Here is a 576,716-nt window from a genome sequence, read left to right as displayed (position 1 = left end):
TGATTTCCTTAACATTTGTGTATTGCAAACAGAAAAGTCGGGTCATTTTATGGGGTTTGTGGTTAAATGAGTTGATAACTGGAGACTGGACAATCAAAACTAATGGACCATTAGAACTTTTTCTGTACCCCTATGAAGAAAGTCACAGACTTTTTTCAGCTCTAACATGAGCCTATCATAGAAATGATGTTTTAATTGCTTCTGAATCAAAGTTTTTCAGATCTTTCCATTCCATGAAAAAAAATTATATTTTACGTTTTCATTCTAATTTGGAACAAAAGCAAATTTTGAAATATTGCAATTTCTAGTGGGATGGAAACTCCCATTTTCAACTAGCTCTACCATTAACTGCTATCTTATTTCTCTATTGAAATGTCATACTGTTCTCTAGACAACAAATAAAATACAACAATAAGAATATCAAGAATAATAAATACCTAAAAACAAGAGTGTGTCAGTGTAGGACTGTGAATTAAAATTGTGTTTATCATTAAAACATTTTGGTGTGACGTTAACTGAGGGCCTGCCTATTCTTACGGTAAAGCTGCACCACTGGAGCACTACCTCTGCCTGTGGGAGAGCTTCTCCCATCAGCATAGGTCCTCCACTTCTCCCATCTAGCGCTGTCTACACTGGGAGTTAGGCTGGTATTACTACATCACTCAGGGATGCAGATTTTCCACACCCCTGAGCGACGTAGTTATATAGACATAAATTTGTAGTGTACACCAGGGCTAAGGGTCTGATTCTCCTCTCAGATCTGCATATAAGAACGTAGGATATGACATAATATATTGGACATAGAGCTTGCTAAATAGAGTGAAAATGTATTCCCAAATACTGCATTTTAGTTTGATTGAATGGCTGATGTAGTCTGGCATACTTCTAACAAGGGCCCCATATAGAGGTGGAGGTGGGAAGAAGAACAAGAGGATACATGAAGTAGCCCTTTGGTCCCTCTCCTCTCATCATACCTGGCCATCATTCACTCTGCCATGGCAAACTCTCGCCGGGAGAGGGCTTTGCATTTCTGAAGGGTTGTGTGCCTCTGCCACTCACCCACACACCAAGCCACGCCTTGCACTACACAACCACACCAATTAAGCTGGGCAAAGGGGGCCTCCACACCTGCAGATTATGCATTTGCCTCATAATGCACATCACATTTATTACAATGGTTGGGGTTCTAGCCAATGAAAGGATGACTCTGAAACATTCTAGACGGGGCAGCCAGAACAGGGCACTTGATAAACACAAAAGTGCATATGTCTTCATTGATCTCTCTTTTGGGGAAACACTAAGGACCAGATCATGGCTGCCCCTGTGAGCAAATGGGCAGGGATGGGATGGTGCCCAGTCAGCAGAGCTGAGACAGCATAAGTGTGGGGAGCAGTATGCTACACCTGGTAAGGGGGTGGAGCAAATTACTCCTCCCTTGGAGCAAGTATCTGAGTCAGATTTCCTCCCCAGGGCTCCTGCTGGGCTGGTGCAGCTACTCATCACCCCTTACACAAGGCGGTGCTTAATAGGCACAATCTACCCTTGACTGTGTTTGGTAAAAATGTGGGCCAGGAACCTGTCCACAGTGCATTGTACACACATCACCCCAAAAGCTCAAAGCAGGAGCTATCTAGGTACTTATATGGCTTCCACCACTGTAATATCTAACAAGCATTAATGCATTTACCCTCACTACACCTCTGTGAGGCAGGGAAGTACTATTATACCCATCTTACAGATAGGAAAATTAAGGCACAGAGTGATTTACAAAAAGATGTGATTGGGAGTTAGGCACCTAACTGCTCTTTGTGTTTTTGAAATCTCCCCCTAAGTGACTGCTGAAGGTCACACAGGCAGAGGCCAGAAAAGAACACATATCACCCGAGTCCCGGTCCTGTACCTCTGCAACACCATCGCTAGAGTCTGACAGAAATTCTATTGTTCTGGTCATCCATCAAGATCAGCCAAAATCTGCAAGGTTTTGCAAAGGACTCTTCAAAAGACTAAAATTTGGCCTGAAGTTTGCTGATGTGAAAGCATTCGCATATCAGGTGTTAATATTCTCCCTCCGTAGAGCAAGTCAGGGTAGTCCAACATTGCGACACTTTCATAATATCCAATTGAAAGAGTTACATGTTAGTAAAACATACTGCACAAGCCATATTTTAGCAAATATCATTTATCACGGATGGAAAGTTGCTGAGTAAATCCTTTTGACTTTGCACCATCACATTCATCCTTGTTCCAAATAATGTAATTCTAACATGGTATTGATATTTTTTTCCACTCACCTCCACTCCCCACCCCACCCCCATTTAAAGCTGATATCTAAAATTCACTTGATGAAAGTAAGTTTTATATTTGTCTCCTTATGGAAGCATGCGGAAGATGTGCTTAGCTGTATTGATCCTGGAGGAAATGTGGACAAGGTAGATAATGTGAAACCTTTATTGCCATTACTGGCTGTTATACAGGATCTGGAGACTTTTTACATTTCATTTACTAGATTTGTTCAGACACTTGCACTTGCACTGCCCCCAATTTGTGTATAGAGCAGACCCTCCATGCACAGATCACACTCCTCCCACACAGAAGGAAAGAGTCAGCTGTTTTTGTGGCAGAACTCTGTGTCCAGACTCTATGGAGAGTGCTCTCCGGATCTACAAGGGAAAGGAAGTGGGCAGAATGTGTAGGCAAGCTGGGGGTTGTTGGGCACACCCAATCTGCACCCAGCAGGTAACACAGTCTTAGGCTGTTAGCTTTTTGCACTGCTCACAATGCTAAGGTGGAGAGTTACCCCTTAAATTATGTTCCATGGGGCAGCTGCCAATTAAAGATACCCCCACCAACTTGGCTCACTTGGAGCTGCACAGCCAGAAAGCAGAGAAAGGGCATTACAGATACTCAGGATTCCTAGGTGCCTGGCAGTAGAGATGGGGGGGAGAAATTGATGTGTAGTGTTTGTAGGTAAATCCCAATGCCTGTTCGGGGGGGAGGAGGACTCTGCTATCTTAATGAAATGATCAGTGACAAATCTCTGGAATTCAGTTAGCACCCCCTCTTTCCTCTGACATATTACTGCAGACGTGGGCAGCTGGGGGGGTCTATGTTTTTAGTACTTTTTTCCCGTTCTGATAAAAAGTGTATATTCTTTCAAGCCTAACAATGGACTAGATCCTAAAGTTCTTTCTCAAGCAAACTCCCATTGACCTCAATGGGGGTTTGCCAAAGTAAAAATTGAATAAGAACCTCAGAATACAGCCCACTCCATTTGATAATTATCATCTCATTGAGTTTGCTTTTCATTTCATTAGAATTGTGCAATATGCTGCAATAAAAACTAGTCAGGTTTTTAAATTTTATTCTTTCTAGACTATGTGTGCTTTGTGACCGTTTCCATCGCAAACAGGATAAGACCTGGAGTATACAAGATGTGACATACATGTACACACTGAAATCTAAGGGACACCTCTCATATGCAATCTATTTAAAATGACCACTTGAATGCACTCCCAAGATTTCCATTGCAATATTGTTTTAATGTAAGGGCTCATTTGTATTAGGCCACTGATTTTTGCTGGTCCCTTGGTTGATCACTTACATTAGAAAAAAGTTTTAGTGCACGTGCGCATACACACACACGGTATATGAGGGTAGACAGCAATATATAGATAAATCTACAGATTAATATTAGAGATAGATCAAAATCAATATCCTGCAGATTCTCCTTATGTTTGATGGCATTCAGAGTCATAAAGCCAGATCAGGGCCCAAATTTAGCCACTGGCCTCCCTCCCCATAATAGGTGAAAACAAATATCAGATCTCAACAACCCCAACAGCTGAGGTTTTCAAAAGACAAGTTTTGAAGCTCAGGTGCATCTCTATTACACACAGTTATGTTTTATGTTTCTTGATCATACAGGTCTGGGAAGTCTTGATCAATGACTTCCTAGAAAGGAGTATGCAGAAAAGGATCTGGGGATTATAGTGGATCACAAACTAAATATGAGTCACCAATGTAATATTGTAGCAAAAAAAGGTGAACATCTGGGATATATTAGCAGGAGTGTTGTAAGCAAGACGTGAGAAGTAGTTCTTAACTGAAGCATTATGTTCAGTTGTGGGCTCTGCACTTAGGAAAAAGATGGAGAAATTGGACAAAGTCCAGAGGAGAGCAACAAAAATGATTAAAGGTCTAGAAAATATGACCTACAAGGAAAGACTGAAAAAAATTAGGTTTGTTTAGTCTGGAGAAGAGAAGGTTGAGGGTGGGGAGATAAAACAGTCTTCGGTTATGTAAAAGGTTGTTACAAAGAGGCGGGTGATAAATTGTTCTCCATGTCCACTGAGATTAGGAAAAGAATCATAGAATATCAGGGTTGGAAGGGACCTCAGGGAATCATCTAGTCCAAACCCCTGCTCAAAGCAGGACTAATCCCCAGACCCCTAAACAGCCCCCTCCAGGATTGAACTCACAACCCTGGGTTTAGCAGACCAATGCTCAAACCACTGAGCTATCCCTCCTTTGTAACAAAGGAGATTTAGTTTGGACATTAGGAAAAACTTCCTAACTGTCAGGGTAGTTAAGCACTGAAACAAATTACCTACAAAGTTTATGGAATCTCCATCACTGGAGGTTTCTAAGAATAAACTTAGTCCTGCCTCAGAACTAAGTCTACCATTTCAGAGTCTGGACTCTGCCATTTCAGCCAATGTTTCCCTGTTTCTCCCCATACCACATATTTACTGGAACTCCTGTTTCTTTTGCTGGGACCTGTAAATTACAGAGCCTGCACATGATGTTTTATCATGAGTTCAATTTTCATTTAAAAAAAAGAAAGCTTGTCATTAGGCCAGTGTGGCCTTTTTATAAAAATACAGATCCATTAAGTTCACATCCATCTGGTCAAATCTCCTTTCTAAATTGGTTCCCTGGCCTGAAGGACCAGTCCACTTCCATGATAATAATTGTGATTGGCAAAAAGCTTGTCTAATCGCAATAAATCCTGCTGCAGACTAAAGGATCTGTCCTGCCCTTGCTGACCCTCCTGTGTATTTCAGATTTTCACACAGTTTGAATTAAAAAAGTGCCAGTACACTCTTATTCAAATTAAGCTAACTCTGGGTCCTGATTGTTAAAATTTGCATATTAAAAACACTGGGATGTGTAAATCCACAAGTTAGAAGGTAAAGTTAAAGGTGTGGAAGTGGCCCAAATGTCCAAAGATATGCACTTTGGGCCAGATCCTCAGCTGGTGCCAACTGGCATAGCTCCATTGACTTTAATATAACTACGCCAATTTACATCAGCTGAGGATCTGGCTTGCTTCTTTAAAAAAATGTTGTTGATGTGTTGGAAAAATTGGGTGTGTAAATTATAGCTGCCCTTGAGGCACTTAAACATGAGTGACCAGTGCTTATTCATTTGACCCCCATAGTTCTCGCTATCCTCGGTAGTATCACAGGGGTAATATCTTTTAACATGGATGAGCAGCTCTTGAACAATTTTTCCAAAGTATTAAGCATGAACAGGCTTTTCTTTAACATCAAGTGTGTATGTCCCCTCCTCACATTTATTTCTCTTCAACAAACATATTTATTGTGGCCTTTACGGCAGGGGAAAAAACTTTCTTCCCCATAAATGTTTGTCTTTTCCTCTGTGCCTTTAATGGGATCACAGGGAAGTTATCTTGTTTCATACTCCTGTCTCGTTTTATTTATTCATTTAATAGAGGAGGACATTGTTATTGTTAGAGTGTATTGGTATGGCTCCCTCCATAGTTCCTTTTTTGAGCTGGTGGACTGGAGTAGAGATGAAGAGGGATTGGGAGAGATTGTCTATTTAAGGCTTAACCCTTGCTCACAAGAGCAGACTCATTTATTTCAACAGGAGTTGAGGGCACCCAGCAATTCACAAGATCAAGTTTGGAGTTGCCTTTGATATTATCTAGGACTCAGAAAGTAAACTATCAACTTGCTCTGATGTTGGGGAAGGGTTTTGCAGCATCTGAAAAAAAACCCTGATAGCTAGATGCAAAGAAGGAGGGTAAAATTAGTGAAATGATAAAGCACAAATGTCTCTAACTCCCTAGGCTCATGACTTCCAGACAAATTTCAAACATGCAGCATTAATCAATAGAACCTAGGTCCTTCATTTTCAAAAATTCAGGCCTCTACCTGTTAGAGCTAAGGGACTTAGCCTCCGGGAGTTGTAAGGGCTTTTGTAACCACAGTAGCATGGGCAATGGAATGGGGCTAGCCATCCTGAGGATTTACCCACGGGGTCCCAGTGGGTTTATATTTGGGGCAGCCCAACCTGGGCTGCCACTCACCACAGCCTGTGCTATCCTGGCTACACTATTATTTTTAGTATGTTAGCTCGGTGAGAGCTAGCACGAGTATGTCTATGTGAGCTGGGCATCACACCCCTAGCTCCAAGTGTAAGCATAGTCTCGCTGTCTTACACACTCAGATTCCCCATCTCATTCAGTATAAAGCTACAGGTTTTCAACTGTGTCTTCATATCCCACTAGTGAAAATGGGAAGTTTGAGATTAATCCTGCTGTTTTTCCAATTTCTGAAATTAAATCCTTGTAGTGCCATATATGTTGAAAAACATTTAACATTTACAAGTCTACACAAAGCAGGACAGTGAGGGATATGGCTGCATTTTCTTGGTTAAATACTCATTTTAATTATTTGGAGCACCCGAATTCCTTTCATTTTTATTGTTTTTAAACAGGATTCCTTAAAGCCCATCTTCATAGCTCCAGTGTCAGATCAATTAATTGTTTTCTCTGTTTGCTCTGGAGGAAATTTCTTTTATTACAACTAAAGAAAATAATCTACATATGTGATAGTAATGTTAATTATTGAAGGCTTTTGATACCACCAGTGAAAATGCTCCCTACAAAGTCAGCTTTGCGCATAACCAGTGACAGTACTGTGAAGATGAGCTTTCAGATTAGTATGCTCACTATAAAAAGCATATGGCAGGTTTTCATACTAATAAAAACAGTAGTTTGTGAACTAATTGAATGAGAAGAAGTTTTATATCCACAATACTCACAAGTCTCAGATGTTAAGTACAGTAATATGCTTGCTTGGGAACCAGGAGCATATAGAATCATAGACTTTAAGGTCAGAAGGGACCATTATGATCATCTAGTCTGACCTCCTGCACAACGCAGGCCACAAAATCTCACCCACCCACTCTTGTATCAAACCCCTAACCTATGTCTGAGCTACTGAAGACCTCAAATCATGGTTTAAAGACTTCAAGGTGCAGAGAATCCTCCAGCAAGTGACCCTTGCCCCACGCTGCAGAGGAAGGCCTCTGCCAATCTGCCCTGGAGGACAATTCCTTCCCGACCCCAAATATGGCGATCAGCTAAACCCTGAGCATGTGGGAAAGACTCACCAGCCAGACACCCAGGGAAGAATTCTCTGTAGTAACTCAGATCCCACCCCATCTAACATCCCATCACAGGCCACTGGACATATTTACCGCTAATAGTCAAAGATCAATTAATTACCAAAATTAGGCTATCCCATCATACCATTCCCTCCATAAATTTATCAAGCTTAGTCTTGAAGCCAGATGTGTCTTTTGCCCCCACTGCTCCCCTTGGAAGGCTGTTCCAGAACTTCATTCCTCTGATGGTTAGAAACCTTCGTCTAATTTCAAGTCTAATCTTCCTGATGGCCAGTTTATATCCATTTATTCTTGTGTCCACATTGGTACTCAGCTTAAATAATTTCTCTCCCTCCCTGGTATTTATCCCTCTGATATATTTGTAGAGAGCAATCATATCTCCCCTCAGACTTCTTTTAGTTAGGCTAAACAAGCCAAGCTCTTTGAGTCTCCTTTCATAAGACAGGTTTTCCATTCCTCGGATCATCCCAGTAGCCCTTCTCTGTACCTGTTCCAGTTTGAATTCATCCTTCTTAAACATGGGAAACCAGAACTGCACACAGTATTCTAGATGAGGTCTCACCAGTGCCTTGTATAATGGTACTAACACCTCCTAATCTCTACTGGAAATACCTCGCCTGATGAATCCCAAGACCTCATTAGCTTTTTTCACGGCCATATCACATTGGTGGCTCATAGTCATCCTGTGATCAACCAATACTCTGAGGTCTGTCTCCTCCTCTGTTACTTCCAACTGATGCATCCCCAGCTTATAACAAAAATTCTTGTTATTAATCTCTAAATGCATGACCTTGCACTTTTCACTATTACATTTCATCCTATTACTATTACTCCAGTTTACAAGGTCATCCAGATCTTCCTGTATGATATCCCAGTCCTTCTCTGTATTGGCAATATCTCCCAGCTTTGTGTCATCCGCAAACTTTATTAGCACATTCCCACTTTTTGTGCCAAGGTCAGTAATAAAAAGATTAAATAAGATTAATCCCAAAACTGATCCCTGAGGAACTCCACTAGTAAACTCCCTCCAGCCTGACAGTTCACCTTTCAGTATGACCCGTTGTAGTCTCCCCTTTAACCAGTTCCTTATCCACCTTTCAATTTTCATATTGATCCCCATCTTTTCCAATTTAGCTAATAATTCTCTATGTGGAACCGTATCAAATGCCTTACTGAAATCGAGGTAAATTAGATCCACTGTGTTTCCTTTGTCTAAAAGATCTGTTACCGTCTCAAAGAAGGAGATCAGGTTGGTTTGGCACGATCTACCTTTTGTAAAACCATGTCGTATTTTGTCCCAATTACCTTTGACCTCAATGTCCTTAACTACTTTCTCCTTCAAATTTTTTTCCAAGACCTTGCATACGACAGATGTCAAACTAACAGGCCTGTAGTTACCTGGATCACTTTTTCCCCCTTTCTTAAAAATAGGAACTATGTTAGCAATTCTCCAGTCATATGGTACAACCCCTGAGTTTACAGATTCATTAAAAATTCTTGCTAATGGGCTTGCATTTTCATGTCCCAATTTCTTTAATATTCTTGGATGAAGATTATCTGGGCCCCCTGACTTAGTCCCATTAAATGAATTTGATGCTGAGACAAACATCTTTGTAATTGTCTTTAAAACAGATACAAGACAGGGGGAAATCCTGGTCCCATTTGAGTCAATAGAAAAGCTCCCATTGACTACAAGATTTCCTTAAGCACATCACAGAAGGAGCCTGATGCTGCTCTGATTTACACTGGTGTGAATCAGGAGTAACTCCACTAGTGTCAGTGGAGTTACACACTACAGCTTTTTCAGTGGGGTATCAGGCCCAATAACACTACTTCTGTTAGTGCACGATGAACATAATTTATGACTGATAAGTTTGCAAACAAAGCAGCTCTTTAGAATGACCAGTAAGCCCTTGAGTAATGGTGATTGTATGGTGATAAACCTTAACGTGTGAATTTGCTGCAGGGACAGCTATTTATGATGCATGATATATGTCACAATTTCCATTTTGGAAAAATGTTGTTGATAAAAAGCGATAACAGGAAAGTTCTATGTTGCAGCTTATGTTGTACAAAGTAAAAGACATAGGCTGGGATTTTCAAAGCAGTCTAGCAGATTAAAATGTGTCTACATCTCCTAGACTGCTTTAAAAATCTCATTCATATGTATGAGCTACCTATATCAACCTATACACATATAGTAAGGTATGGTAAAGAAGAATACATGAGAAAGTTAGAAAGATCTAAGGGCATGAGTTTGATTCTTTTATTAGACAGGGTGAGTTAGGAATTGGAAGACCAATCTATACTTTGTGATCTGGAATTCAGTCAGGCACAAAGGAGGAGGAAGCCTATTCCCTGAGGGTGGTGGAAGAGTACTGTGGAGAGTCAGAAATAAAGATAAGTCACATTTGAATAAGGGAATGAATTAAATCATTGGTACAGACAGGGTTGGAATAAAAGTGTGCGCGTGGGTGGGAAATTCTGTAATGCGCTAGGAAATTATGCAACTGTACACAGGGAGAAAATTATGTCTTGATATTAACAAATGCAGTACTGGGTTCAATGAGGAGCATGAAGATGAGTCAAGAGAATGGACCAGAGTTACTTGAGAAGGAGACAGTTGATCATATACAGAAGTAATTTCTGTGAAACAGAAAGAAAAACAGACCAGAAACAATCAAGCTGATTCATTTTGGGAGGGGAGGTTAAATATGCTAAACCCTCCTCCCCCCCCAAAAAACCAGAACTTTTCCTAATGAAGGGCAGCCAAAGATGATATGTTAGCTGTTGAGGGACAGAAAGGTTAAGATGTTTTTTTTTTAAAAGGAGATGTAGGATATTGTTTATTAAAAGGCAGAGAATAGAGGGCAGTTGCTAAAAGAATTGTCTTTTTTCCTTAAAATATTCACTCAAATGTCTCCCCTCAAGGAGATGAAAACTTAAACTGTTAATTAAAATAAATAAATAAATAAACAGATTCTAATGGGTCACATTAACAATTATTAACAATAAAAAGTTAAAAACAGAAACCATTAGAATCCGTCAATTACTAAAAACATTATAATCTGTCAATTGTAGCAAAACAATTGTAGCAAACCCCAGGTGTTCCACATCATGGTCATTTGTCACACATATGGGATGGTTTATGTCACTCATTGGCACGTTTGAAGGTTGAGAGGTATGGGAGAAAGCATGATATAATATCAAGATTATTAGTGAAATTTCCCCCCGATGAATCAAAAAAGCACCAGGAACTAGTAACAATTGAGGGGGGGGAAAATCTGTCCTTAAGCAGCAATAATTGGATTTGGGGTTCTCTCCAGCATAAATTAGCATCCATGGCAGCTGGCCCGTGGACCAGATGCTCTAGGACTTTCTGGGATTTTGGAAGCAGCCAAACAATGGTAACACATGAATGCTAAGGCCAGAAACTGACAGAGAGATCATGAGAAAGCCGTCCACTTTCACTGAGGGGGTATCTCACAACAATAATGGATGGTGAGGCCAACAACATCCCCGGCAACTGGGGGATATTCCCCTCCCTTCCTCGGCAATCTGGAATGGAAGACCCGTCATCCTCCCAAATGTTTATAATTGCTTAACAAAACAGAACTAGCCAGGCCAGGACCCTCTCCATCCATAGACCTGCAAGGGGTGAGTTATTCCAGGGAGTGGGATGAGTTAACACCTATGTCAGTGACCTCATTTAAATGAGCTGTCTTCTTCCCAAACAGCTCTGCAACGCCAAGGAATTTTCTTTCTGCAGTAGGCCAGCTTGCCTTCAGAACTGCGCTGAGCAGCAAGCAGACAAAGCCCAGGATGCCATGGAAAACGTCAGCTAGAGAAAGCCTCGAGTGTATTAATCAGAGTAAATAGAAAAGCCATTTTAAAATCTGGATGGACCTTTTCAATTATTCATACGTTTTCCATTCTCTTTGGTGACTCCAACATGTTCAGGAGATCTCAAACTCTGTGCACAATCTGTTTAAAACGCTGTTGATTTGCGCACATAAAACAAGAATGCAAAGTTTCAAAAAGAATTTGAAAATGGTGCACCAGTTGCACTCATACTGGGGACTCTAACCAGATCATATAACAGTTGTAAAACTTAGATTTTAGTACTTCTAACAAATCAGCAAAGAGATCTAATGCCACAAACAAAACTAAACAAGCCATAACAAAGTTATTAATACCATTATTATTTATTATTTGTATTATTGTATCACCGAGGCGCTTAGTCACTGTCCTAGGTGCCGCCCAAACACAGAACAAAAAGACAATTCCTGCCCCAAAGAGCTTACAACCTAATACAAGAGATAACAGATGGATACAGATAGACCAAGAGGGGAGTAACAAGGAAACAATGAGGCAATATGATCAGTGTAGTGTGCTGTGGTCTCTGCACACTGAATACCTTAGCTGTTGTCAGTGTTTAAGTAGGCCTCATGACAAAGGAATTTTAAGGAGGGTTTTAAAGGAGAATAATGAGTTAGTTTTGCAGATGCTTACACGGAGTTTGCCCCAGATGTAAGAAAGCATGACGGTGTTGTGGGCCAGATCCTTAGTTGGTATAAATTCAATAGTACCATTGACTTCACTGGAGCCACAAGAATTTACACTGGCTGAAGTTTTGGTGCAAGATATCCTAACAATCAACAGATCCTCAGTACCATTCTTGATTTTGTCTGCTAAAGAAAGTAGTAATCTCTCTCTTTTATTAGAGCTGCTCTACCATTACTACTCCTCTTCATCTTTTGCTTTGCCCATTTGCCTGATCAGTCTCTGATGTGCCCCTGCCTCCAAAAAAGTGCAGAATATTATTCAGTACGAGTTGGTGTGTTACAAATTTGCTCCTTGATAAGCTCCCTCTCCAGTCCATACTCTTTCACCTGCTCCATGTTGTCATTTACTGAACACCTCAGTATGCCCTCCTACCTCCTTGCCTCCCATTAGAAAGGAAGAGTACTGTCTATAAGTAATCATATGTAAATTCGATTAGGCCATAAAATATATGGTATTCAGTTTTTTAAAATTTATGAGGTACAATGATATGTGAAATAATGTGGGGGGACATTCTCGGCGAGTTATTTTCTATGAAACCATGCATATTTTTGACAAGAACAAATGAAAAAGGCCCTGCCCTGATCCTGCAACTCTCCACAAGGTGGGCGATCCATCTACATGTAGGAAGCCCCATCCATGTGGATCCAATTGCAGGTATGGGGCCTAATAGGATAATTTTCAAATTAAAATGTAACAAACATTTAAATCAAAGGGATGTGCATATATGGCCATCTGTTTTAACAAATACAGCAGGCACATGATATGGGACTGAGCCTGCAAACACACATATGAATAGTTACTAAGGCATGTTAAACATTCGTAGAATCAGAGCTGAACACAGTTAGTTCTTTCCAGTAAAACAAAAATAACCCTGTGCATTATACATTAAGGGAGAGGGTTTTAAGATGCTTAAAGGAGTCAGGAACACAAATTCCACTGAATTCAAAGTCATAAAAGGCCTAAATCCCTTTGGCCTTTTCAAAAATAGTGTTTGGGTTTTTTTTAATAACATTCAGAGGAAATTTTTAAAACCCTACTTTATTTTTCATTCCTAAATCTATTATTAAGTAGGACTTTCAGAAAGATCCTGATTTTTAATCATAATAGTTATAGATATCCATATAAATGAGCATTTCAAAAATCTGAAATGTTTGCACACAATCTGAATGCCCCACTTAAAAGAAAAAAGCATGGCATAACTGTATGTACCACTTATAAAAATCTGAGCATACAATCCATACTTTGAAACCTATTATCATATTTGCACTCTGTGTATTGCTTTTTGTACCACTACAACCAAACAAGATTCTCAAAAATAGCATAAATGAGTCCTAGAGAAAATTGACACTGGGGAAAAAAAAGATGTTTAACATCAAGCATTTCAGCTCCAACTGGAGCATACAGAGCTCAAAGGTAGAAAACTTGCAAACATATAAAACAAGTGGAGGACAAACCAAATGAAAGGGAAGTCAGAACACCAGAAAACAGACAGCTGCAGGAACAGTTAAATACATTCTGTTCAATGAGCATTGAAACATATATAGAAAGAGACATCAGTGAGACAGTTTGCACAGAAGAACAACAAAAATAGTGATATACTCTAGCCTGTGGAATCACATGCAAAATATTTAAAAATATTGTTGTTTAAAAAAATAAACTTAATGTGAACATTTTTTAGAACAGAGGTTATGATTCTTCTATTACTATTTCTCCCCTTCCCTTCATGGAGAAGTTTGTGATTAACTAATTGCCTGTAGGACTGATGCCCACTAAAACCGATTCACCTTAGTACACAGAGCCTCCAGGTCATTCCTAATTCACTGTTGTTGCTCATGTAACTACCTGCAGCCATAACTATCTGCAGCTAGCTGAAACTGCAGTGCATTTGCAAGCAATTTGATACATCAAAGCAGATGCACAGATTATGCTGGTCTTTTTTCTATATAAGGGTTTTTTTCTATCAGGGTTAATGAATTTAAAAACATATGTTCATTTCTCAGGTATATTTTTATACATTTGTGTTCCCCCTTTTCCCCCCCATACATGTTTAAATAAAGTATGCTGAGCCTGTGTGTACCTTAGTTTATTTGATTCCCCTTTGTTCAGTATAACACACTATTTGCTATCTTATCTTTCTAAGAAGAAGCTGGAATTATCTTTCATTCCTGACACAAACAGTTTCTGGCCATTGACAATTCTAAAACATACAAATGTGGTTTATTTTTTTAAAGAGTTCTTCCAATGCATATGGAAACTTGGACTCAGAAGAGGTAGAAAATTCCATCCCTGCCTAAGTCTGACCATGTGCTTAATAAATTAAAGTTCATTTAATTAGACTTCTAAGTAGAAATTAACCTTGAGAAACAGAAGACTAACACCTCAGCACACTTTTTAATAAGGAGAGTAATACTTAAATTGCTAGTAAAAGGCACTGAAAGTTAAGCTAAGCTTCAGTCCACTTTCAAGGCTGACTTTAGGCTTCACTTTAAGGCACAGAAATTGTTTATTTTCATAATCTTATGACTGTTTGTTGCAACACATTCTTAAAAAGATACCGAATAGAAAGATGTCACTGTCAGCAGCTCCCACTGTGTGTATTTTCCCGTCAACAAACCTATACAACGATAACAGACGAGCCCTGAAAACATCAGATCATTTTTATGACATTACAAAAATTTTAAAAAGCATGCCATTTTCCCCACAATTCCATGCCACTAACTGCCCTTTCCACTCACCTGGCTCAGTTTTAGGCTTTTCACCAATATTGTCCTTGCAATTCAAGATTTGTTATTCCCCTGGCAAAAGAATCAATTTTACCGAACTGGAATTCTCACCTTCTAACTGTTTATTAATATGGTTTTAAAGGAATTCTCAGACTTTTGTTGGTAACTGCTCACTTGGTTTGAAATGTGATGCACTTGTTGGTGGTGCTGCCCCAGAGGGACTGCAGTGAGACAGACTTACTCAAGCTTCACTTGAACACAGAAATGAAAATCAATAAACAATTTGAACTTCTCAGAAGAGAATTTTTCTCCTCTAATGAATATACAAGCTTGGTTACAGCTTAATTTAAAGACTGAATTTAGTGTGTGTTTTCTCCCTGCACCATAAGCATGACAAACATAAGCTTCAAGTGACATGTCCCAGAGGGAGACATTGTTGGGAAAAAAATAGCAGAACAAACAAAAAAACAACAACCCCACAATATTGAGCTAACTTAAAAAATAACAGCTGTAGTGGCAAAACAGGTTTGCTTTATGTGTGACTCGGCACAAAGCCCAAACTTTTCAATTCTAAAGGGCCACTGTCCTTATTTTATTATATACTAGAAAAAGGGTCCAAGCTGCAAACTGTGGATCTGGATTCAAATTCCCCAAAAGTGGGAGCATATTTGGATCTTGGGATTTTTGTTTGTTTATTTGTTTTTGTGGACTCATCTCAGATATGTACTCATGGTCCTATCTGTATCATTTACTTTCAGTAGAACAATTTTAATGATTCAACTTCAGTAGGGACTATTCATATACGTCAAGTTAAGGATGTGCAGCAAAATCTAGGCTTTTTGCTTAGTACATGAAAATGACTTAATGAACATTACATGGATCTCATCATGAGAGTGGTATCTATTTTCAACTTTTCAGGAATTATTAAAATGAAATAACTAGTCTGTGCCACCGGAAAGCTCTTCTTACCAAAGCAAATATTTGAAAATTGCAAACACATTTGTGTAAAGTGTTTTATTCTTTGCCTCTTCACGAAATAGTTTAAGCCCCAATTCAGCAAAGCACTGAAGCGCACGTCCCACTGAAATAAACTGGATTTAAGCACAAACTTAAGTGCTTTGCTAACTGGGCATTTAAAGCTTGTCTACACATAAACTGGATTTGAGATAACTTACATTGTTTGTAATACACACCTTTAGTTATTGCAGTGCAACTTTGTGTGTAGACACTCTGATTTGAGATTAAGAGTGCCCTATTTCAACATACATTTATTTAAATTAAATTGTATTAAAATATGATACTTAATCTGAAATCAGAGTGGACACATACTGAAATATCTGTAGGTGTAAATTACAACCAATTTAGTTATTTCTCTTCCAAGCACCAGGTAGACAAGCCCCTAGAGAGCAACTAGAAGACACATCTACAAGAATAATAAACCTTTGGGATACAAACTGGGATGATGTTCCAAACCAACCCAAACCATTTAGGAGCACATTTTTATTGTCTTAAAACCTCCTACAATTCTGTAGCCTGTGCACACTTTTTCATGTTTGTAATCTTACCACTCCACTCAAAGGCTTTTCATTTAAACTACAATTATTCTTTTGTCTATTGGGAACCCAGTGAAAAGATGATGTCCTGTGTGCACGAGGCAAGCTAGCTGAATATTAATTAATGAACGCTACTTAATATGCAGAAGAAGAGGAGCAACAATCAGTCGTGAGCCCTTACATATTAACTGGCAGATCATTGTTATTCCAGGAGGTATCATAAGGCCAAATGCAGGTTACAACTAGTTTAGAAAATCTCTTTAATTAAGAAACATGAAAGTTTAAGTCTCTTATTATAAATATCTTATTGTGAATATAAAAGACACCATTAAACCTTGTGATGGTATAGAGCACTTTAATGCACTCAGAGGTGACGAAATGGACTTAGGGCTATTAATCTCTTCAGAGGTGGGAAGCAACAAACAATCTAAAGACCAAGTTTTCAGCACGTACTCCTAAAAAATAAGTGTAATTGTTTACAGGGGGGAGTGGAGGGGGGACACAAGCAAAAAACAAAAACAAAACAAAAGCCAAATAAAAAGGGCTGGTGGATTGTACAGAATAGTAGTGGAATTACTCCTACTGCTTTGTTATTCCCTTGTAGAACCTTTACTTTGGCCATCAATCTAATCTAATTATGTATCTATTTCTCCAATGTGCTAGTACTTTTGCTTTGCTAAATTAGTAGATCCACCACTCCTTATGTATATAGCACCAAGTAGGCATTTTACCATCAGGTATAAGACAAGAGACAAGATTTTTAAAGGTAGTTAGGCACTTAAAGATGCAGATAGGCACCTAATGGGATTTTCAAAACAGATTAGGTGCCTAACTCCTATTGATTTTGATGGGAGTTAGTTGCCCAAATTCCTTAAGGCATTTATGAAACTCTCACTAGGTACCTATCAGTAAGGCTACGTTTATGTCACGGAGGTCATGGAAGTCACAGAATCCGTGACTTCTGGAGACCTCCCCAACATTCTCTACTTCAGTCCCAGGGGCTGCGGGACTGGAACTGGCAGCCTGTGGGGCCTGGCAGGGTTCCAGTGCCAGGTGGCCCCCTGCAAGATTCCAGCGACAGGTGATGGACTCCTGAGGGGGCCCTCCTCGGTGACGGTGACAGCCTCACGCGGGGGGAAGGGAGACACCTCAGGCGAGTGGCTGGGAGTGTCCCATTTTCTCTTTGGGAAATAAGATCACCCTGCAGCTCCCAGCCATCATGGGTGGAGGGCCCCCCTCCCCGCAGCTTCCAGCTGCCGCGAGCGGAGGGGGAACCCCACAGCTCCCAGCCACCACGGTAGCAGGGGAAACCATGGAGCCACAGCAGCAAAAGTCACAGACAGGTCATGGCTTCCGTGAATTTTTGTTTATTGCCCATGACCTGTCCGTGACTTTTAGTAAAAATAATCATGACAAAATCTTATCCTTACCTATCAGTCATATTAGGTCCTATAGGGGGGAGGGATAGCTCAGTGGTTTGAGCATTGGCCTGCTAAACCCAGGATTGTGAGTTCAATCCTTGAGGGGGCCACTTGGGGATCTGGGGCAAAATCAGTACGTGGTCCTGCTAGTGAAGGCAGGGGGCTGGACTTGATGACCTTTCAAGGTCACTTCCAGTTCTAGGAGATGGGATATCTCCATTAATTATAATTATAGGTGCCTAAATACTTTTGAAAATATGGCCCAAGATCCGTATCCCAGGACTTTTAAGTTTAATGAGACTCATGATCCATAAGAATGGACCTTTCTTCATATGGATGGGTAGGGTTGTGTGTGTGTGTGTGTGTGTGTGTGTGTGAGAGAGAGAGAGAGAGAGAGAGAGAGAGACAGGGAGAGAAACTGATATTTTATATATAGTACATCTAGTTCTGAGTCTCTTAATAGGACCCATGTTAATTGGTAGTTAAGTGCCCTTTTGTTTATGTGAAGAGGCACATAACATGGGCTGATTTTACTTTTAATTCTAACACGCTATCAGGAACTTTATCCAATTTCATATCTGCTTCTGTCTGGTATGGTTGATTGGGAGTGGGAGAGGAGCCAGGGGCAAGAACACATCTTCCAATTGTCCAACTGTATATAAGGTTAATGATTGAAGATACCAGTTTTGTTAGTGATATACCTGGCAATTGAGTTGGTATTTCATCCCACACCCTGTTTCAGGAGAGCACATCACACAATGAACTGTTTTAGATACCCCTGCCTCTATTACTGGTTTACATAAAAAATATTGCATTTGAGATATTTACATGTAGAGATTTCTCAGCTTTGCTTGCATGAGAAATCAGGTAAAAACATTTCCACCATATTTACACTTCCCATATGAAATATTATTTAAATGGCTAATACAGGTACAATTTAGACAAGAAGATACAATGTAGCAAAATCTTACAGGGATATAGTGAGAAGTTCCTTATTTCACAATAAGCTAGTGCATAAAAACTTGTGCACATATTTTATATATGACAAACCAAAACTCCCTCCTATTTTATAGAGCTATGGGCAGGTCCTGATATTTGGGGTAAGGAATCTGAATGCTGATTTTTGGAGTTAAATGTTTATGCAGTAGAATCTTGATCATTCTCAGTTCACTAATCTGGGAACCCAGGAATCCATAGCAGAGTGACGTACTCAGGTCTCATGTTACTCAGAGTATGTCTGCACTACAAGTGCCACAGAGGCACAGCTGCAGCTATGCCACTGTAGCGTAGACATTACTACAGTGACGGAAGGGGCATGTCCATGACTGTGGTAAAACTACCCTTCAAGAGGTGGTAGGTAGGTTGACTAAAGAATTATTCCATCAACCTAGCAGCATCTACACCGGGCCTTAGGTTGGTTTAACTATATTTCTCTGTGAATTTTTCACACCCCCGGAACAATGTACCTAAATTGACCTAAATTTTAGGTGAAGACCAGGCCTAAAGCTTTATTACTTTTACATAACTCTCTTCCCTTGGCCCAGTGATTATTCACTGTTATCATGAATGACTATGAATTGCCATTATGAATGACAATCGATAGTCATTGGGCCAGGCATAGGTGCCAACTCCGTGGGTGCTCTGGGGCTGGAGAACCCATGGGGAAAAATTGGTGGGTGCTCTGCACCCATCAGCAGCCAAGCTCCCCACCCCCGCTCACCTCCGCCTCCTCCCCTGAGTGCGCCGTCCCTGCTTCTCCTCCCAGGGCTTTCTACTGCGAAACAGCTGTTTTGTGGCATAACAAGCTGTGGGAGGGAGAGGGGAGGAGCTGTAACACGGCGTGCTCAGGGGAGGAGGTGGGGAAGAGGCAGGGCCGGGGCGGGGATTTGGGGAAGAAGTTCAATGGGGCAGGGCGGGGACAGAGTTGGGGCAGGGACTTTGGGGAAGAGGTTGGAATGAGGGCGGGGCAGGGGTGAAGTCTGGGTGGGGCCGGGGGCAGAGGGGCACGAGCACCCACCAGCGCCAGGAGAAGTTGGCGCCTATGGGGCCAGGGAAAGAAAGCGAGAATGATTATACAGCCTGGAAGTCAGGGCAGATAGGATCTGGGCGACTCACATTCAAGTCCCCTGCTCCAAAGTGGAACAGTTTCTAAAGGAGAGATTGAGAAAGCCCCTAAACCAAAATATCCTTGGGATGTGCAAGACCTGGGTTCAATTCCCTCTTCTGCCTAATATGGAGATGGGATTTAAAATTGGGTCTCCCCCATTTCAGGATAGTGTCCTAACCCGGGTGGGGGGCCAGGAGCCCCGTGCAGGACCAGGAGCCACAGCCCTGGAGCAGGGCCAGCAGCCGGGACCACATGTGCAGGGTCAGGAGCAGAGCCCTGCATAAAACCTGGGAGTGCTGTAGCACCCCCGGACCTCTAGTTCCCACACCTCTGTCCTTTGCTTGCTTTTGTTAAAATGCCTGAACATGTAAATGACATTTTTCAGGTCAAAGTGAAACATTTCATCATCACTATAACATTTAGATTTCTTTGGTTCAGTCGAAACCCTTTGATGAACTTAACACCAATTCATGAATAGTTTTGTTCAACCCAAAGCTGTACTATTAATGAATAAACTGTTAGTCTGTAAAATTTCGCCCAGCTATAGTATTGAATACATCTAATCACATGTGTTAAGTAGTTGTAAGATTGGGCACTAACTCGGACAAAATACAGGAAGTGGGTACAACAGACAAAGAAAGAGAAAGGGTGAGCATGAATTAACACCCACCCACATCCACACCGTGGGATTTTCAAAAAGTGCTCAGCATTGGCCTAACTCTGGCTCCCACTGAAATCAAACTCTCATTGACTTCAGTAGGAGCAGAGTTAGGCCAACATGGAGCTCTGTTGGATGGATGCAAACCGGGGAATGAAGCATCGATAGTACCCGACGAGTCCCAGGAACTGTCGGACTTGGTGTTTCGTGGTGGGGGTCGGGCAGGCTGCCAGGGCTTGTACTTTCCTGACTAGGGGCTTCACTCGTCCTCCCCCTATGGTGTACCCCAAGTATGTGGTTTCCTGCCATCCGATGCGGCATTTCTTCGGGTTGGCTGTCAGTCCTGCCTGCCGCAGGGCTCTCAGGACCGCCGCCACCCGTTCCAGGTGGTCTTCCCAGTGCCGGCTATAGATCATGACATCATCCAGGTAGGCGGCCGCATAGTCATGATGGGGCCGCAGAAGGTGATCCATTAGTCGCTGGAACATCGCCGGGGCCCCATGGAGGCCAAAAGGCATCCGGGTGAACTGATACAGTCCCGTAGGGGTGGCGAATGTGGTCTTTTCCTTAGAGGGGTCATTGAGTGGGATCTGCCAATACCCCTTTACTGAGGTCGAGGGTGGTGATGAACCGGGCCTCGCCTAGGCGGCCCAGCAACTCGTCCACCCGGGGCATCGGATAGGCGTCAAACCGTGAGATGGCGTTCACCTGTTGGAAGTCTATACAAAAGCGTCGGGTGGCGTCAGGCTTGGGCACCAAGACCACTCACTCTGTGATGGCTCGATGACTCCTAAGGCCAGCATGGCCTGTACCACTTCTTCCACCTCCTGACGCATCCGGTATGCCAAGGGTCTGGTCGTCTCACGGATTACCTTCCCTGGCTCGGTCTGGACCGAGTGACAGACCAGGGTAGTGTACCCGGGTAGGGCCGTGAAGGTGCTTGGGAAGGCCTGCAGAAGACCTTTGGCCTGCTGGCACTGCTCCTCCGTAAGGGTGTTGCCGAGCAGGGGGGCCAGGGGGTCCTCGGTCTGGCGTGCGTGGGGCCCGAACTCCGGCTCTGGCGGGTAGGGATTAATTAGCAGACCCTCCCGCTCCCGCCATGGTTTCAACAGGTTTACATGGTACCGCTGCGTCTTCTTGCGTCGGTCGGGCTGGCGGATCTCGTAGGTGACGGGCCACACCTTCCGAGCTACCTCATAGGGCCCCTGCCAAAGGGCCAGTAGCTTCGACTCGCTCGAGGGCAGGAGGAGCAGGACCCGATCACTGGGTTCAAAGTCACGCACTTGCGCCTCCCGGTTATAAGTCCGTTCCTGCCTGTTCTGGGCAGCTTTTAAGTTTTCGCGGGCCAGGGCTCCAGTCTGAGCAACGTATTCCTGCAGCTGGAGGACGTAGTGCAGGAGGCCCTGAGTTGGAGAAGGGGACTGCTCCCACGTTTCACGCATTAAGTCCAACAGGCCCCGCGGACGGCGCCCGTACAGCAGTTCAAACGGGGAGAACTTGGTTGAGGACTGGGGTACCTCACGGGCAGCTAACAGCAGGGGAGGGAGCAACTGATCCCACCGGCGTAGCTCCTCCGGGGGGAATTTCCGCAACATTTCTTTGAGAGTCCGATTAAATCGTTCCACCAACCCGTCTGTCTGCGGGTGGTAGACGGAAGTCCGTAATTGTTTGATCCCCAGGAGCTTGCAAACCTGCTGCAGCAGGCGGGAGGTGAAATTAGTGCCTTGGTCCGTGAGGATTTCTCGGGGCAACCCCACCCGCGCGAAGACCTTCACCAGTTCTCCGTCGATGGTCCGGGCCGTGGTGCTCCGCAAGGGAATGGCCTCCAGGAAACGGGTGGCGTAGTCCACGATAACCAGGACATACTGGAACCCCGACGCACTCTTTGGGAGGGGTCCCACCAGGTCCATGGCCACCCGTTCGAATGGTGTTTCCACTATAGGCATGGGGACAAGGGGGGCCCAAGGTACCCTTTGCGGAGCCACTGCCTGGCACTCCGGGCAGGAGCTACAATAGTTCCTCACCTCCTGGTGAACCCCGGGCCAGAAGAACTGGGTTAGAATTCGGGCAAGGGTCTTCTCCTGGCCCAGATGCCCAGCCACCTGGATGTCGTGTGCCAACCTCATCACGGCGCACCGGTGACACCTCGGTACCAGTAGCTGCGTTTGGGGCTCCTTCGTACGGGTGTCACGGTCTACCCGGTAAAGACGGTCCCAGCATAATTCGAAATGGGGCCACTGGGTCACCCGCTGGGGGTCGATGATAGTCCCGTCGACGGCCGCTAGTTGTTCATAGGCCCCACTAAGGGTGGGGTCAGCTCTCTGGTCACGGCAGAAATCGGTATGGAGGAGGGGCTCAACCTCGGGCCCAGGCCGGGGGTCGTTGGCCTCTCTGGTTCCTGCCTCGGGTTCTGGGTCCTCTGGCTCCTCTTCCGGTAGTGCCCCCTGGGACTCCCCCTCCAGGGCTGGGGTGGACTGGAGGATCTCCTCAAAGGCGGGCCAGTCCCGCCCCAGGATCACCGGGTACGCCAGTCGAGGGGCTAAGCCCACCACGATTCGGTGGGTGACGCCAGCCACTGTTAACCGGACCCAGGCACTAGGCTACGGCCATACCTCCCCATGGATGCATTGCAGGTGGATTGTCCCCAAGTGGGGGTCCGCCTGGGGTCCTAAAGCCTGGCGCACCAGGGTCTGGCCGCAGCCTGAGTCGATCAAGGCCTGGGTGGAGTGGTCACCGACAACTACCGGGACCGTGATCTTGGGGGCCTGTGGTAGCCGGGCCCTGGTGTCCCCTGCGCAGCCCTGGCCGAAGCTACAGTCCATGTCCGTACAGTCCCGTTGCAAGTGCCCCGACTTCCCACAACGGAAGCAGAGCCTGAGTTCAGGATGGCCGCCGTGGGAAGGGGCTCCCCTCGGACTCCTAGGGGGGCTCCGGGGAACCCTGGTGAACGGTCCGGGCTGAGGGGGAGGTTCCGGGCGTCTGAGCCGAGGTCCCGGGCGGGCCTCTTGCCCGCGGCCCAGATTCCGCGGTCCGGTCGGGGCGTCCCCTCTCCGTTCGGTGTTCAGGCGCTCTGGTCCGGGGTTCTGAGCTTGGAGGCCGGGTCCCACTGGTGATTCGGCCGCAAGGAAGTCCTCCATTAGTGCGACGGCCGCAGCTAACATCGCCGGCCGGTGGCAGAGCACCCAGGCCCGTCCTCGCGTCGGGAGGATGTATACAAATTGTTCGAGGACGACTTGTTCTGCAACCTCCTCCGCTGTCCTCGTTTCTGGCTGTAGCCACCGCCTACACGCCTCCTTCAGGGCTTGGGCCACCAGCCTGGGTCTGGTTCCCATGGAGTACGTTTGGCTCCGGAACCGCTGCCGAAAGTCTCTGGGCTGACGTCTAATGCATCCAAGATTGCGGCCTTCACCCGGCTGTAATCCCTTGCATCGTCCGTTGCCAGCCCTCGATATGCCGTTTGGGCGGTCCCTGTAAGGTAGGGGGCTAGAAGGGTAGCCCATTGAACCTGGGGCCACCCCGCGACCAACGCCACCCGTTCGAACGTAACCAAGAACGCCTCAGGGTCATCGTCGGGACCCATCTTGGTTAGTCGGACCGGGACGGCGGTGCGGGGCGACCCAGTCCCGTCCCCTGGCTGCAGGTCCACGGGGGGCGGCACTGCGGTCACAAGTTGCTGCAGCCGGTCCCCCAGCTGCTGAATGAGCTGCTGCTGCTGGAGTTGAGCGGCATGCTGCTGCTGCTGCTGTAGCTGGGCAGCGGCCTGCTGTTGTTGCTGTTCGAGCTGGGCAGCTGCCTGCTGCTGCTGCTGAACGTGGGCAGCCTGCTGGTGCTCCTGGCTCTCAGCCAGCAGTTGAAACAGTCGCCCCATCTCCATGGTTCTCGGGGGGAGGGGGGAACCTCCCCGTCAGGCCCTTCTCACAGGGCCCAGGGATCAGTATCAGAAACTCTTGTACACGTGGTACCACTTCTGGTACCATGTGTACAAGAGTTTGCCGGGGCTCGACCCTCTCCGGGCGCCGGGGAGCCACACCGACTCACTACACACTGGGGCTGGCGCTCTGTCCGGCGGCCGGGTTCCCCGTCGGTCCGCGCTGTCCTGCGAGACACGAGAAGCCCAACCTGAGCTTCGGGCGGACACCAATGTTATATCAGGGCTCAGACCCTCAGTCCGGGCTGAGCAACAGTATGATGTATTTAGGCCCAGGCCCTAGGTCAGGGCAGGGCAACAAACGCTGGGGCAGGCACTCAGGCCCTCAGTCAGGGCTGAGCAACAGTACAAACTAAGCCTCAACAGGCCTGGGAGAGGGGGAGACTGCCACCCACGGGTTGGGTGGCAGGGGGGATGCAGGCCCTCCCACTCCACTGCGTCCCAGCCTGGGGCCCTAGCAGCGGCAGAAGGCCCGCTGCTTAGTCAGTGGAGATCCTGGCCGCAACACACTGACATAGGCTCTGGCAATGCTGCAGCCAGACTGGGGTCGGCTGCCCCCGGGCTACTTCCACACTCCCCCTCTGGGCCTACCTGGGGGCCGGTGTCGGCCTCAGGGGGATCCTGGACCATGGGTTCGTCCGGCCAGGAGTCACCAGATGGCGCCATCACACATAGTCTTACAAGTTCTTTTTCTTAGCATGCCAGCAAAGTGCAGTCTTTGAAAAATTCTGTATTATTATTTGTTTTTGACACAGGATCTTTGGGGGAACCTGCTGCAAACAAGAGAGTTTAGTTTGCTCTGATTTGTGCTTTCTAGAATCAATTCTTGAGGCAGAGTTCCTCCCTGGGAACAGGTATTTTGGCTGAGATTCCAGAAAGGGGGAATTGCCTGAATGTTGTTTGTGACCATCTCTGCTCCAGGATAAGTTATGCAAAGAAAATATCCTGACTCTATGTCACTGACGAGAGAAGGAGAAGGATTAAAAAAGGACTGTAAAAGTGAGGCGAATGGGTCGAGCACAGTATTATCATGATGTATTAAATGTACACCTGTGTTCTTCTGGTTACTTACTAACTAGGAAAATTCACAAAATTCTCAATGGATCTCCCATTATTTGTGCCACCTACTGGGTTCTACTGAACTTATTGTTTATACATAAAAAAAAAACTGAGATGCAGAGAAAATCCTTTGTAATGTGTTAGATGACAGTTGGGATGAGAATGTGTGTCCTTGCTACATTCCTCTCAAGGTGCACTGGTGTCACACACGTAGAAAAAGGTAGCTTTATAATTATTTAAGCATTCTACTACCTTCACCTAAAGTAATCCATGTAAAGGGAAAAGTCAAGGAGCTGAAGTTATAGATAGTTGATGTGAGGATTCATGAAACTTGGATCTGTGTTTGTGGGGTTCCAGGCAGGCAGCACTTCCACTTCACCACCAGGCAGCCTTGGCAGAGTGAGGGTCTACACACCACACACCCTGGGAGAACAGTCACTGCAGGAAATGACTGGCAGCTCCTCCCATGACCTCTGATTAGCCAGATCCACTATTTAAGCCTGGAGGGAGTACCAGAAAGATGTCTGTGCAACTAGGCAGATCCCTGACCTGCTGTGAGGCAGACCCCCTGCTTCCTTGCCCTGTCCTGTGGTTCCTGGCTATTGACTCTAACTTGACTCTTAGCTATGCTTCCTGGCTATTGGGTCCAGTTTGACCCTGTGCTCCGGACCCTGGCTCCTGACTCTGGCTCAGGTCCCTCAGGCCCAACTGCCTATGGCTCTGACCTCTGGAACTGATCACCCATGCCCTGGTTCTGGACAAATAAGGGCAATGAGTTGTGTGCTCATCACAAGTATTAGTGCTGAAACTTTGAACAGAGACAGTATGTGCGTAATAGGTAATGCATTTTAAAGTCCTCCTTGCTTTCAAAGTGAATTTCATATAACTTATGTCTGAATAGTACCAGATCATATCTATATTATTTATTGTAGACGCACATTCTATCTATCTATCTATATATGTTTTTGCTATATCAAAAAATGTCACAAATTATAGTCAATATCTTGGGCTACTCTAGGGCTAGTACCAATTCCACAGCCCCATTGGAGATTTCCCATTTATAATGGTATAATACTTCTTTTTCTAGCCATGAAGGATGCTGGATATTGGACCTTAAACCTATCACTAATCCATGAGCAATTAGTAATTGTCAGCTCTATGGCACCAGTTCATATCCAACCTGAAGTTGTTATCCAATGGCTGCTCAATTATGCAAATTTGGTTGCCTCATTCCAGTTTTTAGTGGACAATCCAAATCACAAAGAGCATCACCTCATTTCCAGTGTCACCAGAGAGACTAATGACTCAGTGGGCATTCTGATTATCTTCTTATCCATAGAAGTAAAGTCAGAGAGGAGGCACACTGATGAATCTATTTGCATTACCAGCAACCATATTGGATGAAATATTAGTGTGTATTGCTTTACAAATACAGATTGCCTGAAAAATAACTATGATATATATATAGAAATAGAGAACTTTGGTCTTCAGGGCTGTCAAATACATCTTTCACAAACACTACATTCATATACCTTATAAAGTTATTTTAAAAAGCAAGAAATCTTACCCTATATTTTTGAACACACCATTTCCAGCAATAGTCAAGCATTGCCTACTTTTTCTAGGCCTTATCTTTTCCTCTGCATCATGTACATTCTAGGTTTATGGTGGGTACCAGCACTTGATCAAAAGGGCATCACTATGGATCACAACATAGTCATCTGCTAAAGAATCCTAACATAAGCAGTAATAAAAGTATTAATGGTAGTATAGTAGCCTCGGGTTCAGTCTTTTAATGGAAAGAGTTATATTTATTCTATTTACAAGACAACTTTAATTTGCTGTCTGAATTGAAGTATGGTAATTGATTAGCTAATTCAGTGCTTAGCACCATGTGTTGCTGAAATATCAGTGAAATTTAAATTAGATAAATTTGTAAACAGTCAGTAAAAGAGGAGAAAATAGAGTCTGTGAAAGTAAGGCCATATGCATTAGTATCTGCTATAGAAAAAAACAACACCCCACCTCCCCCCCAAAAAAACCTTATTAAGGAAGCCAGAAAGATCCAGACTGTAAGAAAGCATCTCCCTCTATATTAATTTTTCAGTTTTACATGTAAATTCTTCCTTTATCTTACTTTTTGATATCCTAGGTCCTAACCCTTTTGAAAAAACTCTTCAGGATCAGAATCTCAGCCACTCTGAGGGCAGGTCTTCACTACAGGGGGGGGGGTCGATTTAAGATACGCAAATTCAGCTACGCGAATAGCGTAGCTGAATTCGACGTATCGGAGCCGACTTACCCCGCTGTGAGGACGGCGGCAAAATTGACCTCCGCGGCTCCCAGTCGACGGCGCTTACTCCCACCTCCGCTGGTGGAGTAAGAGCGTCGATTCGGGGATCGATTGTCGTGTCCCGACGAGACGCGATAATTTGATCCCCGAGAGATCGATTTCTACCCGCCGATTCAGGCGGGTAGTGTAGACCTAGCCTTAGTAAAGGAATGAAGTTATAAGAGAGTAGTAAGTACAGAAAAGAAGCAGACGGGAGATTTTTTTTTTTAAATGAGTAAGAGGATTAAATAAACCAACAAGCCAAATCACCATACTAACATCCATGGGGAATCCTGTATTTTTTATTACTACTTTCCAAATTAATTTTAAGCAAAATGTCTTATGTGCACAAACACAATATATATGCCTCAAATAATCACAGGAATCACTATTTATTCACATTATGTGTCGTGAAATTAGACATAATGCCTAAAAAGAAAATTCAAGATACATTTAGGGGTTTCTTGTTTTAAAAAAAAAAATAGACCACAAAGGGAATAAAGAAAATCTTTACCCAAATTAATGGTGAATTATTTTGTCATGAGAATAAGGAGTTTATATTCATTTAAATGAAAGCACATAAATTGTTCTTGACAAGAAAAACAAAGCTAGCCTAAGGCAGTATTTTCATTATAGAAAAAGGCACATGCCCATGAATATCTAGTATAATATTAACAAAAACTGTTCAATTAGCTATGCATGTGCCATTGTTATGAATATTTATTTGCATCGCAGCTAAGTAACACTGATACCTTTTATTCAGAGGAGTTAGAGACTCCAAATGAAGTGAACATTACCCCGCTGTGCTGCAGAGAGCTCTAGGTCAGAAAACTGGCACAAGACTGCCTGATGCTTTTATCTAAAACTTCTCCAAAGGACTGGTCAGTCCCTGTGCTTCTTAAGAGATCCCCTTCACTGTGACTTATTTTTTTTGTCCTTTTGAAAGCTACTTGAGCAAGGTAAAATATATTTTATGTATATTTGGTATCCCATTTTAAGGTAGTTCTGATCCAATTTTCTCTTGAAATAAAATAAGTTATATACCTCTACCCCGATATAACGCTGTCCTTGGGAGCCAAAAAATCGTACCGCGTTATAGGTGAAACCGCGTTACATCGAACTTGCTTTGATCTGCCGGAGCATGCAGCCCTGCCCCGCCGGAGCACTGCTTTACCGCGTTATATCCGAATTCGTGTTATATTGGGTCGCGTTATATCGGGGTAGAGGTGTATATAGAGAAATGGTAATACTGCAACATTTTTTCCATGGACATTTGGGTTTTTAAAATTTTCTTCAGCTATCTTCAGATCCCTGTTGTGTTTGTTTTCCATAAATATTCTAGCAAACAAATTTACTAGCTGGAAAGTTTGACAAAATAATGAATTTTAAGAAGATAGTATAGATTATCCATGGATAGTTAATTTTGAATTAGTGATCAAGTGTTTACATAATAAACCTGATTCTACATGATGCTCATCCAGTCAGGGAAAAGTAAACTATCATGTGATCTATGTGTCCAGTCAAAACATCTTGAATTCTGAATATTAATATTTGAAATGAACTGTTTGAGAAAAAACTACAGACTATGACTTACTCCTGCAAAGACTTGTGTGTGCGCTTAACTATATTCACTAAGAATAGACCCATAATGGTTAAGTGTATGTGTAAGTCTTTGCAGGATCAGGGCCAAAGAATTATTTGCAGAACTTACTCTGTGAACAATTTCAAACAATGAATAAATATTAGAATATTTCCGTCTGCTCATAGACAATTCAAGAACAGAAAAAGGTAAAATTAACTGAATGAAGTACTTGTTATTAATCATTCACCAGCTACATTTATGAGTTGCTGGGGGGGGGAAAGAAGGCTTTTAACAATTATTATGAATAATTATTATTATAATTCTGCCCTCACTCATATCTCTGTTAGGGTCTGATCCAAAGTCCATTGAAGTCAACAGGGATCTTTCCACTGACTTCAGTGGGCTTTGGATCAGGCAACTGAATCAGGAGTAACTCAAACAAAGTCGTAAGAGCTACACTACCCCGCATCAGGATGCTTGAGATCAGAATCAGCCCCTATGTTACTTTTTTTCTCTTCGCCTCCAGTATGAAAACCCCTATCAAATACATTTTAGAACTTGACACTCTTCTTTGCTAGATTCAGTAATACAGATCTAGAACATAACTAGGCTCAGCAGCAAGATCCAATGGGATACATCTTTATACATCTATGTATAGAGAGAGCAAATCAAGATTTCATTCAGCTTCAAAGTTTATATTGAGAAATCAAGCCAAATTCAGAGCGGGCATAAATGGTGAATTATGTTACACAAAAGTAAGCAGACTTAGGTTTGCGTGTGGGTGTAAATCACACATCAGAGAGGCAAGGGAGGACTCTATCGGGAAAACCAAACAGGAAGGTTTAAATAAAGACATCAGTCTCCCAGGGATGTGCGCAGTCAGGTGTCTGTACTGACATGGATCTCCATCGACTTCTAGTGCGGGTTCTGCAGAGATGCAGGGTGCATCTCTCATGGATTTCATTGCAGGATCAGGGCCTAAAGTAGGAGGAATATATTTTGTCTATTCTTTCTAGGCCATTATACTGCCCTTGTAACTAGCGTGCTGTCCTGCTAGTATCTGGTATGTTAGGCAGCAGGAAAGTGAGAAACAAAGGGGAAAATTGCAATGAGAGGGATTAAAAAAAGATCGTTAGGTTTTAAGATGGATAATCAAGGACATTCTAAAAATACGTTACATCTGATAATTTGGAAAAGCAACCAAAAGTTGAATTTAAGGTACAAGGGCCAAGCAACTGTCAGATTAAAATCCCAACAATGCCAAATTGGGAAGAACACTGTCACGTTCAAACTTCAGGCTAATTACTTTAACTATTATAACTTGTGTTACTTCCAAACTGTTATCTATGTCTGTCTCTCAATGTGTCATACCAAATGGAAGCACTGCCTGTCACCAAAAAAAATGATAGGAGTTGTTGTAAGTACACCTCTACCTCGATATTATGCTGTCCTCGGGAGCCAAGAAATCTTACCGCGTTATAGGTGAAACTGCGTTATATTGAACTTGCTTTGATCCACCGGAGTGCGCAGCCCTGCCCCCCCGGAGCACTGCTTTACCGTGTTATGTCCAAATTCGTGTTATATCAGGTCGCGTTATATCGAGGTAGCGGTGTAGTATGTGTTATGTTCTGGTAGCAGGATAAGAACAGAAAGAGAGAATGAGTTATTTTGCTGGTAATTTCTTTTGACGAGGCACCCACAATTTATGAAAAAAACAAAAGAAAACCAAGACAAAAACTGATAGGATTCTATGAACATTAAAAGAAAGATTTGTAGTCAAACTAAAGTCTCCCAGCCAAACACTGAATTGAAGTTCAGATAGAGATGCTGAATGGTAACCTCAGAAAGTTCACATACATCGCACCACCTCATAAGACCTAAAGATGGGTTCAAGGGACCAAGTCTGGTTCTAGATTTGAACTTTGGGAATTTTCAGGGGAGTTTGGATCTGAGGTTTGGATGCAGGAACGGCCTAGAGATGGGGCACTGCAATGAGGCCTGTGGTTCTGAAAGCCCCAGGATACACATTCGTCTTCTCTTGAGTCCAGCAGCCATTTGCAAAAGGGGTGGAGACTCTTTGACTCGGTCGGTGTTTGTTAGCAATGAGGCAGCACTTAGGCTGTATCAGCAGTATGAGGTCACAAAACTTGCCATTTGTGAGGGAAAATAGCCCATAAGAGGGTATTTATTTATTGGGGGAGAGGTTTAAGACCTAATAAAAAAAGAGCTGAGCTAGTAAATCTTAGGTTTAACCCAGGCCCCGTGCAACTAGGAACTCAGAAAAGACCCAAAGTCACTATTTCTTGTCTTTGTATAACAGAAGTAGTGTTGTTCTAGTACTTTGGTTTTGTTTTTTCCTTAGATTATCAATAAATCCTCATATCTATATTTTTTATAAACAATGGGTGGAGAGATTATTAATTCCCATTTTGTCTGCAGCCTGCCACATGGATGCACTCACGAAGGGACAGCCACCTGTGAAATCCGAATCCAGATCCCTATTTTGCCAAAATTCCTACCAAAACTTTGAGGTGTTAGAATCTAGCATTACGTCCAATAAAAACAACACTCTTTAAAATTATGCAAAATCTTTGTTCTTATCATATAATGCACAAAGGGCATAGGAAATGGGACAAACAGACACACTAACAGGATTCACTGGCAAAGAAAGTTTCCATAGTCCAAAACTCTGACAGCTGAAACTCCAGCCTTATTTTAATGTTTGCAGCCTACAGGCTAAAAGAGCACCAATGTGGGTTTTTTTGTTTTGATTTATTTTTAGGGCTGACAAAGGCCTTTTTTTTTGCCTCTCCATTACAGTGTCTTATAGGACCCCTATGAGTCAGCTTGGAAGTTTTTCTTATTTCTTCCCAATACTGTTGCAAGACAACTACTCACTAGATAACACACAGCTTCAAAAGCAGCTCGTAAAATCCCAGAGCCTGGTGTGGGCACACAGAATAGCAGCACCCAGTTTCAAAGGCTGCTGGAAAACTGCATACAGTAATTCAGCATCTTCAAAGGCAGGGCTCAGCTGAGAGAAAATATTAATTTGAATGCTTTTAATAGTCAGTAGGAGAAAAAAATATTTGTATAAAGAAAGCAAAGTCTGGAAATTAAAATTAGGATTGGTTATATTACATGTTAGAATCAAACATGGCACAACAGAAATTTGGATCTTTAAAACAGCAATCTGATTGTTTTTTAAAATTCTGCTTTCATGTAGGAAACCTCTAATCTGATCATAACTGTCATCTTTTCTTGACCAGATGTATGCAGGTAGATGTGGTAGCATAATGGCAGCAAGCCAGGCTGTCAAATGGAGCAACTATGGTCACTAAAATTCCGACTATCGTACTAAGGCTTCTTTCATTTTCATTAGATGAGGGGAAACATGTTCAGAAGTGCCTAAGTGATTTAGGGGCTCGAGTCCCATTTTCAAAAGTGACTTAGGCACATAGGAGCCTAAAACTCATTAAAAAAATCAGTAGGATTTACACTTGTAAATGCCTATGCCACTTTTGAAAATAGGACATAGGAGCCTAAATCACTTAGGCACTTTTGAAAAAATTACCTATGCTCTGTTGAGTTGCTGGGTTGTTCCTCCCCCTTTCAGAATTTAATGTTAAAAACACCTGTAAGTGTGTTTAGTTACGGTTTAACATCATGTTGAGAGGCAAGGCTTTTTGACTGGATTCAGTTTCCCTAATAACCTGAACATTCAAATACTAATAACCTAATAACCCTAATAACCTGAACATTCAAATACTTAGTTGATGGGGGGGAAAAAAGGTAAAATCTCCAAGATGATAAGACCATTTAACTAAGTCCATCTAAATCTATTTTAGCCCACTAGAGCTTTTCTTTTCTTAGCTTTTTCTGATATGCCTCAAGCCCGATCATTCCAATTTGAAAAACAAAAAGCTTTCCAATCTCTCAGCAGCACAGAGATGATGGACTATATTTACATCCTATTCAAATACAGAGAATGGTAGCTTATAGAAATATATAGCTTCCATCAATCCTGTACAACCTTCATCTCAGCCTTAAACTGGAGGTAATCAGTTCCATACTGCCATGAGTCCCACCTTATTTTTTTCAAAGGGAGACGAGAACAAACAACTGTTTGGACTACCACAATAGTATTAATAAACATGAGAATGCAACAGCTAGTGTTATTCTGCAGAAATGAATGAATAAATAAATAGACTATAAGCACTTTATTCTTCTCACATAATTTCTTCTCAGTGACATTATTGAACAGGCTGTTGAAAACAAACATCGTTAAATGAGAAAAGAAGAGTAGGAGCCTGCCTAATTCCCCACTGCAACATTTTCCAATGACGAATGCTCCCTAAATGGATTTAGCTTTTTGAAAAGAAGTCAGAGAGAAATTTGATGTGGCCCCCTGACCCCTGGTAAGCACATGTATCTTCACCTGTCACATAACACACTGGCACTTGCTTACTTTTCAGCAAAGACTATTGATTTTGCTTATTGGCTGCAGGCTAGTCCATAAAGAACAAATTACAAAGTCAGAGGTCTACAGTTAGCAATTGCTTGCATGATAACAGGGAACGCAGCACTATTCCCACAACACAGTATTAACATTCTCACAAATGTGGACAAACCCAAGACATACACTTCTGAGGTAAAGTCCTCTGTATTTTCAAAGATATACAATAAATGCAGCATAGAGTACATCTCATAGTCTCACCAATGATCTAAAATTGCAGGGGTTGTCCCTTGTGCCTACTTTACACCCTGGGGTTTAAACCAGTTGTTTAAAAAGAACAAAGTGATAGGATATTCAAGGGACAGCGTCAGGTAGTTTAGTTATATTCTGTTTAAAAAAAAAAAGATTTTTAGAAAACTGAATGTTAGTAGAAATGATTTTACACATAGCAGCGCTGTGCCAGTTCATGGGAACCACAAAGAGACTAGTTTCTTTTATCATCCAAGATGTGGCAAGTGCAAAGAAGAAAAACAAATGGTGAAAAATCAAAATAGGTTGAAGGGGCATATTTTTAAAACCTAGCTTCATTTTTGGCATCTTCAATGTGCAGGTATAAATAATTGCAAGCACAGTTGATGTCAAGTAGATGTTTAGGATCTTCCATGTCCCATTGAGATACAGCTCTCTGTACCAAGATTGTGAGCACTGAAAAAGGGAGGCTGAGTGGGAGCTCCATTCAAATTCTGACTCTTAACATTCTCTCAGTTGTAATATTCTCTCTATAAAATTTTAACCTGAGAATGTCCCTTTAAAAACGGTACCAAAGAGCTTGCGCAGGTAAAAGTTAGGCTGAACTGTTTGATGTTTACAAAAGCATTCAACTTTGGCCTACTGTGCAGAGCGCTGGACTGGGCCTCAGGAGACTCCAGTGCTATTACTGGCTCTGCTACTGGCCTGTTCAGTGACCTGGGGCAAGTCATTTCACCTCTCTCTGCCTCAGTTTCCCATCTGAAAAACAGGGATAATGACATTCTTTTGTCAAAGCAAATTCAGTAGAAGCAGAATTGGGCCAGCCCTAAGCACCTTTGCAAATCCCATCCTTCGTGTCCACTCAGCATATGTGTACACTGGACATTTGTACCTAGAGTTAACTGATTGCCAATTAACTCGAGGCAGTTAACACATTTGTAAAGGCTAGTGTGAACAATTCTCAAATATTTATTCCAGTTTACAAATGTTTACCTTTTACCTTAGGGCTAAGTCCAGATAAAGAAGTCTAGTGTAGACAAACCCCTAAAAAGTCTGACTGAGCAAAAAAGTGGAATGTTCTGTTGCTCAGACTCTGGCAAAGAATTCTGGGAAATGAGTTCCTAAGATGTGGATACTTAAATAAGAATCGTCTGCCAGAGATAAATGAAATTTAGAACCTGACAGCAATAATGCCTCTGCTTTCCTCAGTTGTCATGATGTAGCGTAAGACTAGGAGTTGGTTCTCTAAATAACTTGGTCCCAGGCCAAAGTCTTTAGAGATGATCACAAGCAGCTTAAATTACACCCAGTCTAATAGATCGCTCGTGTGGCATGTGGAACACAGGTGTTCAGTGCCCATGATGACCTAACCTCTTCAGAAGATGAACAGACAAGTCCTGTATCAGCCACACTTCCAGATGCTCATCAATCACAGGGCCAATTAGAGTTAACTACATTCATCCCACCTAGATATGTCAAAGTCTTGGATGACTCTGGCAAAGGCTACATTCAGAAGAGGAAAAGTCAATCTCCTAGTCATCCACAAATGGGAAAAAACCACTATGGGCCAGAGCTGCGATCTGCACTGCCAGAAGTAGAGAAGGATTCAATAGGACCTTAAGGTTGCACATCATGTTGGCAAAGGGTAGCATTACACTTCCAATAGAAAATACAGGCAGAATCCCCCTCCATTCTCCTGTTAACCCCCTTACCCATCGACCTCATTTTGTCTGGTTCAGTTTTCAGGCAGGTTGCTCCCATCCAGGTCCATCCTCAGGCTGACACAGAGAAAACAAATTGTGACAGTGGAGCTATACCTCCATCCCTAATTTATAGTCCATGACAATGGAAAATGGGGCAAGGGCAGGACCGAAGAAAATGTCCATCTGCCTATTTGAAAGGACAATTCAGAAACTGGCTGGGATAGAGACGTGCATACGGATCTGTGAAATATGGTTCTCAAACTGGTCACTAAAGCTTTAATCATTGTTAAGGGTTTTGTAACCTCAGTGACTCATCTCAGAGAAAGGAGCTAGTCCCAAACTCTTTCACAGTATTACCAAACCCAAATATTCAAAAATCATAAGACTGGCTTAAAAATCATGAGCTTTTAAAAATAATACATTTTTTTAACTTCTGGAACCTTGAGGGTTGTCCTTGTCCATAACCAAGGGGGCTAGAAACTTGCTTTTTTAAAACAACAATGTGAAAGCTGAGATTCTTATGCCAGCAAATGAATCCAGGATCTGAGGCTTTAAGAAAAATACCATGGATCAAAAGACTTGCAATAAAATTGCAAGAGCTTGCAACAGTACTATTGTATGTGTAGGTAACTGGAGAGAACTGGTTTGGAGAATAGGGGTGGCTGCCCTACATCTGGACAAGTGGGCTTGATAAAAGAGATCTCTGAATGAAGTAAAGAACTGCTATCAGTCAGCAAGCAATGGTGACAGTTTGACCAAAGGAAGAGAGAACTGCTTTCATGAAAACTATGTTATCCACTTTTCCTTTTCCTCTGTCATCAGGCTGAGAATGCTTTATCTAGCTTAGATTATGAAAAGTGCAAATCTAGAGATGTTAAGCAAATTTCTGTTCTCTTCTTTCCATTCTCTCTGTGTGATAATAAATCTTGGTTTTTGGTTAAAGTTACTGTAGTCTGGATATTTTCATGCAAATGTTCCTGAAGGAAAGAACCCCATAACTTCTTGGGAGCAGTGCTGAAGGATAAAGTGTTTCAGGAACCTATACCTCTCTCTCAGTCTTGGCCAAGAGGCCTAGACAAAGGTGTCCTAACCCAGTGAGTTGCGCTGCCATCGGGCTGTAGTGGATGAATACACAGAGTGGCTGAAGGACCAAGGATGAGACAAGAGTTGGCGTAGGTGTTGGTCAGACATGGAGACAGCAGAATTTGGGCTACATGAAAAGGAGATGAACTGATGCCATCTGCAGAGCTGACTCACCGGTGGTGGGCCACAGGACCTCTTCTCCCTCATAGAGTTCCTCCAGATGGGGCTCCCCCAAAGAAAGGTGAGTGTTTGTTAGCGCTTGATCCTACACTGCATCCAGACAGATCACTGCAGATATTACCAATCCCCCTCCCCCCCCCGAAAAAGTAAAACATTCTTCACAGTGGGGGGAAATGATACTCTTGCAGAGCTGGGGAGTTCGTGATTCATTAGTGTATCTGTAACTCTGAACAGTTTTGCTGGTATAAGGCCAAATCTTCAGGTCCTTATTCAGTTTCTACTCAGTCTTTATTTGGGCAAAAAACTCCCACTAGCATCACACTGAGTAAGGACCTTAGGATTTGGCCTTTAGAGAGGGAAAGGACACCTGTTTGGTTCCAGCCTGGCAACAGCCTAAGAGTGTTAAAGCTCTCTGGACCGAATCCTATTTAACCTCACCCATTCAACTCTATTGGCCTCATTGGAATTGCACAGGTTATAAATCACACCCCCCCCATGCCGGAGCTGATCGGATTCACATAGAGTCTTCTAATAGCATTCTAGCCTCCTCCTCTGCTGCTTCATTAGTTGCAGGTCACATATAAACCAAGATTTACTCAATAAAATATTGAAATTTTAAAAATATTGAACGTTTTCAATACTGTGGTGTGGAGTTCACATTCCAATTCCACATTAAATTCTATAAACCAAAGTAGTGAAACTGATATTTGCAACAGAAAGACATGTGATACCTTTAAAAAGACATGTAATGAAACTAATCAATCATCCCCATAGCATTTATAATTATTTAGAGTACAGATGTTAAAGCCATCATTCATGCACTGGAAAATCCTGCTCTTTATCTCCTGGACATTGTGTGCTTTTGATCATTCCCACCTTTCTGACAGTTTAATTAGGAAAACAAATATTTGAAAGCTACTTTTTTAAGGTAGCACTATTTTAGGTCAGTTGCTTAGAGAACAAAAATAACCAAGAGTTAAATAATAAGGTAGTCACAGCTAAGTCCTACACAACATCACTGTAGGCAAAAAAAAAAAAAGTTTCATATATCTTAGTCATTCCATACATACTAAAAAAAACCAAAACAACAATTGAGCTAACAAGTCTTTCACTATTGCTCTGTAAGCAAGTCTAATTATTCCCTAAACACAGGTTTTTATGGGTATTACTGAGTTACCACCAGTTTTACTGAGCTACTGACGCAAACTTCTGTTTCAAGTAAAAGAAAAGCTTGCAGTTTTTTTTCAGAGTATGAGTCAATGTTACTGTTTAGGATTCATCAAACGATACTTTAGAAAGACTGCTTAGATATGCAGACCACATATTTAAAATGAACTGTTGCTAAACTGGGTACGTAAAGATCAGGAATACATGTAGTTGGTATAAAAAGGAATGTATTTGACAAGTTCTCCTCAGAGTACAAGGTGTAAAACAGCGCTGTGGTATAGGGATCTACTGTACCTCATACAGCCTGCTAACAGTATTGCATGTCAGACAGGGAAAGTCTCAGGTACTGAAGCCAAGTTTTGCTCATTCCCATGATGTTAATCGCGTCAGAACCAAACAGCTCTGCAACACGTGGACTTTTTGCGGTGTCAAATGGATGGAACAAGTTTGTCATCATCCAGTGCTAGTAGCAGCCACGCGCAGGGACATTTTCAATATTCCACAATGATTACTGTTACTAATTCTGCTGTGAAATATGCAGAGCATCTGCACAGGGAATTCAAAAAAGTGTGGCCAAAATAGCACTCACTTTCTCTCCCCGCTTCTGGTGTCCGTGTAAGACAGCATTGAGACAGATCATATGACCTAAGCCACTGCAAGTCCTCATCACTTTTCATGGGAGAACAGAAAAGTGCTGATCCCGAAGCATTTATGCTGATGGAACACAGATAATAATCTGCAGGTGTAACTTAAAAAAAATATAGTATGTGAAGCATAAAATAATGTAAATAGGGCTGAAATTTTACAGACAAAAGAAGAAAGATTAAGCACTTGATACCATGCACACAAACATGGATATAGTTATGTAAATGTAAAACTATGTCAAAATGGATACAGACGTTGTGATGTCCAGAATACATATAACTGTTATTATAGCTAAATGTAGTATTAATACAAATACATCAGAATTGAGATGGAATAAACCATTTTTTCCCTCTCATGAGAAATTACCAGTGATAATTGACTATAACTCTGCTGGGCTCCACCTCTTGAGAGATATGACCATTCCTAAGCCATGAACATAGATAGCTCACTCCAGCCACTATTGTTATATACCCTTTGGGGCTGAATCTCAGCTGGTGTAAATCAGTGTCGCTCCACTGACTGCAGTGGTTGATTTACACCAGCCAAGGAGCTGGCCCTCTGTATGTGCAGTACACCTGCACGACACATTTAATTCTGTGTTACAAGCAGAAGCAGATGTTGTCATGTTTGAATGGGAAATTCTGTGTTGACATACACAGTGCTTCTCTGAAAGCTCATAAGCTACACCCTTCCCCTACAAGCCACAGTCAGAAGAGAAATATTGGGGCACCTAGCTCTGGTGTCCTGATCCTAGATCCCCCAAAAAACGCACACATGAATACTTTGCAGAACAGCTGCAAGTCCTGGGAAGGTTGAGTAGCAGGGAGGCATTCTAGTTTGAGGCTTAGGAGCCAGGGACAAGGTCAATTTGTTTTAGTGCATAACCTTGACCCTTCCATGACCCCTATCTCCATACGTCCCTCTTCTTGGCTTGGATTGCTATGTGCCTGGCATGAGGAAACTGCCTAAATAGCTGTGCAAACGTTGGCCTGGGCACGTCCGGGCTGGCTAGAATAAACACAGAATAGTACAATTTTTGCAGCATTCATCAGCACTTGGTTTTTAGCTTAAGCCTAAAGATCCAGGATTTGGCAGCATTTAAAATTAATAGTGTTTTCAGTCCAAGGGAGTGATAATTTGGCATGAGTTCCATCATGCAGGTACATCACTGGGGAGAGGGGATGTCTTATCAAAATTATTAGCATGATAATACACCTCTTTCATTGCGTACCTCTGAGAGCACACAGTATGCCTTGGGCAGGTTGTTGTTTCCTCACAGTCTCTACATGGTGATAGTCAAACGTGAAGAACAGGTTGACACTGAGATGTTTATTAATAGCCTTAGATTAGATATTTCCTGTGTGCAGCCGGGTCTCTTCCACATAGGATGGGAAAGGGCAGTGCAAGCTGCTCTGCCAGTCTGCCTCATCCCTACGTGGAGAGGCCATTTTTTGGCCTAAGGGTATTTTCAGTGTCTATTCAGTCCATGGCCTGTCTGCTGGTGCTAATTAGTGACAGGACCTTTGGTAATGTGAACACGCATCTGCTAGGAAGTGGACTGAGATGAGCAACTTGTCTAAGGCATTGAACTGCTCTTGGTAGGGCTGATTGGGAATTTCTGACTAAATGTTTTTTGTTGGAAAATGCCAGTTTGTCAAAACTGAAACTTTTCATGCAATGTACCAGTTTGGACAAAAGAGTTTCTCAGGCCCAGGATGGGATGTCTGGTCAAAATCAGAGAAAGAGGCAGAGAGATAGAGACTCCATAATATCCCATAGCCCAGGGGCTGGGCACTTAGTTGGGAAGTGCGAGACCCAAGGTCAAGTCTCGTCTCACTTCCCAGGTGAGCGCCCTCACCAGCAGCTTATCAGAGAGATTGAGGTGGGTCTCTCTGCCTCTTATGTGTTATGAAAACATCAAAAAAAAGTTTAATCCCAATGCAAGGACAAGTTTTTTGAAATCTCAAAAATTTTCACTGGAGGGAAAACCATTTCTTGCCCAGCTCTAGCTGTTAGATAGTAACAACTTTAGCTGGGATGAATCCGAACAAGGGATCAACAGGAGAAAGACCCCCATCCTATTATCCCTCCCTTACTTCAGTTATGCATAATACAGAGAAAGAAAGTGCATTGTTCTGTACTGTACTTCATATTCTCTGAAGAAGAAATGCCACTAAAGGGACTGGATCACACTGCAGAGACATATCTGGACAATGTACCATTTCTCTTCATTCTAAAGGCCAAATTGTGGCTGGTCCATTCACATTGGTACATACACAAAAGATGCCAAGAGGATCCTTTTTGTGCCTTCTCCAGAGAGGCCTAGGACAACCAGTCCTAGAGTTCAGGGAGCAAAAGCACTCCACATGGCTAGCACCATGGTGGGTGTTAGCTTTTACAAAAGTGGTAAGGAATGGCCAGGACTCCTACTGGGCAGTGAAGTCATCAATTTACCTGACCCCATGGATTTCAAGAATCCCATGGTCTCTTGGATATCGCCCCTGGTAAGACTGAATCTCTGAGGCACAAGGAGTGCAAGCAACTGAATAGACCATCTGGACATATGTCGTATGCAGTCTTGTAGCTGTGTTGGTCCCAGGATATGAGAGAGACAAGGTGGGCGATGTAATACTTTTTATCGGACCAACTCCTGGTGGTGAGAGAGATGAGGTTTCAAGCTACACAGAGCTCTTCTCAACATACTCAAGAGGGTCACAGCTAAATACAAAGTGGAACAGATTGTTTAGGGAGAACTCTTCTGCCTGTGCTTGGAAACCCAGCAGATTCGTGGGGGAAATTCCTGCCTTCTGAGGCCACAGAGTGGCAGCAGAGATGGTCCAGGGAGGAGGTGTTGGCTTCCCAGCTCCTTATGTCCCCCACCCAGAATTCTGCTTTGACCCTGCCAGGAAAAGCTTAAATGAAAATGAAAATGGTTTTGGTTTTATCAAAAAAAAAATCAGGGTTTTGTAGAAAAACCAAAAACCAAAACATGTTCTGATTTTTGAATGAAAACCCTAAATATTTCAATGAAAATGGACATTTTCCACAGACTTTCCCATTTCACCCCAAACCCCATTTTCTTTGAAAAAGAATATTTTAATGAAAAAATTTCAAGCAGCAGTAAACCTACCCCACTTGTGAAGCCATGGGAGCCTGCATAACTAGAAGTCCGTAGGAAATTGCCTGACAAGAACCCGAAGATTTGGTCCTACAGTTGTCTAAAAGTACAGAATAAAACTCAAACTACAGAATGTATATTTCTGCTGCAGTCTTTCCATATTTTCCTACAGAAATGAGACAGATACATTTTCTTCACTACTTAAGTTTGAAAATTATACTCTATATCTGAATATTTAATTTATTTTTACCTTTTTCCCCCTTAATCACAGACTCTGCAGATCAATAAATACAAATATATTAAACTATTGATAAAGGCAATGGTAAATATGCCTCAGAACATGTCCCAGGAATCAATATGGATGTAGATATAACAAGAAGTCTCTTGCTGCAAAGTGAAGTTGAAAGATGATCTGCCCTAAAGAAAAGTGATACATAAAAAAAGATATTGCCACATAAAAGAATGCTGCAGATTAGCAGAATATTTGTACAATTACACTAACGAAAACCCAGGCAGTAATGGCAATATCCGTGAGCCTTTTGGAGAGCTTCTTCCTGCCAAGTCCAATGACTGCAACACTAGACAAACTGTACAATTAATTTTTCTTCTACCTGCACCTTGTCTGTTGTTTCCACTATCAGCACTTTACAGAACCTTGAAGTCATCATGCTGAGGGCCAGTTCCTTTCTGGAATGTGAACACTCAGTTCACTCTTACCTACAGCTCAGCCAGGCCAACCAACAGCCATCATATGGAAACAACTTTGGGATTCTCAGCGCTATATGGCACTCAGCTCTGCTGAGGTTATTATTCAACTCAGCCACTAATTAAAAGGATTTTAAAAGTTACAGAAGTTTTTAAATATAAATTAAACAAATTAAAATGATGTAGGATGGAAATGGGGAGACATTATCCAACTGTGACAGACACCAAGTGCCCATGGTCAGCTTCATAGCCCACGTGAATACAGTGAGCCTTTCACCAGCTTTGTAGACACACATACAATACAATTAAAACACCTCACAAAAATAATAGTCCAAATTAAACCAATGAGAAAATACTCCCCTGCCCACAAGAAAAGAAAATTGGACCCTTCCTGCTTAACACAGCCCATTGCAGGAAAACCCTAACAGTATGTCCAGCATCCCAGAAGAGCAACAGATACTGGCTCTGATGGGCTGTGGGAAGTGTATTATACAACTGAAGGTCCTCTGCTAAGAACAGTGGTTTTCAACCTGTGGTCTGTGGCCCCCTGGGGACCACAGACTACATTTAAGAGGTTGTCGTTACCATAGAACACTGGTTTTCAACCTGTGATTCGCGGACCCCTGGGGGTCTGCAGACTATGTCTAAGACTTCCAAAGGGGTCCACACCTCCATTAGAAATCTTTTAGGGGTCTGCAAATGAAAAAAAGGTTGAAAACCACTGACTAAGAAAATCCAGATGTACAAATTTTGAGACTCTTAGCGCAGACAGTCACAGGTGGTCTGAACTCTTGGGACAAAGCACACGAGACAGGTGATTTCTAAAATATCCAGGATCCTATCCATAAAGAGCTTTATGGATCAAACCAACACCTTAAAACGGGCCTGGAAATTAACTGGGAGCCACTGCAGTCTTTGGAGTACAAGCACAATGTGTCCAGTAAGTAAGACACTGCTATGGAAGCAGGAAGCTTCCAGGTGGTCAGCCACAGCCCCATGTACACAGCAGTGTTCCCTTCTTGATATGACAAAGCCATGGATCACTGTGGCAAATTCCACATCCAATAGCCAGATTACAATGGGCTACCATTGTCACAGCCCTTACTCAGCTGCACTGGGGAGCAAGAGAAAGTAAGTCCCCGATCACCCCCATTATTCCTCTGTTCGGCTCTGCTCTGACACTCACCTGAGACTCTCCACAGGTGGGTGGATAGGAGGCAGAAAGGGTAAGGAGTGGGAGAAGCCCTGGCTCTGCCTCCCCTGCTTGCTGCCCAAAGGAGCTGACTGGGCACACAGTGGGAACCAAGCACTCCACAAGAGGGAGTGAAGTTATCTACCCTGTCCCCAGACAAAAAGAGGGAGAAGGGGAGGAAATGAGAGTCTGAGACTCAATTTTGTTTTCAGGTCTGTTCCTGTGGTTGCAGGATTACCCACCACCCCTTAGTCACAGCACTTTTTGAAGTTACACTCTAGCACCTATGTAACCAAGTTTTAGAAAAGTAGCATCTTACACAGCTGCATAAAAAGGGACTCAAATTAGTAACTATTTATTGTGACAGTGAAATTTGGTTTTGTTGATCACCACTATAATGATAAAAAAATTATTTACAGGTGCTGTTTCCCTTATTTGTAGTGATGGTGAATGGCTAGCTGCTGCAGAGTGATTGCTTTTTCTTACGTAGGAAAGAATTTCAGGCTTTGTTTTAATTGTCATTCAGCAGCAGGTAAAGAATGTTACATCTTTTGGGAGAGCTACTTATTACCTGATTGACCTGCCTTGGCATTGCTTTTGCACACCTTGCAAAGTGAACCTTTTGTTTCTTTGTACATATCTGACTGGGGAAGTGCGCTTGTTTCAGTATGTAGTGATCACTTTGATAAAACAAATCAATGCAGAGAATGCTCAAGTTGATCCTTATAAAAACTACTTTGCCTCTTTAAAAATATGAGAATGTAAATGGGTTATAAACCTAAATCCAAAAGTGTCTGCTGTGTATCCATGTAATAGGTTTCTGGATTTTAAAAACTGAATCTCAGATTTTGACACAGTAATTTTAGTCTCAAGAGACTGTTATTGGAAATGTAAAATTCCCAATAGATTGTGATTGTTCATATGAAGTAAGGATTAGGAGAAATGACAAACCTGTAAAAGTATTAGTATGCAAGTGTTTTATATTACAAATTTCAATTAATTTTAGTGTTTGAGAAATTGGATATAACAATTTTAATAGACCAACGTCAAATAAAGTACCTTTTAATCATTATAACATTATTCTAAATACAGAATGTAAGAATGAAGCAATCCTTGTTAGCACAGTAGAGCACCTGGTGAATTTTATACCTGACGTAAGTATTATCATTTTCTTCTTGTCAGAAGAACAAAGTTTACTCCATCAGACATGCCAAATAAAGGTGTGCAACTTGCAGGTCAGCTGTACTGCAGGGTCTGCTGAACATGTCATTTTTAGCAATTCCATTTCTCATTTTGCATTTGTGAAGACTGTTTTAAAAGCATGTTTTGAGAATTATATTCTCCATGCTGCAGGCTCTTGCCCCCATACAACCATTAAGGCACACATCACCAAACCACTTGAAGCAGCCCCTGACCTGGAAAAATCTGTTGGTTTGGAGATAAGGGGGAAGGACTTCATTTCTTTTTACAGCTTTAGAAGATAAAATTCAGAATCTTAGATAAAAGCTCATATTAATCTTTTACTCATATGCTTGTCAAAAAGGCTGTACAAACATGTTTTCTTATTCAGCACCAACAAAGTCTGATTCAACTTTTCTATGAAGCCTTATTGCACATGTGAAGAATATATTTTCAACATACACATGTATAATAGATAGTTACTATTACAGGCATGATTCTGATCTCCCACTGATGTAAATCATGATTTACTCCACTGAGCTAAATCAAATTACACTGGTGTACATCTGGCAAACCAGAACCAGGCCCCATAACTATCGCATATAACACACATATTCAGACCTATGAGTTCTACTATGTTATTTAATAATTCATTTTTATTTCCTCTAAGAAAAATTTTAAAATATTATGGCTGTATTTGAGTGGCTCTCTCTTTTAAAAGGGGAGCAAAATCAATGCCATCTACATGACAGCAAATTACATTTTTTTTTTTTTGCATTACAGTACTTTTCCGGGAGTTGATATTTAAAGAAAAAATACTGATGATCATTTAACATAGTAAGAATTCACTTAAATGAACTGCCAGAAGAATAGAACTCTTAAAATAATTGATTTTTCTCCACATCAAATGAAAAATGTATCATATCGTACAATGAAGTCCTTTTGAACAAAAGTCATTTTCTGTCCATTAAAGGAAACGTAAAATACATTGCAGTATTTAATTAACAAAAGTCTCGACAGACCTGATTTCCAGAACATAAATTTACAAACTCTACAAAAGATAGCAAAATGCCATAAACAAAAATGCTTGTCGTCTAAACATAAACTGTGTCCTAAACAATTTATAAATGTAGAAAATTCAGAACCAGCACAATTAAAATAAAAAGCCAGTCCCTGTTTAAAATAAACTCATAACTCCTCAGTGCTTTTGCTAGCATGCTGATGTATTCCATTTGTTGAATGTATAGAATGATTTGACAATGACAGCTATCTCATGACAGGCAATAACAGCAGACAGCCTTTGAAAAAATCCATACTGACCTCACCTCCATCCAACTCCTATTGACAGTTGTCACTCAAATTGTGATATCACATAAACACTTTCCGATCTGCGGCTTAAGTTTCCATAGTAGGGCAAAATCCTGTTAACTTCTGACCCACCTCTCAGACACCCATTCTGTTGTATTCATGTTTGCAAACCACTGACAGATTTTCCAGGCAGAACATCTATGGCTTGCGAGATACCCACACTTGTCCTCCTACTTTCCCCCCCTAAGCTCTAGTCAAGTACTTTAAGGTCACTCACAGTTAGTGAAATTAAAGTAGAACAGATTTACATCTAGTTTAGGTACTACAGACAAATTTCATTTACATGTACTCCACGTAACCAGAACTCCACCTTCCCCATACTGCTCTTGTGTCCCCTGATATGTGGGGATTAGTTGTCCTCCCATCATCTGGACCCTTTTAGTCAAATGTTTTCAGTGTCTCCAAAATGTTTTGATTAAACAGGGATGTACTGTAATTCCAAATAGTGAGGTTTCACCCACATTAAAAAGGGGAGGATGGGGGAGTATAAAACATATCAAAGATGATAATACTTAACCCTTATATAAAGGGATAGTAGGGAAGCCAGCATTTTGACTGATAAAACAAGGGTGGTTTATACAGACAGCAAAGGAGAGGCTGGTCTCTGTTAATAGGTCTAGATGCTGAGGTACTATGCCATTATATCTGAAAGAGTTTCATAACTGAGATCATTGAGAATATGGAGTATTTGCATATATTAGTCCTATCTCATTGGACTCCTGCAAAACTTTCATGCATCTGCCTGAAACTACAGAAAAAGGCCAATTTCAAATTATTTCAAGGATTTAAAGGAAGAGGAATCATAATCACTGTGACAGGGTTAATTTTAAAGGTGGGAGTCCTTACCCTGGCCCTCCTTATTTAACTCTTCATCCTAAAATATCATTCTTATGCTACCACCCACGTAATTAAAATTGGGTACCTTACTTTAAGACAGGAATATGGATCGTCACAGGGACATACATTATGTGTGGTCCAAGAGCCTCATTATTTCCCCTATGTCCCCAAATTTCCTTCCCCAGCCAAAATCATGGGTGTGTGTTTCAGTCACACTTTATGATCAGACCCCAAATACAGAATCAAAAAAAGAAGAAACTCCAGCCAGATAAGAAAAGTAAATATAAACTTAGTTTCACAACTGAACTTTTCTAATGCTTATAATTCACAGGAACTGAAAAATAAGATCTGGTCTTTGTGGAACTGTGATAGATACGGATCTAGAATGAAAGGCTGTCCTATAAAATTAGAGATAGTTTGGAGATACAGACTTATTCTTAAGGATATATTCCTTCCTGGATGTCAGGCGCCATTTGTCACACCCTGGATTTTGCTGTCCATCAGGATATAGGTTAAAAAAAAAAGTGTTTCATAGCTCAAGGAGTTTATTCAACAGAAATTTCACACAGTAGAGGGAGCAGTCTCCAACCCTTTTGTAAAAGATAAAACAGGGGAAGTCTACATTAGTGTGTATGTACAATACCAGGATGCAAAGCATCAAAATAATTTACTGAACAATCATGTCGAAGGTGTTTTGCGGTTGCTCCATTTTACAGTCCAAATTACTGGCTAGATTTGGCCTGGCCAGTTTAATCAGAGGGTGCAGAACAGTTCAGTTTCACCTATGAACCTTCTTGCTATGATCACAATTGGGAGTGGGGAGCAAGACAAAGTAGCAACAATTTTGTTTTGTTTGCGAACAGAAATTGCATCAGAGATTTAGAACAATATAATCTAAGGCTCTGATCCTGGAATTGCTAGCACGTGGGCAGACGCAGAGCCCCATTGACTTCAGTGAGGCTCTGTGCAGGAGCATCAGTTTGCTCACACACTGTCACGTTGGCTGAAATTAGGGAGAGGAGCCATTAAGTATTGCAAATATAAAAAGGGAAATGTTTTGTTCCCTTTGTACCATTTGCAGTAAGAGAGAACTGCTGCACCAGGAGGCTGTAATAATATTTTCTCCTCCCATTGACCTATCACCGATCATCAAACCTGACCTGGTGTCACCACCTATTGCTGGCCCCATAGACATTCATTTCTTTATTCGGCTTTCGCTTCTTGGGCCCTGTGGAGCTGAGAGTGAGAAATCGGGGCCAGTGCACGGCTGTTTTATTATGTGTACTCATGTGCACTGGGGACTGAGTCACGATCATCTCTGAACCCATTTCGTTTGTGAACTTTCCCATCCAACAGATTAGACGGGTTTGTGTGCTACTAAACCTAGCTGGTCTCCGATGCAAGTACTTATGTGATAGGAAACACTAACCCACTGAAGTGCAGTGAAGCCCTTAGCAAGGAAAACAAACTTGGTGTTTACCTACCAGCAGGAGTCTCTAGAATTCTGTGGTGCTTCATTAGTACAGCCCCCTAATGAAATGTTATTAAGGCTGAAGCATTTTAAAGAAATAAATTATGTATCGAATAACGCACTTCAAGGATGTTTATCATTCTTGCCTTCCCTTGGCATGGCTTTAATGAGTCATCTGTGGGTTCTTGGGATGATTGGGTTGCTGCTATACTGGACAATGTGATATCTTGGAAGTTTACAGAAAGAGCAGGTATAAAACTCAGATCCTCCTTTGCTATGTAATATAAAGAAGGGTCTTTGCTAGCCATTACTAGTATGGGGCTTATGACACACAGCTCTGCTTTTCAGATTCTATCCAGAAGAGGGCACAAACACTAGCCAGTACATTAGAGCAAAAGCACATCTCTCTCTCTCTCTCTCTCTCTCTCTCTCTCTCACTGTAGTGTGAGGGCAATTACAGTATTATGTGTCCTTAACCACAGGAAAACAGAAGCTAACCAATGAGGGACATTGAATCTACTCCATTTCCTCTTCCCATCTAATTAGAATTTGTTTTAGTGATTTAGTGATAGTAAGAAGTGATCTGATCATTTTAAAGACTAAGATTGTATATTTATCCACAGAGTAGAGGATAGTACCAGTGCAAGCTTTCCTAACACTACGCAGCAGCCCTCACCAGCATGCCTTAGTCTGGATGGGTTACTTCTAAGGGCAAGTAAGTAGTTCAGTCTCTGTATATTCAGTCCTTGACCTCCCTGGTAAGGCTAGAAATAGCTTCAGTTAATTCCAGATTTTGTGATGTAGACACTTAGCCAGTAAAAAGTGGACTGAGATCTGACATCTCTGTGGTTGGAGGTAAGGTTAGAATTAACCCGCTATTATCACATTCTACATAGAAAGGGAAAAAAGGAGAAGAACACAGAGTGTGGATAGGGCCTAACAATAGTGCACAGCACTTCCAACAAGAAAACATGGTCCTTGTCAGTGCTGCTATGGTTTGGGGGTCACATTGCTTGGCAGAAGGGTGACCAGATGTCCCGATTTTATAGGGACAGTTCCGATATTTGGGGCTGTGTCTTATATAGGTGCCTATTACCCCCCACCCCGTTCTGATTTTTCACACTTCCTGTCTGGTCACCCTACTTGGCAGTCCAGGGCATGTGGTGGGATCCCTCGGGCTCTGTGAACACTTGCTACTGCAGGACCTATTAGCATCCAGGTACCACTGACGCCTGAGTAATTGTATTTCAATAAAAGTTGCACCTTGGTCTTTAACTCATTTGACAATTGTGTTGCATTTCCTTCCCATGTCAGAGTGGCTTCAGCAACAGAATACAGAGCAAAACAACTAAAATAATCCAAATGTCTGAGCCATATAAAGTATCCCAGAGCTGGACAACCACTAGGCTTAGATGAGCCCCAAGAGGCTAAATTCCAATGGCTGTGAAACTCCCCTGAGAAGTCAGAGAGAGCTCTTGCTAGAACACAACAGCAAGAGCAGCCCAGCTATTCTTAACTGATGTGACATGATATAAGTAGAGGGGGGAATTAACCAGATCCCAGAGATTTGGGAATCAAAGTTTCTTTTGAACTTTTAACAACATGGCATGTGTTAAACTAGGGGGGATCCCACCGCACCGCTTGGAAATGTCTCTCTGAATGTATATTCATTATTCATTTATATGTGAAGTGAGGGATATTAAGATAAATGATGCTATTTACTGGCACGATGCACCCTACATCAAAACAGATGTGTATTTTTAATGTTGGGTGCATCAAACACATTATCCAACTTTCAAAGTACAGTAAATGATTTATGTTAGAGGTTCAACATCCTATAGCAGCAGCTAAAAAACGTATAAGAAATCAGAGCAGAACAGCAGGGCTAAGACACAGCGATGGGCAGACAGCTCAGTGCTAACTGGTAAAGGGAGTCCAGGCACATGTTAAAAACCTAAATTAAACCTTGATGTCAAAAGAAGACTTTACATGGTGTATTTGAAATGTTGCTTTTTGTTTTTAAATCATCAGTGGTGACTTCTCATTTGTGGTTCTGCCACTCATAGTAGCACAAAAGTCCTGACCATGTAATAAAGATACTTGTATTTTCTTTGTCAAAGGTGCCCAGCCAAATGCTGCCTATCCAAAGGGGCACATTGGACAAGCGTTTCGGAAGTGACTAGAGATGTTGTATGCCTCAGTTTTGTGTGTTCACCTGAGACATCTTGAAGGAGCCTCATTTTCAGAAATTACTTCAGAAATTACATCAAGCCCCTTTGAGGTGTTTCAAGTTGGGCACCCAAAAACTCTAGCCTACCTGGAATTCTTGGAAACGGGGGTCTGCCTCTGAGTCAATTAAGAGAATCTGTGCATGAGTGGGGCAATCTTTCATATATCAGTTCAACTTACAGAGACTATGGACCTGCTCCTGCTGCAGATTTACAGCGCTTTTAGTGGGAGTGGGATTGGCTCCTGTGTGTCTTAGCTTGATCAGAGAGGCCCTTCCTCGTATGCTGGCACAAACTCACATTACATGGTCGGCAGCTGTTAACCTCTGAGCAAGATGAAGAAATGAGTGTTGGGAATATAGGGCCAGATCTGCAGATGGTGTAAATCAGCATAGGTCCTTTGACAGCATTGATGCAATGCGAATTTACACCAGCTGATGATCAGGCCTGTAGTCGATGCACTGCCCTTCTGTATTAAAGACGTGGCCAACCACATATGGGCCAAAAATAATCTTGACTAAATTTCACTCTCGTGTTGAGGGCCAGCTTACAGACCTCTGCACCTCCTCAGCCCTGCTGTGGAGCTCTGCAAGGTATTGTGAGCTGAGTGACTGTGTGAGGGGAACCCATGGCATTTGTTTCAAGCCACTGGCTGGGTCTCTCCACCTATTCTGAAGAGGGTGCTGTGCAGCTTTAGGAGATTGGAAGCAGCCTGGTTGGGAGCTAAATTGCATCAGTGTGGATTGGCAAGGGTCCATAAGGAAAAGGAGAGAAATGGGGTCTGGGGCAGAGCTAAAACAATAATTTCTTATCGTAGCAATTTTGTCATTGCAGTGGCTAAGGCCTGCCCTGAATTTATACACTCTCCATGCAGGAATGTTAGGAATTTCTGTTTGTTTGAAAATATGTAGTAGGAAAACTGCCAACACTTAGGAAATGTTTCCCTCATTAGCCACGGACCTGGGGCCCTCTGTGAGAATGTGTCATGACCTCCAGAATGTGAAAAGGAAAACAGGGTGAAAACCCACCAGGAGTTATGAACACTTACCAGCTGGAACTGAGAGAAGTGCAGCAAACAGCAGGCAGATGGAAAATGGCCTTGCTAAGGGTGCAGCTGCTCCGTTCTGCCAAATTTAAAGGGCCAGCGCCAGCTAGGCACACTGCAAATCAGTTCCTATAAGAGGGTAATACTGGATTAGGGAGAACTAGTAAATACTGAGCAGTCACTTATGGCTGGCTTGAGTTATTAGGCTCTTCCCAGTGTAAGGGGATAATAAGGAGGCTGTGCTTCCTAAGTGTAGCCAGGGCCGACAAGAGGGGGGGGAAGCCGGTACAAATTACCGGGGCCCAGCGGCCCAGAAGGGGGCCCGGGGCCCAACTATGTTGCATATGTTTTTGTCTTTCTCGGTAGTATCATTATTTGTTGATTGTTTTCCGAGTATTTCCGACTCTATACGAACATTCGCTTCTGCGCTTTGACAGTATGACAGGGCAGTCTCATGATTGGGGGGGCCCGAAAAATTTTTTTCACCGGAGCCCGAACTCGCTCTTGGCGGCCCTGAGTGTAGCCCATGGAGGACTCATATGGCAGAGGTATTGGCTTTCTGAGGCACAGTCCTCCTTTTCTTCACCCTTGCTTGGTGTTGGTGGGTCAGTAAGTTGCTTCATCCCTTTTCAAGGGGCATCATGTTCCTCAGGGTGCACCTGACCAGCTACTTTGTCTCGTGAGTAGAGACAAAGCTCATCAACTCTCCCTCCCCAACCCACCTCCACTTGCTTGGAAGGGGGAGTGTCAGACAAGCATCCCCAGTGGATAGAGCCACAAACTGAACAATCACTGGCTGCATAGCCAAATACTAGGGTGTTGTCTCTCCTTTTTTCCATGTGTGGCTGAGCAAAGGCTAGGAACAATCCAGTCCATAGGAAGGTGCTCTTTCTCTGTGTGTATACTACTACTGTGCTCTATAGCCCCCAGTGGCCATAGAGTTGTGCATGACATCTCCTCATGTCCCACTAGGGTGACCAGATGTCCTGATTTATAGGGACAGTCCCGATTTTTGGGTCTTTTTCTTATACAGGTTCCTATTACCTCCCACCCCAGTCCTGATTTTTCACACTTGCTGTCTGGTCACCCTATGTCCCGACTCCCACTCAACTTGTGCATGCCACCATAAACTCACAACCAGCCGTTACCCATTAATCCTAACCCGGAGAGTCCCCTATTCTCTCCATGCTCTGTCTGACACTGAAGTGAATATTCACGGTCACTAGAGAAGGAGGGAAAACAGTAGCAAGGGGGATTTTTACTTTCCTGGGAGGAGAAACCACAGGAAAAGCAGCCGTGAATCACCAGTCTTGCTTCTTCTGCCCCATCTGCTTACCCAGGACACTCATAACGGAGTGGGAGAATCAGCTCTATAGCTATGTCCCAGTGGAAGCATGGAACTGCTGACCCAGAGAAGGAGTTCTCATGAGTGTGATGGGTAGAATTCCCTCTTGCAAATGATGAGTGAGCCTGGATTTCACAGCATTCAGAACTGAATGAAACCCATCTCTTTGACTTGGTTTTCTTGGGGTTTTTTTTCTAAACACGCTTATAATTCCCCACTTCCCCTCAACTTACACACACACATAAAAGAAGTAAACACATAAAGCTAATTGTCCTACAGTCTGGACAGGACGGAAGAACAATATTGTTATTGTTCTTTCTAATTCTAAGTATTAGAATTCTAAGTATTAGAATTAGAAAGGGTGGAGCTCCGATACTTCAGTTGTGGGGGCAATATAACAACGTGAATAGACAGACAGGATCTATTTTCTGTTAACTATAAGATAGCTCTGTCTGGAGCAAACCACAAAGGCCAGCTGAAGTATCACTGCCTACCTCTGAACTAGGTGGACTCAGGAGAATACATTATATTTATGCTTCGTTTTTCTCACTGGCTGCCCGTCACTTGCCAGAGTGACTTGGAAAAAGGTACGTTTTTAAAGTGTGCCAATGGCCAATGTAGACAGTGCAATTTGTATTTGAACATGTGTTAAAAACAGGTTAGTTAACGTGTTTTAAAAACATGTCTTTTCCCACTGAAAACAACGCCATAAGCTAACTGCCCCATGGTAGGACTTGAGGCAAGCAGAGGCATTCTCAGTGGGAGACACTTCTAGAATTCTCTCCAGACAGGAATATTTCTACAGCTGAGGATGGCCACTAACAGAGAGTGCTGTTAGATACACCTCTTTGCCCAGACCTTTTAAAACGACCCATTATTCCTTAGTATTCAGATGACGTCTGGTAGATTTGCAGAGTTACAGGTGGTAATGGAGATTTCACTTCCTATATGTGGGAAAAGTTGATATACTTTTAAGCTGACTTATGTGAGCTGCCATGTGTGGTGAGCTGTGCCATATAAGTGTCTATTACAAATCAATATGATATGCTTTGTAGGGGAACCCACAGTATCAATGATCAAAGGTTTATTCAGCTGCAAAATTTTGAGTAAAATTGACTTTTTAAAGTTTTTGCATGAAACATTTCAACCTTCTGAAATTTGGGGTGGGAGAGGTTATTTGATCTATGCAAGTATACCAGCAAAAAAAAGTGGCCCCAGTTTTACACAGCCTCATATTTCTGCCCTAATCCTGCAAACATTTATGAACGTGCTTAACTTTAAGTAGAGTGCCAATGGGACTACTCGTGTGCAGCCACAAAAGTGTTTGCAGGATTGGGGAATTAACTTGAAAATTGAAAAAGAATATACTATATAAATGCAACTAGCTAGCACAGGTAAATCTGGCTAGTTCGGATAACAGTAGTAGCGAAAATGTGGTGGCACAGGCTTGGTATTTGGGCTAGCCATCTGAGGACAAGCTTGCCGGGGAGCCTGGCTATGTACTCAATTTGCTGACCTGTGCTAAAGCCAACGCCACCATGTCTACACTGCTATTGCTACCTTTGCTTGTAGTGTAGGTATACCCTTAAATCAGGGATCCAGAACCAGCGCCTGGACACCCCTTACTCCCAACCTCCCGCTGAGAAGGGCTCTGGTGCAGGAGAGAATGTAGCCCTTTAACTCTGCAATGGAGAAAGGTAGAAGCTTAGAACCAGATTCCTGGTTATGACCTAGAAGTACATGCCGCACAGCTCAAGAGCAGCATGCAAGGGTGGCCTGTGTACTCCCCCAGTCCTGGGCCAGCTGCATGTCATGCCAGCCCCTTGGTGTCTGAGTCTAAGGGCTACTCTAAATTATTCTGGCTGCTACTCATACAAGAGGCAGAAATCAAGTGGGGCATGTGGATGGCCCACCATGCCCCAGGCATCAGCAACAGGAAGTGGTGGTGGTATAGGAGGTGCTATGATAGCTCTAAGTCACTGAAAGAGATGCCTACGCTCCTCCTGTTTTCTTGTTGCAAACAACTTTAAGGCTGCTTTGCACCGTTGGCACAGCTTAAAGCAGCCATGCCTCCACTGGGGAGAAGCTGGACAATTCCTTTTTAGAGTGAAGCTTAGCAGTTGTGGACTACTATAGAATGCAAGACAAACCACAGAGACCTTCTAAAACTGCAGGACACTCAAATCTTCTTTGGGCGTGCAGTTCTCTCTTGGCCCAGACATTAAGACAATTTTTAATGAGGATTTGGCTCTGCGTGTGTGTTTCCATGAGACTCTTGTGTTTTCTCTTTCCAGCACCTGCAAATACACCTAGGCACACTCAAATAATAGAGTACAATTTACTAATATGCAGTTACACCTGCCAGTTGTGGAATTCTTTGAGGGCCTGGAAGGCTAAAGAAGACTGATATTAGAAAGGAGGTAGGAGAGAGAACTAAGAAGTGGCTGTCTGGACCAAGGAATAGAAAATAGCATATTCCAGTGCTTTGTCAGATCTGATCTTTACTGTGGCACTGAAGAGATAACTCTGAACTGACAGAAAGTGTTTATGACCCAGGCAGCAAGAAGACAACAGTGAAAGGATCAAGGCCCCTTAAAGCAGGATACAGCTATCCCCAAAGCACTTAATCCTACCCAATGGGCTTTGGCAAGGAACAGTTCACATGGAATAGCTGTGTTTCACTGTGGACAATTGTTTAAATCCAGGCTTAAAGAAGTTAAGTGCTCCATTCTCTGTCACATGATGACACCTCTGTCTGAGGAGTCTGTGGCAGAAGGACAAACAAACAAAAAATGGGCTGGAAATCAGTTTTTAACCATTTTCTGCAATCCTTTCTTCATATGCTTTCCAAAGCATTAAATACTCTAGCTTCATGCCATTGAATGAGAGATGAATAAACATCACTTCTCGCTTTTTTATGATTTGATTAAGTTCTAGGTAAAGAAGAGAAGGAAGTTGCAAAATATAGCAAACCCTATAATAAAGTTAATATACCCTCTGCAAAGGCAAAGGAGTTTCAAAGGGGTTATAATCAGTCAGAGTTCACACTCTGTTTTACTAAACAATACAGAGAATTTGCTGACACATCAAGAATAATCATATCTTGCTATACTTTATTTGTTAAAAAAAATAGAAAAAATAACTATGCTCAGCTGTAATACTAAAAGAGTATACTATAGTACTAATTGTTAGAGAGGACAAGCTGCAGAAGGTTTTCATGGATAATAGGAATATACGGCTTAAAAATTAATGTCTATTTTTCAGGGCTGCAAAATCTGAATGTAGATGGCTGGTATAGGAGTGTGCCCAAGTAAAATGAATGGTTTATCATAGAGTGAAGAGTTGTTTTGAACATTACCAAAATCAATCTGGCTGTAGATTGTGTGCTGCTCAGCAATTTACAGGTGCAAAAGTTGTTATGACCAGAGCCCTTTGACATACCATTGTACTGGGCAGTGATAGTGACATCAAGTGGATACATTAGTGAATTAAACAACTGAGTTTCTGTGACACAGGAGATATTCTATTTTAATAATGATGCATACTGAAAAGTGTTTATGTACAGCGCTGCACACAAGTAGGCTTATGCTATTGTGTTAATATGGATGGCTTTCCCTTCTCCACTCCACACATAGTCAATCCACACACACAAAACAGGGAAATGGGAACAAGGAGTTTCCCAAAAAAGGTGGGGGAAGGAATGTAACGCATGAGGGGGTTCAGCCTCTCCACAAACAAACTGCAACAATTCATGAATGCAAAATTAGTTTGGGAAAGCTCAGATGCATAAAGTAAGGTTGCCCCAGGCTGCTTTAAATTCTTCACAGCAATGCTGTAAGAGCTATTTGGTTATCCAGTAATGCAAAGCAACTCCTGATTATTTTATTCTCCACCAGGTCTGCATGCATTCATGTTAACTGAGCCAGCTGCATGTAGACTCACATCTTAAATTCCAAGTGTGAGACCAACAAATTCTGTAACATACACTGGAAATTTTACAGTGAAGTGAGTTGGGTTTTTTTTCTTCCACAAAAAATACTCCCTGCGATCTTGGCATAGCTTTACTCTACCATGAAAGAGACTCCCTGGCAAAAGATCCCCCACTTTCACCCTGAAAATGATGGCAGGTCCTCTTTTACCCTCAGCTACTGGTATCCTTGCTGCTGCAGGAGGTGGTGTGTAAACTAGAATTTGTGGCCTGGATCTGTGAAGGGACTTAGGCATTGGAACACCTAACTTTTGAGCATTTAGAAAATCACAGGAACACCACTACAATCCACAAAACCTGAGTTAGGTGCCTAGGCTTCTATACAATGGATGGGGAGAGGTAGGTTCCTTTGGCCTGGTCTACACTGGGGGAGAAGGGGGAGGGCGATCGATCTAAGTTACGCAACTTCAGCTACGTGAATAACGTAGCTGAAGTCGACGTACTTAGATCTACTTACTGTGGTGTCTTCACTGCGATAGGTCGACTGCTGACACTCCCCATCGACTCCGCCTACACTTCTCGCTCCGGTGGAGTACCGGAGTTGACAGGAGAGCACTCAGCGGTCGATTTATCGCGTCTTCACTAGACGCGATAAATCGACCCCCTCTGGATCGATTGCTCCAGAGGTAAGTGTAGACAGGATCAATCTGGGGCTTAGGCTGGAGATAGACATCTGGGGCTTAGGCTGGAGACAGCATCCAGGGGCCTGGAGTGAGGCAGCAGTGTGCATGCCCAGAGACAGAAACTTAGGTGCTAAGGAACTTTATAGCAAAAATGTAGGCGCTGAGTGAGACTAGGTGCCTACAGGTTTAGGCAGCAGCTGAACTGGACTTTTATGGATCGCAGTGGATCCTAAAACTGGGAATTAGGCACCTAATTACCTTTATGGATCTGGGTCTATATTCCTGAATGAACTTCAGGTAAGTGGCTATCAGTTGGCTTGTCTTCACTGGATTTATGCTGCCTTTGCCTAAGGTTTTTATACTGCTGCCCATCACTGTAGTCTCTGCAACTTCCAAGTAATAGCAACAGCAAAGTCCCTAGTGGACTTCATGGACTATCTAGTTCTTCTTTCTTTTTTGGGATCAAATCTCTGCTCGGGGTAGGGTATTTGTTTTTGATTTTGAGTTTTTTGGTGGCTTTTTTTTTTTTTTTTTTAACTAGATTGTCAAATAAGTCCTTGTCATTACAAGGGAAAAAGGCATGTTTTAAACATGTGTTACTTAAGACATATTAAGATCCTAATGGAGACAGTGCAATTTGTGAAGAAACGGCCTAACTTGAGATAGTTAACATATTTATAAAGGCCAGTCTGGATGCTCCCAAAATGTTTATATTTTACCCTAATGTAAATGGCAAACACTTTGAGATCCATAGATAGATGTGCCTATAGAAATTCAAAGTACAGTTAGAACTCAGCTCCTTATTTTAGAGTCTGTCTACACAAGGAAAAAAGGTGCATCACCAGCTAACGATTATAAAGGCCCTAAACATTGTCTACACTGGGATTTAAAGGTGTGATGTTGCATCATGTCAGGTAGCTCCATCTAACATCTGCTACAACTCTAGTGATGGTGGGATGTACCATAACACGTGCTAAGCTGGTTACGTTAAAGCCTAAATGATGAGCCTGCCCACCCCATGATAGCTGTGCATATAACTGATTTTTTGGTTCTCTGGCAGTTCTGAAAAAAAAATTAAACTAATTTTGTTTTGGGTCATCTGAAAACTAGAAAACATTGGAATTTTTGGTAAATCAACAAGTCAGAAAAAAAAATTCATTTTTGGGTTGAATATTCACAGGGAGCAGGGACTGGAACACAGGGGTACCCTTCCCAGGGGAATGCCCAAAGCACCAACTGATAGAGTCATTCTTACTTGCTTTCTCTCACCCCCAAAGACTATTTAATTATTTTATGCAAAGTGGAGTAGCTCCAGTAAGCGACACCCAGCCCTGAATAACCTAAAGCCCAAAGTACCCCAGCCCCTTTTATGACATACCGATTTTCAAATAAATCTCCCCCTGCATGTGCATTTTAGAGCACTTTGACTATTCAAACCAGCTTCTTATGGGGGTGGGAGGAGGCTGTATCTGTGGAACCCCCTTTTTAAAATCTCTCTCTCTCACATGAACTGTACAGCAATGCGACAACACCACAACCATCACAAAAGGCTGCTAAATAAGGCCCTTAGTCCTTTCTACTCTTGTCAAGCCTGCCCTTAAAGTGCAAACCTAACAAAGGTAGAACAGACTGCCAGATTCTTGTATTATTCTATATCAGAATAAATTCCTGCTGTGCCTCTGAAACTCTTATTTTGCCAAGACACTTCTGATCACCAACTATGCTTCCATGTCGTTTCTCAGTTCAGTGGTGTCACCTTATGCACTCTGAAGGTGGTAGAGCTTCTCAGTTTAACTTCATGGCCCTCACACCTTAGGAATGCTTGAAGTGACCTCCTGAACACTGAGCCAGCATCAAAGCTTGGCCATTGATATGTATCAGAACTCTATAGGTGATAAGGTTGCAGTCTCACTGAACAGCTTAAATCTGTTATCCTGGGTCTACATCCTGAAAATCCAAATGCTCTTGTACCGTAACTTTTCCTGAGTGCTCTCTAAAAACACAATATCTGTCAACTTTGACTAACAAGTGCTTGTTAATCCCCCTGTCATGCTGGCATTTGGTTGAAATATTCCACCATCATATGCTTCAGAATATCTTCCTTTTTTCCAGGCAACAGCTAAAATTTTTACTACAGTATTACGAAATTTTAATCACTGTTAAAAGGTTCCCTAATGACTATAATAAAGGACAATATTTTATTGATGTCAGCAACTATCAACTGACGTACATACAGCAGTACTTTTTAATCTGCTGGTGTGCTGTAGGCTTACATATCTTTGCTGCAGTGCCTAGAGCAACATCTGCTGGTGTAGCTCAGCTGTGACATAACAGGTTTACTAGCAGGGCTGATGAAGTTATCATTGTGGTTGTGTCTCATCACTGCAGGGTCAATTTTTCATTTCCTTAGAAAACCACCCCAGGTCAAATGAAGCTGAGAAAGGAAGAGTCCCTCAGCTCCACCCCATCTGGAAGTCCAAAACCTCACTGTTCATGGTATAGTTGAATTGCCATGCCATCAGCATCAAAGTCCAAGAACTGACTTTCAGGCTATTCAGTAGAGTAGGCTTCACAAGGTTAGATTCCCTAGCATGTTTAATTGTGTCAACATTTCAAGAAATGTATAACCCTCTGCTGTTCTTCTTTCCTTAAGATTGTAGATGTGCTTCTAAAAAAATTGATATGAGGATGGACTGTGAGGAGAAAGATGAAACATCTCAGAATCTTAAACAGATGCAAAATGATGTAATCATATGAAAGATAAAAAATAGCACACACAAAAATAAGTGGGATCATAATCTAGTGGTTGTAGCACAGGACCAGGAATATGGAGTTCTGGTATCAAGCCCCAGATCCGCCATTGATTCCCTGTGTGACCTTGGAGAAGTTACTTAGGTCCATATCCACAAAGGGACTTAGACGTTGCAATGCCTACGTTTTAGGCACCTAGGGAAAAAAATCACTGGAACAGGAATGGGGATCCATGAGCCTGAGCTATGTACCCAGCCTCCGTGTACAATGAATGGGGAAAGACAGGTGCCCTTGAATGGGATCCACAAAAGCCAGCACAATAGATGAGGAGCCACCTAGGCTAGTCAGTGGGAGATGCTGACAAATGGCAGAGCTTAACACACACCCTTCTCTTGGCATTCAGTGCGTAAGACCGGGCTGGAGGGAGGCGCCGATCTCTCCTAGCCATCTGCAAATGGGAACCCCTCTCTGGGGCATCAGGCTGTCTAGCTACCTAAATAATTTCTGGCAGGAATGAGTTAGGCACCTGCCTAGCTCCCCCAAGTATGGTGAGAAAGAGGAGCCTCTTTCATAACCTTTAGCCCAGAGGTTAGGGTACTCACTCAGGAAGTGGGAGACCCTGGTTTAAAATGCCCCCACTACTGATGAGAAGTCATTTGAACAGGGGTCTCCCCCGCTCTGGTGAGTGACCTAACCACTGGGCTATAGAGTGATTCTCACTCTTTTCTGGCTAATTATTAATCAATTATTATGGGACAACTTCAGAAGGAGAAATGAAGGGAGACCCACATCAGACTATCCCATAGACTTGTGGTTAGAGCACTTACTTGAAGGGTGGGAGACCCCTGTTCAAACCCCTTCTTCTCATCAGGCAGAGGGAGACATGAACTAGGGTCTCCCACATCCGAGACAAGTTCCCTAATCACTGGGCTCAAAGTTACATGGAAGGCTGCCACTGCCTTCCCCTGCTATCTTGGGAGCTAGATGGCCTCTGAGCACACCCATCAGATTGGGCCCAGAATGCAATGGGCACTCCTCCCTGTAGTTAGTGGCTCAGGTGGGAGCTAGGAATCCAGACACCTAGAGCGAGGCTGCAGTGCAGATGCCCAAAGTCAGCAAGATAGCCACCTAAGAAACGTGTACCCTGAAAATGTAGGTGCCTACAGGATTAGGCAGCAGTGGAAGGGGGAGGGGAGGGGTTTGTGGATCACAGTAATGCCTAAAATTGAGAGTTAGGCACCTAAGTGTCTTTGAGGATCTGGGGCCTAGCCTCTCTGTGCTTCAGTTTCCCATCTGTATTATCAGAATACTACTTCTCTCCCCCCAGGGTTCTTCTGAGGCTTACTTAGTATTTGTGAGGAACACTGCAATTCCCAGATGAATGATAATATAGAAGCATTGTTATAATAAATAACAAACAAAGGAGCAGCAGCCATCCCAGTCCAGCCTTGGATTGCAGAGCCTGGCCAAGACGGCAGTTCACACCTGAGACAGTACTATGCTGCCAGCCAGCCATTGTCTTTCAATGATGCCTTGACTAGACGGTAGTATGCTGTCCACACTAGACAGTGTTGGGGGAAGGAGGTTACTCCCTGATACACCCTTAGCACAACTGAACACGTGCTGCATGTTTTACAGGGTCATATTACTGCCAAGCAACCTCTTGCAACTATTACTTCCCTCCCTCGGCCTCTGTCTTAAACAGAGTATCTTCTTAATCCCGCCTCCTCACCTGCCAGTCATTCTGTAGCTGAGTGGGTAGGCTAGAACTCTCTTGTGTTCTTCTGGGAGACACCCACCTCAGATGTACTGTGGAAGTAAGATTTTACAAGGTTTCCTGTCCCCCAACTGGTTCCTGCTCCTTCACCCCTAACAATGACAGGCACCTCCCCATTCCCCCAAAACAAAGAGACTTATTTGTCATTTGGGGTGGTTACACTATCACTTCCTTCCCCCACCTTCATGTCCAGGAAGGTTCCTGCTCACTATAGCCCCCAAGACAGAGATGCTGGAACTAAGGGTGCTGGAGGTGCGGCAACATCCCCCGGCTTGAAGTGGTTTCCATCATATGCAGGGTTTACAGTTTGTTTCAATGGCTTTCAGCACCCCCACTATAAAATTGTTCCAACACCCCAGCCTCAAGATGGTCACACAACCTCTCCTTCAACCTCAGACACTGCTGCTGTTTCAGCAAGCATTGTGGGTAGGTTCCAGGCCTCATGCCAGCAGGTTGCTTACCTCAAGCTGTCTAGAGTGGCTCATAAAGGTGACTACCAATCTCAGGGCAGACTTTTACAAATCAGGGCACAACCTCAAACTGGTTGTTTGTTCTATATTTAGATTTCACCAATCAAGTATGCACTCCTTGCGCACTATAAACACCTTAACATGGAGACACAGACTGTCCCTTTGGGTACTCCGGTCTATCTTGCCACCTAGGTAAGTTTGCCTTTGTGACTGATGGTCCCCTACCAAAAAAATCACAACAATATTCATGTTACTCCCAGTCCCAAAGGATTAGTCACTTACCCCAGATCAGTTGTACCTCAGATCTCATACTAAAGACAATGCTTGCAGCCAGTCCTATAATAAACTAACTAAAGATTTATTAACAAAGTAATGAGAGTTATTTACAAGGTTAAAGCAGGTAAACATATACACACAAATGAGTTACAGTCTTAGGTTCCAAAAAGTAATGGAAGATGCTGTAATGTGTAAGATCTATGTCCTTTAGGGCTAATCCAGGCCAGGCACTGGGGAACTCTTGCTTATGCTTACAAATCTACGCCCCTCAGAATTCAAGCAGCACAGAGATACAGTTCCTTCTTGTCAGGGTAGTTTAATTCCTTTCCCCCAGTGTTCATGCTGATGCAATGAGTGCACCTGCATGTCTCCTCTTGATGGGGTGAGGGGGAGCAATCAACAAAGTCCTTTTTCTTTGATGTTTCACAATGGCTCATTTGGTTTCAATGAGCTTTGGTGGGCAGGACCTAACACCTTCTGTAGGATGCCAGCATTTCTACATTAATTAACGCTGCTTTCCTGTTTGATGACTTACATAATTATAGAGGCTTACAATGCAAAAACTTAATATAGTATCTGTACCCCATGTTATAAGTAAGATTAATACATGCAGCATCCTACAAGCATTTCATAAAGTCTAAACACTAAACACATTCTTATAAACTTAACACACAGGTGAGCCTAACTGGTTTCCAGCAATGCATTTGTCAGTGTTCGGTGAGGCCTATGCATGAGCTGGCACCTGGTCTGTCAGCATCACACCCCACTCCTGAGCATGCACTGAAATAGCGACAAAAATGATTAGGGGTATGAGGAGAGATTAAAAACACTGGGACTTTGGGGGGGATATGACAGAGGTCTATAAAATGGTGACTGGTGTGGAGAAAGTGAATAAGGAAGTGTTATTTACTCCTTCACATAACACAAGAATTAGGGGTCACCCAATTAAATTAATAGGCAGCCGGCTTAAAACAAACAAAAAGAAGTACTTCTTCACACAATGCACAGAAACTTGTTGCCACCAGATGTTGTGAAGGCCAAAACTAGAACAGGGTTCAAAAAAGAACTAGAGGATAGGTCCATCAATGGCCATTAGCCAAGATGGTCAGGGATGCAACCCCATGCTCTGACTGTCCCTAGCCTCTATCTGCCAGAAGCTGGGAATGGGCAACACTTGATGAGTGCTTGTTCTGTTCATTCCCTCTGAAACACCTGGCATTGGCCACTGTCAGAAGACAGAATACTGAGCTAGATAGAACATTGGTCTGATCCATTGTAGCCGTTCTTACCCAGCAGATTCAACTCCTGCCATTCCTACCCCTTCCCTAGAAATCCCAGCCACTGAGCTGATCCCAGGGTCCATACGAGCTAGTTCGTGCACAACCAGCTAGTGCAGACTAAAATTTAGAAGCCTCTGGGTTTTTTGTTGTTGTTGTTGCCTTAAATTATAATAAAATTACAGTCACTTGGTTAAATCCAATACTCATGTCCATCTTCACTGGCCCTTGCCATTCACAATAAAACAGATTTTTCTCTTAGGGGGCCCCTGTATATAACTAAGATTTATCAAAGGATTTTAACACAGTACAGTGCAGTGTTGTTGTTTTTAAATGCTTACCTTTTTTTATTATCTGTTTGTCCCTTAATCTGCCTCATAAATCTCATTCAACATGGACCCATTTTACGTGACGTGATTTGCTATGAAAATATGTTAACACTACTACAGTGCAAAAATAAATAACAGAAAAGAGCAAGCAAAAGGGAATGTGTCATATACTGACTACAGGGAAACAGTGCAAAACATCTAATCATAGCAGTGCCAGGAAACTTGAACCTGTCCAAAAAGATCCAGAGCTCTCAATGTTTAATTGCTGTTGATGGCTGCTGGTCAGTCATGCATGACAATGTGTGTGTCACGCTGCTTCCTGCCTGTGTTCATTCCTGTCAGCCTTCACTCCAGGTGATGAACACTGCTTCTCTGACCATACTGAAAAAAGAAAGGGGGTGGGGGGAAAAAGCCCTCACAGACACAAAGAGACATGAACCCAAATAACCCAAACCACAGAAACAGAACACCAAAAATGGACAGCAAAGGCCAGCTTTTATCAATCATCTTCCTATCTCCATTTATGCTTTGGAAAAAAAATATGTGTGGCATCTGTGACCTACAGTATTCCAATTGGCAAGATTCAAGTCTCCTGTTTGGTTGATTATATGTTTGAACACATGCTTGGGGCTGCATGGAGCAATTTGAATTACAATTGAGGAGCAATGAACATTATCATTTTTGGTGAACTGGAGCTTTAAAAACATCTTCCGCCAGCTAGCAAGAAAGAAAGCTAGTGGGAGAGGCAGGGGAGATAGGAGATTTGACTTAAAAGGTCTGGAAATTGTGTAACAGCTTTCCACCTTTTTCTGAACGTGATTGTTTAATGGTGTATGCATCTGGGCCCAGATTCAGCAGAGCACTTAAGCATGCATTAACCTTAAGCATGTGAGTTATCTCATCCCTATTCAGGATAGCACTTAAGCTTAATTTTAATCATATGCTTAAGTGAAAAGGCGTGGGATCACTCACATAGTTAAAATTAAGGATTTGCTTAAATGCTTTGCTGAGCTGGGGTTCTAATAACTCAGTCCTATGTCCTTGTTATGTTGGTAATATAATGCTGAAGGAGTGCTCCTCTTACACCTCCTCTCATACCTGCTCTCTTCTCAGATTGTTACTTTATGCTTGCTTACCTACCCTCACTCTGCACTGGGCACAATGTGTTTCTGAAAGTTGATACATTTATTAAACATCCAGAATGTATCTGCTGGCCCTCATTCAGGGCGTGATCCAGCTGCCATTGAAGTCAATGGGAGTCCTGGCATTGACTTCAGTAGCAGCTGGATCAGGTCCTCTATTGGCATCCTGGATGAATCTGCAGAAATCACATAGTCGCTAAGGCTGCGAAAACCAGCACGGTGAGGGGATATTCTTTAACAAAAACAGACAAAAACATTCTTGGGATTTCTTGCTCCATAAACACTGGGTAATTTTAATTACAGTCAAGAGATTTAGATTAAAGAGTTAAAGTATAATTTGCAGCTCATCACATTTTAATAAATTAGAATATGGAATTTGTCATTATTTTTGGTGATCTAGTTGTTTGACATTTTATTACTCTGTCCATGTAGCACCTTCATTCATCTTTCTGATAAATTGGGGGTCAGGGTGGAATACAGATCAAGTCATTGTTTTTTCAATGTATTTCAGGCTCATTTGATGAGTATGTTGCATCCTCTTATATAATATTTTAAAATAAAAAGATCACATATATGCATGCACGCACACACAAATAAAAGAGCAGACACAGTGGGCGTGATGCTGATCTCACCCCCAACGGACTTCATTAATAACTCCACTGAAGTCCAGGGCCGCCCAGAGGATTCAGGGGGCCTGGGGCAAAGCGGGGGAGCTTGCACTCACCGGGCGGTGCTCTGAGTCTGCAGCAGCGGCATTTCAGCGGTGGGGTGCCCTTCAGTCGCTCCGCGTCTTTGGCAGCACTGAAGGGCCCCCCGCCGCCGAAATGCCGCCAAAGACCCGGAGCGACTGAAGGGCCCCCCTGCCACTGAAATGCTGCCGAAGACCCAGACCACCGCCGGGTGAGGAAAGGGATTCTCGGCCAGGGCTCGCGGGGCCCCTGTGGGGCCCAGGGCCTGGGGCAAATAGCCCTCCCCCCCCCGGGCGGCCCTGCTGAAGTCAAAGGAATTACAGCAATGTAAAACTGGTGAGAGATCAGAATCAGGCTCAATAGCAATGACACACAACAGACATACAAAAGTATTAAAAGTGCTCTCTGGGGGCTTGGTCTACATTATTGTTTCATATATCAGCTTTTCCAGATTCTACATTCAGAGCTGAGCTGATTTCCTTCTATGTCTCTGAACAGAGACTATAAAGGGATTTTTTATTTATTATTATTAAAGATGAGATATTAACAGAGATGAATAGGCGTAAAAGGAAGAACAGTTTTACTAGATCCATGTTAGTTAATATGTGTGCTTGGTCTTATTCATCACAAATTAAAAACTATAGCCGAAATAATGCTATAGGAAAGAGCTAGGGTATATTCAAATATCCAATTATTCATATTATGAACTGCTCTGCAAGGAAACAAAAGTTTGCAGGCATTTTTTGAAAGGGTTTAAACATGAGGGGAAAATATTTAAAACTTGACTCTCTCTTTAGGCCTCTATTATCAATGAAAAAATCATACATATTGTAACATGGAAAAGTGTGTTCAGGAAGGCTTGGCAAACGAATAGTAAATATGGAAAAACTCCCTGGATGCCTAGCCTATTAAAATCAGGGTTTGGATGCATTAGCAGAGTTTTGAAGTAAAGCTCAGACCTCAGTTCTGCACGCAACGTGACTGAAGAACTTTCTTTTACACAAGTTCCTTTGTTGCTCATCTTATATTCCATTAATAATTTCAAATGCTACATCGCAGTGTTCCTATTTATTGTGACCACTAGTTTAGCTGGGCACAGGAACTGAAAAAGAGAAAGTGTGTGTTTCTTCCTTACTTTATTCCTTTGATGTGTTTAGTGTATATTATTACAACAAGAAAATTTAAAGTCGAAATAATTCACATAAAAATTGCTGTTTGTTGTACTGAGAAGGCAAGATGACAGTGAAAACAGGATTATCTATGGGTTGGAAACTTGGAGCCAAATCCTCAACTTCAGTGGAAATGTGTATGAATAAGGATTCAGTAAATTGCTCAGGATCGGGCCAGAGGTGGCCAGTAAAGCTCACATAAAATGAAACTGCACATTTAATTTAATTTCATTTTAAGTGCCTCCTAAAACCAATTGTTGGAATACATAAATTCTGTAGCACTTAGAATTTTCATAAATCAACCATGTTTATCCATCTCTCTTTTATTCTGTAAACATTAGTCATGTACACCATAGCATATAATGCTTCCTCCAGTCCCTGGTGACTTTCACATTAATCTAGTATTTTTTAATAACAACACTGTTACATGTAAAATTACAGTTTTGACCATAAACTCATTAGAAACAAATTGTGGTAGTCTGTGCTCCTGGTCTCTTTGGCTTTCTTAGTTTTCCATTTCCATTTTTTTATTTTACATTACTGGTGCAAGTATTTTGCTGTTTGTTCTTACAAAACAGGGATCTCTGGAGGGTGGCAACATAGCGTTTTTATTTTACATGATACGAAATAAATAAATAAATAAATAAATAAAAGCAACTGCTTTGCCTAAGCCACAACTCTAACATAAAATGGGATGTCTGATATCTTTTACATTCTGTAATGAATGTTTTTAAAAACTAGAGACAAAAGTTGAATTCTCTTGAAATACAAGGAGCCCCGTATACTCTATCCAGAAGCTACATACAGTATGGACAGGCAAAATGATAACTCCCTCACACGGCTCTGTCATTGTAACTAAGCCCTGACATAAAAGCCTTGAGGGTGTGGTTAAAAAGGACTGACTGCCTTCCAGTGTGCTGAAAGGAAACTTCAGCATCCTTGCTCATTCGGTTTTTGTATAAAAACTGACAGATGTGTCAAAGGTGTGATGGTTTTGTGAATAAGTAATAAGTCCTGACAAGTTGGGCCTTATCATTCCATTCAGCCTAAGGTGAGGTAGGGGCCTGAGGTAATAACAGAGGCAACTTAAAATCTCTAGATGGGACTTATGTGATGACTAGCCTCATTCATCTATGCAATTGCTGATAAAAAATATTTTTGATGACAAATATGTCTGGCCAAATTCATCTCTGGTGTAATTCCATAGAGGCCAATGGAGTTACACCAGGGATGGATTTGGTGTCTCAGATTTATTTTAAATGAAGGCTACAGGAGCTTTGCCATAAAGGCAGTTGCCTGAATCAAAAACCTTCTTATCCAATCTCAATACAGATTCGAGTGGTACACATTTTATAATAAGGACAATGATTACCAGATTGATTTATAGGCACTTTAGTCAAAGGCTATGTTAGAGCATAGATCCCAGAGGTGAAAAAGCAATTATTAGTCTGAACCAGCCTGATCCCTAGATATCCATAGCTCACCTTACACTGAAGGATCCATTTCAAATGCCTTTGCAAACAAAACAAAACAAACCCCTCTCTAAAATTCTTCTCTTAGCAAAAGGAGGAAAGAGGGGCGATGTAAGGAGAACAAATAAAGAGAGTGATGTTCAAGTAGAACCAGTGCTACCAAAAATTAGAGGGAAATAATTGTTGTAATCTATAAAAGGGAGAAATAAAATGTTTGCATGCCAGACTTCTGCTGTTACTGGCAATCTTAAATTTACATCCTGTACTCAAAGGTCGGGATAGCGAGGTGAGCAGTATAGGTGGAATATTCTGTAAAGCTGGATTTTTATGCAGGAAGCATATCTCCATGGGAACACATGAATGTCAGTATATTTTTCCCAGTAAAAGCTGATGCCCTTGCTACTTGATTTTCATTAAAAGCTTTCTTATGAGAGAATTTAAAAGGAAGTACAACAATACGGAAACAACAATAGCTGGATGGATGAAGTGCAAGGCAGAAGCAGTGTTACTCCAGATGACTGACTAGCTCTTAAGCTTTGAGAAGGAATTCAGAGTTAGGGCAACGAGGAAGCCACTATGTATCTTCATACTTAGCTGCCAGTGGTGTGGATTGAGTCAGTGGAATCTGATATAATGTTTCCAGACCACAGGGAGAAGAAAGGAGATCTGAAGACATCACTATTATTGATTTGTTCAATCTAAATAGACAAGACAGACAAAGGGTGAGGGAAACGCATGCAACATGTGTATACAATGATCTGTATGGTGGTTGGCAGATGGTATGGTAGCCACACAATTTTCTGGGGAGAGAGTGTTTTGTTTTATATGTATGTGCGTGTGTGTGGGCAAGTCTACACTGCAGCGCTACATCGGTGCAGCGGCATCATTGGGGGCGTCCGGGATTTTTCCTCCCTCCCCTCACGCAGAGTGCGGCGCGGCTGATTGGGCACCTGGGCCTGATTTAGCTGCTCCCATTGGCCTCCAGCAGGCAGAGTCCCTCCTCCGCTCCCCCCCTCCCCCTGCCTCAGCGTCGCGTCGCAGCACTCTGTGTGTGTGTGGGGGGGGAGGGGGGGTTGTGTGCTCCGCAGCTTGTTTGGTTTAGCTCCACGTGGAGCAGCATGGTGGTAAGGAGAGTCCCGGGGGCAGTCAGGGAGCAGGAGAAGGGTTGGATGGGTCAGGAGTTCAGGGGGGGCTGTCAGGGGGCGGGGAGTGGTTGGATGGGGCGTGGGAGTCCCAGGGGTCTGTCTGGGGATGGGGTGTAGATAAGGGTTGGGGCAGCCAGGGGACAGGTAGGGGGTAGGGTCCTAGGGGGGCAGTTAGGGTGGGGGGGGTCTCAGCAGGAGTCAGTCAGGGGACAAGGAGCAGGGGGGGTTGGAGGTTCTGAGGGGGGTGGGAAGTGGGAGGGAGTGGATGGGGGTGGGGCTCAGGGGGGGCTCTCCCCCCATCCTCTTTTTTGATTGTTGAAATATGGTAACCCTAAAAAAGCGGTGCCCTGGCTCGGCAGGGAGGAGCCGCCTTCCGGAGGCAACGGAAAGCCAGAGTGTCGGCTTGCAGGGGCGGCGAGCCCCAGCCATGGAGGAGCCGGCGTGGCACAGGGAGGCAGCAGCCCTGCTAGGGGGGAGCAGCCACGCCCCGCGCCCCTCCTGCCCAGGCTGCGGCCTGACACGCCCTCCTCCCCCGGGGGCTCCTGCAGGCTACAGTGGATGCATGCGGTCGGCAGCCCCCGTGCACTCCCCGGGTCCCCCCTCACCACGTTCGGGCTTTGCGGCTCCCAGGCATGTGAGCCGCCGGGGCGCGGGGCCCTGATCCTGTTCCGAGAGGGGCAGCGGTGGTGGTGGCTCACACTCCCGGGAGCCGCAGAGCCCGAGCGCGGTGAGGGAGCAGCCGGGGGGTGCATGGGGGGCCGGCACCTGCATGCATCCGCTGCAGCTTGCAGGAGCCCCCCGGGGGGGGGCACTGGGCCGCAGGCTGGGCAGGAGGGCGGGGGGCGTGGCTGCTCCCCGCTAGCCGCGCCGCCACCTTTGCAGGGCTGCTGCCCCCCTGCACCACACCGGCTCCTCCATGGCTGGGGCTCGCCGCTGCAAGCAGGACGCTCTGGCTCTCTGGTGCTTCCAGAAGGCAGCTCCTCCCTGCCAAGCTGCTGCAGCGGTCCAAGCCCGGCAAAGCCAGTGAGTGGACTCGGGGCGGGGGCCGCTGGGGTGGGGTGGGGTGGGGAGAGCTTGCGGGGTGTGTGGGCACCCTCCAGGGGAGTTCAGGGGGCGGGGGGGGAACCTGGTCTGGGGAGCAGTCCCTGGGCACGGCTGGCCCCTGGGGTCTATAAAGGCTCGTTGGGATTTGCCCCTCAATGAACCGATGTCCGGGAGGGAGGGGGGGCGGGAAGGGTGTTGTGTTTCGGGGGGGCTGGGGTTGGTTTTGGCAGCGCTGGGCAGGGGTCGGCCCTCAGCTGTTTTCTTTGGAGTAATATGGCCCTCGCTGCTTTACGAGTTGGGCAGGCTTGATGTAGGGCATACTTCCATGATGGGAAGCAGTGATTCTGACAAAGATGTGGGGATGGGGGTAGATCATCAGCTGACTATGAGCTCCCAATGTAATTCTGTGGCTGAAAGAGCTAATGGTACTCCTGGTATACATAAATAGCGGAATCTTGAATAGGAGCAGAGAGGTTATTTTATCTCTGTATTTGGCACTGGTGCAACTGCTGCTGGAGTATTGTGTCCAGTTCTGGTGTTCACAGTTCAAGGAAGATGTTGATACATTGTAGATGGTTCAGAGAAGAGCCATGAGAAAGGATCTGGAAACATGCTTTATAGTTATAGACTCAAAGAGCTCAAATCTATTTTTTTTTAATAAAGAGAAGGGTAAAGAGTGATTTGGCCACACTGCAGAAGTACCTTCCCCTGGGGTATTTAATAGTGGGGTCTTCAGTCTAGCAGGAAAAGGTGTAATATGATCCAATGGGTGGAAGTTGAAACGGAACAAATTCAGACAAGAAATAAGGTGTAAATTTTTAACAATTAGCAGGTGGAACAATTTATCAAGGGTTGTGGTAGCTTCACCATCACTGGCAATTTTTAAATCAAGATTGGATGTTTAAGTAAAAAGTATTCTCTAGGAATTATTTTGGGGAAGTTGTATGGCCTAGGTTATACACAAGGTCAGACTAGCTGATCACAATAGTCCCTTCTGGCCCTGGAATCTATGATTCTAAGGTCACAGAAAAGAGCCAATCAACAGAGGAGAAAAACTTGAGGCCTGTTTTCCTGAATGCAGGAACATTGTAAGCAGAGGCTGCATAGTGAATAGTTTGGAAGGCTATTAAGAGAACACAAGTGGTAGTAGGGATGGCTGAAATCCACCTCAGTTGGGCTGATCCAGTCTGCCACCAATGACTGGTAAATGAAGCAAAGTTAGGTCTACGTTTCCCAGCTTTGTTCCATTTACTGCCCACCCCCAACCCCTTTCTTTGTTTTAAATATTCCCTGACTCTTCTGGTCCTCAGGCTTGAAATGCGATGCCTGCAACGAACACTGTCTTCTTTCGACATTTTCACTCCCTGATGCCGTTGCTAGCTAGCTTAGAATTTTAAAGAGTGGTATGCACGCACATACTCAAACCCTTCTACTCTGAGGCTGTCGTACTCATCAAACATCCAGAAGTCTGTTTGCCAGAGTGCCACCGACACACACCGATGCATCATCCAGGCAGAATTTTGCTTCCCCCAGAGGTTAAGAAGCGGCACTGGAAATCCGCCTTCCCGCTGTTAATGTGGCAGCACAGAAGCCCAGTGTTTCTTACTTACGGTTTTATGTGACCCAGAGGCTCAATTAGAGGATGAGGTGGGGGTGGACATCTAAACCCTTCTTGGAGCCCCAAGAATCTCTCCCACTTTCATTTTATTTCCTACTTCCTCATCATCAAGCCCCATCACAGCAATTATCCCATCCCTCTGGCCAAACACAGATGGATACAATTCCCTCTGACTTTGAAGCCAGTCAACATCAGTCTTGAAATGGAGAGGTAGCTACAGAAAGTGACATAAAGCACTCTTTCCAACCCAGGGGAAAAGCAGTCACTCTCTGTAGAGCTCACAGCCCAAAGCAAAAGCCCTGCTCATTGCACTACAGCTAGAACACACATAAGGCTGGCCCTTGCTTTACTGTAACCCAGGTCATATCCACGTGTGAGGCAACTGCCTGAAAAACACCAAGTGAACCCTATTTCTGGTTAAGGCCTCAGACTGGAAGAACAAGGAAAGAGCTGTAAAGAGAAGAGAGGCTTTCATTCACTCTAAGAAGATATTCCCTCCAGCTCTAACTAGATATTAGATGAGAAAGAGACGGAAGAGCAGCAAGAGGCTAGAGACTTAAACAGAAACAGAAAAAGAATGATTGGTCACCTAAAGGGCCAGAGAAGAAACATCAAGAGAAGGATGTAAAGGATAAGGTACTAAACCTGCTTGGACTCTGCATGGATACAGGGGTCCACACTAGCATATTCCTTTGCAGAATTAAGGCCTAAATCTGACTCTAAAAACCAATAGAATTAAATAGCGAGTTATATAATTTCTATAGGATTTTTTAAACCAATTAAAGAATTTAATAGAAACAACATCCCTGCTCTAGCATTCTCTAGGTTGGTGTAAAAATCGACACAAGTGTTATTCTCTATTACATTCTACACGATTTTCTAACAAGGCACCAATGCTTTCTTATTGGGCCACAGGGAGGAATTTGATAACACAGCAGAAAGCAGGGAACTGACTATTCTGTCTCTATTAGGATAGCTGGAAATTAAAGTAAGTGGGCTACTGAGAACAATGGGGTCAGAGCCAATGGAAAAGCAACTTCCAAACATTTCAATTTTAGGGGCTTCCAACTATGGAAAATTGGTGCCATGTGGCTTTGGCTCAGGTCAGGACACTAAGGAAAGAACATTTAAAAAGCATGACAGTCCATTTAACAAGCTTCTCTCTGCCACAGACACTACAGTCCCTTCAGCAAAGGCACGCTTGTCTGTGCATACGTTCTTAATCCATTTTGTAGGGAAAATATGACCAGAAAGGATAAGCACTTTTGGGGGGGATGCTGTGCGTGGAAAAGCTCCATACTAGATTCTGCTGATAGGAGTAAGGGTTATGATGAATAAGAAGGAGCCATTGTGACCATAGTATTAGTTTTGTAACCAGTATTTCAAACCAGCTGAACACAGTATTGAAAGCTCCACTACTTTTGACTGTTAACAGAAAAATAAACATTTTATTTTCAAAGGGATAATGTTGACAGCAGAAGAACTAAAAATATAAACATGAATAAAGTGAAGCAGTTCACACGTTTCTGTCAAACCTTTAAAGAACCAGTTTGGTAACAATAAGAATGGCCATAGGAACCAGAGTCCGTCTGAAGGGAGTCCTAGGCTCTCCGACAACGGTGAGGGCCAGGGGAAAACGCTGCTATGCCTACGTGTTCAGTCAGATGAAAGCAGAATTTTGAGGATGGTTACACATCTGAATGCAGACACAGAACAGACGTCTCTAGGCAAAGATACTGCCTGGGCTACTTGCAACATTCTTGCTGTTTTGAAAAGTTGATAGACTTGGGGAGAAAAGGAGGTGGAAAATAATGGGACAGTCTGGAGTTGCTTCTCTTCAATCTCGCTGCTTATTCATGCCATTAATATTTTAGGATGACAGAAAGAGAAGCAAGTTGGGGGTTTGAGTCAGAAAATAGGGGGCTAATTAATAGTTAATTGGTGGATTTAGAGTTTGTCGTTTGTCATCATTACCAAATATTTTATATCTAATGTATCCTGTAATGCCAGATGTGTGCCAGGCGCCCATCTCTCATTTTGTATGTGTGTCTGGAAATTCTGGTTACTTGGCCCAGGTGCCAAAAAGCTATAGCCTTTTAAGCTCTAGAATAAATCGCTTTGGATACTTAGCTACCCAAGAGCAGAGAGAGACTTATATGGGAATTAGTTGCCCCAGCAGATGATCGGCTTATTCTACTAGCCTTTATAATTTTATCTTGTTCAGGAAGAATAGGATTTAGGAGAAGTCTGAGTCATTCTAATAAAACATATAATTGTGTCTGTGTTATAATTGTAAGTGTGGGATTATGCCTATTATTAGCTGTCTCAGTTGGCAGGAGCAGTGTTCTTAACCATGACTGAAGACTACCTTAACCCAGCTTAGGGTTTTGAGTTCAAAAGCATAGTAGAGTTTTGAGAGACAGAAGAAAAATGGTTTCTTACCAAATCTTCTCCCAGGCAATCAAACAATATTGTGATACTTTACATTTATAAAGCATCCCAATATATTCCAAAGTAAATATATAAATACAGCACATATGAAGTGCATCTCCCATGGAAAGATAAACAATGAAGATCATGAGCACAAGCAATTGCACAAGGAGGGATGCAGTCCATGCAAAGTAGGTAGGGTGTGGGGTTTTATGGCCTCTTCTGAAAGACGCATACACAGTAAATTGTATGGAAATCAATGTATTGTCGTTGGAAAGTTAAAGGGCTTGGTAGATTCTGTTACCATTTAAACCCAAAAATCAATTGGTAGGAAACTTATGTTTTCTTGAAATCCTTATTAATAGTAGCTGGGGGATCCCCATGCATGCTGATTGACACTAGAATTGTTCAAATAGATTTTTCAGTTCACTGGCAATTAAAAAAGAATAATTTCAGGTCAAACAAAATGTTTCATTTGACCTGAAACAAAATGTTTCATTTAGGAATTGAGCACTTAACATTTTTAATTTCATTTTTAAAGGAAGTTTCAAAACAAAAGAGTCGTTTCCAATCAAAATGTTTCTTTTAGAAAATGGCAAAAATAAAACTGATTTTTTTAATTAAGGTTTTTTTCCAGCTGAAACAATTCCATGAAATTGCCACCAATTCACAAAATGTTTCAATGCCACCGAATCTGCATATTTTTGCTGCAAAAAATTGTTGGTTGAAAAATTTCGCCTAGCTCCAATTGAGACCAGTTTGCATATGCTGGGGGCTCTTTTATGTCATCTAAGTTTTAGTTATTGCTATTAAAATGTAACTCAATCCTTTCTGCCATACTTGATGAATGTATGAGTCTCATGCATTTCACATATTGTGTCAATCACAACACAAGGGACAGGGCAATGGTGAATCAGGCCCCCTTGAACTTTGTACTGATAAGTATCTGTACTTACGTGCCACCTGTGATTTAAGAATCCCCCCTCCTTACACCCTCCACCATGGAGTCACAGGGACTACTCATGTGATCAAAGTTAAATATGTGCTTAACTGGTTTCTATGATTACAGCCAGAATGTTGCACACCTTAAAGGTTCAAGGCCTTTGTCTCTTCCCACTTTTAAAAAAGCACCTTAAAGATTTTCGCTAGATATTTTTAGAGTGATCCTCTAATTTGGTATCTTTAGGTTTTTTTAAAACCTGGTCAGCTTCACTTGTTTTTATGTACATGTATTTTAAGCAGGTGGAATTCGATTATGTTTTTATAATATTTGCTTTTATTCTGTTGTACAGCTCCCCTGGTGCTTTGGCAGGGGAACCGCATTAAAAAAAGAGATGAATTAATAAATAATAAGTAGAATTTAAGAAAGTCAAACACTGGGGGGTTTTTTTTGCACTTTTTGCCAATCTATCATGTTTTTTTCTTAAGCAGACATGTTCTAATTTGAGGTAACCATGCAACCTGCTTAAAGATTTTTGACATGCAGAAGACGTGTCCTTCATCTTGATTTAATGAAAATGGTCATTTTGCTGTGGATTTGTGTGTTGTACATTCAGGAGCTGAGTATGCCCATTTGAGTTTTTGTAAGTATAAGATGCCCTGCAGATTGTTTCTATTGTTTTAAAATTCCAATTAACACTATATTGGTACTTTTGCCAAATGAAATTACTACCCATTTTTCAGATCATGATTGCTGTGTTTCAACTTTTAGTTGTTTCTCTTACCTTTATAAGTTATTCCTTTGTATCTCCTTTTTCCTTTGTACCTATGCCTGTTTGTCCAATATATCACACAAACTGATTCTTCTTGAACCTCTCATTTTATCAGGCACAATACCATGAAAGGCAGTGATTTGTGGGCTTGGGCTAGCAGAGACAATGCATGCCTGGGTCACTAGTAATTAAGGAATGTCAGTGGTCAGGAAGGAGAAAATCAGTTCAAGCCAAACCGAAGCATTTAGATATTTTACGGCTGCATCCTTTTAGGCCTCTCTCAGCTTATAAATATTAATTTAAAGACTACCAACAAGGACAGTAAACGGATTTAAGCATAAAACTTCCTGTCAGCAGTGATTTATGCCCAATAAAAAGAGAGCTGGATAGAGAAAGCCTGCTTCGCTAAGTTTATGATAGACAGTGAAATAGTGCCATCAAAATAAAAAGGGCTTTCACTATGTCGTCTGCTGTATGAGGGTCTCCATTCTTAATAAGCATCATGGTGGTACTGTATTGTTTTCTTTTATAAACACATTTGACTTAGTGAGGGAAAGGTCTATGACAGTGCCTACAATGGCAATGAACTTGTGTGGTTTTGCATGATCAGCACAATATATAAGCAAAATGATAATACATTATCCTTTTTTATATTAGTAGTAAAATCATATTGAATTTGGGTATGCCAGCATAAGGTGTCAAAGCTACATTTCTTTCATATGAATGCCAGCACTGCAAATACGAGGGAAAAAGTCAGAAGACCCTAGATAGTGCATTGAAATGGGCTTTGAAAATGCAAAGACCAAACGAGACACTGATTTATTACTTTAAAAAAAAAAAAAACTCTTACAGGACCAGAAAGAAGAAACCAGATATTCTCTGTAAATTATAATATATGGTCAGAGAAAAAAGCATGAGTTTTTAAATTCTTTTCCCCGTTCTTCTGAAAAAATCCAATTAATTCACTATATTATTCTTGCTCACAAACGTGAGCACAAAACACCTAAATACTTGCTGAGTGTGAGCTAAATGACAAAAGTATTAAACTGAATTTAATAAAATGAATGTCATATTTCTAAGTCCTCTCTGTTCCATCCAAACAGAGCGTGTGTGACCTCAACATGCTAAATTTAGCCTCTGTTGTACTCTTTAGCTTCATCCTGTCTCTGAAGCTAGATCTACAAATGGACACACAAAGCACACACTAGACTATCGAACAAGCTCACTTGTTCCCACATTCACTTTAGTAACAGAACAGCAGTTAAAACAGTAAAATACAATAGATACCCCAATATAGCTAGCTTTCTTCTTTTATTTGAAGTTTGCTAGTTTAATGCTTTGGGCCTAAGGCCTAGTAAAAGGGATTCCATTGTGAAGCTGGTTCAGTTTCCCATGGGTTTACTCAGTCATAAGAGTTATTTCTTTGTGTTGATACACTGGGCAAAAGCAGCACACCTTGCAAATGGCTGCCACCTTTGGAAAAGGGGAATTTATAGGGGGACTTTCTCCCAAATGAATGGGCATACATTGCTGTACATGGTCACTATGACTTGATAGTGAGGGGGGTCTTCATGGAAACTAATAAGTGGGTGACACGTGGAAAGGACAATGGAGCATGGAGACACCTATTTGGGAAAATACCCTTTTGAAAAAATGCTGTACATTACAGCAATGCTTTGTCGGTGGAATTAACATGAAACAAGAGTCCTTAGAGAGGCTCATTCTGGAGAGAAATGAAAAATACATAAAACTTTGTTTAATTTATGGAATTTATATGCTGCTGACCAGTAAGTATAAAGTTCTGTTCCCTTGGTCCTCACTATCACTCATGTATTACTTGTCAGTAAATGTGGTGCACTCAGAACATAACAGCTACGGTAATATTTCTGTTCCCACTGCAGCTTTACTACACCCATGAAACTCTGTAATCTTTAAATTCCCTCACTGTTAACATCTGCTGAAACATTATTGGTCCCAGCATAGCCAAGCTGCTCTGAAATTACATTTAGCAGAGTAGTTAATGCTAACAGTATAATTCTAGAAGCAACCATGTTTTTAAAAGGCTTTATAACTTGCACAAGGACTGTGCTTCCTTTTGCTTTTATTCTTTCCACACTTTTCTGTTTTCTATCATTATCTCATTTGTATGCTAAGAACCATGTTTAAATAGCATTTTCTTGCATTTTTAGATCGATGTATTATAATTCTATTTCTTGGCCTAAATCTCCAAAACTAACTTCTGAAAACACCCTTTTAGTGTGCTAAAAAGATTCAGCTGCAGGATCGGATTATAAGTGTTTAGAGGGTTGAGGTTGGAAATTAATCAGGTTTTAATAAAATGAATATATTTTATCACCCAGCTAGGATGCGCTGCATGTTTTAAATTCAAATGGTCTTACACATAAGCAAAATAAACAGGTTGCATATTGCCTTTGCTAATGAGGATCCCACAGTATATTCATGTTCTGATCGTAAAGAGTTCACATATTCAGGGCTTTGCTTTTATAAGGGAATAGCTGCACAGAGGATATTTAAACTTAAACAGCATAACTACTGACTGTTATAAACATAACAATGTAAACATTCTACTGAGATATTACTCAAAAAATTACAATACAAGCACAGTATGGTGCAGTATGCAGACCTGTATGCTAAATATTCCATTAATGCAATTGTTATACTCAAAGATAATTTAGTAACACGTTAACAGACCAAATAAACTTCAGAAACATTATTATATTCACTCTCCTTGAGTGATTTTCCTCCAAAGAAAAAAGTTAAACTTAAAATTTGTACTTGCATGTCAATGGCTAGAGAATATATTTTATCCATTCAAACATTTAGCAGTTTCAAAATCATCAGGTGTGTGCACAACAATTCTGCCATCTTTGCTTTACAAAAATCAACACTTCCCTTCTGTAAATGAAGAATTATTTTATGTTAACTGTATAAAACACAGCATGTAAAATATTATGATGTTCAAATATTTAGGATATTTACTTAACCAATTTAACTGTATTTTTTTCATTAAAAAAACACCTGTACTAATTTTAAATTTAAAAAAATATTTTAGTCGTTGTTGCATATTTACAAAAAGATGGCCCATAAAGCTTTGCAGCTTTAAGAATATTTATCTGCATTACCTAGACTTGCACAAGAATATATATAGTGCTCTCTATCTTAAATATAAGTTGTGCCTGATTCAAACACAGTGGTAATGACATCTGTGCCAGATGATAGTTAACATTTGTCTGTCTCTAAACTCTGTTTTTATCTTCTCATATCCCATCTACTTCTTTTATTAGTATTTGCTGCATAGGTATCTATCAAGGCTGATTCCCCACTCTGGCACTTCGAGTGCAGAAGGTGAGGGCCCGCAAGGATTCTAAAAATTAATACTTGCCACTCCAGGCTTGTATTAAACTTCCAAGGTTACAACTTTTCTCTGACCTTGGATTGGTAGATGCTGCCACCACCCAAGTGCAAAACCCCTTTGAGAACCCAGGAAGGCGCGCTTGGGAATTCCTTCCTGTGGGGTACCCTCAAGCCCTTTCACCCACTCCCCCATCTCCGTGGAAGAGCTGAGAAAAAAAAAGAAATCAGCTGTTGCCACCAGCTAATTAAACAACATACGCACAAACCTCTTAGGACACAAAAATCCAATTCTGTTATTTAAAAAAGGTCAATTTTATAAAAAAAACAAAAGGAAGAAAATACATCTAGGAACTTTTTATTGCTAGATTTAAAAAGAGCAACTATCAGGATTAAGCATCAAGAATAGTTTCTTGAGGTCCAGCTTAAAGGTTAAAAGCAAAACAAAAGCACCTGGGGTTAGCACAGAGGAGTCCATAAGCCATAAAGAAATAAAAGGGATAAACCTAATTGCATCTCCCTAGACATTTCCTGATCTACTTACATATCTGGGGTTTTAAATGAGTAGTTTCTAGGTATAATCCTGATGGGTTTTCATACCTGGCTCAAGCTTCTCACAGCATAACTCTGCCCTGTCTGCCTCTTCCCCGGAGAACAGCAGACAGACAGACAAAAGGGGAGTCTTGTTTCAATTTTAAAAAGTTCTAGCCTTCCCATTGGCTCTTTTGGCCAGGTGCCCATGCACTTCCTTTTACCTAGGCATAGCAGTGAGACTTTTTAACCCTTTACAGGTAGAGCAATTAAAGAAGAGCTACTAAGAGGGATTTTATAGCTGCTGGCTGGGTGTCCATAAAAGGGAGCTACCCCTCTCTCCCCCATTTATCACAGTATCGGTATCCATAGTGACATCATCTAATGTCAGTTAGAGCCACTCCATTGAAGGGGTTTCACAGGAGTGTCTTGCTGATAATTACTGTGGCTCCAGTAACTACAGTACTCAGTCAATTCAAAGGCCTTTATAAAAATTATCCAATCTGTCTTTATACATCCTCCTGTGCAGTAGTCCTGGAAAGACATTTTTAATAGGGATGTCTTTTGTTATTGTTTTCTTATTGTTTGGCCTTGCTCAAACTAGTAAAATAAAATGTTATAAATGAGGATTACTAAGGCTGAAGTATTACAGCATATAAATTATTTCAATTAATACAAAGCCTTCTTCTTGTTGGATGTTAGAGTGAAATAATGTGCAATATAATATGGTTTTGGAATCTGATTGTCTCTGTGTGGTGCTGTCATCCCCATATCTAAATTCCCAAAATAAAATAATAAAGTACAGCACCTGTCTAATCATGGGCTAGTTTACATATTAGGTATAGTATGCGCCAAATTGTTCACTTGGTAAGTAACCGGTCAGTAACACTGGAAAGAAAAATAGTAAATCAGAAGCACCTGTGAGGTTCATTGAGTGTGCCAGCAGCACCAGTGGCTGCTGAGAGTTTTAAATGCAGCTGGCCACAGCTCTTTGCCAGATCAGACCACAAACCATGTGAATGGCATGGGTCTCCCCAGTCATCACGAAGTTGGAAGGCCTCTGAAAAGACAAGCTGAAACCCATTTTGTGGATCACAGTCGCCAGTATCTCTACATGGAAGAGTCAATTACAAGCTCTTCTTTACTGTGACTTATGAGACTCAGGACTTGCATAGTTTTTCCATTAGGTGAGGCGCTCAAGCAAAACTGCTAAATGTGTTTTCAGTGCAAACACCATGAAATTCATGCATCTTTGGTCTAGAAATGGTTCAAAACCGGAGAAGATTTTGCAAAAGCACTCTTTTTTGCCTGTCAGCCTCTGGACATTGTTAGATAAAATGGAACTGGGAACCAAACCAACTTGGATGAAAATTTGGTTTTCGAAAACCTAAATCCAACTAACAAATTTTTTCAAAACCAAAACCTGGCCTCCTTGGTCCATGTCAACTCTGTTCAGGAGGGAAAGACTTCCAAGTGATGCTACTTCTAACTTGCAGCTTCGCAGACAGCATGGCTTTGAACAATACCATATTCTAAATGTTAATTTATTATGTTAAAAGTAGAAGTAAGGCAAGTGTAATATTGTAATCTTCACTTAATTCACAACAATGTTGCCTGAATTAGACGGTGGTCTCCTTAAAGCAGGATCCACATTTTATAGGTCTGTACAGCACCAAACACATTGTCAGCACTGTACAAATAGTATGATTTCCTCTGTACTATATATTATGCTCTGTTTTCTGAAGTGCTTAATAAAAGCTACAAAAAATTATTCTGAAACAGCTCTAGAGATAATTTGAACCTGTTGAGTGATGCTATACCCATGTCATTTATCATAATATTAAAAATAATACTTAGTGCTCTAGAGCACGTTAGCACTTAATTTTTTTCCAAAGTATTGTACAAACATTTATTAATGATTTCATTAGTTTATTGATTATAATTATTATGGTCTGACTTGAATGACCAATATATGCACAACACTTTCCCCTCTTTTTAATGTATAATTCCCATTTCTGAAGAGCAAATACTCCCACAAATTGCCTTTCAGGAAGATAACAGCACTCCTTAGGTTTTAAGAGGCACTTGGCCTTTGGCCGACTGCCTTATCACATCATTTAAGATGCACTGCCTTTCCTTAATTATAACATGGCTTTAGCTGCCAAGGGACAGTTCCACTGCTCACACTAAGGATATGTCTATGCAATAATCAGGAGCCGCAAATACCGCACATGTAGGCACACCCAAGCTAACTGCGATCGACCTAGGTCGATAAAAAGAGCAGTGTAGCTATGGTAATGTGCAGCAGTCTGGGTGGCCACCTAAGTACAGTCCTGCCTAGGACCCAAGGATGTACTCAGTCAGCTAGTCCATGCTGCCATGGCTATCCTGCTATTTTTAGGGAGCTAGCTGAATCAAAGCTAGCTTGGGTATGCCTACAGGTACTGTCCCGATTGCCATGTAGACATACTCTCAGGCCTGGTCTACACTAACCCCCAAATTCGAACTAAGGTACGCAACTTCAGCTACGTGAATAACGTAGCTGAAGTCAACATACCTTAGTTCGAACTTACCGCGGTTCAGACGCGGTCCACACGCGGCAGGCAGGCTCCCCATCGACTCCGCGGTACTCCTCTCGCCGAGCTGGAGTACCGCAGTCGACGGCGAGCGCTTCCGGGATCGATATATCGCGTCCAGACCAGACGCGATAAATCGAACCCGGAAGTTCGATTGCCAGCTGTCGAACTACCGCGGTAGTGTAGACCTGGCCTTAGTCACAATAGGGCCGATCTAGCAGGGAGGAGGTCTGACTGAATAGCAGTTCATTAAGTGAGCACTGTCCAATCTGTGCACTGAATCAGGCAGCGGTCCTGTGGAAAAAGAGGGTATGATTGTGTAATTAAAGACTGTATCGTAATGCATACATTCAGGGGGCTGAATTAAGGTTGTATAGGCAAACTCGATTCTGGTATCTCTTAGCTTTTGAGTACTTGACTTTACCACCTTGATCATCTTTTTTTTTTTTTTTTTTTAATTTTATGCGCGTAAGTTCCTACGCTTTTTAAAAATACATATTGAAAAAACTAAAGTTTCACCACATGGCATTATATTAATATCCACTTGGGTCATCAGCAGGATTGGAACTTTTAGGAGCCCCATGCAGACCTCTGCCACCTGAGCTCATGGAGTACTGGGTTATCGTCTCTATTTAGACCACCTCTAGAGGAGGATGAGAGAAACACTTTGTCAATGGGTTTCAGAGATATTTGTTGACATCAGAGGAATGAGACTCAAAAATCTTGGATTTCATTCCGGATTCTGGAGAGGAGCTCTAGTGGGCACAAACTCTTCTGCCCACTCCCCACAAGCTTGACTCCTTCTGCTCATCCCCTCCAACCTCTGCTTGTCCTAGTCCTGTCTTTTAGACTCATAGACTCATAGACTTTAAGGTCAGAAGGGACCAATATGGTCATCTAGTCTGACCTCCCGCATTGTGCAGGCCACAAAAGCTGACCCACCCACAACAGAATCTTCCAGCCTGCGACCCCTGCCCTATGCTGCGGAGGAAGGCGAAAAACCTCCAGGGCCTCTGCCAATCTACCCCGGAGGAAAATTCCTTCCCGACCCCAAATATGGCGATCAGCAGAACCCCGAGCATACAGGCAAGATTCTACAGCCGGACCCTCATTTTACCCGTGATGGCACGTTAATGCCTAATTGACTAAAATCACGTTATCCCATCAAACCATTCCCTCCATAAACGTATCAAGCCTAATCTTGAAGCCAGAGAGGTCTTTCGCCCCCACCGTTTCCCTCGGAAGGCTGTTCCAAAATTTCACCCCTCTGACGGTTAGAAACCTTCGTCTAATTTCAAGCCTAAACTTCCCCACGGCCAGTTTATATCCATTCGTTCTCGTGTCCACATTACTACAGGCTCCTTATCCTAATCCCATGCTCCTCAACTAGCCTGTCCAGTCACTACTCCTTAGGTGTCTCACCCCAGTCTCAATCGCCTTGCCCAGCAAGTCCTAATTTCACCCTTCTGAACTTTCAGTTTCAGCCTTCTTCCACCGCACACTCAGTCCTAGTCCCCTTGCCCAGCCAGTCCAATCTCTCCCCCTGTATTTGTAAAGCATTTAATATGAGACCCTGATCCTGACTGAGAGGATGCTACTGTAATACAAATAATAATACAACAATAAACAGTAAATGATTATATGTGCTTTACACAGTTGTTTAACAGTTACTTTAGTCTTGCAAGTGACATGGTCATGGGCAGCATTCTACTGAGTGCTGGAGTGGACCAGTCACTCATGGTGGGCAAAGATGACTCCTTGAAACTGTTCTCACTCCTTGTGCACCTAGTTTCCATCTCTAGCTTTAATTTTCTATTGCAAAACTTACTTTGTGAGCTTGCTTGGATTTTGTACATTAGTTTTTTCCAACAGAAAGCAAAAGCAGCTTAAAAGGCTCACTCACCTAGAAACATCTGTTGAAATTAGCAATTTCAAAAGTATGCAGATATAATTTACATTTATGCCCACTTTAAGACCCCTATACTCTGCCTGGGGCGTTTAAAGGTACCTTAGTATAAATGATAATCAAGTTTTAGGACTCTGCCGTACAATAGAATAAAGCCGGAAAGAATGGTATTAAAAAATGTCAGCAAAAATGGTGTCCTTCTTGTTTTTATGCCAGAAGCTCTTTTTTTCCCCTAGTGGAAAAGATGTTTCATAAAATAGCACGAAAAAATGTTTTTGAAAAAGATTTTTTTAACAAAAATTGAATTTAAAATGGAAGAGCTATATTGTAACAGTATTAAGACACTCTTGGGCATGTTTTAATGGTCCATTAATACACGCCTCGGGTGGTTGAATGTATGAAGCTGCACATCCATGACATGTATTAATGAACCACTAAAACATGCCCTGTCGTGTGTTAATGCTATATTACAAAGCCTGTAAAGACTCAGAAGTAAGTTTAAAAAACCTGCAGAATGTCATTGATCTTTGGAAAAAATGTTATGAGAATTGCCTCTGTGCATGTGGCAATTGGATTGTTCATGTATTCAGTGGATTACTCCACAATATTCAAGCAATAAGCTCTGTGACATCAATGGAAGGAGAACTATTATTAATTATTAAATTGCACCCCAAAGTGTAGTAGGCCTTTTATAGACATGCAAGATGACAAGTCTCTGCCCTAAAGGACTTATTACATAAGCAAACATGATACAGATGGTGATATGGTTTATATGAAGGAATACACTACTTTTGCCTACCTTTACTTCTTTATAGCCCTGGCCTATTTTCTCTCTCTCTCTGTCTATTTTCTCTAATTTAACCCTTTCATAAAAAATGCTTTAATTTCTGATTTCATGGTTCTTGATTATCTCAGACAGGACACTGGGCATCCTAATGAAAAAAAGCTTTAGATATTTTTAACTCAAAAAGATGTTTCATGAAGTCCATTAATAGACATAGGGAATGTCTACACTGCAATAAAAGACCCACGGCATGGATGCAGCTGGACCAGGTCAGCTGACTTGGGCTTGTTGGGTTCGGGCAGCCAGGTTATAAAATTGCAGTAGACATTTGGGCTTGGACTGGAGCCTGGGCTCTGAGACCCCATGAGTGGGGAGGCCTCTGAGACTTGGTGTTGCAGGCTTTTTATCGCAGTGTAGACATATCAATAGAGAGCACAATTCAGCAAAGCATTTACACATGTGGTTAAATCTATTCCTATTCAACAAAGTCCTTTACTTTAAATGTGCTTAAGACCCATTGAAATCAAGTGGAACTTAAACACATGCTGAATAGGAATGCATTGCTGAATCAAGATGAAACTGCCTTTATAGATGGCACTGAATTATGCTAGCCATAAAATGTAAGGGGGAATTTTAAAAGAAAAGGAAGGTGAATGTTGTTATTATGTTAAAGGATGTAAATAGATCGTGCTAAGGTTCTTCACAATGTTTATATTGAAATTCTGAATAAAATCCCTAAAGCTTTTGAAACAAAAAGTTTAACTATTTAAAAGGGACTACTTAATAGTCAAGATTTCTGAACCAATAAGAAAGCTGTTAGTACACTTTTTTGTTGTTGCTTATTTGCTCTGCATTATGCTAATTAGGACCAAATATTTCAGAATAATCATTACTTGTAACTTTATTCATAAGATTGCGAAACATAAACACATCCTGTAAGTGAAAATAAAAACCAGACATACATTCAGCTAATATATAAAAAGGTACAACTACCCCACATAATATAAGAGCGAAGATAGCCTAACACTTGTACTGTGTAATATGAGTCTGATTCTATGAACTAAGTAATTAGCAGCAGAGCATACCACCTCATATTCCGTAACAATAAAAGGTTTTACAACTACTATAAGGCAACCAATTGTTTCAATACCTATTGTGACATTATAAAACAAATTAGGCAAACCATATTTTGTAACTATTATATTCCGGAAAATAAAAATCCAGGGGCTCTGGCCCCTCTACAAGATTATGCAAACTACATTCACTTAAGTCTTTTGTTTCCATTGAGAGATTTCTGAGAGTAACAGTATCCACTGGACTGTACGATACTGTCCCCTGGACTGTGACAGGGGTACTAGTACCTGTGACTCTGACTTAGGTCAGGTGAGTGGAGTCAGGAAATAAAGCTGAATCTCTTCTTAGCATTCAGAGCGGTAGCCGTGTTAGTCTGTATCAGCAAAAACAACTAGGAGTCCTTGTGGCACCTTAGAGACTAACAAATTTATTTGGGCATAAGCTTTCTTGGGGTATAACTCACTTCATCAAATGAAGTGGATTATACCCCTCTTCTCAGCATGTGTCACACCATTACCAGGGCTGCCCAGAGGATTCAGGGGGCCTGGGGCCAAGCAATTTTGGGGGCCCCTTCCATACAAAAAAGTTGCAATACTATAGAATACTATATTCTCGTGGGGGCCCCTGTGGGGCCTGGGGCAAATTGCCCCACTTGCCCCTCCCCCCCCCCCCCCCCCCGGGTGGCCCTGACCATTACCATGCTCAATATATGGATCTCTGTTTGTAGGATCTGGATTAGCCTAGGGCCAGCCCTAGCATACAATTCATCATAGTGGTTTTTCTCAGGTTCATATCAATAGTACTTGATAGAACACTTGAGGACAAGAGTACTTGAATATAAGAGGATGAAGTCTATAGTAGAACTTGGAATCCAAAGCTATATAAGCAGTCAATATTCAGGAAAGCAACAAGGAATACACGTTCATCTCTCTCAGAATGACTCGTAACACTTAACCAAAGTGTGAGGAGAATAAAGAATGGAGGAATAATATAGGGGTCTTTCTTAGAACAAGAAACTAAGTTTTCTCCTCAGATATGTGTGAGAATTAACAAGCTTGTCCCCTTCTGGTAAGAGAACCTCCACAGAGGAACTAGACCTTCATTTTAGGATGGATGCTCCTGCTATGCACAGCAACGGAGAAGGGTGACTGGAAGAGACCAGTGCTTGCTGCAGTAGATTATATATTTATTATTAGAAATGGTCAAAATAAAATAAAATAAAGGGGAGGGGCCCAACAGGGGCAAAACAAGTGAATCTAGTAAATGCTGGCATAGAGGGACATTTTAGGGAAGAAAAGTGTGGAGGTAAACTCCCAGAGTTTCTTCTGGAGTTGCTCCAGTGCTGCGCTGTACATTTAACTAAGGAGTAGCAGAAAGGGTTAAGATATTTTCTGATTAGGAATCAGGAGCTGTTCTTCTGATCCATCCAGACATAAGTTATACTGCACTGGCACAAGAATTACATGTTTTGCCACTTGTTCTTTTGTTTTTGTTTTTCTACTTGTTGTTTGTCTAAAACTGTCAACAGGCATACATTCTGACTTCAGATCTATAAGAATTTTAGCAGCTAAAATTCCCTGAAACCCTCGGTCTCAAAGCAGGTCTCAACCACTCCCCATTTTCCCTTCAATAAAGTTACCAAATATGTGATTGCTCTTGAAGTTTTAGCTACTAGGGATAGACAAGTTGCTCACTGCAAATCAGTCACCTACAAAACATTTGTTTTCACCTGTGTCACCGCTTTAAAGGGAATTTCCACAGATTGAATTTGCAGGACACCAGACTTGGTGTTAATCACACAGTTATTAGCCATAATGAAATCCAAGCCAATTATAAACTCATTCACTCTCTGCTATCCAGATCTCTTGCTCCAGTTCCAGAGGTCCAGTTTCTCAACCCAGTTTTCTCCATTTTGGATGGATGCCCATGCCTCAGTCACTGTCTTCACTTCAGACCAGTTAGGCTGTTCAAGTCTGGATTTTTTTAACCCTCTAGCATTTTTAGTGTACCTGCTCTAACAGGGCTGGCGCAACCCATTAGGCGACCTAGGCAGTCGCCTAGGGTGCTACAATTTGGGAGGCGGCGACCGCGGCGGTATTTCTGTGGCGGGACCTTCTGCCGCCTCTGTGGGGGGCGGCATTTTGGGGCGGCACCTTCCGCCGCCTAGGGCGGCAGAAAAGCTGGCGGCACTCCTGTGCTCTAATAATTGTTACATTTGAGTCAGTGTCCACAATTTCTATGCATTTCACAGTCCTTAATACGCATTCAGTGGCTATGCTCCCATTATTGCTGTTCAGCTGCCCAGATCTAAACAAAAACTGTGGGATTACTCTCCAAACCACCAAGCTTTGCCTTTTCAGCTCGAGGATAGCCTGTTTCCCAAACTCAGATGTTCTGTCCCGTCTTCCCTTGACTTTATGACACACTTTTTGATGGCCAGTCTTTTCACAGTGCTAGCATATAACAGATCTGATTCCTTTATTTTTATTTATTTACTTTTACATTGTTGTCAATCTCTTTTGCTGTGCTAACTGAATTTAACATTTTTCTAAACATTCAAAGTGTCATGGACCAGATTAGAATCCCCTTTTCCATCATGCGTATTAGACACAGATCTATGCTTATCAGGCTGATGGCAGCCAGCTTCCACCTTCCTCACTAGAAGCTTCATGGAAGCACTCCAGTTTTCTAGCAAATTCCTTAACCTCATGAAATGTCTTCAGTTTCCTTTTAGTGATCCTAATTTGCAAGTCCATGTCCAGTTGAGCATCCATAAACTGGCCCATGCTTGTGAAGTTGCTGGTCACCTCTCTTATCTCATTTGCCAGCCTGGCCTGGGCATGTTGTTACTCTTTCAATCTATACCATATACTTGGCAGCTGCTGATCTGCAAATTTTTTATTACCAGCTGACTGGATTTGATCTTTGCCTCCAGATCATCTCTCATTCCTTTTTGAGAAGCTTCCAGATCCCATTTTAGTTCTTTCTAAGAAGCTCCCAGACCCTGTTTTAGGTCCTTCCTTAGATCATGTAATTCCTTCCGGCCACCTTTTATTATTTCTTGGGGCAGCTTTGATTTCTGTGAGTATCTCCATTATTTGTTCCATCTCAGTCCAACAGGAATACCAGCTCACAGTGCCTTTCCTTGGAAGTTCTATCTTGCTTCTGACACTAGTGTCAACCCCCTGCCAAGATATAGCACATGTTGGAGTCTTGCAGTTTAGTTTTCCATTGAAGGAGAGTCTGGTGTCTCCTGGTGGAACCATACAATAACCCCCATGTAAGTGTATAGGATACAAATGCTAAGGAAATGTTACCTATAAATGAAACCAGAAACCAAGAATGACAAAGAAATTTGTAGTGAGTACTTTTGTTGCATCGCTTATGAAATTGTATCAACCCACATACATCATCTGAACACTAGTAAGAAAGCCTCCAGGCAGGAAAGGACTTAGAGAATTATATGGGTTTATTACTAAGAGCTGCCAACACAGGCTCACTCCAAAATGCTGTGTAGACATGCCCTAAGAGGACTAGAGAATGAAAGCTGAGATTCTCATCTAATCACATGCCTCCAAAAACTGGGGCTTTAAGAAACACACCAAATGATCGTGATACAATCATGACAGCTTGCAACAGTGCATCCATATTTTTTATTCCCAAAATTGGATGTCCTAACCATACATCAACTCAAGGTTGCTCTCTTCTTGAACATGGCATATTTTAGACTTCTAGGTACACACCCGATTCAACATTACTCAGGGTTTTGAAGTCACATGAGAGGAATGTGCAAATGCCCTAATTTCAACCTCAGGAAAGATGGCGAAATTTTGGGAGAAGATGGGTGATGAACCTTGATATTTGAGCTCATTCTATTGTAATTGCATGGTTATATAATCATGTCTAAATGTTGGAACAGGCAGCTCAATTATTAAAAGTTGATATGTCCATATCTTAATTTTTTAAAATAATGAATACTTTTCTGTGTAGAACATCTAAGAGAAGCCTCCAATGTGTGGCTTTCAGATCTCTTAATTGTGACTCTGAAGGGTGTCTGTGTTAAGAAGAAAATTTGTATTTGATCACAGATGCCTTTTATTTTTCAGGAGGGGAGGCATAATGGAGAGATGCAATCTCTGAGCTGCTGCACCTTTAAGAGGAGGAAAGCAGGCACTGAGAGAGAAGAGGGGCATGAGTCATGTAGTTTTCCCAAGACAGGGAAGGGAAAGGAAAAAGGCAAGCAGCACATCAGAGGACCCACAAAAAGTGGTAGGGGGTGACAGCAATTGATTTTTTGTGGGGGAGGATGCTCCACTGCAATCAATTTTAGCAGGGACTCAATAATTGACTTTAATTGATTTGGGGGAGAAGAATTGGTTTGGGGCAGTGGTTGAGGGAATAGAGGCAGAAGAGAAGGATTTTGTGGAGTGAGGGGTATTGCTGAGGAGCAACTATCAATAGTAATGCAGAAAAGGCAGAAGTGTTCAATAACTATTTCTGTTCTGTATTTGCGCGAGGGAAGATGACGTAGTACTATCATATGATCGCACTTTTTCCCATTACACTAGTATCGCAGGAAGATGTTAAACAGCAGCTACTAAAGTTAGACATTTTTAAACCAGAAGGTCCAGATAACTTACATCCAAGAGCTTTAAGAGAGCTGGCTGAGGATAGATTGTTAATGTTGATTTTTAATAAGTCTTGGAACCCTGGGGAAGTTTCAGAATACAAGAAGAATTCTAATGTTATGTGCAATATTTAAAAAGGGTAAACAGGTAATTATAGGCCTGTCAGTCTCATGTCGATCCCAGGCAAGATAATGGAGTAGCTGATATGGGACTCAATTAATAAAGAATTAAAAGAGGGTAATATAACTAATACCAATCAACCTGTCAAACTAACTTGATCTCTTTTTGATGTGATTACAAGTTTGGTTGATAAAGGCACGAGTATTGATGTAATACATTTAGACTTCTGTAAGGCATTTGATTTGGACATTTTGATGAAAAAACTAGAAAGATGTAAAATTAACATGGCACACATTACATGGATGAAAAGTTGGTTAACTTATAGGTCAGAGCATGCTATTGTAAACAGGAAATCCTCACTGAATGCATGTGTTTGTAGTGGGAACACACAGGGATTGGTTCTTGGTCCTATGCTGTTTAACATTTTTATTAATGACCTGGAAGAAAACATAAAATCATCACTGATAAAGTTTGCAGCTAACACAGAAATTGGAGGAAGGTTAAATAATGATGAGGACAGGTCACTGACGCAGAGTGATCTGGATCGCTTGGTAAGCTGGGCAAAAGCAAACAATACGGTTTTTAATATGGCTAAATGTAAACATCTAGTAACAAAGAATATAGGCCATACTTACAGGTTAGGGGAACCTGTAGGTTCTGAAAAAGATGTGGGGGTGGAGGTGGATAATCAACTGAACATAAGTGCCAAGTGCACACTGTGGCCAAAAGAGCTATCTCGAGCAGGAGTAGGGGTAGAGAGACTATTTTAATCTCTGTATTCAGCACTGCTGCAACCACCGCAAAATACTGAGTTCAGTTCTAGGTCACAATTCAAGAAGGATGTTGTTAAATTGGAGAGGGTTTAGAGAAGAGCCACAGGAAAGAAGAATGGATTAGGAAACATGCCTTATAGTGACAGGCTCAAGGAGCTCCATCTATTTAGCTTAACAAAGAGGTTAAGGCTCTGACCTGAAGTTTGGCGTTAGGAACCTGAGTGGGGATCTGCTATCAGGCTCCCAGGTCAGTTTTTTAAGAACTTAGGAGAGAGCAAGGAAGCGACTGAATGAAGAAAAAGTGGAAGTTCTAAACCATACCTCCTCTTTTGATTGTGGCTCCATAACATAATATTTTTGGCCCTTGAACTGAAAAGCTTGGACACCACAACTCTAGGGTTTAAAGACTGGAGCAATTAAATACAAACAAATACATAAAATCATTCTTCATTTTTGCCAGATAAATCTCTTCCTTTCACTACACCCCGAGTCTTTTCCCCAGGAGCGAGGAGGCAGTCGAATGGTAGAATTAAGACAGCAACTCAAAATTCCAGTAACATCTCAAACAGAACTACACAGGCTCAAATGTTGTGCATTGTTATCGCCCTCTGCTTGCAGCGCACCACGCCTTTGATTGTCTTTGGCTGGGTTTCCTATTATTTTGCATCCAGCTTAGCACACTCCGTGCCATGATGCTGGTAGGATGCAGACAGGATTGAGGTGGATTCCCTGGGTCTCTCCAGAGACAACGGTGACAATTAAATCAAAATGCATGTATGTTAGCAGGAAGAGCAACGGGACACAGGTCTCTCTCATTTTTGCCAAGCAGCTTGGCTGCTGAGCAAGGATATGATTAATGAAAAGATGTCACAATGATCATTCTTCCTATCAGGAAATAGTGGACAGGAACTTTTCTTCTTCTTCTTCTTCTTCTTCCTCTTCTTCTTGGGGAATTAGAAGAGAGAAGTCAGGGAAGAAGGCAAAGAAAAGAGAGGGGTGGTGAAGACTGAAAACAGTAATACATATAAAAAAAATATACAGCCTCCCTTCTGCCCACCCCCTTTAATGTTTCTCTGGTGGAGTAATAAGATACCTTCAGTGTTATAAATAGCAGCACAGATGTTGACAGAAAAATGCTCCCTTAATTACCATACAAACTGCTTTACTTGAGTGAACCGTTTAAAGCGGCCTCCAAAGGAAGTTCACTCAAGCAATTCCGCAGATTACAGCTAATGAACAATATTTCCTCGCTCCTATTTAGTGCTCATTAAAATGTAAAAGCCTTTCATTTTCAACAGGCACACAATAAATAATTCCTCTCTCTCTCTCTCTCCCCCACCCTCTGCCTACTCTGAGCAGCTAGGATAAAAGTGGGGAGGGGAAGAGATTGAGAGGAGAAAGGGGGAGGGGGCAAATAAGTGGTTTGGAGAGCAGCGGCCAATTCATTAAAATCCCTGGAAGTGGCTGCTGCTGCTTGTCGTGAAATGTGAAGTCTGTGTTTGGAGCTCAGCAGACAGTTCTCGGTAGACCAGACCGCTCACACCCATCCAAGCCCAACCTATGTTTCAGCAAGCAGCCAAGCTAGGGGACAGACAGACAGACCAGTCCCACCACAGGGACAAGGAGGACACACAGTATATGTGGGCAGAGACTAAAACAAAACAAATAACTGAAGGAAAAGAAAATGCAGTGATAAAAATTAACACAACTTGGGTTTGGGTTTGTTTTGTCTCTTTTCCAGCTACTTTAGGCCCCTACAAACTCTCATGCACAAGTAACATTACATTCATGAGTTGTCCCACTTTGTTCAGAAGGGCTACCCACATGTGTAAGTATTTGCAAAATCAGAGCCTTCCTTTCTTCCTTAGACATTGGGAACAGGGTCTGTTCAAAGCCCTCCATTCTCCTCCCCACCCTCACACGGTCTGCATCTGCTAAATAAAAAAGATGTTGGAATATAGGAGACTAAAAGTGTCAATATATGTTTGTATGTATTGAAAGGGGAAAACAAGGATTAAATATCCCCAGTAGATGGTGGATTTTTAAAGGAATAAAAACAATTATTACACAGAATAACAGACCCATGAACAATAGGCATCAGAGATTTATAAAGAATAAATCATGCCAGATATGTGGGATTGCTTATTTTTAACTCTTATTTTAAAACAGAATTAGAGTATTTGTGGATGAAGGGATCACATCTGAGGTAACAGCTGCATTTTAATAAATCATTTCATATAATCTTTCACAAAAACCTTACATGCAAAATCAAGCCCCATTGGTTTGGTTCGGACAGGGACAGTAGCTAAATGACCATAAGCAACCCCCCCCCCCCCCCCGATAAACAGCAACGGACAGAATGCAATGTCTATTTGGCCACTTGAAGGACCTATCTTATTTAACATGTGCGTCAATTATCTAGAAGATGGGGTTAAACACCATGTTAATGAAATTCATTAAGGATGCTAAATTTGGATAAGTTGAGAACAAAAGGGAAGACAGATTGAAAATAGAAAGAAACCTAGGGACACTTCAAATATCAGCAGAAACATGGTCTCTTTGCTCTCCATCTCCGCCATAAATTCTATCATCCTTTATGTTGCCCAGGCTCACAACTTGGCATCGTTTTTGACTCCTCTCTCTCTCTCCACACCCAAGTTGTCATCATAAACCGTCTGTGCTTCCTCTTAATTATCTCTAAAGCCTGCCCTATCTACCTCCACCACCAAAATTGTGGTTCTCTTTCACTTTCCCCATAAGAACCTTCTTGTCTCTGGCTCCCCAAACAAATGGGTGGTAGTGGTTGCACATTGTTGTATTAAAGGCGTCTAGGGTGTAAGAGGGCATCTTACAGTCCTTCTGTATCTAAGTACCTTGGCCAGAGATTGTCCCAAACCAAATCCCTCATCCTAGTACTCCTCAGTAGAGGGAGCCTTCACATCAGGATGAGAACTTTACTACTTGGGCCTGTCTCTGATTTTAAGCCTTAAAAAAAAAAACCCCAACCATTATCTTCCAACCCTGTCCTTGAACTTGGGGTAATCCCGGTGAACCCTGAACCTTTACTTTAAATAAGGTTGTATGTGGTGTTAAATTGTCAGGGGATGGCGGTGAAGCAGAGGACTAAGATCCTATACTGACCTAATCTTCAGACTTAGATAAACTTGACAGGAATATCACTTTGCAGTGACGTTATCTTCGTTACATTTGTGTGTGGGAAAAGGCATTCTCAGGGCTTATGGAGGAAACCCATTTGTTACAATGCTGTGGTACAGCACTGTCATTGTGGGATACAATCTAGGGTCACAATTACAATGAGGTTTCTCTAGCAGGGTAAAAAGCAGCAGTTTAATAAATAAATTTTTAAAAATTGAAATTACCATTACAAAAATAATGCAGAAGCAGCATAGAACAGATGCTGACTTTGCCTGTGTCAGAGGCTATTTCTGAGGCAGGTAACTTCCTGTGCATTCATATTCTTACTATTCTCTCCTTCACTAAAGTCAGCTGGTGTTTGTGGAATGGAGGAATAATGTGAGGTTTTAATCCCTCTCCTTCACTAGTTTGCTATAAGCCAGCAGCTGTGGTAAAGAAGGAAGTTTACTAGCAATGCAATATTATTGATGCTTTCAACACTGTGTACTTGGCTTTTAACTAAGGTCATTTGAAAATGGTCTTCAACACCCATCTCATTTGCTTTTTTATGCTTGCCAATTTACTGTTGTATTCAAAATGATTAATTAGTTTGTGGTGAAGGTTTATTAGGTAATCTTTCTGTCAATCAAAAATCACTGAGTTTTCAGTGCAGAATAAAGAACACACAGCGATTTTTATAAAGATGGGGAATTGATGTCGCTATCATTGTGTACAAAAAATAGGAACGTAGTTTAAACATGCTAGAGTATGTAAAAGGCTCAAAAATATTTTTATTTTTGTTTGTGCTTGAGCAGGACAAAAGAAGTTTGATTCCCCCCTGAATTTTGAATTAAATTTTTAATAAGAATTTATAAATCTGAAATAATCCTTTACCTCCACATTTGTTGGTTCAGCTATAGAATTTGATGGACTTTTAGGAGTATTTTAAAAAATCAAATAATGAACTCCACTTATGGACACCAACACAGAAAAATACTATAACTCACAACTTGGGAGGAGGGGGGTGGGTTTTGATATTTAGTTTACTAATCCTCATATGAGCCAAAGACACCATTATAGCATTTCATGGGCTTGACAGATGTTTCTTCATTGAGACTATTCCAAATTTTGACAACTTGGGAACCCAACGAAGAAAAAAATTATAAAGTAGATTTAGGTTTCTCCACTCTCTAAATATGTGCATTATAGTACTTATTTCACTAAAATACTTTTTAAATAAGGGATTTAAGAGACTGTGCTGAACTCACTATTGATAAAAAATTAAAAACACAAAGATGTATTTTGTAAGAAATATGGGCAGCTAATTATTAGGTAACATTTTTCAGTATACCTGTATTCACAATTGATATTATTCCCACATTGTATGGAATTTTACAGTGGTTCATACTACACCGACACCTACTTCTATTCCACTGCAATCATTCTTCCCTTTTAGACTTAAATCAGAAAAACGGCAGCATATTTTCTGATTTTTTTCCCTTCCAGGTTAGTAAAGTTACCAGGAACTGAATGTTTTCCTCAGGATCTTAAATTTTATTGTAAGAAATGCAGTCAAGTAATGTACTTTCTTGATCAGAAAAGGATTTATAATGAAGAAGCAGGGAAGAGCATCTGCTAGACTTAGAGGCGTTATTAGCTGATTAAATTACACACTACATAAATGTATGTCACTGATAACATTATGATTTTTACATCATTAAGGTAACATGTAAAAAGATACAGATTTAATACCAAGAATTTGACTAGCTTACCACTTTTCAGGGTCATCACAGCTTTAAATTACACTAATTCTGTCTGAACATTTAAAATGGTATATACCTCTATGAGAATAGAGCGAGAAGTTAAATGGAACGCTTCCTCTATCACTGCCTTGATAAAGCTGTGTGTTATTTTTATCACTCTATTGTACAATACAGGTGATGAACAAGCAGCATCAAATTCAGATGACAGCCATATGAAATTGTACCGATGGACTAATTCTTCCCCCTCCCAGCTAAGTTCAAGAGTTCTTTCCGTGGGCTTTGGGATTATAGATCTGTAGCTAGAACAGGAGAAGATGAAGGGCACATAGGGCCACAAATTGGATAACTTTGACATAAGGGCAGATAATATAAAACCATAATCTGGCGTATATGAAATCAGAGTACATAAAAGCAGCGTTTCCAAATTAAAAATATCTGCAGGTATATGATTAAAATAATTATATCACATATTCTAAAGCTTTGATATACACCCACATATATGCAGCATGGATTGATACCAACAAGTTAACATGAATACAGACGGACTTATTTTAGCTGTGAATTCACTCTCAGGTTAAAGAGTTACTTTTGGAAATTGAATGAATCTAAAGAGAATATTTTTAGTGCTTCAAATCCAGTGGCTATGGGGAAATGTGATAGGAATGGTTCTGGAAGCCAAAGCAATGTTATTGCAGTGCACATTTATCAATCACCATTTTGGGGTTTTGATTCATTTCATTTGACTGTGTTTTACTGAATTTGCTTTTTAGACAGTTGCCTTTTATAGTTTTAGAAACAGCTGAGAGGCTCCATTCAGACGTACACTTTCCTGCATATGACATGAAATTGGAATAACTATCAATTTACACACATTATTCTGGCATATTGAATGAAGAGACAAAGAGAGGGAAACAGACAACAATTGAAACAGCTAGCTTACAGATCTTATTGCAGAAGACCATCACAAAAAAGCAAATTAGCTGTTTTGTTGAGATTCCCTCAGAAAGATGCATCAACAGCATTTTGTCTATGGGTATGAAGTAGATGCCGGTACTCCTTGCATGCCTGTAGTAGATGGATGATACTGATGGCAATCTAACTGGAACATCCTGCCTGAATATGAACAACAGATTTGTCAGTGTGTGACAGGCTGACAGCCCAGCTCCCAGCTGCTTGTCCACTGTTGTTAAATCAGTACCTTGTCTAAGTGTTCAGCAAAGAGGCAATCTGCTTCCTCCATTCGTACAGGCAGGTTGCCAGTTAAAAAACAAGTATTGGCTTTAGGCTGCCGTGCCATAATGCATTGAAAAGATGCAATCTAAACCTCAGTGTGCTCCTTAGGCAACAAATAGCAGGACTTGGAAGTTCAGGGTCCAGACTATCTTTTTCAAACAACAAAGATAAATCTAAATGGGATCAATGAAAGAAAACCACAAGAATTTAGAATCAGTGGATGACTTAATAGAACGCATTTAAGAAAGAAAATAATGGTTCTTTCTGGTATCAGGGAAGCAAGTTTTTGCGACTGGCGTTAAGGTTGTATCAGCATTTCCATTATAAATCCCTATTTTCAGGGGGCTTACAATTCATCTGTAAAACTTTACTCTAGGCTGAAATTTAGCATGCGAGGTCCCACCCCAGGAACATAGCAGAAAAAACAAATAAATATATTTTTTTAAATACAAAGTAATCTATGCAGCTACTTTAATTTACAGGACACAAAAGAAACAACTCATTGGTTTCAGATGCTTTTTGTGCCTACAGAATGCCCCCTCCCCCCCAAAAATGTTTTGATTTCTGAAATTCTGCAGGTTATTATTCAGCCACATGAATTAAAAATTGGGGCCAATAATAAAAATGGCAAATTATCAATAAAATTGGCTAAGCAAGCCCAAAAAGCATAGAGAATTCTAAGTATTTTTACCACGTGGGTCCAGTGTGCATGTGAGGTAGCCTTTGACATGATGGTCAATTATCTGAGAAGTAAGAAGGATTTACACCATAGATTGTAACATCTCTTTTGGAACAGTTATGCTCTGTCATGTCATTAATAAGATATATTTAAGAGGCCCTAAGTACACATTTATACAATGGATCCCTAAGGGCTCAGGAGTAGCCATTATAGTCTATTGGATCAATAATCATCATAGTCTCATTCAAGTCCCCTTAAGAACTGAGGCCTCACTATGGTGTCACCAAGCATCCTTGTCCTAAGTCAACATGCGGTCAAGTAGGTCTTGCAACGCTTTTTATTTTGCCTCTCCCTCTGGTTGGCACCCCAAGCTGATCTTGCCATCTATTGGTCCCCAGTAAGGTGGGGTAAATGTAATCCATGCTCACTCTCCTGCAACACAGCCAGCTCATTTCACTTTACCTTTTTCTCTGTTGTTAAGATGCCCTTCACCTTGGTTCAATCAACAATATTCAAAGGCCAGTAATCAAAAACATCCTAAGTATGCATTTGCATATACTAAGCAAAACACCCCAAACAGAGTTCATTCTGTTTGAAGATTTTCTTAACTACTTCTTCTATTAGGTCCCAAGTCAGGAAAGCATTCCTATTCAGGTTAGCACTTATATACATATTGAATTTGAAATCAGTGGGACTTAACCATGTACTCTTGAGTGTTTTCCTGAATCGGAATCTTTTTCTATTTTTAAAATCTAGACGAAGTGAAATATATGCAACACACATATGCATTTAAATACATGGATAAAAACTAGCTATTCAAAATAATTGTATAGGTTTCTAAATTGTATTAGTTATCATTTTCCTCTCCTTCTAGAACCAATATAGTTGGACCAATGGAAATTAAGGGAGGAAGCTATAAAGTAGTACCAATAAAACTCTTTAAAACATCTGTGAAATAGCTTTTCTGTAAAATACATGGTATATACAGAACACACGAGGGTACAGAATAAAAGATATAAAGGCTCTGTTGGCACCTATTAGTTTGACCTCTTCACTCCTGAGTAATGTCCTCACTGCAACTGCATGTGGTGGATTCTTTGTCCAGTTGTCCAGAAGACAAAGGGGACTTCCCCTTCCAGTGTAGCCATCTCAAATCATGCTGCAAAAACCTTTATGCCACATTACTCCATCATGTATGCTGATAGCTAGTAAGGCAGGTAAAATTTACCAATAAAAGGAAAGAAATATAAACCCAAAGCTAATTGTAATTAGGTATTATGCAAGTCTCCAACCAGTTCATGTCATCATGTTTGCCCTGTCTCCAATGTACGTGTAAACTGTGCTTGTACTTGCATAGAAAATCATACTGAATCACAGTTTTTGATAGAAAGGTGCTAAAAACCAAGGGCCAGCTCCTTCTCTTATTACTTTCAGTGTGAGCAGGAGCAGGCCCATGGTTTCAAAATTCATTGCAGCCAGGGCCATTGCATACTACAAGGCCTAGATGTAATAGGACAATTTAAGAATAGGAGGAATGCCGGTCATCCCTGTTAATTTCCCAGTTTTTGTTAGGGCGTGCCATGGGAGTAATGCTATTTAAACAAAGTTGATTTGGGTTTGGAAGTGTACATAGTTATGACAAGAAAAATATTTTCTGCTTAACTATTTAACTTTTGACGAGCATTTAAAAAGCGATGGTAATTAAATCCCAAAATGCATTTTACAAAGAAGTAAGGAATTAAAATAGCTACTTACTTGATAGTCCCTAATATCACCCCTTTATGCCATACTTGTTCACGGAAAATAATACTATAAAGTACTACCTTGGAAAATAAAATAAAAGTATCTTTGTGAAATTTAGACTATTTAGACATTTCCCCGATACAATTCGTACAACAGATTATTTCTTTCCTTTTCTTTACTAGCACTATTATGGATTATGAAAATGTAAATTTAAATATCTAATTTACTTCTACCGTTTATCCTGTTTGTTTCATCTTAATAACTCGTTAAGGAAATAGACTTGCCAATTTCACTTTTGTTTCTAGCTGGTTTCATGGGAATCAGAAGTATGATGCAACATTTGAATGGCAGTGGCTGCATGGAACTGTTTAAAGCAGCCATGCAAAATGGTTACTAACATTTACCGGCATGTGTGCAACATGTACCCTTTACCATGAGGCTAATGACAACAAAAAAGTTATTAATATTTTACTTGCCTGTCAAAAAATAAAAATATTTTGGCTGAGTAAAGGCCTGATCCAAAGCCTGGTGATGTCAATGGAAAAAAATTCCCACTTCATTCAGTGGGCTTTGGATCAGGCAGTTGAATAAACAGATTTGCAAGGCAAGTTTAAAGTTTAAACTTAAATCAAAGTCTGCATTTTAATTCAGTATAATTTTTAAAAGCTAATCAAAACATTTCTCTTAATATTTGTTTAAACATGTTTGTTGTCGTCTTCTTTTTTTATTCGTTAACCACACACAAAATTGTCATTTTTAGACCAAACTACTTGTATGTCTCTTTAAACATTAGGGAGAAAAAGCTCCATTGAAGTTGAGGATCTGGCCCTATATCTCAGCCTCTCTTCATAACGTACACAAATGTACATACGCAGGTCATTTTCTTCTGTTTTTTTTATTCGGGGAGATTTTGTACCCAATAACCTTACTATTTTTATTTTAATATCCTAAATTTTAAGATGATTTTCTGTGAGCATGATATTATGAATCCTAGTTAAGTATGCTTAAGATCTCTCATTTAGAGTTAAGTGGAAGAAGAAAAGGCAAAATTGTCTTTGCAGATGTTGAGAAGAAATTCATTGCAAGCAATCATCATTTAATATCCAGTGCTGACTTTTTGAACAAGTGCTTTCTCTAAATAATAAATCAAATGAGTTGGCACTAACAATAATCTCTCAGAATATGAATGAGAAAAGCAAGAATATTAAAACAATAGAAACATTAACATACAGAAATATGCTATTTCAGAAGGGAATGCAAAGGACATTGGTAAAATTAGCTGTTGCTTTTATTGAGTTTTGTTGTGAATGCTGCCTAGACCTGATGACTCTTGTCTTATAAAGACTGGGCCAGATCCTTCAATACCTTATTCAGGTGACCAGTCCCATTAACCACTCACCTAAATTTGCAGAGTTGGCCCTTTAAGCAGTACATTATTCCATCAATATTTTAGGTAAATTATGTAACCCTTCTTCCCATTGGTGAGCGCTTATCCACATGACTTTTAATGTGTTGAGGAATGTCCACCAAAATCACCTTGCTTCAAGAGTTAAACCCTGAGTTCTCCTTGTAAACAGAAATATTCTTTGGGGCGGTGGGGATGGTTTTGAAGAGGAAGACCAGGACCTTAGAGTAGATTCAGGATCGAATGGGGAGGCTGTTCAGAGCAAAAGGCACAGCTGTGTTATTCGGTCACTGTACTGCCCTGAGCAGGAGGTGAGTTGTGGAATGTTGGAACCACTCAAGCTTTTTATCAGCCTTAAAATAAGTCCTGGGGAGATAGCATTTCAGCAGCCCAGCCTAGGGAGGTTCTTAGATTTCGCAATGTCTAATGGCTGCCATATAAGAACTGAGAAAGAGAGTTAAGATTTGCCTGAGTTAAGATTTGACAACCATACACCATTTTAATCCACGTACATATTTAAAGCCCCATTATTTCTTTGATATTACACGGACTGGGGCAGAAGGGTAAATAATTCTACTAAGGCATTACTAAGAGAATACTGTCAATTTCTTCTCTTGTTTTGTTTTCCACTAATTGTATGGCCCTGTAAGGGAAGCACACAATTAATTGGCTGTGGTCTTACTATGATACCCCTGAGCCCAGATGTTGCACCCAGGGGCGGCTCCAGGCACCAGTGCAGCAAGCCGCGGGGCGCGGCATGCCAGTCGCCATGAGGGCGGCAGTCAGGCAGCCTTCGGCGGCACGCCCGCTGGTCCCGCAGCTTCGGCGGCAATTCGGCAGCGGGTACGCCGAAGGCGCAGGACCGGCAGATCACCAGCAGAAATGCCGCCGAATCCGCGTGACCAGCGGACTGCCCACAGGCGTGCCGCTGAAGGCCGCCTGACTGCCGTGCTTGGGGTGGCAAAAAACATAGAGTCGCCCCTGGTTGCACCTGATAGAACGTAAGTATAATCCAAATCTTCTGGTGTTTAGTTGACTTTTGACTAACCCACTGGAGCCAAGAGTCTTCATTATGAGTCCAGAGTTCCTTCCTGCTCTGCCTGTCCTCTAAATTTAGACTATCTAAATATATACCTCCTGCCCACTAACTCATCTGCACCACTCAGATGGTCAACGTTCCTTTGGCACTGCTTGAGATAGCAAAGTTTTATCAAATGTATCCAGGTCTCCCTCTATTACTTGGCATGGTTGAAACAATATTACGGCTGCTACTCTGAAACCTGACAATATTCAGTGAGACACACCAACTCTCAGCCTATGAAGACCTTGGATTTATAGGGTTCTATATTGCAAGGAATTTTCCAGTAAAATGCCAGCAAATCTCACAGGGCTCTCTAGCTCTTGCAAGTGACCTGTGCCTGCTTTGCTTCATGGATAGAGTTACATGAATAACAATCTTTTTGGTCCATTGGCAGTTAAAAAAGAAAATTTGTTCACATTGAACTCAATTTTTCAGAATTTTTGGCAAATTGAAAAATAAAGAAAAGTTTTGTTTCAAGTCAAATAAAATATTTTGTTTGGGGTTTTCTAAATCTTTTTTTAATAAAAGCAAAGGAAATGAAAGGTCAGATTCACAAAACCAAGGAGGTGGTGTTGGTGCCACCCCTGTCCCCCTGCACCCAATAACTGGCTGGGGCACTCAGTAAGACTTGAAGCAGGTCTCCCTCGTCCTGGGTGAATGCCCTAACCACTGGGTTGTAGGGTATTTTGGAGTGGGTCTCCCAATCTTTTCTATTGAAGCTGTTTCACTTTGTATAAAATACTTGAAGAGCCATTGGACCAGAGAGAGCGAGCGAGAATATGACAACATAGACTGGTGGCGAGGGCTCCCATCTGGGAGGGGGGGACACTCAGGTTCCATGCCCTGCTTCATAGCAGGAATTCAAACCTGGGTACCCCACATCCAAGCTGAGTGCCCTCACTACCAGGCTATTGGGTATAAGCGTGGCAGAGGCAGCACCACTTCCAACTCTTCAGCACCTAAATCCCGTTTTGAATCTAGCCTGAAAAATTGAAACATGTCCTTTGGATAATGTCCATTCATTTTGACAATTCTTTTTTCATTTTGACCAAAACAATTCACCCAAACGGGCACAAATCCATGAAATGTTTCAGTCTACCTGAATCTGCATTTTTCAGCAAAAAGAAGTTTCAGCCAAAACATTTTGCCCAGTTCTGTTCACAGCTACCAAAACACAAATGGTCACCACAAGTCCTGAGAATGTTGGCCATGATTTCAAAGCTGTGGCTCTTTTTTAAAGCTAGCCAACCTACCAAGGAGACCCTCCAATCTTTCAAACCACTTTGAGCTATTTGTAGGCAGCCCTCATCTTCCTCAAGAGCTGTGTGGTCTAGAGTCCAGTATGTAAATTTTATTTACATATCTATGGGTACACTCCAATGCCATTGAGAAATGAAAGGAATTAAATCTAATTTTCCCTAAAATTATATGAGTACTATAAGCAACGCAGGATGTGTGTGGTTTGTAATGGCTACACTTGTTCTACAGACACCTTCTGGCTTAGCATAACTATAATCTGTGCCAATGGGCAGACTCTGGTTTTCCTTCATTAACATAGATAAGCCACATGGGGTTTCATGGTCCTGAATTAACTTGCTGTTACTATCTCATTAAAATGGTCTTGCCTTATTCAGTCTTACATATTCTCTACCCACATAAATGACTTGACAGAGGGAATGTGCTATCACAGATTTTCTTTCTACATGAACATTTCACACGCCTCCTTTCTTCAGTTAGAAGCTGCCCTTGTTAGTGCTCATTTAACCACTGCAAGCCAGAGGGGGAAGAAATTGTGACTGAAAATATAGAGTCTAAAATAAAACGGACAACTTCTAGTTCAGCAGATTTATGTTTAGCAAAGCAGGTTGAATTAGTTATCAATAAGTTATCCAATTAATTTAGTTCTTGTTTTCCCCACCTTTCCTGATTTCTGCAAAAGTATTCAGCCAAATATTGTGAAGAAAGAAGGCGGGAAGAGCATTATGGAGGGGATATGGTGCAGCAGAGTTCAACTATGGTAGTTCTCTGCTGTATGTAAGTTAGAAAAGCCCATTTGCTACTCTAGCTAATACAGGGCTCTGGGTGGTGCTGAATGAGGGACCCATTATAGAGAACGGAGATGGAAAAATCAGGGTTCCTTTGTGTGGAACTGGACCACAGAGGTTAAGTGACTTGCCCAAGGTCACACTCAAAGGCTATGGCAGAGCTAGAAATGGAACCTAGATCTCCTTGGATCTAGTCCAGTGTCTTAACCACACCACCATCCACATCAAGTAGTAGGGCCCCCGAGCAGGGGATCCACAATTCTTACATGCTATGAAGCTGTGCCCTGCTGGAGGGTTGTTATGGAAGCGAAAGCATAGCCTACAGATCTGTGTGTGGGGGACCCATCTCCAGTTTGTCCTCTCTCTGCTTCACACATCCTGCTGGGGTCTATTGGTCTTGTGAACCCTACTGCAGCAATGGCCAGAAAGCAGCTATGCTATTACTACACAGGTCAAAGGGATAATGGGGTGGTAGTCTGTCTTCCTGACTGCCATGGGACTTCCCCTGGTCTAAAGCCTAGTAACTCAAGTGTAGCGTAGGGTGGGCGTTTTGGATAGTAACCATTCTATTACTAACATGAAGTAGATATATTTTAATTCCTGTTATTAAAGTCTCTCTTTGGCAACCTGAGGCTAGTTTCCAGCATTTATGAGGACTTTTTTTTTTTTTTTTTGGTGGTGAGTGGTTTTAAGGACTCCTTGTGATAACTGCATTTGATCCTGATTATATGTGAGCTTTCTACATACCTTTGTTATGATTTGAGCTTTATCAGAATCTCCGGTTCTTTCACTGTTGCCCTCATAGGGTTGCATACACAGTACCTCCCATAGTGGGTATATATAGGAGACAAAACTAAGACTTTAGAGTAAATTGCAAAATCCCACATTTGTACACCAGCAGGTAATAAGTGAAGAAGCTTAAGCATTGCATTCCTACTGTCTGATGTTCCAGACCCTGCAATCAAATAGGAGGCCATATTCGGAAGCAATTGTATGAGATGACAGTTTATTGTGGAAGGTTCAGCATCACTAACAAATCCAGGCCAATAATAATATATATAAAAAGAATTTCTTCATCATTTCTCCCAGGATAAACTGCAATTTTTTTTTTTTAAGATGATGGCCAACCAGTATTCAAATTTTAAAAGCATTTTGGATGCCTGTTTAAAAATCAGGCTACAGGGGAACATTCTACACCTAATACTGTGCTTAGCCTTAGTAAGGCAGCAGGAAATCTTCAAGCAGAGAAAAAAAAAATCAGACAGGGCTTTGCCAAAGCTAAGAAATTCGCTCTCTCTCGTATGTGTGTGTATATAATTATATGAGTAACCTCTGAGGGCTGAACTGGGACATTGTTCTAAATAGCATTAAAATTTAAAGGCTTCTCTTTAACAGCACACAAATGAAATTTTAAAATGTGTAGTGGCTCAATTTTGTAATGCCCCCAGAACCATTTCAAGGCAGCGTGAGCAGCAAATTTGATAGTTTAAAATATCACTTTGGAAATTAGCTAACTCACAGGGGAGGTCACCCACTAGGAGAGTGGTTCATGTGTGCAGGGGTTCCGTATAGCCACAGGGGGTTCCTGCACTAGGGAGGAGGAAAGACTTATAGCCATAAGGATATAGGCACCGACTCCGTAGGTACTCCGGGACTTTTGGTACCACTGAAAAAAAATAGGGGGTTCTCAGTATCCGCAGGGCCAGATTAATCTTTTGTGGCCCCAGGCTCCCGAACCGTAGCCCTGCCCCCTGCTCCACCTGCGCTCCACCCCAAGGCCTCATCCCCGCTTGACCTCTTCTCCCTGAGGCCCCAGCCATGATCTGCCCTGAGCCCCACCCCCACTTGACCTCTTCCCCCTGAGGCCCTGCCTGCTGCTCACATAGGGGAGGGGGCGGAGAGGAGCACCCACCGGCAAAAACAGAAGTCAGCGCCTGTGCATAAGGAGACAGAGCTAACATACTAGGGAGAATCAATTCCACATTGCTCACCTGCCTCCCTCTTTATGCCTTTCTCCCTCAATCTGTCTCCCTCTGGAAACCCTCCTTCCCAACCCTCTAGTGCCATTCCTGATTTCTTCCTCTGGCTGGAAAGCAGCAGGGGTAGGTTACACTGGAAGGTGTGTTTAGGAATTGATATAAAGCCTGGTTGCAGTGAGGTTGGTGACAGCAAACAGTCAATGAGAAGTTGTCACCTCCTTGAAGAGCAGTTGTTGCTATACTTGTGGAAGTGAGCATGAGTGTGCGGGTGTTGTATGGAGGAAGGGTTTTGTCTTTAGGCAAGGACAAAGAAAGGGGATATATGTGGGAAATGGAATGCACTGTAGCATTATAAGCTTCAATTTCTGAGTCTCTCTGAGGATGAATACATTTGGTTACAGTTTCTAAATGGCTGAGAAAGGATGGACTCCACGATAGGATTATTCCTTCATTGAAGAGAAATGAATGGATAAAGGTACAAAGTTCTGTATTCCTAGCTTTTGATATTTACAAGTGTTTGGTTACAATCTTCAACAGGGATTTTGATGGCAAAAGTAGCAATGAATAATGCCAAATTCTTAAAAAATCTCCATTTAAAAAATGTTAGCAAAAGCAGCTACTGTATCTGAATACCTTTAGCTAGCAGCAGGAACTTCTTTTGTGGTTGTTCTCCCAAGACACTCTTTCCAAAACTGTTTTGCATATTTCTGACACCTTCACCCTGAAACACATAAACAAGCATTTATACAGTGTCTGTAGGTCAATGCCCTAGTCACAAGGTGCTGAGGCCCCCCAAAACCAGTTTAAGACAAAAGGTTATATGTGTCTGCCATGGTGATAATAAGAGGGCAAGGTTTGTTTATAAACTATAGCAGAAGACAACCATTCAGGTCATCTAATCCACCCTTCTCCAGACAATGCAGGATAGTCCCCCTCACTCAGTAAATATAAGTACTTATCTGGTTCTCAACACCATAGCATTTACTACTGATCTGCTAATCTAGTTTTAAATATCACAGGTGGTGGGGTTTCCAACACTGCCCGCTGGAGATCACTCCAAAATTGAATCTCTTCCCTCTTTGCCAGGAAGTTTTTTCTGCTATTTATTTTTCAATCTCTTAAAGTAGTCCTGAAACCTTTATGAGCATGTGCATCACCCCGGTCATAGAAATATTTTTAAAATTTTTCAATCATTTCCCCCTAGTTTATACAAAGGGTTGAAAAGAGGGGAGACGAGTGATGGTATTCAAGATCAACTAACAATTCCAAATTTTGACCACAATCCTAGATTAAATGGAGATTTCATCAATGAAATAGTTAACAGTCTTATGTTTACATTGCCATAAGTGAGCACCAGGGTCAACATCCTATTGAGATGACTGGGAGCAATTGATTCTAACCTTGTACCAACATGAAACAAGAGTAGCTCTACTGAAATCAATGACAGGTTTCAGAGTAGCAGCCGTGTTAGTCTGTATCCGCAAAAATAACAGGAGTACTTGTGGCACCTTAGAGACTAACAAATTTATTAGAGCATAAGCTTTCGTGGGCTACAACCCACTTCTTCGGATGCATTGTGAAATCAATGAGTTACACCCATGTTACAATGGTGCAAGTGACCAAAATCAGTCCCATTGTTTCCATCTGTAAGCTCAATCAGTAGCATTGCCTCATCTTCACATATGAGCTAGAAATTTAGTGCTTTGTTTTGTTTATTTATGAAACCTAAAATCTGGCAGAAACTGGTAAAGCCATCAGAGTAGTGCCAAAAAAATATTAGCCCCATCTGCCCCTCTAGCAAACGTTATTCTCTCTTTGCTGTTTATGTTCTTTAAATATTGTACATGAGTATAATCCACATTAGTTACAGTGAAACAACCAGGTTATATTTAGTTCTTTTAATATTTCCTTATAAATTAGTTCATCCAGCACCGTAATCATGTTTGTCACCCTTCTTTAAACTCGCTCTGATTTGATAACATCTTTCTGATATTGAGGTGGCTAGACCTGCATGCAGTATTTTCAGTCTGTCTAGACCCTTAAAAAGAAGGAGGGCCCCTTCCCTGTTCTATGATATCTGCATATTCATTGCCACACAACTGTCCTGAGAGCACATGCTCAAGTTGTAAAGGGAATCCTGGGTTCTGGGATTGGTACTATCTGCTTGGGTGCTACCTTCTGCTGGCTGACCCTCTATCCACCATCAATAAGTCTAGATTTTGATTCAGTGGCTGCCAAATGGGGAGGAGCAAGGTTAAATTATTAGAAACATGGTTTAAGACAAAGGGGAAAAATGATACCAGTCATTTATAATATTCACCTGCAACCACCTTAGGCTTATTATAACCGTAATCTAACCTGTAATAACTGACCTAAAACTGTAAATCTTTAAGTGATTACATGGCCAGAGAAGTTCAGGCAGATATAATTTAATCAGTTCAGAGCAGTTTTAGCTAAGGGCTGGTTGCTCAGATTGCTGGCACCTAGTCATGTTTCTGACACATTTGAATAAGAATAGCCGAAAAAAAATCAGACTTGACTTTGATGCAGGTAAGCATTTAGTAACTGCCTAATTGTATTCCTTTGTGACAGAATCACAATAAAACATCTTCATTAACTCTCAGTTCCAGATCCTAATGCACCGTTTTAGTTTTCACACAGGTCCAGCATACTGTAGCCCTATGGATATTTTGACCTTTGTAGTTGCTACTAGAGCTTAGAATCTCTTTTTCCTCGGAAGAATATTACCTTTACACAGGCATAAATGTATGAAGATTTTTAAATCTCATTTAGGTTCCCCTCACTTGTCTCGTAAAATGGAATTAGGATTCTTTTCCACTACAGTGACACCTGCTGGTGGGAGAACAGGTGATTGAATGAAAGCTTCACTCATGCTCACTTCAGCCAAAAAGGGCGCCATTCTTTTCTGTTCCTGCCATTCACAAACCAATGAAGAACTCTGCCACACACCATCTGATTGAAGGAGCGAGACTTGGGGGAGATTACTTGGCCATCAGAGCCAATTTGGAAGATGATTTAGGAAGCAGCAAATCCTATCCACTAAGCAGCCTATTTTCTTCCATATGTGGGAGGATTTATTTGCATACCTTCATATTAATGTTGGTGGGAATTATGCACATAAGTCCTCCTTTGTTTTCCTGTTGAGAAGAACAGACACCCCAATATTTTATCTAATGTCCTATGATTCTAGTAGGACAGCTATTACCAGAAACATTTGACAATATATGGTGTTTTTTTTAATAGTCCATAATAATTGCATAATAATCCTGCATTCAGTATTTTATTATTGGATAGCTGATACCAGAAACTATTTCCACTTACCCTAAGTTTATGCCTTGTGTAGAGGATACGTGCGAGAGCCTTTCACTGCAGGTGTTGATGTCTCCCTACAAATATGCACTTTAGGCAAGATTGAACTGAATAGGCTTAAATGGTGAAATAATTTTTAAAAAATATTGGTCTCTATTTACTTTATATATTTTTGGAAAAGCCTGCTTGTTTAAACATCTTGCACATTCTGAATTTGCTGGTTATGAGAAAAGTGAAGAAAAATACCATTTGCTTTTAGGTAATCGGATTCTGTGGGATCTAATCCTATATCCTATTTATGGCTGTGCTAGCTATTCAAAATTAAAATGAACCTTTCATCCGTGTGTATCATAAATGGGCATTTATCAGGATTATATGATTTTGCAATCCATCTGAATATGTAACCAGAATTTGTTTTCTTTCCGTTTCACTATGTAATTACCATGCAACAATAACAAAAGTGACATGTTTGAAGAACAGATAAAATGCTGCAAATTGGCCAGTAATGGTGATATTTCCTCATCTTCTGAAAAACCCATTTATTCTCTCTCTCAACAAATCAAGGCATTGTCAGCCCATACTCATCTTGTGGCCAGAGGGGCCCTACCAATTTCTAGATGTAAGTGAATACTGGAATGCAGATGAGGCCTACTAACTAAGGCTTTCAACTCAGGCAGCTGGTCTTAGCTTGCCTCAATTTCTAAATCATCCATAATGGGGCCAAGACCTCCGAAGCACTAAAAAGAGCGAGCTGACATGCTGGACAAACTGTTAATTTTTTCCTGAAGAAGCTGCTATATTGCACATCTGTCACTGCTGTGCAGACAATTACTCACAGAGTGGGGAAAAATCTGCTGCTTGTTTCTAGTAGAGCTGTTAACAGACGTAACGGAGAAATACAATGGTGTAAGAGTCAAAACAGGAAGGTTTCTTAGAATTTTTGCCAATTATTTCCTCGTTTTGTAAATTGTATTTAGAAATTTAAATATTCAAAACCATCCCATTCTCCACATGTGTAAGTCTCAGATCTGCTATGTTTAAAGAATATATATTAAGTGAGCGGATATTGTAAGGCTATAGTTGAGATATTAAAGCTGCAGCTACTTTTGTAATAATCTCCTTTAACATCTGTCTCTCTATAGCCATTATATTAGTTTATAAGACACCCAATAAAGAGCTTCTATCAATGTCATTGAAAAACAGGTGTAGAAATGATACATTGGAAAATGTTAATTTTTCAAGAAATTAAATGTCTATTAAAATTGTTCACATTTGCAATTTAAAAAAATCATTTCTTATTTCTATAATACCCAATATTTTTAGCATGAGATGTGCTACCATCTGTCATCAGTAAAGCCACTGATGATTCTAGTCTGAAAGGGGAAGGCACTCTAAGTAGGAGCAATCTGAAATCCCTGCATTCAATCTTTCCAAGACCCATAGGACTTGGAAAGAGAGTGGGGAAGTAGAGTATCCATGTAGGTTATTGTAACAATATCTTTTGCAGATGGTAGGAGGCCAGTGAGGATGGAGACAAGAATTAGGTACTTTTGACTTTGTGGCTGGAAGCTTATTGGGCATGTAACTTAAACAAGATATCTCCCAAAGGCAAACTGACCTGGCAGGGGGAAGTCCTCAACACTTCAAGCTGCCTCTAGCCTGCCCCATTTTCAGTGATCAAATGAAAAGCATCATAACATTTCCCAGGTCTTCTAGGTCCACATTATTTCTAGGCCTTCAAAGACCTGCAACCATTCCAAGGCCTGATTGAGGTCACAGCCCCAGAACTGCCAACCCCAAGGATTCAAAAATCATGAGTCAGGCCACCCAAAATCATAAGATTGACTTAAAAATAATGAAATTAAATTAAATTTGGGTTGGTTCTTCTTTCCCTTCCACAACCATGAACACTAGAAATGTCCTTTAAAAAAAAAAAAAAGGTGAAAGTTGAGATTCTCGTAAAATAACATGACTCCAGAAGCTGGGGCTTTAAGCAAAATGCCTAACAACAGAAAAGCTGATAATACTGCAGCCCCATGGAGACATAGGGAAGCCTCCAGGCCTCATATAAGTGGCCAGGGCTCCCAGCAAATCCAACACCCTTGTCTAGTTAAGAGTGGCTGATGCTCTTTGCAGGAAAGAAGCATTACTTCAACTAAGTGGAAGAAATAGCAGCTATTATCCTCTGCATGATAATCCTAAGGGAAAGGTGTAATTAAAAAAAATTCAGAGTGCACAGATAAAAATGTGACAACATGAAATACCTAACATTCTGCTGAAAATTTAAAGAGTCATCAAGGAACACTCTTTCACTGCAAAGCTAGTGATGTCTGTGAATCGGGGGATGATTTATGCTGTCTGACAATTCAAAGACAGAAGACAACTCTAATGTACGGATAAAACCAAAAGGGGCAATAGTAGATCATACCACTGGCAGTTAATGGCACTGACTCGCTGGAGAGAAATCTGGATCTACTTAAAATGTCAGGTGTGTAAAGTAATGAGTCTGTGCTTAGTAGGAGACCAGCAGAAGGAGCCTTCATGGTCCACTTGTCAGCTGAGTATATATTACCACAAACCTGTTAAATAAATGAGTATTTAATACCTACTGACTCAACAAAAAATAAAAACCCGCCTACTTTTAGGAAAACTTTTAATAAAATAAAATAAAACCTATGGCATAAAACCCATTTCTGAAAATAAAATAGATTATTCAGAAGGGTTTTAAAAAAAAACAAAGCAGGCTAACATGGGTTTTCATTGACTAGAACAATGTTAATAGTGAGGGAATGATTGATAAAGATCCCCAATATAATCTATGTAATGTGAGAATAGTTTTTAATGTTTACAGGGAGGGGTTGTGGTCTAGTGATTAATGCTGGAGTCTTGGAATCAGAATTCAGGGGTTATATTCCCAACTGTGCTTTTGACTCACACCAGCCCAATGCTTTGGATCAGACCTTGTGGCAAGCCATTGAAAAGGCAAGGCAATTAAAACTCATCCCCACCCCAATCTGAAAACTAATGCTATATGTAACATCCAAGATTACTATAATTGACAGAGTTTAGAGAAAAAATATTTCCTCTGTTTTTTCCAGCCTGTTACTTTATACACAAAGTGCTGTCAAATACAGAGTTGATTGGTCAGTTCCCCCTTTTGTTTCTATGGCTCTTTCACACAACAATGGGGGGGTGGAGGAGAGGAAAGCCATTTTAAAAATAGGAAAATGTGATGGTAAAACCACATGAATTGCTCATTTAAAAAAAAATGGCCAGCTTTTAAGTTGAGAGTGTCTCTTTAAACTCTATGCCTCATTGTAACCCCCTGTACACTGGGTATGTTATTTCCCTGCCTGACACAGGGGTAAGATTTGTTAGTAATGCACTCTGGGAAAAAGGGGGCCATTTCTAAAGCATTATATATTTTAAAACTTCCCAGTCCTTTCACATTTTGTCATCTTAAAATCTGAACAGGATTTAATAGATACTTAATAGAGATACTGCCTGTATACTTGGCACATTTCATCCTGGAGTGCTGAACGGCAATGGATACAGAACCCTGGAAATGCAGCAACTCAGTGGAGTGGAGGGCAGCAGCCAAGATGATAATCAGCATCTGACCCACATTTGTACAAAGTGACAAAGCATCTTTAAGGTCTAAGCAGAATAGAATAGACCTCTGTTTGGAAGTTTTCATCCAAAAGCTTCTGTAGCTCAGTTTATCTTTCTTGGAAGAAGGAAGGGCTGAGCTGAGCCTGTCAACATTTTAACTTGACGTTCCAGGAACTCTTAACATTACAGTGCTAACCTTAAGATGCACCACTAAGCCATCCGCTTCAGCTAAATGTGAAGAATGGATAATAGCAGCACTAGCACTCAACACTCGTTACAAAGGTGGAGGTATCATTTTACCCATATCTCTTTATCCTCATCTCGCAGATATGGAAACCATGGCGCAGAGTGGTGAAGTGATTTGAAGATCACATAGCAAATCAATGGAAGAGCGAGGAAGAGAATGTGGGTCTCGTGACTTCCAGCCCAGTGTCCTATCCAATGGACCATGTACCAGTCTGTGTTTCACTGCTGGGTGATTGAAGAATGGGATAGTTGGAGAAACTGTAGGCTGTTTTGGGCTTGGACTGAGGTTTTTAAGGCCCGGCTTGACAAAGCCCTGGCTGGGATGATTTAGTTGGGAATTGGTCCTGCTTTGAGCAGGGGGTTGGACTAGATGACCTCTTGAGGTCCCTTCCAACCCTGATATTCTATGATTCTATGATTCATGCCAGTTTTGCCTGGCTATGCTCGCTCTTTCTGCCAAATTGCCTTCACCTCCCCATTACCTTTTGTAGTGCTCTTTGGGACTGGGGAGATCTATACAGCTGTCAAGGCTGCTTCCCCACTCTGAACTTTAGGGTACAAATGTAGGGGCCTGCATGAAAACTTCTAAGCTTAACTACCAGCTTAGATCTGGTCCGCTGCCACCATTCCCAAAGCTAATTCCCTTCCCTGGGAAGCCTTGAGAAACTTTTCACCAATTCCCTGGTGAATACAGATCCAAACCCCTTGGATCTTAAAACAAGGAGAAATTAACCATCCCCCCTCCTTCCTCCCACCAACTCCTGGTGGATCAAGATCCAAACCCCTTGGATCTAAAAACAAGGAAAAATCAATCAGGAGTTGGTGGGAGGAAGGAGGGGGGATGGTTAATTTCTCCTTGTTTTAAGATCCAAGGGGTTTGGATCTGTATTCACCAGGGAATTGGTGAAAAGTTTCTCAAGGCTTCCCAGGGAAGGGAATTAGCTTTGGGAATGGTGGCAGCGGACCAGATCTAAGCTGGTAGTTAAGCTTAGAAGTTTTCATGCAGGCCCCCACATTTGTTCCCTAAAGTTCAGAGTGGGGAAGCAGCCTTGACATGGTGGCAGCGGTGGGATTGTGGTGTAATGAACTGTAATCGGTTGGGGTTCTTGGGGCAGTGAGCCTTTATATGTCCCAGTTCATTACATTTAAAACATCGCCCTGCTAAGGTATCACCGGGGCGATGTTGGTTGGTGGAGACTGGTGTGGTGGGGTGAGAAGGCGTCTGGGGTTTCCCTTGGAATGTGGGTGGGGCCTTGGGTTGTCCCCACTGGTAAGGTTTTGTTTCGGCTTGCCCCTTCTGATATTCGCTCCAACTGCTACTAGTTTTTTTCTTTTCTGCCACCTCCACTCATTTGGCTCCAATCTCCCCCGCCTCGGTTACAGTTTTGGGCTTCCCATCTAGGATGTACCTTTCTATTTCCTCAGGAACACCCTCTAAAAACTGCTCCATTTTTACTAGGGAAACCAGATCTTCCAGAGATGTAACCTTTGTTCCTGATACCCAGGCATCACAATTTTTGTCAATGTGGTAGGCATGTCGGGTAAATGACACGTCTGGTTTCCACCTTAGGGCTCTGAACCGCCGACGGGCATGCTCGGGTGTTAGCCCCATTCTGAGTCTGGCCTTGTTTTTAAAAAGTTCATAACTGTTCATGTGTTTCTTATGCATTTCAGCCGCCACCTCTGCTAAGGGTCCACTGAGATGCGGCCTCAGCTCTACCATGTACTGGTCTGTAGTGAGGCTGTATCCAAGGCAGGCCCTTTCAAAATTTTCTAAGAAGGCCTCAGTATCATCGCCTGCCTTGTAGGTGGGGAATTTTCTGGGATGGGAAGTGGTACCTGGAGAGGGGTTGCTAGGATTGGCTGGTGTACCCGGCCTAGCCCGTGCTAATTCCAGTTCATGCTCCATTTCTTTTTCTCTCAGCTCCATAGCTCTCTTGTGGGCCTCCTCTTTGGCTTTTTCTTCTCTTTCATGGGCCTCCTCTTTGGCTTTCTCTTCTCTTTCTCTGCTCCATAGCTCTCTCATCAGCTTCTTTCTCGAGTTTTTTTAATTGAAGCAGTCTCTGATGTTTCCTTTCATTTTCCTCTGCTTCTAGTCTGGCCAGTTCTAGTTTGTTAGCTACATCACTGGTACTCATTTTCCTGTTTTCTTGTGCTGGGTCACACCCCTCTGCAGTTGACTGAAACTGGGATGCACTCAGCTCAGACTGCTGCTGAGGTAACAGAGACTTTCTAACTGGCTATCCCGGAGTAGAAAGAAAAAAAAACAATTCAGCTTGTAAATTCCTTTTACCAGCTGTTTTCTCATTGATTGAACCCTTCTCTTAACAAAGACCCTTGTTAAAAAAAACTTAACACCTCTGCCTTCAGGCAAGGAGAGATAAGATATGCATCTACCTTCAGCTCTGCTTTCCAAGCAACTAGAAAGGAGGGGGAAAAAAATCTTACTGGCTTTTGGTTTAAAATGATCCCACCGCTCTGCCACCATGTCAAGGCTGCTTCCCCGCTCTGAACTTTAGGGTACAAATGTGGGGGCCTGCATGAAAACTTCTAAGCTTAACTACCAGCTTAGACTGGTCCGCTGCCACCATTCCCAAAGCTAATTCCCTTCCCTGGGAAGTCTTGAGAAACTTTTCACCAATTCCCTAGTGAATACAGATCCAAACCCCTTGGATCTTAAAACAAGGAGAAATTAACCATCCCCCCTCCTTCCTCCCACCAACTCCTGGATCTAAACACAAGGAAAAATCAATCAGGTTTTTAAAAAGAAGGCTTTTAATTAAAGAAAAAGGTAAAAATCATCTCTGTAAAATCAGGATGGAAAATAACTTTACAGGGTAATCAAACTTAAAGAGCTCAGAGGACCCCCCTCTAGCCTTAGGTTCAAAGTACAGCAAACAGAGATAAACACTCTAGTAAAAGGTACATTTACAAGTTGAGAAAACAAAGGTAAACTAACATGCCTTGCCTGGCTGTTTACTTACAAGTTTGAAATATGAGAGACTTGTTCAGAAAGATGTGGAGAGCCTGGATTCACCAGGGAATTGGTGAAAAGTTTCTCAAGGCTTCCCAGGGAAGGGAATTAGCTTTGGGAATGGTGGCAGCGGACCAGATCTAAGCTGGTAGTTAAGCTTAGAAGTTTTCATGCAGGCCCCCACATTTGTACCCTAAAGTTCAGAGTGGGGAAGCAGCCTTGACAACAGCTAAAACCTCAGTAAGTTCTATCATTTAGTATTGTGTTTCTTCTCTTCATTGCTAAATCCCATGTAGCCTTGTCCTCTCCAGCTTCCCCTTATCTCAACTCCCCTCTAAATGGTGCCAAAGTCATCTCCTTCTCCCATTGTTCCGTCCCACGTCAGCCTCCTTCTTAAAATCCTTCATTTGCTTCCCACGTCTTAACACATCAGATTTAAATTACTACTCATCTATAAGGTCCTGCATAATTTAACCACTGGTTACATCCTTGACCCTTGTTTCCTCCTGCTCTCCCTCACCTACTCACCATTAATAAGGATGGCAGAGTCTGGCCCCTTGGGAGCAATAAGAGAGAGCTGGACCATCAAGAGATCTCAGAGTGTGCACCTTAAGATCCATGTTTTATCAAGTAAAATTTCTCCAGTCTGCTTTTCTCCAAAGATATTTTTCAGAAACAATTAAGACCACAAAGATAGTATATACTAAGTGTCACAGAATTTTTCTATGACTTGAAAATTAATTATCAACTTATTTGCATTGTTAAACGTTAATTAGCTATGAATAGTAATTTTTTTCAGCACTGCAATACTTCAATTTCTCATTACAAAATAATTTCAGCTCTATTAATTAGTTCTAACAGTAACTCATGGTAATGGATGACACCTTAAGTGAGCTATTAAATGTACTTTACCACTGATTAGGAGGAAGACAACTAAAAAACCTACTAGGTTTACATAAAAGACAGAATATGAAACAATACATTACAGATTTATTGACTTCCATGTAAGCAACCCATCCCTTTTTAATAGTAAACAATGAGGGTTAGCAGAATCATATGCTTTGTCACAGTAGTGTATGGTTGGACACAAAGACTTCACACATTGTTTCACAGTTTAACAAATGGTCCACTTTTATCAACTTATTCCATAAAAGTGCAATTATTTATAAATAAATAAAATCAAAAGCATTCCCTTCCCTCGACCCAGCACAGAAAAGTCCATTGGGGTCCCTTTTATTTTGCTCTGTAGCCTCATCAGGCCCAGAGATAAACAGGATTCCAGATTAGGACTTGGTCCTGATTGAAATTCTCCAAACAGCCACTTCCCTGTGCAGAGGATTGGACCTTACCCTCTCTGCCATAACAACGTGCCCTTACTAGAATGAACTAGCAGACTTGCAATGATTAGCTTAAAGACACCCCTAACCAAACCACCCATCAGGTAACAATGAACATCTCCAGCTGTAAGTGGCCCCCCACTCAGGCCAGATGTGTGAATGTTCCAAATCCTGTATACACTTTGTTCTCATTTGTGAGCACATCTGGCACCTGCTGGTGCGCCCAGCGAGTAATACTGGTGACCCCATGGCCATACAATCAGATAAGAAGCACGAACCCTTGATTTTCGAAGTGCAAACAAATACATAATTTGTATCAACAAGAAACTAATAATTGATAAAACACCACAGAACCTGCTGCTAAGCCCTTCTCCTACTACTGAGACATTCTGCTTTAAAATTAGGATGCTCTAACATATGACCAATAGCATTCAATATGCCACTGGGTTGAATGTCCTGAGACCACACAACAAGCACAGCTGCTGATGTCACTGTAATGATCCTGAAGAAGTGGAAGCCAAACTGCTATGGGCAAAGCCTCATGAAACTGGTACCTTCCTTGCTAGTGAACAGATCCTCATCAAGTTACTACCCTCCCCATGGAGGAGTAAATAGGTAATACGGAGCAGCTTTTTCTGGGGAGATACAGCCTCTCCAGCCTATTTAATGTGTCTTGGAAAGTCTATGAGTCCAAACTACAGCCCCTTCTGCTCACTGCATGTCCCCCCAACCATTGGGTCTCTGGAGGACTCAGTCTCAGACCAACCCTGAACGGTCTAAAAAAAAGAAAAAAAACCTGATAATAAATACTGCACTTCCAAGTTATTGGAACAAATACACCAGATGGCTGACATCAAGGTCTGCAAGAACTTCATGGTGGTCAGGCAGTCAAGGTCCCCCATCCCCCCGCACCCTCCCTCTAGTAGCTTGCACAACAGAAAACCTTACACAGGTCGAGGAAACTTGCCAGACAGACAAAAAACAGATGGCATAAAAGATGGGAGAATATTGTAGTTGAGAATATTCCTTTCTGTTCAAGTGTTACTGCAAAACAGCACTACTTCTGGATTTCTCCCCCTGCCAAAGTCTTTCCCCACTGAGGTGGGGTAGGCATTCTTAAACAATTATGTCTGTAGACTAGATTTAAGTGGTGGTAAAGGGTTAATATAAAAGTTCCCTTAAATTGGTATCAATTTAATCAAACACCATCCTGACTGAAAAAATAATAAAAAAGTAGATGTACCCATAGATCTAAAAGCTGTGCTTAATACATTTAGAGCTAGGAAATGCATGCACAATGCTTTGACTGGATTTTCCTTCCCCCCAATGTAAATGATCATTGGAGAATTTGAGAGCCAGGCTCAAAACTGGCTCAGGGCCACCGTTTATTTGTTGACCTCATCTTTGTCAATAATGAGTAGAAATTGCCTAAATTCAATTTATCACACTTCAATTCATTTACTCATAAGGTCGCTGACAAATGAAAACATCTATACTAACCCATATATTTGAGTGAGTGTAAAGGCACTTTGGCAAAATGTGTTAAAATTGATGTTACTTATTATTGTGTTTGCATGGCTATAAAAAGAAGCATAAAACAAGCGTTGCTTCATTCTCAAAATTGCTTATCTCACTGACTATTATAATATGGGGTAGAGCTAAATGAAAATCTCTCTCCTATTACAAAAATGATCTTTCACATAACAGAACTACTTAAATTTAATCCAATCTAACACATGGAGTGCCCTGGGTATAACATATGTCATCTTCAGAAGCGCTGTACTCATAGGGTTCAGTGAAGTTTTAGCTATACTTGTATGGGTATGTTGTAGACCTTGTCCAATATTAGCAGAAGTGGATTTAAACCAAAAAAAGTCAGGGCAATGTGTGTACTGAGGATTTGGCACTTAAAGGAGTGTAAGATCTTGGTCAAGTATTGCATTCACTTCATAAATGGCAAAACATTCAGATGCCCTAGTACACGAAGACGTGATACGATTAAAAACAATTAGACAATGCTCATCGAATTAACACGCTTTCCCCCAAATGTTCAGGTTTCCAGACAAGCGCTATGTGGATACTTCCTTCCCAACTATACTAATTCTCTAAATGTGAATGCACAGCTAAAGAATAATTACATCTTACAATACACAATTCTACAAAGAAGATAACCAAGATTCAATAGGTGTCTGTTATAAACTAACTGGAATCTTGAGGACTGTACAAAATATCTTCAGAGTGGCTGGAATCAAGGCTTCAAATCAGAGCTTGCTTTACTCCAGGCCTAATTGAAAAATGTTAGTCTTGCTATTTCAAAGAATATCCATGCATCACTGAAACTGGTAACTGTTTTATATGATAGCATGTTGAAAACATGTTATATGCAGGATTGGGGAGGAGGGGGAAGAAATAAATCACAGCTCACTGAAACAGAAAGCAATCCTCATACGAGTTGCAATAGTGAATCAGATCACTATTGGGCAGTAGTGACAATACCAGACGCTTGAGAGGAAGATGTAGAAAGTTCTATATTGGATAAGTATAGAATAACCTGCCCCAGAGGGGAAGTTTCTTCAAGGCAGTTAATGACTGGTTTATGGCCTGAAGCATGAAGGCTTTTTTATTTACCCTATAACACTCTGGATATTCTTTATTTACATGTCAATCCTGCTGAACCCTGGGCCTCCATATCCTGTGGCAGAGTTTCATAGGATTATCACATGCTATGTGAAAAATATTTCCCTTTTTCACTTTTAATTTTGTTGCCTTTTAACTTCATTCCTAACCACTGGGCTATGAGGTATTCTTGATAGGTCTCTCTCAATCTCTCCTGTTGAAGCTGTTCCACTGTGTATAAAATTCTTGATTAGTCATTGGACCAGAGAGAGAGAGAGAGAGAGAGAAAATAAATGAGAATGAGTCTGTAGCCTGGTGTTTAGGACATTACTTGGGAATAGGGACACCTGGGTTCCAGTCTCTGCTCCAATGACTATTGAATTATTTATACAAAGTGGAACAACTTCCAAAGAAGAGACTGAGAAAAATCTGCCCCAGAATACCCTCAGCTCATTGGTTAGGGAACACTTCTGAGGAGGTGGAAACTAAAGTTCAAATACCTGCTCTACATCAAGCAGAGGGAGGAATCAAACTGGGGTCTCATATCTTGGTGAGAGCCCTAACCTCAGCGCTAAAGGTTATAAGGATAGCAGCTAATCCTCTGGCCGTTTTCTGAATCTAGCATTTTTAAAATGCCAGAAAACAAAACATTTTGGGTCGAACTACATTTTTTGTTCAATCCAAAATGGACTTTTTTTTTTTTTTTTTTTTAAAGAATTCCCAGACATCCATTTGTTTGATGTTAACAATGTTTGATGGTAACATTTTTGCAATTTTTTAAATCAGCTTTATAGTTGGCGTGTGGAAATTTGGCATGGAAATAGTTCTCAATGAGCTCTTTTGAGTTGACATGCACAGTACATTTTTGTATCAGTTCTTCACTAAGTTCATAAATATCTATTGTGCCTGGTTAACTTAGCTATGCAATGGAAAGTGCAGTGGCAGGGCAGGATTTTGACACTGTCCTTTGGGACCCTGTAAGGTGCGAAAATATTAGAGAGGTCTCCACGCTTTAGACTGAGGAGGGAACCTATGTCTAATGTGCCTTGAGGGATCGACAAACCAAAAGTGAAAGATTGATGTTAAAATTTAGGCCACCTGAGTTCACAGTTGAATCTGTAGTTAACTATCTCCTCTTCTGAATTGCACCCAAGGAAGGCTCTGCATTGAAAAGAAAGTGTGTAGTGCTGACAAAATTATCAAAATAAATACTTTGGAAAGAAGGAAACATATATTTAAAAAAGTGTAAATCAATAGACTGAACCATTATTACAATGAAAATGGGGTGAGTATCTGAACTGGGGCATTTCCTGACTTTTGGGTGTTTGTGCAACCTTAACTGGTTTAATATAGTTATTTCTATAGATAATTTACACATAATTAGCTAAGTAACTGTTCCTGCTGGGGAATACAAAAATAGGAAGGGGACATTAGTAAAGTTTCACAAGCCTTGTAATAACAATTCTAGCTAATATTTATTTGTTAAAGATATTAGCAGCCTTAACTACATGTTACAGAAAGATGTCATTCTTCCACTCATCTTAGCAATAACGCTGCTGTCCAAAAAGCAGTACACAACATACAAAAAGAACATGAAGAATGAAGTCTGTTTTATTTTATTATATCTTCCTTGTGTTAAAGCAATGCATTCTATACAGATTGTTTAGCCATTTGCTGTCAATTCAACTGGCCCATTACAGACCTTAATTACAGACAAGCCAAAATTCAGGGACAAAGTTGTTACATATTAGCGTGTTAACAATGCTTTTCCTACTTCAACAAATATTTATTTAAAAGAAAGATGCTGCCAGCAGTTGCTCATCTGTTTTAGTAAAGGTTAATGGCCCAATTCACAAAACATTGAGGTATATTGATAGATGACTCAAAACTCAATGTAGATTACTCTAAATGTATGTTTCTCTTTTATTAGACCTTCAATGTAGGCAGAAAATTTTGGGTTACTAATTAATCGAGCACCTAAATGTAAAGATATGAGAGAGTGTCCAACATCTATTAATATGTGAAAAGGAAAATTAATTTCAATGTTATATCTAGTAGCAGATCGTGTATCAAAATACTTGTGTATGTATTTTAAAATAATCTGAGGCATCACCGTAGTAGGTATTGTTATAAGCTAGTAATGGAAAAACCTAACAAGCAAATTTTAAGACATATTTTGAAATAGTGGCATGTTTTATCACAATCCCAAAGCCATGTGTCTCCAAAAAGTGGCCTTTTTAAAGAACACACTAGCTCTAACCTACACAATCACATTGTTAGAACAACCGTTAGCACTGTAAAGAGGCCTAGGGAAACAGAATTGAAAATGGGGGAATGAGGTAGGGAGAGAATTGTACAGCAATATCAAGAAAAATATCACTACATTATATTTTAACAAATCATTTCCCTCTACCTGGCGCCCAGTCTGCTCTGGCATTTGTAGGAAATTCCAGTTGCAAAACAAACAAGGCATATTTATATCTAAATAAAATCAGTTTGAATACCCTTGATATCTAATAATTTCTTTTGAACAGACTGATTGATTTAAAATTAGAAACCAACATGTTTTCGTACTTTAGCTCTGATTTTTTACATCTTCATCAAGCTAAGTAATTCCTCCACTAAGGGAGTTTACCAGGTTGATTGCACCCATGCACATGGGGGAAATGGGGAGCAGAGTGGGAAGTAGCAAGCTTTTATCCTAATATTTGTCCATGCAGTTTTTTCTTTTTAAATTCTCCACTAAAACAGCAAATATTTTCAAATACTCTTGAAGCTGCAGACTGATATTTCTTGAATTTCTGCAGCTACTGTATATTGCCTGGAAATACTAGAAACAATGTTATTTGTGCCACAGTTACAATTACCAAATGATAATACACAGGCTTCGTAATCAGTCATGATGGAATTATAATAGGGGGAAAGAAGTTCTTTAAACGTTCATTAATACAGCACAATAATATGAGCCTACAGCTTTTACTTAACATTGCCATGTGACTTCTTATTAATTCACAAGTAATCTACAAGTTCAAGAAGTTATTGACTGCTCCATATAATACTCACAAACACGTCTTTGGACTTCAACAGCACTTCATAGCCCTTTGCAGTATCAAGCGTGTAGGAGAATTCCACATCAGTTAAAATATAGCGATCTATCTGTACATATATATATATATAACTGCCATGTGTGTATATTAAACGGCAGTTATACATGTGGAATCCACTGTTAGTTGCAGAATTCAAAATTCTTTGCTTTTCACAATTACATGGCCACAAAATTCTTTGGTCATAGAATCTGTTTAATGAGCTTAGCTGTATAGTACAAGTCTGAAATGGAAAAGCCACACTACAGTGTGGCCTAGAAAGTTCCATAGAAACAAATATTCTTGCTGATTAAATACTGAAGTCCAAAAAATGTTGCTTTCTCAAAAAACAAAAAACAAACAAACAAAAAAACCACATACACAGATAAGGCATTTAAAACCACAAGTAAAGGATTCTCTTCCAATTGAGTGAACTTGTACATTTGATCAGCATCAAGGATGACATCAGACACTAACCAGTTACTCTACACTAGGTCAATAGTAAGCAGACTGTAAAAAGGGACAAAAAACAGATAATACTAGCACTTGGAAAGTGAGAACACTGCTTTTCAATTAATGTGTTGCTTGCTCTTGTAGCTACTTTCCTAGTATTGTGTTTGCTGGAAAATGGATGAGGTTGTGACAGGAAAAGAGCCTTCTTCCTGATGATAAATTTAGAATTAAATCTTGGCCCCACTGAAGTCAGTGGAAATGTTGACACTGACTTCAATGGGGCCAAGTTTTCAGCCTTAGTCAATTTGAATGATGGCTCCTCTTCAATTGTATTATACCTCCCTAATGTGAAATTTGCTTTACACCACCAGCATCTTGGCAGCTTGATTGGCTGGTGTTTGATGAAATTATCGGTGCTGATATTGGATACTGATTAAAATGCTTAATGATCTCCCCTTGACTTTAAATTGCTCACTCAAGATTTTAGAGATGCTACCAGAGTATTTCCCTCTCTTCTTACCTGCTGCACTTTGTCTTTTCTCTGCTTCTTCCATGATGCTTCAAAGTTTGTGGTAGGATGCCAATATCATGACCACAAAAAACATTGAATGTTAGCCACCCCTTGCTGTAACCTACCAGTCAATTCAAAATATACCAAAACCCAAAGTTTAAGAACCAATGCAAGGGTCACATTTAAAATACACTGATTTTTGAGGTGGAGAGTCAAGGGAACACTAGTATAAAAAATAACCAGAATTCCAAGCTGAGGGTGAACACTAAAAGTTTTAAAAATATTTACTTAAAAATATTTTACAAGATGTAACAACAATTATAAAAGCATTAGAATTAGGGCTTACACACAGGTAAGCATGATGCTTTACAAGATAATGGGGTTACATTCCTATGATGACAAAGTTACCATCAGTTATACTTGCCTTATGCAAAATTGCATACCATGTCGCCATTTGGGGGCACCTAATGTATGTCGACATGGAAAAGCAGAGATCATGTTAACCTATCCTCATCTATGGCCAACTTCTAGAAATATCTAGTTTGGAAATTTTTGCCTGTAAAGGAAGGAAAAATGAACCAACATAGCAGCTTTCTGAGGTTTAATTTTCCTTGATAACAAATCCTCTCAGAACACTTCAGATGAGAAAATGGTGCCAAAAAATGTTTGCCCAAGTGCTGAAATCTGCTGTGTGAGAAGCTTTACAGGAAAAATAAACGCATTGCATTTTGAATCATATACCTAACAAACTTTGTTTTAAGATCACAGAAAATAAGAAAGTACAATTGTTTTTACATTTTAGCACCATTACAGAGTTAGGATTCAAACACCTCTTTTGTCACTGTGACTACCTTGCATCTTGAAAGCCAGAGTAGTCAATATGAAACATTTAGGCTTCAGAACTCCATAAGTGAACAACAACTGGATTTGCTGATGACAAAATACAATATAAGACTTTAGCTTTTTTTCCCTTTAAATTAAGGTTAGTCTTCCTGATTTCTGTACAGCAGTTGGAGTGCTTCTCTGTCAGCTAAATCCAAGTCCGAGTCCCTTTGGTCTCTGGATGGCTCTGACTGGTTCTGACATCCCTTTGCCATCTGGTCCCAGGCCTGTGCCAGGAGTCCAGCCCATACTTTGAAGCATTCTGTTTCCAATGTTGTTTTCTGGGATTGGTTGGGCATTTTCACCTACAAACCCTGAGATTAAAAGAAACATACAGCATTAATCAGCACTGCGTGTGGAAAAGAGCAAGATAATCTCCTTTAAAGCCTTAACCCTTCTTATTCTCCTAATTCATCTAATAGGTTGCTAGAACAGGCTGTCTTTGCATATGTTAACCTCATGGCTGTATGTTAATTCTACATATATGGTCTCTAGTTTCACTTTTTCTTTTTTTTAAGAATAGCTCAATTTTTAAGCATTACACATTTATTTTTGCTGCAGATCTTTTAAGCATGAGAAGAACATGCTGGATGTCAGACTGAGGCTAGGTCTACACTACCCGCCTGAATCGGGTAGTTTCCCACCCATTCATACTAGCCTGCCCTTTTTTTTTTTTTTTTTTTTAAAGAATTGTAGTAACAACTGTAGGGAGAGCACAGTTACGTGTTTTTAGAGAGACTAAAGTTTTAAACTAATCATTTACCTCTGATGAGCAATTGGTTCATTATAACATTAACTTTACTAAGGAGTGTTAAAACAAAAGTTGAACAAATATTGTGAAGCTCCTCAATATACAAATCTAAAGAGCTACACTGAAACAGCGTACACAGGCGGTAGTCAAACTGAAAATGAGAGATGCATATTCAAACCTTCATGATATATCTTACTTGTGATTATTGTGGCAACAAATTTACAGTACTCAAGCATTATCTACTGTGGTCAGATGAAAGCTAGACAGCCACTATTCCAGTCCCCAAGTCAAAGAAAAAGGAAAGAGTGTTGAGAGAAAGCTAACTTTAATATTGGTTTGAAGCAGTACTTAACGTTAGGTGATAAAGGCTCTGAAGTCAGTAGGCGCCAGGCTGTGAGAGGGTGCTCTTGAACTGACCAGCACAAAATTCAATAACAAAATCTTTCTTTCTTTTCAGGCCTCCCATAGACAAGAGAGTTTTCATACAGACAAGTCCCTGACAATGACTGAGCATACATAGCATAGCGCAGGCTGTGAACCTTTTTAGCTCTTGCTTCTAGCACAGAAAATGGGGGAAAAAAATTCGATGTCCAAACTAAATGACGGGTAAACACCCTTACTAAAACTACAGAAGTATCCATTAACCCACTTTTTTGGGGTCCTAATGTCTTAAAAACAATGGAAAAAGACAACGGAGGGGAATAAAGTTCACAGAGCTTCCAAGGAAAAGGGAACAATGTCAAGGTGCTCACACTATCTCAGAATTGGATATGTCAGATGATTCCTGAGTTTGCATAGCAGTGCCAGAAACACACTCCGGAGTGTAAACTATAGAGAACAGCCCAAAACAGAGTAAACAACTTTGCAGGTTCACTAGAGTCCATTTAAAAAGCATAGTTAACTTTATATAAACTATGTATCTTACTATATCAAATCCAATTCCTCACACAATAAGAACAGAAAGAGGCTATACAGATGAACAATTTGTACCCTGAAACATGCTATTTAATAAACTCATGCTTCTATTTTTGATTTTTTCCTGTAACAGAATGCATTTCCTCTTTCTGTGATTGACAAGGTAATTGGAATACGTTTTGTTTTAAAGACACTTAAGTACTTTTAAAATATACAGTATAATTACTTTTTCCACTCCATTGTACATGATTTTCTATTAGAACTCTAAAAAACCCCAAACCCTCTGAATACAGCCAACAAAAAGGCTTATTTTTTTGTTTTGTTTTTGTGCACACAAACACACCATGTATGTCCAACAATATTTTTGGGTTTTGCTTGAGGTCTGTGCAACACCAAAAAAATTAAAGCACAGTTGTAAACAACTAATTTACTTTTCTGTTTTTATTTTCTTAGCAAGCGTGCAGGCGGGTTGTATTTTATTTCAAAAAGATGTGGTATCAACAGTCCATTATCCCTTAGTTTAATCAGTTTTGAAGCCTCTTACAATGTCTTTATAAAAAGTGAATCAAATTATAGTTATTTTATCCTGCACATTTTGAGTCTCTCCACTTTCTATAATAATAAGACAGTTACTGGTAATTTTATTCATTGTAGTCCTTTTCCTCCATTCTATGACCAATCAGCTTATTGGTTGAATATGAACAGAGTAGAGAATAGAGTATGACAAATACCATGCTACATTGTTTGTTACTTTTTTTTTAAATTTTGCTATGGACTTTTATTCTCTAATTAAAAGCAGTTATTGTCCTTGCAATATACATCTTAAAGCTCAGCTTCTAACTCATGCCAATGGCACTTCTTGGACTGGCCAACAGGGGCTTTCGGAGAGTGGTAAAAACATATTGCCCCTAAAAAGGGTTGCACTACCTCCAGGACATGTTCAGTCTTGACCCAGCCTCGAGCAAGAACAAGAACAACCCGCTGCTGCCACCTCACGGAAAAGCAGCTATGCAAAATGTGACATGTGAAAGGCAGCGACAGGGGTGGGGGTGTGGGGGGTGGGAAAGAGGCAGTGGTTATGAGGAACTGAAATCAGCACTCTATGTTAATAATTTGCAGGAATTTCACTTGCAGACCCTTCTGCCTTATAGAGACTACAAAATTTGATAGAAACCATAATAATTTGGTTCCTGATTGGCCAGATGAGTGGGCAGCTCACTGAAGTGGTTGCCATGACATAAGTGAGGGGAAAGAACTGAAGGAACAGTAACTTGGATGGCAAGACAGTGCTGTCAAATTCCTATACCTATACTGAGCAACAGCCACAGCCCAAAAATACAAACTAGTGTATATATATATATATATATATATATATATATATATATATATATATATATATATATATATATAGTGTGTGTGTGTGTGTGTGTGTATATATATACACACACACACACACACACACACACACACACAGCCTCTGGAGCCCACCTCTATTATACATGTGCATGCTTAATATGAAACCCATAAATGTAAATATGAAATATGCTTAAAGGCAAAAATATTTGTGTATTTTAAAAAAGTTTGCGGGAATAACAAAAACTTTCAATAAAATTTTTATTGTGAAATGATATTTATGATGGCATTAAAGGTACATTTCTATGAAATGTATCTTTCCAGAGGTGACCCCGGCAATTACAGGCTGGTAAGCCTGACTACAGTACCGGACAAACTGGTTGAAACTATAGTAAAGAACAAAATAGTCAGACACATAGATGAACATACTTTGTTGGGGAATAGTCAACATGGCTTTTGTAAAGGGAATCATGCCTCACCAATCTACTAGAATTCTTTGAGGGGGTCAACAAGCATGTGGACAAGGGGATCCAGTGTATTTAGACAAGGTCCCTCACCAAAGGCTTTTAAGCAAAGTAAGCAGTCATGGGATAAGAGGGAAGCTTTCTCTCATGGACTGGTAATTGGTTAAAAGATAGGAAATAAAGGGTAGGAATAAATGGTCAGTTTTCAGAATGAAGAGACATAAATAGTGGTGTCTCCCAGAGGTCTGTACTGGGCCCGGTCCTATTCAACATATTCATAAATGATCTGGAAAAAGGGGTAAACAGTGAGGTGGCAAAATTTGCAGATGATACAAAACTACTCAAGATAGTTAAGTCCCAGGCAGACTGCGAAGAGCGACAAAAGGATCTCTCAAAACTAGGGGACTGGGCAACAAAATGGCAGATGAAATTCAGTGTTGATAAATGCAAAGTAATGTACATTGGAAAACATAATCCCAACTATCCATATAAAATGATAAGGTGTAAATTAGCTGTTACCACTCAAGAAAGAGATCTTAGAGTCACTGTGGATAGTTCTCTGAAAACATCCACTCAATGTGCAGCGACAGTCAAAAAAGCAAAAAGAATGTTGGGAATCATTAAGAAAGTGATAGATAATAAGACAGAAAATATCATATTGCCTCTATATAAATCCATGGTTCTCCCACATCTTGAATACTGCATGCAGATGTGGTCGCCCCATCTCAAAAAAGATATATTGTACTTGGAAAAGGTTCAGAAAAGGGCAACAAAAATGATTAGGGGTATGGAACGGCTTGGGAGAGATTAATTAGACTGGGACTTTTCAGCTTGGAAAAGAGACGACTAAGGGGGGATAAAAACATAAGAATGGCCATACTGGGTCAGACTAAAGGTCCATCCAGCCCAGTATCCTGTCTACCGACAGTGACCAATTCCAGGTGTCTCAGAGGGAGTGAACCTAACAGGTAATGATTAAATGATCTCTCTCCTGCCATCCATCACCACCCTCTGACAAACAGACACTAGGGACACCATTCCTTTCCCATCCTGGCTAATAGCCATTAATGGACTTAACCTCCATGAATTTATCTAGTTCTTTTTTAAACCCTGTTATAGTCCTGGCCTTCACAACCTCCCCAGGCAAGGAGTTCCACAGGTTGATTGTGCACTGTGTGAAGAAGAACTTCCTTTTATTTGTTTTAAACCTGCTGCCCATTAATTTCATTTGGTAACCCCTAGTTCTTATATTATGGGAACAAGTAAATAACTTTTCCTTATTCACTTTCTCCACACCACTCATGATTTTATATACCTCTATCATATCCCCCCTTAGTCTCCTCTTTTCCAAGCTGAAAAGTCCTAGCCTCTTTAATCTCTCCTCATATGGGACCCGTTCCAAACCACTAATCATTTTAGTTGCCCTTCTCTGAACCTTTTCTAATGCCAGTGTATCTTTTTTTGAGATGAGGAGACCACATCTGTACGCAGTATTCAAGATGTGGGCGTACCATGGATTTATATAAGGGCAATAAGATATTCTCCGTCTTATTCTCTCTATCCCTTTTTTAATGATTCCTAACATCCTGTTTGCTTTTTTTTGACTGGCGCTGCATACTGCGTGGACGTCTTCAGAGAACTATCCACGATGACTCCAAGATCTCTTTTCTGATTATTTGTAGCTAAATTAGCCCCCATCATATTGTATGTACAGTTGGGGTTATTTTTTCCAATGTGCATTACTTTACATTTATCCACATTAAAGTTCATTTTTCCATTTGTTGCCCAATCACTTAGTTTTGTGAGATCTTTTAAGTTCTTCACAGTCTGCTTTGGTCTTAACTATCTTGAGCAGTTTAGTATCATCTGCAAACTTTGCCACTTCACTGTTTACCCCTTTCTCCAGATCATTTATGAATAAGTTGAATAGGATTGGTCCTAGGACTGACCCTTGGGGAACACCACTAGTTACCCCTCTCCATTCTGAAAATTTACCATTTATTTCTACCCTTTGTTCCCTGTCTTTTAACCAGTTCTCAATCCATGAAAGGATCTTCCCTCTTATCCCATGACAACTTATGTCATATGATATATGATAGATATGATCGAGGTCTATAAAATCATGACTGGTGTGGAGAAAGTAAATAAGGAAGTTTATTTACTCTTTCTCATAACACAAGAACTAGGGGCCACCAAATGAAATTAATAGGCAGCCAGTTTAAAACAAACAAAAGGAAGTTTTTTTCCCCACACAACACAGTTAACCTGTGGAACTCCTTGCCAGAGGATGTTGCGAAGGCCAAGACTATAATAGGATTAAAAAAAGAACTAGATAAATTCATGGAGCACGGGTCCATCAATGGCTATTATCCAGGATGGGCAGGGATGGTGTCCCTAGCCTCTGTTTGCCAGAAGCTAGGAATGGGCGATGGGATGGATCACTTGATGATTACCTGTTCTGTTCATTCCCTCTGGGGCACCTTGCATTGGCCACTGTCGGAAGACAGGATACTGGGCTAGATGGACCTCTGGTCTGACCCAGTATGGCCGTTCTTATGAAAAATTAAGGCATGTAATTTTTCTTAACAGCTGTTGAAACAGGTACATCCTGGTTAAACAGTTCACTAGCATTCAATGCCATACCCTTGATTTTACAGTGATTGCCATGAATTAATTTAATTCCATCTGTAAGCTAAAAATCAGATCAGAGGTCTAATGCTGCTGCAGGCTCCACATCTGTTTAATCATTTTTGGACACAACAGCTTGCAAAAGTTCAGGATTTAAATTTGCTTAATATTTAAGAAATAATGTTTTACTAGTGTGTGAATCTCAGCAGGAAACAAACAAGTCACTACTCAGTTTTGAACTATAGGGCAAACTGCAAATATATTTTCCCTTAACTGTAAAATACCTCTTCTTTAGAACACAACAGCTTACCATCTAGGCTTATATTTGTTATAGATCAAAAACAGGACGGTTACCCAATGTACTACTATTGTGACTTTCAATATTTAAAAAGGATGGAAAGCTATAATATTCTTGTTATTGCTAATGGGGCAAAATCAGATTTCAGTTTATTGACTAAACTGACATCACTTAAATTATTTTGGATTTACACTGGTGTAACTAAAATCAGAATCCAGTTCAGCATCTTCAATAAACTTTAGGAAAGCAACACAAAGGTCTTTTTCAGGCATAAGAATAAAGGAAGGTGGATTTGTGCAATTTCAACTTTGACCAAACTATTTTTTTTTTTAATGCTAAGGATAATTTCTCAGAAAATGATACTGCATTGAAATCTAGTCCTGGACTCTTATCTTTCTTTTATAAGATTAAAGATTTGTGAGTGGAACAACTATGCCTCAGCAGAGCATTCCACAACTATTATTTCTTCTTCTTGCACTCCTGGCAGCCCTAAATCCTTTAAATCCTTTCCTAGAAGGATCTCCTTTTGCTTGGGCAATTTTTGCAATACATGGCCTGCTAACCCTTACCTCCTACCCTGGATCTCACTTATGTCTGTTACAGCAGAGTCAGTCTTTTTACTGCAAATCTTCCAAGGAGCATTGTGGATGGTAATTCACTTGCGTAATTGGCTCAAGAGATGAAAATCTTGTATCTGACTCTCTTACCCACTAATCTATCCAGCTGACTGCAAGCCTAATTGGCAGCTTGTTTAGTAATTTGGCTCCTAAAGTGTTGTATTGATGTTGGATAAACAGCCAATGGAAGGAGAGGTGATACATGCTGCTTCACTTTAAAATTTAGTGCACTTTCCCCCCCGTTTTCAGAAGACATTTAATACTCCAACTTTTTGTTGTTTTTGTTTTCTGTTTCCACACCATCTAGCTGAATGCAGGGATGTAAAACAGTAGGTTTTGATCCTGATGCAAGATGCCATTCTATCAGAAACATTGTTAAAATCATAAACTCTTAGATTGCATCCTCTTTAAAGAGCGTTCTTGAACAAAAGTGAAAATCAGGATTGCTGCCCAGGTGTGTGTGTGTTTTTTTTAAACTGTATTGGAAAATTTGTGTAGCATCAACAGCAGCTTCACAACTGGCAGACATATTGAGATTTTTTAAATTGCTGTGATGTTCAAATATTTATAACTTATCTGTCTGATTTACACATCTAGTTGCTGTTAATCAGATATACTACAAGTGACTATTTCAAGCACAACTGACACAACTGTGAAGATGTCACATTATTCAGCTAAACATTTTGGGCCAAATTTCCAAACACGGGTGAGCTATGTTGTGCTCACAAAATCTGCACCCACTCTGAAACCTCATGCTGCATGAACATAAACCCTACACTGATGACAACACAAAACCTGAACTGGCTTCTGGTTATGAGGCACCACAGTTCCTTTGGAGCTGCACTATCAGGAACTCCCTCCAAGGAAACCCACTGAACCAAGAACTGACCTTGGCTTATTTTCTTTTCTGACTAAGCTCTACCAGGCCAGAAGTTGGAAAGTATGTGTCCTGCTCACCACAGCCCATTCAGTCCTTTCTACCCATACCAGACATAATTGTGTTGCATCCTTTTGCAGGAGCTGAAGGTTGAGTGGGAAAAGAAGGCACAATAGAGGTGGAAAAGTCCCCCTTACTCACATACAAGGAAAGAGCTGTTTGCCAAAGACTGCCTTTGCACACGGATCTAAGTGAAATGATGCAGCATATTATTTACTTCACATTTTTGGCAACACTGCAAATATCACTCTACTGTGGCTCTGAAGCAGATCTTCCAGTGTAAAATCTTTCAAAGCAGATAAAAAGAAAACTTGAAAACCTGGCAAAGTTGTTACTCTCTGATAAATGTTCAGCGACTTATGTGAAGTGAACTGTGGTTTCTGCCCAGGTCCTAGAGGACAGGGTTTACATCACAAAAGTCACCCACAAAATTGGCAGCCTTGTGTAATCTCAGCAGAAACACTAGGGACTGAATCAACATGGGGACTAACAACGTCACCCTTAGAACTGATCCACTCAGCACAAGGTTAAAACAGACTACCACAATAGTGTGAGGAAGCTTTCACTTTTTCTGCCCATACTTGACTCATTCTGTGAATGGGAGATTTCAGTTAAACTAGTACTTTTCATAAGCATTAATTCATCAAAACAAAACTAGAAAACAAATACAAATGTTGTTAACTACTTGCACTAAGGAAAAACAAATCTACAGGTAAACTACCTACTCAGGCATTGGTACCTCCAACCAGTGTACCACTAGAGGCTATATTAATGATGTAGGAAACAATGCTATACACAGGGAGGGCAAAGAGGAATTAAGATAAAAGAAGGAGAATACTTCTAAGCCTTTTGGCTAAGATAAAGTAAAGATGAAGGAAGTTGGGGGGATCTCTACCAAAATGAAATTCTGTGGAGGATCTCTTGGGGTATGTCTACCCTGCAGTTGAGCGCTGTGATGCAGCACGTGTAGTGTACCTGAGCTAGCTTTGAGATCACAGCTAGCTCAAGTAACAGCAGCAGTGTAGCTGTGGCAGCAGGGGTAGTGGCATGAGCTAGCTACTCCTGTATGTACCCAGGATCCTGGAAAGAGTTGTACTCAGGAGGCTAGCCTGTGCTATTGCCGTGGATACATAGCTATTGTAACTTAAGCTAGCTTTGAGCTAGCTAGCTTGAGTATGCGGACATGAGCTGCAATCATACCTCTTGATTGCAGTATAGACATATCCGCAGTTACTCCATACCATTGGAAGATGATAGACAACATGTCACAGTTATCAATCCTTCCTTGCCATGGAGCTCCCTTCCATAATTAAATCATAGGAGAAATTATATGTCAATTCCTCTTGAATATGCAATCTGTCACTTAAATATGCAAACTTAATGCTGACCAAAGTTCTCTCTAGTGGTAATAAAGAGGTCAGAAAGCAAATCTAGGTATTTCTTAAGTGTGTGCTCCACAGATGTACACTTCTTTCAGGTTTGTAAAAATCAAAATCCTGGCGCTTTATGCTGGAAAGTGAAAGCAAGATTCTCCACCCTGAAATCAAGTCAGTGGGTGTCTGTTTAGACACTACTACTACCTCCTGAAGAAAGAAAACTCTGAACATGTTTGTATTAGGAGCCTGATCAATGTCTCTTACGTTTTTACATTATGGAAATGTTTTCTGATATGTTAAAAGGTTTTTTAATTTTTATTGATGTAAAATTATAGAAAATGTTATACATTGAATTGCACAAAACAAAACTACATCAGTAAGATTATTTCCTTCAAAATTAAATTACAATGGTAACTATATTTAAATGGATGAACATGAAGACAGCTATGCTCTCTCATCCCTAGAAAGGGTCCTTCTAAAATCACAGTTAAGGCACAAGGCAGACCAGGATTGGGAAGCTTCCATTACTGGTTCAAGTGCTATACTTGTCCTGTTTGCAGACAAAGGTCTTCTGTCTCTAGCACTGTTCACCTAGGAACTTTAACAAGTCGAACAAAAACTTCAAAAAAACAAAAAACAAACCTTTGCCCATACTACCATGCAATATTACTTAGACATCAATTCTAAGCTGAATGGAACACATTCTAAATTTCTCACATAGAAGCAACGGGAAATTTGAATAACAATTCATACCCAGTGTTTTGAAAATTTACCCATAGTTTATCTAGGTAAGCCCAAGTCTGCCATTTATCTGTAACTATCCCAGAAAGTTGACCTTCACCACAAGCTTAGCCTGGGCAACCTCTGTTACAAAGGTGTAATCACAATCTTTTTCATATAATCATTTTGGCACTGCAGATATTCAGGTCTTATTTTTAATCATTGATACATTAAGCACCAGCAAAATAGTTTGCTTAGATACTCCACTGGCAATTTTTAAAAAAGGAATGAAAACATTTAGCCTTTTGATTACCTTGTTAAAGTGAGTCATGACAGCATTATAACTGTGCTTGGTATGGCTGCTATAATTAAGAATCTGTCAGGTTTTTCTTTAAAACACATTTTTTAAAGTGAGGTTTATAACTCAGTCATTTCAAATTGTATCATCTTGAAGTGTGACATGCAAACCATCAGCCCAGAAAAAGACATTACAATTAAAATTTGCTTTTACAAAAAGTGATCAATATTTGTTAAGATGCATGGGATAATGTTCTGTGTGATGCCTTTTATATTTCCCTATACATTCTATGTTTTAGTCATTTGTGTTCTATCATTTTATGATAATTTGAAGAACAAAATCTGAAGAAAGCCATTTGTTTGTTTCTGAAAACCATTTACTGGAGTATGCACAAAACTTTTTTTTATTTTACTTTGCATTAGTGTTCTATAGTCTGTAAATTATGTTAATAGAAATCCACTAATGTCAAACAGAATTTGTGCACAAGGAATAGTGTGTTTCTCTGAGGTTTAGAGGTTCTAAAGGGATAAAAAAAAAACCCAACAGGATCAAAGGGATATAGGAAATATGATGGAGACCATAGAGTCACTTGGGGAGCCCAGAGAGAGTGAGGTACACAGAAGATGAAAGATAATCAGAACACAAGAGAGAGAACTTGGGTAAAAAAAAGTCTATTCAGTTTACGAGTATAAACTTTTAGAATTGTTCCTTAGCAACTACAAAACGGATTAGAAAATTTTAAATGGACAATCTTTAAACTTTCAGTGAATATTTCAAGTGCATACATTTCAAGGACACACTACATGCTAATACCATCCTTTATTTTATTTTTTTTATTTTTTATATTTATTTTATTACGTTTTGTTGGTTGTTAATTACTTTTACTAATACTGAACATGGTTTTGGTAGGGTCATTTTCTCTGACAGATAAATTAAATAATTTAATATACAGGAAAAAGTTTGTATAAAAATAATGTACCTTGAGGGTATTGTGTCACTGCAACGAGACGTGTTAGGGTGTCATACTGACTAGCACGACTACTCAGGTAGTTGGAACAAGCACAAAGTCATGCAGAATGACATGCACCCAAGTTTCACTGCTTAAACTGCTTTTGTAGTTTGAAACCTATTGCTTAGAATGGTATCAATTTCTATAGAAGAAGCTGGATGGGAAAAAAATTGAGTTGCCTATGATGTACAATGTGCTGCAATCGTTCTTTGAGTCTTAAGAAACAGAAGTCACATGTAAAAAGTATGCAATATTTGCAATCACCCTTGTTTTAGTTGGTAAACTAATTAGCTCAGTTCATGCAGTATTAAAAGAGGAGGCTTTATCAAACAAGCCAAAACAGAAAATGTATTTATAGCAAAAAATGCAAAATAGGACTTTACTGTTTTTGCTGTCAGCTGTCTAAAAACTCCCTTCCCACCCATATCTACTAGTATTCCTCTTATTTTGTTCACTGCTTTTCAACACAGCTTTACCTCACTTTTACAGATGACATTTTTAAAACTATAAAACTATAAAACTGCTGTTAAAACTTTCTTGCTTCAGCAGTTTCTCATTGCTGTAAGAATAAGTCTACATCCTTTGTTACTAATATACACAAACCTATTGGTATGTGACTTTGACTCAAGGCTGAGAACAGGCTATAAATTTAGAAATCAATATCTAACTCTATCAATATTCATTTTACTTTTTCTTTCAATATAAAATACAAAGGTGAAAGAGCAGTAAATAAGCTAGAGTACTGAAATAAATTGGGTGTTCTTGTCACAATTAATAAATGTTTACCCAATAACACTGCTAGCTACAATAGTCTACAGCCTTGTAAAATGTCTGAGAGTATGTACTGGAGCAGGTGCTAACCCGACTGTTCACAAAAATACACATAACGTATTTCCATAGTTAATTAGCAATCACCAGTAATTCTCCTTGGTACTATTTATCCTAAATATATAAAACATACTGTGCATATTGCTATGGAAATGAATTTATCCAAGCAATTTTCTTCTGGAAACACAGATTGGGATTATGGAACTAAACTGTTTTGCTCACCTACCTGGATGACATACTACAAATTAGTAAAGCATGACCGAGTATGTGCATCATATCCCAAGATAAAGCTTATACTCTTTCAGCTTTCACTACTGTGTTCAACTAGGAAGCAGAGTAAGTATTGGTGGACTCATTCTGTTGATTTGCAGAAACAAACATCACTGTGATTGCTGTGTACGTGCAATTTTTTTTTTTTTTTAAAGAAAAATGTTTCCATATTATTTTTTTAGTTATTTTATTTCTATATTTTAACAATGTAGATCAGATGGGGAAAAATCCCAACCAGGACAATGGTAGCTTGTCCTACTCTAAATCCCTTGCTGGAATGTAATGACATTAGGTAAAGCCTTTTCTTTCTTCAAATAATGATATCAAATGTTAAAAAAAAATCAGTGTTTTAAAATTAATTTAGTTGTGGGAAGGAGTAATAATGGAGTGAACTGAGGTAGTGAACCCATGTATTTCTGAAACATTTTTGTGTGAACATAGCTACCATTGTTTAATTTACTAAATGTTTTTCCAAGTTTATACTGGTTTCTTTAAAAAAAACCCACAAAGATTCAAACATAGAAAAACACTTCACATTATCAAAAGCTAATACAGAAGGAAACTGAACTGCTCTTCTTGAATTAGAAAGATAAATTCACACTAGTTAAATAGTAGCAAATACAAGGTTTTTTCTTTTTCTCTCTCTTTCTATGATTTTGTATTTTTTTTTTTAAAAAGGCCCTGTATCTCTCTCTGTTTAAGACAAAAATCCTTTCCAAAAAATGTCCTGTATATTGTGAAGATGTCACTATGTATCAGAAACACTGAATGCTTTTATAAAATATTTAGTAACTTCATTATCAAAAGACTGGCTTTGCAAACTATGCAGGGGGAGTTAGCTTGTGAACAGTGGAAGTCCACAGTAAAATGTATGATAAAATAAATCTCACTATACTTTATACCAACTCTGAACAAAACGACTTCCTTTAGTACTTGCAAGTTGTGAAGTCAAAATCACTTTGTAGAAATAATTGTATTATCCTCTTCTCAACCATTAAATATTTTCCTGCTCACTTCAGATATGTTCAGAGTCTTAGAACCTGACCTAGACATTCTCTTTTTCCATACTGCTTCCACTAAGATGTAGTATTTCTGAGATTGTTCTTGGTCTGTTTTTGTCACTGTTTGAAACACTGAAATATTGAGGGGGCCATTCAACTGGAATGCAAACATTTGGTTACTCTAAAGAATATCTAGGACAGATTTGAATCAAAGAATTGTATGCATGTACACATTGTATATAAGGTACTGTAAGTATATATTTCTGTTTATCAGCATATACTAACATGTGCAGTCCAGACACTCACATACTACAAATATGTGAAATATATGAAGACAGACTAATAGAGATACACACAAAAAGATGCACAACCACATCCTCACCAGTCTAAATATATATAGTTAATATAAACAAACGGATGAGAATCCTGTAAATCACAGCCAAGTATTAAAAAAGTCATTTCACAGCTGTAACATCAGCAAAATGCATGCGATGGTTGTGACCTCGCATCTATAAAAATCTTTGAAAATGCACTTGCAGGTGTTAGCCATTTAATGTGCTGCACTAATTTTGAAGATATCTTTCATATACTTGACTCCAAACTTTCAATGATTTGCCCAACAATTCTTGTCCAGTACATTCTATTTATTCTATGTTTTCATATACATTCTTCATTGGAAAAATACCCTAGCTCTTCCTACCTTGTGTTGTTGAGTATACATGGATAGTAATCTCTTCTGTTTAAGATTTTCATTATGGGGAAAGCAAATCACTTTTCTTTAATAAGTACTATGTTTGAAAAGCCTGAGAAATTGGAAACGTCTAAAGAACAATTAAAATTCAGTTGATTTCTTAATCTCTAATACTAACTATTATACTACCTGCCTAAAGGTATCATGTATTTTACTGTGTTGCTGACCTACTGCTTTGTATTTTAAAGATTTAACTTTTGGGGTTCTGTTACAGGAAAATTGGTTACCTGTGGGTCCTGGCAGGGGTGCAGCTTTTCTTCTCCGTTTGATGTCCCCCATGCACAATGATCCTAAATGTACACTTGTTTGTCTGTAAGTGATTATCAGAGAAAACTATTAACAAAGGGGGAAAAATGCCACATAAATACACAGCTTGTATAATCTGAACCTAAATCAAAACATTCTCAATGAAGATGAAGCTGCACAGTGAAGCCACCAATCTTGTTTATATCGAAACATAATTATGTTTGTTGACAAGCGCTCAACATCTAAACACAGCATCATAAATTGTTACCGGAATGAATAATATAAAAGGAATGCTTTTTAATTTTCAAAACTGGCAATCTTTCTAGCTCAACATAAAACACTGTTTCTTCTGACAGGAAAATAGCTAAGATTAATTATCTAAAGAGATCACAATATTATTGTAGGTTATCAATTGGTTACTAATGCCTTACTGTCAGAATGACATTTATTACAGGAAAAGTATTATCAATTTCTTTTAAGGTAACATGAAGAATGTCTGAGGTAACATGAAACAGAAAACTCTTCAAACGCATATGGAATAATAGAGTAATTTTGCTATAAGTAACTTGACAGTCCTTTAGAGCGGCACAGATACTGCTGGCTGCATCATTCAGTGAAGAATTAGGAGACAAGGGAAAAAGAAGAGGCATTTATGGAGATGTATTAAACATGTATTAAAAATGGTCATAGTGTTTAACCTTTAATGGTACAAAACCACTTTTTAACATAAATGTAGTAATGACTTTGTTATTTCACATAGAGGGGCTTCAGTGGGTTATTTAAAAAATAAAATACTCCGAAACATATCCCAGATTAATTTATTGTGCCACAACTTCAGCTTCAATTAACTTAACTTTCTATTTTAACATGGACTTTTCTTCCTTGAAACAGCCTCACAAGTTGAATTTAAATAAAAATTTAAAATCCAAAGGCTAAGTATAGTGAAACCATCCTTTCCCCCCCTCCTACTATCATGGAGTACATTTCAATTAGTTCTAAATTTATAGTAAGACTCTTTAAACCTCCAAATCTTTCGTAATTGGTAGTACGTGTAAAAACAGTGAAAGCTGGAAATTTAAATAAAGTATAGAAAAGGTCAATAAAGGCAAAATAAATATTCAAAAAGCTATTTCAACAAAGTTGTTATTAAACTTGCAGGTGTTAATTTATGTTTTATATATTCTATTAAAGTAACCATTTAAAGTACATTAACATGATATGTGTGTGCTTTTTTAAAAAATTGCTAAAAATGTAGAGAATGGGTTATGAGTCCAGTCATATTACACTTGGGAAAACGGTCTCTTCAAGAATGGCTTCTACTATCTTGATTACTCACTTGACTCTGATATCCATAATGCAACTAAATCACCCATAGAATATATTTTCTGAAACTAAATATCAGAATTCAAATAAAGGAATGCAAAATATTAAAATTAGGAACGGTCTTAACTGTTAAACTGATATATGTCCTCATTTTATTCAAAATGAATATGCTGCAGATAAAAAATGTGAAGACCTTCATATCTCATTGTAGTTTTTTTTTTTTTAAACATCAAGAAATAGGATTACCAATGAATACTAAACATAGATCACCAGCTCCCTCTTCCCAAAATCCATATCCCATTATATTATTCCAGGGCCTTAGACTGTAAAAGTCTCCTGGACATGTCTCATACTAGGTAGAGTGCAATATCTGTGTTTCTTTCTCCAGCATTTCTATGTAGAGGGGGAAAAGGGAGCAAAAAAACAAAACAAAACAAACCCACACCACCCAAGGATGCAAGTAGGATGAAAGATAAAAATTAATAAAGTCAGCCAATTGAACCTCAAGACCTGAGCTACAGGAGTAACAGCTAGCTGTGCTTGAGTAATTCTACCCAGAATTGATTATCTGTTACACTGCATTGAGATATCTAGATTATTGATCAGTAAGATTATGGTACTCAGGTCCCACCACTTTTCCTCCAAGCACATGCAATGGAGTTGCAACAAATAACACTAAGTAAGGACTACTTTGTTATTGTTGTCACCCTTCATGTAGAACATAGCAGTTACTTTTTAATTCAAAATCAATGAATGTCTGAAAGGCAGCCTTGTTCCTTCAGCATAAATGAATCATTCGTCTTTGCAAAGTACAACAATTTGATCACTAGCCAAGGTGAGAGTGGTTATTTCTTTGCTATGGTTTTGAGGAAAAGCTAGAGGTTTCTATATGCTAGAAACTAACCAATATTCTTAAGAAATCGTTAAAGCAACAATTACACTTTTTCAAATCCACAGTCCATTATGAGGCTAATAATAATATTATACCTTTGACTAAAACTAGATTAATTTCAAACACTGCATTTATTTCCACAGGGGATTACAACTACCATTTTACATGTATTGTTGATTGAATCGCAGAAAGACAAAAGGCTACATTTTAAAGAGCAATGGACAAAGAACTGTTCCTAATCTGAAAGCTACAGTTTAGAGAAAGCAAGCTATTACACTTTGGCTATAAACATAAACACTGGCTCATGTATATTACATTTCTAAATTGTAGACGTAGAGAGAACTCTGACCCTCACAGTCTGGCTAGGGGTTCAACAATATGCTTCTTAACATTAAAACACAAAAGCAAGGATTACAAATAGGAAGAAAGCTATTTGCCTGATTTCTCTCTATTTATCCATAGCTTGCTGCAAGCTATCATTTATAAATAGTGCTCTGGTGGGAAACTAGGCATTTTATTAGGGAAAAAATAAAACTTGTTAAGACCACCTTGCCTGAAAACTTGGCTTTTGACGTGCTGGTGACAGGGACTGGAGCAAGCAGTGTCAAATGGAATAATTTTAAAGGAAAGACAACAGGAACTTGTCGCCTCATTGTATGCATTTACAAATAGAGGCTTTTCAGAGTATTAGGCCTAGTTAAAGCTGCCCTCTGGATAAAAAGTGTTCCCAAGCAGCCCCAGACAAGCTTGGGAGACAAACAGATGTGACTATGGTCCCTGGCGTTTGGCAAGAACACTCACTGTCAATAAGAAAAATATAAGCATGGACAGGGCATCAGCTGCACAACAGTGGAGCAGGCCTGCAAGTGTCATAGCAGCGGCAAAGTTGTGGCAGAGGGAAGTAAGAAGGCTGCATAAGCCAGACTGGTGTGAACTTACACTAGTAGGCCAAGATTTTTGTTGTTGTTATTATCATGCCTCGACATATTAAACAAAAAAGGAATGGAAAAATCTACTGCCAGATTTTATTCCATTTTCCTCTGATATACAGTATTTCCAGGGAAAAGGTGGTAGTGGTATTATAAGCACAAGACGACACACCAAAAATCATGTATATTAATAAAAAAAAAAATAAGTTACACTATGGAAACTGCTGTCCTCATCAATGTGGAGACAGCCATTTCTAACACGAGTCACCAGTGTTCATGGCTATTCCACTGTCCAGTGCTATCTAGTTTTCTTTACTTTCCCCCTCCATTCTGGCAGTCTGCCTTCCCACTTTTTTCTGCAGATAATAATTCCGGGAAATATGTCTAAATGATACATCTTTTAAATTCCCCAGACAGAAACCATCCATCCACACTGTTGCCATACAAACTCTTATTTTTCTATCACCTCAGTATTCTTGGTAATACAATATTTTTAATGAGCTGTTTCTCATCTGCAACTATGAATGTTCGGCTTCCAAAGCCAAGTCAGAGTTTGAGCTAATCGGATCTTAGCGGTCATTAGCACCACCCTTTCCTGCGCAAAAAGCCTTCGGTTTCATGTTGACATTTCAATCCATATCCAGCCTTCTTTGAAAGAGGCCGTCCACTTTCATGGACCACGGATACAGAAAACAGACCTTTATATGCCATTTCCACTTTGCGCATGTACTTCTATATATATTGTTTTGTTAAATGATTATATTTTATATAAAAACAAAAAGAAGAAAAGAAAAGAAAACAAACAGACTTTTACTTGTTTAACCTCTTCTTTTCCTACTTTTAAGGGTTTATGATGCTTCCAGGTATTATCACCGCCTTTGCTATTAACATTTAGATGGAATTAGAATTTCACTCTATATTTAGTATTCGCTTCAGTCATTAAAAAGCAGTATAGCGCTGTGGACTGAATACCATAGTTCTTCCCTATGACTTGCTGTGTGGACATGGGGAAATCACTAACCACCCTGTCCATTTTTCCATATGTAAAAAACAGTACTCCTCCAAAAACAATTAATTTTCATCCCTATTACCCTGGAAGTGGCAATTATTCCATAACTACTTCACAAAGGTGTGTTGTGAGAATTAAGTTTGTATAGCAGTTGTCTTCATATGTGCAAGTACATTTTCTAAGACCTTGATTCCAATTAGGGGCTTTTGGGCACTACTGCAATACAAATAACACATTTATTTATGTATTTATTTTACGTCTACTCATTGCTCCAACTCCAGTGTCTTCTTGCTTTTAGGTAGGGTGACCAGATGTCCCATTTTTATAGGGACAGTCCTATTTTTGGGGACTTTTTCTTATATAGGCGCCTATTACCCTCCACCCCCTGTCCCGTTTTTTCACAGTTGCTATCTGGTCACCCTACTTTTAGGAGTTTTCGCTTTCCTCACAAGCTGTAATGCTTTGAGATCAATATTATTTACTATTCTTGATGTGTTATAATTACACTATTAATTGCAATGTTAATACATGCACACCTCATTTCCTCCCCATAGTTTGTTTGGACTTCTGTTTACACTTCAGCAAAGCATCAAGTCATTTGTCAGATTACATTTTGTACCTCTATGACTTGGCACATATTATCTATACATGATGGAGGTCCCTGGTTTACTGAATTTTATACATAACTTGAACTTTGAAAGTAGCAGTTGTTGACAGAGGTAAGTGTGGAAGAGTTTTCATGTTTTGTTGAAAAACATTCTTACCTATTGGATTTCTGTGCAGCTGATTTGGAAAGCATAGATTATGTTGTATGCTACACTGATGCTGAAATAACACTTTAAAACTAATTTTCACAGCATAATGTAATGAACTGATATCACCCAATACTTGTCTGTCCATTATATTCTGATTAACAACACTTTCACCCAGCTTGGGCATTGAAATACTTTGTAAACAGCAACATCTATCCTAGCACAGTATCATTGAGTTCCTGCAGATGGCTGTAGAACTCTTCAATTATATCATTGGATGCTGTAGCTAGTGCTAGGCTTGATAAGTTACTAACTGAAGCTCTTTAGAAACAGATTTTAGTAAGGCTGAGTTGACTGGTTTGAATTTTAGAAGGATCTAAGGGCTTCATTATTAAGAAGAAATGTCACTCCGTTTGTCCATTTTCAATTTCAAAAGAGTTGGGTGAGAGTGGAGACAGGATGACATGATAACTGCAACTCATTTGAAGTTTGAAATGGCTTGACAACAATTTCTTAAATAGACAATGTAATTATGCCATTAGGTGGCATGTTTGGACATTGCTGGTGGTGATCTACAAGTTTCATTTCTACTCTAATAATTTTAGTTTTCAAACTACAGGATGGTTTCAAGATGAGACTGAAAGAGTGACTCAGGAGCTTGGAAGGAAAGTATGGGAAGAGCTCATAAGATATAAAGGAGATCTATGAGTAACCTCTTTCCTCAACTATGACATGTCACAGAAAGCAGGCTAAGTCCAGATGTGTAGTATGAGATGGGAAGGGAGTATGGGGAGCAGTGGTCAGAACAATAGAGAGAAGTAAGATAATGGAGAATGTCTAAAACCAGGAGAGCAATTCTGAATTTGGATTCATAAATACATATTACATAAGAAAGCCAATAAAATGACTCAGAATGAAGGTGGATGATCTCGTCCATCTTTCTTGAACAAGAGCACAGCCTGACCACACTGTCTCATTATTCTAGTGCCCCTAATGTAATAACAGCATAATAACAGCATAGCAAAAGTTCTCAACATTTTTTTTTTTTTTAAACACAGTGTGGCCCACATTTTAGTTGAGAGATTGCCTTCTGGACCACATGTCCTCCTCCGACTGGAAGTTGCGTAGACTGCCTCCTCCAGTTGATGATGTAACTCTGTGGCGATTAGCAACTGCTTACATGGAAAACTGGACAGTATTTAAATGTATTTTTAGGTGTTCGTGTTCTCCACAGACAGCTAGCAACTGCTTCATCACCTACCTGAGGGCTATGGACCACAATTTGAGCACTTTAGCAGTATACAGCGTTAAACAATATCATGTAGGTATTTCTAAGTTTCCTGTCACCTTAGTATCTAAGTAAGGTAGTGGGACCAACACAAGTTTCAGTGATTCAATTTGATTAAGCTTCCAAAAGTTTGGATGCTTATACAAAGTCACAACCTTCTGTGCAATCACCTTCTAGTATTAGGGAACATTTTCTAAAAATAATATCCCAATAGAACTGTAAGATTTTACATGAAATTACCCACCAGCTAGTTAGTGCTGTAAGTTTGGGGACAGTACATAATATTACTCATACATAAAGAGGTTTAATCCTGCCTCAAATGCACATCTCAACACAACTAACTATGGTACAGTTATGGCACCTTCACAATATGGTACTACAAAATGCAAGAGATGTATGTTGCAAAGCAATATATATGCAAAGCAATGGCAAATAGGTTCATTAGAAAAGGTTCACTCCTAAATCTCAACCCCTTTTTCCCCTTGTGGCACAGAACTATTGCACCAAATTTTATAGTTCCTTTGTTCTACGACTTTTTCCAGTCATCTAGAGGATGTCAGTCTGTCCAACAGAAGGATAACATTTGTCATTTACTGATAGGGTCTGCCTCGCTCTAACCTGCATGATTTGGGAGTGCTTCTCTGTGGAAAGTAGAAGAAAAATCCTTATATAGATATTTAAGGGGAGAGAGAAAAAACAACCCAAAGTTTATAACACTAAATAAGAACAATTGACTAAAGTCAGAACATGCATCTCCCACTTTCCCAAGATGTGAACTGTAGCTGTCCAGTATGTGACAAGGGCACCACACATCCTAAAGCACTCTCCTTAGGGTATGGCTACACTGCCCATGTTACAGCACGGCTGCGGCAGCGCTGTGACGTGGGCAGTGTAGACATGCTTTATCGCCGGGTGGTAGCTTTATTGCCAGGAGTGCGGCTCCTGGTGATAAAGCGCGGTCTATACTGGCGCTTTTCAGTGCTAAAACTTTTGTCACTCGGGGGTGTTTTTTCACACCCCTGAACGACTAAAGTTTTAGTGCTGAAAGTGGCAGTGTAGACACAACCTTAGCAAAGGAACATTTAAAGTTAGTTTTTTAAGATGCAAAGGGGCACTGTTGGCTGTGCCTCCAATCCCATGCACTTAGGCTGCCTGGTCTCCATTTGAATAGCAAGTGATTGATATACTAATTACTGCAGGGTTGTCTCACAGAAATCTAGTATGTAGGGTTTTTTCTCCCCCCATCCATACACGTTTCATATAGCAGGATACTGCGAGTGCAGTATTGGTAAGTGCATAGCTCATGGCTGTGACAACAGTGCTTCTGTAGACAAAGACAAATAAGAATGATCAAAATTGTTTCTGTAAAGATGGAGGATTTGGACCTCACCTGATAATATTATCGTATAGGTTTCTCTTTAAAAAAACAACACACCTCTGTATCATTTTGTTAGGAATATTTGAGATAGATGTCACCCAGTATGATTGGATTTGTCTAACTTTAGGTCAAATCAATTTCTGAAATCTATTTTGTTGTTTGTCAATAGCATTTGTGGCGGTGATTTGGACAGTCAGTGTCAGCAAGAAGTGCTAGAGTACCAGCTAATTTCTACTAATGTCACTCTGACAGCTGCTTTGTTCTCAAGCAATTTGTTCCCCCCTTTTCCAACAGTTGATTTTGTGGGGGTATTTGGCTCCTTTTACTCAGGCTATAGATGAGGGCAAGCGTTTTCCCTCTACAGCCACATCCATCTAAACTTACTTAATTGGAGAATGACAGGGATTAGATACTTAATTTCACAGTTTTTATAGAACCAGTAAAAGCTAACACGGATGGTTTGAAGTAAGAGGGATCAGACTTTGATGACCATGTGGATGGAGATTTTGATTATGGCTTCAATATGAATTTATGATTATCACCTAATCACTCATATCAGAACCTGTTGCTATGGGGAATATGGCTTATATGCACTGGCTTTGCTCAGTGGAAATGTGCAGTAGCCAGACTGAATGTATGGTGAATTGGGAGAACTCTACATTCCAGTGCCCTGAGTTAACAAAGAACTAGGTAGCAGATAAATACATTAAGCATTCTTAAATGAAACATTCTAATATATACACCTCTACCCCGATATAACTTGACCCGATATAACACAAATTCGGATATAATGCGGTAAATTATAATGCGGGGGGGGGGGGGGAGCGGGGCTGCGCACTCCGGTGGATCAAAGCAAGTTCGATATAACGCGGTTTCACCTATAATGCGGTAAGATTTTTTGGCTCCCGAGGACAGTGTTATATCGAGGTAGAGGTGTATATTGGGTAAATATGTATTAAGTTAGGTCAGTGTTTTTAAATTCACATTAATTTTGCTATAGGCAGATACTATTTTATCAGAATATATATTATTAAAAGGCAACTCGGCCATTTTCATCTACCATAAAATTAAGTATTCAGTATAATGTGCCACCAATAGCAAAATTCCATGAAAAAATATATTGCAGATATTTGTAGCACAAAGTTTGAAAATGTTTCAAAGTTTCAAACTGTAGCACAGTTTGAAAATCAATATTTTAAAACCAAAATTCCAAGAACAAGTAGGCACTATGAACAAATTGCTTGCCACATGGAATTAGAAGAATTGATGCAATTTTAAATGCAAAAATAGGGTATACCATCTGTGTTTGCTTTTGTATTTATATTATCTAAATCCTAAAGTCAAAATCAAAGATAAAAAAATTAGGACAATCAAGCGATTAAAAAATTAATCGTGATTAATCATGCTGTTAAACAATAATAGACTAACATTTATATAAATATTTTTGGATGTTTTCCACATTTTCCAATATATTGATTTCAATTACAACACAGAATACAAAGTGTACAGTGCTCACTTTATATTTATTTTTTATTACAAATATTTGCACTATAAAAATAAAAAATAGTATTTTTCATTTCACTTAATACAAGTACTGTAGCGCAATCTCTATCATGAAAGTTGAACTTACAAATATAGAGTTATGTACAAAAAATAACTGCATTCAAAAATAGAACCATGTAAAACTTCAGAGCCTACAAGTCCACTCAGTCCTACTTCTTGTTCAGCCAATCACTGAGGGTATGTCTACACTACCCGTTGGACTGGTGGGCAGCGATCAATCCAGCGGGGGTCAATTTATCATGTCTAGTCTAGATGTGATAAATCGACCCCCGAGCGCTCTCCTGTCGACTCCTGTACTCCACCGCTGCAAGAGGCGCAGGCAGAGTCGACGGGGGAGCGGCAGCAGTTGACTCACCGCGGTGAAGACACCACGGTAAGTCGATCTAAGTACATCGACTTCAGCTGAAGTTGCATAACTTAGATCGATCCCTCCCCCCCCAGTGTAGACCAGGCCTCAAACACGTTTGTTTGCATTTGCAGGAGATAATGCTGCCCGCTTCTTGTTTACAATGTCACCTGAAAGTGAGAACAGGCGTTCTCATGGCACTGTTGTAGCTGGCGTTGCAAGATATTTATGTGCCAGATGCACTAAAGATTCATATGTCCTTTCATGCTTCAACCATCATTTCAGAAGACGTGTCCATGTTGATGATGGGTTCTGCTCGATAATCATCCAAAGCAGTGCAGACCAACGCATGTTCATTTTCATCATCATGAGTCAGATGTCACCAGAAGAAGGTTGATTTTCTTTTTTAGTGGTTTGGGTTCTGTAGTTTCCGCATCAGAGTGTTGCTCTTTTAAGACTTCTGAAAGCATGCTCCACATCCTGTCCTGATCAGATTTTGGAAGGCACTTGAGATTTTTAAATCTTGGGTTGAGTGCTGCCGCTATCTTTAGAAATCTCACATTGGTACCAGGAGCGGCGCCAGGGTTTTTGCCACCCTAGGCGGCAGCGCTCCTCCTCTGAGCATTCGGCGGCGGTGGGTCCCGGAGCGAGTGAAGGACCCGCCGCCGAATTTCCACTGAAGATCCAGAGCGGAAGGACCCCCCGCTGCCGAATTTCCGCCGAGGGCAGCAAAATGCCACCCCCCAAATCCTGCCGCCCTAGGCGACCGCCTAGGGTCGCCTAGTGGAAGTGCCGGCCCTGATTGGTACCTTCTTTGCGTTTTGTCAAATCTGCAGTGCAAATATTCTTAAAACCAACAACATGCTGGGTCGTCATCCGAGACAAATTTAATTAATGCATATTCTTTTTTTAACGAGCCTCATCAGCATGGAAGCATGTCCTCTGGAAAGGTGGCCGAAACATGAAGGGGCATACAAATGTTTAGCACATCTGACACGTAAATGCTTTGCAAAGCCGGCTACAAAAATGTCATGTGAATGTCTGTTCTCACTTTCAGTGACATTATACAATGTCTCACTGACGCTGTAAATAATAAGCAGGCAGCATTATCTCCCATAAATGTAAACAAACTTGTTTCTCTTAGTGATTGGCTGCACAAGAAGTAGGACTGAGTGGACTTGTAGGCACTAAAGTTTTACATTGTTTTATTTTTGAGTGCAGTTATGTAACAAAAAAAAATCTACATTTGTAAGTTGCTCTTTCATGATAAAGAGATTGCACTATGGTACTTGTATGAGGTGAATTTTTACAGTGAAAGTATTTGTAATAAAAATAATATAAAGTGAGCACCGTACACTTTGTATTCTGTGTTGTAATTGAACTAAATATATTTGAAAATGTAGAAAAACATCCAAAATATTTTATATATTTCAATTGGTATGCTATTGTTTAACAGTGCAATTAAAACTGAGATTAATCGCAATTTTTTTTATTTGTGATTTTTTTTTGAGTTAATCGTGTCAGTTAATTGCGATTAATTGACAGCCCTAAAAAAAAATAATTCCTGGGTTGCAGCCTCTGGTGCTAATTTTCAGAAACTCCATATATAGTTATAAACCACTAAAAAAAGTGTACGTTACTAGTAAGATGTGCAGCCTCTTGACTAGACTCTTGCTGCTGTAATTAGGATTGTCTGTAAAATTTACCAAAAGTGTTTATAGCAATCTTTTTCAATTATTAATAAAAAGAAATTGGCAAAATAATTTTGTATTTACAGCTACACACTCACTCTGAAACCTGTCTGAAATGGGCCACTCTCATTACCACTTCAAAAGTTATTTTTCCTCCCTTCGTATCCTGCTGTTAATTGAATTGTCTCGTTAGACTGACCTTATACTTGGTAAGGCAACTCACATCTGTTTAAGTATTTATACCTGCTCCCGTATTTTCCACTCCATGCATCTGATGAAGTGGGTTCTAGCCCATAAAAGCTTATGCCCAAATAAATTTGTTAGTCTCTAAGGTGCCACAAGTACTCCTCGTTCTTTTTATAGAAAATTATATATATTATATAGAAATATAGAACATTCATTTCTAACTCTTACTTACGAGGATGAGAGTATACCTTCCAAGAGTTATCACGTTTTTTTTTTTTTAACAAAAAACAACAAAAAACACTGCTTAGATGAAATCAGAATTCCACCCTAGATCTAGTTACTCACTTTACAAACTCTGAAGCTTTTTCCTCAGACTTGGTTATAAGAATGACATCAACAACATAACACAGATTGCAGCATCTGCCTCTACCAGTGTGAAGACCATTACATTAACCATCAAAAGTGATGCACTTTTTTTCTTTTTATTAAATGTTAAACAGATGTGATAGTAGCATTGTTCTATGTCAAACTCCTTTCATATCAAGCCAATCTGTTCAGCATGCAACTTTAAACATAAGAGTGACATTTGTTTTAATGGAGTATTAGCACAATTTAACTATGAATGGGAAAATATTAATATTTCTTGTCAGTGGACTATCTCATCACCACCTACAGTACTCTAACACTTGTCTTCACATTGTCTTTTTCCAGCATTTCTGAGACTTAATTCAAGTTCACCGGAATGAAGCAAGTCTCTATTGGCATCACGTTCAGCAAATCCAAATGGAAATGAAGTCCAATTCCACAGTATATGCCACAGCACCCAATCTCCAGAGACCAATGGACTTTAACTGTGAACTAAAAGTCTTTAAAAAAAATCCGTATTAGAGGTTTACTGTCCTCAGAAAGGATAATGCATTGTTTTTTCTTCTTTCTAATTAGTAATTTAAGCATATGTTCAGCATTTAACTCTAAACGTTTGCCTTTTCCCCAAGCTCTAAGACAGCTGTCCAAGACGTGAATGCCAGAAAACATTTAAATATCAACATCTGTTGAATTATGTTAATTTAGTGTAATATAATTGGGCATGAGTTGGAATTGATCAAAAGTATATGAATTAGACAAAGGCAAATCCAAACCAATATCCTGGTGCACAAACAAGTCAACAAAGAGTGCTAGGAAAGAAAAATTCTGTTTTAACAAAATTAAAACAGATCATTCAAGACTATAGCTTTCCTCACAAAGAAATACCACCATTTTGTACTTTTCATCATGGGAAACTCCTGTGTCTACAATACTGGAACCTGCTGAGACAGAGGACTTGGAATGATTTGTAATGAAAAAGTCATGTTGAAAGAATGACTCTTAAAATGTCCATAAAAGGGTATTATGATGACTATGAAGGAAAACCTAACTTAATTTGTTTTAGAAGTGAAGAATGAGAAGATATACTCTATGATCAAGAGAGTTCACTCAACTGATTTTAGATTACAGAATTCTAAACATAACATATATTATGATATTTATGTCAAGTAATTAAAAAAAGATGGATATGGTTCATATTTAAGTATCTGTGAAATGCGGTTAGCAAAGAGATTATGTTATTGAAGTAGAATGTTGTTACAGGATAATGGTCTCCTGCTGTTTCAGAAATTCCAAGGCAAACAAACCCTTTTGCTCTAACCAGGAAAAGGGATTTTGTGCCAACATTCTTAACATGAATTTCCATTACACCGAAGGTATATCTACACTTTGCGCTGGGGGTGTAATTCCCAGCTTGAGGAGACATACCCCCACTAGCTCTGAATGAGCTAGCATGCTAAAATTAGAGTGTAGGCATAGTGGCGTGAGGGGTTAGCTGTCCAAGTATGTACTTAACATCTCTGATGGGCGTGTACACACATGTCAGTTGCACATGGTGTTGGGGCCACTGGATCTGCATTGACTATGAATCCCATGGCTAGCCTCCATCCTTGTGTTTGGTGCTGGTGCAGGGCAGGCATAGAGACCCTTTCTGTGGTGTGTAGGGGATTAGCAGGAACTCCTATGTGAACATTTGCTCAAGTTTCCCAGCACAGCTCCTAGACAATGGTGAAATAGTGTCGAGGGTCTTGACTAGCCCTCTTCAGCACAAGTGAGTTTTACTCTTAGACTTTAAGGGTCAGATTTTCAAAACTGCTTACCTTCCACTATTTGTGTAGATCACGGTAAAATGCTCGATATGGCTAAAGCACTAGTACTGAGGAGCTGCTTGCGGAATCCACAGTTAAAGCTCAATTGAGTTTTACACTCAAAGCAAGAATTTAACCACTTTCTTATATATAAAGAATACAGTGCATCGTCCCCCAAATGACAGCATGTTTACTTGGTAAAATCCCAGAAAATTTATTCTCTGCCCAATCACATCCATTAATTAGTTTATGAGTTCCAATTAATTAAAAATATGTTATTTAAGAAATTAAGCACTCAATATCAGATGATTTTTATTTCTCATGCTATCTTATTAATGGAAGAACAGAGACTGTTCAAAGTTTCCATATAGCTAAAACTTATTGAAATATTATACGTGGGCTATATTCCAAGGTTTTTAAAAAAGGGATTAAAGTTCATTTTTATTATTCTTTTTAACGGAAAGTTTCTTTTACTGCAGTGCCTGACAAATAATATTCTACTACAGAGAATTCCATGAAAAACTGCTCCTTTTCAAAATGGCCACAATCTTCTATTTTTCTCAATTAGACTGAATCCTACCTGCCACAGAGAAAGTGGTAGCCATTGATAGTATACCATGCCATCATCGTCTCTGAGGGTGACACCATGAGGAAAAATGTAGTGTCTTTAAAAATCATTTTAATTTAATCTGCAACTAGAAACACTATTATGTATATGCAATAACCATACAATAATATTAATGTCACAAAAAGAAGAGTTAAGATTGTCTGAGTGCTTTAGCTATCTGTTTCTATCTTAACATACACCTTTAAGTTTAACCTTAATTCTCAATTTACTGTATTTGTAGTGGATTGTATTTGAATTACTACAACATCTCTGTAATTTTTTATACTTTAATTATGGATATATATTAATCTTAACTCCAGTTGAATGTATTTTTGTTGGGAATATAAATAAATGTGTAGGATGACAACAGTGAATAATTATAGTATAAAATATACCAATTCTTAGATATATTGATATAAAGCTATGTGTTCATTTTCCTGTACAGTGTCTAAAAACAGACAGAGTTCACATCTTCTGGTACAGTAATTTCATTCCACAAAAGCCACATTAAACAATTATAGTTCTTGTAATTAACCAGTAGTCTAATGTACAGTTTTCTTATCCCAATCTATTAACAGCTGCTCAAAAAATGTAGTAATTAATGGTTTCATTTATTTTTGGCAAACCTGCAACACGACAAATAGTTTTGTATCTGCTGCAAATTAGGACTCCTTCCCAAACAACAGATGACATGGTGGGAAAAAGGGAGCAGACAGCATCCTTGCACATCTTTGTCTCTTTAGAAGATCAAATAAAGAGCAGCTGTAATTCTATTTGTCACATCTGTGTAACAAAATACAGTGATCTGTATCATCAGATGAAACTGAATGAGTTCTGTTCAAATGTAAATGGGGATTTTCTTTCTGACCTGATGGAAAGGAGGCTGAACTCAATATTTCTACATCTCAAGCAAAAATATGCTTTTCAAATCTCTGATCACATTTTGTGTAAATGTTCTCAATTTAGAACCCTCCATTTCATTATTAATTTACACAGAATTCCAAAATAAAATAAAATCACAAAAATATAATGTAGATGATGCGTTATTTTTTCCAACCTATCCAAAATATTTAGAAGTCTGGACAGGACTGAGATTTGAAAGGGTTGGTGGGTTACAGAAAATCTGGAAAATGTATGCTCAATATTCTTATTAACATTTATCATGTATCATTATGTGACATTTTTCTTTCATACTATCCACCATGTCTCTTTCCCCACATTTCCCCAGCTTCCATCCTTAACAGGCTTCCCTCTTTTAGGGATGTGAAGAGACCTGTTTCAGGCTGTGCTGTTTCCTGTGGCCTTCAGGAACAGCAGATTTCCCAGAAAAGAGGAACAACAGATAGACTCAGGCCCCTGAGTGCTTGTCCTTTTTTTTTTTTCTTTTTTCTCAGGAGGTACAGATGTCAGCACTTCTACATTAGTGATGGAAAAGAACTGAGGGCCAGGAAATGTGTTTTGTTCTTAAAAATACAGAGTTCACACAATCTCTGGGAACCAGTGATGAATGATCAAGTTATTTTATCATATCTGGAAAAGTGGCAGCAAATCTTGTCTTGTTTTTTCCTTCAACCTCTCAATACAGGTACATACCATAAATCCCATTTATAATACTATGAGCCAGAAGAAAAAAACCCGATTGAATAATTATTGCACTTTATGTACAGATACTTTAAAAAATAATGAAGACCATTATAAATAATGAAAATTATTCTAGAAGTTGAAGTACTTTGGCTGTCTGTAATTTTGTTTTCCTAATCAATAAATTACAGCATAGACTAACTCTTCTAGGGCTATGTAAGACAAAAAAACAAAAAAAAGGAGATCTTAAATTTGGTAATCTGTCAATAAGAACGGCCACATTGCATCATACAAATGGTTAATCTAGCCCAGAATCCTGTCTTCTGATAGTGCTTCAGAAGGAATGGACACAACAGGGCAATTATCGAGTGATCTATCCCCTGTTGTCAAATCCCAGCTTCTGAGAGTCAGGAATTTAGGGACACCTGAAGCATGCAACCGCTTGCTTGGTCCATGATCATTTTGCCTAATAGCTATTGGTGGACCTATCCTCCAAAAACTTATCTAACTTTTTTTTTGAGTTATATACAGGCATTCACAACATCGTTTGGCAACAAGTTCCACAGGTTGACTGTGTGTTGTGTGAAGAAGTACTTTCTTTTGTTTGTTTTAACTGCTGCCTATTAATTTCATCAAGTGACCCCTAGTTCTTGTGTTATGTGAAGGGGTAAATAACACTTCCCTATTCACTTTCTCCATACCATTCATGATTTTATAGATCCTACCATATGCCCCTTAGCTGTCTCTTTCTTAAACGGAACAGTCCCAGTCTTGCTTTGAGGCTATATTTAATGTACATAGGGGTTGAAACTCATCTTCATTTTTAAATTTTAATGTTTGTTATCTCTATTATGAGCAACCCAATATACTTAAGCTCCTCCAGAAAGTATCAACACTACTGCACAGAAAAAAAGACCGTAATAGACCGATTGAGTGCTTATCCCTTCTTACCTTCCTCATACAGTTCTGGAGTAAATTATTCCACAATTCATTGATCTAGTGCAATGTAGGTCGCTAATCTTTACTTTTTTCCACATGCTGAGACAAGAACTGTGGTCACTCATCCAGAAGGTGTAAGAAAAGTCAAGGCAAACATAAAAAAGTATTAAGAGAAAATGTCTTTCAGAACACCAATAAAAAAAAAAAATATTCACATGACTAGAAATAAGCCAGTGTGGAAACTACACAAAGAAATACATTTTGCAACTCCAGACTTGCAATAAGAAGAACAGATATAGCTTTAATGATTAAAAGGCGTAGGCAATAGTTTGGTTACACTTGTGGTTCGTTCTTAAAAATGTTTAAGAGACCAAATAACCAAGCTTAGCCACAGTAAAATATGAAAACGAGACAGGCATATCTTCCTTCCAGGAAACAATTCTTATCTTACACAGAAGTTGCATTTATAGTAATATAGTAGTATAGTTGTAGTTATAGCTAGTAGTATTTATAGCATGATTTTACAAGTTACAAAAAATTTTAGGAGTCACTAAAATCCAACCCACCAGTTTGTAACATTTCCTTAACTTGTTGTTTTGTTCTGTACTTTTCTAATATCTGTTTTGGATACTACAGTCCAAACCAGTTAGGCCCAGAGGTACATCCCAACCTGTGCTAAGAAACATCAATCATGTATCTTGGCTTTGACAGGCTTCCTATTTTCTAATGCCAAAGCTGATTTGAGCTTTACAAAGCATTGTGGGATACTTGACATGGGTGAACAGAATTGTAGGGAGAGTATAATACATTTAGTTAACATAACTTTCCAATTTTTTATATTTATATATAATAGTAATACTGTGCACATAATACCCATTAATGTGGCATATACTATGCCCAACATACATGCATTGGCTAGCAGCTTAAAAGTCTAAAGAGTACTGGGTAATAACAATTTTATAAACCCTCAAATGTTTACCATCTGTTGATTTTCTATTATTGTATTTAGCAATAAACCGCAAGACAAGACATTTCTATTGGTCATAGTTATAATTTGTTGTGAGCTTTCTTTAAAAGGAGATTAATCATCTGAATTATAATATCCTTACATGTCAAATGGAATCACTGAAAATGTGCAAAACAATCTTAGAGTGCTTGAGACTTTCAAGTGAGAACGAACACTTGTATTCAACAAAAGATTTAGCTGCATATGCATATAGTAACCTCAAATACAATAGCTTTACTTAGAGTTGTTTTATGATTATGCTAAAGAGTGGACCAAAACCTTTGCTGGTGTAAATTTGTCAAGTTCCATTGGTTTCAAAAGAGCTTTGCTAATTTACAGCTTTTAAAAGGATCTGGCCACATTTGTAAAGATCTGAAAGATCCATTTCAAGATTCCATACACAGGAATGAGACTTCACATTTACTAGAAAGGTACAATTCGGAACTTGCCCTCTCATTAACTTTGTGCATAATATCAGTTCATCTGAATCAATTTTTTTTTTCATAAGCTTGAAAGGAAAGAAATGTTGTTTCTCCACACAGATGGGTGAAGTCGGGAATTTTAAATGCAGCAGCAAGGTGGTGACCTCCCTTCCGGAGGGAATGGCAACTTAAAACTATGTCAAGCTGTAGGAGCTGACTGTACTGCCATGCTGGAAATCCTACCCACTCTATTTATACTGGTAACTTAACCCAATGGATTTCACCGATAAGGATAAGTTATTGTGTGTTTGCAATGTGGTATACATGCTTGCTTTTCACATATATAGTTCTTCCATTTGTTATAACAACTTTTATAAAGGTAAAATATTAAATTGTTAAGATTTTGGATGGTGGCAGGGAAATGAGAATCAGGCCCTAAATATGCATTTATGGAGAGAATTCAGCTCAACGGAAGACAATGTTCTTTACATACTGTTGTTCTAAGCATAAATATGATTTCCGAACTATGCTTACCAGGAAATTGCTTTCAAACATCTTTAAAATAATATTTGTTTACCTTGGAAGACATTTAACAGATGAAAGAGTCTTATAAATTGTGTGAAGATGATGTATAACAGATTCTGCTTTACTGGTGGAACCAACCATTTGGAAGATGTCATCTGAGCTTGCACACAATTAAAATTAAGTATTTTCATATTTAATACTCGTATGATCAAAGTGAATATTTGGTCTCAGACTCCAGCTATTAATAACATCCACTATTTACTAACATGAAAAAAAATGGCTATATCCAAATAACTAAAGATCCTGGACATACTGTGAGGCAGAAAGTTGAAGTCCACGTGCCTATTCTCCTTTAAAAGTGGGATATTACCCAAGTCTTCAACTTATTATTATTGTGTTATTGCCTTTTCAAAAGAACTTATTTGTCATCCCAAATAATACCACTACAAATTAAAATAAAAGTTCTGTGTAAATAATAGGTCTTGTATACAGCAAAGAAAACATTTCTGTAATTTTCTGTTCTATAAAGCAATTCTGTTACAGTGAATATTGGGGAGTGGGGGGATTATGTACTATAAATTTCAAACATATAAAAGCTCTATGAACAGTCACGTACCTGGGAGATTTGATTATGATTTTTTGTCACTGTTTATTACTGCAATGCTTGACATTTTTTTTTTTTTTTTTTTGGGCCAGTGACAAGATTTGTTTTCATAAAGTTTGCTAATCGGGTGTTTTTGGTTTTTTTAACAGGAAAATAACATTTCTAACCATGCTACAAGATTGCACAAACGTTAAGCTATTTTCAATTACCTGTATTATTAAAAAAATGTATACAGTATATAAAGGTAACACAGTAGTTGCTTGACCCTTCGAGTTATACTGCAAAGTCAGGAAACCTACTTGGTCACCCATTTTATCTAGCTGATTAATAAAATTATTAGAATCAGAGTAAATAAGTTACTTTGATACAATTATCAATCCAATCCAATATACAAATGTTGACAAAAGATTAAAATTACAAAGAAGAGGCTATAAAAATGAAGTTACAGATAGAAAAAAAAGCCCATCAAGGATGGAGTCAATCACTACATAAAATTTTGGGAGATAGGAAGTGATAATTAAGTTAGTGATTTTAAAGTATATTTTCACCTTTATCTTACCTGCTAGCTGTTTTTACTGAAATATTTTTCTTGTGTCCTCTCTCAGATCGGTTATCCCGCAGGAGCTGAAGCTACACAAAAAACATTCACAATCGTGTTGGAAACAAAGCCATTTTTTATTTTTAAAAAATGTTATCCTAGCTTTGTCATCTTTTGTGTTTTTATTTTTTAACAGTAAATTAGGTATTATATATTGGATTTTAACAGTGTCACCTATGGAAAGACCATTAGAAATGTTAAAAGTTGGGGACTTCGTACAGTCTTGATAAATTCATGGTTAGTCATTACAGCATTTTAATACAATTTTGTGAAGACACATGTAGAGTTAAGGTTATAATTACATATCCATTAATTTTAAACCCAACATTATTAGAACTTTGTAGGTATAGAAAAAACATTTGAAAGCAAAGAATTTCAGAGTTCCACAAATATTACTCTGACTCTGGACTGTGAAACATTTGAAAGCAATTTGATTTTGATTTGATTTTTAAGAATCATTAATCAATAACTTTCACCTTCAAAACTCTCTTTATTATGAAAAGGGATAGAGAAGCTCCCTTTAAAAAACTTTTCAGATTAGCACTGGTATCTAAACAGTTAAGCAATATTTATAAACTCTGCTGAGACCCAAAAAGTTGAAATTTTCAGAGCAACAACAAAAGCTAAATACCCAATCTTCCTAACATTTTTAGCTATTAGCTAAACCAACCTATTTTTGAAATTTCTCCCAAATAAATACAATGTGAAGACTTTTCCAAAATAAACTACTTCATTATTCAAAATCTCCAGCTGATATGATTCTCCTCAATGTTAGGGTGATGTGGCAATGACACATTTAGAAATAGCTGCAAAATAATTACACAGAAGTGCAAACTAATAGCAAAATAAACTAAAATCATATTTTGAAGGGAAACAAGCCTTCAACAAAGTGCTGAGCCGAACTGAACTGAAGATTCAGCTACACAAATGGCCATAGAGACCTAAGGCAGCACTTCACTGAAGGCAGTCAGAAAAAAATTAGGGGGACACACTTGGGGACTTCACAGTACCAATGCAGAGATGGGCAAGTGCTTCAAATAACCAGTTTTTGTTGTTGAATAATTCACCCACTACATACTTCTATCTTTACTAGCTAATTACATAAGCTCTAATTTAATAGTGTTTACTTCAAAAAATAAATAATTAAACAGAATATTATTATACCATAACAGGTAAAATCTATAGTTATACAACCTGGCCTTCCATAGGAAAATTTCTTTAAGATGCTGCGAGGGTCAAATTTTATTAGTGTTAAACTCATTTTTCTCCCTTCTTTTACAGGTTCTGAAGTGTAGACCCATCACAGATCACTAGTTTCTGTTTCATGTGATGACGTTACATTCACTATATGATTCAGCTACAGTCTGAAAACTTATTAATTTACTAGACCCCCAATGCCATCGCCAAAAGTACAAAAGCTTTCATAATAATTTTACAACCCATAAGGTGAAATTATTTTAAAAATTATAAAATCAGGTATTTTTTTAAATAAAATATTTATTTATTTACCATTACAGGCGTTATTCACATTGCAGGTTTCATGCTGGATGAGATATCACCAGCATAACAGATGCTGGGACACCACTTAGCATGGAAACCTGCATGGCTAGTCTGCATTTCAGAACCTTCAAAAGTAGTACTAAAGGTACAAGTTAAGTTAATTATCAAGTAATTTGAGACATTAAGGATAACAAATGAATTCTTTAAGTTTAAACTGCAACTCACTACGTGTTACTTGTTACAATCCGTAAATCTGACAATGTTAAAATGCTAGTGTGTTTCTTCCACAAGAAATAAAAGTTTCAAAATGATGTGAGGTAAATATCATATAAAGTTATCTGTGTAGCTGTTAAATGTCAGCCAGCATATCATAATATGTATTATAATACTTTCACAATTTACAGCTAAAACTGAAATTCATTTTTTTTTCACGCTGTCAGGCTTGAGGAAGTATGTTTAGTTGAGAGACTGAGTCTGTTTTTGAGTTTGAAAGAAGGGGAAGAAAAGCAGATATGCTGATTTAACTCTGAGCTATCAAAGCTAGTGGAGTTCAGAATGGCCCTAAAAACATGATGAATTTTCTTGTATCTTACTGCGTTACTTATTGCTTTCTATGATGCTTAAAATCTATTTGCTAGAACTTAGTTGGTGTAAATCAGCATAGATCCACTGAAATCAATTGAGCTACATCAATTTGCTGCAGCTTAAGATATGACCCAATGAGTTACTCTAGAGGCTTGATGTACTACTGATGTATTCAGTTACTTTTCCTGAGTGTTTGAAAAGAACTAATTTGTTCAAGATACAAAAGGGAAAGGCTTATTTACACAAAGTTCTTGTTCTGTCAATAACTTATTGCTTTGCCATGCATATAACTAAGCATTTTTCAAAGTCTGAAAGGAAGGTCATCAGTTAAGCAACACTCCACTATTCAAATGTAAGTGTTTTCTTGTTAAATTCGCTGATCTTAAGTATGAGGTAATCAACATACAACTTGTGAGATTCTGTGCAGTTTCCAGGGGAACAGGAGGGCTATGATTGCTTTAAGCTATCTCTGTGCCATCCTGAGCTGGGGCTACTCCCCTGATAAAATTTGGACAGCCCTGCACTCCTGTCTAAATTACAGCAGACACTCTGGGCTACTCAGCTGGTCATAACACTGTCTGGAATCCCCGCAGTCGTTGCGGCCCTGCCTCCACACATCCCCAGCATGCCCCCTACATTGAAGCTCATGAGCTTATGTCTGCCTTCTGCAGGTTATGCACCAGGAGAATCCTCACCTGGCAGGATTTAACACCCCCTTTATACCCATCTGACCCTTTTACCTAGAGTAACAGAGAAGAGTGGGGTGTGGATTTCATCCTACAAGTCTGTTCTTACACAGTTTTGAATTTCTTAAATACTGTGGAAAATGTCAGGTGTTCCCCATTTTATAGAAGCATTAAGACGACAGTTTCAGAGAAACACTGGCACTATTGTTAATAACAAACTGGTTATCAGGATAATATATTCTGAAATCTTAAACTGGTAATAAAACTGACCTGTGATGCTTATCTAGTATCATTTGGCACGCCAGCTTATTAACCAAAAGACCTTTTGAAATACTTAGCTGCTAAGTTTTTTAAGTAGCTTGCAAGGAAAAATGGAATTAAGGCCGCTTTGCTTCTTATGTATTAAAATACTGACCCAATAGTTTTGGAGTAGAGATAGTTAAATTCCTTCTAATATATGAAGTAAACTGTTCTTGATCAAAGTGGTTCTTACCTGGCTATGTTCCTTCCTAGCCCCAGGGCTAAACCAGTGGCTGTGGGAGAAAAGGAAAAGAAGGGTTTAGCAATATAACTACATAAAGCACGTGCTGTCATATGACCAGTTTGTGCGTGCTTTTGGGTATTTTATTGTCCACCAGGAAAATATAGCCTTCGGCTATGCTTTATTTTAATGGGATATTTTATGGAACTCTCAAAGTCTGTTACAGTTTTGATAGGAATGTAAGAATGCACTCGCTCTGCAAATTTCCGCTTCTTAGGCAAACTGAGTAGCCATTAGCTTTACATTTAATTATGTTCTATTAAATTAATTTAATTCGTAAATGCTAACATTTTACATGTCTTAATCTGCATATTGAAATATATGCTATTAATAACAATTTAATGCTATCCTTATTACTGAAGTGTAAACTTTTAATTATTAGAGTTTAACAGATCTATAAGCACTGAGGGCTAACTGGTATATGTTAGCATATTAGCATTTTACCAATTGAGGCTTGGATTTGAATTCTATCTTAAGTTGTAAATGGACATAAATTTGGTGGTCTCATGGCTCAAAACTGTCACGTAACTTGGCATTACTGACAATCTTTTACTTTACAGAGGCAAAACACTAGAATAGTAGGAGGGCTGCAGGTCATGAATGAAATATAGGATGAGCTAGCACAGTGACTTCCCACACTGTATCCACTGGGGGTTTTAAACTGGCTTTTACGTTCACCAAGATCTGAAAAAGGCTGCAGGCCTCCAAATGTGACTACAGTGGCATTACACTGGGATTTAACAGCTGCTGTTGGGGGCAAATCTCAGATCTAGGAAAAAGAAAAAAAAAGCAGAAGAGCACCTGGAACTACACCCCCCCTTTCCCTGCCTCACTATATTGCTCCTTGATCTTGGGGGAAGGGCAACTGTGATAAATGAAGCGGGGTCGGGGGTTGGGGGAGGAAGCTCCCTTGCCAGCCAGCTAGCTATAAAGTCCCTCTTGGTGGCTGCTTGCTTTACCTGTAAAGGGTTAAAAAGTCCCCCAGGTAAAGAAAAGGGAGTGGGCACCTGACCAAAAGAGCCAATGGGAAGGCTAGAACTTTTTAAAATTGTGAAAAAAGCTTTCCCTTTGTGTTCTGTGTTGTTCTCCAGAGAGAGGGGAACAGAGCAAAGTCAGGGCTATGACTATGCTGTAAAAAGCTTTTTGCCAGGTATGGAAATCATCAGATTATACTTAGAACTACCCAAATATGTAAGTAGATTAGGAAATGTCTAGAAAGATGCAATTAGATTTATTTCTTTTATTTTCTGTGGACTCCTCTGTGCTAACCCCAGATGCTTGTTTGTTTGTTTGTTTGTAACCTTTAAGCTGAACCCCCAAGAAAGCTATTTTGGGTGCTTAATTTTTGGAATTGCTCTTTTAAAATCTAGCAAAAACCTAAGTTCCAGATGTATTTTCTTTTTGTTTTTAATAAAATTTACCTTTTTTAAGAACAGGATTAGATTTTTGGTGTCCTAAGAGGTTTGTGCACATGTTGTTAAATTAGCTGGTGGCAACAGCTAATTTCCTTTGTTTTCTTTCTCAGCTCTTCCCCGGAGGGGGAGATGGGGGTGAAAGGACTTGAGGGTACCCCACAGGAAGGAATTCCCAAGTGCGCCTTCCTGGGATCTGAAAAAGGGGTTTGCATTTGGGTGGTGGCAGCGTTTACCAAGCCAAGGTCAGAGAAAAGCTGTAACCTTGGGAGTTTAATACAAGCCTGGAGTGGCAAGTATTAATTTTTAAAATCCTTGCGGGCCCTCACCTTCTGCACTCGAAGTGCCAGAGTGGGGAATCAGCCTTGACAGAAACATAGTTCAATGCATTAAAATAATACATAGAAACACCACCACACTCTTTGTAAATGTGGTTGTACTGTTCTAGCTGCGAATGGCAATATTGTATAATCAAAAAGAGTGTGTTTTCAAAATGAACCCTTGAAGTACTCAATGGAAAAGTTCCTCAGGCCATGTTTACTTAAAAACTCCTATTTTTGAACATCTCCATCACCATGCTCAGATTTCTCACATTGCTGCAGTTACTAAGTAATGACAGGCCATGGATTCTCCCGCCAGAAGCTACACAGGACACAAGAAGATTCTTGAAGACTCAAGTCAGTCTATCAGTGGAAGCAGCAGTGTAGGAATCTGTAGAAGGTATTCAGTCATGTTACCAGACATTGGGTGTTGAATCAAACATATTGCTAAAATGTAAACTGTGTCTTCACAGAATTAAATGGATCACTAACTGAAAAACAATACTAGTTATTTCTAACCCTGTTTATGGGCCGCTAAACAGTGAATAATTTAATGTCTTGTCCACTCTGATTTCTAAAAGGGTTAATTTAAATATAGTTTAACAGTATAACAGTTTTAAATTGAACTCTCTCCAAACCCAGGTAGAGCAACCTCAGAACCCCTCTAAATACAGTTCGGTTAATGGATTTGCAGGAAAAGTAGTGTCCCTGGAAATTTTTGTATTGTCTTCAAATGCCCGGTTCGTTTGACACTCTGAAAGTACTGAATATGCTGCATACTGTGGGATTGCTTGGGAAGACTGAGTGTTCTGTAGTAAACCCTGAAAGCCTGTACCATAGCATCTAGCACAATGGGCCCTGATCATGACTGGCTCATAGACTCAGATTTTAAGGTCAGAAGGGACCATTGTGATCATCTAGTCTGACCTCCTGCCCATTGCAGGCCTCAGAACTTAACCCACCCTGTAATAGACCTGTAACCTCTGGCTGAGTTATTGAAGTCCTCAAATCATGGTTTAAAGACTTCAAGTTACAGAGAATCCACCATTTACATTAGTTTAAACCTGCAAGTGACCCATGCCTCATGCTGCAGAGGAAGGTGAAAAAACCTCCACGGTGTCTGCCAATCTGACCGGGGGGAAGGGGGGGGGGGAGAATTCCTTCCTGTCCTCAAATATGGTGATCAAGTGGCCATTGTAATATAAATCAATAATACCCCAGCTACTTTTTCTACTTTTATAGTGGAGAGAGAAAAAAAGCAAGGAACTGGACAGTGAGAGACTGAATTTGCACTCATAGAACAGGTGGAGGGGAGGGTGTGTGAAAAGAGAGAGAGAGAGAATGCACGCATGTGTGAGTTAACATAATAGAAGAAAGGTCAGAGCCTTCTCAGCCCAAGCTGTGCAGGAGTCCATGAATACAAGTTACTTCTATTCATAAATAGCAAAAATCAACAGTGAGGCCCCATATTTAGAGGTAAAAAACCCCTTTCCTGCTAGCATAACTATCAGGAACTGTTGTGTTTACCCAAACACTAAGGCCTGGTCTACACTAGGAGTTTATGTCGAATTTAGCACCGTTACATCGAATTAACTCTGCACCCGTCCACACCACGAAGCTATTTAGTTTGACATAGAGGTCTCTTAAATTCGACTTCTGTACTCCTCCCCAACGAGGGGAGTAGCGCTAAATTCGACATGGCCATGTCGAATTAGGCTAGGTGTGGATGGAAATCGACGGTAATAGCTCCGGGAGCTATCCCACAGTGCACCACTCTGTTGACGCTCTGGACAGCAGTCCGAGCTCGGATGCTCTGACCAGCCACACAGGAAAAGCCCCGGGAAAATTTGAATTCCTTTTCCTGTCTGGGCAGTTTGAATCTCATTTCCTGTTTGGACATCGTGGCGAGCTCAGCAGCACTGGCAACGATGCAGAGCTCTCCAGCAGAGATGGCCGTGCAATCTCAGAATAGAAAGAGGGCCCCAGCATGGACTGATCGGGAAGTCTTGGATCTGATCGCTGTGTGGGGCGATGAGTCCGTGCTTTCCGAGCTGCGATCGAAAAGATGGAATGCAAAGATCTACGAGAAGATCTCTAAAGCCATGGCAGAGAGACGATACAGCCGGGATGCAACGCAGTGCCGCGTGAAAATCAAGGAGCTGAGACAAGGCTACCAGAAGACCAAAGAGGCAAACGGACGCTCCGGATCCCAGCCCCAGACATGCCGTTTCTACGAGGCACTACATTCCATCCTAGGTGCGGCCGCCACCACTACCCCACCACTGACCGTGGACTCTGAGGATGGGATATTGTCGATGGCCGGTTCCTCGGAGATGTTAGCGGACGGGGAAGATGAGGAAGGAGATGAGGAGGACGAGGCAGTCGACAGCGCTTACAACGCTGATTTCCCCGACAGCCAGGATCTCTTCATCACCCTTACAGAGATCCCCTACCAACCGTCCCCAGGCGTTAACCCGGACACAGAATCAGGGGAAGGATCAGTCAGTAAGTGTTTTAAACATGTAAACATTTATTTTTAACAGAACAGGAATATTAACAATATTAACAATGGATTTTTCATGATTACTTTGCCCTAGGCGCTTCACGTTTCAGTCCTTGGCAGTGTAACTACTGAAAAAAAATCTAACAATGTTCGGTTTAGCATGATTGTTTTGCCCTAGGCGCTCTACTGTTTAGTCCCTGCCAGTGCAGCTACAGTAAAATCCGGTCCATATGTCCGGGGATAGAGCAGAAATCCTCCTGGGACATCTCCACGAAGCTCTCCTGGAGGTAATTGGAAAGCCTTTGCATCAGGTTCCTGGGGAGAGCGGCCTTATTGGGTCCTCCGTGGTAGGAAACGTTTCCGCGCCAGGAGACAAGCAAGTACTCGGGGATCATAGCCTTGCAGAGCATGGCGGCATACGGCCCTGGTCTTTGCAGGCTTTCCCGAAGCATCCTTTCTTTCTCGGTCTCTGAAATCCTCATCAGAGTGATGTCGCTCATGGTGACCTGCTTTGAATTAGGTAGGGGAATGTTAGTATTGGAACTGCTTGCCTGTTCCTTTACAGAACTGTAACCGGCGGTTTACAGCCACGCGGTGGAGGCGGGAGAGGGGCAGCATACAGGGATCTTTCCCTGGGACAGCCGCGAGGGGGTGGGACGGGGCAGAGTTCATGCTTGCCGGATTGCTGGCAGCAGGAACTGGCCAACGCTAGGAGCATTGCTTTGAACGTGAAAGGAGGCCAGTGCTATTATTAAAGTTTTAAGCAGCCACAAGTCTACGGCTTACCATGTCAGCCTGTTACCCAAATTCCGCTGTCCTGTCCCGCTTGTCTGATCTGCACTGCAAGACCCCAGGCACTGAATGCGAAGGCCGAAAATTTGACCTTGTCCTGAGTGCACATGTGATAGGTGCTGTGCATGGTCTTGTTCACAGAGAAAGACTATGTTCTTTGTTCAACCAAAAATTTATCTTTCTGAGGAATTCACTCCCTTTTTCCCATCCCACAGCTGCGACTGTCTCCCGAAATACCCTGGCATCACAGTCCCAGAGGCTAGCGCAGATTAGGCGTAGGAAGAAGAGGACACGGGAGGACATGTTCTCGGAACTTATGGGCTGCTCCCGAGCCCAGGCAGCCCAGCAGACCCAGTGGAGGGAGAACTTGTCCCAAATCCACCGATCACACATGGAACGGGAGGAGAGGTGGCGGCAGGAAGACCAGCAGGCGACTCAAACGCTGCTTGGACTAATGAGGGAGCAAACGGACACGCTCCGGCGCCTTGTGGATGTTCTGCAGGACCGGAGGCAGGAGGACAGAGCCCGGCTGCAGTCTCTAACCGCCCTCCCCCGCCACAAAGTCCCATACCCCCCTCACCCAAAGTCCCAAGAAGGAGGGGCTGCAGAGTCCGTGAAAACTCTCACTCCACCCCTGCAGACTGCTCAAGTACCAGAAGGCTCTCATTCCCCAAAATTTGATAAGTCCTTTCCTTCCCGCCTCACCCAAGCCCCCGTCCCAGTTTCATCCCCCAGTTTCATGTGTAGTTGCTAATAAAAAATAGGTTTCTGTTAATTACTGTTTCCATCATGTTCTTTTAGAGGAGAGTCTGTTTGAAGGGGGGGAAGGGGGTTGGTAATTGGACAGGACAGTCACCTTTACCAGGGTACAGACGCGGGGGCAGGTTCAGCAGCAGGGCACACACACATTGCATTCACTAGTTACCCTGGTCAGTCTGGGAGGTGGTTTTCATGTTCTGGGGGGGGGGGGGGGGGGCTATGTGACTTTGTGGCGGGGGAGGGCGGTTAGAGATCTTATGCAGCGGTCCTTATCCTGGATCACAGAGCCATGCAGCAGGGGATCTGTAACCGTCCTCCCCCTGCCACAAAGTCACATAGCCCCCATACACAGAGTCCCGAACAGGAGGGGTGGCAGGCTCCGTTGAAACAACCAGTCCACCAGTGCGGAGCCTGTCATTCCTGGAGTTTAGAAGCGTCCTTTGCATCACTAGACTACACCCGCTCCCCACCACAGTCTGCGTCCCAGGTTCAACACTTTCCCGCGAAAACAGTAATAAAGAAAACGGTGTTCATTAACAAATTTCAAGTGATTTTATTTTTAAACGTGTGTTGGAAGGGGGGGAACGGGGTAAACGGGGTATGTAACTGGAGAGGATAGTGAACATTTACTGGGTAAAGAAACGGGGGCAGGTTCAGCTTCTCTGTAAACAAACTTAATAGTCACAGGTTACCCTGCTCACTCAGGAACCTAGCTTTCAAAGCCTCCCGGATGCACAGCGCGTCCCGCTGGGCTCTTCTAATCGCCCGGCTGTCTGGCTGGGCGTAATCAGCAGCCAGGCTATTTGCCTCAACCTCCCACCCCGCCATAAAGGTCTCCCCCTTGCTCTCACAGAGATTGTGGAGCACACAGCAAGCTGCAATAACAATGGGGATATTGGTTTCGCTGAGATCAGAGCGAGTCAGTAAGCTTCTCCATCTCCCCTTGAGACGGACAAAAGCACACTCCACCACCATTCTGCACTTGCTCAGCCGGTAGTTGAAGAGTTCTTTTTCAGTGTCCAGGGCGCCTGTATAGGGCTTCATGAGCCAGGGCATTAGCGGGTAGGCTGGGTCCCCGAGGATGACTATAGGCATCTCCACATCCCCAAGAGTTATTTTGTGGTCCGGGAAGTAAATACCTTCCTGCAGCCGTCTAAACAGACCAGAGTTCCTGAAAACACGAGCGTCATGAACCTTGCCCGGCCATCCGACGTTGATGTTTGTAAAACGTCCCCTATGGTCCACCAGTGCTTGCAGCACCATTGAAAAGTAGCCCTTTCGGTTAATGTACTGGCTGGCCTGGTGGTCCGGTCCCAGGATAGGGATGTGAGTTCCATCTATAGCCCCACCGCAGTTTGGGAATCCCATCGCGGCGAAGCCATCTATGATGACCTCCACGTTTCCCAGGGTCACTACCTTTGAGAGCAGTAGCTCAACGATTGCGTTGGCTACTTGCATCACAACAACCCCCACGGTAGATTTGCCCACGCCAAAGTGGTTCGCGACTGACCGGTAGCTGTCCGGCGTTGCAAGCTTCCAGAGGGCTATGGCCACTCGCTTCTGGACAGTCAGGGCTGCTCGCATCCGGGTGTCCTTGCGCTTCAGGGCAGGGGACAGCAACTCACAAAGTTCAAGGAAAGTTCCCTTATGCATGCGAAAGTTTCGCAGCCACTGTGATTCATCCCAGACCTGCAGCACTATGCGGTCCCACCAGTCCGTGCTTGTTTCCCGGGCTCAGAATCGCCGTTCCACAACATCAACATGACCCATTGCCACCATGATGTCCTCGGCGCGGGGTCCCGTGCTTTGTGACAGGTCTGTGCCACTCTCAGACTTCAGGTCCTCACCGCGCTGCCGTAGCCTCCTCGCCCGATTTCTCAGCATCTGCCTCTGGGAAAGGTGGATGATAAGCTGTGAGGTGATGACAACGGCCATAACTGCAGCGATGGTCGCAGCGGGCTCCATGCTCGCAGTGCTGTGGCGTTCGGGCTGTCACTGACCAGAAAAGTGCGCAAACTGATTTCCCGCCGGCGCTTTCAGGGAGAGAGGGCGGTGGTGACGGTTGGATGACGACAGTTACCCAAAACCACCCTCGACACATTTTTTTCCCCAGAAGGCATTGGGGGCTCGACCCAGAATTCCAATGGGCAGCGGGGACTGCGGGAACTGTGGGATAGCTGCCCACAGTGCACCGCTTCCAATGTCGACGCTTGCCCCGTTAGTGTGGACTCACAAAGTCGAATTACTGTCCTTAGTGTGGACACACACGTTCGACTTTGTAATATCGATTCCACATATTCGATTTAAGTAAAATCGAACTACTCTCGTAGTGTAGACATACCCTAAGAGGAGGTTACTTATCTGTAACTGGAGGTTCTTTGTGATATGTGGTCCCTATCTGTATTTCACTGTGGGGTTACGCATGTGCACTGTGTGCCCAGAGCCGGAGAATTTGAAAATAGTGTCTGTTGGTCCACGCCTGAACTCTGGCTCACCTCATGCCTCTGAACGAGGGGATAAAGGGTGGGATGGACCAACTACTTGATAAGATTCGAAGCAGAGGGGAAGGGGGGCAGGTAGTGGAATATAGATTGGGACCACACATTTCAAAGTACCTCCAGTTACAGGTAAGTAACCACCTCTTCTTCGAGTGATGGTCCGTATTGTATTCCACTATTAGTGATTGGCAAGCAATACCTAAGTAGGAGAAGGGTGTGAGGATATAGGCAGTAGGGCTGAGTGGAGTACCACCGTCCCAAAAAGGCATCAGCAAAAGAGTCCTGCACTAGGGCATAATGTCTTGCAAATATGTGAACGAAGCCTCACATGGCCGCTTTACATATGTCCAGGAGGGGTACCTCCTGACAAGATGCCATAATTGTTGCTTCACTCTAGTGGAATGAGCTCTTACCCCATTGTGGGGACTGCAGGGTGGGATTTGAAAGCTGACAGCAGAGGAGAATGCAGCTAGAGATCCATTTGGAGATTCTCTGGATGGAGATGACATGCCCTCTGACTCTTTCTGTTATGGCAACAAACAGTCTCAGGGATTTGTTTTCTGTAGGTAGAAACCCAAGGCTCACTGAACATCAAGAGAGTGGAGTCTTCGTTCCTCTGTGGAAGCGTGTGATTTTGGGAAGAACACAGGAAAGTGAATGGATTGGGTTAAGATGAAATTCCAAAACTACTTTGGGGTGAATTTGGGGTGTAGACATAAAGAAACCGAATCCTTATGGAATATAGTGTATAGAAGATATGACGGCACTTCAATTTCACCAACCCTTCTCACTGAGGTAATGGCTACAAGAAAAGTGACCTTCGCTGAAATGAGAGACATGGAGCAAGTAGCCAAAGGCTGAAAGGAAGGAGGGGGTCTTGTGAGTACTGAGAGAATAAGGTTCAGGGCTCACAGAGGAACAGGGTTCTGAGTAGGTGGGAAGGTTCTTATTAGGCCTTTACAGAATCTGTTGATCAGCGGATGTGTGAAGACAGAGTAGCCGTGAGAATGTAGCTGGTATGTGCTGATCGCCATGAAGTGGACTCGCAAGGAGCTGATAGACAAACCTGGTGTTTTCAGAAATAGGATATAGTCCAAGATGAGAGGAATATCTGTAATCTCTGGGAGAACACCTCCTTGTTGTGTCCAAAAAGAGAAGCACTTCCATTTAGCTAGGTAACATTTTCTAGTAGAGTCCTTTCTACTATTAGAGAGAATGTCTCATACAACTTTGGAGCATGAATGTTCTAAGGATGATGCCCACCCAAATACCAAGCCCTGAGAAGTGGAGTGGATGTGGATCGGGGTGCCTGATCTTGCCATTCCACTGGGTCAGGAGCTTGGGGAACGTTAGAAGGATGATTGGTGGTCGTGATGACATGCATAGGAGGTTAGGAAACCAGAACTGTCTGGCCAGAAGGGGGCAATCAGGATGAATCTTGCTTTGTCCTGCCAGATTTTGCACAATACTCATGTTGCACAGAACTCATATTGCAGGAGCAGTAGCGGAGGGAAGGCACAGTTGAACTGATAAGACCAAGTAAGAAGCAGAGCAACACCCTGAGAGTGGTGACCTAGTTCTCCTCTGGAGCAATATGTGGTGCATTTCTTCTTTGCTTGAGAAGCAAACGATCCCTTGTTGGGGTTCCCCATAGATTAAAAATATTGCGCACTACTGAGTGAGGGAGCTCCCACTCTTAATGGCCTTCGGAGGGAATCTGTAAGCACATTTTGCTTCATTGGCAGGTAGGTTGCAGATAGATTGATTTGATTGCTGATACACCAATTCCAGAGACTGACTGCTTCTGCGCAGAGGAAGGGGAATCTTGCTCCTTCCCTGCTTGTTGATGTCAAAGATCGTCGTAATGTTATCTGACATTATAAGGACATGGTGAGCACGGAAGAAAGGACCTGCATGCCTTCTGTACTGCTTGCAACTCCAGAATATTGATGTGCATCCTGGCCTCTGAAGACATCCAGGTTCCTTGTGCTGTGTGGCTGTTCATGGGAGCTCCCCAACCTAACAGGGATGCATCCATAATAATAATCCTGTTCAGAGAGGAAGGGAGAAAAGGGATACCCATACTTGATGAGAATTTGTCCACCACAGCAGGGAAGACAGTATCTTGGCCGGAACTGTCACCATGAGGTTCATGGAATGATGGCTTGGGGAGTATACCGACTGCAGCCAAGTTTGAAGGCAACAAAGATGGAGTCTTGCTAATGTGACGACGTAGGTGCATGAGGCCACGTAAGCCAGGAGAGACACAAACATGTTTTGAGCGATAATTGAGGCTTGCTTGTGACGTGAACTATGATTTTGTTCATGGTCTGGAACCTGTCCTTGGACAGGTATGCTCTTGTGTGGATAGAATTTAAGGTTGCTTTGCTGAAATCCAGAGATTGCGTGGGTGTGAGAACAGATTTTTCCATGTTTATGCTAACTCCCAGTGAAGGGAGAAGGTGCAGCATAATAGAAGTTGATGCATAAGCTTCCTGGCAGAACTTGGCAACATGAAGACAATTGTGGAGGTCGGGGAAGACATTGAGAGCATGACATCGGATGTGGACCGCTACTATTGAGGATATCTTGGTAAAGATTCCAGGGGCAGTCACTATTCTGAAGGGGAATACTCTGTGCTAAAAATGGTCAGAGCCTACTATGAATCTGAGAGACTGTCTGTACATGAAAGTAAGCATCCTTCATATCTAGAGCCATGAACCACATGCCCTTTTCTAAAGATGGAATTATCTCTACCAACATAACCATGACCTTGATGATATAATGGGATCTCCCTAATGATGCATGAAGCCATGACTCCCCGTGCATGATGAAGGGAGAAGCCATAGCTCTAGAAGAGGTATAAGCAGCATCGACTGCAGATTGGAAGGCGGTCCTGGCTATCAGTTTGCCTTCATCTACCAGAGCTTGAAAACTAGCTCTGTACTGTTGGGGAAGGCTGTCATTAAACTCTGCAAACGTGGTGTAGTTCAGGAAATCCTATTTAGCCAGTAGAGCCTGGTAATTGGCTATCCTGTACTGGAGGCTGGATGATGAGAGAACCTTTCTTCCCAGAAGATCCAGGCGTTTGCTCTCTGTCAGCAGGAGTAGACTGGGGATGTTGCTGTCTAGCCCTTTTAGAAGCAGCATGGACCACCAGTGAATTGGGGACAGGGAGAGAAAACAAAAATTCTGCAACCTTGGCTGGCACATAATAATGCTTCTCCGCCCCTTTGGGAGTAGAAGCACAGGTGGGAGTAGTGTGCCAAAGTGTCCTAGCTGGATCCAGTATGGCTTCATTAACAGGGAAAACTATTCTGTTGCGTCTGGAAGCATGCAGGATGTCTAGGAGTTTGTGCTGGGAGTCTTGGATCGCCTCGAGGGGAATCTGAAGCTCTCCAGCAACTCTGCAGAGGTCCTAGAACTGCTTAAAGCAGGCCTGCACAACATGCGGTCCGCGTGGGCTCACTGTGCGGCGCGCGGGCAAGCGGCGGGGTGGGGCTGTCGGGTTTGCCCAGGGCCGGTGCAACCGCTAGGGCCGGTGAACTAGGCAGTCACCTAGGGCGCCCAGTGGTTGGGGGCGTCCAGGATTTTTCCTCCCTCCCCTCCCTTCTCCTCACGCAGAGTGCGGCGCGGCTCATTGGGCATCTGGGCCTGATTTAGCTGCTCCCATTGGCCTTCAGCAGGCAGAGTCCCTCCCCCGCTCCCTCCCTCCCCCGCCTCAGCATCGCAGCACTCTGCGGGGGAGAGGTTGTGTGCTCCGCAGCTTGTTTGGTTTAGCTCCATGTGGAGCGCATGGTGGTAAGGGGAGTCCCGGGGGGCAGTCAGGGACCAGGAGGAAGGTTGGATGGGTCAGGAGTTCGGGGGGTGGGTTGTCATGGGGCGGGGAGTGGTTGGATGGGGCGTGGGAGTCCCAGGGGTCTGTCTGGGGGCGGGGGTGTGGATAAGGGTTGGGGCAGCCAGGGGACAGGTAGGGGGTAGGGTCCTAGGGGGGCAGTTAGGGTGGGGGGGTCTCAGCAGGGGGCAGTCAGGGGACAAGGAGCAGGGGGGGTTTGGAGGTTCTGAGGGGGGTGGGAAGTGGGAGGGAGTGGATGGGGGCAGGGCTCGGGGGGAGGGGGACGCTCTCCCCCCGTCCTTTTATTTGATTGTTGAAAAATGGTAACCCTAAAAAAGCGGTGCCCTGGCTTGGCAGGGAGGAGCCGCCTTCTGGAGGCACTGGAGAGCCAGAGCGTCGGCTTGCAGGGGCGGCGAGCCCCAGCCATGGAGGAGCCGGCGTGGCACAGGGGGGCAGCAGCCCTGCAAAGGCGGTGGCACCGCTAGCGGGGAGCAGCTGCGCCCCCCCGCCCCTCCTGACCAGGCTGCGGCCTGGCACCCCCGCCCCCCAGGGCTCCTGCAGGCTGCAGCAGATGCATGCGGTCGGCAGCCCCCGTGCGCCCCCCTCGCCATGTTCGGGCTTTGCGGCTCCCGGGCATGTGAGTCGCCGGGGCGCGGGGCCCTGAGCCTGCTCCGGGAGGGGCAGCGGCGGTGGTGGCTCACACTCCCGGGAGCCACAGAGCCCGAACATGGAGGGGGCAGCTAGGGGGCGCATGGGGGGCTGGCGCCCACATGCATCCGCTGCAGCTTGCAGGAGCCCCCGGGGGGGGGGGGGGGCGCCGGGCCGCAGCCTGGGCAGGAGGACGGGGGGGAGTGGCTGCTCCCCACTAGCCGTGCCGCCGCCTTTGTAGGGCTGCTGCCCCCCTGCACCGCGCCGGCTCCTCCATGGCTGGGGCTCGCTGCTGCTGCAAGCGGGATGCTCTGGCTCTCTGGTGCCTCCGGAAGGCAGCTCCTCCCTGCCAAGCTGCTGCAGCAGCCCAAGCCCGGCAATGTCAGTGAGTGGGCTTGGGGTGGGGACCGCCGGGGTGGGGTGTGGAGGGGAGGGCTCGCGGAGGAGCTGTGCACCCTCCAGGGGAGTTCAGGGGGCGGGGGGGGAACCTGGTCTGGGGAGCAGCCCCTGGGCACGGCTGGCCCCTGGGGTCTATAAAGGCTCGTTGGGATTTGACCCTCAATGAACCGATGTGTGTGTGTGTGTGGGGGAGGGGTGTTGTGTTTCGGGGGGGGCTGGGGGTGGTGGTGTTGCGGCGGCGCTGGGGGGGAGGGGTTCAGCCCTCAGCTGTTTTCTTTGGAGTAATATGGCCCTTGCCGCTTTACAAGTTGTGCAGGCCTGGCTTAAAGTCATCGCTGGGAGTGGGGTGGGAGGAGAGGGAGGAAGGGACATAGAATTCACTTCTTCGTCTGGGGATGATGATGGCAATCTTGCTGGTTCCGGTGGAACTGTTGGATCTGGGGGCAGATCTGAGCATCCCCTTGGAGGGGAGGCAAGGGTAACTCCCTGGCAAATTGGATCAACTCTGCAGAGGGGTACTGATCCCAAGGTCCCCAATATGGCCAGTAGGAAGGGTCGATAGGTGGTCATTGCATAAGGTACCAGCGGCTCCTGGTTAGATGAGGCAGAGGTTGGTCCCAAACCTGTGTGGGTCTTTTGGGTGGTGAAGGATATGTAGAGTAAAAGAAGAATGGTTTATCAGATGACTCAGAATCTCCTGATGAGGAGAAGGCTGATTCTGGTTCCAGTAGCGGTATCACTGATTCTGTTGGAGGGGAGATGTATTCTGTGTATAGGACGGGTGATAAGCTCCTTCCAGCAGTCAAGTACCTTGGAGGTGATATTATCTCCTCGAAACGGAGGGAACTGATGGAGTAGGGGATTCCGGATCTGGGAGAGCAAAAATGTCCTGTGAGGCAGCAACAGATTCAGATCTTCCAGTGTGAGAGGGGTTCTGCTTGTCCAGGTGGTCAGAACCTATGAGGAGGGTGGTATCTGAAGTTGGCAGTTATCAGACTTCATCGGTGCTGACAAATCCCAGGGTTTAGAAGGAGCTGGGGACGACGGTACTGCCAGAAAACTGTCCAGTACCGATGGAGCCCAATGCTTATGGGTGTTCTTGTCATGAGACTTAGTCTCTTTCTTGTCCCTGAGACTTAGTACATCCTAAGTCCTCATAGGCCGAGCTGGTAGGCTTGCTTACAGTTGAGTCCGACTTCTTTGACGTGGACTTTGAGGAAGACTTAGTTTCATACTCATGAGAAGCCTGTGGGGGTAGATTCTCCCATAACAGAGTTGGACTTCGCAGCAGGAGGCGCATTCCTTGCTGAATCAGGCCAATGTACAAGGGATGTTCCCTGGCCTGGATCCAACTGGGGCCTCATGGCCTTCTCCATGAGGTATTTTCAGAGACGAAATTCCCACCTTTCTCAGGTGCAACTGGGGAACGATTGGCAGAAACTGCACCTTGCTGTGATGTGAGCTTCCCCAAGGTAGTACAGGCAGTGCCTGTGGTCGTCACTGACCAAGAAGGATCGTGGGCAAGAAGCACAAAGTTTGAAGCCCAGAGTCCTGGGCATAGTCCACTACTCGAATGTGGTACAGGGGAGGGAGGTGTCCCCCTGGGAGACTAATCTAATGCTAAACAGTAAAACTATTAAAACTATTGAACTATTTACAAACTAGATAATTCTTATTTTGTAGAAAGAAGCCGAAACTGTGGACACTTAAGGTTCCGACCCAGACCATCTGGCGGTGAGAAGGAACGGGAGAGGCAGTCAGACCACCTTATTCTTTATCCCCTCAATTGGAGGCACAAGGTGAGCCAGGGTGCATATGTGGGCCAATGGACACTACTTTCAAACTCTCCAGCTCTGGGCACATGGTGAGCATGCGTAAGCCCACAGTGGAATACAAATAGAGACCATCATTCAAAGAAGGTGGTGGGGTATTTACATCACATAACAGTCACAGATTATAATTTTGGCTGGGAAATTAATTCCAATGATGCCTTTTAAAAATAAAATTAATGTAAGGTAGATTATAATAAGGTATTCCTATTCATTTTCTTATTTTTAGGTTAATCACTAATAACTATGTACTGCCTTTTATGGTTGTGTTCTTTTTGGTGAGCTTTTTGGTAAACCTAGTTTTTTGGATTCCCTGTTTGAAAAAAGAAGAAGAAAATAATGTCTTATTATTGCAAACTACTCAAAAGACATCAGAAAAACATTTCTACTAATAATATCATCTGAATACAACCACTGGTCTATGCTAATGATATATTGGAATATCTAATGGCACCCAGTGATGTCAGTGTGACAGGTTCGGTCACAAAGATCCCCTTGGGACTGTCACCTGATGTGGTGAGATTACCTCTGAGCCCGTTTTCCCTGCCAGCTTGGGACTCCAGAACCCTGCCTTGTTGAGCCAGACAAGCTAGCCTGCTGCAACACAGATTCAGAGTCCAGTCTACTCCCCCAAAGCTGCAGACTTAACTGAAAACAGCTCAGCAGGTTATTTGCCTCCAGCACCCAGACACCCTGCTCCCAATGGCATCCAACCCCAAATAAATCCATTTTACTCTGTATAAAGCTTATACAGGGTAAACTCATAAATTGTCCACCCTCTATAACACTGATAGAGAGATATGAACAGCTGTTTGCTCCCCCAGATATTAATCACTTACTCTGGGTTCATTAATAAACAAAAGTGATTTTATTAAGTATAAAAAGTAGGATTTAAGTGGCTTCAAGAAATAACAGACAGAACAAAGTAAGTCACAAAGCAAAATAAAACAAAACACGCAAGTCTAAGCCTAATACATTAAAAAACTGATTACAGGTAAATCTCACCCTCAGAGATGTTCCAATAAGCTTCTTTCATAGACTATCCTCCTTCCTAGTCTGGGCCCAATCCTTTCCCCTGGTACAGTCCTTGTTAGTTCCAGCAGACATCTCAAGTGGAACTAGGGGTTTTCTCATGACTGGCCGCCCCTTTGTCCTGCTCCACCCCCTTTTATAGCTTTGGCACAAGGCAGGAATCTTTTGTCTCTCTAGGTCCCCACCCCTCCTTCTAAATGGAAAAGCACCAGGTTTAAGATGGATTTCATCATCAGGTGACATGGTCACATGTCCTGTGAGATCCCAGCCTCCATTCTTCCTGGGCTGGCCCACAGGCACACAGGAAGGTTTGCAAGTAAACAGAGCCATTTACAGTTCACTGATTCTGAAGCACCCTTAATGGCTTCCATTTAATATGTTTACATCAGTAATACAAGTTTATATCTTATTCTCCTAATTTCAGACACAGAAATAATACATGCAAACAAATAGGATGAACACAGTAAGTAGATTATAAGCTTTGTAATGATACCTTATAAGAGACCTTTTGCATAAAGCATATGGAGTGCAACGTCACAGTCAGAATGTACTCAAATAATCAATTCAGGCTTTTGGTTCTTGGAACTTATATGAGAACCAGTTTTCTCACAGGATATCAAATTTAAAAGTGTTAAGTATTGTATTTTCCTTATGAAATGTAGTTTGACATTTCTGAACTTCTTGTTATTCTTCTTTGAAGAAAACTACTTCAAATGTCTTTATACAATCTTTTGTATTTATTACTTAGCATATCTGTGAACATTTATAACATTTTAAATATAATTTAAGTATCTGCATAAAAAAACTTAATAAAAACACATTCAAAGCAGCACTGAACTCCACATTTTAATTAAAAACCCACAGTAAGCTAAAAGGGTTGTAATATCCTTAGGATATGTCCTATAACTGGGCCAGGGCCCTCTTTTATTCCGTGTTTGTACAGTGTGTAGCACAATATGGCTTTGGGCCTCAGATGCTACTGTAATACAAGTAATAATAAAAACAGTGACAACCCCCCACCATTGGTACTCACTCATTGTGATGAGAATCTTGGGACAAGTGAACCATTTTCTTGTTGCCTGGGCCTGCACTGGTAATCTAAGAGGGGAAAAAATGGGAAAAAATAAAATAAAAATGCTACGAGTTCTTGGGCTGTATTACATGTACATTGTATTTTTCCATTAGAAGATATATACTACCTACCGAGGTAGAAACAGACACACTAAACACAGTAAAAACAATTAGTGATACTTTCAGTTGATAACTCAAGTAGTATTTTCATAAGTATGTAAATGATTTAGGAGCCTAATCCCAGTTTTCAAAGTTAATTGAGAAGTTTAACAGTCTTATGGCCAGATTTTCAAATGTGTCTACATGTCTAATGATGCAAATAGGTGCCTGGTGGGATGTTAATAGAGATTAGGTGCCTAATCTGCTTAGGTGCTTTTGAAAATTTCAAAAGATGCCTATCTGCATCTTTAGGGGTCTAAATGCCTTTGACAATGGGATTTAGGTGCTTTTGAAAAACCCACCCAGAATGTATTGTGTTTTTAAGAAATGTAGAAAAACACAAAGTTGTGACGTTAGGCTGGGATTTTAAAATGGCTCTTACTCCCTTAGACTACTTTGAAAACCCAGGTCTTAGTCTCCAACACAGAGCAAATGCTAATGAAAATAAAAGTTAAGTAAAATGTACATATAAAATGGTATACCACTACATTTATGTCATATGCAGTTGTTCCTTCTTTAATCTCAACTGCAATCAAAAAGAAATATGAGGATTTTTAAGACTAGTTATGTATTTACCTTATATACTCCCCTCATACGGCACAAATAGGCTTTGAAAAGGGTGTGTATATAGAAAATATGGCTTAGTGGTGTTATGCAATACTACAGCAGAGCAGCCTCCTGCTCTTCTGCAGCACAATTTGCTTGTTATAGCTGCTATGCATACATACAGGAAGTGGAGTTAGGGGGTGTTACCAACCACCTGCTGAAGTTGCACACATGCAGAAAGTAAGTGCAGAAGTTACTGCTGTTTGGAGCAACAAGTCCTCTTACAATTACATACTTTAAAGTCTCCAGCGGATAAAGTCTTACAATCACTAGATGACCAAAGTCAGGACAACAAAAATCAGCTATGCTGCCAGTACTGAAAGCAGACCTGGAAACCACACAAATAAACAGCTGATATGCACATATTGTCTGGGACCATTGGGGTTTGGGTTGTTTTTTACCTATGGATCCTCTGTTTATCCACATTTGACAGTTCATCACTCATCAGGAGGATGATACATTGCATTTTCAAAGACAACAAATCACTGAATATTTCATAAAAGCAAGTTTCCTCTACTCTTACACATTTTTATGCAGAAGGAGAACCAAGGCATCTTAAGGTTCAAGTCTGGAAAATGTTCATATAATACCACAGATGCCTTTAGAAAGCTCCACAGGTTCAAAATATTTGCCAAGTTCCACAGAAGTTCCCTATCTGTAAACTGGGGAATTTCATTATAATGGGTAGAATCTCTCAAACAAATAGAACTTGAAAAGGACACCTGTTTTACTGGTCAGTAATTATTCAAATACAACCACACCTAAAACTCTGACAGCAGGAGATGTAGCAACATTATAACTTGCTGCCTCAAAGAAATCTTGCCTGCAACCAGCATATAGAATGGGCAGTTCCAGACACCAATATTTGATATTAATTTAGTCAGATTTAATGGAGTGAAAGCAGTCTTGCTTATTCACTTAGTAACAATGAAATTGCAATCAATGCTTTCAAACAAACTTCCCCTCTAATATTACATTTTATCTTATAATTTGAGCAAGACACATTATTTGTCAAATATGGACTTTGAAATGCTGATGATCTAAAACATTTTAAATGTATATGTAATCAGGAAGTTACAACATTAGTAACCAAACTGTTACTTGAACACCATCGGTAAACATGTGGCTCAGCTCTAGAGAGTTACATCCTGCATTAATCTCAAAATGAGGTTTTCATGCTATTCCAGTGGGTATCCCTGGAATATAGTAATCCATTTTCTACACTGTGGGTATAAGAAAAGCCGACTGTGCCTATGTCATGCTTTGTTAGAGGTTCATGATCACATTATCTCATGGTGGACCTGACACTTTTATTCAGTTTACAGTATGTTCTGTGTACAGGCAACTTATTTCCTTTGCCAGGGTTGCTGACAACCTTTTCCACACTATATTAATCTTGTTTACTGACTTTATCTTGGTACAAATATCAGAAAACTGAACTTTTTATCTCAGGGAGAAAATAAACAACATGTTGACAGAAGCAGAAGCTATTTTCTGGACTAAAATTGGTTGTTTACCTGCAGCCATACTTATGGAAAAATGTTTAACTCTCCAACTCGCTTGAAATACATAATCCAAAATGTAATAAGCGTGAAAATTTCAAGAAAATCCATGTGATAAATTGTCAGGTATAAAACAATATCTTAACAAAGAAATATGATTTGTAACTAATTTATACTGAATATAAAAGTGCTCTCAATCTAGTTACAATTCATCAGAAAGTATATTGATCAGGTTTCTCCTACATATCAAAGGTAACTTCAGTTACTAAATAGCCACAGAGGATTTATAAAATTAAATGTACAATACACACACTTATATGGATATGTATGCTATACTGATTACACTGCTCTACAGCCAAAATGCTTCTGAAATAAATGTAGTCAAACTTTACTAATTCTGGGTCACAGAACGAAAACGATGCTTAAAATTGTTGATTGGCTCTAGTTTTCAAGATATGCTATTGGGTCAGTATATACGACCCTTGACTTGGGAATGGCGGAGGATAAGTGAGTTATAAAGGGAAGGGATCTCAATTTAAACCAGAAATGACTAAAATACATCTTTGACTGGATCTATGAATAAATCTATGACAGGGTTTGGACAGTACTTGCTTTTTAGGCAAAACAATGAATGATGCAATCTGAAGCTGGTATTGCGTCATACATGATATGAATTGCATCATGTTATTCCTAGAAGTCATGGATGATGCAATCATAACGAAGCTTACATCACTCTGCTGAACAAATTGCCCTATATCAGCTCTAGAAATCATACAGTGTCGTGCTCTCTTATTTGTCAGTGTTTGATTTTGCAAAGGGACACATTTCTGTTTAGCCAAAGTGAGCAGAGATGCCTCGTACTTGTGTGAACAGTGCAGATAACTTCTGCTATGTTTGTGGTGAAGTGACTTTTGCATCACAAAAGCGCAGTATAACCACTATGGTTAAGAAAGCCTATCACCTTTATTTTGGCTGCAAAATTGGAGATCAGGACAAGAGGTGGGCCCCACACATATGCTGCAACACTTGTGCAACAAATCTTCGCCGGTGGTTGAACAGGAAAAGGAAATCTATGCCTTTTGCAGTGCCAATGATTTGGAGAGAGCCAACAGATCATACCAGCAATTGTTACTTCTGCATGGTGCCTCCAGTTGGGAAAGGTGTGTCAAAGAAGAAAAAGTGGACTGTGCATTATCCAAACATTCCATCAGCTATACGCCCAGTATCCCAAGGAGAAGGACTGCCGGTTCCTGATGCACCAGAATCACTCTCACTTGAGTCAGACGAGGAAGAGGATGAAACTTCTGGTCCTGAACCATCAATGTCACAGGACCCACATTTTCTCCCATCCTCCTCCTCTGAACCACACCTCATAACACAAGGTGAACTGAATGACCTTGTCAGGGATTTGGAACTACCCAAGAGTAAGGCAGAGCTGTTGGGCTCCAGACTACAGCAGTGGAATCTCCTGGCAGGTGATGTTAGGGTTTTCATGTTCCGTGACCGTCAAAAGGATCTTGTCCCATCCTTCTTCATGGAAGGTGATCTTGTAGCCTGCAACAACATCGATGGTGTGATGGCAGCCCTCAACATCGTTCACGATCCAGATGAGTGGAGACTGTTCATTGATTCATCGAAGACGAGTCTTAAAGCTGTTTTACTGCATAATGGCAATGTTTTGCCATCAATTCCAGTTGGTCATGCAGTCCATATGAAGGAAACCTATGACAACATGAAACTATGACCAACATCAGTGGCAGCTGTGTGGCGATTTGAAGGTTGTTGCTCTCTTGCTTGGTCTGCAGACTGGATACACAAAGTACTGCTGTTTTCTCTGCGAATGGAGATAGTCGTGCAAGAGATTCCCACTACATCAAGAAAGATTGGCCACTCCGACAGTCATTGGAGCCTGGGAGGAAAAGTGTTCAGCATCCACCACTTGTTGAATCAAGGAAGATTTTGTTACCACCCTTACACATCAAGCTGGGTCTGATGAAGAACTTTGTCAAGGCCATTGACAAAACACAAGCAGCTTTCAAGTACCTCCGTGGAAAATTTCCAAGGTTAAGTGAAGCTAAGATAAAGGAAGGTGTCTTTGTTGGTCCTCAGATTCATGAACTTCTTCAAGATGATGCATTTGACCATGCACTGCGTGGCAAGGAAAAGACGGCATGGAAAGCCTTCCAGTTAGTGGCAATAAATTTTCTCGGAAACAACAAGGCAGACAACTACAGGTTGTTGGTGGAAAACCTCCTCAAGGCATACAAAAGCCTTGGTTGCAACATGTCACTAAAGATACATTTTTTGCACTCTCATCTAGATTTTTTTCCACTGAACTGCGGAGCAGTGAGCGACGAGCACGGCGAGCGATTTCACCAGGACATTGCAACAATGGAGAAACGCTATCAGGGCAAATGGAGCCCATCAATGCTTGCAGACTATTGCTGGACAGTGACAAGAGATGCTCCATTTAATGAATACAAGAGACAAGCCAAGAAGCGCCGAGTAGACACTGAATAGGACTAAACTATGTACATAATAGTTTTTTGCCTTTTGTTTCATAATAAATTTTATTTATATAACACTTTGGCTGATTTTTAAAGTGTTACATAAACAGGACAGGTGAAATATTATCATGTAAAGCAACCATAAACACATGAAAAGACCTAGGTTTACAATTTATGATTAAAAGTCTACTATCTACACAATATACATAGACATAAAATGTAAAAACTTAAATATCTTAGAAACAGTAGCCAATCAGTTGTTTTAATTGTCATATTTGAGTTCAGCACATCAAAATACATAATAAATAGCACATTTTATCTCTGAAGCAGACGACTTCTCAAAAATTGTAGACCAGTGTTATTATAACGTATAATAATTATACATTAAATTTAGATTTGCAACACTGCCCTCCTTCGTGAGAAACAACACACTGATAGAGGGCAACAGTCTAAGGTGATGTTAGCAATATCAGATATGGATGTCTTCTGAGTCTTCCAATAAAGAAGCCAATTGCCTTCTATATCTCGCTCTAGGAAGGAGTCAGTTGGAAGGACACTATGAGCAAGATGAATGCTTGGTCAACTGGTTAGCTCCTCTGTCCATTAGAAGAGATTGTGGGAGTTGTCTACAGCTGTTTCTATGTACTGAATTCCCAATGCTCAGAAGGAAATACAAGAAGATAGTAAAATTAATAGTGACCATCTCCAGGGCCAATAGTAGTAAGCATAAATATTGACAACACAGTCTTGGTAGTATAAATGTTTTAGGGACATAAGTTTGGAATGACCATCTAACTCCTGTATGAGTTAAGAGCATATTGAAGAAATTACAACTAAATTTTATAACCAACAAATAGTATTATGTATGCAATTTTTGCCACACTTTACAGAAAAGTCTATTTTTAGAAATTTTAGGAGTTTTAATAAAATGTGTTAATACCATTTGCTGTACCCTTCCATGGGTAAAAACAAATTGCTGGGCAGTAGGAGTCCACCTGTAAGGCGGAAGGAGAGAAAAAGACAGCAACACATAATGACTTAATATTTTACTTTAAAATCATATTTGTATAGAATTTTTTTAAAAGCCTGATCTCTCATGATCTACCAGAGTTATAAAAGAATAACCTGTTTCAAATAGGTTATGGCATTTGGTCATTGTCTTGATGGTCCAGGAGATAAAGGAACTTAAACATGTCATGAGCCCAGGACTGAACGTTGATCGTACTGGAATTTAGATAACCATAATTGTGATGAAAGAGGAAAACATTTCTAAGTATTCCCCCCCCCCAGTTAAGAATGGCAGCTTTCTGAAAGCTGATTAGATATATGAAAGTCTGGTGTAGTTCTATACAGGGCCGGCTCCAGCTTGCCAAGCAGGTGCTTGGGGCGGCCACTCCGGAGAGGGGCGGCAGGTCCAACTATTCGGCGGCAATTCGGCGGACGGTCCCTCACTCCCACTTGGAGCGAAGGACCTCCCGCCAAATTGCCGCCACAGATCGTGATCTCGGCTTTTTTTTTTTTTTTTTTTTTGCGCCGCTTGGGGCGGCAAAAACCCTGGAGCCAGCCCTGGTTCTATAAAGTACAAGTAACCAGAAGCGATGAATTAGACGGCAGAGTACAACTCAGGATGTTAAAAGTGCAAAATAAATGCAATGAAATAAACTACACAGAGCACAGGTAATGACGTGAGTGTAACAGTGAACTACAGCTCTTTGCACTCTACAACTCATCTTTGCATTCGCTTGGTCCTAGTGCTTGCCAATCCATCTACACATAGCCTATGGGCTTCTGTAATTTATACCAGCTGCAAATAGCTCCAAGGGGCTGAAACCACATCTGAAGATCAGTAATGTCTACGAGTATCCTGGCCACTCTTCCTTTCTTCTTCTGCTACAGCAACAGGGAGAGGCATGAGACTCCCTCACAATGGCTCTGTAATGCTGTAGGATGAGTATTGCACTGAGTTGCATGGCTTTTGTGCCAGACTACACCTGCACCACTTTACAGAATATGGCCTACAGTATATTAATATCCAAAAGTGTGTGGGGTGCTTCACAGAAGACACAGAATGATTTGTGCTTGCCTCAAAGACTGAGCAGTCTAAACTTCAGATGCAAGGATGAAGTGGCAGGATTGGATGGGAAGAAGGATGACAAGGGTTGGCAGAATATGAATATGAAATTACTCAGTTTATGTAATGTGGACATTAGTGGGTTTTTTAATGTTTAAAAATACAGAAGATAAAGTTATTAAACTGTTCTTATTGCAGACATCATGGAGGAAATGAGATTTCAGGAGAGGTTTAAATGGAGCTAAATGGAAAATAGTAGTTTGAAAAACTAAAATAGGAAGGGCACACCACACAAAAGAACAGAAATGAAAAAAAGGCACAAATATACTTGTGGGAGAAAGATAGGCAGAGCATCAAGTGTGGCATCACTGTTAGGACAGAAGGAGGCAATACAAGAAGAATAGGAAGAGGTATTATAGTAGGCCATGAAGGTGAGGACTGAAAGTTTGTGTTAGATGTGATGGAAAAAAGGGAGTCAGTGGGGCATTCTAAAGGGGTATATGATACAATGCAGTCAGAATAACGAGCCTAGAAGATAATTTTATCATATGATTGTAGAAATTAATATTTTACTGTTATAATCCCATATGAGAAGTATGTGTATATACACTAACTCCTCACTTAACGTTGTCCTGGTTGTTTCGTTGTAACGTTGCTGATCTATTAGGGAACAAGCTCGTTTAAAGTTGAGCAATGCTCCCTTATAACGTTGTTTGGCAGCTGCCTGCTTTGTCCACTGCTTGCAGGATTCTCTGGAAGAGCAGCCCCTCCTTGTGGGGATTAGAACTGGGGAGGCTGGCAGCCCCCCCTCCCCATCAGCTCCCCTAAATTCCCTGTAAGGTATGTGGCTCGTCAGCTGCTCAGAACCATTCAGCTGTCCCTCCCCACACTGTCGTGCTGCTCCTGCCCTGCCCTCTGCCTTGGAGCTGCTCCCGGGAGCTTCCTGCTTGCTGGGGGAGGTGGGGAGAGGGGTGCTGATATCAGGATGTCCCCCTGCTCCTGCCCCCCCCACTCTGTAACCCCTCTCCACAAAGCAGAGGAGGGGGAACAGGGCTCAGGGACAGAACGGAGGGAGCTTGCTGGAAGCTGTTGCTTTATGTCTGAACTGGCTGATCTGCTTAAAAGGGCAACATACTTGAAGTGGGGTCAGCGTACTTAAAAGGGCAATGCACGTCTCTCTCTCACTCATGCACGCACCCCCCAGCACTTCGGAAAGCCAGCACCTGTGCAGCCGTGCATCTGCTGTCAGGAGGAGGTAGTGGTGCGCTCCAGCTGGATAGCGTGGGCTCATCATCATGTTCAGTTTTTGCTGGGAAGTGTTTGAGCTTGTGCCCTGCATCTATTGTGTTTCCTCCCTCCTGCGTCAGTCCATGCTGCCTTGTAGAGTGTTTGGCTACATTAACAACAGTGTATTAACCCTTGAGGGCTCAGGAGCGTGCTAGTTCATCATTTAGCAGCAAGGCATTCCCTGGGAAATATTCCACCCTCTTACTTTACCACCTCAACCAAGCTTCACAATCATTCATTGCTGTGTACAATATTAAACTGTTTGTTTAAAACTGTTTAAAACGTATACTGTATAAATATATAATGTCTTTTGTCTGGCAAAAAAAATTTCCCTGGAACCTAACCCCCCCATTTACATTAATTCTTATGGGGAAATTGGATTAGTTTAACATCATTTCGCATAAAGTCACATTTTTCAGGAACATAACTACAATGTTAAGTGAGGAGTTACTGTATCAGAGCTTTGGTGACCAAGAGTTTCAAATTTGACATGATTTTGAGCTCCACAGTTTGAGAGAGCTCAACTTGGGGTACCTTAAAATCTGATTTTCAGAGAATGACGAGCACCATTCTGGAAAATCAGACTCCTTAAAGGTGCTTGAAGTTGGGCATCCAAAAAATGAACGCACCCAAATTTCAGTACTGTATTTTAGATGCAACACTCTTAGTTGCACTAGACTGGATTATATAGAGAGACTGCAAAGTTATCGTTATAGCTCCAAAATAATTGTATAGCTATACACTACTATTTGATAGGGTGCAGGACTGTGAATCAGAAGACCTGGTTCTATTCCCAGGCCTGTCACTAATTAGGTGTATGACCCTGGACAAGTCTTATCTTTACAATAAGCATAATGTTACTTCACCACCATTATAAAGCGTTTTAAGACTTATGGATAAAAAGCACTATATTATAGGAAGTGCTGGAGGCAGGGCCAATAGTTAAGGTTGCTTAACACTTTCATTTCCAACTGTTTTCAGTTGCTTATAACTTTGTCAAACCATTATGCTGAAATTTTCCATACTAGGTATCTGCCTCAGGCTTTTTTCTTTTTAATTTTCAACAGAGTGCAGCTATTTCCAAAAATAAGGTTAAGGAAAAATATATTGCTCTGCCAATGATGAAAATAGGCCCGTATCTTTGGATCATAGAATTGTCTTTTGCTGTCTCCATGCAAACAAATATGGCAGTGTTTTAAAATCACTGTTTGCACATACTCAGTAAAAGTTTGTTAGAGGCTGTTCATTACGTTTCCTGACGATTCTATCTACACTGAGCACACTCCAGTTCAAAGCTGAGCACAACTTTCCCAGCAATTCCTCCTCCTAGTTGCCAGGGGCTGCTCTGGCACTGGGCACAGGAATAGAGCCAGGAGAATGTCTCTGCTGTGCTCTCAATACTCTCCCTATTGGCACTCAGGCAGACTGCAAGAGGAGGAGACAGCTGCTTAATTTGAATGCAATGAGGGAAGGAATGGGGGAGAAAAGAGATAGGCAGTTAAGTGGGACAGAAGTTTCTTTGAGAAGGGATGGGGAGGGGAAAGGAATGAAGGGGACAGGAACAGGCTGCGGGATAGCAGCAATGAACAAGAGGGACAGAGACAGGTCTGGGGAGGGAGGGAGTCCTGAAACTACTAGAATTCACTCCCCTCCAGAATCTAGAATTGAACCAAAGATTCTTGAGTCCTACCACTCTTCTGCTGTTTAACTGTGAAACCCATTGGGCAAAGTATGTGTTGGTCCACATAGAGAATAACTACCTACTACCTCTATCAATTACTCCATCAACTCATGTGGTAGAAATCTGTGCTGTGCATATAAATATTTTATTCTTGCTAATGACATATTTGGGGGTCAATATGGTTCCACATTTCAGTTTCTCAGGTTAAGAAACTAGGAAATTACATTGAGAATACTAAAATCTAAGCACTCAAAAGTTAGGAAATGCCAGATTTAAGGTTTCCTGTGAAACTTTAATTTGGCCCTATTTGTGCATATGCTTTTTGATAGAGTCTTTAATGATATGATGGCATAGAAATTTTTTCCACAGTACCCCTGCTCCATTCAGTGCACAGGATGGAAAATGTGCAGGGAGTGAATCAGGGTTGCTTAATGAATGATATTGTCTGTAGGATCCCTGCCTCATTTGTTGCAGAATTTGGAAGGTGTTCAGTAAACGAGGCAGGGGACTGCAAGGAGAGAAAGGATTTTCTCATGGTTAAGGCAGGTGAAACTCAGTTTTTCTATTCCTGCTTCATCTACAGTCTTATGCGAGCCCAAGCAAACCACCTCAAACTCAGAACACTTGGGCTCTGATTTGCTAATCATATAGAAGTGCTAATCATATAGAACTGAAACTGAAGTCAATGGGAGCTCCGTTTTGAGCATATAAAGTGCTACAAAAATAAACTTTTAAAATGTACTTAGAAAAATCAGGCCCAAGGTGTCTCAAGCTAGGCATTGAAAATTAATGGACACTTCTGACTATTTTGGACTTAATCTCTGCGCCTCAGTTCCCCATCTGTAAAATGGGATAAAAATACCACAATCTCAAAAGGGACATTGTGAGGATAAATTATTTAGTGTTTGTGAAGTACTCAGATACTACAGGGATGAATGACATAGGAAAAACCCACAAAGGAATTAATTCTGTATTCTGACGTATATGAGAAGTTGAGATCACTAATATACTAACTGTGACAAAGTTCCTCCTCTATCTTGGTGGGTCCTGCGCTTATTGGCGGATTTTCTTGCCTCAGAGATTCACCATGTGGGTTGGGGAACAGCCCAGAGATCTTCCCCTCTGGAAGAACCCACAGTCCAGGTCAATTGGGAGGTTTGGGGGGAACCCAGGCCCGCCCTCTACTCCGGGTTCCAGCCCAGGGTCCTGTGGACTGCAGCTGTCTATAGTGCCTCCTGTAACAGCTGCATGACAGCTACAACTCCCTGGGCTACTTCCCTATGGCCTCCTCCAAACACCTTCCTTATTCTCACCACAGGACCTTCCTCCTGGTGTCTGATAACGCTTGTGCTCCTCAGTCCTCCAGCAGCACACCCTCTCAGCTCCTTGCGCCTCTTGCTCCCAGCTCCTCACACTCGCACCACAAACTGAAGTGAGCTCCTTTTAAAACCCAGGTGCCCTGATTAGCCTGCCTTAATTGATTCTAGCAGCTTCTTCTTAATTGGCTCCAGGTGTCCTAATTAGCCTGCCTGCCTTAACTGGTTCTAGCAGGTTCCTGATTACTCTAGTGCAGCCCCTTCTCTGGTCACTCAGGGAACAGAAAACTACTCATCCAGTGACCAGTATATTTGCCCTCTACCAGACTCCTGTACCCCACTGGTCTGGATCTGTCACATAACCTATATGATAAGGGCGTCCCAACACTGGTAGGTTGAGGAAATACAAATAAGGAAGAGGGGAGGAACCTCTACTGAATATGCATTAGGCATAGTGGCATCAGCACAACATATTATAAAGGTTGTATACCAGCCTGTGTGCTTGGGAAGGAAGAGATGTTGCCCTTGGGATGTGCCAGGAAGATGGCCACTGGCGATGGTGATGAGGAAGGTAATGGCTAATATTTCAGGTTGTTCTACAAGCGATGTGTGAGCATATGGATGTTCAAACGTACATTCTCTATTATCTCTATTTACCTTGCTGGGTTAGAGAGCTGGTGACTTTGCAAAACATATTAATAAAACTATTACAAATACAGGAGGATTTTCCTAAGCGTGAGTGTTGCCACTGTGCACATCAGGGTTACCAACTGAACAGTAATTTTAATAATACTTGGTCTGATCTTGGGACAAGAACCCATCAAATCTCAGAGTGTTAACTAGGAATTCTTAAATAATCAGTATAATTAATATACAATCCATAGATCAGGCAACAGCGGTGAAGAACTTTAAAGGTTTCTTGAATTGAGTTGGTCACCTACTGGGCTGATCTTCTCTGGATCAACTTGTCATTGGGATACAGGTAGACCTGGACCCCATGTCTCCTTAAGTGAGCTACTATAACTGCCAAATACTTCATGAATACTCTTGGTGCTGTGGAAAGACCAAGGGGAAGGACCCTGTACTGGTAGTCTGATGTTACGACTAGGAATCTGAGGTATTTCCTGCAAGTCAGATGCAAGGATATACGAAAATAGACAACTTGAAGGTTCAGAGCCATGAACCAGTGTTGAGGATTTAATAAGGAAATTATTGAAGCCAAAGTCATTATCCTGAACTTGAAATGACTGATGCACCTGTTGAGACATTGAAAGTCCACAATGGGATGCAAACCCCCTATCTTCTTTGGAACAACAAAATAACTGGAATAAAAATCCTTGCCCCTGAACTCTAGGGACACCTGTTCCACTGTTCTGAGATGCAGGAGAGAGTCCACCTCTTGCTTCAATAAAGTATCTTGTAAGAGGGGTCCTTGAAGAGGAATGGACTGGATTTGTATGCAAAATCCGTTGCTGATAATCTCTCAGATGCACTGGTGTGTGGTTATTCTAGTTCAGGCTTGCTAAAAAAAAAAAAAAAAAAAAAAGGGAGTTTCCAAAATGGGGTTGGGGGGAAGGGAAGGGAGAAATGGGGTGAGATCCTATGAAGTTCTGCCAGGCTCTCCACAGTGGCATGAAACACACTGTTCAGAAGAAGACATTGAGTGCACTGTACCAAAGGAAGAGGTGGTGGGTCATCTGTGTTGGAACCCCTGCTTCTCTCAATGGTGCCAACGCCCTCTGTGGGTTATGAAAGTGTGGAGCAGACAGACACTGCTTGAAGGAACTTTAAGGTCTGATTTACTTTCTCCTTGGAGCTGGAGTATACTAGCCCAGAAAATGCAAGGTGTTTCTAGAATCCTTTTATGAATACAGGCCCTGTTACTTTTTGAACTGAAGAGGTTGCAGCTCTCAAATGGAAGATTCTCTATTGTCGTTTGGACCTCCCTGGGCAATCTCAAATGACTGTAGCCAGGAGGATCTTCACATCACTACTGATGTAACCCTGGTGCATGCAGATGCATCAGACAGATCCAAACCAGCCTACAGGTAAATTCTATGCATTAACTAACCCTCCAGCCTGATAAATATTAATTCTTCCCAGTGCTCCTGCAGAAACCTTTCCATAAACTGAGACAGCTTGTCTGAGTAGAGTCATATTTAGCCAGAAGCACCTGGTGGTAGGCAATGAGTATCTACAGCTTGGCAGAGGAATAGACTTCTCTGCTGAAGAAATCCAGTCTCAGGGTCCTTTTCCATTGGGGTTGTTGCAGGAGGCCCTTGCTGCTTGGCTTTTTCCTGAACAGCTGCTACAACAAGTGATGCTGGTACCAGATGCGAATAGAAGTGCTTGAAGCCCCTGGGAGGAACTTGGTACTGTCTATCTGCCATCTTGGAAGTTGCAGGTATTAATACTAGAGTCTTCCACAAGTCCTTTACAGGCTCTAACAATCATCTGTTAATAGACATGCGGAGTGTACCAGTCATGGAAGGGTGCAGAATGTCTAGCATTTTGTGCAATTTTCTAAGGGGAAGAACTTGGCCTATTTTCCTCCTTAGAAGCCACGCGGCATAAATCTACATTACGGATTAACTGGTAAGTAAAAGTTCATTTAAAAAAGCAAATCCAGCTCCAGAAGTACCAAAAAACCCCTTCAAATACATAAATGTATAGCAGTTTTCGTATGCCAATAGCATCAAACATTTGAATCAAAACATTTGTTAAAAAGAAAAAAACAAAAAAAAAACAAAACAAAACAAAAAAAACTGTTTTCAGGCTTAAGACTAACATACTAAGTTGCAGCCCAAAACAAAAATGTTATGATTTAAGTTATAAGCCTCAGAAAATAAGGATTTATAATGGAAACTGACACAAAGTCAACTGTAGCACCAAAATGGTGCTTCCTTCACTCACAAGGTCTGTAATTGCCAATTTATAGGAAATTCAACCAAATGACATCAAGGAAAGAAATAAAACATCTATTCTTTGAAGTTTATTACCCTTGTTAAAAGCAATTTCTTATTATTTTTATCACCCATTTATTATCACCAATTTTATTCCCTTCCTTACTAGAAGGGTAGGAGAACAGCTGCCTTTGCATCTGACTTCAGTGCTTTTTCATGATTAAACTAGCATGGGTAGCATATTATAGAAAGATGTGTCTAAGTATGTGCCCCACCTGCACGTCTACTTCTTCCTTCTCCTGAGATCCAAAAAACTTCATTACCAGATTGTCATGATTAGAGTTATATTATATTATAATAAATTAAGAGCTGAATTAAAAAAAAAACGTTTAAGAGATAAACATGAACTTTCATTGGTAGCTGTCAAGAACTCTCAGACAATATTACATCCACTGTATTTGTTTAAATAGTTACCATGCTTACACAGTTCCCCCATCTCCCTGGGTTGATTTCTCTATTACATTTTTATTCACCCTCCAAATGCTCTCTTGCTCCAGTGCCCACAATGACAAACACTTCAGGTGGCAGACTGCCATTCCAGAGAAGGGCCTCTCTATTGTATAACCCACTGTTCTAGCTCAGTGATGCTCGGTCAATCAAACCCCACTCCCTCAAGGCTTTATGTCTCCATAGTGCAACTGCTCTGCCAGTGACTCCTTGCCAGTTTGTCAAGACCCAGAAGTTAGCTGCTACTCTTTTTATGATTCTTAATCTGACAGTGTTACTTGGAAATGAACAGCAATTTTAAAATGTGGCAAGCTCTATATGACTGCCCCCTAGTGAGTTCAGACATTGTGCTAGTAAAATGTACATAAGTGATAAGGGAAGGAAATCAGCTCAAGAGAAACTGGTCAAAAAACATCGACACAAAATCTTAGACCAAACAGATAAAGAAACAAACAACATCCCAGTAGACGGTTTGCTGTTTTGTTTGCATTAAAAACAAGCAAACTAAAAAAACTCCCAACCTCACCACTGTGGGTAAAACGATACACATTATAGCAACTATTTCCTCCCCTTTGGTGTGAAAAACTAAAACCAAACACAAATCTTCCAGTGACTTAACAGTCCGTACACATTTTTTTCAAGTTTTATTTCAGACAAAATGAAATATATCCCCTTTCAAAATATCCCCTTTATACATGATTCTCATTTAACAAAATTAACAAAATTTAACTACTTTAGTATCTGAGACTGAAAAAAAGCCACCTGTAATCATCTAAATGTCACACAAAAGAACAGCTGAAGTATTTTAAATTTCAGTTCTAAAAGTAAAGAAAAAGCATGGGTTTTTTGTAAATTAATTTTACTACATTTTGTCTTCACTGACTAAGATCTACCCAAACAGGAAAGGTATATTATGAAACTAAAACAAACAGATTTTTTATAGAAAGCCATGGGTTTGAGTATTCTTTGAGTAGCACTGGAAACAGTTATGGAGAACACGATGAAACATGTTTTACTCTTGACTTTTGCTCAGGACTTATTTTGGTGTCAGAGTTTTCAATGTAGAGAACGAAGGGAGGAAATGAACTAATTTAGTCACAGAGAAAACTAGAGTTGAGGAAAGGAATGAGCATGTGAAAAAGTTGAATGAAGAAATAAATTATTTTGTATTACTGAACAGGTGAAACAGAATAAACCATATGCATGCATTGTAAACAGCAAACCCAGGACCATATCCTGGCTTTAGATACATGAACAATTGAGCATCTAAAACAAGAATGTGGTCCAGTGAATTTTATGAATTGGTATGCTAATAGAATAAATGACTAAACTGCATCTCAGATAATGTAAATCAAATTTTACCAGAACTACAAAGTAAGTAACAAATTTAACTACTTTGCCACCCAATTCAGAAAACAATAAAATGCATTAAAAAAATTATATTTACGACTACATTTCAGCTTTAAGCAAAATGGGTTTACCAATGAAGACGAAATTCCTAACAAGAATGAAGGGAGTTCATAGAATATCAAGGTTGGAAGGGACCTCAGGAGGTCATCTAGTCCAACCCCCTGCTCAAAGCAGGACCAATCCTCAACTAAATCATCCCAGCCAGAGCTTTGTCAAGCCTGACCTTAAAAACCTCTAAGGAAGGAGAGTCCACCACCTCCCTAGGTAACCCATTCCAGTGCTTCACCACCCTCCTAGTGAAAAAGTTTTTCCTAATATCCAACCTAAACCTCCCCAACTGCAACTTGAGACCATTACTCCTTGTTCTGTCATCAAGTACCACTGAGAACAGTCTAGATCCATCCTCTTTGGAACCCCCTTTCAGGTAGTTGAAAGCAGCTATCAAATCCCCCCTCATTCTTCTCTTCTGCAGACTAAACAATCCCAGTTCCCTCAGCCTCTCCTCATAAGTCATGTGCTCCAGCCCCCTAAATCATTTTTGTTGCCCTCCGCTGGACTCTTTCCAATTTTTCCACATCCTTCTTGTAGTGTGGGGCCCAAAACTGGACACAGTACTCCAGATGAGGCCTCACCAATGTCGAATAGAGGGGAATGATCACATCCCTCGATCTGCTGGCAATGCCCCTACTTATACAGCCCAAAATGCCGTTAGCCTTCTTGGCAACAAGGGCACACTGTTGACTCATATCCAGCTTCTCGTCCACTGTAACCCCTACATCCTTTTCTGCAGAACTGCTTCCTAGCCATTCGGTCCCTAGTCTGTAACAGTGCATGGGATTCTTCCGTCCTAAGTGCAGGACTCTGCACTTGTCCTTGTTGAACCTCATCAGGTTTCTTTTGGCCCAATCCTGTAATTTGTCTAGGTCCCTCTGTATCCTATCCCTACCCTCCAGCGTATCTACCACTCCTCCCAGTTTAGTGTCATCTGCAAACTTGCTGAGAGTGCAGTCCACGCCATCCTCCAGATCATTAATGAAGATATTGAACAAAACCAGCCCCAGGACCGACCCTTGGGGCACTCCGCTTGAAACCGGCTGCCAACTAGACATGGAGCCGTTGATCACTACCCGTTGAGCCCAATGATCTAGCCAGCTTTCTATCCACCTTAGTCCATTCATCAAGCCCATACTTCTTTAACTTGGCGGCAAGAATACTGTGGGAGACCGTATCAAAGCTTTGCTAAAGTCAAGGAATAACACATCCACTGCTTTCCCCTCATCCACAGAGTCAGATATCTCCTCATAGAAGGCAATTAGGTTAGTCAGGTATGACTTGCCCTTGGTGAATCCATGCTGACTGTTCCTGATCACTTTCCTCTCCTCTAAGTGCTTCAGAATTGATTCCTTGAGGACCTGCTCCATGATTTTTCCAGGGACTGAGGTGGGGCTGACTGGCCTGTAGTTCTCCGGATCCTCCTTCTTCCCTTTTTTAAAGATGGGCACTACATTAGCCTTTTTCCAGTCATCCAGGACCTCCCCCGATTGCCATGAGTTTTCAAAGATAATGGCCAATGGCTCTGCAACCACAGAGTTCTGTGGTTTGTTTTACTGACATCCCATCCTCACCAATAAATAGGACATGGTGAGGATGTGTGTGTTTGAGGCCGTATTGTATGCCACCACTGGACAAGAGGCAGCTTTGAGCACACTGCAATGGGAAGAAATTGATTGTAGTGAAGTTAATCAAAATTATTGCCTTGAAAATGGAAACTAGGGAAGCTGCTTTTCCATTCAAGCCATCTCCTGTTAAAGAGATACATTGGCAACAAATTCTCAGGACAGCATAAAAATCATGCTAGCGCACAGAATTACCCTTCCAGTATGGGTTGCCTCTCCTACTTAGGAATTAATTCACATAACTATGTGCTAGAAAAAGAAAGCCTGTATTGTAGCTGCCTGTAACATACTATGCATGTGAATGAAACATTGGGTGAAATTTTATAGTATTGTTGCTGTCATGCACAAGAAAAATACTTTAATAAAAATGAATTACACAAATTAAAATAGATTCCTTAAGGTTTAAAAAGTGAGTTGTCAATTGCTGATGTTCATACTATACACACAGAAACAATCCTTGTTAGTGATTTTTGCTGTTCACTTAGAAATCAATATATTTTTAAGTCAAAGTCCTGGTCCCAGTGAAGTCACTGGGAGTTTGGCTATTGATTTCAGTAGTGTTTCGAAAACAACTAGAGCATTACAATGAGGACGTTTTTCACTTGACAAATTTACATTAAGTTACCTACATGCTAATACAAAGAGAAGAAGGATGGTACAGTGGTTAGGACATCAGCCTGAGACTCAGGTAGTCGGGGTTCATTCCCAGCTCTGCCACAGATGTCCTGTTTGACCTTGAGTAAATCACATAGATTATGTCTACACTGAAGCGGACAGCATGCTTCTCAGCATCGGTAGTCAGACATGCATTAGCTTTGCTTCAGTTAGAGCACTAAAAAAACCCAGTTACCTACCTTTCGTAACTGTTGTTCTTCGCGATGTGCTGCTCATGTCCAATCCATTCTAGGTGGATGTGTGCCCACATGCACAGTTGTTGGAGACTTTTGCCTTAGTGGTATCCGTAGGACAGGCTGTGGTGCCCTCTGGAGTGCCATACTCATGCAGTGGTATAGCAGGCGCCACTGGCCCTATGCCCTCTTGGTTCCTTCTTGTTGGCAATTCCAACAGAGGAGGACGATGGCAGGTAATGGAATGGACATGAGCAACACATCTCAAAGAGCAACAGTTATGAAAGGTAGGTAACCGTTTTTTCTCCTTTGAGCGCATGCTCATGTCAATTCCATTCTAGGTGACTCACAAGTAGTACCTATGGAGGTGGGTTCGGAGTTCACCACTTGGCAGCTTGCAGTACTGCTTTACCGAAGCCAGCATCATCCCGGGCCGGTTGGGTAAGCGCATAGTGGGACATAAAAGTGTGGACAGATGACCAGGTGGCTGCTCTACAGATGTCCTGAATAGGCACTTGGGCCAAAAAGGCTGCTGAAGAGGCCTGTGCCCTGGTAGAGTGGGTGGTGACGATCGCTGTGGGCGGCACCTTTGCTTGATCATAGCAGAAGCAAATGAAGGCCGTGATCCAGGAGGAAATTCTGAGCGGAAACAGGGTGACCTTTCATCCTGTCGGCTATAGCGACGAATAACTGCATCAACTTACGGTATGGCTTGGTCCTGTCAATGTAGAAGGCCAGAGCCCTCCTGATGTCCAGGGCATGTAGCCTGTGTGCCTCCTCCGACTTATGCGGCTTTGGAAAGAAGACCGGTAAGTAAATGTCCTGGCTCAAATGAAATGGAGAGACTACCTTGGGAAGGAAGGCCAGGTGCAGTCTTAGCTGGACCTTGTACTTGTAGAAGAGACTGTGTAAGGCGCTTTCAAGGTGAGTGCCCAAATCTTGGATACCCGGTGGGCCAACATTACCATGGCCTTCCAGGAGAGGAGAAGGTGGGAGCAGGAAGCCAGCGGCTCAAAGGGAGGATCTGCGAGCTGAGACAGCAACAGATTTAAATCCCAGGGAGGGACGGGGTCCCTGACGTGTGGGTTGAGGCGCTCTATGCCCTTAAGGAATCTGGCCATAACATCCTGAGTAAAAACCGACCTGCCCTTGAACGGCGGGAGGAAGGCCGAGATGACTGCCAGATGGACCTTGACGGATGAGAGAGACAAGCCCTGGAGCTTGCAGAAGTATGCAGGAAGTAGTCCAGAATAAGCTGCAGCGAAGCCCGCTTGGGATGAACACCTTTGTCCGCAATCCAGCCGGTGGATAGTTTCCATGTGGCCAGGTAGGCCGTCCTGGTGGAGGGCTTCCTACTGCCCAACAGGACTCATTGGACCTCAGATGAGCACTGCCGTTCTTGTGCATTTAGCCATGCAGCAGCCAAGCCGTCAGATGAAGCACCGCCAGGTTTGGGTGCAGGATATTGCCATGGTTCTGGGAAACAGGTCTGCCCTCAGTGGTATCCGGAACGAGGTCACCACAAAGAGGTCCAGCAGGGTGCTGAACCAGTGATGTCGCGGCCATGCTGACGCTATGAGGATGATTTTCACCCTGTCCTGCTTGATCTTCATGAGGATCCTGGCCATATTGTCCGTTAGGACCTGAACCGCCCTGCCTTGTACTCACATGAGGTCGAAAGGCTTGGTGGGTTAGGCAAACCGTCCTGTGTTCCCTGACGTTGATGTGAGGGACAGATCGAGACTGGATCACCGGCCTTGAGTACTGAGATCGGCCAGGTGGCTCCCCAACCCAGCTCCAAAGCGTCGGAGACGAGCATCACCAACGAGACCGGGGCTGTGAATGAGACTCCCTGCAGCACCGAAACAGGATCTTTCCACTAGGTAAGGGACGACAGCACACTGTCCGGAATCCTGAGCACCCGGTCGACACTGTGCCCACTGGGTACATAGACCTATGCCAGCCATGCCTGTAGGGGCCTGAGGCAGAATCATGCGTGCAGTCTCAGGCACGTGTGGGCGGTGGTGAGCGGGTGGGCATGCAGAGACGAGATGAGGTCCACCACGGCACGGAACGTGGTCTTGGGGAGGAAGACTCTGGCCCGAGTGGAGTCAAGTACTGCCCCAATGAACTATGTGTTGCACTGAACTGAGGGTTGACTTTTTGTCATTTATTATTAGGCCCAGGTCGCAACAGACCAGAGCGAGATGCCTCCGCACCTGAGCCGAGGACCCTTATCAACCAGTCGTCAAGGTACGGGTAGATTTGGACCCCCAGACTTCGCAGATAAGCATCCACTGGCGCTATACACTTGGTGAACACTCTCAGAGCCGACGAGAGACCAAAGTTCACCGCTATGAACTGGAAATGGCGCTGGCCCAAGGTGAAACGGTGCCCCAGGAATATGGAAATATGGAAGTATGCGTCCTTTAAATCGAAGGCGGCATACCGGTCTCCTGGATCCAGGGACGGGATGACAGAGGCCAGGGAGACCCTATGAAGCTTCAACTTTTTGAGAGATTTGTTGAGGCTTAGAATAGATCTGAGGCCCCCTTTTTCCTTCGGAATGAGGAAACTGTGTGAGTAAAATCCTCTTCCTTCCATGCCTTCGGAACCTCTTACACTTCCCCTAGGCACAGGAGGTTTTCGACTCCCTGCACGAGGAGTTGCTCGTGAGAAGGGTCCCTGAAGAGGGACGGAAGGGGGATGGAAGGGTTGGTCGACTACAAACTGCAGGATATAGCCCAATGAGACAGTGTCAAGCACCCAGCAGTCCGAGGTTATATGGGACCAGGCCGACCGGAAAGGGCGGAGGTGGTTGAGGAAGACGGGGAACGGATCCAATGCAGTGACTGGGGCATAGTCCTCGGGCGCACCCTCAAAATGACTGCTTTTGGCTGCCCTGGTCCCTGGAAGGACCAGGCTGGGCAGGTGGACAAGACGACGACTCTTAATAACCCTGTCTTTGTCCTCCTTTTTGTAGGGACCAGATCGAGGGGTACCCCAAGACCTCGATGACATCAGAAGTGGCAGGGGGTGGAAAGGCTTTCTGGGCTGCTGAGGAATATGTATACCAAAGGAGTGGAGGGTGGCCCGGGAGTCTTTAAGGCTGTGGAGCCTAGCATCAGTTAGCTCCGAGAAGAGCCCCGGTCCCTCGAAAGGTAGCTTCTGGAGGGTGGATTGCATCTCCTGGGATAGACCGTAGGTCTGTAACCAGGAGCTACGCTGTGTGGCTATCGCAGAGGCGACCACTCTGGACGCAGAGTCTGTGGCATCCCAGGCCATCTGGAGGACATCCCTGGCTACTGCCTTGCTTTCGTCTATCAGAGTGGCGAACTCCTGCTCTCTTTGAACTTGCCGACAGAGTCCCACAGGTTAAAATTGTATCTGCCAAGTAGGGCCTGATGGTTAGAGAATCTAAACTGGAGGCTTGCTGTTGAATAAATTTTTCTGCTAACTAAGTCCAGCCTCTTGGCATCTTTGTTTTTCGGGGTGCCACTTACCTGTCCCTGCCTGTCCCTTTCGTTGACAGTGGACACAACCAGGGACCCCACAGGAGGGTGCGTGTATAGGTATTCTAACCCCTTTGCGGAGACATAATACTTCTTTACTGCCTTCTTGGCTGTGGGCGGAATGGAAGATGGGATCTGCCACACTGACTTGGCGATTTTTAGGACACCTGGGTGAACGGGCAATGCAACCCGGGCTGGGGAGGAGGAGGGAATGACATTGAAGAGGTCATCGGGCTCCTCAGCTAGCTCCTAGACCTCCAAGTTCAGGTGAGGGTCCTGCCACCGCCTCGTCTGGGGACAACGAAGATGACTGCACCTCCAGAGGTTGGTGGGCAACCCCTTGCTGCATCGGGAACTGCTCTTCAGCCGCAGGGGCCTCCGCAGAGTCACCGCACCGGATTCAGCCCCTGCTCCGACAGCGGTGCTGGCTGCGCCGGGGGTAGCTTGTCCGATGCAGCCTGGGAGGAGCGATGGGAGTATGGTGACAGCATAACAGGCACCCCCACAGGTTCTGGTACTGCCATGGGGAGGGTCATTTCCCTTGACCCCAAGCCAGTGCTGCAGGCGCCTTGGCTGGTTCCCGGCTGGGAGACGACTTGCCCGGTACAGGGGAAGGGCTGAACTGTCCATCTGACCCGAACCTTTGCCCTTTTGGTGACCAGGGTGGGGCCGTGGAAGCCTGAGTCTGTCGACTGACTCTAGTCAGCAACTGGTACAGGGAAGATGAGGGCCGGTGCGTGCCCGAAGAATGGTACTGAGGCCCCGGCAACTGGTGCCGTGACCAGAAATGGTCTTGTGTAGGAAGGGACCGATGCCTGGGAGATGTGCAAGGCAATGGCAACCAGCACTGTGGCAATCTCTGATGGGAGAACTGTCGGTACCAAGAGTAGGGGGATCGGGCTTGCGACTCCGGAGTTGCGTGTCTTGTAAGCAGAGACCCCAGCATCGGAGATCTGGGCCTCTTGGCCGGAGACCGGGGTTGCGATATGGGGTCCTTGACCGTGGTAAAGGTGAAAGATGCCTGCAGTCTGGGGGCGTTCCACTTTCTTTAGGGGTGGTCTCATCACCGGCTTGGACATCTGAGCTGGTGTGTTGGCGGGATCCACTATGAGCCCAGGCGTTTGTGCTGCTGGTTGGCCTAACTGTTCTTTGACCTCCGGGCCCGCCTCGGGCGCACATAGCCCCACGATGAGCCATGACCCCCTACCGCTCCCCGGAGTTGGGTCCCTGGCTGGGCTAGGGGGTCCGACCACAGCGGTACCCCCGAGAGCCTCCGTTGTGGGCACGAGGCCTAACTCATGTCCTTTGCCTGAAGTTCCCTTACACGGTGCCTGCAGACCAGACAACTTAGACCACTTCTTTGGTACCAGCAAGGGGGAACGGTGCCAGGCGGAACCCTGAGCCAGAGGTCCACTGCGTGCTGATGCCTAAGTACTGGGCATGGAGTCCTCGCACTCTGATGCTGGGCACAGAGCAGCCTCCATAAGGAGGGCCCTTAATCGAATGTTCCGCTCTTTTTGAGTTCAGAGACGAAAGTTTTTGCAGATCCGGCACTTGTCTTTTCTATGGGATTCCCCCAGGCACTTCAGACAACTCTCATTAGGGTAACTGATTGGCATCGGCCAGCTGCACTCAGAACACGGCTTAAAGCCTCGGGAGCGGGGCGTACCTCACTCCAGGACAAAGTCCTTGCCGGGACTCTAACTACTACCAAAACACTTAACAGCTAACAAATTACTGACTAAATAACAAAGGAGAACTATCAGAACAGTGAAGAGCCGCTAATGCTCTTGCTAAGCAAGACCAGGCGCTCCAACTAACCATCACGGGTGGTAAGAAAGAACTGAGAGGACGTAGGGCTGGTGGCGCCTGATATGCCACTGCATGGATACTGCTAAGGCAAAAGTCTCCAACAACTGTGCACATGGGCGTGCACACACCTAGAATGGAATCGACATGAGCAAGCACTCAAAGAAGAATAGTTTAGTGGATTGAATACAATCCTACCCAGACTCCCTGGATCCGTACTCAGGTAGCCAGGCATCACCTGTGCTACCCCCAGCTACACTGCTATTTTTATTGCCCTAGCTCAAGCAAAGCTAATGCCTGTCTGTCTACCCACACTAGAGCCACAGCATAGACATATACAATCTATCAGGGCCAGCCTAGACCAAATGGCGCCCCAGGTGAGGAGCGTCTTCAGCGGCTCCTCTCTTCCATTTGTTAAACCTTTGAATACCTTATTTTTTATTGCATTTGTATTGGAAACAGACAGTATTAGGGAGAGCAAAAGTCTGTGTTCCACAGTCTTAAAAAGTCAAACATTACATGTTAGACATGGCAAAAGTAGTAACAGTATTTCTTTTATAGTGTTGCATAGATGGGGTTTGATAGATATTGCTGGCATCTCATTAAATATGTCTTATCAGTCGCTACATACACACTTCTCAAGTCTTAAAACTCAAGTACAATTACACAATAAAACAAGGTTCACAGTATCGCAGCTGGGCTCTCATTTCACTTCGGTTCATTCTTATATCTCACTGACTGACTGGAGATGCCACGCTCCTTATATACCCGCGAGGGCACGGCTGACAACATTCTAGGAGGATTGAGGAAAATGTAGTTCTCTGAAATTCTTGAAGGTTCCACGAGATTCTACAAAGGTCCAGAACATTCTAGGAGGTTAGTGAAAAATGAATCCACCTACAAAATACCTGAAACATTTTACTTCAAACATTCTATTTTCCCTTTTGTCGCTAACAACAAAAACAGCGCCCTGAGCCCAGTACCCCACCCAAACGGTCTCCTGGGTTGCCTTCCCCTAAATCTGGCCCTGCACTCTCTCTCTGCCTTAGTTCCACTTCTGTAAAAAACAAAAACAAAACAAAACAAAAATGGAACAAACTTCCCTACCTCACAGGAGTATTACAAGGATAAATACATTGAAGATCCTGAGGCATCCAGGTACCACATTGGTGGGCTAGCATTTAAGTACATTAGATAGATACATTAAAAAAAAAACTTTTTGGCCCAAGTGAAATGTACATTTTAAAAAGTGGCAGTTGTTTTTCATTTCTATATGATTTCTCATAGGAAAGAAAAAATAATTGTATTCAGGGTCCAATCCTGCAAACATTCAAGACATGAATAGCTCTACTCGTGTGAGCAGAATTACTCATGAGCAGAAGTGGCCGTAGCATTATGATTATTTATTCTAGTGAAAGCTTATCAAAATGGGATTGAAAATATATATATTTTTTCAGTTCAGTGTCCAGCTTTAGTAGCAAGCTGTGAGTGGCCTCTACTGGCTGACCGAAGGCTACATAAGTCACTAAGCTCTTCTTATGTATTATGACTGCAGTATCATTAGGTGTCTGAGGAAATATTAATGTAAAGAATATAGTCTACAATGTAATATAAAACAGCACATACAGTGACTAAGTTTAAAAGCCAGAGATTACTGAAGCTGTGAAAGCAAAATATCTATAATACTGAAAATAATAATTAAGTAACAGAAGTGTTCCCATAAAGAAACCATTTTTCTTTGAAAATCTCAAAATATATACTGTAAATAAATGTAGTAGTTTATTTTCCTATCGTTGAGCAGGGAATTTAATAGGGTAAATTGAAATTAGCTCTAATGGCAGTTACACACACGAATCCTAAGTACTTTGAAACTTTAATAGTCTGCTTACATGTAAAGACTAAGTTATTTCAGTTACTCATATCAACATTCTTTTATAGTGGTTCTGAAAAGCATAATAAAGAAAGCGTGGTGTGAAACCAGAGACAACAATTCAAATGACCATCTTACTAGTCCTTTTCACAAACAAGTGCAATAATCAGTACTTTTTTAATTTTCAAAATAATACCCAGTAAATTACTAAGTGCTTTAAGTATCTATAAACCAGCAATGAAAAGAAGTTTGATTTATATTGGTGTGAATGTAGGTACAACATGTTAGACTTTGACAGAAAAACAATCTAAAATTTGCTTCAACTATAACAATCACATATATAATTTACAAATTCCTTATTTTGTTAACTACTATAAAAAGCTAACTTTACTAGATGAAGAAATTGGTTACAATACAATTTTAATATGATAGAATCTAAGCTGCCTATAGCAGTTTATTATAAATGTTATCAGTTTATTCTGTAATAGTAATTAAACTGCTAATATACAAAGAAACTTTTTTAAAATAAAAAAAGCTAAGACCCCTAGGGAGAAAGTGATTTTCTACTTAGCCTTTTTTTCAGTATAGGATTATGTACCTGATTTTACCATTCTCCCTCATTTTAATTGCACCCTATTAAAAAGGATTATTGTCAAACATAAATGACTAATGATGGCAAAAGGTGACTGCCTTCATAAGAAGTATTATTATGCCCACATGTAACACAGTATTCCATGATATTTCCAGTCTTATTGCAGAATTCGACCTCATTTCAGAATTCAGTCCCATTATCTTGCCTGCTCACAATTGTTCACAGGGTTATCTAGCTGACATGTAAGATAACCCTCCATCTCACTAGACACCACTGGGATATGACATGCTGACCCACAGTAAGCCCTGATTATTAGACTGAAATATATACCATATAAATGGAGCTTCCAGCCAAAGAATTTGTTTTAAATCTTTTCATCTTACTTACACATTAAAAATCATTTTAAGTGTGCTGTCATGAGCGCCATTAATCGTATCAGAAAAAATGAACATCTTAATGTTATACATTTCAATAGTTTACCAGCACAGACATGAAAATTCACATCAATGTAAACAAAAAGAGTTTACAAGTGCAAGTAGTTGTGTTTTTTTCTTAAAACTCACCCTTATAGTCTAAAACGTAGTTTAGATTTACATATCAAACTAATTAACCACAAATTGCCAATGGTAGGTGACAAAGAGAACACACTCCTGACATTGTTTAGAATTGTAGTGAAGAGCACAAGCTTATTATTTAACACAAAACCTGTCAGCAGTAGGTGGAACCAGAAGGAAGCCCCTTTTGCCTGCCACACCCTTTTTATGAGTAGTACTGGTGACCCAATGGTCCACTTCCAGTACTTGAGAAATTGGCTAGGATTGGCAGCCATATGTAAGGGCAAACACCACTGGTTTGGCAATGCAATCATCACTTTTCCCTGCAATCCTCAGCTTTCCCCCTTCAGGTGAAGTGGGGTTCCCCATTGCTACACACCCTACGCAATCCTGAAAGCTTGTGCCATTTAGAAATATTTTCAGTTGAAAACCAACATATACTATTGAATACTATAAATGAAATCTATGTAGGGATACCACCACAGAATATTCAACAACAAAAAAGTGAGTAATCAAAACCCAATTGTTTTTGGAACAATGATACTGGCAGGTAGATACAGTGGATGTTACATTACAGCACATCTAGGACTTACACACTTAAAAGAAAAAAAAACACATGATGTTCAACATTTGGTTAGGAAAGTTACTTTGAGTAAATCTCAAGATAAAGATTTAGTTTATAAATCATGTTGAGATACAACAACCCAGATGAAACTTACATATTCTATACTCCCAAAGAAAGCACAGATTCTCCTCCTTCCTGTTGGAAATCTTCAGTAGTATTGGTTATAACAAAGCAATTTTTGCTCATCTGAGATGAAATTCATGCCTGCACAAGTCCTTAAACTGTATTTTGAGGGCTCAAGTGGAACTTTGCAGCTTTTAACCATCTTAATTAAAATTAACAAGCACAGAAACAGTTTTCTTACCTTGTCAAATCTTTTTTTTTAAAAAACATTCCAATTTTTTTTAAAAAGTAATTTACGTTTAACATGGTACTGTACTATATTTGTTTTTTTGGGTCTCTGCTGCTGCCTGATTGTGTACTTCTGGTTCCAAAAGAGATGTGTGGTTGACTGGTCAGTTCCTAACTCTGGTGTTAGTAACTCTGAGGTTCTACTGTACTTGGACCATGTCTTATGTATCTTGATCTTGTTCTCCCTTGTGCTTGATTACTTTACTCCAAAAGCTTATATAAGGATAGGCGGAAATGATAAATTTATCTGCATTTAATGTTTAATTTTTCATAATCCTGCCTGTGACAATATAATTATTTCCTCAACCACCAAATGTAATGCCAGGAGCTAAGTACTGTGATTTCAGAGGAGGAATAAGCAGTAAATTCAGCCATAAACTTTTCAGAAGACACTTAGGTCATGCTTGACTCAAAACTTAAGGTCGCCCCCGGTCTCCCTCCGCCACACACAAGGTACCTTGGTAATAGACAAAATAAAATACATTTTAAAAATACAAAACAAAGTATAATTATTTTTCAAGAAAATATTCTAAAACTTTCCCATAATTTGGTCTTCAAATATTAAGTCTAAATAATTCATGAATTCTATTATTGAAGAAATAGAAATAAATAGGTAATATCAACAACTCTGAAAAGGTATTTCCACACGAGTGACATCATTTTAAAAAGCAGACTGTCAGGCTTGCTAGGCTTAACAGTCATCCCATATTGGGATATCAGCACTTAGATAAGGCAGTGGGTGCACTTCAGACTATCTAACATAAGATTAATTCTACAGCATGTGTTCCTGAGTGGATTTTGCAAAGTCATCATTAACCAGGATTTTTTAAACTGAATTGTACAATATTTTCTATCTTGTTCTGAACTCACTGCTTCAAGGTTTTATTTTATTATATAAAGCCCTAAATAATGTAAAGTAGCAGATATCCTCAAGAGATATCCTATAGCCCTGTTAACTGATATTTTTACTCCTGAGGGAATTACACACACACACACACACCCACAAATTCTGTCACAATAAAATAAAGGCGGAGGCTCCAGCATGGCAGCAGGGAGTACACTACAGGCCAGTGGCTGCATGGAGGTGGGAGATCACTCTGCACCTCCCCCCCCCCCCCCCCGAACCCAGACTTGGCGGTGAGGCTGCACATGACCCTGACACAGTGCAATGGCCAGGCCTGCCCCATAAACACACCAGGGCCCTTTCCCTCCACACCAGGTGTGTGCATGCAAACTCAGCCCAGCACGATCCAAGTGTGGAGGGGCTCAGCATGGGGGATCCAGATGTGGGATGAGAGGGTTCTGTGTGGGGCAATCTGGGTGCAGGTGGCTCAGAGGGTGCAGGAGGGAATCTGACTGCACAAGGGCTCATGGGGGGGATTCCAGATGCAGGGGCAATCAGACTCTGCAGAGAGTTTCAGGTGAAAGTGGTTAGGTGTCAGCAGGGGAGGTAGGGTTGCCACCTGTCTGGGTTTTACCTGGACAGTTCGTTTTTTGGCTTCCGTGTCCAGGTATCATTTAGGGTTACCAGGTGCCTGGTTTTTGGCCAGGAAGTCTGGTCGAAAAGGGGAGGGGGCAACACTAAATGGTACCTGAACCAAAAGGCCAGCTTCCATGGGGTGGGTGGAGGCGTCAGGTCGTTAATCTGCACCAGCCCTGCTCATCCAGGGCCATCTCCTACCTGCAGGCAGGCTCCTTGAGACAACCCAGTGAGTGACAGTTGGAGTGGGGAAAGAGGAGCAAGTGATAGGGGCGGGACCTTGGGAATCCGGTTACCAGCCATTAGAATGGCGGCAAACCTAAGGGGGGTGGGGAGTTCTGGGTGTGGGGGCATGGGGCTCGGCAGGGGGGGATCTCGGTGTGGGAGGCTTGGGGGGGGGGTCTGGGTGCTGGGGGAGTGTGGCTTGGTGGGGTCGGTGTCTTGGTGCAGCTGGCTGGGGGTCCAGGTGTAGGGGGTGGGGCTTTATGTATGGGGTGCTCGGCGGGGAGGGGGGCCGGGTGCAGGGGGGTGGAGCTTGGCGGGGGTGGTCTGGTGCAGAGGTGGGGGTCTGGATGCAGAGGGAAGGGGCTTGGCAGAGGTCCGGGATGTAGGGGGGTTGGGGCTCGGTGGGGGGGTCCATGTGCGGGGGGGTTGGGGGTCTGGATGCAGAGGGAAGGGGCTTGGCAGACGTCTGGATGCAGGGGGGTTGGGGCTCGGTGGGGGGGTCCATGTGCGGGGGGGTTGGGGCTCAGTGGGAGAGCAGCTCCCTATATAGTGACTGCTCTCTGGGGGCTGAGGAGCAATGGGGGGCAGGAAGTGGGGGCGGGGGGGGGAATACAGAGCAGTGGGAGATTTCTGGGGGTGGGTCTGATCTGGCCCCAGCTACTCTGTGCAGGGGAAGTACGGGAGTTAGGCTATGATGTTGCAACTCATTATGTAAGCGTGGGGCAGATGTCAACGAAAGATGCACCAACAAATCCATTAAAATATTTGGGAATATTCTTTCACCGGATACCTACATCTGACTTCTGCAAATAAAAATCTGGGAATTTTTTTAGAAAATTACAAAATAAATATGCAACTTATTTAAATTACGAAGAGCACACTGTGTATCATTGGACCATCAATCATGTGTCCAACTCTGGCTCTGTAGATTTTACTTATAAAAGGACCATCTACACTGGAGCAAATTACCTGTTGTCTGATTTAAGAGATTTTCTAGGCAATATAAACAAACATAACTATTTAAAAAACAAACAACAACAACACCACCACCACCACCACTCCTATTTGCTCTGTTCTGTCCTGCCTAGTTGAGCCTCAACTTGAACTAGATTTATGCAATACCAAATGTCCCTTGACTACTGGATGCTATTTTGGTATTCACATAACTCGGACATTTAAAAAAAAATCCTTCTCTCACATAATAAGGCATAATTAAATGTGCTTGTGTCAAGTCTTCCCATAAACATTACCAATACTTCTGATACTCCATCTGTGGGCATTAAGAGTAAAAGTAGATACCAAGGGTGAAATCCTGGCCCCGCTGAGGTAGAATTTGGGCAGAATTTCACTCCATGAATCCATTCTCTCTGTTTTTTTTTTTTTTTTTTACCAGTGGCTCTGTGGGACCATATTTGGAAGCCTTCAGCTCGACTAGGAATGTTCTTTATTTCTGTCATAGCATCTGGGAAAAGATCTGGTGCAGTTCTCATTCCCCCTAGGTCAGTGGTTCCCAAACTTTAACAACCTGTGAACCCCTTTCACTAAAATGTCAAGTCTCGTGAACCCCTTCCTAAAAATGAATATTTCCAGGGATTTTCTCCTTTACCTGAATATAAATTATAAAAGCAGTGATCTTGGAAATATAAAATTTGTTTTTATGACATGCTTATTACACACTATTATTAATTATTAATAATTACAGTATTTTTATTACATTATGAAAACAGCAACACTCTTCCAAGATCTCACTTTCGTAGCATGTATCACTTTGATTAAGCCTGTTATAAGACAAGGCTCCTATGTTTCATCAAGGAATATCAGATGTGAAACAGCATGAAGGTATTTAAGAAGCCTACTCAAAGAGTTCCTCCTACACAAGCATTCAGGTCTTGAGCAGATGAGGCAAACAACGCACGTTACAACAAAGCTTAAACTTATTCTTCATAATAATTTTAAAAACAATACTAGCTGCCTATTTAATTTTAAAAACAGCAAAAAATATCCACCCCCCTTTCCATTTCTTATAAGGAGCCTTGACGTTTAAATCTCCTCAGTGTGATAGATAAGCTTGCTTTGATCTCCTTAGCTCTTGGAACTCCAGGGGCTCCAGGCTGCTGGCCCTGGGCTGCCCGGGGTCCCTCGGGACAGCTCTGTCCACCATTAGGGAATTTATTCCCAAGAATCCCCTGTAACATTTCACAAACCCCAGTTTGGGAACCACTGCCCTAGGTGAAAGCATTACTGGTTCATCCAGCCTATTTTGATGTTCAGCTTCTTTGATAAACTTTCCATTCATACTTTGAAAATTTTCCAAAATTGTTTTCCATGGCTATCTGCGTCCCACCATTATGACATTGTTTGACCTTTCTGAAGAACTTCTTGCTCTGATCTACATTAACTGAAATTAATGGGTCTCTTTCAATTGACTTTACTCAGCTTTGGATCAGGACCGAGATGATGGAGTGCAAAGACACTTCCAGACTAATTTCGGTGAAAAGAAAAGTAGGCTCCTAATTTAATCAAATACCGTGGAATGATGAAGCGTTCTATGTTCTTAAATTTTCATCTATAGCCTCTGCCTATTATAAAAAATGTAAGAGGAACCTTCTATTCAGATTATCTTATATTTGCCATCCTACTTTATCAGTAGTAAATAATGGAAAAAAGCTGGTATCTGAAACAAAGAATAAAGCAGAAACTTTCTAGATAATTCCAAGTCTTTGAAATTCAGTGTATTCATTAAACCATCAGACTTAATACTTAGGAGTTTACAGTAAGTGACATATATAAAATAATATCTTCTAGCTGCTGGGGATTCTATTATGAAATCATGGGGTTATTTATTTTCCTAGGGTACCTTCAAGATGTAATTTCCCCTTGTAGTGGGCATAGAATGCTTCCCCACACTTAAAAGTAAAATATATTTGTTTGTAGAAAAGCATTCATTGACCTCAATCCAAAAGATCGTGCTTACTGCTTGAATCAACTTTCCTCCCCACTTACTTTTAGGATCCTTAAGTACACAGAGATAATTGACTGAGAAAGAGAAAAAAGTTAAACTCATTCTCTATAGCTTCATGAAGGAAAGATCCGTTCTTTTTTTCTACTAAAGATACTTATATTTTAATCAAGACCCAGCAGATAAATAAATTGCAGGTTTTTTAAATGATTAGTGAAATGACACTGTGTCCCCTCAGAGAAGAAACTGGAGATAGAGGGTTTCTTTCTTTTAATAAACACAACGCAGAGCAACCCCTAGGATCTTCATTTGGTGTAAACTGTTGTAGCCCCACTGAAATCCACGGAAGTCAATGAATCTATGATGATTTATACTAGGTCAGGATCTAGACCCTGAGCTCCTTTTCCTTTTCCTGAGCATTTGGAGCATGTTTCCTCAAATACAATAGTAAACCTATGGATGGTGATTTACTGAATAGTTAAGAGAATGGGGAGGAGATTGAAGGAGGTAGGATGGTGGGGAAGAGGGGGGAGCCACAATACACCACCATTTACTGGTACTGTAAGGTTCTTACTAACCCAGCAAAATCTTTGAAAAGTGAATGAGTAGGATGGGGGGGGGGGGGAAGAAAAAGAAAAAAAAATACAGAGAATGGAATGGTATCATTAATATTTTCAAATTACTTTTTCGCTGAACAAGAACCTCTATGGCTTACAAGGTAGATTTGGTGAAGATGGGAAGTGCCTGCTGTCCTTTATAACCATTACAAATCTTCATACTTCACTTAAAAGTGAAACAGATCACTTAAATCTGATCCTATGCTAGAAGTTCTAAAAATTCCACACAGTATCAAAAAGAGTGGGGATGTTATTTCTGGGGTGATGGGAAGAACAACAGAGCTATGATGTTATTTCGAAGTTTTACAGACTTTCCTGGATTTTTCTGGGTGGCAGGAGTCTTAAACCAAAGGCAAAGATTAGTAGAAAGAAACAGCAGAAAATATAATGCTTGGGAGAACATATAAAGACAACAGCTTTCAATAGCACTGCCTCAGAAACTAAACAGTGAACTTAAATACATATGAAGGGTACACACATCATGATAATATGATTTCTTCTAAAAATATTTGAAATATTCAGCTGTAAAAGTCTTATTTGACAGTGTGTCACTATTCATTTAAGAACCGTTTATATTAAATATCCAAAAGCTAAAAACTGAATTTGTCATAATATATACAAAAATGCAACCAGCAGTACTTTGTTTCTTAAACTTTGTGATTTAGGAACAGCAATAATTTATTCAATTCCCAAATCAGATAACCTGATTTCAGGAGCAGCCTGAAAAACCCTTATGCAGGTCCTTGGGGTGGAGTGTGTATTAGCTTTGCTACTAAACCTGTCCATCTTGCTAGCGGTCAGAAGTGACTTGACAGTTCCAAATCACTGTAACTCATGCAACAAGGCAAGCTTATTTCACACCAGAAATCAAATTCAGATTCCACCTGCCTCTCCTTTTCATTAAATTGTTCATGGACATAGCAGCATGATAAAATACCTAGCAAACATATTATCATGCCAAGTGCAAGCACTTCATTACTGAGACACACATCACATGACACCAACACATACACACTATAACAAAAAGTTGTATTCCCCACCTTTTCAGTTAACAAAAATAGTTCAGTATATTTTCAAAAACCTCATTACCTTATTCTTAGCAAAAAACTAAGTTCTAAATATTACACTAACTGCAACTAATGTGTATGCAATCTGATCAAATATCCCTCTTCTTTGAATTTATCAACCTAAGACAAAATCAAAGAATGTAAATTGTGGACAGGTAGCACCCCTCCCTTATCACGCCTCTCCTCCTATATGAGGTATTCAAGGGCATGTCTACATAGAAAAAAACAACCACATCAGCTGTTACTTGGGGTTATTTGAACCTAAAGCTGTGGTAATTAGTTTCTGTTTTTTAGGTGGTGTTAGGAAATAAATTAGTAGGGGATACAACATTTTTGTTTGTATGGAGAATAAAGTATATATTTAAAATAGTAATTGGTTTAGAGTATTTCAAATAAATTTAGTTATTTAAAGTTTGAGGTGGTGTTGAATGATAGCAGCAGGGTTCCAGTGGCCAGCTTTTTGCCTAGCTGCTGGGGAACTATGCTTCGAGCATCCACTTGTGGCTCAGCAAATTTATTAGCCCTGATTTACTAGGACTGGTTGGGGTGATTCCCTTAAAAGGGTAAAAGCAAACTTATAACAACTATCCCAATGTAAAGGGAGAGCAAAGAAAGCAATGGCCAAATTTAAAAGTGAAAACCACCCTCCTACAATGGAGGCCATCACCTCCTGATACTTAGCCACTACAGGGGGCATCAGCGGAGTCACATAATTAAGGGGGCAATAATCCACCATAACCCTCCAGATCTTGCCATTACTTTTAAGGATTGGCCATAGGGTGGTGTTATTGGGGTTTGATTGTGCCACTATGATCCCTTGGCTTAAAAGCCCTTTTTTTTTTTTTAGGCTGCCTTTTGACTTTTTTGGATACCTATGCTGCTTTTGGCGTGGAGGATCAGGGCCTATGAGTAGGACTTCTGCCTTAATTTTGCCACATTTTATTTTGTTTTTACTTCATACCTTCCAGTGGTTTTTTTTGCAATTACTAGAACTTCCGGTGCCACTTGGGCCACTCCAGTTTTTTAGATGCCTTAAGGACTGCAAGCTGAAACTTCCACAGTTCCCAGGGTGCGCCGGGGGCATTTCCCACAGAACCCTGTTGATGAAGTTAACCAGCATTCTTAATTTTTTTAAAACATTGATTTCCAGGACTTCTTTACCTCCCGAATTTATAAAGCCAAATTACTCTTTATTTTCCTTTTGCCCCACCCTATACAAGATTTCTCTGCAAAAGGGGACAACCCTCTCTGCCTCATTAAACCCCCGTAAGGTTTTAACTCCACCCAGAGGACTAAATAGATTTTTATTCTGGTTACTAAGAAGGAAATAAGCAGCATCTGAATCCACCAGTAAATTTTGTCCGAATGCCCCTCCTGCAAATTTTACATAAATCATGATCCTCCCCCACCCATTGGTATTTACTATGGGGACTATGGGTCGGGGCTTCTGCAGCTCTTTCAGTGTTTGGAGCAAAGGGCCTGCCCGAAAGTACCCAGGGGAAACTCGTTGGAATTTTCATAGTCATAATAAGAAGTACAGCTGTCTATTAGTCACAGTTAACTCACACGATTAACTAAAAAAAAAAAATCAATTGTGATTAATTACACTGTTAAACAGAATACCAATTGAAATTAATTAAATATTTTGGATATTTTTCTACATTTGCAAATATAGTGATTTCTATTACAACACAGAATACAAAGTGTACAGTGATCACTTTATATTATTTTTTATTACATAAAAATGATAAACAAAAGAAATAGAATTTTTCAATTCACCTCATAAAAGTACTGTAGTGCTATCTCTTTATTGTGAAAGTATAACTTACAAATGTAGATTTTTTTTGTTTTGTTACATAACTGGACTCAAAAACAAAACAATGTAAAACTTTAGAACCTACAAGTCCACTCAATCCTACTTCTTGTTCAGCCAATCGCTAAGACAAACAAGTTTGTTTACATTTACGGGATATATGGCCGACTGCTTCTTATTTACAATGTCACCTGAAAGTGAGAACAGGCATTCACATGGCACTTTTGTAGCAGCCGTTGCAAGGTATTTACATGCCAGATATGCTAAACATTCATATGCTCCTTCATGCTTCAGCCACCATTCCAGAGGACATGCTTCCATGATGATGCTCGTTAAAAAAATAGTGCGTTAATTAAATTTGTGACTGAACTCCTTGGGGGAGAATTGTATGTCTCCTGTTTGGTTTTACCTGCATTCTGCTATATATTATATGTTAGAGAGTCTTGGATGATGACACAGCACATGTTGTTCATTTTAAGAACACTTTCACAGATGATCTGACAAAACGCAAAGAAGATACCAATGTGAGATTTCTAAAAATTGCTACAGCACTCGACCCAAGCTTTAAGAATCTGAAGTGCCTTCCAAAATCTGAGAGGGACGGTGTGTGGAGCACGCTTTCAGAAGTCTTAAAAGAGCAACACTCTGATGTGGAATCTACAGAACTCGAACCACCAAAAAAATAAAATCAACCTGCTGGTGGCATCTGACTTAGATGATGAAAATGAACATACGTCGGTCCGCTCTGCTTTTGATCGTTATCGAGCAAAACCCATCATCAGCATGGACGCATGTCCGCTAGAATGGTGATTGAAACATGAAGGGACATATGATCTTTAGCACATCTGGCACATAAATATCTTGTGATGCCGGCTACAACAGTGCCATGCGAACGCCTGTTCTCACTTTCAGATGATATTGTAAAGAGGAAGCGGGCAGCATTATCTCGTGCAAATTGTAACCAAACTTGTTTGTCTGAGCAATTGGCTGAAGTAGGACTGAGTGGACTTGTAGGCACTAAAGTTTTACATTGTTTTATTTTTTGTACATAATTCCACATTTGTAAGTTCAACTTTCATGATAAAGAGGTTGCACTACAGTACTTGCATTAAATTAATTGAAAAATATTATTTTTGGGGTTTTATTGTGAAAATATTTAGAATAAAAATAAATATAAAGTAAGCACTGTACACATTGTATTGTGTTGTATAGAAATCAATATATTTGAAAATGTAGAAAACATCCAAATATATTTAAATAAATGGTATTCCATTATTGTTTAAGAGCGCGATTAATCGTGCAATTAATGTTTTTAATTGCGCGATTAATCACAATTAATTTTTTTAATTACTTGACAGCCCTAATAAGGAGGATACAAATTAGACCAACTTCCACCCCGCATAGTATGAGCCCCTTTGATCGCAGTCACTATTCCCCACCACTCTCCGAACTTCACTCAGGGAGTGGTCTGCCTGGGTCTTATTTTCTGAATTTTTTAGTAAGCCTCTAACTGCTGCCTTAGTTTTCTTTGTTTGCATTTTTAACTTTGCATTGCCACTATTTGTGCTGCCTCAGTAGCCCAGAGAGTGTTTGACTTAGCCTTTAGGCTAGTTGCTTTAAAAAAAAAAAAAAATTATTTTTATTGTTGCTTTTAATTGATTTTAAAATTTATTATTATTGCTATTATTTCCTTACAGAGCTGCAGGAATGCCAGCCGCCGGTGAAGGCTCCAGGCTTCATTAACATATTTTTGTATAAAATCTGTCAAGCTGTTACCCAAAACCTTTTATTTTTTTAAAAAAATTTTTTATGTATTTATTTACTTTTTTTTTTTATTTGACCAGGCTACTAGTGAGAGTCCCGAGTCCCAGTAATGGATTGTATCTGTAACTCGACTTGTCAACTACAACACGGGAATTACAGGCTGCTTCCCTGTCCCACCATTCTCTAGTCCCAATTGCAGCAAACTGTGCATGTACCAAGCATCCTCTTTTTCTTAAGTAACTCCTGCCTGGCTCGCCAAATCTGTTACCCAGGGTTATTTGAACCCAAAGCTGAGGTAACTAGTTTTTGTTTTCCAGGAAGTGGGAGGAAATAAATCAGTGAGGGACATAGCACTTCCATTTGATAAATGATTGGTACATACAAGAGGTTTTTACTCCAAAATTCTTGTTTGTATTGAGTATAAAGCACACATTTAAAATAGTAATTGGTCTAGAGCACTACAAATAACTTTAGTTACCCAAAGTCTGAGGTGGTTTTGAATGACAGCCACAGGGTTCTAGTGGCCAGCCTTCTGCGTAACTAATGGAGAGTTTTTATGTCAGTGTTTTTGCTCTTAGAAAATTTAAACTTTTTTTAAAGTACATTTTTAACTAAACTTTTTTATAGTTAACTTAAAACAAAGCAACAACTTATAATAGCCGCTAATAGGCTAACAATCTTCCTAGAAAATAGTGAATACTAATTTATTATTCTACTTATCAGCCAAGCAACTTTAGCAAAAAATTTTACAAACACAGGGACCCAAATTAAGGTCAGTTTTTCACACTTCCTCCCCATTTTTATAATTTTTTTTCTTTGCAGTTTGTGCAGCTGTTTTATCTTTGTAAGCATAGCAGAATTCTGACTCTGTGGGGTCCTTGCTTCCAACTTATGGGGGCTAAGTGCACGAGATGGCTGAGAGTTCTTTCACCACACAGTGAGTTTCAGAGCCGAGGTCAATTGACTTGGGCTTCTCGGGCTTACACTATGCATCTAAAAATAGCAGTATAGACTTTACCGCTTGGTCTGAGGCCCAAGATCTGAGACTAGTCTGGGCTCCAGCCCAAAGGCCTACATTTAGTGAAAGCCCCACAAGCCTAAATCAGTTGACCCAAGCTCTGAGACTCACTATCACATTTGTGTGTGTGTGTGGGCTATATAGACATACCCTTAGTGGTTCCAGTGCAGAGTTTAAAGGGCTCCTACCATAAAACTCCTCAGCCTACCCCCCCAGAACTCAGCTTGCTCTAGATCCTATCAACCCTCCCCCATGTGAGGGACAGAGGGTGCAGAAGGGTGGGGACTGCAGCCTGGGAGGGCCAGAAGGTCTCACCCTATTCCATTAGCCTAAGGCCCATCACCAAAATCCCTTCACCTCTGGGAACCATTCACTTTATTCTTTTAACCACACTGGAAAACAGCTGCAAGTTTCAATGAATTAACAACTCAACCAAATACCTCAGTTAGGTATTAAGAGCATTCCTACTTAACCCACTATGGCTTAAAGGTGCTGCGAGGAATGTGAAAAACTCCCTAGTTCTCTGCCAATTGGCCTATGGGAGAAAACATTCCTTCCTGACCCACAATTGGATGATGATAATTTCTACAGGATTTAGTTACCTAAAATTACAAGCAGATAACAGATTTGTTTCAAATAAGAGTTCAAATTTCATATTCAATTAGTAAATTATGTAATGATTTATAATATTGATATTTTGGTTCAAATCTATGAAACTACATAAGAACAACACTCCAACTGTTGCACAATAACAATTTTTTAAAATGTAAGCTTAACTTATTTTACAAGATACAAATCTGAAAACAGTTAGCCAGATCTGATATTTTAAAAAAACGAAAAGTAACCCACCAAAAATACACTGTACAAGCAAATTATTTTTTGCTCTGCTACATAGTTTTAGAAAAAGGGCCAGATCCTGAGCTGGCATAAAGCAGCATATCACCATTTAATTCAGTAGCACGGAAATGATTACACCAGCTGAAAAATGGGTCCAAAATGTTAATATAGGTACACTGTATATTTACATTAGAGCAAACTTGAAATTGGTTTGACATAGAAATTTTATGGCTTAGAACATGCAACAATAGCTATTATTTTCTTCTGTATTGTTAAAACTGTGACCTCCAGGCTGAAGAGCTAGTTATTTCATGGTGAAAAAGACTCATTGATTTTAAATCTAAGAATGGATTACATTTTAAAAATATCATATATTTTAAAAATATTAATATCTTCTGGCTCTATCAGCAAGATTGCATTAGACTGACTATAAGATATTTTAAAAGGGCAACTGCCACATTGTTCCCTTGGTACTACACAATGGCAGGTCAAACTTTTGTTCCGCTTGTCCTACAAACAATTTTCAAGCCAACGCTCAATAAATAAATTTGGTCTTAGCACTCCCAATCAGGGCTGCACAATCCCCTCAGTAGCAGACCTATGATAAATGGACTTATTTTCCCAAATCAAACACTTGAATTTAAATTCAGATGAGTTAATGCAAAGGTCAACATTGTAATCAGTTCTTTTGATCTTTATAGAATTTCTGGAGTAATACATAATAAATCTGAAACAAGGCAATTTGCAGCTCTGTATGTGTGTCTGGTAATAAAAATCTTAACGATTAGAGTCTTTATGTACTTAGGGAACGTTTTATAGTAATAGCTATAGTGAGAGCCTCAATGCATGGGGAATGATGGCAATAGATAACATAGAAAGACATGATTACTTGATTGTTTATATAGTTTTACAGTATGCATTTTTAAACGTATATACAAATATAAAGATAATACATATATAAATTCAAGCACAGTTTTGCTGAAGAGTCTCACACTGTTCTATAAGAGTGTCTCTTTTTGGATTTGTAACCTCAGCCAAAAACTTGGGAACTTTAAGAAAGGATCTCATATGGCAAGAAATGTTCTATTTCACAAACAATGAAATAATTTATTTAGGATAATTATAAGTTAAAAGGAGAATTGAACATATATACATTTAAAACACTGTTTTGCATCATCTGAAGGTGTGCTCTCCTTGTTTTTCTAAATGAATGCCTTTTATTTAAAAAAATATATCTTTAAAAGTGCAGTATGGCAAGTTCTATATAATAAACCAACATTGATTAATAGACAAAAACTACCCTGATTATAACTATTCCAATGTATAATACTGAAATGTCCAACAACATGTATCAGGACTCTGAATTCAAATGTCAAGATGATGGTAAAACCTGAAAATCGTTGTTTTTAATTACCTTGCGGCTGGCTCAACTTTAGGTGAGATGTTTCCTGACAACCATCAAACCATTGACCAAACAGAAGGCCAACAGCTCAAAATCCTTAATGCTGGCTAAAAGGCCTTCAAAAATAACAAATGACATTCTCAAACTCCTGTCAGAGCATCCCTGCCTCCCACCCTGACCTAGACCATCCCTGAAGGATGTCTAACATTGGAGTTTTTTAAGACCGTGAAGTGGATTCCACAATCTCCCTTGGTAATCTATTTAATTGCTTAACTATCCTTATAGTTAGAAAGTTTTCCCTAATGTCCAACCTAAATCTGTCTTCCTGCATATTAAGCCCATTACCTTCTTGTCCTACCATGGGTGGACATGGAGAACAACTGATCACTGTTTTCTTCATAACAGCCTTTCACCTATTTGAAGACTGTAATCATGTCACCCCTCAGTCTTTTCTAAACTAAACATGCCCAGTGTTTTCAACCTTTCCTAAGACTCTTACAGTACAACCTCAGAGTTACGAACACTTCAGGAAAGGAGGTTTTCATAACTCAAACTCTGAAATGTTCATAACTCTGAACAAAACCTTATGATTGTTCTTTCAAAAGTTTAAAACTGAACATTGACTTAATACAGCTTTGAAACTTTACTATGCAGAAGAAAAATGCTGTTTTTAACCATTTTAATTTAAACAAAACAAGCACGGAAACAGTTTCCTTACCTTGTCATATTTTTTTAAAATTTTCCCTTTTTTTAAAGTCGTTTACTTTTAACACAGTACTGTGATGTACAGTATTTGCTTTTTTTGGGGGGTGGGGTGGGGTGGGGAGGACTCTTTGCTGCCTGATTGCGTACTTCTGGTTTCAAATGAGGTTTGTGGTAGACTGGTCAGTTCGTAATTCTGGTGTTTGGAACTCTGAGGTTCTACTGTATTTTTGTTGCTCTCCTCTTGAGTCTCTCCAGTTTGTCGAAATCTTTTCTAAAGTGTGGTGCCCAAAATTAAACACAGTACTCCAGCTGAGGCCTCATCAGTGCTGAGTGGAACAATTACCTCCCATATCTTACATTAGATACTCCTGTTAATACATCCCAGAATGATATTTCCCTTTTTTGCAACAGCAGCATATTACTGACTCATATTCAACTTATGATCCTTTTCAGCAGTACTATTGCCTAGCCGGGAATTCCCCTTTTTATACTTATGCATTTGATTTTTTCCCCCAAGTGTAGTACTTTGCACTTGTCTTTACTGAATTTCATCTTGTTGATTTCAGACTAATTCTCCAATTTACCAAGATCATTTTGAATTCTAATCTTGTCCTCCAAAGTGCTTGCAACCTCTCCCAGCTTTGTGTCATCAGCAAATTTTATAAGTGTACTCTTTACTCCGTCCTCCAAGTCATTAATGAAAATATTGACCTGTCCCGAATTCAAGACAGACCCCTGCAGGACCATACATGAAATGCTTCTCTCTAGCTCGGTTGACAGCGAACCACTGATGATGATAGTCTTTGAGTACAGTTTTTCTACTAATTCAAATAGATCTTATCTCATCAAAATATCAAGTCTGATTGACAAGTTTGGATGGCAAAGATAACTGTGTTGACATAACAGACTTCTGTATGGCATCTGAATTAGTACAGCATGACATTCTGTTTAAAAAATTAGCACTAGTCAAAAATCAGTACAGAACTATTAAATGGATTAAAAACTATGTGGAGAGGTGTTTCTAGGGAGTGAAGAAGCTCAATCTATATATCTTAAAGCCAACATCAAGAGGTAGCTTGATCACCTACATGGAGAAAAGACTTCTGATAAACAAGGACTCTTTAATCTAGTACACAAAGGCATAACAAGATCCAGTGGTTGGAAGCTGAGCTAGACTAATTCATACTAAAAATAAGACACACATTTTAACAGTGAGGGCAATTAACCATTACAACACCTTAGCTAGAGAGGTGGTAGATTTTCTATCAATCACCTGCAGTCCTCAAATCAAGACTGAATGATTTTCTAAAAAAGATTTGCGTTAGCTAAGCCAGAAATTATAGGCTTGATGCAGGAATCACTTGGTAAAATATTATGGACTATGTTATGCAGGAGACGAGACTAGATGATCATAATGGTCTCCTCTGGCCTTAAAAATCAATGACTCAATGAAACTACCAGGGACTGCAGTCTTCAGGGCATATCTGAGAGAAGTTGCATACAAAACAGCACTGTAAGCTTTAGCATGAATGCTCTAAGGGCAGGATCAGCACAAGACAAACAACGTCTGGAAAGGCAAGAAACCCTGAAAGCTAAGAAAGGCATTAAGCAAGGAGAGCAGGGCCCATTCCATATCCATAGTACATCTTGTGGTTAGCTCATTTGTTTTCCCAGGCAACCTGGTATTGGAATCCATGCTGATCCTTTGCCATCAAAAGAATGATTAAAAGCTGGATTTAGCTGAGGTTCCCAAAGGCTGACATGGAACTATTTTAGCCCTCCTTAATAGAGTGAAATATTGGCTAGTTTATTTAAAAAATTAAACGCGATTAATCGCGCTTTTTAAACAATAATAGAAAACCATTTATTTATATATTTTTGGATGTTTTCTACATTTTCAAATATATTGATTTCAATTACAACACAGAATACAAAGTGTACAGTGCTCACTTCATATTTATTTTTGATTACAAGTGTTCGCACTGTAAAAAGATAAAAGAAATAGTATTTTTCAATTCACCTAATACAAGTACTGTAGTGCAATTTCTTGATCATGAAAGTTGAACTTACAAATATAGAATTATGTACAAAAATACTGCATTCAAAAATAAAAAAATGTAAAATTTTAGAGCTTGCAAGTCCACTCAGTCCTACTTCTTGTTCAGCCAATCACTCAGACAAACAAGTTTGTTTACATTTGCAGGAGATAATGCTGCCCGCTTCTTATTTACAACGTCACCTGAAAGTGAGAACAGGCATTCTCATGGCACTGTTGTAGCCAGCGTTGCAAAATATTTATGTGCCAGATGCGCTAGAGATTCATATGTCCCTTCATGCTTCAACCACCATTTCAGAGGATGTGTCCATGTTGATGAAGGGTTCTGCTCGATAATGATCCAAAGCAGTGCAGACCAACGCATGTTCATTTTCATCATCATGAGTCAGAGGTCACCAGCAGAAGGTTGATTTTCTTTTTTGGAGGTTCGGGTTCTGTAGTTTCCACATCATAGTGTTGCTCTTTTAAGACTTCTGAAAGCATGCTCTTTACCTCGCCCCCTCTGATTTTGGAAGGCATTTCAGATTCTTAAAACTTGGGTTGAGTGCTGTATGTATCTTTACAAATCTCACAGTGGTATCTTATTTGCATTTTGTCAAATCTGCAGTGAAAGTGTCCTTAAAACGAACAAAAGATGTGCTGGGTCATCATCCGAGACTGCTATAACATGAAATATATGGCAGAATGTGGGTAAAATGGAGCAGGGGACATACAATTCTCCCCCAAGGAGTTCAGTCACCAATTTAATTAATGCATTATTTTTTAAAGAGCGTCATCAGCATGGAAGCATGTCCTCTGGAATGGCGGCCAAAGCATAAAGGGGCATATGAATGTTCAGCATACGTGGCACATAAATACCTTGCAATGCTGGTTACAAAAGTGCCAGGCAAATGCCTGTTCTCACTTTCTGGTAAATAAGAAGAGAGCAGAATTATCTCCTATAAATGTAAACAAACTTGTTTGTTTTAGCGATTGGCTGAAGAAGAAGTAGGACTGAGTGGACTTGTAGCCTCTGAAGTTTTACATTGTTTTGTTTTTGAGTGCCTTTATGTAACAAAAAAAAAATCTACACTGTATTTCTTCTGTTTATCATTTTTACAGTGCAAATATTCGTAATCAAAATATACACTTTGATTTCAATTACAACACAGAATACAAGATATATATGAAAATGTAGAAAAACACCCAAAATAGTTAATAAATTTCAATTGGTAGTCTCTTGTTTAACAGTGCGATTAAAACTGCGATTAATCGTGATTAATTTTTTTGAGTTAATCGCGTGAGTTAACTGCGATTACTTGACAGCCCTAATTATTATTATTGTTTATACTGGAGTAGCACTTAGGAGACCCAATAATGGATCAGGTGCTATTTGTGCTATTTGCTGCACAAACACAGAAAGAGAAAGTCTCTTCTCCAAAGAGCTTACAATCTAAAGTATAAGACAAGAGACAATAACTGGATAAAGAGACATGGAGGAGTACCAGAAGAAAATATTGCTCAGCAAGATAGGCAGTGGTTTCAGCACACCAGCTGCCTAACTGTTGTGAAGTTTTGTAGGCATCAAAGCAAAGGAGAATTTTAATGAGGAATTTGAAGAATGACAATGAGGTGGCTTTGCAGATGTTTATGGGATGCTCTTCTTAAGAGTGAGGGACAGCATGGAGGAAAGCACAAAGCTGTTTATATAAAAATTTAACAAGTGGGCAAGGGAAGCTGGCATCATTGACTGATCAGAAGTGAGCGTTAATATCTCACTAGTAAATGAGAGATGATAGGCAGGGTGGGTATAGGCTATGAACAGCCTTGAAAGTGAAGACAAGTAGCTTGTGTTTGATGTGATGGAGAAAGGGGAGTGTGGTGAACAAGGAAAATGAGCTTTACAGCAGCATTCTGAAATGATATGATAGAAGAGATTGGAAGAGATGGGTTCCACCTAACCAAGAAGGGGAAGAGCATCTTTGCACACTGACATGGCAACCTAGAGAGGAGGGGTGTAAACTAGGTTCAAAGGGGGCAGGTGAGAAAATCCCATAGGTAGATATAAAAAAGTGGCTTTAACAGAGGACTAAATGGTGAGGGAGAGTGGAAAATTACAATAGGGTCATATGTCTATACTGCACACCACTGGTGGCAGCACATAGGCTATGTATAGCTACACATCACAATGAAAGCAGGCTGTGTCCACACTGTGGTGTGTAGCTACCCATGGCAGTGAAAAGCTCTGGCAGCAGGGAAAGGCTCTAGCAGCAGGGAGCTGCTGGAGCCTTTCCCTGCAGTGAGGAAAGACTCAGGCAGCAGGGAGGCAGTGGAACAGCTAAAAAGAGCAATGTAGATGGGGAGGCACTTCTTGGTGTGTAGGGAGCCATGTAGGGAACATATCCAGACAAACCCTTAGACACAGCCTGGATCTAGAAAGACGGCAAGTTGAGGGTGACACCTAGGTTATGAGCCTGAGTGATAGAGATTGGTCGTGGTGTCTACAGCAATAGAAAAAAAAAGGGGGGGGGGCGTGGGAAAGGGCCTAGTACATCCACAAAAAGTCAAGATGGGACCTTGGGGTCTTCTGACTATTAACTGGAACATGAGATAGCATACAATGGGGAAATAGGTTATGGACAACACTTTGCTACAAGAACTATTGTTTTCCCTGCATTTATTATTGTTAAATCAATAAAGTTGTGGCCTATGCCATTCTTTTCAATTGGAATGGCTGCATGAGCCTTATAGCATCATTGGCAAACAAAATTTATTAGGGTCTCTTGCCATTCCATCCACTGCTTTTCAGCTATGTTTATATTGTCATTCAATATTTCCCACTCATCCATTACGATGAACCATTTGTAAGGCACCACTCAATCAAAAATAAGTAAGGTATAGTGCCTTTTCATGTTAAACACTTAACTTTTGTAATGGTATTATGTGCGTGTGAACTTTAACTGTAAAAGTATTTTCAGTGCGTGAACTAAAGTTTCATACATTTTTTTCTAATATGTAATTGTAATTTTTTAATTAAACATTCTGGTAATATAATTAGTTGAAATACATGTAACTATGCAAGTAAGAAATGTAATAATTAAGATGTGCAATTATGTGATTAGTGTGTGTAATTGCATAGTAAAATCCTTCAGAAAACTATTGCCTGACATGCTGGAAGACCATTTTAAGAGCTCCATACATCATTTCAGAATACTTTTTGTCATTACATCCAAACAGCTAGTTCACATTATGAAGTATCTTATTATTGAAATAAACTATCCTTGTTGAGATATGTCTGTGGATAATATGCAAAAATCTACCACGATTGCCATTTGGTCTGTGATGAATTTGTTTACAAACCAGTGTCAATCATCTGTCATGCTACAAAAAATTGACAAAAGTTAACACAAACTGTTTACCAAGTTCCAAAGCCTAGAGAAAAAAAAGTATGGCTTAATGATCAACCAGGGAATCAAGATATATACATGGAAACAATTCTTTCAATTAAAACTATGTAAGTACAATGCTGTTGAGCACTAGAATTTCAATAGATGATTTATGCCAGACTGTAACAGACTTCAACAGAGAGACTTGTGCCACAGATAAGGTGTGTCACTTTTTTTGTTTTGTTTTTGTTTTTGGTGAGAGAAAGGCTCACCACTAACAATGTTGTGGACTAATAATGTTCAATTTTGCACCAATTCCTTCCTTTCATGCTCTTCTGACAAAAAGACAATTGAGGAATTTGTGCCCACCAAAAAGAATCCATAAAGATGGCATAAGCTTCCCCATTCTGAATAGACTACTACTTAAGAAACATGATGATGGAGAACAGAGAAATAAAAATGATTACAGTACAACTACCAATAAGTACAGTTCCGCAATGAGGAGACTGAACCAAGATAGCCACTTTTAGAAAGCTACATATATTGTGATTGACCACATCATCTAAATACTGCATCACATGGTGATGTAATAAATATTCAAAGTGAAACTACCAACAGAAATTCCTTGGAAAACTCAAAGACCGAACAAAAACCCAACTAAAAAATAAAACAAAAAAACAGTATCAAAACCTGACAACCTTTTTCCAAATTCAAATTTTTAAAAATATTTCACAGTGGTTTCATAATGTTTTTGGGAGAAGAATCGAACTGGGAATGCCGGGGAAAGGAAGAAAGAACTTTTATAGTAATGTGTAAGATTCATTTTAAGGAAAGTTGAATGAATGAATCAACTTACTATCAAACAATATTGAAAAGTAATATTCATTTTTATCAAATATTAAAAAGATGTATTTACTGAATGCTTTTCATACAGTATCATTTAATAATCCCCAAATTATATTTTAAACCAATATCGTCACAATTTTGCTAAAAATAGTGTAAGGGCACCATGCTGGGTCAGGAAAAGAAAGAAAAACTCCAGAGTGGCACCAACCAGAGATTCAAAGCAACAAAAGCAAATGCAGAAGCAATTTAAACAAGCACTCAAAAATCCACTAGACTAACAAATGGGAAAGGGAGACCCTCCCCTCCATGGACTTTAGAATCCAATGTGGCCCCATGCATCCCACTAAGGTTAGGGAATGAAGAAACAAAGAAAAACTCTAGGGTGAAGTTAGTCGGAGATTCAAGCTGGCAGTAGCAGCTGCAGAAGCAGTTTCAGCAGGGGCTTTCAAACACTGATGATTGCAAACCTCTCTACAATTTTGCTGAGAACATTCTTTTCTTTCTGCTAATTGGCTACTTGCTCCAGCTAATCTCTACCACCACACTTAGTTTTTTCACTTCATGCCTCCCTCCATTGTCTCCCCCTGCATCTGTTTTTCTTTTAGCTAACCACTTCCTGCACTCCAGGGGTGGGGAACTTTTTTTTCCTATCAGGGGCCATTGACCCACAGAAAAAAATCAGTCACAGGCCACACACAGCCCCATTTGGGGGGGGGAGGGGGCGCAGAGGCTTGGGGCTTCCCTGCGCAGTGGGGCGAGCCAGCGCTTGTGGCTCCAGCCCCCCGGGGGAGGAGGGCGTGGTGCGGAGGCTCGAGGCTTCTCCTAGGCTCCGGGGTGGGGCCAGAAATGAGGGGTTCAGGGTGCGGGAGGGGGCTCCAGACTGAGGCATGGGGTTGGGGTGCAGGAGGGGGTGAGTGCTCCGGCTGAGGGTGCAGGCTCTGGGATGGGGCTGGGGATGCAGGAGGGGGCTCCAGGCTGGGGCAAAGGGGTTTGGAGTGCGGAAGTGGGCTCAGAGCTGGGGCAGGAGATTGGGGTGTGGGTGGGGGTGCAGGGTCTGGGAGAGAGTTAGGGTGCAAGAGGTTGTTCTGACCAGGGGGTTTGGGTGCTGGGGATGTGTGTTCGGGGTGCGGGCTCCGGCCAGGCAGCGCTTACCTCAGGAGACTACTGGTTAGCGGCACGGCGGGGCTAAGACAGGCTCCCTGCCTGTCCTGGCTCCACGCTGCTCCCAGAAGTGGCTGGCATGTTAGGTGGCTCTGCGCAGTGCGCACTGCCCACACTTGCAGGCGCCACCCCTGCATTTCCCATTTGCCACGGTTCCCAGCCAATGGGAGCCGGCACTAGAGCAGCATGCGGAGCTTCCCTGATCACCCCGCGCCTAGGGGCCACAGAGACATGCCAGCCACTTCCGGGAGCTGCATGGAGCTGACTGGACTTTTAATGGACTGGCAACCCTAGCTTCCCGCCTCAGTGGGGTGAGCCAGCGCTTGCGGGCCATAGTTTCCCCACTCCTGCTGTACTCCCTTTAGTCCCCACCCATGCCCTACTATGCATTTATTTATAAAATTAAAATATTAAAAAAAAGAACAAAAAGAAGGTAGAATTTTTCTGATGCTTGCAAACCACCACTCTATTCCCTTTCTGTTTTCTCTGCCCATCTGTTCAGACTGTAAGCTCTTTGGGGCAGGACTGTCTTACTTAATGTTTGTATAGCACTTACCACAAAAATGGTGCCCACATTTTGGTTATGGCCCTCTAAGTGATGCCATAATACAAATAAATAAATATATTCAAAATATGGCAACTCAGTTAACTGGTTCACTCCCTAAAAGAATAAGTTGTCAGTTTTAATTGAGAATGTCACATCTAAGATTCACAAGAAATCCTCATTACACAAGCTAACTGCTGACTCTATGATAAATACACTGATGAATACAACCCCCATCCAAATAAATGCTACTCTGATATACATGCTCTGGGAGTGTGGCATCCATGTCCAACAGAGGGTTTTAGTTGGACAATGATGAAAAGTCCATATGTTGCAGTGCCACCATAAATTATGTTAGAACGTATGGTCAGGCCACAGAGGGGCTCCAAAAATAGGTTGGAAACAGCTCTCTGACTGAAAACAAATTGCCTAAATTCCAATATGAGAAAACAGCATTCTTGACATATATTTTCATGTGGCTACTGCTGTTTGAAGTTAGGTCTACAGAGATGAAATACAATATGCTTCAGCTTTAAATTTGGAAGTTGTTATTCCATCAAGACACTCAAAAGCAGAGAAATCTGCATGGGTCTGGTGCCTCTAGGCTTAAAGATTTATTATGAAATAAAGACAAAATGAATGATAGTATGTCAGCTGGCCTGGACCCCAGCTATGAGCCTGCATTTTGGAAGGATGGAAATCTCAAAAGACTTCCCTTTTAATCATCCTAGGCATTAAAAATATGTTTGTAGACCAATTATCCCACAACGTATAAATTTAAAGAAATACACTAGACAACAAATTATAAACAAAAGGTAACACAAATTAGAAAAATACTGTCCAATTGAGCATAATATCCTTAATATTAGAGGACACAGGACTATTTATATTTACAATGCATTCTTTTAGAAGTTTGATTATTTTTAAGCAGAGATTAGTTTCAAAGCAGTTTGTCTGTAAACTGCAGCCTACCACGAATGTAGACTAAGATAATTACAGAGACCAAAACCACATTCTTAAGCAGCTTGCAATCTAGATACTACAATATTCTAAATTCTAATGATATCACCTTAAATAGCAAAAATGAAGACACTGATGGGCTCTTTTTTCCTGCAACAAAATATCTTAGAATATAAAAGTAAAACAAATCTACAAAGTGTAATTACATTGACTTCATAAATTAATATTCAATAAACTCAACTGTTCTACGTTCAAGAACTGCTACTCCCTCTAAGGGGAAAAAAATCAATCTGGGATCCGCTGATTAACATGCTATGTTGATTAATCCTATGATCACATTGAAATGTCTAAAGATCAAATGAATATTAGATAAACTGCCATGTTAAGCTAAGTAGTAGTCAGTTTTCTATTTCTGGAAGGTGTACTACATATTCTTTTAAAAATTTTCCTTCATGCTTGTCTGATAAATACATATAAAAGCTAAACATGTGTTGTAAACCCAATAGAATTGTATTGGGCAAAGAAAAGTATCAAGATGCATTATGACAATTAGTATTTATAGTCATTACAAAAAACTTGCTAGAGGCTAAATAACAGTATTTCTATTGTGCCATTTCCAAAGATTTTACATTTGTACCAATTTCTTTTCTTTTTTTCTGGTAATTTTCAGATAATCCAAAGCATACTACTGGGAAAATTTTAGTAGACAAAAACTTTAATAAATATAAAACCCTTTACTGTAAAGTTTAGCTAAGATGCATCGACAAGCCTAACTTGGTTTCTTTGGCTCAAAGAAATAAATCTTTGTTAGCATAAATATCAGTTTTTATGCAAAAACATACATTCTTGGCTGAGGTAAAATAGAAGCTTGGAGTGAAAAATTTAGTTATTTTAATTGCCATTGCTGTACCAAACAACACAAAGCCATATTGTCCCACAGCATGAAGTGATCAGACATCTGCCCAAAATGATGGACAGCTCTGGCCCAATGAACAGGCAAAAAAAATCCCATTTACTCTCTGCCAGATGGGACCTACTGGACGCTTCAGCACAAACAACTCATCCTTCTTCGGACCTTCTTGTCCAGCTCTTGAGCTAGCTGCAGCTGATAATGATGGATATCAAGGCTACAGTAAAGTGGGTGACAACAGCAGCCTTGTTATAGCTGCCAGTCTTTCAGTCTTGTCATTATTACACATTGAAGATTTATTTGAGTTTATTGTTGTGCACTGGGTCTAGCCATTTGCAATTCATCACCTACTACAGAAGGTTCAAGATAGTGGCCATAGCTATAATTGCCACCTCCACCTGCTTCTGGAAATTATGAGGTCACTAGCTAGGGCAGCCCAGCACTCTCAGAGATCCACAAGTCATGACAAGCATCCATTGTAAAATACCAATGCTGTTATTCCCTATATGCACTTGTTACCATCCTTTTGGAAATTCAATAATGTTAAACTTTAGAATACCTGACTAAACTGTAGTTATAGTATACATTCCCCCCCCCCCCCCCCGTAGAAAACATTTAAAGATTACAGTTTCAGGAAAACAGTAATGAAACTTTAGTGCTGTTCCTACTGTACTTGAACAGATATATAGCAAGCAGGGTAACATAGTGACTTGAACAGTAATTTACCTGAACAGTAATTTGCAAAAACAAACAAACAAACAAAAAACCCCAAAAAACATTTCCTAGTAAATTAGCTTTGATGGTCTTGTAACTTTGTTGTATTTAAAAACAAACTGAACTGATACTTAAATGTATGTGTTGTTCTATAGATAAGTACGCCTGTGTGTCCAGAACCAAACATCCATTTACTTATTAGGCCCCGCTAATGCATACTTCTGAAACAGATTTGAAAGTATCTACTGCAAACAACACTATGAGTATTATATTCATGTCAAAATAAGCCAAGTATATAGTCTATGAACAGCAGAATCAGAAACAATTTGCTGCAGTCACATTCTAATTTGTGTTTCTATCACGGGTTCACAAATGTGTCTCACAAAGTTGAAATCAGTTAAACTCGGATGAAATTTCTGTTGCATTGGTAAACATTCAAAATGGAGGAAAACATAACGAAGTACAAAGCTGTACATAAAAAAATGCACTAGTCCGTCATCATAATTTGCCCATTAGTTATTACTGATGTATCTGTTTTCTAGCATATCACAGTCCATTTAATTAACATTAAATAATGTTAATTTTTTAAATAAAGTCAGGATTTGCTAAAAGAGGCATTTTTATTCACTTCCCCATAAAATATTCTTTAAGTTGATATATTATAGAAATCTGTAATCTATTAGTGAACAAACCTGTTACTGAGGGGTGTTCTTCTCTGCATTGCTAACATCCTGAAAACCTAAAACTTAATATATTGAAAATAACAGTCTTCTTTGTCTATTAAAAGCAATCATTTAAAGGGATTTTATGGTATGGAACAATAAGAAGGTTCACATAGAGGTTTCAACCAGGTGACTTCATGAAGAAAAAAATTAAGATTCTATTCAGGTTTAAGCTACGCTGAAGGTCATCAATTGAGAGGGTTAACTAGGACCTCACAGTAAGTAATGAGTAGGCACATCAGAAATGCTTCTACTTAAAAGTCATTGGAAGGTGCAGCTTTAGGAAAAGAAAAAATAAAACTTAGGTTATACTCTGTTCAGATAATGGCAGTGTATACTGATAAACTTTATGGCAAAACTTTTTCTGAGCTAAGTTTTACCTCCATTACTAGAACATTAACAATTTTCACAATCCTTTCACTACCCCTAATTTACATATGTTTCAGCTATTCTGTATTATTTATAGTAATACTTTACTATGTATAGTAAAGTATTACTATACGAACATAGCAAAGTATAAACATTTTAATATATAAAAGTACTCCAGCTATCCTGATATAAAAAACTTTACTCCAGTATTTAATTTGGTCATTAAAAGTTCTTTTCCTACAGTCACTTACAGAAGTGGAATATTGTGCAAGCATACAAAGTGTTAAATGGTTCACTTTCAAGTAAATTATTTCATCCAATGAAAATGTCATTTTTATAAAAAATGTCAAAGAATGGAGAGAGACTTCTCTAACAGTCATCACTTTTCTTTTATCAGAAGCACTGTTTATTCAATTTCCAAAAATAGAACCATCTGATAAAGGGAAGGGATTAAAGTCAAGTCTCTATCATCAGGTTTCCAGTAAAAGAGAACATCTTTCCCTCCAGTTGAAGGGGGACAGGCAGTAAACGATGGAAAACAGAATAAAAATATATCAACAGAAGAGGCTAAAGCATACTTCAGGGCTTTCATTTCAGAACAAAGTTCAGTATTACCAGTGATTCACCTGAACAGGATAAAATTAAATAGGAAAGAGAATTTATTCTTATGGAACTTGTTTTGGGTCCAATCCAGAGTTAAAAGGCATACGGTATATCTTCTCTGCGTAATTTCTGTAGAACTTGATCATTTTATTTGTTTTTCTATTTTGTATACTAAAATATTAAGTATAATAAACTATAATAAAATTTCAAATATGCTTTGAAACCGATTGAAATATTAATAAAAAAGCTGTTTAGCCGACAGGAAAGCCTCTGATATCATTAAAACTAAGGAAAGGTTTATTCACAAATGTATGCACAGTAGTCACAGAGATAAAAGTCAATTTGTGCAGAAAAAGGTGGAAAATGTTACACTTCAAGCAGTCAGAAGATTTATATTTACTATTTTATTTTTAAAGTGCACTGCAGACAAACATAAGTTGGCAGAAAGCATTTTTCAATTAAAATGATTTGCCTGTATATTTGTTAAAAGACTACTGCAAAATACAAATTTAAACTATAATCCTATCTTTATCAAGTTTCTGAATGGATTCTATTTTTGGGGTAAACCAAAATTCATTGCAAGATCTCATATGTTTTTTTTAAAAAAAAGACACCAATTTTAAGTTGTTGGCAAGATCACATAATATTGCACATTTTTTTGGAAAATTAATAGAACACCACCACCACAATTTCTACATTGTTAACCTAGTTCACTTTGTACATGCAAAAGTTCAGTTTGTTCTTTTATATTAAACAGAATACAAAATCTTTGAGAATGTGGGGTGAGATTCTGTACTGAGCCTCTAAGCGGGGCAGCACAGAACTGACAGCTGAGGGCAAAAGGGACAGCTGAGGGCAAAAAGGGAGGGGTAAGTGTATTTAAGCCACCTTTGCACTCTCCAATCCTGCATTGCTCTGGGGGATGGAGTGGCCCGTGGCATAATTTAGACATCTAAGAGGTGCTGCCTAAAATATGGCAGCCTCTCTGGTATGTCCTATGGATGACAGTGCTGGTCAGGATTACAGTAGTGCTGTGTGCTGGAGCCCTATCCATGAAACACCCCTCCAGCCCCGCTTCCTTTGCCAGGACTTGCAAGGATGGCCTCGTAAGGCAACCTTACGGCTGTCTTCTATGGGTCCTGTGCTGGCAAAAATTCTCCCCCCCCGGCAGAACTGGGGCCAATTTAGGTTGCTCCTGCTCTTTTATCTGGGGTAAAGGGGACAGAGCACAGATGAAGATCTCATCCATGGTAACCACTTGTAAAAAGAAATCATAAAAGTCATGGATTTGTTTAAATCTTTTAGATAAAAGCTGTGGTTACTCTACTATGTTCATTTCTGCATTATGTTCAGTTTTGCACATATGTAAATAATTCTCATTTTTTTCATTTTCAAATGTTTCTGAAATCAAACACAATTTCACTTCTAGTCCACATAACCACCCCACACCCCTCTCTTCTATCATTTTGTATTCTTGGAAGGATTTAACAGAGTCAGAAGTCCAAGGACTTAAATGACGGTCACTGCTCGAAAATTCAGTCATCACTGGAAGCAGTTCTACTTGTTCCCAAGAACATGGAGACAATAAAATAGACAAAATCTGTGAAATTTTTCATTTTATACATTCAAAATTACCTTTGTGACCTTTGTGACTTAAATTCTCAAGTCCTAAAGTAACTTAGACATTTAGGAGCCTAAGGACATAAACTACAAAATGTCAACCTAACTTAAGACGACATACAGCCACTGCAGTTATTAAATTGCTTGTGTGTGTGCGCACTTCACTCCTTGTGTTAGTGGTGTGTGTCCTCACAGGAGCACTTGTATAAATTGCATGTATTGTCAGTGTGGGACACCCTGGGATGGTTCCTGAAAGCCAGTAACAGTTGACTTAATAAACGCAGTGTCTATACTGACACTGTGTCGACCTAATTACATTGACCGTGACTCTACACCACTCGGGGAGGTGGTGTTACTAAATCTGCATAGAGAGGAATTTACATCGGCGGGAGCCTAATTTAAGTGAAGACACTTCCACAGCTAGATCGATGCAAGACAGCTTACAACAACCTAACCCTGTAGTGTAGACCAGGCTTCTGTCTCACTGAAAGTTGAGACTGCTAAGTGCCAATGTCACTTCTGAAAATGCCATTAGGTGCTTGAGAAAATTTTAACCTAATTTTTACATACAAGTTTATAGTCGGATTTAACTTCTTAAAGATACAAGAAAAGCTTTAAATGTTTAAGTATTTAATAAAGTAAGCAATTACAGCTTTTAAATGTTTAACAGCATTTCAATAAACAAGATTTCCCAACCACAGAAAACAATAAGGAAACGGTATATGCAGTGTAGGGGGCTGCAGGGTATATGCAGGCCAATGGGGGCTGCGGGAAGGGCGGCCAGCACATCCCTCAGACCGCACTGCTTCCCACAGCCCCCATTGGCCTGGAGTGGCGAACCGCGGCCAGTGGGAGCCGCGATCCGCCGAACCCGTGGACGCAGCAGGTAAACAAACCGGCCCGGCCCGCCAGGGGCTTTCCCTGAACAAGCGGTGGACTGGCTTTGAGAACCACTGGTCTACACTACACAGCTTTTAGTGACATGGCTGTGTCGAGACAGCCGTGTCACTAAAAGTCGGGCAATGTAGCCGCTGTTACTTTTGCCGACAAAATACTTGCACCCCCAATGAGCGCTCCTGCTGACAATGCACTGTTCACACTGACACTTTTCGCAGCAAAACTTTTATCTTTGGGGGTGGGTGTGCTGTTGGACCTCTGAACGACAAAAGTTTTGTTGCTTAATTGCCAGTATAGACATAGCCTAGTTGTAGCAGTATCAGTCCCAGGATATTAGAGAGACAAGGTTGATGAGGTAATATCTTTTACTGAACCAACTCCTGTTGGTGAGAGACACAAGCTTTCAGGCTACACAGAGCTCTTTTTCAGGTTTGAGAAAGGAGCTCCCAGAGTCACAGCAAAATGCAAGATGCAACAGATTGTTTAGCACAAATAGTTAGCACATATTATAAGGGACCATTCAAGGCAGAGTGGCCTTGTTAACACCTCTGCAGTCACAGGACAAAAAGAGGGAGTTAGTGGGTTTGGATTGTTGAAATAAACCATAAATCCAGTGTGTCTGTTCAGTCCATGATTTTTGGTGTCTAGCAAAGTAATGAATTTAAGCTCCCAAGCTCGTCTTTTTAAAGTGTTATGCAGTATTCCTTTGAGGATGAGGACTGATGGGTCAGATAAATGCTTTGGATTGTAAATGGCCTGCTGATATCCAGAACAATTGACAGCTACAAATCAAAATGGTTGGTATTGGTCTGTCCTCATGTGCTCCAAGTAAAGGCATGTCAAGTGGATGAAAATCAAGAATCTTAAAGAAATACATGCATAATTCATTACTGTTTTTCTTTGTATCTTTCAGAATAATTTACTGATCGAAATGAAATGTTACAGATTACTAAAATAGCTAGAAAAAAAAAAGGGGGGGTTTTACCCCTAATTTGACATGTGATAAAAATCATCACTTAAAGATAACATTATTTGCAAATTGAGCAAGAGGACCCAATGATAGCCATATATAATCAGTTGTCACCTTGCAGCTCAATTAGCCCTCATGTAAAAATGAGGCATGTAAGGAGAAATGAGGTTTTGACATTATCTCTGCCAGCAAGATAATTACACAGCCTTCATTTAACAGTAGGGCAACACTACTGTAGCAACAAATTAACTCAGCTCCATTTGCAATTCATGGTGTGTTTTCTCATTTAATACCATTTGTCTTACCCCAAGTGAATGTTTCCATTAGTTTTCTCCAGCACAGCAAAATACTCTGTTGGACTTCACACATTACATCACCAACTACTTTAGTTCCAGTAACTTTGAGAAAGCTGTATAAATTTGATTAAATGCTCTCCCCCCCCCCTCCCCAAACTTTCACTAAACCATCCTTTTTTGGTTTATAGCCAAATAATAATACAACAGGTGCTTCTGGATTTAATGAGTAAGGAATGCATTTTACTCCGTGTTCATTCCATTCCAGAAGCTGACACTGAAAGCTTTCACCTCTTGTGTTTTATTAAAAAGACTATAGCATATACTCATATCAGTTATCAGTGCAACTAACAGCAAATTTTGCAATTCAGCACATATCAGAAAAACAAACAAAACACATCACAATAGGATGTGCACTTAAAACAAGTGTTACTAAGTTGGACAAACATCAGCATATAATTGAGCCTCATCCACCTTGATACTGAATCGTTTACTTTCCTCCTGATTTTCAAATAAAATCTGCATCTCAGCTTGAACTTAACAATACCCAAAAATCAGGTACACACAACGCTTTATAAATAACTATGCAATATGTTCTGGTATACTGTGCAAAGGATTGGGAACCAGGATTTCCTGAGCTCAACATTGGCTATGCCACTAATTTTTATGATCTTGGTCAAGTCAACCTCTCTGTCTCATTTTACCATCTATGAAATGGAGAGAGCAATACTTGTCTATCCCATAGGATTGGTTAATGTTTGCATAGAGTTCTGAAGATATAAAGCACTGTGAGGTAAGTGCTAAATATTATAGCTGCAAGTACAAATCATAAGAATAGTCTTCTTGGCAGCTAACACGATGTCCTGCTATATGCATTTAGTTTTTCTAAGTTTGAGGAATAATCAAGTTATCTTCCAGTGGCTTCATTGCAATTAACACAGCAGAGAGCAGCATAAATGTCTGTGAAAATTACAGTATTTTGTGAGCCTAGGGAACTGTTTATTGTGAAAATTATTAAGTACTATTTTGACACGTTTTAACTGCTAACTTGTCATCTGAGAGTGTACACAACTTAAACCCTTTTCTGCCCAACACATTAATAGTTTAAAGTCCTTTTAAAACTGTGAGCAACATGAATATTCCCTTCTGAGAGAAAACAATTTGCACATGAATTACACTGGGAACTAAAAAATGCAGTCAAGATTGTCTATGCCTTACGTTACTCAGCAGGAGATGGAAAAAAAAGAATGACTGCACACTTCAACTGTCAAATTTTTCAGTACCTTCACGCCTCCCTCACAACCAAACTTCCTTTTTATTCCTAATCGGCTTTGTAAATTACACTCAGCACTAAAGCTGTTTGTGTAGGCCACTGGATCCTTGCAAGTCATATAATGAAGGCCAAAAAACATTTATTGTTATTATACTGACAAACATAAAGGAAACAGTAAGGGATCCTCCATCACAGTGACAATCCATCATAAAAATAATCCACCCAGGACACGTAGACCTAGAAACATAGTATGGTGACTATTTCTATTACAAATTGTGGCACATCAGAATGGCCAGAGCGTCTTCTCACATACGAGTTCCCAGTGTGTCTGCCCAGAACATGCAGGGCTATTTTTTCCCCCAATAAACAAACAACAAAATGAGATATGCTTTGTTTTTTTAATCAAATACTGTAAAAGATTAGCTGTTGTCTTTTGCACCAGTGGCAGGTCTCTTATCATTCTCATCATATTGAAAGCTTATCCAACAGATGTCCTCTCCTTACCCTCCAGTAGTTCTTTGTGCACTCAAAATTAACCCACTATCACAATGTTTCTCTGTATTAACCAACATGAGATATTTGGAGAGGTCTTTGTTGTATTTTATAAGGAAAGTTGCATTAAAAGCATTAAAATAATTATGTTCACTTGGAACAAAATACAGTGCCAGCATTTTGTGTGCAGTATTCCATACAAAAGCTAATTAAAGAAGTTGAAAACAGCCTTAGAGATATTCTTTTGAAACTTTATTGCATTTAAAATGGGCTAGAAATGGTATGCTTGAATGTCATCCTTTTCTAGTAAGAATGAATGACCTCTCTGATAATCATCTAACCCACTTAAAAATGGTTATACTTTTTAAATTATTTAACAAACATGAACTTTGTGCTTGTCAAAGAAAGCAACAACTATTTCCCAAATTAATTAAACAGAATAACAGATAGAGCTGACAAACAGATGATTTGTCTAACTAAACATCACAAGATATATTTAGCCTATAGTAAAAGAAAGGGTGTCACTTTCTGTTACACGATTCCAAGGTGACTGCTTACATTTTGAACTGCTAGGCTAATTCTAGCCGGAGCACAAATCTGTCTTTTATTTCATAATTAATTCTCAGTGTCAAAACTGGTAGATGTCCTTTTTTGTACCAGCCTACTATGGCTGTTAATTATATCACAGAAAAGTATGCTTAAACAACAGTAGTAATGACAAACTCAACATAAAGAAATTTAGAGTTAGGGCTAAAGCAGATAGGTAGTATGCCTTCCTTAACTCACTTCATTGTGCCTCATAATTGCATACTGATTTGTTTAGATTTTTAAAATACACCTATCTATCTTGTAGGCACATGTATAATAGAAAACACAAACTACAAATGATGCAGAATAGAATATAGATCAATACAAAATCAGATTCTTCCCTAGTAAAACAGATATTTTAAATAGATTACAGATATTTAAGACAAACAAGATTTATTTATGGATTGTATTTTTAATACTTGCTCAAAGGTTTTCTTTATTTTATGTTCATTTATTTAGAAATTTAAGTACCTAAAAAACCAATCCATTAGGAGTCAGAGCTAGATCCTCAGCTGGTGTAAATCAGTATAGCTCCAGTGAAGTCAATGAAGCTATGTCAATTTACACCAGATGAGGCTGTGGGCCTTAGTATTCATCCAGACCTTTAACATCAATTCTGCCAAACGTATACACTCCTCCCCTTTGTCAAAATCCTGGGAGAACTGATGGGTCTGGTAACATGCCCTAAAGATCAGATTCAGGCTCTGCCTCAGTAAAATGGGAAGTGAATTTGACAGAGGCCTATCACTGTAAATTCTCCATCAACAGCCCCTTTGTGGTTAAATTCAGGCTGTCAGCCACAGCACCTCAGCTAATCTCAACTGTGGTGGTCTCACAGAGAGCGAGAGATGGCCCTCAAACAGTGTGGATTCAAACTATTTAGGACTTACTAGGTCGAAGCCAGAACCTTGATTTGCACCCTGAAATGAACTGAAAGGCAGTGCAGATCTTGTAGCACATAGCATCTCCACCTTGATGACTCACAAAGCTACCAGCCTGTTTCCTTCCATCCAATCCACATCTCAACTCATCTCTTGGAGTTTCACTGTCAGCTTAAATGTAACATGGTCCCAAAAGGGCTCCTTGTCTTCACTTCCAAAACCTTTCAATTTCCCCATTTCTCTATTACCCACAGTGTCATTGGTGTGATGATTATCTTCCTGGCTCGTCATTTTTGACCATATCACCTTCTCTTTGAATCCTACCACTTCCTTCCTCTTTTTTACCACATCTAATTCAAGCTTACCATCACCTTCACAGTCCTGTGTAAATTTGCCCATCCCTACTTAATTGCTCTTATTTAATTTCATATTGCTTCACTGTCCCCTCAGCCTTGCCAATGATGCTAGCATTGTCTGCATGTTTTGTTCAGATTCCCCCATAAGCAGCTCTTTGCCTTATTCCACACTGTGACTTTTGCAAGGAATGCCCTTCCTAAGCTCATCAGCAGGGCTCCTACTCCCTCTCTATTTAAGTCCTTCCAGAAGACCCTCTTCTGCCATGTTGCTAATGGGAAATCCAGCTGATTTATACTGACAAGTTAATTTTAAAAAAATAGTTTAACCTTATTTTCCCAGAACTATTTCCTCCATCAATCATTTATATGTGTCTTTAGTTCCTTGGGCCAGGGACTTCTTTTTCTGTTTGGAAACCACCCATCACACTATGAGAGCTACCAAAACAAACACCTTCTGCCACTACAAGTGTAAGATACTCAAAATCTTCTAAGACTTTCAGATGGTGAACAATTTACTAATAGTAGGCAAACTCCTAGAGTTAAAGAAGCAAAACTATACTCAGCCAATCTTCTGGTAACTTCCCTCTACCCAACTTTGATTTTGGTCTTGTATAGGTTGAGCGATCCTCTAATCAAGCACTAGTCTCTAAGGCACTGGATATGCTACTCATCTGCAATGGGTTTGTCAGAAAAGATGGAGATTAAAGATAGTTTCAATTTGCACATTGAAACATCGTAGCTCATATTGCCTCATTAATCCTTCCAATGGCTCTACTACGTCTTGAATGAAAAGGTTGGTGAGATGGAATTCTTTGAAGCCTGTATGAAAGAGCTATTGTATGTCATACTCTACTAGCCCAAGCATAATAAATATAATTTATAATTAGAAAAAATGTAAAAAAAAATTATTTTATTTAAAATTTCAAGTTAACAAAAATAATTTGAGGGTGCTTCTTCTTAACACAATAATTATCAAATTCTAGGATGATAATCTCCTTGATTTTCAGAGCTTATTAGCCCAGAATACAGTTATTAGCAAAATACATGAATGCTAAAACCAAAAGTAGAAGAAAAACCACAATTTCCCAACTAGAACAGTATTTGAATCAAATGTGTTGTGTGCAGGGACCCAGGTCCAGCCACTCCCCAAAATAGTGGTATGTATTTTCTTTTGCTGTAGAGACTAACCACTAGAAATTATTTGGGGGATGTTCTAAGGCTGAAAATGCATTTCTGGCCTATCTTTCTATTCTGTAATTTACATGAGTGAAGAGCCAAGGTCTAGGATCTTGGACATTGTGGAAACCCAGAGCTTTTTCTGAATATCAGGACTGTGAAATATCTTTTTACAGTCCTCATTAAGTAACTGTAACACCATGAAATAGTTTCAGAAACATGTGAATAAAAAAGCAACATGTAAATAAACAAGCAATGTTTTGTTTTTTCTACTCATAACCCAATGCAGTTAAAATATAAATATAAAATGTAAAGTATGGAAACATCCTTTCTGGATTTGTATTTACTGATTTGTAGCCAGTCAAACAATTCACATGCAGAACGATCTTCCTTTGAACTAAATGAATTGTGTTATAGTGGAATGAGTATGGGACTTGAAAAAAATTGCTTCCAATTGCACACACACGAGAAAAAAAATTGCTAAGTCTAAATTAAGATGTTGGCTATGAAGTTTCCAATAGGACCTTGACATGACTGTTGACCTACTCATGACATGATCACACCAGTAAGGATTTGGAATTCTATTAGTATTACCAGAGGAAAAAAGTCAAGGAGTCATCAGGAAAACAAATCTATATCTGCTACTCCATCAGCCAATTACTGTTGTTAAAGTGGAATTAGATGGGTATTGACAATGCGGAGGGGATAAGGATTAGGCAGATGACTGAGTACACAGCTAGCACTGCTGTTCTGTTTTTGCTGCAGAAACTTTGAAAAAAATCTCAGAAGGGGAAGGAATGTGCTGTATGGAATACAATATTATGAATCTGGTCACGTCCAGAACGAAACAGGTAGTCAGATTACCCTTTCAGCCAATCACACAATGTACTTCTGGACAAAAGTACTACATACCACACTTTAGTGAAGTGCACTAACAAAATATAAACTTGGCAATACAGTTCAACCTCGATTATTTGAATGCCATGAGGGACTTTGAATATATTTTAAATAATCATTTTTTGTTTTGTTTTCTTCAATGTAATCACAGGATTTTTTCCAATTAAGTTAACAGATGTCTTGGGAACATGAGCCTGTTCCAGGTAACTGAGATTTGGATTATACATACTGGGCACTAATTGGTAACTATAAATACTTAGTACTTACATAGTGCTTTTCACCCACAGTTCTCAAAACAATTTACAAAGGTAAGTAAGTATAATTCTTCCCATTTTACAGATGAGGAATCAGAGGCAGAGACAGATTAAGCGATTTGTCCCACGTTACAGTGAGTCCATGGTAGTCAGGAACAGTGTCCAGATCTCCTAATTCCCATTTATTTATTTTTCAATGAATTAAAAATTAAATTTTCAATTAAATTACAAAAAAGGCTGCAAGTAAATATTAGAGAAAATCATAAAGATTCAAATTTAACACACCTGGCTTGATTAGGCCTTATTCCTCAGAACAATGTAGCCCTGACTCAACAAAACCAAATCCTGACTGTTGAAGCTCAGGAATAATGCACAAACTGTAAAACACTCAATTTCTTTTACAGATTCTGTTGACACCATGAGGGCAGAGTTGGAGTGATTAAAACAAAATTTTATCAGGATAACACCACATTCCACACAATAACCTAAAATTAATCAAGTGCTATTGCAAAAGCAATTCTAAAAACTTGTCAGAAATAGGGCAAAGCAGTTTTAAAATCTTAACCAATAAGTGGAAAGGGCAGCAATTTAACTGTAAATATTGTAATGGGCTTCATCTTTTGTCAGACTCCAGGGGACATTTCAAATTCTGTAACATTGATTAAGAATAAAGGGCAAAAAGCAAAAATGGATACACAGCTAACAAATACACAAGCATAAACTTAAACCAATCCACTAAATGTAACCTGCCTTGCCAGATCTTTTTAACTTATTGGAAAACTCGCTCAACTTAATATTGACACAGAGATGTGCAAATCAATACACACAGAATGAGTGATATATTTTAATTTAAAAATGTTCAAAATGTTGCAGTAGATCTATGCACTTAGCACATACAAATCATCAAAAGGGTTTCTTGTTGGAACTTACCGTATATACTCGATCATAAGCCAGTTCGTTTATAAGCCGACCCCCCCAAAATGGATAAGTAAAAATGGAAATTTTTTTATGACCCATTCATAAGCCGACCCTATAATTCAGGGGTCGGCAAACTTTGGCTCCCAGGCCATCAGGATAAGCCGCTAGTGGGCCGAGACGGTTTGTTTACCTCAAGCATCCACAGGCACGGAGGTAAACCTAAGTAAACAAAGTGTCCCGGCCCACCAGCGGTTTACCCTGATGGGCCAGGACAGCAACTGGTGGGGAAATTTTGGGGGGTGAGGGAAAGAAGCTGGGGGTCAGGGGAGTAACCCCTGTGACCACCCCCACATAACCCCACACCTAGCCTGGGACCCCCCCCCACTCTCCCAATCCCATCCCTTCCCACCTTAGCTGGGACGGGCCAGGTGAAGATGTCTCTGGCCTGGCTGGAGCTGCTCCAGCAGGCTGGGCGACGTGGCCATAGCCTGCTCCGGTGGTCGGGGCCGAGTGGCGCGGCCACAGCCTGCCAGCCCCGGAGCTGCAGCTGCTTCGGAGGCTGCGGGAAGAGCAGCGTGGCCAGAAGCGGAGAGACGCTGGCCCTGCCTCTTCCCTTCTGGGTCTGCTGGCTCTGCTGCCTCTCCTTGCCTCCTGTGTTTGGTGGGGGGAGGGGGGCGGGGGAGAAGGGCTGTGTCCGACCTCTCCCTCTCTATACCCGTTCATAAGCCGACCCCCTTCTCTGATGCTTCCCTTTTTTACTAAAAAAATTCGGCTTCTGAACGAGCATATACGGTAATGCTGAGACATCACAGGATGGTAAGCAAAGCTGGGAAACAAGTGATGCATATCTCATACTGCAAATTCAAAAATCTTTCTTTTTTTAAATATATAACTTACAAGTAAAATTTATGAAAAGGAATCCTATTTTTACTATTAATTTTGAGATCAGTTGAACTCATTTGGCAACTTTAACTGCAATGACTGGGAACATTCAGAGTTCTGTAAGCCTAAATGTGTATTTTGCAACCTGTGCACCACCTACCTGCTGCCGACATGAAGTTCAGACTATTCTTCATACTGAATACTTACACTGCTCCCAGTGAAATGATACCAATAATACTGATTTCAATGAGTGCATATGAGGAAGAAGAGAAAGGAGAGAGAGAAAAATATCTTGCTGAATTTAATTCAGCACTCCCTATTTTTTCTCATAGTACTATAGTGCACATAGTGTCTTCACCAAACATTTCACGCCCCCCTCTCTAGCTTTTCTTAGTTTATAATCTTTTAGGTAAATTGGCTTCAGAAATGTTTAGACAACCAGTAAAAAAAATAAAAAAATAAAAAAACAAACACCGATGATCACAATTTCACTTTCTAACACTTGCATACACACATCCAAAATCCTCAATGCACATAGGAACAAGTGACATTTTTGCTAATTTATGTATGGTTAAATTAAATGCTCTGTTAATATGTCAGTAGAACACGCTTATGATACTTATAACATCAAAGGCGCCTTGAGTAAGAGGAGGGATCTTGAATTATATTTTCTATATCTGAATTATACCAGTGAGATATCAATAAAAAAAGCACTCTTTTGGGGAAAGACTAGAAAGTAATATCTGCAAAATTCCAGAAAGCATGTATAGTTAAAGGGCTGTTGAGTAGCCCATTCGTAAGGTATATATTATCTTCTGTAATTTTCATTCCTCATTCTTTATTACTGAAGGATAATTGTACTAAAGATCTGTGATTCTTAAAATTTCTCTTGGTGCTTATTCCACTTGTGAAATTATAATCCTAAATTTATGAAATAATTGCTTGTTTTAGATAAATAATGATGTATTGGAGACATAATTGTATCACTTGAAGTCATAGGCAGAAACAGCAAAATGTTGATTATGTACAAGGGTAAAGCAAATAGACCAAACATGAAAAAAAATATAAATAGCCCTTATTAAAAAAAAAGAATAATTTCCAAATGTAACTATTTTCATCTTTCCATTCTCAATTCTATTCAACTGAACTAACATTTTGATCATACCAAATTAGTGCTAATAATGCTTTTCGTTGTTCATTTAGCATGATGGTTACATTAAATCTGTGATTCATGAAAGTAAGTATGATTATTATTCTTTTAACCCTAAGTGTAGAGACAGACTAGGACTGAGGAAAGAGACATTACTTATAAATAAAGTTCAATAGCAGGTTTCATTTTCTCCAGAAGAAGAGTGAGCATTTAAACATGAAATATATACTGCCATTATTTTTATAGGTAATCTCAAATTATCTCAAAATCCTGCCAGTGCAAACTTCAACTTCACTAGTGAGAATACTTTAGTGGTGCAAATGTACCTCTTCTTTATTTCTCTTCCCCTACTCTTATTTATAAATGGAAATATGAAAGAAAAGAAGATCTTTGTTTCCATTAGCTCCATCTGCTCTTGTTGGCTATCCCCTACCTGAAGTTACAATCCTAATTTGTGACCTCAGCTGTAGCTGCTGTGGAAGTGTTTCTGCTGCCAAAAATCAAAGGATTATGACTTCAGATGGAGACTAAGGGCTAGTCTACACTGACAATGCTAAACCGCTGCTGCGGCAGTGCTTTAACCGCGGCTTGTGTAGTCACGGCAGAGCGCTGGGAGAGAGCTCTCCTCGCACTCTAAAAACACCCACCTCCACAAGAGGCGTGGCTCCCAGTGCTGGTGCCCTGTTTATACTGGCGCTTTACAGCGCTGAAACTGGCTGCGATCCGGGGTGAGTTTTTTCACACCTCTGAGTGAGAAAGTTGCAGTGCTGTAAAGCGCCATTGTAGACAAGCCCTAAGCAAAAGCAGATCAATGTGATCTGTAAAGGTTTTTGTTTACTTTCGTATTTAAAACTTTATTGTTAGCTGCTGCATACGTCGTCTGGAATATGCACATCAGCAAACATGCCATTTTAGTTAACATTTTCTTCCTGGTAAGTTTGAATCCAGAAGCTGTAATTTCCCCAACAACCTGTCTGTTCCTCTTTAGTAAAAAAAAAAGGGTGAATGAAGTCTCCCTAACTGACTACTGTTCAACAATTCATTAAGGTTCTCTTTTTAAAATATTCATGTTTCATACCTTAGGTTGAATAAACAGTTAAAAAAAATGGGGTTCTGGATGATTTACAGACAATAGATGAAGTCATATCATATCAAAGTACAGAATAAACTGATAGGTGTGGAAGAAACTTCACAGTATGACTAGAACTTTTTTTTAAAAATGCTCAGCCAGTACACCCAAGAGCTCTGAATTCTGTAGCTGCTTCAATAGATGGGTCCATTTCTTACATTTGGGAGGGGTGGGGGGGGGGGGAAGGAGAGTCTCACAATGTACGACACAACATATTCAAACTGTGATTAATAGCTCTGCTGAATTTTAAAGATAGTGTGGTTGTAGCAAATGGTGAAAGCTTAAGCCTGTCAACTAGATCCTTTTTTCAGGAAACACTGCAGAGGCTAAAAATATACAGAAGACTAAAGAAAGTTATTTTTAATACTAAAATTAGATAACAAATATTGCACGGCATAAAGTTTTAGTCTTAGAATATCAAAGCACCTTATAACAATGATACTAGAACTACTTAAGTGCTGTCAACTCTGAGGTGGAATGGGTCTGTCTTTTGTGTCTACACAGAGAATAGCAACTTTCAGATCAATGCCTCAAAAGCCTGTCCTCCACTGGCTTTTGAGGCATTGTTCTTTCTTGGTTTTCCCTCCTATTTCTCTAACCAGTCCATTTGGTGAGTGTTCCTATTTCTCTCTTACTCTTTCAATGGGCATTTCCCCAGGTTATGCCTATGCCCCCATATTCTTCTCTGCACAAATTTTCTCTAGGTGCTCTTATTAACAAGAATGGCTTAAAATACTACCTTTATGCAGATGAGTTGCCAAACTACTTCTCCCCTGAAAACCTGTCTCCATCTATCTAATCACGCAACTTGGCTTGTCCTTCGGACATCTCTGTAGATATCAAACCAGCAACTTAAGATCTTCAAGGCTAAAACAGAGATTTAGATCTCTCTCTAGATTTCCTCTCCCTATTTCTTAGTCATATTGAATAACCACACACCATTCTCCCAATCACTCAAACCCATAAACTGGATGTAATTTTCAATTTGACCCTCTCTCTAGACCCATGAAAGTCTAGCTACATAAAGTATTTCAAAGCTCTGGCCTTTTTCTGGATGTTCAGACTTCCAAAGCTCTTGTTTAGGCCCTCATCATCTTGCACCTTACATATCTCAGTCTACCCCTCACTGGCCTTGATGCCAACTAGTTTGCCTTCTTCTCCAGGCCATCCAAAACACTACTGTTAGGAATATCTTCCTAGCTATTGTTGGGAGCCTGATTTGGTGGGCTGTTAGGGCTTTTTGCTGGGTCTCTCCACCCCACACTGCTACAACTGCTCTGGTGGGAGTGTGGGCCCAGCCTTCTAACATTTTGCCAACAAGGCAAGTGACAAAAGGAAATGGTGGTTTTCAAAAGTTTTGCTCTCTTAGACACATCTGAATAGAATGTCACGGAATAAAGAAGAGGCATTTTTCTGGTTGTAGGGCTTTCTCCCAGATGAATTCCAAAGACCTACTGTAAACAGTGAAGATGTTAGAGCTTCTCAAAATAATGTCACAAGAATATTTTATAATGGAAAGTGTTAGACCACCTAAATATAAAGGTTGTTAACAGCTCCCCTTAGAATATTAATAAGAAAAAGTATCCTGGGGTTTTGACAGGCAGTTTTGTGGAAGGCCATATAAAGTGCAATTCATTTCATACAGGAGTCCTAACCGAAGTTAGGAAAATCCCAGAAGTGAAGAGTGGGTATTTGGCAGAAACTTTCTCCAGCCTCAAAATGTGTCCAATCTTAAAATTATAAATAGATCAAATCCTTTAAGTGGCTTCAATTAATCATCCGTTTTTTCAGATGCAAATGCTAAAACTTTAGACAACTATGTGATAGGTGAAGACAAATAGTTAGATGCTAGTTTTTGCACCTGTAATTAATTGCTTCAGAAAACAAAGGGCATTGTTAAAATTAGGACCATAATCTGAGGTGAGGTAGAAATTAGGTCTCAAAGATTTTGTGGTTCTCTCTCTCTCTTTTTGTTTCCTCCACCCTGCCATTTCCAGGAAAGAAAAATAAATAGCCACAATTTGGGTGTCAAGTACTAAGGAAGGAACCTAAGTGAATCCTAGAAAGTTACTTCAAGGAGTCAAATAAACCCAACCCTGACAACCCTCACACCTCCTTATCTTCCTGTACGACACAGGGAGCTAACAAGTTGTCTTGCATTAATTTTGTTGCTCTCAATATATTGCATTCCTCCTTTGTATGCTGTCTAAACAGACTGTAAACTCTTCAAAAAAACAATCTTTTCTTACCTTGTTGTAAAGTGACAGTATACAAACAAATAAAAACAGATTATATAACTTGCACTTGATACAATTTGGTACAGATTTCTTTTTTTAAACTCTGAAAATGTGCTTGGTTCTTTACAATTACTAAAGGACATACCTTCAAATTCAACGTCTCTTTTAAAAGATCACATTTGCCCAGAAAACACAGCCTAGCCACTATTCATTTAAGTTTTGTACTCCTATTTTGAGGGCAGAAACCACAAATGCTGATGTGCACATACACACACGTCCTCCCACCCCAATACCATGTTGTCTTGTGTTTCATAAGATATGCAGTACAGAACTATTTTCTAAATGGAAAAGGGATCTAAATAAGACTTTAAAAGATATTACAAAGAAAAGGCTTTGATCCTACGTGGTACTCTGCCCAGGCAGAGGTCTGAGCTAGTAGATCCCAAAGCAGACTCCATGTGAAAAATAATAAACACTGATTTTTTTTTTAAAGCAGACTATTAAAAAGTGCATTTCTAAATATTTTTATATTACATATCCAATTGAAGGTAGTATTTAAACAAATATTGTGAAAACTTGACACCTCTCAGAATTCATTTAAGATTTTACAGAGTTCAGTGTGTACATTTATTAAAATGGTTAGAAGACACATTGTACAGATTTACTAAAATATACCCAAAAGAGCTCTGCTTGTTTTTGACAAAAAAAATTACAAGAGGAATAACAAATCAGTAGTAATCACCACTCTATGTTAAAAGATGTATCCATTTTTAGTATATAGGCATCTTTTCTTCTATCTCCTCTATATCATAAGTACTTTACTCTCTCTTATACCACATGCACTATAGACCCTATTCTGCGTCACTGATTTTAAATTTAGCCTATAAAAATTATTTTGCATACATTAAAAACAACACTACATGAATACTGAGGTAGTAATTCAATCTTAAGGTTCTTCTGACAGGATTCAAGTTATCACTTTTTAGGATGCTAGCCAAATCCTTCTGAGTGAATTCACAAACTTCCATTGTGCAGGAGACTATATATATATATATATATTATATATATATATATATATATATATAAAAGGGAGACTGTTAACTTAAGCTCCCAACTTCTGATTTTTTTTTAAAATGTCAGGTAGTACCAGGAACTATTTTGGATTAAGTTTTTAAAAACTGATTTATTTTGGTGGTATCAGTTTAAGCTGCATCTAGGTAGCTAACAATTGTTATGTGCATACATGACAAATATGCTTACTAGTGCTAATTTCTTAACTGCTAATTTGGTTTCCCCAAATTATTATACTTTCACAGAAGGATCATTTAAGTAACCTTACCAGAAAACAAAAATTAAATAAACCAAGCTTTTGCTTGCTCTGTTCCATTAAAAATATGTATTAAGTCTAAAACAAAACAAAGAAACCACCCCCTACTTTTAGGCTGCCACCCATCCTTGCCTAAAGCGTGACCAACAGCTCAGGATAAATTGCTTATAGGATCTTGGCACACGACAGACCTATATTTTGTACCGTGTGATCTCACCATACATTTCAAATGTGATGATCACTTTTGAGAAAAAGAGTCAAAGCAGTCACAATAGAAAAACAGAGTGGGAGTCAGGAATAGCATAAAAGGACTTGGAAAATCAAATTAACAAAAAATTACCATTGTCTCTACTCCCTGAATGCAAGAAGAGACATTGGAAGCTTCAACATAAGTTCACAGTGCCACAAGACAGAGAGTAAGAACCTAATCGACAACAACATGCAAGTCCTGTGTATTGAAGATGGATAATAAGGTAAAGAATGTACATAAAGATGCTCAAGGGGCTGCTTCACACAATTGTAAGGGAGAGACATCACTTCTCTCAGCCCAAGAGATCAAGGAATGAGCCTTGACATAAGGCAGTGCCTCCTAAACTTCTTTAATGCTATCATAACTGAAGCTCAGAGACTGTTCAGGTTATCAGAGAGAACAGAGAGATATCCTGATTAATTTCTTCTAAAATCCTCTTCTTCTTCAGTGGGATTGAGAAAACAAACATTTTCTGAACATGAACCTTCCTTCTGAATGAATATTTGAGAGGCAAGAAAGGAATCTTTCCAGGGCATCAAAGCAAACTTGGAGTAATCCCAAAACAGTATTTACCAACCAGCAATCTGTGAGAGTCCATGGTAGGAGAATGTGGAAGTTTTAATACATAATAGTAATATCACAATAAATTCATTCCATGAAAAAAACCATTGTGATGGGGTGTGTCCCTGACACTGGCCCATAAGGGGTTAATAGAGCCCTAGGGAGGCTGCGCAGGAGGCAGACAATTAGAGAGGGGCTGCTAGGAGCAGCCAATCAGGGCTGGGCTGGCCCATATAAGAAGAGCTGCAGAGCAGAGCAGCTTCAGTCACTCCCTGGAGCTTTAGGAGGACCAGTTGCCTTGCAGGCTGAAGGTAGTAAGCACCCTGGACAGAGCAGTGCTGCAGGCAGAGACCGGGGGAGCTAAAGGCAGCTCCTGGTGGGCTTCAAAGAGCTGCAGGCAGAGGCCCTGAGCCAAGGGCAAAGAGGGTGCACAGAGAGGCGGCCCAGGGAAACCTAGTGAAGAGTTGGAGGGGGTGCTGCAAGCAGCAGCCTTCTACAGGGTTCCTGGCTGGGACCTGCAGTAGTGGGCGGGCCTGCCATGGCCCCCCTGCTCGCCACTGGGGAAGTGGCTAAACAGTAGCCTGCGGTCACCTCTGAGAGATGTGGCTGGACAGGGACTGCACAGATGTCCCCTGGAAGGGGAGAGCACCAAATGTGGCATGACCAAAGGGCTGTATCACTGAAGAGGACATCAGTCCTTGGAGAGACATGGGTCCAGGAGCAGAAGAGGTGATGGGTGGAGCACCACCAGAGCAAGAAGCACTGGTTAGCAGAGCTAATCCCCAGGACAACCAGCAGGAAGTGCTGCACTGGTGAGTGAACCCCATTACATCCACCCTATAAAAAGTATACATCAACAACAACATGCTCCTGTTGTACGTGAGGAGTCACTATTGAATTTGACAGGACAGAAAAACATAGCAAAGCAGAAGGAAAGACAAGAGAGAGACACAATGGTGAAGTATAAAATTTGAGTTCTCTTAAATTTGTTCACCTGGAGGATTTAAAAAAATAAAAAAAAAAAAAAAAATTGTCACAAATGACTAAATATATAGCTAGCTTTCAAATGATGTGAACAATATGTTAAGCTGTGTTAGTACAGACAGCCAAAAAAGTGTAAATTAACTAGAAAATGCAAGTCTGAGAGGCATTACTGAACATCAGAAATGTTAGTGAATTCCCTTGAGGCATAACTGCTTGTTCAATCAACACCCAATTATTTGGTGCGGCTCCAGTACACACTAATACCTCACAGAGACAATATGAGCAAATTAAGGTGAGATTAGGTCTAAGGTAACGTAGTGTGGAAGGAAGATATTAAGTACCTGATCTCTCTAAAGATTTTAGGGAAGTCCATTTTTAATTACCAAACCCTTCCCCGCCCAGCCCGTGGACAGAAGCACTTACTGATAAAGTTTGTTTGGTCAGTCTGCATAGCATCTCAAATACAAGATGTAAGTGTTTTGCTAATAGCCATGTTAATCAAGGATATGGACCTACATACAACACACAACTCTGGGCCTTTAACCTTCTTAACAAGAATGATCCAGGCATCTGGAAATCTAGACAAGTACCACCAGTTTCCTTATAATGATTAGACATACTTAAGAGGTGTGTGTTTAAAGATGCACATAAAGCTTTAAAAGAAGTCAGCTCTGTGTGAATCTGAATCAGGCATTTTGCCAAAGGATAAACCATTAATGGTTTCTATGATCTCTTCCTCAGAGAGGGGCCTGCCAAGACAAATCCTCAGAGTTATACTAGAGAGATTAAGTGAGGTCAAAAAGTCCCACCTCTCCCTAGCTGTGGGCACTTTACCAGTTTGGTAATTTTGATAAACTCTGAAAACATTTATTTCTTTACGTTTAATTAATCTGGTACCAGCAAAGTTTCTAACAGCTGGTATTGCACTTTGGCTGGTGTCTGACTTGATTAGCTTTGTAACAAGCCAACCAGTTCTGTCATCCTACTAGAATAATCTGTTTGCGAAAGTCAAGGCCATTTGAGACCTTTGGGCTATGTGTACACTGACAGCAGAGTTGGCCACTTACAGCTCCTCCAGCAAGGCAGAGTAAAATAAAAAGGACACGAGATGTACCTGAACCTGCAGGTTGTTTTTTCCCCCACCTTGAGGTTGAATTGTATCTTGAGTTTATCTTATCCTCTTTTGGAGGCATAAGAACTAATTGTGCCCCTAATATGATTTGAAAAGAGCATATAACATAACGGACAATACCTCAAGGATATAATTTATCTCTATGAAACACTGAGTCTGAGCATCAACATGTTCCCTAAAAAGCCTATATACAGGAAGCAAGAATTATTCTCCTTCCAGAACAGCACCTTCTCAACTGATCTTCATAGACCACCATGAAAGCTGTGTGACTGGATATCTGAGTGGTATCTGTTTTCACTTTTACAACCCTATCTATTTATTTGGCAGGAATAAACAGTCCCACCCTGAAGAGGCTGGTGTGAGATCTTGATTAAAACAAGTTCTATACCGTAGAGTGTTGGAATTTCTACATTATGTTTGAACATTGACACTGTTGCATTTTAAATGACTCAGACATGCTTCAACTTTTAAACAGGTGGTCTATATAGGACAAGATGACTCTCCATTATGATTCAGAAGGAAAAAGAAGCTGAGAACATTTTTTTACCTGATGATCAAACTTGTGCATGAAACCCCTCTCTCTCACACAAAAAAGAACTGATCCACAAAGCAAATATTGAGTTATTACTATGATGATACAATGGTATATAGTAAGTACTCTGTTATGCAGAGGAATTAGAAAGCCCTAATAAGTTTTTAAAATAGTTACAAAGTTGTCCTATACTTAGGGTTGCCAATTTTGGTTGGATGTATTCCTGGAGATTTCATCACATGACAATCTTTAATTAAAGATTAATCTTTAATTCCTGGAGACTCCTGGCCAATCCTGGACGATTGGCAACCCTACCTATACTTACAATTGTTAAACCAGCAAATTCATTTACAGTCTTGCATTTTCTGCCTTTTTTTTTTTTCTTTTAATTTACTCCATAAAATATTCATTATGCAACTCCACTCACGCTGATGTGTCCTTCCTTCCTTCCTTTCCACCCATGATTTGCACCTTTGTTCCTGGCATCTCCTAGGCCTGGAACAGCTTTACTCTATCTATATGTCATGCATCCTCACTCTATTACTTTCAATAATTCCTCAAAACTCAATTTTCCTCGCTTGTCTTCGCACCATTAATCCCACACTCAGGTGTTATTCACTGCCACACCAATACCTGATCATGATATGTAGATATTTAAAACAATCCAAAACAGGACAGCTCAACAACGTTAATTTAATAACAGAAAAATAAAAATACTCCCACAGCACAAATCTCCCTCTTGTTCCTTCCTCATTGACTCCCAGTTATGTTGCAGTGTCTTAGAACTCCTATGTCATCTTCCATCCTGCAAAGGGCCCTGCAAACACTGCCTCCTACCTCCATTTAGAATCCTACTGGGACTCTGCACAGGACTGGGGCATTACATTGTTAGCTCCTTGGTGCAGGGATTTTGTGTCCTTATGTTCTTAAAACACTGCACATGTGGCTCTATATTAATTAGAAACACAGAAACTAGGTAAGATTGATTTTGAAATTACAAAATGGTAGTATTAATCTAATTTGCTCTTGGGGCACTTTATAAATACAACAGTTATTTTACAGACCTAGATGTTTTCATTTTATTAGTACACCATTATGTGAATAGAACTATGCTAATTAAGGATTAACACATCCAGGATCGCGTTTTACTTCCATACTAAAAAATAATAAAAAAAAAATATTAAAAAAAAATCAACTTTTAAAAAGACAGCCTTGAACATATTGACACTATTTTTAGATGAACAGGTAAGACCTGTAATTAATGTCTGATCTTTGCTCAAGAAAACATCTGTGTAATTAGTAAAATTAATTAATTCTAATTCATCCACACAAATGATTTTCTTAGCTCTGAAATCAATCATTTCAACACCCAAGCTGCTATCAACTAAACAAATTTTCCAATAAGTGATACAGTAGATCAAGTTCAAATTATGAACGTGTCACTTTTCTTCCCAGTTGTGTCTGAAGTGTTTTCTAACATTTCCCTGTTGTGTCAACATTTTGACATTTATAGTATAAGCAAAACATGATCAGGTATTATGGAAGCTACAGTTTATATCTAGTTGTAATTACACATAATGCCAAGCTTTTCATCCATAGTTCTCGTGTAAAACAAACAAACAAAAAACCCTGGGAACTGTCATAAATAGCATTAATGGGCTGGGAACAAAGGAAATGTTTTGATTGGAGGATTTTTAAAAAATAATTTAAAACTACCTTCCCTACAACTTTTTAATATTTATATAGAAGTGCCATTCTCCCCCCTCCCCCCCTCTAAATGCCAACATATTGAAGGTTCCACCAGGAAAATGTGCTGAAGAACGAACCTAGAATTTCACACTAGGTCAGATCAGTCATTAGAGGACAATTACAAGATTTCTTAAATGAACCAGCACTTTTTTTCAAAACGTGTTTTTTTCCATCTGAGCTAATTTTAAATATTTTAAAAACATTAAAAAGTGGATGACCATATTTTGGGAGTGGTAAACACAGGAGAAAACATGATTTTCTATAGTGTTACTGCTGTCTCACTACTGTGAAAGGACAACCAAATGAGGTTTCTGCTACCTCACTGTGTATGATCACAGCTGGATCCTAATTCAAAGGGGCATTTCTGCTTGTCTGTATTAAAATCTTTTGACTAAAACCTACATATTTGCTCATTTGCTATAATTGTTTCATTTTTCCTATTTGAATCAAGGAAAAGGTCTGTGGCAAAATCACCTAATAACCTCGTAAGTGCTTGTTTTATGAATCTGGCCCTTAGTCAAGAAGTTACATTCAAAAGTCTTTTAATCACCTTCTGATCAGAATTTACTGGATTGTATCTAAGTTCAAGTTCAAGGGTATTAAAATGTGTAAAGGAGACTTTGAAAAAATGGCTGGGTTATAGATTTTAACTTCTTAACTAGAAAACTGACTCCAAATAGATTTTCTAATTTACAATGAATCAAAAGAAAAAACATTAGACCATAGCAAAAGTGGCACAAATGTATCAAAAAGCAAATGAATAAACATTTGAGAAGATTTATTATTAGAAATTGTAATAAATTTTGGAAAGATGAATTGATTTTAGTTAAAAGGTATAACTGACAATTTATTGGGCGGGAAGATGCATTATTTTCCAATTGTTATCCACCTACAGTAAAACTGATTTGTGTCCTATTGTATTTTATGGAAAAGGAGAGAGCAACTTTCAGTGATTTAGATTAAATGTATTAATCATAACCAAGCACTGTGAACTATATATCTACTATTAAAGAAGATTTTTGACATTTAATTCTGTAGCAATATTTTGGCTCTGTACCACTCTTCCTAAATCCAATTCCTGCTACAGTTGGCAGATTTCTCCCTTTTAATTTTATGAGGCTTAAAGTAGCATTTAACCACCCATGCGGTAAATAATGCAGGATTAGAAATATTTAGTGTTTTGTTTCCCTTTCAAGAGTACTAATCCATCAAACCCAAAAATATTTTCTTAAAAATTTCTGTATTTTAGTAATATTTAACACCAAATACAATAAAAACTAAAACATTAAATAAAGTATCACAGTCTTAATACATTTGTTTCCCTAAACCATTTCCCCCTAAAACTATTATAATAAAAATGAAATGAAAAAAATGCATATATAAACCTGAAATAAAATCTCACTTAATAGCGGTTAAGATAAAAATCAGATACTGATTAGCTTAAATGCCACTGAGAAAAGCACAGTAAACAACTCACAATTCTTTAACATTGTACACAGCATGATAAAGAAGCAAACTATGATTATACTGTCAGACTCTTAACAATAAGATACTTATTCTAGTCTTCCAAACAAAAAAAATCTTAATGTAGACCAAAATACATGTTCAGTGTAATACTAAAATGGTTTTCTGACTTTCTGGAAAAATCCAGTTTTTGTTGCAGTCTCATTCTTTTTCTGTTGCTCAGACTAGTGTATTTACTATACAAAATCTGCCTTATGATAACCTCCTTCAAGTAATAAATTCTTAAACTTATTCTATATACTGTAAATTGTCTTTAATGTTTCACAAACAATTACATATATGATTACAGTTTGTTAAAAAAGTTAAAGCAACATGGTACTTAAAAAACCCACACTTCTAATTTTATTTTTTTTAAACCTAACTATAAAGTGACATCTAAAATGATTAGGCTTGAAAGATTAGAGAAAAAAATTATATTTTCTTTATGCACTGGACAGAACTCTAATCTGACCTTGTTTCTTTCTTTTCCCTGCATTGTCACTCTGTTTCCCCTGTTTATAAAGGTCTGCCACAAAGTAAAACGGGAGAATAAGCCATTCTTTAAAAAACAGAATATGACTGTAAAAAAATAAACTTTGCAAGACTCCCAAGCCTTTTGAGAGCAAGGTGTAGTACCTGGTACTACTTTTAACTCAGTTGTATTCAATTTCCTATATTTCAAATTAATAGTGTCCCTTAAACATCTCACAATAAATTGGGACATATTTGTACAAAGTAGCTTTCTAAGCATGCCAGTTTCATAATTTGGTTTTACTGTATATCCTATCAATAAATCGTAAGAAAGCTTTAAATGTTATGTAGAAATAAGCAACCCATCTGGACAGTCTAGACATTTGATCTAAAACTATTCACTTGGAAGGTCATTTTATAAAAGGTTTTAATATAAAAAGGAAGGTTGACATAATGGTTATTCAACAGATGACAGTAAGTTAGAAAATGAATGGGTAAATACATATTTCTCAAAACTGAGAATTGAAGTTAAATTTCCTTGCTTTTTAATAATTTCCAGAGATGCCATTCAGTGTTACAGCAATACAGATGCTCCCCGTTCCGGAACGTCTTGCATAAGTCGAATTTTGTGTAAGTCGGGAACGTATACCCGACAATTACGTGCAAAAAACAAAACAAAAAACCTTACGCAACTTTTTCTGTAAGTGCGGATTTGCTTAAGTCAGGTTTCCGTAACCCGGGGAGAATCTGTAATGAAAATAACTCAAATAGCTATAATAAAGTTATTCTGATAATTGTAAATGGTGGTTTCAAAGTCAACAAAAAAATATTCAGACAAGGAACTAGACAGTTAATCTATAGAAAAAATAGATTGTTCAGAAGTCAGTTTAAGTCTGTAATTCACTCAAAGGACTCAAATTGCAAGGGGCCAAATAGAGCGGGTTTTTTTTAACTGCATTAACTATTTGTATTTGTTCTTTAGCCATCCATGGTTACAACAAGGAGTCTGAAAACTTGATAAAAATTCATATGGTGTCAGTACAGAAAACAATGATATTAATCTGTTTTCAAATACATTATTCTGACATTTCAAATGGAAAAACCAATGTCTAAAACCAACATACAAGTACTATGCTACAAGGATTTTCCACTTTCCAGTGACAAACCTTCAAATCTAGGATTATTAGCTTACTAAGAGTCCTCCATGTAATTACCTTTCCACTGCATGGTTGCTTATTTATCATACATTTTCTTTTTAAAAATTACTGTATCAGTCTACATAATTCTTTATTCTATCTTGATCTTTGCTATTGGCCAAATATAGAATATATTAATATAAAATATTCACTTCTGAAACTCCTTCCATCTGAAGATCCCAAATGGTTGTACCAATAATCGAATACATCTATAAGCCAATGAAGGAAGAAAGGGCCCTACTGAATTCAAGTAAATATCACAGCATCCACTACTGGTAAGCAGAAACTGTTTATCAGCACATACCAACCCTCCACAAAATATGAAGAACACCATATCCCTGAAGTTGCAGGAAGAATTTCAATAGGCAGAATAGTTACCAGTGCTGGAATCTGGGCAGGATAGAAAGACTAACACTCTGTATTAGCCACTACAAGTGGTCAGAACCTCAGTTTTACATCTGGTCTGAAAGTTTACCTTTTGCAACATAAGGTCTCTAATGACATATTGTTACACTGGTTCAGTGCTGACTCAGAGGGAAAAGTAATGAATCATCTATCTTATTGCATTACGTATGTTCCTTGCAAGTCACCCACACTAGTACTCACCCTGACTGAAGCAGCTTAGCTTGTACGATATCCAGAACCACTGAATAAAGTGGTATGGCAGGTGGCATGGACAGTAATGAAAAAGTCCTGAATGCCAATCAAGGCTTGACAAAGACACCCTCTGTGGTATTGGGAAAGTCACAACTTCTTCCTCTGTTTCTGCGTCTGTAAAAATAGGTAAAATACTGACCTACCTATCTAATACAGGAGTTAAGGATTAGATGTTTGTAAAAAAGGCTCTGAACATTACACCTGGGGGAATTCTGCACCAAAAAATTAAATTCTGCATATTTTATTTGTCAAAATAACAATATAATCATGCCAACTTCAATTACTTTGATAATTTATTTCAAAATACCTGTCAGCAAGTATGTCTGTAACAATACAGACAAAGATTCAAGAATTTTTTTTTTTTTGGACAAATAGTCCTTACCAGGCATATTGAGACAGAGCTTTGTGTAATAATAATTCATTTAAACTACAATACAGAAACATATTTCCTGCATCCCTCAGAAGCAGTGCAAAGGCTTGGGGGAATCCAGAGGAGATGAGGGAGAGGGAAGGACCCTCCGAGTGAACCTGGATGGTTGTTGGGTGTGGGTGGGAGAAGTATGGAACAGGTTTTTGGGAGGCAGAGAGAGGAAAGGATTGTTAGGGAGTTGGGGAGCCTCCCCCATGCAGACCCTGGCTGACTCCTTGCCTCTCCCATTCTGTCAGGCACATCTGCCCCTGTCCCCATATCTCCCTGTAGTGCTCCTCTCCCATACACCTCCCTCCTCATGTGGTCCCACAGCACCCTCCCATTCAGCCCCTTGCTCAATACTATCACCCCACTAGCTCCTGTGCCCCCGCCCCAATCTGACTCCCCTCCAGCCCTTCTGAAGGCCACTCGGTGTGACCCCCAGCAGCTGTGTGCCCCGTGCTGTCCGTCACATGTCTCCTCACCTGGCCCCGCTGTGAGAAAAGCAGCCTCTCCCCTCATCTTGGGCTGTTTGCTCCCACTTGGAGCTAGCTACCTTCTCTTCTGGCACCACAGCAGCCTCTGGAGGGCAAAGGGTGTAATTGCAGTGCCTCTCTAGCAGAATGCATATTCAGCTGCAGGGTGGGATCTGCAGGGGACATGAATTCTGCACGTGTGGAGTAGCGCAGAATTTCCCCAAGAGTAGAACATGAAAGGCTACATAAGGCCCATGTTTCATCATTATACATTTGCATTACTGTTTAAAAATTTCTGGTGCAGAGATCTCAATCCTGCAATCCTTTGTCATGAAGTAGTGCCATAGACTTCAATTACTTCCATGAATAAAGACTGCAAACTTGGGTTCAGTGACCGAATACCAGACAAGTCAGTACTAAGTAAGTTAAAGATTAGTTTCAGCCGTAAGTGTGACCTGTATTTTAAAAATTAAACAACATATAGAGCTACTGTACATGCCAAACGCAAAAAGTTAACAGGATGCAGCATTGTTGTAACTATGTTGGTCCAAAAGTTAGCACGATGGTTATAGTCAGGAGAAATACAAAGTGGGTGAGATAATATCTTTTATTGGACTAACTTCTGTTGGTGAGAGACAAGATTTTGAGCTTACACAGAGCTGTTTTTGAGGTTAGTAGGGGGATTTGGCTCAAAGAATTTTAAACACTGCAAGAAAAAAGTCTACTCTCAGGGGGTGGTCAATTTTCCTTTGCTTCAGTGTTTGGGAAACAATATTTAATTTCATATATCACACACACACACACACACACTTTATTTGCAAGCCATCTTTAAGTCTGAATTTCACAACTTGTTTTCTAGGTCTTTCCTCCCCCATTTAGGCTTATAGGACCAAATTTTCAGTGGGCCTGAAAATTAGATCTACAAGTTTGTGAGTACAAAACTGATGTACTTGTAAATGTTTGCAGGCTCAGTTAAGGACATTCACTGAATATCTGACCCTTAATATATCATTTAGTTTCTTTATGTCTGAATAATTAAGGTCACACATCCCCCCCAAAAAATCAAGGAATTATAGTAGAAGAACATTTATCTCATTTTATCTCCTGCATAGTATTTTGTAGCATGTGTGTATTGCACACACATTAAAAACAGTGTATAATAAAAATATACACTGTACTATATGTACAAAAGCAAAAATATAAACTGATATCGCTTTAAATCACAATCCAAATTATGAAACATTCTAATTCCCAGTTTAGATATCATGGCAACACATTTAAGGCTCCTTTATATAAAAACATCTGAAACACATGACGTCTAATCAAATCAGGAAAAAAGTATCAGTAGCTCAGCTGCTAGTATAGGTCTGGAAAACTAAAAGGAAATGCACAGGAAGACCATACTGTAATAAAATCCTTGGAGTTCTACACAGTATTATGAGTATGGAAAGCACGTGTTTCAACAGGCCTTGTCTAGATTAGGCATTTTAGCCACTGGTGGCTCTATACCAGTGCATAACCCCACAGCAGACAGACTAATACAGTAGAACCTCAGAGTTATGAACACCAGAGTTATGAATTAACCAGTCAACCACACACCTCATTTGGAACCAGAAGTAGGCAATTAGGCAGCAGCAGAGAGAGAGCGACACACACACACACACACAAAAGCAAATGCAGTACAGTACTCTGTTAAACAAACTACTGAAAAAATAAAAGGAAAGCAGCATTTTTCTTCTGCACAGTAAAGTTTCAAAGCTGTATTAAATCAATGTTCAGTTGTAAACTTTTGAAAGAACCATAATGTTTTGTTCAAAATTATGAATATTTCAGAGTTACGAATGTTCTCCATTCCCGAGGTGTTTGCAACTCTGAGGTTCTACTGTATCACCGTAAGCCATTATTTGTTCCATGCAGCTTATCACTGCTTGAAAACAGGGTAAACCTGCACCAATCAAATCACAGTTTATATTGGCTTTGCCTGTACAGTTTTGTGGTTTGCCCCAGATCAGGTATACTGATGGCTGGCCACTGATCACTATAGTCAAGAAAAATACTGAGTGTACATAATGCCAAAGTTGAAAGTGTGTTCTCCTAGGTTCTAAGGCTCATACCTGAGATAAAAATGGATTAACAGAATAGCGCCCTCTATTTCTTTAGTGAAGAAAAGAAGTTTATATTGAGTACTGTATGTCCAGAGATGAAGAGCTTGCATTAAGGTTTAATATTCTGAAATCCAGCAAAAGGCATGAAAAAACAACCATAAAGATACACTAACAGTCTCAGAACCAAAATGACATTTTAAGTCGGTGGCAAATTCCAGAAGCCTGGGAAACAGCTGGGGAGGAAGACAAAGTGTTTCTTTTTTATGGTAAATTGCAGAAAGTGGGGAATAATCTTGTTTCTAATTCTAATTTCAAAATCAGAAGTAACTATTCTTCTCTTCACAGACATAACTATGATAGTAGTTTTAAAAATAAATTGAAGCTCTTCCATGAGAAAGATGCTCATTCAAGGGAAAAAGATCAAACATTCAGTATACCATAGTTTAGAAGTAAACTATAGAGTAATTGTAAAAATTCATTTGCATGGCCAAGTTAAGATGAATTAAAAGGGAAAACTACTCAGCCTGACAGTTCATAGAACTTGTCACCCTGAATAAATTTCTAAGACATGTTTTCAAAAATGTAATAAGCCCACCTGGAATTTCTGAGACTAGTCCTGGAGGCAACCACCTTACTGAAAAGTTATGACCAGGGTTTAAATACAACTGGAGCTGCCTGGAGCAGAATAGTAAATATTTTCAAATCCCCTAGGAGCTCTGGCGCATCTCTCTCTGCCCCCTCCGCGGGCTAAAGCCCCGAGCCCTCCACCCCCACAGCTGAAGCCCCGAATGGGGAGGGCGTGGGGGGCTCTGGGAAATAATGTGAGAATTTAAGCCCTGTTGCACCCTTTTTGATACTGTACTAGAAGAGATTTTAAACCAATTTCCAACATGGCATTAATATTAGGCTCCTAGAAGAAAGTTATTGTTTAATATTTTAAATAGTAAATGATTTGATTATTACTTTAACAATTGAACTTTAACCAGAATGTCCAATATGAACTTCACCTGCTGTAGAAAATTGATTATTTTAATAATTGGTATTATGCAGTTGTGCTTAGAAATATATTTTTGTATCTTAATCAGTGCTGCATGGAAAGGCCTACCTGCAGTTGCATGGTAATATAGAGTTATCTCTACAAAATAGCAACTAACTGACATGTTAGTCAGACTTACTTTTTATTAAGCACCAATTGCACTAGGTGTTTTATTGGCATGTTTAAAGACACTGTTCACATCCTGAGTTTACAATCTGGGTAAACACCACACAAAATACAAGAAAGGGGAAAAAGGCAACATGGCATACCAAGTAAAAAAAAGTCTTTATGTAAGCTTTATATATTATTCTTCCTTTGCCTTCTGTAATCACAATACATTCCCATGCCCATGAGAGAGAGAGAAACCAGATTATGATTTCACTGTTGCAGACTTCAGTATACAAAATAAGTGGTAGGGAAAATTAAAATTTGTAAGGATATTAAACATACATAACTCCAAAGAACTCCGCTTCCAAAAATTCTGGAATACCTAATAATATATTTTATGAAGTTTTCATAGCCTGATTTTTTTATGTACAAAACCTCCTTTTAATAACTCGCAATTAGAGATTAGTATTCTCATTTTTTACCTGGGTTTCATTATTCTCCTCCACCCCCTGCCAAAAAATATAAGTTCTTTGTTCCGGATCTCACATTTTCAATTAAACCAGACCCAACTTTTATGCAAATGAGTCAAATGTATATTGTAGATTTTTAATATCCGGTAGGGCAAAGTTTCATAAGTGACCACTATTTCAATTTATTTAAGAGTTAGGTCTCTATTGGTTAAATGGACTGACTCAGAAGCAGTAATGGTTTGTGGTGACCATGGAGGAAATTGAGTAGAAGAACATGTTCCATGCATCATTAAATACCCTTTGGTGCTGCATTAAAAGTCAGCTGAGTAATGTGTTACTTTAACTACCTTTAACTTTATGATTTTTCACTGTATTTTGGAATTGATTTAAACAAAATTAGTGTGTTAGTAAACTGAATTTGGTTTCCGATTTTTGTGGCTATTGTTTGGCTCATGAATTATGACCTCAGGGGAGCAGAGAAAGGGTAGAGTACTACTTCTGCCTGTTTGCAGGATCGCTGGCACAAAAAAGGCTATGGTCTCCCTCAGACAAGACCCCATACTAACTAGTAAAGGTCAAGGTGGGCAAAGGAAGCCAAGTGACATAAGATTGAGAGGTTTTTTTAAGCTTTCAGACCCATCATAGCATATCTAAAACTCAAGCTACTTAAAGGACCGCCTTCAACATTTTAATCAGTAAAGTTGTAACCGATTCTTATTCTGACACTACTTTAAACCAACCTGCTTACTATTTGAATGCAGCTTGTGTATCAGTTAGAGAACAATGGACCTATGGGGTACAAGGAACCATTATAATTAAAGTAAATTTTATGATGGGTCAACTAAGCTGTTAACAACACAGGTTAGAAAAAAAATTGTTAACAGTATTCTATTGGGTTTTCATCATGACAGTCAGAAATGATACCTGAGTAGTAGCTCAGCTATGTCAATGAAAGTGAAAGCTTTAAGGAAAATGCATTTCAGAATTTATTCATGGTGACAGGAGCATTTTATTTTGTGAAATATACTTCTGGTTTGAGAAAAATGGGTTTCTTTTAATCATGACACCTACTACTAGATCCTCTCTCTCAAAACCTTCTCTTCAGACTTACAACCCTCAATCTTTTTTGTTCTTTAATTGAATTTTTTAATACCCAATTGTATGTTGTAGGGAAATATTCCTTTGGATAACAGACCCCGTTATAGCTCTACCACCATTTCACACAATTTTCAAGTTATTTTAACCAGAAACATATTTTTAGAAATCTCTAAAGAAATTCTATCAGTTCTTCAATTATAGAAACATTAGGAGCAGAAGCACTTAAGTTTGCTCTCATAAAAATTCTCACAGCGAACAGTAAAAAGTGACCCAACCCCACATAGAGTCCCTCAAAATCATGAAATGGCATGCAAGAGATGTGGGCCTCTCCAAAGCTGAGCTGGAGGTTTTTTCTCTGAGCACACATCATCTCGAGGCTTCTGCTAAGATTTTCTGAGAAACCTGTGTCCTACTTGGATCATATTTTAAAAAGAGAAAAGCAAAGAAACCAAAGGAAATTGAAGCAGAAGTGCTCTTCAACCAGATCTTGAGGAAACACACCTCTCAAATTTAGCTTCTCATTTATTGTGTCTCCTGAACAATAAAGACAAGACCAGATAAGAAATAATGATGTCAAGGCTATATTCAAAAGAGCTTAAATACCATAGCAGGATTCTGCCCAAACCAAACAGACTAACAGTAGCATAGCAGCAATTCGGAGTGAGCTCAGGGCCTGAAATAGGCTTATATTAGTATCAATTCCAGGACCAGAGACTAGGGCTAGCAAGGAAGATATGGCAGAGCCCACAGGAAGTGCAGCTTGTATAGGTCAACTCTTTTTACAGCTTAGGGTACTGCTATTTCCTAGATGCCAGGCCAGAAAGAAAGCGGAGTTAGCAAGAGGCACAATCAATACTTAGGGCTGGTCTACACTTGGGGGGGGGGGGGGAAATCGATCTAAGATATGCAACTTCAGCTACGCTATTCGCGTAGCTGAAGTAGAAGTATCTTAGTTTGACTTACTTGGCTCCCTGGCCAATTCCGCTTACTCCTCCTGCCAAGGTGGAGTATGGGCATCGATTCAGGGATCGATTTATCACGTCTAGACGAGACGCGATAAATTGATCCCCGATAGACATGGCCTTACAGAACACAAAGCTCATCACAATTACAGCCTATTCCCTGAAAAGTGAAGTATCTGGAGCCAAGTGGAGTGTGGCAATACCAAGGGCCAAGAGCAGGAGCATCGATATTTTAACATTCACACTCATTTCACTAGAAAACTTGCACACAAAATGATGAAGATATTATATTAACACAATGAGCACCAAGATGAGCAAAACATTTGAAAAGCTTTATTTCCCCCAACAGTAAGAACTGTCAATTTCTAGTAGCTTTAGTTCATACTATTTTTCCCCCCCCCATCGATTAAGCCTTTTACTGACATACTAGTAATTGAAACTAAAAATTAGACATCTGGAATTGACTGAACAAAAACATACCGTTTTGATCTAGTTAAGGAAAACAGGATCCACCTATTAGTTTGATAGCAAAAATATGTAATTGAATAAAGAGAAGCAGAATTTGGATTCACAATTCTAAAAAATGTGAATGTCATTCATTTCAGTATTTATACACTGGCATACCTCACTGTAGAATGTCCATTTCCCCCCTCTTCTTCTTTTCAAGTCTGTATCACTGCTCTTGAGCAGATATCACAGACTCATCTCCGTTAAAAATGAAAGAATTAGGTCACCATCACATTCTGTTCAATGGGTTGAGTCTGCAGTATTCTTCTTTGCTCAGGATATTAATCTTTCTAAAAGCATTCTAGCTCTTCAGTGTAACAATCTAACAGCAGTAATTACTTCTTGTTCTGCATTATCAGATGTTGCAGGTATTATGATTTTTTTCTTTGTCACTGGATTGGTGTATTTAAAAGATTTTATTTGAAAATCACTCATTGATAAACAATCTTGTGTGTTCTGACATAAAGAACCAAAATTTCCAAGTTGGATGTGATGGGTGTGTCTGCAAAAATAACCGGACACCCAGGATGCATGCAGATCAGGAACCTGTCCAAGCTCACAGCTAGCTGTACATTTGCCTGATATATACTTCCCCCTCCCCCCCCTTTCAAATGTGGAGCTTTGCAGGGTATTTTACCCTCCTTTGAAACTGTCTCTGGGAACATACCACACAGTCAGAATATTATGTAACAATAAATTTACCATCTAGAGATAATTCAGTTATCTTTCTTTAATGAATAGCATGCAGTTGTCATACAGGAAACTACTTTATTATTAATACACATGAGGTTTTCTTGAAAAGGAGATAGGTGCTTATAACAATCCACAACTTGTACCAGAAAGCAACAGATCTCTTGTTATATATACACATATGCAGTATTTAATCACCTTTTTACTATTTAGAGGGGAAAGGCAGTTTTTAAGGTGGTTAAGCTATGTATCATCAATACCATGAAGCTAACCTATCAGTTGTAATAGCTCCTATAAAATACCAGGGCGAGATTGCAATAAGACTTGAAAATGGGCTACAAATCCCAGATATGCTCAAGTAAGCAGTGAACCAAAAATAAAAATACGTAGATCTGAAACCAAGAACTAGATAGCATTCATCTAATTCACGACCACTAAAGGTAGAGTTCATAGGCCAAGGTTTTAAAGTGTCTTATTCAGCTCTGAATGGCAATTATTAGACAAAGATTTCAATTACAAAATTTCCCTCCTTCCAAAAGGGTTAAATTTCCAGTATTGCTTTTCTATGCTCTGCATATGTAATACCTTTTAGAGTTTCCATCATCACATTATTCTAATGAAGCAAATTAACAGTGTTCTCTGATAAAGACGTTAGAGGATGAGGCTGAAGGCCTTGGAATTTATCATTCTAGGATATGGTTACTACTAGAGAGAACCCTCAAGTTATTGTATTGAAATGAACTCTCCTTGCTCTCCATTCGCCTCTCAACTCCCATTCTGATAAAGAATTACAGCTCACTTCTATGAGTGTTTTTTTTAAACATTATTTTATAAGCTGTCTCTCCACCTCTTTCTTTCACTCTCCCTCCAAAAAGAGTTTTCAAACCCATACAGCTTTATTTGAAAAAAGCAGAATTGGGAGTGGAATGGGAGAGGCAGTGATAACTGGTCTTTCTCCCTTCTTTATCAACTTTGTTGTTCCTACAACTGAGGGGACCTTTAATAACATTTGTGCTTAGAGGCTCTGGGGATTTTGTGATGTGCATACATGAGTATTAGATCACTAACTTCATTTTAACATATGGCCTTAAAAAAAAAAAGATACAAAGTTGAGGGTGAAAGAGATGAGAGTACTCCACAGAAAAAAAGAACAGTACATTAATCCTATGCGCCACATACACTCAGTGTCAGGTGCATTTGAGTACCTTATCAGTTCTGATGTTCCTTTACAAAAAGACAAGTAAAAATAATCTCTCCCTACAATGTGATTTGCTTTAGATAAATATCCCTTTCTTCACATACATCTGCCATATACTGAAATGTGTATTTTTTTTTTTAACCTTTCTTCCCCCTACAGTTCATAATGTAAAGCATTAAGGAACAGTCTTCTAATTAACAGTTTGTTTGGATCATTCCATTATAATATCAGTGTTGGAAGGAGAAGAATTAAAAACAACCAAACATAAAAGTGTTAGAAGAACTAGTTTATAGTAGAGTCTTACCATTCTAATTTGCATACTGTAAAAGAATGAATTAATTCAGCTATATACAAACATTTAGGATATCAATGAAAGGAGGAATATGCATTTGGTTTTTGGGTTTTTGTTTTGTTTTGTTATAATGGAAAAAACAGTTCAAATTGGTTTGAATGAAAAAAAGCACGCCTACCAATGCAGCTGGGTTTCCTGAAACCTTTTTGATGTTCCTTGCTGGCATTCCATGAAGATGACTAAATCTACTCTGGAAACCTACAAGCAAGCATTAGAGCTCAGTTTAAAAAATATTTTATATTACAGACAATCACATTCCTAAAGGTACAGTAGGAGATATGAACCAAAAGGAATACAAAATATTTTCTTTGAATAACAAAGAATATTTTAATTTGTTAATTTTATAGCTGCACCATTTTGTTTCATTTCTAAAACTATTGAATTATTTTATGAAAGCTATTGAATTACAAGTTTTGGGGCTGATGCTGCAAACCCTGACCCACATAAAGGGTACATTTGCACTGCATCAAGGGTTGCAGATTTGCAGTTTGTCTAGACATACCTGTGCTACCTTTAATCTAACTAGCTTGCTAAAATCAGTAGTGAGGACACAGAGGTGTGAACTTTGGCATAGTCTGCACAAGTGAGTACATACCTGGTGTCAGGTGGCTTTGTGCAACCCACACCGAAGACTGAGCTGATGTTGCAGCACCCTCACTGCTATTTTAGCAACCTAGCTAGATCAGGTATGTCTATACAAGCTGCAAACTACAGTTTGGACCCGACTGCAATGTAGATGTTCCCAAAAAATCCACTGATGTCACTGCAATCAGTGGGACCCTTTGTAGGAGTACAGGTTTGCAAGATAAGGGCCTAAGAAAAAAATCAATTTCGTACCTCCTGAACTTTGCAATCATTGGCAAATGGATCTCTCATTTCCAGTCTTAGCACTGCTCAAAAAAAATTGTGAAAATTCTCAAGCTAATGAAACTTCAAGATCAAGACCAACCACCACACACTTTACATATCAGATGCAGACTAGAGACATCTTTCCATTGAACCCAAGCTACTATATTATTCTGCCTTTGAGTGTTACTGACCTCTCTTCCCTGAATGGGACATAAGAGGGAAAGCACCAGTTAAGATACTTTCAAAGACTGGATCAGGCAATTCTTTCTCCAACTCCGTTGAGTCCTGTTCCCACCAGTGACCGACCCCAGTGATTCCACACGCACCGCCAGATTCATTTTCATGAAACCAGTCACTCTGCTCATCATCACCTGTGTAAATATAATAAACCACCCCCCCCCCCAAAAAATACAGGTTTATTATCCACAGAAACCACACTTGTAATCACAATCTCTTTTTTTTGCTTTATAGTTGTACTACAATTATTTGTATATAACAACTCTGCTTGGAGAATAGGTTTTAATAGCATGACAAGTAATGCCATCAATAAGAACACATAAAATGTAATGTTTTAGAACCAATTTAGAAATGTGAAAAACAATAATAAACTGGTTAATCCTTTGGCGATAACTGCAGGGAAATCCATTTAAGTTACTGCTCTTTTCCCATTAACAAAAAACAAGCCTTAATCTCCTGCTGGGAATTAAAAGGTATAAAACTGTGAAACCAGTTCTTTGCAGCTGATAATGGTATATAATTAGCTTAATTTCATGATTTGTATGGCATGTAAAAGGGGGAAACAATCATGAACAGATGTGACTAAATAAAATTAATCTGATTAAGTTCATTAAGAAATAAGTTTTGAAAAAGTTGATTTTAAATGAAAAGTGACAGTACCATGAAATATACTGAGAAATGCACTGTATTGCATTTTGAAGTTGGTCATTTTTAACAAAAATATTTTATGGACATTTTCAGTAAATATTAGAGAGACAATGGCAAAAGCAAGAAAAATTCAACATTAAGCATCAAAGTCTGCCTTTAACTAATCTGATATAAAAAATAATCCCCTCCCCCCCCCACAAACATTTAATTAAAGGTGAACTGCTAAGTTTTAAAAACACTGTTTTGTACAAACACGTAGAGGTAGTAAAAAAGAAGAGTACAGAGCACTGTATTTTAAACAAAAGTTTGAGACGATCATTCTATCATTGAGGTCCTGAGCTGCTAATTCCCCACTTACTTGCCTCCATTTAGTAGGAAATCCGTTAAATCTGACAATATCCTCTTAAGACTTCACTAACTGTCCTTAAATCCAGGAGTTTTAAAAGAAGTATGCTATCGGACTCGTACCATGCCTGGTAGTGTAGTCGTATATAACCCATCTTTAAAGTATCCAATTTGTTCACCATAACTATTTCCATGTATAAAACTGTACTGTGCCTTTCACGCTTTTAAATCTGCAAGACTACACGAAACACACCTTACATGAATGTTTAACAAACATTTTAATATGTATGGGCTAATTTATTCATTTATATTTGTTTAATTAAATAGGTGGCTTTACACAGTCAAGTTTATGTCAGCCACAGAATAACCTACATATCAGATGTAGGTTGTGAAGTATCCAAGCATATTTTAATATTTGAATATGGGATAATCTGTAACATGATCAGCAATTTGTTACTTCCACTTCGATTGTGCTAAATGTCGTCGTCACTCTGACGAGAAAAAGAACACATTGTCATGAAAATCCAAGCAGAGCCTTGAGGAAAAGTGGAAAAACAGATATTATAATAAATAATCAACAATTCAATTTTGTAATTCAAATGTGAGGCAATTCCCCAATACCAGGCCAAGCATAGCACTACTGACAAAGTGCTGGTTCTGGCCTGGGTGAGTCCAGCGTTACAAGCATATTAAGAAGAATCAAAACATCTTGGTCCCTTATGGATTAAATGATGGCCTTAAAATCCTCAGTGGTAACTACTAACACCAAAATTGATAGGTTCCAGAAAAGGGTAAGAGAAGAAATAAGAGGGGGGAAAAAAAGTCACCTGTAGAATGAGCAGTAACACAGAAGAGGGGAGGATGGGGAAGTAGGAGGAGGAAGCTGGAAACAGGGATTTTTTTGTACACTTAATGTCTATCAAGGAATTCAGCATATTTCAATCTCCCAATTCTCTCACTGGCACATATCTATTTTGCTGTGACTTTTCACAAAGTCTGCCCCTCATTAATTCTATCCTTGCCTTCCTCAAGGTCAAGCTAAATTTCTCTCTATGGATCTGACCCATGATGATCCTCAACGGAACTAGAAGAATAGTGGTGGACAAAAGCATGCAAACGTTTTAGCTAATTTTGTACTATATTTCAATCTGGCTCTATTCAAATCCCTTTCATTTAGTTTTTCACAAACTTTTGTACCAGTGAAATTTGTTCAAATATTTGGTTACAGAAAGTCGGTTAAATGAAACAGCCTATAAAAAATGAAATTTGTGAACAGAAAAAAAGGATTAAGCAATACTAAAAATGACTTGTAATTAACAACTCTGCCAAGCTCAAGCCCCAACTAGTGGGACTTATGATTCAAATTAGGCTGATGTCTGGTATGGAGAAAAGCAGAGTGTCTTGTACCCAGATTTAAGTTCAGAAACTATGGGGGGGGGGGAGAAATAATGAATGGCTCACTGGTGGTTAAACATGATTTGTAAACAGCAATCTGCTGCTCAATTTTTGTGATCACAGAGTAACTACATACTTCCATCAAGCAACAGACTGCACTGCAAGTTCTTCAGCATTAAAGAGACTGGCTACTACTGGTACTCTATAGTAGGTAGAATAACAATACTCAAAAGGAAGTTAAGTATAATTATTTCAATTTTGCTTATTGGGAAGCTACTGCACAAAGAGATTAAGTAATTTGCTCAAGGCTACACAAGAGGTCCATGGCAGAACTCGGAACAGAACCCGAGCCTCCTGACTTTCAAGATGATGTTTATTTGGCCACCTACTCATATCTACGTCTTTGACTGTTTAATTAAGGGTATGTCTACACTGGCAGAGTTACATCACCGGCAGTTACATCGCCGCTCAGAGCGCTGAAGGGAAACTGCTGTTTTGTGTTCACACTGTCAGCTGCCTGTGCAACAGTGTGTTCATACTTGCGGCACTTGCAGCCGTATTCGGAGCGATGCACTCTGGGCATCTATCCCACAAAGCATCTCTTCCTCTTCTGCCGCTAAGAGTGTGTCGCGGGGCATCCTGGGTCCTGTTCCAATGTCCCATGATGCATTGCTTCGCATCCCAGCAATATGCTTCCGTCTGCATTTGGCACCATCTTTCAATGGTTTGTGTACTGCGCGCTCTGCCTCTTCGGTCTGCAGGAATGGATCCCGCACTGTTGAACAATATGCTGCTCACTCTCACTAACACGTCACGAATGGCAATGGAGTTATTCCTTAAATTACAAAGGCAAGAGGAGTTTGACATTCATCTCGCCACATGTAGTAGCTACGACACAAGATTGCTTGTGGCATTCACAGAGGTGATGACCACAGTGGAACGCTGCTTTGGGGCTCGGGAAACAAGCACTGAGTGGTGGGATCATGAGCAGTGGCTGCAAAACTTTCGGATGAGGAAAGCCACATTCATGGGACTTTGTGATGAGCTCGCCCCAGCCCTGCAGTGCAAGGACATGTGAATGAGAGCTGCCCTGCCATTGGAGAAGCGCATGGTGAATGCACTGTGAAAGCCGATCGGTCGCTAACCAGTTCAGAGTGGGAAAGTCGACTGTTGGACTCGTGTTGACGGAAGTGTGCAGGGCCATTAATCGCATCCTGCTCCGAAAGACAGTGACTCTGTACAATGTGTGTCACATTGTGGATGGCTTTGCACAAATGGGCTTCCCTAACTGCAGAGGGGAGATAGATGGCATGCATATTCCAATTCTGGCACAAGACCACCTAGCCACCAAGTACAATAATTGGAAGGGGTATTTCTCTATGGTTCTCCAGGCGCTTGTGGATCACCGTGGGTGTTGCACGGACATTAACGCAGACTGGTCCGGAAAGGTGCATGACGCATGCATCTTTCGGAACACTGGCCTTTCCAGGAAGCTGCAAGCTACTTTCTTCCCGGACCAGAAGATCACCGTAGGGGAAGTCAAAATGTCCATTGTGATCCTGGGAGACCCTGCCTACCCTTTAATGCCATGACTTATGAAGCCATACATGGGGAACCTTGACAGCAGCAAGGAGCGGTTCAACAATAAGCTGAGCAAGTGCAGAATGACTGTTGAGTGTGCTTTTGGCTGTTTAAAGGCCCGCTAGCGCTGCCTATATAGGAGACAGGATCTGCTTGTGACAATATTCCTATGCTTATAGTCGCATGCTGTTCACTCCATAATATTTGTGAAAGGAAGGGTGAAAGTTTCATTCCGGGCTGGACCGCTGAGGCTCAACGCCTGGAGGCTGAATTTGAACAGCCAGAGACCAGGGCTATTAGAGGGGCGCAGCGTGGGGCCATAAGGATCAGGGATGCCTTGAGGCAGCAATTTGAAGCTGAAAGCCACTAATACTTGTTGCTATGCTCGAGAGTACAGGGCTTGTAATGCTAGAAGGTTTAAGAAAACTGCCTGTTGCTTTGCAGGGCTTTATTTTCTTTTAATTAATGGAATAAAGATTTCTTTCAAACCAAAACAATTCTTTTATTAAAAAACAACAACTAGAGGAGACAAAAAAAAAAAAATCAGCACTGGGGATGGGGGAAGGAGGGTCCCAGGAGGAGGTGGGGTCCCAGGACAGTTAAAGTTTTGTGTATCTCCAGGGATCATATCCAACTTTGTCCTTTGGAGTACAGTGCAGCAGGTACTGTACTTCAGCAGGGCTAAACTACAGAGGGACAGGTGTTGAGTGCAGTGGGTACAGGGAGTCCGCAGGGCTGGGCTGTGACAGGGCAAGAGTGGAGTGCAGCGGGTACAGACTAGAGCCAGAAGGTCTACTCCCATACCCCAAAGACCACTATTTTAAAAATATAAAGCATCATAAATGCCATGAGGCACCTTTAAGCCAGCTGTTAGATCCCAGAGCAGCAAAAAATTGAAGCCTCTCCTTCCTTCCCATCCCCTGACAAGATAGCAGCTGAAGAGGAGAGGGGAGCTGTTATGGTCCTACTGAAAAGGGTTGCAGATGACACGATGGAAATTAAGTCCACTATGTTCACAATGACAGCTACAATTACATTTGACTCTTCCCTGTTAAATCTGACTGGGTTTGTAAGGGAGGCTGAGGGACTTGTATCTGGCACTGAAGATCAAATCTAGGTATCCAGATTCAAATTCAGCAGAATATCAGTGAGATCAGCTCCTTGAAAACAAATTGGAAACATTTAAGGTGATCCTTGTGTAGTAATTTGCAAATTCTGGGGGTCCTGGAGGGGGATGAAAGGGGAAATCCCTTGAGTTTGTCCCCCAGTTCTGTGCAGAGATTGTAATTTACCAGGGGCATAAAAGTACTTTGCCCCAAGCCTGCCCTGGCACTAAACCAAATGCCATTATTGTCCATTTCCTGAAATTTATTCAAATTAAATTTATTATTTATTTAGTGTATTATGTAGAAAGCTAGGGAGAAGAATGAATGCTGAAGTACTTTTAATCCTAGGATCATGATTTTTCAGGACCTTGCTTGACATAGTGTGGAACACAGTGCTGCCTTTAATAATGCAAGGAACATGGCTAGCTGCAAAAAGTCCTTAAATACTATATACACCCCAGCCCGATATAACGCGACCCGATATAATACGAATTTGGATATAACGTGGTAAAGCAGTGCTCTGAGGGGGGTGGGGCTGCGCACTCCGGCTTATCAAAGCAAGTTTGATATAACGTGATTTCACCTATAACGCGGTAAGATTTTTTTGGCTCCCGAGGACAGTGTTATATCGAGGTAGAGGTGTACTGTTTCAAGCCATATTCCATGTACAGCATGGAGAAGAGACCCATGTCTTTCAAAAGCCTTAAGAGTCAGAAAATTTCCTTAAAGGATTCCAACAAGATTAACTGTCTGTGTTCACTACATGCTCCTGTATTAAAAAATGGATTTGTGGTCCTTAGTGACCTCCTAACAAAAAGATTTGGTCTAACTTTTTTTTTTTTTTTTATAAATGTTTAATTGGTTCCTAGCAGATGGAGATTGAAATGCTGCACTCGTTTCAGCTGCCTGCCCTCCTTCCTTTCCTTTCCCTTCCTTCCCATTCCTTTACTCATCTGTTCTTTTTTCCCCCTTCTTCTTCTCTTATTTTCTGGAGGAAAATTGAATAAAATATATTTTTTAAAAGGCAGTTTATATTGACAATACTGAGCCAACATTTTAGCAAACCAAACTTTCTCATTGTTTAGTTTAGGCATTTAACTATTCAAGACATGTAAAAAAGTAATTATAGCAGAATGCTCTGAGTTAAGTTGTAGTATGTGCAACTACAAGTCCCAGCATACTCAGTGGTATATCAAAAAACAATAGTGTGTGTCAGGAACCCTAGAATTATGCAGTACTTCATAAACATTGCATCCATTAAATGCAGAGAAATGCACAACCTGTGACCTCTAACCTAATCTTGTTTTAACTTAGTGCAGGGATGGGCAAACTACAGCCTGTGGGCCGGATCTGGCCCGCCTGCCATTTTAAGCCGGCCCTCAAGCTCCCTGCTTAACTTTTAACAAGTTTGGTTAAAATTTGCAGGAAATAATGCTGCCCGCTTCTTGTTTACAATGTCACCTGAGAGTGAGAACAGACATTCACATGGCACTTTTGTAGCCAGCGTTGCAAAATATTTACGTGTCAGATATGCTAAACATTTGTATGCTCCTTCATTCTTCGGCCACCATTCCAGAGGACATGCTTCCATACTGATGATGCTTGTTAAAAAAATTATGCGTTAATTATATTTGTGACTGAACTTGTGGGGGGAGAATTGTATGTCTCCTGTCCTGTTTTACCTGCATTCTGCCATATATTTCATATCATAGCAGTCTCAGATGATGACCCAGCACATGTCTGTTTTAAGTACACTTTCATAGCAGATTTGACAAAACTTAAAGAAGGTACCAATGTGAGATTCCCAAAAATAGCTATAGCACTTGACCCACGGTTTAAGAATCTGAAATGCCATCCAAAATCTGAGAGGGACGAGATGTGGAGCACGCTTTCAGAAGACTTAAAAGAGCAACACTCAGATACAGAAACTACAGAACCCGAACCTCCAAAAAAAATAAAATCAACCTGCTGGTGGCATCTCACTCAGATGATGAAAATGAACATACGTCGGTCCACTCTGCTTTGGATCGTTATCGAGCAAAACCCATCGTCAGCATGGACGCATGTCCTCTGGAATGGTGGTTGAAGCATGAAGGGACTTATGACTCTTTAGCGCATCTGACACGTAAATATCTCGAGGCACCGGCTACAACAGTGCCACGTGAACGCCTGTTCTCACTTTCAGGTGACATTGTAAAAAAGAAGTGGGCAGCATTATCTCCTGCAAATTGTAACCAAACTTGTTTGTCTGAGCGATTGGCTGAAATAGGACTGAGTGGATTTGCAGGCTCTAATTTTACATTGTTTTATTTTTGAATGCAGGCTTTTTTGGTACATAATTCTACATTTGTAAGTTCAACTTTCATGATAAAGAGATTGCACTACAGTACTTGTATTAGGTGAATTAAAAAATACTATTTCTTTTGGTTTTTTTACAGTGCAAATACTTGTAATCAAAAATAAATATAAAGTGAGCAGTGTACACTTTGTATTCTGTGCTGTAACTGAAATCAATATATTTGAAAATTTAGAAAACATCCAAAAATATTTAAATAAACAGTGCGATTAATCACACGATTAATTTTTTTAATCGCTTGACAGCCCTAATTTGTTCTAAAACCTCATCTAACGACACCTCAATCTGGGACAGATCTTCAGATTGGGAATGGCTCAGGTTTGGGAATCTCCCTCACATCCTCAGCCGTGAAAACCGATGCAAAGAATTCATTTAGTTTCTCCACAATGGCCTTATTGTCTTTGTGTGCTCCTTCAGCATCTCCATCGTTCAGTGGCCCCACTGGTTATTTAGCAGGCTTCCTGCTTCTGATGTACTTAAAGTTTGCTATTATTTTGGAGTCTTTGGCTAGCTGTTCTTCAAATTCTTTTTTGGCCTTCCTAATTACATTTTTACACTTCACTTGCCAGAGTTTATGCTCCTTTCTATTTTCCTCACTAGGATTTAACTTCCACTTGTTAAAGGATGCCTTTTTGCCTCTCACTGCTTCTTTTACTTTGTTGTTTAGCCACAGTGGCACTTTTTTGGTTCTCTTAAATGTATACCCCAAATTAAAAAACATAGTAAGTTGAGTCTCTAGTATGGTGTCAAGTTTCCATGGAGCTTGCAGGGATTTTATATTTGGCACAGTATCTTTTTGTTTCTGTTTAAATAGTGTCCCAATACTGTAAACCTTACTCACAAAAATACACCTCTACCCCGATATAACGTGACCCGATATAACACAAATTCAGATATAACGCGGTAAAGCAGTGCGCCGGGGCGGGGGGGGGGGCTGCGCACTCCGGCAGATCAAAGCAAGTTCAATATAACGCGGTTTCACCTATACCACAGTAAGATTTTTTGGCTCCCGAGGACAGCGTTATATCGGGGTAGAGGTGTACTATTTGCATGCCTAAGGACTGTATACACTGCATGTCCTAAATGAACAGACTCCAAAAATACAAACGTTTCCTTTTCATTTGACTAGTCACAATAACTGAGATCTTATTTTTATCCAAATGAAACCCCAGATATTTTAGACCTTAAGGCCTCGACCCAGGAAGCACTTATGCAGGTGTTCCTTGTGTCTTGGTAATATGGTGTAGAGAACTCTAATTCATTCATGTTTGTAAAGTACTTTGAAACTGTCAGATCAAGGACAGTATGGAAGCCACGAGCCCCAGTGCAAGCCACCCCATGGGGCTGAAGCCCTGAGCCCCGGCAGAAGCCCTCCCCAGCACCGGGCTGTGGAGTTTTTAATAGCATGTTGGGGGTGGGGGAGAGGGGGGGCTCTGGAAGAAAAAGATTGAAATTCCTTGATTTAGAGGAAGAACAGAAGGTGACTAAGGACGGAGTGCTATAGAACTGCCATAGAAAGCTGGGAGAGGGGAAGGAAGAGGAGGCGGATCCTCCGAATGACACGCTAAGAAAGTGAATAGTCAGGTAGGAGGAGAACCTGGAAAGGACAGAGTCATGAAAAACAAAGGAGGACAAGATTTCAGGAAGAGCATGGTTGATCATGTCAAAGGCATTTGATAGGTCAAGGAAAATTAGGATGAACTACCTGTTCTAAGCCTTGGCTAGGAAAAGCTCATTAGAGACTTTGGCAAGAGTGGTTGTAGCACCGTTCAAGGGATGGAAGATGGATTAGAGCGGCTCTAAAATGGAATGAGAGAGAGAGAGAGAAACTACAGACAGCAACTATAGACAGCATGTTTAAGGAGCTCAGAGATGAAAGGTAGAAGGAATACAGGATGGTAGTTGGAGAAGCCAGTGGTGTTTTGTTTTTTTTGTTTGTTTTTTTTTTGGGGGGGGGTGGGGGGGAGAGATTAAAGCATGCTTATATTGTGAGGAGAGAGCAAGAGAAGAGAGAAAGGTTAAGAAAAAAAAGTAAGGCTGGGGATGAGAGTGGGCATGAGCGAGATCAGGGGATGGGATGAGGTTATTGGGGCAGGTGGAGGGGTTACAGGAGGAAAGCAGTCAAGAAACTTCTGAGTGTGTGATGGGACATGGAGGTAAGAGCTGCAGGATGGCAAAGGAAGTTCATATCATATTTTGTCAGATTTCTCTTAGAACAAATCAGTGAGATCTTGTATGGATTGAGAAATTGAGCCAGGAGAAGGGGAGAGTTTGAGGAGCAAATTAAAGGTGGTAAAAAGGCAGTTGGGATTAGAGGCATGGGGACTGATTAAATTGAAGTAGTAGAGTTTGGGAAAGAAATGGCAGAACTAAAGGAGGAGAGAACATATCTGTAGTGGAGGAAGTCAGCCTGGTCACAGGATTTCTGTCAGTCACTCTGCATTGAGAGAGTAGGAGTGGAGGAAGCAGATGCTGAAGGTGAGCCAGGGCTGGGAGTTGGCAAGTTAGAAATTGTGATGGGATAGAGGGGCACAAGAGCCAAAGGTGGAGGAGAATGGACTATATCAACAGAAAGGGAAGAGAGGAGAAAGCTGAGAGCAGAGGAGAAGTCATCAGCACTGATGAATAGGAAGTTACAGAAAGGCTAAGCTACAGGGTGTGAGAAAAAGAAGGGGTGGATGATGCTGAAACAGACGCTGTTTCAGTCAGACAGTCAGATAGGAGAAACTCATCAACACAAAAATCAGAAGAGAGAGCAATGATTGGTGAAGACCATGTCAGGTGAACAGCCGCTTTGGTGAGAGGCAGAATTGAGCCCGGGGAGCAGATCGAATAAAGACATGAGGGCAAGAGAATGTGAAGCTACGGGATTGGATGGGTGATCAACATGGAAGCTAAAATAACTTAAGATGAGCGTAGGAGATTGTGAGTAGAGGAAGAGAGCCAGGAGGCAAATCTGAGCGAAGGCTGGTAGGGAGGAGTAAGGTGGACAGCAGATGACAGCAAGATAGAGGGGGAGAGAAGAGTCAGATGCAAAGCTATTCAAAGACTGAGAAAGAAGGGGGAGGAAGGAGAGGTTGGAAGCAGCAGGAACAGGAAAGGAGAAGCCTAACACCCACACCTGATCCAGGGCAAGGAGTGAGAGAGAAGCAGAAGCCTCCATAAAAGAAGGCTGTTTCAGAGGCAGTGTCAAATGAAATGATCCAGCCCTCTGAGAGCAAGATAAAATGATATTGTGGATGATCTTTTGAGAGACAGACTGTGCATTTCATAATGTATACACACAAGTGGACTGAATTTAGGTTGTACAGGCAACCTTAATTCTGGCATTTCCTATCTTCTTAGTATTTGATTTTGCAGCTTTATGTTCTTTTAATGTAGAGTTTTGGGTTTTTTTGGGTGGGGGGAGATGTTAAGGAGTTTATGTGCAAGTATAATCAGTGCTGCTCAGATCAGTGTCCTCTTAAAAAGAACGTGTTTGGGCAATATTAGAAGACTATTGAATGTCGCCAAAACAAGAACTTTTATAACTGGCCTGTTAGACCTTTGAGAGTAAAATTAGCCTGTATTTCAGTCTTTTCAAAAGTAGATTTTCGAATAGTAATTATGCTATGAATTAACATCTGCAGAACAACCTCAAAGCTCAAGTTTGGGTTAATGGTTGCAACTGTGAATCCTTTACATTATAAAGAGGGCCATATCACAGCTTGCACTCTTTTCCATTTCAGTAGTATCACTGGCAGCCATATCCTACTGGATGGAAATTCCTACCCTACCTAACATTTCATTCACTATCCAAATGTCATCTCCCACTTTTGATCAACCCATGATGCCTCCATAGCCCACTTCTTAAGTTTTCAAACAAGCAGTTTTGTACATTCTCTCATGCTGCCCATCACACTTGGGAAGAGATGCCTGTGAACATATGCAAAACTACTCCATTATCCTCTTTCAAATCCCTCCTTAAGAAACAATCCTTTTCCGTGATGCCTGTAAAAATCTTGACAATAGTTAGGGTCCTGGTGTGCTGACACCACTGTCTATTATGCTGACCAATATTGTCTCATTGCTTACTTGTACTCTCCCATCAGTCTGTACCTATCTGTTGTATCTTGTTTTATACTTACACTGTAAGCTAAGGTTGCCAACTTTCCAATTGTACTAAACCGAACACCCCTGCCCCACCCCAAGGGGGCAGCCCTGCCCCCAATCACTCCCCCACTCCCTCTCTCCGGCACTCGCTCGCCCCCACCCTCACTCACTTTCACTGGGCTGGGGCAGGGGGTTGGAGTGTGGGAGGGGGCTCAGATCTGGGGCAGGGGGTAGGGGTGAGGGACGGAGGGAGTTCAGGCTCCTGCTGGGGGTGTGGGCTCTGGGGTGGGGCTGGGGATGAGGGGTTTGGGGTGCAGGAGTTGGTGCGGACTCTGGAAGGAAGTTTGGGTGTGGGAAGGGACTCAGGGCTGGGGTAGGGTGTTGGAGTGTGGGAGGGGGTGCAGGCTCTGGGAGGGGGCTGGGGTGAGGGCTCTGGGAAGGAGTTAGGGTGTGCTTACCTGAGGCGGCGCCCGGTCAGCAGCGCAGCAGGGCTAAGGCAGACTCCCTGGCTCTGCGTGGTTCCCGGAAGCAGCTGACATGTCCGACTCCTAGGCGCAAGGGCAGCCAGTCGGCTCTGCGTGGTGCGTGCTGCCCACACCAGGAGGTACCGCCCCCACAGCTCTCACTGGCCGCGGTTCCCGGCTAATGGGAGCTGAGGAGCTGGCGCTCGGGGCGGGGGCAGCGCACGGAGCTTCCCTGATCGCACCTGCGCCTAGGAGCCGCAGGGACATGCCGGCCTCTTCCGGGAGCTACATGGAGTCAGGGCAGGCAAGGAGCCTGCCTTAGCCCCACTGCACCGCCGACCGGACTTTTAACGGCCCGGTCAGCGGTGCTGACTGGAGCCGTCTGGGTCCCTTTTCTACCGGATGTTCTAGTGGAAAACCGGACACCTGGCAACCCTACTGTAAGCTCTTTGGGGCAAGTAGCATCTGTTTGCACAGCACCTAGCAGAATGAGGTCCTGGTTCGTGATTAGGACTCCTATGTATTATGGTAATACAAATAAGGGAATATTTTTCATAGTTCCACTTTATGCAAGTGACATTTTATTGTCTAATTTGGAAACTTAAGAAATCAATTTGGGACTGATTTTTTACAAGAAAGTAAGTGACAGAAGAAACAGTAGCTATGATGTTAAGTGATAGAAAATATTGATAATAAAGCAAATTCAACTGAAACTAAAAGGCATGTACCAACAGGAGCCTGATACTGCTTCCAATTAAGAGTTTTAATGGAAACAAGATCATTCTCTAGATCTAAAAGTCAGTTACCCTGATTCAAACCCAGTGAAGTAAATGAGAAGACCCCTATTGACTTCAATAAGTTTTGGATAAGGCCTTGAAGTAACTAGTCCAAAAATTGAGATTAAAAATGGTGATCATCTGTTGTGACATTATCTTTCCTACACAGAGCAACAATTAATCTCACTATCTTCTAAGAATGCTATTTTGGAACCAATACTTTCCACTAGAAATCCTCACAAAATAGACACAAATAACTGATAAATATCAAGTTACAACATGAAATGGGAACAAAGAAAAAATACAATTCTTGAAATAGAGGTCAACCCTGCAAAATGTATAGTTATAATCCTCTGCAACTCAATTAAAGTTATTGTTGGAAAGGATCAGAAATGATAAAACGGAATGGCTATGGACTGAAAAAAGGAATGTGACACCACTGAAAAAAATTACTACTTATTGTCCAATAATGCCCCCAAGAAAATAATTATATGAACTGATCCTTGCTTTCCGATGTTTTCAACATTGGAATATATGAAGAACAAATAATACTTGGAGGGATATTTCAGTTCAGAAGTAAACGCCATTTATGTCCCAGATTATTTTATACAGGGAAATACAGGTGTTTTAAAAAACAAACCAAACACAATTACACCAAAAAAGTAGGTTAGAAAGCCAATTGTTTTAATCTTACAGTTAAGACATTTACAAAACCATAATACTACAAGTATCAGGGGGTAGCTGTGTTAGTCTGTATCCGCAAAAACAACAAGGAGTCCGGTGGCACCTTAAAGACTAACAGATTTATTTGGGCATAAGCTTTCGTGGGTAAAAAATCCACTTCAGATGCAAGGTTAATACTACAATTAACACTAGCCTCCTGGTAGCTCAATATACAAGGAAATTACAAGATAAACAGATCTCTCTGGTCAAGAAACAAATAGGAATGAATTATAACTTTACAGACAAATAGCTGATAAAAGGAAATTAAACAGGCAATTTCTGCAGAGGATTTGAAGTATCTAAAACAAACCACTGTGAAAAGTTCATGTCACCCGCAAGAAGAAAACAATGAAAAATCATTGTTAGATAATCTTGCACACTAAGCCTTACAAAACAGAAGAGAAAAAAAAAAAATCACAAAATGCTGACGGGAATGCCATGGTACAGGGAACCATATTCTATCTTCTGGAAATGTCTAATTGGAAAAAAAAAAAAAAAAAAATCTGCTCTGAAGTCAGAAAAACTGATCAACTGGTATTTCAAGGATACCATAAATTCCTCAAAGAAGAGTCCTGGGTCAACTGAAGTAAAAAAATATAATTAAGGCCCAAATATTGCTTGTCTTACTTGTATGAACAAGGCAAGCAGGACTTGGCCCTATGCTTTGAAGAAATCCCACTATTAGTAACATTAGTGTGGAAGGATGGAGCAACTGGCACAAACTGATTAAAAACAAATTACTGAGAACTTTTGAGAAACAGTATATGTATAGCCTTTGTATAACCTAACTAATATTGTCTAAATCTGTAATATTTTGTTATTCTGCAACCTGATGCCCCCTTTTATTGTTTAAGAAAATAATCTGCACTTTCAATAAATCCAATTATCATTTAAAAAAATATATTAACTAAAAAGGGGGATTAAGCTATACTAAATTTAAAATACAATTAAGATGGTTACACATGTGAATTGAAAAGATGGTTTAATATACTTCACCACCAGTACCTTTGATTCATAAATATAGTAATCTGCTTTCTGGTGTATGCCAACATGATAGCCTGGGGGCATTAGCTGCACTTTAAATTACAGGTGGAGTTTTACTGATATCACACTGTCCAAAGGAAAAGTGAAAAGTTTAAGATTTGTAGAAAATCCTCAGTGGGGAGAAAAAACTCCCTAAATAATATTGGGCTTTTCAGTCTTATTTTGGATTGATAAGAGACACTTAGTCTTTGTTCAGAGAACTATTATCACTATATCCAGCCCTTGTTTTTTAAAACATTCTGGATAAATGTGGGAAGGGCTACCAGTCTCTTGTGAACTTGTCAGATAGAATACTGAAGAGATTGAGATATGCGAGATGTACTCAATACCAGTCTTAAAACACAATCTTCCCTACTATTATAAGCTTCACATACTAGCCTTTTGAGATAATCAAAAAATTTAATTACACCTCTACCCCGAAATAATGCGACCTGATATAACACGGTAAAGCAGCGCTCCGGGGTGGGGGTGGGGGCGGAGGGGCTGCGCGCCCCGGCACATCAAAGCAAGTTCGATATAATGCGGTTTCACCTATAACGCGGTAAGATTTTTTGGCTCCCGAGACAGCGTTATATCGGGGTAGAGGTGTACTTAAGGTCATTGAGACAGGACACCTTTCCATAACATTTAAGAAGCTGGAAAAAAAGCTATACCTCAACTCACTAGGTAGTCTGTTAAAGCAATTTCACCAACCAATGAAATAACTCGTAATGATTACAGAATTTAAACTGATGCAAAAAAAAATTAATGATGTTTCAGTACCTTGTCTTCCCTCATCATTGGTAAACAAACCAGCATCACTGCTGCTCAGGCTGCTGGATTCACTGTAATAAAGAAAAGAAAGAACAATTGATCTCGCACTTCTAAAATTTTAAAGAGAGGAGTCTGTTCTCAGATAGAACTTAAGCCTGACAAAAATCTGAAAGAAAATAAAATTTTGTTTTTAATCAAACTGCAACTATCCTAGTTCCATTAACTACAGGACATATTATTTTTGTCACATAAAACTACAGGAATCTAATGGGACCCTGACAGTAAGCCAGATGTGACTGCAGCAAGGAGCTGACACAATTGATGCATTTTATCATCTGCTTCCATCAAATACTCACTGCTCGTCTATTGCTATACGATTCAGCTTGATCCCAGAACACCACTGCTCAATAAAATGGGGGGCGGGGGGGAGATATCTCAAAACAAAAGCAGTCTAAGCCTTTCTTCCAATACATGAAATACAAGTCTGGAGAAGGAACTACTGTTCTTAACATTTGCAAATATTCTGGACAATACATTGCTTAAGGATTCACTACAACTATTTTCCTTGGTAAGAAAGAAAAGTGTGCAACAATGACAATCCACTAAATCAAAGTAAAGGTCACCCTGAGAAAAATGAATATGATCAATATGATTATAACAGCAAAAGAGAAAATGCAGGCTATAATTTACTTTTCTGTAACTTCTGATGTGGCCTTAAACAAGATGTCTGTCTATAAGATGGATGCAACACACACACACACACACACACACACACACACACACACACACTATATATATAAAATTAGAGCTCATGGATGAGGGTGAAGTGTTTTGTTCTCCCTTGGTTGTACACAACCATCTCACGTTATTGTAAATTAAAAGTGTGTATCTAAATATTAAACCAGCCTCCTGTGCTTAAACTATAGCACAGACCATGACATTGAGTTTACATCTGGGGTGGAGGTTAAGTGGAGAAATGCTTTTATGTTCTTCAGGGAACTGTATTCTCACAATAATATATATATATATATATATTTTTTTACAGTGAAGTATGGATTAATTTAAAAAAAAAATATGTCAGTTCACCTAAAGACATGAAATCAAGAAAAAGGTGTGCATTTCAAATTAATTTTCAATGTAGTATGCTTTTATGCATGTTACGTTAAGGAAAATTAAACACCTTAAGTATTTTCCTATATTATATAGCTTGTCTTCAATATGAAGCAAAATCCACTTCATTGTATATATTTCAACCTAGACACCAACTTATAAGTATTTTTAAAAATATATATTTCATTTTTGGTTTCATTCCTCACACCCATTCTTAAAAGTTAGCTCTAAACCTTACTCCTAAATTAGCTGTTTTAACTGCTTTTTGGTTTAGACATGAATTTGCTTGCTGGGGGGAAAAAATTGAAATTATTTAGTTTTCCCAATTTCTCTCTCAGAAATTGAAACCAGAATTAGTTTTAGGTTTGGGAAATATCTGACTTCAGCTTCTAGAACTAATTATATGGTTAATTGTTTTTATTGTTCAAACAGGGCTTGAAATCGGGCCTGATGTAGATAGCCAAGCAGCAGTGACTTGCTAATATGTGCAGCTGTCATATTTCTTAAAGATGTGTTCTAAAACTCTGCCATATCTTCTTCTGTATACAGTAACTTCTTACTATATAAGCAGCACTTACAATCTCTTTTATCCCAGTACAGTGAGAGACTTAAGCACTTTACTAAAGATAATGTTCCTCAATACAAAGATGGCAAATCTTATGCGCTATAAAAGTGATCAAGCAGAGCTTGAACCTTGAAATGCTATAAAGCTAAGCAAATCCTAGTGCCTTCTTTTTGCAAAATATCCCCTCCTCGCTTAATTCCATCAGACAGTTCTGCATACTTTTACAATTATAAATGTCCTACAACTTTACATCACACATTTTTAAAAAAAATAACTTTTTTATTAAAGTTTCCAATAAAAAAAAAAAAATTTAAAGTTCAGGAATCCTTTCAGCCATTTGAATTTTGGGAAACAAGACCAAAAAAAAAAAAAAAATATTTCTTTTTCCCCACCACACACACACAAGTTCCCATTTTATAAGGGCTTGCGTATACAAACACTTACTGAGTTCATGGCAAGCTGAGGTGTAAGTCTATCCCGTACTATCCTGCAGCCCACTAAGCATCCATGTAGATTCTGCTGCCACACACTAAAAGTTCCATCCATAGACAGCTCTGATCCACCCACTTTGAAATGAGAATGGATTAAAGTGCATTAAGGAAATATTTTAGATAGGTGGAAAGCTTCAACCAAACGGTTAATTCTAAAAAAGAAATGTGATGTAAAGTTGTGGGACATTTAGAATTGCGAAATATACAAAACTGTCTATGGTGGAATTAAAGTGAGCATAGGATACTTTGCAGAAAGAAGAAACTAAGATTTGCTTTATAGTATTTCAAGATTCAAGCTGTGATTGACCATTTTAAAGATCATCAGCAGGGTCTATACAGATATTTACTGCAAGGTAAATTTATACCCCATCTTGCCATGAACCAAACTGTTCTTACAGGCAAACCTTAAGGGAACCATACTCATCTCTTCCCTTTAAGTTTGCAATTTGAACTTTGGTACTTAAGTAATCTTCACTGAGGCATTTGCTCTTGATCAATTTATATAGAGTGGTGCCATACAATAAAGGCTTTAAGCATTTGAAGACTTCTGCAGAGCACGCTCAATAGACGTAGATTTTTAGCATAACACAATGAAGCCCCTGCCTCTGTTGGGGCATCATACTATAGGCACAGGGACTGCTGCTGGGAGAATTGTAAATGTGGAAGATGTGTCCCATTGAAATATACACACAGGAAAATCATCCAGAAAACAAAGCCTTCATATGTGGACAAATGAAAATTGGCATGGCAGACTTGATAACTCTGGATTCTAGAGTTCAAATGTGACTCAGCAGTATTAGTGAAGCCATGAATCTTACTAAGATGTTTTCAGTAATTTACCTCTTTGTGTCTGCACACAGTTTTAGGAAGACATTTTTATCTCTGCCAATGCTTTCAGAACACAATAGTAGCACAGAGGCTTGCTAGTATGTTTCTTGTTCCTCTTGTGGGATAAAGTGATAGAATCATACAGTAGTAATGCATGTAATGGGCACCATCAAGTTGAAGTCTAGCCAATTGAAAATTAGAGTTAAAAGTAGTTTGAGTACTCCATATGCCTCTGAATCTCCTTGTCAGATTTTGTGGTTTTGCAGTCACATTTTCATCTTTTTTTTTTTTTTTTAAAGAAAAAAAAAAAAGTTTCCCTGCCCCCTGTTGTTGTGTTAAAGACACACAAACAGGTGAAAATGGCAAAATTGACTGTAAAGTGCTGACAAATGACAACATAAACAAACTGCAAACAGAGAAAGTTTTCTCTGAAACTATAAGGACCTTAGCTGTTACAGTATTATTAAGTAAAGTATTTCCAGAAAGGAGCATGTTTTTTAAACTGATAGTGTCCCCTTGAAGCACAAGAATAGATGACAAGTGGAATCCATAAGGGATAGTCATTTTTGTACTTGAAATCAGCAAGCTGCCCTTTTTTGGGTGTTTGGAGGATTTTCCCCTGACCTTGGTTCCCTCCACCCAAACACTGGATACATGAGTTTTGCACTGAAGTATTTTTACCCTCCTCTGGCACAAGACATTTTAAAAAGTGTTAAAATTTAACAAAAAAATTTATGAGAGTACAGGACAAACATGATGGAATCTGAAAGCGTTCCAGACACAAAGGCCCCAACAAGACCTACTTCTGGTCCAATACAAGTATGAAGACACTATGACATTCAGTTTCTTTTCAGTGGCAAGGTGACTCAGGATTCCTGTTGTGATTTAAGAACTGTCTACAGTTCTCAGAAAACAGATGGAAAGAGTATAAAAAGCAACTTCTATAAATACTATCCCCCTTATTGTTTTCTAAATAATTGGAATCAGTAACTTACCAATACTGTTATGCTACTGAATAAGTGACCTCTCTTCTTGCCCTAGCCAAGAACCTATGCATGCCATCGCTACAGCACACCTAAACTATGGCCAACAAGCAAAAGTTTCAATGCAGTTTATAGATAAGACTCCTACAACAAATGAGGAACACTGTTGCTGTCTAGCCTCTAGATTGCCAGAATGTATGTCTTAAATAGGAGTTGCCCCGCTCACAGTTCTGCATTCAGAACCAAACACACTGGATAAACATGATCAGGATCATCAGACCCTGCAGGTAACATCACCTGTGTGTGGTGGAAAATGACACCTTACTGTGTTTCCAAAGTACTATTTTGACAACAATTACTATTGTGGTATGCCTGCTGTCTGGAACAGATTGATGAGGCATACTGCCAAAAGGTCATCATTATCCCATTTTTCTAATGGCAAGCTCAGGTGTTTCTGAACTATAAATTGGTTTTTGCGTTTTGTAAGTGATGTGCATTCTTGGCAATCTATAGACTTTTTATGCCCATGACACACAGACTGTCTAGCGGGTGTATCCATATACTCTACTGATAATCTTCTGATGAATACCAGCAACAACCAAAGCACCAGCGCCTAGAAGTTGGAAAATCTAAGCTATTTAATTACCTTGTGTGTGATTAAGTGCTAGTTCAAATACCATGCATAATACAATAATGTAACATTTAAGTCATTTTTAAATTCCTGTTTTCTTGGTCTTAATATTGAAACAATTAGTATAAATTTTCTTCAAGTAATTGTTTCCTTTGAAATTTCTCTGCCACCCATCAGATTTCCTCTGAATGAATTGCTATAATTTAACATTATACAACATGTTTGAAGTAGCAGTATTCTAGTATTCCTGGATCAGGAAAGACCCCTAACATTAACTGCTTAAAACATACTGCTATTGACTGCATTTTAATTTTGGAATAAAGAAAACAAGACTTGTCAATACCTACACCACTACAGTAGCAATATAAGAATTTTGTTTCAGTCGATAGAAAAAGAAAAAACAATCAATCAATCACCTGTCACTCATGTTCTCATCTGAACCCTTTTGCTCCTCATACTCCATTTTGTCCTTATTTGCCTGGTTCGCTTCTTCACTCTCTATAACCACTCCTTCATCCAAGATTTCTGGTCCTTGCCTAGTTGTAGCTAGTTTTCTTTTTTTCACTTTGCTCTTGGCAAATTCTTGATGTTGGTAAGATCTATTATCATTATCCATTTCTTGATCTCTGCTGTTATCCTGTTGTTGGGTCAATGTTAGTGTATTCGTAACTTCCGATGGTGGATCTATTGCCATGCGTTTCACCTTTCTCCTCCTACGCAGGGTCCTGTTTCCTAAATTGTCAAGAGCCAAATCAGACTCATGCCACAGAGGTCTTTTGCCTCTAATGTTATTTAAATTTGAAGAAGGCCTGCGTTTAGCAACCAACAACTGATCATCAGAGTCACTGTGGTCTTTCTTATTAGTAGTATGATTCTCTCTATAGTCCTTGCTTGGTTCTTCTAGACTGGAATCAGAACCTTCACTTAAACAGTGACTAGTCTCCCAAGGATGATGAGTGGTAAACGAACGTCTTTTTCGTCCTCTCCTTTTCCTTGCCTGGCGTTTTAGAAGACAAGACACGCTGCGAGAGTGATCTCCAGTATCAGCAAAACCTCCTCTGGCTTGCTCTGAACTTTCTTCCAGTGCTGAGACCAGATCATGAACTAGTTCCTCCATAGTCCTCCTAAAATGCCTACATACGCAGAGAAAAAACAAAAACAAAACCGATTACAATGTGCATCAACTTCAGCAGTATGTTTTCATATACCAATATCATTAGTGTCAAAGACCGTCTTATGATCAGCACTTTTAATGCCGTTGTAGTTCTACAGAAAGCTGTCTTCTAAATCAGCCAATACTACAACACACTTATGAGGAGGCTTTCCCTTTATAATGTCACTCTCTCTCCTAACTTCCATCTTAACAATAACAGCCCCTTCAATTTTTGGCAGTCCTCCTAATATTGCTTTTATTTACGGATATTTCATCTCAACATCATAGTTTTCAGGGGGTTAGTCTGTCAGCTGTGAAGACTGGCAAAACCTGTCAATATACAATTAGAAGCAAGTGAGCACATTTTAAATGATCTACAAAGTAGGAAATTGAATATACATTTTTTTCTCCTTTATAGTATATTATTAGATACAACTTTAAAAGTTGTCACTAGAATAAAATGTTTGTGACACTCTGTATCTCAGGGGCACCCCCTGCACCCCCATGTTCATCCTTATAATACGATTGTGTGGTATCCAATGCAAAGTTTGTCATGTCGGGTGTCTTCGGAAGGCTCATGATGCACTGAGCATTGTTATTGTAGTAATGTTATAGTAACGTTAGAGGTTGTAATTTCTTGTATATAGTTATGAGGCTGAAAATGTGTCCTCGTGGCTTAAAACAAGCCCAGGCAAAACTCTCCAGGAACAGAGGGGCAGTTTACACCTCATCAGGGTATGTATGGGACAAACCCAGCCCAGCCTCACAGGAACAAGGACACTGGCCTAGGCAGCAACAAAGGACCTGTTGGACTCTCGAGTGAGTCACCCCCCTTCCCTTGGTCAGTTTGGGACTAGGATAAAGTAATGCTCACTTGACCCTGAAGGGAGGGGGGAAGGGCGCGGGGGGCAAAGCCAAGAGGGAAGAAAGGACATGATAAAGGGGAGAGACGTTTGCCATGCTCGCTCTCCTCTTCCACCTCCATCTACAGACACCACCACCAAGTGACTGAAGCGCTGATCAAAGGGGAGAGCCTGGCTGAAGGGCAACCAGCCAGCCTGTGGTGAAAATGTTTGTAAGGGCACTGAAAGTGTTAAGATCAGCTTAGAATATGTTTTGCTTTTATTTCATTTGACCAAATCTCACTTGTTGTTCTTTGACTTATAATCACTTAAAAATCTATCTTTTATAGTTAATAAATCTGTTTGTTTATTCTACCTGAAGCAGTGTGTTTGGTTTGAAAAGTGTCAAAGACTCCCCTTGGGATAACAAGCCTGGTACAGATCAATTTCTTTGTTAAACTGACAAACTCATATAAACTTGCAACGTCCAGTGGGCATAACTGGACACTGCAAGTTGGAGGTTCTTAGGGTTGTGTCTGGGACCGGACATATTGGCTAGTGTCATTCGGTTGCACTATCAAAGCAGTGGCTAGCCAAAAGTGCTCACTCACATTCTGGATTGTGCATGCTAGAAGTTGTGCATGAACAGCCCAGGAGTGAAGGTTCTCACAGCGAAGCAGGGTAGGGCTGGCTCCCAGAGTCAAGGATTGGAGTGACCTAGCAGATCACCGGTTCAGATAACACCAGGAGAACGTCACAATGTTGTCACAAGATAATTGTCTCTTGATGCTACCTAAATGCCAAGATAAATCTGAAACACTAATTTTTTGATTATGTAAGATTTTTAATAGTGACTAATTGTCTTCCCAAAAGACTGATATCTATTTGATCTTTAAAAATATTGATTCACTAGAGTGACAGTAAGTTGAGAGAACCTTCCCCCTAAATGGAATTCTAGAAGATTAAAGGCAAAGTTGTCCTTTCTGATCTACACACTCACATCAGTAAGAATCGCACAACTTTATGAGAAAACAGACTATCTGACTAAGAGGCATCATGCTGATATGAGGAAAGAATTTTACTCTGCACCACAGCTCACATCACTTCACTAGCATTAAAAAACCATGGCTGGCCCGTGACAACTGCCTCAGACTCGCGGGACTTGCTTGGGCTACAGGGCTGTTTCATTGCAGTGTAGACTTCTGGACTCAGCCCGAGCTCTGGGACCCTCCCACCTCACAGGGTCTTAAAGCCTGGGCTCCAGCCCAAGCCCAAAAGTCTACACAGGGTTCCGCAGCCTGGGAGCCTGAGTCAGCTGGCACAGGCCAGCCACGGGCATCTAACTGCAATGTAGACATACCTATATTTATCACCAAGTATACTTCAATAGGCTCACACATGTGTGTACTTGAGTAAAAAAAAAAACCTAAAGCCAAAACAGTAAGATTTACTGCAGAACACCCAGGTGAAGGAATCAAAACAAATTGATCAGACTGACACCAAAGTAATTAGCCTCCTTTCTTCTAGTGCTCACTACTGTGTTATGCCTGGTGACATATAGTGGAAGAACATTGATCAATAAATTGTGTAGGTGAGTGTCCAGAAGAAAGCTGTTCATATAGTTTTAGAACAGGACAAAAGGAGACATGAGTCAGCCATATTCTACCAACATCAGCAGGTTGCAAATGGAGACAGACTTTAGTCATACAGCACACAAGTTTCCCCTACTCACTCACCCATCACTGACCCCAGGCCTAAAGGTGCTAAGCAGGATGGTCCAATGGTTACACACCAACATGAGGCAGGATACCTGAGCTCTCTTTCCTGCTCTGCCTGTGACTTGTTGTATAATCCTGGACAACTCACTTAACTCATTGTGTCTCAGCTTCCCTATATAAAATGGGAATACCACCACCTTCTTAAATTTCTTGAGTTCTATGGACCAAGAGTACTAGGTGAATTCTAATTTAGTTATGAAAAAATTCAAATTCACCATTAAATGTTTTACCTACAAGGAGACGTCTCTTGAACTGTGCTGCTATTTTTAGTAGTTTCAGAAGTAATTTAAGAAAATAATTTGCGCCAGCTGTAAGACATATCACCATAATCATAAAGACAGAGTAGTACAGTCTACTATCTCAATTTTGATAAATACATGATGCCAAACTGTACGTATGTTTACTTTTCAACTCTTTTTCTACGCCTGCTATAATGACTGAACTCTTATTCCGGTCACTCCTTGACATAACCAGGCATTTCCTGTGCTCCTTGCTAATTACAAGCAACACCTTGGCAGCACCTTCCAGGAATGTGCACCTTTCTGGCACTCACCTTTGAGCAAGAAACACAAATCAGGTACCAGTACTTTTTGCTTCTCCTTAGTCCTTCTGGCTCTCACAAGAAATCATTTTCCTTGCTTTTGAGAAATAACTACAGTAGATATCAGCGAAAGAGGTAGTATAAATAATAATAAATTTATAAATAAAGCATTGTTTATCAAAAAATTCAGACAGAATAAAGTAACTGGTAGCCAATCAAATCTACAGATTGGCTGACAGCCTAGTTATACAGGAAAATCTTGGAATAGGTCCATTTTTACATTTGATAAGTTTCTCTATTTCTGCCATCTTCTCCTTCTCTCCCTTTCTCGTGACTTGTCTACACTACAAATTTTAGCCAACACTATGGCTGTAGTAATGCAAACCATGACTTGCACCAGAGCAGCTTACACCGGTTTCAAAGAAATGCAAGTCATGGTTTGCACCAATACGGGTATATCAGTGACTATTAAAAAAACAAACAAAAAAACCACACACAGAAAACCCAGTGTAGAGAAGGCCTTAGCATACGAGCACATTTGGCCTTACCTACATGGGAAGAAATGGTTTAGTTGTTTGTCAGGGTGGGGTGGGTTTTTAAGTTTTCAGTCAAGTTAGCTTAATGACAGGACAGCCCCCTTAACACCTGTGAAGACAACTTCATATCTTTTCAGGCTCACAAAATAAAAAAGAGTTGTTGAGCTGCATCTTCACAGCTATTAAGGGGGCTTTCAAATTGTTTTAACTTGGCATGAGGGGAGGCTCAGGGTACAACTTTTTTTTTTTTTTTTAATTTCTTGTCAGCATGTAGGCAGTTATAAATCAAGTTCAGCACTTAGAAAAAAAAATTATCACTATCCCATCTCTGGCATAATACTCACTATATTCAACATTTGATAAAATTCAAAATACGTAGGTTGGCAAAAGACTGCTTATCAAGAACATAAAGCACTTCAGTGCAACCTTTGTTCCTTGTTGAATAACACTTGATTAGAATACAGTCTATTTACAGAGCTTTTATTCCCTGGCCTAGACCAAAGTGTTAGGCCCTGTCTACACTGGCAAGTTTCTGCGCAGTAAAGCTGCTTTCTGCATTGTAACTCCCGAGGTGTACACACTGCCAAGTCATTTAGCGCGCAGAAACTGCGCAGTTGCAGCGCTGTAAAAAAAAAACCACCCCGACGAGAGTGCCAGTGTAGACACCCTGGTCGATTACAGCGCTGTGATTGGCCTCCGGGAGGTGTACCCACAATGCGTGTTCTTGCCTCTCTGGTCATTGGTTTGAACTCTACTGCCCTGCCCTCAGGTGACTAACCGTCATCCCCACCCCGTAAATTCCTTTGGAATTTTGAAAGTGCCCTTCCTGTTTGCTCAGTGACGCATGCAGTGGTCTCAGCACATCTTTCCATGTGGCCATGTCTGCTCCACGCACCAGGCGATCCCTCGCTTGGAGCAATGCTGAGCTGCTGGATCTCATCAGCACTTGGGGACAGGAGACTGTCCAGCCCCAGCTGCGCTCAAGCCATAGGAATTATGATACCCATGGACAGATTTCACAATGCATGACAGAAAGAGGCCATGAATGGGACACACTGCAGTGCAGGGTCAAAGTGAAGGAGCTGCAGAACGCCTACCACAAGGCGCGGGAGGCAAACCGCTGCTCCGGTGCTGCACCCACGAACTGCCGGTTCTACAAAGAGCTGGACACAATACTTGGTGGCGAACCCACCTCCACTGTGAAGGCCACTGTGGATGCTTCGGTGGCTCATGTGCCAGTCGAGAGTGGACCGAGCCAGGAGAAGGAAATCTTGAACGAGGATGTGGAGGGGGACCCAGAGGCAGAGGATGACTCCGAGGTCAGAGACGCATGCAGCCAGGAGCTCTTTTCTACCTCAGAGGAGGCTAGCCAGTCACAGCTGTCGAATCTTGGCGAAGCGCAAACAGGACAGGAGGAACCTGGTAAGTGGATTTGATTTTGGAAATCGCTGAAGCGAGTTGTTGGGGGCAGGAGGGTTGCAGAAAGCAAGCTTGTCTCTGTATGATGCACATACCACCACCACCACCATCACATGCTTAGTCTGAGCGGCAGAACAGGCTGTTGATTGACTCCCTCAGCCACTTAGTGACAGGTATGTGAATAGTGGCTGTGTTTTAAATCACTGAATCAGTGTTCTGTTTGTTGCAAACAATACTGCTTCGGTAAAATGTTGCATTTTGGCTTCACAGAGATGACCTTGGGAGCCCAGCCTCCCTCTTTGTTATCGCCGGCTGAACGGCTGCGCAGAATTATAAAGCGGCCACGAAGAACTAAAGAGGACTTTCTGTGTGATGTCATGATGCATTCCACGGCCGAAAAACAAGAATCAAAGGAGTGGCGGGACAGCGAGAAGAGGGACCGAAAGTGTAGGACTCATGAATGAAATTGTTTTTAATTGTTTACTTTATTAATGCATCTTCATAAGTAAAGTTTTATGAATGAAATAATATTCATTCATAAAACCGGTTACCCCAATAACTGGCTAAATAACAATTAAGATGCCTGTTAAGAGCCATAGCTGTTCAGTCAGCTGCCTCTGTAAGTTTCACTATCAATCCAATTCCTGCTTAAATCACTGAGACTTGCACTGTTTCAGTAGTGTAACTTCTGTTCACCATTTACTATACTTGTCTATATTGTAACTTCTGTTCACTATTTGCCATATTGTAATTCAAACCCCATTTTAAAATGCTTACTCCATTTTGTAAGGGCTTGCTGCAACCTTCATTTTTGCAAACCCTGCTGTAATCTTATTAGTTTAGTTTAGATGTGTGAATGAGGTATGTATGGATGATGGAATCAACCTCCAGCCCCAGCCTGTCCTGATTAAATAGAGTTCAAACACCAACGGCTGAAGATGCAGACAAGATGCAGACAAGAGCCCTAACGAAGTAAGAAGAATCCACCCTAAAAAGAAAAGAAGAAGGCTTCCTACAATAGAAGGAAGATCAAAGCCCGGTCCCAGGCTGAAAGTCATGTCTGCAATTGACGGGTGATCAATCACCAAACCCAGAGGCAGCATGACACAGCAAGACCTATAGACTCTGGATTCAAACTAAAGCCTACAAAAAGGATGGGTGAGATGGAAAACTTTGGGAGAAGGGTAACATTCTGCTGCCAACATGGAAGGGTATCGGTGCATGCCCAACAGAGACCCAGCTCGTCCTTGTGCCCGGCTTTCCTGGCCAGTTAGCCGCCACAAGCTACGAACCCAAGCTGCAAACTCAAGCTGCAAACTCAAGCAGGACTGGTAACTATGCAGCAGCTGCAGAACATCTGATGAATGTGGGTGTGTGTGAATGTGTGTGTAAGTGTATAGGTATTAGGTATAATGTGTGTGTATAAGAAATAAGTAGTAACAGAAATAAGTAGCCAAACAACGTTATTTACGGTTATCTTTTATAGTATTATTATATTTACAATAAATGTGGCATCTTTGCCTTATCCCTCTTAATAAGATCCTGCTAGTTTTTATTGGTATAACAAAAGGAGAACATGGCACACCAGAATGAAGCCACGGAGCGGCTCTTAAACGTTATGGAGTGCCAAGCGGTCATGCTCCAGGTGCTACTAGCACTGCAAATTGAGCAGCTTCACGCCCGCCCTCCCCTGCAGCCACTGTTGCAAAACTCTTTACCATGCATCCCCCAGACACCGCCAACACACTCTTATCAACCTCCTGGCTCCAATCTGTACCCGCTGCATTCCACTCTTGCCTCCTCACAGTCCAGCCCTGCGGACTCTCAGTACCCACTGCACTAACCGCCCATCCCTCTGCAGTATAGCCCTGCTGAAGTACAGTACCCACCACACTGTACTCCAAAGGACAAACTTGGATATGATCCCTGGAGATACACAAATCTTTAACCGTCCCGAGACCCCACCTCCTCCTGGGACCCTTCCTTCCCCCATCCCCAGCCCTGATTTTTTTTTGTCTCGTCCAGTTGTTTTTTTAATAAAAGAATTGTTTTGGTTTGAAAGTAATCTTTATTCCATCAACTGAAAGCAAACAGAGCCCTGCAAAGCAACAAGCAATTTTCTTAAACCTTCACAGTGCATTGTCTGCACCAATCACAATCACCTCCTAGCATTACAAGCACTGCACTCCCAAGCATAGCAACAAATATTAGTGGCTTTCAGCTTCAAATTGCTGCCTCAAGGCATCCCTGATTCTTATGGCCCCGCACAGCACCCCTCTAATAGCCCTGGTCTCTGGCTGTTCAAATTCAGCCTCCAGGCATTGAGCCTCAGCGGTCCAGCCCTGAATGAAACTTTCACCCTTCCCTTCACAAATATTATGGAGTGTACAGCACGTGGCTATAAACATAGGAATACTGTCATTGGCAGGTCCAGCCTCCCATATAGTCAGCGCCAGTGGGCCTATAAATGGCCAAAAGCACACTCAACAGTCACTCTGCACTTGCTCAGCTTGTTGTTGAACTGTTCCTTGCTGCTGTCAAGGTTCCCCGTGTATGGCTTCATAAGTCATGGCATTAAAGGGTAGGCAGGGTCTCCTAGGATCACAATGGGCATTTCGACTTCCCCTACAGTGATGTTCTGGTCTGGGAAGAAAGTCTCTGCTTGCAGCTTCCTGAACAGGCCAGTGTTCCGATGATTGTACTCGATGGCTAGGTGGTCTTGTGCCAGAATTGGAATATGCATGCTATCTATCGCCCCTCCGCAGTTAGGGAAGCCCATTTGTGCAAAGCCATACACAATGTGACGAAACATTGTCCAGAGTCACGGTCTTTCGGAGAAGGATGTGATTAATGGCCCTGCACACTTCCGTCAACACAAGTCCAACCGTCGACTTGGTTAGCGACCGATCAGCTTCCACCGTGCAATCGCCAGGTGCTTCTCCAATAGCAGGGCAGCTCTCATTCTCGTGTCCTTGCACTGCAGGGCTGGGGCGAGCTCATCACACAGTCCCATGAATGTGGCTTTCCTCATCCGAAAGTTTTGCAGCCACTGCTCGTCATCCCAGACGTGCATGATGACGTGATCCCACCACTCAGTGCCTGTTTCCCGAGCCCAAAAGCAGTGTTCCACTGTGGTCATCACCTCCGTGAATGCCACAAGCAATCTCGTGTCATAGCTAGTACGAGTGGCGAGATGAATGTCGAACTGCTTTTGCCTTTGTAGTTTAAGGAATAACTTCACAGCCACTCATGACGTGTTGGTCAGAGCGAGCAGCATACTGATCAACAGTGCGGGATCCGTTCCTGCAGACTGAAGAGGCAGAGCGCGCAGTACACAAACCGTTGAAACTTGGCACTAAATGCGGATGGAAGCAAGGGGATTGCAGGGATGTGAAGCAATGCATCACAGGGCATTGGGACAGGACCCAGGATGCCTCGCGACCACCTCCGTCTTCCCACAACTCTTAGCAGCAGAAGAGGAAGAGATGCTCTGTGGGATAGCTGCCCAGAGTGCACCGCTCTGAATACCGCTGCAAGTGCCGCAAGTATGAACATGCTATTGCACAGGCACCTGCCAGTGTGAACATTTAACAGCGGTTTCCCTTCAGCGCTCTCTGAGTGGCGCTCTAACTCCTGGCGCTGTAACTCTGCCAGTGTAGACATAACCTTAGTATCTCACTGTGTTCCACCACACCTCTGAGGATTTGGCCTTCCCTTACTTATGGCTTTTCTACATGGTGTGACAAAGTTCCTCCTCTATCTTGGTGGGTCCTGCGCTTATTGGCGGATTTTCTTGCCTCAGAGATTTACCATGTGGGTTGGGGAACAGCCCAGAGATCTTCCCCTCTGGAAGAACCCACAGTCCAGGTCAGTTGGGAGGTTTGGGGGGAACCCGGGCCCGCCCTCTACTCCGGGTTCCACCCCAGGGCCCTGTGGACTGCAGCTGTCTATAGTGCCTCCTGTAACAGCTGCATGATAGCTACAACTCCCTGGGCTACTTCCCCATGGCCTCCTCCAAACACCTTCCTTATTCTCACCACAGGACCTTCTTCCTGGTGTCTGATAACGCTTGTGCTCCTCAGTCCTCCAGCAGCACACCCTCTCACTCTCAGCTCCTTGTGCCTCTTGCTCCCAGCTCCTCACACTCGCACCACAAACTGAAGTGAGCTCCTTTTTAAAACCCAGGTGCCCTGATTAGCCTGCCTTAATTGATTCTAGCAGCTTCTTCTTAATTGGCTCCAGGTGTCCTAATTAGCCTGCCTGCCTTAACTGGTTCTAGCAGGTTCCTGATTACTCTAGTGCAGCCCCTGCTCTGGTCACTCAGGGAACAGAAAACTACTCATCCAGTGACCAGTATATTTGCCCTCTACCAGACTCCTGTACCCCACTGGTCTGGGTCTGTCACAACGGGGAAACTGGTAGTAATAGGAGTAAAATCATACCAATATAGCTATGCTGGTATAATTCCCCATGTGGACACACTAGTTTATTTCAAAATAGAGCGTCCACATGGGGAGGTATAACCAGTGATGAGCTGTCAGCAAGTTAATAACCAGTTCCCTACCGGGTCTTCGGCAGCACTTCACTCGCTCCAGGTTTTCGGCGGCACTGAAAGTCCCGCCGCCAAAGACCTGGAGCGAGTGAATGACCCGCCGCCGAAGTGCCGCCGCTGACCCGGTAGGGAACCAGTTATTAAGCGCCACCCGGTGAGTACAAGCCCGAGACCCCCCACCCTAACTGCCCCCCAGAGCCCCACCCCCATCCAACTTGCCCCACTCCCTGTCCCGATTGCCCCGACCCCATCCACCACCACCCTGACAGACCCCCAGAACTCCCACGCCTACCCAACCCCCCCCCGTTCCTCATCCCCTGACCACCCCCCAGAACCTCTGCCCCTTCCAACTGCTCCCTGCCCCTTATCCAACCTCTCCTCCCAGCCCCGGCCCAGCCCCCTTACCATGCTGCTCAGGGCAGCGTGTATGGATGCTGCGCGGCCCGCTGGAGCTCGCAGCCCCACCCCCAAAGCGGCAGGAGCTGCAGAGCTGCCCAGGAGTGGTCCAGAGCGCTGACGCCGGGCTCTGCGAAAGGGGGGAAGGTGGGGGAGGGGCCGGGGAGCCTCCCCAGCCGGGAGCTCAGGCGGGTCGGACAGGACGGTCCCGCGGGCCGGAGTTTGCCCACCCCTTTGACAACCGGTTTGCGTGAACCGGCTCCAGCTCACCACTGGGTATAACGGCACAGGTATAGAAGTATAATTATAACTCTAGTTTTGCTAGTCAATCTCCCTGGGTAGAAAAGCTCTCACAGTCCTAGTGAATGCTAATTAGACTTCTAATATCATTGTCTGAAGTTTCAAATAGGAACCCCTATCTGTTACATACTTTAAGTTATCATATTGCTCTATACCTATTGATACTAGTATGATTTGTCATGGACTGTGCCCATTCAGAGCAGAAAACTCATCTGAAGGGAACATGCTTAGGAAATCAGTGAGAAATTTTCAAAAAGCATCGGGCAATAAGGTTCTCAATTCCCATTGTAAATCAAGTTTTATGAGTCTCATGTGCTCCTGCAATTAACTGACAAGTACTCTTTTCCCGTATATAAATCTTTTAATTGATCCTAATACATCTCTGACTGAACAGAAGAAAATTCACCCAGCCTCGTCTACACAACAATTACAACATGGCCTTAACCTATCTGCCTTACAATACCAAATGCGTTTGGTTCGGCATGTGTAGACCAGATCAACTCATACTACAGACCTTTCAGCATGTTCACTTAGTATGATTACATGATTACTTGGTCTTGTCAAATCAAAGTCTATGCTGCATGTTTAGAATACAAACCAAGTTATAATTGAATTTCCCAGCCTGGTTTTTACTGTAGTGTACACAGAGCTCACTTCAAGATTTTGCCACTCTTGAAAACCCAAGAAAGTACATTTGATTTATTTTAACAGTTCTCTCTTTTCCCTTTTGTATGAATTAAGGAATGGGAGTAGAAACTAGAAAGTTCAGACTAACTGCTTCTATTTATTTATAGTGAGAAACCACTTTTAACATTCTGCAGTGTTTTTCCAGCAAGTTAATACTTATCAGCATATCCCTTTTTTGGCTTTTTATTTTGTGGACTCCTGACAGTCAATCTTATACTTTGCAGGTGGGAATGAATTCTTTTTACTGAAGTATTATCCAAAGGCTGGCCCAAAAGAGACATTTAGAAATGTGTGTTTCTGGAACAGGTTGAAAAATTAACAATTAATTACAATTGTCAACAGCAAATACAGAGTGCATTCAGTCAAAAAGATAAAGTTCAGGAATGTTAATAATATGGAATATACAGCATAACACAAGCTGGACCTTCCCCAAAATATTTTTAATATATAACCCATAGTTCAGTGTGCCTAACATTAGACTGTAAAAACACGGTTACAGCAACTGTCCACAGCCAGTGACAAAAACCATATCTTCTCTCACAGATGATATTGCTGCATTAACAGTGTAGTTTGCCTCCAGTGACCCATACATTTATCTAAAACAATTTTAATGGAGTTTACTAAATGTTGACCCCTTTCCTCTCTATTCACTATCAGAAACAAACCATACTCTTTCCAAGATAAATAAAAGCAGCTACAATATATGTACATCACTTCAACGTCAAAATACTTTCGTGTCCAATACTATTAAAACTACCATTACACTTTTAAAAAAAAAAATCAAGGCCTTTTACATGAAATATCATGTTTGACACTACTTGTTAAAGAAAATGAGAACTACCATTGCTCTTTTTAAGATAATGGACGTAAATGGAGTGAAATAAAGTGCAGCAACAAAAACTTGATACAAAGACCTCATTAATTGTCCAGGTAAGAACTACTTCAACCATTAGACAATGTTTATATGCTGGAATGACAAAATCATTATCAGAATAATCAAAGAGCCAAAAAGTGTCCAAAACACAAGCTTTCCCTAAATGGTGATGTGTACTGATAAGATATCTGAGAAACACTCAACTAAGATATAGATTCTGCCATCCAGAGTAAGCAAAACACATTGCTGAAACAGACTAAGGAGGTTTGACGGAATTATCTTCTTGAATTCTCCATATAACTATCTTTTTTAGAACTCTAATGTTTCAAGAAGCTTAAAGGTATGGCTTCCGCAGAAGTTCAAGTACTATACCATGAGAAATTAATTTTCTTTGGTTCCTTAATATTACAAATTTTACTAAAATAGATTTCCATTGAAGCACAGATTCCTGGATAACCTATGTACAGAGAAATGAGGGGCGAATAGTTTTGAGGAGTAGTCCAAAGTATATTTAGCAGACCTCCAGAGCTGGCAAACTATAATTCAAAAAGATAACTAGATTTTGGATTCTTCTCTCTATACCGAACTGTTCTGGGCAATCTCTTTGGGCCAGTATAGCCAGCTTCCATAAAACCCTGCACTTACAATCAAGGTTAGCATTATGGCTTGATCATTCAGTAGTAGTTAGTAACACTTATAACCTGCCTCTTTAAAAGAAAGGGACTGTAGTATGTTATCACTCATAAAAGTAAAATAGAGGACATACAATCTATTAGTCATCAGTGTGAAATATGTAAAAGCAGCAAAGAGTCCTGTGGCACCTTATAGACTAACAGACGTAAGATAACAAAACTTTTATTTAGAGGTATTTCACTTGGTTTTGCCTTTGAAACATCTCTCTTTGGGTCAAAAGTTTGAGTATATCATCTTATTTTTGTCCAATTAAAGGGAAACTACTTTGGTACACTTTTCCTCCAAGACCACAGTGTGTGTGTGTGTATATGTATATGTATATGTATATGTATATATATATATATATATATATACACACACACATATACACACACACACATACATACATACACACTCCAGAATAAATATCTGTGTAACCTGGTCACCACTACAGGTGGAAGCTCTACCATCATTTGTTTTCCTAGCTTGGAACCTTCCTTGAAATTCTTCCTCTAACCTTTAACTCCATTCTAAACCAACACTAAACTTTTCCAACAATTCCTTTATTAATTTAGAACAAAAACTGCTGAGCAGTTTTAGTGGTATAGTAGTATAAAATCTCAAGAATTTTAATAATAATGCTGTTTGCATGAAAGAGACCGGAAAGGAGTCACAAGACATACGGCACCCATCCTACAATACTGGTTTACACTAACAGATCTGATCATAACAGTGGGACTGTAGCATCCTTGTGTTCATTTCCAGTCTTTGTAATGAACCTAATGCACATTAAAGGTTTTCTTTGGTTGTTTTGAAACTAACTTATTTTCTGAATGATACAAAAAAGTGAAAAACGTGTAAGGAAAGAAAGCTTTGCATTGGGTGCATAAAGTTTAACAACACAAGAATCTTAACACTTCTTAATCAACGTTTGGTGTAGTGGTCACATAAAATTTCCCACACCTCATGCTTCCTCTTAACTCAATGCAAAGAAAGGTTTACATGATGGTTGCACAATGTTTTCTACCAGGATGCTTCTAACATTTAATGCAGAAAACCATGGGCCAGTACATGAAGTTTTCATTAACAACCCAGTATAAAATTCTAATACTCCAGTTGTGGTTGGGTCTTCAACACCTTCTCATAATATTGGTGATATCAGCAGACTGCATTCTCAGTTTGGACTGTGGACATTATTCATTTTAGGGAGATTTTTTTATTGGACCAACTTCCGTTGGCGAACGTGACAAGCTTTCAAGCTGTTTGCTGCTCAAAAGCTTGTCACTTTCGCCAACAGAAGTTGGTCCAATAAAAAAAAAAAATTACCTCACCCACCTCATCTCTCTAATTTCCTGAGACCAACATAGTTACAACAACACTGCAAACAACTATGCATTTTGTCTGTCAATTGGCTATTTGTCCCATCTTCTTTCTATCCCTCTCTGGTCTTCCACTGCCAACGGAACACTTTCAACCCTCTATGGCCCTCTAGCCTTCCCTCCCACTTTCCCTTTCTTCCCCACTCATACATATACCACTCTTCCCTTTCTTTCCTTTTCTACTTCCTTTGTCAAATTCCCCTTACGCCACTCCTATAATAAAAATAAATTATTTGGAACTACTACATCAGAACTATCCGGTGGGAACACACGACTGTTTGCAACGCCCACTTGTTGAGTCTTGTTTCAGATAAAACTTAAGGTGTTCAGAGCAGAGACCATGTCTAAATGTGTACTTGCAAAGCAGATATCACAAAGGAACCAGGCCCTTCAGGTTCTAATACAATATAAACAACACGTTTGAGGTGATGGGGTTTTATCTTCTGGTCTGGGAGCAGCAAATCCTTTTGCACACAGCCCACTGTTCACTCATAAAATAGCAGGTGACTGAGAGGTGAAAGACCTCATGTGACAAATCTGACAATAGTTCATGTCTTCAATCCCCTTTATAAGGATATCATCAACAATTTGGCAGTAACCAGCAGCCACACTGTCCGATGGGCAAAAGGGGAGGGAGAGGGTTCAGAAAGGAGAACGGAGACGTTTGGTAAAAGAGAGGAGGAATGAGTCTCCACGGCAGAGCAAGGGCGTAGTTTGGGGACGGGCAGCGGGGCGTTGCTCCCTCAAACGGCAAACCTCCGGCAGGCACGGAATTTGCCTCCTCCATGCATGCCCCATTCTCCTGACTGGAGCTCCGCCCCCCCCCCCCAATATAGAAGTCAAACTACGCCTAAGCGGCAACGTTTTTAAATAAAATACCTGCCACCTGGCACCAGATGCTCTGGAGACGTGTGGGTATGAGCCCCAAGGAGGAGTCACTCGTGGCAGGAATGGGATAGCGGCGTCTAGAGGGAGCAACTCCAGAGACCGGGAATCCACCCTGCGGCCCAACCCCACAATCTCCCCCCAGCCCCAGGAAGCTCTCACTCAGCGCACTGTGGCCCCACCGGGAAAGCTTCTGCCTCCAAACCACGGAGGCCACCCACCCACCTTCGCCCCCGTCCAGCCCGGCCTCACCAGCTCTTTCTCGCCGGCTGAGCTCGGGTCGGGTTGGGCTCAGCGACCCGGAACATGAACCCGGCGCCTCCCCCGGCCGCTCCCCGGGGAAGCTGATGCCGCTTCGCAGAGACTCGGGGAGGCGGCCGAAGCCGGGCGAGCGAGAAGGGGTGTCGGGATCGCTCTTTGCCCGCGCCTCACTCCCCCATGCTAGGAGCCCGGAAGCGGCTACAGCACCGGCAGGAAGTAGGGCCCAACCATCCCTCCTGCCTTCCCCGCCCGCGGTCCGCTGCCGGGAGGGAGCTCGGATGGTACGGCCCATAGCTGGGGGTCTCGGTCACCGCTTCCCCCCAGCACTCCATCGTGTCCTACCTTCTCCCCCACCCTGGCCGGCGGGGCCTGTAGGGAGGAATTACCTCCCCCTCAGCCATGTGGTACGGTCTGGTTGCCATGGTGACGGCCTGTACACCATCGGGGCAGGGGGAACATGGCCACTTTGGCCAGGCTGCAAGGGAGGCTGCCAGGCCAGAGGGAGGAATATTTCCATAGGAACAGGTAACGGGCCCGCTGCCCCCGCCCCCGTGGGCCTGTATTGGCCCCACAGCACTTCCCTTCTGGGGAGGAGCACTGGTAAGAGCCAGGCCAGCGCACTGGGATGGGACACAGGTTCTCCAAATGATGGTGGCACCTTGCGAGATCACCCCCATGGCACGTCCCCAGGTCACCACATTGCACCAGCGCAGTGTTGCATTGTCATTGGGACATTGCCATGTCCAGTTAGCACTCTCAGATCGCTGTCAGTGCTTAATAGTTATATTCCCCGAGCGCCCTTAAACCCCAATTAGAATCAGGACCCTCTGGGGCTAGGCACAGAATAAAAGGTGGTCTGTGTCCCAAAGAGCGTACAGTTATCACGCCATGTGAAAATGTTGCCATATTGTATCAAGTATATTACCGCACTGCAACATTATATCAAAATGTCGTGGGACAGGGGTGGGGGGTAATAGGCGCCTATATAAGAAAAAGATCCAAAAATCGGGACATCTGGTCACCCTACGCTAGGGTGAATAAAAATCCCATCGCGGCACAACAAAATATCATTCTTCTGGGGGAACACTTTTTTGTGACTTAGTGTTTCATAAGCTCAGAAAGTGATTCTCAGGGCAATCCCTTGTAGAAACCAAAGGCAATAGTAATTCTGCTTATTAAGGAGAGTGTTGTTATACCACAAAAATGGTGTCCCAAATCCTTCACTAAAATAATGTATATAACTAACAGCTCTAAATTAGCATCCACTTCTGGAGTTTCCTGAGCATTTTATACAACACACTATTTAAATGGTAAGGTCCGTAGAGAAGAGAATAATGTCTCATCCAGAGCTAAGCAAAATATTGGTGCTTAAATAATTACCTATTTTGTCAAGAGATTTCATAGATTTTTAAGGCTCAAAGGGGCCACTATGACAATCTATTCTGACTTCCAGTACAACAGGGGCTATAAAACCTCACCCAGTAATTTCAGCCTCAAGCCCATAACTTCTATTTGAGCTATCACTATTTTTTAGAAAGATATCCAGTCTTGTGATGGAGAATCCATTATGTCCCTAGATAAATTGGTGCAATGGTTAATAAGCGTCACTGTTTAAAAAATGTGCTTTATTTCTAGTCTGAATTTGTCTAGCTTCAGCTTCCAACCATTGGATCTTATTATGCCTTTTTCCTCTCAATTAAAAAGTTGTCTACTGTCTGTACTCTCTCCCCTGTGTAGGTGCTTGTACACTGTGATCAAGTTACCTCTTAATGTTTCCTTGGATAAACTAAATAGAGTGAGCTGCTTAAATCTCTCACTATAAGGCCTATTTTTCAAATCTCAAATAATTCTTGTAGCTCTTTTCCGAAAACTTTCCAATTTGTCAATATGTTTTTTGAAGTGTGGATACCAGAACAGGACACAGTATTCCACTCATGGTCTCCCTAATGCCATATACAGAGATAATACCACCTCCCTATTCCTGATAAAGAGAGGTATGGAAAGGACAGTCCTTTACTTGCTAAAGGACAGTGTGTCAGTGGCAAGCCTGGAATAGAGTCCAGAATCCTGACTTGCAGTTCAAGCTGTAACCTCTGGACACACCGCTCGCACACCTAAGTAGACAATTTACGTGCTTCTTACAGCTATAGCCAATTAAAAATGCAAAAACAGTCACCCAGATTTGTGTTTTTGACACATATATTTAAAATATAAAAGGGACACGGAATTAATTATGTCCATCTCTTTGAGATTTTTAATAGGTGACAATATCAGACTTGTGTAATTTGCAGTGTTTGCTAAATATATTGATATGCTAATTACCTTGGTCTGCTGCTTCAAGACCTTTGTGTGGCTTCTATACACTCCTATTTTCTCTAAGAATTTCACAATTAAATCACTTTTGCAGATTCAGATAATAAAAGAGTCAGTAATAATTATATTGACTGGTGCCATAATATTGTGAGTTGAAATCAGTTTTGGGTGAAGTTATTCTGAATGTAGCCTGTGTTCAAAATACATTGTATGTGTATATGCAAAACACTGTAGGTAATGAAAGTGCATTAAATAACATTATTTTGTGTCTGCCTTGGTTTCATGTTATTGAAAGTTACTTGGAAGCATAAGTCACAGTAAATGTTTGTGAATGGAGTAAAGATAACCCTTGACATTCAAACCGAATGTGCAGTTTGAAAGGTGAAAACCAAACCCTAGCTCCAATTGTTATCTTTCTAGTGTTGCAAGGGCTCTTCACTACCAAAAGATAAACATTACAAGAGAAAATAGAACAAAAGATACAGTAACTTTCAAGCGACATACAGAGCCATCAAACCAGATCTAGTACAATGGTGACAAGAAAGAGTGGAAGAGTAGTATCTGTCTGATATGAAGATGTAAAGAAGAAATTACCAACTAGTACAATAAATTACATACCAACGGAACAGATCACGTTCAAAGAGCAAAACCTTATTGCAAACTTTAAATAATGAGATTCTTCTAACCCAACTAAATGTACTGGGGGCAGCTTGGAGAAGCAATAAGAAAATAATTTAAAAAGGTGATAGTAAATAATAAAAATGCGATTGTAATGCTTCAATAAAATTAAAGTATAATTTCAAATAGTTTAGTTCAGCAATTTAATAATTGTTAATTGATACTTTATTGTGAAAAGATATAATTAAACAGAAACTAGAAATGATCTTGTAGCTGGTTTCTGCCCCTCAGCATTGAAACTGCCCTTAACAATGTTACTAATGGTGTTTTTCTGGCCAAGTAGCAAGTCTTCTTCCCCATTCTTATTGGTCTTGATGTGTCTTTTGCCTTTGTCACAGTTATGGCTCTCCTAATAGACAGCATCTCCCTTGTCTCTCTCTCTGGCACTATCTGTCTGAATGCTCCTTAAGAATCTCTGTTAGGGTCTTTGCACTTGGCCCTCTTCTCTTCTTTACAACTACCTTATACTTAGACTTCCTAATTTATCATACAGCTTTTACCATTAACAACTCTCAGACCTACCTGTATCCTTCGATTTCTCTGCCTATTCTCATCTCATATCTTCAGCTGCCTCACCAACATCTCTTCCTGGATGACCTGCCTCCACCAGAAATTGAAAACTGAATCCTTATCTTTCCCCCCAAACCTCCCTTGTCCTCCCTTCTTCATTACCATTGGCAATTCCATTAGATTCTGCATTCCTTGGGCTTGCAACATCATCATACTTTTATACTCTTTTCTTCCCTTCCTCCTCCCACTGCACACATTCTATCTCTGAATCCTACCATTTTGCCCTCTACGACGTCTCCAAAACTCATCCATGACCATGCTTCTCCATGCCTATTTTGAAAACTCTAGTATTGGTGAGAAACTAATTGTATCATCTTCATCTCACTGAACATTTCCCATGAAATAGCTGTTAAGCAATATGTGCTGAATATTTGAAAAGGTAGGGCTGTGATGTATGAAATGACAAATGATTTGACAAATGAGTTGCTCACCAGGTTGTCTAATTCTACCTCTTCTTCCAGAGTCACCTATCTTGAAAATGTTTCAGCCTGAACTGGATTTTCAATAGTTATAGTAGATACTTTTAATTAAGATGACAACGACCTCCCAGCCTTTTTTTTACTGTATGCTGCTTCAGTACAGCTTTGGTAACACATTTAGAGCCTGATGTAACCTTATTGTAGTCAATGGGTCTTTCTATTGATTTTAGTGGGCTATGGATCAGGCCCTTACTTTTACATAATTAATTCATTTAATACTCATTGTGATAATACTGATCATAGTGAATTTATCTGATATTCATGTCAATGTCATATTTTATGTACCTCTATAGGATTTCTATTGTAATTCAGCACTAATTAATTAAAATAAAGTGTTATCCACATTTTTCATTTAAAGCATAAGAAGTCTAGAAGTTCATAACATATTGGCATCATTGTTCAATATCACATGTACCTGGGAACTATATTTCTCAGGCATTAGAAAAAAGCACATAAAATTAATGTGTCAGCACACAAATTACAACTCCTCTAACACTGCAGTAGCTTACCCAAAAAAATCTTTTTAATGTTTCCTTTAAAAAAAAAAAAAAAAAACAGGATCCATCTGGATCCCATCAACTGGGATGTTTTACATTTTTTTACATAAAATTTTTTTTAGCCTTCTTTCTTCATCCTGCATGATTTCTGGTCTCCTCTGTTACTTTATGTTCTCCTCCCACGAATGTTAACAAAGCTGCATAATCAGAATGCAAAATAACTTAATTTTTCCTGTAAATTTATATTTAGATTGTTTTATATTGTTTATAATAAAATCCTTAAAATAGAGCAGAGCCGTTGCACTGTTGTCCTTGGAAGATTGGGGCTTTAATTATCTCTATACTATCTAATCATCATGGGATATTTTGTTTTGCATCATTCCTAAGAATGGTAATATGTTAAGCTGGGGGGTGAGGGGGAAGAAAGGTTTAAAAAGAACACAAGTTGTCCCATTAAGAAAAAAATTAGATGAAAAAAATCTCTCTGATTTATTGTTTTGATTTTAAAGTAAACTACTGAGAATGCTAATCACAAAAAGATTATTTTGAAAAAATGTTTTCAGAGCTGTAGATGAATACAGAAAAGCAGAGCACAATGCTGCTGTACAAATCCAGAGCTGGTTTCGAGGATGCAGAGTCCGAGCATACATCAGGTATTATGATTTTTTTTTCTATTTTAATCCATATTTTCAGTCACTCATAACTTTCCAAAATTCTCACATATTATACTTGGCTTGTTCTCTCTCTCTGAAAGTGAATGTTTCTGTAAAATGTGAACAAAAACGATTATTCTGTTTTTGAGTAGCATAAAAATATATCCTGCCCCCCCTCGGTTAAGGTAGGTTATAAGAAAGGGGGGGTTGTCAGTCATAGGAGTGCCATGCCAGTCATGCGTGCTGTATCAGTCATAGGAGCCCCAACACCCCCTCCCCAATTCCACTCCTTTCACAAACCACATCCTTTTTAATTCCTTTGCCAAGCCATTTATCTGGTCACTGTATCCCTTTCTTATGGAGTATCTGCACTGGACATCTGCCCCACACTTACATCATGAGTTGCAACATCAAAGCCTAACTCTCTTCCTGACTCACCATAACAAAGCCCTCCCTGAACCTGCTGCGAGGAAGGTGAAAAAAACTAGACTCCAACTAGGCCAATCTGGTGGTTAGGGAAAAATTCCTTTCCAGTCCCCCTACAAAGCAGTGGCTAGCATGATGCCCACGGCAGGTCCTGACCATACCTGGTAGTTTGTCATCTCAAGGGGAGGGAAGGTAGGTGCTGCTTTGCCTGGTGTGGGGGAAAGGGGCTTCTCTTGCCAGACTCACCCCTTTTCAATTCCTCAGCCCTTCCAGTCCCTGGGGATGAGTCAGCATCGCCATACTGACCCATTCCCCCTTTTACAGAAGCTTGTAAGCCCTTCTCCTAACCCCCATTAGAAAAGCACTATTCTCCATCCCCTGGCAAGCTGCACAATTCCCCCACTTAAGGTGCAGTGCAGACATATGCATAAATCTTTGCAGGATTTGGGTCTGTCTCATATAGGGTTACCATATTTCAACACTGAAAAAAGAGGACACTCCACGGGGGCCTGGCCCTGCCCCAACTCCGCCCCTTCCCCACCCCCGGCTCCGCCCCAGCCCCGCTCCAACCCCGCCCCTTCCCCAAAGCCCCTGCCCCAACTCTGCCCCCTCCTCTGAGCACCCTGCATTCCCCCTCCTCCCTCCCGCTCTGATCTTGGTTGGCGGTTGCTAAGTGCTTCCCTGCAGCCCCCCCACCCCTGCAGCCTCTGTGACCCCTGCTCCCCACTCACCCTGCAGCCCCTGCACCCCCCGCCCCTGCAACCTCTGTGCCCCCCGCCTGCCCTGCCCCTGCAGCCCCCACCCCTGCAGCCTCTGTGACCCCTGCTCCCCACTCGCCCTGCAGCCTCTGCACCCCCCTGCCCCTGCAGCCTCTGTGACCCGTGCTCCCCACTCGCCCTGCAGCCCCTGCACCCCCCTGCCCCTGCAGCCTCTGTGACCCATGCTCCCCACTCGCCCTGCAGCCCCTGCACCCCCTGCCCCTGCAGCCTCTGCGCCCCCCACCTGCCCTGCCCCTGCAGCCTCTGTGACCCCTGCTCCCCACTCGCCCTGCAGCCTCTGCGCCCCCCTGCCCCTGCAGCCTCTGTGACCCGTGCTCCCCACTCGCCCTGCAGCCCCTGCACCCCCCTGCCCCTGCAGCCTCTATGCCCCCACCTGCCCTGCTCCCCCGCTCACCCGGCATCCTCTGCCTGCTGGGGGCTTCAGATGCTCGGCAGCGCGGGTCCCTGCAGACACGGCCGCAGCTTCCTTCCTGCCGCCAAGCACGTTCCCCGGCCTGTCTGTCCCCGCCAGAAACAGCTCCCGCGGCGCCGGGTTCCAAGCTGCGCGGGGCAACGGGGCCACAGGAAGGGTCCCCCAGTGGCCGGGGGGTCCCCGCCCACAAGGGAAGCCCGAGCCCCCCCGTTCCCCGCCTGAGCATTGTAGCTGGGGCAGCTGGGCTGCGCTGTGGACCCGGCGGATCGTGCTGGGCGGACCCTGGCTTATGCCTCCCTATTTCCCCGGACATGTCCGGCTCTTTGGAAATTCCCCCCAGACGGGGATTTGAGTACCAAAAAGCCGGACATGTCCGGGGAAATCCGGACGTATGGTAACCCTAGTCTCATAATGTATTAGGAAGCAAAGCAAAGTTGTTATGCCAGCACCTAAGCTGGCTGGGTTTTTTTTTTTTCCCTTGGAGAAATATCAACAAAGCCAAAACATGTTTCCTTATTGTCAAATTTTCTACAACTCCCAAACTGAAAATTTTAGAAATTTTTCAGTTTTCAACATTTTCCCATTTGACCAACAAAAGTTCTGGACCATTCAGAAGTATTAACTGTATTCTCCATGAATTGTTTAACCAGTCACACAAACACCCATTCTTAAGTCTATTTTGTAATGCTTAATAATGAATAACTTTTATAAGATTAAATTTAAGTAAGTTTGCTGTAACCCACTTTTTGGAATAAGTATAGATAACATACAGCATTGCCTATATTATTCTTTCAATGTAATCATTTGTAATCAAAATATTTTGTTTTAGGTATCTGAACAAAATGATGATTAATATCCAGAAATGGTGGAGAGGCTATCAAGGAAGAAAACACTTCAGAAAAATGGTGGAGGTAACAAATGGGTTTTACAATTATTTTAGATATTTTATCACCCAAATGTACAGCTGTTCATTAACTTGCCCCTGGTTCTAGTCCAAAAGTTGAGAGTTTAGGCCCCGAGCCTGCATACACGTATGCATATTCTTAACTTAACTACCGTGAGTAGCTCCATTGATTTCAATAGGACTATTCATGGTAGTGAAGTTGAGCACATGCATTCCTGTTTGCAGGATTGGAGATTTAGGCTTCAATCCAGCAATGAGCTCTGCACTTGCAAAAGTCTGCCTGTGTTGAGCTAATTGCAGGAAACAGGCTTTCGGTTGGAAGTGCTGTTTTCCTGGCAGTACTCTTAATTCTGAAAAAAACAGAATAAGTTAATATCTCTACACATCGCTATTCTGTGTTTTAGTGGTTTAAATTTCTTACTTCATGAACCTTGAAATATTTGAGGTTTTGCCTTGGGGCATACAGCAGATCACAGCCAATCTAATTTGTTCTTCATTTATTCTTGACTAATTTTATTGAAGCCAAATTGTTGTTTTTCAATATAGAAATAAAAATACACAGAAAGAAAAAAATGTAGAGTACTAAATAATAATAGTTCAGCTACTCTTGACTTGTTCCCCACTGGTTGACCAGCTAGTTAGTCAGACTGAGTCATCTTTATGGGCCATGTTTTCAAAGAACTTCCTATCTTATTGCAATTTGTTTGTGGAGAATGGATAACTACATGCTTAAATTGAGTTCTCTTCTGAAAAGTGACTGTGTGTGCTTAGTGGGACTTAAGTGGTATATAGTCACCCCCCGGTGAATGTTCTAAACAGTTAACAAAAATAGGATTGGACTTATCTCAAAAACATATACAGTAAAATTCTGAAGATGGCAATTTAATCTTGACATTCAAGAATCAGAATCAAGGAACAACAGTCTCTGTTTCTTGCACCTGACCGCAGACTTATTTTGAGGGCTTTAGTAGGACACAGGTGGCACATAGGCCTTATGTTGACCCTCTGCACTCAGGTCAATGTCACTTTTTGTTCAGATCACCAGATCTACACAGGCAGATATCTCTGGACATTCACATATTCAAATGCCAATCTTTTGGTAGACAATAATCACTTTGTGGCTAAAATAGTAATGGCATCATCTGATGTTCAGTCATTTTTTTATATATACACCTCTACCCCGATATAACGCTGTCCTCGGGAGCCAAAAAATCTTAGTGCATTATAGGTGAAACCGCGTTATATTGAACTTGCTTTGATCCACCGGAGTGCGCAGTCCCCCCCCCCCCCAGAGTACTGCTTTACCACGTTATATCCGAATTTGTGTTATATCGGGTCGCGTTATATCGAGGTAGCGGTGTATATGTGGGAGGTGCGTTGAGAGTGGTGACACAGACTGACAAAGTTTCTGATGTAGAGCTCTCAAATGGGGCACAAAGGGAACAACACATCATCATTTTGCTGGGTGGGGACATGGAGGAGGAATTGCAAGACTGTTCTTCACCAGTGGTGCCCTGCACTATTGCCTTGCCCTTTGAGGCTGTTTGACCTCAGCTCTTAGTGGCCTGATTCTCTTTCTATTGTTTCTCTTCAAAGAATTGCCCTAGCAATTCAGTTTTGTGACAAGAGTCAGTCTCTTTCGAATTAACACAAATTCCCTTCAGTCTGTCAGAATAACAAACATTATTTTAAAATAAAAATAAACCAGCTCTCCACCCTTTAAATTAATTATATAGCATCTGCGAAAGTTCTTAACAAATGAAAAGTGGTTTTAATTGTGGTTACTGTGACACACTTTGTGCAGGGCACATCATTTTCTAAGTCTCCCAGTTTATGTACTGAACTGGGCAGAAACAGTAACAATGATGGGAGAGAAAAACTAGCAATGGGGGCAAGCAGGTATCTTGAGGCTGAGGTCAAGAAATTAGAAAATGGTAGGGAGCAGCTAAGCATCAGTCTGAAGGATGGATTTAAAAGACAATTTCTCTCATGCACAAGATGAAATTGCTTCAAATGGAGACTTTTCAAATTATATGGGCTCTAGAGACTCAAGCTTCCCCTGAAGTTCTGGAAGGTGGTAGAGGACAAATAAAGGCAAAACAGCCTGTATATTTAAAAGACAGGATAATAGGATTTACCATTCTGGATCAGATGATCCATCCATCTTGTTTCTGGTAGTAGCCAATGCCAGATGATTAAAAGAGAAACAAAAACACCCCATAAGGCTTCTCAGTTGTACAGTGGTGAGCATGGAAGAACTTCACCCCCTCAGTATCTTATGTTGTACTTACCAGCAATTTGGCTGAGGAGGACTGGATTTGACAACTTCTGGAGTTTGTCAGTACAACTTCTGAGTTAGCCATGTGAGTGTCTGCAGAATGATATCAGGTTCATCTTTCTCCCTATTAATCAGTAGGCTCCTTACTCATTGCTCCCACATATTTTGCCCTTGGATTTAGAGAATGAACTTGAGTCTTGTGCCTAAATTGTCTGTGCACTAGCATATTGTGGTACCTTTATTAAACCACTGGGCTGGCTCAACTTGGAATGTTTCAAACAATGAAATGGTCTAGCAATTTAGGACAAATTTAAGTTAAAATAGTAGTAACATTTGTGTTAAACTCTTCTTAACAATTATCTTAATGACTCTAATGATAATTAAACAGGATGCGATGGACATGATAATTGTTAGATAAAAAAATAATTGGTCACTTTAAAATTTGTCTGCTGATAATGACTAGATTGGTATCAGTTGCCAGCAAACAAGGTAAAGCATATGCACAAAATACCCATGATTACTTGATAATAAATCATTTTAATTATTATATTCAAAATTGTGAAATGAAAGTAGCACCGATGCGGAAAATAGCAAAGGCTCAGGCTCATCAGATCTGCTCTCCATATGTGCATCACTACTAGTATTTTCAGTTGTTAGTATTCCAGTGCACCTCCCTCATAGTGCCCAAATCCAGTAAATAAAGTTAACTGAGTTTATAACTTTATGGAGTCATCCTGCAAATTAGTTATGTATCTTACTATTTTTTAAAGATAGGTGTGATATAAAAATATACGTTTTTCTGACTATTTTCGTCAAGTTAAAGTTCTAATTAACCTTTTGTGTTCATTCTGGTTATCCATATGATGCAAGCTGGACTGAATGGACAGTTTCTTCCACAGTCTGGGGCCTTGTCCTGCAGGAAAGGAATTGGGTTTTGTTTTTTTAAATAGTAGCTCAGATTTTTTTCTATGAAACACAGCCCACAGGGCAAGAAATCCCTGTAAGATAAAAGGAATTCTAAGGCTTCAGGACAATGTAACTAAAGACAGTATAAATTATGAACATATTTGTTACTAACTTTGAAGAGATCTACATTAAAAACATTTTAATACTTTGTATACATCACAGCTCAATGCTGTCTCAAGGCCAAATTCAGCAACTCATGTTGAGGAGTCCCCATCAATGTGACTTCTTGGGTAAATTCTACTGATTGGTGCAGAAGGGTGACACAAGGCCTGTGCACCACTTAGGCTACATGTTAGGCCCCATTCCAATTCCCATTGAAGTGATGTTTCTCCCTGAATGTAGTTGCATTGTGGATCCATTTATGTGAGGAAAATGACCCATCAGTAACAGATCATTTTCCTATTGGAGATGAATCCTGGAAGTATTTCAGAACAGAGAAGAAAGGAGAATGTTGATAATGATAGATAACTGTGCTGTTATTTACTTATAGAGGAATTCTAAAATAATTTCTAGAAGTGCTATGTTTTGGAAGTAAACCCCCAGGAGGCCCTACATACTAACATCAGGGATATGCATAACGATTTATAAGTTACTGGTCCATTTTGGAATAAAACCCTTTATAGAAGGACAGAGGCCACAATACAGGAAATTATCCCCATTCAGGAAAGCACATAGGCACATACTTAAAGTTAAGCAAGTGTTTTGGTGCTTTCGTGAATAGGATTGGACTTAAGCAGATACTTAAATGTTTTCCTGAATTGCGGTTAGAATGAGGAGGGCAACACCATTTGCTAAACAAGCTGACATTAAATGCACTTGGTAGAATTCTTTCTGTTTTTTTCCTCTGAAATAGAAAGTCTATTGATTAAAAGGGTCCATACAGACTTTGTGCACCATCAGCCACATCTCCACCACACATGACACCCTTCACACCCCTGGTTAATAGGCTTGCAGAGCCTGTCTTTGTAGCATGCAGGAAAATGTGGCTTCCGTTTGCTTAACCCATCTGTATTCAGCACCCTGTACTATGAAACTATACACATGGCATTGTGTTATGGGCCTCGGGATTTCACCCATATGGAAAGTAAAGAAAGTGTCTGTTGAGCATAAAAGAGAGTGATCCAATAGTTGCACAGTCACACATTCTGGACGCATATACAAAGTGTTTGGAGGTGGAAAAAGACAGAGAGAGGATTCTTCGTTAGCATTTGTTTCCTTTTAGAAGTTACTTACTCTCAGCACTTCTATGTATCTTTTAAATCAGCTTAAAGCAACCAAGAAAATGTGTATTATTTAATGACCAAATCTAGAATAATTAAAATACAATAGCTACATTAATTGCTATAGCAGCCAAGGGAACACCAATTATTAAACTGCTCTATCTAGAATGACTCAACTCCATATTCCACCAGATAGATTTAATTAATATTGTTCACTATATAAGTGCCAGTCTGGCTAATATCCAGAGACAAAAATGCTAGAAAAAATTGTCTCACTTTCTTTACCTTTTCCATTTTGGGACCCAGAAGCTTGATGGGATGCTTGCATTTTACTACTAGAGGATCAGGTGTTTTTCCTCTAGGATCATAAGCTGTAATTAACATTTCCTTTCTTCATTTCAGTTCTTACTTCCTTCATTCTCTTTTTCCATAATCATCTGTACAATGAAAAAAGTTAAAATACTGTTATATCTAGATGAGCAAACTTTTCTCTCTGTCTTATTTATATCCTCCATACTCCTGATCAATTAGCTCTTAGGACGCTGACCAGTTACCACTGCTATGAAACAAGCTTGCTACCCTTTTGGCTGGCTCCTACACTCTGTGGAACTTGAGTTGTTAGGCTCCTAAAGTTGTAAGGTCCAAAACTTTGTATGTATGAAACTTAACAGTTCTTGCAGGATTATTTGTCACTGGGCATAAGGGGGAGTGCATGACAGTTTAATCAGCTGGGAGAAGGGCTTGTTACTCTTGTCAGAGGAAGAGGTTTGTAGAAGAGAGGGGAGGTAGAGATATTTGTCCCTAGGTAGAAGGTATGGAGGGTTTTGCCTCCTGATGTGGACACTTGGGGCTTTTTTCATTGTGAGAGGATTTGGAGAGTCAGGCAGGACACACATTTTGAGAAGGGAGAATAGGCCCCCTCCTTTTCTCTCCATTTCAGGTATAGTATTGTGAAGCAAGGGAAGTTGTCTGGGTAATTCTCCATGTGACTGATCTGTGCCTTAGTCCCATGCTCTTGTAAGAGCAGGCTATTATAAGGCCCCTTTTTACGAGAGTCACCTTCCTTAATAGTGTTCTGGCTCAAAAGTGTAAGCGTCCTCAGCATGCAGAAGTGGAATTCCCTCAGCAAATCAGGAGAGGAGCCAAAAAGGTGTTTTAAACTATTTTTGCTCAGTGGCAAAACAGGAGCCCCAAGGTCATTTCCAAACCCTGGCCACTTCCAACAAAAAATTAATTCATAAATTGGCTGTACCAGCTTTTGCATTCTTACCAAATTTGGAAAAGATGAGAGGTGAAGCAAAATTGAATCCATTTAATCTAACAGCTTCAGAATATTCCTGGGAATGGAATGCATTATTTCATTGCTATATTTGTAGTCTACAGCTAACACCATTCATGAAAGATTTATGGAGAGAAAAGTTAAGACAGATGCCATTAACTGTTCTAATTCATAATTTTGGAGTTGAGCTGCTGTTTGAATGTCCATAGAAAGCAAAACGTTTTCAAATTTAATACATTAGAATTCCTGCAATTTTCTGCATAAAAATGGCATCTTTGCAATTGTTTCTGTTTATATTATTAGTGAAGCAGTATAATATTAAAGTAAGTATTTAAAATGCACTTTAATTAAACTGCAGGACTTATGCCTTACTTAATGTAATGAAGAAAGAGAATTTAAAATGAAGTAGCATCATTGTATTCATTTGTAAATAACATATTGCAGCCAACTGTTTCTTAATTGCCCAGACTGTTGATAAATAATCCAGTCCTGCTGCTCTCCACAGACAATTTGCTTTGGATCAGAGTAGGCAATTCAAATAACACTAATTACAGTGAAACCCTTTTATAGTGAATTCCTGTTTGCCATGGGGGAAAAATTTCACTATATCAGGGGAAAGCACTTTTGCCTTTGATTTGTGTCTAAAACATGAGAAAAACATAAAAGCCGCATGTTGTGCTAAATAAAGAACGTACACTTGCATTTAAAGTACTTATATTTTACTTTTTATGATACAGTTGTGAATTATGTTCATTTTGCATTTGTAATTAGAGGGCGGAACAGATGTGAAAGCTTAGTTTAAAGTGATGTATCCATTAAAATAACCTATGCTGCCAAGTGATTGTTCAGTATAACAGGGGATCCGTTCGCTATGAGAGGAATTCTACTTTATTGGAAGGAAACCAGGGCTTTAGGAAATGTTGTCTACATCAGGGGATTCGCTGTAACATGGTATCATTGTATTTATGATCTTATGATGTTAAAATGAATATTAAATGAAACAAAATTCCCAGAATTACTCGGGAGGCAGCTAAGTACATAACATTTAGTACAGATGGTTGGAAGGCACAATTTTGCTCCATCACCGCATCCGTATCCTTGAACGATTTCAACTGAAGACAGCATTTCTTTGAATTTTTCATTAAACCAGACGTCTTGAAATATGAATTCCTTTTATGTTTCTGTGAGTTTTGGCTAAAAGAACCCCAGTGAATAAATCATATAATACTACGTGTCACCAGCACTTGTGAATATTTCTGCTTTGTTATTCTACTCTCAGTAGAGCACCATTGATTATCAAACTCAGCGGAGAGCATTTTATGATCATATATCTCCATTAGCTCCTACTTTGACTACCATAGATTTTTCTGGTTAAGCCTGCATTATGTATTAGGAAGCCTATCTCTTCAATATAAAGTTTGATTTTATTCTCTCTAAGCCTAGAACTCTTATTATGTATTATGTATAAAGATTCTTATCTTTTATATGTAAAAATAGGAGCACTATCTTTGTGTAACTGAAATGTATGCCATCTTTTTTTTTCTTGATTCACAGACAGCATATTTTATTATGAAGATGAATTTCTACAATGAAATGGCTGTCAGGGTAAATATTTCTTCACTTGTTAAACAAATGAAAAGTCAATTGTGCTCCGAATTTGCTTTTAATAAAATGAGCAAACCAGAATATATAAACTTGATTGATATGCTGATGGTAAAGGGGAGGAAATAGCATATAGTTAAAAATTAAAGTTACACTAAGTAATCGTGGTGGTATTTGAAAATTTACTGCTAGATTTAAGACAGTTGTATGTAAATTCTTGTACCTTTTAACATATGGTGATAAACGACAAAAATACCAAAAAGCAACCCACATATATGCGTGTGTGTGTGTGTGTACAAACTTAAACTGAATTCCCATCTTTGTAAACTATGACTTTGTGTGACTCCTCCAAATCATAGTATGATATCTGTGTCTATAACATCTTTAATTTAACTTTTATGCTCTATTCTTTTGGAATAAATTAGTAGAACTTCCATGCATTTATGTATCGTTAGATAATATGATAGTACGTCATATTAGCCACTGTCGTATTTCAACTTTTATTAAATGCAGTAGTTTAATATTCATAGAGCCCATTAGCCCCATAAATTGATAGGGTATCTGATTGAATCCATTTGCAAAATACATTTGGACCAATTAAAATAAACTTATAACAACACTAAGAATGGTTGTTTTTTCTAACGTTGTGGTTTTAATCAGGAAAGAACTGAGTGGAGTAGACATTAATAGCCTGTAACACCTTCAAGGATAGTTAATGAATAGCCAGACCTTGTCTGGTTGATAAATTTAGGATATTCTAATTCTGTTATATGTCTGATTGTTTCATATGAAAAAACATCTTTTTAAATTTTAATTGTTAAGTTGTGCATTTCTTGTCTCTTACTTATCTACCTTTGGCTACTAACTTAGACATATTTACAACTGGTTGAGATGTGGACCAGTGAGCCAATGTGTAGGAGGAGCATAGAGGCTATTGGCTATCTTTGAGAGGAAGTGAAACACAGACACCGGTCACAGTCTTCATCCTTATACTTCAGGAATACAGATCAAAAACTAAGAAAAAGTGAATAATTTTAACATTATTTTTCAAGATCAATAAATATGGAGCTCCCTCTAAACTCTCATTCAGCTGCTAGAAGCTATCATTGAGAAAAATTTCAATGAAATTTTAATAAACTTTTGTGGCATTTTTATAGATATCATACAGAAGTGCTTTGAAACAATAACTTCCTAATTTCCTATGCATATCTTCCCGCCTCCTTCATTTTTAGTTTCACAATAGGAGGAGGTGCAGTGTAAATAAGCATCTCATTCTTTTGAATTGTATTAGTACTCCACAGAGGAGGTAAGAACACAGCAGACTTTATGTATCGTTGTGAATTTTAATGCTTTTGAAAGGTTCTGGATTGATAGCCGTGGCACAGAACAGATACATGAGCAGTGACAGTGCAAGCTTCTCTCACAAAACCCCTGCTAACGTGCGTCAGCCCTGATCTAAAGAAACCTCTAGATGGCTGGGGTAGTTCAGTCTCCAGACCCATTTGTCTCTGATGAAACTGCCAGCAAGGGTGGCAAATAGCAGTGATAGTTTGTGCAATATGTATGTTTGTTCCCTAGGAACCAGCCTGGGACATTAAAATGCATTTCACACAGGTTACTGAGCAGCTATCAGATGATGGTATCTTTGGTCTTGTAATGGACAGTGTAATTACTTCATTAGTTAATAATATTGCAAATATTTTTTCTCAGGAAATACAGGAAAATACTCTGCTGCATGTGCCTTTTGTAAGAGAAAACATGGATACATATTAGTGCATGGCATGGCCCCATAATTTATTTATTCTACTGCTGCAGAAGCAGTCATCCAGCTGGCAAAGTGAACACAAGTTAATTGACTAAATACATAGGCAGAACTGTGCTGACCTCAGTGATGATGTAATCAGTGATTCTTTAGAGAAAGAAGGATGCAAACAATCCTTGTACTTCATTTAATAAAAACAGAGAATAATAACGTTTGTCAAAGGGAAAACTGCAAAATCTATTGTATCCATTACATAAGTGGTTAGCAGTGTAAAGTATTGCATTCCTGGGCCATTGGGTCCCGATCCAACAATACATTTAAGCACATGTGTAATTTTAAGAACATGAATGGTCTTTGGAATGAGATCTTCATTCCTTTCCGGCCTCTTTACTCTGCATAAAAGGGCCAGAGTGGTGTAAAAGGACCCTAAAAGCCTGATATGTGTATGGGGGAGGATTTCCTTGATGCAGGAACTGCAGAAGACAGGCATTAGGCTTTATTCTAAGGATTCCATCTCCAGCCCTGATATGTTGGAGTCAGGACTGCAACATGCAGTGCCATGGAGATCCCCATAGGGCAGCCTTGGGCGCTTGCTGTAACAGACCTCTGGAGCTTTTTAGGTTATACCAAGGGCCTCTATCACCCTTAGAGCAGCCCAAGGTTGGGAGGGCACAAGAGTGACTTAAACCAATTTAGTCACCTCTTCCTCTGGGTTGTGAGTTCAGTGCTGATTCTCTCAAAGTCATAGCACAGAATCTCACCCTTGGTACATCTCTTAGGAGTTGAAGATGCTTAGGGGCAAATCCTACCCCCTTTGTGAGTAGGCTCCAATTGCCCAGAAATACATATTTTGTTTTAGTTTATTGCTTAGTTAATAGCTGTTTTAAAAGTATTCTACAATGGGTTAAATGCTGCACTGATTTACATCTCATGCAGCTGAAGTCAGTGGAAAAGCACAGGATTTGTAAATCAGCTCAGAAATAGATCCTTTGCCTCTTTCAGCACTCCCAGGTTTCAGAAGCAGTTACATACTCAAGTCAAATATACTTGTGGAAAACTCCAAGGGAAAAGAGTAGGGCCTTTGATATGCAACATAAAACAAAACTTTTTTTTTGCACATTTGTAATCATAATATTGGGTCTGATTCTTAGCTGATATAAATCTGCGTAGTCCCATTGTTTTCAATGGTTAAAACTGCCTAGCGTCACTGACTTCAATGCAATTATATCAATTTACACCAATAGAAGATCTGGTCCATTGTTTTAATTTACTTATAAACACTGGCTGTGAGTCTCCATTACATACATCTTGTGTAGTCATTGATACCTATGCAAGTAAAATGCTACCATTTTGATATGGTAAAGTTTTATACCCATTTTGCCTCCTTATGCACAGGTGTAAATGGCTGCACAAGATGCAGGCCAGTAGAGAATAAGGTCTGTTGGGTTTAGGGATAGCTGCTATAGGGCCTGATTTACAACTGCTTTACTCCAGTTTTACGTGAGTGTAAATCCATTTAAATCAGTGGAGTTACATTCATAGAAAACTGGAGTATAAAAGTCGTGAATAGGTTCTTTAGTGTGTAAGTGCATTATACTCTAAGCTTTAGAAAATTCTTTTAAAATCCAGATTAGATTAAAAGTGAAATGTGACTCATGGATTTAACCTCTTGTACACAATCAGTGTTTTGCCTCATAACTGTATCAGCCTAGTTGGTTACATTAGGAAAAGGCCTAAAACTGCAATAGTAGGAGTAACATTCAACACTAGGGTATACTCATAGTGGTCATGTTCAGAAGCTATCCCACATCTCTATGAGCCCCTGGATTGTTTGGCCCTAGCTACTGTTATCTGTCTCTCACCTCTGTAAAAACAGAAGCATTCAGAAATGGTTTAAAACATAAGATTATCATATTGAATTTATTTTCCATGAAACAATTTTACTTTTTGAATATTGGGCGGTGAGATATTATTCTCTTTCTGTTTGGATGATTTAAGGTTGCTGTGAATTTTCAGCAACCAAAGTAATCCCCTCAAAATAAAATAATAATAATAAAAAAAATCTCCATGACCAGATGGCTTTTGATATATCAAGGTTTTGCCATTTGTTTTAGTGCTTAAAATAAACATTATTTATAAGACCACTTACATTTTGATGTTACTTAATGAGGAATATGCATCATTGATTTGACTAGCTTAAGAGGTCATTTAGAACTTGCCTGTTAACAAGCTGTAATCTGCTGAGCACACAATGACTTTGTTTAAAATTATCTGTTCGGTGCTGATCAATGACAATAATTGTTTTGTACCAATCACTGTTGAAACTTGCTAATTACTTTGAAGGGCATACACAGTTGCCTTTTTTAGAAGTGTTAAAACATTCACCTTGGAATTAAAAAGCAATATAATCATAAAACATTGTATTCTCTTGCAAAAGCAAAATTTTCAGCAATTTTTATGTAGCAAATTTTAATATAAACAGAACCTTTGTGTAAAAGGTTGAAGATACACTTTATTCTCTAAACAATTTGTATTATATAGATTCATGCCCTCATGTAGCCTCTGACATGCAGAATTGGGAACATGGAATCATAGCATTACAAACTTTGAAATCTAGTCTGCTTTCATTTACACTAGCATATATCTAGTGTACTCCAATTGAAGTCCATGGAGTTACCCTGGATTTATAATAGTGTAATAGAGGGCAGAATTTGACACTTGCGGTGAAATCCTGCCCCAAGGAAAACACTGAGAGTTTTGCCATTGACTCCAGTAAGGCCAAGATTTCAGCCTTTGTCTTTAAATCTTGAAAAAATTCCATAAAGAGGTTGATGGACCGCACAAACTTGGAGTATCGTGTGAATAAAGATAAGGTACAAAGTGTTGGACAGAGTTCGAAGGATACTGCTTTAAGGAGAGAACAGCTATATGGAAGCCAAGTTACTCCTGCCTAATAGCAGTTGTGAGGTCAAAGATGAAAACATATACTGCATTCACACACTAAAAATTTTGTTTAATCCCAGATCTCTGCAAATATGCCCATTTTCACTATTCCTCTTCCTCTCCTTTTTTTACTCTGCATGGTTGTTGTGTATAAGAAAGTGAATGGGAAAGTGACACAAGATTTACTACCACGTAGTGCAGAGGACTATGCCTAATACTTAACTTTTGTTGTTTCCACATGTAGCAGCTTATATAATTATTATTTATTACAGCAGTGCCTAGTAGTCAAAACCCGTTGTGTTAGATACTATACGGATATATAGTAATAGGCAGCCCCTCTCCCAAAGACCCTCCAGTAGGCAGTACCGGCAAGAGATTTTTTAGCAGGTACGGGGTACCGGAGAGACTTGGGGCTAGGCCCGCCACTCCGGAGGGGGCGTAGAGCTGCACTCTGCTCCTTAAAGGAGCAGAACACGGCTAGGGAGGGCATTCATTCTTTAAATGGCTTTAACAGCACAATACATATACTAATAAACTTAAAAAAAGCCTTTGTTTAAGTTTGCTAGCATATGTATTGTGCTGTTACCTTGGTCAGGAGTCCTCAGGAGGGGAGGGGTGGGGGGGACGGACGGTGTTTAGGGGCAAGAGCAACAAAAAAAAAGAGAAAAATCCTCCTCCTTGTTTTTGGTAACTGTACAGGGGTGTTCAAATTTTCCAGGCTCCTGGGCAGAGGGACCCCAGTCTTTTGCACGTTAGCTAGTAGATTTAGCCCTTTGGCTTTTAGGTGTCTAGTAGCATTTCTAAGTCCTGTGTGTGGACATTGGGCTGTGGGGATGGGTATTGGGAGGTGAATGGGGGTGTGAGTGATATAAGGCTGTGATATAAGGCTGAGAGTGATAAGTTAGCAATGAGAAGTGTCATATCTAGAGAAAGCTCTTAGGTAAAACAGAAGAAGAAAGGAGACAAAATAAAAGGAAGGAAATAGAGAACAGTATGTAGGGAAAGTTACATAAGGATTGGAGGGAAAGAGAAGGCAAAGAGGAAATATACACAGAAGTCAAGATGAGAAAACATATATTGATATATATTACAGGAAAGAAAATGTGGAGTGGGAGCAGCCCTCTGCACTGGCCCCCACATTCTCTGAATAGGGGAGGCACAAGCTGCCTCCTCTCTGTCTCTGAATGTCCACATAGGAATTAATCTGGTTTTTAGTCAGCAGGCACTGAAATTACAAGAATTCTTACAACTCTGCTGCTAATTACTTCTTACTTCCATTCCCAAAGAAACAGATATTACAGTGCTAAGTGATTATTTTAAAGTGTTTTAAAATAATCAACATTTTAGAGTCACCATGGTCAGAATTAAGCAGCAGAGCTAGTTTGAGCAGTGTTGTTGATTAAATTCTCGGGACATTATAGTCAGAATTGGGGCCTACAATTTAAAATACATAGAGCTATGAATCCCCCTCTCCTGATGCTATGTTTAGGAGACCATATGACCTAATATAGTGTATTAATAAACAGGACTACATTAAGGTAATTATTTACATGTAAGAAATTTCCCTTGTCTTTTTTTCTACATAATTCCCATCAGTTTTGTTGGAAGGATAGCATTCTATGAAAATATTATGACTAATTACTTAACAAATAGCCCTATACTGTCTTGCTTCTTAATAATAATGAGTATAGTGTGTAGTCGGCACCTGGCAGGATGATGCCGCTTGCCTGCAGGACCCAGGGAACTGTAGCACATGCAGTGCTACCAGAAACCTCATAGAGAGCCTGATTAAAAAGCCATTGGAGTTAGTGGAAAGTCTTCTACTAACTTCATTGGGCTTAGGATCAGACCCACAGTGTACTGCTGAGAGTGCAGTAGAGCTGGGGTGATACAATGATTTACAGTGCGTAGCATTGTAACAGAGGCCACCTCTGGATGTACTTCCTATCCCACTTACAGGACCTGTGCCACCAGGTGCAATGACTCTGGGAGTAGATGCCTGTGCACAGCCTCTTCTCTCTGCCACACCTCAATGCAGGCAATGACTTAAATCACGATTAGCTCATAATCACTGTCATCTCTTGATAACATCTCGAATAATGTTTGCATTTAATATTTAATTCATGCTACAGTTTTAGTACAAAACTTACTTCTCACCATCACTATATTAATGGAAAGACAAATTTACGTATATGTGTGATGTCACTTTTTAAAGCCCCATCACCCTTTGAAAAACATAACGTATTTTATAAGAGTATTGCAAACTGTTTTCACTACTATATTGCATGAAATATACTAAAGTAAAAATATATTTCTTCTAGATTCAGAAAAGATGGCGAGGCTATTATATCCGAAAATATATCCATAATTACTATGCACTGAAGAAATATCTGGAAGCTATTTCTGTGAATAATGAGATTGTCAGGTAAAGATAAAAAAGAGTGATAAAACTTTAATTTCTTCTTCAGAATTAAGTGTGTTGGCGATTAAGGGATTTTTAAAATGTTTGCATTGGAAATTGGTTGTTGACAGTGAAAAATATAAAGACTTAGGTCTACATTCTGTATCCGGTCCCCATACAGAACTTCCATTGATTTCAGTGGTCATTTGCTATTGCCGTGATTCCTACTGAAAACCTGGCAACCGTTAGGGAGCTGGTGTGTAAGACCACTGCCTCTCATGCTGACCAATACGGTCTCATTGTTTCTTTGTGCTCCCATGTCTGTCTGTATCCACCCATTGTCATTTCTCTTAGAGTGAATGCTTTTTGGAGAAGAGGACTATCTTTCTGTTATGTCAAGTATCAGAGGGGTAGCCGTGTTAGTCTGGACCTGTAAAAAGCAACAGAGTCCTGTGGCACCTTTAAGACTAACTGTTAGTCTTAAAGGTGCCACAGGACTCTCTGTTGCTTTTTTCTGTTATGTGTTTGTACAGTGCCTAGCACAGTGGGGGATTGGCCTGTGATTGGGTCTCTGCAATTGCAGCATAAATAAATGATAAAGAAATAATAAATAACAACATTCCCATCCAAATTATTCCCTGGTGTACTTCTGCTGACCTCAGCTTCATCAGAGGACCCTTACATTTTAAGATTTTGTTTTTCTTTAAGACAGGTAATTTACAGATGTCAGAAATGCTTCTTTATTAGAGACATAATAAAACACTACTGCCGGCTCTTTGTAGAGTTCCTTGCAACAGTTGATATAATAAGGCACTGTACATATTTTCATTAACATGATCACCGGGTGATTTACCTTTATATCCCATCTTTTCTTTGCCCTTACTTTGATTGTCTTGAATGACAGAGATCATCACTCTTGCCTGTTAGGGAACTTGGACACTACCCAGGCAACTTTGTAGGTGTTCAAAACAAACAAACAAACTAAATCAACCAAACAAAAAAAAAAAACTTACCTATTTTTGTGAGGTAAATGTATCAAGTTGTTTAGTTAAAACCAATTTCTGGAAATCTAGGTCTAGATGACATTGCAAGAGACATAGTTCAGCCAAATTATTTCTTATTATTATTTTATTAAAATAATAAAATATTATGCAAGTGTATTATATGAAATAAATAACACAGGTAATCCAACCAGTTTTTAAAAGTCTGTAGTTATTAATGTCCAGTTTTCTTATGTAAGAGTAGCTCTCTACTCTTTTATGGTGCACCTTCTTTATGATAATATGTAAATTATTATGTCTCATAAATATGTTGCTTTAGAAGTAATATAACTGCCTCCATCCACCTTTTGTTTACTGTTCATTTAGACACATATTTATGGATACAAAGCTGGTTCATATTTCAACTACAGAAATCAAATTTGAAAGCAATTGTAATGGTGGGAATTGTATCAACTATATCATCTCTACCTCCTACCACATCCAGTCCAAATTCTGACAAAAAATCCCAGGTCTGCTTTTTTCTGGGCAGTCATATCAGTAAACCTATAAATTTAATCACTATCTAGGATTTACTCTTGACCCTGCTGGGAGTCTAAAATGAGTACTTTGTAACTGGATGAACTGCTGAGATGCAGGTCTACTTCCTTGTTTAAAATAGTTCAATCATCTCCTCTTGGTTCCTGAACCTGAAACAAGAGCAAGTAACTGACCTACAAGCCTATGACATATATAGATAAAATAAGATAATGAGAAGTGGCATTTCTACTGTACTGAACATGGATTTATTGCAGTTTATATTTTGTTTTTTCCCCCAATATGACTTTTCTTTGTTTCATACACCATACATTTGGTATCGTACTGCATCATTTTTGTATGTTTGGCTCTTTCATTAAATTCCTTAATGGTTGTTTCAGATTATTAATATGCGTAAAGTGTCAATACACTATGTAGATATTTTTTTCAAATCTTGAGTTGTGGCAAATAGGAGAGGAAATGATTTCTATTTCTTTTAATGTATAGAGCTATTGTTTTGCCTGTCATGTATCAGGTTCATCATAAATGTTACAAATTCAGTCTGCTAGGTTTATTTCTCTTGTTGATATGTTTATACTCCGCTTCTTTGTTTATCTGATTTCTGGCTCTTAGGTATTTTGGGGTCCACGGACAGTTTACCTGTGTGTATTTGAAGCTTTATTTGAGGGTATGTTTTCTTGGTGCTGATCTGTTATTTTTGAAGTCCATGTTTTCTAATACTTTTATTCATTATTAGCATTTAATAACAACAATTAATGCTATTTCATCTTTGTGAATTAAATGGTATTATAAATACCAACTCAAAATTTTTGAAAACTGTATATATATGTATTTGTTTATTTATTTATTTAATCACTGAGGCAAAGTAGTGTTACTGTGCACAGGCCACCATGCAACCTTGGATTTAGTTATAGTTCATCTACTCCATAGTTAGTGGTATAGTATTTTATTTTAATACATATGCAAGAATATATTTTCATACTGAGACTAGACGTTTTACAAAGATAAATTAGTTTGATTACTTTAAAGGCTGAGTGTGCATTTGGTAGACATATACACTTGTCACCTCTTGCCCGATATGCAAAAACTGCCCCAGGTTAAGAACAAGAAAACGATATCATGAAATTAAAAATTAGCCATAGACATGGTAGCATTAATAAAACATTATTAAGTTTGAGTGCAGAAGAACGAACATCCTTTACTTATGACAGAAACTCAAATTGGAAGTCATATTCTCTTTAGCTATTATTGTATTAGATAGATGTTGGTTTTGACTGTTACTTTATGTCTTGTAACATTAAATGTATGATGCAATTGTATAAAAAATAGCTAAATTAATTTCATGACTAATTTCATTAGTATATCCTTCTGTTGACCTTGGTAGCTATTTATTATTAGTCTATCCACTAATTTTTTTTTTTTACTTAAACCCAAATTTGCCCTGCACATTAGAAATAAATTGTACATTTTGTAATGAACTTGTCAACCAAATTGATCAGATACAATACATATTTTGAGTATTGAAAGAGAATCAATGGATTTTCTCTAGAAATAAGTATCACTGCATAGATCTCTTCACAGGCATAAATTAAAAAAGTAGTGTGCACTGCCCCCTAGCACCTACCTCATAGAATCCAGCAGGCATGCAATGGGGAACTGTGCCCTGGCCATGTTCTCAACTCCGATAGATTTTCCTCCATCCAGTCAAGAAGTGCTACCAAGCACATTGGCCAGGAAGTGCTGGTCCTATATTGTGACTGTGTAATGCATGGGAGTGCTATTGAAGGTTGGGGAGAGGTTCTCTGCATACTTCCCTCCCCCAACACACCATGTCAGGGACACTCACAATTTAGTTGTAGTTGTAAATATTTATTTAGTGTATATAAAAAACATTTCACCATTTATTACAATACATGCCATGAATAAAAATGCATAGACAAATGAGAACAACTAAGTGCCTAAAGATGCACCCTTATAAAATGATTGATTTTTGCTACAGCTTTACTATTACAGATATTTTGAAAGTTTGGGACAGACTCATTGGTACACTTCTGCAACTTATTAATAAACCTGGCTCAGGTTAAGCCACATTTATGACTGCTTTTCATCTCCAGAGTGAAACAAAGCAGCTGGAGCATTACTGATGAAACTGTTCCTTAATTAACTCATTCATCCTTTAGCTGCTTTCATCAAGACTTTTGCTTTAGTGCTGTGTCAATGGTATTAGAGCTCTGAGCTTCTCCACACAACACGAAAACTAGCTTTGACACAACACTGAAGCAAACACTTCGGTGGTTAGAGCTGCCAACTAGATGGTGTAAATGCACATTAAAGTTTGCCATTACAATAGGTAGCATGAGTTTAGGAAGACTGCTTGAATGAGAAAGCTATGAGTAGTTTATGCAGATGAACCACACACACACACAAAAGAAAAAAAAGATACCAAATTGCAACATCATATATGTTCCTTAATTCACATATTTTAGAGAAACAGTGTCACAATTATTTGTCTTAGTTAATTTATATAGGCCTTAGATTATCGGAAAAGTTAATACTTTTTAAACCTTAAACATTTGCTAAAATTAATTCTTTATTTATATTATGTCATAGTTTTATGGATTTAGATCTGCAACATGACAGAGCTAGAGACAATTTGTGTGTATCATTAGAAAACCTAGATTCACAACTCTTACACAAAATAAAACACCCATTTCACTTTTGGCATATCATGAGATATCGGACCTTAAAATCAATATTAGTCCAAGACAGCATATTGCCATGCCTGGTTCTTTGACCAGCTGATTTTAAACGCCTGCTTTATCTGATCCACATTTAGAGGGAAAGAAAGCAACATTTTTGATATTGCCTATAAAGAGCAAAAAAGAGTTTTGGACTATTGAAAATAGTCGTGGCAAAATAGATCAGAGAGTAGAGTGCGGATTAGAAAGTTTAACATACAAAATAAATGCAGCTTATTCCATGATTCTATGGTTGCAGAAAAACAAATATTTGATGGTTATCATGTTGACGTGTGCAGTTTGTATATATCTATATTCCCATTTATTTTAGACACCTACCTTCTTGAGGTTTGCAAGTTATCCTTTTTTAACTAACTTAGTCATGGCAACTACTTGCTTAAATGGAAGCTATGACAGGTTGGCAGATGATATGGTAGTGTGGCGTGGAGAGCAATGGGGACAACAGGAGCTCTTTTGATTCATTTTGATTCAAAGTCAAAAGTTGCAACCTTTTACTCACACTTTCTTTAGCTATGGTTCTTATTCTGTTATTTTTAAAATTAAAACACAGCAAGTAAAGAAAATATCCTATCATTATAATAAATCCATGACATAATAAATCCTGTTTTCCAGTGTTTTTGATGCATGCATAGTAGGTCCTTTATGAATTCTGAGTAGACTAGTGTGAATGCTGGTAAACATTTGGTTGACGCAGCTGTGCTTCTTCCTCTTATTGCTTGGAAGAAGGTATTTTAGAGATGAAAGGCAAAGTCCTAACGTCAGGCTGTGAGGAAGCTGTTAATACAGTTTAAATTTACGAAAGAGGAAGATAGTGTGTATCCCAGGTAGAATGATAATTTCCCCAAATTTATCAGCAGGATGGATAACGCTGTCAACTGTGAGGCTGCACACTCTTTATGTCTGGGCTGAGCTTGTTTGTGACATCACATTGTAAAGTGAAAGGCTGTAGGCCAGAATTTTCAAACTTGACTTCAACAGGAGAAGGTGTTGCTCAGTATTTCTGAAACACAGGCCACTTTTAAGTAAGTACCCAAGTATGGATTTAAGAGCCTAAGTTTCAGCACCTAGGATTGTGGATTGGGTTTTTTTTGTTTGTTTGCTTGCTTACTTTTTTAAGAAGCTACCCTCACCTAGCAGCTGCATCTTTACCATTCAATTGAAATAAAAGCTGTCCTCATTTAGTAACTACCCTCATTTAGTAGTCATATGTGTTCACCTCACAAACCTCAGGAGAAAGTAAACTTAATAGAAGCTGAGTTTAGAGCCATAGAGTGACATAATTCAATTTAACAGAAATTGACCTAAAATATGATTAAATAATAATAGTAATATAATATGTGAATTTGCATATCACGAATTTGCATACTTGAAGCCATTATTTTCATATGAATTAAAGACAACTGTAAGAATTAGCTCCTATGATATCTGAAGAAAGATTTTTTTAATCTCATGATAATACAGACTTAAGTATTAGTTTTGTATACATAGGTGAAGTCTTATAGTAAATTCATAATGCTAACTGCAGAGCTCCTTCCTCCCCAATGAATTTGCTACAGTGCAGTATACAGCCCTACAAAGCACCAGCTCTGCACTGCCTCTGCTGAAACCCCAGCACAGAGTGCATTGTAGGGTGGGAGCAGGGCAGGGCAGGCCATAATAAGAAGGGGGCTGAATCAGGGTGGGAGGAGATGTGGCCAGGGCACACCTGCACTCCAGCTATTTCCCACTGCTGCAAACCCTATATCAGGAATTACAAGGTAGGGTAGCCCTAGCATATGCCATAGCCCCCAGCAGCAGCAGAAGAGGAGAGACACAACCAGTCTCCTTAGCAGGGCTGATGCAACCATTTAGGCAAACTAGGCGGCCGCCTAGGGCGCCTAGTGGTTGGGGGCGCCTAAAAGCCCGCTCAGGTGAGGACGTGGAGTGGAGGTGAGCTGAGGCGGGGAAGGTGCGGGGAGGGCCGCCCGCAGTAACGGGGGGGGGGAAGGGGCGCACAGGGGAACTGCTCCCAGCCCCAGCTCACCTTAGCTCTGCCTCCTCCGCTGAGCACACAGCCCCCGCTCTAAGTCTCCTCCAATCAGCGCCGCAAGCCTGGGAGGGGAGGAGAATTAGAGCAGCACCGGCGTGCTCAGCGGAGGAGGCAGAGCCGAGGTGAGCTGGGGCGGGCTCCCCAGGTGGGGTTAGCTGCCGCGCGGGGGGGGGGGGGGGATCTCCCGGGGCAGGGTTAGCTGCCGTGGAGGCAGGCTGCCTGGGCGGGGTTAGCTTCCATGGGGAAGGGGGTGTCTCTCCGGGCGGGGTTAGCTGCCGCGGAGGGGGGGGGTCTCCCTGGGCGGGGTTAGCTGCAGAGGGGGGGTAGCTGCTGTGGGGGTGAGCTCCCCGGACGGGGGGGGTGGCAGGCTCCCCGGGTGGGGGGCTGGGTTAGCTGCCGCGGGTGGGGGGGGGTTAGCTGGGAGGGGGCGTGCAAGGTGGAAGTTTCGCCTACGGCAGGAAACTTCCTTGCACTGGCCCTGCTCCTTAGTGTCAACAAAGGGATGAATCTAGCCCTTAGGCTCATATCTACTTCAGGGACATACTGTGAAATTTAATTTCTTAATGTTTGTACAGTCCTTTGAAGATACAGTAGTAACACTATGCTGTATGAATCCTTAATATTATTGTTTCTTTCCTTTCTGTTTTAATTTAGCTATGTAACATTGGTAACTTATTCTGATTTGCTGAAAAAATTTCCACTACGTTTTCCATAATTTCCCTTTGTAGTTTTTATGAATAAATCATGTTCTGTATTATCTATTGCTGTTTAATGAAAAATAGAAATAGAGCTCATATACTGTGTAGTATCTGAATGTGGATTGGTTGGGAAATCACATATATATTTGAAAATCCACACATTCAGAAAATGTCCAATACTGCTCATTGAAGTTTCTCTTCTATAGAATAGACACAGTGCACTACCTCATCCAGAAACATTCATAAACCCTTATTTTTTCACAACTGTAAGAGCTGGCAAAATGACTACATGGAGAAATATGTCAAAAAGCAATTAGCATAGGCTATAACTCCCTATGATGTAGTAGAATTAGCATTTTGTTTTATGTGAAGCAATTTCCAATCCACAATAAGCAAATGGACATCACTTCACATAAATTAGCATGGTGGTGCTATTATATCATACGAATTCACAGATGATGTCAGTTTCCAACTGTCTGATTAACTTACAATTCTTTGACTAACTTTGCTACATGTCAGGAGTGAAACTAGAAGTAGGGCAATGGGACATAACTAAATAGAAAAAGAGTAAGATACACATTGCTTTGCAAGACTCTATCATCAGAAAATGGCACCTCATAATCACATTATCCTCAGGCATAGAACACAGTGAGATTACAACATGGCAGAAAACTAGCAACAACAGTGGCAAGATGCTTGGGTTTGGGTTCTTGTATGAGCAAGACAGATAATTTACAATTCCTATGTCATCTGACAAACACTGACTTAAAGTTGGCAGCCCTGGCTGAGCTTAGACTTAGCAAGCATCATGGCATATGGAAACTATTGTTATCATCATTAACAGTGATTCACACAAGTGCAGGACTGGGGTAAAGGCTGACATACCACTGGAGCAATTTATTACGCATGTCTTTAATGGTGCATAGAGCCTTTTGCGTGTTCCCTTCACTGTGGTGAATTTCACCTGGATACCAGCATCTGTTTAGCTAGGAAATAAAATAGAAATATTTCATTTTGTGTCAGAAAAATAGTAGTTATCATTTTAGCCCATTATTCATACTTCACCAAATAATACATAAATAATAATAATAATAAAATCCCCTTTTAATTTTAATAGATTGCTGGGACAGGTATAGTATCCATTAGGCATAAAGATGTCCCATAAAGGTCACAGTATTATTCTGGAAGCTTTGACTAATAACACCACTGAGGGAAAAAATGTATGTGAATGAGGGTGACCATCAGTGAGGATTTTGGAAAAGATGTCAGCCCAAAGAGGTCATAGAATCATACAAGTTAGCGATGCAAAATATGTATTAGATCATGTTTCCCTGACAATAAAGGAATGTTTGCTATGGAACATTTATGAATCTTTTTTTCCAGACTAGTTTAAAAAATCCCAAGCTTCCACCAATTTCTTTGAGAGAGGCAAACAGCTGACATTCCCAGCTGGGCTTAAGCCACTAACTTTTCAGTTGACAGCTGAATGTGCTGGCCTAATGCACTATAGACATATAAAAAGGTCTAAAGTCTAATGAAACAACTGAAAATGTGCTAAATGAAGATTATTCCAAAGATTTGGGACCTGGTTCTCGCCTCAGGTGCCAGACTGTGGGGGGGCACCACTAGGACCCAGCGTGTAGAAAATTGTGTCTGCTGCTGGTGCATATGTATTCTCTCTGCTCTAGATGCACAGAGATGGTGGAGTGCTGTGCTGGAGGAAGGAGGGCACAAGAGACATAACAGGCAGGCAGGAGAAAAGGTGAGAGGGAATAACAGAAAGCAGCAGGAGCTGCAGGGAGAGAGAGGAGGAGGAAGAGCCTCTTATGTACCTCTCTAGCACCCCCAGGAGCCTGGACTGATTAACACCCCAGCTTCTCAGGGAGCTTCCTGTTTCCTGCTGCTTCCCTGAACCCACCTGAGGAGAACAGGCAGTTAACTGAAGTAGTAGGAGCCAATTAGGCCCTTAAGACGCTGATATCTTCCCTCACTCAGGCCCTGCTACCAGCCTGCTTATTTGTCCCCTTCAACTGAGCGTTGAGAGCCACTCTATCTGGCACAGAACAGCAGTCATGAGTGAAAGAAGAAAACGCCCCTCTGGGGCAGCATTCAGAAAAAGAAAAAAAGCAAAGGAAGCTTTTCTATCTAAGCAGGAAGGAGCTCTCTTGAGATACACAGACACAAATGCTCATGGTGAGCCTTCTGGGCCAAGTGAGGATGTGAGTGGTGAGGAGATGCCTGATCTTCCAGTTAGTCAGAGTGCAGGTGACCTGGCAGCTACTGTAGCATCCATATCTCCATCTCAAATGGATGTAACCATGCACATTCCTGAAGAAAAGTATAGATCAGAGAAGGGTGTGGTGGAGGCGCAAGAAACAGCTGCTGCTGAGTTTAGTTCCTTAAGTCTAGGTGATCCAGGACTGTGGAGCCACTTGAGCAGTAGCCTGAGGGACTTCCTTGTACTGCATGGGCCACAGCAAGTGAAAAACTTCATGTTCCCCAAAAACAATCAAAATAGAAGTTTCCATCCAACACATTACTGGCGTGAAATCCCCAATGGAGACAAAGTGGAGAGGCCATGGCTTATATACTCAAAAACCCAGAATGCTGCATACTGATTTTGTTGCAAACTTTTCCAGTCTAATGTTCCAGCCACATTGGGTTCTATAGGAACAAAGGACTGGAAAAATCTGGCTAGAAATCTGGCATGCCATGAGAAGGCAGCAAATCACCAGAGAGCATTCCATAGGTGGAAAGAGCTTGAGATGAGACTAAGGTTAAAGGCCACCACAGATGATCAGCATCAAGAGAAGATTGCATCAGAGTCTCTTTACTGGCAAAATGTAGCCATTGTGAGAATGCTTGCTACCCAAAACCTAGCACTGTGTGGCACTTCAGATCAGCTGTATGTGCCAAACAATGGAAACTTCCTTAAAATTGTGGAGCTGATGGCTGAGTTTGATACTGAATTCCAGGAGCATCTAAGAAGAGTCACCACCCAAGAAATGTACACACACCACTACCTTGGAAAAACAATTCAAAATGCCATCATACAGTTACTGGCAACAAAAGTCAAACAGAAGATTGTGGCAGATCTGAAGTCAGCAAGATATTACTCTGTTATTCCGGACTGCACACTTGACATCAACCGTATGGAACAAATGACTTTAATGGTACGTTTTGTAACAACAACAGAACCTAGTGAAAATGTCCCTGCAATGGTGACTGTCAGAGAGCATTTTCTAGAATTTATTGACATTGATGATACTACAGGAGCTGGTATGACAAATGTGCTTCTTAAAAAAGCTGGAAGATACGGGAATTGCGATAGCTGACATGAGAGGTCAGGGCTACGATAATGGTGCCAACATGAGAGGAAAGAACAGAGAAGTGCAGAGACCGATCCGAGAGTTAAACCCTCGAGCTTTTTTTGTCCCATGCAGTTCTCATTCATTGAACTTGGTGGTCAGTGATGCTGCATCAGCTTCTAGTGAGGCTGATGAATTTTTTAATGTAATTCAAAGCATCTATGTATTTTTCTCTGCATCAACTCATCGATGGCAAATTTTGAAGCAACATCTGGGAACATCCTCTCTGACACTGAAACCACTGAGTGCCTCACAATGGGAAAGTCGAGTGGAGGCGATAAAGCCTATCAAACACCAAATTGGGAAGATAGATGATGCCATAGTTGCCATTATGGAGGATAATGCTATGACATGAACTGTTCGTGGGAGAACAGTGGCAGAGGGAAATGGAATCACCAGAAACATACATAACTTCAAATTTCTGTGTGGCTTAGTGTTGTGGCATGACATACTGTTTGAAATAAATGTTGTAAGCAAGAGACTCCAAGGTGTTGACCTTGATATATCTGGAGCAATGGAACAACTGGACAAAGCAAAGTCATACCTACAGTCTTACCAGTCAGATGAGGGATTTCAAAACATTCTGAAGAGTGCACAGAAGTTGGCAGAGGAACTTCACACTGAAGCTATTTTCCCACCCATTCAAGAATACAAGAGTCACCGAAGAAGAAGACATTTTGATTACGAGGCATGGGATAAATCCCATAAGAGACCCCAACAACAATTCAAAGTTGAATTCTTTAACCGGGTGCTAGATTGTGCAATACTGTCAGTTGAAGAACGTTTCATGCAGCTCAAGGAACACAGCAGTATATTTGGGATGTTGTATGATATTCCAAAACTCCTCACTATACCTGAAGAAGACCTACACCAGCAATGCAGGGCACTAGAAACAGTGTTGACACATGATGACATGCGCGATATTGATGCAAATGATTTAGGTGATGAACTGAAAGCCCTTTCAAGATACATTTCAGCAGAATCAACTCCAAAGGCTGTTCTAGAATATATGTGCATGAATAAGATGACCACCCTCTTTCCAAATGCTTTTGTTGCTCTGCGCATACTTCTAACACTTCTTGTAACAGTTGCCAGTGGAGAACGCAGCTTCTCCAAGCTGAAGTTAATAAAAACACATCTGCGTTCCACAATGATACAGGAGAGGCTGGTTGGCCTTGCAACTATCTCAATAGAGCATGAGCTGGCCCAGACTATGGACCTTCAGGAAGCAGTTCAAATCTTTGCAACCAAGAAGGCATGGAAAGCACCACTTTGATTATTCAATGCCAGTGTTTACTATGCAGACAAGAAAAGTTACATTTGCTGTTCAGGTGTTTGAAAGTTAAGTGTTACCTAAAATTTTTGAACAAGGCATTTTAAGTTGTTAGTTCTCCTTTATTGGGGTAGGTAGAAGAGCAGTACCATAAGAGGAGTAGAACAGGAAGATGGCAGAATTGAGACCTTTCAAAGTTTTGGCCCAACCAAGGGGGCATGGGAGCTCCCTGCCTCAGGTGCCAAAATGTTGTGGGCCAGCCCTGATTGATTCTGTTTTCAACAGGTGCCAAAAATTTTCAGGCAACTTCTTAAAGTTCTCGCAGGTAGAACAAAGAACAAACAACTTATTTACTTGGAATTTTCTGAATTGATCTACTCCACCAATCCAAACCCATCTTTTCAACATGTCTTTGGAATTTCTGGTACTGAAAACAGAGTTGTTGAATATTATTCTCCTATTATTTAAATGAAGTTTTGGTGCCCTAGTGCACATGACTTGAGAGATCTATGACTTTATAAAACTCTAACCTTAATAGCTGTAGGATCCAAACTGCCTGACCTGAAAACCAGAGTCAGCTTTCATTCCAGGATACTATAGATATAAATAACTTATCTAGTTTGAGTTAGAATGGTAATATATTGTGTGAACAGCCCCCAAGTAATGATGCCCATGGGGCCTGATCCAGCCCCTACTGGACCATGGCCATACTATATATTTAAGCTTCTGTAAGGTATTCACATCTAGCTAAAATAGTCTCTGCAAATATGTATTTTTGCAAGTTCCACTCTACTTTATAACTGGTGTCCAAAAACCCAACCTTCCCAACAGATTCATCATATAAAGACTCTTTGACAGGACAGTATTTTTTTTAACCTTTCTTTTTATGATCATTTAAATCACAGCCTGTCCCGGTGGATAAAATGGACCTTATTTTAATAATGTCACTGTAGTGCATATTGCAAAAAATCTTTTTAATTTTCTGTATGCATTTAATCATAAAATTGAAAGTCAAAAATTGCACTGGCTAAAGCTAGAGATAGCAGATGAGATATTGTTTCCACTGAACTCACTGAAAGTTCTTTCTGATTTCAATGACAAAAGAATAGCAACCATTGCAGTTAGGCAATATGCGGAATTCCCCATGCAAATTCTGCCAAATAACTCAGTCCAACTCTGCAGCATCTCTGTTTTCTAGTCCTACTGGCAGGGTGGATAAAAATCAATGATTTTTTTTTAAGAGTCCGGATGTTTTAAAATTTAAGTTGGATTTTTTAAAATTTAAATTAAATGCAAGTTTGTATATTTAAAAATAAACCTATTTAAAATTCAATTTGAAATTAACAACCCAGGTTAAGGCCTAAATCATTTAAATTACATGTTTTCCGCCAAGTTTTAAAGGAAGTCAGTCACCACTGAACTGGTGGAAATCACTAACTAAGCACCTGGAACCAGAATTTGTTAAAGTGCTAAATCAGCTTTTGACAATAGTAGCCTCTTTTTCAGGTGCAGAGAGAATATTTTCTTAATTTCAGTTTATTCAACTAGTTCACTTTAATGACTAGTTAATTGAAAGTTAAGAAAGCAACTGTAAGTTGAAAAAGCAGCAACACTTGTTTTCCTCTTCCAATCTATGAACAAAAGCAATGTATGGGAGGATGAGATCTTTATTTACTTTATCTACTTTTCTTTATTAGTTTTAAATGCAAAACATATTTTGGTTAAAAAAAATTCTTACATACTCACCACCCATTTAAGGTCATTTTGGATTTTAAAATATGCTGCCTTGTGAATTTTTAATTGAATTGGAATTTCCATCCAAAAAGATCTTGAGATAAACAAGTAAAAGATTAATCATCTCATAAATAAGAAATGCATAATTCACCATTTTCTAGCATAATAAAAACATAAAAATTAAGAATTAGAATAAATGTAAGTTAAGATATACAATTGCTTAAATAAATGTTTATAGATATAGTGTATTTGCCTGTATAGCAAAAGGTACCACCAAATTTAGTGTAAAGTCTATATATAGTTGCAAATCAACATGTTTTAATGCTTATCAGCCAATGAAAACTAACCTTTCTTTGTAGTGTACCAGCCCATTTTGGGCAATAAGGAGTAACTCATCAGCTAGAAAAATTTCATTGCTATCACATTTTAGGAACATATCTGGTGGTCATCATCAGGATGGATGTAGATGCGGGAAGTGATACAGCTTTTCAATATTATGTAATGTTTAAACATCATTGGGCAGCCAATCCAAAAAAATTGTTAAATTACAAAAAGGGCCCTAGCTCATAGAAACATAATTTAATTTTGACCAAAATGGTCAGAAAGCTTCTAAATACAATTGATAATGCACCTATGTACTCAAAATAGTACTATTTTGGAAAGTTTGGGAAATATTTAGCCCTAAGTGATCTATTTTATGCATTTTTCCCTACTTTTTTTTGCCTTCAATTAATGCAAACGTTTGTAGTCACGACAGTATGAGCTTCTTTTTATCATGTAATAAATCACATTTGTCTTTATTTGTAGAATAGACTGATTTGAGGAAAAAAATTCTGTCTGCTATTTTTATGAAGTTATGCAGATAATAAGACCTCTACTCCCTAATTATAAAACATATATTTTATGTTATCTGCTTGGCCGGAGACAGATGTTTAAAGCACACATGGGATGTGTAGGAGGTCGGGGCCATCTCTCCTCACCCGTCTGGGAGGGGGGCCACGCCCCCTCACTGCAGTGCCTCTGTAGGGGTCAAGTTCAGTGGGAATTAGCACCAGCAGCTCGAGCCCTCCAGCAGGGCAGAGCACCAAACAGTTAGGTAGCCCTGGCCTGCAGCTGGGGCAGAGCAGCAAAAGAGTCTCGGAGCCCAGGCCAGGCAGGGCGGGGCACCACCCAGTTAGGGAGCTCTGGCCTGCAGTCAGCGCAGAGCAGCAAAAGAGTCTAGGGGCCCTGGCCCTCAGTTAGGCGGGGCACCAAACAGGGAGCTCTGGCCTGCAGGCAGGGGAGAGCACCAAGCAGTCTAGGGGCTCAAGCCCTCCATCAAGGCAGACAGTAAATAGTCTAGGGGTTCAGCTCTCTGGCTGGGCAGACAGCAAATAGTCTGACATCCTAGCTCTGGCGGACAAACTCGGGTCTCTTTGCCTAAGGTGGGGAATCTGTCACCCCAGGTGTGGGATGTCAGGGGGTAAGGAAGACCTGGGCCCACCTGACTCCACCGGGTCCCAGGCCAGGGCCCTAGCAGTAGTGGAGTGTTCCGCTACTGGGTCAGCGGGGATCCGCCTGAAACATGCTGACCTAGTTTAAGGCCACAGTACAACTGGACTATTGTCTGGTTCCCCTGGGCTACTTCCTACTCTCCCGCTGTGGGGTACCTAGGTCTCGGGGTCATCATCCGTCTCCCCGGGGTCCACAAATAATCACAGCCCTGACAGCTCCTCAGCATCCCCGGCATCCAGCAGTTCCTCCAGGGCTTTGGCACTGTAGTGGTGTCCGTTGGGCTCAAGCAGCAGGCGGGAGAAATCCTTCTCCTCTGGCGGCTTCAGCCCAACTGAGCTTGAGAGCCTGCCCTTTATATTTCTGGTTCCTGTCCCTCCCATCTGTTTCCAGTATGGTGGGCCTGGCTCCGCCCACAAGAGGATGGGTGAGGGAGTCTCCCAATCCATGAGGGAGAGAGGCCACGCCCCCTTGCTACACAATACAACTGTAATTATCTTCTTACTACCATTGAATACAATGACAGTACATGTAAACTACTTATATAACAGTAATGACACTTAGTAGAAGGCCTGTAGACTATCTTGTATGAATATATTGTGCGAATAATGAACTATATAACTCCTGCATATAACTATGAGCAATAACCCTTCAAGCTATATTTACTCACAGAAATAGTCACAGTAATTTGCTGATAGTTGAAACATTTCTATTCCCCCTCAGAATCTGTGTCCGATGTGTTTAATACTCTGTTGCTACACTTGTCACTGTCACAGTTGCGTGCATCAGAGCACACCAAATCTTCGCCGTAGCATTTGCATCTCCTTGTTGCACAGTTACAGGTGAGGATGGCTTCTGGAGCAGGTGACAGCACAACCATGTGAGAAATAAGATGTTCCATGCTATGTATCACCCATCCATTGTTGAGTGGGGACACTTGAAGGTATTGAAGTGATGCATGATTTCATATGCATTTTGGTGGCAATTTCTCGCTTGTTTTGTTCTTATCAAACAACTCATAGCATACATTATCCAGAGGTGCTTACTTCTTACCACAGTAAATTAAAAATACCAGTGAGACAGGCTGCCTCTGTCTCTTCCTCTGTCTAAGATGCACTGCTCCCAAGACATTTCAAGCCCTCCGTGAGCTCTGGGTCCTCAGCTGCTGTCTTCAGCCATCTCTGTTTTTCCATGCCACTGAAAGATGAAGTGGAGCCACATCCACTGACAGAATGAATGGCAGCATGAGACACAGATCTGTTCCCAGCTCCATAGCCACTTTATGCGTTGGAATGAATCTCTTCATTTGGCCAAGACCAATTTTAACATAAGAACATAAGAACATAAGAACATAAGAAAGGCCGTACTGGGTCAGACCAAAGGTCCATCTAGCCCAGTATCTGTCTACCGACAGTGGCCAATGCCAGGTGCCCCAGAGGCAGGGCCGGCTCTGGCTTTTTTGCCGCCCCAGGCAAAAAAGCCTCCGGCCGCCCCCCCCCCCCTGCAGGGGGGGGCGGAGCCTGGGGGGGCGGGGGGGGGGGCGGCGAGCCCCGGCGGGGGCTCTGCTCTCCCGCCGGGGGGAGGGCGGCCGGAGCCCCGGGGCGAGGGTGGCGAGCCCCGGCGGGGGCTCCGCTCTCCCCCCGGCGGCCGGGGGCAGGGCGCGGGGGGGAGGGCGGCCGGAGCCCTGGGAGGAGGGCGGCGAGCCCCGGCGGGGGCTCCGCTCTCCCGCCGGGGGGAGGGCGGCCGGAGCCCCGGGGCGAGGGTGGCGAGCCCCGGCGGGGGCTCCGCTCTCCCCCCGCACCAGAGGGCTTCTGCCCGGGCCGCTGCACACTGGGGCCGGGAGCGCAGCCCAGAGGCTGCTCCAGCCCTGCAGCCCGTGGGGCAGCGTGGTGGGTCCAGGCGGAGCGGGCAGGGGCCCAGTGGGCAGCGCGGGGGCGGGGGCCGAATCCCTGCTGCTGCCGGGGAGCCCCGCGCCTCTCCCTCCCGCTTGCGGCTGCGGCTCCTTCCCGGCGGGACGCGCCCCCCGGTCTGCCGCCGGAGGGGAGGGCGGCCGAAGCCCTGGGAGGAGGGCGGCGAGCCCCGGCGGGGGCTCGTCTCCCCCCCCCCCCGGCGGCCAGAGCGCCGGGGGCAGGGCGGCGAGCCCCGGCGGGGGCTCGGCTCTCCCCCCGGCGGCCAGAGCGCCGGGAGCAGGGCGGCGAGAGGGCGGCGAGCCCCGGCTGGGGCTCGGCTCTCCCCCCGGCAGCCGGGGGGGAGGGCGGCCAGAGCGCGGGGGGGAGGGCGGCGAGCCCAGCTGTGGACCCGCTCTCCCCGGCGGCCCGAGCGCCGCGCCGCCCCCCTCCAGGTGCCGCCCCAAGCACCAGCTTGGTTGCCTGGTGCCTGGAGCCGGCCCTGCCCAGAGGGAGTGAACCTAACAGGCAATGATCAAGTGATCTCTCTCCTGCCATCCATCTCCATCCTCTGACGAACAGAGGCTAGGGACACCATTCTTACCTATCCTGGCTAATAGCCATTTATGGACTTAGCCACCATGAATTTATCCAGTCCCCTTTTAAACATTGTTATAGTCCTAGCCTTCACAACCTCCTCAGGTAAGGAGTTCCACAAGTTGACTGTGTGCTGCGTGAAGAAGAACTTCCTTTTATTTGTTTTAAACCTGCTGCCTATTAATTTCTTTTGGTGACCCCTAGTTCTTGTATTATGGGAATAAGTAAATAACTTTTCCTTATCCACTTTCTCAACATCACTCATGATTTTATATACCTCTATCATGTCCCCCCTTAGTCTTCTCTTTTCCAAACTGAAGAGTCCTAGCCTCTTTAATCTTTCCTCATATGGGACCCTCTCTAAACCCTTAATCATTTTAGTTGCTCTTTTCTGAACCTTTTCTAGTGCTAGAATATCTATTTTGAAATAGAATTAATCTACCCCAAGAATAGAGCAATATCTTGGGCACAACATCTGAGTCCAAGCCCCACATTAGCACCCTATTTATTCTGAGTGTTTGCTTTGTGTAAGTGGGGGAATGGTCCCGCTATTGTGGGGAACTTTCCTGGTTTCTGCACTACCCCGGTGAAGTGGGTTAGCGAAAGGATCTGAGTCCTCGCTCCCACTTCCTTTACCCAGAGGCCTCCCTGCCCTTGAGGACTCCCCTTCCACTCTCCTGTCTGGCAGAGTCCTCGTAAACCCCGACAAGGCTGGGCCCAGGATTCCTGGGGGTCTCGACCCCCAACCCTGCTGTGGTCACCCAGGACAGGGGCTAGGGTGTCCCCACTCTGGGGTACTCTCTTTGCACTGGGCACCTCCCTGACCCACTGATCATTTCATACAATTTAAAGCAAATGCAAGTTGTTTAATTAACAATTAATTTAAAAAAAGAATAAGGAAAAATGGGAAAAGTTAAAGGAAAACACATCACCCCGCTCTGTGGCAGGGAACATCACAAACAGTGTCTCTGGAATGTCAGGGCAGTTCACAGTCTGTTCCTTGTAGGTCCCAGGCTCCTTCTCAGGCCCTGGCTGTGCTGCAGAGACGCTGCAGGTTGGACACTTGCTCTGGCGGTGGCCACACGCTCTCAGGCTCTAGGTGGCAGGTCCCTTTTTCCCAGTGTTGCCCCCGCCCTGACAGGGTTACGATCTCCCTCCAAGTCTGGCCTGCAGAGCCCCTTGGCTGAGGTGTCTCCCTGCGCTGGGCCCACTGCCCAGGGTCCCCCTTCTCTCCCCAGCTGCTCACCGCACCCAGCTCCGGACTGCTCCAGCCCCAGCTCCAGCTCCACTCTGCCTCAGCATGGCTGCTGCTGCTGCTCTGCCTTCAGCTCCCTGGGCTGCTTCTCTGACCCCTCTGGCTCTGGTTGCTACAGCTCTGCCCCCAGGACAGGTCTGCTCTGCAGGCTGCTTCTGTGACTCTGCTCCCAGCTCTGACCTGCTTCCTGGCTGCTTGTCTAGCCCCTCTGGCTCTGGTTGCTGCAGCTCTGCTCCCAGGGCAGGTCTGCTCTCTCTGGGCTGTGCTCTGGCTTTGGGGCTGCAGCTCTGCTTCCAGCAACTTACCTCGGGCCCCTGCTCTCTCCTTAGCTCTGCCCCACTCTGTCTGACTCAGGCCATTCCAGTTCACACGGAGGACGGGACCCCCCTGGCCTCCTGACTCCCTGATTAGCCTGCCCACCCTGTTAATCAGGCTGATCTGGAGCATTGGCCTCTCCCCATTGTTCCCGGGGACTGTCAGTCTCAGGCACCTGATTTCCCATCGACCCTTCCCCTTTTAGTGCTGGGAGCTAGCCAACCAAAACACCCCCACTGAATGTTAGTAAGGGGGCAACAGTCCCCTTACATTTGCATGAGCAACATGCAAGAAAATGTGTGAATCTGCTTCCTCATGATCTGCTTCAAATTCTGGTAATGCAGAATGGTTGGCAGACACTACTATCACTGCTCATGTGATGTCATCAACCCACCAGCAAGGTATACACAATGACCAGATGACAATCTCTGTTCACACTTCACAATCTAGTCACTGAGGAGGTTTGCAATGTTTGATTTATTCTTTGAATTTGATATCATCTTTCAAGTTTGCTTTGATAATGGTGTTAACACAATGGAATTCCAAATGTCTTCCTTTTGGACATTCCGCCTGTGAGCTCTCTCACCAGATTTCATTGATTCTTCAGTTGCATAATTGTCACCACCAGCAGTGTATTGAAATTTAAGTCCAAGGATAATGTTCAGCAGCCAATCAGACAGCTCCCACTTGGCAGTATTAGTGCACACAATTTGCAGAAACATCATGAGGTCAAAAATAGCTAAAGTTGACTCATTGGACGCTGGTAGATGAAACATTGAAAGATTTTTCTCCATCCAGGACAGTATGTTGCTCTTCTGGGTCTTTCTTAGAGATTCATCCAAGTTGAAGAGGGAAAGTGGTACAGGTGCCAGGTCAGTTCATACTTCATCAAACCCTGAATGTCAACATCTCTGGACTAGGCAATAACTGTCAGCTTGCTGTATATCTGACGATCAGTAGTTATTGCTTGTGCTTTCAGCCTCTTCTTTTGTTCGATTGTTTTGTTGAGATTGCCAAATGATTTGAGATTATGTCTTTTTTATGGGATCAAAGAGGTCTACTTCACCCCTCTTGCAGCCTAATGGTTACAAACTACTTTGTTTCTTGTGTGTCATTCTCTCTTTTTATGCACAAACTTTCTGCAATTTCAGGTGGGGCCACAGTGGCTGTCTGTTGTCTGGGCTTGTTCCAGATTCAGTGCTAAAAGAATTTGTCCTTCTTTCAGTCACAACTTTTATAATGTCTTGGACAGCAGTTTCATCTGCAGCTAGGTTCTTTGTGGTACCTTCTTTGTGGAGATCTGTTGCTGAAGGCTGCATTCCACACATTTCTTTTGTCATAGCTCTTACAGCTGCCATAAAATGTGCAGTCAGGTGATACTTGGTCCGAGCTTTATCTCTGATTCTTTATGCTGATTCTTCCCACAGTCATTGTTGAGAGATTACTTGATGGCCATGTCATTACATACACGGCTGAAGGGTCTGGCAGCCCGATATACTGCTCCCTGACTATCAGCTAGGGAAGGGGTGGCCAACCTGAGCCTGAGAAGGAGCCAGAATTTACCAATGTACATTGCCAAAGAGCCACAGTAAAACATCAGCAGCCCCCATCAGCTCTCCCCCCCGCAACCTCCAACACCTCCTGCCCGCCAGCAGCCCTGCCGATCAGCACCTCCCCCTCCCTCCCCGTGCCTCCTGACCGCTGCGATCAGCTGTTTTGCAGTGTACAGGAGGCTCTGGGATGGAGGGGGGAGGAGCAAGGGTGCAGCAGGCTCAGGGGAGGGGACGGGGGCCTGGGGTTGAGCAGTGGAAAGTTGGCACCTGTAGCTCCAGACCCTATGTCAGCACCTATGCATATTAACTTCTGAAGAGCCCATTGTGGCTCTGGAGCCACAGGTTGGCCACTCCTGAACTAGGGCATGATGTATATCTGGCTTCTTCTCCTCCAGAAGTCTGGCTTCTGCTACATTGACACAACCCATCTAGCATAATTCACATGACCACACTGGAAGTCAAATAAAATCATCTCTGCCTATGTCTCAAGCTCTATGGACTTGTTATTGTCTCTCTCTTCGCCGCTATGTTATCTGTCAGTACAGTAATTGGGAGAAATACGTTACATAGTTTTCCCAGAACGGAAATGTATCTGAACAGTTTTTCCTTGGGTAATGTAACTGTCCATGAGCTGGTGGAGTGATTGGATACTGTTCATGAAGTCTGCCAGAGCATTTTAAACTTCAAAAACATTTTATAATTAGGGGTCTTATTATCTGCATAACATCATGAGAACAGAGGGTCCTGTGGCACCTTTAAGACTAACAGAAGTATTGGGAGCATAAGCTTTCGTGGGTAAGAACCTCACTTCTTCAGATGCAAGTCTTGCATCTGAAGAAGTGAGGTTCTTACCCACGAAAGCTTATGCTCCCAATACTTCTGTTAGTCTTAAAGGTGCCACAGGACCCTCTGTTGCTTTTTACAGATTCAGACTAACACGGCTACCCCTCTGATACTTGACATCATGAGAACGTTTCTCAGATAGGTCCAATATACAAATAATGACAAATGTTGTGAAGTGTTACATGGTACAAAGCAGCTCAAACTGTCATGTGACTACAGATATTTTCTTTAATTGAATGCAAAAAAAAGTAGGGGAAAGTGCATAAAATAGATCACTTAGGGTTAAATATTTCCCAAACAATACTATTTTGAGCATTATCAATTGTATTTAGAATCTTTCTGCTAATTTTGGTCAAAATTAAACTGTGTCTTTGACCTATGGCCCTGTCGGAGAAAAACTGAGTTCTCACTTTTTGTTTGGGTACAGCAAGTCAGAAGCTTTATTCACTCTCACAATTGTGCAGAGGGAGAGAGCCAAGCAGGTCTCTCTCACTGATACCTAATTACAACAAGCATTTATACCTTTCATTACAGAAAATAATGAGGGACAGCTGCATTTTGTTATACATAAGCCATCTTGATATCTTATTTCTTAATTGTTTTGACTCTTGCCAACATACAATATTTCCTATACCTTATCTACACAAGGTCTTCTACACCTTATCTATACAAGGTCACAATAACTTCTCACACAGTACTTTCTCACCCGCCTCACACAATCCTCGCTTCTACAAATCTCGCGTTATCAGGGCTACAGTTAGCCTGACTCTTGCTAACAAACTGTCATGCATTGCAGTTCTTTTCTGACAGTTCTTTTTCTGCTTCCACAACCCCCCCTTTTGTACTTCTAGTACAACAAACATTCTCAAACCTCTATTTGCATCAAGTCCTGGACTTCAGATTCTATATCAGATGTTTCAATGTTAGCGGTTCTGATTGGATGTAATGACAATGCATGATTAGCATGAACATGAAAGGTATTACTATTATTACGTCTTTTACAACAACAATAACATAATCCTAAGCTAACTAATAACAATACAAGCAATAACATTCCCATAGCAAAACTATAATGGGGTTGTTGTACAGCCTTAGTTACAAAGCACAATACATTATACTTAGTACATAAAGTGGATACTCTATAAGCAGTCTGAAAGGCATACTTTTCAACTTGATATATGTTTTGAAGCATGTGAATTTGCCCTTGTACTTCAGAGATTTTCTGAATCTCTGGTAACAGTGAAAACAAATTCTGAAATCTATCAGGTACTAAACTAGTCCAATTAAAGGGTATCTGGAACCTAAGGGCTACTTGGAAAGCTCTATCTGCAGGCCAGTAAATAATATGATTGCCTGCAGTGGTAGTGAGATTAAAATGTATGTCTTGTAATGTGGTGTCATTAACATACACACAGCTATCGTTAGCTTGAAAAAGTAAGTGTCCTGTCAGGGTAGTTCCTTGTCCCCTACCCTCCCAGCAAACGTAGTCATAAACAGTGACAACTTCTCCTGGCTCCAGTTTACGGTTACACTGAAGCTGTGGGGTTCTAATGGCCAAAATGTCCACTGACTTCCTAACCCCATCCAAATGTGAGGTGTAATCCCAGGAGCACTGACTAAAAATCGATTGGGCATATCAGGTGGTCTAATTTCCCAGATGTCTCGGTGAATTATCCAATCCCACATGCATCCTCCCCATGGACCCGGCAGGATACGGTATGTAGGAGCCCACACCCCCTTTACCGGTCCATATGCTTGGAAGGAGCACTGAGAACGTCCGCACTTCCATCCAGAAAGTTTCCAAGTAAGTCTCCATGGCCACAGATCAGATGGTACTCCTGATGTGTCTGTAAGGGCAGTGGGCCAAGCCTGATGTTCTAGATCATTCCGAATGGACATCAGCTGGTCATTCAGGAAATCCTGAGTCTCTGAACATGCTAGATCCCACTGCAATGCCTTCCCAGCCTCAGTGATATTCAGTACCATCTCTCTTAGCAACTTCTGGGTCATAGAACTAAGGGCGGAAATAACATGTAACTCACCAACTCCAGCCTGTACCTGGGTTAGTTGTGCTCCAGAAACAAGGCCAATGGCCTTCTCTAGTTGGCCCAATTTCTCATCATGTTCCTGGTTCTTAAAAATATTCCACACTGCTGCTGCACTATTGGCCCCATCCCACAGGGATCCGGTCAAGTCTCTCTTCTTTCTAGAGGAAATAACCCAAGCCCTCTGTTGTGCTAATCTAATGGCAGCCCCCTGTGAACAATTTGGGTATTTGTCTGATTATTCACTAATTGGGTGACCAAATAACAATAAGGGCCTCTCTCATTTAACACAGTACAAGTTCCAGGAACAACCATCATATCTACTTCACTATAGAACCCATCAATTGCAATTATTAATTCTTGGGGTTCGCTGGTAGTGATATCATGTATTTCTATCTCTACTGATCCATTTGTTTTCCATTCAATTGTTTGCTCATATACATTATCCTGAACTTTAAAGAATAATTTCTCTGAACAAAATTTCAGTAAATCACTAAGATGTGAAAGCCTTGGCCAATGGGTTTCATTGGAATATACAGTACGGTTTGTATCTGGGTAAGTTACAGTGGTGGTGGCAGGGGTCAAGGGACTAGTGGGTGTAGTCCTAGTGGTGGCAAGGCGGTTTTGATATTCATCTTCTGAAAGCCAATTAGGAAGGGCAGTGCATCCTGAAGGTACCTGTCCATAAGCACAAAGTCCTGCCCCTGGAAAGAATCCACCCCACCACTGGACCCCGCATTCCCAGGAACGGTCCCCACAGTTCCCTCCTTGCCAATAAACGATGCTCCGTCTTCTCCACCAGGGCCAGTTCTTAATGTCTTTTGTAGTCAGGAATTCCTGGACTTTGGTGGTTTCAGCAGAGCGAGTGTTTCTTCTTTTCTTCTTCAAAAGCAGTTGTGATTCACCATAGTGCAGGGGAGAGGTTACTAGCACTTCACCCTGTACTGGTGTGATTCCTGTAAAAGAATTCAAAGGCATTGTAGATCTGTCAGAGGACAAAGGAGAGGTTACTAGCACTTCACCTTGTCCTCCTTCCCTGCTGTCCAGGAGGCACAGCAGAGCTAGCAGGAGAAATAGGCTGATCAGCAGCTGGAGAATCCTCTCCAGGTGGAGGGGTCTTTTTGCAGTAAGAAGCATGGTTCCAGGTGGGCAGTCCTTGGCACTTCACAGCGGTGTTGGTGGTTAACAGGACTTGGAAAGGGCCTTTCCAGCATGGAGCCAAAGCAGTCTTTCGTTGATGGACTTTACATAGACTCAGTCTCCTTGTTTCAATGAATGGCAGGGCTGCTAGGGTCTTTGGGTAGCACTTCTTTTATCTGTGAGAAAAGAAACCTAACACATTTCATTAATGCCTGGCAGTGTTTTGCAGATATCATAGTTGTTGGGCACATTCAGGCCCCCCCTTTTCTTGGCTGTCAGCCAAGTCTTAGCTGTGGGTAGTATCCTTGGATGGGGCCAACGTCTTATCTTTGGACTGAGCTTGCTAGCTATTTTTTCCTCAGTTAACTCATTCTGTTCTTTTTCCTTCTCCCCTTCTTGGCTTCTTTTAACCTACAAAGGAAACGTCCACTCTTCACTCATACACCTTTTCCCAACAATGAACACATACACATTGCCATTATACAGTACATTAGTCGTCTTATTCAATGTATGCCATGTACACCCTTCCAGTAAAATAACTTTATTACAGAGCTTTGGAGCAACAAACCAGGACAAGCACACCCACTTTTGAGGAGTTCACTCGGTACAACCTCAGGTGTCCAATAGCTTTCCTCCCTCCCCAGCCCTCTGGCTAGAAATCTGAGGTAGCCAGAAGGATCCCATGGGCAATATGGGGAGTGGGTTAACCTTCCATGTCCTTGCTTCCAAAGACTGTTGGTATGCAAATTTTAACAACAATTTTTTCAATTAAAAATCTGGCCAATGAAGTTTCTTTTTCTTACTTAAGCAACTGTATTAGACTTTAGTATATCACATTTTCCTGATTTATCCAAACACTTTTTGTATTCCAAGTTGAATAAAACAAGTATCTGCTTTTTTTGATTTAACCCTTCTATTTAATTTTGAACTAGACTGTCTTATGAAATTATTAAACCCAACAATTCTGGCCACAAGACAAACACCACAAGACAGGACAAAGAACACAAAAATAATTCCTATTGTACCAGTAAATGCATGGTACATTGAATGCTGTTCAGCTGGCATCCGTTTTCTCTGATGATCTGAAAGACAAAAGAACAGAGGTCTACCCCTTCTGGGTAGTCAGTCATTGCTTAAAATATTTCCTTTATATACACATACTCTTGTTGATTTTAGACAAAACAGAGGAATTACCCCATATTTCCTTGTATTTGTTTCATAGGCAGCCCAGGTTTCAGTGGCTTCTACCTTATTAGTTAGAAAATTGCATTAATACAGATGCTTTCTGGCTTGCTTCCAGATCCAAAGCTATCCACAGCTTAAAGATTCTTACTTTAAAAGGGACACAATTAACTTTCCCAGACTTTTGATTGCCTTTTACTTCTAGCTCCTGCTTTCAAACACCCAGTGATCTGAAAAAGACAACACAACCTATACTGGTAGGTTTGCATTTCTTTTACCTCTGCTACAATATACACTGCACATGTTCTGGGGAAAATGCACATCCTCTCCACAATTCAATTTCCATAACACTAGCCACATCAATTTCTACACAAGGTGTAACTGTTTCTTTTGTGCTTACAAAATCTCCATGCACCCCTAGTAAAGTGACAGCTCGACCACACAGAGCCAGGGGCACTGTCCTTCTCTATCTTTTTACCAGATCTTTTATCTGCTATTTTGTTACCCAAAAACAAATTCAAATCTTTTATTCTCCTGGCTTTGACTACCCTGCTGCAGCCACAACCTTTGGTCTTTAGTTAAAACATTTTAAATCTTGTAAAGCATTAAGTCACCTTAAGGATTAAATGCTAAACACCGTATTAAACAACACTAGTTTCCTGTGTCTGGCAAAAGTATTTTCGGTTTTTGCAACTTTAAACAATACCAATTCATCTCAAACTTATAAAACACAGATTGTATACAGCAGGAGTGTTCTTCAGCAAATTAGACTAACGTATTCATAGTCGAATAATTCCACTTAAATAACCTCTTGCCTGAATTACTTACAGACATTCCTACCAAGTTTCACTGCTTGATTCCCTCTAGCAACTACAGAGTTAACTTTTCACTCTCTTTTCTTAAATCACTTGCTTGTCTCCCAAAACGACACCCAACTCAACTCAGATTTTACCATTCCAATTATTATCCTGGGGATTTGAAATCCCCATGCTTATAATTACTTACTCCTTTCCTTCCACTATGCCCTCAAAGTTTCCAACCTGTTTTCCAATCTCTCTATCTATTGCCTGCCCGCTTGGGCCCAATCCTGCTTTTCTCGCTGAACCGTCCCTTCCATGGGCACCGGCTTTTTCCCTACCAATTTAGATAGGAGGGTGGGCTTCTCAACTAGCCCCCACCCTTCCTGGTCTCTTCTCTTAAACATTCTTACTCACAAGGCTACCCGAGTCCTCCCTCGTGAGGCTTGCCACTTGGGCAAAACGCAGGGCCCATTGGCGTTTAACTATTCAATTTTCTCTTGTGGCAAACACACTGCTGTTACAGCATATGCAAACACAAATGGTTAAATTCTGACAAGTCCCTGAAGGACCGGTACTTGCTTAGCCAGTGCTTCCTTTTCTGCCTGGAAGTCCTGTCTCAAGGCTTGCAACTTGCCCTGGGCATAGGTTTGAGTTGCTGCCTGGTTCATGATCTATGCTTTTAATTGCTCAATTCTAGTTATCAAGTACACAACTCTTCCTATTACTCCAACTTCTCTATTGCCCAGTCCTGCTACGACTGGGGTAGATCCACCTGACACCCTTCCCGGTCAACCGGGGTGGAGAGAGGAATGCTAAATCCCTCTCCGGTTCTCAGACTTACTGCGGCTGAGAGTAGGCACACTTTCATACTCACACACGTATGTCCAGACTGGCCACGTCTGTGTATAACGTTGAGAGAAGGTGCTGTGCAATCTCCAACTTGCTTCCTCTCTTGGGAGGGCAGTTCTTTTACACCCTGAAGTCTCCTGGGGCGTCTTTTCAGTGATTCCAGTCCAGGCCGGCTGCCTGTGGCTTCTTCAGCGTCCCCAAACCACGCCAGCTCCAGGGTCGCAAAGGCAGACTGTTGGATCTCACTGGACAGTTAAGCTTTGCAAATGTAATCTCAGCACTGTAACTTGTATTGCCTTTGGTTTGACTATGTCTATATTTTTTCACAGCCAGCTGGGGCCGAAAGTAGTTTTTCTTTGTACTTAGCCTGGTCTGCATTGATTCTTGACCTTGAACGCAGATTAACTTTCTCTTTATCTCTGGACCAAGCTGAATTTCAAATTAACCCGTTCCTTTCCTCAATAGACAAATTGCTCCCATTGTGTGTCAGAGGCTTTCTTTTTTGGTGATTAAAAACTCCTCTGAGATGTATGATCTTATCTAGATTGAAGGTACCTTCTAGTGGGCATTGTTTAGATGAATTTTCACGCGTGTAATGATTCCAATTCTCTAAATACCTGCAGGTTGATGGACCATAATGTACGTACATAAAATAAGCTGTGGTACCCTTAGGGGGTGAGAGGGAATCCTTAGACTGTCCCCCACCCATTTTCCAATCACACACACAGGGAGGAGGATGCCCTGTCCGCGCTAGCGGCATATAAACTAAGGATCTCTCCCTACAGGGTACTCACACAGGAGAGACTAACGAGGATAGCCATGACCTCCTACACCTCCCTTCAGCAAAGAGCGTCGGCTAATCTCAGAGAGACGGCGCCGCTTACTCTGTTGCATCCAGTGAGATGGTCCGACTGTCAGTGGCTCACACGGAGAGGAAAAGGGGAGGGAAGATGGGTTCACACACTCCTAGACCCAGGCAGCCTCCTCGCCGGACGATGCCAGGCCGAGTTAGCGTACCGTGGGTCGGATCTCCTAAAAGATCCTCTAGTTACCGGGCTTGCGTTAGAGTAGTTCTGGTCACGAGCCAAAAGACTTCGCAGAGTACTCTGGGCGTCTTCCGGTAACACTCAATTCACACTGGTGTGTACACACACACACACACACACACACACACACACACACACACACACACCAAGGCCTTACTCCAGGTACTATTCCCAAGTACCTCAGGTACTATTCCCAAGTACCTCGATGCATCACTCGAGGCGGTAAAAACCCCTCTTGAGGCGGTAAACAACCCCTCTGTCCGGACTATGAGGCAGTAAAAACCCCTCCTGCTGAGGCGGTAACAACCCCTCAACACAGGTGCAATCCTATGCACCTCGCATATGCATACAGGGGGCGGCAAACAATTCCCCTACGCCGCTCAGCATCTGACCTTGCTGCACAGTCAATAAGTTCGGATGGCGTGAGCCCAACAGGGACAGACGGCCCCACGGACAGTCCTCCTCCGACACCCCAATAGAGATTTCAAAAGGTCTCCTACCTCTATTGTGGCGCCATGGGGTTCGAAGGGGAACGATCCGTAGTAACTGCCGGTGCCTCTGAGGGCGTTGCCATCCCGGACGAGCCCCCAAATTGTCGGAGAAAAACTGAGTTCTCACTTTTTGTTTGGGTACAGCAAGTCAGAAGCTTTATTCACTCTCACAATTGTGCAGAGGGAGAGAGCCAAGCAGGTCTCTCTCACTGATACCTAATTACAACAAGCATTTATACCTTTCATTACAGAAAATAATGAGGGACAGCTGCATTTTGTTATACATAAGCCATCTTGATATCTTATTTCTTAATTGTTTTGACTCTTGCCAACATACAATATTTCCTATACCTTATCTACACAAGGTCTTCTACACCTTATCTATACAAGGTCACAATAACTTCTCACACAGTACTTTCTCACCCGCCTCACACAATCCTCGCTTCTACAAATCTCGCGTTATCAGGGCTACAGTTAGCCTGACTCTTGCTAACAAACTGTCATGCATTGCAGTTCTTTTCTGACAGTTCTTTTTCTGCTTCCACAGCCCTTTTTGTGATTTTATTTATTTTTTGATTGGATGCCCAATGCCATTTAAAAATTATGTGATATAGAAAAACTACACCACTTTCAGTGTCTACATCTATCCTGGTGATGACCACCAGATATGGGCCTAGCTTGTGGTAGCAATGAAATTTTTCTAGCTGCTGGGTTACCCTAACTTGTTAATAAGACCCCCTTTCTAAATGTGGGCAGTAGACTATTAGGAAAATAACTAAAAAGTACAAATGTAAAAAAGATTATAAAATTGATTATTTAAAACTAGGTTTCCTGCTGCCTGTTTTAAATCATGATTAAAATCAGTGATTAAAATAGCTGTGATTTAAATCTATCCACCCTGCCTAGAGGGTATCTCTTGAGCAAATGCTGCCAGTTGTCCTGCCAGATTCTTTGGTAGCTTTGTGGCATGCACCAATATCCACTTTCTTTGCACCTACATATAACTTTTCATCTTCAAACACATTAATTAATTAATTAGATTGTAGTTCAAAAATGTAAACTAATTCATTAGATGATAAAATCCCGAAGATTCTGTATCCTGTACAGCGCGAAGCACATTGTTGGGCCTTACAAATAATTGCCATTAACTTATTTCACTTGTGACCTAAGGAAGAATTTGAGTCTGGGTCTCCAGAAGTGAAAGGTTGGTGTATTCACTCACTGCACTAATTAGTCCACTGTGATCGAAACTACTTTTAATGGATTAATTCAAGGCAAGGTTGAGTAGGAGTGACATTACAAATAATTTTATAACGGTGAGCTTTAAAAGCACTGCAACGTATGGGTGGATTTTTGGTCTTGAAATATTTCTGTGAAAATTACTACTAGTCTTTAATGTCTTTTCTGTAGATGTATCCTGACTTGTTTCATGCTTTTGCATTGTCCTAATTTAAGTAGACTTCCCAGTCTTGTACTTTATCTAAAGAGGGATCTTAACAGTAAAGTAAGTAGAAAGAAGGAAAAGGTGCAGTTTCATTAAGCTTTAACATATCATTGGCTGTCAGGTAGACCTTGTTATGCTGTCCATCCTCATTTAACTATCCCACAAGATCTCTTAATGAAGTTAAGCCCCAAGTTCACTCCAATAATTCTGTGGCAAGAGTTTGTGCAATGTAACAATTCATCACTTGTCAGGAAGGCACTTTTAGTTTATACATTTAATAAGGGCATCCTCTAGCTTGGTTAATTAGAAGTGAACAGTTTGCATATTTACTAAATGCGGAGTGTCATTGCCACCACGGCCTATTGCCTACATGAATTATTTCTCTATCTGCAATAAACAGCTGGGTAATTATTACTGCCATAATCAGATAAATTCCCTCTGTAAGGCTTTTCTTACATGGCAATTCTTTGAACTCATCCAAAGCTGAACAAAATTTATGAACTCCAGCAGCTAGACCACTTTTTCATAGTATAGTGTCCCTGTTCCCTATTTCAAGGACATGTAGAGCATCATAAATATTGTGTAAATTAGGAGGATAAATATGATTACCTAAAGATTACATATTAATAAACTCGATTTTCAAAATATAATTTTCAGGTTGTAACTGATTAAATGATAGCAGTTCAGTTTTTATCTAATTGTAGATAGATGACAGGCCATCTATAGTACAGGTTATACCAGGTTACCCAGGGAAGTCTCTACACTTCAAATATTTCTATAACTTCAAAACTAGAGACTTGTGTGAGAGAAAAATATATAAATATTTATCAGCTGGATATTTTAGAAGCAATCATTTTAACAATTTAGGTTATTAGAATTATGCAGAATTTTAAATACCCCTTAGTTTGGTCACTTAATTAAAAAAAAGTGCTATTTGCCATTAAAAAAATACTATGAAAATTCTTTTCAACTTGCAGTTCACTATTTAATAATTCAGTAAGCAATTTAAAGTTATGAGTTTACAGAAACATTACACAAGCATAAGAAAATGTTTCATTTCTGTGTAAAAAAAAATTGTTTGCAATCAGTGGGCCAAGGAATTGAATTTGGTCCTCTATTGGCTAGATTGTTCAACTCTGATTCGTGTCAGCGAGCACTTATTCACATGTGCAGTCTCTGATATCTGTTGAAACATAGTGCGTCAAAAAGGGCAACCAGCTACATTCCAAGGAAATAAAGGAAAAGGAAAATTTTGGACCAGAGTTTACTACTTAAGGCATAACAGCCCACATGATACAAAATCATGTTTTTATCACAATGTATGATACTTTGCCTGAATATTGATAGAAAATATACTTTTAGCTGATCAAATACTTCTTCATATAGGTCATGGATACAAGGCACCAAATAAGGGGTTAAAATACAGGTTGGGTGATCACTTGAGGAGCAAGCTCAGGGTTAGCTTGGGACAGTGCCTTGAGCAAAGTATTATGTGGTGCCTCAATATTAGAGTGACCAGATGTCCCGATTTTATAGGGACAGTCCCGATTTTGGGGTCTTTTTCTTATATAGGCTCCTATTACCCCCCACCCCCTGTCCTGATTTTTCACATTTGCTGTCTGGTCACCCTACTCGTTATTCAACAGGGGGCTACTAGAAGGATGGTATACTCTGCCAGCTCTTTAATGCACAAGGGCTCTGCAGGCTGCCCTATTCTTTAGGATGATGAAGCTTGTGCCTCTTGGTGCTTCTGGTCTGCTTTGCGGCCTGGAGCAGAGGTAGGTATAGAGTCATGGTCTCAGCTCATTCTGCTGACTTGGGATGATAGGTGCATGCATTGTTTCCACTCCCCCAGATGCAGGGACTGTATTTTGACTAATCCTTGTGCAAGATCAGAAAGTGTGAGTGGAACGGTCATTCTGCCCTTTTTACCCGGACATGCACTTTTGCAACAAAAAAATCACAGTCTGGCTCTTTGTGTTGACTTATAACCTGTAGTACTCCATAGCTCACAACAGCAATTCTTTGAAAAGACTTTTTATGAAAAAAGTTATAGAAAAAATGAATAATTCTGGTTTATCACTGTCAGTTGTTTTAGATCATTAAAAATACAGCCTCCCATTATCTAAAGAGAAGAGTTACTTCTCATTAATATTCACCAGCAGAACTAAGAGAGGCCAATGTATCATTTTTACTGGATATAACTAGCACGGAACAGAAAAAAAAAATATTTTTTACTAGGGATAGACAAAAAGTGCCATAATTCCAATTCAGGATGAGATTCACGGATTCACTGATTTTAAGGCCAGGAGGGACTATTGTGCTCATCTAGTCTGACGTCCTATATAACACAGGCTATAGTTTTCCACCCAGTTACACCTGCATTGAGCCAAATAACTTGTATTTGACTAAAACATTTCTTCCAAAAAAGCATCCAGCCTTGATTTGAAGACATCAAGAGATGGAGACTCCATCAACAAATGGAAAATCCATCACTTCTATTGGAACATTGTCCCTATAGTTAATCTGTTGAAAATTTGTGCCTCATTTCTAATTTGAATTAGTCTGTCTGTAACTTCCATCAATTGCTTCCTGTTATGCCTTTCTCTGCTAGACTGAAGACACATTTAGTACCTGATGTTTTTTTTTTCCTGGGAAGATACAGTAAAAGCTGTTTTATCCAGCATGTTGGGGGAATAGGGGGTGCCAATAAGTGAAAAATGCCAGCTAACTAAGAGGGAGGGAGTTTGGGTGTGGGAGACAGTGCAGGGTTGGGGGTTGTGGCATGGGAGGGAGTGTGGGGTGCAGGCTCTGGGAGGGAGTTTGGGTGCAGGAGGGGGCTCAGGACACGGGGTTTGGATGCAGGAGAGGGCTCGGAGTGCCGGATCCAGGGGGCACTCACCTTGGGCGGCTCCGCACAAGCAGCGACTTGTCCTGGCTGCTCCTAGGTGTAGGCGCAGCAGGCGGCTCCATGTGCTGCCCCCGCTCCGAGCGCTGGCTCCGCAGTTCCCGTTGGCTAGGAACCACAGCCAATGGGAGCTGCGGGGGTGGTGTCTGCAAGCTAAGGCAGCACGCAGAGCCGCCTGCTGCGCCTTTGCCTAGGAGCAGCCGGGACAGGTCGCTGCTTCCGGGGAGCCACATGGAGCCAGCTAGGGAACCTGCTGGCCCCGTGCCAACCAGACTATAAACCGGACTTTCTATGAAGATTAGAAATGCTGGTTTATAGAGCTTTCCGGTTGGTACAGGGCCGGATAACATAGCTTTTATAGTACGTATATACTGTGATCAAGTCACCTCTCAGCCTTCTTTTTGGTAAACTAAACAGGTTGAGCTCTTTAAGTCTCTCACTCTAAGACATTTTCTCCAGCTCTTGAATCATTTTTGTGGTTCCTTTCTTCACCCCTTCCCATTATAAACTTTCCCGTTAGATGAACTTTCCCATTTTTCCCCTCAAACACATGCAGACACTGATATCAAAGTAAGTGAGTCAGGCAGTAAACTTTTCAGCCGATTTTTTTCAAAATACCCTGAAGAAGGAAAATCTGTTTTTGCCAATGACCTTTATCTGTTATAATATCATGTTTTCTTTATAAATCATGCAAAGTTAAATACTTTAAATCATGACAAATACTATATGGTAAAAGGTATAAGGAGGCAATAGAACCACCCCATTCCTCAAGCACAATTGTTCATGACATTTGATTAATAATACTAGCATGACTTCTAAGAACTCCTACTTCCCCATTTAACAAAGCAGAATGAGAAAAGAGAAAGAAGGAGAAATTACATTTGTTGAGCTGATCCATTCCGCTATGTTAAAAGAGGAAACTGATAAAAAAGAAATTATATAGGAAGGAATATTAAGCCAATATTGAAAGCTTTCGAAAATCTCACCCTTAATACTTGCAAAACAGTAGACTTTTCAAAAGGCTTTATCTAGCCCAGATTCACCTCTCTGGCTACAAAGTTGCTGATCCCTATTCTGAGAGTGTATTTCCCCTGTAGAAGTGGTACTTGCTGCCAGTTTTAGTCATATAAGAAGTCACAAACCTCCCCCACTCCTGGGCATAGAATCCTGGTTATGTAGTTCCAGACTCAGCTTCGCCCAATTACTGTGGGAATGGCATTGGGTACTCAGTGAATTCCATGCTTTATAATGTATCTGCCATGGTGTGGGAGACTTCTTTCCAAGATGAATAAAAATGAATCAGACCATGTCTAAACTACAAACTTCGGCAGATACCAGTTATGCTGGCAACCACTGAAGTTACTATATCGCTTGTGTTCCTTGGGTCGGCGTTCCACATACTCACCAGGAGTGTGTGTGTCGAAGCAGAGTGTGGTGCATCATGGGTAGGTATCCTAGTGTGCAACCTGCCACCGTCCAGTGCACTCTTTTTTGGGAAGTGTGGGCAGTGCATAGGGGTGACCTGGAGCAAAGGATCCACTTCCCAGCATGCAACTGTTTTCACCCCATAATGTGATTGCTATCCCATAATTTTCATGCCCTTTTTAAAAAGCCCATGAACCCACACGGCCCTCCTTGCTGTCCAACATCTCTGAAATAACCATGGAGCTTGCACAGCTCTGCACTATTGTCATAAGCATTGCAAGCACAGGATGCATGATCCTCAGGTATTTGCGGAGCCATAAGAAGAACTGAATCAGCAGAGAACATGATTTCTTGGTGGACAGATTGCTGTGGAACATAATGAGAACCAGTTGAAGGTTGTTGATGGCATTCATGGAGCAGCTGCACATGGTAGAATGTTGCTTCTGGGCCTGAGAAATGAGCACTGACTAGTAGGATCGCATCATAATGCAGGCTTGTGCTGTTGAGAAGTGGCTACAGAACTTTTGGAAGCACAAGGAGATATTCCTGGATCTGTGTGCTGAGCTCGCCCCAGACCTGCAATTAAGGGACACCAAAAGGAGAGCTGCACTGACAATGGAGAAGCAAGTGGCGATCGCACTGTGGAAACTTGCAATGTCAGATTGCTACCAGTTAATGGGAAATCATTTTGGAGTTGGAAAATCCACTGTGAGGGCCGCTGTCCTGCAAGTGTGTAGGACCATTAATCATCTCCTGCTATGCAGGACTGTGACTCTTGGCAATGTGCAGGACATAATGAACGGATTTACAGCAGTGGGGTTCCCGAACTGTGGTGGAGCAATAGACGGCATGCATATCCCTATTTTGGCACCAGACCACCTTGCCACAGACTACTTCAACAGGAAGGGCTACTTTTCTATGGTTATGCAAGTGTTGGTGAATCACCGGGGGGGGGGGGGAGGTTCACCAACATCAGTGTTGGCTAGTCACGGAAGGGGCATGACGTTCGCCTCTTTAAGAACACAGGACTGTTCAGAAAGCTACAAGCAGGGACTTTCTTTCCTGACTGACGGATTAGCATTGGCAATGCTGAAATGCCAATAGTGATCTTGGGGGACCCAGTCTATCCCTTGCTCTCCTGGCTCATGAAGCCATACACTGTCCACCTCAACAGCACCAAGGAAAGATTCAGCTACTGGCTCAGCAGGTGTAGAATGACAGGGACTCTGCTTGTTTATTCAAAAGATTGGATCTCAGTGAAAAAAACATCCAAATGGTTATAGTTGTCTGCTGTGTCCTGCATAATATCTGTGAAGCAAAAGGGGAAAAGTTGCCCCCAGGGTAGAGTTTGAACTGCTGAGCTTGAACACCCAGACACAAGAGCTATTAGAAGAGCTCGGTGTGGAGTTATAAGAGCACTTTAGTTGGACTGTGTCCTGCTCTTTTGGAGCCTGTTAGGACTTGTGTGGCAGTTGTGATTGTAGCTGATATCTCACTCCTGAGGGTATAAGGGCACAGAAAGCACAGCTGCTGGTGTCCTGAAGCTGCTTGGGCTGCTAGCCTGTGTATGGCAATGGTACCTTCCAAAGTTATTACTGACTGACGTGGGAAAGTGTCCTACCAGGGAGTGAGAAATAAGGCTGCCATGTCTAGAAACCTTTGGGAGAGGAGTGCAGAGTACCTGCATGAAAGTTTCATCGAGTTCTCGCAGGATGATTCAAGGGACATCCCTGCATACATAAAAAAACTGCTCTGCATTGCACCCTCTCTTGCCTAACTCTACAGGGGAATGAAAACCAGATAACAACGCTCTCTCTCTTTGTTGTAACGCTACCTCTTGTAATACGAGTAGATTAAGGAAAAGAAGATAGCTGTGTCCTGTTAAGCTGCAGGTCCCATGAGTACATCATTGTAATGGAAAATACTTACCTGAGGTTCCTTCCCCAGCATTAGGCTCAGCCAGCTCAATTGCTGGCACTTACTGGGTGTGGTGGAGTCTCACACAGGTCCTGGCTTGCAGCATAGCTGGACTCCCCAGTCACATGTTCCCCATCTTCCTCCTCTTCTTCCTCCACCTCCACCTCCTCCTCACTGTTCATGGCAGGAGTTGTGACTCAGGCTCCTCAGAGGTATCCATGGTGGAGTGTGGGGTGACCAAGTATGGCATGCAGCTCTTTGTAAAAGCGGCAGGTCTGTGGTTCAGCATCAGATTGACTGGTGGCCTCCCTGGCCTTCTGATATGCCTAATGCAGTTCCTTCACTTTCATGTGACATTGCAGTTGGTCCTTGTCATACCCCTTCTCCTGCATGCCCCATACTAGTGCCCATCTATATAGTGCCCATCTATAAAAAGGGAAATAAAAACAACCCAGGAAACTACAGAGCAGTTAGTTTAACTTCTGTGCCAGGGAAGATAATGGAGCAAGTAATTAAGGAAATCATCTGCGAACACTTGGAAGGTGGTAAGGTGATAGGGAATAGCCAACATGGATTTGTAAAGAACAAATCATGTCAAACCAATCTGATAGCTTTCTTTGATAGGATAACGAGTCTTGTGGATGAGGGAGAAGCGGTGGATGTGGTATACCTAGACATTAGTAAGGCATTTGATACGATCTTGCATGATATTCTTATCAATAAACTAGGCAAATACAACTTAGATGGGGCTACTTAAGGTGGGTGCATAACTGGCTGGATAACCGTACTCAGAGAGTAGTTATTAATGGTTCCCAATTCTGCTGGAAAGGTATAACAAGTGGGGTTCCTCAGGGCAGGGCTGTAGCAACAAAGAACGTGGCCCCCTCCGAACATATGTCCGGGCGGGGCCCCTTACAATGCAGAAACTGGAATGCGGTATTTATTTTATATATAATTATTATAAGGGTTATATTATAAGGGTTCAAATTATGTATACATAGGCCTACAGTGTACATGTATTCCGTATTTACGCAAAGCGCGTCTTTCGAGCCTTGTTCTCCACAAATTGGTTAATCAATGCGTCATAGTCCAGAGATCTGGCAATCTTGTTTTCGATTGAGATAACTGCAAGCGCAGAAAGCCTGTCATCTGTCATGGTTGAGCGCAGGATATTCTTGATCAGTTTCATTCTGCTGAAGCTCCTTTCAGCACCAGCGACAGTAACTGGTGTGGTCAGAAGAATTCTGATGCAAATGCAAAGATTCGGATATATCTCCTGAAGGCTGTTCTTGTATATGTACGTTAAAAAATTGTTTGCCGTGACAAGTCCTCTCTCTTTCTCGATGACATAAATAAAACGATTCAATTCCATTATGAGTTCGTTGGCATCAATGTCTCCCATTTTTCTTTCAAAATTTTTGCTGTAATTCTCCAGTTCATTTTCTCTGTGACACTGCTTCAGGCTGTTAGCGTTGTACAGAAATCCAAACAACTTATACCACTCCACGAGTTGGTCAAATCGCGACGGAACAGAAGATATGGCCTGATCAGTGAGAACAAGAAAGAACTGCGATTTGAATTTTTCTTCGGCAGAAAGACGACTCGAATCATCAGCACATTCGTAATCAAACATTCTCTTCTTACGTCGCACCCTGGTTTCTGGAAACACCTGCTCAATACCCATATGCTCTGCTATTTCACGTGCATTTGTGACCACAGAGATATATCCTGTATTTCGATAGTCTTCCAAAAACTTCTTTGTAGCACCGACTTCTGCCTGCAGTACGTCAATTGACACATCTGGTGACTGAATTAATTTGTTGGTTTTATTGACGTGAAATAGTATATCGTACCACGTGTACACAGTCAGAACAAAAGGCCACGTAGTAACATGGTCTAAAAGCGCACCGGCTTCTGTTGCTGTATTGCCATCTTTCTTTTCGAGCGCATATTCTCGCAAAGATGACAAAGCATTGCACAATTCTTCAAGGTGATAACACAATGGCTTCACAGCATCAATTCTCGACTCCCAACGAGTGTCCGATAACCCTTTAACAGATATTGGCATATGTTCTTGAAGTATATCCCAACGTGAAGGTGAAGAAGAAAAGATAACGTATATTCTGTTAATCAGACCGAAAAAGTCAATGGCATATTTCGATGACTTTGCCGCGTCTGAGATCACAAGATTCCAAGTGTGAGCTCCACATGGTACATACAAGGCACGGTCATTTATTTCTAGCATGCGGGCTTGAACTCCTTTATTCTTTCCTCGCATATTTGCGCCATTATCATAAGCTTGGCCTCTCATGTCAGCAATGTCTATTCCTAAGTTGTTTGCCTTTTCAAGAAACGCTTCCAATAAGCCCTCGCCAGTTGTATCATGAACATTAAGAAAACCAACAAACGCTTCACAAATATTGACACCATCTTCACCGTTGCATTCAACAAAGCGTAACACCACAGACATCTGTTCTTCATGTGACACGTCGGGAGTACAGTCCAAAATAACTGAATCATATTTTGCTTTTTTAAGCTGCACTATGTTGGCCTCTTGAATGTTACTGGCAACAAGTTGAATCAGCTCGTTTTGGATCTGTGGACTGAGGTACTGAACATGTGTCTCTGACTTCTTAATCCTCTGTAAAAGTTCGCTGAGGACAGTATCATACTTTGCAAACAATTCAAACAGTCCCAAAAAGTTGCCATTCGAAGGATCGCCGAGCTTTTCATTACTTCCTCGAAATGCCAAGTTTCTTTCTGACAAGAAAATAACGACATCAACCATGCGTTTGACAACATTTCTCCAGAAATCTCTTTCTTTCAGAAAAGCCTGCAATTCAAGTTGGTCAATAGATGTACGGTTTACTATGCCTGACCGAAGGTCAAACCATTTCACCATACAGTCTTGATTACCTTTGCCTGTTTCATGCTGCTGAAGTCTTTTTGACAGTGCTTTCCAAGCAGATGTTCCATGATGTAGCGGTATGTCGCCAGTGCCAAATAATTTACAACAAAAACAAAAAATGGCATCTTTCTGAACTGAGTACATTAACCATGAACGTCTTATTTTCTCGCCATTTGCCATGGTTCGATAGAAATGAGTACTGGTGAACCTCCTTCTTTCCTCATTAAATGGAAATTCGTAAATTTCATTCTGCTGCGGTGGGCCACGTGCAACAATGTCACACACTTGCCTGTCCGATATTATAGATGGCCAATCTCCTGGATCATCAGTCAGTGGTTCAGATTCAGATACTTCTTTCCCGGCAGCAGCTGGAATATCTGTCACAGTTTGTTTGGTAGAACAACTGGCTTCACCTTCGACCTCACTTGAAGCACTTCTGGATACTTCTGGATACGATTCGTCGCTGCTAGCGCTGTCCGTTTCATGTGCCTGTACCTGTACGTTGGATTGCAGCGCAAAATACGTTGACAACTTTGGAATTTTCTCAAGTTCCTTCTCGGCATCTTTTGCTGCCTTTCGTTTACTAGCTCCGCTCTTATACGTTCTCTTAGACATCACAAAGCACGCTTCTGCGTTGGAAACGAATCGTTTCAAACGATAAAAAATTAAACAACTAAATTAATAACATTTATCCGCCGACCGCCATTATGAACGCAAATACACATTCTTTGAATGGGTCCAACTAAAATTTGAAACTGACCGACAGACAACTGATGTAGCCAATAGCATTATGATGTATCATAATGACTTCACGGTTTTGTCAGTAAAACTGACATGGATTGTGCAATAGCGTCAATAAATGTCACTTACCTAGTTATACCTTAAATTTTTTTTGCCACTTTTAGGGGCCCCCTTCCTTGCGGGGCCCCCTCCAGTCGGAGGGTACGGAGGGCGCTCACTACGCCTCTGCCTCAGAGGTCTGTTTTGGGACCGGTTCTGTTCAATATCTTCATCAACGACTTAGATATTGGCATAGAAAGTACGCTAATTAAGTTTGCAGATGATACCAAACTGGGAGGGATTGCAACTGCTTTGGAGGATAGGGTCATTATTCAAAATGATCTGGACAAATTGGAGAAATGGTCTGAGGTAAACAGGATGAAGTTTAATAAAGACAAATGCAAAGTGCTCCACTTAGAAAGGAGCAATCAGTTTCACACATACAGAATGGGAAAATACTGTCTAGGAAGGAGTACGGCAGAAAGTGATGTAGGGGTTATAGTGGACCACAAGATAAATATGAGTCAACAGTGTGATGCTGTTACAAAAAAAGCAAACATGATTCGGGGATGCATTAACAGGTGTGTTGTGAGCAAGACACGAGAAGTCATTCTTCCGCTCTACTCTGCGCTGGTTAGGCCTCAGCTGGAGTATTGTGTCCAGTTCTGGGCACCACATTTCAAGAAAGATGTAGAGAAATTGGAGAGGGTCCAGAGAAGAGCAACAAGAATGATTAAAGGTCTAGAGAACATGACCTATGAAGGAAGGCTGAAAGAATTGGGTTTGTTTAGTTTGGAAAAGAGAAGACTGAGAGGGGACATGATAGCAGTTTTCAGGTATCTAAAAGGGTGTCATAAGGAGGAGGGAGAAAACTTGTTCATCTTAGCCTCTAAGGATAGAACAAGAAGCAATGGGCTTAAACTGCAGCAAGGGAGGTTTAGGTTGGACATTAGGAAAAAGTTCCTAACTGTCAGGGTGGTTAAACACTGGAATAAATTGCTTAGGGAGGTTGTAGAATCTCCATCTCTGGAGATATTTAAGAGTAGGTTAGATAAATGTCTATCTGGGATGGTCTAGACAGTATTTGGTCCTGCCATGAGGGCAGGGGACTGGACTTGATGACCTCTTGTGGTACCTTCCAGTCCTAGAATCTATGAATCTGCTCATAGATTCTATGGCTGCTCTGCAGCTGTGCTTGCACAGCCTCTTCTCCCTACAGGCCCAAAAGATCCAATGTCTCTTGTCTACTCCAGGCCGGACATTTGGACCGTGTAACCAGCATGGTCAGCTGGGAGGTAGCACACAACAGTGGGGCGCTGCTAGATGTGCTTTCCAAGCTGGACAAGCAGGAAAAGGCATTTCAAAAATTCACAGTGCTTTAAAAGGGAGGAGGGGAGGCCTTCTGGTCTTTGTGACCCCGGGTATTGGAGTTCACAGTTCTGACCACAGCCATCAGCATGGGGCATTGTGGGACAGCTGCTGGAGGACTGTTAGGGTTGATATAATAATGCAGTAACTCAGGCTATACTGACCTCAGTACATTGGCCATGGCTCAACACTGCTCGGGGAGGTAGTATTACTGCTTCGCTGTATCAGGACACATACATCGGTGGGAGACAAATTCAAACGTAGACACATGCACAGCGAGGTCAGTGCAAGTTGGCTTAGGTTGACCTAACAGTAGTGTAGACCAGGCCTCAGTCAGGCAAGAAAGGTTTTTTGAAAAGGAGCAATGCAGTAGTAACTAATGCAACCCAAACTCCACTCTCTGGCCAAGAGCTCTGAAACAGTGCTTAAATTGGGAGAAAAGAGAAGATCTCTGCAAATTGTTTTTAAAGGTATTTTTAATTTATAAGGGGTGGGGGGTTGCACTCAGAGGCTTGCTGTGTGAAAGGGGTCACCAGTACAAAAGTTTGAGAACCCCTGATCTAGCTATACATTTCTTATGAACTTACATACTAGGGCCCAAATTCAGAGCCCTGTGCTTATGTTCACGTGGCCAAGGATAGGAGGAATTTACCCTTTCAAGTAATGGAATGGCTCTGCGGTCACTAGCCTATACATTACAGTGGTTCTCAAAGTTTTGTACTGGTGACCCCTTTCACATAGCAAGCCTCTGAGTGCGACCCCCCCTTATAAATTAAAAACACTTTAAAACGATATAAATGCTGGAGGCAAAGCAGGGTTTGTAGTGGAGATTGATAGCTCGCAACCCCCCATGTAATAACCTCGCAACCCCCTGAGGGGTCCCGACCCCCAGTTTGAGAACCCCTGCTATACAAGGTCTTGAATGAGCCCACTGTGAAGGGAGAATGGGTCAGCTCACCCTATATTTATCCCCTGCATACTGTCACTGATTGGGCTCTTATACTCTGTGCCATGCAGAATGTGTCCACCCTCTGCTTCTCTCCTCCCTCCCACACCTTGCACCCACGTGTACTTTGTCTCTCACATTACACAGCAGATTCACACCAATTCTTCTGGTAAAGGGCACTCTGTGGTCCTGGAAGATGGGGCAGGATATGCCCCTTCATGCACAAATAGAGCGTGACTTTCATGTGTTAAACATTAATTTATTTGCAAATGATAGAATTTATAAAGCACATTTTCATGTCTATACATTAGCTTTGTTTTTGTTCAATTATTTTCATCCTCTGGCTACTTATTAAGTAGAAACTTAAGTCATCTGATTCCTGCACTGCTGTTGCAGAGCTATGTGAATCCTACAGACTCAGAAGGTAGAGCTGCCATTATTACGTTTTTGAAACAGATTGATATAAATGATAAGATGTAAAATTAGTGAGAGTTTTGAAAACTCATTTGTGGCAGGTCTCCTGGGCAAGGCCCTTTAAATGCTCAATTGTTTCTGTCCACCAAGCAGTAAAATAGGTAAATGGGCAGTAGTTTGGAAAGGAACAGGAGAGCTGCAGCCCATTGACCCTTATATTGAGCTAATAGCTTTGAGGCCCAATGACCCAGGTTCTTAAGATGGAAATAGGCACAAAGGCATGCTGAAAAACAGAATGAAAAGGTTAGTTTGTAAATTATTTTAGTCTGCAGTCTTCATTTAGTAGCTGAACAAATGTGAGTTAATCTAGTATTTAAAACCCAATAAACAGTTATCTAGGCTCTTTTTATATCATAAAAAGGCCAAAGCTATCTTAAAACTCATACATTGTTTCCTGTAATACTTTAGACTATTAAATATGGAGGAATTTTAAAAAGTCAACATTTTAATTATTTATACTTCTAGTTTACTTAAGACCAGGTTGTGACCTCCTTTTCACATTGGTGAGCAGTTAATTACTCAGCCCTAGTCTACCTTGCAAACGTATATTGGTATAACTACATTGCACAGGGCTATGGCAGATCCACACCGCTGAGTGACATAGTGATCCACACCAACATGACCTCCGATACAGACAGCGCTATGTCGATGGGAGGGCTTCTCCTGTCAACATAGCTACTGCCTCCCAGGGGAGTGGAGTATCTATGCCAATGGGAGAAGCCCTCCCATCAACGTAGGTAGAGTCTTCACTAAGTGCTACAGTAGTGCAGTTGCACCAGTGCAGACAAGTCGTCTTCACACAAGTAGTTTCACTGACATCAACAAGATTCACTTGTGCAACCTTTCAGTGAGAGCAAGGGGCAGGGGAATGGGTCACAACGTGGCCCTATCTGTGTATTCCTTTCAGTAAAAAAGCAATGGAGTCAGGTTTGCTTCATTTATAATAATAATATAATATATGGAGATATACCCACCTCCTAGAACTGGAAAGGACCCTGAAAGGTCATCGAGTCCAGCCCCCTGCCTTCACTAGCAGGACCAAGTACTGATTTTGCCCCAGATCCCTAAGTGGCCCCCTCAAGGATTGAACTCAGAACCCTGGGTTTAGGAGGCCAATGCTCAAACCACTGAGCTATCCCTCACCTATCCAAAATTGTATGGCCAGTTTCAGTATCATATTCCCACTACGGCTGTCAATTAATCGCAGTTAACTCACACAATTAACTCAAAAAAAATTAATCACAATTAAAAAAATTAATCACAATTAATCACAGTTTTAATTGCACTGTTAAACAATAGAATACCAATTGAAATTTATTAAATATTTTGGATGTTTTTCTACATTTTCATATATATTGTATTCTGTGTTGTAATTTAAATCAAAGTGTATATTATTTTGATTACAAATATTTGCACTGTAAAAATGATAAAAGAAATTGTATTTTTCAATTCACCTCATACAAGTACTGTAGTGCAATCTCTTTGTCATAAAAGTGCAACTTACAAATGTAGATTTTTTTTGTTACATAACTGCACTCAAAAACAAAACGATGTAAAACTTTAGAGCCTACAAGTCATTCAGTCCTACTTCTTGTTCAGCCAATCGCTAAGACAAACAAGTTTGTTTACATTTACAGGAGATAATGCTGCCCTCTTCTTATTTACAATGTCACCAGAAAGTGAGAACAGGCATTTGCATGGCACTTTTGTAGTTGGCAGTTCTCACTTTCAGTTTACATTGTAAACAAGAAGTGGGCAGCATTATCTCCTGCAAATGTAAACAAACTTGTTTGTCTGAGCGATTGGCTGAACAAGAAGTAGGACTCAGTGGACTTTCAGGCTCTAAAATTTTACATTTTTATTTTTTAATGCAGTTTTTTTGTACATAATTCTATATTTTTAAGTTCAACTTTCATGATAAAGAGATTGCATTACAATACTTTTATTAGGTGAATTGAAAAATACTATTTCTTTTGTTTTTTTACAGTGCAAATACTTGTAATCAAAAATAATTATTAAGTACAGTTTGTATTCTGTTGTAATTGAAATCAATATATTTGAAAATGTAAAAAACATGCAAAAATATTTAAATAAATGGTATTCTATTATTGTTTTACAGTGCGATTAATCTCATGATTAATTGCAATTAATTTTTTTAATCGCTTGTTCCCACTGATGCAGTGTTTGCGTTGCTAACAGCGGAAGGGAATTTTTAATTGTTTAAAAGCAACTGTTTCCTTTGTTTTATTTTTTAAGTCTAGAAAACATTTCAATGGGATTTGGCTTTATATAAGTGTGTGTTTAGGAAATACCCATGAAAAAAAATGGTTACTTACCTTCTCATAACTGTTGTTCTTCGAGATGTGTTGCTCATGTCTATTCCAATTAGGTGTGTGCGCACCGCGTTCACAGTCTTCGGAAGGTTTTTCCCCTAGTAGCACCCATCGGGTTGGCTGTGGAGCCCCCAGGAGTGGCGCCTTCGTGGCGGTGGATCTAGGTCCCTGCCGACCCGCCACCTCTTCAGTTCCTTCTTGCCAGCTACTCCGAAAGAGGGGAAGGCAGGTGGGTCTTGGAATGGACATAAGCAACACATCTTGAAGAACAACAGTTATGAGAAGGTGAGTTACCGTTTTTTCTTCTTCAAGTGCTTGCTCATGTCGATTCCAATTAGGTGACTCCCAAGCCCTAACTAGGAAGTGGGTTGGAGCTTAGGAATTACAGATTGGAGCACTGCTCTGCTGAAAACCATATCGTCCCAGGCATGCTGGGTAATAGCATAGTAAGAGGTGAACGTGTGAACCGAGGACCACGTTGCCGCTCTGCAGATCTCCTGGATCGGGACCTTGGCCAAGAACGCTGCAGAGAAAGCCTGCGCTCTTGTGGAATGTGCTGTCAGTGCAGGGGCCGGTACTTTCGCAAGATTGTAGCATGCCCGGATACAGAACGTGGTCCATGACAAAGTTCTTTGCGATGACACCAGGAGGCCTTTCATTTTATCTGCAACTGCCACGAACAACTGGTTCGACTTGCGGATCAGTTTTGTGCGTTCAATGTAAAAGGCCAGTGCTTGTCGAACGTCCAAGGAGTGTAACCTTTCCTCCTGCCTATCCGCATAAGGCTTAGGATAAAAGACTGGGAGGAAAATGTCCTGACTGGCATGGAATTGGGAGATAACCTTTGGAAGGAAGGCTGGGTGAGGCCTAAGTTGCACCTTGTCCTTATAAAAAATGGTATAAGGAGGCTTGGAGGATAGAGCCTTAAGATCAGACACTCTTCTTGCTGATGTTATGGCGACCAGGAATGCCACCTTCCATGATAGGCAGAGCAATGAACAAGTTGTTAGGGGCCTAAAGGGGGACCATTAGCCTGGAAAAGGCCAGACCAAGCCAGGACTGGTTGTCTAACTTGCTGGTATAATTTGTCAAGACCTTTCAGGAAATGACTAACCATCAGGTTGGCAAAGACTTAACGGCCAGCCGCTCCCGGGTGGAACACCGATATGGCTACCAGGTGGACCTTGAGAGATGATACTGAGAGGCTCTGCTGTTTTAAATGTAGTAGGTAGTCTAAGATGAGCGGTATAGGAGCTTGCATCAGGAGAGTGCGACCTTGAGAGCACCAGATTGCAAATCTTTTCCACTTGGCTAAGTAGATAGCCCTGGTGGAGGGTTTCCTGCTGCCAAGTAGGACCTCCCTAACGGCCTCAGAGCACATTAGCTCCATCAGGTTTAACCATGAAGCTTCCAAGCGGTGAGGTGAAGAGACTTGAAGTTGGGATGATGGAGATGGCCGTGGTCTTGGGTGATCAGGTCTGGAAGCAGGGGCAACGAGATTGGGGTGTCCACCGATAGCTCCAGGAGCATGGTATACCAGTGCTAGTGGGGCCAGGCTGGTGCTTTCAGTATGACCGCCGCCCCTTCCCTGCAGATCTTGAGCATAACCTTGTGGACAAGTGGAAATGGCGGGAATGCGTACAACAGGTGGTTTGTCCAAGGGAGGAGGAACACGTACGCAAGGGAGCCCGGACTGTGATTCCGAAAGGAACAGAACCGTAGGTATTTTCTGTTGCTCTTTGTGGCGAACAGGTTGATTTGGGGAACTCCCCACATTTGGAAAATGTTGTTCACCACGTCTAGGGGAATAGACCACTCATGATTGTGAAAGGATCTGCTGAGATAGTTCGCCAACTCGTTCTGAGAACTTGGGAGGTAGGATGCTTCCAGGTGAATTAAGTGGGCTATGCAGAAGTCCCACAGTTTGAGGGCTTCCTGACATAGGGGAGAGGAACGAGCTCCACCCTGCTTGTTTATATGAAACATTGCAGTTGTGTTGTCCATCATCATCTCCGTGCATTTCCCTTGCAAGTGAGCTTGGAAAGTCTGGCATGCTAGGCAGACCGCTCTCAGCTCCTGGACATTGATGTGGAGCGAGAGCTCGTTTTTCAACCAGAGACCTTGGGTCTGAAGGTCTCCCGGGTGAGCACCCCACCCCAACAGTGATGCATCTGTAACCAAGGACAGGGAGAGCTGGAGCTTGGCAAAGGGGACTCCTGCGCATACCTTCTGTGGGTCGAGCCACCGGCGGAATGACTCAAGGACTGGTGCTGGGACAGTGACCATCTTGTCTAGACAGTCGTGCCCTGGCCGATAGGCCGATGCTAGCCGGCCTGGAGAGGTCTGAGCCTCAGCCTTGCGTGCTGTACCACGTATGTACATTCTGCCATGTGCCCAAGGAGCTTCAAGCAATTCCTTGCTGTGGTGGTGGGGTACTGCTTGAGGCTTTGTACAATGTCTGTCATTGTCCAAAACCGAGACTCTGGCATGAATGCCCTGGCCTGGCCTGAGTCCAACACTGCTCCGATAAACTCTATAATCTGTGTAAGGGATAGGGTTGATTTGCGCACATTGAGAAGGAGACCCAATCTTACCAAGTTGACATGGAGCTCCACTTGCTCCCTGGATCGGTCCCTGAGCAGCCAGTCATCAAGGTACGGGGATACCTGCATCAGCCACCGTCGCAGGAAGGTGGCTACGACTACCATGCATTTCGTAAAGTCTCGAGGGGCTGCTGACAGACCAAAAGGGAAGACCATAAATTGGTAATGGATGTGGTTGACCACGAACCTGAGAAAACATATGTGGGCTGGAATTATAGATATGTGGAAGTACGCATCCCTGAGGTCAAGGGCGCCGTACCAGTCTCCTGGATCCAGAGACGGAATGATTGCTTTTAGAGAGACGATATGGAACCTTAACTTTTTCATGAATTTGTTGAGGCCTTGCAGATTGAGGATGGGTCTGAGACCCCCCCTTTGGCTTTGGGGATTAGGCAATAATGGGAATAAAATCTCTTGCCCCTTAGCTCCTGAGGAACCTCCTCCACAGCTCCCATGGTGAGGAGCGTTTGGACCTCGTATTAGGAGATGCTCATGAGAGGGGTCCCTGAAGAGGGACGGGGAAGGGGTGTGGGAGGGAGAGGAGGAGCAGAATTGGAGTGAATATCCCACTTCTATGGTGCGCAGGACCCAGAGGTCTGAGGTTGTCTGAGACCAAGCATGGTAAAAGTGCGACAGATAATTCAGAAAACGGGGGGAAAGATCCGGTGAGTAGACTGGTGCATCGCCCCCAGGGCACACCTTCAAAAGGCTTGCTTAGAGCCCGATGACTGCCTCGCTGAGCCCTGGCCTTAGCTGGGTGGAGGATGGGGAGGTGTACGCCTGCCATTCCTGCCCCGCTTCCTGGAGAAGTCCTGCCTGGGCCGGGAAAGGTAGAAGCACTGTGGAGGCTGTGGTTCAAAATGCTTTCGCTGGGTAGCAGGGGTATGCATGCCCAGTGTCTTGAATATTGCCCACAAAACTTTTAGGCTGTGAAGCCTGGAGTCTGTTTGCTCCGCGAAAAGGCCCATGCCATCAAAGGGCAAGTCCTGAATTGTCTGCTGTACTTCAGATGGAAGGCTGGATGCCTGGAGCCATGAACTCCTCCTCCTCGCCAGAGAACATGGTTTGCGCAGCCGAGTCTGCAGCATCCAGTGAGACCTGTAAAGAGGTCTGTGCTACCGCCTATCCCACCTCTACTATGGCTGCAAACTCTGCCCTGGAGTCCGTTGGAACCAACTCTTCAAATTTCATCATGAAGTCCCATGAATTTAAATTGTGTTTACTCAGGATTGCTTGCTGGTTAGCAATCCTAAACTGGAGCCCTCCGGTGGAGTAACCTTCCAGCCGAAGAGGTCCTGCTTTTTTGAGTCTTTAGACTTGGAGGTGGCCCTTGCTGCCCTTGCCTCTCTCTCTCTTGCTCACCACAGCCACAACAAGCGAACAGGGCTGCGGGTCAGTAAATAAGTACTCAGTGGTGGGCAACTGGTGGCCCATGGGCTGCATGCGGCCCATCAGGGTAATCTGATTGCGGGCCACAAGACATTTTGCTGACGTTGACCATCCGCAGGCACGGCCCCCCGCAGCTCCCAGTGGCCACGGTTCGCTGTTCCCAGCCAATGGGAGCTGCGGGAGTGGGACATATGTATCTGTATGCTTGGGTATGACCCTTTGCTGGATTCAGGCCTAAATTCTTAGGGTCTTCTGATCTATTTGATTTCTACTCATGTGTCTTGGATTATCCAGTGTATCTCCTTCACATCTCAGAATATGTCTGTTCTGCCTAATATAAAGCCCTAACAGAAATGCACAATAGTGTGATTGAACAATTTGGTAATGATCCCAAAGTATTACAAATATTATATAAAGTTATGGGGATAGGTTTACAGTTTTCCTCATTGAGTCAAAGTACAAATAGTTGGTGTCATATACTGTACAATATTAATTTCTGTAACCTGAAAATAAACAGTGTTTAACAAGAGAAACACAAAGTGGAGCCATAGGATAGTCATTGGAATAGCCCCTTTGGTCTATAAAAGTCTGGCTGCTATTGATGAGACTATTACTAAGAATGTATAATTATATGATTCCCACAGGGTTCTTTTAATTGAATTATGAGGTGTCTCATGAGTGCCCTGGGCACAACTTCACAACTTTATGAACTAGGCACCCTATAATTCACTTGTAGATACTCTTAAGAAACCATAATATAATATACTCTTTTTTAAAAAAATAGAGGTTTTTGTTATAAAGAAACATGGAATATTTGGTTTTAGCCCTGCATCTGTGATGTTATTATGAGTCTTTAGCTTCAGCTGAATTGAAGTATTTAGCTTTGGAGATTACATTTGCATCTGGTCTTCCACAATTGTTCCTATAGATTTACTTATGCAAAACTCCCATTTATGCATGCAAATAGTTATCTGTATTTGGGCACAGCTTGGACATAGTGGAAAATCGAGGCCTCGTGTTAGAATTTGGCCAGAATACAGTGATATGCAGTTCTACTCCTGCAGCAAGTGCTTTAGTTTATTTAAAATAATAGTTACCACAGCACTCAGATATTACAGCTATAGATTCTTTAAACATACAGACAGATTGATAGATTAGAGAGAACAAACTTTGAATTTACATCTACCTGCAGTAGTATATTGCCTCACACCACTATAATGACTGATTTCTTTGAGAGCTTGTCCATATATATTCCACTCGTGGAGTACAGGCATCCCATGCACATGAGATCAAAATCTTTGGCCAGCAGTCTCCTCTGGGCACCATGAGTGTATTCATGTTCTGTACTGAGGACATAAAGGATGGAATGAGCCCAACCACTCCTCAGTCCCTTCTTATTACCGATAGCTGCAAAGACAGCACTCCAGCAGTGTCTGCATCTCAATGCACAATCTAAACCTTTCACTGTAGATATTTGTATATATTAGTGTTAAGATTAGTTTTAGTGTTGTTTGCCCATTGACATTTAGGTATAGTCATTATTTTAGTATTTCAAGGGAAAATATTTTTCCTTGATTGAACCTAAGTCTCCTGAATTCAAAAACTTTCCTTCCTGAGAAGTGGCTATGTTGCTGAATTGTGGTCACATTAGGTGTCTTTTTGTCTAGGGAGAGACATATCCCTGGCAAATGTTGTATTTGTATGTCCTTCTCTAAGAGGAACTTTTGGAAAAACAGTCTCACCTCAAACTGTTTCTCTAGGACTGATCTATATAGCCTGCATCAGACCCGGGAAAGGAAGACCTCCCCTTGAATTAGCTTGGTCTCAGTCCAGAGGTATCCTGGTAAGCTCAAGATCACCAACTGGTTCCTGAGCCCTATCCTCTAAGATAGCCTGGGTTCGGGCTGAAGCCTGGCCTCTGTGACCCTGTGCAATGGGAGGGTCCCAAAGCTCAGGCTCCAGCCCTAGCCCAAATGTCTACCTCACAATTAAACAGCCCCTTAGTCTGAGCCCCGCAAGTCCAAGTTAGTTGGCAAGGGTCAGCTGCAGGTGTCTAATTGCAGTGTAGACATACCCTCAGTGCACCGCACACTAGTGCAGGGTAGATTTACACCCCAGCTTGCTGCCAACTAAGTATTCATGTAGACAAGCCTCTAGACTTTGCTGACAGACTTCTTCAGGAATGCAAGGAGTAGTTCAAGGCTGTAATTTTGGATAGTCAAAATCTCTCTCTAGGCTCTGATTATGTGTTTCGGATACCATGGCAAGATCTGTGGCAACTTCCATTATCATAAGGAGAGCATCTTGGCTTCAGTCTGACTCTTTGGGTACGTCTACACTACCTGCCGGATCGGCGGGTAGCGATCGATCTATCAGGGATCGATTTATCACGTATAAACGTGATAAATCGATCCCCGATCGCTCTCCCGTCGACTGCTAAACTCCAGCAGTGCGAGAGGCGGAAGCATAGTCGACGGGGGAGCCACGGCCATCGATCCAGCGCCATGAGGATGTGAAGTAAGTAATTTTAATTCGATCTAAGATACGTCGACTTCAGCTACGCTATTCTCATAGCTGAAGTTGTGTATCTTAGATCGATCCCCCCCCCCCCCAGTGTAGACCAGGCCTTAGTCCCAAAGGAGGTGCAGACAGCAAGTAAAGACGTCCACTTTGAAGACTGAGCTCTTCAGTACAAAAACAGATGATGCTCTACATTTGTTGAAAGACTCCTGGGTCACTCTTTGTTTGGTAGGAGTATACATATCATCTCCTTAAAGGAAGCATGGAAGGCCTCAGTTTTATTCCAGGCAGAGATCCTCACCAGCAGCTTTTTTCCAATCAAGATCATTGAAGCCTCTGAGGAAGGGGCAGCACTTTCCAAAGAGGAGACTTTGGCTCCTACATGATCTGTCTGTCAGCTGCGACAACCTCAGCACAATCCTTCTGACATGATGCTCAAGAGTCACTCTTTAATTAGTCCACAGGATCTTTACCTTTACTTCCCCTTGCAGGAGAGCCACCTTTATTTTGTTTTTTTTTAGGAACCACATTGCATCAGACTGCTGGGTTCCAAAAATAATCTCTGCAGTTCCATGCTCTCCCTATTGCCCATCTCCTTCCCCCTCCCTATTCATCAACCTGTCTCACGAGAGACTATTACTGAGGAGGTAGAATCACTTCTGTCTCTTGGAGCAAGAGAAGAAGTTCCACTGCAATATAGGCAGAAGGGATTTATTCCTGAAGACAAAAAGGAGGATGGCATCTGCTTCTGGACTTCAGGAGGGTCAACACTCTCATCTGCCTCATCAAGTTCAGAATGGTAATCCTTGCCTCCATAATTCCATCACTAGATGCTCAGGACTGATCTACAGCTCTCGACCTGCAAGATGCATACTTCCATATATCCATTCTCCCTGCACATAGCTAGTACCTGAGGCTCCAAGTAGGATAGGCCCACTATAAATACAGCATGCTACCCTTCTGAGCTTCAGCAGTTGTAAGGGTCTTTATCAAATGTTTGGTAGTAGTGGTGGCTCACCTGAGAAAAGATGGAATAATAGTTCATCCTTAACTTGATGATTTGCTGGTTTGAGGGAAGTCGCTACAACAGGTAGAGGAATCCATTCAACTGCTCCAACTTTTCATTGCACTGGGCCTAACAGTCAACAGAGAGGAACCTTCTTTGGAACCCACACAGAGAATAGAATTAATAGGGGATGTGTTAGACTTCATTACAACCAAGGTTCACCTGCCTCAACACAGATTTGAAGTTGTGAACACCTTGTCAACCAGCTGCAGAAACAACCACGCACTATGGTGAGAACTTGCCTAAGTCTGCTCAGTCACAGGGCTTCCTGCATGTTTGTCATAAAGCATGACACACTTCACCTAGAGTGCACGCAGAGCTGGATGAAATCTACATACCTACTGAACATGCACCACCTAGAGATGTCAATGCAAGAAATCAATGGGAGTTTGCCATTGACTTCACTGGGAACAAAATTGGACCCTAATATGCTTCTTAAAAAAAAGCAAGCTGCTTTTCACTTGCAAAACACGATCTACACACAAATTAATGCGTCACACACTAATATTCAAATACTCTCCAATCAGTGTGAATCAGCACACTCATCAAAGCCATTCCAAACCAATCTGGGATTTGGTGCTGGGACTGAATTCTTCCCAAAAAACCAGCAGTGGGACACAGAAGCACCAGTGCAGCCCTTGCAGAGCTTCTACTATGGTTCATGGGCTGTAGTAGTGCTTCTGCCCACTGTATCCTCCTACACACAAGGAAAATTGGCCCAACCAAGTACTGCTTTGTGTACTGCTGCAGAGCATTTTTGTGTGGCGTACTGGGGATGTGAATTTCCTCTTAATGATCTGGCCCCCTGTACAGGAGACCCTGGGTGGTTCCAATGCTTTTTGGATCTTGTCCACCCAGGTAAGTGGACTGGATTTGTACCACTTTGTTTATTGAACTATGTACAGTGCAAAATCCCCTCAATGATTTTCAGACAAAACAATGATGCTTATCACATTACAAAGGTAATTATGCACAAATACATAGTTGAAATGAACATAGAACAGTATTTGAATGGTTGGTTGATTAGAGATTGTATGCCATATGAGCATATTATATAAGACTGCACATTATTGTTCCATTAGTTAGGAAGGTTCTAGGCAGGAGAGGCCATAGACACAATACAAATAGAGCAGGGGTAGGCAACCTATGGCATGCGTGCCGAAAGCGGCACGCGAGCTGATTTTCAGTGGCACTCACACTGCCTGGGTCCTGGTCACTGGTCCGGGGAGCTCTGCATTTTAATTTAATTTTAAATCATAGAATCATAGAATATCAGGGTTGGAAGGGACCTCAGGAGGTCATCTAGTCCAACCCCCTGCTCAAAGCAGGATCAATGAAGAAATGAAGCTTCTTAAACATTTTAAAAACCTTATTTACTTTACATACAATAGTTTAGTTATATATTATAGACTTATAGAAAGAGACCTTCTAAAAACGTTAAAATGTGTTACTGTCACGCAAAACCTTAAATTAGAGTGAATAAATGAAGACTCGGCACACCACTTCTGAAAGGTTGCCGACCCCTGAAATAGAGTATCTTTCTAAGTGCCACATACAAGGCAGATAGTTTCAGAATAGTATTGGGCCACAATAACTCACCAGCAAGACAGTTTCCAAACTCCTCCACCTCTTGAGGATCTGTCCCTCCTCAAAAAGATGTCCCTCTTTCTGCTTACTCAGCTGTGGCAGGCAGGCACCTTTCTTTCCCAAACATACTCAAGAATCCACTGTGCTATTGCATGACATCATCTCTCAGGCATCAGTAGCTGGTCAAAACAGGCTGGGGGACATTTCAGTATTAACAGTACATAATGGATGCACTGAACAGAAATAAGCAACAGACGAAGTGGGCATTCACCCATGAAAGCTTATGCTCCAATACATCTGTTAGTCTTAAAGGTGCCACAGGACTCTCTGTTGCTTTTTACAGATCCAGACTAACACGGCTACCCCTCTGATACTGAACAGAAATAGAGACTCCTATAAGGCCGAGAATGGAATGGTGACTAGATGTCACATATCTAACATATAAGGTAATGTATGTCTTCTGTTATAAATACATCTGTGTACAGAGCACCATAATCTATGCTTTACACATTCTTCCTCCAAGGCTAGACATATGCGTGTGTTTAATCTTTACTGAATATTTTTGGTAAAGTCGAACCATTTTTAATACAGGAGGTCAGCTTCTGCTCTCAGATACACCAGTACAATCCCATTAAATCAATAGATATATACTGGTGTAGCTAAGAAATTGCATTTAGAGTTCCATATTCTTTGTTTGAGGGGGAAGGATGATGTATAAAGTTGGGAAGGTAAAATTGATTTAGGCTGGCTTCTCTTATGCTAAGGTTACCTACTGCCTATGTTGCAGGAATTTTATGATTTGAGGGCTAAGCTATTTCAAATCACAATAACTTTGTGCTCCTTCTGGGTACTCTAGGCAAATTATACTGCATATTGATTTCCCAAATGCCCTTTACTTTAATTAATACTATGATTTTATGGTCATCTGGTCACAAGATCACAAAATTCCTGTTAAAATGCAAACAAAATGCAATATTTTGATAAAGTTCAATAAATGTAGGTCAGTATAAATCTGTGAAATGATGCTGTTCTATGCAGCACCATTAAAATCTGTATATTGCTGAAATCATCATGTAAAGATCTTTCCAAAAGTGCCAGGAACAATATTCTATATGTATTTTTAACCTTTATACAGACAGCAGGAGCACGGTAATCCAAATCTGCATCTCATAGCCAACACCACTGCATGTTTCATAATGAAACATCAGAATAATAGTAAGTTATGTTGGCATATGAACAGCTTTTATTTTAAAACCTAATGTGAAATAATAAATAATATACAAGTCACCAGCTACCTCACAGATTTGTTAGGCACAATCTTATCTGAATCACGATGAAAAGTATCTCTGAGCACATCAGCTCGTAAACATGGGCACATTTTGGATGTCATTAAACAGTCCCCACTACAGTGGTACCAAGCAAATGTACTTCTTTCCCAAACGATCATCAATGTTCCTTTGCTTATTCAGTCTTTTGCAGATCATTTTGCACACAGCATCCACCAAAAGTGCACATATTTTTCTTGACATAGGAATTTCACAAAACAGATGACCAGTTTTTGAAAAATATTCCAAAAATTAATATAAAACAATTTTTGCATGTGCAGAATTCCTATTTTCTGTCACCACAAAGCTTGATGAAAACACAGACGGTTATGCTCTAGCTTGACAGAGGTGCTTAATGACTTCTTTGTTTCGGTTTTCACCAAGAAGGTTGGTGGCAATTGGACATCTAACATAGTGAATGCCAGTGAAAATGAGGTAGGATCAGAGTCTAAAATAGGGAAAGAACAAGTCAAAAATTACGTAGACAAGTTAGATGTCTTCAATCACCAGGGCCTGGTGAAATGCATCCTAGAATACTAAAGGAGCTGACTGAGGAGATATCTGAGCCATTAGCAATTATCTTTGAAAAGTCATGGAAGACGGGAGACATTCCAGAAGACTGGAAAAGGGCAAATATAATGCCCATCTATAAAAAGGGAAATAAGGACGACACGGGGAATTACAGACCAGTCACCTTAATTTCTCTACTTAGAAAGATAATGGAGCAAATAATTAAGAAATCAATTTGCAAACACCTAGAAGATAACGAGATGACAAGTAACAGTCAGCATGGATTTGTCAAGAACAGATCATGTCAAACCAACCCGATAGCTTTCTTTGACAGGGTAACAAGCTTTGTGGATGGGGGAAGCAGTAGATGTGGTATATCTTGACTTTAGTAAGGCTTTTAATACTGTCTCGCGTGACCTCATAAACAAACGAGGGAAATACAACCTAGATGGAGCTATTATAAGGTGGGTGCATAACTAGTTGGAAAATTGTTCCCAGAGAGTAGTTATTAGTGGGTCACAGTCATGCTGGAAGTGCATAACGAGTGGGGCCCGGAAGGGATCAATGATTTAGATAATGGGATAGAGAGTACGCTTATAAAGTGTGTGGATGATACCAAGCTGGGAGGGGTTGCAAGTGGTTTGGAGGGTAGGATTAAAATTCAAAATGATCTGGACAAACTGGAGAAGTGGTCTGAAGTAAATAGGATGAAATTCAATATGAGGCTAGGTCTACACTGCAGCGGGGGTCCGACCTAAGATACGCAACTTCAGCTACGTGAATACCGTAGCTGAAGTTGCGTATTTTAGGTCGGCTTACCTGGCGGTGAGGACGCGGGAAAGTCGACCGCTGCCGCCGACTCCGCTGCCGCCTCTTGCTGAGGTGGATTTCCGGAGTCGACGGCAGAGCGATCAGGGATCGATTTTACCGCGTCTTCACTAGACGCGGTAAGTCGATCCCCGATAGACCGATTGCTACCCGCCGGATCGGCGGGTAGTGAAGACAAAGCCAGAACTAATGCAAAGTACTCCATTTAGGAAGGAACAATCAGTTGCACACATACAAAATGGGAAATGACTGCCTAGGAAGGAGTACTGCAGAAAGGGATCTGGGGGTCATTGTGGATCACAAGCTAAATATGAGTCAAAAGTGTAACACGGTTGCAAAAAAAAGCAAACATCATTCTGGGATGTATTAGCAGGAGTGTTGTAAGCAAGACACGAGAAGTAATTCTTCCGCTCTACTCCGCACTGATTAGGCCTCAACTGGAGTATTGTGTCCAGTTCTGGGCGCCACATTTCAGGAAGGATGTGGACAAATTGGAGAGAGTCCAGAGAAGAGCAACAAAAATGATTAAAGGTCTAGAAAACATGACCTATGAGGGAAGATTGAAAAAATTGGGTTTGTTTAGTCTGGAGAAGAGAAGACTGAGAGGGGACATGATAACAGTTTTCAAGTACATAAAAGGTTGTTACAAGGAGGAGGGAAAAAAATTGTTCTTCCTAATCTCTGAGGATAGGCCGAGAAGCAATGGGCTTAAATTGCAACAAGGGTGGTTTAGGTTGGATATTAGGAAAAACTTCCTAACTGTCAGAGTGGTTAAGCACTGGAATAAATTGCCTAGGGAGGTTGTGGAATCTCCATCATTGGGGATTTTTAAGAGCAGGTTAGACAAACACCTGTCAGGGCTGGTCTAGATAATACTTAGTCCTGCCATGAGTGCAGGGGACTGGACTAGATGACCTCTCGAGGTCCCTTCCAGTCCTATGATTCTCTGATTCTATTTGGCCATATTCAATTCCCTTTCCACACATGGAGCACCCACAGGAGTCAATGGAAGTTTTGACCTGAAGCGGAGGTTATAATACTGATCACTGTGAATGAAGAGGTTGGGGTTGAGGGGGTAACACAGTATATGAAGTGTTTACATCCTTGATTGCGTGAGGCATTCACAGAGAAAGGATTACTTATTAGTACTTGTTGAATGTACTGTTTGTAAAGAAAAATAGAGACAGTTGGGAGGAAGGGCCTGATTCAAAGTCCATCAAAGTCATTGGGAGTCTTTCCATTGACATCAGAGAGTTTTGGATTATTTTATTTTTTTGTATGCAAGCATATATTCATGTGGTTGTAGATCTCAGTGTTATTGGTAGATGTATGATGTCTTAAGGCAATGTCTGTAGTATGTACTTTACATATATGCTGGTCTCATCACTCTCTTTACATACTGGCCAACTGTCCCATTGCACAAACCATAGTCTCAGAGCCTAAATATTATACTGTGAATTATATAAAGTCATATTTAATGTCTTTTTCATTTAATTCCTTGGGTCTGATCTCACTACCATTGATATCGATGGGACTAAGATCAAATCTTTAAAGTGTGGTAGAAAGAACATGTGGGGATTTCAGGGTGTAAATCATTTTAGAATAAATCTAAATTGGTATCATTTTGCTAAGCAGTCTATACGTATAGTAATGTTTAGACTAGTATATACTTTACATTTTGTGATGACTTCAAGGACAGAGGCCTCAGAGGTAATTACTTTATTATAATATTGTTGACATATATAAAGTAATGTAAACATTACACACACAATATTACTGAAACAGAAAATGTTAGCAAAATATGTAGGCTGTTGAAAATATATTAAAATCTATTGAAAATTCTATAGTTATTTAAAAGAATTTACATTCATGAGTGGTTTCGTGTAGAACATTAATGAAAAAATGTGTGGCTATTTGTAAGGAATTGTGATGATCTTAGGATAGTACTTTCTAATAAAATTATATATTGCCTTGAACTTCATTTCAGCAAATGATCTAAACTTTTTTTGACTTGAACAAATTATGGTAATGAATAATTCATTCTAAATCATGTAGAATTTAACTGATGACATGGGACAAATATTTTACCCTTCATTATCATTAAATCTGTAATAAAATGCATATAGATATAGATATAGATATCTTTCTTTGGAGATTTTCACCAGTTTTCTCTTGAACAATATAACTTCTTATTCATTGTTGGGTAAAAGTGGATAAAAATAGGAAGAAGTTATGATCATATACTTATAGGCAGTTTACCAGCTATTACAATGGTACTCAGGCTGAATGGAAGAATCTAATGAAAAAGAATGAGATGCAGTATTAAATATGTAAAATATAGAATATGTGCACAAATATTTAAATATAAAGTTGCCTAAAATAAAAAAGTAAACTTGATAACACATGCACTTTTATTTATTTTTTATTTATGGTTAATATAGAACAAAGAGTTTCCTTGTAAAAATACTTATTTACCCACATATAACTGCTCTGAAGTCTGTACCTTAAGGACAAAGAAAGGTCGCCAATCTCTCCAACTCCTAGTTCTTTGTCAAAAATGGACACAGTTAATGAGGTTTGTTTGGTACAGCACAAATTCTCAGACACAGATAGAGATCCTTTCAATGGAAACAAATTTGTTTGGCTTTAGCAGGTTACTTAGCGATTAATAATAGCCTTGAGATGCAGGTCAGAAAGGTCATTGTACCCGCTTGCCAACACAATCTAAAATGTGCAGCTAGTCCAGGTCTGCAGGCTGCGAGGCCCCAAAATGCTATGCATAAAGTAAAAGAGGCTATTTTCCAACTTCTTTTTTCATATTAATAAGCAATTTTCAAGAGAAGGGTGGCAAAATGGGGGCCATGCTACTCTAAGTAATTCATTTATTTTGCAATTTAATCTTATGTTGGAAAAAAATTACACTGCTGCAAAAGCATAGCGTGGTGATTTTTAAACGTCAGTATGTTTCATAAGTAACCTTGTATGAAATATTGTATTAGCAGCCTTTAACAGTAAACTGCAACAAAAAATATTTGCAGAGATTAAAACAGACCTATACATCTTTCCCTACCTTTAATGTATTTCCTTTTCATTCTATTTTTGTCTTGCACATTTGAAGAAAAAACATGCATGATTTACTTAACATTTTACTCATTTTACCAGGTGTTGTGGATTAATATTTTGGTAAAGAAAAGTTGAAAGACTCTAGCATGAATCAAATATAAAAATGATACAGTTTTAATATGTATTTTCTTTAAGAATTTATTTTAACTGCATTCATATATTTATAAGGCATTTATTACCATTTCACATGTTTTTGTGGATTAAATTAACATTATGATAATTATAACAGCTAGTATTACAAAACTGGAGCCCAATCCTGCAAACACTGACTGAGGTAACTTGACTTGCCTGTAGGATTACTCACATCAGTAAAGTTACATATTTTAAAGTTACATACACATGCTTAAATATTTGCCTGATTTGATCCTTGTTCTCCAGGGGCCAAATCCTGCTCTCATTGATGTCAATGGGAGTGTTACCATTGACTTCTGTGGGAGAAGTATCAGATCCCAGATATCTTTTTGCTGTGTTATTTACTATCCAGACATATGAACTGTGCATTTGTCTTCACTTTTTATTTTATGTAACATATTCTGAAAAAAGGCCAGAATGTACTCACCTAATCACTGAACAAAGCTGGTGTCTTTCACACACAGGTTAATTTGAACTAGCTGTTTCTCAAGCTAACCTCTTTTAACTGGGTCAAAATAATTCAATACACATGCACTGTGAACTATAACACTGAATTATGCTTAGTATAGGACATTAATTTACTCTACAATTTTGCATAATTTGGAGCCAGACTGGTCCTCTTGCAGAAAATCCATGTGAAGAAGCCATTGATGAGAAAATCTCTGCAAATTTTACCTCAGATTGTTCTACTGGAAATATGGGCTTGCCGCTCCCCTGCAAAGCAGACAGTGGGATCAGCCTCTTGCTACCTGTGGATCTTCCAAGAACTACTGGAGGCACAGGAACATTTGCTCAGCAGACCTTGTGTCCCTCCACACTGGCTCCAGGAACCCCAGCCCCACAACCTGTTTTCCCGGCAGTGACTTTGCTGTGGACTCCTCATGACTGTGGCTGCTTGTCAGAAAGGCTCCACGCTGAGGAGGGAGATGTCCAAGAAAGTTAATATTGCATGTGTCTTTCCCAAGGACTTCACATGTATTTAATGAGGGAAAGGTGTATGCCCCTAGACCCCGCTCACCTGCCTGCATCCCATGCCCCAACCCTTCTCCATGCACAGATCCTCAACCCTGCAGAGGGCTCAGTGATCCAGCAATGAGAGGGATATCAAATAGTCAAGCTTACCCTTCCTCCTTCTAACCCTTCTGCTCACACAAGGGCAGAAGGGGTAGAGGGTCTGTCACAGGGTCATGATCTATCACTCTGTCACAAGGTACTAGCTGAAATATAAACTATCAGTTTACAATGCTGATGTCCATTTGAAAGAAGTTATTACATTAAAATAAATTCTATTTATAGAAACTCAATGTAAAATGATTTTTGATCAAACAGTGCACAGAATATCTATTACTTCTGTTTTATCAAAATATTTAAATAATACCATCAAAATCTTCCTCAAAATAAAAGCTAAAGAATATAAATGAATGAATTATGAATAAATACGGTATACTGTACAATACACATAGAATGTAGATTTAACCACTTTAATGGTACCAAATGTTAGTTACATCCATATAGAATCCATCTGCTATACTGCAGAATGTACCAAGTAGATTTTAACATTCCACTGATTTCCATTGATTGTTAATGGATGAGGGCAGCACGTTGAATGCCATGGAAAACCAGCTGTGAAAGAATTAAAAAAAAAAAAATGTTAGCATCTTTTTTCACCTCTGGACTGTAAATAACAAAGAGTTGTTTTGATGCAGGAAAGAACTAGAGGAGTTTGCAGAGATGAAGGAGAAAGAAAAGGAGAAAAAAGACCTAGAAAGGGAAGAAAAGAAAAAGGATCACCAAGCCCGAAAGATGCATTACCTCCTCAGCACAGAGCAGGTTGGTATACCTGTCCCTGACAGCTCATGCAAACCACTTGGGCCCCCAGCCTGACAGAGATAAACTAGCAGGCTGAATGGGACATGACTTGTTGAAAAGATATCACAAAGACACTACTTTGAGTTCAATTTAGTGCTTTTCTATAGGTGAGAGCAGGTACCATGACTATTCTGTGACAGCAGCTTCACAGAGGCAGTAACAGCACTGCTGGCAGAAAGAGTCCAAGTCAGCAGTTTGATCTGCCACTGTGATAACACAACACGAAGGGCATAACCTCGCTTTAAAAACTCATTTTGACTGGCTTATTGTTGTGTGGTTGCACTTGTCAAGAACTAACAAGTTATTAAGCTGAGGAGAGGTTTCATTTTTTCTTTTTTAATTGAGCTAATGATTGGATTGATACTGTGCTCTTCTGCTGTGTTTTAAAATACATTGTAAATGTAGGGTTTCAGCTAAAGCTTTTCACAGAACTGCCTGGATCAGCACATTTACCTTGATTATTTTCACATAGGTATGCATCTGGAATTTTGAATATTTACTGATTAATTTGTTTGCACTGCTAAAAGTTCTAGACTTTTCAAGTCTTCCTATACAATGTGGTTGGAAGGAAGTCAAATTTGTTAGTAATTAATAGAGCTGATCTTATATGGTAAAACAGGATTTAAGAACAATTGTTCAAATTTTGAAGGGCTGTTCTATTTTGACTATGTTTGTGTTCCTTGCTAGTCCCTATTTGTGAACATTTGTGCAAATTTATTTTTCTTTCCATGATTGTTTGGTGAATATTTGTTCTTCACATGAATACCTGTCTTTACATGTGAAATTTCAGGCATGAACAAAACATTGGTTATTCATTATTTCCTATTTGTTGTTTGCTACTCATTGTTAGTTATTTGTTACAATAAAAATTATCAGTCATCCGGTCAGGGAGCAGGAACAATACCATGTGACTCAGTGGCAGCAAGTTTAGCCTTTTTCAGTGTTTTTGAATCATTTATGATCGACCCATAGTTTGAAACTTGTTTGCATTAATTGTATGTCAGTTTTGAAAAGTGAATACATTAGTAAAAATGAGTAACTTTAATTGCAAAATTACTAAAATTCAAGGTCTGTTCAGAAGCAATTTGCAAACAGAGAAAAGGCCTAAGTTAGTAATTGAATATTATTCACCACAAATAATTTGGCCAGCTGTAGAAATAGTACGTTTTCCACATAGAATGTTCTTAAAGTCTTTACATTTTCTTGGACCATTATTTGGAAAAAATAACTTTTTTTATAATAATTCCAATATTAAGCAGATACATCAATCAAAAATATTAGAAATAAGGAAGCCTAACAAACCAAGTGTTAATGTGGATAAAATGTTCTAGACCTTTAGTATCTGAAAAATTAAACTATGGCATGTTCACCATTCTTTTAGATGGCTAGTGAGATGAACTGAATGACTTGTGGTCTAAAATATAATGAACTCATTTTGTTCCTGATAGTGTCACATTAGAAAACTGCATTTTCCTTTACAAGTGGGGACTTTTACACCCCAAGATTCATCTATAAGGGATGGCAGGCAACGTTTGTACCTCAGTCTTCAAGTTAAGGTTTTCCTGGTGGAGGGCAGCAGTAAGCATAGTGGTCTTATGGATTTGGGTTTCTGATTTAGCAAAAACAAAGCTTGACAGACAAGGCTTTGCAGAACTAAAAACACTCTGGTTTTGCTCACTGCCAGGGTGACCCTGAAGCCACAAAATTTGCCACAGAAGTCACAGTTAGGTACTGAATTGTGATCCAGGAGCTGAGCTATCATTTTTTTATTTTATAAAATAAATCCCCTCTATTAAGAAAAAATACCCTAATAAGAAAAAATAAGTTAAATTCCTGTACATTACTGGCACTCATTTAAATTGCTGTATCTGCACTTTGCCTCTTTATGCAGCAAGATGGTTTGATATAATGAATGAGTTTAGCAAAAGTATTGAAATATGATTTTGGAGTTTTTTTCTTAGTTCCTTTCTATATTGATTTGCTTCTTTGTGACAGATAGTAAAATAATATAATGTTAAAGGTTATCGATATTAAATATCAGTATTTTCTGCTGTTGCTATTTCCATCACCTATTCCATAAACATTTTACCATAGCTGAATGAGAAATAAAATTTCAAGCAAAATACTGACATAACATTATTTTAGGATATTTTATAATTCAGGAAGTCCCAAATGTTGCTAAAGATTAACATCTGTAGACTAAAAATAGGCTATCATAGATCTGAAGAAGTCAGTCTTCCACAGACTATTCAGAATTGTAGCTTTAGATGCTTGTGGGGCTAATGCTTGAGATATCATGTTGATGTCTTTTCCTTATGTTCTGCAGCACAAACATTAAAATTGACTGCCATTCTGACTGCAACAATTTGAATACTAGAGCGCCTCAGTGCTTACAAGTTCAACAGTTACATTTTTACAAAGGCTACAAATTAATGTAGTATTTAATATAGTGTAACACTTTGTCTAACCTGTGTCATGCTTACAATAAATAAAACATGGATCAATAAACTCAGTGATAGCTTTTAACAGAGTATATATATAAAAAAATTATACCCTATTATAGTACATTTTAAAATTACCATTTTACTATATTTGTTGGTAAATATTGAACTCAATTTATTCATAAGAATTTGCAATAATATAGAAATTTATTGTTGATGTTTGTACATATGCACTATATTTAGACAAACATTTTAATACAGATACATGATTACTTCAGCTATATATCAGTGCTTGAATTAACAGACCTTATGAATTTATTAATTTAAAAATAAGAGTATCTCCTGGACATCTACATTTCAGAAAGAAATCTAAACATTTGAGCATATTTGCATAATCAATATTTACTAGCAGTAATAGCGTTAATTTGTTGTCACACACTTAATCAGCATTATTCCTTGAAAATTGTTTGTTATGCATCCCACTAACTTCAAAACATAAATAAATTTTACAGGTTTAGAAAATAAACACATCTATTTTTTGTCTCTGTGTAGCTGGTGTTGTTCATGCACCACAAATACAGCCCAAACTTTGTAGCTATAAGAGGAGGTTTGAAAATAGAAAGTGATTTTTCATTTGAATAAAACTAAGTTAGTTGGAAAATAATGCCTGGAGAAATAAATTATGAACTCTAAAATTCTATGCTTATGAAATACTGAGCTTTTAATCAACTTGCTTTATGTATCAATAGCTTCAATAACTAGACAAGTAACAACTAACATATATGAGCTTCCTTTGTTTGAAGAAAATTTCTCCTACATGATTCCCATAATTATGAAGAAACCTGCTACAGACTCCATGCCCTTGTTATCAAGTAATAAATTATGTTGTCTGCTCCACCTACTGGTTGCTTTTTGCAAGAGATTCCATTGTGGAATATAGAAAGAAATATCTTGAAAAGGTGTCAACACTGTTATCTAAATTCTATTAGAAAAACTGAACTCCTCTCTTTTGGATTTTAATAAGCTTATATGTATTTATGCTCAACAATATTTTCCTTATCTGCTTTTAAATGAACAATATAAGTACTGTGTTTTATGATGAACGAGATACCTTAAAAATGCAAGGAGCTAAAAATTGCATGACAGGGTTAGCAAAAATTCTGCCTTTGTTCAGATTATTTCTTTGAATACAAATGTTGGGAGCACATTATAGAGTAAAAAAAGTCCCACAGGTCTATTTTATATTTTTATTTTATTATTTCTCTTTTTACATTTATAAATCAAATCATGAACAGTTTCTTAAGCTAAGTTTGCTATCAGTCCACAATTGCAGTGTTCAAATTGGTACTATTGTGTTAATGGATCCCTTTTAAATATAATTAATATTTTAAAAATAAGATTTTTTAATTTAATGTTTCTATTATGAATATGTACAATATATCTGCTTTTCTCTCTTTGTATTAGTGAACTCAGACATAAGTGTGCAGGTTTTACCTGGTCTCCTCTAAGTACATATTAGCAAGTAAATGTGGCAAACGGATTAAGAGGCCAATTTTCCAAAGTGCTGAGAAACTGTAGCTGCCTTTGAAATCAATGGAAGGTGAAGGAGCTCAGCACCTTAAAGGAATTGTCCAGTACTTCACAGGATTGGGTTTGAAAAGGCCATGCTTGATGGGACAAGGGACTGCATGTCTCAGTCACTGCATGATTCTAACAGCTCATATTCCCAGATGTACTTGGGCACACAACACAATAGCAGTGAAAGTCAGACTTTTCTTGTAGGTGTATGATAGACAAAATCCAGGGCTCTAGCAGCTTTGGAGACACTCTGTATGTCAAAGGCTGAAGTAACCTCTACTATTATAATTGTCTGTGTCATTGGAAGAAGGAATAGCGAATCAGTGGAACAGTATTGACTCACCCCTGACCCGCTTTTCCTCCACACTACTATGCAAGGTGATGGGAAATGTGTATTTTTCCCCCATTCTCCTTCTGCTCCTAAACAGTGGAACTGATTTTGCTCAATTTTTCACTACCAATTCATCTTTGGATAGAGACCAAGTATGGAAAATTGCAGCCCAAACTATGAAAGTTTTCCTTCATGGCATTACTTCCACAGAGGCATAATGTGGGAGTTGTAAGCCTGGCAACACAGCCACAGGACCTCTTTGAGCATTACTGGCCATCTGGGGTGCCCCAAGCTCATAATCTCACACTGAAGGACTCAGATCCATCTTTGGTTCCAAGCCCAGTCCGTTCTCCTCTGGGATCCACCAAGCTGGGATCGGCTAGACTGATATTGTCAACCTTCCATGGGATCCTCTATTTATCCAAGAGCAGAAACACATGCAAACATGTGAGACCCTCTGTTCTCAGAAAAGTTGGCTCATTCAGTTCTGCCGGTGTTCTTCGTAGTGCTCCTGATTCAGGTACAGGATCTTCTGTTTGGCCATTTCTCTGCCTGGCTGGAAAACTTACCAAGGCAGTTTCATTCTCTGGGTATTGTGCCCTTTTGATTTTTTGTCCCTGTAGTCTTCCACCTCCTTCTTCTGTAACATCAAGAGAAGAGGGGTCCTCAGTAAGAGGGGGGCTGGTAAGAGACCTGTGTCTTCATTGCTGACAAGCCCTAGGTTTGCACCTCCTATAAAGATCAAGAAGACTGATTCTCCTAGTTCTGCAGTTTTACAGGATGTGACATCCATCACTTTGTCAGAGGAGGATACAGTTGAGAAGTCATCTGAAATGCCCTATTGTTCCCCATCTGCTGAGGAGGCTGTGCTGACTGCCTCTTCCTCTCCTCTCAGTGACACTTAGGGTTCCAAGGCTCAGTTTGTAGGGTATCAGTTTCTCTTGACATTCCTTTGGAAGTTCCAAAGCAGAGAATCCTCATAAGCTCCTTGATAACAGAGCTTCAAGAGAAGAACAAGGTAGGTTTCCCTATTAAAGACTGCTTGTTAGAGTCTGCAAAGGAAGTGTAGAATCATTCTGCTTCAACTGTCTCTGCCTCAGAGAAGCTCAACTCTTTCTATTAAATACTGAGAGAATAATTGTAATTATTTTTTCTACCTTTTACCTTGGCATTTTAATGATCTCAGCAGTGGTTGGAAAGTCTAATTTGGGAAAGGTGTCTTCCTTTCCTGGGAAAAAGGAATGTAAACACTTTGAGCTTTTTGGAAGGAAGGCCCACTTCTTGGCAGCCTTGACTTTATGTGCTTCTAATTACTAAGTGGTGAGGCAAGGTATAATTTTTTTTTTATGGTCCAAGATGTCTTCAGCACTTTCCTGAGGACAGAAACAGAAATTTTTGGAGCTCTTTTAAGAAGGTCAAGAAGTGTCAAAGAATACTGTTAAGGCTTTTTTTTTTTTAAATCTCTGATATAGCTTCTAAATCTCTAGCTACAGCTTCTCACTTATAGGAAGACTCCTACCGTCAGAATTCAGATTGTTCTGCTGAAATGCAAGGCCAAGGTCACTGTCATGCAGTTTGAAGGTTCTGACCTGATCAACTTAAAAACTGGTGAGCCTCTGTTATTCAGGAGATCAGTTTAGGTGATTACATGGTCCCTTCTTATTTTAAAATCTATAAAAATCTATGAAGTTTTGTTGGGAAACCACCAATAACAAAACAAAGTTGCTACTTTTTGGACTGGCAGTAGTCCCTATGATTTTCAACCAGTGTTTAGCTGTGATGCAGTCCAGCTACTGTGTCAGGGACTTACTATGCTTAAGCAACTGGCTCTCAAGAGGCCAGTCTTATATCGGGGTCATTCATGCCCTGCAGGAGATTTTCATAGCTTGAGAGTAAACACTGACAAATCTATACTGACCAAGGTCCTTATGTTCATAGTAACTACTCTGGGCTTGAAGAGGTTTTGTGTCTGCCTTCCTTAAGACAGATTCTTTAGTCCATGAACTTAGCCAGGCCCACACTGGAAGGCCTGGTAAGATTCTATGTTTGGATATAAGGCCTAATTTCCAGCTATACCTTTGTCAATTCACTTTCAAGGCTATGGATGCACTGCTTGCAAGGTTGGTTGAGTCTGCTATACAGACCTATAACTCACTTTCTGAATAAGGTAAAGGTGTAGCTCTTTTGCTGCAAGTTGAGGGTTCCATAGACTTTTATATCAGTGTTGTCTTTTTTTCTTTATTATTGTTATTGCAGAAATCATAATTGAGCCACTGATTTGCAGCATTCAGTGACTCACTCACATATATTATTATCTACTGATTTATCATGTTTGTCAATTCATGCAGAAAAAAAAAGAATACCTTCAGGTCTCTTTTCAGTTCTGCTTTGTCTGAAAGAGTGTTGAAGATTAATTTACCACAAGTCAAATAACAACTGAGTACATTGTTTATTTTTTCAATTGCATTTGTTCCTATAAGCAGAGACCATAACAAAAAGGAATGGTACTGAGGGACTGATTATCCTCTCATTTACACCAGTGTAAATCAGAAGCTAAGTCCACTGAAGTCAGTGAAGTTACATCAGGATAAAACTGTATAAATAATTTCCTTACCAAAGCCTAATAATGAATATTCAAAAGGCACACCTGATTAATCTAGTGCTGTCCTGTAAGCACTTGAAAAACAATTGGTCTGAAGTGACACTGTTTGACACCCACTCTGTCTTTGGACACCTGGCAGTTTTATTCTTATAAAGGTGAGGACTCAGTAGATAAAGCACTGGCCTCTGATCTTTGGATCCATCGTTTAAGAGGCAAGGCTGCAGGTTTGGTCATTTGATCTTGGTCCCAAATGAACAGTCCACATCACAAAATGATCATACATAATTTGTTACTATTGGCAGTCTATGTTCAGGAAAGGCCAAGGACTGAGCTTGAAGAATGAATTAGCTCTTACCTTTTACATTTTATTTCCTCCCTCTTTACCATTATACCTATTATTATCCTATCTCCAAAACATTCCTGGGCTGAAATTATCATTCACCCTAGGTACTCATATTTCCTGGAGATAAAAAAAATGTAACCACTTTAGTTCAAAAGTAGAAGCACCCCCAATCACCTGTCTGTGGGTGTTTTATACACACTCCTCACCTACGTGTCACCAAGTCAGATGTCTCGCATGACTTTCCAAAGCTTGTACCATTACAAATTCCATTTAAATTAAAAAGGGAGTGTGAGCTTTCCTAGCTCTCCAACAGACTTTCAGTTACATTTTAATAGTATTAGTAAGTAATGTACTTTTCTCTTTTCTTTATAGTTCTATATTCTGTTTTCATAAATGATTATTTTCAAAGGATTCTCAGTCTACATTAAGCTTGTCTTGCAGTACTTGCCAAATATATGTTTGATCAGCAAGTCTCATTGGTCTTGCTGTGCCACATCAAAGTTATCTTTGGCATATACATTCACTTGCATACGGTGGTCTAGAGACTATGCCAGCCTCTGCACAGGGCTGCAAGATAGAAGGGTCACAAGATCTTGTTCACCCACCCTTTGTGCCCCATGGGCGGGGGGCAGGCATAATTACAGTCTTTGTGCTCTCCTAAGGCCAGGTCTACACCCAGCCGCTAGTTCGGTGGCTGGGAATCGAAGTTCTGGGTTCGATTTATCGCGTCTGGTCTGGACGCGATAAATCGATCCCGGAAGCGCTCGCCGTCGACTGCGGTACTCCAGCTCGGCGAGAGGAGTACCGCGGAGTCGACGGGGAGCCTGCCTGCCGCGTGTGGACCGCGTCTGAACCGCGGTAAGTTCGAACTAAGGTATGTCGACTTCAGCTACGTTATTCACGTAGCTGAAGTTGCGTACCTTAGTTCGCATTTGGGGGTTAGTGTAGACCAGGCCTAAGAAAGACAGTTCTTGGCTAAAAGCAACAGAGGGTCCTGTGGCACCTTTAAGACTAACAGAAGTATTGGGAGCATAAGCTTTCGTGGGTAAGAACCTCACTTCTTCAGATGCAAGTAATGGAAATCTCCAGAGGCAGGTATAAATCAGTATGGAGATAACGAGGTTAGTTCAATCAGGGAGGGTGAGGTGCTCTGCTAGCAGTTGAGGTGTGAACACCAAGGGAGGAGAAACTGCTTCTGTAGTTGGATAGCCATTCACAGTCTTTGTTTAATCCTGATCTGATGGTGTCAAATTTGCAAATGAACTGGAGCTCAGCAGTTTCTCTTTGGAGTCTGGTCCTGAAGTTTTTTTGCTGTAAGATGGCTACCTTTACATCTGCTATTGTGTGGCCAGGGAGGTTGAAGTGTTCTCCTACAGGTTTTTGTATATTGCCATTCCTGATATCTGACTTGTGTCCATTTATCCTCTTGCGTAGTGACTGTCCAGTTTGGCCAATGTACATAGCAGAGGGGCATTGCTGGCATATGATGGCATATATAACATTGGTGGACGTGCAGGTGAATGAGCCGGTGATGTTGTAGCTGATCTGGTTAGGTCCTGTGATGGTGTTGCTGGTGTAGATATGTGGGCAGAGTTGGCATCGAGGTTTGTTGCATGGGTTGGTTCCTGAGTTAGAGTTGTTATGGTGCGGTGCATGGTTGCTGGTGAGAATATGCTTAAGGTTGGCGGGTTGTCTGTGGGCAAGGACTGGCCTGCCTCCCAAGGTCTGTGAAAGTGAGGGATCATTGTCCAGGATGGGTTGTAGATCACTGATGATGCGTTGGAGAGGTTTAAGCTTAGGACTGTAGGTGATGGCCAGTGGAGTTCTGTTGGTTTCTTTTTGGGGCCTGTCTTGTAGCAGGAGGCTTCTGGGTACACGTCTGGCTCTGTTGATTTGTTTCTTTATTTCCTTGTGTGGGTATCGTAGTTTTGAGAATGCTTGGTGAAGATCTTGTAGGTGTTGGTCTCTGTCTGAGGGGTTGGAGCAGATGCGATTGTACCTCAGTGCTTGGCTGTAGACGATGGATCGTGTGGTGTGTCTGGGGTGGAAGCTGGAGGCATGAAGGTAGGCGTAGCGGTCGGTGGGTTTTCAGTATAGGGTGGTGTTAAATCCTACTGTCTGTATTTAATAAAATCACTTTTTATTTAGTAATTTACTCAGAGTATGTATTAATACCTGGGGGAGCAAACAACTGTGCATATCTCTCTATCAGTGTTATAGAGGGCGAACAATTTATGAGTTTGCCCAGCATAAGCTTTATGCAGGGGAAAACGGATTTATTTGGGTTTAGACCCCATTGGGAGTTGAGCATCTGAGTGCTAAAGACAAGCACACTACTGTAAGCTGTTTTCAGGTAAACTTGCAGCTTTGGGGCAAGTGATTCAGACCCTGGATCTGTGTTACAGCAGACTGGAGTGTCTCGCTCAGCAAGACAGGGTGCTGGAGTCCTGAGCTGGCAGGGAAAACAGGAGCAGAGGTAGTCTGGTTCTTGGCTAGTGCTGCTGCCTGTGCCAATTAACCCAAAGGGAGTGGGATGAGGTGGGAATGGCCCAGCTGCTGGGCTCATGCTGTACCCTCTAAAAATATAATGCAGTAACAGGGATCCCTGTGACCTCTGGGAGACATTGTTCCTGGACAAGAAACAATAGCTCCTGGAGCTCCTGCTAGGCACATAATTGCTAGGCACTTCACTGCTACTAGGCATACAAAGCAGGGCCATGCGTTCAAAGAATAGTTGAGACCTGTTTTTTTTAAAATCACTCTTTAAAAATTCCTGCTACCTAAAGGTCCTTTTTCTGCATCAAAATTGTATAATCTGTGGTTTGTTTTCTCCAGGCAATGCACCAGTTGCTCCAGTCCTGTGGGTAGCATTAGTGGCAGAGTTTAAGCAATAGGCTGAGTGATCTATGAAATGTGTACATAGCAAAGATCTGTGAAAAAGTTCTCTTCTGTGTATTACTGTCATTTGTGCCAGCAAGAGGCTGGGATTATTCCACTGGTGGGTAATTGAACATAGGGAAAAAACAACAAGGAGTCCTTGTGGCACCATAGAGACTAACAAATTTATTTGGGCATAAGCTTTTGTGGGCCATAACCCACTTCATCATGCATCTGATGAAGTGGGTTATAGCCCACAAAAGCTTATGCCCAAATAAATCGGTTAGTTTCTAAGGTGCCACAAGGACTCCTCGTTGTTTTTGCTGATACAGACTAACACGGCTACCCCTCTGAAACCTGAACAGAGGGAGTTATAAGTTGAATGTCGACTTTCAGCTTGGTGCTGTGCAAACACAGAAGACAGAGTCCATGCCCCAAGGAATTTACAATCTAGAACAGTTATAGAGTAAACTGTTGAGATACAGAGCACTACATTTATCCCTGATGCAACGCAACTGAAGTCAATCTAATTATTATAGGGTTAAATTTGGCCAATATACATTAGTGCATTTGGTGCTAATATGAGCTTGAGGTGATGCAGGAATCTTGCAGAGGTAATTTTTGAAAATATACTATGAGAATAAGTATATTGTAAGGAGGAGAGAAAGGTCATTTGGTGTACAAGAAGAGGGAGACTACGGATGGGATGGAAGAAGGCATGAAGATGAAGTACCATACATTTCTCAACAGCAACCTTCTGGCTGATTAAGAAGTGGCATTGATGGTATCCCAGCTTTAATGAAACTTCAAGATGAGTGATGTATACACTGATTCTTTGGTTTCCCAGCTCTTGGGCAGGCAAATACAGTTAAGGTAATGTTCCCTCAGTTAACTTAACAGAGTTTGCTCCCTATTAGATTCTGTCACTTGGAATCTGGTAAATACTGCTAAATTGACAGGTATTACCTGTCCAAGAATGAGCATGATCAGTGCTGCTCTGACCCTTAATAACGTCTCTCCTCTACTTTTCTCCCCATCATGTTTTCTCCCTCTTCTCTAGTTCCTCTTTTTCTCCCATATGCCTATTTTAATTGCCACTGAAGCCTGGAGCCATCCCTCAACATTTTCCTCTTTGTTGTGGCTTTACCCTTTTCCTGCTTCTTTTCTATTCCTTCCTTTGTCACACAGCTCCATCCTCTCTTCTTTCTTCTCTTCCACACAGCATTATGTCCATTCATGAAAATCTTAGCTCACTGTTTACTGGTCCCATTGTAACCAGTGAGGTAACTCAGCTATTCACACTATCCCCGTGCAGTTTATTTGCATTGTGAAATCGTGCTGGCTTAACTAAAATGAATTATCAAATGAACCAGTCAGAATGTGTTATTGCAGGGAAGAGAGCGTCACATGCAGACACAAAGAAACAGACAGACATAAAGAGACACTGAAGGTTAGTGGAACACTAGTTTACTTAATCACATGTACATGTTCTTGGGGAAATAAAAGTATTTCTTTGTTTAGCAGCGGTTTCTTATGTTGTCACAAAATCCCATGTAATTGTCCAGATCTGTCCTGTAAAGAAGAGCTTCTATCCACTCTCATATTCACCTGAATAACCTATAGCACTTACCATATTCTAACAGGATATCATTGGATAATTAGAGGGATTTTTTTTTCAATCCTTTGGGAGAAATGGTGTGACCAAGCCATAGGCTAATTGCCTTTTATGACAGGTTGTTTTTGTCTTTATGGAAGGGATGATGTTAGTAAATAGTAAATGGAATTATAATTTGCAATTTACAAATGCAGAAACTGAAGCACAGGAGATTGTGGTGGAACAGGTTCTCACCCCAGTCAAGAAGGGGTTAAAGAGCTCCTCTTGGCACAATCAGCCCCGGCTCGGCCCACCTGTGATGCCTGTCAAACCTGGAGGATGGAAAAAACTCCCAAAAACGTATGGCTAGATGACCACTCTCTGCATTCTAAACTAGCAAACAGTGACACCTACAGTCAGAGAAGGATGTCTGTGACAAGAGAGGTGCTCAGTCTCACCCATTGGGGTGCCCTAGAGATACAACCTATGACAAGGAGTAAGAACAAAATTTTCAGAAATAAGTGACTTGTTTTTCAAAAATACAGAGAACCAACAACACCTGGTCAACGGGAGCTGTTGGGTGTTTGGCATTTTTTGAAAATCAGGCCATTATTTAGGCACCTAAATATGAATTTAGACACTTTTAAAAAATAATCTTCCCCTAAGATCAAATAGGAAGTCCATGAGAGAACCTGGAATGTTCTCCTGATTCCCAGCTCTGTTTCTTCACTGTGGGAACATTGTTTTATACACCACCACTCACACATCCAAGTTCTCATCCCTGATCTGGTTGTCAAGATGCTGCATTAGAATTAGAATAAACAGAATAAAGTGTCAGTCAGACACAGAATCCATGAAAGATTGATGATGTATTTATGGGATAGCCTTACTCCTTGCAGGAGATTGGGCTGTGGTGTCTTGGCTGGGTACCACAGCTGTTGTGTTCCCTATATTAGGCCCTCAAAGTAGTTTATTCCTGTTTTATCCTGGGGTCTAAATACTCCAGCAGCGGTTATTTATGTGAAGGGGCCTAAATATTCCACTGTGATTTTGTTGGCTGCAGTGGACCTCAATGTCTTGCAGGATTTGTGGTTAGTTTTGTATTCTATGGCAAAGACTATCAGCCGCCAATATTTCCTCACCCCGGCACTGTCTTTCCTTTAGAACATGATGGTGTCATTATTTTAGTATTAAACAAAAATCTTAGATTGGAGGGATTGAACTAAACCTTGCAATGTGAAGGCAGAATAACAATAATGAATGTTTCTATTTCTCTGTTTAAACAGAATATATATTATCTGGAGGACAGGTAATTAATCCCACTTGGGAGAAAATACTCTACTCATCACTCATTTATGACTTCTTCATTCTCTGAATAAATGGTTTATCACAAACACATCCAATATAGACTCTGTTATAGGTAATAGGCTGGATCCTCCAGTCCTTTGCAGACAAATCTCCTATTGAAATCAAGTGAGCTTTTGCATAGAGACTGCAGAATCATGCCCAATATATTAATTGGATACAGTTGACTAAATAGTCACCTTGCATATACTGGTACAACACTACTGGACTCAGTGGTGTGACACCTGTATAAAGAACTAATTCAGAACTGATTAAAGTCAGTGAACATTTTGTTATTGACCTCAGTGGTAGCAAAATCAGATACTAAATTAGGGATTTGGGGCTGGTTTGTAGCATTTTTCAAACTGAATACATTGGTTCTACATTTCTTCAAGTTTTATCTAACATATATTTTGTGTAATTAAAAAAATACAGATTATTCTTATTTGTGAGAAGACATCTTCTGAAATAGATTAAATTTCTTTGATGCTTCATATTTGACCTCACACACCTACTTGGTGCTATCATAGTTTTTATATAGAGTTTTGTAGAGGATTTTTCCAAATACATTTTGTGTTAAACATAATATCCTTTTATTTTATTTTCATTTTGTATGCAATAACTCCATAGTCTGTTGCAATCCAGTAATCTATACATTTGAAATCCTTTTTAAAAACAAAACAAAACATAAATGGCTCTGAAATCATTTCAACAAGGTTTTTCATTCTGAATCATTAATGTTTTAAAGTAGTTCTTCTACCTCCTAAAAGAAACTATATCTGGGGATTAACAAGATTGTTCACTGGAATTCATGTGGAAGCATAACTGCAGTAGCTGAGAAATGATCATGTTTCCTTTTAGTTCTCAGCAAGAGTAATTGAATGTTGAATATCTTACTAAACGCTGGACTGTGACAGTGTGTTAACACTCTGACTATCTCCTAACAGCAGGGCAATTATTTGCTGAGTGGGATTTTTATAAATCCCCTGGCAGTAGTATGTCCTGATAATTATGATGAAGTGCACTGGTCAGTGTTGATTCAGCAATCCCATCTCTAGCAAATATTTCATTCACAGCTCTCCTTCATGTTTTTACTTTTATGGCTTTAAAAATCTGTTCCCTCTTTTCTCAACTTGCTTAGTTTTTAAAAATTAAAATGGAGCACAAACGTCTTTTCAAGTTAACACCCTATCTTGTTGGGTTGCTCTCTCAGTCCCTCAAAACAACTACAGTTCATAACATATATACTGTATATTGAGGAAAGAGTCTTCTGACTCCTGGTTAAATGAGCACTATGAGAAAGTAAAACTTTATTTTAAGCCCTTATCCTGGCAATCAGTCAGCCAGACATACTGCCTTGAAGTTATTTTTTTCAGAAATAAATGATTGTTAAAAAGCGACATTTACATTTATGATGGTTATATATGAGATAATTATTTTAGCCTTCCAGCACTCATGTGGGAAAGTATTTAACACAGAACATTCCTTTGCTTGCAGCTTGCTTAAAATATATTGAGACATATGAAGTATTTTTAAGATATGAAGAAAAATTCGCTAAAGACTTCATGATTGCACTTTATCTGAAAACCAGCTCCACTCCTTTTTAATTTTACATATGTATGCACATTTACTGTTTACCAGTTACATCTACAAGCATGTGTTTTGTTGTTTAAAACTACATGGTGTCTATTTTAGTGTCTAAAAGACAAGAAATTAGTCAACTAAAGACATCCCTATATTCCTAACTAAAAATACCAAAACCACCCTCTTCCCTATATCATCCCGTTCACTAGTCCTCACTGAGCAACCACACAATCATCTTCCCTCTCATGCCTTCCCCATCCCTTGTTACATTGTCTAATTTCACTTGAAAGATCCTAGAGGCAGAGATCATGTCATCTCTTTATTCTGGGATGTACCTAGTAAACCTGCGGGTACAGATGGAAACTCTAAATAATAAACATAATGAAATTAAAAGTTAGAAAAGATGGCCTTGGATGCTCCACAGCCCAGCCCAAACTCAGTGACAAAAATGATACTGAATAGAAAAAAATTCAGTTATGGTGTGCATTAAATTAATGAGTTTGCATTTTTATCATATCTTTGTTTCTTTCTCCATGTACCATTCTTAATTATGAAGATAAAAATGCTTGGAAGAAAGCTAAATGATAGATTGTTAGAAATGCAAAATGATTCAAAATATTAATGTAATGCTAAGGATGACTGGGTAACAAATGGTACATTTGCTAGTATGCTTGACCTGGCACAATTAATATTCTAGGTCATGCTTGGGTTTCCATGATGGAGGGTCTGATGGGGAGAATTCCAGGGAAAAAATATATATCTATTGTATAACTCATTTCTCTCTTTCACCTCCCGCCCCCAAACGAGTTAGAATCATAGCCTTAAAAAAATCTGTGCTTTTCACACCTCATTTGCCATATTCACCACTGGGCCACCATTCAGCAGAAGGGCCTGATGCAAGGAGGTCAGTAAGAAGCTATTAGCAGAGTCCCCTCCTGAGATTTCTTTGGTCTTATTGAGTAGGAAGTTAGCATGACAGTACTGCAAATAACTCAGTTGTAGGTTTTTTAACAGTTAGCACAGATTTCCCCATAGTGTTTGTCACTTCAGAAAATTGTTCCTGAAAATGAAATCCCAGAAAGCCAGCATTGACAGAAGCCCTTCTCAGTTGTGAAGAACATGATACAGAAAAATGTGTCATGCTCCCCACAGGCTAGGTGTGATTTTTGTAACCTATAATAATATTTGGGGTGGGGTGGGGGAGGGAAATCACAGTCTACTTACAGAAATTGGCTAAAAAAGTAGGGGGGAAATTGGAATCAAGGTACTAGATAATTTCTTAAGACTGCTAATTTACTACCATTATCAATAAGCTTATGAAAAGCAACATTAACTATGATGATCTTATAGTTGAGAGAATATTATATTAAGGTCAGAAAAAAAGAGAATAAGATACGAATTCTAAAATACTGTATCAGGCTGCTTTAAGATAAAAGATGTGACTAAAAGTCAAAGGTTCCAAACGTGCAACTTCTTGCACTCATGAATACTGCTATTACCCAATAAAGTGAATAGGGATCCGTGGGTACAGAAGACAGCCTGTGTGCAAGAAGTTCTAGGAACAGAGCTTTGATTTGTTGAGATGTGTTAACTGTATCAGAACAATAGTTATAGATGGGCCAGAACTGGAACACTGAATCCAGCCTTTTTTCACAAATATTCCACAAGTTCAAGCCTGGATCTGAAATTTGCAGCTCAGGCCTACCTACATGATGGGCCTGAACAAGCTCATATTAAATCCAAACACTGCCACAAATTTGGGGTAAATTTTGTATTCCGCTTTTAATATAGATCTGAACTCTGCAGCTTTGGCTGATATGCTAGTAATTAATACATTTATCAGAACACTAGCATATATAAAATTAAACTTTAAAATAATTAATGATTACTTGAAAAAATGATAAAAATTGAAGTACATCTGGTAACGAACTTTGACTCGGATCCCACAGAGAAATCAAACTGTAGAGACCCTTGTATTTGTGCAGAGTCCCATTGCTTCACTACGACTGCATGCAGGCCAAATTCTTTTTCAGGACTGGGGCCATCATTTGCATGTCTTAATTAAACTGGTAGTTTGTAAAAGTGAACTATAAAAAAGCAGCCTTAAGTTATTATTTTAGCAATAATAATCTGAAATACATTAAACTATACTTTCCTATTCTGCCACTATAAAGTGCAAAATATCTGAATAAATAATAGTCCTGTAAAGCATATGCAGGAACTCTATACAGATTACAAAATGCAGTTTCAGAAAGCCATTATGCTTACAGAGGCATTTGCATTTTTCCATCTCGTCTATGTATACATGTAAATGTGAAATAGTTCAAATAACAGTGTCTAATGGGTAGATAACAGATAATGACTTAAAAGTTATTCCTGATTATAGTTCTTAAAAAAAAAAAGATAATTTATGATCATGTTAAAGCTGGTTGTATTTCCTATTTCTAATATAGGAGATCCAGGGCTAATTTTGGAAGAAAGCTAGCTTACACAAATTTAAATCATCTGCCTTTGGCTAAGCAATAGCAGCACCGCCATTCTTCCTGGTGACAAAATTAAATTTGTATCCAATATGGGTTATTAAGATTTTACAGAAATATATATATGTAGCAAAGTAAATTTGGAATATATATGACAGAATTAGATTCATATTTACAATTAAGCTTTTGTGAAATATAGTATGTATAATTAAAATAGGAATAAAGGTAACAAGCAACTCTTGAATCCAGAAGATTTTTATAACATGTTCATATGTTTTCCTGAAAAATTAAAAACTAAATTAAATAAATATATTTGCTGAGCAAGACCAGAAGTAAATCTCAAAAGCAAACTGGAAAAAAGATACATCTTAAGGAAAAACAACTGAGGAGAGTTGGCAGTTTTTCAAAGGGACACTATTAAGGGCCCAAAAGCAAGCTATTCCGCTGGTTAGGAAAGATAGAAAATGTGGCAAAAGACCGCCTTGGCTTAACCACGAGATCTTGCATGATCTAAAAAATAAAAAGGAGTCATATAAAAAATGGAAACTAGGACGGATTACAAAGGATGAATATAGGCAAACAACACAGGAAAGCAGGGGCAAGATTAGAAAGGCAAAGGCACAAAATGAGCTCAAACTAGCTACGGGAATAAAGGGAAACAAGACTTTTTATCAATACATTAGAAGCAAGAGGAAGACCAAAGACAGGGTAGACCCACTGCTCAGTGAAGAGGGAGAAACAGTAACAGGAAACTTGGAAATGGCAGAGATGCTTAATGACTTCTTTGTTTCGGTCTTCCCCGAGAAGTCTGAAGGAATGCCTAACATAGTGAATGCTAATGGAAAGGGGGTAGGTTTAGCAGATAAAATAAAAAAAGAACAAGTTAAAAATCACTTAGAAAAGTTAGATGCCTGCAAGTCACCAGGGCCTGATGAAATGCATCCTAGAATACTCAAGGAGCTAATAGAGGAGGTATCTGAGCCTCTAGCTATTATCTTTGGAAAATCATGGGAGACGGGAGAGATTCCAGAAGACTGGAAAAGGGCAAATATAGTGCCCATCTATAAAAAGGGAAATAAAAACAACTCAGGAAACTACAGACCAGTTAGTTTAACTTCTGTGCCAGGGAAGATAATGGAGCAAGTAATTAAGGAAATCATCTGCAAACATTTGGAAGGTGGTAAGGTGATAGGGAATAGCCAGCATGGATTTGTAAAGAACAAATCATGTCAAACCAATCTGATAGCTTTTTTTGATAGGATAATGAGTCTTGTGGATAAGGGTGAAGCTGTGGATGTGGTATACCTAGACTTTAGTAAGGCATTTGACACAGTCTCGCATGATATTCTTATCGATAAACTAGGCAAATACAATTTACTTATAAGGTGGGTGCATAACTGGCTGGATAACCGTACTCAGAGTTGTTATTAATGGTTCCCAATCCTGCTGGAAAGTGGGGTTCCGCAGGGGTCTGTTTTGGGACCGGCTCTGTTCAATATCTTCATTAACGACTTAGATATTGGCATAGAAAGTACGCTTATTAAGTTTGCAGATGATACCAAACTGGGAGGGATTGCAACTGCTTTGGAGGACAGGGTCATTATTCAAAATGATCTGGACAAATTGGAGAAATGGTCTGAGGTAACAAAGACAAATGCAAAGTGCTCCACTTAGGAAGGAAAAATCAGTTTCACACATACAGAATGGGAAGAGACTGTCTAGGAAGGAGTATGGCAGAAAGGGATCTAGGGGTTATAGTGGACCACAGGCTAAATATGAGTCAACAGTGTGATGCTGTTGCAAAAAAAGCAAACGTGATTCTGGGATGTATTAACAGGTGTGTTGTGAGCAAGACACGAGAAGTCATTCTTCCGCTCTACTCTGCGCTGGTTAGGCCTCAGCTGGAGTATTGTGTCCAGTTCTGGGCACTGCATTTCAAGAAAGATGTGGAGAAATTGGAGAGGGTCCAGAGAAGAGCAACAAGAATGATTAAAGGTCTAGAGAACATGACCTATGAAGGAAGGCTGAAAGAATTGGGTTTGTTTAGTTTGGAAAAGAGAAGACTGAGAGGGGACATGATAGCAGTTTTCAGGTATCTAAAAGGGTGTCATAAGAAGGAGGGAGAAAACTTGTTCACCTTAGCCTCTAAGGATAGAACAAGAAGCAATGGGCTTAAACTGCAGCAAGGGAGGTCTAGGTTGGACATTAGGAAAAAGTTCCTAACTGTCAGGGTGGTTAAACACTGGAATAAATTGCCTAGGGAGGTTGTAGAATCTCCATCTCTGGAGATATTTAAGAGTAGGTTAGATAAATGTCTATCAGGGATGGTCTAGACAGTATTTGGTCCTGCCATGCGGGCAGGGGACTCGACTCGATGACCTCTCAAGGTCCCTTCCAGTCCTAGAGTCTATGAATCTATGAATCTATAAACCTTTAAGAGCACAAACACAGCATGGGTGAAATTAAGTTCACCTTCATAAAGCCAAAGTAAGGGAACTTTATGGGCATTAAGTCCATTGTGATTAGAAAAGTTAAATTCAACCCTCAATGGAGGGCTATCACAGTCTGAACAAGGCTGCTACTTAAACCTATTGGCTGGATTAGTGACCACAACGTCCCTGCAGCACTTTTGCAGAGTGTTAGGGACAATGGAATCCTCTAATTACAGATCTTGTGGCCCCTTTTCTAGGCTCCCCGCAGGAGTCAGAATGGGGGGGGAAAAGGTGGTAATGCTCTTCCAAGCTCTGACAAAAAAATAACCTCCACCCACGTGAGGTGCAAAAATGAGATGTTGCTCATAGTACACTGGGCAGATGTTCAAAATATGAGTATGTGCTTTCTGAGGCTGAGTCTATTCTTAAAATGCTACAGCAACACAACTGCAGTGCTGCAGCTGTGCCGCTGTAGGGCTTCAATGTAGGCCCTACAACGAAAGAAAGGATTGTCCCATAGCTGTAAGTAATCCACCTCCCCAAGAGGTGGTAGCTAGGCTGACAGAAGAATTCTTCTATTGACCTAGAGCTGTCTACACTAAGGGTTAGGTTGCCTTAACTACGTCTTTGAGGAGTGCAGATGTTCAGTGTAGACCAGCCCTGAGCTTCCTGGTCTTCAGCTTCCCTTTGGTGGAACTTGAATGTGCTCATGGGTTCTGCCAGGTTCCTTGGGGTTGGTTCCTTCATTGGGGAAGAAAGTAAGGCCATGTCTACACTATGGGAGCTACAGCATTAAATTATATTTGCGTGAATTTTTCACACCCGAGTACTGTAGTTATGTTGACCTAACTTTTAATTGTAGACTAGGCCTAAGAGATGGTATCTCCCAAACTCTACTCACTTATGACACCAAAATGAGACCTTTCCTAAAGTAAACCATGCTGATCTGTTGAACTGCCCTCTCCTTTTTTACATGAGAAATGAAAGACATTTGAATTATCATCATTGGGCATCTGAGCTAACACCTCATTGAGAGTAATGTTGCAGTTCACACTTCTCAGAACTATTGTTCCTGGCTCTCTGCAGACTCATCATTTCTGCATCAGTTACATTTGGGTCACATTTCTGAGGTTTTCTCTGTAACCGTAACAGCTGACGACTTTAGTTTCATTTTTGAAAGAAAAAGCTGAGAACAAGATAACCTCGGATAGGAGGCAGTATGCCAAAGAGCCCTGTTGCAAGAATTACCCAGTGGATAGGGCATGAGCTTAGGATGTGAGACACCTGAGTTCAATTCCCTACTCCACCATGGACTTCCTGTCTGTGCTTCAATTTCCCATCTGAAAAGAGTGGATACTACTTCCCTACCTCACACTACAGAGGTTTGTGAAGATAAATACATTAAATATTATGAAGCACTGTGAGATCTACTGATGAAAAACACTATATAGGAAATAGGCATTACAATTATTATTACTGTCCCCTCCCAAAGCAAACCTGTATGCTCATCTATGCAGAGCCACTTTAGAGACTCCCCTCCACAGCACACTTGGAGGCCCCAATTCAGTAAAACATCCCTATTGGTGTTTCTAGGCACTACCATAATACAAACAATCAAAGATCAGAATCTCATTGTACAAGACGTTGTACAGTCATGTAGCAAGGAAGACAGTCCCTGCCCCACAAAACTCAAACTAGGTGATAGACAGGGTACAACTCATGAACACAACAGACCCATTAGGCGGGGAGTGGGTTGGGAGAGAAAGGGAACAGTAGAATGAACAGAGTTTTGTAGAAAAGCAGAAGTTACAGGTCATCACTTGCCTAACCAATGCTAGATGGGAGTGATCCGTAGCATCACAGAAGTGGTAGGTTTTTAGGAATGATTTAACAAAGGATGAGGAGGTGGCTTTGTGAATTGTGATGCTGAGTTTTTATCATATACAGGTGAGGGGCATGGAATAAAGCAGGGAAGGTGCTTGAGTGAGAAATGGACAAGCGGCCAGTTGAGGCTGCCATTATTGGCAGGGCAAAGGCAAGGCTGACAATTTGATATGCCAGCATATCAATAGACATGGTGGGACTTAATGGTGAAGAGCCTCGAAGACAAGAAGATTGTAATGCTTCATTTTAAGTATGTGCTTAAGACCCATTGTAGCTGGCACATACTTTAAAGTTAAGCCCATGCTTAAGTGCTTTCTGAATTGGGGCTGGACTATGGATTCTTGCACTGACAAGTCATTCCTCTGGACACCGTGTTTTACATCCCCAACATGGAGCCCAATTGGTGTGGAGAGCCTTGAACAGACCTTCTGTATCTGTATGAATTTAATATTAGGTGTATAACAAACATATAGTGGAAGTTCATGCAGTAATTATGCAGCAATACAATAAAAGCCAGAGACAGTCGTTGGAAACATCTATTAATCTAGCTCCTGCAGATCATTAAGTATTTGCAAGCAAATTCAAGCTGGTATGACAAAGTTACAGACAGGCTTATCTATAAAATGCTGTGAAAATAGTCTGAAAAGAGTCTGAAATGAATCTGAAACATTGTGAGATGATTTTGGGAATCTAAGAGCCATTCAAATATAGAGCAAAATCAGAGGGTGCCGCTGAACTGCACAGAACACAGATCACAGGGTGGCCTGCAATTCTGCATTCCCTTCTCTGATCCTGCTGCTACTTCTGGACAAGACCAGTGCCCCTGTGCTGTGTTAGAATGCAGCCAGGGATTGGGTTGGTGCAAGGGTCTTCTGGCCATGCCTTCATACATCCATGTCCTCTTTTTCCTACTACCCTAGCCCCAGAGGAATGGAGAGAGTGGTGTGAGAGAGTTACACTGAGATATTTGCAATGGCTTTAGGGCCAAAATACTCAGATAGGAGAATCTGTCCCATAGAATTTAACAGCAATATTTAAAATAAGCTATCATCTATGCATATCTAAATACATTAAACAATAAGTTTCATAAAGGTCTTATTTAAGTTTTTAACCCCATGAGTTGGAATTTCCCAGTGGGGGACACTAATGAAAAATGCATTAGAGCTAATTGGGGAGCTCTCAATCCTCCCAAGCCCAAGCTGTTAATACTTTATGAGGAGCCTGATGCTCTACTTAATTTTCTCAGGGGGCCAAAATAGTTTTGCAGGAGGAAAAATGGCACATTATAAATGTTTACTCTCTCCCTCACACCTACTGCTCCCCCAAAGCAATGTCTTTACCTGCTTTTTTTATTCAGTAGGTTTTGGCAATTAATAACATGCTAAAAACAAAATTAAAAAATACTTTGTACAAATGTGGTTAAAAAAAACTAAGAATTCTGCAAGCATATTATTTTAAAAAAAGCATTTATGATCTTTAGATTAATGTCTGGCACATGCACCTTTACACAGATGTAATCTATTTGATCAAAAATGCAGTAGTTTTGTGCTGTGGGCTATAGTTATTCCTATGTTTACTAAATAAATTAATTATTAAAACTATGTTAATGTTTATCTTTTTTTCAACAATTACTTTTATCTCTTTTCATGAATTGCGTGCAAACAGATAAAAATATTTTCAGTTTATTATTATACAAAATGTTTTGGAAATTTGTTTGGCATGTAACTTTTGGCCTGCTAGACATTTTTGCGAATAATGGATATTGCCAATTAACAATTTGAAATTATGGCTTTGTTGTTTAGTCACATAAGTAACATCATATTGTTACCAAATTACTGAATTTACAAAGTGGGCTGTGAATTTTACAGTTCAGAATACCTGTTTGACCTTAATATTCACTTTTCACAAGTGTTCACACTGGTGAAGCTAGCATGCTTGAATGTCTGCAGAAAGTTAACGTCAAAGTGTTGCAAGGAAGATCGAACAAAATTTTGCTTTTTTATTCATATGAATATTCATGGAATGGTTTTCCCCATTGTCATTCCACTCTAGTTGCGAGAATGCTGCCATTTGCTATTCTCTTGAAGCCAAATTGTGGTTCAGCCATCATAGCAGTGCAGAGATATAAGGGCGCACATGGCATCTGTATTCCTCTTTTTCAGCATTTTTCAAAATGACAGACATTTTCAAAATGACAGACAATTTAATATTAGGTGTATAACAAACTATTTTTTCTATTATGGATTCTACTACTTTACATTACAAGATGTACATTCAATATTTTTTGTTTTAAACTGGAATGAGATTTGCCCAATATAATTATTAAGAGAAATTGTTATATTTGTATGGCTACTAGGTATGGAGGGAGAAGAATTGTATATGACTGGAAGAAAAGATGAGCTTAGTAGTCTCAGTTCTGGAACACTTGCCTCCATGTGTAAAATTTACCCCTATGCAAAAGGCCAGCAGGAGGCCTATGCACCATGTAAATCCTACTTAAGCCCTGTCTTAATGGGACATAAATGGTGCACAGGAATGCATTTCATCCAGAGTCCTTTCTCATGTCAGTAGTCCTACTGAAACTTTTTGCTGAAACACTTGTTACATAGTTGTCTTTATCATTTTGATTTAAAGCATAAAAACAAACATATGTTTTAAATTATTTGAATTCAAGATAGCTCCATTTTCTCCTTAGATGGCAGGTGTGTACAACTCACCATTCAGACAATCACCCGATCCAATGGAAGTACGGTTACGGAAGGCAAGACCTTTTAGCCACAGACAGCAACAAATAAAGAAGCATCTTACTGATGAGATTTCTGACTGGCCAACTTGTACAAGTGCCCTAACTTTCCCTACAATGAAGCCTCTTCCACCCATTGGCAGACAGAAACCTCAGGTAATGCATACCAATAACTCTTAGGCAACTAATTCTGCCAAATACTTTTGCAGGTAATGTTCTTCTTATTCTTATGTATTCATCATACTAGTTCAGGAGATAGACCTCTTTGAAAGAGGTCTATTTTCATTTTCAAGAAAGAGAACATATAAAGGCAAGGAGATGGGGATCATGTAGACTGCATTTTTGTTCTTTGAAAAGGTATGAACACTTGAAAATTCCAGTAAGAAACTACCATATAGTTAACATCTCAACTGAAGCTCATCAGATGCAGTACTTCCAATTGCACAAGTCTAAACATAATTCTGGGATGATACAATTGATATGCAGGAGAAATTAGAGATGATATGAAGAGATAACTAGTTAAAAGAAAAACATTTTTAAAAAGCCAGGTAACAACTAGAAAACAAAAATAACCATCATACCATCACATTTACCTTTCTGTTAAGTTTTGCTTTTCATTCAAAGGCTAGGAAATATCCTCTCAACAGAAATGCTTTCTTCTCTTTTGTGTCCACTAGATGTGTGTCAGTTTTAATTTAAAAAGTTTTAACATGTTGTTCTGCATGATTCACCAAGTTGATAAAATCCCCTTTTTTGCTATCATGGTCTCAATTCCAATTGGTGACAGCATATGTTGCATGTAGCTTTTTATTTTGCTGACAGGAAACATTTCAGAAATTTTCCTAGTGTAGACAAGGTCCAGGATTCAGTTATTTTATGTTTCAAGAGAGTCAATTTTTCACCCTCCTGTTCTTACGGATTTTTCAGTTTGCCAAATCTGCTGAGCTTCCATTCCATTTCCCTCCATTTTTCAAATTTAGTTCTGTTATTGCCTATAAAACTCTGAATGCTCTTTGGAATGCCTAACATATGCGTGGCATTCAATCCCATCCTCAATTTATCTCTTCAATGCAATTATTAGCTAATAAGTAGAAAGAAAACACTCCCATACTAACTCCCTTCAGTAATTTCCATTGAGTTTATCATTTTTGCTTCAGTAATTAAATGGCAAGTGATGGTAACAAGTGATATGTAATTTGTATTTATGGGTATTTTACTTATCCTCTGAAGTGCTGCTTTAACTGTCCTTACTCAGAGGGCCAAAGGTGCTGTGCCTATCCTTCAGTGGACTGTGACTGTATGCACTTTATGTCTCTAAGAATAGTGAAGTTGATATTTTGCCTGATGTACGTTGTAGAGGGATCATTTGAATGTCTTGAAACAAAGGGGGAAATGACAGTATTTTCACTGCTACTTTACTCTTGCAAGATCACTTTGTTATTATGCAATGTGTTTATCTTGCAAGTTTCTGTTCTGGTTGGAGTATTTTATAGCACTTTCTAAGTTTATATACACACATGAGAGAGAGAGAGAGAGAGAGAGCGCAATCGTACACAGATAGCCTTTCAGAACAAATCAGCCTTTCAGAACAAACCAGAAGAGTTCTGTTTATTTCCTGCACCCCAAAGAGGGAATTTACTATATAATACTTTAATCCTTTCAGTGCCCTGGAATGTACACTGTGGGGTAAATTATCAAAGCACAGTGCGTGGATTTATCTGTGTGACTCTTATTGATGTTAATGGGAGTCACACGGCTAAATCCCCGCACACCACTTTGACAATTTACGGTTGTATGTCTCAGGAAAGGACATTGGTCTGAGCTGATGAAACAGCTGGACATGAAAACTCCTCAGAATGCACAGGTCTAAAAGTGGTCTGGTGTGACAATACGGGATTTAATCACTAGCCATCCTTGTGGCTTAGTTCTCTGTGACAACACTCTTCCACACTAGCTTTATTGTATACATCAGACCCCATGCTAGTCACTTGTGTTACATCACTACCTTTATAGATATCCCAAATGTGCTTTGCCTGCAAGCATCATATTGGAATGAGAATGGAATTTATGTATATTTAAGAGTACAAAAATTAACTACCCATCAGTTGTCTCTTAGGGATATTGGTATTCTGCATTTTATAGGTAAGTACTGTGTATGTAAGATAGCATATATAAAAGAAAACTTTTAATGCTGCTGTTATCAATTATATCAGATCTATCACTTTTATTACTGAATTAACTAGACTTACAATCTAATGAAAGTACAGCTAATACTGAAATTAGTCATCTCTTCATTAAAGGGCATTAAAAACAGCAAGCACATTGCTTTTTTTTTTTTTTTTTTTTTTTTTTAAGGTTTTCCCCCAACCCTTTTTTTTTTCTGGCTGGTGGCTATGCTGGGGTTAGAGAAGGCATTGAGGAAGTAACATGATTTCATTTAGAACAAAATATCTGTCGATCTGCCAATCCTTGACAAATCATCTAGTGGACCACTCCCTAGAAAGAAGATTTATCCTACTCACCACAGTGCTCAAACTGCACACAGAGTTTTTGTTTTGTTTTGTTTCCTGAGGGAGGAAGAGGATTAGTTAACTCCCTCCCTTATCCCATCCTGATCTCCCCATAAAAGAGGCTCCCCTCCTCTTGAAGCAGAGCTCCTGGGATGCTTGCAAGCACTAGAAGGGCAGAGATGTTTGTAAGCATCACAGTACTCACCAATCTTGATATTTAAGTTCTCAAATGCAAGTAGGTGAATGGATTTGCTCTCTATCTGTATTAGATGTTTCGAAACTGTTTATCTTCATGGTTTATAAGCTTCCTCCAAATATGTGATTCAGAGAAAGAGGAAAATCTGCAGAGTAGAAACATCTTAATATTTTAAAATTATATTCCACTTTCATTTATAATGACAGGGCATTATTTGAGGAAGTGCATAGTTACCCTTTTTCACTTCCATTAGTAATTGCCCTAGTCTGTTAATTTCATTCAAAATATAAACAAAGGAAAAGGTGAAATATCACTAAATATGGAAAAGACCTATTTTGATAATTTGTTTCAGCTGTTACCCAGTGGAATACAAGTGCGGAATTCATGATGAAAAAGAAAGACTGTCCATTGTTTGTATTTTCCACATGAGGACATGCATCTATGTTTCTTACAGGTTATTTTATTTACATAAGAACACTGACCAGGTCACTTGACACTTTTCTTCTGCAAATGTTTTGTAGTACAGAAGGAGTATTAATGTTTTAAACTTTTTTCTATAGCTCTCTCTGATTGGACAGAAGGCAAATAACATTTACTATTTTCAGTAAATTACTATTGTATTTATTATTCCCCTGCAGCCGAAAACTTTTTTATTTTATTGTCTTTAGAAGAGCTATAGTGATCCCAATAAAATAGATTTATTCTTTGTGTAAACTTTCTGGAAGTAAAGTAGGGGAAAAGCTTGCCAAAAGCATAAAGATTATGGTTACTTGCTTCCTTAGAATCTTTAAAAGGGACTTGAGAAACATGGTTCTGTGCCTTTAAAAAGGAAAGGTCCAATAAAAATCCATTAACTACTTTCAAATATAGCAATCCTCCTGTCCAGCTGTGAAAAGTACTAGATGATACTTATTTGCCATTTGTGTTATTTACGGTCCATGACTTTTATGGTAACTGGTTCTTATTATTGGTTTCTATTAATGTAAAACATAAGTGAACATAAATGAGGCGTGAATCATTTCTTTTTATTAGCCCCACAGTCTTCACTCAGTGCTTGCAGTAACTCCAGCTGTGACTTGTTAGTGATAACCTATTTAAAGAAGGAGATCTTTAAGAATAAGGGACATGATCAGGATTGTTTGTCCATTCATATTTTCAGAAGGTTTCACTGCTTCAGTGCAAGATCAACAATAGTAAAAAGAAAATAAGATTTATTTAGCAACACTGCTAAAGTCTGAGCTGTCACTAAAATTGTAGTGAGTTTAAGATGGTACAAATTACACTCCATGTGAGTTTCTACTGGTTACTATTAAAACCAAGATATAGTGTAAGTCACTTTTACAGTGCAGGAAAGAACTTTCTGCTGCTATAGATTTGTATCATTAAATGGTACATACCGGTATCCGTTATTAAACAACATGGTTACAGATTCTCAATTAAAATATACAAAATTGTCAAGAAACTGTAGGTCTATAGGCTTTAATTTTTCAGAAAAAAGGCTGTCAGCAAATGGCAAATACACCTGTTTTATTTGTCTTGTCTGCAATTTTACTAGAAGAATTAGTTCTGTAATCATGTTTTGATCTCTTTCAAAGTGTCTCTACTGTCAAAATGGCAAAGATACTTTCATTAAGTAAAAAGAACAAAGCCTCTCAATCTGAACACTGAAAGGTTTAGGCTTTTTTCAAATGTTTAAGCACAACTACAATATATTATGTGGAGATCAAATTTTATTTTACTAGTATGTTGGTAAGAAACAAAACAAAACTAAGTACTCCTAGTCAGTTCTAGAAGTGTGTCTTTTTTCAGTAAAAGATATTCATTAATAGTTAAAGAAATATACCAGTGCACATTTCTCACTGCCCATCTAGGGTTTTATAGCATGTTCTCAACCATCATGTTATCTGTAACTCTCTATCAGGATGAACTGCATTAATTAATTATTTTGGAAAGAAAATCTTGCCACTCACCCAGCCACTCTGCATCCTCTTTCATCAGGGATATTTCACAAATAATAATAATACATAAAAAAGAACATAACAAAACACTTACCTTATCCTATACCTGTCAGGGGCCCTTCCGTGATACTGCTGAAGTAATGCAGCAACGCTACAAGCCTTTGGAACCAACCTTGCGGGTGGCAACATCAATCAATTCACTAGAAAAGGCCAGAGAGGAAATCAAGAGAGAGGAATGGAGAAACCGCATAAATGACAATAAGTAAGTTCCTTGGTTTTTTCTTATATTTTTATGAGAACATTTGCTTTATTCTGCTGCTTTCAGAAACCTTTTATGTCTGACAAAATAAAATGTCAAATTTGACAGCTTTCCAGCAACCATTCTAGGTACATACTTCTAAATTCTGTGTTCTTATTTAGATTGTAAAGTGTTCAGGGCGGAGACCCTGTCTTGTTGTATGAAGTGTGTCATGCAGACTTATGGAACTACAGAAGGACATATAATAAACAACCATTAATATAATACACATTGCAGAAGATGGACTTCCTGGAAAGTAAGCAATCAAACGGTGCAAGGATCCTTCTGCCACTCTTGCGCTCTGCCAATGGGCAGGCACTATTTCAGTCTTTGCACTTTGGATACATAAGGATTATGTGAGACTAGCTGTTGGTGCTGTACTCCCCTCTGCACAGGCTAGCAGAGCTCACTCTGCAGGGAGCTGGAGCACATGTGGCACCCTGTCAGAGGGTGACATAGAAGCTGTAGTCTGTGTTTCTGAAGCAGCATGGTTTCCTGCAGCCCATTGCCTGCAGGAGCTTCAGCTGTGCTGGTGCATCTCCAAACAACCCTGAATATAGGGCTATACTTTAAAGGCATCATCTATCCCAAAGGATCTAGCACTCCCATCAACACACTTTTACGTTCTTTTCTGACCAGAGTGGACAGGGCCGGCTCCAGGGTTTTGGCCGCCCCAAGCAGCCAAACAAACAAAAAAAAAAAAGCCGCGATCGCGATCTGCGGCGGCAATTCGTCGGGAGGTCCTTCGCTCCGAGCGGGAGTGAGGGACCGTCCGCTGAATTGCCGCCGAACAGCTGGACGTGCCGCCCCTCTCCGAAGTGGCCGCCCCAAGCACCTGCTTGGTAAGCTGAGAGTGGAGCTCTGTTGGATCCATCATAATGGAGTTCTGTTGGGTCAGTTCTTCAGAGTCTGTGGTTACTTATCATAACTCGATGCTTTGGTGGCTTTTCCCTGGAGTTCACTCTTCTTGACAATGCTTTAATCCCAGAGTTTAAAAAAAAAAAAGTTTGGTGAATCATCTGTCTTAGTGGTCATACTGTGCCCATTGACATATTGAAGGCCTATGTTTTGCAATCCCTACTAGCTTCTAGTGAAACCTTCTGAAACCTGCAGTCTAGAGCTTTTGTTCCAGTTTCACTGCCACATGATGTCATTTATGTTAACTGATGTGTTGGGACTCTGAAGTCTGAATTCTACTGCATCAGTGGATTTTGGCATTTGTGTTAATTAATGTAGTTGTCATGTTCTTTTCCCTCAGTCCTCCCCCCCCCTTTTTTTCTATTTTATTCTTAACAGTGACTAAAAATGGCACCTTCTTATTCAAGAGCTCAGCTCCCAAGATGTATTTAGACCATGTTTTATTTGGTTGATTTTTAGTGACAAAAATAAGATGTCAGTACTGTACTTCTTACTCCTTTTGTATGGTACAGCCAAACACAGGTTGGTACAGATTACAAGTAAAAGTTGTTTTCTTATTGGATTCTGTCCCATTTAGTACATCATTAATATAATTGTTGAGAAAGTTTCAATTAATTTATGCAATTAATTTTATACAAAAAGTAAAAGAATGCCCATTCCAGGTTCTGTACTGAAATTACAAGGCCAAATTCCATTCTCAGACATACCTCATCTGCCCTGTAGTGGAGAGCTTAATATGAAGACAGTGGATTGTACATGTATAACTGAAATCCATATTTTGCTTGAAAGACCTGAGATGATGTAGAAGAAGATAGTCAGATCCCACGTTAAGTTGACAGAGCTAGCAGTTAGAAAAACACAACTTTTTTCTACTAACCTCTGCCAATTAGATCTAGATGTCATTGGGAGACAATAAAGATGTTATCTCACTTCATTTTTAAAAAAATTGAATCATGCTCTTCGCTTACTGGAATGACTGGTATGTCTACACAGCCCACAACAGTAAGACTCCAGATTGACAAACTTAAGCACTCTAAGAATAGCTTTGTAGACAGTGCTTTGAAGTTGTGGCTTTGTCTGGAGCTTGAGCTCTGAAGCCTAAGGAGTGGGGTGGGCTTCAGAGCCCAAGCTGCATCTTCAAAGTGTTGTCTACAAAGCTATTTTTAAAGAGGTAGCCCCACCAGAACTAAGTCTGTTGACCTGGGCTGGGATGCTCATTGCCACTGGCTGGGTAGACATACCCACCGTGTCTTGTGCTTATGGGATAACACTAGTCCACAGATGTCACCATGTTTAATCAGAAGTCATGAAGAGTCAGGTCCTGGATAAAGATCTCACTGCCTCTTCTAATTCTTATGATAAGTCTAGTATGAAGGCTGTGGCCTTGAGCTGTCCAAAGTTGAGTTTTCAACTCTGACAGATTGTCAGTTGTCTTTCTTCAGCTTGTGTATAAGGAAGAATTTAATGACAATCCTAATGCACAGAAGCAGTGTCCTAATGCCAGTGGTGCTCAGAGTCCTCCACAACACAGGACGAAGGATTGTACACTATGTATCCATTCTGTGACTGCTTAATTTGTACACCAGCTATGCCAGGATCACATCTTGCAAAGGAAATGACAAACCTTCATGCCATCATCAAGACTAGCAGTCACTGATAAGGTTGCAGCCACTGTTGTGGAATACTTGCCTCAAGAGAGGAGTCAAGACAGTCAAGGAAAGGTTTACTGATGGTTTATTATCTGGGATATCTTTTATGAGCTGACAAAGTTCTGTATATTTCTATGTAATTGAGTACTTTAAAACTATATTTCTGCATCATAGTGCTTATTTATGGAATTACTCATCTTTTTTGGAAAGAAAAACAGAGCAAAAAAAGAGAGATAAGGCATTTATTGTCAATGCTTACTTTTGTGGAAGGTGAGACATACTTCCAAGTTTTTACTTTCTAAGGCCCCGTCTACACTGGCAAGTTTGTGCGCAGTAAAGCAGCTTTGAGCGCTGTAACGCCCGAGGTGCACACACTGCCAAGCCACTTAGTGCACAGAAACTGCACAGATGCAGCACTCTAAAAAACCACCTCAACGAGGGGCGTAGAGCTTTCTGTGCCGTGGCTACGGCGCTGCAGTGCCAGCGTAGACACCGTGGTGATTACAGTGCTGCGATTGGCCTCTGGGAGGTGTCCCACAATGTCTGTTCTCACCTCTCTGGCCATCGGTTTGAACTCTACTGCCCTGCCCTCAGGTGACCAACCGTCAGCCCCACCCCATACATTCCTTTGCAAATTTGAAAGTCCCCTTCCTGTTTGCTCAGTGATGAGTGTAGTGGTCTCAGCACATCTTTCCAGGTGGCCATGCCTGCTCCACACACCAGGCAATCCCCCACTTGGAGCAATGCCGAGCTGCTGGACCTCATTGGTATTTGGGGAGAGGAGGCAGTGCAGTCACAACTGTGCTCCAGCCGTCAGAATTATGATACCTATGGACAGATTTCTAGATGCATGGTAGAAAAAGGCCATGACCGGGACACATTGCAGTGCAGGGGCAAAGTGAAGGCACTGCGGAACGCCTACCACAAGGCGTGGGTGGCAAACTGCCACTCCGGTGCTGCGCCCACGAGCTGCCCGTTCTACAAAGAGCTGGACGTGATACTTGGTGGTGACCCCACCTCCACTGCAAAGTTCCCTGTGGATACTTCATTGGCTTTGTTGCCAGTTGAGAGTGGACTGAGCCAGGAGGAGGCAATCTTGGATGAAGAGGGAGAGGGGGAACCAGAGGCAGAGGATGACTCGGAGGCCAGAGATGCATGCAGTCAGGAGCTCTTTTCTACCCCAGAGGAGCCTAGCCAGTCACAGCAGTTGGAGCTTGCCAAAGCGCAAACAGGAGAGGAGGCCCCTGGTAAGTGGATCTAATTTTGGGACTTGCTGAAACGAGTTGTTGGGGGCAGGAGGGTTGCAGAAAGCAGGCTTGTCTCCCACCTCATGCCTAGTTTGAGTGGCGGAACAGGCTGTTGATACACTCCCTCACTTCATGGGAATATCCCTCAGAGATCTCCAGGAAACTCTTGTAGAGATACTGGGCAATCCGCTCCCGCAGGTTCCTCGGCAGAGCTGCTTTGTTTCTTGCCCCATTAATGGTAACTTTCCCGTGCCACTGTGCCGTCATGGGGAGTGGGGGGGACCATAGCTGCACACAGGCTAGCCGCATAGAGGCCAGGGCGGAAGCCACAGGCTTGAAGAAGATCCTCCCTTGATTCTCTGCTCACCCTCAGCAGCGAGATATCTTCCATAATGATCACCTCCTGTGGAAAGTGTGGGGACAGGAATGATTATCAGGGCCCCCCCTACAGTGCTGGCTCTCCCCAAGTGCCCAAGAGACGTGCCCAGTGTACAGCAGGGTCCAGGAACAGTGATTTACCCTGCCCCTGCGGCTACTCACCCTTTTGGGGGTCTTGTGGCTTATGTGTGCTTGCCTGGGGTCAGCCAGTTAGTGACAGGAGTGTGAGTACTGGCTGTGTTTTAAAGCACTGAAACAGTGTTGTCTGTGTTGCAAACAATACTGCTTCTGTAAAATGTTGCAATTAAACTTCACAGAGAGGACCTTGGGAGCACAGTCTCCCTCTTTGTTATCGGCGGCAGAACGGTTGCAAAGAATTAGAAAGCGTACAAGAAGAACTAAAGAGGACTTTATGCATGAGGTTATGATGCATTCTGCCGCGGAGAAAAAGGAAATGAAGGAGTGGCGGGACAGCGAGAAGAGGGACTGAAACAAGAACGTGGCATACCAGAAAGAAGTCATGGAGCGGCTCTTAACAGTTATGGAGCGCCAAGCGGACACGCTCCAGGCGATACTAGCTCTTCAAACCGAGCAGCTCCATGCCTGCCCTTCTCTGCAGTCGCTGTCGCAAAACTCTTTCCAATGCGCCCCCCCCACACACAGCCAACATACTCTTATCAACCTCCTGGCTTCACTCTCTACCCACAGCATTCCACTCCTCCCTCCTCACAGTCCAGCAGTGTGGACTCCCAATACCCACTGCACTCAACACCCATCCATCTGCAGTTTGTCCCTGCTGAAGTACAGCACCCGCTGCATCGTACTCCAAAGGAGAAGGTTGGGTATGATCCCTGGACATACACAACTCTGTAGCCGTCCCGGGACCCCTCCTCCTCTTGAGACCTTCCATTCCCCCATTCCCCCCTCCCCCTCCTTGCTGATGAATTTTTTTCGTTTGACTCTCTCCTCTTGTTGTTGTCTTTCAATAAAAGAATTGTGTTTGTTTGAAATCAATCTTTATTCTATTAAGTGAAAGCAAAAAGAGCACTGCAAAGCAAAATACAATTATGTTAAGGCCCCTTGTTGCATCATGTGCACCAATCATCTCCTTCCTAGCATTACAATCATAGAATATCAGGGTTGGAAGGGACCTCAGGAGGTCATCTAGTCCAACCCCCTGCTCAAAGCAGGACCAATTCCCAACTAAATCATCCCAGCCTGGGCTTTGTCAAGCCGGGCCTTAAAAACCTCCAAGGAAGGAGACTCCACCACCTCCCTAGGTAACGCATTCCAGTGCTTCACCACCCTCCTAGTGAAATAGTGTTTCCTAATATCCAACCTAGACCTCCCCCACTGCAACTTGAGACCATTGCTCCTTGTTCTGTCATCTGCCCCCACTGAGAACAGCCGAGCTCCAACCTCTTTGGAACCCCCCCCCCCTCAGGTAGTTGAAAGCAGCTATCAAATCCCCCCTCATTCTTCTCTTCTGGAGACTAAACAATCCCAGTTCCCTCAGCCTCTCCTCATAAGTCATGTGCTCCAGACCCCTAATCATTTTTGTTGCCCTCTGCTGGACTCTTTCCAATTTTTCCACATCCTTCTTGTAGTGTGGGGCCCCAAACTGGACACAGTACTCCAGATGAGGCCTCACCAATGTCAAATAAAGGGGAACGATCACGTTCCTCGATCTGCTGGCAATGCCCCTACTTATACAGCCCAAAATGCCGTTAGCCTTCTTGGCAACAAGAGCACACTGTTGACTCATATCCAGCTTCTCGTACACTGTGACCCCTAGGTCCTTTTCTGCAGAACTGCTACCTAGCCATTCGGTCCCTAGTCTGTAGCTGTGCATGGGATTCTTCCGTCCTAAGTGCAGGACTCTGCACTTGTCCTTGTTGAACCTCATCAGGTTTTTTTTGGCCCAATCCTCTAATTTGTCTAGGTCCCTCTGTATCCGATCCCTATCCTCTAGTGTATCTACCACGCCTCCCAGTTTAGTGTCATCTGCAAACTTGCTAAGAGTGCAGTCCACACCATCCTCCAGATCATTAATAAAGATATTAAACAAAACCGGCCCCAGGACCGACCCCTGGGGCACTCCGCTTGAAACCGGCTGCCAACTAGACATGGAGCCATTGATCACTACCCGTTGAGCCCGACGATCTAGCCAGCTTTCTAGCCACCTTAGTCCATTCATCCAGCCCATACTTCTTTAACTTGGCGGCAAGAATACTGTGGGAGACCGTATCAAAAGCTTTGTTAAAGTCAAGGAATAACACATCCACTGCTTTCCCCTCATCCACAGAGCCAGTTATCTCATCATAGAAGGCAATTAGGTTAGTCAGGCACGACTTCCCCTTGGTGAATCCATGCTGACTTTTCCTGATCACTTTCCTCTCCTCTAAGTGTTTCATAATTGATTCCTTGAGGACCTGCTCCATGATTTTTCCAGGGACTGAGGTGAGGCTGACTGGCTTGTAGTTCCCCGGATCCCTTTTTTAAAGATGGGCACTAAATTAGCCTTTTTCTAGTCATCCGGGACCTCCCCCGATCGCCATGAGTTTTCAAAAATAATGGCTAATGGCTCTGCAATCTCATCCGCCAACTCCTTTATCACCCTCGGATGCAGTGCATCCGGCCCCATGGACTTGTGCACGTCCAGTTTTTCTAAATAGTCCCGAACCACTTCTTTCTCCACAGAGGGCTGGTCACCTTCTCCCCATACTGTGCTGCCCAGTGCAGTAGTCTGGGAGCTGACCTTGTTCGTGAAGACAGAGGCAAAAAAATCATTGAGTACATTAGCTTTTTCCACATCCTCGGTCACTAGGTTGCCTCCCTCATTCAGTAAGGGGCCCACACTTTCCTTGACTTTCTTCTTGTTGCTAACATACCTGAAGAAACCCTTCTTGTTACTCTTAACATCTCTTGCTAGCTGCAACTCCAAGTGTGATTTGGCCTTCCTGATTTCACTCCTGCATGCCTGAGCAATATTTTTATACTCCTCCCTGGTCATTTGTCCAATCTTCCACTTCTTGTAAGCTTCTTTTTTGCGTTTAAGATCAGCAAGGATTTCACTGTTTAGACAAGCTGGTTGCCTGCCATATTTACTATTCTTTCTACACATCGGGATGGTTTGTTCCTGCAACTGCAATAAGGATTCTTTAAAATACAGCCAGCTCTCCTGGACCCCTTTGCCCTTCATGTTATTTTCCCAGGGGATCCTGCCCATCTGTTCCCTGAGGGAGTCAAAGTCTGCTTTTCTGAAGTCCAGGGTCCGTATTCTGCTGCTCTCCTTTCTTCCTTGTGTCAGGATCCTGAACTCGACCATCCCATGGTCACTGCCTCCCAGGTTCCCATCCACTTTTGCTTCCCCTACTAATTCTTCCCTGTTTGTGAGCAGCAGGTCAAGAAAAGCTCTGCCCCTAGTTGGTTCCTCCAGCACTTGCACCAGGAAATTGTCCCCTACACTTTCCAAAAACTTCCTGGATTGTCTGTGCACCGCTGTATTGCTCTCCCAGCAGATATCAGGGTGATTAAAGTCTCCCATGAGAACCAGGGCCTGCGATCTAGCAACTTCTGCTAGTTGCCAGAAGAAAGCCTCGTCCACCTCATCCCCCTGGTCTGGTGGTCTATAGCAGACTCCGACCACGACATCACCCTTGTTACTCACACTTCTCAACTTTATCCAGAGACTCTCAGGTTTTTCTGCAGTTTCATACCCGGAGCTCTGAGCAGTCATACTCCTCTCTTACATACAACGCAACTCCACCACCTTTTCTGCCCTGCCTGTCCTTCCTGAACAGTTTATATCTGTCCATGACAGTACTCCAGTCATGTGAGTTATCCCACCAAGTCTCTGTTATTCCAATCGCATCATAGTTCCCTGACTGTGCCAGGACTTCCAGTTCTCCCTGCTTGTTTTCCAGGCTTCTTGCATTTGTGTATAGGCACTTAAGATAACTCATCGATCGTCCCTCTTTCTCAGTATGAGACAGGAGTCCTCCCCTCTTGTGCTCTCCTGCTTCTGCTTCCTCCCAGGATCCCATTTCCCCACTTACCTCAGGGCTTTGGTCTCCTTCCCCCGGTGAACCTAGTTTAAAGCCCTCCTCACTAGGTTAGCCAGCCTGCTTGCGAAGATGCTCTTCCCTCTCTTCGTTAGGTGGAGCCCGTCTCTGCCTAGCACTCCTCCTTCTTGGAACACCATCCCATGGTCGAAGAATCCAAAGCCTTCTCTCCGACACCACCTGCGTAGCCATTCGTTGACTTCCACGATTCGACGGTCTCTACCGAGGCCTTTTCCTTGCACAGGGAGGATGGACGAGAACACCACTTGCGCCTCAAACTCCTTTATCCTTCTTCCCAGAGCCACGTAGTCTGCAGTGATCCGCTCAAGGTCATTCTTGGCAGTATCATTGGTGCCCATGTGCAGAAGCAGGGCTTGATGAGGGCTTGATGAGTCTCGGCAGTCTCACCGTCACATCGTGTATCCTAGCTCCTGGCAAGCAGCAGACCTCTCGGTTTTCCCGGTCGGGGCGGCAGATAGATGACTCAGTCCCCCTGAGGAGGGAGTCACCGACCACCACCACCCTCCTCCTCCTCTTGGGAGTGGTGGTCGTGGAACCCCCATCCCTAGGACAGTGCATCCTTTGCCTTCCAATCGTTGGAGTCTCCTTCTGCTCCCTTCCCTCAGATGGGTCATCTAGTCCACTCTCCGCATTAGTACCTGTAGAGAGAACATGGAAACGATTGCTCACCTGTATCTCCATTGCTGGTACATGGATGCTCCTCTTTCTCCTTCTGGAGGTCACATGCTGCCAAACTTCTTCACCATCCTGTCCCTGCTGTGCCTGCTCTGAATCTTCAGAACATTGTGGCCGTAGAAGCATCTCCTGACGTCTGTCCAGGAAATCTTCATTTTCCCTTATGCAACGCAGAGTCGATACTCGTTTCTCCAGACCTCGAACCTTCTCTTCCAATATGGAGACCAGCTTGCACTTTGTACAGACAAAGTCGCTTCTATCCTGTGGAAGAAAGACAAACATGGCACAACCTGTGCAGGTTACAACAGCTGAGCGCTCACCTTCCATATCACCTTCCTCTTAAGAGCTTCCTCAGCTGTTGCAGGAACAACTCATAGAAACCCACAGATGAAGGCCTCAGTGAGCTCTCCCCAGGCGAACTCCCTCTGTTAGCCTCTGCTGTTCGCCGCTCAGCTGGTTCACTGCTGACTGCCCTTATATACCAGTCAGGCCCACTCAAGGCCCACCTGGAACAAAGCACTCCCAGTTCACACTTTTCAAACAAACAAGCAAGCAATCAAGTACACGGTCAAATTGACAAACTGTCCCAGCAACAGACACTCAGATACTCACCAACACAGCCCCCCTAATGCAGCACTTAGCGTACCTCCTCTCGGACAGCTCCCAGGCAAACTCCCTCTGTTAGCCTCTGCTGTTCGCCGCAATCCCAAGCATAGCAACAAATATTAGTGGCTTTCAGCTTCAAATTGCTGCCTCAAAGCATCCCTGATCTTTATGGCCCCGTGCTGTGCCCCTCTAATAGCCCTGGTCTCCAGCTGTTCAAATTCAGCCTCAAGGCGCTGAGCCTCTGCAGTCCAGCCTTGAGTGAAGCTTTCACCCTTCTCTTCACAAATATTATGGAGCGTACAGCACGCGGCTATAAGCATAGGAATATTGTCATCGGCCATGTCCAGCTTCCCATACAGGCATCACCAGAGGGCTTTTAAACGGCCGAATGCACACTCCACAGTCATTCTGCACTTGCTCAGCCTGTTGTTGAACCGCTCCTTGCTGCTGTCAAGTTGACCCGTGTATGACTTCATGAGCCACGGCATTAAAGGGTAGGCAGGGTCTACCAGGATCACAATGGGCATTTCGACTTCCCCTATGGTGCTCTTCTGGTCCAGGAAGAAAGTCCCTGCTTGCAGCTTCCTGAACAGACCAGTGTTCTGAAAGATGTGTGCGTCATGCACCTTTACGGACCAGCCTGCGTTAATGTCTGTGAAATGCCTACGGTGATCCACAAGCGCCTGGAGAACCATTGAGAAATACCCCTTGCGATTAATGTACTCAGTGGCCAGGTGGTCTGGTGCCAGAATTGGAATGTGAGTGCCATCTAGCGCCCCTCCACAGTTAGGGAAGCCCATTTATGCAAAGTCATCCACAATCTCACGCATGTTGCCCAGAGTCACGGTCTTTTGGAGCAGGATGTGATTAATGGCCCTGCACACTTCCATCAACACGACTCCAACAGTCGATTTTCCCACTCCGAAATGGTTAGTGACCGATCAGTAGCAGTCTGGAGTAGCCAGCTTCCACAGTGCAATCACCACATGCTTCTCCAGCGACAGGGCAGCTCTCGGTCTTGTGTCCTTGTGCCGCAGGGCTGGTGCACGCTCATCACACAGTCCCATGAATGTGGCTTTCCTCATGCGAAAGTTCTGCAGCCACTGCTCGTCATCCCAGACGTGCATGACGATGTGATCCCACCACTCAGTGCTTGTTTCCTGCATTCCTGTATGTGAATTGGCCCTGTCAACACTGGTTCTCCACTTGCGAAGTAACTCCCTGCTCTCCATGTGTCAGTATGTTAACATACATAAGCCAGTAAGTGAACACTTCAATCTCCCTGGTCATTCTATTACAGATTTAAAAGTCACTATCATTGAACAAAAAAACTTCAGAAACAGACTTCAAAGAGAAACAGCAGAACTAAAATTCATTTGCAAATTTAACACCATTAATCTGGGCTTGAATAGGGACTGGGAGTGGCTGGCTCATTACAGAAGCAGCTTTTCCTCTCCTGGAATTGACACCTCCTCATCTATTACTGGGAGTGGACTACATCCACCCTGATTGAATTGGCCCTGTCAATACTGGTTCTCCACTTGCGAAGTAACTCCCTGCTCTCCATGTGTCAGTATATAATGCCTCCATCTGTAACTTTCACTCTATGCATCTGAAGAAGTGAGGTTTTTACCCACAAAAGCTTATGCCCAAATAAATCTGTTAGTCTTTAAGGTGCCACCAGACTCCTTGTTGTTTTTGTAGATACAGACTAACACGGCTACCCCCTGATACTTAAAAACAGAGTGCTCAACTATCCCCTGTATCCAAGCAGTGTTCTGATGCAGTTGAGAATGTGAGCCACAGGGAGCTCCCTGACCTGTGCTACTCAGCTATGTCAGAAGTTAGAGCAGCTAAGAGCCTGCCCTCAGTTATGGCACTGGTGTAAGTTCCTTAAAGGACCTGCACTAGTAGAGAATAAGCATAGTTGCACTCGCTCTGCCATGTCTCCTCACCCCTCCTCACCCCCAGAATATTGCTTCATCTCTATACACTGGAACTGGCTGTACTGCCTCCAACATACTTAAGCCAATAGAACGTTACCCTGTGTGAAAGGAATTCTCTTCTGGCCACGTACAACTAGAATCTATCCACATTGTAGTGATGGAATGACTTGGGTATCTGGCCCAATAAGAATGACTTTCTTGATAATTGTTCTCTGAAGAAGTACATCACAAAAGTGCCCACCGAGCCACACTTCTCCCCACAGAGTTGAAGTCTTCCTCTCTTCCTCCCTCTCCCTTCCACCCCCCAAAATAATGCCGTTCCTTTTTATAGAGATGGAGTGATTTTACTTTCCACTTGGCTAGGAAATGGAAATTGGAGCACCAGGGGATACCCACTTTACAGACTAGTGGCTGGCATGAGACACCACTTGCTGGAACCAATAGATTTAGAACACTGAGCATGTAAAATTCTCTTCTTAGTTGCATACAGCAACATCAGCCCAAGAATGATGATCTGTTGTATTTATTTGTATGTAATTCTCTAAAGGTCAGAAATTATTTTTTTCCGTAACTTTTCTTAAATATGTCTCAGTTCACATGCCTTGTACTCCAAAGGGCCCCCCGAAAAGATTGTTTTAAAGTTCACATAATCCTCCAGAATTAGTTGTGGTTTATAAATAAAGACATCGTTTTACAAGAGAGGGCAAAGACAGTCCAGTGATTAGGGTGCTAGCCTAGGGCTTGAGAAACCAGATTTCAGTTTCTTCACCCATCCCAGACTTCCTATGTGACCTCAGGCAAGTCACTAAGGCTCAATGTGTTTCAGTTCCTCATCTGTAAAATAGGGATTGTAGTTCTTCCCTACCTCAGGAGGGCTTTATGAGGATAGCTGCAATAAAGATTGTTAGACACTGAGATACCACAGCAATGGGGGCTGTCTAAATACCTTAGATAATCTGTTATTTAATTTTCTATCCCAAGAGATGAGCATGTTCTGTCACATAAGAAAAGTTAACCCCCACTGACCTCTCTTCTCTACATCTTTTGTTTTCAGTGTGATTATAGTTCAGAGCATTCCATCTCACTTTGCTGAGTTCTGAGTGTCTTTCTTACCAACATCCAGGAGTTATTTGGTGGGCTCAAACTCCACCATCTATGGACCAGATCCATGTCTTTCCTGAACAATGAACATTAGTGGGTTGGTCTGCTTTTAAGAGAGATGGTTAATACTCATTCCAAGAGGATGAATTCCTTCTGTTCTTCTGAGTATTAAATTTTATCCATTAAATTTTTCGCTAAAGAATTTTCAAAGTGAACATCTTGTCCAACTACCCAGTTCTGGTCTAGCCTCTCTTTTAGGGAAAGATTATGGAGAAGTTTGTGACCTAGATAGGTCCTGTGCCTACAGAGCGTGAGGGTCAGGAGTTGGCCTAGAATGAATGGTAACAAAATTTAAAGAACATGTTATTTTGCATTCAGCTAAATGCTTGAGTAGGATTTTTTCTTAAATAAAATATTATTTCAATGTCTTATGTCTAGATGATACAGTTCAGTGTATTTCTGAGTTAGTTACAATGGAAATAACCACTGCATTTTATGTCATACAGATCTTACACATCTAAAAACTTTTTTCAAATTATGTCTAGTTTTTCATATGCTTTGCAACTTTAGCAATTTGCATATTTTCTGGACTGTTATTGTATTATGATAAACAGGGATTACCATATATTTTCAGATAATGTTTCCTTAACAATTCAACTTCTATTTGTAACTCTTCCATTCATTTTAATTACTAGCACAGTGTGCAACATTTATTAATCAGCAGAGTCTTTTTAAGTTAAAATACTAAATTAGCTAACCCCATTAACACAGAATACTCCAAACAAGCTGTAATAGGAGAGGTAGTTACTGTGTAAATCGTATTATACATGCGGGTGCTCTAGGGCACAGTTAAGCATGATTACCCTCTTTTGATCCAGTATTCCTCTGCTTCTTCCAGCTAATTTCCAGTGGAAATTTACAAAGTGTTGCCTTCATTTTTCTATCTTAATTTTTCTAATGAAGTTCTGGTTCTTTATAACACTGGGGATGCAGATAATAAGTCTGTGTATAATTAAGAAGTTCTAGAATTTGTCTGCAAAAGAGATCTCTGTTACTTTTGCTTCATACAAAAGTAGGCTATTCTTTTTTTCTGCTACCTTACTCCATTGCAGACCTGGATTAAACAAAAATGACCAGACGATTCCTAGATTTACTGACATCAGAATACAGAATAATGTATACGATAAGTACAGCTGTGAACTGGACACACACTTAGTGTAGCATTGCATACAGTGTCTTAAATAATGAATAATAATATAATTATCACATTATATGACATTGGATGTAACCAGCAGTGGTGCTGGAACTAGGGATGCTGGGGGTGCTGCTGCACCCCCTGACTTGAAGTAGTAATAACAAACACCAAATACATCAGTGGTTCTCAAACTTTTGTACTGGTGACCCCTTTCACATAGCAAGCCTCTGAGTGTGACCCCCCTAATAAATTAAAAACACTTTTTTATATATTTAACACCATTATAAATGCTGGAGGCAAAGTGGGGTATGGGTGGAGGCAGACAGCTCACGATCCCCTGTGTAATAACCTTGCAACCCCCTGAGGGGTCCTGACCCCCAGTTTGAGAACCCCTGAAATACATGGTTTCCATCATCAGCACCCCACTATAAAAAAAATTTCAGCACAACTAGTAAGCAGACTAGATGCGTCAAGAGATTATACTGTCTTTAGGTTGTAAATACAGCTTGTTTTAACATGCATTCATTATTGGACAAATTATGGCTGCCCCAGCACAGTTATGCTAAAATAAGAACAGCCACAGAGCTTCTTGCCTTCCCTGAGTGAAAAGCAGAAGGGGGGTAATACTACAGGTGATAGTACTCAGTGTCCCAAAGAGGGCACATCTGAATGGGTGGAGGAATAACTTCAGATTTGGCCCCAACTTTGAAAACTGAAAATGCATGAAGTTCTTCATAAAAAATAATTAATTCATATGTGCCAGATGGTATTGAACAGTTTATGTGGAGCTAATTGTTCATGGTCTTCTTTAGACTGACAGATAATTCTGTTTTATTTGAGTTGGAACAAGAAGTCGAGAGAGTGCAGAGAACCTGTTTAGGTAAAATTATTGCAGTTCTGTTCACATAGCTATAGATAAGTTTTTGGCAGCATTTCTATTATTAAACCACAAAAATATGCATTAAAGTAATATTAAATGTTTGACTAAAAATTACAAAAGAAAGGAAGCTAAGGTAAGCATGAAAATCCTACATAGTTCTCTGTTCTTAATGTACCTCATTATGCCAAGGTAGTGCAGCACCAATGGCTTCCTGCAGTTAATGTTTAGAAGTGCGTCAGACCCTTCTCAGAAGTATGGACAAAGCATGAAGGAATCTGGTATCAGAGTACAGGCCAAGATTTTGTTGCTAGTAGGTTACCGAGCATTTGCCTGTTGGTCAGTCCAAAGAGTCCACCCACCATGCTAAGCCCCCTCATAGCCAGGCATGGGGTCGCAGCCATCACTAGTCACCCCGGGTGGTGGTTTCTCTGTCAGGTAACTTGGTGCTCTGGCCTTGTCTCAGTCCTTAGTCCATCCATTCCAGGGTCACAGTTGTCCAAATAAAAGTTAAAAACTGTCTTTAAGTGAAAGAAAAACTTTCACCCTCTCTGAGGCTCTTCTTCAGCCAGTCTCCTCCCCGGTTATTCAGGTTCTCTCTCAGCCTAAAGAGCTTTCCTCATTTTCTCCCTTGTTGTAGTCAAGGTCCCGTCCAAGTCTTCCTGCTTGGAGAGCTTTCCTCCCTGCTTACTCAGGGCCCTGCAGGAGCCTTGCTTGATCCCTGCAGTCTCCTCCCCAGCTGGACCATCTCAGCAGTTCTACCTGGCTCCTTTTATAAAGGAATCACCAGCTTCCTCCCAGGAGAAGCCCATCCTGTAATCAGGGTTGGCTTAGACCTCAGGATCTTTAGCCCATGAGGCAAGCCACTCTTTTACAGGCAGATCCAGAGAAGGGACTGCAGGACCACTACTGCTTCTGTGTAAACACAAGAGAAAGTGAGTGCTTCTGAGTTGTGCCCCTGTTGGGCACCACACAGAACTGAGACTGTGCTTCTCAGCAGACAGTGGCACAACTGCCAAGCTTATATTCTTCTTGCTTCTGCCCAGGAAGCTTATCTCACTCTCAAATTGCCATCAGAGTCAGCCCCTGATCAGCATCCTGCTATAGATGTCATCCCTGCCTTCCCAGCTGGAAAATCCACTGGGTCCAGAAGGCCTTTCTTCCATCTCCTGCTGCTCTACTGAAAGAGATAAGGGAGTGAGAGAGACAAGAAGCAATGAAGAAAAAGGGTGAGGAAGTGGAAGAAAGGAGAGAATATGTGGAGGGAGGATGGAGAAAGAGTGGAGAGATGGGAAAACTATGCACAGAGTAGAGCAGTGGTTCCCAAACTTGAACAACCTGTGAACCCCTTTCACTAAAATGTCAAGTCTCATGAACCCCCTCCTAAAAATGAATATTTCCAGTGATTTTTTCCTTTACTTGAGTATAAATTATAGAAGCAGTGATCTTGGAAATATAAAATTTGTTTTTGACATGCTTATTACACACTATTTATTATTATTATTATTATTGTTATTATTTATAATTACAGTATTTTTATTACATTATGAAAATGGCAACACTCTTCCAAGATCTCACTTTCATAGCTTGCATCACTTTGAATAAGCCTGTTATAAGACAAGGCTCCTATGTTTCATCAAGGAGTATCAGATGTGAAACAGCATGAAGGCATTTCATAACCCAACTCAAAGAGTTCCTCCTACACAAGCATTCAGATCTTGAGCAGTCCAGGCAAAAAATGCACATTACAACAAAGCTTAAACTTGTTCTTCATAATAATTTTAAAAACAATACTAGCTGTCTATTTAATTTTAAAAACAGCAAAAAATATCCACCTCTCTTTCCGTTTCTTATAAGAAGTCTTGAAGTTTAAATCTCCTCAGTGTGATAGATAAGCTTGCTTTGATCTGCTTAGCTCTTGGAAGTCCAGGGGCTCCAGCCTGCTGGCCTCATGCTGCCTGGGGTCCCTGGGGACAGCTCTGTCCACCATTAGGAATTTTTTTCCCCGATAACCCCCTGTAAAATTTCACGAACCCCAGGTTGGGAACCACTGGAGTAGAGAGAGGAGCAGGATGAAGGGAGAAAGAAAAGGAATTTTTATGGAAGTTGGCTAGGACATGTTCAGGAATCTATAGGTGCACCACTGAGAGTTATCTGAGGCAGGATTGCGTGTGTCCAGTCAGGCCTGTTCCCATGCTATTTCACCCTATTTTGTATTGGCTGCTGAAAAGGGTGCCTCAAAGCTAAATGTGCCTTAAAGACAGTTAATAAAAAATCCTCTCTGGGGATATCCCCTCACCTCCACATGAGAACTTTGGAAGTTGAGGCACCAACAGCTCGAGGGAAGGCTGGCCACTGTCATGTTACTGCACTCCACTACTTTGAGCTACTGTGCTGGCATTTATCTGGACATCAAGATAATCAATTTGTGGCTGCAGCACTCAGAGTCATAGATTACCAGGACATCATGACCTAAGGCCTGGCTATGCTACGGAAAAAGGCCCCATCCTACTCAACTGTCCTCTCAAGGACAAGAGCATAAACAAACAAACTAACTAAAACCCCACCATCTGTGCCAAAGCATAGATCCGACACAACACCAAGTGTGGACAGCCTTTGATGGTAATGAGATAGTCAAAGCTATCTCTGCAAGGTAGCACCCTGGTACTCAGTGCATTTACAAAGTATCATTGCTAGGATTTTGCCTCTAGGAAGGCAAACCTTTTGGTCAAAATTCTCCCACCATACCCTAGAGTTTTTGTTTCTTTTGGGATATCCCTTAGTTGAGTTTTTGTAGCAATATTATTTCATTTTTAATTATTGCCTTATTTATTTGGGGAGCCTTCAGTTCTCTCTCAGTCAGCAACATGGAGCACATGATTGCCAGGAGAGGAGCTGGCTCCTGCTACCACTGCTTTTAGCCATCAAAAACCTTCAAGAGCTTGTGGAGTTCCACCATAGTCATCCTAGGAGGCTGGGACCCAGATGTTAGAAATCTGCCAGAATGAGCTCTTCAGATCTTTGCTTGAATAGACCTATTAAGTCTAAACTTGTGTGCCGTTAACTAACAACATTAATATCGCTGTCTGGATTTAATTTTCTCTGGATGTTTTCCTTTTCTTCTCTAACCCCTCCCCTATTCTACCAAGTTCCGAATATACATTATTGCTAATTTTGAGAGAAGCTATGTCAAACGTATACGTGAAGCTACAAATCTTTACATCAGTCTATATCGCAATATTATTGCTGTTTGTTATACTTTTTTGTTCTGAAGTTCTGCTATGAAGGTAGAATATCCTTTGTATGATTCCCATGGCATACTTTAGTTATTCTACTCTATTTTAATACTAATATATAGTATTTTTAAAACACATTCTTTATTGAAATGAATATACAATGAATATCAGAGATTCTTGCTGGATGTAAGAGGACTTCAATTTTGCAAATATAGATCATTCTACATTCTGATCGACATAGGCGTAAGGAGCCACCCTCATGGATCTGATTACAGAATTGGGGACATAATGAAAGCAACAGTTTATTTTATGCCATTCTAGCTATCTACAATTTTTAAAGTCTCTATTATTACTCAAAAACTAATAAATATGTTATTAATCATTTCCAAGTAGAGAGACATAATCCAGAATGTGCACTTAATGTCACACACAACAATATATGTTTACACTTATCTGTTTAAGATATGCAGTAGAACACTGCACATGAAATATACATTTATGATACTAAACCACATACATGTTCTATTGTGTATCATTTCTTACATAATCAGAATATTGTTTGATCTCTAACTCAAGATACAAGATAAGAATTTGGCTTATTCTGAGAGACTATTTGAAAAAAATAAAAATAAAAGGCAAGATTGAACAGTGATCTAAATTGAAACCATGATCTTTTAAAAGATCTGTATATATAACTATATATGGATCTGTATATAACTATATTTGGTTATAACTTAAGATCGTAAACTGTGAACATCATCATTTTCATTTAGTTTATCTTCCACTTTTCTCAATAAATGGTATTTTATAAAATTTTTAAAATCTGTTTAGTATATAGGCTTTACAAACACTTTATTCATACTGAATTATGAATGTTATGGCTAAACTAAATTCCATGCATATATGGGCAAATCCCTAAACTGCTAGCCTTGTCTTCTCAGCCATCCAATCCCCTGAGAAAGCCAATTTTCTTTCATGTCTGAACAAAAGAAAAATGTACTATTAAAATGCAATTCAGAAGTGATAAAAAAACTGTAAGTGGAGCAGCCGGCTCTCAGCACCTTCTGTGTATACTCTGGGACACTGGGGCCACATTAATTTTTTGTGCGTGTGATGTCCATCCCATGTGCAAATTAGCATTACAAGTACCATAATCTGTCTTATATGAGAGCTACCTGTCCCATGAGTGTACACATACTTCTGTAGCTTTGTATTATTCAAAGCTCTGTTACCTCTGTGTTTTTGTTTTGTTAATTTTATATAACATTTGTTGGGATGCTGGATGGAATAAATTGATGTTACTAGTGAGATACTCAAACTTTATTTTTCTGAAGGGGAGAGTGGATGGAAGGTTCATTGATGAAATTTACAGTTGCTAAAATATTGATTTCCCCCAATAAATGATTTTTAAAAACATATTTAGCAATCCATAGACAGAAGTAATAGTTTTATTGCCATGTGATGGGCTGACCAGTATGGAGAGCAGAGCTTTGCCACTTCCTAAATGAGAGAAGCCTGGTTCCAGTCCAGAGCCTGAGGCAGCCTGTTACCTAGATGAGCCATTTGGAGGATAGGATGACTAGGCATCAGTAAAAAGGAACAAAACACAGGGAGACAAGTCTGGAGCAGTAGGGCGGGATTCTGCTGATGAATCCCACAGATGACCTTGATTTTTAGCTTCACTGTTTTCCCTTTTTTGTTTTGGACTCTAAAGCCCGAGAAAGGGCAAGAAGGCTAAGGCACCATGATACCGGACTTGTAAGGAGAGACACCTGACCATCTGAGACCCACAGCAGGCTAAACAGTGCCCTTGCCAGGGCACAAAGGGGTGCCACTAAGACAACCTATTTACAAATTTGATATTGAATGCAGGCACACTCTAGCCCCTGTGGAAGGGAGCAGGTCAGGACTTAAAAACCAAAAACCCAACAACCACCACCACCCAAACCCCAGAAAAAAATTCCTCTTCCGTAGTATGGATGTGGAATAACTACTGGATGGCAGAGCAGAATGCTCAATGCCAACAGCAACTCCTCCAGCAGGTGACCATCAAGCAGCAGCAGCTGATCTGGGATGTAGCTGCCCAGCAGCAATAAAAGCGAATGCAGCAGATTGTGACCATACTGTGGCCACCCACAATGGCTGGGCCTACTGGCACAGATCTGGCAGGAGCCCTGGTCCAGAAAACTACCAAAGATGGGACCTGAAGATGATGCAGAGGCCTTTCTCAAAACACTTGAGCAGATGGTACATGACCAGACAATGCAAGCAGCCCAATGTGGGTTAGACTCAGTGACATCACAAGATTATGTACAAGTCAAAGCAACCATTTTGTCATATTGGATATCTTGCAGGAAATGTTCCTTCATTGATTTTGGGAGAAGCGATATCCTCCAGGTGCCCATTCCCACATGGTGGCACAGAAACTGCAAGACTGGTGTTGGCAGTGACTCATATTTCAGACAGAGACAGGGATTCAAGTAGCAGAAATCATTTTGCTTGAACAAATAATGCTGATTTTGACAATGGCTGACACCATCCAGCTATTGGATAAATATATGGCATTTAGGACTGCTACAGTGACAGTCAGAGAGGGACACCGTGGAGCCAAAGGATCAGCTCCAGTGAATGAGAAATCTTGCTGGGGAAGTCAGAGTCCTGAAACACCCCACCCGGATTTAGGAAGGCCAAGAAGACATGGGGTCATGGACAACTTGGACCAAGGAACTGCAGCAGCCTGGCTGGGACCCAGCTCAAGAATCCTCTGACTCACACTGATCTCAAAAAGGGAAAATCCTGGGGTCAGGAACAGGGAGGACCCACTCAGAAGGATCTACCCAGGGAGTGGGGGAGGATCGGTTACCAGCAGCAAAACCTTGGATGGATGTCTGTTTTTCATGTGGCTGCCTCAGACACTGGTAAAAGGACTGCCTGTTTATGAAATACAGTTATGAGCAAGTCTGGATTGCAGAGGCCTGAGCATGACAGCCAGGGTCAGCTAAACCAACCATCCCAGGTAAAGTAAATGGGATAGACGTAATGGGCCTACTGAACTCAGGGTGCAGCCAAACCCTTGTGAGGGAATCTGTTCCTGGACTTCCCTGGGGCACCATCTACTTACAGTGCATGGAGGCATGAAGCCATATCCTCACACCCTAATTCAGCTAACCGCTGAATATATATGACCTCTAATGGTCAGTCTGGCTGCCTCTCACACCTACCTAGTCATTATTGTCTGAGAGTGGGAATATTTAGGGGACCTCTAGAAGGAGTTCTTGGGATCCTCTTAGAACATGAAGACCCTGTCACCAGTATCCTCACAGATGACTGTTTGGGATCAAGCAGGCCTCGTTGCTATAGGAGACATAGCCAAGCTGGATAAGGGGAGTTCCAAGCAGCTAGATACTTCTTTAGAACCCAAGTTCCATCTAGAGTTGGGGGTTACCCCTTTACCTGAATTTGAGATCCTGACTAGGTTCTCCAACTTTATTGAAGAGCAAAGGAAGATGAGACTTTGAGCTAGGTGTATGCACAGATGGTTGTTGTTAATGGGGAGATAATGGACCCCCCAGCAAGCTGAGATATCCCTCCAGTTTGAAACCCAGAGTGAGTGGTTGTACTGTTAGAGAAATACCACTGAACAGAGGAGATCAGAGCCCAACTCCTGGTGCCCTGATCCCACTACAGAGAAATCTTGTGTTTGGTCCATGCAATACCATTTGAAGGGCACCTGGGCTAGAAAAAATCCATAGCCTCGATCCTGGCCCAGTTTTTCTGGCCTGGGATATATAAGGAGGTTCCGGACTGCTATGGCTTTTCCTCGAAGTGTCAACAAACTTCACCTGGGGAGTGGTGAAGGCTCCCCAGGTTGGCATACCATTTGAGAGGATCAGAATGGACATGCTTGGGGCAGGTATCAATATATTTTGGCATTTGTGGATTACGCTACCAGATATCCTGAGGCCATGCCATTATGTTTCACAAACACCAAAGCCATCTCAGCCAAGCTAATGATGATCTTTGTGCAGGTAAGGGTGCCTCAGGAGATTCTAACGGACCAGGAAACCAATTTTATGTCCCAGGTACTAATAGAATTGTGCTGGTTACTGAAGATTAAGTCCCTCCGAACATCTGTCCCAAACTGATGCTTTGGTAGAATGTTTCAATGGGACACTAAAAGACATGTTAAAAAAATTGTTGCCACAGACACCCAACACTGGAACCAGTTGCCTCCCTTCTGCCCTCCCATTTGTTGTGTGGGAGGTGTTGCAGTCATCTACAGGCTTCTCCCTGTTTGAACTGTTGAATGGGAGACAACCGCAGGGGGATTCTGGACTTAATACAAGACATGTAGGACGAACAGACCACTGGGGCTGACAGTGTGGTACAATACATCCTCACCCTTCACAATAGGCTAGCAGCTATAGGCATCTTCAACAGGGAGAATCCCCTATTCCCAGAGTGCCCAAGGAACAACCTATAATAAAGGGACCCTCCTCCAAATGTTCAGACCTGGAGACCAGGTACTCTCATTGTTCCCTAGCTTGAAGTCAAAACTGTTGTCCCACTGGCAGAGCCCTTACATGATTGTCTGCCAGGTAGGGACAATGAATTACGAAATCAGGCAGCTGGACAAAAGACAAACCAAATAAACCAACCATACCAATTTCCTAAAGCCATGGAAGGCCTATTTATAGCTCCCTTTTCTCTGGCATCAGAGTTAGGGTTGCAGACTGCCAATATCTCAGGATGGTCTGTACTGTGGGCAACCTCATACCAGAGCAGAGGGTCCAAGCCCAACGGTTGATCACTGCCTACCCAACGGTATTTTCCGCCCCATCTGGACAAATCCATCTCACATGGTGTCCTGGCTCAGTTTGGATGTGGCAGGAAGTAAGGGAAAAGCTGCGGCCACTTTCCCAGAAGATGAGCGAACCCATGAAGCAAAAATTACAATCTATGCTGGACCTTGAGAGAAACTTAGGAATCCCTAAGGCCCTTTTTTTCAGTTATTTATTTTATTTTTAATTTCCTGGAAATATATTGGGATTTATTAAAAGTTTAAAAACAGGAGAAAATTGGTATAAACGGAAAATGAAGGGTAGTAAGTGTGTGTGTGGAGGGGTGCCTGGTACTCACAGGGGCCAAGGGGGGGCACTCACCATGTGGCAGTTGAGGAAGCCTTCCGCCCTCTATTGGGCTTACTCCCCCCCTCCCCATGCAGAGGAAGCAAACGGGCATGCTGAAGGACCAGGGCCATGAGGGGAACAGAAAGCTGCAGCTGTAAGTGCTTGTCTCCCTGCCAGACAGAGCCTCCCTGGATTCCAGCCCTTCAGCACAGCCCCATCCTCTTCCCACTGCAGGCTTTGTCCAGCTGCAGTGGGGGAGCAAGATGGGCAAGGAGCCAGGTCCCGGCAGCTAAGACCACTCTTGTGCTGAAGGGCTGGGGTGGAGAGGGGACTCTGTCCAGCAAGGGAGCCAGTTCTCACAGAGTGCAGCCTTCTGCTCCCTATGGGCCTTTCTCTGCAACAGTCTCAGCTGTTAGGATCCAGCACCCTGCCCATCTCACTCCTGCACTACACAGAGTGAACGGACGGGGATCACGCTGTAGGGATGGAGTCAGGAGGGGAGTGAAATGCTTCAACCTGTGAGCACTGGCCCCATTGCCAGACAGAGCCCCCTGCTCCCACTGCCAGCCTTCAGTTTGGCTCCATTTACTTCCTCTATGAAAAATGGCCAAAATCCAGGTTAAAATTGGTTAAACCCAAAATTGGCTTTTTCAAGGAAAAATCAGTAAATACCAATAAAGAGGAACTTTAGGAATCCTGTAGTGACTGGAGAAGTCCAATAGCATTGGTCCCTAAGCCAGACGAGACCACCTGATTTTGCTCTGATGTTAGAAGAGTCAATGCCATACCAAAAGTTGATGCATAATCCATGCCGTGTGTTCATGAGCTGCTAGACCAGCTGGGCCAAATATTACCACCCTGGATCTTACCAAAGGATACTGGCAAATTCCATTCATGCCAAAGTCTTGAGGAAAAATGGGCTTTGCCATCCTTTTGGCTTTATCAGTTCTAGACTATGCCATCTGGCTTACAAAAGGCTCCAGCAACTTTTCAATGGTTAATGGATCAAGTTCTCCAGCCCCACAGTAGTTGTGTCACCACCTACGTCAGTGATGTTGTGATCAATAGCTGGCACTGGGAGGATCACCTGACACAGATAGCTGCTGTATTCCAGTGCCAGACTAATAGCAAACCCTGCCAAATGTGGCATTCGCAAAGATGAGACAACCTACCTGAGGTATAGTTGGTGAAGGGTCAGGTACAGCCTCAAGGACCTGCCCTACTATAACTTCAAAGAAGCAGGTGCACAGGTTTCTGGGAATGGCAGGATACTACTGCTGGTTTTTACTGGGATTCTTATCCATTGTGGCCTCCCTCACCAATCTGCTCAAAGACAATAGCTCAAAAAAAGATCTACTGGCTTTCTCACAGGATGGAAGGCTCTGAGAAATCCTTTCAGATCCTAAATGCTAACCTCTGCAGAGAGTTCACCTCATACAGCCCAGATTTCAACAAGGAATTTCTTCTACAGACTGATTCCTCCAAAGTCGGGTTGGGAGCAGTCTTGTCGCAGGCAATCAACAGCAGGATGTAGAATCATAGAACTGAAAGGGATCTTGAGAGGTCATCTAGTCCAGTCCCCTGCACTCATGGCAGAATTAATTATCTAGACCATTCCTGACAGGTGTTTGCCTAACCTGCTCTTAAAAGTCTCCAATGATGGAGATTTCACAACCTCCCTAGGCAATTTATTCCAGTGCTTAACTGCCCTGACAGTTAGGAAGTTTTTCCTAATGTCCAACCTAAACCTCATTGCTGCAATTTAAGCCCATTGCTTCTTGTCCAATCCTCAGAGGTTAAGAAAAACAGTTTTTCTTCCTTCTCCTTGTAACAACCTTTTACATACTTGAAAACCTTTTACATACTTGAAAACATGTCCCCTCTCAGTCTTCTCTTTTCCCGACTAAACAAACCCAATTTTTTCAATCTTCCCTCATAGGTCATGTTTTCTAGACCTTTAATCATTTTTGTTGCTCTTCTCTGGACTCTCTCCAATTTGTCAACATCCTTCCTGAAATGTGGCACCCAGAACTGGACACAATACTCCAGTTGAGGCCTAAGCAAAGCGAAGAAGAGCGGAAGAATTACTTCTCATGTCTTGCCTACAATACTCCCTACTAATTCATATCCTATCCTCTACCTAAGCCAAAACCTGTTCCCAAGAGAAAAAGCCTACTCACCATAATAGTAAAGAAAAAGAGGGCTTAGTTGTGAAATGGGCCATGGAGGCACTCACATATTACCTCCTAGCAATAAGTTCATCTATTCACAGAAAGACACCAGCCCCTGACTCATGAGATAGTACCTGTCTCTCCAGCCCTTCTCATTTCAGATCCAGCAGGGGGCTAGGACTGCTGATTGAAATGCAGACTTTTTGTTTCAGGATGGAGGGCAGCTGGTGAGGGAGGGGAGCTGGCAGGGGAGGGAAAGGTGTGTGAAGGGGCAGACAGGCCCCACCCTGGCAACGAGAAGTCTAAGGAGAGCCTATGGACCCAGCTGACCCCACCTCACTACACCTTTAGCCAATGTCAGGAGTGAAGGGGGGAGTGAAAAGGAGACCTAGTCCAGTTCAGGACTGACCAGTAAGGAGAGCAGGGCTCTGCTACTTCCTTGATGAGGTAAGCCTCATTCCAGCCCAGCGCCTGAGGCAGCTTATTTTATGGGCGAATCATTTAGTGGATGGAATGAATAGGCCCAGGAAGGCTGATAAAAAGGAGCTAGCTGCACAGAGACAAGCCTGGACCAGTACGGTGGAGTCCTGCTGACAAATCCACAGACAATCCTAATTTATAAGTTCACTGTTTTCCTTTTTTTTGTTTTGGACTTTAACACCCCAGAAGGGGTAGGACTCAGGTGCAACAATAGCCAGAAGATTAAGGCAGCCCAGCACTGGATCTGTGAGGGGCAACACCCAACTGTTGGGGACCCACAGTGGGGTGAGTTGTGCCCTGTTGGGTCACAAGTTGGTCACATCCCACCTTTATCAAACTCCTTGTTTTAACAATCCAAATCTCATGGGGACTATGGCCTTCACATAAGCTCCCAACTTTCTTTTCAAATTTTTAAAATTAGCTACACTATCCTCATGACAGCTCAGGTAAAATAATGTTCTAAACGTCTGAAACACATGCTTTTAATTCTAGCAATCTAATCAATTAACTACCCTAACACAGAATAAAGAATACCTGCTGCTTTTCAGAACACCAGCAATGGCATATCTCACAGGATTTTAATCTATATTAAAATGTGATAAATCTGAATCAGATCATCTGCTCCTATGATGAAATGTATGGCAGGGGATTTAGGAATAGGAAATCTTTGTGAGGCGCCCCTTACCACATGCCTCTGCGCAACAGACTGTGGGACCTGTCTAGAAAACCTGCAAATGCCCGTGGGAGGTTAGGGCCATCTATATTAAAGCCCTCTCCCTCCATGTCAGACTTGTGCCCCTTGTAGCCCCAGGCACTGGCAGCATGGCTCCCCTATCAGGGAGATCCCCTCAATATTATTAATGGTGGCAGAATTATGCCCTTAACTATTACTGTTCAATACAATTAAGCAATCTTGTGATTAAGATGCACCATTGGTGATTTTATCAAAAGCAACTGACATTTTTTTAATCTATGGTCTACAAATACATTGTAATTAATGTGACTATTAGTGTAGCATGTTACTACTCAGAGTGAGTAAGAGTAGCTGAATTGGGCCCTCAGGGTTTGGAATGTAATTTCTAAAATAAGCTACAGTTTAAATACAGTGGTTGGTAAACATCCAGACAATCACCTGGTTATGCAAATGAACCAAAGTTACATCTTCACCTAAAAGTTTCCATTCCATCATATCATAACTGTATGATTCTCTAATGTGGCACCACTTCTTTCAAAAAGTGAAGAGCCTGGGAGAGAAAATGCATTAGTTCTATTGCAACATTGAGAGGAGGACATGAACAAGTTAGTGGAAAGTTTGTTGGGTATATGTTCTGCTCATATCTCACAGCATTTATACCTCTGATTTAAAATACTACCTACTGCAACCATAGTAAAGTAGTAATAAATATACAGATGTTTTTATCTTTCAGATTTTTGCCATTTTCTTCATGTCATAAAAACCAGGAGTATGACCCATTAATTCATACATCAAGTAAATATGGCCAAATGACTTATGGAATCAAACATTTCCGAGAAGAACATCATGAGAAATGGGTAGCAAACAAGGTGAGTCACTGTAATATTCAGCAAAGTGATAGATTTCTAGATTGTTATTTTATTAAAATCAGAAAGCATTGGGCCTGGTCCAAAGTTCATTGAATTCAATGGGAACATTTCCAATAACTCTGATGGGCATTGATTCAGGACTTCAAGTAGTATAATGGATTTAATCTTTAAAGGCCAGATTCTACAAGATACTGAGCTTTTTCAACTCTCTTTGAAGTCAATTGAGGATAAGGGCACTCAGCACCTCCCAGCCGGTGCTTCGCACTTTATGGAATATTGGGGGGAATATACCACATTACTTGCAGTATGTGCAAAAGATATCCTGTTTTATGTACTGCTTTTTCTGATCTGGTAGAAGAATAAATATGAAACACATAGTGAATACTACTGAAAATCTCAACAAAAAATTGAAATATTAACAAATGCTTTTCTTCTTCCATTTTCTGCTCAGTTTTAAAAATGAGCAAAGAGCTATAGTTTCCATAGATATTTTCATCATTCTCTAATTTGTCAAAAACCTTCTCAAGTCTTTCTAATTCCTAACACGATAGGATGTGATGTTTCTCAAAACTTTTAACAGTATAATATAAGTTCAATGGAAGGAATTCAATACAGGATAGGATGTCAAAAGTTTAAAAGCTTCAGTCATGTAGAGCATCAGTCACAAAGCATGAAATGGAAAAAAGACAATTGAACAATTGCTTCTTGGCGGTTTTGTAAGTTCTTGTCAGTTTTGGGAAGCAAAGGATTCTGAATTTATGTAACCTCCCAGTGGACTTAGGTTAAAGTGGATGAAAGAAAATGAAGTTATCACACACCAATTCCTGCTAAACCAGGGCCTGATTCTGTCAATGGGACTTCTTTGTACCCTGAGTGAGGAGAATCGGTCTTCTGGACATTTACACAGTTTAGAGGGTCAGTGAGGATGCAATTAAAATGAATTAGAAAATGTTTTCTTTTTAAATGTTTTAACAGTATACAAATCATGTTCATATCAGCTCTTTAAATAGTGTCAGTGGTAACAGTATTCAGACATGTTTAATCACAGTTTTCAAGCATGTTTTCCCTGTAAGTGTACATCCAAGCCTACAAAATCTGTCTCCTATGTAAATATGTTGCTAAGTGTAAAGAACCCAGAATTTTTTTATTGCTTTTCTCCTCTACTCCAGCAAAGCTTCTCTAAAGAAAGAATCATATTCCTCTTTTGTCTACAGCTACAGTGATAATACTGTAGCTAGCTAGCCTTCAGTCCGTTAAGGATATGCTTGCTCTCTCTCCCCTGCCATCGCTCCAGTTTTAAAACAGTAATCCTTACAAACATTTCAACTTGGTACTGAACATAAGGGAGAGAGTAAAAAGGAAAAACAAATTCTTGATTTTTTAAATAAGGTTCCTCACATCGATATTAGTTTTTGTGTTTTCCACCAGATGTCTGATTTGGAAATTAAGATCATTAATAAGCAAAAAGCAGTTTTTTTCCCAACTTTTACACTTTTATAGTCAGCAGATTAAGACTTTGGTATTTTAACATAATTATTTTTATTAAACTGCATTGCAGTTAAATGCACATAGGCCAATAATTGAACCTTCTTTTACCAAAAAAAAAAAAAAAAGGGTCTGGATTTAGTTAAAACAAAATGAGATACAAGTAGCATTGTTGAAGCCAGCAGGCATAGTGTAAGTAGGTTATAGAAAAGCTTTTCCAAACATTTTTTGCTGATATTTCTCAGGTCAGACCAGCAACAATTCTGCTTTTCCAGTCCTGGGCATTTCTTGATAATATACATCATATAAGCTAGAAACTTAGCTGAGACCACCAAACTCATTTTTACTTGTGATCTTAGACAGTTTTCAACCTAAATCTCTAGAGGTGAACAGCTATATCCATTAACCCAATATGACATCTAGCCTTCCAACTACTGATTCTAAATCAATATGAAGCTTCAATTAGGAGGCACTTACAAAAACAGAGAGCTAATAGGAAAGAAGAGCAGCTTTTTGACCTACCTGCTGCTTTTACTGGTCATTATCATCAGGAAAGAGTCTAAAAACTCCATTCCTCACCACTTTTTTAGGGAAAGAGGCCCTATCAAAAAAGGAACAAGATCAGATTTTCATAATCACTACCTTTAAAAGAGGAACTCTTTCTTTTTAATCACCACTTTAAGTGATCTACACATTTATTTCTTGGATATATATTATGTTGTGCATAACTGTACTGTACACAAGATAATCATATATGCAGGAAATGCTGTGGAAGACACTTAACAAAATGGAAAACACCTTCATGCTGTTGAAAGCCTAAGGATCTTTCATCTCAGAATCTATTACTCGTTCTTAGCACTTAATTGATTTTCCTACTTGGAATGTATCAAACTGTATATAAACACAATTTATATGACAATCTACATAAAAGGATGATAGCCCTGCTAGGGTGTGCATTCAGCCTATCACTTCAGCAGTGCACTGGAGAGGGAAAAATACTATTTTTCTTGAAATGTGATCACCAATGACAGGGCAAGCCTACAAATTGTTGTACCAAGTCCTCCCAAGAAATCACCTTGATGGTGAATGGCCTCTTCAAGTATTAACAGAAAATATGTTGAGCCTGTTCCAAATTATCTGTCAAAAAGCTAGCTTCCTTGTGTTTTATGGGTGCATCATATTTAATTATAAATTGCTCAGACTTATATACAGGTTTGTGTATACTGTTACTTTAAAAAAAAAATCACAAAAAGATTAGAATCTGACTATATAACTACTTGATATCCTATTGAGGAAAAAATAAACAATTAGGGTGAATATCGGTTCACTATATTTCCTCTTGAATAAACAAGATGGGGGTATAGCACATCCTTTCTCAGAACATCATAGCAGCTGTTAGTGACTGTGAGAACTTAATAGTTTTATTTCTACTTAGTAATGATCTCCAAACTGTTATCATACTCTATGATCATTTCAAAGACATCACCAAGTTAAGGGAAAAAATAGTGTTGTATTTACATTTTTTGCTGAAAGCATACAAATAGGTAAAGAGAAATATTGCAACTGTTATGATAACTACTTGATTTTGGTTTCCACATTTGTAAAAACTGATAAATAATTTATGACTTCTTTTTTAACAGCACACTTCTAAAGCCTTATAATTTTTTGTTTTCAGTTATTTTTTATTTTTATTTATTTATTTGCAAATGCTTTGAAATATCTTAGTCAGTATTTATATTAAGTATGCAGTTTTAGTATTAAGAACCTACCAATCACCATGAGTTTAATCTATAATGATAGGTCTCATGTAGTTGGACAGTCTGGGAATCAATATACCAACTATAATTTTTTGGTGGTCAAAACACTCACATGTTCATATTTACTGAAGCAGAAATGCTATCCTACAGCTTTTAATCCGAATTGGAGTTAGTTTGCATATGCATTTTAGACAACTTACTTTAAAGGCATCATTTAATGTTTTCCTTGTTCGGGAAATTCAGGAAGTGACATTTTAAGATGTTCCTTGTTGATAGAATCTTTCCTCATATGCCTTATTATAGGTGAATTACAACATGGCTGCAGCACTGTTTCATTATTTGCACATGCATTTTGGCCCTAAATACAATTTTATTATCTACAAAGCATAAAATATCCAAGTACTCCAAAGAATTAATTTAGAGAACCTAAGCATATTGCACAGAACATAAAGTTGACCTTTACCGTCTACAGCTTTTGGAATCGAGTGGGATGTGGAACACATCATAGACTTAATGTGGCACAACGCTGTCTGCAGAAACTTGGGTGGGACTGTGACTGCCTGCCCATTGCACCCGATGATTGAATCTGCTGTCACCAGCATCCTGATAATAATGAACATTCGGCTTAACGACCGTGATTATGATTATCATAATTGATGTGCAAGTGCAGTGTGTGAGGATCATTACAGCTGAACTGTACAGCAGAGAAACATGCCTTAGTTATAGATAATTTTACTTTTATGCATTGATTGGGATAAAATATGCCTTTCAAGTTCAACAGGCCAGCTTAATATAATTTTAGGAAGGTTTCTACATATATGAATTGATGATTATGAGCTTGCTGCAAAACAGCCACTCTAGCTGTTTGTTTTGAATGGTTTCATTCCATTAATAACAGCAAATAATTAAATAATTAGATATTTTCAAGGGGAAATATCTTATGAGTACAGCCTGCATTAATCAAATATCAAATTAAAAGTGTTTCTGATTGCTCTGGCATTGCCTATGTATGCTAGGAAAAAACAGGATATGTAATTCACCACCAGTACAGCTCCACTGACAGTTGCAGCACTGGAAGCTGTATTGTGGACAGGACACAGGCATTTTTATCACTGTGTTGTGTAACCTGCAGAGCATGTGGTAAATATTCCTGTGCATTGTATACACTACAGCTTCCATCATTTTTGCCATCGGTGTAGAGCTACAGATCCAGATTTTGCCAGGGTAGATACAGTCATTAACAATTCATCAGAGACAAGATCCTTTTTTTTTTATTTTCCATGATAATGATTGCATTCACCTGAGCTTGTAAAGAAATGCACAAGTATGTGAACAAAAGCATACACTAACTATATATATATACACACACATATATACATACATATTTATACATATACATACCCAAATAAAAGTGTATTTGTACTGCCGATGTGAGTTTGTATAATGTGTATACATGTGTATGTATATGGTAGTGTATGTAATGACACTTGTTTACACCAGGACTACATTTGGTTTTTAAAAGCAAATTCTTTGCCCAAATATCCTGGCCTTTTTACTAGGCACAGCACCACTCTGTAGAACAAACTCTTGAGCATGGATTGGATTGCCACAGAAAAGCTTGCAGGAGGGGACTCAGGAAGAAAATCACTCGGAGCATCCCCGTTGCGGAGTTCCTCGTGCATTGATCCAGTGAACTGGGATTTGTTCTCTTTAACAACAAACTGCTGGGCATGCAACCCTATGGATTCACAAAACACCAGGACAATTTGCATGAAGGCTCTGTGAACTGCTCTGGCTCCAACAGGCTACCGCAATGGCTAACTGGAGATTCATTACTAGAACTGGGCCAGAGGTCCCAACAGAAAATATAATACAGCCTATAAATCTCTGTGGGGTTGGAAGTGTGCAAGCCTCTAACCTGCCCACATCTACCTCCAACCTCCTCCTCCCTCCCCATGTATACCTAGCACCTGCAGACCACTGTCTGTGGAGTATTGCTAGGGTGGGGGGAATAGTGTCCTTTAGTGTTTTTTCCGTGAGGAAAAATGTTTGTTTTTAAAAGTCAGTTTTATCAGGCCTGGGACCAAAACTACAAATGTATTAATCATAATTGTATGGTTATTGCATGGTCTCACTAACAGGACAGAGTTAAGATTGTTTGGGTGCCATAACTGTGCATTTCCAAACCTTATGATGTGTGAATTCCTTTGAAATTTAACCTTAAAACCACATATTCTGGATTTGTAATGCCTGTATTTTGGAATAATTACAAAATACATTTAATATTTTTTACCCATAACCTTATTCTCAACCTTAACTCCCTTTTAACATTGTTTCTGGGAATCTCCTAGTTGTTTTTTGGTTTTAGTTATAAAAAAAATCATACAAAGATTACCCAATAAATAGAAAGTGAATGTCACCATGTGACATCTCTAATGAGTTAAAAATTTGTGGAATGATTACATCATTTTAATTTTTAAAAAAACTTTTAAGGCCATATTCACTGGTACACTCTGGTTGCTGTGCAGCACTTTGAGTTACAAACACACAAGAAGGGGAGTTTGTAAAATTTTTGTGGGTCAGATTCTTGGCGCCCAGTTCAGCTGCTTTGTATTTCGCAACCAGTGTAAGGCAGCTGAAAAGCTGGCCTAATAGGGTAGTTGGAAATTACCATAGTGTAGGGGAATTACCAGGTGGTGTAGTCAGCATAGCCTCCACGGCTACATAGAGGACATGTCAGAGTTGGAAAGGGTTGTTGCCAAATCATGCTGCTCTTCCAAGGCTAGAAGGGACCCGGGTGATCTTCTAGTCTGACCTCCTCTATAACGCAGGCCATAGAACTTGCCCAAAATAATTCCTAGAGCACGTCTTTTAGAAAAACATCCAGTCTTGATTACAGTCTATCAGTTCCTACATGGGGAACAAATATTTAATCAAGCAAAGAAAGGTATAACACAATCCAATGGCTGGAAGTGGAAGCTAGACAAATTCAGACTGATTACCCACTGCGACCCCCAGATCTTTATCAGAGTCACTTCTTCCCAGGATAGAGTTCCCCCTCCTATAAGTATGGCCTACATTCTTTGTTCCTAGATGTACACATTTACATGTAGACATATTAAAATGCATATTTTCTTGCATTCAGTTTAACAAGTGATCTAAATAGCTCTGAATCAGTGTTCTCTCCTCTTCATTATTCCCCACTCCCTCAATTTTCATGTCATCTGCAATGTTAAATGTTAAAAATATTAAAAAACGTTAAGTGATATTGAGCCAAGAACAGATCCCTGTGGGACCATTATTACTTGTGTAATTTAGAGCATCCCTTCAGCTGCTCCAAATTATACATTGGACTTAATTAGTCCTTAGCTGGGCCGAAGATCTTACAGCCCCCTTTCTTCCTCTTGCCCTGACCACAGCTCAGTCAAAACCAAGGATCTGGCCCTGTGATTGTAAAGTCTGTGATATTTATGAAAAATATCTGTGATATTTATCTTTCACAGTCACTGTAGACCACATTTTTGTCTGCTGTGTGTTATCCTTCAAAATAAGTATTGTGAGTCAGACCCTCTGATGCACCCTAGTTTACAGTCACTTTTAAGTTTCTCCTTGCCTAAGCAGCTCCTGTGATACCCACACCCCTAGCCATTAGCACAGGAGGAGCACCAACTATCTATGCACCAGCAATCCCCAGCCCTTGGGACCCTGGACAGCTAGCATAAAATAAAGCAGCCCTTTGGATGCTTTGATTTATGCCAGGGACCAGCCTAGTACACAAATGGTCCCAGGTTCAGGGAAACATAAAACTGCCTTAAATTTACTTTTGCATTCCTCTCCTGACCTGTGTCATGTGCATCTCGGCCACAGCCTTAGATCTGGACCTAAGGTTTAAAGTCACTACCAATGGTTTAACTATCTTAAAGAGAAGTGCAATGTAAAATCTTGTCAATCTTATTGGGTTAACACACAAAACAATCTGTCAATTTGATTTACATATTACTTAGTACACAACTTTCCGTTATAGTATTTCCTTTTAGTAAATACTGTAATATGCTTTTGTGTACCATATATTTAAAAGGCAGAAAAATGTCACAGCAATCCTCATGAGATACCACACAAGATATGCTGAATGTTAGCAATAGGTAACAATGGTAATTTACTTTCTCTCATTACCATATGTTGCATCATTCAGTCGGAGGCGAAAACAATTGCCATAATTGGTTTACATACTTGACAGTTTGCATAAACAGAGATTTCCCAGATTTCTGGTTGGAAGACTACATCATGTTTACTGAAATATGCTTTATCTTGAAGACCACTTTGTCACTGATTTCATTAAGTCAAATGGTACTAGAGTTCCCATGGGAAAATGTTCTTGAGTTATAGATTTTTCTTTCTGAGAAGATCCTAGAGGTCATCCTACTGGGGTTGCCTTTGAAAATGCTGCTCTTAGTAAATTCTGTAATGTAAATGATGGACTGATAACGAGATTATTAACCATAGTCTGGCTGTCAAGTTATTTTTGTAGGTGCATAAGGAAGGTTAAAACTATGAGGCAAATTAAAATCCACAAAACTATATTATTTAACCAAGTGTAGAAAAGACAATGTGAACAACTGAAAGGTTAAAAAGAAAGCCTGGAACAATTTTCTGTTGAAGGTTACTGTTGACTCTAAGAAAATAATAATTTTGAAAGAATAATACAAAGTAGTGACTGGGAAGATTCAAGTCATTTAGTAAAGTTATTTGCATGAGAAAAGATACTGTCACCACTTTTCTAATCAAATCCACTCTAGTGGTTATTTGCAAAGGGTTTGTCAGCAACTAGTAGAACATTTTATAAAACCTGATTTTCAGTTCTGTAATTTCTCAGCGGGAAAATGCAGTCCCTTGATGATGATCCAGGGCTTTGAAGAATAAATTGATTCTAAAGAGAAAATTAGATGGTACTTATTATACTGTCTAACTAGCAATCCAGTGTCATTTGTCTGTTGGATGATAAATGTCTTGCTTTGCCTACCTTCTTCTTTTAATAATGCAACTTGCATGTTAGTGGCATAGAAAGAAAATCATGTATTTTTATAAGAGCAAACTTTGTCCATCATTTCTTATAGTACAGCTTGAGGGGCAAAGATGTTTTAACTTCCTAAATAATTCTTCTTGTGCAAATTACTTAGATGTTATAAACCTCTTGTTTAAACAGAATTACTTTGGAAATAGTGTATACCCTGTAATCCCTCCAGCACTCCAGAAAAGTAAATGCTTCCAGGTTTTTAATGGAAGGTTATCAACTGAATTGGGAGTTGTACTGGTTGATGAAGTTCCACCTTAAAAGAATATTAAATAAACCATAAACAAACAAGCAAATAAATAAATACAATTAGAACTGGGCATTCACTAGCTTAATGATTCTCAATCTGTTGGAACAACAGTTCTTCTTACCTGACAAGGGGAATATGTGAATCTCTATGGAATTTTCTATGCCGTTTTGCACTAATCAATCGGTATTCTTGAAAATTTAGAGCTCATTCTTGTAGCTGCCCCATGTGTAATGCTCCCACTGAAATCAGTTTAAGTCACATTTTCACTGAAGTCAACCTAGCTCTATTTTGAAGTTTGTGGGAGTTCTGCATACACTGTGGCTGCAGATTCAGGCCTAGATTGTCTTAGAGGACATTCATCAGTCATTATGTTCTGAAGCAAATAGAATTGAAATGAAAGAAGTCAAAAAGCTCTTTTGAGGAAATACATGGTATATACAGTTGTCATTAATGTAGCTCAATGAAATGCATTCAAGATACAGGGTCAGATCCCCAGATGGTGTAAATCACAGTTTAGCTCCATTGACTTCAATGGAGATGCACCACTTTATATGAGATAAAGAGCTCTCCCTCATAATTCATACAATATCATAGGCGAAAAACCTGACACCTGTTTTCAAGAAGGAATTTTCCAGGAGAAAGTTGTTAACCAGTTTCCAGAGGGATGAGAAATATTATTTCATTATGGATTTACTGTACCCTATCTTCAACTTCAAAATTGACTGTGGGCTTAAAAACTCAGGGCCTGATTCGCCAGCACACTCTCTGGCTATGTTGTGCAGTCTTGAGAGTCCTCACTCACATCCTGACCTGATGGCAAAGTATAATAGTAAATATTGTCCTGAGAGAGAACCTACTATATGATGCTGCTGCACTGTGCTTGAATATTTTTGTGATTTATACTCTTATTAGTAACAATATTTATTCTTTATAGATTAGAAGAACATACACCAAATATAAGCTCATCCTCCCCTTACCTCAGAATATCTAGTTGCATGAGTATGGGTTTGCAGGCCCAGTTACAATCTATAAATAGTACCAGGTCTTCAGGGCAAGTTTGTTGTTATGGTTTTACTGGGCACTCACCTATAACGCGGTAAGATTTTTTGGCTCCTGAGGACAGCGTTATATCGGGGTAGAAGTGTAACTCCATAGACATCAATAAAGTTAAACTGGTTTTAATGAGAAGAAACTTAGACTTATTAAGTCAAAATAGGTTTTCAAATTAACTCTAGACTATGTTGTTGTATTTTGCAAATGGATGGATAAACTAAATATTCAGAACAGTATTGTTTTGTTCATCATTGTAGTCATGGGAAAGAGAACATTGTCCTAAGAGTAGTAACTTCAAGAGAAGTGAGATAGGTTTTAAAGCAGATTTACTGAGATTTTCCTGAGTAGGAAGAGTCTACACACAATATATGTGACATGGTCAGGCACTGAACAATACAGCTACTTTTGTTCACTTCAGTTGGATTAATAAGCAGTTATATCAGTTTTGGAGACAACACTTTTGGAGGTAGCTGCTTGTTATCTCTCATGGTATTAGTTTGATATAAATTGGAAGTACCCTCCTCCATCTGAAATACGGATGATGAGTCAGACTCTGATCTCATTTACACTATTTTAAATGCAGAACTACTCTGGGTTTATACTCTGGAATATATTTCAAAGCTTCTGCATTAGAGAAAAGAGTTTGCTTCTGTATACCCTTCACTAACTCAGGTTATATGAAATCCACCTTGATAGATATAAGACCACTTACCTCAGAGTTTCTGTTTGCATGAGTCTGCAAAAAGGCATCTCCACTGTCTTGTGTGTTATGTAGTCATTGTGACCACCAGTGTAAATGAGTGAGGAAGTCTTGTACTAAACCCACTTTACACAGGTTTAAATGACTACAAAAGACGCAAGGCACCGAAGAATCAGAATAGTAAAGTGGAAGTAAGTAGAAAAGAGACTGATTTTACTTAGAACAATTAGGCAGCTTGGAAAAGGGGTTACATACTTTTAGCAGCATTGTTTTCTACAATCAATCAGTTTGGGCAGGGGTCTACATTTTGGCCATTAGGAAGGAAACAAATAATAAAATTCCTGGCAGAAGGCTTTGAGGCGTGTTAAGATCTCTGAGATGTAGTTATATGAAAGAATGATAGCTAAGTGTTAAATGCCACTGTATACCAACCACTGTATGTCCTGCTGTTTTGTTAGTAATACTACGTAGGTGTGAGAGACTCAGACCTAAAAAAATAAAGAACAAGTCAATCAAACAATAAAAAGCTCTGCATATTAAAACAGACTTTGTACCCTCATGTGAAGCTGCTTGATTGAGCAATGCAGTGTCAACCATGTCTTTCTTCTAATGCTAAAAGTAATGCACATAGACAGAGTGACAATCAGAGTACAGCCTCCCATCAGCTGTAATTAATCTTTTAGTTAACAAAGACTAGAAAAGCCTCTCATCAGCCTCTTCTGAAGTCTGAGGGACCCTGTTTTTTGATGTTTGCATTCTGAGTAAAATTGTCCCCACCAGTTCTAACAAATTGAAACACCAGGCTAATTATGGCGGCTAATGAAGTGTGTGGAATGGTCACAGCTTGTCGTGAAACTGTTCCTTCAGCTCAGATTAGAGTTTCATCAATCACTTTTTTAAACTGATCCAGAATTGCTTCTGCCCAGTGCTTGGCATTTTTAATGCTGTTTCTGTAATTGGTTTTTTCCCCAAAGCTTAGGCTGTTTTTTGAAATATTACATTCTCAGGACAGGACTTACAAACTCTAGTTTATAAAAAAACATTTCATTATTGCCTCTATCAGCTGATCAAGTGGTAGAAAGCTAATAAAAGGAGCACAAATATAAAATTTGATATATTGCTTTTAATCCAGCTAAAGGTAGCAATAAAGCATATACATGTATATGTATATGAATCATTATTACTGTGGACTGGCTGTATACTGCAATCACATGAGACATGGTTTGTGGGCTAGATGGTTCAAATCCCACCAAAGGACTTAAATGAAATGAATGTGTTGGTCTTAGCTTATTTCCTAGTGGATTACAGTCCTCCATATATCATTCAACATAGTTTGGCATGATTTGTAGTTTTTGCAGATGTCCAGGCCTTTGGCAGCAGGAAGACCAAAATGTCTTAGTATTTAAAGAATTTGAACACTCTAGTCAAAACTGATGTCTTCAGAGACATATGGGAAGCTTTACAATATAACTCATACAGCTACTAGCCTGTCAATGAACAAAATAACATATAACAATTTTTAAACATTCCCAGTTCCTGTTCATTTATAAATTTTGATTTAATGCATTGGCATTCTACTATACGATATTTCTTTGGGAGTTCTGCGTAGATGTTAAAAAATACATAGGACTAAATTCTGTCCTCCAACATGCACATTGGAGGATATAATTTAGTCTGTGCATTATCCACCTTAAAAATGAAATAAACATTTGTGCGCTTGGTGCTATAATTACTTGTGTTTGTATAAGAGGTTGTGGAGACTACTGCACACATGCACATCAAAATCACATCAGAAGGGAAAAGAATTTTAGCTTTATTAAAAGCTATTATTATTTATATTAAAAGTCAGAAATTAAATTTGTGCTAACACATCTAGTATATTGCATTTTTCTGAACACTATAACATCAGTGATATAATATTTGACTACAAATATCAAGTGTTCTTCTTCAAGTAGTGTCTCTGTGGGTGCTCCACTTCAGAATACATCTGCACTCTGTGCCTTTGATCAGAGATTTTTGGTAGCAGTGTTCATTCGGCCCGTGCATGCGCCCCACACATCCTCATGCCCCATGCCAAGGCTATATGGGCTTCACAGGCAAACCACCCCCAGTTCCTTCTCATCCACATTTGGCCTGAGACAGAATCTACTGTGTGCCATTTCTTGAATATTCAGCTTTTTTCTCAGATAGTTACCTATATTTAACTTATAGTTTTATAGTTGTGGGAACAACTGTTCCCTTTGTTTTTCTTTTCTTTCTTAAAAAAGTTATTCATATAGGTATATAGTTAGGAGATTTCACCTTCTAAGGGTTAAATTTTCATTAGTTTTTCCTTGGGAATGGTAGACTCCCCAGCACTCAAGAGGCGCTTCTCCTGTCATGAGGCTATTCCAATAAGTGACAGATTCTCCCAGTGCCTTTACTATCTGAGTGATACTTGTATCTCCAGTGAGCGCAAGATCTCACTTCCTTCAAGGGTGGATCCCCACAAAATAGAGAAATTAAGTTTAAACTCCTAATGATGGAGCAAGTTTTATGTCCAGCTTAGGATCCAGGAGCAGAGGACACTCTGTACATAGAGCTCCCAGTACAGCTAGTCACCAGAGACCAGAAGCGAGGTAGGCGGCACCACAGCACCAAGTACATCTATGGTACCAAAGTCTTCATCTACGTCTGCTTCTAAGCAGATGGAGGTAAGGAGTAAATTTCCAAGAAGCTCCTAGTCACCATCTCAGAAGAAGGCTATGGAGCCCTTAGGTCCAAAGATGAGCTCTATGCGGGCTCCAAGTGAGGCCAGTACACAAATGTGAAAAGGAGTCAGTCATCTAAGAGAGACTTGGCACCAAGTTCAGATACCCATACCCAGAGCAACAGAGACAGGGTTGAAAAGACCACGCCTGTCCCTGAATAACACTCAGTACCGATAAAAATAAAATCAGTGGTACCAAAGACCGTTCATCTAGCTACAGTACCGAGGAAACCAGAGCCAACTCATTTCCATACCAAACACTCGGTACCAGCTATATCAGTACCGAAGCCATCCTCCAAAGGTTCCCACTCGGCTCAAACTTTGATACTGTTGATACAGTGAGAGTTTAGGTACCCTGATAATCTGATAATATCTTCTGAGCTGGAGTCTCCTCTATTAACTGGGGGGTTTGTCAATATCAAGATTCTCTCAGTCACCAAGCCCTCTATCACCTAGAACAGTGTTTCTCAACCTTTTTGATTCCAGGGACCAGCTTGCTGCCTTCCTAATCTGTCTGGGAGATCTCAGGGACCAGTGCCGGTCCACAGACCGATTGTTGAGAAACACTGACCAAGAGTACCACACTTGCCCTCATCTATTCTGCAAACCATACAGCTATCTCCCCCCTTAGAGTATGTGGAAGAGGACTCTCAAATTTTGGTGCAGGTTCCTCTACCTAATCTAGGATCCTTCCCTCTCTCGCTCCTATATTGACATATTACAGGAGGATAGACTTCAAATGACACTCACGTAGAAGGAGCCTCCACCTATGCCATTTGAGCCCCCTCAGTGGCCTTGTTGGGACCAGTGGGTGTTCTATCACCAACAATTTACATTGAGGTCCTTGCAACACTGGAGGGAACAGAGAAGAGCCCATTTTGCTCAACCCCCTTTCCACCTATGCCAGAGAAGAGATCTTTGAGGAGCAAGAGGCATGGGCTAATAAAGACATGACACCTTTTACTAATATTTTCTCCTCACCACTTGAAGCTGTCGACTCCACCACCTTCTGTGGCAGATGGCTCCCGGCAGTTTCAGAAACTGATGAAGTGGATTGCTGACATGCTGCAGATTCCCTTAGAGGAGGTTCTGGAAGCCCACCATAAACTCCTAGATATTTTCCACATTTGGATATCTATAAAGATTGCCCTTCCAGTTAATGAAGCTTTTATGGAGCCCACTAAGATGGTATGGCAAACTTCATTACCGTACCACTTACCTGCAACAGGGTGGATAAAAAGTATTATGTTCCTGCTAGGGAACTGGAGTTTCTATTTTTTCCCTAATAGCGGAGGCCGTTAATGAACAAGGCAGACAGCATAACCCCCGTACAGTAAAGAACACAAGAGGCTTGATCTTTTTGGTCATAAATCCTATGCTGCAGACACACTTCAGTTCAGAAGAGCAAACTATCAGGCGCTCATGATCAAATACGACTATTTAAATTATAACAAATACGACTATTTAAATTATAACAAACTCAATTCTTGTATTGAGCATCTCCCAGAAGAATATCTGGGCCAGTTTAGGTCCAATTTACAAAAGGATCAGCTCCTGGCAAAGACATCACACCAGGCCTCCTTGTATGTGGCAGATACTGCAGCATAGCCTATTTCCAGTGCAGTGGTCATGAGAAGAGCATATTGGCTACAGGTGTTGGGCTTTCCACGAGAGCTTTAGAGTACTGTCGAAGACTTCCCTTTTGATGGTCACAAGCTTTTTGGAGACTTGACAGATATATCTTTCCACACGGCAGACTCGAGAGCCATGCTGTGATTCCTAGGGATTACTCTCCTGTAAATAAAAGGAGATTTAGTAGGAATCAGACCCCTATTTGACAGATTGTACACCATCTGAAGCCCTGCCCAAGAGACCAAGATGCTCAAAAAAGAAACCTCCTTCAGCTACAACTACATCTTCGCAGCCATTCCTCCTACTGTTGTGATAATATCAGACACTTCGCTTTTGGGTTGTGGGGCACATCTGGGACCTCATAAGGTACAGGGAAAATGGTCACTACAAGAGCAGCTTCTCAATTAATCTTTCGGAATTGAGAGCCATCAAAAATGTTTGCCTACACTTCTACCACTAATCAAATCTAAGTCAGTAAAGATGGACAGACAATGCGGCATGCATGTATTATATCAATCATCAGGGAGGCTCATGTTCCCCATCTCTCTGTTCCAAAGTGATAAACTCTGGAATCGGTGCATAGCCAACCACATAGTAATCTCAGCTTCTACACTCCCAGCTATTCAGAACACCATGGCAGATGACCTCAGCAGACATTTCTTTTTAAATTACAAACAGGAACTGAACTGCAGAGTCCTCCACAATCTAGTCTTAGCTCGGGGGTTAGGGGAGGTTGATCTGTTTGCCACGGCAGCCAATGCAAAATTCATTAGGTATCACTCCAGAGGGGGTCTTGATCCCCAATCCAGATGTAAGCAGAGTCTGAATGAGTTTCACCCTGACATTTAGTGATGATCTGGAGGAAAAGACTTCAAGAACAGACTATATTTGCATAAACACACCTACCCTGCCTAGGAATTCAGCAGAGGGGACTTCTTTGCCAAAGTGATCAGTTTTGGCTGGTGTTGGGTTACAAGTCACTTTAGTACTGAGTGTAGGGATAATAAAATGCTATCCTGATTGTATGAGTAAAGGACAACAGAACTATACTGTTCTTAGCCTTCCCTGACTGCTAGGGTCCTCCTCAACTGAACCTCACTTGCTAAGCAGGGGGTAGGGATGCCAAATCCCATTGAAAGAGAGAGAGGGTGGTGAAAGGTGTTCCTGCCTGGTAGTGTGGGTTCTGCCTAAGGAGTCTTAGACACCATTTAACCTCCCACACACTGCTTAAAGACAGCACAAATTAGACTCTGACGAAGTGAGTATTCACCCATAAAAGCTTATGCTCCAATACATCTGTTAGTCTATAAGGTGCCACAGGACTCTTTGTTGCTGTTTACAGATCCAGACTAACACGGCTACCCCTCTGATACTAGACTCAATTGAGAGTCCTTGTTTTGTTTAGTGATTTCTAGAGCTAAAATCACTGATGACCAGCTCTAAGTGCTAAGCCTTAGACCTGGTGTGGGACAGCATTTCAGTGAAACAGACTGCGCTATCTGCACCAGCAGGGAGGTTCCCACTAACTGGTGAAATCACTGAGAGCTGAGTTAAGTGGTGGGACCTCAAGATGCGGCATCGCAGAGAGTGCAGTAGAGAGGCAAGTGGCAGCAGAGAAGCAATGGCACAGCGGATGACAGTGCAGCAGCTCACAGTGGTGGCAGCAGGCAGTGATGCAGAGTGAACTGCGGCAACTGTGAGCCCATTGCAGTGGAGGGAGAGGGGAGTGATGTGTTAAAGGAACATTTGTTTGTCAGACTGTCACACTGCAAGGTGAGACACTGAGGCAAAGGGCACTGCCTAACATACTCTGGGGTGGACGTTTTGCTCATGGTCATATGCATTTGAACCATGGTCGTGGTATTTTCCAAAATTAATGCTGGGTTCCTTTTCCCTTTTATTAAAAGTTTTCTTTGCTATACACAGCCTCAGGGCTTGTGAGTGGGGAAGTATTGCCTCTTAGAGGCGCCTGGGGTGGTTTTAATTTTCCCATATTGGGTGGGGGCTTGAGACGGTTCTGTTTTGTACTGTTAAGAGGAACACCTAGATATTGAACCCGACCCTTTGCTGCTGCCAATTCCACCTGGCATAAAGGGTACATATCAGAGGCATGTTCCTTATCTCACAGACAAAAGGACTTCCCTATTCATATCCACCAACACCATTACTGTTAAAGGTTGTCAGTAAGATCAAACAAGATCAAGCCAGAGTCATATTGATTCCTCAAACGAGGCCAAGACAGGTCTAGTATCCTTATTTGATCAGACTCACCCTCTCTACCCTTTGTGAAGGCTTCCAGTCAGTCCTTGCCTACTGACCCAGAATGCTGATCTAACACTTTACCCCAAGCTGCAGATTCTGAGGCTCCAAGCATGGTTCCTCAGAGGTTCACAGGAATAGAGATAACCCATTTTTCAAAAGTACAAGACATCTTATTAAATAGTAGACAAGAACTGACAAGAAATACCTTCAGAAATGGAAACAATATTATCTTTGGTGTAACAGCCAGATTTCACCAATTCACTCTCCTCTTCCCAGGAGAATTGTGTGTTAGAACTGAAAAATCATCTCTTTTCCTTGAATTCCATTATGATTCACTTAACAGCAACAACAGCTTTTCATACACCCATAGGAGGGTTTTCACTTTTTGCTCATCCCACTATGGCAAGATTCCTAATAGGTTTATCGACTATTTCCCCACTAATCAGAGTTCCTACACAGAGCTGAGCTGAGCCTTGAACCTAGTACTTAATTGCATTATGAAACATGCTTTTGAGCCACTAGTTACATGTTCTTTATTAGATTTATCAGTGAAGACAGCCTTCCTGGTAGCAAAGGGTGGGAGAACTGGGGGCCTTAATGGCAGACCCTCCATTTATGATATTCACCAGAGAGAAATGCTACAGCCATATCCAAAAAAATTTCCCTAAGATGTTTCATATTAACCCATTCATATTTCAAATGAATCAAACCATTCAACTCTCATTTTCCCCCCAAAACAGCACCAGACTAGTCAAGAAGCCATATTCCATATCCTAGTTGTCCAACCTAAACCTCCCTTGCTGAAATTTAAGCCCATTGCTGCTTGTCCTATCCTCAGAGGTTAAAAAAAAAAGTTTCCTCCTTCTTTTAACAACCTTTTACATACTCGAAAACTGTTATCATGTCTCCTCTCAGTCTTTTCTTTTCCAGACTAAAGAAACCCAGTTTTTTCAATCTTCCCTCATAGGTCATGTTTTCTAGACCTTTAATCATTTTTGTGGCTCATCTCTGGACTTTCTCCAATTTGTCCACATCCTTCCTGAAATGTGGCGCCAAGAACTGGACACAATACTCCAGTTCAGGCCTAATCAGAGCGGAGTAGAGCTGAAGAATTACTTCTCGTGTCTTGCTTACAATACTCCTGTTAATACACCCCAGAATGACGTTAGCTTTTTTTGCAACAACATTACACTGTTGACTCATATTTAGCTTTTGTTCCACTATGTCCCCCAGATCCCTTTCCGCATTACTCCTTCCTAGGCAGTCATTTCCCATTTTGTATGTGTGGAACTGATTGTTCCTTCCTAAATGGAGTACTTTGCATTTGTCCTTATTGAATTTCATCCTATTTATTTCAGACCATTTCTCCAGTTTGTCCTGATCATTTTGAATTTTAATCCTATCCTCCAAACCACTTGCAACCCCTCCCAGCTTGGTATCATCCACAAACTTTATAAATGTACTCTGTATGCCATTATCTAAATCATTGATGAAGATATTGAACAGAACCGGACCCAGTACTGATCCCCCTGGGATCCCACTCATTATGCCCTTCCAGCATGACTGTGAACCACTGATAACTACTCTCTAGGAACAGTTTTTCAACCAGTTTTTCACCCACCTTATAGTAGCTCCATCTAGGTTGCATTTCCCTAGTTTATTTATGAGAAGGTCATGCGGGACAGTATCAAAAGATATACCACATCTACCGCTTCCCACCATCCACAAGGCTTGTTACCCTGTCAAAGACAGCTATCAGGTTGGTTTGACACGATTTGTTTTTGACAAATCCATGCTGGCTGTTACTTACCTCTTTATTTCTTCTAGATATTTGCAAACTGATTGCTTAATTATTTGCTCCATTATTTTTCCGGATACAGAAGTTAAGCTGACTGGTCTGTAATTCCCCGGGTTGTCCTTATTTTCCTTTTTATAGATAGGCACGATATTTGCCCTTTTCCAGTCTTCTGGAATCTCTCCCATCTTCCATGACTTCTCAAAGATAATCGCTCATGGCTCAGATATCTCCTCAGTCAACTCCTTGAGTAGTCTAGGATGCATTTCATCAGGCCCTGGTGACTTGAAGACATCTAATTTGTCCATCTAACTTGCTTTTCCCCTATTTTAGCCTCTTCTGATCCTACCTCATTTTCACTGGCATTCACTACGTTAGATGTCCAATAACCACCAACCTTCTTGGTGAAAACCGAAACAAAGAAGTCATTAAGCACCTCTGCCATTTCCACATTTTCTGTTATTATGCCCCCCCCCCCCCCCCCCGAGTAATGGGCCTACCGTGTCTTTGGACTTCCTCCTGCTTCTAATGTATTTGTAGAATGTTTTCTTGTTACCCTTTATGTCTCTAGGTAGTTTGATCTCATTTTGTGCCTTGGCCTTTCTAATTTTGTCCCTACATACTTGTGTTATTTGTTTATATTCATCCTTTGTAATTTGACTCAGTTTCCACTTTTTGTAGGACTCTTTTCTGATTTTTAGATCATTGAAGATCTCCTGGTTAAGCCAGGGTGGTCTCTTGCCATATTTCCTATCTTTCCTACATAGTGGGATAGTTTCCTCTTGTGCCCTTAATAATGTCTCTTTGAAAAACTGCCAACTGTCTTCTATTGTTTTTCCCCTTAGACTTGCTTGGGATGGGATCTTATCTACCAACTCCCTGAGTTTGCTAAAGTCTGCCTTCTTGAAATCCATTTTCTTTATTTTGCTGTTCTCCCTCCTACCATTCCTTAGAATCATGAACTCTATCATTTCATGATCACTTTCACCCAAGCTGCCTTCCACTTTCAAATTCTCAATCAGTTCCTCCTTATTTGTCAAAATCAAATCTAAAACAGCCTCTCTCTTAGTAGCTTTCTCCACCTTCTGAAATAAAAGGTTGTCTCCAATACATTCCAAGAACTTATTGGATAATCTGTGCCCTGCTGTGTTATTTTCCAACAGATGTCTGGGTAGTTGAAGTCCCCCATCACCACCAAGTCCTGTGCTTTGGATGATTTTGTTAGCTGTTTAAAAAAAGCCTCATCCACTCTTCTTCCTGGTTAGGTGGTCTGTAGTAGACCCCTACCATGACATCACCCTTGTTTTTTACCCTTTTTATCCTTACCCAGAGACTTTCAACAAGTCTCTCTCCTATTTCCATCTCAACCTCAGTTCAAGTGTATACATTTTTAATATATAAGGCAACACCTCCTCCCTTTTTTCCCTGTCGCTCCTTCCTGAGCAAGCCGTACTCTTCTATACCAATATTCCAGTCATGTGTATTGTTCCACCGGGTCTCTGTTATGCCAACTATATCATAGTTGTGTTTATTTACTAGCATTTCAGGTTCTTCCTGCTTAGAAACAAGAGTTTGGTAATTTCGAGATAGAGGTTATCAAAATGGATCTCCAGTTTATTAAGATAAATTATAACAGAACTCATATTGAATCCCCTTCGAGAGTGATAGCACATTCCACAAGAGCACTGTCTACATCTATACTCTTACTTAACAATATACCAGTTGCAGACATCTGTAGAGTGGCAACATGGTCATCTGATCCTATTTTTTCTAATCATTATGCCTTTGTACCTGCAGCAAGGTCACATGCAGCTCTAGCCAATGCAGTTCTTTCTTCTTTATTGGACTCTTCTCCGAACCTCCCATCTCTTTAATGGGGTACTGTTTGAGAGTCACCTGAAGTGGAGCACCCAAAGAGACACTTCTCGAAGAAGGAGGACAGGTTACGCACCTGGTGCAGTAACTGGAGGTCTTTAAGGTGTGTCCTCCTGTTGGTGCTCCACTACCGAACCTTTGTCCCCTGTGCTTCGGAGTCTCCCGTGTCTTTGCGGTGGAGAAGGATCTAAGGGCAGTTCACCTGCGCAGCTCCACTTAGCCTCAGTGTAGAGCCTGAGGATGTGTGGGACACATGCATGGGCCGAACAGGTACTGCTACCAAAAATCTCCAATCAAAGGTGCAGGGTGCATTCCAAAGCGGAGCCTCACAGGGATAGAAATCTCAAATAACTCCAGTTACAGCACCAGGTGAGTAACCTTTCCTTACTGTCTCTAAAATTGGGCCTATCAACCAATATATAATAATTTGCAATTTGATAGAATTAGATTCATATCAATTGCCAAAATGAATTTATGCCAAATGGGTAAATGACCAGTGATGCTGATCTGTTATTCTTTGACATTTTTCTTTAGACGTGGTTGAACACTGATATTTGACATACAAGAAAAAGCTGCTGGATTTACATTTGGAATGAATTAATAAATAATCACTAATGATAAGCAAAAGGAAATAGGACACCCATAAAGGAAATATAGTTTATAGTATGAAAATGAAAGAAAGGAAAAGGAATAACAGGTTTTTGGCCTAGAAGAAGTGGTTCCTGTTTTACTGACATGGGCAGATCACATGAGGAATCTGGGAGGGGACCAGGAATTGTTCCCAGTGGCAGCTGGTGTCCAAAATAACTGGTGGGTCTGCAGCTAGCGAGGGCCACTTTTCTATTGATGCCTTTTATTCTCTTCTATAGGTTGAGCATATTTTCAAAGTGGGAAAACTGGAACACCGTTCAAGGATGTCACAGGGATCTCTTTTGGTAGGGGATAAGGAAAGTTTGTATGGAAGTAAAAGAGAGGGACACCCCCTTACCTCTCCCAGTGCCTCCACCTTTCAGAATGAAAATCTGTAGTGCTTAATAGTACAGGGCAGTTAGGAGAAAAACCTACACTTATACTTTCATGTTCTCTCCTACCTCTCCCTTTCAAATCTAGCTCTTACCCTACCATTTCCTTCAACTGTTTCCCCTCTGATACATACACACCCCAATTCACTCACACCTTCCTTCTCTAGATGACTCCATTCCCCTCTGCACTCTCTTCAAATCTCCTTAGCTCCCCACAATCCCCACCTGCTCATAAACACATGCATGCACACAAACATCCCTATCTCCTAACACCGCCTCTTCCTACCTAATCTCTCCATAGTTCAGAACCACCTCTTTATCTCTGAATTCTTAACTACCCAACATACCCCTCCTGATACAGAAAAATCCATCCTCAGACCCTTGCCTTCTCTACTTAACACCCATCACCAGAATCAGAAACCATGTAAACCATATCAGAACCGTCCCCAGCACTCTGGGTCAGAGGCTCCAGAGAAGAACTCTGGCCGCCGGGAGCATGTGCAAGGAATCCTATATTCTGAATTAGCCCCACAGAAGTATGCATTCCCTGTTCTGTGCCTTTTCCCTCTGCTCCCTGTAGCCTGTGTGTTACACCGCCATCAGAAATCCCTGGGGGCAGCAGATACTACTGTACAATGCAGTACTTCAGCCACGCAGTTGTGTATTATTGATGAGATTTAGCCTCATTAGCCCCTAAATGCCACCTACTGTTGGTTCTTCCTAAACATACATATATATAGAGAAAGAAGACAGGGTAAAAATAAAACAGTAAATACCCTGAAATGGCTGGAACCATGCCAACATAGCCTAAAAGATTTATGAGTAAGGGAAGACTGATACCAAATAAATAATAGCCAGCTGAGTTTGTTTATGTACCTTATGCACACAAATACTCAAGTATACCCAGTCTTTGTGCATGCAAATGGCCAGTTAGATGCCTATCTGACCATATGCATGTGAAAATACCTGCTGTGATTGCCCCAGAGGGTATTTGTGTGTATCAATTGGGCACACACAAATGTATGCTTAAAACTATTATCATATTTAGACATTACACACACACCCCCCCCAGTATAAAATATATTTGTAGGATAGAGGTCCTGAGGACAAAATAGCTTGTTTAGGGTGTCTGATGAGTTTTCATCCAGCAAAAATATTTCAGGACTACTGTGGCGCACTATTCTAAAAGGCAGACAACTTGTATAATGGCTAGACCTGGTTGAAACCCAATATATCTGTTTCACTAGAATTTTTGAGATTTCAAATGAGAGTAAAGGAAATATTTGATAAATTACTTGCAAAATGGAAATTCCAAAAAATGTCGGTTTCAAAAAATTTTCATGTTGGAATTTTGAAATTGTGTTGGAATTTTGATTCAAATTTTATTTTATATATTTTCCATATTATAGTATTTTTATATTTACATTATTTCATAACGTCAGTAGTAGTAGTGCATACTATGCATTATTACTACTAATATAATAATATGATATAATGGAATAGAGTATTTCAACTATTATTTTTATTTAAAAAATAAAAGGATGGAGTGCTAAAGTAGCCACTTTGGAAATATATTAAATAACATAACGCTTTAGTCATATATGGGGAAAAATAGTAACTTCTCAGTGGCTATGGATAGATCTCTTCTACCCTAACCCCTCCCTATCCTCCTTCCCCCCCCCCCCCCCCGCATACCCAGTGGCCACTGCCCAACTGAGTGATTTAATCAGTTGCATCCATGATTTTGAAGAAGAGGAACAGGTTATGTGAACAGTGAGGTAGAGAGAACTCCCCCATCCTGATACAGGAATAGATTATCTCATAAAGAGGAGAAAATTACTGGCAGAAGAACTGAAGCACTGACTGAGGGCTGTGCCTAATATTCTTCTTTTCCCAGATGCAATGAAAGTCAGGTTAAGTGCCACTTCATGAGAAGGGTCATTGGGAAAGTGGGCCAGGAAGACAGGATTTGGTCATAGATTGAACATGACTTTTATATAAACCCCTTCGATAGAGCCGAAGTAAGAATCAATACCGATTGCTCCAACTCTTCCTTTTCATAGAGATAACAGAACAGAGACACCCTCGTATGTCTGAGCTAAATAGATCAATTTGTGCAAACTCTTAGTCCAAATATATATGGACTAAAAGCAGGCATAGTGATTTTTAAAATCCAACTTTAGTCGGACAATAGCATGTTGATGACTGTACACCTGGATAACAATCCTGACGACTGAAGTCTCCCCATGTTATGCAGATTATCTTCATTTACAAGACGCATTTTGATTTCGATGGCTAAACAACATTGCATAAAATATCTAGGTGTCAATTTAACTCACAGTTGGATTAACTCCAGGAGTCAAACTATATTCTCTTGCTGAAAATACAACAAACACACACACACACACACACACACACACACACACACACAAAAAAGAGGTCTACTGAGTCAGCAAAAAGTAATAACATTGTGCATGGGAAAAATCACAGTGGCCAAATTGGCACTACTTCCATAAATTATTTTTGTGTTTCTAATCTTCCCCATAGAGATCCTTTTCAAAATTACTAGGAGAATTGCTATCTTCCACATCCTCATTTATTTAGATGAAATTAAGAGAGAGAGAGAAAGAGAGAGATACTTACCCCATAGTGCACCACCTAGTATCTTAGAGGATACTGCTGTGCAGACCCAATTAATAACACTAGTTTTGTAATAAAGTGGGGATAAACACAAGTATTGTAACAAAGGAGAACAAAAGGATTGTAAGAACATTAATTTTCCTTCCCAGGCAGCAAAAACTGCCTCAGAAAAGGTCTTATCTTGCAGTGAAACTACTACCTTTAAAATCTGGGATAAAACCAGAGTTATGGCCAGCCTTTCTCCTCCACTTTAAAACCAATTAGGTATACTTCAAATCTCCTTCCGGGAGACACTAATTCCATTTTTTGTGTATGCACAAGTGGGAAGGGAGAAGAGATAGGATTGCAGAGAATGGATTGGTCATTTAGAGATGAGATAAAATTGGACGTGGAGGAGTTATGGAAAAACATTTACTTTGTTCAGTGTTCCAGCCTTTAACTACCTACAGTTAAACACTTTGCCCTTAATCCATGCTCTTAATCCATAATCTCTGGCAGATTTCCAGAAACTTCTTGCAGACACTGAAAGAGTAATAACGGATTCAGGCTGAAAGGGTATCATCAGTTTTTTTGTGTTTAGAAAAATCATCAAACTAGAAATGGAAGATAAATGTAATTATATGAAAAGGAGAAAATCTCTCAAAAAGGACATTTTTATTTGAGTAGTGGTCGCTGATCTAATGATGGCTGCCTCCTCTCCCATCTGTGTTACCATTACAAGATCTTGTTTCAGTTAGTTCAGGATAGCCTCTCAGATGAAAAAGATTTTCAGACATATCAGATGCATGCTGTAGAGGGTGAAATGTAAACTAACTCCCTGCCTTTATGGTGGGACTGTCCTAAAACACAAGAACAGTGCCAATACTCTCTCTTTAATATAACAGAAAAGTTAAGATATACCCTTGACCACTTAGTGGTTGTATTGAGACAGCCAGTGAAGGATATTTACCCTTAGCAACATGCAAGGCTCATAACACCTCTCTAAGTTGTGACAAGAGGTGTACTGGCTGAGATTTTAAAAAGAAAAGATGCACCTGGTAATATTGTATGGCTCAGAATGTTCTAAAGCGTGCTTAAACTCACAAATTGTGACAAATAAGATGAAAGATAATACTAAAACAGGCACAAGACTTAAAATAATGTAATTGGTTCACTTTATTGCATGATAATTGCAAACATTTTAACTATTCTGAATAAAGAGTCATTACTAAGGCTGGAAAAGGAGTTAGAGTGCATCTTCTTACACCAACAACAAGGAGTCTGGTGGCACCTTAAAGACTAACAGATTTATTTGGGCATAAGCTTTCGTGGGTAAAAACCTCACTTCTTCGGATGCACTTCTTCTTACACCCCATCCCTCCTGTTCAGTAACTTTTTCAGTGCTCTCAGAAATATTGTACTGTGCATTGCTTTGTTCAGGTATTTGCACATGAGCATTCACACATGCAAATTCTGCAAAATAAATACAAAATCTTTATTCTGTTACTGATTTAGGAATATTTCGTGTTTTTTCCAATTAATTTTGAAGTCTAATCAATCACACAAAACTAGAAATGTCTGTAACTATTTTTTCTTAACTCAGAGCTTTTCTAGACAAACAATTAGTGCACAACAAGCTGAGTTGTTAATCTACAGAAGGGGTTCTCAAACTGGGGGTCGGGATCCCGCAGGGGGTCACGAGGTTATTACATGGGGGGTTGCGAGGTTATTATATGGGGGGGGTCCGCAAGCTGTCAGCCTCCACCCCAAGCCCCGCTTTGCCTCCAGCATTTATAATGGTGTTAAATATATAAAAAAGTGTTTTTAATTTATATGGGGGGGGGGTTGCACTCAGAGACTTGCTGTGTGAAAGGGGTCACCAGTAAAAAAGTTTGAGAGCCACTGATCTACAGATTAACCATCCATGTGGACCCTGCTCCTGCACACTAGAAGTTCTCTAGTGCACTTTGTGTACTGCTGGTCAAATCACATTAGGAGACTTTAAGTGCACAGCAGCAGGGTCCACATGGACAGTTAGCGCATGGCACACTGGAGTGCTGTAGATTTACACTCCCCTTGCCATGCACTCAGTGTTTGTGTAGACATGCCCTTACACTCATCTAAGCTGGACCAAGTCAAAACCACACTGCATCAAACCACCGCTATTTCTAACCTGAGGAAGCCAAGCCTGAACTACCCTTAACCATCTGAGTTGCTGAAAACAGTCAGCCTACTAGAATTAATTCAAAATGCCCTCTCAGATGTAAAAACCAATTAAAAACAAACAAATTAGAACCACCTCCAACCCACTAGAATTAAGCCAGTTACTTACAACCTGTTGGATTCAAAACTAACTCTGATTTACCTTAAAAAAAAAAAATCACAGCTCACTTCCAGAAACCTGATCCAGAACAACGTAAAAAATGCCAAACTGGAATCACTTCTAAGGCTAGGTCTACACTGGGGGGGGGGGGATCGATTTAAGATACGCAAATTCAGCTACGCGAATAGCGTAGCTGAATTTGACGTATCCGAGCCGACTTACCCCGCTGTGAGGACGGCGGCAAATCGACTGCTGCGGCTCCCCCGTCGACGGCACTTACTCCTACCTGCGCTGGTGGAGTACGCGCGTCAATTCGGGGATCAATTGTCGCATCCCGACGAGACGCGATAATTCGATCCCCGAGAGATCGATTTCTACCCGCCGATCCAGACGGGTAGTGAAGACAAGCCCTAAGCATCAGATACCACTTCAGATTAACCTGACCATTGTTTCATGTGGTTCTGACTTTTACTGGTAAAGTGAAAAGTGGTTTGGGATTGTCAATTCAGAATTTATTCCACCTTAGTTCCTGCTGGCATGATTCTGTCAATTTAAGATAGATGCAACTTGATCGGGGCAGGTTAAAAGTGTTTTTTGGCTTTAGTCCAGCAGGTTAAACATGGCGCTGGTCTGGTCTTGGCAGACCACAGTTGGCTCTGGAAAGAGAATGCTAGAGTTGAGCATATTAGACAATGAAAGAGCGGCATATAAATGTCATAAATCAAGATACTCATGCCTAAATGCATTATTTTCTAGCACATATCCTATTGCCAGCAGTTGGAAAGTGAGCGATCATCAGGCCAAAGAATTAGTATAAGGATGGAAGGTCTCTGTTTACATTCCCACCCCCTCACTTTTCATCAAAAGCTTTTAAAGACAGTGTTTTTATATGTACACAGGATTGTAATGTTAGGCATAGTTCCACCTCACTTGGATTTAATAGCCTCATAAAAGGTTTATTTATTACTCATCAGTGTGTTTTCATTTTTGACAAATGTCATTTATACACCTTAGATAAATTAAGATGAAGCTACTAAATGTCTACTCCCCTTTTAAAAAATGCTTTTTGAAAGTGGCCTGCAATAAATCGAGATTTGAATGACAATAGCAAATAAGTAACTCTTGGGATTCTGAATACCAATCAAACTATTTCACCTGCACATTTGTTTTTTAGCCCAGATTCAGTAAAGTTCAAGGGTATCCAAGTATGAAATAGCTTGTGAAGAAATTCACATTGCTTTCTTAATTTAATTTACTTGTAAAAAAGACCACATTCGTTCAGAAAATAGAATATCATCTTTGGCAATTTTGGTTCAAATATAGATATTGGGCCTGTTCAGACACAGGCAGAACAAAAATTTGGATAGTGCAGTTTCCACAGATTATTTTAATAATGTGTATGAAAGTATAATACAGTATACACTGTAATGTTTGCTTTTGCAGACTAGTCTGTGAAGAATATTACACTTTTTAAAACTGAGGCTGGGATCGGAAATTGCCAAAAAGGGGAGTCCCACCCTGAAAAGTGACTATGTAAAAGTGCCAATTTCCTCTTCCATAGATCGGTTTCCTGTGTGTATTCAGAGTTACAGCTGCATAGAATTCATAAAAAATAAGGTTTTGTTTCTTTTTTATTTTTTTATTTTTATTTTTTGTTTTGTTTCAGCATTGCAGAGCCAATACAGATATGGGAGAAAGAGCTGGATTCTAACCTGGCTTCCACATCAGCAATAGACTTTTTAACCAAGTTCAAATTATAGGGCTGAATTCTGATCTTACTTACACTTACTTGTGAATGCAGTGGGGTTGCAGGTGTTATGAGGGCCGAATTTGGAGCACAGATCATTATTACTGCTGAGATTGCACAAGCCAAAAAGAAAAGTACTCTACTGTTGTCATATCCCAGGCTAAATTTAGAGAGTCAGCATTTAGGGGGAAATAATCCCATTGATCCAAGTTTTGATGTCCTTATCCAGTTTCCACTCAGTCCTTTCTCAGGCAAAACTCCCATGGAAGCTGGCATCTGGTTTGCCTGAGGAAGGCTTAGTAAAAACTGAGTAAGAACATCCAGAATTGGCCCACTTAAAATGCTCACTGTGTACAATTACTGTAAAATACCCAGTTCTTATGAGAAGTGTTTGTTCATTACCAAAGAATTGGAAATATTAAACAGTGACTTAAGCGGTCACATTACCTAAAACTTCATTCTCTTTTATCAAGCCATTGCTTGGCCCTTGCAGCTGTGCATGAGAGTAAGGGGATGTCCTTTTACTCCCCGGAGTGGACTACCTGTACTATGACTAGCAGTGTTGGGAGGGAAGTAAGCTCCACAGAGCTGCTATGTCTCCCCTCCCATCCTGTGCAGGTACATTGGACAGCATGGGGTGGGGGCTGGGCAAAGCCAAGGCTCCATCTTCAAGATACCAGCCAGCATAGCTGTGCTAGGGGGAAGAACAGCGTGCAGGTATAGATCTGGCAGGGTACTTCCTCCCTAGAGCAGCAGGGAGATCATGAGTCACAATCTCCCCTGCAGGGCTGTTCCAGATGCTCTGCCTCCTCACACTAGGCAGATCATACAGTAAGGATCTAGACCTATGTAATTATCAGATTAGTCCTTTTTCAAATTCATCAGCAGTAATTAGAAATCTTTCATAATTTTAGCAAGCCCTGCTTGCATTTGGTTCTTTCATTTATAACTCCCAAGAGGAAATGGGTGTAAACCAGTGACAGTTTTAAGGCTTAGTAAAATTTAAGTATAATTACAATGAAATATTTGTTGCATAAAGTAAACAGCAATTAATGTTTTCTTCCCCTGTTTGAAAGCTATTAAATAGTGTTGCTAGACTTCCTACCGTGAGAATAATTTCTTGATTTTTGTGCAACATATTATCATATGCTTCCTGTCAATAAAAGAGCAAACTAACAAGCAGAAAAAAGTTGCCTGATGAAAGTGTCATACAGAAGAATATAAAATTGGCTTTTGTAATGGCTAGGCAATATTGCTTTTTATTTTAAGATCTAATGACAAGTTGATTCAAAGGGTAAGATTTTCACTTATAAAATCAATAAAGTAAGTTGAAAATTGCCCTCTACATTACTCAGTCAGGCTTTTTGAATCAGAGAGTTTATTGTTGTCAGTGTTGTTTGCATTTGCAAGTGGGATTTAACTAGACATCACATTTGGAGCTTGTCAAGAAGTTCCATTAAGTCCAAGTGTAGAAAAATAGCTAGTTAAGGATGGACATTGCAAGGAATAGAGGGAAACAATATCACAACATTATGGGCTGGATTTTGATCGGCTGTTCTGCTGGTACACGATATGTGAAAGGTGAAGGGTCCTTTCCTTACTTGAACTCCTTTGCAGAAGCTAGTTGTGATTTCATTCCTTGCACTTACCTGAGTGAACTGACTATAGAAAGGTAAGAATTGTTAAGAGTATTAGCCATTCCAAAAGGGTGGGGGTATGTCCATGGCCTATTTCCCCTCTCCACTGCGTCAGCTGGCTAACAAGGAGATCACACATTACATTGTTAAGTATTTCAGTGCTGTTCTCCCACTGCAGGGAGCTTCCAATAGGCACTGTGCCTCCCTGAGAGTCAATACCCCCACACAGACACAATGAAGGCCGATGTCTAATACATACCTTTGTTAATATAGCCTATTTTAAGGGGCTAAGTGACCCAATTGGTTAACACATTAGCTTTTCACCTTTATAGCCTTAAGTCACAGGAGACTTATCTCTGGTTTGTGGACATTAGTCCACATCAGAAAACACAACTGGCAGTCTATGCCCAACAGCCACAAAAAAACACTGGTATGTCAGGCATTTGCATCCTGTACTTCTGGCTAATTAATTGGAGGGGCTATCCACAAGAAATAGTTCCTGCTACCCAGGAGAAGTGGGTAGCCATTATTAATGTCCCAGCTCATATCTCTCAGTAGCTCTCATGAGCAATGCTGCTTAAGGTGTCTAAATGTACTGGTGGGAATTAAAAATTATAGTCCAGACCCCTTTCACTAGCTGAAATATTGTAAACTTGTATCACTGGGGCCAGGATTGGTGTCAATGTACTTTGTGTGAAAAGTGCAATAGAAGCATTAGTATTTGACAGCCCTGGTTGAAATAAGTGAAATTAATGGAGCTCTTTTCATATACGACAAGGCCATGGCACCCCTTTCATGCTGCTTACAGACAGAGAAAAGTCAATACTTTTTTATTACTTGACACTGACCTACATTCTGCACTACAAGTGCCAGGCCCACTAATTGGTTTCAGTTGTGAGAAAAGTTTGCCCCCAAAGAAACATTGGAGCAGATAAATCAATCTTTTTTAGGGTAGCTTAGTGGGTTTTGAGCACTTGAAATGACATTTGTGTTGTATTGACAGAATGGGTTGTTATACTAATTTTGTCATGTCACAAGCCCTTGTACTAGTTGGAAATGTTGTTAACCAGTACTGATAAATTTACAAAGCAAGAACTTGGCTAGATCAACATTTTACTTTTATAACAGATTCCCACTTCTGATCTGCTTTCTTTGTTAGAAATCTCTGTGGCTATTAAAAGGTCATGGGGCTTATGAGGACAGCTCAGTTTAAAGCTCTAATTTTACTATCACAGGCACTAACATCAAGGATATACTTACACATGGACACCTAGAGTTACATAGAAAGGATCATACTATATCAATGATTATTTTAAACAATATCCCTGATTTAATCCTTCTTTAAAAATAAATGACATATGTCCCAGGATATTGACTCAAAATGGAAGTTAAGCAGAGATGAGTTGAATATCCCTGCTAGCAGTACTCACTAATCCAAGGACAGAGTGAGGATTTTGGTAACTGTGTCCCTACATAGCATAACATTACATTTTTTTCATGACCGCATATATTGTTACTTCCGGTTGCCATTCCCCCCCCCAAATATGACTGTCATGACTGCATGTCTTGCATTGGATAGAACATGTTATCACAGCACTTACTTTGATGTCAGATTTTTTTTTCTGAGACCCATATAGATTTGTTTACATTTTCTCAGAGCATATTGTCACAAATGACATTGTGCAGTGGTGGTGTATTGGGCTGTCTTGTAGATTGCCCAGGTTGGTTCAGAAGAAACCTTGGTCTGTGGATCACGAGTCTAGGGAGAATGTTGTTTATTGCAGAGGTTACACAATTAACCTTTGGAGCAGAAGTATGTGGAGCTGTTTCAGTCTGTCATGGCAATCTATATTTAGGTACCTCTTTAAAAATGGAACTTTATCACCATAGACAAAGGACATTCAAAGTTCACATCACGAACCATAACGTTCCAAGTTCAGCAACTGCCCATCAGCTTCATAGTTAATTACAGGCTTAATGCAGAATTATGGAGGGAAATTCTATGGTCTGTGTTATGCAGGAGGTCAGAGTAGATGATCATAATGGTCCCCTCTGGCGTTAGCATCCAAAAGTTTGGGAGATAGGAATATGCTGCTTTCTGCCTACTTTTGTTTTGGATTGAAGTAATAGGCTTTCCTTCTTCAAGCTGATGCCTAACTATAGTTCCAACCTCTACCACACATTGCTTGATAAGACCTCAGAAAGGCATTTTTTAGTTATGTGCATATTTATGCACTGTACTCTCCATGTTATTGTTGAAAGAAACTATTAATATAATTTTTTTTGCTGGAAACACGAGGGACCATTTTCAAACAGCCTTCCAACGGGTACCCATTTGTGCACATAGAGCTTTGCAAATGTCCATATAGTTTGCGCACACAAGTAATAAAATTTACACGTGCAAAGATGATTTCTGTTAAAAAAAGGGGGGCTGATTGCTTGTAAATTCTATTACTTGTGTGCAGTCAATTGTGTGTGCAAAATGGAGCATCTGTTTTGAATGTTAGATGTAATTAAAATGTTGAATTTTAATTTTGAAGCCATTTTATAAATTGTTGCTGAATCAAAATTATCAGAGGTACCAACTGCCCTCAGTCAGATGTAAAATTTCTTTGGAATTGATTTTTATCAACAACATCCCCAATGTAAACTACTTGAGCATTAATTGTAGATTTTTTTGTTTTACAAAGTCCATATTGCGATCACAGGAGTCATAAGAACATAAGAATGGTCATATTGGGTCAGACCAAAGGTCCATCCAGCCCAGTATCCTATCTGCCAACAGTGGCCAATGCCAGGTGCCCTGGAGGGAGTGAACCTAACAGGTAATGATCAAGTGATCTCTCTCCTGCCATCCATCTCCACCCTCTGACAAACAGATGCTAGGGACACCATTCCTTACCCATCCTGGCTAATAGCCATTAATGGACTTAACCTCCATGAATTTATCTAGATCTCTTTTAAACCCTGTTATAGTCCTAGCCTTCACAACCTCCTCAGGCAAGGACTTCCAGAGGTTGACTGTGCGCTGTGTGAAGAAGAACTTCCTTTTATTTGTTTTAAACCTGCTGCCCATTAATTTCATTTGGTGACCCCTAGTTCTTATATTATGGGAACAAGTAAATAACTTTTCCTTATTCCCTTTCTCCACACCACTCATGATTTTATATACCTCTATCATATCCCCCCTTAGTCTCCTCTTTTCCAAGCTGAAAAGTCCTAGTCTCTTTAGTCTCTCCTCATATGGGACCTGTTCCAAACCCCTAATCATTTTAGTTGCCCGTCTCTGAACCTTTTCTAATGCCAGTATAGCTTTTTTGAGATGAGGAGACCACATCTGTACGCAGTATTCAAGATGCGGGCATACCATGAATTTATATAAGGGCAATAGGATATTCTCCGTCTTATTCTCTATCCCTTTTTTAATGATTCCTAACATCCTGTTTGCTTTTTTGACTGCCGCTGCACACTGCGTGGACGTTTTCAGAGAACTATCCACGATGACTCCAAGATCTCTTTCCTGATTAGTTGTAGCTAAATTAGCCCCCATCATATTGTATGTATAGTTGGGGTTATTTTTTCCAACGTGAATTACTTTACATTTATCCACATTACATTTCATTTGCCATTTTGTTGCCCAATCACTTAGTTTTGTGAGATCTTTTTGAAGTTCTTCACAGTCTGCTTTGGTCTTAACTCTCTTGAGAGTCTGCTCACTGAGACAGTTCTTTGCTTGCTGACTATATGCTGCCCCTTTTTAAAATCCTTTGTCCATAGGCGAGGAGTAGACATGACAATCAAATAGGTCAATGCAACACAGGTCAGATCCCACTGGCTACAGCCAAGGCACACACAGCACAAATTAAAAAGGATATGGTGCAAAAGTTTCATGAAGCTTACCTTTGTACCTTACTACCCCAGACCTGGGGCTGTTCAGTGTAGGGCTGTATGTTAGTGCAGACTAGTGGTGCACTAATGTATACCAACTGCAAAACAGCCATAAATAGCTGAAACAGCAAAGGATTGGCAAGTTAAAAGATAGTGTGGACCATACCTCTTTTTCCTCCATCCATGCCCCCTATATAGGCAGCTGGAAGGGGAGGTGGTGTAGATTCTGTACACTATGTTTGTGTCACTTAAGGATCCACTTGAACTCGGGTAATCATCTCAGGGATAGACACACGACTCCATATGCAGAATCCACCAATTGCAAAGTGGCCACACTGGACTGGAGGATCTGGTCCTCTATTTCATTATCTTGTATTATACCTGTTATAGGAAATGCATAGGAAATGGCAAATGCAGCTGGAAAAATCAGTCACAGGTATGCCATCTGGAAGATGGCCCTGCTTACATATTGCTATTGAATTTTTGTGGTGAGAGCCTTTTGACTGTGTTAATTAATTGTATAGCCAATGGATTGAATACACTTGTAGTTCATTTTGAAAAATGTTCAAGAGACCAAATAACCAAACTCAAATTTATTGTCTAAAGACGAAACAGTACCATACGTAAAGGAAACATGCATGCCCTTCTTCTGGGAAGCAATTCTTATCTTACACAAAAGTATACTTTGGAAATATGCATTTAAACAAGCTATATTTATAGTAGGGTGACAGATGTCCCGATTTTATAGGGACAGTCCCAACTTTTATATAGGCTCCTATTACCCCTCACCCCCGTCCCGATTTTTCACACTTGCTGTCTGGTCACCCTAATTTATAGTATAGTTTTACAAGGTACAAAACTCTCTATATGTCACTAAAATCCAACCCACCAGTTTGTAACAATTCCTTAACTTATTGTTTTGTTACATACTTTGTCTCTGTTTGGATACCATATTCCAAAACAGTTGCCCGTGGAAGTATCTGTACTAGGACATGGAATGTATGTATCTTGATTTTGACAGATTTTGTATTTGCTAGCACCAAAGCTGACTTCAGCTTTGCAGTGTGTTATGGGATACTTACCATGAGTGAACAAGAGTAAGCAGAATACCATTCAAATATAAAGTCTGTGCTAACATTTATATATAACACGTGTAATATATATTAATATGGTGTGCAATACATATAGCATATACCTGTTGGCTAACAACTAAATAAATTCACTAATGCATATAACAACTGATTTAAAGAGAAATATCTTTTCATGAGCACAGTTTGTGAATATGTAAAAGACATTTGCCCCCATGTTAGAATAAAAATGTATCTTTAAATTGGGACTTTACAGAGTAGCTTGAGTGTAATTTATAGTTTATAAATAAGATGCATTCACTTCACCTTCTCTGAGTTTTCATGAATTATTTTGCAATCATAGCTAAGTGCAGCGCCTTCCTCTTTGTGCTGCTCCAATGACAGAGGAGGATACAGAGGTGCTCTAACAGGAAAATCCCCACATCAGATAAAGTCAGCTGTATGCTGCCCACCCTCCCAGCAGGTGTTGGGTGGGGACAGAAGGGGATTTGGCCAGCCATGTACTATGCTCCAATAATCCCCTGTCAGAGGACCTTAGAGTCCTCTGCTCTAAGTAGCAGTAAAGAATAGGAAAGGAAGAGAAATGATGAGGCAGTATAGAAACACCCTATATGAGGCAATAAGCATACACACCCAGAGCGAGAGCATGCCAGCATACTCTGGGGCACGGTTTCCTATGCCTTCTTCCCTTTTAGTGCACCAGCAGAGCAGAGTCATAATTAAGCTCTATATATTTAAGTAAATAAATTACTAGGTTTTTTTGCTAAAAATATGTTCACATTTTTTCCTGTGTTGCAAACATGATGGGTCTATTTATTCAGTGTATTTTATATACATCTTTAATTGGTCTAACTGCACAGTCATCAGTGAATTTATTTACCCTATCAAACTGTAAGGTCTTGCCTAGATGTGGTCAAACATAACTGCTGTCGCCACGATCAGAGCCAGTTGTTTAAATACTCAGTTGTGAGTATCCAGTGAAATAGCTTTAAATAACAAGATAAACAGTACAGCTGCCAACCCAAAGTAATCTTACACTGAGGGAGTAAGTAGCACAGAAAATTTCCTCTTTGTCATTTTGACTTGGGTTTGAAGCTAGACCTGGGCTTAGTTCCAGCTCAAAAAGCCGTTCACTTCAAAGGCTCCTAAATCGTCCCAAGGAGCTAATTTTGGCAGTCAATTGTTTTTGTTTGGCCAGGCATCTTAATAGCAAACGCCGTCTGCTCTGCCAAATGAAGACTTCTTCAATGTTCAGAACCACCATTCCCAATTTTTTCCTGATAAAAGGGGTGGGTGTTTGCTAGTAGCCTTTCCCCCCCCCTCCCAAAAAAAAATCTAGTGTGTTTTTTAACCTTTTACAATTTATTAAAAATTAAAATGAAGAGTAATTGATTTTTCTACATGAACATTAAAAATATTTTTTCCTGATCAAAACTACAGAACAATTAACACCTTTCTTGAATTCTAGAATAATGTAGGTGCTAAATAAATGATAATGATACTATCAGTTTGGTCTCTATGAAACTAGAGCACCTTTCTGTGTTTGTCATATGTTTTCTATCCACCTACACCAATGATATCAGCATGGTGAACTCAGCAAATCAAGTACAACTATCTTCGTCTCAGGAAAGGCAATCTGTTTGCAGTTACACTGGTAGTAATTGTAATAATTATTACCGTAATCACAAGAATAGTTTTTACAGACCCTCCTGTACCACCAAAATGCTTGGGGTACCGAAAATACAATGGAAATTAAAATATAATAATATAAAAAAGCATTAAAATAAACAAATCTATTTTAGATATACTTTGTTTCATAAATAAAAAAAGGTGAAGCATGGGGCGTTCTACACTTACACTGAAGATCTCTCTGGAAATAAATCTTACAAGATGTCAAGGGACAATGGTACCTTTCAAATCAGAAAGGGAACGTGTTTTCTTTTGACTTAAGAAGTGTAACTTGCTATTTTGTGAACTTTGCATCGGAGAGTTTGCAGGCACAGGAAGCTGCCAAGTGTCAGATGTTAGAAATTAAAAGTTATCTTTTGATTATTTGGTATGCAAATAAGGACCCTGATCCTGCACCAAGAACTATGGGCAGACACCTGCATTTGTATGGGGTGCCACTGAAATCAATGGGGTTCCACATGAGCATAGGGATAGATCTGCATAGTACTCAGTGCCGAGTTGGAATCAAAAGTAGAGCGGGCCAGAGAACGACCATTCTGTTTCACAACAACTTTCTAAATATATTTTTGTTCTGCACTGAAAAGAAAACAAAACGTTGAGAATGTTTTTGCGAAATGGAATTGTATTGAACAGCTCAATTTTTCACTTTGAGTCTCTCTCTGGACTCCGCCCTGGATATACTTGCATCCAAAAAGAAGATTCCCCAGAGTGAAATGTTAATACAATGCAAAGCTTTAGTTTTGCTGATGATACTAGCATTTTTTCAGGACCCATGAAAAAGAGGCCAACACACCTCTTGTTATGATCACTTTAACCTATTGACTCCAACACTTGGGACTTTCTAGTGCAGTGGTTACCAAACTTGTTCCACCGCTTGTGCAAGGAAAGCCCCTGGCGGGCCGGGCCGGTTTGTTTACCTGCCGCGTCTGCAGGTTCGGCCGATCGCGGCTCCCAGTGGCCACGGTTCGCTGCTCCAGGCCAATGGGAGCTGCTGGAAGCAGCACGGGCTGAGGGACATACTGGCCGCCGCTTCCAGCAGCTCCCATTGGCCTGGAGCAGCAAACCGCGGCCATTGGGAGCCGCGATTGGCCGAACCTGCGGACGCGGCAGGTAAACAAACCGGCCCGACCCGCCAGGGACTTTCCCTGCACAAGCGGCGGAACAAGTCTGGGAACCACTGTTCTAGTGCAATGGGTTAATTAGTCAGGTTAATTAGTGTGCACTGGGCAAAATAACTTAGAATCCTGAAGCCATTTGGCTTGGTTGCTTGTGGACTATATTTGCATTATACCACTACCATTACAGCATAAATTCACCTGTACTTTGTGTGCCAAATCTTGTTCGCTTTACTCATGCAAGTGTCCCCCTAAAAGAAAATAGGACTGTTCATGTGAGTAAGGCAAGCAGTATTCAGTCCGGTATCTTTTCTGTCATATGTGAGTCCATGGCCAATTGATGTTGGTTTTTTAATTTCTTTTCTTATTTCTATATTTGATCATTATTTTATACCAGTTCTCATCTACTTACTAATTGAACATCCCTATTTTACTTTTTGTAAACGGGGAACATTTTAAATATTTTAAGAAAATCCTACTGGATCTTATTTGAGACATTTTTTGCTTAACTGTTTTGCAGACAGGAGGATGTGTTTAGTGCATCGTGATTTGCAAAAGGCTATAACATTCAGTCTGTGTGGCAGAGAAATAAAATTTACAATACTTACAGTTATGTACAGTTTATAATACATATTTATTTTTAATTAAGTCTATTGATTCAGAATTTTCTCCCCAATCTATAATGTACATTTTGAAGTGTTTCACAATGTCATATGTAAGCTTCAGCATAAGTCCTAAATATTTTTGTGCATAACTTACATCCTAAATTTTACCTTGTGTAACAGGAAAATTAAAATGGAAGAAAGACCAATGGAACTGTACAATATCTACAGACCTATTAAGTATACTAAAAAATTAAAGTGAAAAAACAAACAAAAATACCCAAACTTAACTGTCTTTTTTCCTCTCTGTTTTTTCTAGAACTTCGAAACAGTGTTACCATCCATTGATATCTTTGATAAGTTTGGACAAACATATTCCAAAACTGGGCAAATAGTGTAAACATCTATCTATACTGTATCTAGTCTATCCAGTATAAGAACTTCTGATAAGCTATAAAACTAGCAATAAAGATCTTTGAGAAAATGCAAAGCACAATGTTGATTAACTTTCCTCCAAGGACTGTAAATGTTTTCCATAAAATGTTGTATGCTACACCTATAATTAAGTAGTATTACACTACTTGATCTTTTAGAAATGCAGGTTTTTTAATTAAAAATCTTTTTATAGTTCTGGCAAATGTAATGAATTAGGAAATCTGTCTGACTCTTATAACTCTTTTATAAAACACTTTATTTATTATATATATATATTGAGAGAGAGAGAGAGAGAGAGAGTAATGAATGGAAAAATCATGGATAAGATCCAGCAACTGTGTTTATTAGAATTATGTACATGTGTTAACTACAATATAAATATTATTTTCTCTGAAACATGTAAACCTTAAAATCTAACTCATGGAAGAATCTACAAATGTTGAAATTTTCTCCTTTGGGGCCTGAACAACATTTTTTACAATCAGTGGCTCCCAGGGGAGCTGGATTGGGCCATTTATACAGATATTACTGCTTTAAATCCTTCAACTTTTCTGTGCTTGTTATAACTCTGCAGAGTTAAGAAAGAAAAACTGCAATTCTGTAACACTTTCACATATTAGCTTGTAGGCAAATCCATTTATACATATTTACAGTATTCTATGTATTGCATTTTACCCCTGGTCCAAAAAACCTCTTGTGATAAGAAGACTGGCACATTGGAGGATATGTTGCAAAAGAACCACATTATAGATGGTTATGGATGAACACATTTTTGATCACACAAAATTCATTCAGGTCACCATATCCCACATACATTTTCACTAGAGCGTGCCCCTGCAAAGTTCTGAGCACCCTTGGTTCCCATTAACTGTAATGCGAATCGAGAGTGCTCAATCACCTCCTGGGAGGAGGAGTTCAATACCTTGCAGGACTAGGCTATAATTTATTTCTTCAAATAACGTCAGTGGATTCTGTTTTCATAGCACTTTGCTGTCTGAATGCTTGGAGAGATACTGTATTTTTCTCCTCGTGTAATCTGGAATATTTACTTCTCAACTGAAAAAAACCTTTTTTTTTGGATGATTTTTTATAATGTGGGCCTACTGTCCTCTCCAAGTGAGCACGCAACTCCCATTGTCTGGTGTTATGCACACGAAGGGGTGTCTCTATACTAGGAATTGCACCATTGCTGACAGAGGATTGCAGCACCAAGTCTACCTGAACCAGTATTGAAAATAGTTTATGTACTAGTATAGACAGGGCCAAAATATTTTTAATCCCATTTCAGAAAGTCTGAGATTTGCGGGAACCAGAGGACAGGAGAATCCTCAGAGATGGGAGGAAAAACATATGCCACATTTTATAAATGACAGTGGTACAAAACAAAGAGGTCAGCATTTGAGACAAGAAAGAAGGACTGTATTTTTGTTCTTTTGTACTTTTTAATTTCTTAGCAAATTCCAACTTGTAAAAGTTTGTCTTTCTGAGTTGCCACAGGAAATGAATGTCCTTTAATTCTGGTAAGTGAGAAACAGCAACCTCAGACGAGTCCCTTCTGTTAGGATTTAATTTCACCAAATAAATCGGAGTGCTTCTGTGCTTTGTGGAGGGGGCTGAGCATGAGACACTTGCACAAAACTGTTGATGAATAAAGATGCCACAGTAATTTTTAGATGTGAGAGCTATCTATTTGATTGCTACAGCTTCAAGGTAGTTCATCACTTCACAATAACTCACCCTGTTTGCCTCTTACCTCCATACCACATTTTCCCATCACTTCGATTAGAAATGGCAATACCTTTATCAGATTAATCTTTCTTTCTTTTAATATCTCTGACCCCAGGATAAACAAAACCTACCCATACAGACCATCATTGCAGATGCTAGAGTTTTCAACAGCTGACAGTTCTCAACATAGATTAAGGTTAAAAAGAGTACTTTCAATTCACTCTCACTGTTTGACTCAGCTCTCTCTCTCTCTCATTCTTTTAACCCTCATTCGTTTAATTTTTTGAACACAACAAGCCACTTCCCATAAGCCTTCTTACACACAAAGTATGTCTGTGGATTTTATTAGCATAAGAGACAGCTCCACAAATGCAGTGAAGTAATAACTTCATTACCTGTCACTTCTTTCTCCAAATGTATTTTTGTAGAGAAGACAGTGCTCTCCTTTTCAGCATGGGATGATATAGAACTTAGTTAATTCATAGTCATGTTTAGCCCCTAATATACTGTGCTGCCACTCCAGGGTCCAAGGTTCAATTCCTGAATCCTTTCTCTCACTTCTCATGCAAGCGTAGTATTCTGCTGAACAGTTAAAATGTCCTATTAACTTTGATAGTGAATATACTTTTTTTTCCCCTAGAAAAATGATAAGTACATATTGGTACCTTACCTTGGGGATGGAGTTCAATCAGGGAAAAGGTCAAGGAACTCTGCAGGATCTCTTTTAGAGATGTGCAGGTGAAGTTAAGCTAAAAAAATTGATTTCACACAAGTATTCCAATGACTGCTCTACTGATTGTTTTTCTCCTCTCTTACACTAATTATATAGACACATACAAACATACACCCCACTTCCAGTTTATTAAGTTAAAGTTTTTTTTTAATGTAAAGGCACAGTACAATAGTTTTCCCACTAGATACCCAAATTCCAGTCAATATCGGTTACTGAAACCAGAGTACAAAAAGTAGAAGAGGCTTAAGCCCAGACAACAATCCCGCTGCTGAAGAGAAGAAAGAAGAAAAAATGCTCAGAACCCAATCCTGTGAGGGCCTGAGCATCCTAAATCCAGCTGGGCACTCAATACGTTGCAGGAGGCACCCAGCACCTTGCAGGAATAGGCCCTTATTTTGAAATACCATGAATAATGTATCGGTAAAATAATGTATCGGTGAATGTTAACAGTTCTGTAGTATTTCAGAAAGGGAGAGACGGTGAGTAGCCTTTAGGCTTTGGGCCAGGCAAAAGCACAAGGAAAATGTGGTCATGTCCTCTTGTTTAAATCAAAGTGACTGCATGTGGCAAACCCATCGTTTTTATTTATTGACATTTAAATCTAGAATTTTATTTATATTCACTACAGTAATAATTATGTAATAGGGGTTTTGGCTACTTTGTATTACTAATGTTTGCAGAATCAGGCTGTCTATCAATAGAAAAAGAAATGATTTTGTACATGATATACTTTACTATGGTAATCTCTCCTACCACAACTAAGTTTGCTATCTTACTTATAGTTATCAAATTACCATGTATACTGTGGATAAATGTTAGCTGTATTTTATTTTCTGTTTTCTTCACTGTAGATTTCCCTTGTCAATAAACCTATTGCTTCAAACATATTAACATTGAATGTTATTCTGAGAAGCACTTGTCACAGTTCAGGGCCACCGCACCTTTATTTCCCCTTAGTGGTCCACCAAGAGCATCGATTCTTGGCTTTCTGCTCCCCAGCCATTGCCTTTTTGGATGGAGATCCATGTCTCTCTCCCTTCTCACTGTGGTATTCCCAGGCTGCACAGTTCCCTGCCTTCATGATGTATGTCCCAGCACAGACAGGCTGCCCTAGGCCACCTGCTTTCTTTCTCTTCAGAGACTTATAACAGAGTGATTGTCAACCACTGTAAGTTACCAGGTAGCACTTCCTATGCAAGCTTACTTTGTTCTTAAGGTAAAAAGCATCACAGAGAAAACTTTGTAAAAACAATTCCACAATAACACATACATGGTTGCATTTTTAATACTATGAACTCCAAAAATGTTAAGCTTAATTCAGTAAGGTTTAACTTAATTCAATACGGTTTGTCCAGGATGTCACAGCACTCATTGACTATATTGACAGTTTCCAAAGGGATGTTACAGCCTGTTTTCACTGTTCAAGATCTGAAGAATACCTTATTAAGATAGCTACGGATGAAGATACAGGTAAAGGAACACTTGGAAGTTTTGAAACTGACAGGACTAGAAGACGTATCCCTTTGGTGAAGGGACAACAAACTTATCAAACCACTGTCAATTATTTTTGAAAATTATTTGAGAAGTACGGTGACCAGACAACAAGTGTGAAAAATCAGGACGGGTGTGGGGGATAATAAAAATCAGGACTGTCCCTATAAAATCAGGACATCTGGTCACCCTATTGAGAAATGGGAAGGGGTCAGAGGACTGGTAAAAAAATTAAAAATGGTGTCAGTCTTTAAAAAAGAAAGAATTGTGATTGTGGCAATTGCCATCCATTAAGTGTAACTTCAATATATAGTAAAATAATGGAACAAACATGAAGAGAAAACAAATCATTGGACATCTACAGGAAAACAGAACTGTGGGAAAAAACAAATTTAAGATGAGTTAAAAATCATACTAGACAAACGCAACAGTAGCTTTGTATAACTGCAAAATGTGACCCTGATTCTGCAGTCAGATATGCAAGGGCAAATCCTTGTGCCTGCGTAGAGCTTCAACAAAGTGTCTGAGGCACTAATGCTGTCAATATGTTTCCGAGTGGCTTATCCCTGGTCAGAGACACTATTACTGTTGGCATTTTGGTGCTGTTTTCCTTGGTGCATAACTAGAACAACACAGTGCGTGTCTCTGAGGAACTGTGCACGTCAAGAAGGAACTGGTGGTAGCACCTCAGGCAACCAGAACCTCCCTGGCATGTCAGTCAGATGTCTTCATTCAGCACTTCAGACACTTGGAACCTGCTTCAAGAATTTGTACCCGATGACGCTTGAGCACTTTAAGCTCTAGGGTCTGTCCTGAGAGATTCAAGTTTTATGGCTTATGCCTGCACATCAGATGCAGTAGCGTATATGCCAGGTTCCCACAGTTTGAAATTTGCCTCTTTAGTTTCCATGATAATGTTATTGCCTTGGTGATGCCAAGGTCTAGTCTAATCTTGGTGATGCCAAATAGGTATCCAGTCAGTGTGTTGTTAAATTGGCATACTTTTACAAGCTGAGACTTCCTCGTGGGATTTTAAAGCAGAAGATGCTTAGCTTTGGGGATGTTTTCTCTCAGGGAAAACCTATATTGGCACCATCTCTTACCACCAATCACTTTCTGCCATTGCGCTGCGCTTGAAGATCTTGCAATACTGCTGCCCCCTTCAGTAGAGCGGACAGTGTGAGCATAGAAAACATCTTTAAACAGAAGCAGCTGAACAGCCTCTGCTGTAACCCAAAATGGTCTCCGCACTCATAGCAGGGAACAGTTGGCTTTTAATGTCCCCAAAGGCAGCGTTGCCATAGTATTGCTGGCCAGTGTTTTTGATCTGCTCTCTACACTCTTGTGGCCTAGCTAATTTGTTGCTGCAGCCATTGCAGACAGCTGCTTTAGTGTCTTCAAAGGGTGGTTATTCAAGCTGAGAGAGCCATTTAAAATGTACCCAATGAGGCTCCACACATTAATGCTTAACAATTAAGACCTCTGCAAGCACCAGAATTTAGGAGTATTCTACATTTCAATCAGAGGCGGCTGGAGCTCCGAAGGTCTATCAGTGATATGTCTTTCAGAACTCAACAGTCCAGCATTTTCATCATCTCAGTAGCTCTGCATAGTACAGAACCCGAGAGCTCTCTTGCTATGGATGTTAGAGGGATAAGGATCTTTTGAAGTCATGTGATGCTATGCTCTGGGATGACAGAAATTCCCCTCCAGAGAATGCGTGTAACACGTTATCACTAAAAGCTGGATTACTCTACACTGATGGAGACCCCTGAAACCAAAAGGAGTTGCACCTAGGTAACAGAGAGTAGAATTTGGGCCTGTGTTTTGTTTATACAAATTTATATTTCTTACAATAAAACATTACTTCTGAATTTTATCTTGCTCTAGTGTTTACAAGGATTTCTGGTAAGCAAGAATAGAAAAGGCTTACCCCTCTTCCCAGACCCACTGTTGGCAAACATGATCAGACAATGCAAAGCTAGCCAGTTTAGTATTCTTCCATTTCTTAACAACTCAGCTTATTAATGAGAAATCACCCCACTGCTGGCACAATCAGATACAGTCACTTATCAGTACATTGAGTTCAGTTTAGAGTACTCAGATTCATATTCATGATCACAGAATGCAGTGGAGCAGTTCATTAGCACACTGCTGCATTAAGCAATCACTGCCAAAATGTGACATGTTGAGATTATGCATTAAACTGCATCCTTAAAGAATTTTTTGCTTAAGAAATTGCTAAACTGCTGAAACCTGTTGAAATAAATCACTGAGGCACTTCCAGAGAAAACATTCAGTCTCTATGTACATAGTGTTTAATTCAAAAAGCCTGGGCTGTTTTACAGATGAGATCATAAAATCTTTTAATGCAAGTTTAGCCAAAGTCCCTATTATGACACCTAACTGCAGTTAGGTGAGACCCATCCCATACTTAACCTTCTTCCCTACTTGCTGTTACTTTGTTCTGACTCTTTTCAGTTTCATTCAAGCTATTCAACAAAAATCTAGTTTCTGTGCCTCAGCTTATAACACAAGAGGTATTTTTAAATACAGAGGAGCAGTGTTTGTTTCCTTCATGACCATTTGCGGTCTTAAAAAGAGACAACTTAAATATACTTATGAATTGGAAAGGGACCGTTCAAAGGTGTTGATGCAAAAAAGCAAGCGAGCCCAGAGGTAGACGCCATTTTAAAATTTGGTCTTGAAGTTTGCAAAGGATGTCTGTCTCTTACACAGCATTGTCTGCATTCTCCAGGCAGATGTTTCATTTGACTCAAGAATATCTCTAGCTACCAACACAACATTGTCCTTGCAATTTGTCATACAGTCCATGTGTAAAAAAGCAACAGAGGGTCCTGTGGCACCTTTAAGACTAACAGAAGTATTGGGAGCATAAGCTTTCGTGGGTAAGAACCTCACTTCTTCAGATGCAAGTAATGGACATTTCCAGAGGCAGGTATAAATCAGTATGGAGATAACGAGGTTAGTTCAATCAGGGAGGGTGAGGTGCTCTGCTAGCAGTTGAGGTGTGAACACCAAGGGAGGAGAAACTGCTTCTGTAGTTGGATAGCCATTCACAGTCTTTGTTTAATCCTGATCTGATGGTGTCAAATTTGCAAATGAACTGGAGCTCAGCAGTTTCTCTTTGGAGTCTGGTCCTGAAGTCCATGTGTGTGATCTATATAATGTCATAGATTCTGTGTGTGTGATCTACTCAGCCTGATGCTACAGGCTATTAGCCTGGAAAAGAGCTTTCAAATATAAAGAAAAAGGGGGAAAGCAGAGTGTTAATGGCTTTTACTGTAACTAAAGCTAAGGGTCTTTATGTGTTATGGGGATACAGTCCATCAAAATATCACCTCCAGAAAATGAGTATCTTTTCAGTGGTGGTTGCCAGTTGAAAAAAAACAATACCATCAATGAACTCTCTCTCCCTCCATCATGCAAACATTCACAAGACTGAGTGATGTTGTACAGAGCAGGGTGACGTGGTACAGATAAAACAGCAAGCAATCCAAACCTTCACCCAAAATATGACCTTTAATGAAGCCATTCTGAGATTTGAAAATGTTTGAACTTAATTTCTACATTCCTTGCTCTTTTTTTCCTTTTCATGCATTTATGAACTTTCTGGTTCAGGCCAAGAATGGAAGCAGAATTTCCAGAATTAAATAAAGAGAGGCTATTCTCCTGATATTATGGGCCCAGTTTTTCAGACCCAAGAAGTTCAGCTAACACAGAGAAGAATACAGAATTTTGGGTATGTATCCAAAACAAACATTTGAACCGTTAGAGGTTGAGCCCCACATTGTACTGATATCAGGAATTAAGGTGATGAAGTAAGACCTTAGCCCAATGCATGATGACTTGCTTGTTTAATTGTTACCTCGTTCTGTCCATTTCTCCTACCTCTGTTTATTAGGTGTCTCATTCACATCCTGCATCATAACTTAGACTGAGAGCTATCTGGGCCAGAGACTTTTCACATGTCTATAACTACACTTAGCACAATGGGACCCTGGTCCATGATAGATGCCCCAGGCATCACAGCTATACAAATAACAATAACTAAAAGACATCCAGGAGATTTTAGTCATATATAGGCGTGGAAGGATTAGTTTGTTATCTGTAAAATGTCAGTAAATATTGATTTCACCATATACATCCAAACTGAAAAAAATATATATTTTCATTGATAATAATCAAAATTTACAGATAGGTAAAGTAAGAACAATGCTATTTGAGAACTTTAGAGTTTGATTTAAGGATATTTACTTTGTATATTAAAACAACAAGGAGTCCGGTGGCACCTTAAGACTAACAGATTTATTTGGGCATAAGCTTTTGTGGGTAAAAAACCTCACTTCTTCAGATGCATAGAGTGAAAGTTACAGATGCAGGCATTATATAATGACACATGAAGAGAAGGGAGTACCTCACAAGGGGAGAACCAGTGTTGATGTAGGGATATTAAAGAAGGTACTATCAGTGATTCCCCCAAGTGACAGTGACCCCCCCCATAATTTGTCCCCCACAGGTTAAAATCCAACAGTTTCACCAAGTAAACTTGTAAGCTACTGTCTGTAGAAACCATTGATTGTATCTGTCCCGTGAAATATACTTTATTACTATGTAAAACTTACAAACAAGTTAATTGACTTTGTTCTTGAAGTGAACACTATGTTACTACCCCTGATACAAGGTAAACAAACGCTATAAGCTGTTAAGTGACTTTCACTTCATTGTAACAGCAACGGCTCCTAGGAACAGACCCCCACCGTCTGTGATTAAAGGGCCGGGAGTCTCAAATGAATTAGCACACACCCCGAAAGTGATGGAGATAGTAAATTAAAATATGGTTAAGATATGGAATGTATGTTGATGAATGCTTGATGTACATGAATGGTTAGGGAGGTGTCAGCCTAGAAAGGGAGTATCCATCGGCCGAAGAATGTGTCAAGTAGACCACCAGACAACCCCGGAGGGTAAACTGGGATCCACCCCATCACTTGGAAGGATGAGAAACACAAACTTTGGACAGTGTGGAGCCACCAGGAATGTGCCATCTGCTGATTGAGTCAGCAACAGCAGGATGAAACAGCTCCCATAGACTAACATAGGAATTAATTCCTATAAGAATGGACTCTAAAGACTGAAGACTTTGAGTTTCTGGTTCTGCTGCCAACCTCCAGGAGCATCAGGTGCACCTGACACCGACTCGGCTCCATCCGCGTGACCAAGATACCTGGCCAGTAACTTGGCATGAGCAACTTCTAGGCTGGTAACTATAACACCTGTACAGAACTTGAATGAATGATTGTGTGAATGAATATGTGTGTGTGTGTGTGTGTGTGTGTGTGTGTATGTATGTATAAGGAATAAGTAGTCAAACAACGTTGTTTACTTTTATCTTTTGCTTTATCATTATATTATTTACAATAAATGTGGCATCTTTGCCTTATCCCTCTTAATAAGATCCTGCTAGTTTTTATTCTATTGGTATAACATTGACAGGGCCAATTCAATCAGGGTGGATGTAGTCCACTCCCAATAATAGATGAGGAGGTGTCAATTCCAGGAGAGGCAAAGCTGCTTTTGTAATGAGCCAGCCACTCCCAGTCCTTATTCAAGCCCCAAATTAATGATGTTAAATTTGCAAATGAATTTTAGTTCTGCTGTTTCTCTTTGAAGACTGTTTCTGAAGTTTTTTTGTTCAAAAATAGTTACTTTTAAATCTGTTATAGAATGTCCAGGGAGATTGAAGTGTTCACCTACTGGCTTTTTTATGTTACCATTCCTGATGACCGATTTGTGTCCATTTATTCTTTTACGTAGGAACTGTCCGGTTTGGCCAATGTACGTGGCAGAGGGGCATTGTTGGCACATGATGGCATATATAACATTAGTAGACGTGCAGGTGAATGAGCCCTTGATGTTATGGCTGATGTGGTTGGGTCCTCTGATGATGTCGCTAGAGTAGATATGGGGACAGAGTAGGTAACAAGGTTTGCTACGGGGATTGGTTCCTGGGTTGGTGTTTCTGTGGTGTGGTGTGTATTCATGTGTCATTATATAATGCCTGCATCTGTAACTTTCACTCCATGCATCTGAAGAAGTGAGGTATTTTACCCATGAAAGCTTATGTCCAAATAAATCTGTTAGTTTTTAAGGTGCCACCGGATTCCTTGTTGTTTTTGTGGATACAGACTAACACGGCTACCCCCTGAAACTTTGTATATTGTGACTTGTGATGTTGAGCTCATCCTCCCCCCCCCCCCAATATTGTGCAACTTTGAAAATTTAAACAGATAAAAATTGGAAAAAATGGATAAATATCAATATTATCTGTCAAAATTATAACAAAATTAAAACTGAATTCTGCCAAGCCTACTCATATAACCCCTAAGGACTCTGTTCCTACCAACCCAAAATACCACTCAGCAGTAGAGAAGGACAGAAAGAATTGGCCATAACCTGAAGTCTTACATACATACTTACATAAGAACATGACATAAGAATGGCCATACTGAGTCAGACCAAAGGTCCATCTAGCCCAGTAGCCGGTCTTCCAACAGTGGCCAATGCCAGGTGTCCCAGATGAAATGAATAGAACACGTAATCATCAAGTGATCCTTCTAGGGTCTGTTTCCACTCTCATACTGGTGGTAGGAGGTATAACTCCAGTGAAGTGCACAGTGTTACCTCAGTGTGAAACTGATGTATGAGAGAGGTCGGAATTAGGTCCCATACATCTATATGTTTGGTCTGGCAAGACCTGTACCCATTATATTTTGTGTGGTTTCCATTTGTTTCCTTCCTCCTTGCAGGCTAGAAATTATTATTATTTATTTAATTCATATAGCCCAGTGCTGCTATTCTAGGTGCTGTACAAACCTATGGTGAAGGACAGTCTCTGCCCAGGAGATTTTACTATCTAATTAAATATGAGGCACAACATGTGGGTGTAACAAACACAAGGTACAGGGGAAAAGTACAAGGGTGATAGGAAGTTCCATGAGAAGAGTCTTTCTTGGGATATTTAGCAATTCCAGTCCAGGCTGGAATTAGGATGTGCATAAACATTAAAAACAGTGGTTCATCCAAAACTTAAGAAAACAGAGGGAAAAAAGTGGTGCTGTGGAGGTTATTATTTTGGTCAAAAGTCTGCATCAATTCTTGTTTTATCCAACCCATTTCTCCCATCTCGATTTTTAAAAAAATGCTTTGGTTTGTTTTGCATTTAGGGTCAAATTCTGCTGTCATTTACACATAGTAACTCAATTGCTGTCCCTGGAATCACTTCAGATTCACACTGGTGTAAATGAGAGCAGAATCCAGACTTTAGAGAACAAAATAAAATGCCAGTGTTGTTCCTGATAGTGCAGAGATTTCATCGTTAAAACCATTTTCCATGGACTTTTTTTTTTCTCAGCAAGAATCCCTATGGCTTGTTAGTTTCTCACTTGTAGGATACTGACAGTTGAAGAGGGTGACTATGACAGACTGAGCTGTATTTGTAAACATCAAGGCAGAGCTTATGTCTGACCTAGTTCTAGAAATGATTAACACATGATTTTGCTCTCATTCATTTCTATTCATGGTCATATATCTCACAGCTGTTACTAAAGACTCAGAATCAGGAAAGGTCTTTGATGACAGTAATTTATACCGTAGCAATGTCTGATCAAATGATGTGATCTGACTGTCCACAGAAACAAGTCATTTTTTAATGCATTAAAAGAAAAGAGTATTTTCTCCTGTTGCTATAAAGTTTTTGTTTCTCTTTATTCAGCAGCATATTTTAAGTACTGTAAAAACAGTAAGGATAATATTTTTTCATTTTATGAGAACATATCCATCTGCTTACTTCAATTCTTCAAAGCTAGTGTAGACTGACGTAAGATCACATATATTATACCAAGCTTTGAATCCATCCATCCATCCCTAAAAAAAAACCTTTAAGATGTCTGAAATCTAGTCAAATACAGTTATCCTCTATTTAATATAATATTTTATACTGAAGACTGCATTATTCTTCAAGTATAATATTAATTAAAATGACAGAGAACTTCTGCTGTATCTATATGTAACCCACTCCCATCTCTCTCGTCATAAAAACACATATTGTAATAAATCTGTAGCCAATTAGAAACATGCTGTTTGTCATAATGCTCCACATCACAGCCATTTGGAATTTCACAGCAGCAGCTGCAATAGGACTCATACCCTCCTGCTCCAGAAGCAAACTGTTAGGCTGCTACCACCTGAACTGGAAGAGGATCTCAATTAGAGAGTTAGGCCTACAGAGCATTTTCTGATTTTATTATGTACACATTTCGCAATGCTTAGCCATTTTGCCAATTACTATGATCAGGTATGGGTAAGAACATAAGAACAATCATACTGAGTCAGACCATCTAGCCCAGTATCCTGTCTTCCAACAGTGGCCAATGCCAGGTGCTTCTGGCAGTTGGAGGTTTAGTGACACCTGGAGCACAACTATGGTCCCCTATTCATCTTTGTTAATAGCCATCGATGGACTTATCCTCCATGAACTTATCTAATTCTTTTTTTAACCCATTTATATTTTGAACCTTCACAACGCCCCAAGGCAATGAGTTCCACAGGTTGACTGTGTACTGTGTGAAGACGTATGTCCTTTTGTTTGTTTTGAACCTGCAACCAATTAACTTCATTAGGTGGCCCCTAATTCTTGTCTTAAGTATGGGGTAAATAACACTTCCCTATTCACTTTGTCCATACCATTCATGATTTTTATAAGACCTCTATCATAACCCCCCTTAAGTGTCTCTTTTCTAAGCTGAACAGTCCCAGTCTTTTTAATCTCTCCTTATATGAAGCTGCTCCATACCCCTACTCATCTTTGTTGCCCTTCTCTGTACCTTTTCCAATTCCAATATATCTTTTTTGAGACCAGATGAGCTGAACTGCATCAAGTTGTGGGCGTATCATGGATTTATATAGTAGCATTATGATATTTTCCTGATGGTTCCTAACATTCTGTTCACTTTTCTTTGACTGCCACTGCACATGAAGCAGATGTTTTCAGAGAACTATCCACAATGACTCCAAGAACTCTTTCTTGAGTGGTAACAGCTAATTTAGACCCCATCATTTTATTTCATATTTTATATGTATAGTTGGGATAATTTTTTTCCAATGTGATTTACGTTGCACTTATCAACATTAAATTTCATCTCCCATTTGTCACCCAGTTTTGTAAGATCACTTTGTAACTCTTTGCAGTCAGCTTTGGACTTAACTATGGCCTGGTCTACACTGGGGGGGGATCGATCTAAGTGAATAACATAGCTGAAGTCGACGTACTTAGAGCTACTCACTGCGGTGTCTTCACTGCGGTGACTCAACTGCTGATGCTCTCACGTTGACTCCGCCTGCGCCTCTCGCTCCAGTGGAGTAATGGAGTCAACGGGAGAGCACTTGGTGGTCGATTTATTGCATCTTATCTAGATGTGATAAATTGACCCCCGCTGGATTGATCCGGCAGGTAGTATAGACAAGCCCTATCTTGAATAATTTTGTATCATCTGAAAATTTTGCCACTTCACTGTTTATCCCCTTTTCCAGATTATTTATGAATATGTTGAACAGCACAGGTTCCAGTACAGATCCTTGGGGTACCCCGCTATTTGCCTCTTTCCATTGTGGAAACTAATCATTTATTCCTGCCCTTTGTTTCTTAGCTTGGAACCAGTTATTAATCCGTGAGAGGACCTTTCCTCTTATTCCATGACTGCTTTGTTTGCTTAAAAGCCTTTAGTGTGGGACCTTGTCAAAGGCTTTTTGAAAGTCCACGTACACTATATCTCCTGGATTATCCCTTGTCCACATGCTTGTTGACTCCCTCAAAGAATTCTAATACATTGGTGAGGCATGATTTTCCCTTCCAAAAGTCATGTTGACTCATCCCCAACATATCATGTTTATGTGTCTGATAAGTGCAGCTGAGCTGGAAGATTTGTGAACCTCTCAGCTATTTCTTGCAGTTCACAGAATAGTATGAAATTTGTAAACTCTTTTTTCTGTAGTATTAAACCAAAGGATTTTCCCCAACCCCCAACAAAACAAATGCTGATTTTGCAGAAATTGGGAACCCAGTGTTCATGAATAGGGATAGAACCATCCTCAAAGAGCTAAGCTGTCACATGTGGATGCCTTCTATGGTTGAAATTCTAACCCATAAAGGATCCCCACTGCAGATCAGAGCCTTATTGTGAATGCTTGTAGTATGGAGAGCAAGATTTGGCCCAATATGTCACATATACTGTATTTATTCCCAAACCTACCCTTAGATTTTTCTCCCTCCCCTTTGTAATGATTCTAGCTGTATTTTTTCTGTCTGCTCCAGACTTCACCTATTTCTTTGATTAGATGTGTTCAGCTTGTCTTCTCTCTGATATCGCTCCCTATATATATATATATATATATATACACACACACACACACACACGCACACACCCCCCCTCTCTGAATGAAATATGAACTTGATGATGTTCAAATTCAAATTGAACTTTCAAACCTACAGTGTTTGAAAATGAGGCAAATACATTCACCCATCACTGAGTTGTACAGATATAGACGTATCTAGGAAAGTAAATAAATTAGGAAATAGAGACAGTAACTAATAGAGACAGTAATCAGTAAGGGAGAAGAAACTTCTTGTAACAAAATAAGAATACCCAAACTAACATGTTGTGAATTTTGAAAAAGTTTATTTTGCTTTAAGGTTTCTTTTTTCTATTTTTTCTGAAATTGATAGGTTTGGCCAGGATCAAACCATGAATAAATAAAAAATATTCACGGAGAAAGGTGTGTTCATATGCTATTTCCAGATAGGTTGAAAATAAGAAAGCCTTCTCAAGAAATTTCTGGTTATTTATTGTGAGATCATCTGCACAGATTCTTCCAGAAGGTAAACACTTGAACTTTTAGAGACTCACTCAGATCTTTCAAGATCTGTTCCTCACTGCTTAAATCTAAAGATGGGCTGAGCAACATAGATTAGGTCCAAATCCAAACTATTCCAAAATTCGGGGTATGTAGAGCCTCAGATTAGGTACATACCCACTTCTAAATAACGGCTTTACTTGCTTCAACAGCATAATCTACACTACAGCCTTCAGCAGAGGAAAGTCCACCTTGAGCAAGGCACAGCAGGAAAGCCACCCACCATTACCTTCTCAGCCAGGGGATCTGGGAGTAGCTGGTGCAACCCACATGGGCAGGACCAGCTGGGGAAGAGGAGGGGCCAGGAAATCCCAAGGATGTGCTGACTGAGCACATTTTCATGCATTCTCAGCTAGTGAGGCTTCTATGAAGCTGAGTTAGGAGATAAAGCTGCTTCCCATGGTCGTGATCAGCAGTAATACCACTGCCTACCCTCCCTTGAGGGCATGAATCCTTCCTTAAGTTCAGATACCCCTAGCAGGACAGGGGAAGGGGAGAGGCAGGTGTCTATGATGGAGAGAAAAGAATCCACTTTCAGTAAGGATGTCTCTGAAGTTGTGATATTAAGTACACAAATGTTCCAGTTGCAGTAAGTTTCTCTAAATCTACAATGCATGCTGTTTATTTTTCCATAACTTTTTAATGCAATGTTTGATTCATGCAACCGGAAGTGATGTGACCCAACATGTAACAAAAGGAAACCAATTAAAAAGAAATTCTTATATAAATATGACTGGATTTGTGTGATCTATTTTTTTTTCAAATTTTGTTTATAAAATGGTGCTGCTCAGCCTGAATAATATAAGGTCAGACATCTGTTACTTCAGTTGTCCCACAGAATTAGCAAATAGGTTTCAATATTAAATATTTTCTAACTATCTACAGGCAAGAGGCAAGTAGCGGGTAAAATAAGCTTTGGCACACTTCTGTGTAGACAACCAAAGAATAAGCTTAGAAACAAATGAATCATCTACCTCAGCATGGGCCATGTATTAAGTTCTGATAGAGCACCAAAGACAGTCCAAGAAACTGATCTTATGTAGCCGTTTACAGATTTTTATATCTAAATAAATCTTCACCCACCAAGAAGAAATTTTCCAAATTTGTATTAAAGTGACCATAGAAACAGGTATAATAGAAAAAACGTGGGATATAACAGGAAAACAATTTGGGTTACCTATAACAACTATAGTTATGAAAATACCTTTGTTAATAAAGTGTATTTCAAACCCTTGTTAAGCTGCAACATCATTTACAGAAAAGCTGCTTTGGTTCATCCTAGGAGTGCCTGTAAGAAGCATGTCATTGGCCTCATGAATAGGTAATGGTATGGTAATAAAATGCCCACCCTGATCCAGGGCTGGTGGTAACTGAAACACAGTATGCACAAATCATTGGAAAACAAACAGAAAGTATGTCTGATTCAAAAGAGCTTAATCCACGGACAAGAACAGGAATCTGTACTTGCTTTAAACGAATGCCTCTTCATTTTTCCTTGACTTTTCTAAAATGCATGGTGGGGAAAAAAAGGAATATTGGCTTCATGCTAATCATGTGTCCTAAAATATCTAGAAATGGATGTCTAATGGTGAAATTAGAGTGGCCACATATTTCAATATGCATCTGAAAGTAATCAGCAGGAGACCTTAATAGATTCAGTATCCACCCCGAACACATCAAGCAATCTGTTATCTACAGTCAGGCACGCAGCTACCACAAAATATGCTCTCAGGAAAAAGTTCAGGATATACACCTTAACACACTTAAAATCACCTTCACCAAACAAGGACACTCCATCAGAGAAGTAGATTACATCATGGAATGGGACACCCAAATATCCCAAGACAACTTGCTTCAATACAGAAATAAAACCCCCTCTAACCACACACCCTTAGTTGTCACCTACCACCCCACACTGTGACCCATACGGCATATCATCAAACAACTACAGCCCATACTCGATGGGAACCCCATCCTGAAAGAAATCTTTCCCGCTTCTGGCCTTCAAACAACTCCCCCCAAACCTCATCATCAGAAGCAAGCTTTCCACAGACCAGAACACATCGACTCAAAGCACCATTAGACCCTGCCAGAACAACAGATGCAAAACCGGCAGACATATCTCCATTGCTACAGTTATCAACACCCCTTACAACACACCTTTCAAGATCCAGGGGTCCTATACATGCCTATCACAACATATAGTGTACCACATCCCGTATACTATGTGGGTGAAACCAGACAATCACTACTCTCTCAAATGAACTCACACAGGAAAATGATAAAAGACAAAAACACCACAATGTGATCACTCTATATCTGACCTATCAGTCCTCATCCTCAAAGGAAACCTGCACAGCACTTGAAAAAAATGAGCCGGGGAGCTTAAATTCATGACTTTGCTAGACTAAAAATCATGCGCTGAATAGAGATACTGGATTTATGGCTTATTACAATAATCTATAGTTCACAAACAACACCTCCCACCCCGATGCTTTGCCCCCTTTTCTTTCCTGCCTATGACTGGAGGGGTGTTAATGGGCCACTTCACCCTGAATGGTCCCTTGAAATATGTATTAACTACTTATGCTAAACAATCTGTTCCTTCTTGTATTTAGCTGTGACACTCTCAGTACCTTTCCCAGATCTGAAGAAGAGCTCTGTGTAAGCTCAAAAGCTCGTCTCTCTCACTAATGGAAGTTGGTCCAATAAAAGATATTACCTCACCCACCTTGTCTCTCTAAAGAAAGAAAAAACATTGTGATAATCCCTCCAATATAGACTAGTTATTCTACAGCACTGGAGTCTTTAAGAGGCATCCTACAAAAAAAGATGCAAGCATGGAACAATGTTTTGTGTGGATCTCAGTTCTGTAATGGAAACTGTAATGAGGAAACTCAGCCATACATAGAGAATGGGATTGTTGCATTGGTCACAGTATATATAATTGCTAAAGAAAAGAATAGGCAGGAAAAGTAGAAATGCATGGTTGCTATTGATGGAAAACAAGTCTGTGCCTCAGACATTGGACACATTCAACAAGAACAGTACATTCTTAATTAACGATGATCATTTAAATCTACCAGCATCAATGAAAGTCTTTGTTATCTACTCTGTATATTCTAGATAGCTAGTCTAAATTTAAGCCAATGTTAATTTGGTTCATGAACCAAATTAATCTGCTTATTCAAAACTCTCTCTCCCTGCCTATCCCCACGTTCATCATGCAACCTCTTAGCCATGTATCTGACTTTTAACTAGACACAGACAAAATGGTATGTATTAAAAAAAATGAAGAAAGCTGGTTCTACTTGTAATTTTTTTTTTGGAGGGGAGGCAAGGGGGGGAAGAGGTGTTGCCAGTCTGATCCCAGTGAGAGATGTGGAACTGCGTGGGTTATAAATCCCCCCACCTCCCCAACACACACACCCTCCTCCAGTCACCTTGAAGGGCAGTGCCTCCCTACCTGGTCCAGCCACCTCCTGTACCTCCTTGCCCATCCAGATAAGCCTTCTCTTCCTTCCCCATCTGCCACTAATTGCCCTTATAGGGGTCACAACCCCTTTTCTTCCGGCCAGCTAGATGAAAGACCCACCACATACAGCTGTGGTAAGCACATTGGCCAAGCTTTGGGACGGCTAATTGTGCAACAAAAAAATTCCAGGAATTCCCAGGAAATAGTTATTACAAATTCTGCAGTTCTACTCTCCCTGCCAATACCAACTTTACAGGCAAATGAGTTTAAATTACTTACAGAATGTTTAAATCGTACTCTGCATTTGTTTTACCATTTATCATTTTCTATATCATTTTTATTGCAAGATCTGTGGATTTTAGTTTATAAGCATAGTGTGATTGTTACTTTATGAGCATAGCGTGACTTCAGCTCTACTAAGTCTATAACTGAATGCATACATTTGAAAGTTACGAATCTCCCATTGCTGCTTGTAACAAAGAGAATAAATCACACTGTAGAGTTGGAATTTCAGGTAAGTTTCAGAATAAAGGAACACAATGCAATTTCTATTAGTACAATCACTCTTACAATCATCAACCTCAAATGAGATGTCCCCCCTCCCCCCAATGGATAGATTCCAAGAGTTGTGTCCATTAGAAACTTGTTTTTAATTAAATAAAAAAGAGGGTCCAATAATGTGATATTTGTTTCCTATTTAGAGTTAGGCTACAGTTCAGGGTTCAAGGCTGAATCAGGATTAGGATTCAGGTTTGATAGCAATGAAACCTTGTGAGCTGTTGTCTGATGATTTCAGATAAAAATGGTGGAAAAATCACAAGTACGCCAAAGATTTCCACCACCCTGAAGGGCAGAAATCTCACACGACTGGGCCAAAATCTCAGAGGAACAGTTATTAAAAGCAGAACTGAAAAACAGGTGCTTTGGATTGGACCTAAATTCATATTAGTGGTAGTTTCTGACTGAGAGGTTTACATCTGACCTTTCTCTCCTGCTTGTTCTCTCTTCCCTCACTCCATGGGACCTGAACAAAGTCACACAGAACATGTACGGTACAGCTTGGAGCAGAATTCTGAGTCCCAGCCCTATTCCTTAGCCACAAGACTATCTTGAATAATCCCTGTGGCTGTATGGACTGCACAGTGCAGGGTTGGGAATCTAGTAATCTATTTTACCATTTTAAAAAGAAATCTTACAGCCATAGTAATAAAACTGACAAATATTTGCAAATAAACAAATATTTACTAGACATACCTGTACTTTGTTTAATATAGCACAGCGTTCAAGTTGCGTAATTTGAAAAGGAGAGAAAAGGAATAAAGACTGTGTGGGGGGAAGGCAGGATGGAGGCTGAGGGTATCCTCCCCAGGGAGCTCTCTTTAAAATACTTGGCATTTAGTGCAAACTTCAGAAGTATTTTTATTCCTCCCCTCATTTCACCTTTGATGATTTAGCAGCATCCAGGGAAGGGGGAACTCCATTACAAACAGGGAAATGAACCCAATCCTTCCTTCAGTTGGGTACCCAAATTTAAACAAGGTCCTCTCAGGAGCCCCCTTCTAGAATCACAGTACAAAATGGAGCTCACAATTTCAATAATTCAGGCTAAATCTACTCAGCATCATGGTTCATCCCAGTGAAAGATTCAGCACCACTTCATATACTGGGTAAACAAACTATGTTAAAATTCATAAACTCTCCTCTGAAGAGACACTAACAACATTTCTAAGAGGGAAAAAACTGGATTTTTATCAATATAATGTAGGAGAGACCCAAGAGAGATCCAATTTTATTTCAACTACCTTGTCAATGAAATCCCTCTTCAATCTAACCCCCAACATACATCCACATACATTCTGTACAAGAATCTCAGAAACAGATGGAGTACACTTTACCCGTAATCTAATCCTAGTGAAGTAGAGAGGCCAGATGGTCTAGCTTTCCAAATAAAAACTTTTAGAGAGTCTTTAAACAAAGCAAGAATGTTATTAATATTGATATCTGGACATAATGTAATACACAGAGAAGATTACTCAGAAACCCTAATTAAATGTAGCAGTGTGGAAGAATCAGAACACTTTTTGGCAACAAACCACATTTTTAGATTCTTGTTGAAACCTGGAGACTGTAGCATGAATGAGCTGTAAAATGAACAATGGAAAAGCAGAGACAGGGAGGTTTCCTAGAAGATCACTTACACAATTCCATTTGTTATCTTTTACTTTTTTTTTATTTATAATTTAAAAGTGCCTACTTCAAAATTTTAAAATGCACAGTACAAAATATAATCACAATGCACATACCAAGACAGTATAATAGACTGCCTTTCCCAGAACAGACCTATAATAACCAATCTATAACATCTACCTAAAATGGCTGCCCTTTCTCCTATGGAGAGCAGAAGTAGGTCCTGTGTGGAATTTTGAGTTGAATATGCTGGTAGATGCATTTGAAGAGGAAAGAAAAGGATTATATATCTGATTCTCATTTACACTAAAGTCACTTTACATTTACTCCCAGTTAAAGGCCTCTTTCATAGTAGTGCAAAGCAGAGCCGTAACTAGGCATTCTAGCACCCAGGGTGAGCAAGCATACTTTCGCTACTATAGTTTTTTTGGGGGGGGTGTCATTTTTCCACCCAGAGGCAAGACCTGGGTGTGGAATGCAGGGACATGTGCCCCCCAGATTTTTTGGTTGCGCCTCCCCCAACCTAGACAGGCTGGGTGGCTGCTGAGGTGAGTCAGGAAGTGGAGGTGGCACTCCCTTCCCAAGCCCTGCCGTGTGGAGCCAGCCCGAGTGAGCTCCACCATGTGGGGGTTTACGTGTTGCCTCTTTTTCTGCCCCTGTGGCTTTGCACCCTGGGCAGCTGCCCCGCTTGCCCTGCCCTGGTTATGGCCCTGGTGCAAAGGGTCATGGTACATATGAGAATCAGGTACTTTGTGTTTTTAGTTTTGGGACAGGTTTACTCTCTACAGTTACCTTCTGCACTGTTCCGCAAAGTCTCTGTATACTAGCCAGTGAAACTAGCACCTACACAACAGTGACAGACACTCAGAAAAAGCTCAGTGTAAATGCAGCCGCCTACACTTAGTTTGATTTCCTTGAGGTAAAGGTAAGTGCTTATATTTTTTTCTAATCAAAGCTGCCTGAATCTATTAACAAGCAGATTGCTTTGGTGTTTTCTGCAGCAGACCAGTAAAAACCACTTATACGCATTAGGACATTACCCATATACAGATAGGCAACTTTGTATAGTCGCTCAAGGAAACTTACCTGTAGACAACAATACTGCGGTTCATATGCATAAGGAATGGAGAACTAAGGGACACGTATCAGACCTCACCATCTCAGACACAAGCAGGTGCCAGAAGTCAGGCTCCTCAACATCAGATTTTCTTCCAACCTACCTACACGTAGCTGGGGTTTATGGGCAAGAGATTTCAATTGCCTGCCCAATAACTAAATGGAAGGCTACCCCTCAGTCATAACATCCCTGCTTCCAGGCTGCTGCCCTATTGCCTGGCTGGTAATGTTATATATCACTATGATGAATGTTTCATGTACTGCATGCTGGGTAATAACAAGAGTGGACTCTGTGTTTCTAACACTAAACTGGCTCTCTGTTAAGAGAACAACTTACAGATGTGATGCAACTACAGCTAGCATTCTAGCCATGTGCACAGAATAAGTTCCTGGTGCCTCCTCCACTCTTCCTTTCTGCAACCTGTGTTTTTCCCTCCAAGTTCCGTGGATGTTGCTACGATGCAGAGCTGTGCACAAACACAAGAAAAAGGATTTGGATCCTCAGAGTGACCAATTTTCATTGCAACAGATGATTTTATAGTCAGTGTTCAGAAAAGGAAACTTGCCTTGGACACAAAGTACAGATTCAAAGTATTTTCTATTAAAAAATAAAATGCTGCAAAGGCAGCAGTAAGAGCAGATGCTACAATGGTAGCAGGAGTGGAGGCAGGAGCCAGTGTTACAGTGGCACTATGACAGTATGCCTTGTGAGTTATCATTTGAAAATTCACGACTTGCTGATTGGCAATATCACGGTAAAATCATGTAGCAACATTACGTGTAAAGTTATGAACAAAAATTGAAATCATGACTAAGTTTGTTTGCCAGATAAGTCTGGGGAGTGGCTAAACCAGTTTCTCAAAGACAAAGGGCAAGCTGATGCCCTAGCCAGGTGTCAACAAAGCTGATGGGTCATCACCTATCAAGTGACCATTCCTTGGCAAGAAAGGAGGGCAGGGACAAATAGATCTGCATCTTAGCAAAGAAAAAGCATGAGGTCTCCTCCCTCCACCAGACCTCCAGTCTCTTGGTTCTCAACTGGAAATGCTTTTCAAAGAGGGACCGAAACTATAAAAATGAGGGGCAAACACTCCCAGACACCCTTCCTCTCTCTCCCTGTCCAATTCACTCTTTGTACCTGAGAAGACAGAAGCAGCTATTGGACTATGGGGGAGGGCTGCTGACCTGAAGAGTTTGGTCAATAATGCTGTTGGAAGCATGCGGTGAGAAATTTTGCTTTAAATCTAAAGTAGTTTGTTAAGTTATAAACTAGAAATTATTTTATCTTTATTTTTCTTGTAACTGTTTCTTACTCTTATGCTATATTGCTAGTACTCACTTAAATCTCTCTCTTTGTAGCTAATATTGTTTTGTTTAATCCAATGTATGTAAGTTGAAGTGTCTGGGTAACTCCATTTAAGGTGGAAAATTATGTGTATATTATTCTTTTAAAGGAATAACAGACTTAATATATTTGGACTGTCCAGAAAAGGGCTGGGCAGTACAGCAACAAACATTTTGGGGGCGGGGGGAATCCAGAACTGGGAGTGTGTTGGGGTCACCTTGCAAAAGTAACCAAGGCTAGTAAAAGCCAGAGTGTAACCCAAGTGTGGCTGGCAGGTTCCAGTTACACTGACATATTCAGGGTGCGGCTTGCATGCTGGAAGGCTGTTTGTGAGTGGCCCAGGTGGGAGTTACTTCAACAAGGTATTGTAAGGCATCCAAGGTTGCAGGGCAAGGGTGACACAGCACCCCACTGCTCTGGCTTGTACCACAGTATGTCACAGGACCAATAACAGAAACAGAGGAGATCTTACATTGGAAGCAAGGATAACAGAACTATCGAGTCTTCATTTATTCACTCTAATTTAAGGTTTTGCGTGCCAGCAATACATTAACGTTTTTAGAAGGTCTCTTTCTATAAGGCTATAATATATAACTAAACTACTGTTGTATGTAAAGTAAATAAGGTTTATAAAATGTTTAAGAAGCTTCATTTAAAATTAAATTAAAATGCAGAGCCCCCCAGACCGGTGGCCAGGTCCCGGGCAGTCTGAGTGCCACTGAAAATCAGCTCATGTGCCGCCTTCGGCACGTGTGCCATAGGTTGCCTACCCCTGGTCTAACTGACACTGATGTCTACACTGACGCTGTGTTGACCTACATCGATATTGACTCTTTGCCTCTCTTGGAGGTGGAGTTATTAAGTTGGTGCAGTGGGAGAGTTACATCAGCAGGAGCAACATTTTAGTGTAGACACTTACAGTAAAAGCTTTTTTATCCGGCATGTTGGAGGAATGGGGGGTGCCGGTAAGTGAAAAATTCCGGTTCACTAAGAGGGAGGGATTTTGGGTGCGGGAGGGGGTGTGAGGCTGGGGGTTGGGGCGCGGGTTCTGGGAGGGAGTTTGGGTGCAGGAGGGGACTCAGGGCTGGGGCACAGGCTCTGGGAGGGTGTTTGGGTGTGGGAAGGGGCTCGGGGCAGGGGATTGGGGCACAGGAGAGGGTGCAGGGTGCCAGATCCGGATGATGCTCACCTCAGGCGGCTCCCTGGAAGCGGCGACCTGTCCCTGCTGCTCCTAGGCAGAGGCGCAGCTAGGCAGCTCTGTGCACTGCCTCCACCCACAGGTGCCACCCCTGCAGCTCCCATTGGTGCGGTTCCCAGCCAATGGGAGCTGCGGAGCCAGCGCTTGGGATGGGGCAGGGGCAGCACGCAGAGCTGCCTGCCACACCACCACCTAGAAGCAGCAGGGACAGGTTGCCACTTGCGGGAAGCTGCCCAAGGTGAGTGCCACCCGGATCCGGCACCTCGCACCTCCTTCTGCACCCAAACTCCCTCCCAGAGCCCACGCCCCACACCCCCTCCCGTGCCCCAACCACCAGTCCCGCACCCCGTCCTGCACTCCGAACCCCTCGTGGCCGTTCCTCCACCTATGAGCAGTAGGGACATGTTGCTGCTTCCAGGGAGCCACACAGAGCCAGGCAGGGAGTCTGCCGGCCCCACGCCAACAGGACTATAAACCGGACTTTCAACGAAGATCAGAAATGCCGGTTTATAGAGCTTTCCAGTTGATAAAGTGCCAGATAACACAGCTTTTACTGTATATAGTTAAGTCGATGTAAGCTGCCTTGTGTCGACCCAACTCTGTAGTGTAGACCAGGGCTGACTCATCTTTCTACTCTCATTACTCAGGAACGGAAATGGCGGCACCCAAATCTCCTTTTTTAACAGGATTCCCACTCCAGTAGCTTACCAGCATCAGCTGTGTGCCACCCTTTTCTGCTACCAGTATGCAGCACATATGGCTGTGTTGCAAGAACCACACAAATCATCCAGTAAGTTCATTTTTATTAGTAGCTTCTGCTTAATTAAGGGATGCATCATGCTTCATCAATCAGCTTCTGTGCATTTGAGTCAGTCTCAGCCACTCTGCTGATTCAAACTAATAACAAATATAGTTCTTGTGCCACAGGCAAAAGGGCTGGCTTTAAGAAGCCAGGGGTAGATGCGGTACCTTTGCAGCGCCAGAAAGAAATGTCAAAACATAATAACTACAGTAGTGCTGAATCCAGGGTGACTCATTACAACACTGCTCCTAATTTTTTTTAGGAAATGCTAGTATGGAATGATATGCTGGACAACACAGAGCATAAGCATAAATTGAAAATTGCTATTTATTTATGCCCTGTAAATTTTTATTACACTATTTGTTGAAGACCTTGGGTAAAATTATATAAACAAAACAAAACCAACAAGCAAAAACACATTAACTGACTCTTTTGTTTAATAATAAATTAATACAAATTATCGTGTTTTGTGGGGGGCTGCATTACTGGCTCCTGATTAACAACCAGCTCTGCTAGTTTATCTCCTTCATGATCTGAGACACCCCTGAAATACTATTCCTGGGTCTTTCCTGAGCACAGAAGGTTAATCATGCTGAATTGTACAAAAATCTGTGGTAGTTTTGCAGTATTGACAGAGATTCATTAAGTAGTAAGTGGAACCCACCAAACCCATTTCACTTATGGCCAAAATCAAATTTGATTTCAGTCGTCCAGAGGTGAAAGATAGTGCATTAACCCACTATGTTATCTAACCCCTAAACACATCCCTTCAATAAATCGTTAAGTAAATCTAAGTAACACTGTAACATACATGTAAGCTACATCATCTAAAATACACAGGTCATCATTTTCCTCTGCAGTTTTCACAGTAGCTTATCCTTTACATGTTTTATTATTAATTTTTATGATGTCTATTAAAGGGTTTGAGATGCTCTCTGGATTGCTTGAGAAATAGTGTATGTACAGTATATATGGTTTTTAATAGTTCAATTAAAGGTAGCCCCAGCAGCTCTTCTATATTATTACATACATCACTGCAATTAATATGTTGTAAATGCTGAAAAGGCTACATCTGAATTTTACAACTGTGATGCATATATCAAGGCAAGCACATTTTATTGTGATATTTTTAATGCATTCTGCAGAAAGTAGGAAAAATTGATCTTTTGGATGCTTTTTGTCTTTGTCCCAGGTATCTGCAAATTCATAAGTTTAGCCTAGCCTCAGAGAAAATGGGTGTTTGGTTACCAGCATCACTATGATGGGTGATGCTCTGTCCTGCATCACTTTGCAATGTAATACGAAGGGTTACTGGCTTTGGAAGGTAACACTGCAGAAAAACAGGTTTTAGTACCAGAAAAGCTGATTCACCTGTGCTCACAAGTCGTTTGGGGAAGAACCATATTCTGGGAACGATATCACGGTGCAGTAAGTGAGCAGACAACTGAGGGCCTGTCTACACGGAGACTTAGTGAGTGGCAAGCCAGGGTATGAATATACAGTGCACTAAGTCACCCTGTAGACCCTGCTACGGTGCATTAAAAGTTCCATAATGCATTTTGACTTATGGTAGCAGGGTCCACATGACGAGTTAGTACCTGGCTAGGTAGTGCGCTGTAGATTTATACCCTGGCTTCCAGAGCACTAAATCTCTGAATAGACAAGCCGAGAAATGGGGGAGAGCCATGTGGTATTTGTGGTCCCGTTTTTACATGTGCAACTCTAATTGCAGCTCGTTATTTCAGTGCCATTTATTTCTAAAAGAATGAACGTTGGGAACTAGTTGGTGTGCATAATGTGGCAGAGCTCCTTCTCCGCCTTGGTGGGGTCCATGCTTCCTCTTAGCGTCGGGCTGGGGGATTCCTCTCTCCCTGGGATTTTCCCCCATACCCCTGGGTTTACTGTCCCCACCTTGTCTGAGCAGGGGTTTCTCTCAACCTCCCTGACAGCCCAGGATGTTGCCCAGAGGTGCAAGGAGCTGGGCATCACTGCTCTTCACATCAAGCTGCAAGCTACAGGTGGAAATAGGACCAAGACTCCTGGACCTGGTGCCCAGTCAGCCCTGGGAGCACTCGCAGAAAGGGTGGTCGCCAGGGTCGTTGTCTGTAAACAGTGGCTGGCTTTTGTTTCATCATTAAACTTCTCAAAGAAAAGAAGAAGAAAAAACACTCTCCTGTAGCTGTCTGGCCTGACCCCGTCACAATAAATATATCACTGCCCTCTACTGGACAGAATCAGGACTGCTCAAATGCCTGGCATGGGACTTATACTGCTAAACAGCTAACAGAAGTCCAAGAATGCAAACCTATCATGAATCCTATGCCTTAGTGACAAACCATGTATCCTCCTCCTACTTCTTCCACACCCGCCCCAAAATTATGAACATTTCCATTGCAAAATTTAAAATTTCACACTCTGGTTTTGGGCTTTTTAACAAACATATGCAGCAGGTTGACTAAAGTCTGTGACTCTTTTGAGGAGTAGCTCTGAGCCCAATATAGAGGCAAAGTGGGCCAACTGATATTTCTGCATCAAAATCAAAATTGTGAGAAACACACTATTTTTCCTGGGGTTCCTTTGAACCTGAAAATCAAAGTGAATCTCAATGGGCAGTGGAAAGCATTACACATTAAAATCCTTATGAATCAAAGCAAAATGGAATGGCAAGGTTTCATGCACCTCTTATTCCTTCTTCAACCATCAGTCCCAAGTCTGGACTCCTAATCATTCTTATTGCTCTTCTCTGGATTTCCTCCACTTTGTCAATATGTTTCACAGCAAATATGAGCAGTATACTAAATAAAATCTCATCAGTGCTGTATGAAGAGAGACCATCATCTCTCGGGTGCAGGAAGTGAAGTCTCTGTACATATAGCTCAAAATGTAATGGATTTATTTATTTATTGTTACTTCCATATTACATTGCAAGCACTTATCTAATTTGTTGGAACAACCTTCCTCTCTCTCAGACTCTCTATCCATTTTTTAATCTTCTCTGAAACCAGCTCTTTATTCCCTGTCCACGAGCACTTAAAAATAACAATAACTCGAGAGCCTGTTTTCAAATTGCAATCCTAGTTTAAAATTTGAAACTGTTAGAAGCATTTAGGGGTGTAATCTGCATGGATGATGCTATACTAAATATGGGGCTAACCCAATAAAAACCTGTGCATGTGAGTAACTCCACTGGATAGGGTCATCCAATTGAAGTTATCCACATGCATAAGTGTTTTGCAAGATCATGCCCTATGGTGGTATTGAATTGATAACCACTATCATTGCTAGTTTTTGTCAGCCTACTGCTTTCCTAGTCTCTCACTCCAGCTGGATATCTATGGTTCAGATTATTTCCCGCCAAGAAGTATTAGCTAGCATGTTTCCAGACAGCATCCAGCGTTGTTTGTTCCTGCCAATGGGCCCAATCCTGGGCTCAAAGTTTCACTTGAGTAAGGCTTGACCATGGACTACTGCATTGGCCTCCTTGGGACTTCAGTGCACTTTTGGCCAGGCTTCACATTTGTAATTTCTTTAGATCCCTGAGATGGGGTGGACTAGGCCCACAGGCTGCCTGCTAGAGGCCTCAGGGTCCTGCTACACCCCATCCCAGATAGAATCAGAAGAGAAGTCCTTCAAGTGGCCTAGAGTGGTTGCATGGAAGCAGCCAGTGAGAGAGGCTGCAAGGAGCAGCCAGTCAGGGCTCAGCAGGGCCATATAAAAGGAGCTGCAGAACAGAAAAGCAGGTAGTTGTCTGGAGCTGGAAGGGAGAAGACTGGGTTACGGGCTGGCTGAAAGCAGCAGGACCATGGACAGCTCAGTGTGGTCTGCAACCAGAGGAGCTAAGAAGGAGCTCCTGGCTGGCTGATAGGACTGAGTAAGGACTGAGCCCGGGAAGGGCCGCAGGAAGACAGTGTCTCCAGGGAGGAAGGCCTGGGGCTATGGCCCCATACCAGGGCCGGGACTACTTAAAGACTAAGCCCAGGGAAGGCTAGAGAGGGACACCAACCAAGGGATACCGAGATAGGCTCCTGGTGGACTGTATAGCCCAGAAGGGGTCTGTTCTGATTCACGTACAGACAGTGTGTGACTCGGCCGGAGGGCTGAGTCACTGAAAAACCACCTTAGAAACCACCAAGAAGGGTCATCAGAACTGAAAGGCTGCAGACACACCCGACAAGAAGGCGGCATTCGCAAGAGACGGGTGCCAATGTCGTTACAATCCCTTTAGATTATTATTTATTTTTCCTATTGCTATTTGAAATACTTTTGCAATTTGTTATTGTAGGGTTGCTAATGAGGGAAGCTGGACTAGTGGCACTTTTTTTAAAGAAAAAATACTATTGGAAAATACTTGCTTTGACCAAGAATTATATCATGTATCCAAACACATTTAAAGGAAAAAGATTGCCCAAAATGTGACCTAAGGACATTTAAAGAGAAATACATTTCATGCCTGATCCTGTAATATGCTCAACACCCCGCAGGGGGAGCTCAGTACCTCAAGGAGTCAGACCCTTACTTTTTTGGGTGAGATTGTTTCCCTCAGATCTCTATTTGGAGAGGACCCTCCGTACATGTTCTCCCCACCTGTATGGAAACGGGGGCTCAACTTCCTCAGCAGCACCATTCCCCACTCCACCTGCCTTCCAGGTCCTGGGTTAGCACTAAGAGAGGATGAAGACTCGGCAGATTAGGGAATGGGCTAGGTGACCTGGAGGGACTGATATTATCACCTCTCCACCCATGCAGAGCCCTTACCTCAGGGGGTTCCGGTGAAAGCTGCAGCCATGTGGACTCCTTGGTAACACAGCTCCATTGCAGCCGTATTGCCAAGTTAACTACCAGCCAAAGCTAGTGTGAAGCCACAAGGCCTTCACACAGATGGTCCTGGCCTTGCACAGACTCCTGATGAGCCACAGGTTCTGGGGGCAGAGCCTGCAGCGTCTCTTCTAAAAAAACAAAACAAACCACACAGGTGGGGCGAAGGTTATTCCCACACATAAGAATAAGGAAGGAACTCTGTGAGGGAATCCTCACAAAGAGGCTTCCTCAGCCCCATCCTATAGGTTCTCTCCCCGAGAAGGTGAACCAGCCCTCTTATTAAATGTTTGTACGTTTCTGCACAGAAAAGCTCTCAATCAAAATAATAGGTCTGAAAACCACTACCCCCAAACATTGTGGGAGTTCTGGTTTTGATCCAGTTTTGGGTCTGAACTCTGCCACTTGAGCCCATCTCTTCATCAGATTGGTATGAATGATATTCTCAGCTGAGAGCCTTCAAGAGACAGATACAAAATTACATCCTTAATATTCATTTTCTAGGGTTAGCCACTGGAAGCTCAGCTTGCCACCCCTTTTGGGTTTGTAAAATTCTTCTGAAATTTGGATCCACTTCATTAAAATATCAAAGAACAAAAGATAAATTTAACAAGGAAATAACTCATAAATGTTTTTAGTTACATACATATGAAAGCATATGTTTTGACTAATTGTTTGATTTAATAGCTTGCCAGTTTGGTCTTTCCTCCAAAATATGGTTGAATTAATCTGGAGCTTTGACCACACAGAGGGAAAATGACCAAATCCATGCATCAAGATATGATACCAAGTGATTTTTTTCTTTTGGCCAGAGTATCATGCACACTATACAGGAAGGAAGGATGAGTCCCTCTAATCTATGATTTACTGCCTGTTTCTAAGTGATTCTGGCTGTGTCAATACATTTGTTCACATCTCTAATTGTGTTAATGAATTGAACATAATTAAACTTACAACATGTCATGAGCTTCCTCTGGCAAACCCAATAGGTTTCTTAAGTACGGCCTCCATGGTGGGGGCGGGGGAGGGGGAACAACCATCAATGACATTTAAAACTCCACAAACCGCCTCTGGGAAAACCTAAAGGATTTGGAATTTACCTTGCAAAGTCTCAGCACTTTCCTGGTCACAATATACAATAAAAGGGAGGTGTGCTCAAAAATATACATAAAGATTATTCCCTGAATATACCAACACAGAAATGGAGAGTTACACTATTTCCTCACCTTTGCTTACTTGGTACGACATTTAACTTACCCCTCATGTACATAAAAGGGCCTGAAACTGCAAGGTTCCACATGCTGTCAGCACCCACTGAAGTCAGCAGCATATGAGAGTGCAGCTTTGTAGGGTTGCTCCCAAAGTTGCTGAAACATGCTTAATGATTGTCACATTGATATCCTTAGGGCTTTTCTACATGGGGACACTCAGGAAAGTTATACCAAATTAGCTAAAGGGCTGAAAGGAAAGCTCATTAGTTAAAACACATTACACCTCTGTGTGGACACTCTCATTCAGACATAAAGTGACCTTACTTCAGTTTAGCTTAATTCAGTGAATTAATATGCTTTAACTAAGGCCATGTCTACGCTGCAGGCGCTACTGAGGCATAGTTACGGTGCTGTAGATATGCTACTGTAACCCTGTAATGTAGATGCAGACTACAGCAACAGAAGAGATTTTTCGGTTGTAGGAACTCCACCTCCCCAAGCAACAGTACATAGGATATTGGAAGTATTCTTCCATCAACCTAGCTGCACATCTACAACGGGGAATAGGCCGGCATAGCTGTGGTGCTCAAGCGTGTGGATTTTTCATTCTACTAAATGCTGAATCTATGCTGACCTAAATTTTAAGGGTAGACCAGGCCCAATGCACTTTAAACTCATACCTCTAGTTAATTTGGCTTAACGCTCCAGCTTGTCTCTAGGTAGATAAGCCATAAATCCCTGCCTATGCTTTTGGTCATAACTGCAATGAATGGTCTCCAATTGGCGTATCTATCTGAGGGTTTTCTACTTTGCCTAACACTGTAGTACTGCTCTCTGAAGAGGGCCAGCATGAAGCCAATGCATTCTTTAAATCCCATTTATGTTTTATTTTAAGGATTTACGTGGGATTAAAGTGGTTCTTAGGCCTTATGCTGGCTCTCTCCACAAAAGAAAAAACAATTCCTTGAAGTGCTTTCATTACAAAACCATGGTATCTAATTACAGGTCTCTCATTACAGAACTCCAAGGCAACCTAGTATCTTACAGCATCAGTAGAAGGCTGGTGACATCCAAAGTGGGTAGGCAAACTCAACACAGTGAAACCTGTAGGATAAACACACTCACACAAAACCTATGGTTGGTGATATCTATGTGATAAATTACAGCAGCCATGTGGTAAATGGCATTTATCATGCACTTTCGACTGTCTCCTCTACCCTCTGCTCACTAATCCAGCTCTGCTGGGACAACTTGCAACATTCAAAACATCTGAGCAACATCTAATAGTCACTTTAAAAATACATAAAGTGGGTTGATCTAACCATAGTAAATGCTGGATATGTCAGTAACTGTCAGCTAGCCCATCCAACGTTTTAAATTGTCATAAATGACAAAAATATTACTGCACTATGCAAAGGCCTTTCCATGGTTCTAAATAGGAAGATCCCCACTTCCCCAAAACTCTATATAATGGAACTGGTAGATGAAGTCACTCTTCCAGCCAGCGCCATCCCTAGAGGGGTGCGGGGCCCAGGATGGAAGTGATGGATTCGTCTCTTCCAGGACTGACCGCACTGGCCAATTGCACTGGTCCATGGGGCCCCCCAAAACGTGGAGCCCAGAGCGGTTGCTCCAATTTGCCCTACCGAAGGGATGGCTTCCAGCATACATCAAGAGATGGGTCCCGAGGTCTATTAGTAGCACCATAGGCACCAACTCCTAAGGGGCTGGAGCACTCACAGAAAAAAAATAGTGGGTGCTCAGCACCCACTGGCAGCCCCACAGATCGGCATCTCCCCCTGTCCCCAGCACCTCCCGCCTACCAGCGGCCCCGCCAATCAGCTCCTCCCCCTTCCCCCAGCACCTCCCGCCCACCATGGATCAGCTGTTTAGCAGCATGCAGGAGGAACTGGAGGGGGGAGAGGGAGGAGCGAGGGTGGAGCACACTCAGGAGAAAGGGATGGAACAGGGCAGAGTGGAGGTGGGAAGAGGTGGGGTGGGGGCGGGGTCTATGGCACCTCCCAGCAACTCATAAAGATGGCGCCTATGAGCAAAGCACACACAAATGGAAATCCAACACATTCCTATTGTATTCAGAAGAGTTCAGTGAATTTGAAAAAGCAACTCTAATGGGGAAACTTGGTGACAAAATGAGGAAAATACAGTGAAGTTTAGTGTTGCATGGATGCATAATGCAGTTGTGATTAAATACAACTCCTATATGAAGTAAATACTTAAAAACAACATTTTACATATTACATTTGTAACTAATGTCTACAAATCTTATGGCCATGGACTGCGTCTTCCAGTGAAAGAAAGAATAAAAACAAAATCCTAAAAGCATAAAAAGCAGTAGACTTGTATGTTTATATTCCTTTGCCCGGACGTTGATAATTATGATTGTTATATTTAAATATATTGCTAATTTGTTGTGATTTCTTCTCCCCCTTACTCCCCGCCAAAAAATAATGGAAAAACAAAACCCCAATTTGCCATGTCTCTTCATCATATATGGACTTGCCCCTCAAAATTACACAAGCCCAATTCATTGATGTGGGTAAGGCCAGACAACCCTTTAACATAACAAATTGGAGTTTTGTCACTTTGGGAAGGGGAGATTTACAGCTTTCCTATGGAAACACTGAGCTTTGCTTCTAGACTGGGAAGGTCCTGAGAGAACAAACCTTATAATCATAATATTTTATATACAAAAAAGTTAATTTAGGCACAGTTAGACTCAACACTAAACGTTTTAAAAACATTCACACAGGTCCTGATCCAAAGGCAACTGAAGTCAATGAGAATCTTTCTATTGACTTCAGCAGACTTGGGATTAGGCCCTAAATTGGTATCTCCTATGGCTGCTCTGCCCATGCTCTTCCTAAAGAACACCACACACTTTTTCTGCTGTGTTCCTTCTAACCCCACTATGTCGTGTAACTGAGGTTGGGGCCCACTTTGCACTGTCTCAACCTTTTGCTCCTGGATACTTTCTGTCAGTAGGGCATGTGTCAGGGAACACACCAGTTAATTCAATATAGCCTGCACTGAATCTGGCCCTTTGTGTGCAACCCCAAGCTAAAGCCAACTGAGTTACACCTCTGTAAGCAAAAGAAGAATTTGACTCAATAGGTGCAATTACTATCTCTGGGATAAGCAACTACCTTGAGAAAACAAAAGGAATAAGACTCAAAGAGAGAGAGAGAGAGAGAGCAATCTACTCCTCTTGGCTCCTAATAAGGTTCCGCTGTGGTGTATAGACAATTATATTAAAATTATCACTTTAAATGCTTCGGGGTTTCTTGGTCCTACTTGCGAACTAGGGGACCCTGTAGGAAAGCTTGAACTTGCAGTCAGTCAGCAGACAAATATCCCAGACTAAGGTGGAGTGAATTGTGTCTCTGTTTTAAGGAGAAGCCGCCTTTGTTTTTCTGCTTTGGGTTCTTGTGTGTTATCATTCTGAATTCTAAACAAATAAAATAGTGTTACACTGCAACCGTCCTGCAAGCACATTCTATGTTTTTATCTGCAGTGAAACATAACACTCCCACCCTCCCACTTGTCGCCTTTTAGAGATCATTTTGTGATAGCTTTCAGAGGGGTAGCCGTGTTAGTCTGTATCAGCAAAAACAACGAGGAGTCCTTGTGGCACCTTAGAGGCTAACAAATTTATTTGGGCATAAGCTTTCGTGGGCTAGAACCTACTTCATGTACTGTGTGTATATATATATATACACACCTGCTACTGTATTTTCCACTCCGTGCATCTACATTAATTTGTAATAGGTTGCCAAAGAAGGTGCAGCTGAGGGATGGTGGGATACCAGCAGTGTATTGTCCTGCAGACTATTGACATCCATACATAAAGGAAGCTGCAGCCATACAAACTAGGCAGAGACCTCTGTGCTCTGAGAGAGACTAGAAGGATTAGACTATAAACATATAACTGAGGGGAGATCTCATGGCAAAACAGCGCAGTTTGTCTGGGGAGACCTGGAGAAGTGATACAGATTAGACAAGTAATCAATAGCATTCAGACTTCTAAGTGAATGGCATAGAATAGAAACCTCAAGCTCATTTAATTGTGTCTCTGGAAAGTTTCCCTCTGTTGTGAGCTACAATACTGCTTGTACAGTTTTATAAGAGATAGTCCCAATTTGGTTGTGACTGGTTTTCTAAAGAGGGAGAGAGAGCAGCTCTGTTAATTTTTCAAGCAGATTATTATGTATGAGGTGTGTTATTATGAAAGAACAGATATTTCAGGAGTCAATACTTCATTGAGAATCTGGTTAATAACACTTCGCTGAACCAAAGATTACAAGGACTAAAGATACATAGAAGAAGGTTGGCTAAACAACCAATAAGGGAGAACAGGCTAATGGTTTACAATCACCTGAAAGGAGTACAAACCAACAGGAGGGAAGAAAAGCTTCGTGTCATCCAGTAGGGTACAACGAGAGCTATTAGGATGAATACTGGCTAAGTAATTAGGAAAAATTTCCTGAAGATGAGATCTATTAGACTATGGGACTGGCACAGAAACAAGGCATCTAACCCCACACACCTCCCTTCTTCTTACTTGTTTTTAATTCATATGTACTGCCCTTCATACTCCTCAGAAAAGAGTAAAGAATGCTGTTGCAAGTCTCTAACCCACCTGTCAGATTTGGACTTCCAAAGGTTAAAAGTTCAACCCCTTACAATTTCTTACCAGATCACAGTAAGCTCCCATTCTCAAGCCATCAACTTGGATGTCTGTCTGCCTACCTTAGTTTTCTGACAAAGGGTCACACTTTCCTTTATTGAAGGTCCACATGAACAATAGCTTGGGTGTGAGGTAATGAGATTGCCTAACATTTTCACATCTCTGTATGCAACACCCAGAAAAAAATGGTTTGGTCTTTTCACTATGTGCACACAGCCTGATGACTCTCCGTCATCAAGCCTTCACTCACTTGGTATCCAGATATGGGAAGCATACATTCATTCTGGTGCCTAGTTTCACCATTCAAAATCACATTCTAAGGAACATGGGATGCATTGTGAATACTCATATATTGGTAAGTTGGACAGCATTACCTATTAGTGGCAGGTGACTATGGGCTCAGATATGCAGCAGTGTCTGATACGGTTGACTGCTGAAATATGCTGAGGTGGCAATTACCATGGTACTGATTTAAAGAACTGAGCCTGCATTAAGACTGTCATAAGGGTAAGGACTAAGCAGATGAGGGAGGAAAGCATGTACCCTAACAGATGGTTACTTAGCTCCCTAGTGGCTTCACACATGATAAGGTGCAGGTGCAAACTTATTCCTTCAATAAATGGTGAAAAGAAGGCTACATCAGATTAAAAACTGTGGATTCTGCCAGCAGGGACTAACACTGAAGATACACACCAAAGGCAGATACATATTTAGATATATGCCATGGGGGGGTGGGGGGGAGAGAGAGAGAGAGAGAATCATAGAAATGGTCATTGAGAAATCACCAAGTCCAGCCCCCAGGACTGAGGCAGGACCTTGTTTACCTAGACCATCCCTGACAGGTGTTTGTCCAACCTGTTCTTAAAAACTTCCAGTGATGGGGATTCCACAACCTCCCTTCAAGCATATTCCAGAACTTAACTACCCTTATAGTTAGAAAGTTTTTCCTAATGTCTAACCTAAATCTCCCTTGCTTCAGATTAAGCCCATTAGTGCTTGTCCTACCGTCAGTGGACATGTGAACAATTGATCAACTTCATTTTTATAACAGCCATTAGCATATCTGCAGAGAGGAAGAAAGATGTCAGTGGACATTTCAGAAAGGCACCTTTCTGAGCATTTGTGAGGCCACTCAGGAGTACCAGCACCACCAAGCTTCCGAAAGTGGGTTAACATGACAACTGAAAAATCCAAGGCTTAATTGCCTATGTGGACAGAGAATAAAAACTATATTATAGTATGTAAATAACAGCCATTGTAAACCAGAAGTTATTTATCCTTTATAAGGGAAATAGCCCCATTAATAAAGGATCTCCTCCCAGTCATTGTTAATTATACATCGACTTAAGAATTATTATCCCTTACCTTTATGGAACCCAATGCACATCAGGAATGAACCTGACACGACTCTGCTCCTCAATGATCTTCCTGAATCATTTTAAGAACGAAGACTACCACTAGAAAAATAATAAATGACGGGATTTTTCCCCACTCAAGTTTACTTTGATTCTGTGCAAATTTGCAAGTATGAAAAGATTACGTCTTTACAGGAATCAGGTAAAAAAAAGTACACTGAGGTTTTTGAAATTAAAATATTTCTTTTGATGAAAGGGATTAGTCTAAGTTTGCACACTCAATGTAATTAGTGCATATGGTCCAGCTGTGAAGAAATAGCTGAGGACTTCTAACTTATTATTAATTAGGCTCATTAAAATGCAAGTAAGAGAACGATGCCTAGGTAAACAATACCTTATGTTATAAAGTCATTACTTGACAAGAGCTAGCCTTCCTAACAGAAGTCATTACTGATATTTTGTGGAGGTTTTTTTTTAGGCTCCATGGGTGCCAGTTAACTACTTTTGACTGACATCAAGGACAGACATGCAAAGCTGGAAGGAGTCAGCAGTACTGCACAGCAATTCTGTTCACATCATTTCAAAATATGTCTGGTTGGGGTCAAAGGTTGACAGCCAAATGACAGGCCTTCTTCAACTGCTGTGGTGTCACAGCAGGAGCATGTCAGGGAAATTTTCCTGGGCCCCTCGGTGAATTTTTTACATGCTCACATTTCTTTCCTTGTCTTATCAGTGGGGCAGGATTGGCAGATTTGTGATTAACACCTCTGAAGGAAAAGTGTGGAGACCATCCCATGTTAGGAACTAGTGGTAACCGCAGCTTCTACTCCTAAGGTTCTCATCAGACATTTAACAGAGTACAACAGAACCCAGCATTTTATTATCCACTGATATTAGAAGTGGGATGGGAGATTAGCTGGGGTTTTGGCTGTTACTGTTAACTGGAGTTGTTACATTCCCCATCAAGAAAACAGACTGTAATTACTAAGTACTACTGTCATGAGCAATGCCTCCCAAACAAATAAGAAAGGAAGATACTTTTTTCTTAAATGTCAACACACTCAACAGCAAGCTGTTTTTCAGAGTTTTAGAAATGTTTCCCGTTCTTTAGAGTCCATGCACGCTCACTTATAAATCACTCCAGTGATGCAGCCTCCAGTATAAATGGATCAAAAGATGCTATTGACAGATGCTGAAATGAGTGTCTACCTTTAACACAGGGTCAATTGATAAGTGTCTGACCTAGACTTTTGACTGACATGAAGAGCTGTCAGGACTCTTAGTTACAAGTGGTGACTAGGCACTGAGAAAAAGTCTGCCTCAGTGGTATGTTTGGTACAATAACCTGTGATAAGGAGAAAGGTTGGGGACCAGATTATAAGAAAATCTGAGACCAATGAATTTAATAGGACTGGGATTTGGAAGATTAAAGCATGATCTAATAAAGCTTCCCTAGTGTCTCTTTATCACTATCACTCCCTTTAATCATCCTGTCTAAAAGTGGATATAGGAAATTCTTTATCATTTATGGTGAAAACTACCCATGGCTGGATCGGAGAGCCGCTGCAGGAGCAGAAATGGCATCTCATCTTGGTTTCATTGTGGATGCTCCTTCTCTGGAAGCCTGCATGCTCCAAAAAAAGTTTTGCACCAGCTGTGCTCCACAGCCTCACTAGACGTCCCGCTTCTGAAAAACATGCCATGGTTTGGCAGTGAGAGTGTTTTTGCCTCCATGTACTTTTATTCCATATCCTACTGTCTCAAACGTGGCAGGATGAAAGGGAAATTATTTCACCTCTAAAAGTGAATAACTGACATGCAGCTGTTAAACCCAGATACAAAACCACTTAGAGGAAGCATGGACACGTACCTATAAGTACCTAGATAGACAGACCTCTCCAGATATGTCTGCCAATGACAAGGTCCCAAATTGAGCACCAGAAATCCAAGACTGCATGTGGACATTGGACCCTACCAGGAATAAATGCCCCCAAATATCCCCACAACAGTAGGTGGGTGTCACCTGACCAGATATAAACCTACTCCCATACATCTCATGCTAAACCACAGGACGATGTACCCACATCTCTCCCAAACGAACATAGCAATATCATCAAATTCAACTACAGTCATCTGCAGTGCTAAAACTGCAAGGTACAGTGTACTGGGCTACTATAAATGAGCAAAAGCAGTTTCAGCCACCTGCAGCCCACAGGGACTCCACAAATGCTGTCCTGAGGATGCCTGTTTTGCTTTCAGAAGAAATAGGAGGACCTTGCAAGTAGCTAAGGCCTTTATGGCACATCCCTCCTATATTTTCTCTCTAAACTCAGAGGAATATGGTGGAACCAGCACAGCAAAGCAAGCCTACCCGATGAAAGTTTATCATGTTTGAACATGGTAGGGAAGAATCGAGTTAGCAGACACACCATAACACAATGCTGCCAGGACTTCGCAGTCAGTGTAGACCAGGACAAATTATGTTCAGCATCATGTTGCACAAGTGTAATTAAACCCTGAGGGTCTGAGACTAGATGAAAGAGTCAAAAGGCTTGATCTATTTCCCTGTTTGCATGCATATACACACACACATATTAATACACACACACACACACATCTCAATTCCCACTCCAAATTTATAAAAATGCTCCCATTGTAGCCTGTAGGTACAGACAGAAAAAAAAAAGAATATTATTAAACCAAATACAAAAATATGAAATCATCAGATAATAATGATAGAGGTCTCCCCACCAACCACAAGAGCCTCAAGATTATTTGAGGAAACCAACATAAGCACAGGTGAAGCTAAATCACATTTTTATAAGAGCAACTACTGAATGAACATTTTAAAAAGGTATTCACCCAGTTGCAGTAGTTACTTCCAATTTTCTAAGTCCTTCTGTGGCATCTTAGAAACCCTTTAGCCAACCTGTTCTACTAAAGACTTTGCCTTCACACAATGAGTGAGACATGAACTTATTAAAGGGAAGAGCCAACTGCCACCACCACCACCACATCAACATGCATGGACAACACCCCACATAAGGATAATATAAGAAAAAAGGAAAAAATATATTGTGCCGAGTGTGATGACAGTTTGCAATGTTTAAATTCCAGAGTGTATTTGTGCAGCTGCTGTGGATATCAGTACTGTTGACTAGCACACAATGTTTTAGGGATATTTAGCAGGTGTCTGACTCTCTACTTTAAATGCCCTAAAAAGGGAAAAGGAAACAAGGAGCTATGAGGTTGTGTAACAAGTGTGGCAAGCACTTGTGAGCAAACATTGACATCACTAAAAATAAAAGTGGTAAGCCTTATACTGGAGGAGATATATTTTGGGAACTGGCAAGGAAGCCTTTTTAAAGACTGGGGTAGTACTCTGCAAATGACGGTAGTTGCCTGTCCAGATTTTTGTAGGTAGAATTATCTGCTGGTATTTGAGTATTACCTACAGGTAGCCAAATGGCTTTGGTATTTTATCTCTCTAGTTACCATGGTTTTAGTTTTTGAACTACATCAAGATAAATATATAAAAGATAGCGGGGGCGGGGGGTGGGGCTAGGGGAAAGGTGTTTGTTGAAAGTTATCTGTTCAACTTTCTCATCAGTTAAAGGGCTTTTAAACTGTGCCTCTAATGGTACATGGAGGATTTCTTATCCTCAATTTTAATGCTGTGAGTGTTCTCAAAATGCCTCCATGACCTTCCCTCTCCCTTCCCATCACACATTGACACATCTAGCCTAAATTTGCGTCTTGCATCACCTCAGGATACTCATGGCTAATTTCATTATTTTGGAGAGAAAATGCAAATGAAGCCAGACAGCTGGTGCTTTCCTTGTGGCTAGGAGTGATGGAGGGGCCTGAGGCCTACCTCATCAGAGGCTCTAATACCCTTTTGCTTAGACAGGCCCTGGCGGGAAGAGAGCAGGGAGGCTGCTAGAGCAGCAGGAACAGATGGCAAGAAAGGTAAAAAGATGGAGAAGCAAGGCTAGCTTTAGTTATTCAGAAGAAATTGTAGTGTCAGTTACCTAGGTAGATTGATATGGTGTTGCAGGATGATACTGTATCTTTCAGATTCCCTTACTTTTCAGGTTCTTAAAACTCATCGGAGATTTGAAACTCAGTCACTTATTTAAGGTTGTACAGAGTTCTTAAATCCAGTTTATTTGACACAATTTGTCAATACTAATTAGAGCCAGCAAAGACCTTGGTTATCTATTAACTCCGGCCTACTGAATGTTAACTCTTAATTCTTCTACAATAGTCATCCTAGCTCTGACAGCTGTTCAAATGTTACCTTTCGAGAAGTAAAGTCTTTTTATAAAAAAGTTTATCCTTCCTTTACACGAGACAGATATTTTAAACCAATTTCACCCTTGATTCATGAAAGGAGGAAAGGAAAACAATAACATGCCTGTAAAAACCTGTCAAAACATCATCTGATAAAGCACCCTTACAAGAGGTCCGTAAAAGAGTAATGCCATTCAACACAAAACACTGAGCATTTCAGAGCAATTTAGAACAGCTTGTAAGAACACATTTCATGGAAATGTTTTCTGACATCTAAAAAGGTAATAAGACCAGGGGCATCTTGATTGGTAGGATTTTATATGTATTAGTGTTGTTATTGTTATGATTTCTAGTGAAGTTGTTGTACGTGGCAAAGTCTGAAATCTTCTTTCACACAGCATACCTGCAGGCAAATAGCAAATGCAGAGGAGAGATTTTTCCAATACATTAATTGAAGAGGCAGGTATTTTCAAAGAATCATATATATAAAATCTTTTTTAAATGAGAAAAATAAATGTTAAGATTCAAAGTGAATGAGTAGTCTTAAGCATCAAGGGGTGTGTGTGAGGAATATAATACTTTACTCTTATGTAGCACCTTTCATCCAGAGATCCCTAAGTGTTTTACAAAAATTAACTGAGCTTCACAACACCCTTGTGAAAAATGCTACCAAACAGCGTTTGTGCACTCTCCAGTGCTTTCCTAGGCCACATTACACAATAATTAGTATGATGCTTTCCTCGTTAGATATTGTGATAAAACACACCATTGTACCCATTTCACACATGAGCTAGCAGAAGGACAAAGATACCACTGACACAAATTCCATAGATTTCAGAAGAAATAGGCCACCAAAGCCAAAAGTGAGTTCGGCCCAGAGAAATCAAGTGACCTTCCCAATGTCATACACAGAACCAGCAGCAAAGCAAGGAATATAGATAGAATCCAGGAAACTTGACTACTAATTCTCACAGCACGGGACCTTTCCCCAGCAGCAAGGATTTGGAGAATACCTTCAGTTCCTTCCATGGCGTTTTTTGTTTTGTCTGTTTTTTTTATTGTAATCTTGTCCATCTGCCATTCATCCATGGCTCTTACCATGCCCCTCTTTTGCATCACAATATTCATCCCATCCTCCTCCTTTCTGCTTCTCCTTTCCCTTTTCCACCTTCCCACTCCTCCCCCCCTGGCTCCATCTCCCCTTCCTGGTTACCCTCAGCCCTCTCAAGTTCCCATCAGTTCTGTCTACGCCTCTTTCCTCCTCCACCCTGATCGCCTCGATCCTCCCACCAGTACAAATATAGGTCCCCCATCTGCATCCTCTTCCTCATCTCTGGTGACATTTGCCTCAACCCTGGCTCTCATTCTATCGCCACCCTCTCCACCTCCCAGACCATCCCCACCATCACCTCTGCTCCTCTCATGCCCTCATTCCCAACCTCATGCCCCTCCTCGTCCCCTCCCCTTCTCTTGCAGTCTCAGTCATCCACAACCTCTTCATGTCCTGGCCCCTCCAGCTCCTGGCTCTTACACAGAGCTGGATGTCTTCATCTGACACTGCCTCTGCAGCTGCCTTCGCTGATAGAGACCTCTGCTTCTCTCACACTCCCTGCCCTGGAACAGACCCTGGTGGGATTACTAGGCTTCTTTTCTCACATTCCTGCTGCTTCCAAGCCCCCCTCCTCCTCCTTCCCACTCTTTCCTCTCTTTTGAGCAACAGTGTATCTAGTTTTTCTCTCCTCTCCCTCTCCATGTTGCTTTGATCTACTATCCACCCAGCTCCTCCCCATCAGACTTCCTCTCTGATTTCAGCTCCTGGCTCTCTCCCCCACAATCTCCCACACTCATCCTCACTGACTTAAGTTTCCAAGATGATGACTCAGCCAACCCCTTAACTGCTTTCTTCCTTACTCTCACCTCTCCATTTAACCTTCAGCCCTGGTTCAACTTTCCACTCACTAAAAGAGCCACTCACTTGACTTGGTCTTTACTAAGCATGGCTCTCCCTCTGACTGTGATCCCCTTCTTTTCTCCCTCTATACCTCATCTCTGGGTAATCTCATCCACAAACACAAATGTAGCTACCATCTCTACTGACCAGTCACAGACCTACCTCTCTGCTCCGGACCAGTCTCCCCTGGCCAAACTAAAATCTCTGTCCATCTTTCTGACACCACTGTATGGATTTCTAGCCATCAAACAAAGCCCTTAATCTTCCCCCCATCCATGCCCTTCCCCTCACTTCCTTTTTCAATCACTGTGGACAACACCTCCATCCTGCCTGTAACCTGGACCTCTTTTTACATCCTCACACTCCAAGCAGTATCTAAATCTCAAGGATTCTTTCTGAGTGACATTTCTAAGATACGGCCTTTCCTGTTCATCCACAGCTAAAACTCTCACCCAAGCTTTCACCCTCCTGAGTCTCAGTTACTGCAACATCCTTATCTCTGGTCTTGAAAAATAAGATTTTGCCCTACTCATATCCATGCCGCTAGCTCCTGCAAGGATAGTTTTGCTAGCCCTTTACTTTGACCATAACACCACTACCTTTGCATCCTTCCACTAGTGCATCAAATTATTTGTCTTTAATTTTAAAGCCCTTCATGGCCTATCCTCACCCTGCCATCTCTCATTCACTATCGAAATGTTGACTCTCCCTTCTGAGAAACCAGCGAAGCCAGCCTCTATTGTCCACTCGTTAAATTTTCAAACAAGAACCTTCATGCTTTCCCATGCTGTCCTTCGCACTTGGGAGTTGCTCCATGTAAACATCTACAAAGTTACTTCATTTCCACCTTTGCATCCCCGCCTTAAAATTCTCCTTTGCCATGACGCCTACAAAAATCCTGTCAACAGTTGGGTCACTGATATGCAGAAACCAGTGCCTACCATGACCAATGTTGTGTCATTGTTTATGTGTACCCCTCATTTGTTTGTCTGTATCCATCTGTTGTCTCTAGTCTTAAACTTAGATTGTACACTCTTTAGGGCAAGGGTATTTTTTTTCTGTTTGTACAGTATCTAACACAATGGGGTCCTTGTTCCTAACTAGGGATTGTAGGTATTACAATAATATAAACAATTAAATAATAGTAATAACTGGGATCCAGAAAGGCTCTAAAGCATAAAGGCTAATTATCCAAAACTTCTTGAAGATGAATATAGTCTCATGAGCCATCATTGCACCTTAAGCAGCATTTTTGCAGTTCTCAAACAGCACTGACAGAATATTTACACAGTATTTGGAACCACACCAGAGGATGAGCTCTAAAGGAATTTGAGTCCAACCCTTAGTGACCAGAAGAACAGTCAGCCTAATCTAGAGAGAATCGACAGAAGAAAACTGGTGTGTGTGTGTATTGGAAAGTAGGGGGAAGTGTCAGAAAACTTCCTAGAAAAAAACAGCATTAAAGAAACTTTTGTCTGGAATTAGGCATTATCTTTCCATTCACTAATTGATTTATTGACTGTTCAAAAGAAGAAATCTTTACCACATGTTTATTCTGTAGCTCAGTTTCAAGGTAAAAGGAGAAATATATAGTCAGTTTGGCAAGGGACATATTCTGCTTATGGAACACTAAGTGCTTTTTAGCAGCACACTGACTAATGACAATCGGCTCTAAAAAAAAAACCAGCACAAACACACAAAAGCAATTGCCATGGATTTATGATTTGATCTCCCTGCCTGCCTGAATCATCATATGTGATTATTATTTGCATCTCTTTTGGTTATCAATTCTTACACACCACAGCTTCTCCATCTACGTCTGCTTCTAGCTAAGGCAAAAGTAAACACTTAAACCTCATTTGGAGAGACCTCGGTAACTGACCTGAAATCACACAACTGAAGAGATAAAGTACCAGTATTGGAAGATCTTGGATTGCAAGTAGTGGTGTAATAGGGAGAAGATCCAGAGAACAGGGATGTGTTTAGGTGTTTTAGTCCCAGGAACAAGAGAATGTACTAAGCCGTAGATACTATACACATATGTTATTAGAGTAAAATCTTCCAAGTTTTATCCTTCTTCATAAATTTCTAACAAGCTACATAAAGAAAAAAACATATTCCAATAGGTTAAATTTTTCCCTATTTAAATGTCCTAATTCCCAAAGATGGATATGGTAACCCACGATGGTCAGTAAACCCTTAAGAGGTAACTAGTTTTCCCTGAATTTATTTAGCCTATCAGATTACCCTATTATCTCTAACTAAGATTCAAAGTCACTTTCCTTCTTTCTGAAGAGACATTTTGCTTAGCCAGCAATGTAGCCAGATCTGAAGAAGAGCTCTGTGTGGTTCGAAAGCTTGTCTCTCTCACCAACAGACGTTGGTCCAATAAAAGATATTACCTGACCCACCTTCTCTCTCTGATATTCTGGGACTGACATAGCTACAGCAACACTGCATACAAGTGTAGGTAGATCATTTTCTTTAATTGAGATGGCTGTTGTATTAAGACTTCTTTGTTTATTTGTTTTGAAGGGTAGGAGGGCTCAAGCTTTCGAGCCACATAGAGCTCTGACCCAATAGGTTTCTGAGCTCAGGGGCAATGTACTTACTGTATGTATTATAGCTAAGTCTAGGTAAAGTGTTGGGGAGTGTCTAGTTGCTACACTCACCTCAAAAATCCTCTGGAAAAATATCTGAATCACAGTTAGCTTAAACGTGAATTAGCATCGGACTTGCTGTATTAATGAACAATAATAAATTCATCCTTAGCTTAGACGAAAATGAAGACTTCAACGTGTCTGGGAATTTCTGGTGTGCATGAAAGGTGATGGCTCAACAGCCCTGGACTCTGACGTTCACTGTTCTTAGACAAAACTGGCCAGCAGAGATAGTAGCAGTGCAATCTTACCCTCACTGTCCTACCAATGTGCCTCTACCCTGTCCTGGAGGAAACACTTCTAGAGGTTAGAAGACAGTTCAGTCTCTGTACGCATTCATTCTTTAGCCTCTCTCTGCTGAGACTGTCACGGAGGTTGCTAAGTGTGGCCATTTCTTCTGCATCTGATCTGGACATGACAAGTGTAATATTTTATAACTGGAGTCCTCCTGACCACACTGTATTTACTTTAGGCATGGCCAGTGAAACCCTGGCCTACCACTGAGGTCAGTGGTGAAACTCCCATTAACTTAAATAGAGACAGGATTTCACGTGGCTACTTTATAAGCTGCCTCTCTCTCCAGGCATTGAATTATGCACTTGCAATCAACAGGGTTGTTGAAACTGATGGAACCCAAGGCACGCCTGGTACAGGCTGAGGAAAAAAAGATTTCTAGTTATAGGGCTTGCAACCATGGAGCCTGCTCAAGTCTTATGACCTTGGGAGAGAACTTGTGGTATCCCTGTTTACAGGAAGTTCTTTAAAAAATACTCAGAAAACTCTTTAAATACATTATTGAAAAATATACTCCAATATCAATAATTAGTACAATTAATTCTACCTGAGGGAGTCATTAACCTTAAAGGTAATTAACCAAATTTTCTCCATGTAGTTAACCATATATATATTACACATATATACTTAAAGGAAAACATAGACAGTTTACTATCAATTTGATCTGAAGGGATTTTAAATTGTTGTAGATAAGCTTTTTACATTATAATCTTTTATAGATTTCATATTATTTATACATCAGATAGGGTAATTTTTTAAAAAAAATACATGATTCCCTTCTGTGTTTCATTAAAGGAATAGATTTAATACTAGTTTTTGTAATAACGTTTTCTTTTATACTTCCTTGGATGTCTTCCGCGATAGTGTGCTGTAGTACAATGGTTTTCTCAGTATCCTTGTGATGTCCATGGTACTCACAAGAAAAGTCATACTGAATTAGATGCTAATAAAGCCTCTATATAGCATCCCACATCATGTATCCGATACAGGCCACATACCCTACAACAAAACTAACTAAGAAAAGTTTTAGAGATTTAAAAAAAAAAATATTGGAACTATTTTTGTATCCCTCCACCTATAAACCAGGTGTTTTAGGCACCAATTCCGTAAGGTATTTAAACACATCTTTCTGTCAGCATGTGAATAGTCCCATTGAAGTTGATGGGACTACTCACATGCTTATATAATTAAGCAGGTGCTTAAATATGTTGCTGAGTCAGGAAGTCTGGTACCAATTACAGAGAAATATTAAAATTAAATGTAAGATCCCCTCCAAATATGATCTAAAGTAGCTTTCCTTTACCTAAAACATTCATGATTTTAATGTTTAAGAATCAAGTGCAGTGTATCCCATTGGGAAGGTGGGAACACGGGATCAAGTTCCTGTTTCTAGTTCTGCAGTGTCCCAAGACGTCAGAATTTAAAGCTGTGACATTGACATTTTTATTCACTGAGAAGTGATTGACCCTGTGTGACCCTTCGTCCACACGACGAAGCCCTTTTTTTGAATTTTGCCTGTCCTGGGGACCCTGAAACTATCTAGTTTTGGTAGAAAATTCCACATTTGGGGGAGGAGGAAGAAGAAAAATGTTCAGATAGGTTGTTGTTGTTGTTTTTTAGTGGCACCTGCTGAAGCTGCTAAAAGGTTCCAAATATTAGAATAAGCCTCGGAAAGGTGGATTAATGGGCAAGTAATGTGGCCATGGGCATGTGGGATAAATGTATTGTACCTGTACAACTGTACACATATTATACCTGTGTAATTTATCAAAGGTCGTTCCAAGTTATATGGATATCACCTCGACATATATGTGTGTACGCATTCACATATATATGTAGTAATTAAAGGACAGTCCGGGAAATAATCCAGGCCCATGTGAGTAGTCTTTTGTCATGCAATTAGTAACAGTACCTTCACCTTACTAGGACTAGTTGCACGAGAGATGACTATTCACGTGAGTAATTGTTCGCAGGATTCTATCCACTCAGGACTGTTCTACTCACAGTTTTTGTACCAATTTAGCTATTTTGACTAGGGGTATTTTTTTTAAACCAAAATAGTTAACTTCAACAGAACCCTCAGTGTGGGTAAATTTCCCATGTGTGAATAAGCTTTACCAGTATACAGGTCCTTTATACTGGTATAACGTTGTCCACACTATAGGATTAACTATACTTGTTTCAAATCGATATAGTAACACACACAAACACTGCCATTAATGTCTGATTCTGGAAGGTGCTGAGTGCTCTCTACTCCCACTGAAATCAATGGGAATAGAGGATGCTCTGCTACTTTCAGCAGTGGACCGTTAAAATTCTTTATCTATTAATCTACAGTACATGAACATTTAAAAATTAAAATAAAATATCTGGAGAAAAATAGAAAGGTAAACTATAAAATGTGTCCTATTATAATTCAAAGCTTTCCTTAGAATCTTCCTTGATTTAGGGGCAAGATACAATAACTGACAACAGTAAATACTGATGCCAGTTTAAAAAAAATTTTTAAATCTAAAAATAAACCATTTCATCAAGAAAATATGCAAGTGACCAAACACTCGGCCTGGTCTACACTACGATTTTAGATCGAATTTAGCAGCGTTACCTCGATTTAAGCCTGGACCCGTCCACACGACGAAGCCCTTTTTTTCGACTTAAAGGGCTCTTTAAATCGATTTCTTTAATCCACCTCCGAAGAGGGGATTAGCGCTGAAACCGGCTTTTCCGGGTCGGATTTGGGGTAGTGGGGACGCAATTTGACGGTATTGGCCTCCGGGAGCTATCCCAGAGCGCTCCATTGTGACCGCTCTGGACAGCACTCTCAACTCAGATGCACTGGCCAGGTAGACAGGAAAAGGCCCGCGAAATTTTGAATTTCCTGTTTGCCCAGCGTGGTGGAGAGCCCAGGTGAACACGCAGAGCTCATCAGTACAGGTAACCATGATGGAGTCCCAGGATCACAAAAGAGCTCCGGCATGGACCGAACGGGAGGTACGGGATCTGCTCACCATATGGGGAGACGAATCCGTGCTAGCTGAACTCCGTAGCAGTAAACGAAATGCCAAAACATTAGAAAAAGTCTCAAAGGGCATGAAGGACAGAGGCCATAACAGGGATGCACAGCAGTGCCGCGAGAAAATTAAGGAGCTAAGGCAAGCCTACCACAAAACCAGAGAGGCAAACGGAAGGTCTGGGGCAGAGCCGCAGACATGCTGCTTCTACGCTGAGCTGCATGCCATGCTAGGGGGTGCAGTCACCACTACCCCAACCGTGTGCTTTGACTCCGTCAATGGAGAATCACGAAACACGGAAGCGGGTTTTGGGGACGAGGAAGATGATGATGAAGACATTGAAGATAGCTCATTGAAGGAAGCGGAGAAACCAGTTTCCCCAACAGCCAGGAGACGTTTTTCACCTTGGACCTGGAACCAGTAACTCCCGAACCCACGCAAGGCGTGCTCCCAGACTCTGAGGGTACACAAGGCACCTCTGGTGAGTGTACCTTTGTAAATATTACACATGGTTTAAAAGCAAGCGTGTTTAATTATTAATTTGCCCTGGCATTCGCAGCCAGTACAGCTACTGGAAAAGTCTGTTAAGGTGTATGGGGATGGAGCGGAAATCCTCAAGGGACATATCCAGAAAGCTCTCTTTGATGTACTCCCAAAGCCTTTGCAAAAGGTTTCTGGGGAGGGCTGCCTTATTCCATCCTCCATGGTAGGACACTTTACCACGCCAGGCCAGTAGCACGTAGTCTGGCATCATTGCATAACAAAGCATGGCAGCGTATGGTCCCAGTGTTTGCTGGCATGCAGACAACATCCATTCCTTATCTCTCTTTGTTATCCTCAGGAGAGTGATATCATTCACGGTCACCTGGTTGAAATAGGGTGATTTTATTAAGGGGACGTTCAGAGGTGCCTGTTCCTGCTCTGCTGAACAGAAATGTTCCCCGCTGTTAATGATCATCCCAGAGAATTGGAGGAGGGGAGGGGAAGGGAGGGGGGTTAGTTGGGTTTGTGCTGCACATTAACCCGGAAACCGCAGCCCCTCCTTTTAAACTGCAAACCCATTTTAAATGGCCAACCCAACGGCCGCTTGGTATGGGAAATGAGGGCACTGCTGTTTGAAACCATTCCCACATGTTATGAAGGTTAAAAAAGTGAAAGACTGTGTCTTACCATGGCTGCCTGCAAGCCGAATTCTGTTGCCTGGCACTGCGTGAGTGATCTCTCACACCAAACCGGCAGGCCCTCAATATAAGAGGAAAAATGCGACCTTGTAACGAAAGCACATGTGCTGTGTAATGTGAACAGCAAGATTTAACGTGAATGTGTCTTTTTAACTACCACCCCTCCCTTCTCCTCCACCAGCTGCAAATGTTTCTCCTTCGCAGAGGCTAGTGAAGATTAGAAGGTGAAAAAGGCGCACTCGGGATGGCATGTTCTCGGAGCTCCAGATGTCTTCCCACGCTGACAGAGCACAGCAGAATGCGTGGAGACAGACAATGTCAGAGTGCAGAAAAGCACAATATGAATGCGAGGAGAGGTGGCGGGCTGAATCGCAGGCTGAAGAGAGCAAGTGGTGGGCTGAAGAGGATGGGTGGCATCAGCTTGCTGACAGAAGGCAAGAGTCGATGATCCGGCTGCTGGAGCATCAAACTGATATGCTCCAGCGTATGGTTGTGCTGCAGGAAAGGCAGCAGGAGCACAGACCGCCGCTACAGCCCCTGTGTAACCAACAGCCCTCCTCCCCAAGTTCCATTGCCTCCTCACCCAGACACACAAGAACGCGATGCGGGGGCCTCCAGCCACCCAGCCACTCCACCCCAGAGGATTGCCCAAGCAACAAAAGGCTGGCCTTCAATAAGTTTTAAAGTTTTAAAGTGCAGTGTGTCCTTGTCCTTATCTCCTCCCCCACCCCACCCGGCGCTTCCCTCCTCCTCCACCCCTCCCGGGCTACCTTGGCAGTTATCCCCCTATTTGTGTGATGAATTAATAAAGAATGCATGAATGTGAAGTAACAATGACTTTATTGCCTCTGCAAGCGGTGATCGAAGAGGGGAGGGGAGGGTGGTTAGCTTACAGGGAAGTAGAGTGAACCGGGGGGGGGGGTTCATCAAGGAGAAACAAACAGAACTTTCACACCGTAGCCTGCCCAGTCATGAAACTGGTTTTCAAAGCTTCTCTGATGCGCACCGCGCCCTGCTGTGCTCTTCTAACCGCCCTGATGTCTGGCTGCGCGTAATCAGCGGCCAGGCGATTTGCCTCAACCTCCCACCCCGCCATAAATGTCTCCCCCTTACTCTCACAGATATTGTGGAGCGCACAGCAAGCAGTAATAACAATTGGAATATTGGTTTCGCTGAGGTCTATTCGAGTCAGTAAACTGCGCCAGCGCGCTTTTAAACGTCCAAATGCACATTCTACCACCATTCTGCACTTGCTCAGCCTATGGTTGAACAGGTCCTGACTACTGTCCAGGCTGCCTGTGTATGGCTTCATGAGCCATGGCATTAAGGGGTAGGCTGGGTCCCCAAGGATAACTATAGGCATTTCAACATCCCTAATGGTTATTTTCTGGTCAGGGAAGAAAGTCCCTTTTGAAATAGACCAGAGTTCCTGAAGACGTGAGCATCATGTACCTTTCCCGGCCATCCCACGTTGATGTTAGTGAAATGTCCCTTGTGATCCACCAGTACTTGCAGCAGCATTGAAAAGTACCCCTTGCGGTTTATGTACTCATTGGCTTGGTGCTCTGGTGCCAAGATAGGGATATGGGTTCCGTCTATCGCCCCGTCACAGTTAGGGAATCCCATTACAGCAAAGCCATCCACTATGACCTGTACATTTCCCAGAGTCACTACCCTTGATACCAGCAGCTCTTTGATTGCGTTGGCTACTTGGATCACAGCAGCCCCCACAGTAGATTTACCCATTCCAAATTGATTCCCGACTGACCGGTAGCTGTCTGGCGTTGCAAGCTTCCACAGGGCTATCGCCACTCGTTTCTCAACTGTGAGGGCTGTTCTCATCTTGGTATTCTGGCGCTTCAGGGCAGGGAAAAGCAACTCACAAAGTTCCATGAAAGTGCCCTTACACATGCGAAAGTTTCACAGCCACTGGGAATTGTCCCACACCTGCAACACTATGCGGTCCCACCAGTCTGTGCTTGTTTCCCTGGCCCAGAATCGGCGTTCCACGGCATGAACCTGCCCCATTAACACCATGATTTGCACATTGCTGGGGCCCGTACTTTGTGAGAGGTCTATGTCCATGTCTATTTCCTCATCACTCTCGTCGCTGTGCTGCCGTCGCCTCCTCACCTGGTTTTGCCCTGGCAGGTTCTGGTCCTGCATATACTCCAGGATAATGCGCGTGGTGTTTAAAGTGCTCATAATTGCCGCGGTGATCTGAGCGGGCTCCATGATCCCAGTGCTTTGGCGTCTGGGCTGAAAAAAGGCACGAAACAATTGTCTGCCGTTGCTTTCACGGCAGGGAGGGAGGGAGGGTGGGGCCTGACGACATGTACCCAGAATCACCCGCGACACTGTTTTTGCCCTATCAGGCATTGGGATCTCAACCCAGAATTCCAATGGGCAGCAGAGACTGCGGGAACTGTGGGATAGCTACCACAGTGCAACGCTCCGGAAGTCGACGCTAGCCTCGGTACTGTGGATGCAGTCCGCTGACTTAATGCACTTAGAGCATTTTGTGTGGGGACACACACAATCGACCTTATAAAAACGATTTCTAAACAACCGACTTCTATAAATTCGACCTAATTTCGTAGTGTAGACATACCCACAAACACTGCCATTAATGTCTGATTCTGGAAGGTGCTGAGTGCTCTCTACTCCCACTGAAATCAATGGGAATAGAGGATGCTCTGCTACTTTCAGCAGTGGACCGTTAAAATTCTTTATCTATTAATCTACAGTACATGAACATTTAAAAATTAAAATAAAATATCTGGAGAAAAATAGAAAGGTAAACTATAAAATGTGTCCTATTATAATTCAAAGCTTTCCTTAGAATCTTCCTTGATTTAGGGGCAAGATACAATAACTGACAACAGTAAATACTGATGCCAGTTTTAAAACATTTTTTTAAATCTAAAAATAAACCATTTCATCAAGAAAATATGCAAGTGACCAAACACTCTTCTATACTCATTTAACAGTTTTAGGTCAATTTTTGTGAGGTACAATAAAAGTAATTTGTCACTGAAATTAACTTTCAATTGTTTTCACCACTAATCTCTGACCACTATATTCTGCATTCTTTTGTGACCGCTAAACTGCAACTGTGATCTGATCTCTCATTCATAGCCCAGCTGTGTATGTGCAAAGCTCTGCAAAAAAAAAAAAAAAAAAAAAAAATCTCTTCTTTGACCATGAACTTTAGATGATCTAGTTAGCGTTACTGTCAAGCATCCCGCGGTCTTTTTGAAAAGCAGGACTTGTCCATGCTGCCCTCTGGCCAACTTCAGTGGGACTAAACCACTAGCGAGAGCCATCAAACTGCCTGACAGCTTGTCACCAGTGAGGCTCCATTAATTTACACACATTTTCCACTGTTTGGCATTTACCATGATAACTCTTTTCTTTCCAAGCAGCTCCTGTTTGCATTTAACACTTGGGTTAATTTTCATCAGAGTTTAAATTTAGCCATCAGTATTTCAGGGGAGCTGTCAGCCAACATATGGAGGAGAAAACATCCTTCTGAATTTATAATAAAGTGGAATCTGTTGAATGTGAAACAAAAACCAACTGCAATATACTGCAAGGCCCCGATGGGGGGAGCAGGGTCAGCAAAGAATAGCAGAGTGGATTAGTTGTTCTATTCACCAGAGTGGCATCTGAGCACCTCAGGAGCTTCTTGATATATCAAAAAATGATGGAAAGACACAGTTCAATTTGTCCCCCTTTTATAAAGGATAATTAACCTGTCAGTCTTGCTACTTTAACAACTTCATTATATTGGAGCAGAACTGGGTGCAGGGAGCCCATGTCTTTTTCCGAAAGGAACACAGGGCACTTGTTTAAATGGTTGAGTAAAAAGGTAGAAAAAAACCCCCGCATCCCTATATTATTCTGTGGTTTCTGAAAAAAATGGAACATGCTTCCTTAAATTATGTAATCAAACTGACTTTAATGTGACACACTACCAATAATTTTAACTCAGAAAGGTGAAAATAATGTATCAGGCAAAGTAGGAAATAAAATCATATCGTTTAAAGATTGAGGTTACAGGGTTGCAGATGACGATGGACTGTTTGAAAACTATTGTGATGCTTCCTAAAGGGACACTGCCTTTCATAAGTAATGAAGAACAAATCTTTAAAAAAGGATTTTAAAATATATTTTGATTTATTTAAGGAACCAGGTTAATAAATGCTGTTGATAAACTGGACAGCCCCCATACAATTATATTTAGAAAAAAAACCTATGAGTTGAAGCATAAACCTTTTAAATGTACAAATGTTAACATTTTGAAAGTATTTTTTGTTTCTTAACTTGACATTGACTAACTTTATCACACAGTCCAGATAGCTTCATCTGGTATCTTAGAGTACAATTTTGCTACTTACAGTACCTTATACATATTATTATAATTGCCTTTTTACAGACATATTTTAGGCACAAATATGTAAAGGGCACATGAAGGAAATGGTTTTCTAAAATATCAGTTCTCACAATTAAAAAAGTTTATGTAATAATGTTTGATGACAACATTAAACCTTTCATTTTAGTAATTCAACTCTTCCTTGGTGATTATTTTTTAATATAGTTCTTATATTATCACAAACATTAAAATAAAATAATTTGAACACTTCTACAGGCTTATATGTAAAATCTCAATAGCCGTCTCAGGAACTAAGTTGTGGAGGATTTTTTTTTTTTTTTTTTTAAAATAAAGCTTTATATTGAATGGGTTAGATCCTCAACTGATATCAATGGGGCTGTACCAATTTATATCAGCTGAGGATCTGGCCTAAGATGACTGAAGAATATGATTGGTTCAAATTAAATTAAATGTCCTGGTTTTTATGTTGTACCATATTCAAGTTTGTCAGTAAAATCCTGAAATCAGTAAGGTCTGCATTTCAACATAAATCTTAACACATAAGGATAAATATAAATAGAGATTAATGCAGTCAGAAAGCTCTGTAGCTAAGGAAAACACAATTTACTTTTACTTAATTAATGTTTGTGAAGTATTTGTAAAAATGAAAAAAATTATTTATTATTATTATTAGATACCACTGGAAATAAGGCATCACAACTGCAGACCTCATTTTCAGATCTATTTTGATTACTGATTCTTAACACCATACACAGATTAGTGGTAGCATTTGATGTCACTTCATTTTCAAAGTTTTAAGTAATATTTAAGCAAAGAGTTGGGGTGACACATTATGTCAGATCAGTTTATTATAAACGTTTGTAGATGCATGTTCATTAGATAAATAAGAGGGGCTGACAGTGAGCTACACACTAGCACAAATGTAAAAATAAATACTGACAGGTCCAATTCTGCAAGGTGCCAAGCACCATGAATTAACATCAGTTTGAAGTCATCGAAGGTGCTCAATACATCACAGAAGTAGGCTCCATGTTTGTACCCCAAGCAATGGAGAGGATTAACATTTTAAAGTGTAAATCATATTCTTTTTTGCAAAATCAGCGAAAAAACTGTTAAAACCAACTTTACAAAGCCTGAAATTAAATAATGCAGCATCAAGAAATTCTTGCAATAAAGCATATGATTTCATTTATTTTTAAATTTTAATTCATTACTTTATCCATTTTATAGGCAGGCTAAGGGTTTTCCTTATCTGTTTCATACCTTTTTGGATTTTTTTTATTATTATTACATTTGTATTAAAGAATAGCCAATATCTGGCAGACTTTCAGCCTACTCTATTTATCTAACAAATGTATAGCTCTGAATGTATACAATAATTGATTTGGCTTGGCATATTTTGCATCATTTCGGTTTGAACTACTGTCTGACTGCATCTGTAAATATAAATTAAAAGCTTGATTATCTTTTCCGCAATGTTATTGTGAAAGTAGAAACAAAATTCAAAATGGCAACTGTTCTTGCCACTGGTGGTTTTCCAACTTGTACGCTGCCTCAAAAATTTGGGTTGTAGACATGGAATGTCAGTGTTTCACCACAGCACTGACATCCAACTTTTTTATATAACTCGGCGTGTGTGTTAGCTATTTCTTTTAAAGAAAGGCCCAAGGGCCACTGAGAGAGGAAGAATCCTGTGCTGCTAAACTCTCAAGCAAGACTAGCATTAGCGGCATTGTAGGTGGGAAAATACGTGACTCAAATTCCTTGTGAACTAACATTAGGGGATTGGAAATGTTATGAAGGCAACAGAAGGGGAAAGCTATCAGTCAAGGCCTATTGGACATCTGCAAAATATAAATGAAGCAGAGCTGGCATAAAGGAGAGTATCCATTAAGAAGATCTTGCCCTGTATTTGAGAAGTACTACAGCGCCTTTTGGTGAGGTTTCTGTAATTAACATATATAAATTCCTTGGGCCTAATTAGTTAAAATAAGTAAATGAAAATATAAATACAATACATATAATCACTAAATAGTTAAGTATGATGTATAATGACCTGCACTTCCTTACAACCCCTAGTATTTTCCCCTTTTTAAGCATTGTTAATATTTGATATTTTTGTGATCTTTTGTAACATTTTCTTGATTTTATATACAACCAGATTATACTTTTGTTGAGCAAAGAGTAAAAATTTAAATAAAAAATTGTATCCAAAAATCCAGCTGCCAATGTATTTTAGGGATGCAAGGTACATTTTAGAAGCTCTTACATGCCTGAAACAGAGAAATAAGAACTACCACAGTTAATAAAATGGCAAAGCAAGAAAGATCAGCTAATCACAAGTGGAACACATACACAAACATCAGTAGGGCCCTTTATGTTTAACAAAATGCTTAAACTCACTTAATCACTATGATTTACACATTTTTGAATCATGAATCAACTCTGCAATGGCTACAGTCCTTCTCTAAAGAACGGAAATAGTTTTTTTCTGTAATGACTGCAAGTCTTTTGATTTGCAGTTGTTTTGTTCCAGTACTGAAATGAGAAATGAAATTAAAGTGTATAACAAAATGTCACATTGCTGCCCCATGTTGTGAATGGCTATTAAGGTCCCCAGGCTATGATGATCCACTACACCAAAATGATACCATATTAACATTCGGATGATCCACCTGCCTTCCCTCACCCATTTTGCACATCACTGCCATGACATAGTGCTCATTCTGGGACAAAACAGCATTTTTAATGCACAAAATTAAATATTTGTCAAAACAGTGATCAGAATCACAGCTGATGATATTTGGTACCACCATGTCCCATGGCCTCTCACCACATTCCAGCAGGAAGAAATATTTGAGGAGGGCAGCCCAAAAACAATTTGAAACAAGCCGGGATTGAGGAGCAAGGTTTGAAATCACTTCCCCAAATATTCATCCTCTGGCTATGGCTTTTGTTCTGGATAAAACTGGAAGCCAGATGGGCCCCATTTTCTGGTTTTGATTTGGAAGCAGCCAAAATCTTGCAGTAGTGACTATTCTTACAAGATTTCAGTCCAAGATAGCATCATTCATTCAAAATGACAGAAAACCCACGAGATTAGATGACATGGTGCACTCACTACCTTTTTGTCTTAAATCTCTGAGGAGTTTGGCACAGCAATGAATCTGAACCCAAACCCAAAAAGCCTGATCTGGCCTGGTTTGTGAACTCTAGCCTGAACCTAATGAAGTGCCAGACCCAAACACTGCCTCTTTCTGCTCTGAACACCACTCTTTAAGGTCTCTGCTTTGCTCATGTTATAGGTTTCCAAACTTCACTATAGCTTACTTATGTGACTTGCAACTGGTGAGCTACCAAGCAGAGAACTACTGCGTCTCAAGGAAGTATGATTCCTATCACAAATCAATATATTCAATTAGCAGAAGTTAGAGATGTTAAAGACCAAAAAGGCCATCCAAATCCTTCTCTCCACCAATGTAGAATTGTTCCCTAATGTACATTTTCTAGTGCTTTGCCCAGTCTAGTTTAAACAAAAAACAAAAAACAAAAAACCAGCTACAGGATTTTCACTTTTTAACCAGCCTATACTTTCCCTCTCCTAATTCCATCATATGATTCCTAGTTAAACACTCTTTTGCCACACTAACTCATTCCTCTCCCTTTTTAGCATTTATGCCCTTAAAGTATCTGCAGATGTAGATGGTGAACTTACACATATATATATATATAAACCATACTCTTAGTTGTTGCTTAGGCAAGGTATACATATTCAGTGCTTTTAATCTTTCCCCATAAGTCGGCTCATCCAACTCTTCCCTGAACTACTTCCATTTTGTAAATAAGTTTCCTGTAGTGTGATGCCCATTTTTCCCCAGGGCAGTATCCCTCTTCATACTTCCAAGGATTTCTTAAGTGAATTAGTGCTGACTGTGTCATGGCCCCCGACTCCAAATACTCAAACAATCTCTTAAAGAGGGTTTGGCTCAGACACAGATGAAGAAGTAATAGGAGCATGGTTTTAGAGAGCCATACTGTCATGAGGAATGGGAGGGATAAGGAAGCAATGTGGAGGCAGTTGTCCTCTACAAAAAGATACCCTCCCTCTCTGAATTCCCCGTGATCCATAGGATTTCCCACACAGGAGGAATAATTCACAGAAAAAAAATTCATGGCTTCAAGACCACAGAGATTTCAACTTAGCTTTTGCCTTTTTGTAGATTTTCATACGAGGTGATTGGAACCTTCATGATGTTCTCCACACATTTCAGCAGATTATGATCCTGGAAAAAGCCTGACATGAATTATAAATACTTTGCTTTTCTATAACACCCTGCTGAAATCTCAACTTATTCTGCAAACAATAACAAATGACACCTCACAGCAGCCCTGTGAGGTAGGGAGGTATAATTAAATCCAGTTTACAGATGGAAATAACTCGCATATAGACCAACTCTGGTCACAAAGGAAATCTGTGGCAAAGCCTGTCTGAACCCTGTGCTTGAATCACAAGGTCACCCTTCCCCCTAACATCTAACCAAGAAAGCCTGGTGAGTGTGTGCGCCAAACCTAGAAAGCATGGGATGTTTACTCAGCAGCCTTTTATAGCTCCCAAGATGCACACTTTTTCCACACAATTAGGAACACAGGAATTGCCAAACGGGATCAGACCAGAGGTCCATTCATTATACCATTCATTATTTTGTATACTTGTATCATGTTGCCTCTCATTTGTGTTCTTTCTAAGGTAAAAAATCCTATTTTTTAAATCTTTCTTCATACGAGAGTTTTTCCATGCCTTTAACAGATTTACCTGCAAATACACAAAGAAAAAATAAGTTGTTACTCATGGACTCTGTGCTATAAATGTGGAGAAGATTCTTCCGACAAAAACAGAGGTGTGTACCCAGTTTTAAGTGAAAATCTTAACTACAGAGCCACTGCTGGTATCTCCAAACAACATTATGAAAGTCACATTTAGAGCAATAGCTAAGTACCAGAAGCAGGGCAAGTGTTCTGCAAGCACCACAGTTTGCCTTTCTCTGGGCACACTTAATTAATTGCATAGTGTATTGTTCCTCTGCAGAAGGGCAAACTTAGTATCAAATCAAGAACTTTCCAGAAGCAAAGTATTCACTTTGATCTGTTTTGGGGATATGCTTATGTATGTTCATAGAAAGGGCCAAATTCTGCACTCAGACACAGGCAAACAGCTCCAATTTGTTTAAGTGGGAGTTCTATGTGCATGCATTTGACGACAGAATTTGACACAACATTTTGTGGATGAAAAGATCCAAAGTTCCATTCAGACCATCTCCCGCTACATGGCAGTTTCTCATGTGCTCCAATCAGTTATGTTTGTTCTTGTGGTTAACCTGACAGAACTATATCCTTTTGCCTCATGAACCTGGGGCTACTTTGAGCATGGAATCCTAAAATGACTGAACACATGGTTGACTGACCAAAAATAAAAATCTCATCTAATATCCAACCTTAAGGTTGCAGCTGCAAACCCAGAGATCCAGAGTCGTGTTTTCTGATTAATTTCCTCCTTTCAGGAGGAAAGACTACAAGGGTCATTAAGGTCTTGCAGGATCAGGCCCTTTATCACTCCTTTTCACATTATCATTATTTCAGCAATATTCTGAAGTAGCAAGATGCAGCAGATGATTTGGAAAGGAATGACCAACTCAGGCCTATTTGGCATCCCTTAATTCCAAAGGCTGGGATCAAGTCAGCTCTCATACCAGTCCCATTTTTTGCACAGAGCTAGGTCCTGGCTTTCACTGTTTGGGTGGATGTATACACCATATAACATTTTAGCAAGCTGCAAGCTTTGTACAAAAATCTGCCTTCTCTTTTTTAAAACTATCATGTTTTTCCTTCAAATGCACTTATCATTTGTAATGTGGAACCTTTTACTCTATCTATCCATCATCTGTCTGCCTATCTATCTATCCAGCTGCAAATTGCTGGGTTACTATATGCAAACCCTATAAAGCAGGTAGTCTATTTGGAGTGGTTAAGGTAAAGCCATTTTTTTATTGACACATTAACTCTTGAGTACAGTGCAAATAAAACCTTGCATGGAATAATTTTATATGACAGAATATTTTATTGTATGAGCTGTTTGCAGCCATGATTCATTGTACATGGGAAAATGAAGAAAAAAAATGCAACTATATATGTATGCAGAGAAAAGAGCTTATAACAAAAACTGCTGTAGGACTTCATTCAATATTAAAGTGAGTGGCTGGTATAGCTTGTGTGTATATAGCATGGATGTATATGGGAGGCAGGATGCAGTCTGGATTCCCATGGTGGATCTCTTATGGGTGGTGGGTGAAGCTTCCCCTGGGAGGAGGCTAGCTCTCTGACCCACCTCTTCCACCTGCGGCCCCACCCACACTCCACTCCCGCTCTGTCCCAGGCCCTGCTCCCTCCACACACAGCCCCTTTGCCGCGTCGCTCCTCACCCTGCTGCTCGTCGTGTCCCTCTTCACCTCTCCTCCCGCTGCTCGACTCTTCACCCCCCCACCTACCACTCACCTCCTCACCGCCCGCCCGCCGCATCCCTCCTCACCCCCGCCACTTCTGCAGAGGAGGGAAGGACAGGAGGGATGAGGCAAGCTGTGGGGACCTCCGGATGGGAGGTGTAGTGAGGCAGAGTGGCCGCCCTCCGCACTGGGAGGGCGAGGGAGCACTACATTCCCCTTGGTGGGTGGAGCCAGACCTGCCCGACCCCCCTTGCTGGAAGTACCAGGGCGGGGCAGGAAGTATAAAAGAAAGGTGCTGTAGCTCAGTTGGGCTGGAGCCAGCAGAGGAGATGGCCGCCTCTGCCCTGCGGCGACACCTGGGAGCTGAACCGGTGCTTGGCTGCACCCTGTCCCTGAAGGAGATGGACCCAGATGAAGAGTTGCCAGGACTACTGTTGGCTGTATACCCCGAGGAGCCAGAGGACCGGTGAATGCCAGAGGTATCAAACCCTGGGGAGGTAGGAAGTAGTCCAGGGACAGCCGACGACTAGCCAGCTACAGGGCTGACTGCTTCTAAGTCAGCATGTTGTGGCTGGATCCCTGCCGACCCAGTGGCAGACCTCTCTGCCACTGTTAGGGCCCTGGACTGGGACATGGTGGAGTAGGGTAGGACTGTGTCCCCCTGCCACCGAACCCCATGGTGGCCAACTCCCCACCTTAGGCCAGGAAGTCTGTGGTCCATGAACACCCCTGCTAGCACCCTAGACTGCCTGCTGGGTGCTCAACCCTTGTTGGAGCCCCTAGACTGTGTGGGTGCTCACCCCTACCTGAACCCCAAGACTGTGTGCGTTTGCTGGCTGCCTGAGCCCCAAGCTTAGGCTAAAGTCTGCTCCCTGCTCTGCCCCACCCGGGGGCTAGAGCATGTTGACTGTGTGCATTTTCTGGCTGCCTGAGCCCACAAGCTCAGGCTAAAGCCTGCTTCCCACTCTGCCCTGCCCAAAGGGCTAGAGCTTATTGACTCAGTGTGTTTGCTGGCTGCATGGGCCGGGAGGCTTAGGCTACAGCCTGCTACCAGCCCAGCCCCACCCGAGGGCTGGGGCCCTAGACTATTAACTGCTAAAAAGCTAGAGACTGCGCAGGGCACTGCCCCACCAAGGGGCGGGGACAAGAGCCCCAGACTATTCTTGTTTATTGCCTCTGTCAGACGGGCCCAGGAACTCTAGACTGCTTACGTCTTGGCCCCACCAGTGCGACCCGAGCCCGAGGACTAAACCCCACTACAAGGAGGCAGAGTGGCCTCCCTCCCCACTGGAGAGCAAGGGAGAACTACAGGGGGGTGGAGTGAAGGAGAGGAAGAAGCAGCAGCAGCAGCTGGTGGTGGGGGCCTCAGGGAAGGGACGGAGCCACCACAGCTCAGGTGTCCGGCGGCGGATTGGCAGCGGCTGTGCCAGGGGAGGATAAGCCTCCCCTGACCTATTATATCTGCCGCCCATGTGATTCAGGGAGTTCTTTCCCTGGCTTCTCCAGTACACCTGCACAGAGAACAGGCACAACTGGGCTTCCAGCACTGGGTGGTTTAATAGTGGTGATGGTTAGCAACCCCAGAGAAGGTGAGGTAAAGGTGTAGTTATGGCCCCACTCCCATTCACACTGGGGGGGGGGTGTGGGGGGGAAGTGAGGACTGGCTAAACTTGATGCATAGGTTAAGCAAGGGTCTCTTGCTAGTTTGCACACTCCGTAGACATTATGTACCACCTGATAGGTGAGTGTACCCTCTCACAAGAGACATAATTAAGCACATAATTTGGTTGTTTAGTAGAAACTCATCCCCAGCTCTCACAGCTTCCCAGCACAGTAATCTGTTTATAACATAGGGGAGTCCTCTCTACTGGCATGAAACAGAATAAATAGTAACTGTATTTCTAAAGACCCCCTTCCCCCATTGCTAATACAGGAAGAACATCCCATTGATTCCTCTAGAATCGTGGACTTTTCTCAACATACATTTTATTATAAATATGATATAATATTTTACAGTTACACAGCTTCTTTCACTCAAGGATCTTAAGGCATTTTACAAATAATAACTTTAAATACATATCTCTTATTTCAAGCAGTACCCTCAATGTGCTAGGCACTGTACATACACAAAAGAAGGCAGGGTTCCTCCAGCAAAGAGTTCACATTCTATGTTTCATCTATCAGTACATAAAGTGCCCATCACTCGGTTATGAATTTTACTACTTTATATGAATGCCATGCAGTATTATACCCATTTTTCATTAACACTATCCCTTTTGTGCCTCTGCAGCACATCTACATGAAGGATAACATTACACGGATTTAGTTACACAAGAGCATATTTACTTAATATTTCCAGGTCCTGAGTAAATATTGCTATTCACTCGGGATCAAACAGGGATCATATCAAATATTCTGGAGTGTGAAAGTTCCTGATCGATAAAGATCATCCCTGCCTTTTTGGACTTCTGATGGAAATTTAAAAACAATAGCAAATTAAGGGCTAATCATGCAGACTTTCCAGAAACAAAACTCTCATTCACTTCAATGGGGATTCCACAAACACCTGAATTCTGTACCATTCTCAGGAGCATCTAGGAACCCCAGTCATAGACCAGGGCCCCACTGTGATTGGCACTGTACAAGCCGAACAAAGACTAACTGCTCAACAGATTGTACAACATTACATCTGTTCTATGACAATGAATCTCTTCACCACATTGAGTCATGCACCATCTTGGCTAAGAATTGCACTGAGTAGGTTGTTTTCAAATAACCAATTCAAATTCCATAAAGCTTTTAAATAACACAGGTCTCCCAAGGAACAGGAGCTTGCAGTTGTGATTCGGATGCCTTACTGGAGTCAGGGCAATAGTTGGGTTCGCTATTGACTCACTGTAAGTTACTGCATTTCTCTGCACCTCTGCTTGTGTGTTGGATCAAATAGAAATAGTGGAATCATCTAATAGGACCAAGTAATCAGTGCACAACCCTTAGCCCAATTAGCTGGGTTGCACACAGAATATGGCAAGGAAGGAATCCTTCCTCCCAGGTCATGGAGCACCTTCAGCACTGCTCCATAGAGGTCACTTCAGCCCTATGGCTGAAGTAGTTCTCCATGATGCCAGTGTGACAGTGAGCACACTGTGCAAAGGCAGATCCTCTGGCTTTCTTGCATCTGTGTAGCAAACCCTCCCCTCAGAAGTAAGGTCCCCCACTACAAAGGGGTGTGCATTCTTGTGCAGGGTAATCTCACTAGTTATCCTGCCAAAGGGCCCTCTGTAGTTGTGGAGAGGTGGGGGGAGGATCTGCCCATAATAGATTGGAATGAAAGCTCTAAATTGTACTAATGGATTTTGAGGGAAGAACTTTCACTCCACTTAAAGGAAATCTTCACATCTCTATAAAATAATATGGTTCCACTGCGAAATTCTCTTTGGAATCAGAGTTGAACCTGGACCAGAACCCCATTTACAACATCCCTACTCCACATCCCTGTGAATTTCAGGAAGAATTCAGATCCAAATGACCATATTTGAACCCAAATCTGTAATACTGCTTCAGGAAGGGCCCCATTTTCCAGATCCTGTTCAGAAATCTCATGAGAACAGATGTTACTGCAAGATTTCTGCCTTCTGGAACTGAAGTCTCACAAGAACAGTTCCCACGTTTGGGCTCATACCAAATTCTGAACAACAGGCTAAACCTAATAATCTGGACCCAGATTTCAATACTGCCTCCCTGCTCATCTCAGCTTGGAAGGCAGACCTTTACATCCTCCCTTGTGAAATGCTGCATTCCAAAAAGATTATCACCTCCCTCTGACTGAGCAGAGAGAGGATGGCAGGAAGGCCTGGGTTGCAGGATTTTAAAAGAAGCCAGCTTTGTTTAGTCCACTCTAGTTAAATTCACCCAGTGACAGCCAGACGCTGGTGCTCATAAGATAATGAATTGGCTCGTGTGTAAATTATCTGTATAACCGTCATCTATTGAATGGAATCAGAACTGTTCAGCAGGACTAGCTACCAGTAAACAGAAGTTTTTCTTTAGCTTAAGTGGTTTGCTTTCAGTCACTTCCTCTTAGTTCTATATCCAATGCCACCTGGAGTGTCCATGTTGTGTCCCAAAGCAAAAACCAGGAAGATCCCAATGGTCACAGATATGTTACAACATGCATGATCAATCACTCTCTAGAAGGTCTGTAACAGAGAAGCTTATGAACTGTAGTGCTCAGGTACAATAGCACTGGCTAAGTCTTACTATCTGACTTGCTGTTACTGAAGGTTTAAATCAAACCCATAACATTATCTTAAGATAGTAATCTCTCTCGCTAGGACCAGCCTTGCAAATTTACTCACATAAGTACCTACTACAAAAGCAGCTACAGGCTCCAAGCCAGCGTGCGGGCCCCCATTGTGCTAGTGATGTACATGCATATAATAAGAGATGGTCCCTGCCTCAAAAATCTTACAATCCAATCAGACAAAAGAATTATTATATCCCCATTTTACTAATATGGGAGATGAAGTGACTTGCCCAAGGTCACACTAGAAGTCTACGGCAAAGCCAGCAATTGAACCCAGATCTTCAGGCGCCCAGTCCGGCATCTTGACCACAGCACCATCCATCCACTTATGTAAGTAAGAACTTCTTACTCACACAAGGCACTCAGTTGAAGTCAATGAGCCTATGTACACTTCAACATTGGAGAGAAAAAGCCACAGATATGCCTCTGAGATGGACAGGGCTCAAACTGCAAAATCTGAAACCAGCATTGGACATTCCTCAGTGAGAGGAATGTTCTCAGTGAGGTTTGGGTCTAAGTTCATATATATTTAAAACTGACAAAACCACAGTCTTTTATGGAAGACAAAGAAATGCAGGTGCTCAGCTATAAGAGAGTGGAATGCTTGGTCCTTTCTTGTGCATGTCACACAGTAGTATCAGCAGTTCTGCTAGACTGAAGGAGCGCAGACCTGCAGATAGCCTTCTACTCGGTTCTGCGGCACAGCAACAGTTGGGTCATTATGTGTCTAGGTTGACAAATGGGTGATAAAGTGACATGTCTCCAATCAGTCAATAGCTAAAATGTGTTTATATAGTTCACTGAGTAAAATCTATGACTCCCAATGTCTGATTTGGGGATAATATACTCACCTCAAAGAGTTAATTACTTGGTATGGCTTTTTATTTTACACCTCCTTCTGAATCTCTTCACTGTGTTTCTTATACAGCGTCCCTGATGTTAGCCCCTAATTTACAGATTTTTCTGATTATATAACCCTTATCCATTCTTTATTACCCTTTTTCCTATTGGTGATGTAAGGAAATATAGGTTTGACTCAGTAATAATCTCATCTCGCCATAGGGATTTCTCTATTCAGCAGCATGACACGTGGATATTTAAATCTTTTTGCTATATAAAAACAAAGTATTTTTTTCCCTTTACCAAAAATATTCAGCTCTTCTCAGTTAGCTGCAAGTCTTGGTAAAAATATACCATTAATAGAACATTGTTTATACTCAGAACAACACAGCCCTTCATCCATTTCCGAAGCATTGTAGCTCCACCCATTCGCCTGCTGAAATAATCTATATTACAGTAGATTAAGTCACATCTTTCAAAAAGCATCCGATACAGCCCCACCTCTGCCTGTATGAGAATGTGACCCACTATTCCTGTAGGGTGGGATCCAGAAAAGGCACCTGTGGTGAAGAATGAATATTCTAATGTTTCTGAACCTTTTGGTGAAGGTGAAGGGGGCTTGTTGAAAACATTGCTGTGAGCAGATGGACCCCTGAAACCATCTGCTATTGAAGCAACTAAATGTTCAATGATGCATTACAAAATTATTTAGCTCTCAAAGAGCCTGAAAGTAGTTAGTAATGATGGCATCTGTACTGAGAGCAAACAACCTATTTATATATGATCTATCACTTCATAAACTGTTTGGAGACCATCTTTTCTTAAAGAAGCAGTAGCCTTGTTGATTCCTAGTGTAAAGTTCCACAGAATTATGTATGATACCTGTAAAATCCTAGCTATTTCATGTTATTTTCTTCTTGGATGAATACACTTTTTTCTTGATTAATAGTTATTTACACCAGGGGTTTGTCTGTGTGTACGCACAAGCCCCATATAGCTACTTTGTATTAACACATAAATGGAACATGTTTACTGGGTTCACATTGAAATTAGGAAAACCTACTTTCTTCTTTCCTCTTCAGAATATTATCCCATCTCCTGAGGTCAGGAATATAAAGGATATGAATCAAGGCTTCCAAATGTGAATTCCACTTTGATCTAATAAGACAATTTTTCTGTATTATATAATTACTGAGGGAATAATTAAAAATATACTGTGGATTCACAGTTATGTTTTAGAAAGGAATATATATGCAGTATATAAAGTCTTTATGATACACTGGATATATAGACATCACATATAATGAATATTTTACATACCGTACTCACTTATTTATTAAACCTAAATAAGCATAATTTAAATATAATATGGTATTTTAACACAATGTATCTAAATTGCATTCATTTTTGGAGCCCTTGCATAAATCATTGCAAGTTTTAATTATAATTCCTGAAATCCTCATGCTACCACACTGATTTTCATGAAGAAGCAACTTAGTGTATATTTATTAATCACAAAAAAATATAAGAGAACAAAAGTCCAATGTCTCTTTACCTTATAAGTTTCCATCTGAGATAATTATAACAAAATGAAAAATGCCTTAATTTTATTTATGCTATTTCTTTAAATGTTGCCATTTAGCTAGATGTATTTCCAAAAGTTTAACTCTGTTATAAAAAAAATACCTTCCAGAATTAAAGCTTTTTAGTTTTTTGGCAGCAATAATGCTAGGAAAATGCCTTTATGATAATAGAGGTATATATAGGACTATCCATTTTTAAGCAGAAATCCCCATTGTTTGTAGTGGGGATTTCAGCTTCACAACTGAAGGCATGATCTGTATTTTTATTGAGCATGCAGTGTTTAGTTTAAATTTTCATCTCTAAGGACTAAATCCTGCAGTATTTACTCAGGCAACGCTTCAGTTGGAGAGGTCATTGGGAGCATTGCCTAAGTAAAGACCACGGGCCTAACTCTGCAAGCCATACTCAAACAAGTAGACCTATTGGATCCGATCTTGCAAACGTGTATGTGAGTTACTTTACACATGAGTAATCCCATTGGCTTCCATGAAACTATTCAGGTGAGTATAGCTACAGAAATGCCTAAGAGTTGCAGGATCAGGCCCAGTGGGGCTACTCACGCAAGTAGGGACTACTCAAATAAGTAAGAATTTGCACAACTAGACCCTCAGTTTTGAGGGTCCGTCCAGAGCCCTGTTAATAGTAGAACTCTCATTGGCTTCAACAGCATCAGGAGAAGGCTCAATGTGAGTAAAGCAATTGATCCTGCAAATCCTTACTCGTATGGGTACTCCTTACTCATGAGTGAAATTCATGCTTGTGCACAGGGCCCACGCAAGGCCCATGCACCAATCAAAACTCACATGAACCCTCACAAAACATCTTAAACTGGTTTTTAGTGGGTGCCTAGGCCTCATTCTGATCCTCTACACCAGGTGAGCAAGTTTTGTAGGACCATGTCCTCAGGGTACTCAGCACCTCTCAGTATGGGGCGCTATATCAGGTGTTCTTCCCTTCAACATTTTTAGGGGCCAAATGCTGCAAGCCTTTAGGGCTTGTCTACCCAAAGAATTTATATCAGTCTAACTTAAATTGGTTTAAACACCAGTTTAATTAAACAAGCAAAAATTCCTGTGTAGATACTCTATGTCTATTTAGAACTGGCTTACGTCAGTTTAGCTTGCACCTTCTGCAACAGATATCGGCTAAGTTTAAACAGATGTAAATGTGTCTACATGCCAAGTTTAACTAAGGGCTTGTCTACATTTAAAATGTGGTCATGGCGCAGCTGTAGCGCTTCAGTGAAAACGCTACCTGCGCCGACGGGAGGGGTTCAAATCATACCTTTAGTTACACCAGTGGAGCTTTGTGTACAGGCCTGGCCTTGCAAGGTGCTAAGCACGTCCCGATTGGTGATAAGCTCCCTCCACTTCCACTGAATGTGATGGGAATAGAAGGTACTCAGCAGGTGCTCAGCACCTTGTAGGATGAAGCCTTACGTGCATATGTTTTTGCAGGACTGGATTCTACTTTACCCAATACACTGTGAAGGAATGAAGCCTGGTTCAGGATGGTATTACTTATTATTATTATGAATAATATAATTTTGTATTATAGCACCTAAGAACCCCAGTCATGGACCCCCATTGTGCTAAGTAGAGCTCAAAAAAACAGTCCCTCCCTAACAGGGGCAGCTCTATGTTTTTTGCCGCCCCAAGCATGGCAGTCAGGCAGCCTTCGGCAGCGTGCCTGCGGGCGGTCCGCTTCTCACACGGATTCGGCGGCGTTTCTGCGGGTGATCTGCCGGTCCCACGCCTTCGCCGTACCCACCGCCGAATTGCTGCCAAAGCCGCGGGACTGGCGGACCTCCTGCAGGCATGCCACCGAAGGCGGCCTCACTACTGCTCTCACAACGACCGGCACGCCGCACCCCTCGGCTTGCCGCCCCAGGCACACACTTGCTGCGCTGGTGCCTGGAGCCGCCCCTGCTCCATAAAGATCTTACAATCTTAGGGCAGGTCTACACTTAAAACACTGCACCGGTGCAGCTGCACTGATGCAGCTGTGTCGCTGTAGCACTTTAATGAAGACGCTCTAGTCCAAAGGGAGAGAGCTCTCCCGTTGGCGTAGTTAATCCACCTCACAAGAGGCGGTAGTTATGGCGGCAGGAGAAGCTCTCCTGCTGAAACAGCACTGTCTACACTGCTGCTTAGGTTGGTATAACTACATTGCTCAACTGTGTGGGTTATTCACACTCCTGAGCAACATAGTTATACTGAAGTAATTCTGTAGTGTAGACCAGGGCTTAGTAAGCTTGCAATTTAACTAGGCAACATGCCCCTTTAATTTTCATCCTGAAGTTTTAGAAAGTCTTTTATAGTGCAAAATATATTTCTTTCAAGCACAGCAATTTGAATCCTCAAACTAAGCACCCATGTTTTACCCATGATTTTTTAGTTTTGCATGTATATGGAAAGCAAGATTGGAAAACATTCTGTATCTTTGACAAAGTTCATTTCTCTTTGGTTCTAGAATTAAACTGTGAAGATTCGCAAAAGATCAAATTAATATTTGGCCAAACCCTCTACTTCCTTTTACATTCTTCTGCACAGGCTTCAAATTTATATGAAATGCAGTGCGAATGGAATTAAAAGGAAAAAATTGCCCCCATGATAACTACCCACACCACAAATATTAAAACCTTGAAATAAGAGGCTCACCTGTCTGGCTGACACATGCTATATCTCTTTCCTCTCTTTACTACCTGTCAATCAATCACCAGTCAATCACAGAAAGGCACAATCAGCCACTTAATGACAGCCAGATGGCATTTACTTCTCATGAACTGTACTCCTGAAGTCATATTCGCTGCCTGTAACTAGCAGCATTTCCTATCCAGTGTAATAATGAGATGTTTTTTGTATTCAGACTAAGTTGTAATGCCTCACACCTCTGACAGGACAACCCTGTGCACAGAATATATGTTCTTACTGTGGGTAGCTTTGTTATGCTTTAATAAGACAATCAGTGGTACTTTAAAAATATTGACACACAAAGCTTCCCTTCCCCCTCCTTACCACCACCAACTTGATCAGAGGGAGAGACTCACTGCCTTGTGAATAAGAATTGTAAACAACATGGTAATTTGAGCGTTCACACTAATGTGCCCTGTTTCTCTGCAGTCTGGACACAGTGTATCTACACAGCGACAGATGTGATCTTCCTCACCCTGGTTTACCAATGATGTCAACCTTGACACGCAGAGAACACCTTTCCTGTAAGTGACAGGCAATTTAGTTTTCTTGCTTAGTTCTGGGGCTCTCCTGTAGTGAATTATGTATGGTGCTTCTGTGATATGGACCTTTGTCCACCGAGGACCGAGCTGAGGCTGTTAAACTTCTTTTAAAGACCTTAAAAACTATTTCCCCAGCATTTTATCCATAAATATGAGTCACCCACATGGTTTATTTCAAACAAAGACTCTATGCTAAGGCCAAATCCTTGTCCCATGGAACTCAATGGCAAAACGCTATTTGGTGTTTTAAAAGACCAAGATTTGGCACTACAAGTATAATAAACTGGTCACAAACCTCTCTCATTTGGAAGGCATTTCAAAAACATTTACCGAGCTGATAGTTGGAGGTTTCCCTCTGCTACATACTACTATTGCTTTATAGTTCTTGTACTTGTTGAGTGACTGATTTCAAACTTTGGGTTTTTTGCAATAAAGCAAAAATGGGTGTTGTGTTTGCCACAGATTCATTCTATAATCTGAGTTATGTTTAATTTAGTTTGCTAGAAAGTGCCATATCTTTAGGACCAGACCTTAGTCAGTCCCTGCACGGCTATGTAAGAGAGGGAGCTGCAGGGGGGAACTACTACTAGCCAGATTTTCAGCACCCAATGGCTCCCATTCTTCTCAACAGGACCTTGTAGCTGGAGAATGTAGGACTTGTTTCCTCCTAGCACCCTATGTGAATTACCTGCTGGAAAGAGGGGTGGATGACCCCCAGGCAGTGGGTTCACCTCTTCCACGCGGGACCTCTGAACTGTGTGGGCATGGTACTCCCACCCCAAGGGTGGTGTACATGATGTATCAGCATGTGCTGCTCAGCAGCACAAGGAAGGAATTCTGGCTAAGTTAGGCCAAATTCCTCTTGGAGGCTCCAAGGGAAGCACATCCCTTCCACACCCCCTCCAATGCACCTGACTGCACTATCTCAGCCCTTCGGGTGTAAGGCACAGCACACATGCAGAGGAGAAGGATGCCTCAACACTACCACTCCTACGTTTACATTTGTTGCACATCACAGATACCCCCATTTTAGTTTATATATTTTCTTCTTACAACTTATAAACAAGAAAGAAGCTCCTCCCCCAACGCACACTTTTGGAAAGGGAAACAAATGCCTTACAACTCAAGGGCAGGCAGGTTTGTATCTATTAAAGATGGGATGTAAATGGAGGCAATCTCCTGTGTAAAAAGCTACCCACCCTCCCCCCACACACACTCTCGGTCCTGTTGCTGGAGTGCAGATGGAGAATCTCATTAGGAATCTAATACAATAAGGGCATGTAGATCTTGGGGTTGGGGGTGGAAATCAGATTAGCTTCATTACTTTATTCTGCACCTCACAGCGCTTCTGCCAGTGGACAATTGCATTAGATCAGAGAGGAGATCAAAAGGCAAAAACTCCCCAGAAATGCTGCTACTCATTGTCTGAACCAAGGGGGGTGGGAGGGACGTGCATCGGTGGAGGACACAGACCCATCATAGCTACCCAACACTTTTGGGCAGTTCAAGAACTTGTTTTCATAATAATACTTGGTACATATTTTCCTCTATAGCTCTTAAGTGCTTTACAAAGGTGGAGAGATACTATCCCATTTTTAGAGGTGGAGAGACGGAGGCACAGAGAAGTTATGTGACTTGCCCAGTGTCATACAGCAAGTCAATAGAAGAGCCAGGAAAAGAACACTGGGTTACTGATTTCCAGTGAGGTGCTCTTTCTGCTGGACTTACAGGATACGTTTACGTTGCATATTAAGCCCAGGCTCTGACTTAGGTTTGAGCCCAAGCCCCTCTTCCTTCCACACACAAATCAGTGTATCTTGGGTCCACAAACACTCAGGACCCAGGTCCTGGAACCTGCTGGGGGCATGGGTGAGGGCCCAAGTCCCATTGCAACTCAGGTCCAAGCCCTGTCATTTTGCAGAGGGAGTGAAGGTCAAGCCACAGACCCGAGCAGCAGGTCTGCATAATGCAGTATGGATCCATTAACATGGCTGTGATCCAGGTCCAGCAATTGTAAGCCCAGGTTTACGATACAGTGTGGACACTCAAGGGCTTGGAAACACTGAATACACAAGCCCAGGTCCTACACACCTGGGTTTGCAATGCAATGTAGACATCCCCATGCTGCCTCCCTTATCTCTTTCACATACAAATAAAAAAAAAAAGAGTGTTTAAGAAAGTGTAAGATGAAGCAATAATCTCAGTCTCAATATCTGCTTCAGTATTTCCATCCTGAATATGAAACATAACTGGTCAAGTAAAATGTTCTAATTCTGGGCCAGAACATGCTCCACCTGCTGCAGCCACTTTATGCCAGCTCTTTGGCACAAAGTGCCCACAAAGCCAGTTTACCTGGCTACCCAAAGATATCCTCGGTATGAGAAAATTCACAGATGGTGTAGCATCTCCCACTCCCACCTCATCCTTCATCATAGGCAGCATGGCTGGGAAGCCATTTCATTCAGCCAGTTCTGAACTGCCATTTTCAAATGGAGCACTTGAGGCACACCTTCATTACACCTAGGGACCGGACCCGTGTGCAATATCCCCATGATCAGGCATACAAAGTGGCAGTAAGGCTTCCCTACATCTCCACAAACTACATGAGGTGCAGAGGGGACAGGGGCAGCTCTATGTATTTTGCTGCCCCAAGCACAGCAGTCAGGCAGCCTTTGGCGGCGCGCCTGTGGGAGGTCCGCTGGTAACGTGGATTCAGCGGCATGCCTGCGGGAGGTCCGCCGGTCCCGCGCCTTTGGCGTACCCGCTGCCGAATTGCCACCAAAACCGCGGGACCGGCGGACCTCCTGTAGGCACGCCGCCGAAGGCTGCCTGACAGTCGCCCTCACGGTGACCGGCAGGCCGCCCCCCACGGCTTGCCACCCCAGGCACACGCTTGGAGCGCTGGTGCCTGGAGCCGCCCCTGAGAGGGGATCCCAAGGATCTGGACCTCTCACTGTATGCAGAGAGGGAAGAATTACTGATGCTCTATGAGACTATTAAAGACTAAGTAGTTTCTCCCAGAGGGCCTAGGCCGTATACAATTGAATAGTTCTGATTTCAGCCAGTGGAGAGCAGCTATATTCAACCCCAATCATAATTTTATTACAATATTTTTTACTGAGTATCTCATTTCAATCCCAGATAGAAAACATACTACTGTAATTTCACACACAATTGGTTCCCCTTTTCTTCATCACAATTTTACTTCAATCTCCCATTGTCCTGGTTTTTATGGAAACCCTGTGATTTAGCAAAGAAAATTGACAAGTGGCTCTTTCTTCAGCAAGCTCCCATGACTGATGGCCCATGCTGTAACACAAACAGATCGGCATTTACCCAAGGGTGAGAAAGGCCAACACAGAGACTTAAAGGGTATGTCTACACAGGGATAAAAGACCTGCACGACAGCCACGGCTGGCCCAGGTCAGCTGACTCAGGCTCACACTGTGGGGCTAAAAGTCACTACGTAGATGTTCGAGCTGTTGGATCCTCCATTCAGGGTCCCACCGGTTGGGCTCCAGCCTGAGGGGTGTACAAGTGATTTTTCAGCCCCAGAGCCCAAGTCCCATGATCCCAAGTCAGCTGACCTGGGTCAGCCCTGGGTTTTTTATCCCTGTGGAGACATAGCCAAAGAGAGCTGAATCACACAGGACTGAACTGAGCAATGGAAAGGAACATGTGACTTTGTTAGGATAGATACTTGTTGTGCAATCAATGCGTAGGCAATTGAAGCAGCTGTTGCTTGCATAACAATCACATAGCCTTAATTATTGGAAGCAAGTCTTACTGAAAAAAAGGGAATATCAGTTGGGACACGAACGCAATCCCTTACTCCTCCTGAAAATGGTGACAGAATCATTAACTTCCACTGAAGATGAGAGGCAGTAAGTCTGATTTAACATCTCCGCCTTGGTGTTACCTTAAGATATCCGAGTTAGGTAGTGGTGGTGTGGGATTTGTATTCAACCTAATGGATTAAAGGTTGCAACTAACAGAACCAAGTTACTATTACAACACAACTGAAGTCTCAAGAAAACTACTACTTGGTACATAACTGTACTACTTGCATAAATAAAGTGTGCAGGATCAGGATCATTTTGTGTTTTGCTCAGTTAAAAGTGAACAACTGTAACCGAGAGTGTGAGGGGAGGAAATTAGAGCTATGAAGTTCCCTAAAACCTTAAGTAGCATACACCAGTAGCTTTGATGAATGAAACATTCGGATGTGTATTTGTATTCTGATCCTACAGGATCATTAAAGAAACTCACCTCCTCTCTTTTTAAGCTGCCAGGTGCTTGCTATTTTGCTGTTATGGTTCCATGGGTGACACGTCATCTCTTCTGACTTTTAAACAACACACTTTTTTTTATTAATATATTTCAATAGTGGTTTAAATACGTTATAGCCACTGTTGGCCTCGTATACATTGAATTCCTCCATTCCTTCCCCTCCTTCCCTTTGTATTAGAAACCCTTGATATTTTGTTACCTCTTTTCCAATGCCCCAAGCTACTTTGCAGGAGGGCTCTTAATAAATAATAAATAAATAAATAACTATTTATTATTGCTCTGCCAGGCACAGAGAAAGTGAGTAAACAGGAAACTTCTGGCAACTAAGGCCCTGATCCTGCAATAGATCCTTGCAGGTGAATTTCTGTGGCCTCACGGAGGAGCCCCATTAAAGTCAAAATGGGTCTCTGTGCAGGCACTGAGATTCACTTACGTGGTGCCCAGAGCAGGATCAGGGCATTAGGCTGTGTCTACACTGCAATCAGAGGTATGAGTGCAGCACATGCAGACATACCTGAGCTAGCTTTGATCTAGCTAACTTGAGCAACAAGAGCCGGGAAGCCATGGCAGCATGGGCAGCAGCTCCAGCTGTACAAATCTTCCTGGGACCCTGGGCGTGAACTTAAGCAGCTAGCCGAAGCTGCTCTTATTGTGATTCGACTTCGCAAACTCAGCATGTCTATGCGTGCTCCACTGAACCTCCTGATTGCAGTGTAGAAATACTCTAAGAGCTGTACCCTGCCAGAGCCTGTTGAGCAGGGGGGGGGGGGGATGTTTTGTTGGGTAATTTTTTAAGATAAATAAATGCAGGGACTTTGTGAGATTTATTCACTAATGTTTGTAAATTGCTTTGATATACTCCAAAAGAAGGTGCTATATACACAAAATATTATCTCAGTAACTGACAATCTAATTGTTCTATTATATATATAAATAATCTATTAGCTCAATAACCAAGATAACTGTATTTGAGATCCAGCAAACCCTAAGGACAAGTTATACCGGTATAAGGTAAGATGTGTGTTGAAATTGCTACAGTTATACCGTATCATTCCCTATGAGGACACTTTTATTCCAATACAAAAGTGCCTTTTTCTGGGTTAACCATTGTTGCTTTGAAAGCAATTTAAACTATGCTGAATAAGAGTGTCCAAATTGCTACCAGTATAACTATAGCAGTCTAACTATCCTGGTATATAACTGGAAAAATATCCTGTATAGGCAATTCCCTACTCCCTCTAGTAGTCCCATTGAATTCTTCTTCTACTGACAAGCAGAATAATAACGCTGTTAAAGAAATGCATGTTAAGATTTTATTGCCATAGGTCAAATACAGATGCCAATTCAATGAATGCCAAAGAAACAGCCAGTATCAGAAAGAAAGAAAAAAAACATGACAAGAAAAAAAATTAGCATGGAAGGGGAAGAAGAGACAAAACAAAGACGTGGCAGCTTGAGGCAATCCATAACACAAATAAGCCAAATAGACTGTAAAACAAACATTCTTGTCTGTAATATTTCATTCTGAGGATTTGTGTGTGTGTGTGTGTGTGTCTATGGAGAAGAAACTTTAAACTTTTATTAAAATTATTATTATATCAATAATTCTTTTTTAAGGTTTGTAAAGATCATCCTAGCAGTTTACACAGACATCAACACCTGCATATTTTATCCCATCTCTGACAAAGTTAGTCAGAAATAAAGCATTATATTGTTTCCTCCGGAATCTCCTCACAGCTCCTCTCTCTTTCTTATTTCAAGGTGGGGCACATTACAAATACCCTCCATTTTCCTGCCTGTTAACTTCTGAACTGCCAGAATATGGAAAGGGTTTAAAGGCTAGATGTACTGACAAGGAGAATTCCTTGTTTAAAAGCTCTAGTCATCGGGCACCCTTAATTAAAAATTGTATTGATTTTTTCCTTGCTCTTAATGACAGGCACTAGTCTGCAACTCCCATTGTTAGCCGCTGACAGTTTAAGTAGTGAAACAAAGGGCACTTATACAGCACTTAGTGCAAAATTATGACCGATTAAAAAGTGATTTATCATGATAACGGCATCTGCTTAGGCTTTGGAAATTTTCAAAATGCATTCGTTGTACACAGTATTTTGGGAGGTGCGGCACATGTAAGTTTCTCCATAGTCATGGACCTCAGCAGTTTACTTGAATATATATTATTGGGGTGACATTTGAAACTTTATTTAAGCAGCTGCCAGCATTTCCATAAGAAAAACCCTAATTTTCTAATTTGCTTGAAAAAATTTCTCTTTACAGCAACTTCATATATATATTTATATGAAATCAACCCAGATGCTTTTGGGGGCGGGGGGGAGGGAGGGAGGTAAAGGACAGTGTATAATGGATTTCTGGAGACCTGAGTTCACATACTCTAAGGGGAATCACTTTTTGGTGACTAAAGCAGAAGACGGAGATTCAGGAGACCTGGGTTCTAATCCCAGTTTACTGTGTGACAATGGAAAGCCACAACCTCTCAATGCCTGTTTTCCCACCTTTCCCAATTGTGAATGAGGCCCAGTGTCCCCATTTGTGTTTGGAAAGCATCTGGCACACCATGGGCCAGATCCTCAGCTGATGTAAATCAATGTAGCACCACTGAAGTCAATGGAACTAAGCTGAGGATTTGATCCAATATGGATACTAGCAGAATCTTAAAAACTCCACCACCACAAATCATACCAAAAATCCACTGGCTGAAACAAACAAACAATATATTCAGTAAATGTTCATGAATACTTCCTAAAAATAAGGATGGGCTTAAATCAATCTTTTTTAGAGACTGCAGACAATTGTGAGTGTAGCAAAATCCTCAGAACGCCATGAGGATTCTTGTGTTCTTTGCACCTGCGATTTTCAGTTCAGTGCAGTACCTCCTTGTTTCCAGTTCATTTGAAACTAGATTGTAAATTTTACAAATCTATCTTGAGTAAGGGACAGCGTAAAACAGCACTTTCTGAGGAGCAAACCAGAGAATGAATTGGGTCTTAGAGTCACAGTTCCCCCTCCCTTGCTCAGGGAAGAGGGGTGTAAGTTACTTCATTTCATTCCTTTTTCCTGGAGCAGTTTGCACCCCCACCTCCCACATGCACTCTGCTACTACTCTGGTCCCATCTCTCTCCTCCTATTCCTCTCTGCCCCCAGTGCGGAATATCAACTAGTAGCCCTCGCTGTCCTCCCCATGGCCAGAGTCATACTCTATGCAGGGACAAGCAGGTACTGTATGCTGGGGGCCTTATTCCCCTGCATGGCCAAGTAAGGGCTAGGACACTGTAGCCCTTTGGTTCAGAATAAATAAAAGACGCTCGGATCACATGTTCTAAAGTGTTGTCTTTTTCGCTTGTATGTGGGCAGGGATGATCTGTAAGAAGTTAGAACATTTCCTGGAGGAGTCCTCGCTTGCAGAAAGTTGAGCCTGAAAAGTGATTCCAAATTACTTCCGTAGTCATGAGAGACGGTTTGTGGTTTCTGGACTTTACTCAAATAATTGTTGGGAGTCCCCTTAAGAACCGGGGCACAGACAGGAGGAGGGTGTAATCCCAAGCAGCGTTCATTGCTACCTGTGCATCTCAAAATTATTTTGGCAATCTAAAAGTGGCAGTCACAATGGGCCTGATCCAAAGCCCATTGAAGTCAAGTGGAATTTTTCTACCGATTTCAATGGACTTTGGATCAGGCAATAAATAGCGTAGCTGTAGCCGACGTATCTTAGATCGACTTAGAATCACTTACTTCGCGTACTCGCAGCGCGGGATCGACGGCCGCCGCTCCCCCGTCGACTTTGCTTCCGCCTCTCGCTGAGCTGGAGTTCAGCAGTCTACGGGAGAGCGATCGGGGATCGATTTATCACGTCTACACTACATGCGATAAATCGATCCCCGATATATCGATCACTACCCGCCGATTTCCTTTTTTTCCTACACAGATCATTCTTCCCCTCCTTTTTTTCTCACCTACGGTGCCTCACACAATCCAGTTTCTGGCACCCCAAGACTGTTCTCCTGCCTCCTGTACTCCCTCCCCAAACTCATGCATGACCCCCCTCTTCCACACATTCATCAATTGTAGCATAGCCAACCCTGCAAACTCCTCACTCCCATGCCCGACTCCTCCGATTCATTGGTTCTCAGCCCCCCAGTTAGTTCAGTTCTGGCTTCCTATCCCACAATTCATAAACTGCCACTCCCCTCTCTTACTGTGCTAGTCAATTCAGTTTTCACCTTTCCCTCTCTTTGGAGCATTTAACCTGTTCCCACCCCAGTATTTTATCCCCTGCACCTACCTAACCCCTATCATTCTCTGGCCTTCTCCCCTTCCCAGCACCTCACTCTCTTCCCATTCACCTTTCCAGGCCTCCAGGCTGGCCTGAGTGTGGAGAAGGGAAGGGGCAGGTCCTGGTGGATCTTCACATTATGCAGGATGATGACAGGGTGCTCGTCACTGCTCCCATGTAGAGCCAGGAGGACTAGAAAGCTCCCCTTGCTAGCTCAGCTCCTGCACAGCAGAGGAAGGCATCTGGGATCTTCATCCCACTTGCAATCCTGAGAGATAGGGCAGAGCCAGGAAGGTTTTCACCCCCAGAAGGGAAGAAGGAGCTGATGCAGAGTCAGCAAGAAGCAACTGGTCCCAGTGCACAGGGCTGAGCGCTCCAGGGATGCTCCCAGCCCTTTGCTTACACACCAGGGGAAGGAGGGAGGAGCCCTGACTGCTACCTGTGCTGAGGTAGGAGGCAGCACCTCAGCAGGTGCTGAACCTTTGACTGGTTGCAGTTTCCCAGCTAATCAGAAGGGGGTTTCTCAGGAGGAGGGCAGGGTGTGCAAACAGGTAGCATTGTCAGGCCTAGCATTTTGAGCTGGGTGGAATTTGACCCATTGCAGGAATATGCCAGGAGAAAGTATATCAAGCTGCTATGGCAAAGGTAAGGAATCTCAGAAAGCGCCACTTTCTTCTAACAGTGAATGTGGAACTTTATTAGTATTATCCCTAAAGTTACTCTCTCAATCTCTCTCTGCTTCACCGCAGAGCTTATGCCTAGAACTTTCTTCAACTCCCTCCTGCCTCAGTTCCTAATATAGTTTTAAAGAAACAGTACACATAATTAGATCCACATTTTCATCTGGCTTCTACCTGGAATTTGTGCACATACTTGTATGTGCCCAGTCCTCTACTACACAACACACACACAAACCCATGTTAAAAGAACACTATTAAGGTTGCAAATCAAGTACTCAAAAGTTAGAAATGCCAGAATTCAGGTTGCCTCTGTAGACTTAATCCATCCCCTGTGTGCATATACATTATGACACACTCTCTAATTAAATGATCACATACTATTTTTCCATAGAACTCATACCTGTAACTAATAACTATAGCAGGTAACTGATAGCAGGAGGAGGTTGTCATCCTCTAGATCAGGGGTTCTCAAACTGGGGGTCGGGACCCCTCAGGGGGTCATGAGGTTATTACATGAGGGGTTGCGAGGTTATTATATGGGGGGTCGCGAGCTGTCAGCCTCCACCCCAAACCCCGCTTTGCCTCCAGCATTTATAATGGTGTTAAATATATAAAAAAGTGTTTTTAATTTATAAGGGGGGGGTCACACTCAGAGGCTTGTTGTGTGAAAGGGGCAGGGCCGGCTCCAGGCACCAGCTCAGCAAGTAGGTGCTTGGGGCGGCCAAGGGGAAGGGGCGGCACGTTGGGCTCTTCGGCGGCGGGTCCCTCGGAAGGAAGGACTAGCCGCTGAAGTGCTGCCGAAGAACAAAGCGGCGCGGTGGAGCTGCCGCCGATCGCGGTCGCGGCTTTTTTTTCCCCCCCACCGCTTGGGGCGGCAAAAACCCTGGAGCTGGCCCTGGAAAGGGGTCACCAGTACAAAAGTTTGAGAACCACTGATCTAGATGGACCAGCTCTGGAGGAGGATGCAACACTTTGCCAGTGGATTTCACAGATATTTGCTGTCACTCAGGAATCTTGGGGTCCTTTCGAGGCTCTGGGGGACAGTGGTCTTTAGTGGTCACAGACTCGTCAGCCTGTTTCTCTCAAACCTAATCCCTTTTGCCCCACCCCCTCCATCCTGTCCCTGTCCCTTCTCTTCTCCAATCCTTGCTCCTCACCCCACTCCCATTTTCCTTGTCTAACCAGTCACAGTCTCCACTCCTTGGGGCTTCTCATCCCCATCCCAGTTTCCTTATCCAGCCAGTCCCAGTTACCCCCTGCCCCAGTCTCCTTGCACACCCAATCCCAATTCTCCCCTCCTGGCTCCTTGTACAATATGTTTCTTCCCCCCAGCCTCCAGTCATCTCCCCATCCCCTCCCTACTGGCTCCCAAGACCAGTCTTCCACTGTTTCCCTCCCCCCTTCTGACTACTGACCCCCTCCTACTTTGACTCCGGCAACTCCCTTTCTTCACATCTTCCCCCCCCACCCCCCATCCCCAAACCCCTCTGCATTCTCAGGCAGGCTGCTTCCTCCTTCTCTTCACTGCCTGGGCACCAGCAAGAGGAGCATGGAGAGCACAGAAGAGACGGTCTCCCTGTTCTCAGTTCCAGTGCCTGGCCCCTCCCTAGACCGGAGCTGTATTTGCAGGGAAAGTGTCCTGCTGAGCTCTCTTAGCCCTGCGCATGCATGCACAGTCACTCTGTGGGATGAAGCATGAACAGGAGATGTGAGGGGCTGGAGCATGCTCAATACAAGTCTCTACTGAGCATGTACAAACAGATTTTTTCAAGGGCTTATAACCTGGCCAAGTGTGGTCAGTTTTTAACGGGGACAGCAAAGGCAAATCCCTGACAAAAAGGCTGTGCCCTGCTGAATTTCAATTCCCTGCTTCAAAACCTGGGGGCCCTAGAGCTTCTCAATGAAATGATTGTTATATTTTTCCAACATGGCAAAACAATCCCTAGCATCGTCCTTGGAAATGGGTTCGCTGTTTTGACTGACGCTTTCCAAACAAATTCAGCATGAGGTAGGCATCAGACGTGAAAAATTTCACCTTGAACAGTTACAGTTTAGCAAAGTTAAAAGCAACTGAAAATAGGGTCTTATAATGGCAAGTGTTGGGCTAACTTAATAATAGGCAACGCTGCCATTTCTGCCCATAATATGTAAACAAATGCTGCTCGTGCACCCATTGGAGAGCTGCTGGAAATTTTGGCACTGAGTTCAATTTCATGGTAACTCACCTACATACCATGTGCACTGAGAAGACAGAGAAACAGCATGAATAGACACAGTAAATGAATCCTTTGTTAGTGAACTGTAATTATGTATATTTGGTATGTGGTGAAGAAACCAGTCATGTAAATGATGACAGATAATTATATACAACTCTCCTGAGTATTAATATCACTCTCCCTAACAGGATAGTTGTCTTTAAGGCTTTTTCCTCTCTATACATAGGCTAATATTGCTCCACTACATTCCTCAAAGGAATTATACTGTTTAAATTAAAACCATATTTTTATCACAGAAATCCTCTGTGTAATATCACTAACTTCCCCGTTATTGTGCTAATAAGTCAAATTCTGCTTTCATTCTTCCCAGTGTCAAGCCAGACTAATTCCATTGATTTCAGTGAAGTTACTCTGGATTTACCCATGTGTAGCTAACAGCAGATATCGGGCGGGTGGTTTTGCTCCCCTGGGAGAGCTGGAGATTACAGCATGCAAAAAGTACAGTGAATAACATTGGATGAGATCATGCCCTCTGCTGGATAAAACATATCAGAGGGACTTGAGGGGAAGTAAAACTCTGTGAGGTTCCCCTTGTGGAATTTTTTTTCAAGTTCTTCCATTGCAGGGTGAAGCCGATGCAATGGGTCTACCCTCCACAAACACCAGACATTTTCCAGGTTATGCTTGAGGGAATCGTTGGAGATCGTGGGCCATCCCATGCCTCTACCGAAGCTCCAGGTTATTCTGCTTTCTGCCCATTGTTTTCCAAGGCTGACTTCCATCTTTCACAGGCAACTTTCTCTATAACTTCCTTTTAAGACATGGAGGGGTCCAAACTGCAGAGAGACTTTCTACCAAAGGTAATCCTGGCTTGGCTATACACCATGCACCTGGCCATAGCTTTCCACTCCCGAGGTGCTGATTTCTGAACCTCTGGAGACAGTATTGTAGAGATGCCTGAGCACCCTTATATGGAGCTGTGGATGGAGGAGGGTCTCTTTGCATGGAGGGTCCTTTTTATGCAGATCCTGGGAGACAATTCCCGCCCACCATTATTTCTGCAATCCCCCAGGAGATGGAGTCAGTCAAACCATAAAAATAGCAGTTAAGGAGTCCAAACAGGAAATGCCCAGAGATATAGTGGTGGTTCTTCACTTTATGTGGTGACCATAAGGAACATTGTAAAGAACCTTAGGGATCCAAGATGTGATTCTGAACACCAAGGGATTGCTACCACAATCTTGTAATTGATACATGTATGTCCTAACATCACATGACTGCTGTACACATATTTCAAAGGTTTAACGTAGCAGGCTAGATTTGCATAGTAAAAGGCCGTGTATGAATATACTGTAACAAACTGTACAACCAGGAGCGGCTCCAGGCACCAGCGCACCAAGCGCGTGCCTGGGACGGCAAGCCGCGGGGGCCGGCCTGCCGGTCGCCGTGAGGGCGGCAGTCAGGCTGCCTTCGGCGGCATGCCTGTGGGAGGTCCGCCGGTCCCGCGGTTTCGGCGGCGGGGATGCCGAAGGCGCGGGACCGGCGGACCTCCGCAGGCATGCCGCCGAATCTGCGTTACCAGCGGACCTCCTGCAGGCATGCCGCCGAAGGCTGCCTCACTGCCGTGCTTGGGGCAGCAAAATACATAGAGCCGCCCCTGAGTACAACTACCCTGTTACAGGACATCTGAACTGCTCAGCTGTTTGTCAGAGACTGATATACTTAACAGATTTTCCTTTAGCTCAAGTGGAGAAATTCTATGTTTTGGAACAAAAGTAGCTGAGTTCTATCTCATTGCTTTTGTGAAATTCCACATGCATACAGTGAGTAAAAGTGAAGTCCTGACTTGCTATGGATTTGTTATGTTTTACGTTATTTCACAGTGCGCTGGAATTAACTATATAACTGCCCTGCAAAAAAAAAAAAAAAAAAAAAACCCAAAGGTCCCAGAAATATTTAACTATGAAAATCTGTGACATTTTGTGCATATGTTTCTATGTATCTGGCCACACACCTAGACATCAGAGGTTGGTCACCCAAAAACTGAAAAACGTGGTTTGAACCTTTTTCAACCTCAATTTCCCCATCTGTAAAACACGGATAATAGTACCTCACTGTGGTGTTGGGATGCTATATTCTATAATGCTTTCAAACTTTGGTTGGAAGGTGCAGTAAAACCTGTAAATGTAAAACCATTCAAAATGTCCTCACTACACTTCTCAACCTTTCTTAGAAGACTGTTAAGCAGCCATCAGTTCCATGAGTCTTAAGACATTGACCAAGGTCACGCAAAAAATCTTCACTAGAGTCAGGAACAGATCCCTGGTCACAATTCCCAGCCCTATACAATTTCACTTGTATAACAACGTGTATATAAACTAAATACCTTTAAAATGAATACAGTTTTGCTCCATGACAGGACATACCCTGTAAAGTACTGTAAGCATAATACAACATTTCCCCCTGTACACGGAGAAGCCTCACATAATGGGCGACAGTAAATGAACAGACATACAACACATTCACTCAGGTGGGCATTCATATAAGTAACCTATTAACAGCAACAGGAGTAACGTGTAAGGTGAGCAGGATTTAATCCTGAGTTATTAATAACAACACAAGTAAGGATACCTATTTTTGTTTACAAATATGTAGTACCAGATTCTGAGCTGGTATAAATCAGCAGAGCTGCACTGATATCAATGGAGCTACACCAGTTTATACGAGCTGAGGATCTGGCCCATGACTTTTAACTTGGCAGTGTTCCTTTAAAATTCTAAACACAAAACCAAAAGGCAGGTATCTTAGGACAGTGACATAAAGCTACCCAGACATTAATTCTTGGGTTCAAGATAAAATAAACATAAAAACACAATTAAAATTAACCAAACTTTACAGTGACAAGCACTGAAATGCTTCTAGATAGTTAAAATAGGGTGTGGAACAGACTGTTTTTATAGTGAATGCTCTGCTTTCTGTATAGTGATATCTCAGATCCATTTTCTTTGATGTGTGCATCTTCCCCACCCCACCCCCCACTCGCTGATAGAATATGGGTTGGCTACATGGCATTCACTGTAAACACAGGTGTCCTGGAGGAGATGCAGGTGTTCACCCTTCTTGTCTTACTCTAATCCCCGTGGGGATTTTAAAAAATGCTTCCCCACAGAAAAAATTATCTGCATGCCCTTGAAAATAATCTCTGAAACTCATGATTATGCACTGACATGGGACCAGGATTTGGCCAACATATCACCTGAGTGTGGATTTCAAGTATGGGCACTGGGATTCCCCTTTGGTGTTTCATTTTGTTTTTACAGTAACAAAAGGATTTCCACAAGTCTTAGTGCTCACTCATCTCTCAACCACACCATCACTTTACCTGTTCAACCCTTGGCTACTACGGAAAATCCTAATATAGATAGAGACAGAGGCCTAGTGCCAGCCTTGTCCCTGCTCCAGCTCCTGTGCATTGCTCCTGCATGTCCCCATGGTGTTTTGGTGCCATTGCATACATTTAGAAGTAGCTCAGTTCTGTCAAAGAGAAGAATCCAGCCTTCCACCCTCTTCCCCATATAGTACTTTAGTAACTAAACAACCTAGATTTGATTCCTTTAACATATGAAGCCAGGACCATTTCAGAGTAAATTTCTCTCCCTTATTTTCTTCCCATATGCTAGTTCTTTCTTTGAACTCTATTTCCTTTGAATGGAGACCTAGATGCCGGGGTCTGACGGGAAGAAGTAGAGGGCAATCCAGACTGAGGAATTTATGGAATATAGACGCTAAAGCTAAAGTTGCCCATTCTGGAGGCAGAAGAAGGAAGACTCGTTTCAGAGTGTTGCTAATGACCTGCGGAGGAGCTGCACAGCAGTCATTTCACAGATACGATGGCAGGTCACTGCGACAGATGTTCCCAACATATGTGGAGAATTAATTACCCACTAGTAAACAAAATCTGTGATGCGGAGAGTCATTTTGTCCAAATTTCTTTCGATTTTGCTGTTATTAGGAGCTTAATTTTTCTTGATCAGCTAGACCCTCTTGAATTAAAGTGTTCCTTAATGGGCTGCAGTGAACATTTTCTGAAGTGAAGTGCTGAGGGAAAGTGGCAAGGAGGGGGTCAGGGGAGATGAGTTTAACTGGAAGAGTTGATTGTGAAGCTGTAACACAGTGAGTGATTAGTAAATTATTTGATTAAAAGGTTGGATGCCAGTCATATGGTTTTCTTTGGGTTTTTTTTTTTAATTCTAATGGTTAACTTGTGTTCAGCGGCATTTACACTTAATTTAACTACTTACTGAGGAACAGCTGGAGTTTCTGGGAAAAATTATAACGTTATGAGAGAAAGACTGGAAATAAAAAGGTTTTATTTTCTTTTGCTGTCAATATTCTGAATGTGTTAATGTCCAGGGGCCATATTGTGCCATTGATTTTTAAACAGAACTCCCCCATTTAAATCAATGATGAAATCTGCTTAAAATAAAAAAAAAAATCGATGGCATGATATGGCTCTAGGACATTAGAATGAAATTCTTATATTCATGACCCAGATAGCAAAGCACAGGCCCAGGAGCTCCATGTTGTTTCTCACAATTCCATCATTGCATCAATACTTGTAAGCGAAAGAGTGTGTGGAAATGGACATTATTTACTAAAAGGATATTAAAGAGCCGAATATTTATCCCTCCCTAGGTTGACTGAATTTTTACAGGTTTCAGAGCGGTAGTCGTGTTAGTCTGTATCAACAAAAACAATGAGGAGTCCTTGTGGCACCTTAGAGACTAACACATTTATTTGGGCATAAGCTTTCATGGGCTAGAACCCACTTCATCAGATGCATGAAGTGAAAAATACAGGAGCAGGTATAAATACATGAAAGGATGGGGGTTGCTTTACCAAGTGCGAGGTCAGTCTAGGGTGACCAGACAGCAAGTGTGAAAAATCGGGACAGGGGGTGGGGAGTAATAGGAGCCTATATAAGAAAAAGACCCAAAAATCGGGACAGTCCCTATAAAATCGGGACATCTGGTCACCCTAGGTCAGTCTAACGAGATAAATCAATTAACAGCAGGATACCAATGGAGGAAAAATAACTTTTGAAGTGGTAAGAGAGTGGCCCATTACAGACAGTTGACAAGAAGGTGTGAGTAACAGTAGGGAGAAATTAGTATTGGGGAAATTAAGTTTAGGTTTTTTAATGACCCAACCACTCCCAGTCTTTATTCAGGCCTAATCTGATGGTATCCAGTTTGCAAGTTAATTCCAGTTCTGCAGCTTCACGTAGGAGTCTGTTTTTGAAATTTTTTGTTGTTGAAGAATTG

At 41.0% G+C, this 576,716-nt stretch overlaps 2 protein-coding genes across 3 annotated transcripts; one reads left to right on the top strand and one right to left on the bottom strand.

The window, feature by feature from the left end:
- Positions 1 to 127,264: 127,264 nt before the first annotated feature.
- On the bottom strand, positions 127,265 to 309,185 carry GPATCH2 (G-patch domain containing 2). 2 transcript variants are annotated; one of them, XM_065401688.1, is made up of 10 exons: positions 309,106 to 309,185; positions 292,905 to 293,621; positions 287,890 to 287,951; positions 272,552 to 272,731; positions 271,630 to 271,709; positions 181,765 to 181,829; positions 164,657 to 164,696; positions 161,354 to 161,424; positions 141,564 to 141,646; positions 127,265 to 127,434 (listed from the first exon to the last, which is right to left on the bottom strand). In XM_065401688.1, exons 1-10 carry the CDS (start codon positions 309,183 to 309,185, stop codon positions 127,265 to 127,267), a joined length of 1,548 nt encoding a protein of 515 aa, XP_065257760.1. The 2 variants fall into 2 exon arrangements, with proteins under 2 accessions (XP_065257760.1, XP_065257762.1); XM_065401690.1 differs by lacking the exon at positions 309,106 to 309,185 and adding an exon at positions 308,755 to 308,816.
- Positions 309,163 to 488,479, top strand: SPATA17 (spermatogenesis associated 17). Its single transcript, XM_065401691.1, is given in 11 exon segments — positions 309,163 to 309,207; positions 309,209 to 309,288; positions 313,864 to 313,953; positions 316,400 to 316,481; positions 323,772 to 323,822; positions 330,846 to 330,949; positions 393,107 to 393,230; positions 417,455 to 417,658; positions 422,280 to 422,428; positions 449,585 to 449,720; positions 488,399 to 488,479. Coding segments are annotated over 11 exon segments (1,146 nt in total).
- The last annotated feature ends 88,237 nt before the right edge of the window (positions 488,480 to 576,716 follow it).

Source organism: Emys orbicularis, chromosome 3 (genome assembly GCF_028017835.1).
Source record: "Emys orbicularis isolate rEmyOrb1 chromosome 3, rEmyOrb1.hap1, whole genome shotgun sequence".
Classification (NCBI taxonomy): Eukaryota; Metazoa; Chordata; order Testudines; family Emydidae; genus Emys; species Emys orbicularis.
Note: the sequence above shows the minus strand (reverse complement) of the source record. Positions and strands in the feature narration are given on the sequence as shown.

Excerpts from the sequence above, each read along its gene's own strand:
- GPATCH2 (XM_065401688.1), bottom strand. The coding sequence starts at position 309,185 with ATGGCAACCAGACCGTACCACATGGCTGAGGGGGAGGTAATTCCTCCC. Across the intron at positions 272,732-287,889 it reads CAATGATGAGGGAAGACAAG|GTGATGATGAGCAGAGTGAC; the intron begins GTACTGAAACAT and ends ATATTTACACAG. Across the intron at positions 127,435-141,563 it reads ACCCCTGCCAGGACCCACAG|GGTTTGTAGGTGAAAATGCC; the intron begins GTAACCAATTTT and ends TTTTAATCTCAG.